Here is a 576,716-nt window from a genome sequence, read left to right as displayed (position 1 = left end):
AAAATGGACAATGAATAATACGGTCTCAAATATGGAGCTCACTGCTTTCAAAAGCACACTATTTTAATGTATTAACAACATTTTAATAACATCGCATGCAATGAGAGTGCTTATCATGATTCGAATTCATATTTGGTTTTATTTATGAAAACGAAAGGAATTGCTTGCTTTTTTATAGATTTAATATAACGCTAAAAAGAAGTAAACTTTTTAAAAAAAAAATCATTGTTTCTTTTCCGTATCCTCAACATCAGACTATATACAAACCACAACGAAGAATACCTGACAATTTTGCACGAGAAATAACAGACAGAACACGTGTATTACAGGTGACAGTCAATGAAAGATGACACGGTACATTGCACAGGGACTTGACCCACTAACAAATGAACACAGTCGAACATACAGCTATCATATACAATCCGAGTCTCTTTCAGTCATTATCAGATACAAATAAAAATGTCCCCCACTACAATTGTAATTTGGTCATGGTGTTTTAGATATCATTACATGGAACCCCTGTTCCTATCTGCCCCTGTGACCCAGGCCCCAGTCTTCCGACGTAAAAAGCCCCTGTGGTCTCAGTCATGTATTATACCATTAGAGCTATGCACGGACGCAGATTGATAACAAGATACTAACTCGTGCACGTGCTCGAAACATGTTAGTATTTAAATATCTATGTGATATTGAGTAAAAATATATCATAAGCAGTATTTTACTGATGAATGCAGCTAGTTCAAATATGGCTGGCTATCATTATAAGTCTCCCAAATACAAGAGGAAGATTATCAATTACCTTGATTTTAATATATAAGGTATCGGGTTTAATGGGACTCTTTAGTTTCAAACTACATATAACGGGATAAAACCTTCAAAGATCGTTTTAATGTACCGTTATATTTAGTATATATCACCGAATACTGATTAGAACTCAGAGTGTGATACCGTAAAGAGGGATGTCGGCTGAGATGTCGCATAGGTAATTGGGCTGTGGAATGAGATAATAAGGTACTGTTTTGGGAGCTTTGTTTCGAGTGAAAATCTAGACTGGCCAGGAATATCACTCTTGGTCTTAGTACCAATTTCAATTGAATCTCTGGCAATTGACGACATTCTTATATTTACAATGTGTTAATTGATATGACGGTGTAAGAAAATAATTATTTTAAAGTACACAATTTTGATGAATTTCACCGAAAATTTGAATCAGAATTAGGATATCTTTTTATATTCTGTACATTAAAAAGTCATTTTTTGTGTGTTTGTAAGTCTGGATCGTTCAATCTCGTTGTATTAAGCAAAGTTCCATTTCATTCTCATTGTAACGTTCACGATACGTTGGGAAACAAAACATGTTTTTCCCGAAATACAATGTTTTACAAATTTTGTTTTACGTCAAATACCACAACAAAATTCGAGTCGTGTATTCTGTGCGACATACACATCAATAAAACAAGAAAACATTACGGGTCAAACCATTTATTTTAACTCGTGATGTAATATATGCAAATAACTGCCCACCCGATTATTGAAGTTCAGAAGCATTTTATAGGAAAATTACTCAAGGGAGGATGGTGGGCTAGATGTCACTTGAAATAATTTTAGTTGTTACTATGCCCAAATTTTATGTCACATTTAAATGAGCAATTTACATATGCAAATGAACATTAGCCTTCATTTTCATTAATCAGTCAAACACGATAGTAAATAGTACAGCTATATCGAGTACTGAAGCCATTGCAATGCAAAACGTTCCTTTCTTTAATTTTCCTTGTATATATCACCTTGAAACAGAGATACATACATTGTATGTAGAAATTCATAAGCTAAGAAAACTATCACCGATATGTAATAAATGACGATCGAATTGGTTAGCGAGTCGGTATTTCAGATGTACCAGGATGACGTAGGAGGTGTTCGAACCCTAGCTTCTATCAACAATATTTTTAACTTAATTTTTAGACGATAAAATAAAATTTTCCAACATAAAAGCTTATTGGCTTACACAATCAGAACCTTTATCATTGTGTCTGTGATATAAATCGTTTATAGGGAACAACCAATTAAATAAAAAAAGACCTTCGAAATGGCCCCGTGTATACAAGGTTGAGCCCAGGATAGAATTTTAACCCGGCCGCTGATTGGCTGGCTAATTATGAATTTCAAAAGTAAAAATGTTTTCTGACAGGTAATTATTCCTAGATAACCATGATATGAATTTGGAAATTCATATTGAGATTTAGGTTCAAAATATCAATTTTGATAATGAATAGGTAAAAACATTAGAATTTCCGGATTTTTTTTTAGTGCAAAATGCGCCTGATTTTCATAAAGCTATCCTGGATGGAGTTTGAGCAGAAGGACACAAACTTTTTTTTCTATCTAGTGTTATATGAGAACCTAGGCTTTAATTATAGAATACAATAGCTAACTAATATTTATTTGTTTTAATAATACAGTACAATACTTTAACAAAGTTTAACACTGTGGTCTATGTAAAATTATTTAGTTGGTTGCTCTCTTATACATGTATATGTGTAGGACATGACCAGCAACAATTTACTGAAGTCATTTCATTTGGTTTAAAAAATGGACAATGAATAATACGGTCTCAAATATGGAGCTCACTGCTTTCAAAAGCACACTATTTTAATGTATTAACAACATTTTAATAACATCGCATGCAATGAGAGTGCTTATCATGATTCGAATTCATATTTGGTTTTATTTATGAAAACGAAAGGAATTGCTTGCTTTTTTATAGATTTAATATAACGCTAAAAAGAAGTAAACTTTTTTTTTTTTAAAAATCATTGTTTCTTTTCCGTATCCTCAACATCAGACTATATACAAACCACAACGAAGAATACCTGACAATTTTGCACGAGAAATAACAGACAGAACACGCGAATTACAGGTGACAGTCAAGGAAAGATGACACGGTACATTGCACAGGGACTTGACCCACTAACAAATGAACACAGTCGAACATACAGCTATCATATACAATCCGAGTCTCTTTCAGTCATTATCAGATACAAATAAAAATGTCCCCCACTACAATTGTAATTTGGTCATGGTGTTTTAGATATCATTACATGGAACCCCTGTTCCTATCTGCCCGTGTGACCAAGGCCCCAGTCTTCCGACGTAAAAAGCCCCTGTGGTCTCAGTCATGTATTATACCATTAGAGCTATGCACGGACGCAGATTGATAACAAGATACTAACTCGTGCACGTGCTCGAAACATGTTAGTATTTAAATATCTATGTGATATTGAGTAAAAATATATCATAAGCAGTATTTTACTGATGAATGCAGCTAGTTCAAATATGGCTGGCTATCATTATAAGTCTCCCAAATACAAGAGGAAGATTATCAATTACCTTGATTTTAATATATAAGGTATCGGGTTTAATGGGACTCTTTAGTTTCAAACTACATATAACGGGATAAAACCTTCAAAGATCGTTTTAATGCACCGTTATATTTAGTATATATCACCGAATACTGATTAGAACTCAGAGTGTGATACCGTAAAGAGGGATGTCGGCTGAGATGTCGCATAGGTAATTGGGCTGTGGAATGAGATAATAAGGTACTGTTTTGGGAGCTTTGTTTCGAGTGAAAATCTAGACTGGCCAGGAATATCACTCTTGGTCTTAGTACCAATTTCAATTGAATCTCTGGCAATTGACGACATTCTTATATTTATAATGTGTTAATTGATATGACGGTGTAAGAAAATAATTATTTTAAAGTACACAATTTTGATGAATTTCACCGAAAATTTGAATCAGAATTAGGATATCTTTTTATATTCTGTACATTAAAAAGTCATTTTTTGTGTGTTTGTAAGTCTGGATCGTTCAATCTCGTTGTATTAAGCAAAGTTCCATTTCATTCTCATTGTAACGTTCACGATACGTTGGGAAACAAAACATGTTTTTCCCGAAATACAATGTTTTACAAATTTTGTTTTACGTCAAATACCACAACAAAATTCGAGTCGTGTATTCTGTGCGACATACACATCAATAAAACAAGAAAACATTACGGGTCAAACCATTTATTTTAACTCGTGATGTAATATATGCAAATAACTGCCCACCCGATTATTGAAGTTCAGAAGCATTTTATAGGAAAATTACTCAAGGGAGGATGGTGGGCTAGATGTCACTTGAAATAATTTTAGTTGTTACTATGCCCAAATTTTATGTCACATTTAAATGAGCAATTTACATATGCAAATGAACATTAGCCTTCATTTTCATTAATCAGTCAAACACGATAGTAAATAGTACAGCTATATCGAGTACTGAAGCCATTGCAATGCAAAACGTTCCTTTCTTTAATTTTCCTTGTATATATCACCTTGAAACAGAGATACATACATTGTATGTAGAAATTCATAAGCTAAGAAAACTATCACCGATATGTAATAAATGACGATCGAATTGGTTAGCGAGTCGGTATTTCAGATGTACCAGGATGACGTAGGAGGTGTTCGAACCCTAGCTTCTATCAACAATATTTTTAACTTAATTTTTAGACGATAAAATAAAATTTTCCAACATAAAAGCTTATTGGCTTACACAATCAGAACCTTTATCATTGTGTCTGTGATATAAATCGTTTATAGGGAACAACCAATTAAATAAAAAAAGACCTTCGAAATGGCCCCGTGTATACAAGGTTGAGCCCAGGATAGAATTTTAACCCGGCCGCTGATTGGCTGGCTAATTATGAATTTCAAAAGTAAAAATGTTTTCTGACAGGTAATTATTCCTAGATAACCATGATATGAATTTGGAAATTCATATTGAGATTTAGGTTCAAAATATCAATTTTGATAATGAATAGGTAAAAACATTAGAATTTCCGGATTTTTTTTAGTGCAAAATGCGCCTGATTTTCATAAAGCTATCCTGGATGGAGTTTGAGCAGAAGGACACAAACTTTTTTTTCTATCTAGTGTTATATGAGAACCTAGGCTTTAATTATAGAATACAATAGCTAACTAATATTTATTTGTTTTAATAATACAGTACAATACTTTAACAAAGTTTAACACTGTGGTCTATGTAAAATTATTTAGTTGGTTGCTCTCTTATACATGTATATGTATAGGACATGACCAGCAACAATTTACTGAAGTCATTTCATTTGGTTTAAAAAATGGACAATGAATAATACGGTCTCAAATATGGAGCTCACTGCTTTCAAAAGCACACTATTTTAATGTATTAACAACATTTTAATAACATCGCATGCAATGAGAGTGCTTATCATGATTCGAATTCATATTTGGTTTTATTTATGAAAACGAAAGGAATTGCTTGCTTTTTTATAGATTTAATATAACGCTAAAAAGAAGTAAACTTTTTTTTAAATATTGTTTCTTTTCTGATCCTCAACATCAGACTATATACAAACCACAACGTAATACCTGACAATTTTGCACGAGAAAAACAGAAACGCATGGTGTTTGACACGGTAGATATCACTACATGTCGAACCAGCTGTTATACATCCGAGTCTCTATCTGTCCCCCCTGTGACCAGGCCCCCTGTTCCTATCTTCCCTGTGACCAGTAAAAAAGCCCCTGTGGTCTCAGTCATGTATTATACCATTAGAGCTATGCACGGACGCAGATTGATAACAAGATACTAACTCGTGCACGTGCTCGAAACATGTTAGTATTTAAATATCTATGTGATATTGAGTAAAAATATATCATAAGCAGTATTTTACTGATGAATGCAGCTAGTTCAAATATGGCTGGCTATCATTATAAGTCTCCCAAATACAAGAGGAAGATTATCAATTACCTTGATTTTAATATATAAGGTATCGGGTTTAATGGGACTCTTTAGTTTCAAACTACATATAACGGGATAAAACCTTCAAAGATCGTTTTAATGCACCGTTATATTTAGTATATATCACCGAATACTGATTAGAACTCAGAGTGTGATACCGTAAAGAGGGATGTCGGCTGAGATGTCGCATAGGTAATTGGGCTGTGGAATGAGATAATAAGGTACTGTTTTGGGAGCTTTGTTTCGAGTGAAAATCTAGACTGGCCAGGAATATCACTCTTGGTCTTAGTACCAATTTCAATTGACTCTCTGGCAATTGACGACAATCTTATATTTTACAATATGTCAATTGATATGACGGTGTAAGAAAATAATTATTTTAAAGTACACAATTTTGAGGAATTTCACCGAAAATTTGAATCAGAATTAGGAAATCTTTTTATATTCTGTACATTAAAAAGTTATTTTTTGTGTGTTTGTAAGTCTGGATCGTTCAATCTCGTTGTATTAAGCAAAGTTCCATTTCATTCTCATTGTAACGTTCACGATACGTTGGGAAACAAAACATGTTTTTCCCGAAATACAATGTTTTACAATTTTTGTTTTACGTCAAATACCACAACAAAATTCGAGTCGTGTATTCTGTGCGACATACACATCAATAAAACAAGAAAACATTACGGGTCAAAACATTTATTTTAACTCGTGATGTAATATATGCAAATAACTGCCCACCCGATTATTGGAGTTCAGAAGCATTTTATAGGAAAAATACTCAAGGAGGATGGTGGGCTAGATGTCACTTGAAATAATATTAGTTGTTACTATGCCCAAATTGTATGTCACATTTAAATGAGCAATTTACATATGCAAATGAACATTAGCCTTCATTTTCATGAATCAGTCAAACACGATAGTAAATAGTACAGCTATATCGAGTACTGAAGCCATTGCAATGCAAAACGTTCCTTTCTTTAATTTTCCTTGTATGTATCACCTTGAAACAGAGATACATATGTAGACATTCATAAGCTAAGAAAAATATCACCGATATGTAATAAATGACGATCGAATTGGTTAGCGAGTCGGTATTTTAGATGTACCATTAAGACGTGGGAGGTGTTCGAACCCTAGCTTCTATCAACGATATTTTTTATTTTTAGACGATAAAAAAAAATTTTCCAACATAAAAACTTAATGGCTTACACAATCAGAACCTTTATCATTGTGTCTGTGGTATATATTGTTTATAGGGAACAACCAACTAAATAAAAAAGACCTTCGAAATGGCCCCTGTGGATACAAGTTTGAGCCCAGGATAGAATTTTAACCCGGGCGCTGATTGGCTGGCTAATTATGAGTTTCAAAAGTAAAAATGTTTTCTGACAGGTAATTATTCCTAGATAACCATGATATCAATTTGGAAATTCATATTGAAATTTAGGTTCAAAATATCAATTTTGATAATGAATAGGTACAAAACATTAGAATTTCGTGATTTTTTAGTGCAAAATGCGCCTGCTTTCCATAAAGCTACCCTGGTTGGAGTTTGAGCAGAAGGACCCAAACTTTTTTTTTTCTATCTAGTGTTACATGAGAACCTAGACTTTAATTATAGAACACAATAGCTAACTAATATTCCTTTGTTTTAATAATACAGTACAATACTTTAACAAAGTTTAACACTGTGGTCTATGTAAAATTATTTAGTTGGTTGCTCTCTTAAACATATATATGTATAGGACATGACCAGCAACAATTTACTGAAGTCATTTCATTTGGTTTAAAAAATGGACAATGAATAATGCGGTCTCAAATATGAAGCTCACTGCTTTCAAAAGTACACTATTTTAATGTATTAACAACATTTTAATAACACGCATGCAATGAGAGTGCTTATCATGATTCGAAGTCATATTTGGTTTTATTTATGAAAAAGAAAGGAATTGCTTGCTTTTTTTATAGATTTAATATAACGCTAAAAAGAAGTAACTTTTTTTTAATAAAAAAATTCATTGTTTCTTTTCCGTATCCTCAACATCAGACAATATACAAACCACAACGAAGAATACCTGACAATTTTGCACGAGAAATAACAGACAGAACACGCGAATTACAGGTGACAGTCAAGGAAAGATGACACGGTACATTGCACAGGGACTTGACCCACTAACAAATAAACACAGTCGAACATACAGCTATCATATACAATCCGAGTCTCTTTCAGTCATTATCAGATACAAATAAAAATGTTCCCCCACTACAATTGTAATTTGGTCATGGTGTTTTAGATATTATTACATGGAACCCCTGTTCCTATCTGCCCCTGTGACCCAGGCCCCAGTCTTTTGACATAAAAAGTCCCTGCGGTCTCAGTCATGTATTATACCATTAGAGCTATGCACGGACGCAGATTGATAACAAGATACTAACTCGTGCACGTGCTCGAAAATGTTAGTATTTGAATATCTATGTGATATTGAGTAAAAATATATCATAAGCAGTATTTTACTGATGAATGCAGCTAGTTCAAATATGGCTGGCTATCACTATAAGTCTCCCAAATACAAGAGGAAGATTATCAATTACCTTGATTTTAATATATAAGGTATCGGGTTTAATGGGACTCTTTAGTTTCAAACTACATATAACGGGATAAAACCTTCAAAGATCGTTTTAATGCACCGTTATATTTAGTATATATCACCGAATACTGATTAGAACTCAGAGTGTGATACCGTAAAGAGGGATGTCGGCTGAGATGTCGCATAGGTAATTGGGCTGTGGAATGAGATAATAAGGTACTGTTTTGGGAGCTTTGTTTCGAGTGAAAATCTAGACTGGCCAGGAATATCACTCTTGGTCTTAGTACCAATTTCAATTGAATCTCTGGCAATTGACGACATTCTTATATTTACAATGTGTTAATTGATATGACGGTGTAAGAAAATAATTATTTTAAAGTACACAATTTTGATGAATTTCACCGAAAATTTGAATCAGAATTAGGATATCTTTTTATATTCTGTACATTAAAAAGTCATTTTTTGTGTGTTTGTAAGTCTGGATCGTTCAATCTCGTTGTATTAAGCAAAGTTCCATTTCATTCTCATTCGTAACGTTCACGATACGTTGGGAAACAAAACATGTTTTTCCCGAAATACAATGTTTTTCAAATTTTGTTTTACGTCAAATACCACAACAAAATTCGAGTCGTGTATTCTGTGCGACATACACATCAATAAAACAAGAAAACATTACGGATCAAAACATTTATTTTAACTCGTGATGTAATGTATGCAAATAACTGCCCACCCGATTATTGGAGTTCAGAAGCATTTTATAGGAAAATTACTCAAGGGAGTATGGTGGGCTAGATGTCACTTGAAATAATTTTAGTTGTTACTATGCCCAAATTGTATGTCACATTTAAATGAGCAATTTACATATGCAAATGAACATTAGCCTTCATTTTCATTAATCAGTCAAACACGATAGTAAAGAGTACAGCTATATCGAGTACTGAAGCCATTGCAATGCAAAACGTTCCTTTCTTTAATTTTCCTTGTATATATCACCTTGAAAAAGAGCTACATATGTAGAAATTCATAAGCTAAGAAAAATATCACCGATATGTAATAAATGACGATCGAATTGGTTAGCGAGTCGGTATTTTAGATGTACCAGGAAGGCGTAGGAGGTGTTCGAACCCTAGCTTCTATCAACGATATTTTTATTTTTATTTTTAGACGATAAAATAAAATTTTCCAACATAAAAGCTTATTGGCTTACACAATTAGAACCTTTATCATTGTGTCTGTGGTATATATCGTTTATAGGGAACAACCAACTAAATAAAAAAGACCTTCGAAATGGCCCCGTGTATACAAGGTTGAGCCCAGGATAGAATTTTAACCCGACCGCTGATTGGCTGGCTATTATGAATTTCAAAAGTAAAAAATGTTTTCTGACAGGTAATTATTCCTAGATTAACCATGATATGAATTTGGAAATTCATGTTGAGATTTAGGTTCAAAATATCAATTTTGATAATGAATAGTTAAAAACATTAGAATTTCGTGATTTTTTAGTGCAAAATGCGCATGATTTCCATAAAGCTACCTGGTTGGAGTTTGAGCAGAAGGACCCAAACTTTTTTTTCTATCTAGTGTTATATGAGAACCTAGACTTTAATTATAGAACACAATAGCTAACTAATATTCCTTTGTTTTAATAATACAGTTCAAAACTTTAACAAAGTTGAACACTGTGGTCTATGTAAAGTTATTCAGTTGGTTGCTCTCTTATGCATGTATATGTATAGGACATGACCAGCAACAATTTACTGAAGTCATTTCATTTGGTTTAAAAAATGGACAATGAATAATGCGGTCTCAAATATTGAGCTCACTGCTTTCAAAAGTGCACTATTTTAATGTATTAACAATATTTTAATAGCATCGCATGCAATGAGAGTGCTTATCATGATTCAAATTCATATTTGGTTTTATTTATGAAAACGAAAGGAATTGCTTGCTTTTTTATAGATTTAATATAACGCTAAAAAGAAGTAAACTTCTTTAAAAAAATCATTGTTTTTTTCCGTATCCTCAACATCAGACTATATACAAACCACAACGAAGAATACCTGACGATGTTGCACGAGAAATAACAGACAGAACACGCGAATTACAGGTGTCAGTCAAGGAAAGGTGACACGGTACATTGCACAGGGACTTGACCCACTAACAAATAAACACAGTCGAACATACAGCTATCATATACAATCCGAGTCTCTTTCAGTCATTATCAGATACAAATAAAAATGTCCCCCACTACAATTGTAACATGGAACCCTTGTTCCTATCTGCCCCTGTGACCCAGTCTTCCGACGTAAAACGCCCCTGTGGTCTCAGTCATGTATCATACCATTAGAGCTATGCACGGACGCAGATTGATAACAAGATACTAACTCGTGCACGTGCTCGAAACATGTTAGTATTTAAATATCTATGTGATATTGAGTAAAAATATATCATAAGCAGTATTTTACTGATGAATGCAGCTAGTTCAAATATGGCTGGCTATCATTATAAGTCTCCCAAATACAAGAGGAAGATTATCAATTACCTTGATTTTAATATATAAGGTATCGGGTTTAATGGGACTCTTTAGTTTCAAACTACATATAACGGGATAAAACCTTCAAAGATCGTTTTAATGTTGTTAATGCACCGTTATATTTAGTATATATCACCGAATACTGAATAGAACTCAGAGTGTGATACCGTAAAGAGGGATGTCGGCTGAGATGTCGCATAGGTAATTGGGCTGTGGAATGAGATAATAAGGTACTGTTTTGGGAGCTTTGTTTCGAGTGAAAATCTAGACTGGCCAGGAATATCACTCTTGGTCTTATTACCAATTTCAATTGAATCTTTGGCAATTGACGATATTCTTATATTTACAATGTGTTAATTGATATGACGGTGTAAGAAAATAATTATTTTAAAGTACACAATTTTGATGAATTTTACCGAAAATTTGAATCAGAATTAGGATATCTTTTTATATTCTGTACATTAAAAAGTTATTTTTTGTGTGTTTGTAAGTCTGGATCGTTCAATCTCGTTGTATTAAGCAAAGTTCCATTTCATTCTCATTCGTAACGTTCACGATACGTTGGGAAACAAAACATGTTTTTCCCGAAATACAATGTTTTACAAATTTTGTTTTACGTCAAATACCACAACAAAATTCGAGTCGTGTATTCTGTGCGACATACACATCAAATAAAACAAGAAAACATTACGGGTCAAAACATTTATTTTAACTCGTGATGTAATATATGCAAATAACTGCCCACCCGATTATTGGAGTTCAGAAGCATTTTATAGGAAAATTACTCAAGGGAGGATGGTGGGCTAGATGTCACTTGAAATAATTTTAATTGTTACTATGCCCAAATTTTATGTCACATTTAAATGAGCAATCTACATATGCAAATGAACATTAGCCTTCATTTTTATTAATTAGTCAAACACGATAGTAAATAGTACAGCTATATTGAGTACTGAAGCCATTGCAATGCAAAACGTTCCTTTCTTTAATTTTCCTTATATATATCACCTTGAAACAGAGATACATATGTAGAAATTCATAAGCTAAAAAAAATATCACCGATATGTAATAAATGACGATCGAATTGGTTAGCAAGTCGGTATTTCAGATGTACCAGGAATACGTAGGAAGTGTTTCAAACCCTAACTTCTATCAACGATATTTTTATTTTTATTTTTAGACGATAAAATAACATTTTCCAACATAAAAGCTTATTGGCTTACACAATCAGAACCTTTATCATTGTGTCTGTGATATATATCGTTTATAGGGAATAACCAATTAAATAAAAAAGACCTTCGAAATGGCCCCGTGTATACAAGATTGAGCCCAGGATAGAATTTTAACCCGGCCGCTGATTGGCTGGCTAATTATGAATTTCAAAAGTAAAAATGTTTTCTGACAGGTATTTATTCCTAGATAACCATGATATGAATTTGGAAATTCATATTGAGATTTAGGTTCAAAATATCAATTTTGATAATGAATAGGTAAAAACATTAGAATTTCAGGATTTTTTTTTAGTGCAAAATGCGCCTGATTTCCATAAAGCTATCTGGTTGGAGTTTGAGCAGAAGGACCCGAACTTTTTTTTCTATCTAGTGTTATATCAGAACCTAGACTTTAATTATAGAACACAATAGCTAACTAATATTCCTTTGTTTTAATATATATATAATACAGTACAAAACTTTAACAAAGTTTAACACTGTGGTCTATGTAAAATTATTTAGTTGGTTGCTCTCTTATACATGTATATGTATAGGACATGACCAGCAACAATTTACTGAAGTCATTTCATTTGGTTTAAAAAATGGACAATGAATAATACGGTCTCAAATATGGAGCTCACTGCTTTCAAAAGTACACTATTTTAATGTATTAACAACATTTTAATAACATCGCATGCAATGAGAGTGGCTTATCATGATTCAAATTCATATCTGGTTTTATTTATGAAAACGAAAGGAATTGCTTGCTTTTTTATAGATTTAATATAACGCTAAAAAGAAGTAAACTTCTTAAAAAAATCATTGTTTTTTTTCCGTATCCTCAACACCAGACTATATACAAACCACAACGAAGAATACCTGACAATTTTGCACGAGAAATAACAGACAGATCACGTGTATTACAGGTGACAGTCAAGGAAAGATGACACGGTACATTGCACAGGGACTTGACCCACTAACAAATAAACACAGTCGAACATACAGCTATCATATACAATCCGAGTCTCTTTCAGTCATTATCAGATACAAATAAAAATGTCCCCCACTACAATTGTAATTTGGTCATGGTGTTTTAGATATCATTACATGGAACCCCTGTTCCTATCTGCCCCTGTGACCAAGGCCCCAGTCTTCCGACGTAAAAAGCCCCTGTGGTCTCAGTCATGTATTATACCATTAGAGCTATGCACGGACGCAGATTGATAACAAGATACTAACTCGTGCACCTGCTCGAAACATGTCAGTATTTAAATATCTATGTGATATTGAGTAAAAATATATCATAAGCAGTATTTTACTGATGAATGCAGCTAGTTCAAATATGGCTGGCTATCATTATAAGTCACCCAAATACAAGAGGAAGATTATCAATTACCTTGATTTGAATATATATATGATATCGGGTTTAATGGGACTCTTTAGTTTCAAACTACATATAACGGGATAAAACCTTCAAAGATCGTTTTAATGCACCGTTATATTTAGTATATATCACCGAATACTGATTAGAACTCAGAGTGTGATACCGTAAAGAGGGATGTCGGCTGAGATGTCGCATAGGTAATTGGGCAGTGGAATGAGATAATAAGGTACTGTTTTGGGAGCTTTGTTTCGAGTGAAAATCTAGACTGGCCAGGAATATCACTCTTGGTCTTATTACCAATTTCAATTGAATCTCTGGCAATTGACGATATTCTTATATTTACAATGTGTTAATTGATATGACGGTGTAAGAAAATAATTATTTTAAAGTACACAATTTTGATGAATTTTACCGAAAATTTGAATCAGAATTAGGATATCTTTTTATATTCTGTACATTAAAAAGTTATTTTTTGTGTGTTTGTAAGTCTGGATCGTTCAATCTCGTTGTATTAAGCAAAGTTCCATTTCATTCTCATTGTAACGTTCACGATACGTTGGGAAACAAAATATGTTTTTCCCGAAATACAATGTTTTACAAATTTTGTTTTACGTCAAATACCACAACAAAATTCGAGTCGTGTATTCTGTGCGACATACACATCAATAAAACAAGAAAACATTACGGGTCAAAACATTTATTTTAACTCGTGATGTAATATATGCAAATAACTGCCCACCCGATTATTGGAGTTCAGAAGCATTTTATAGGAAAATTACTCAAGGGAGGATGGTGGGCTAGATGTCACTTGAAATAATTTTAGTTGTTACTATGCCCAAATTTTATGTCACATTTTAAATGAGCAATCTACATATGCAAATGAACATTAGCCTTCATTTTCATTAATCAGTCAAACACGATAGTAAATAGTACAGCTATATTGAGTACTGAAGCCATTGCAATGCAAAACGTTCCTTTCTTTAATTTTCCTTATATATATCTCCTTGAAACAGAGATACATATGTAGAAATTCATAAGCTAAGAAAAATATCACCGATATGTAATAAATGACGATCGAATTGGTTAGCAAGTCGGTATTTCAGATGTACCAGGAATACGTAGGAGGTGTTCAAACCCTAACTTCTATCAACGATATTTTTATTTTTATTTTTAGACGATAAAATAAAATTTTCCAACATAAAAGTTTATTGGCTTACACAATCAGAACCTTTATCATTGTGTCTGTGATATATATCGTTTATAGGGAACAACCAATTAAATAAAAAAGACCTTCGAAATGGCCCCGTGTATAACAAGGTTGAGCCCAGGATAGAATTTTAACACGGCCGCTGATTGGCTGGCTAATTTATGAATTTCAAAAACTAAAAATGTTTTCTGACAGGTAATTATTCCTAGATTAAACCATGATACCAGTTTGGGAATTCATATTGTTATTTAGGTTCAAAATATCATATTTTGATAATGAATAGGTGAAAACATTAGAATTTCCGTGATTTTTTAGTGCAAAAAAGCGCCTGATTTCCATAAAGTATCCACCTTGTTAGTTGGAGTTTTCGAGCAGAAGGACCCCCCACAAACTTTTTTTTTCTATCTAGAGTTTATATGAGAACCTAGACTTTATTATATAGAATACAAATAGCTAACTAATATTACCTTTGTTTTAATATATATATATAGTACAAAAACTTTAACAAAGTTTAACACTGTGGTCTATGTAAAATTATTTAGTTGGTTGCTTTCTTAAACATGTATATGTATAGGACATGACCAGCAACAATTTACTGAAGTCATTTCATTTGGTTTAAAAAATGGACAATGAATAATACGGTCTCAAATATGGAGCTCACTGCTTTCAAAAGTACACTATTTTAATGTATTAACAACATTTTAATAACATCGCATGCAATGAGAGTGCTTATCATGATTCAAATTCATATTTGGTTTTATTTATGAAAAAGAAAGGAATTGCTTGCTTTTTTTTAATAGATTTAATATAACGCTAAAAAGAAGTAAACTTTTTTTTTTAAATCATTGTTTTTTTCCGTATCCTCAACACCAGACTATATACAAACCACAACGAAGAATACCTGACAATTTTGCACGAGAAATAACAGACAGATCACGTGTATTACAGGTGACAGTCAAGGAAAGATGACACGGTACATTGCACAGGGACTTGACCCACTAACAAATAAACACAGTCGAACATACAGCTATCATATACAATCCGAGTCTCTTTCAGTCATTATCAGATACAAATAAAAATGTCCCCCACTACAATTGTAATTTTGGTCATGGTGTTTTAGATATCATTACATGGAACCCCTGTTCCTATCTGCCCGTGTGACCCAAGGCCCCAGTCTTCCGACGTAAAAAGCCCCTGTGGTCTCAGTCATGTATTATACCATTAGAGCTATGCACGGACGCAGATTGATAACAAGATACTAACTCGTGCACGTGTTCGAAACATGTCAGTATTTAAATATCTATGTGATATTGAGTAAAAATATATATCATAAGCAGTATTTTACTGATGAATGCAGCTAGTTCAAATATGGCTGGCTATCATTATAAGTCACCCAAATACAAGAGGAAGATTATCAATTACCTTGATTTGAATATATATGGTATCGGGTTTAATGGGACTCTTTAGTTTCAAACTACATATAACGGGATAAAACCTTCAAAGATCGTTTTAATGCACCGTTTATATTTAGTATATATCACCGAATACTGATTAGAACTCAGAGTGTGATACCGTAAAGAGGGATGTCGGCTGAGATGTCGCAGAGGTAATTTGGCTGTGGAATGAGATAATAAGGTACTGTTTTGGGAGCTTTGTTTCGAGTGAAAATCTAGACTGGCCAGGAATATCACTCTTGATCTTAAGTACCAATTTCAATTGAATCTCTGGCAATTGACGACATTCTTATATTTACAATGTGTTAATTGATATGACGGTGTAAGAAAATAATTATTTTAAAGTACACAATTTTGATGAATTTCACCGAAAATTTGAATCAGAATTAGGATATCTTTTTATATTCTGTACATTAAAAAGTTATTTTTTGTGTGTTTGTAAGTCTGGATCGTTCAATCTCGTTGTATTAAGCAAAGTTCCATTTCATTCTCATTGTAACGTTCACGATACGTTGGGAAACAAAACATGTTTTTCCCGAAATACAATGTTTTACAAATTTTGTTTTACGTCAAATACCACAACAAAATTCGAGTCGTGTATTCTGTGCGACATACACATCAATAAAACAAGAAAACATTACGGGTCAAAACATTTATTTTAACTCGTGATGTAATATATGCAAATAACTGCCCACCCGATTATTGGAGTTCAGAAGCATTTTATAGGAAAAATACTCAAGGAGGATGGTGGGCTAGATGTCACTTGAAATAATTTTAGTTGTTACTATGCCCAAATTGTATGTCACATTTAAATGAGCAATTTACATATGCAAATGAACATTAGCCTTCATTTTCATTAATCAGTCAAACACGATAGTAAATAGTACAGCTATATCGAGTACTGAAGCCATTGCAATGCAAAACGTTCCTTTCTTTAATTTTCCTTGTATATATCACCTTGAAACAGAGATACATATGTAGAAATTCATAAGCTAAGAAAAATATCACCGATATGTAATAAATGACGATCGAATTGGTTAGCGAGTGGTATTTCAGATGTACCAGGATGACGTAGGAGGTGTTCGAACCCTAGCTTCTATCAACAATATTTTTAACTTAATTTTTAGACGATAAAATAAAATTTTCCAACATAAAAGCTTATTGGCTTACACAATCAGAACCTTTATCATTGTGTCTGTGATATAAATCGTTTATAGGGAACAACCAACTAAATAAAAAAGACCTTCGAAATGGCCCCGTGTATACAAGGTTGAGCCCAGATAGAATTTTAACCCGGCCGCTGATTGGCTGGCTAATTATGAATTTCAAAAGTAAAAATGTTTTCTGACAGGTAATTATTCCTAGATAACCATGATATGAATTTGGAAATTCTTTTTGAGATTTAGGTTCAAAATATCAATTTTGATAATGAATAGGTAAAAACATTAGAATTTCGTGATTTTTTAGTGCAAAATGCGCCTGATTTCAATAAAGCTACCCTGGTTGGAGTTTGAGCAGAAGGACCCAAACTTTTTTTTTCTATCTAGTGTTATATGAGAACCTAGACTTTAATTATAGAACACAATAGCTAACTAATATTCCTTTGTTTTAATAATACAGTACAATACTTTAACAAAGTTTAACACTGTGGTCTATGTAAAATTATTTAGTTGGTTGCTCTCTTATACATGTATATGTGTAGGACATGACCAGCAACAATTTACTAAAGTCATTTCATTTGGTTTAAAAATGGACAATGAATAATACGGTCTCAAATACGGAGCTCACTGCTTTCAAAAGCACACTATTTTAATGTATTAACAACATTTTAATAACATCGCATGCAATGAGAGTGCTTATCATGATTCGAATTCATATTTGGTTTTATTTATGAAAACGAAAGGAATTGCTTGCTTTTTTATAGATTTAATATAACGCTAAAAAGAAGTAAACTTTTCAAAAAAAAAATCATTGTTTCTTTTCCGTATCCTCAACATCAGACTATATACAAACCACAACGAAGAATACCTGACAATTTTGCACGAGAAATAACAGACAGAACACGCGTATTACAGGTGACAGTCAAGGAAAGATGACACGGTACATTGCACAGGGACTTGACCCACTAACAAATAAACACAGTCGAACATACAGCTATCATATACAATCCGAGTCACTTTCATGATCAGTCATTATCAGATACAAATAAAAATGTCCCCCACTACAATTGTAATTTGGTCATGGTGTTTTAGATATCTGAACCCCTGTTCCTATCTGACTCTGTGACCCAGGCCCCAGTCTTCCGACGCAAAAAGCCCCTGTGGTCTCAGTCATGTATTATACCATTAGAGCTATGCACGGACGCAGATTGATAACAAGATACTAACTCGTGCACGTGCTCGAAACATGTTAGTATTTAAATATCTATGTGATATTGAGTAAAAATATATCATAAGCAGTATTTTACTGATGAATGCAGCTTGTTCAAATATGGCTGGCTATCATTATAAGTCTCCCAAATACAAGAGGAAGATTATCAATTACCTTGATTTAAATATATATGATATCGGGTTTAATGGGACTCTTTAGTTTCAAACTACATATAACGGGATAAAACCTTCAAAGATCGTTTTAATGCACCGTTATATTTAGTATATATCACCGAATACTGATTAGAACTCAGAGTGTGATACCGTAAAGAGGGATGTCGGCTGAGATGTCGCATAGGTAATTGGGCTGTGGAATGAGATAATAAGGTACTGTTTTGGGAGCTTTGTTTCGAGTGAAAATCTAGACTGGCCAGGAATATCACTCTTGATTTAAGTACCAATTTCAATTGAATCTCTGGCAATTGACGACATTCTTATATTTACAATGTGTTAATTGATATGACGGTGTAAGAAAATAATTATTTTAAAGTACACAATTTTGATGAATTTCACCGAAAATTTGAATCAGAATTAGGATATCTTTTTATATTCTGTACATTAAAAAGTCATTTTTTGTGTGTTTGTAAGTCTGGATCGTTCAATCTCGTTGTATTAAGCAAAGTTCCATTTCATTCTCATTGTAACGTTCACGATACGTTGGGAAACAAAACATGTTTTTCCCGAAATACAATGTTTTACAAATTTTGTTTTACGTCAAATACCACAACAAAATTCGAGTCGTGTATTCTGTGCGACATACACATCAATAAAACAAGAAAACATTACGGGTCAAACCATTTATTTTAACTCGTGATGTAATATATGCAAATAACTGCCCACCCGATTATTGGAGTTCAGAAGCATTTTATAGGAAAATTACTCAAGGGAGGATGGTGGGCTAGATGTCACTTGAAATAATTTTAGTTGTTACTATGCCCAAATTTTATGTCACATTTAAATGAGCAATTTACATATGCAAATGAACATTAGCCTTCATTTTCATTAATCAGTCAAACACGATAGTAAATAGTACAGCTATATCGAGTACTGAAGCCATTGCAATGCAAAACGTTCCTTTCTTTAATTTTCCTTGTATATATCACCTTGAAACAGAGATACATACATGTATGTAGAAATTCATAAGCTAAGAAAACTATCACCGATATGTAATAAATGACGATCGAATTGGTTAGCGAGTCGGTATTTCAGATGTACCAGGATGACGTAGGAGGTGTTCGAACCCTAGCTTCTATCAACAATATTTTTATTTTTATTTTTAGACGATAAAATAACATTTTCCAACATAAAAGCTTATTGGCATACACAATCAGAACCTTTATCATTGTGTCTGTGATATATATCGTTTATAGGGAACAACCAATTAAATAAAAAAGACCTTCGAAATGGCCCCGTGTATACAAGGTTGAGCCCAGGATAGAATTTTAACCCGGCCGCTGATTGGCTGGCTAATTATGAATTTCAAAAGTAAAAATGTTTTCTGACAGGTAATTATTCCTAGATAACCATGATATGAATTTGGAAATTCATATTGAGATTTAGGTTCAAAATATCAATTTTGATAATGAATAGGTAAAAACGTTAGAATTTCCGGATTTGTTTAGTGCAAAATGCGCCTGATTTTACATAAAGCTACCCTGGTTGGAGTTTGAGCAGAAGGACCCAAACTTTTTTTTCTATCTAGTGTTATATGAGAACCTAGACTTTAATTATAGAATACAATACCTAACTAATATTCCTTTGTTTTAATAATACAGTACAAAACTTTAACAAAGTTTAACACTGTGGTCTATGTAAAATCATTTAGTTGGTTGCTCTCTTATACATGTATATGTATAGGACATGACCAGCAACAACTTACTGAAGTCATTTCCTTTGGTTTAAAAAATGGACAATGAATAATACGGTCTCAAATATGGAGCTCACTGCTTTCAAAAATACACTATCTTAATGTTATTAACAACATTTTAATAACATCGCATGCAATGAGAGTGCTTATCATGATTCGAATTCATATTTGGTTTTATTTATGAAAACGAAAGGAATTGCTTGCTTTTTTATAGATTTAATATAACGCTAAAAAGAAGTAAACTTTTTTTTTTTTAAAAATCATTGTTTCTTTTCCGTATCCTCAACATCAGACTATATACAAACCACAACGAAGAATACCTGACAATTTTGCACGAGAAATAACAGACAGAACACGCGTATTACAGGTGACAGTCAAGGAAAGATGACACGGTACATTGCACAGGGACTTGACCCACTAACAAATAAACACAGTCGAACATACAGCTATCATATACAATCCGAGTCACTTTCATGATCAGTCATTATCAGATACAAATAAAAATGTCCCCCACTACAATTGTAATTTGGTCATGGTGTTTTAGATATCTGAACCCCTGTTCCTATCTGACTCTGTGACCCAGGCCCCAGTCTTCCGACGCAAAAAGCCCCTGTGGTCTCAGTCATGTATTATACCATTAGAGCTATGCACGGACGCAGATTGATAACAAGATACTAACTCGTGCACGTGCTCGAAACATGTTAGTATTTAAATATCTATGTGATATTGAGTAAAAATATATCATAAGCAGTATTTTACTGATGAATGCAGCTTGTTCAAATATGGCTGGCTATCATTATAAGTCTCCCAAATACAAGAGGAAGATTATCAATTACCTTGATTTAAATATATATGATATCGGGTTTAATGGGACTCTTTAGTTTCAAACTACATATAACGGGATAAAACCTTCAAAGATCGTTTTAATGTACCGTTATATTTAGTATATATCACCGAATACTGATTAGAACTCAGAGTGTGATACCGTAAAGAGGGATGTCGGCTGAGATGTCGCAGAGGTAATTTGGCTGTGGAATGAGATAATAAGGTACTGTTTTGGGAGATTTGTTTCGAGTGAAAATCTAGACTGGCCAGGAATATCACTCTTGGTCTTAGTACCAATTTCAATTGAATCTGTGGCAATTGACGACATTCTTATATTTACAATGTGTTAATTGATATGACGGTGTAAGAAAATAATTATTTTAAAGTACACAATTTTGAGGAATTTCACCGAAAATTTGAATCAGAATTAGGATATCTTTTTATATTCTGTACATTAAAAAGTTATTTTTTGTGTGTTTGTAAGTCTGGATCGTTCAATCTCGTTGTATTAAGCAAAGTTCCATTTCATTCTCATTGTAACGTTCACGATACGTTGGGAAACAAAACATGTTTTTCCCGAAATACAATGTTTTACAATTTTTGTTTTACGTCAAATACCACAACAAAATTCGAGTCGTGTATTCTGTGCGACATACACATCAATAAAACAAGAAAACATTACGGGTCAAAACATTTATTTTAACTCGTGATGTAATATATGCAAATAACTGCCCACTCGATTATTGGAGTTCAGAAGCATTTTATAGGAAAATTACTCAAGGGAGGATGGTGGGCTAGATGTCACTTGAAATAATTTTAGTTGTTACTATGCCCAAATTTTATGTCACATTTAAATGAGCAATTTACATATGCAAACGAACATTAGCCTTCATTTTCATTAATCAGTCAAACACGATAGTGAATAGTACAGCTATATCGAGTACTGAAGCCATTGCAATGCAAAACGTTTATTTCTTTAATTTTCCTTGTATATATCACCTTGAAACAGAGATACATATGAAGAAATTCATAAGCTAAGAAAAATATCACCGTAATAAATGACGATCGAATTGGTTAGCGAGTTGGTATTTCAAATGTACCAGGAAGACGTAGGAGGTGTTCGAACCCTTCTATCAACGATATTTTTATTTTTATTTTTAGACGATAAAATAAAATTTTCCAACATAAAAGCTTATTGGCTTACACAATCAGAACCTTTATCATTGTGTCTGTGGTATATATCGTTTATAAGGAACAACCAACTAAATAAAAAAAGACCTTCGAAATGGCCCTTTGTATACAAGGTTGAGCCCAGGATAGAATTTTAACCCGGCCGCTGATTTGCTGGCTAATTATGAATTTCAAAAGTAAAATGTTTTCTGACAGGTAATTATTCCTAGATAACCATATGAATTTGGAAATTCATATTGAGATTTAGGTTCAAAATATCAATATTGATAATGATTAGGTAAAAACATTAGAATTTCGTGATTTTTTAGTGCAAAATGCGCCTGATTTCCATAAAGCTACCCTGGTTGGAGTTTGAGCAGAAGGACCCAAACTTTTTTTTCTATCTAGTGTTATATGAGAACCTAGGCTTTAATTATAGAACATAATAGCTAACTAATATTCCTTTGTTTTAATAATACAGTACAAACTTTAACAAAGTTTAACACTGTGGTCTATGTAAAATTATTTAGTTGGTTGCTCTCTATAGGTCCATTATTAAGCGAGGTACGACACTTTACTCAAAACATTTTTAAGACTGACTCATCACAACTAACGTACAATTGCCTGCCATACTTTTGACATTTTAAAAAATAAGTAAATATATCATATATATGAAGATCACACAAGGAACAGTTGGAATTGTTTCTGTAGCCAGGAAGTCTTTATTTACGTGTCCAAATTATGCTGATTATGTCCACTTGGAGCCCCCCGTTATTATATAGGAGTGATCGATATCACATCATATCAACATCACAAGGATTAATCGTAAATAATCACCAGAGTCCGTTTACTCGTTTCATTGTTTTCATATTTTTTTCCATTTCAAAATATTTTATTACGTGAAATTACTGACTTCCGGGCGGTATTAAGAGTTACCTCCCTTAATATAAGGTATCACGACAAAACTGTAGGTTCTAGGCCTTGCTATATATGAAAGTGAGAATGATGAATGGATCTCCTCCTGTGAGAGGACACTATATGTATAATGATTATGCCTATTATGAAGAAACTTTTATGTTTGTATATATAAAAAAAATCATTGGATTTGATAGGGATTGGGCAGCAGGCTATGCCTATATATAAGCCCTATCCCTGTGGATACACACATGTACATCTCAAAATCGCATAATTACGAATATATGTAATTTTCGAGACAATATTGAAATTAAATATATATTTAGTATACACTTGTAAGTTATACTATGATAACACTCCGATAATGAGCAGGTATAAAAAAGCATGTTAAGTATATATATATATATACCTATGTTTTTGTTTATAATTAAAACGTGGATACTATATAGCCAGATAAATTATAAGTTAAAATGTGTAATGGATTCATATCAGTTCAGTATATATAAATCCTTGATTTAAATCAGTTGATGTTGATTTGAATTTAATTTGAATTTATATCCCTCAATATAACTCCCACACAAGCCATTCCTAGTGACCATGCAGTACTATAAAATCCATAGTGTTACCACTGAGTACTGGTCCTGTCATGAATGTCCAGAGAAAGAGCCATGCTGAGTGAGTATATTAAAGCATCTGCATATGAATTAATTATAACATTGGAGAAAATGGGTTTATGATATAAAAAATATGAGTGTTATAGGGGTTTACCTGTGATCTTCTCCTGTCAAAGAACTTGGTATAGATAAAAGATAAAACTATATAAATATATAAATATTACATCTAGGTAATTTATTATAATATAATATCAATAGTTCAATACAAATTTGAGAATCAAATGATTGAGTTATGGTATGGATATATTTGAGAATAGTAACCAATGTATACCTGCATGACAAAACAGTTGATTATATATATATATGCTAGATAATGAAAGAAAATAATAACGCTTGTGATTCACCAAATCCTCCAATACTATGCATTCTTCATATTACATGAAACAGTTAGTAGATTATGCTTGTATAAGAAGTTATAAACATGTTAATATTCATATAATATTGGATAGTACAATACGGATTATTTTCCTAAATTTTAATTTATACTTTTTTATATTTGCATTGCTACTGCACAGTACCAATATGTTGCTACTAACTCCAATATATCTTATTTTCCAATATTAACATTGGCAGTTAGGCTCTGGCGTACTAATACCACAATCAGAGTTCAGGAGGTCACAAAAACACTGGGTTTTAATCATTGCGAGAACTCATGCTAAAATATGCTAAAATACTCTTAAAATTGATCAATATAAAAATATATTCTAATTAAATTTTTTGAAATAGATTGAAGAGCTGTATTTATCTTTGTACATCTGGTTTATCGATAGGACTATTTCATCTACTGCTATTGTTTAGTCGGTTGTTCAGGACAACAGACCGGAAGCCAGTGCCACCCAGTATTTCCTGCCAAATCTTAGGCTGTTCAATCGACTGATATTTTTCTCTGTACAGACGTATGAGTTTTATTTTCATGCTTTATTTTTTATCTATTTTATTTTTAAAATGATAGTGACTACTTTAAATGTAAATATAAGCATTGGTTGTCATAATTTTGACATGCATTGGTGTATAACATACATTGGGTGTTCTAGCATATATATCATGGTGCGCGTTAGGGGATATGCTAGAACACCCAATGTATGTTATACACCAATGCATGTCAAAAATATGACATCCAATGCTTAAATGAATAGATCATAGTTTACACATTAAAAATATTAAAGTGACTTGAACTTGTGTAATGACTGTTCACTAAGTATATAGTGTAAAAAGCACTGGAGGAGTCTTCATATCATATACATATACACGCATATATATATACCAGTGTATTGTTATTATGTTAATATAATAGTTATGGTAGGCTTAAAGTCTGCCAGATGATTCAATAAAGGTTTGGACACATGCACACAGGTTTGAATTTATCTCATGGCTAAGGTGATTACTTCGCTTTGTTAGAATGTCAACATTCATATGTAAATGTTGAGAAAGATTCAGGTCTAGATTCATATGAAGGTTTAATTGGATGTCAAGTTGTAAATGAGACAGAGAAGTTAAAAAGCTCAGACGTTGGACTGGATATCTAGGGCAGAAGAGAAAGAAATTATCAACATCTTCAGTAGAGTATCCACAAATACAGGATGGACTATTAGAAAGATGGTCTTTATAGAGATCAGAATTTAGCTGACTTGCTCGATTACGAAGTTGACACATAAAAATATTAAAATACCTAGTTCCACCATTCTTAAAATAATCAGTACATGTATCACCAACATTGACGGGGATGGCATGACGGGTAAGCTCATTTTTGAGTTCGCTTATTGAACCCATATCATAGAAGAAACCGTCAGGTTTATTCCACCAACAATGTGTTCAAGTAGAAAGTCAGGGGTTTCATGATTAATATTTATATAAAAAAAAACACATTTATTGTTGATCAATTCTACGTCCCGTTTACTCGTCGCAAGGTCACCGTCGCCATCTTTTGCGAGGCACCAGTAGGTAACGCAATCAGAGACGGTGGCGTCAGAGATCGAAATATTTGCGTTTTGTGTGGAGTTCGCCATGGAAAATCTGTTACTAGAGAAATCCACGCCATGAAGAGGGAAATGTTTGTGATTGGAGATCCACCATACTTCAACAGCATTAGGACTAACGGAGAATGATCTAGGTCTTCTTATGAAGATGAACTTATATATAATTAGCGAATATGGTATAACACACCTAACCAGACATATTATTTTTTGGCCTAAAAAATGTACTAATTTCTTCAACTAATTTGTAACAGTTTATTATCAAATAGATATAGCATTGTTTTCAATATTTTTCCTATGACAGTTTTGATGGGAAGTATCCATCTTTATATTTACATATGCCATAATATAATCAATGGACGGGGAGTTGCCAGTCGTAATGGCGCATGAATACAAACACAGTACAGGTTCGTACTACACTTCAAGTTCACCCCTCGATAAGATTTTGCGTCATAAATTGACAGATTTCAAAATGACAATAAAGAGTTTTTATTAGATCCAATTAAATATGTATTTGACATAAAAAAAAACAAAAGACGTGTTCAGGCATTGTAACGGTTATATCCCTGGTCGGGGCTACAACCAGGGGCTTTCCTCAGGAATATTCGGGAAGTTCCATAGTTACGCGCTACATTGAATATATCTGAATCCCACTGTGTTCATACCACCTTTAACGCAATCAAAACACTGTTCAATCTCTATATGAATTGTTCTATAAAAAACAATTTTGAATTGGCAGTATGGTCAATAACAATGCATAAACAAATATGTTTAAACTTTTTTGAAAATATAAAATTTGGAATTAGATATATTTCAAGGATACGAATTTGTACCTATCTACTTTCTTCTGAACAGACAAGATACCAAGAGATGAAATTGTAGAATCTAGTTGAGTAAATCAATGTAACATAAGAATAGCGGTGCGTTCCATTTGCGGATTCGTACCAGTTGTACTAACTTGATACGGAAGAGCCAAATGGAACGCGTTTGGATTTTTCCATGATGGCTGCACCCATATGAAAGATACGCTCCGAATATAAAAGCTATGTATTTTCGCTGCTAACAATGAAATGGATATAAAAATAATACCTTAATAGTTTCAGCACACATTGAAATAAACGATCCATGTAATTTTATCGATATAAATATGCTCTGCCTTGTTTTCAACAAAGAAAACATTCCGGTGACAAAGGAAGAATCTCGGGTCCGCCATCTTGGATACAAGTGGTACGCTTCTGAAAACGAACCACTTGTACCGGTTCGGTTCGGCTGGTACAGCGCGTTAACGTTCCATTACAGACTGCAAATGGAACGCACGGTAAAACTTATCGCATGTCAAGTCCGGTCAGCCATGTCATACATGTAAATATCGTAACACACGGGTGTACTCAGATTATTGCAACGTCTCATGCCAACATCATAATCATAACAAGTGTTTTTCTCTCATCATTTGGATGTCCAATTAATAATAATGATACAATCATGCCTCACATTTGATACTGATCGGTATGTTTTGTTAAAATGTTTTAAACCCAACACAGACTCATCGGAAATATTGTAAAATTGCCGGCCATAGTTCCATAAGTTCTCTAACAAGTTAACCAATTCAAATCGACACTGGAGATGGTCTTCATAGCCTGGTAGTCTTTATTAAGGAGTCAAGTTATGTTGATAATGCCCACTTGGTATACAGGGATGAACGATATCATATCATATCAACATCACAAGGATTAATCGTAAATAATCAGCAGAGTCATTGTACTCGTCGCGATGTTTCCGTCGGCATCTTTTGCGAGGCACCAGTAGACACCGGAATCAGAGACGGCGGCATCAGTGATCGAAAGATCTGCGTTTTGTGTGGAGTTCGCCATAGAAAATCTGTCATTAGAGAAATTCACGCCATAAAGAGGGAAATATCTGAGATTGGAGATCCACCATACTTCTACAGCATCAGGACTAATGGAGCAGGGTACAGTTATGTTCGTACCGTTTGAATCCCTAACTAGTTCTGGGGTTGTAATGTTCGGTCCATCTGTAAACAAAAAGGATATGTATTAAATCTTTCAATTTTCAAACAATAATTGTTGTGATTCGTTGAAGATAACGAAGTTTATTGAAGGTGTCGCTACTTATCTGAAGGCGAAGAATTAGGAATTTTTTTATAACGAAATGTTTGCAATGTTTTACGATGAGTATTGGTTTCCTTTCTGGTAACGTGGGTACCAAAATGCCAAATGTTCGGAGAAAATGTAATCTGATGATGGATATGTGCTATTAGTACAAATATACTTACGCCCGACGATCCGTAGAGTTAGGATAGCGGTCGCTCGATACCCTATGTCATTTTTAGCAATTGCCTGATAGTACCCAGATGCATTGGTACTTGTGTTGATGATAGTTAACGAAGGTTCCAACAAGTTTGAACCTAAATATTTCTGATTGTCAATATACACCGTATGAGAGACAACATTGTTCCTTTCTGTCAATGGTTGGAATTTCCAAAATATCGTAGAAAGAGGTGGGTCCGGTGAGTGTACCGAAACACTCAGTGTGACATTTTCGTAGTTGTCGACATCGAATAATGTGTTGTACCAATAAATATGTGGTATCACTGAAAGGATTAAATACAGTAAAAATACAGATAGATAAACATAGTCTCCATAGACAAGTTGTCTTTATACATCCGTAAATTGAGTTAAAAGTCATAATTAGCGGTCAAGAGTCTTGTTGCTAAGGCAAGTTTTGCTGTAGTTTTACCATAGATGTTTTGTTTAATTTTCATGGTATCAAATAAATATTGTAACATTCGACAACATAAGTTTGTGCCTAAACTGAAATAAGTCCTAATCCAATGTTCATTGGACATTCTTCAGAATTTGCGCAAATTATGACGAAACGATCCTCAAAACAAATTTTGAGTAGAATACCTTCAGTGATGTCTCATATAAAGAGCGTACACAAATCAAAACCAAAGATTCCCGCCTATAAGTGTACCTGTTAGACCGGAAGTAAATCATATTAAACCTGCCTACCTCCAAAGACTGTCAACCCGTTTGTTGCATTTCCTGTTCCTTCTGTATTGGTCGCTGAACATGTGTAAGAACCGGTGTAATTCGTGGTCGGATTAATTATCTTCAGACTGGTGGAATCCGCTCCAGAAAATCTAGTATCGTTGACCTCCACGGATTCTTCTTGCTCTCCATTTGTTCTCTTAAATGACCACACTATCGAATAGTTATCTGGTACAGCATCCACGATACATTTCATAGTGATAGAGTGTCCCGTTGTTACCCTGTTTGATGGTAACAACACACGTGGGATGTCTGGAATGAAACAGTAGAGATTACACAATGAAAGACAGTTGGATAATATGACATTTTCACGCTTTTTGGCATTTTATTCAGTTTTGAGAAAATGAATCATCTAAGTCATTGAATCGGCCATTTTACGATAATGTCTTCTGATCATGTACATGTACATTTACATGTAAAGGCAATGAGTTTATCTAGTATGAAATGGGTTTTATCAGATCAATGCTGGCAAATAACAGGAACATTTATGTATGATTTCGTACTGAATGAAATTGGAGCAAGTTTAATCTTACATGGGCAAGCAGCAGGACTACAGGGAAATGTTGAATTCCTCTCGGAATCCCCATAACATGGTAATCCTCCCGGATCAGGGGGAGGGTTTGTACAGTTACGTGTTTCAGTAGCTGTATAATAACCCGAGCCACAAGTTACAGAGCAAGGTGCCGCTTCATGGGAATACGAAGACCAGCCACCGTTATCTATAATAAACAATCGGTTATTTGAAGGATAAAACTGATAAGTGTTCATCGTTACATATGTGAAGAAGTTGGGAAAATATCAATGTTTGATGACTCGTTACTAAACTGAAAAGAACAAGTGGTCACATTTTTAAGCAAACTTACAAACAACAAAAGTAACGAAAGATGAAATCAATGGCTTGAATATTGCAATTTTAAGCCTATAGAGAGAAAGGTATTTCCATCGTTGGCAATGCAAATCGCCCTTATTTATGGTCCATAGTCTTTCCATCTGACCGTCTGTCTTTGATAACAACTTACTCCATAAAAAGCTCATTTACTTTAGCGAAATTTTACTTAAACTTTTGATTCTCTAATACTTCTATTTTAGCGAAAGTTTACTTACACTTTTGGCTCTCTAATACTTCTATATGCAGTACTTACTAACACAAGTGTTGTTCGGCTCAGACCATTTCCCGTCAAGTGTACATGTTCGATAGGCTGTACCGACCAATGTCTTGTCACCTAAACATTGCATCTTGGCGTAGCCCGTCCCAACACCGCGGTGATCGATTGAAGCAGTGTACGTGTTATCAGATAACTCCCCCGGGCACTCTGGAAAAAAACCCGACAAAATAGAAACTGTTTTGGGGACTTGTAAATGATAGAGATAATACTCCACATTGAATAAGAGCATTGTCTCAAATCCGAAGGAATTCAAAGATAAAATAAAAAGAGGGCATTTAGAGTTTCATGAATGATGTTCCCCATTTCTTGTGCCAGTACTGTTACAAAAACGTTGCAATGATTTTTGTCCCATGATTATTATCCTATGATGGGAAATGTGATGTGAGGATTTAAGTTAAAAAGTAGGAAGGAAATAAGTTTGCTTTGCAGTGCAGAACCTCCCCCCCCCCAAAAAAAAAATGAATAAATAAATAAAAAAAATAATAAGAACGGCGTCCACTTTGATCACATCACTATGGATCACAGTCCGACGTAAAGTTACACTGTTTGTCTCAAATAATTATGGGAATGGGTGAAATAAATCATACACAAGGAAAAATATTTATGTATTTTTTGTTTTCTTCCAAAGTATTTTTTATCTTTATACCTGGATATCGAAAAAGTTGTAAATGAAGTCACCCAAACCTGGCATTCGATCTGTTTCTGTGCGTTTATTGTTTCTCAAAATTTATTCAGTCAAAGTTTATAATGAGGATTTTAATCAATACATGTCATCGACGCAAGATTTTTTTTTGCAATTCAAAGCAACTTGCTAGCATAATTGACTGACTTCAAGACATGTAGATAATAAGAATTTGTGGAAATAAAACTATGAGACGAACGTCTTATTATATAATTATTATTTCTGCTTAATTATTCCTATGTTGTTTTTAAAGTGAATAGTCGGGCAAAGAAAACCAGTCTAAATGCGTTCATTGGCCTTCCAAAAGTTCTCACTTATTAATACGACGGTCAATTTATGCTTAGTTTCCCAGTTCTGACCATTAAAGTAAAGAAAAGTTGAAAGCATTGAAAACGAGGCTGCGTGGAAATGTAACCACGGACATAGTAAGCCGGGAGGACGTTTTAGAATTCCCATACTTTAAATTAATTTCTTCGTACGCAGACAGATTTTGGCGAGAGATTTTATTTTTCTATTTCATAAGAAATTATACTGGACACATTCACACCATTTTTACCGACTTTAGCCATCCTTGCCCGACTGTTCATTTTAATATCTATGTGTGCATATAAATAACGTTACACTTGAATGATTTTGCATGTAGTTTTGATCTTTAACGAAACTTAACAATAAATTACATCTGCGATACAAAGATTTAACATTGAAGGTTGTTTTGAAAACATTACCACTGAGCAAACCTAAATCATAAATGCTTACTTCGACCCTAAACGCAAAGTGATATAATTAAGGTATCTTACATTTCCTTTTCACACTTTCGCCCCAATTACCCGATTTGGACCATGTCCGGACCATATTGCGTTGTTTATAATTACCACTGTAGACGCTACATATGACACGTGCACACAATCCAAACAAAACCATTACCTGATTTCTCACAGCTAGTTGTCCCGTTCTTATGCACAATACACTGGAACCAGGGCGGACACATATTCCGACTGCATGGGAAAATAATGGCCTGGAAGAAAATCAATATTATTTGAGGAAAATATACGGTATAGTCGGATATTTTCTTGGGAAGTTATCATGATTTTGCGGGACATTGCTATGATCGCAAAAATTTGATCTGCGAAATATTAAAAAATGGGTGAATCACGTATAGCCTTAAAGCCAGATCGTGAAAATTAAAAACTACTAAAATATGATTCTCTCGTTTTTAGACCAAATCTCGAAAATTTTGACTCGTGAAAACAACCACTTTTACGCATTTAAAGATATCCGGATGTTTATTTCCAGTTTTATTTTTATTATGTATATTGTCCAATCAAGTGGTACGGGAGATAACTTCTACACAGTTTTTAAACTGTTACGGACGGACGACTTTCACAGAGATTCACACCCACTCATACGTAACATCCACTTATAGAAACAGTCCATAGATATTGGAAATCCAAATTACTTAATGTTTGGGGTAAACAGCAGTTTGAAAAGTAATTATGATTAAGAAGTATAGAAGGTTTCAATAATTCAATGTGTGCACGACTTACATTGAGAGTAACCATCCGTCGTTGGTAACGGTGGAAGGCGTAATAGATATTACAACACCGTACAAAGGATGCGTTGTGGTGTGAGTGATATATAATTTACTAACACTACCATCTAATCATTTGATTTATAGATTTCTCTCGTTCCTCCTGTATAATTTTGGTTTAAGAATAAGAAAGGTTTTTAACCATAAGTTTATTTTCAGACAGTATACAAATAAAAGACGTTTTTTTATTTCAGTAAAATTAAATGATCTAAGGGTATATTTTCGGTTGAGGAATTAGAAAAGTTTTGAACAATAAGTTTTTTTTTCTTCAGACAGCTTATTTCAGTAAAATTAAGTTATAACTACGGTATTCGTTCCTTTTTGGCATCATCAAAATTTTTGACCAATTTCAAAATGTTTCATGGATTTTAATCAACACAAGACAAGATTAAATTAAATGTTACACTTTTGACGAATATTATTTTTCTCTATCATATAAAGGAGCAGAAGATATTAAATATAATAATTAATTGCATCACGAAAAAATTCCGTGGCACTATATCCTATATGGAATGAAGCACTGATTGCGCATGTATCAGAGGCAACTAATTTGTTTCTTTTATTTTTTGTGTTAATTAGACACATATATACACGATTAAACACCAATTATTGTTCAAATAATGAGTATCGTTTATGCTCTGTCGTGCGAAGGAGCATTTTTAACATATCGCATTAGCATTTTAATTTATACATATTTTTCCCGAAGTAGCATATATAAAATATCACTTGCAATCTAGCAATATCTACAAAGTATTCACTTTGGTTATACAATAGGGAAGCATTTTTAATAGATATTTACTCATGTCATTGCTTCATACCTCTAGCAGTGAAGTAACCAGAGAAATACTCGACTTCAATACTATAGAATGTTTCATTATGTGGTAACTTAAGCCCTGACATTGTTACCGTGACAAACACTCTCCAATACATTTTATCGGTGAGCGATTCTGAAAGTATGCACTTTGGTTATACAAAAGAGAGACACTTTTTTAATAGATACATACCTCAGGCCATTGCGTCATGTTTCTAGCTGTGAAGTAACCAGAGAAATGTTCTACCTCAATCCCATCGGTTGTCTCATTGTACAAGAAACACAAGAAACTGTTCTTGTGGTAACTTAAGCCCTGACAATGTTGTCGGGACAAACACTCTCCAATGCACTTTATCAGTGAGCGATTCTGTAACAGATTCAGTTTAGTCTCACTCGAAATCCTCTTACCAATTTCTAAATGTTCCATATCGAAAAAGGTAATGGTCATAACATGTGAAATACACATGAATATCGCAACTCCTGTCACGATACATCTTCTTGACAAGTGCATGTTTCGGTATCACGACTCCTCTGTCCGTTTATATAAACCACCGTGTGGTTGTCAGATGATTAAATACCGTATATCCATGTACCTGTAATACCCTTTCAAGCACGACACTAAGACAACGGAAGAAAAATCACAGACTAGGAATGTACGTTAGCTGGTAGCTGAAATCACTTCTCTCAAATAAGCGTTGATCATTGATTTCTGTGCACAAGGTATGTAAAATAGAATATTGCAACGGTATAGCTCGTTACAACATCAATTAACGATTTGTGAGGACGTTCCGTAACGGCATGTTGATTGGATGGTAATAACAAAATTACCTGTGAATAGTGATATAATTCTGCTCTAAATGTTCAGTAACAGAAATCACAGTTCCATCAATACATAATTGTGTTTCTATTGGCTGGTATAGGTGACGTCTTTTCCCAAAATCATCACTTTGTATTTTACAACATTTTGTTTTTCCAACATTCCAGACATTACACAAAATCAAGAGTGTTGCATTTCCGTTTGTGAACGGACATTGATTTCTGAATCTATAAATTATTTATTTTTCATACGTATTACGGCTTTCTGTTTGGCAACGCCGAATAACAGTTTGCAAACAAAATTTATTTCAAACCTCGATGAAATTCAAAAAGTGGCATCAATGCTTTAATATATACAATGTTTTACAATTTGTCGGGTAAAGAAAACCAGTCTAAATGCGTTCATTGGCCTTCCAAAAGTTCTCACATATTAATACGACGGTCAAGTTCTGCTTAGTTTCCCAGTTCTGACCATTAAAGTAAAGAAAAGTTGAAAGCATTGAAAGCGAGGCTGCGCGGAAATGTAACCACGGACATAATCAGCCGGGAGGACGATTTAGGATTCCTATACTTTAACTTGATTTCTACTTACGCAGACAGATTCTGACGAGAGATTTTATTTTTCCATTTCATAAGAAATTATACTGGATACATTCACACCATTTTTACCGACTTTAGCCATCCTTGCCCGACTGTTCACTTTAATATATACAATGTTTTACAATTTTAATATAACACCTGATTATAGGATATTTAATGCTTGCCAAAAAAATGATTCTTTCGTATTTGAACACATCCCAAGATCGTGAAAAAGTATTTGAGATTTAATGAAATAAGCACACATCTTACATTTCAAGAATCGTCCTGTAAAACAGTCTTAACCTGTACGTTGAGACTCGACCAATCACAGATGACGTCATTAACATTGTGTCGTTTCTTTTATTAGTTTAACAAAAACATCAGTCTAAAACTGTTTCATTATCCTGGGGCGTAGTGATAGCGACTTCGTTTCGTTTGCTTTACTGATGTGTGGAAATGAATGAGGTTGAGTAATAAAATGTTGAATAAATTAAGTAATAATTTATATAGACTAATGGCGAGTTTATTTATCTATTTTTTTTTTGTAATTCTTTATTTTTCCAGTTCACATTGTACATAAAACATTTTACGTATATATATACCCATTGTTGGATCATTCAATAGTATGAAGATATATTATTCAATATACATACTATTCTAATTGCAGTGCAGTGGTGATTTCTGACCAAATTGAAGTAACTTTTGCTGCTTTTGACACTGGGTTTCTATTTTCTTATAGTATAAGCACATATTTTTGACGCCTTCAATAGTAGGTACAGAATACTTTGCTCTACACGAGTAGATGTATTTTTTGGTAATTAAGATACAAATATTTATACAATCACTCAGGGTTGTCTCATCTACACCAAAAAGTATAGCTACAGCTGTTACTGGAAAGTTTAGATTGCAATTTGAAGTAAACTTATTACTAATAAAATTCCACAGGGAGCGTACATGTGGACAATCCCAAAGGAGATGCAAAATGGTTTCTTTGTGTACACCGCAAAAATTACATGATTCTGTTTCAACGATTCTCATTTTTAGTAATCTCGAATTAGTATATAGAATTCTATGTAAGATTTTAAACTGTAGAATCTGCAGACTAATATCATCGGTGATGGAGAAGGCTAGATTAAAAATGATTTTCCAATTTTCTTCAGATATATTTTGACCAATCTGTTCTTGCCACTTAACAATATTATTAAGTGGTAATGTTTGCTGTTTTTTAATTAACATTTGATAGAAATCTTTTGTTACCTTCTCTTTTGTTTTCAAGATTTTTATATATCTATTTTCTACCTCAGTCAATTTACATCCTTTTTGTATAATACTAGTTTTCCAATGTTTGGGGATAGCAGTTTTTAATCCATAGTAGTCTAAAAATGGTATTTCAATATTGTATTTTCCTTGAATATCCTGAAGGTCTAATAATTCACCTCTTTCATTAAATAAGTCATTTATAAAGAAAATATTATTATTGATCCAATTATAGTATATAACATCTTTACCTGCTATTTTAATGTTGTCATTTAACCATATTGGTTCAGAAAGAAATTGTTCTGGGGTTGTGGGGGAAACGTCTACCATGTCTGCCCAAATACAGATAACATTGCACCAAAATGTATTGAATTTTTTTTTCTAATGGCGAGTTTAAGTCACAATGGACAAATACGGTTTAAATGGTTAGATCGTGTTAAACAATTTTTTAATGATACTGGATTCACATATATATTCGATAATGAAATACCTATGAATGCAAATTTTTATAAGCATGAAGTTGCACAACGTCTACGTGACGCTTTTATACAAAAATGGTTCGCAGACATATAGAATCCTCGTCCAAAGGTCTGTTTTATTCAAAATAAGAAAAAAAAAGAATTTATTTTCGAAAGTTATTTAACAAAGTTATCGGAACAAAACAGAATTACTGTTACAAAATTTCGTACCTCAAATATAAAGTTCCCTATTGAAACTGGACGATGGCTCGGTATCCCAAAAGAAAATAGAATATGTAGTTTATGTCAAGTTGATATCGGAGATGAATTTCACTATCTATTCAAATGTCAAAAAAGGGAAATTAAAGCTATTAGAGAAACATATTTTGCTCAGTACTACACCAAATATCCTACTTTTTAAAATTAGACCGTCTATTGAATATTTGCAGTATCCAAGTTTTAAACAAATTCGCAATTTTCTAAGAAAGATAATGAAATTACTTTAAACACTATACGATTATAACTCTATGTATTTTTATATCTTGTACATGTATATTTTGTGTCCATCTTGTCATGTATATGTCTATGTATATCATTATGTCCTCATGTAACACATTTTCATGTGTCTGAGAGTAACAATTAAAATCTTGAAATCTTGAGAATTGCAGAAACCGAGATACTTTTATTTTGACTGTTAATTGATAAGGCATGGAACACTTTTAAACTGTTGTCTACATTTTGTGCCATTGGAATTTATTGCAGAAGAAACTTCAAGGGATACACGGAAAACTACTAAAGGATATCCGTGTATACATGTTACATTCACATCCCAAAAGTGTTGCTCATGGGGGCAGGAATTATCATCCAGAGCCCCAGAATACAACCCAACGTTGTCTACAGCAGCCAGGTAAGATATGTCTCTCGTAATACAGATACATTTAACTGTGGCTTGTTTTTACCCAAGTGCAAAACACAATTCAAGATACAATGTAGCTCAATTAATGGTTTGGCTTTTATGAATAATTACCGAGCCACACCGTTGTTAGATATCGAAAAAAAAATTGATTTTGATGGAAATGCATTATGTAATAAAACTTTTTTGAAACATGTATCAACAAGTTTACAGTGTTATTTTAATTTTTAATATGTTGACAAGTTTGGATAATTGAGCTTGTGGTGTTTCTTCTGTAGACCATCAAGATGAAATTACTCATTCTTACGCATTGTAGAAAATGTAGTTTTGTTTTGTCGTTGAGAAAAAAATTGAACACAACACTAAGGTTCATGAGCTTTATTTGTTTTATTGATAGAATATATATTTACTTATGACCCAACATCACATTATAATAAATATATCCATGGCTATTTGAGAAATAAAACCTAATGTACATCAAGAAGAGGAGAGAGAGAGAGAGAGCGACAGATAGAGACAGCAATGGTTTTACACAGAAATCCAAATACGTTAAGTGAAATCTCAACATGTTCCACATTCTGCGGATATATGCTTTATTGGCGAATCTACCGGTTGTCAAATGGTCAACTCTGCTGAATGAAGGATAAAGATAATTATTTCCGTGAGTTTTCCTGTATAGGAACTTCAGAAAGTTTCCATGAAATAATTATTTAGTTTTTAAACATTTTACTCCAAACATTATTGAAGTATTTTCACGCATTTTCTTATCCAAATACTTGATCCAATACTATCAAAATTGTTCAGAAATACGATTGATTTTTTATAATGAGGTTTCTCGTTATAGGTTGATAATGGATTTTTTTTTCAGGATCAGCATCATACAAGACAAAGATTGCAGTTGGGTGACCATCTGACAATGACCAGAAGTAAAGGTAAGATTGACCAGGTCAACATTGACTGTTGCGAGATTGTCAACATTAATTTGACCGTAACCAGATGGTCAACATTGACAGTGACCAGATGGTCAACATTTACCGTGACTAAATGCCATCCTAAAGGCTGTATGAGGCTCCATTAAGGAGTTTCTTATTATAAAGGTTTGAGGCGCCAGTTATCCAGTAATGTCAAAAATAAAATACAAAGTCTGAACGCTTAATTTGGCAATCATATAAGAGACATTCTAGTATATACAGGGGCGACTCGAATTACCTCGAACACCATTTCAATTTAAAGAATAACAAAAATATTGCAAGTACATGTATACTGTGGAAGGACAAAGCAACAAAGCTGGTGTGCATGTTTCGCTATAATAGATAGATATATACATATGTTATGGCAGCTTATCCGAAAGTACATTTCTTAAAAAGCTAAAACAATGCAGCTACAAATACCAACAAAATGTCACATCAGACTTAGGATGTTACATATCTACATATATTTGAAAGAATTTTGCCTTGCTTAAACTATTCCTCTCAAAACACGAATCACATCATCTTAATGTAATATACAATTAACCAGCAGTTGAAAGAAGTCATAAAATCAAATTTGTTAAAGGAAGATGATGTATTTTAATGAAATAGATTCTGTTGTGGTCTCAAAACACTCTAAACATTGTAAATTTTAAAGCGTACATGTAAGTTAGGGTTTTGTCGTCACGTCAACATTTAGGTTTTGTTATAATGGCGAATGCAGACTTACTGAAGTATTGTGTTGTATTCCGATTATTTCACAATGTCAAAAAAAGACAGTTTTAAATTTGTTGAAATGTTATTGACTTTATAGTATTCCAGTGGTATGTGGAGGTTGTCGTTAAGAATAACTATTTCATCAACAATGACATACGCTTGAGACCATCTTAACATTCAAAGGAATCAACACAATACTTTTTTCATAAAATACTATACATAATTGACTGATGTCAGAGTTTGATATTAATTATAATAACAAATGGAAAAGTCCTCAAGGTAAAACAAATAACGTAATAGGAAGTAATAGGTTCAGCAGTGTCGTAAATAAAAACAAAGGGTCGCATTCACAACTTTTAAACAATTCAGTCGTCAGATTTTTATACCTTGCCCTAAAGTTCACGACTACCTATACGTACAACCTGACAATGTTTGATAGGTATAAAACGGATAAAACGACAAATGTAACAGAATCTATATAAATCATTACTTTATATTATCTAAACCTCGCCGATCTCCAGCTATATCAATTGTGTCCACATCATCTTCCAATTACATCTGCTTACTATACATAAATACATTTTTGTTAAGATAAAGCATGTCTAATCATTGTATTTGATTGTCCGCTATTACGGCTATTTCTCCAATCATTATGAATTAAAACCAGGTCATATAATTGGTCGGTTCTACATCACTTACAAATATATGACACTATGAATAGTCCTATAGATGTTGCTGTGTGACAAACATGAAAACATACATTTTCTTGGTTTTATAATTATATTTACACATCTGTTTTCCACATAGTTATATACATATACGTGGTTTACAGAGGATAACCAAGCTACTGGCACAAATCCTTATCACTCGTAGCCACGTGTATGGTTATTCAGTGACAGACTGTCTATTATCAAAATATATGTCAGCTGTTTACATAAATGATTGCAAGAAATCGCCCATTTCTAATCAGAACATTTCAATTAATGTTAATTAATGTACAGTACTTGTTGATTTCTCCAGGAAATAAACATTTCTTAATTTAGATTATTGCACTTGATACTTTACTGGCCTAACTAAGTCATGGATAATGTTACCATGGATACCGTAATAACAAATATGATTTGGGTAATATAAATAATTATAAGGAATAGTACATTTAAAAGGACATATGCGGTTTCGATTTAGTTTGTGTTCTTGACAGAGGCAGCAACCTACAGATTTCACGTTCATTATCAAAATTCACGATTTCTAATCAGTCAGTTCATTAAGATTAAGACAGGTTTCTATAATTGAAAGATCATACCTTAACTGTTATTTCAAATACCCTAGAATTTCTCGAGATTCATTAAAGTAATATCTGTTACTGAATACGACCAGCGTATTCCCTGTGATAGCCGACACCTGTGTAATCCGACCCAGTAAAACAAAACAAAAAACATCAGTAAATATATACTTAATAGTCTATTCCAACAATGATTATTAAAAGAAACACTAGGAAAACTAATCCCTGTTCCAAATGGTAACAGTTGTAAAACTCCTGTAGTCTTAATTACGCCTACATGTAGCTTTGTGGTGGCTTTGGCAAGAAGCTGAACAGTAAATATCTAACAAATCTATACAAATAAATGAAAACCAAAATTCAATACACAAAAAAATGTACCATTTGAGAAGAGAGAAAAAAGAAGAGTTTTAATTTAGTTTCATGTATTAGAATAGGTTTCAGAAAATAACACTGTAGAAATTTGGTCGCCGAGAACAGATTTGGCATAAAATTGATCTTTAATTTAAGGCTTTGAAAACCATTTTTGAGTGACTTGGGTGTATTTAGACAACTAATTTGTTTATTGATAGATGATAAAAAAAAATAAAAACAAATGTCCGCTGCGCCCAGTATTGAATTTGCCATAACAAGATGTAGATGAACAATGTTTCTACTCCCCTTCCATATAATAGTAGGTTTGGGTGTATTTACAAATAAAACAATAGTCCCTCATATATCTGAACTAACATCAAGAAAACTATGAAATTGAAGACTATTCAACAAAATATATATCTATATCAAGACAACTTGAAGCCTATCCAGAAAAGCTTTGACTTTAAAAAAAATAAAAGTCATGTCAAATAGAAGTTCAGCGTGATAAGCATATACCTTTTACCAAAGAGGCTTGGTCCATATTTAAGTAAAGGGTTTGTCACAGAAAGGTATATATTACCATAGCAACAGCACTATCCCCTTGGTAACAGGGCTCTCCTAGGTAGCTAGGCCTATTGATAGGATGAATCTATACATAAACTATAATTATATTGATTATTGAAGAATGCAGAAAAAAGTTGATGTGAGAAAAAAATCCACAGTAAGCATCATGCACAAAATTCTGAAGCTCCTGATTGTTGACTTGCATTTCCATTGATACATTATATATACATAAATATACATTATGTAAAGGATATCTATATATGTATGTATATATAATTGAACATTACATTAATGTTATGACACTGTAATAACAGTGATACATGATGTCACTTCATGTATAATAATATATAGATACACAGATAAAGTGACAGAAAAAAAAAAAAAAATCATGTCGAACTTAAGTGTGTTTAGATTAAGAACAAAATAAACAAGTGATAAACAAACGACAATTATAGATATATATATATATATATGGGTGACATATGACACATATAATATATAAGTAAAATGGCAATATTGATATAACAGATATTGGTAATAATATACTGACTAGGATACAACCGTGTTTCATACGAATGCTGTCAAAATCCAGTAACAGTTGTACGTAGATAATTGGACATGGTGAAAATGCTCAACTGTTTAAACAAATAATAAAGTACACAATGAATTATCACAATGCCTATAGCTTCTTCAGTAGTTTTCCCACATATAGAACAGTTTTCTGCCTTTTTATCCGCTATGGATCAATCTACACTTTGATTATTGCATGAATTAAATAATTGTCATATTCCATCTTTGCATAATACAGAGTTAGCTCCCTTGTGGGTAGGTATCGATTGTTACGTCATTATTTTGTGAGCGCAATTCACGTCGTTTTCTTAAAAAAAAGTGACGTTACGCTCGCAAAGACATGACGTCACAATCAATACCTACCCGCAAGGGCAGATAACTCTGTAATATGCAAATACAGAATACTGCTTACCAATAGGGAATTCAGTCAAAAAACAGTAGGTACGGTACACGTTTCCAAGTAAATTCATTAATATGAATAAGCTCCTAATGGAGAATTAAATATCACATTGTAAACATACAAAACAACATTATTGTGACCAGTTATAATATCAACTCATGCTGATTAATGAATAATCACGTCAACCATTAATGAATGCCAGATGTCAAGCTTGAATTACTTCTTCAACGGTATGCTTTGCTAGTCTTTGTCAAATAATTGATCTTAAGAAATATAATCACTGCCATTTAGCATAGTTTAAGGGAAGGATATGTCAAGTTAGTCTACATAAATCAACCTCATGAATATTCAAAATATCATTAGCGAGTATATTGTAAATCATCAATGCATGTATTTCTAATTGAAGGGATGTAAAATTGGTTATAACTCCCAAGTTTCAATTTGACAACAACACAAAACTTGGTAAACATGTAAGTTTTAATGCAATTTAGCATTTATACCCTTAAAGGTATGTAACTTCAAGCTGGTTTTGAAAGTATTCTAAATTTGAAATTAATTACGCAAATTACTATCATTGCACTTTTATCAGATTTACCCCTGAAGATGCATTTAGATTCTTCGAGTTCAAAGGCTGATTAGACCATTTTGTAATTTGAGGGTGGAACGAGTTAATGGCTACCAAGAAGTACAGATCAACATTCTGTAACAACTTGCTTCTTCAGATGTTCAAGATTATCACAATTGCCTATAGATTTTTTTATAACGAATATATTCATCTTTGACTGGACAATGCTTGCTAAAATAATCCATATATTGGAGGCATGGTCCATATCAGGCATGCTTCCCCAACACCTGATACTGATGATTTATGGAAAAATAATGTCATGATGTTTCTGCACAACACATTCACTGGAAGATACCATATCTCAAAAAAAGGCATTAAAATTACCCCACATTGATAAATTAGCCAATCACTGTCACTGTTACAGAAATGCACATTTTACCCAGCCAATCCTTGATTAGTTTACTTGTAAACTTCCTTTAATGTCCGTCACCATGTCCATGTAAACAAATAACCTTTTGTTGACGTTTTCCTCTTCTCCTTCTTCCCCTGGACACATTGACTTACGTAAGCAGACTTTTAAAAAGGCAAGCCATCACATCACCTTAAGCCTCTGATACGGAGCTAGACAAGAACAGTAAGATTCCACAAGAAGTAAAACAACAGCTGAGATTGGTCACTTCTCCAGATGACCAATGGTCAAGCTCCTTGCTGATTTCAAAGTCAGGACCAGTTGGTACTTAGAGTCACCAAGTTCCCAGTAATGCCACATGTATATACGAGGACATTGGTCAGTCTATCACAGTGCTTTCTCACCACCAACAGTTTCTTTCACAAAAGGTGCAAAAATTGTAATGACCATTTTCTACAGCATCTTGTGCTCTGTAAATGCCACCAACAAGACTTTTCTTTCTCAACAGTTAGATGAGACAACATTGCACCAGTTATTTCTTCTTCAGACATACATGATTCTACCAAATAACTTTTTCTTTCAAGTGCTTGATCCAAGGAATCAAGCCGACTGTTTATTCCAGATAAAAGGGACATACTGTTAAGGTGTGTTCCAGTACTTTACACCTCTGAATTAAAGTAGTCCCTTCACCATATATATGAAGAATTACAAGGCAATGATTCCCAACAACCTGTGAAATAATTGACGATATCCATTTTTTAGCACTGTAGCATTTGGCTTCCTTTGAATAAACAAATCCTTTTCTAGTCTTAAAAGGTAAAAGAAAAAACCTCAAAGGTTTTCTTTAAAAAAAAAATAAAATCTTTCTCATAAGTCGTCATGCCGTCCTGAATGACTGGAAGTGTAAAGTATAATTTGTTGTGCCACAAAGGCTACAAGGCAAGCAAATATGACAAAGCCAAGCAAAATTATCATTGCCCACTGCTGGTCAGTTAGTTGTTTTGGTTCAACAATTTTGGTTTCCAAGAGTTTTGGCTCTAAACTTGTGACAGGTTCCAAGCTTGGTGTACTAAACATTACACAAGGACTGAAAGGACCAACTACATCGTCCGATTTGTCCAAACACTGGCGCACGGCACAAACTCGTATCGTATATTCCGTCTTTGGACTGAGTGTGTGTAGACTGTAAGAAGTGGCTGGGCCTCGATACATCTACAAAGAAAACAACACATGGTTAATGTATATCATTTCCGTGTACTAGTACCTCTATTAAAATTGTGAATATTTATGCATGTGGATATTTGAATTTTAAAAATTCACTTTCAAACTACAGTGAACACTCAATAATACAGACACTATCGGTTCCAGCCTAAACCATCCGACTTTCTGGACTGCCAAATTTGTGTTCTTAATCAATATGTAATGTTATGGCAATTAGTTTCCAAACATTTCCATCTGGACTGACAGTTTTCCGAATTATGAGTGTCCAGAATATCAAGGATTCAATGTATTCTTGAAGTTATATTCCCGGGCTGTGCATCTTAATAAAACATTCACGCAGGGATAAGTTCATGGAGATTGAATAAAAAGAGAAATCAAACCAAAATGTTCATGCCTCAAACAATGTCACTTTTAAAATGTTTTAAAAATCGACAAAATCAAAAATGTCGATCAGGAAGACGTTTTTACATTTCTAGTATCACATACTAACCTGTTTATACTCGTGATCCCGACTCTGCATCTGTAGTATGTACACTATACTGTCAGAGCCCATTGGTCGCACACTTGCCCAGTCCACTGTACAACTGGTCAGCTGAACATCCTGTATCTTAGGTGCTGTAAGAAATGATAAGAAATAACAAGAAATTAAGGGATGAATCTTTATTTTGATTCTGATCTATCAGAGTTACTTCCCTTTGTTTTACTCTGTCAGTACTGACGGAGTGAAACGGAGATACAAAGGTAACATACTGATGACGTGAAACAAAGGGAAGTAACTGATGTATTTCAAAAGAAGCGCAATAGTAAATATTCATTAAATGGCAATATGATGTGATTTATTATCATTTTAATCAATACTTATGATAGCTCATAAGCCTAATGGCAGACTAAACTGAGTGTAAGATTTCATTATCACATAACACTCTTTGAAAACTTTTAAGTCTCATTTATAAGTATGGCAAAATTAAACATTTTTTTACAAATCAAAATATGAAACTATATTAATACAATCATCATATTCCACATTGAGATGTTCTTCATACCTTTTAATGCCGGTGGAGGTGCTTTTGTTGTTGTAAATGTGAACACTTCAGAATACGGTCCGTTGCCTGCCACATTGCTGGCGTAGATCCTGAAGTCATAACTCGACATTTCTGTGAGTTTGTTCACCTTGTAGGCATGGGCAGGACCACTGTACACTGGCTGGAAGCTACAATAATACATTAACCCATAAAATATCTCTACACTTCATTTTAACGTGAAAGATAAACCACAAAATATCTGACCTGTTGTTTCAAGGTTAAAACTGTTCAACCTAAAATTAATCATAAATAATCACTATAAACCTGAGCTTGTCATAAGGAATTCTATTTATACATTTGAATACTAAATATGTACAAAACACAATATATAGCAATGAAACGTAAAATAATAGATAATTACGATCTTCTCCAGGCTCCACGATATTAAAACAGCTTAATTAGCTTAATTATCCAATCAATAACAAAAAAATTTGTGACATCATTTGTGATTGGCAAAATCTAACTGTTTTAACGTGAAGTCTGGTTCTTGATCTTGCGGCTTGGTGATATATACCAATCCTACAAAGATACTTACTTGCCATCCTCTTTCTCCATTTCCAGTGTATATGTAATCATATCAGGGTTACGACCATCTCCCCATTTTAACTTCAGACTATTAGGGGCGAAAATCACACATTCTAATCGAGACGGGTTAGGGGGTAGGGGCTTGGTTGATATTCTCACAGGTGAGCTGAAGGCGCCCACTCCAATACCATTGACAGCTTGAATTCGTACCCTGGTTGGAGTTAAATGAAAGCATATTAAAAAACTTTCAAATAAATTTGCATTTTAAACATGCATGTATTTTTTTTAACTAATGGCAGATGACATGAATTTTTTTTTTTAATCGAATGTTGGCTGGGTAAACACCTAAATGTAAACTTAAGCTACCAAGAACAATGATATGTTAAATTTCGTACATCAATACAATGAGTATCAATACAAATGAGAGTTATGCCCCTTATATTATTATCAGTCCTTGTCCTTGTCGACTTGTTTATCGACAACAATGAAGGATTGGCAGGATTTTATTTTATTTTATTATTTATTTATTTTTTCTATTGTATACCAAAGATGTCAAAGGTATGACAACTTCTACCTAATTTATATTTCATGTTAATCAGAATGAAAGCTTGAGTTAGATATGTGTAATATCAAACATATTTTGTTGTCATTATAAACTAGTCTACTTTATGATAATTATTAAGGAAATCATGATATTATACAGTCAAAAGTTGACGATGCATATGTACCATCTCTGATTTTACAATCGTTGGCATCAGTGCACATGACTAAACACTGATGGGAGTTGTGTTCCTTGCTGTATACTTCATCAACTTGTGCACTATTCAAGGGTTTAGTATCATATGTGATAACAAATGAGTAATTTCCGCCTTTGATGTTCATTAAAAGAATCAAACAATACACTTTGAAGTTCCGTGTCACTCTCTGATCATCTTCAAAAGAAGTCACTAGTGATAAGTCAAGTAAATGGTCAAGTCCCTCTGAAATGTGTTCAGATTTGCTATGACATAGCCCAGGGGTGGATATAACGACAGTAATTGTAGCCCATGGAGTATTTAGGGTGACTTGCATATATAAATCTCCACTTACTTGTACACAGATTCGGGAGCCAGCTCCTCCAAGAGGTATTCAGTTACAGCACTAGTTGAGATAAGTTGTTTTTCACCGATGTCAATGTTGTAGGCGCTGATATCACTGCCATTACAGTTAGGCTCTTTCCAGGACAGATGAATGGTGTTTGCATTGGCAGTGTGACGAATATACACGACAGGTGACGGACTAGAAGGCGGGGTCACACAGGTCGCCACCGCGCTAAACGGTCCCGAACCTGCGCTATTGATTGCCTGTTTTAAAGATTAGAGATATTATTTCTACTCCAATTTCAGTTCATTCATAGTAACAATATGCTGTATGCCACAAATCTAAAATTTAATTCACAATTTTAAGCTGATTTTTCACAGTACTGTTCTTATCTACATATATTTTTCTTGCCTACAAACTACAGTCAAACCTACTTATAAAGACCACCCAAAGGACCAAGCAGAACTGGTCTTTATAGCCAGGTGGTCTTTATACACAGGTTGAATTGTGTTGATCAATTGAGATTTGAGAAAGTGGTCTACTTATAAGCAGGTGGTCTTGATACAGAGGTGGTTGTTAAGATAGGTTTTACAGTAATAACAGCATTACATATTAAACCTGTCTTAAGTGATCACCTGTTTTATGTGACCGTGATTTGATCTTACCTTAAGATGTCATTTAAGACAGGTTTGACTGTATTTATGTATTCATTGTATATATGTATCAATAATCAACACACACAAAAAGTTAAATGTAAATGCAATGTCCTTATTTTACTGTTCACCAAGTCATATCACATGCATTATTTGAAACTGATTTTTAATTTTGTTTCAAATTATTTATTGTAATTTATATACGTAAATTACATGAGGTAAAACAAACAGTAATATATATATAGCACTCACCTGAACACGAAAACTGTACAAGGTAGCAGGAGTCAAGCCCTTCACCTCATAACTCAGGTTTGAACCAAAATATAACTGGAAAGAAACAACAGTATATATAGCTAGATTTAATAAGTTTGAGAAACAAATGTTTAAATTGTAAAAAAAAAGTCTATACGATATCAATTCCCTCTCTGATCATAGGCTGGTGACATCTAATTTTATTTGTACATCATCGGAATAAAAACTATACTGGTCAGTGACCAGTTCTCGCTAAGTACCAATGCTCGCCATCGCATCTGAATCTGTACAATTACCAAGCAAATTTACGTCAATAAAGTTGTCTTATACTATCATGCTTATTTCCACAAAAAATTGTCTGAAAATTGGTGTGTGTGATCGTACAAGAAATCATGCGATGAAAGGAATGGGTATACCGTGAGAACTGGTTGTCTGTCAGTAGATTGATATAGACGTAATGATCTGTGTATTATTAAGGTGACATTATCATTTGTCAGATTTCCGACAAGAATTGTTTTCATTTTGACAAGAATTGTTTTCATTTGTGAAATACATTGTGAGTCATTCCACTTGTGAAAAACTTCAAATATACACCATTATATAATACTATCAAAATTCAGCCATGCAAGCTAGACCCTACCTGTGCAAAGTCGAGGTCTGACTGTAACTACGTTAACACCTACCTGTGTGAAGTCAAGGTCTGACTTGTGCTGCCACTCCAGCCTGTAATCAGTAATTGTAGCACCATTGTTGACAGGGGAATCCCACAGCACCATTGCACTGTGGGGGGAGCGGCAGTTGACCAGGGGTGTTTTAGGGGGGTCGGGAACCCCTGCACCACTCACTACTTCCAGGGGTTCTGACCACGGTCCACCCTGCAAAGACCATGTTTGATTATGAAAAGTTATTTGTAAATAACTAGGAATAGATTTAACAAGATCAGGAAATATTTAAACTTAGAATTGCATATTCAGATCATAATCTACTTAACATATTCAATACTGCGGTTTTGAGATCTCAAAACGATGTGGGTAAAGTACAATTTACTTTTGGGTGATTGTGACGTCATCTTTTGACGTGAATATTGTGGTATCATAATCACTGGATTGTTGGACTAATCGACGGTAATTAGTACTTTACCCACATCGCTTTTGGATCAGGAAACCCCTGTATTACATGTGTTTGTTAAAATTTGCCATAAACAAATGCAGAATCTTATGCTGAAACTTATAAGCATGATGTTTCTCAGGAAGAGGAATATAAGGAGTACATCTACATAAAACAATGGTATCATTAAACAGATAACATACCCCGACCATATTAAAAGCCCTAACTTGGAATAGATATGGGCGTCCTGGAGACAGACCGGCGACTATACAGTCAAGGTCACGACCTTTGAACACTTCTCGGCTTGTATTGTCTGGGTTGATCATCTGAGCAGCAAACTCCATTACATTGGCTCCTCCATCATACTCAGGATAACCTGCAACAACACATTTAATATCAAATATAAGCATTTGCCACGAGTACTTCCATATAAATGGATAGACCAAAGAGGATAGTCCCTAGCAGCAACAAACCAAAACTTGCAACTATCAAGTTTTTGATTTTTATTCAAAGGAAAGTGTGCTGTATCTGAAACCTATCCAAAATTGCAGGAGTAATATATATCTCAAAATGATGCAGAAAATGGCCAAGGGGAGGTAACTCAACTCCAGAACTTTATTTGATTTAACGTCACAGCTAGGTTCATGTGCCAGGTTAGCAGGTGGTAGAAAGCTGGAAAAAACATAGCAACTGCCCCACATGCAATATGAACTCATGATCCATAGGTGGAACACGATGGCACCTTTTATGGTAACTTACCCCAGCGTAAGTGGAGGGAGGTGGCCTTGGGCTTCCCTTGGAGTTTGGGGGCGTGGCATTGCCCCGGTGATACAGCATGGGTAGTGGCTATACAGAAATCGGAAAACTGTAAAAACAAATAAATAAATAAACTTGTACCAGATGGTTGATATATAACATTAATTTCTTTAATGATTTCATAAAATTTCATAATAGTATAGCAGTTGGAGCTATATTGACACTTTATGGAGAGACTTACATCACTTCGGCCGCCTTTACTACAGCAGGCTACCCGGACCATATAGATGTGGCCTGGAATGAGATGATCACAGATGTGTTCCCTATCCGAGCCCTCATACAGTGTCTCATATCCTGCAACACAAATAACAATAACATTACTTTATTGAAAAATTCACTAGGTCATCCTATAATAAAATGAACTCAGCGATGTAAAACAGTTCACATATTTCGCAATCAATTTTGACGGGTATTTGAATTAACACTCACACACACTCTCAAAGATTTCAAATCACATTACTTCCAAATGAATAAAAGAATATTCTTGCAATTAAATCTAAGATAGCTCATAATCAGGATATTGTTTCAGAATCATCTGAATGTAAATTATGGACTAGTTAAGAAACAATACCAGAAGATAATTGGGTGCGCTTTTCAATTTTTTACCAAGTACTATTTTAGTAATGATGTTCTGATTAAGAAATAACAGTAGTAAGCATAGTTACTTCACATCTGGTTATCAACATCTTTAATTTTTTCAAAAATGACACAATTTTTCAAAATGACAAACTTTACAACAAAAAGACATAAAAAAAAAAAAAATCAACATAAAAAACATCAACAGATGACAAAATGAAATAAGAAGCATTACCTCCTCCTGATAGCATTAAAATGAAAAAGAAACATTCTTAAATCAGTGTATCAAACATCAGTATAGTCAAATAATGAATTTGATGAGCTAATTTACAAGTAAAACATTTTTAATAATTTGCAATACATGTACTTCTTTACACCTTAAAAATAAAATTCATCAGTGTTTATGTATGAAATAACAAGTCATATTAATTTATTTATTGAGAATTTTCTTACCTCGCCCATCGTCAAGCTCGACAACATATTTTGTAATATCGGATCCCCCGTTATCTTTGGGAGGGTCTGAAAAACAAGATACAAAGAATATATATATTTAGTCACACCCTTTTACCCTTTCTTTACTTGAAGTTCAAAGATGAAGAATAAACCTAGAGTATCTCTATTGTTTATGAACTACACAACATTTAAATAATTCATTGTAACTGAATATACTGGGGCTAAGAATGGTATAAATGCAGTGATAACTCATTCACCCCTGAAGATACATTTAGGCTCTTCTAAATCAAAGACTAGACCAGTCCATTATGAAATTTTAGGGGTAAATGATTTAAATTTTTTAGGCAATTCAGAGAAAAGGGATGGTAAAGAGATCAGCCTGCCTTGGAAAATTGTTTTTAATTTCATTAAATGAACCATTCCCTCTAAAATCGAAATTAATCCCAAGGAAAACAAATTGTATTTCACATTTTCATGGCTGATAGAACTTCTGTTTCACAGAAAGTTGATTGTATGCTTAAGTCATATTGTGTTCTGCTTCAATTTTTTGGACAGTTTTGTGTTAATTAACGATTCATCTAACAATTCATATCCATCCACAAAGTATGTATTAAGTTATGTAAGTATATAAAGCTCTATCCAGACTTACCCCACACCACCTTGAAACTATGGGCATGGATCTTGCCTTTGATTTGAGGTTTTGGGGGTGGACTTGGTCGGTCAGGTAATGTTCGGAAACACGAGACTTCGCTCCATTTACTTTGGCCCTCGTCATTCACTGCTGCCAGCTGTATACAAAATCATAATATTTTGTTTATTTTTTTTTTCAATTCAGAAATTATTTTTTCAACGTCGATGTTCACTTTATTGAAATGAAGATTTTGGTAATGAATATTACCAGGATGTGTTTTTCTCTCTGTAATCTTAAATACATGTATTAATCATTCTGTTATACTTCTACCAGATCATTACTCATCTTGATTTAAAGATATGATTCACTATAACCATGCATACATGATATAATTCAGTAATGTACATAAATCTCTCCTTCATTTAGCAACAGCTTCATTAATACATCAATGTGGAGTTACCAAAACAACATGGGTAAAATACAATTTACTGTTGATTAGTCCCACCTTCCAGTGATTGTGACATCATATTTTTACGGGAATTTCAAAATCACAATCATTGCAAGGTGGGACATTTTGATGATAAATTGTACTTTATCACCTGTTTTGGTATCCTGAAACTCCCTTATTGAAAAGCACAAATGTAAAACTCTTGGAGATGATCATGCAAATACATATAATTTTCAGTATTGAGTATGATATATATAATTGAATTTATACAGTAATGAATACATACCCTAAACTTGTAATCTGTGTTTCGTCGTAATGCCTTTACTTTATGAGAGAGATTTGGTCCGTTATATTCAGTAATGAAACCATGTCCCTGAAAACAAAATTTTAAATTACTTATGTTTGTGTAAAACAAATTCACAAAATATGCCCTTGCATACATAACAAACTATCAAGAATTAATTTTTCAATTTTGGGACTCGCTTTAAATTTGTACCCTTTTCATGCTGATAATGCCTTATTTGGCTATATATCATCCTCATATAATCTTCTATGAGAGAAACAGAATCTTACACTTGTATAATTACAAGTTTTTTGTCTTTGCTATTTAACAGTCAAATCACATCTTCTACTAATGTTTGATTTCTGAGTTATGATTGAAAAAAAAAATAAACTAAAAATCTGTTATGAAATGTGTTAGCTTTACCGTAGTTTCATCCTCGATTTGAAGAAGGAAGTTGTCTTCATTGGTGCGTTTGATCCAGGAGATGGTGAGGGCGGAGATGAAGGTTTCAGACAGCATGGGTGGATCAGGCTGAGAGGGTACACTACCACTAGTACAGTAACTGGCTAGGTCACTAAACTGGCTGTAAATATACGATACAATGATCTATAAACTCATATTTCATACCACTGTAAATGCAATTACTTTAGCGATTGATTTAATTTTATGATTTTCAGATTGTCCTTGAAGCGCTAACGCATGTGTGTAAATTTTGTAAAATGGTATTTCTGGTATGGAGCCACTAAATAGCGCTAATTTATTTACTCACAAATAAATCATAATTTACATGTAGGTTTATAAAAGTACACATCTCTACTTTTAATGATTATGAGCGAATATTCGCTGGAATCACGTTGGAGTGCATGTTTGAATGACGGAAAAGAAAATTTGACCCCTGACCTTCAGGTCAAGTTCAAGGTCAAAATGAGGAAATGCATTTATTGCAAATTGTCTTCAGGTATATCAGTTACTATACAAATACTGCAAGAAATGTATCTTACAAATGTATTTGATATTTAACTTAATTGATAACCTCTGACCCTAGGATCAACTTTTTGCTTAGCCAATCAAAAATAACACAACTTTTTGAAACATCATTTGTGGTTGGCCAAGTCTAAACTTAAGACTGTTTTAGATCTAAGACTGTTTCATGATTTTGGCACCAAGATTTATCTTGGAAACATATAAATAGTGATAGTTTCATACCTTTTACCCACGCTGTTAATGGCTGCTAGCCTAAACGTATATTTAGTGCTGGCTTGAAGTTTTGAGACCCGATGTTGTCGCTGAAGACCATTATATACTTCTGTAAAACCATCCCCTTGGCCCTGTAAATAAATTTGAAAACATGGTGTTCTCTTATTGTGATATATAACACATTTATAAATTTCAAAAATGATACTTTACGTTAGATACTAATATAACATTGATTGAAAATATTCTTGTGACCTTTTGAATTTGCAGTAAGTGTCACTTAAATTTTGAAGTAGCTAAAACATACATGATCTTTGTCACATTTAATTCTCTTCTTCAAACAATGTCTGAACTAAATACATTGACACACAGAAACTTCTCCATTATTTTTAATTTATAGTTATCTGCTTAATAGCCGTACCTTATCACATTCTAATGTATATGTTGAGATTCGTGCCCCATTTTCACATGTTGCCTGGAAAAAAAAACCCAATAAAATTATAAACAATCATTTATCCATTGAAAGCAGAGTTCTATTCTTGTTTACAAATGGATCATAAAGAGGTAAATTGTACATCAATACTCAACAAAACAAAGAGTTCTGATGTCTGCATTTTATTTATTAAAATTTACCACACATAAATATTTATACATCTGCTTTTATTTTATCTTTATTTCCTCTGGGTCTATAATATTTTTATTTTGTAAATCAAAAATTAATAATAATTTTTTTCTGTATTTTTTTTTTTTTTTTTGTAAATTAAGTAATTCCAGCTACCCCCGGTAAATGATTTGACATGACAGAGAAACATGGCCACAACACTTACGTTCCATTTCAGCGTTATAGAGGTTTTGGTCCGCGCATGTAACTTGGGTAACTGTGGGGGATCAGGCTCACATACCCCCGTCAGGAATCTGACCGGCTCTGTAGCACTCCCTTTTACATCCTCAAGCGATGTACATACCCTGCAAATAAAAGACCGGAAGATAACAATATTGCTAATGGGAAAATCAATGGCGATAATATGGTATCATCATGGTCACATTGCAGCAGGTTATTCAATTAGTATGATTTCATAATTGATGCATGTTGTATCATTCATGGTTAGAAATTTCAATATTATAGTCTTCATTTACTTATAAAGAACATGCCATGAAAAATTTATCAATATTTTTTGTTATTTTATTTCATTATTTTTTTTTTTCGAAAAAAATTAATTACGTTAGTTACGCGCATTAAAAGATTTTGTAAGTAAATATCTGATATTGTCAAAATTTATGCAAATAATAATCCTTCAATATGGAGGGGCACCACTGAAGTCTACACAGACATCAAAACCATTGTACTTAAAATTTATTTTAAGGGACCCAGATTTTGTACAGATACTTCATTTTACTGTATATAGAGCTGATCTTACAGATGACAATGTTACATAAATAATGCTGCATTTAAGGTAAGAACTTCAAACACTGCTATGTAATTCTAATACAGTCTGATCCGGGATGCACTAAACGTCAGACCTAAATATCAATACTTGTGTAACATGGTAATTACACAAACACACACACCCTGCCATAACATTCATCCCACAACATTCATCCAAGGCAGTCGGTGCATATCTTGTTTATCTAATGCATATCGTGCATTTTTTTTTTCTGCGCCGTCATAACAAAGACTAGTTGGATCCTAATGCACACTCGTGCTCCAGAACCATCTCTATCCTCATAATACATGGTGGCAGCATCTAGACATCTTAATTGGAAAACAAAACTCTGCCAAAATCTTTCATTCTGGTCTTTTCAAGGATGAGGGCATTAAAGATGTTAAAATCAAAAACTTGATCATATTATCAGCAATCTGTTCTGGGTTTTTATTTATGTTCCAGAGCCTCAATTTTTTTTCAAACATCCTATAATCTGCATAACTGAAAACAAGGAACGATGTTGTGGATCTATGTAAATTAATTTTCTAAGAAATAATTATTGCAATGATGATTACATTCAGTTTTCATTACTTCAAGTGCTGAATTTTAGAAGATATTTTTTATTCTAATAATTGGAAATCAAAAAAAGAAAAGGCTCTACATTTTAGGTAACTACAATATGATTTTATATATTTTATCAAACTTAATTCATGTTGAATTTATTAAATTACTATTTTCAATTAAAAATGCGGAACAATTCAATTTCAGCATACAATCAAAACCTCAACATATATCTACTCTATGTCACCATGCTTTCAAATCAATAAATAATAAATTTGCCTTCTGCCAGAAAAAAAAATGTCCATTGAGATATAAAAAATTCATGTCAGTAAATGAGGTATGAAATTCTGATCTAGCTTACGGCTACATCACCCAGGACAATAAAACAAGTTTGTTGATGTGTGGCCCAGCCATTAACATCAAATTGACACAAATGATTGGTTGGACGAGAACAATATTTCTACTCTTCGGTGACTAACACTTTTCGTTTTTTCTGTATATATGATCACATATCAGGAAAATCAATCCTAGAGATGAGGAGACGCGTGCGAACTTCATGTCCAGAGGGAACTGATCAAGTAACAATTCAAGTGTAATACACTAAAACTGTAACATAAAACCAGCCCCGTATGTCCAGTAACTGAGCCAAAATATACCCATCAGGGATCTCAAAGACAAGCCTCAAATTGAAGTAGCTTGCTCTTCAAGAATGGTCAAAGGTACAACTACGGAAATTTAAATATCCCGGAAGCAGAGATTAGGAATAATGAATTGGTAACAGCACTACTAAAATGTTCTCAGAGCCTAGCATCTTGTATCTTCTCATGATGTTATAATAATAGTTTAGTTTTTGCAGCAAAAGTAAATTCAGGAAGGTAATTATTTTATCAGATGAACCCAGCATCACACACAAGGAAGTTTTGTACCAATTGTTCATTAGATCCAATACAGCATCCGCTTTGAGATCTTCTCAGTTGCAGTGTTGGGATGCTTTTCCACAATAATCCACTGATCTAGATATCCGAACAGTTTCCCTCATTCAACCAAAAATCCACTGAGCAAGTATTGCATTGTTGTTTGTTTCAATGATCGTCACAGACAATTGTATTTACACCTAAAAGCTCAAAAATGTTTTCAAAAATGATTCCATTCAAAAGTTGCATCATCTTGGACACTTTTCTTACAAAAAGCCACAGAACAGCTGCATCATGCATGAAAACTTATCCAACAACAATCAACTGAACAATTGCATCATATTTGGACACTTTTTCTACTGAACAGACTTGCAGATCATGTTTAAACACTTTTTTTTTTCATTAACAATCCATAGAATGGTCCCCATATTAGGATATTATCCCACCAATTATCCATGTAAAATTTTAGCATATTGCATGGTACACTTCAATAATCCATTGAAAAGTCACTTGTAAGGATTCTTTCACAAAACCTATTCATTGAACAAGTCACATGACTTCAAGGAAGATTTTATTCATCAAATAACCATGCATGTTGATCATCCCAAGCAGCCAAATTAATGTATGATTTGTACCAGAATTAGGTCAGTTTTGAATCCCAGCACACAATCAGAAATTGACTTTGTCATTGCAATGGTAGATATTTATTACAGAACATCAACGATAATGCCAGTCTAGATTGATTTGAGTCAGCATAATTCTATGGAATTTTTGCCAGTTACGATACATGAAAACGTACTAAGACTTTATTAATTATCTGTTTTTCCCCCACAAGTAATGATCACACAAGTAATGATACATTGAATGATTAATTACTTGAGCCAGGTTAATGAACCATGATGGGCATGATCCCTCAATGATCCAATAATCAGATTTGGAGTATACTGAAAATAACTATATAAAGGTGCGACCTGTCTACATCATTTTTCCTAAATGCTGTAAAAATACCTTGGTAAAGATAAAGTCAAATTCCATGTGGCTTAGGTTACATATCTATAATGATCAGGAGATCGTGAGGGTGGGGAGTATTGGGGGTCAAACTTACTTTAAATGGTACTCAGTGGCTGGTTTTAAATCTTTTAGTGTAATTTCTGTTGCATCACCCCTGGAAAATAAGCAAAGGGTACCAGTATATAAATGAGCATGCCTTCAAAACAAGGAGATATAGCAAATATTACACAAGAGACAATATCCTTGGGGTTAAATAATTATCATTTCAAACAATAGATGCTTCATATTACATGATGATGTAATTGCCTCCCTTAAATAACCTCTCTTGATTTATACGAATAGCAAGCGGTTGATTGAATTATCATGTCTATAGGCTCAAATTTCAAACCAACAAGTAATGTAAGAAATAGTATTCACTGCATTTGTTGTACTTAGACCGATTTAGATTCGTTGAGTTATACTTACGAGTAGACCGATTTATATTTGTTGAGTTTTACTTACGAGTAGACCAATTTATATTTGTTGAATTTTACTTACGAGTAGACCGATTTATATTTGTTGAGTTTTACTTACGAGTAGACCGATTTATATTTGTTGAATTTTACTTACGAGTAGACCAATTTATATTTGTTGAATTTTACTTACGAGTAGACCGATTTATATTTGTTGAGTTATACTTACGAGTAGACCAATTTATATTTGTTGAATTTTACTTACGAGTAGACCGATTTATATTTGTTGAGTTTTACTTATGAGTAGACCTATTAACATTTGTTGAGTTGTACTTACAAGTAGACCAATTTATATTTGTTGAATTTTACTTATGAGTAGACCAATTTATATTTGTTGCATTTTACTTACGAGTAGATCGATTTATATTTGTTGAGTTTTACTTATGAGTAAACCGATTTATATTTTTTGAGTTGTACTTACGAGTAGACCGATTTATATTTGCCATCCTTTCCTTTGTCAGACAGAAGAAGCTCATACTGGAACTCAGCTGCCTCTATCACAAACTCGTTCTGGTCATATTCTGGTGGTGCCAGGTGTATTAAGGCACTTCTCGCTTCCACTTCCGTCACCTGTAACCATAATTATCATAATCATATATGTGTTTTGTTAATACATCAGCATTTGATAATTGTTTACAAGATGTGGTTAAAAAACAAGACAAACATTTATAAGGTTTTACATTATTGTTCATGTTTTAGTGACTTTTGTTATATTCTCAACTTTGAATGTATCCGATATCACACATGGTAATGACCTACCCTGATGCAAAGGGCTTTTATTAAAGCATGCTTGATAGTGCGTGTTTTGATTGTACCTCAGTTCAGGCATGTTAGATATGTTTAGAATGTTCTGATTGGATTAAACTTGTTCCCCTGACATTGAGTAAATTTAGATGTTTCATCTGAATTCGAAGGCGAGGGAAATAACCAAAAGCAAATAACCTCTAAGGGAAATAACCCTTTGGAAGATCTGAATGTAATCTGAAGTGGACGTCGTCTGCAACATCAAACAACAATGGCAATGCTGTTGCTTTATTTTTGCAGGCGGACGAATTAAGCAACATTGTTGGAAAATGTCTTTATGAGTTCTTTTACCAGAGATTGAGATAGCTTGTTGATGTTGATTACAACAAATTCATGGATTTCTTAAAATTTTGTTCGGCATAATGAAATAATTATGTCTGTATGTGGCCATAATTGCATATTTTATGACCTAACCCTGGTTCAGGCATGTAAGATATCTGATGTTGTATGACTTACCCCTGGTTCAGGCATGTTAGATAACTGGTGTTGTATGACTTACCCCTGGTTTAGGCATGTAAGATAACTGGTGATGTATGACTTACCCCTGGTTCAGGCATGTTAGATAACTGGTGTTGTATGACTTACCCCTGGTTCAGGCATGTTAGATGTTTATACACTGGTGATGTTAGAAACTAGTGTTGTATGACTTACCCCTGGTTCAGGCATGTTAGATAACTGGTGTTGTATGAGACTTACCCCTGGTTCAGGCATGTTAGATAACTGGTGTTGTATGACTAACCCCTGGTTCAGGCATGTTAGATAACTGGTGTTGTATGACTTACCCCTGGTTCAGGCATGTAAGATCACTGGTGTTGTATGACCTACCCCTGGTTCAGGCATGTTAGATAACTAGTGATGTATGACTTACCCCCTGGTTCAGGCATGTTAGATAACTGGTGTTGTATGACTTACCCCTGGTTCAGGCATGTTAGATAACTGGTGTTGTATGACTTACCCCTGGTTCAGGCATGTTAGATAACTAGTGATGTATGACTTACCCCTGGTTCAGGCATGTTAGATAACTGGTGTTGTATGATCTTCCTCTCCTCCTCCAGATCCTGGCCGGTATCCACTGGGGGTGTGTTAGTAATACTACCCGGCTGGATCTCTCCATTTACTGCAAAACATTCATATTCCAATTACAAACCAACAAAAGCATGCCAATCTCAAATGTGAATCATAGCAGGTAAATCTCTTGATTTTTTTCTCATTGGAAGCTCCAAGCAGTGAGCAAAAACTGAACTTGGGAATGAGCTACATAAAATAAAATCTTACAAAGTAAATGACATTTCTTGGAAACAAAATTTTTAGATAGATAGCATGCATCATGGCTCTACACTACTAGCTAAATTTCATCTATCAATGTGCTCTTTCTTGTCAAAATAATCTGGGTTATATTGCCTTTCAGTAATGCCTGGGTCAATTTGCTGACCACCTTCCTTTCTTATTCTCCCCTTGCTCCTATCGACGATACTAATTAAGTTTTTTTCCAATATCAATTAGAATGAGAAGATATTTCATATTGAAGAAAATATAAGCAAGCAATTTACATTCTTAATTAAATCCATATTAAACACAGTGGTAGGGGGTTGAATTCTCACCAAATATACAAGACTCATTCAAAAACTTAAATGGTGTCAGTTTCTGCATGAACATCCCTTTGTTTTTGAACAATTGATCTTTAATGGAAATAACTCTAACATCAGAACATTTACTTAGAACTAAATTTTTACATGGATCAAATATTTTTCTCTGATGGTAATTTATTAACATGCATTAACACTGCATCATACTCCTTTGTTTGGAACTCACTATTTACATAAATTTAAATATCTTTCTTTCATGGAAATTATTTTCAAAGTTATCAGACATGAAAGCAACCATCTCTATCATGATGGCATATGACATCATCATCAGATCAGAAATGGAGTTGGAGTTTCAGAGTTACATAATAGCTACATTATACAGCTGATATGATGCGGAAATAGCACATTCAGTACACAACATGTGGAGAAGCAAGACATATCATTTTATTGTTTATCATAACAGAGATATTCACACTTTTTTAACTTTGATAGTATAAATATGACAATGTCCAGAATCTAAACCAGAAATATTATCTGTATGGCCTGAGACCAGCTGCTACTGCAGCAGACAGTGCATGACATGACGTGATATGATTGGACAGGACAGGACGTGATGTGATTGGACAGGATCGAACATGATGTGATGTGATTGGACAGGAAAGGACACAAAATGATTGAACAGGACAGGACACAAAATGAATTGGACAGGACGGGACATGATGTGATGTGATTGGACAGGACAGGACACAAAATGATTGGACAGGACAGGACACAAAAATGATTGGACAGGACAGGACACAAAATGATTGGACAGGACAGGACACAAAAAGATTGGAAAGGACACGAAAGGATGTGATGTGATTGGACAGGACGTGATGTGATTAAACAGGACACGAAAAAATGCCATGTGATTGGACAGGACAGGACAGGACACAATATGATTGGATAGGACAGGACATAATCTGACTGGACAGGACAACGGATGTGATGTGACAGGATAGAAAAAGATGTGACAAACTTGAAAAAGACTAAATGCCCCACATTTTCATGGCATGAGCAATAATAAAAGAAACAAAACCTTGAGCAGAAATTCCTGTATGAAAATTAATGTCTGGGGCTATTAGATATGATTGCCGATTATTACAGACTGCACAACGTTCTCAAATTATACAGCTATGTGGCCCAGTGTAGCCTGTGCAGTATTTGTGTTTGTGCTCTAAGATCCAAACAACTTGTGATGCATTATGATTCAGTGTTGTGTGACCGACATGTGATCGTGGGTGTCTGGGTGCATGTCACTGACCGAGATTCCAGCAGCCCTAACAGGCCAAGGAAATAAGGAATTGGACTGACTGGGCAGTCGAGTGTTAGAAACCTAGCAAGCAGTAAGAAACAATTCTGGGAATTCAGATTAATTCAGATAGTCTCAAAAAATTCGTCAAAAATTGGACATCAGATGGCACAGAAAAAGAAAGATGTGCATATCTTTTGAAAAGTTATGCTATATCCCTTCTTTAAAAGTAAATAATTGAAATTAATTATGTTTTTGTTTATTTTAAACTTGTTCTTTTTTTATTAAGAAGAATAATAGAGGATGGAAGATCTGTAGTGATGTTTTTATCTATCTTTGTTTTTTATATTCACAGCACATACCTCAATCCATATTGTAGAAAAAAAAATATATGTAAAATGGAAGTAATATATATGTTCTGGAAATCTGATAAAACAATTATTAAAACTTATACATGTAACACACAAACTCAAAATGTGAAAAAAAAAGAATTCACACTAAATCTAAAATGATTAAATAGAAACATTAAATTTCTGAGTGTTTAAAATGAACTTGTTGTTTTGAGAAAAAAAGTTGCATAAAAAAAGTTTACCCTAACTAACAAATAAATAAGCCAGATGGTAAACATGTCCTAGATGTTAACCCGTACCCTGAGACCTTTGACCTCTACATTAACGATGACAAGTCAGGTACATCCCCCATTGTCCACAGCCACCACGAAATATTTGTGGTGAAAGTGTAAACCATTTAACACGACATATTTGTGGTTTTCCTGTCTGGAGTTTTGTTAAAACAACGTGACTCGACAGAAGAATTGGAAATGTAGGTACGACAGGTGATCCAAATCACATATAACAAATGACAATCAACAGGTGTAACACAGGTAAGACATTAAAGAGAAGCAACAACAGGTGTTCAGTCTTAAAGATTGATACTCGTTATGTCATAAGGTAACTATCTGAATCTTTAGAAATTCTTCATACTTCCTTATTAAAAATAAAAACATATAATAAAATCTTGTTCAGCAATTTGAATGGAAATGCATACATCAGCTGAAATCATTCAAATAGAAATCAAATTAAGAAGATCGCCAGAAAAATCATGATTAATAGGTTTAGTTCAGCATATTAGAACAATTTAACATAAAAATTGAATTTAGTTTCTTAAACTATATTTTCAAAAGTACTTTTGATACTAATATTTCATATTTCAAGTTAGAGTTTATCTTCGAATTGTCTTTTTTATCTTATTGGTCATTGAAAAAATCGGTGTCATGTATAAAGATGTACCTATTTAAAGAGTAGAAAGCCAGAGTGCCTGACAAAAAATCGTCACTATTATAGTCAGTTATGGCATTCAAGAGGTGCAGGACTAATGTTGACAAATTGAAACATCTTAACCACTTGGCAACTGTTGCCCCCCATTTTTACGAATTACTTTCAAAGAATTTCTCTACATGCCATTATTACTGAGAAATGTTACGAGTATTAATATAATCTCTCAATATTCATAACAAGCTGTAAAACTTCACCTTAAATCCCTTTAATTCTATACCTGATTAGTTTACACACATTTACCTATTTCCTTGTCCTGGTTCGTTAATATTTTACACATATCCATGGAACATATCTACAGCAAGATTGAATTAAGCAAATTGGGTCATACACACCAAGAATTTCACCAGAGACTTTTTTGCTAACTCATCAGAATTTGTAGGCAGTGTTTTGTTGGTGTTATGACTAACACCAGTATAGACATGGCTTTATCTGTAGCAGGGCTACCTCAGTAACATAACACTATCCCATAATTACCATTTTATAACCATCAATTTCTGAGGTTTCCTACATTTGATAAAAATATGCCCATTATCCAATTAAGACCAGTCGAGGATAACTAGCTATACGAATGGGTAAAATGTTGCCTTGGTTGTGAGACACCGCTGTTTCAGTTTTTATTCGTAGCATTCATCAAGTATTACATATCTCCCTAGAGAAATTGGACAAGTTTTCCTTCAGTATCACAGATGTCTGCTTTTTTGTCTTTTTACAAACATGACACCTGTCTCCAGTCTGGTACGGTAACAGGTACTGGTTGAATACATGCTTTGTGTACCTGTACATGTGTTGTATGCATGTACATGTGTTGTATATGTAGTGTAAATGTTCATGTGTTGTGTACCTGTACATGTGTTATATACATGTGTTGTATATGTTGTGTGTCTGTTCATGCATTGTGTACCTGTCCATATGTTGTATACATGTGTTGTATATGTTGTTTAACTGTTTATGTGTTGTGTAGCTGTACAAATGTGTTGTATACATGTGTTGTATATGTTGTGTCTGTCCATGAGTTGTATATGTTGTGTCTGTCCATGAGTTGTATATGTTGTGTCTGTCCATGAGTTGCATACATGTTCTGTGTTGTATACATGTGTTGTGAACCTGTCCATTTATTGTATACATGTGTTGTATATGTTGTGTATCTGTTTATGTGTTGTGTATGTGTCTATGTGTTGTATAGACATGTTGTGTTCCTGTTCATTTGTTGGATACATGTGTTGTATACATGTGTTGTGTATCTGTTCATGTGTTGTGTATATGTTCATGTGTTGTGTACCTGACCATATGGGTTGCATACAATTGTTGTGTACCTGTCCATGTGTTGTTTACATGTATCATATACTTGTCGATGTGCTGACTTTGTGTTCTACATGTGTTTTGTATACCTGTTCATGTGTTGTATTTGATCATGTGTTGTATATATGTGTTGTATACATGTGTTGAGTACCTGTTCATGTGTTGAGTACCTGCCCATATGTTGTATACATGTATTGTGTACCTGTTCATGTGTTGTGTACCTCCCCATGTGTTGTATACATGTGTTGAGTACCTGTTCATGTGTTGAGTACCTGCCCATATGTTGTATACATGTATTGTGTACCTGTTCATGTGTTGTGTACCTGCCCATGTATTGCATACATATGTTGTATACCTCCCCATGTGTTGTATACATGTGTTGTGTACCTGTTCATGTGTTGTGTACCTGTCCATGTGTTGCATACACGTGTTGTGTACCTGTTCATGTGTTATATAGATGTGTTGTATGCCTGCCCATGTGTGTACACTACCTGTATACATGTCTGACAACACCTACACGGTTTTCCCCAGTGTTGACCTCAGTAATGTACCACCTGTGAAGGCTTTCTGTTTTCCTATCTCTAACAAGGTAGTCTGTTGGAATCATTTCTGATCTGGTTTGAACATTTGCCAAGTAGAAGTTCCCGGAAATGATTTTGTAACTCTGAAAATATCTCACATGATGGGATACACACAGACAGAGCATTTAACTGGTGAGACCCTTAGACAACACTGACGAAACAAGCTGGATACATAGAGAGGATGAATACATCATACAACTCCTGAGGGACAATTTTTTAGCGTATAATGAAAATATTCAAATAGATCCATCCCACTAAAGTATAGCATATGGCTCTAAATTTATATTCATATGTTTTTCTTCAAAACCCACATTTTTTGACATTTTGACAACCAAATATGATTTTTTTTTTACCCTGTACACTTCCACCATCAATTTTGTAAGCAGACCTGATAATTGAAGTGTTATGTGGCCTCAGAACACCAGGATGTGATTTGTTTGCCTCTAGGACTTCACTATCTTACAGAAAGCACATGTGCACACTGATCACTCAAAGCTAAATACCTGGTTATTTCTCTGGCATCAGTCCAGCTAGCATACACCCAAATTTTGAACTGATTTGACCCCCAGATATTTAAGGGAAGTAACTCCATGCATGATGTTGTGATTTTGTCAATTACTGATGTTGTTTTTTTTTCATTATTTCAACAGTACAGTATGGTATATGTTAACATGAACAAGTTTTTATCAACAACAAAAAAGTGAAAAATTCCATATTCTTAAACTTTCTATTACTATTGCTGCATGTACCATGCAGGACATCGGTTAGGTAAAAACAGGGGAGGTAACTCTAATGAGATCACATTTATCACTCAATGACCCATAGCAGATCTGCACATTGTTGTGTGGGGTGATGTATGAGTTTGCACTGGACTTCAGTTTACACTAGCCTATAATGGATTGTATTCTGACAATGAGTTGAGGATAGTGTAACACATCCATGATCATCTATTATCTCTTGACAGCTCTCCATGCCGGAAATTTTAACTTTCACCTTCAGTACCGAAATATTTCCTATAATAACCAATGATTCTTGCTGAAAAAATGATAAAACTTGGGGTTGATGTCTTTGACATTAATTTGAAAGAAGCTATCTTCTCTAAAACTTGGGGTTGATGACTTCGAAATCATTTTGAAAGAAGCAATCTTCTCACCTTTGGGTTTTGGAGATCTCCGGGGAGGGGGTCTTTGGTTATAAAATCCTTCTTCCAGCCGCTGGTAATATTTTTTACGCACTTTTTCCCTCTGTCGATTTGTTCTGTTCTCCATTGAACTTTGCTGACTTGGTCCTACAAGAAAAATCAAAATTTGAAATAGAAACCTTCAGTTGTTCTGCGACATATAAATTTTCCATTTGTTGTCAATGTTGGTTAAGTATTTCAGTTAAAGGTGTAAATTGGTTAAGTATGTCAATGTTTGATGATTTAACATCTCCAACTCTGTGAAGAGCACTCTCACCTTTCATTAAAATCTTAAAATACATTTAACACTTTTCAATTATTCTCGATAATTATATCAAATTCAATCTTTTATATTCTACTTCTTTTTATCAAGATTTTTCTTCAAAACTAAATAAAATACCAATTAGCTAGTCATGGGAAATTCATCAGCAAACTGTTGGGAAATTGATGTTATACACTGTATGACCTTTACAGCCAAATCATGAAATTTTAAAACTGCTTTAATTTAATATCTCTTATTTTAGTCGAAAACGAGAAAAAATCTTGACCTGGAGAAAATAACCAAGCTATAAATAACCTTTTCTTTGAGATTTTCTTTGACATTCCATTAACAGATTTGGTCATTTAACAACAATTTGGAGTTGACATGTGCCCCCTTCCCTTAGGACAAAATGCCCAGTATTTGATGTTTAATTTGAACATACAACCTACACATGAAGTACTATAAGAATATCAACTTATGTTCTCCATTTTAAGCCTGTAACATATGTCATTGTAAGTATTGCTGCTTGTTTCTAGCTGTGTCAAATGCATGTGTACTAACCATTCCTTCCTGAACTTAAGTCTATTATTGGCAAAGAGTTTAAACAATCGTGATGCAGACACAAATAAATTGAACACGATAATGACTGTGGTGTGAATTAAAACTACATGCACAGGGCCTGGCTAGAAAATAGATTAGATATTGTGACTAGGAAATTAACTTGATTGATTTTAGTCAGTATTTGCCTCAGCCTGACATTTCCTGCTGAAAGGTCATCTGGGCGAGACAAGTCGTTTATACAGATCGATAAGTATAGCTGTCACCACCGATATAGGCCTAAAGAAACACAATCTAAAACACAATTAGACTCAACTTAAAACAAATCAATGTAACTAATGTATTGGTAGTCTGTGACTGCATTCCTGTTAATTGAGGTACAAACAATTATTGCATTTTGATTTAGGTTTTACAATCAAAAGTGAACTTAAGGAATTGACAGGATTTGTGGTCAGTGGAAGTTTAGAAAAGCCTGAAAAAGAACCTGGACTCATTGACCTGTCAGTTACTATGTCAAAACCTGACTTTGACGACTTGAGCTTATATTGGGACCCCTTAACTACTCAGCCACCATGTCAGACTCCCTAACCACTCAGCCACCATATTGGGACCCCCTAACCTCTGGACCACCGGCCACTCTGGTTCCACTCTGGATCCACTGGGCCACCAGTTGATGTAGATGTATGTTATGTAACACAAGCTACAGTGCCTCCTCACCTGCTAGAGTACATTCTAACTAGTTTCTTCTGGTTAAGTGATTACACTGGGAATCCAATACAACTGCTACAAGCCTTAAATAACATGACACCTTGACCTCTATCCAGCAGGCTGTAATGTGTGTTTGAGAACACATCTTCTACAACATCCCGAAGAATTCTAGTCATGTGAGAATGGTTGACTTAACCTACATTGAATACTATAATATTTAATTCAGTTATTTCTCCTAAGAGAGTTTGGCATCCATTACCAAATTGTTACCATGGTATCATCCACAGCTTTGTGTTACAACAACATCCGCAACATAAAATTTCTGCAGCCCTGACTACTTACACCAAAATCTCATAAACATCAGATGAATAATTGAGTTTTAATTCCTATTTACCGTACTGCTGGCCCTGTTATATATCTTTAAGGATGTTTACAAAATGATCAAATGTCCTTGACCTGTGCCTTCCATCAGTATAACATGCCGACTGATAAGGACTCAGACAAAATTCAATATATAGAAATGTTCACCACACATACAACATTATGGGACTAAAGCGGTGAAAATACAGGTGAGAAATGGAAAACTTATAAATTTGTTACAGGGAAGGAGAAAACTCCATAATGGATATTTAGTTGGGTGCCAAGTTGCCACACTGGGATTTCAACCCAGGACCTCCTGTGGCCACTGAGGTTCGAACCCAGGACCTCCTAACAGTAGGCAGACGCTCTGCTGAATGCTACATGGTCACCAATGAATAACCCTGGAGCCTTTTCCCCTTACTGATCTTACAATTAAGTGGACTGCTGCTTGTAAATGATATATGTGTATATATACATCTATGATTATCAGTTAATATGTGTAGATAACGCTGATCAAGGTCGATTTGAAACATTATCACTAACTGTTAAACTCCGCTATACAGGTATAGTGATACAATGACGAATGTGCTATACTAACTGTGTCACTCTCTACACAGGTAGATAGTACAGGTAAATGGTAGGTACATAACCCGCATCTATTTATAGATTTATACAGACAGGCATTCATGGTCTGCTCTGAACTGTGTCACACTTTGAATAGCAAATATACATAATGGGTCACGAACAGAGCAAAATAGCTAGGAACCCTTCATGCTCATGTAAGCAGTGGAATTTCATTCAGTAGATAAATCTCAGTGCTACAGGTGAACCGACAGGACAAGCTAACCTGAATTTGTCCTAAAGTGAAAATAGACATAGCTAATCATGGCTTACCTGAATACAATCGCCCTTGGCAACAAAGCAAATGACAATATGTGCTATCTAGGCTATACAAGATAGGTCCAGAACGTCCTTGATACAGACACAGAAGCTAATTGTCAATTAAATTGTCTGTCTGTTGTTGGTTTAGCTTTGCTGATGTGTCACCATATGCTTGATATTTACACAGGAAGTGACATCACATGGGGATTCCCCTTATACACCTATTCTTGCCGCGCCTGATAGAAGAGTTCTATCCTAAATGTATGCATAACTTTTCTTTATAAATATCTTTGAAGGTTAAAATAAGCTTGGTTTATGATAAATATGTTGTTGTTTTCCACAAACATTTTAGCTTTACAAATTGTTATGAAAACCAGAAAAAAATTCTGGATTATGGGTTGGAATGCTTAATGCAAAGTCTTATTAAAAACCCTTTCCAATTTTCCTGCAATTTGAACTGAGCTTCGTTATTTAAGCATGAAACTAAAATATAGCTATCTCGTTCAGATGTCATCTTATGTCGTCTTTGAAAATTTTTGAGTATGATATACCCACTAGTTTAACTTATATCATTTTAAATTTCTGTCGTAACTAAATGTCCTTATGATAATGACCTTGGAATGACCTTGGAATAATGGTAAATGACCTCCGACTGTAAGAGGATGCTCACTATGGTAATAATACCCTGATATATATATATTTGACCTTGACGATGACCTTGTTGAATGATATTTGACCTTGAATTACAGGATTGTTTGACTTACCTTGAGAATGAACTGGTCCACTGGGTAGGCTGTTACAGCTGGGTGGGGGTGGGGTACCATGAGGATGTGTGGGTGCCCCCGCGGGGACATGAGATGATGCCCCGGGGTGGGCGTGGTGGTGATAAGGATGAGAAGGGTAGTGAGGCGTGTAGCCCTGGTAATACTGTGGCGCACTGTTATTTGGTCCACCCTATAAACAAAACAACAAACTATTATTACCATAACAGAAATTGTACTGTAAAACAACTTTCTTTTGCTTGCAATATACTTTCAACAATTCTGTATATACCATATTCAATCCAATAAGCTCCCAGGGTGTTTAAAAATTGAAAAAATATGAAAAGAGGGCCTGTATCGCTCACCTGGTTGGTAATGCCAAGTAATGTTCTGAATACAAGTTCATTGTTTATTTTCTGAAGGAATTTGAATATTAACCTCTAATTCCCCTATTGGGCCCCACTTTTTCTGCTCCAGGGGGTCAAAGCCAAAATTTATACGAATTCTGTTAACCCCAAGGATGTTTCTGGCCAAATTTGGGTGGTACAATCCATGCAGAACTCTAGGACAAGTAGCGATTTATAGAATTTACCTCTATTTCCCCTATTGGGCCCCGCCCCTCCTGCCCCCCGGGGGTCAGAACCAAAATTTATACAAGTTCTGGTCCCCTTCCCCCAAGGATGTTTCTGGCCAAATTTGGTTACAATCCATGCAGAACTCTAGGACAAGTAGCGATTTATAGGATTTACCTCTATTTCCCCTATTGGGCCCCGCCCCTCCTGCCCCCGAGGGGTCAGAGCCAAAATTTATACAAGTTCTGTTCCCCTTCCCCCAAGGATGTTTCTGGCAAAATTTGGTTACAATCCATGCAGAACTCTAGGACAAGTAGCGATTTATAGGATTTACCTCTATTTCCCCTATTGGGCCCCGCCCCTCCTGCCCCCGGGGGGTCAGAGCCAAAATTTATACAAGTTCTGTTCCCCTTCCCCCAAGGATGTTTCTGGCCAAATTTGGTTACAATCCATGCAGAACTCTAGGACAAGTAGCGATTTATAGGATTTACCTCTATTTCCCCTATTGGGCCCCGCCCCTCCTGCCCCCGGGGGGTCAGAGCCAAAATTTATACAAGTTCTGTTCCCCTTCCCCCAAGGATGTTTGTGGCCAAATTTGGTTACAATCCATCCAGAACTCTATGACTAGTAGCGATTTAAAGGAAATGTTGACGGACGGACGGACGGACGGACGACGGACGCCGCGCCATGACATAAGCTCACCGGCCCTTCGGGCCAGGTGAGCTAAAAATATGAAAAGGTGCTAATAAGACAAAATTATTGCAAATCTATAGACATTATTTTGTATTGTCGGTCTTTATTTATCCGTGGACAATTGAAATCGAGGCCTCAAAAAAGGGGTAGGGCGCTTATATGGACATGGGCGCTTATTGGGTCGAATACGGTAAGTGAAAGTTTATTTCAGCAAATGCACCAATACCTTATTTATAGTGATAAGTAATTCCATTCAATTTTTACATCTGGGAAAAATCGTAGCTGCGAAAGATGGCTTACAGAAGTATAGTAGTGTTTAATTCTATCACCAGTAGTTGAAGAGGAAAAAAAATGACCACATTACTTTTACAGGACATCATTCCAAATTAATTAGAAATTCCCATGGGAAAACACAAAATATAATCTTCATAGTGAAATTCAAAATAATGCACCATTAAGGAATCATCAAATTTTCAAATATTTGAAAACTTATTTCCTTGAATCATATTTTAATCATTGTTGATATCTGTAATTCACAAATTTTAAGATTATGAACATGAAAATTTCAGCTTATAATAATAAACAATGTTAAAATCAAGGTATCTTTGGGTTATTTGTAAAGCAATTATATGAAATATTTTTGATTACATTAACCAAGCCAAGCTGAACTTATACCTAACATTAGATGGCAGAGAAAATTAGTACTTCCTTTATGAATCATTCACTAATTACTTTAATGGTTTGAACATGAAATAAAATCAGCAAGCAGCAATAAATTCTTCAATAAGAAAATGCATGCTGTCTTGAAATATTCTTTATTTAATAATCATTCAACCCATAACGATATTATGATTATGCATTAAACAACAAGAAAAAGAAAATGAGAAAACAATACAATAATTAAATGAATATGATATTGATTATTTTTCTAAGCATGGCGTTTATGGCTATCATAATATCAAATAATCTAAAAGCCTTGTAGGTTACACTGGTACACAGCAGAAAGACAATAGCTGTCGTTGAGAGGCTCAACACTATCAAATATCATCATGTCGCAGTGCACGTATTATCATACTTTGCATAAGCACTGTTTCTATGGCAGATAATCAATGTTGAAACAAGTTCAGAGTTTTTTCTCACAAAAATTGCAGACATTGGTAAAAAAGGGAGGGAATTTACATGAGTAATTTTGGTGTAATATGGCTAAAATTTGAAAATAATTCCATTAAACAAAGGGTTTGAATGGTCAGTAAATTTAGTGGTCAACTAAGTCAGTGGTCAGTTAATTTAGAGGTCAATTAAGTCAGTGGTCAGTTAATTTAGAGGTCAATTAAGTCATTGGTCAGTTATGTTAGTGGTCAGTTAAGATAATTGTCAGTTAAGTCAGTAATTGGATAAGTCAGTGGTAGGAAAAGTTAGTAGTCAGTTAATTAAATAGTCGGTTAAATTTGTGGCTGGATAAAATAGTGGTCAGTTCAGTAAGTGGTCAGTTAACTCTGTGGTCAATTAAGTAAGTGGTCGGTAAAGTCAGTGGTCCGTAAAGTCACTGGTCGGTAAAGTCAGTGGTCCGTAAAGTCAGTGGTCGGTTAAGTCAGTGGTCCGTTAAGTCAGTGGTCGGTAAAGTCAGTGGTCGGTTAAGTCAGTGGTCGGTTAAGTCAGTGGTCGGTTAAGTCAGTGGTCGGTTAAGTCAGTGGTCGGTCGGTTAAGTCAGTGGTCGGTTAAGTCAGTGGTCAATTAAGTTAGTGGTCAGTTAAGTCAGTGGTCGGTTAAGTCAGGCTTTATTATAACAATGGTCCTGTAGGGTGATAGCAGATCAACACACAAGGCAGCTTAGGTTTAATTAAATTGAGTTAAAAATCAATAGAAATCTAAAAATATCATGAATTCTTAATGAGGCTTTTTACTTGTAACTAATAGATAAATAGGGTAGAAACAGAATAATACCTCCTATGAAATAATATATGTAGACTTTATAGTATATAAAGTTTGACAATTAAACTTGTCACTTTTCCTTTCTATTCTAGCCTTCCCTTTAGGACTTCTGTATCTTGATAATGCTAAAAACAAAACAAGGCCTCTAGCATGAAAAACAAGGCCATCCTATAGTATTAATATAATGAGCATCTTGCAATGTTTAGTATCTCTTGTGGCGAATGATGAATCTCTTCTGCATTTCCACGTCTGCACATTTAAGGAAACATGAAATATAGGCTATACAGGAATTGTCAGCTAACTTTATCATCTTTAGCAATACGGCAGACCCTAGAGGATGCTGTATAATTGAAAAGGCTGAATCTGTAGACCAGCTTTTGACACAAGTGAGACAACAACCAGGGATAAGAATGTACACTGCATATTTGTTTCTATACAATAAACACGCTGTAAGTTGGTGAGACATACATTGTAAACAATCCTGCATACCACAGTAATTTAACAAGCACCTTGCTTGCTTTCAAGTTTAATTAACTAAACTATTAACGAGCTGATAGAATTTTAATATCGCAGGTGACTGTTCTTTGAAGTACAAAATGAATACCAGTACATGAGTTGGCAAAAAACATTTTCCATGTCTACTACAGAAAAGACCACCCTTGGCAGAACTTCTACCACCCTTGGCAGAACTTCTAGGGGCTTTTGGAGACCGATAATGGACCACATTTCCAAACGATTCTTTAGAAATTTTAGCCAAATTCCAGAAATATAGTTTACTCCTGGAAATTTCTTAAAAAGAGGCCCACATTTCTCATCTTAAATGAGAAAGAACCCGGTTTGACCATTTATTGATCTTTTCCTATCCTCATGGACATGTTTAAACTTGAATAGTATTTTTCAAAATTTATACTGCATCTGAGTTACTTAGCCGCTGTTTGAAATAAGCAATTTCAAACTCTAAGAACTGTCAAGACATGTAATCTATAAGATATTCTTAATCTCATTGAATATAAATAATGTGTTAAGTTGGTCCAGTATTGAATGCCAAATAATACTAAAACAGCTAGGATCAACAAATTATGGATGATAGACTGTATAAGTAAGCAGTCCAGGTTGACAATTATAGGTAGAAGGTCCCATCACCATGCGGAAACACCAATCTGATACGACCTTCACCCTTGTGTTTTCAGGAAGGAAGAATACCTCGCTCCACCCAACATTCTTCAAAGAGAAGTCACCTTGACATGCCCCCCCCCCCAACTACCACCCTGTACTGCTTGTAGGATGTTGTACATAAACAGAAAACACAATGAAACACTTCTATGCAGTCAAGAAGGAAATAGCTGGCTAATTGTTCTCTGTAATTGGAGAAAGACAAGAGGGGGTCTAAGTTGGCTATTATTCTATTGTCTGGTTTAACGAAAGGAAGGTTTTGGGATGGTAACAAAAGTTTACATTATCTAGGATAGTATAAGATATATAATGTGCATGTTGAAATCACTTAGCATTTATAGTATCACTCTGTCCTCAGAAGTTTATTTTCCAGCAATCAATCATGAAAAATCTCTAAACTTTTCATCGATACTCATGGTTGGGAAAACACATACAGGTAAGAAAAAATTCACATTTTGATGACCAGATAAATTATCATCACAATACATGACAGATGTATAACTTGAGGTGATGATTTATAATGCAATTACTATCATTACATAAAAACATTTCATGAGCAAATATAGAATTTCAAATTTTGAGGACTTGTGCAAGAATAAATGCCTCCTAACAATAAGGTATTTTGCTGTTTTTTTGTTTTCTTTCATTTTCCTTAGAATTATTGTTGCCATGGCAACAGGGGCAAACTAAGACATGCTCCAGACAAGACAGACACATTATGACACGATATGTTACAAGTAATTAATGACAATCGACGTGTAAAACAAAGAGTATGGATATAGACGTCACAAGGAAACACATGCTTAATAGGTGGATTAGGCTTTGTAAAGAGATTCTTTGTCTTATAACATAATATTTAAAGAAAAAGATCAGCTTTATTAGGCCAATTAATTATTATCCAATGTCCATTCTAGGACAAGATTAATCTAATACAACCAACCAATCACAAAACAGATTCAGGCATATCAAATTGACCAATCAAAAGCAGCTGAGAATATATCCAATTGACCAATCACAAGGCAGCTATAGATGATTGGAGCAGCACATCCCACCAACCACAAGGCAGCTCTAACAGTCAGACAGTCAGCAAGCATATTAACTGCCACTTGGTCTGGATTGACCGGTCAATGTCTGACCAGACACAGATCGATTAGCTGGCAGGGACAGCAGGCAGGCGTACCGGACATTCAGGCGATCAGCAGGACAACGGGCCAATCTGACGAAGAGAGAAATGGGGAAAACAGAAATACATACATAGCATCCTACCGTCATAGGTTGTACTGGCATGCCCTGTGGCGGCTGAGGGGATAGAATCACGTGGGTCAGTATGCCATGCTCGTCCACGATTTGTTGTACCATGTGACCATGAGGCACCTGCATTGGCATAGGTAAAGGTGGTCCTGTGTTAGATACCATTCTTACTGTGGCTGGACCTGCAAAGACAAAAACATACATTCATTAACTTTCTGTGTTATAGTACCTAAAGCATAACAATTCTTTATATTGATTAAGAATATGTCTTCATTCTTGAATGCTGTATCACCAATTGATAACATTCCCCTTTGAAAGGAAAAAGAAAATTGTTAGTATGACCAATAAATTATAAACACAAGAAAACATGGTTACAAAATTAGTGAAAAGCAATTCATATACAAATGCTGTGTTTTTTGACTAGTGCTATTTTATTGTGTATACATGTAATAGGTTTTTTATGCATGGTAAAAGAATATTTTTAATAAGTTTATCCATTATGGAAGTGTAATAGAAAATATGACGAGTAAGGTACATCATGACTCGATCAATCAAACTATAACCCAAGGGTGCTCTTGGGTAAGTCAACAAAGTGCACCTGTTTTCTTGGGTACAATTTACATCAATCTGCAATTAAGTGTAATGGCTACCTGAAGCAGACACACCTGTGTATAACCTATAATCACCTGTCTGTATAGTGCACTATACACACCTGTGAAAGATTACCTAGGAGTACCTGGAGAAAAACTGCCGTCTAGCAAGAAGTACCTACAACTGCCCCTCATGGGTCTAACAGCTAAGTAGCAATGCTACCCTGAGGTGAAGGGTTTATAAAATGTAGTGCACAGGGACACCTTCCCCACTTACCACTTTTGATTACAAAATGTAAAATATTTCATTATGACGAAAATGTATATAATTGTAAGAGAACAGGTCATTATTCAAATTAATGGCATTGCAGCTTGTTTAATCATAGAGCTGTGCAAACCAGAAACCTCTAATCAAATAGAGCTCTCCAGGTTTCGTGTTATGTCTTTATAATTTGTCTGACATCTTGCGATGCTCAGGTGTTATGCGATAACTTGGTGCAAATCAATTAGCAATGCATGATATTTATAAGGACATTCACAAGATCTAAAGTAAGTTAAATTGGAGAATATCAATGCTGATTCACCTAATTACCCCTGAATCTGAGAGGGGACTCCGACTCCACATCACTGCCAATGGAGGCAGCAATCTATGACCACAACACTTAGGACCATGCCAAAAGTTGGCATATTTAAAACCAGTTTTCTCCTCATTGCCAACTTCTGAAGGTTAATGATGGCAGATTGGGGTTCTCAATGTCACTAAGTAATGACTAAACCTATCTGCATATACACAGGTGTGGCTTCCTAATTACCAATGATTGCTCGGCCACAGGTGTAATGCACACAGGTGGTTATCCATTATGCTTTACAGGGTAATGATACCCAAACACAATAACAGATCTCAATTTGTCCATCAGAAAATTCACATGTGGCCATAGCATTCACAGAAGGAGTAATATGAATTATCAATGAAAAAAGTTTCTGTTTAAATGCAAAATGTCTTATTCAAAACACATCTGTAAACAGGTTTCTAAACCTTTGCATATCTGAAACAATACTGAACATTATGACCTCTAAGCTTGACATATGACCTTGACTTCTGTGCTTTTATTTGACCTTTGGCCTTTAGGTCAAATCATATTGGCATAGACCAGCTAGTATATTGTTCATTTTTAATTTGAAAATGCCACTTCAATTATTCCATCAGCTGCATGGTGATTTTATGGAAAAAGATTGTGAACCAAATTTGTATCTTCCCCTTCGTTATATGAGACAACATAATCAGCTAGTGTTAATTACTACAGGAAAATCTGTCAAAGAAACAATCGTCTCAGAATACAGCATAACATAAAAAAAGAACATTGCAGTATTTCTGAGAGACTGTTTTGTTTTCGTACTATACAAAAGATGTCTGAAAGCAAACACCTGAGTCAGAAGTATAAATGTTGCAATATCCACCTCAATGCGCTTTGTGTAAAGTATCAAAAAAAAGAAAACAGTGAGATAAGTATCAAGGTTATAACGGTCTTAACCATAAAACTACCTCTGGTGTAAACAAAGTCTCGACCACAGGTGTTTACAGATTTACACCTGACAGGCCAGATGGTTCTATTGAAAAACACATAAATCAGGAACTTAAGAAGAGGGGGGAGCAGGGCACGGTTTGTTTATAAATCCACAATACATGGTATTTTATCTTAAGCTATAAATATGCTATTCAAGCATGTGTCAATACTCCTACTTAAGCCTTCCAATATACACAATCTCCTGTATTTGAAAGGTGTAATCACACCATCAAAACCCTATAATGCTTTAATATATGTATGATGCTGCACATTCAGGGCAGTGAACAACACTTTCAATGTTATACCAAAAGTGCATGAGACGTTCTACCAAAGCACTCTCTATAACCTAAATATATGAATATTGATTGTATTGTAACTTGGACAGTTTGTGTTTTGGTTCTCTCAAACAAATTTTGTAAGAAAAAATGATTACTCCCATTCCATCATTCCACGTCCAAAACAAAATCACCAAAATAAGATTGTTCCCATAGACTGAGGAAACCTTTTAAGTTTCTATAGATGCGATAGGTTGCAAAGTCAACCTTTGCAGGGTGTTGCTTCTTTAATGTGAACTATTGCACTTTCTACAACATTGTACTTGATGGTAATAAAAGCAGGAGATCTATACAGATGGTGACTAATATCTGTAATGTAGGCTTAGTCAGGTAGGCAGATCATTAAATGCATAAAGTTTACCTGAGATCACACAGGTGTACGTCAATTTCTCAATATATACCAAATCCTCCATGATTTATATAGTATAGGAATGTTGTTAAGTCATGGGTGTATCAGTCTTCTACATCTGAAAGACGTTTTAAGTCTAAGATAATTATAATACATACTGGTACATATTGTACCTGTATACAGGCCCGTATCTCAACAAAGAAATAGCATTGCTAATCTAGCAGCAGCCGTACAGAACAGAATCTTAAAAACGGTATTACATGAGGTCTGGATTTTAAAAATCAACCTCTCTCAAATTACTGTCAAATACTTGACATTTAGTTACTATGTATACATTAAAAACATAATTAGATTGTCAACGTTATAAATGATGAATGTTAATACACACATCTCAGCACGTCATTCCAAAACGAGACCACGAAATGTTCCAAAAATAGCGGACGTCAGTTATATAACGGCTCACCTACCTGATATAACAGGTATTTTGCAATGGGCCATCAATCTACTACCTGTCTCTTACTTACTTTGCATGTTCAAACACTTCAGTATTAAATTTTTACAATTCAGGTAATTTGGTACGTTAAAAACTTGATTCATTGATTGATTCTCAATCAATATACAAGTCAAACAGACTGTATCAAATCAAGTCTACATTTCTGTAGCAGTGCCACCAAAAGAAATAACCTTTAAATTCATTCAGCAGATTTTAAGGTCCACTTGTACAACAATAGTTTACAGAAAACCATTAATTTCTCATATAGATAACATTATTATCAATTCTTTTTTATTAATGCAGTCAGCATGTGGCCATATTCAAGGCTAGGAAAAAACACCTTAACCTCATATTAAAGTGTTTGCCTCCTTGAATTTAATGCAGATCCTTAATTAACTTGAATAACCTTGCAAGAATATTTGTTGTTTGGTTTAAGGACCTATCAACAGCTAAGGTCATTTAAGGACATGACAGGTTTTAGGTGATGGAGGAAAGTCAGAGTACCCAGAGAAAAACCACTGACTAGCAATTGCTCTACAATGGTTTTGAAGTCACAGCGCAGACACAGAAGCAGAATTAAAGTCAGATGACATTGTGGAAAAAGCCTGATGTATAGACTAATTGTTTAAAAAGAAAGATGGCTAGAATTTTGCATCAACTGAAAGATGCAGAACAAATAAGATTTCAACCTGAAGTACAAACCAAGTTTTGTCTTAAAGCACAGCAATGAGGTTGTGCAGGATCAATACTTGGAAGATTTCCTAGACAGACATGGAGATGTTGGTACCCAGAGAAATGCTATACACCTACACTCCTCTCCAATACCCAGACACTAAAGATCTGAAACAGACCATCAAAATTAAACAAGGTCACCACATCAAAGGTGTAGAGATGTTCTATTTGTAGAGTACATGATAACAAGTGTTTCCTATATAACCCCAGGCAGGACTTTCCAGCCACTGTACCAACCTTACCTTTTATTATATACATCCTACTTGATCAAAACCTGCCAGAACTTCAAACATATCCTGATTTATATTATAGTTGTGACCTGATACATTGTAAGATAGTGGCATCTCTTTTGCTTTATAACTAATTAAATAGCCACTTTGAAGCTTACATGTGTGTTAAATACTTATTATTTGGAAGTTTAAACATCGTCTAAAAAGTCTAGAATTCCTTCGTACAAAGATAGGAAGGTGTAATATGAAAAGAACCAAGGCACAGCTAAAGCCATCAATTAACTTAGCACACAACTCAACCAAATTTTTCATTTTTTTATGAGCTGGCATGCATCATAAAGGCAATGGAAAGATAAATCTGCCAAATTGAAACATTCATAAGGTTCAACAAACCAGATCATATTTCTCATAAATCTACAGAAGGAACATATCTTGCATCAAATATGCTTTAAAACATATACCAAGTCTACTCTTATTTTTACAGAAACTATAACAATCACAGAAATGAAATGTAAGCTTTATTTTCCAACTTGTACAGCAAAACTTTTTCTAAATATTTTGTATAAAGTTATAAAATTGGCATAAAAACTTTACCTACATGCATAACATGGCGGCTGCTTTTTTTATCTCTTGCTGTTGTCATCAAAGATCATTGAATGCCCAAACAAACCCTACTATTGTCGTCATTCATATATATTTCAATCCCTAACCAAAAATCACGAACTTGTCATTACTACTCAATATCCATGTTATAATGACCTCTGATGAAGGTAATTATGCAACAGTTGTTGCATTAAACTGACGGAACTTTATGTCAGTGTATTTAAGATTGAAACTTAAATTCTAATTAAGCATATTAACTTACTGAAAATTATTATGACAGACAAAGTACCAGGTTATAATTATAATTATAGAGTTATAATTAATTGCACTGGATAGTGTTTTATACTCGGTCTATATTTGAAACTCTAAGCTCAAAATTGTGGAGGTTGGTAGTGAATATATATAGATGAATGAATGAATTTAACAGATTATTTGCTATACATAAATGTTACAGGCCCAATTACTTATATGAAATGTAGAATTCGGTCATTAAAGGTTTCTTGAGAGTGTCAGAAACTTCCAGCTGTCTAGCTAAAGTGTACTTGACATGTGCGATAGGAGACAAGTGCTCTGTCCTACTGTTCAACCCCTGAAAAGCTCAATCTAATTGGAGATTGTAACTACTTCTGAAGTTAGCATCTGGATACATTCTTATGATGACATGTGATCAAGACATGCTAAGGTCAAAAGTCAATATGTAGGTCATCGACAGATCACATAAGCACTTACGAACAGTCAGCAGCAACTTTTTTATGTTAAACATTTATGGAGATATCAAGCATACATTTTAGTTCCCTTCTATCAGAGTTTCCTGCCCCAGCTTTCTTAGGCTTTCGATGACCAATTGATCATAGAGGTGATTACCAATTGACCATAGAGTTTTGCTATGCTTATTACAGCCAGAATAATCTTTGGGCATGCAGCTTATTTCCAGTTCATCAGAGCTGCCTGCCCCTCTCAGGCTGGTCATAACCAATTCACCATGCACCTCTCAGGCTGGTGATAACCAATTCAACATGCCCCTCTCAGGCATGGTCATGACCAATTCACCATAGAGTTTTGCCATACAAATGAGTCAGAATGCTGGGCTAATAAAGGTCTATGATTCCGGTCAGGAAAGATAGCATTGCCTTCAAGTTGATAGACCTTTTGGGAGTCATTGTGGAGTGATTCCTGCCACAAGGCTGGCACAGTAAACCCCCATATACTGATCATCACAACCCAGGATTTATGACCTGTCTCCCTATTGTCTACTGGTTCAGTGATATCTCTACACATCCTAGGATCTATATATTCACCTAATCCAAACTCCTATAATAGCTACAGCTTTATACAGATTCAAGCAGGGATATTTATAACAATAGGCCATTCAACAATTTACTGTACATTTTTAATGCATTGTTTTTACCAAAATTACATTTTTTATTGAATGTGTTTCTATTGTTTAGGGCTAGATACTGTAAACTAATCATAGAAATAAAATATCCAGTTAAATGCAGAAAGGTCATGACCTCTACTTGGCTGGTTGTGTGTGGGTAGATAAGTACTGCTTATTAATATAATCACAGAAATTATATTTGTTTAATCATAGAGAACAAAGTTTTATCAACAACTCTCATGATTCAGTAATTATGAATAATTTTCAATATTTTGATGAGTCAACTGTTATTTTTCATGCAAAACTAATGAAAATAGCCAGTCTTTTTCTTTCTAGTAGGTCAAATTATTTTGCAGACAGTTTTGGCATATATTTTAACAGATTAAGTTTTTGTCAAATGCAATAAGAATTAATGTCTATAGTGGGACATCACTCAAATCTGAGGACATTTCAAGTGTGACAATATACTGCATGCTCTAATCCCAATGGACATCACACAGCCTGCAATATAATACAATACAGGATAGGTTCCGTCCTACATGTGTACATCACCATGCTGTCGAGTCACAACAGTTTATGGTGCTCAGACAGTCACGAAGCTGATTATGCAACCACGACCAATAAATATGGTCAGGTACAACCGGAAATGTCAGAAATGGTGCCTCATCAACAATGCGGCAGTTGGGCCTGACATGACCTCCTCCCACAATAAAACAATAGTAGTAGTGGTATGTTATTCCCTGTCAAGTGCCGTTAATACCAATTCATAAACCCAGGCGCTTTCTCACTGCATGTGTTAGCAAATATCCCTGGACATTTAGTAGGGGATGCACATATGTTTATATCGCCACCAACAAACATCGTTCTACTTGCAGAAGATAATCACCATTGCTACTTATTCGCCCGCCTCACTCATTCAAGGTAACATCACAGCGCGGTGGGAACTCTCTCCACTGCAAACAATATAACAGGATTTCCTGAATCCCACCGCAGCTAAGATGTCCCACCACCGCTAATCCATTCATAAAATTGTCATCCATGCATGTATTTTACATACATACAACATATGATACACACAAAGGCTATTTCTTTACTCCTAGACGCGACACTGTAATATTATATATGCCCACTGGTTTAGGGACATGTGGCTAGTCAGGTTTTGTGGTAAAGAAATCTAGTTTTACATTTGATGATATGTAATATATATTATCTACAATTTAGGTAAGCTGGTGTATATGAATGCTAGCATGTCCACTGAACATCAAATTAATTATTTATATATGTTTCTGAACAATCCAAAACAAAACATTTTTTATCATAAACCATTTTATCTGAGCTTATTCATTAAACATAGTTTGATTGGAAACCAATTTGCAGCATAAGACCCTAACTTTTTTTCTCAATATTCTCTGGTTAGAAATGTATTTAATATAATGGTTTTTTTTTTTTTTAAATTTGCTATGGTCAAAGCTAGCGACAACAGGATATCATGGCTGCAAAAGAAAGGCTTCAAACTGGAACACAGGATGGGAAGCGGGGGAGGGAAAGGTTTAATATTGGGACAAGAGAAGCACTGTGATGGGGGAGATCCAATTAGATGGGTCATGTTCATATAATGGTTCAAGTTGTATGGGAAAGTCTTAATATAGAATGTACATGAACAAGACTGTATAGGGAAGACCTGTGTCAAATGGAAAGATGGGAATTGGAAAGAGGGTCAGGTCTAAATCTAGGACAACATGGTAGGCGAAGACAGATTGAGCAACAGTACAGAGATGCTGAGATGCATGTGAAACCTCTTGTAGTAACTATCAGTCCTTAATCCATCACTACCCTAATCCACTTATAACTAGAGTGTTTCTCTGTTCTTTCCTCTACTCATCAAGTACAAAGTACAATGTGTAATTAACACTCCTGCTGACTAATGACAAGGATAAATAAGACTTAAATAGAAGTAAAATTTGGATAATTTATTGATGATGAAGCTAAGAAAAATATTCTTTGAGATGGAAAACAAGAGTTGTTCTGTATCACCAAAGTTATGCTGAATACATACTTTCCAACTGAGACAAATATTCAATTGATCAATAAGACAAAGCCTGATTAATTAATGTTTAGAAATCAACATCAAGACAAAGCTTGATTAATCAACATCAGATGCCAATTTTTTTAGCTAAACCTATATGTTGCTTTTTGGTTTGCCATGTTGATATGAATATTAAAATGTCAGAAGCTGAATTGCCGTCTTTGAAAAAATAACAGGCATCCTAGTTTGATAGATTCAATGCTACAATTATAGACATCAAACTTGAACTGCTACCAGTGAGAAAAGAAAAGTTTCCAGTTACTGTTTAGCTCATGAGAACTTCAGACATTAAATTCAATGATTTCTATTTACTTAACTGATATCCTTCCAACAATCTGTGCACCTCTCTATGCATCAGACGTCTTTCAGTCCGTCTGGACAAAAGCAAATTAACTCCCCATGCACCAGTATTTGGAAAAGAACAGCAGTTTTTTATGGGACAGACTCCAAAGTTTCAATGAAAATGCACCAAACATTGCAGAATTAATCACCATGGACTTGTTCCAATAGTTCGCCCAGTCTCTATACTCTTGATCGGTAGTCTATAGGCATTGGAATTGCAAAACAGCTCCCTCGTTCATCCCCATCATCACCCTGAGGGCAAAACCGTCATTAGCAGGCATGTTTTGAAGTAATTTGTAAGTAACACTTCAGAATGGAATACTGAAAGGAAGCAGTGTACTCATGGAGAAGAATTCAGATATTTAAATTCCTCAATTAATTTGTAAGTAAGTAATTGTTCAGCGAGTAATTTTTCAAACCTTTGTCTAACAGCTGAATGCGAGCCAGTGCAAGATACCTGAACATTGTTAGTGTTGAGTGAAATTATTTCAAACCATTTATTGGTATGAGAAGACGTGATGTGTGCCCCTGTACTTCCCATCATAATACAGCCATATCAAGACCTCTGAAATTGAAACCTTGGCAATTTATCAGCATGATTTAGTTTTTTTATCAACAGCTTTCTGCTGAGCTTTCAAAACATGTGTGATTGCACAGTAGCTGTTTAATTGTGTTATATGCCAATGGCCCTGTAGTGATATTTGTTTGGTAAAGAATCAATCAAGCTTATAATGCATTACACATTCACAATGGACAGGTTGTTGCAATGCAAAGCAATGCACAGTATTGGTAGGTTCTCCTATTACACAACTAATAGTTACCTTAACTTCCATGTTAAAGTTAAAATGTGGTGTTTTCTCATAATTTTATATATTTTTAATGTTACAAAGTAGAACATAAACAAACTATTACACCAACATATCCTTTTGATGTCTGGAAAACACCAGACATTCATTAACATACCATGATCCTTGGAATTAAACCTATGACCTTGAGGCTGTGACCTTGAGGCACACATGACATGAGAGCTCAATGGAAGCCTTTATTCCCCTGTGTCTGCATGTGCCTTACCCGTGTTGACTTGCTGGTGTGAAAATTTCAGATTTCATTCAGAAAAGACGGGTCAAACTCAAGTGACACCCCTTTTCTAACCTACGTGTTAACCCAATCCCAGGCAATTATACATAAATACATGACATTAGCCTATTTAAAACATGTAGATAGATACATTTACGTCCAGCAGGATCAAAGACCTGGTTTTTTTTCTTCCTTCTATTGACAGAGAAACATAGACCGGGATAAAACCTATATAGTAATAGGGTCGCTGACCTTCCAGAAATCTAGATATTAAACACAGAGGTACAATACGTCCTTTACTTTGATGGAATGAATGAGTCGACTTTGTCTGCAGTTTCTAGACTCCTGGAGTTCATAAAAACTTCCACCAACGTCTATCCTGTAGGATCACACAAAGTCACACTCCCAGTGTAATCTCCAAGAGGCATCAGCATTTCAAACATCAGGTAGATTGATAAAGGCTGAGTCCTTCAGACAAGGTCTTCATGTTGCACAACAACTCTTTGCTTTTCTCAAGGATTATTACTTACATTTTTCGGTTGGCTGGCCATAATGCTATCTGATTTCTCGCCCAGGAAATTGGGGTATTAGCAAGTTATTACCCACAGTTTAATAATACAATGGGAAAAAAGCTAGACTATAGACATAAATCAAACTGCTGGCCAGATCAGATCTGTCCAGGGGAAGAGGGCCTGATGTTACATCCCGATATATACACAGACACACATGGGCCTTTCCGGATTTACCAGCTCTGGAAGTCATCAAACTATAGCAGACAAGCCGTAGTACTCAGTGCATCACCTCCAGCTTATAACTACTACAAAGGAAGATTTCTTTCATTTTTTCTACAATTTGACCTTTGTGGTTTGCCAGATCTCTGTACATCCTGCGTAGCTATAATCAACAGGTACCTCATCTTCCCATCCCCTGTACTTTTACTGTAGCCAGCTTGAGTTTGCACATATCCATACAAATGGCAGGTTCTTGGCTTTTTTTTCTGTTAAATTCTCAACGGTTTTGATCAAAGATCAACCGAGAAAGAATAAAGCATTATTGGTTCGGCCTTTCAACACTAAAAAGAGGTAGAAGCATTTCAAACATTTTGGATCAGTTTTACATTAATTTTATCCTTGGCACATTTTCTCCAGAGTAATGTTTCTGAGCTGAGTATCCAGATTTTTAAGTGTCTCCCAATGCCAGTTTGTCTGATGTTGCATACTTACATACAAGAGAACTTTATCCAATAACTATACACCACAAATATTGAATGTATCAATAAACTGCTCCAAGACTCTATTCCTATTCAGATATCACTCAAAGTGCTCTTTTGGCCTGCAATAACATGAAGTAATTTTAACTAGTGTAGCACTGAGCCTCAAATTTTACTTCGTCCAGGAACGCAAACCATTTCTTCCAAATCCCTTGACAAAAAGTGGTTAAGTGAAATGATAGCTTCCGCAGAATTTAGAAAGATCATTATTGCTTTAGCTCCCAAGCATACAAAATACAGTTTAGAACTTAATCTTTATAGAGTTCCATAAAAATAAATACACAATAAACTCTATGGCTAATCTGTTTCAATGTATCCAATTTGACTTTCTGGTAAACTTCCATGAATATCAACAATTGATTCCATGCCCTTACAAAGAAACAAATTTGGCTTTAAAGCTTATGCACATGCAATGTCATACATATTAAAGCTTCAGAAAAGCATGTATTTCCTATAAAATCTTTCTTTTTTTGTGCTCCCAGAAAAGTACACACTATTGGGCAAGATTCTTATTTAAAGCCAGTAAGCCTGAGGCAAAGGTCCCCCCTCTCCCCTTCTTCAGCCCCGTCCTCTTTTCCCCCTTTTCTTCCTGCATACATAGGCAATTGTTTCTGTGTGAACAACCAGGACAGTTATTGCTGTGCTATATTACACAATGTCTTCCCATGCAATTTAATCTACTCATCAATGAAACTTATGAAATTAGTATACCATGACGTCAAGTCTCCAAATGACATCTCTGAGGTGTGACAAGGTCATCAATTAATACCAAGACAATTAGACCTCACACCTCTCTGGCAGTTACCCTTAAAATAGAGGTATTTCTGAATTATTCACTATTTGAGAGCTTGCTTTTTTCAAATCTTTGTTGCCCTGGTAACCATGTAGTTGAGAACTGATCCTTTAACAGATAATTTTGACTGCAATTTTGATTGATATGAATCTTAATAATCTTTTAAAATTTCTAACAATTTCCTCAAAGATGTATACAAGATCCTAAAATGGCTAACAGAACTTCACTTACAGTAATACAGTTCTGATATATAGTTCTTCCAACAACATGCATTTCCATCAAGATTCACCTTTAAATTCCATAAAACTTAAATAAGCACTGAGTTTGCCCATTTTTCTAGTAATTTATGTTTTGCTCTTCCTCAGAATGAAGAGCATTTCCTTCTCCAAATGTTGTTTCAACTAAAATACTTCCGTAACATCGTAATTACAGGTAACATATCTCATTCTGACACTGGAGCTGTTTCCGTCTTTTTTAGCAAGGAAGTGCTACATTAGATCTGCTCGTTCATTCAAACAGACTCTACATGAAAGTCACTAACATTGTTACATAATGCATTTATGCTTTTGAATAATGAGTTAATTGATCAATACAATGTAACATAATTATGCTATTATGCAATTAATTTGATTTGTTCTTCTTCACTTTTTTGTTAGTTAGTTTATTTTATATTTTTATTTTTTTCAATATTTTTGGCATATTTAATTAATGTAATTTGCCAACAAAAAAGGGAGGGGAAGAAAATTTGCCAAAAACTTCAAAACGAAATCATGTATGTGCTTTTATTTCCAGCTTTCTTAAAACCTTAATTACACTGTTGGCCATCTCATAGCTCAGGTGAAGGTCATGTTATCAGTTACATAAATAGATCAAAATACCTGAACCTCTGACATTCTGGTGGAAAAACACTTGTAACAGGTTATTTTAACCCACATTTACATGATGGAGGCCTGAAACATTCCTATGAGAATGATTATAAAACTTCAATAAGTGGCCAAGTCATAACTACTACCATAGATATAGCTGTGAATATATTATTAAGGCCTAAACATTAGTGAAGTATTCTATATATATATATAGGACCTGCAATATAAACTGTGAATGACTCACTGCCGCAGTCCTCTATTAGGCCTAGTTAAGGAAGCACCTGCGGAGATATCGGTACAATTATCTACTATCAAACTTTCACAAATATACCTATCACTGAAATCCAATCATGTTGCTTTACTTATATGTCTATATCGGCAACACTGTACTCCACAACGGGCGAATCAATGAGACCACCAAGCAAGGAAATTTATCAATTAGATCGCAACCGCTTTTTTTTTTAAAGCGAAACTGCACATATTATTTAACCTGTTTGTATTTTATAAACCCTGTCATGCTATTTATGAATGAATCTGGTGATGCGAGCTTAACCAGCCAAGATCATTACTATTACACCTTCATGCTCAGATGATCCTGAGGTATTCAGCAAACATTTCAAGGCAATCCTTAAAGAATGTTGGAAATAAAAAACGATTTCCTGCTCTTTACAAAGAGAACTTGCACACAGCAAGAGTTAATCGTCCTTGCTTAACTCTTGTGCCAAAATATAAATATATAACTTTATTCTGCACTATCTTAATTATTAAGGTATTCATAACTAAGTAAGGAAATATATGGGTGGTCCCAACTTTTACTTGTTATCTCAGTCAACAGGATATCATTTGATGGGATGTTAGTCCATATAGAAAGGTCATCCATTTCTAATCCTTCTCCTCTCACTCTTACTGGGTCCCAGTCCCAAACTATTGACCCTTGGTTCTCTGACCCTAACTTGGTCCCAGTCATAAACTATTGACCCTTGGACCTTCTCTGATCCTAACTGGGTCCCAGTCCCAAATTATTGACCCTTGGACCGTCTGTGACCCTAACTGGGTCCCAGTCATAAACTATTGACACTATGACCTTCTCTGGCCCTAAATGGACCCCTGTCCAAAATTAATGACACTTGGACCGTCTCTGATCCTTACTGGGTCACTGAGTCCCAAACTATTGACCATTGGACCTTCTCTGATCCTTACTGGCCCCCAGTTCCAAATTATTAACCCTTAAATCTTCTCTGACCCTTACTGGGTTCTAGCCCAAAACTATTGACTGTTGGACCTTTTCTGACCATAACTGGGTCCCAGTCATAAACTACTGACCCTTGGACCTTCTCTGACCCTTACTGAGCCTCAGTCCCAATTTAATGACCCTTGGACCTTCTCTGACACTAACTGGGTCCAAGTTCCAAACTATTGACACTTGGACCTTGGACCTTTCCAACCCTTACTGGGTCCCAGTCCCAAATTATTCACCATTAGACCTTCAAACCTTTATGGGGCCCAATCCCAAACTATTGACACTTGGACCTTTTCTGACCCTTAAAAGGTTCCAGTCCCAAACTATTGACCCTTGGACCATTTCCGACCTGTAATGGGCCTCAATCCCACACTAATGACCCTTACACTTAGTGGGTCTCAAAAAATTTTAAGAAGCCAGAACTGGGTCTTAACTTGAAACATAGCCCTGAGATGTTGAAGTTGATATCCTGACCAACCACATTATTATTTTACAGGTCATCCACAAAAGCTCAAACCTGATCTTCATGCAGTCATATAGGATCACACTTTTTTTACAGCCAATTCACAATACACCAAGCAGATTTTAACAAGGTCCCACCATGACAGCTAAGATTTGAACCAATTGTCCTTTTCTTGTCGTCACCATGCCAAAACCACAATATCATTCTTTATATCCTACCTGCTTTCCCTGTCATTAGAATATCTAGCATCTTTGCTGACAGAAGCCTCTTCCGTTGATAGTAGGTTTCACATGGAGAACAGGATACAGTTAAAACAGGGAGTATATTTTATCTGTTGAGAATTTTGATTAGCTATCCTCTATCCTCTCTCTGAATTTGTGGTTAAAGCAGGATATTACTCAGCATCACAAATGTCATAATACCATACTGACTCCCACGGCTTCAACCTTCACATTGGATACAGTTTAAATATTGTCTCTCCCTTCCTATTTAGAAACACTTATTTTACCACTCATGCAATATAACACCAATGTGTGATATAAATGCACTTGAAGGATAACTACATGGATACTTATTTTAACACTTGTGCAAAATTATATTGATGTGTAACCAGTGTGAGTTTCAACCCAAAATAAAGTCGTATGGACAGTGTGAAGTACTCAATAATTTGGAGGTTGGAAAATGGTCAGGAGTGGGGGGGGGGGTAGACTTCAACGGCCAGGAACCAGACCCTTTAAGAATCGATCATATTGATCATTTCGCAGAGAAAAAAAAAAATCAAGCTATTTCAGTGATGATTTTAATATTCTAGAGATTGATGGCATGTTTAAGATGGAGTGAAGTGACATAATTTTTTTTCCAATTTGTGGAGCTGCAATTGCAATTGCCACATATTCAGCAATTGCAATCGGAAAAGGATATGGACTGGGGCATGAGGACATGGTATATACAGAAAGCAAATGACTTTCTTCACTCAGAGAACCTAAAGCAACAGATGACATATCTAAAACTTTAATATTTCCTTGAACAAACATTTAATAGTTAACTGCCTTAACTTATCAAACAAGTGCGCTTACTGAAGCTAAAAGGAATTTTTAAGCATCTGCCCTTGTGATCACAAATTCTGAAAAGTTTTTGGTTGCTTGAAACAACATGTATGTGGTTTAGCCAAGCCACTTTGACAAAACGCGGTCATTGTAGTAGTTGACAAGAGAAGTGGATCTACTTAACATTTACAGATAAACTCTAATCTGTAACTGGCTGTTACTGACACCAGGACTCCAGATTTTACTACCGTTTCACAAAAGTCATTCATTACAACCAACAACATCTTCATTCATGTTGTGTATACTGCCCAATTTTGTAATTGAATGAAAATTTCAACAATTTTGTGTACATGATTAATTCAATTATTTTTAAATAATTTTCAAATTCTTGCAATAGTTATATGAATATTCATTAAGCCTTTATTTCCTGCCAACTAATAGCATTTATATATCCAAAGCAGAAGTCTAAAACATTCAATTAAGCTAATTAATTAAAGCAACATTAAGCAAGTCTTGTGTAACACGTCTCAACATTAATCTCTCATACTTTTATGACAACGCTCTTTATAATAATTCTGTAACAAAACTTCACAATTAAGGCACAATTTGCCTTTTTTTTTTGGTTTTTGGTATCTGACAAAGAGGATTGGGCACAAGTTTTTAGCCCTCTCCAAACATGCATAAGGCCAAATAAAAAAATATTCTTTTTTTTTGGTAACACCAAGGAGACTATTGGTGTCTAAAATTTACAGAATTTGTACCATAATTCTGGGTTTGTGAAAAACGAAACAAATATGGTTGTTATTTGTTTGCTTGAGGATAAAACTGATAAAAAGTTTTTGAGTAGGAACTGATTTTATAGGGTCGGTCGGGTTACCAGAAACACAAATATTTTTTGTATGGCCTAAATACAAAATAAACATATGGAAGGCTAGTTGCTGCTTTTATATATAGTACTGAAATATACATACAGATAATTAGTTTAATTAGATAAATTGAAATAGTATTGTGATTGTGGAAAACAATCACGAAACACAAAATTCTAATTAACTTGTGGATGAAAGATTGCAGGATTTTGTTTTGTCCCCAAATGCTTTTGTCAATAAAAAACATGGAATATTGATAATTGTTTGATGCAGCTTAAAAGGGGGCTAAATGTTAAGGGCAGGAGGTGAATGTAAAGACATTATCCAGTTACCTTGACCAAGAGGTGGAGGGTTAGTGGTACGAATGTCAAACACTTTAACTATACTTCGCCAATTTGGCCAAGAAGATAAGTCAATATGACTTGTACAATATCAAACCAGTCGGCCAAAGAGTCTATCAAAAAAGCATTCATACATAACACTTGCAACCCTAATATTTCTCAACTTTTTAAGATACAGATTGGTTTGTACCATATAAACACTATAGTCATTGACCTAGGAGATTGTAAATAAATCATTGTAAGGTCACATTGAGTTTAAGACCTTCACTTCCACCTTCTGATTCTCTATAACATTGTCATGTAACATTACATTCACTGAATGGGTAAACTGACAAACACAACATTTATCTTGTTTCTTAAACTTTATCAGTGACAGCCAAATCTCCAATGTGACATATTATATATTATGACAGAACAGCATGTTGTCAACTCCAATTCAAAAGCAAGGTCAATTTGTGTTGTAGTGACATATTTGCCATTTTGAACACATGTTTTATGTAATTTGGATCAGAGCCTGAATGAAAGCCTACAGTATCCATAACACTTGTTAAAGGCTGGCTATTCCCAGGCCAGACAGTGAGGATCTGTCAAACCTACAAAAGGTGGTGGCAGACACCAGAGGTCGAAGGTCAATGGTGACAGAAACAAGGTCAAGGCCAGCAGTGACAGAAATGTGTTAGTGGAATGACAAGGGAATCAATTTAACTGTCTCTATCAATACACATTTAACCTGTCTCCAAACATAGAGATACACAACAGGGCAACAGTGATCTTCCTTTCCTTGTGAAAATAACATAATTTTATAAATAATATGGTTTTTTTCAATGTTCTTTAAAACTGAAATTTGTAATATATTTTAATATCCGATACATTCATATTCTTTATGCTGCTTGTTATCAGTACTGTACATGATTGTGATGGCACAGTGGTTAACATGTTTGACAATAAAACACTGAGACCTCTGGGTAACATATATAAGCTTGATCAGAGGAAATTGCATGGCCAGGTATTTAGCAATTGCTTTTTCTCTGGGAACTCTGAGTTTATACCTTTCACACCTTAACATTTACCTGGATTCCTCATCAGTATTGTGTATCTATAGGGATTTACCTGTATGTATGTGAAGAATGTGTATCAAACATTCTGCACTTGATGGAAGACCTTACATTGACATATCGTGAGTTGATCTTCCCAGTCCTGGCATGTTTTCGATCACTTGTCAGTCAAGCTGGGCCAATTATTAAAATGGCCCTGTCAAACCTGGATACATTACCTCTATGATACTGTCTCGTGCTGATTTATTGTGTACGCTAATAAAAATATGATCCATTATAATATCACTTTTAATATTTTTATTAAGGTGGAAAAATCTATTTTGTCATTTAAACGCAGTCAGACCTAAAGACTGACATTCAAGCATAAACACTTAATTGCTGAGTTAAGTGGGTAATTGATTATATAAACAGTATCTAGATTTCTACTTGAGTTAACATGATGCAATTTAAGACGATATGAGTTTGCTCAGGGGGAAAACCAGAAAAAATCAATAGTCCTTTTCTATTGAATGACCTTTTCTAATGAGTGGCCCTTTCTTGTAAACAGACCATTCTAATGAATGACCCTTTCTTATGAACAAACCCTACAGACCTTTCTAATGAATGACCCTTTTTAATGAACAAACCCTACAGACCTTTCTAATGAATGACCCTTTTTAGTGAACAACTCTTTCTAATAAATGATCCTTTCTATTGGACTCCAGACCTTTTACTAATGAACAGTCCAATGGCCCTTAATTTCTATTACACATACTATCAACAGCCCTTTCAAGTTATAGCCCTTCCTTCAAAATGAACAGCCAATTTTCTAATGCAAGCCACAAGTTGCTCCTTTCCAATAAATTCCAATTCCATTTCCATGCATATCTTGATCACTATTGCACCAATAATATTTCTCAGTTAGACCTGAAAGTGCCGACATCCATTGCATCAGTCAAAGAGCCATATCAGAAGCTTAAAAAAAAACTTAAGATACAACACTTTTTAGAAAAGAAATATTTAAACCTTACGACTTAAAAACTAAACCAGAACCTGCTTTTTTGCGCTTTCCCATTAAACTTTTGATAAAATGATATAAAGCAGGTTTCATATTTCATACACTGTGCACATTCTCATTAATCCGGTCAAATCTGTAGGTGTTATTGCACTTTTAATGGTAAATATGATAAAGGAATGTTTGAGAATAAAAAGATTTGTTAGGGAACACGGCAGTGAGTTGATGTCTAGACGGTTTCCATAGCTCTGACAGCCTGTATCCTATGGTTGTGTTTTGAAGAAATGTTCCAATGGTATTAATGTATATCATTATTGTGTGGTTTATGATGTAATACGAGCAGGTTGTTGTAGGTGAAGCTTATCGTCAGTCCTACAGTTTTATACCACTATTCCTTACACTTCAGATGTCAATTCTGCTCACTTGTATGTTATAGTGTCCGCTCAGCAGGGCATCCTAGGGCACTCAAATTCAGACCTGTGTACATATATCAAAATACGCTGCTTGAACTTGTGTGCAATCATCTCCATCAAACCGTGATTACTAACAGGAAAATAAATTATTTCATATAAACATATTCAAGATTCTTTATTTTATTGCTTATAATTCAAATCTTGTGTCCAACCGACCTTGGCTGTTTATAGGATGTTAAACTAACAAAACCAAACCAAACTAATGTGTCCATTTGGCAAGATCATTTTTAATATCCATATGCCAACATGTAGAAAAGTCTGCCTCCATGATTTCTAATCCAAAATTTACCATCCAAGTTTTCTCCAATATAATACGCTGAGAACATCATCACCCGCCAGCCCTTATAAAAATTTTACACATTAGGTTTAACTTTTATCAATTTACTTCCGTTCTACACAAAACAAACTGCAATTCTGACTAATTAAGCCAGAAAATCAACTAAATTTGATCAATTCTGTGCCTTCTTTCCTTTCTTTTTCTTTTCTTTTAAAATCATTAAATGTAATTCCACTCTTGTAAAAGCTAATTTCGAAACAAACAGCGGAATTGATTTTCCCTCATGCTTGACCTAATTCAGATTGTGTAAAGCCACTTTAGAGAAACACAGAGGAATCAAAGAAGACAGGGTTATATAGAAGCAGATCAAGAGGTATACATGTATATACACTTAAAGCATTGAAACCTGTATGATGCAGTACACACTTACAGTATATAGTTACTATTATCTTGACCCATACTGCAGGATCGTGTATCCTTCTATAACCAATTAAGCAATTTACACATCTTTTAATAACATCATTTGTCATATTGGCCAAGCATAAACTTAAAACTAACCTAAATCCTTTAGACTAAGAGGATTGTTTCATTAACTTATTTGATCCAGGATGGAGTAAATATTAAATTGACAAAGTAATAGCAGTTCTATCAAACTGCATTTTTACTTTATTAACTGGCCTCACAACAAGAAGTTATTGTGGAGAAATACAATATCATTTTATTAAATCACAATATTCATTGACAAATTACCAGACAATATATAGAGTAATGCCCACTGTTAAAACTAGAGACATTTGCAAGACATAACTGAAGGCCTCCATTTGCAATCAGAATGGGACAGGATGTTCCAGGAACAGACACAGACAGACAGGACACAAACGTAACATGTAATATTAAATGCAGTAATGTCATAAATCTTTCACTTTAAGTTATATGGAAATGGAAATTTGAAATACCTTGTAAATTAAATCTTTTAATATATGCTTAGTGTAACATAATCCAGAGTTTATAGTGGATAGACGATGATTCTACCTGTACAGGCAATCCATGTGTATATTATATTTCTATATAGGTCTGGCTGCCTGTCCCAGTGACCTTAGCCTATCTATATATACCTGAGCATGTTGTACCGACATGCACCTTTTGTAGGGGAGGTGTATAAATAGTATACTGTTATTAGTTCCATCCTACTGATGACTTGTATACAAGCACCTTTCAATCCCACACATCTACCTCTGAAATGTTGTGATATTGTGGCATAATAATCGGGATGACGGAACCAAACGTTGGAATGTCAAACACAAGACATATCACTAAATATAGTGCAAATGTGGCTGATTTTGTCAAAGAGTATACATTTTGTCTTTTGGTTAATGTGACCACGAACAACTACATAAACTTCAACTTTTTTTTATTTTTATCTGTAAAATAACACATTATGGAATCAAACCTTGAATTGTCTTGATCTTGAAATATTAAGGTTTCTGTCATTAATTATATAAAATGTTGCGTATTATTTTTCAGAGATATTCTCTCCAAACAAGTGACCAAGCCGACCTGACCAGCCTACACCTTCCAGACTATGTCACTGTAATGATTGGGATGACAATTTGAGAAAGAAGATCGAGATCCTCTCTATCAACATGTTCACACCTGCTGAGTATATATAACTGGAACATCGGCCTTGAAATCCGTTACACTTGGGCATTGTACTGATGAGCTGTCGAGTGGTTGTTTTTTACCCACAGTGAACAAGGACACTTTCCCTGACACAAGTTGTAAGTATTAAAAGTACATGTAACACCATCTGAAAACTTAGAAATATTGGACATTTAATTCTAGGTTGTCATCACCTTGGGGTACATCAATAAAGAAATATCTTTGATTGTCATCTAATCTATCCAGTGTATTACATTTGAATAGTCTATCAGTTGTGCAAAACAGCCATTTTAGCATTTACAATATCGTGCAGAATGAACCATAAATACCCTCCCATCAAAACCAACTATCAACCATCCCCCACAAAACCAATTATCAAAGTTAAGATATAAAGCAATGTGAATATAGAATGACCAAGGTAAACGACAGGATGTTTGATATTCTATACATATCTTAAGGTCTTTATTACACACCCAAGGGAAGAGCTCCTAACTCTAACACAAAGTGACCGCCACAGTGACCACCACAGATTCAATCACACCTTGGTGAGAGCAGCAGTAGTTAATTTGTGTGTGGAATGTCCTCAGATGACCCAGGGTGACTGCTAGCCCATTTACACTACCAACAACACCCATACAATATGACTGAGGGGGTACACAGCCTGGCATTTAATCAATGTCCAGTAATAAACCTGACACAAACACACACTAGCTCCATCTTACATTTCTATATCAGGAAAAGGCCCATCAGACCTGCTCATAGTAATAAACCTGACACAAACACACACTAGCTCCATCTAATATTTCTACATCAGGAAAAGGCCCATTAGACCTGCTCATAGTAATAAACCTGACACAAACACACACTAGCTCCATCTAACATTTCTACATCAGGAAAAGGTCCATTAGACCTGCTCATAGTAATAAACCTGACACATCTCTACATCAGAAAAAGGCCCATCCGACCAGCTCATCATAATAAACCTGACACAAACACACACTAGCTCCATCTAACATTTCTACATAAGGAAAAGGCCCATAAGACCTGCTCATACTCACAAAATGCCCTATGGCACATCTTGATAATGATCAGAAGAACAAGATATATATCTCAATTAGCTGAGGCTAGTTTTGCTAGTGGTGATGATTAAGGATTAACATGAACAAAAGGAAGATTTAAATGAGGCCATAATATTATGTTCACATTCCAATTAACTCAAAACTGTATTTATAAACATTAAAATCTTTAACAGAATTAAGCAATTTCAAAACTAGGGGCAGATAACTTAACATTCCAGTAAACTTAAAACTGTGTTTATAAACATTAAACTAAAATTCTCAAGAAAATTGAGCGATTTCAAAACTAAGGGCAGATAACTTAACATTTAATAGAGACATATTATTAGGTTATTGTGGCATGTCTAGTTATGATTATATACTCGAATCTGTCCAAAGGCAATATTTTAAAATTAATTCAATAAACATAGCAAAAATCATGAATTAGATGATAGAGGTTTTACACCTGTGGTTGTTTAGTAGTCCCACCTGGGTGATCGGGTGGTGTAGTGGTTAAGCCACTCGCCTTTCACCTAGCCGGCCGGGGTTCGATCCCCGGCACGGACGTGAAAAGGTTAGGGGTCACCTGCCCGATCACGTGGGTTTTCTCCGGGCACTCCGGTTTCCTCCCACACTATGATCCCTCGCGCGCTTACATCCGGGCCATCGAGAGTGATTTACATAAGTTGTATAGCTTGTTTCGTAATCGATGTAAAATAAATAAAGTTTATATATTTTTTTTTTTTTTTTAGTAGTCCCACCAGGTTGATATAATCTCTTGTATTGTCCCCATCAAAAGTACTTAAGCTCTAAACAAATCCCATCTCACAATTATATAGCATAGATAGGATAAAAAAAATCCCACGTATCAAGTCTGCCAGCATTTTTACCCACAGATGATCAGTACACGCTAGGAGGGGGGCTGAGAACACATTACCTCGTCACCAAGTCCGACACTTGGTTTTAATACTATCATTAGATATAATTAGTGCAGACTAATCGCCAAACACATTTTTTGCTTGGCCCAGCTGATGTAGGCACAAAGTTTCACAGAAACACTGTAACAAAATCAATAGCAAAGGAGAATGTTTGCTGACTCAACAGAATCCACCTTATTGCACCAGACCATATAGACAGGCCAGCAAAGGTGGAGTCCTCAATGTCTGGCTCCGCTGTAAGGTAGACCGTGTATGCAGCGTCAGTTTCTCACACATATGAAACATTTTCAGTTTCTTTATACAGCATAAAGCCAGGACACAAAGCCAAAAAAGAAAGAGGATGCATCTGATAGAATCTGATACGTAGTTAACTTTAATGTACAATTCTCATATGTTGAATGTACCAGACAAGTCAAGGTCACAAGACGATCAACAGGTTGCCATTCCAATGAAGTGAACACACCAACTTTCTTTAGCGTGTTATTCACTTTTGAAAATTTCACGATCTAAGTAAATTCATGAAATTTTCACTGCAAATTAACATCTACCATCTACATCAATTATGTTAAAAGGTCAATTTTTAAATCCGCTAATGTATATTTTTGCGAACTTTTTATGAAATGGAAATCACAAAATTTATGTTCATATTAAAAAAAATCTGTTCACACAGCCATCAAATACTATCCTATATATAATTTGAAAATATCTATCATCTGTATACAAGACTTTAATGGATTTAATGATTTAATGAAGCTGGTTAGCGAGACCAAGTGGCTGTAGGCTATATCATCCATCATATTTATATCATTACAAGGGCAGAATATGAAACAGAGAAAAAAAATTCATATCTGTCCTGATTTGGAACACGTTTCTCATACCAATTTATATATATAATTGCATCACTTTAAAACAATATGTAATAAAGATGTCCTTTTCTACACAATTAAAACCTTTATCAGTTAAACTCAATTAACTCAAAAGTTTTTTTAATTGGTCGATAGCTAAAAACTGATATCATGGTTTAAACATGGAGTCAGCTTTATGTTTGACTGTGATTTTATCTGAAACGTAACTTATTGAAGTTTTATACTGTAATTTTACTGAAGTTTTACTGGTAATTTTACCTGTATTACTTGTGCTCTCGTGGTGCTGAGCCTGACTACAACTGCACCTGTATAAACCCTACAACATCAGCCCTGTGAATTGCTGACCAATTATCTCAAACTATGATATCATATTGCTGACAATGTGACAATTCCGATTTAACAACCAGCCAAGCATCCATGGAATTTATCACCAGTGTTAAAAAGTGTAACACACATGTCTGGGGACATGCCCTACAGAATCTGTCTACCTGATTCAAGTTTGTAATGGCTGCAGACTAAATGCCGGAAATATTTTAACAATGATAAATTATATCAGCTAGAATTTCACAGAAATTCAGCAAATGACCTTGCTCATTTCAGAAATCCTGTAATGGTCTACAATATGCAGCAATGACCTTTTGAAAGAAGCATTGTAGGATCCAACATCGACCTTCTGAATCCAACACTGCATGACCTTCAAGATCCTGCATTGACCTTCGAATCCAATACTGACCTTTAGAATCGCCCTTAGACGTTCTAAACTTCCAAAGTCACCAATATGACTAAAAAATTTTCATTCACCAATGGCTTTGCAAATCCAGGAAATATCTTTTGCATAAACCAATGATCTTTTAAATCTACAATTGACCTTTTAAGTCATCCAATGACCCTTTGAATCCACCAATGATCTTCTGAATCCAAGCATGACCATTTAAACCAATGGCCCTTTTGATTTACCATTCAGGTTTGAATTAACTTGAACCCTTTTTAATATATTGATGACCTTTCAAATTCCACAAAGATCGGTACAATTTTTGACTTGTGAATTCTTTATCTAATGACCTCTCTATGTGCATAATTGGAAAGACTTTGAGAGCTTCAGCATGTAAGTAACACTGAGAAAATGCAGAGAATGTGCTCTAACAGTAGCAAGACTGACACTTTCAACCCTGTATAATCTTATTTTTAGACTTTTTAATGGAACTTATACATGTTTCACTTCTACCACAAATTGGTTGTAATTACAAACATATCATAACGCTCCTCACATGGTTCACTTTGATTGGAGACAAGGCATCTACTACTCAGCCAAACACTGTACAGGAAATTCACAGGCAATATAGGCAAGTGGAAGAAATGCACCTCATTAGGCCGATATGAAAATAAATACATGTATAAAGAGCCAAGTCAGGAAATGAAGCTGTTGATCTGCATCCTTACCATGTTCTGTGCAGCATTGATACCGTCTCATCTAGCTTCCATGTAAACAAATCACCAGACAAGCCAAACTTTGGGTTATGCAAGCATTAGCAGACGGCACATCAATGACACACAATGTAAACACAGCATGCTGCACATTTTCTCTGCAAAGCCGCAACATAGCAAAGAATCTGAGTGCATGCATACTTGACCGATAAAGACATAAAGTAGTATTGCATGTTTGTAATTCAATCTAAGCTTCAGAATTTTTTCATCACCTTTTATAAAGATTAAGAACCGATTTTCAAGTGGAAAAAAATTACTGTTTTCCAGAAGTCTCCTAGATGTGTATCAACTATGCATGAATGCAAGCCCTAAGGGCACCAGTCAATCTTGCATTCACTTTCAGGCAAGCACAACCAGAACTGTGTATATCAAAAACTTGACAGAAATAGGTCACAGAAATAGGCATCAGAAAAATCTGCTAGAGTAGATATTTTTTCAGGGTTCAAGAATTCGACAAAGTTTATTTGTTTAAGAATATCACCTACAACTCCATCCTGTGACCCAGTTTGGGCTTGAAACCATCAACAGAATATAGTTTTACCAATGAAATTTGCTGAACTTCAACTCAAATTGTTTCTCAATTTCATTTTAAAATGGTCAGTTAACTTTGCATTTGTAATAACTTGTAATAATTTATGTAGAATTTTCGCTGCATTAGTCCGGAACATGAATTTTCATTTTATGAGTCCCAGTGCAAAATATAAATATCATTTTTGGTGAGTCAATCCCACAGGAAAATCCTGAGTCCAGGACTCGTCTAGGTGAGTCTAAAAATCACTTAAAACTTATATAAAGTCAGCGGTGTATGATTTAACCGACATCACCAGAAATAGTCTGAATTCTGTCTTAGATCTATGAAGCACTAAAAAATACCCCTCTTACAGTCCCAACAAGTTGGTGTGACAGAGGTGACCTTTACTGAGACTCTGTGGCACCTGTTCAGTACAAATGTGAATGTTACAGAATTAACTAACCTATATCTTTATGTACTACAGCCTTCAGAGATTCTTAAAATCTGACAAGATTGAATTTGCAAAATATCTTTTGTCCCAAGTGGTAAAGCCGTCATCAGATAAGTCTGTGTTTCTGTCATCACCATAAAAAGTGAAAACACAGCATTTTATAACCTTAGAAATTACACTTGCCTAAATTAATTAATGCTGTTCTGTAAATCAAATTTTATTGCGCATGTTAAATTCCTACATTCTACTTGGTTGATGAATAACTTGTGTTTCAAGTGAACAGACCTAATAATAAAATGTTCATGATTCCCTGGAATTTGTACATCTTCCTAAAATAGATAATACATTATAACTGGACTACTTCTTTTCTAGGTCATCACCATCGTAAATCAGGTCAAATTCATGTATTTATTCAGCAAGGTATTCAAAGTATAGACAGACAGGGAATTCATAGGGATTCATCGAGAAGTTAATATGAAATATTTTACTCATGTATAACTACAACATTTCGGAGATATATAACTGAAATATTTATCCCATTATCATTGAGTAAACAGCTGAAATGCCAATGTCGAATCGCTGATCTGGCTCATGTAATTCAATGGGATTGTTAAGACTATAGAGACTATAAAGCATTTCTCTATTGCCAATTCTTATCTATATAGATGATTAGCAGGTTTAGAAACGACTCCTTAGAACTCGGAAAGTATAGATTCCAGCTGCATCAGAATACAACAGAAATGTATGGAACTGAACATAAGGATACTTAAGTTCAAAACATTTGTTGTTTTTTTATTTGTTTTTGCCTTAATCTGATGTGATGAGGAAATGTCAATGGTGAACAGAACACCTAGAACATAATACACAAAAGAGATCTGATTCTGCTATAGTTTCATGATAATAATAACTGGAAAATAACGTTATTTCAAGAAACAGTAACATTTTCAAGTATGCATTAAAGCTCTATACAGGGAAAATATTTGTCCCATTTCCTTTAAGAAAGAGAAATATAAAAATTTCTTCAGAAGAGCTACTATGGCCATAAAGCAGGAGTTTATTGAGACAAAATGATATAATTTGTCTGGCAGATTGCTTAGTGTTTTACTAGAATGAACTACTAGGGTCAAACATCCTGGTCCTGTTATGAGTCTATAACCACAAACATGTGTGCTGTTTTGCAGAGAAACAGCCAGATAGGAGCAAAGGTCACTGCCTTTACAATCTGAACACTAAATGTGCTGACCCACTTCATCCTGACTGGACTCTGGACTCCTAGCTGCTGAACCTCCTCTGTAATAATCATTGGTTGATATCAGCAGCTGTTTCTACATTATTATTAATTTCATAATTGATGTAAAAGACCAAGTCACAAAACATTTTTTATGGTTATAGATATCATATATCTAGGGTTTTTTTCTCATTAAAGTTTAGGGTTCAGAGGTTATATATAATTCTATCTTTCACAACTTTAAATCTACCTCAAAATAATAATTTTGAATATCCTACTTTAATTCAACACTTAAAACTATTTCAAAGTTTAGGCTATACATTAGATATATACATACATTAGCAATTTGATTCAAAGCTAAAACTACATTGTATCTGCAGAGGTTCCTATAGGTCTAGAAGAATGCTGCAAACCTGTGATTGATGGCAATACAGCAATAATGATCAATGAATGTCTGACCACAAATTTGTCTAGAATGAGAGCATGTGGCCTTAGTCTGACCAGAGACTGACCACATGCACTACTATATATGTCATCAGGCAGACATGTGATTAACCAGCAGGTGCTTCCTTATAAGGATCAATAATGACATCTAGATATGGATTTATAGTCAAGAGGCCCAGGGGAGCCTGATACTGTCTTAGAAGGTTGGTGGTTGTTCTCTGGGTACTCAAGTTTTCCTCAACCACCTAAATCTGACACTTCCTTAAATCACCCTTGCAGCTTTAATTGGGCTTAAAACAAAATAAACCTACACTATAAACTATTGATTAAAGACGGGTAAAAAGACTTATAGTTTTTATTGTTTTCATTCACTTTGACAACTGATTACAATTTGATTCATAAATAATCTATTGCCACAAATTAGATTTATCAATTGAAAACATTTTTTTATTATTTACTTCAGATGTTTTCAATTGTTTTGAGTTTCCTGAAAGTGGTGTAATGTATCAGAGCTAGCGTGACATCCTTTTTTAGTTTGTTTAATCATGATTTAATGTTTTGTTTACCTGTATAAGTTGTTTACCTGTAGATTATACAGACCAACCCCTACTTCACCAGAGTTTCTGTGTTACTGACAGTATAACTGCCTTATCTTGATCCCCTGGCCTTTGACCACACTAGGTAAATCTAGAGGATCCTCTGCATTCCTGGGTTACTGTGATGGCTGCCTCTCTCCTCACACCTGTTCCAGTGCTACCCAGGTGTCGCCTTATCATGTAGGTGAGGTAACACTATACAAAACTCTAATACAGTTTAATTTGATAATCAGGCTCAGGGATTTACCACCTCACTGTTCCAACTATAGAACCATAACAGACTATGATTGTCTGTAAGACAATTTGCTTCTGTCTCTTCTAGATACAGTTCGATCAGAATGTGGCTTGATTTGATTAGCTAAACGTCCTATTAACAGCCAGGGTCATTTAAGGACGTGCCAGGTGTGTTGGTGGAGGAAAGCCGTACCCGGAGAAAAACCACCGACCAGCTGTCAGTACCTGGCAACTGCCCCACATGGGATTCGAACTTGTGACCTAGAGGTGGAGGGCATGTGGTAATATGTCGGTACATCTTAACCACTCGGCCACCACGGCCCCTACAGACTGTGGCAACCCAATTATATGGCCCTCTCACTATTGTATACTGCCATACCCTACACCACACCCAAAAATATACCACCACACCCACGCCCTAAAATATACCCCACAAAACCAACAGACACACATTTACCGAAATTATTAAAACCTAGTAAACGCCCAACATAGGTCTCTAATCTTTGTCCCAGAGTTGGAAGTCCAGTTTTAGAATGTCAGTCACCTTAACCAATTGGCAACAGATTGAATAATTTGGCAACCATCACCAAAGAGACAGAGGGCAAAAGTGTTAGAATGTCAGACACCTTAACCACTTGGCAACAGCATCCAAGAGGTGGCAGAGCCATAGTGGGAAAACGTAAGACACCTTAACCACTAGGAACAACTGATAGTGAAAATACACACACAGCAATAACCTACTACAGAACTGCCCCAGCCATAAACACTTATGAATGAAATGTATGCTGCATTCATGCATGTACATACACACAACAGACCTGCATTCTCTGACCCTTCTGTACATACAGAAACAGGTAGATAATATGAATAACTTGTAGATGGAATTAATTAGGTTTTAACACAGGAAACTGTAAAGACATAAAAAAGTAACCTGACAAGCAACCTGTCTAGAATATTTGCTGCATCAGCCTTTTTTCATACCCTTAAATATGTGGACTCAAGTTAATGTGTATAACACACCTAAAACACATCCCATACAGATTTAATTTAAATATTACAACTGGTTATGAATTTTATATCATTTTTGTATAATATTTCAAGAATTTATTATGTTAAGTGGTTTTGATGATATAAACTGCATGAAATATCAAAACGTAGATAGAATTACCGACGAAACAAAAAGTTAGTTGAACAGCTGAGTAAAAACCAGTGGAAATGATCAGTACCATCTTCAGATGAATAAAACATAAATATTTTGATCTAACAATGACCAATAAGTGTTTTGATTTATAGCATTGGTCAGAAATTACAGTAACCAGAGAACAAGAAAGTTCCATTTTCTGAAATTCATGGTAAACTAATAGTCACCAATTTATATAATGTTAACATCTGAAGTCTGACTAAGTGAAGTTAAATTTCATCTTCATCTGCAAGTTTTTCCGATTGTTTCCTCTCAAATACCAGACAAATACTTTACATTATACATACAGAACAGAATTGATTTTCTGGCCACAGAAACCCATTGTCTGAGCTGTATTTTTTTTCCATTTGTAGAAATATTTTCCATGAGAACCGACCCTAATAATATAGAATCAGTTTAGTTCTTTATTACTTTGAGTACATCAGTGGATAATCGCATATCTCTCCTGTACTGGGAAAAAATCTTTGATGATATGTCTCTATAATAAGGATTTTCTCAGCAAATGGAAATATTCATTTTGTATGTCTTAACTTAAGAGAAATGGTCAACTTATTTAATACCATAACTTTACAGAAATTGTTAGCATGTTATCATAACTTTTAGAGACATGATCTACAAATTATTATTGTTTTAAAGAAATGGTCAACAAGTTATCATAATTTTAAAGAAATGGTCAACAAATTTTCACTACCTTAGTGAAATGGTCAACAAGTAAGCATAACTTTGGAGAAATGGTCAACAAGCTATATCAAATAACTAAGTAACAGGATTTCGCCATTTGAAAAGGAATTGTTGCTGAATTCTATCAAATTATCTCCCCTTAATTTGAGCCATTGGGGGGGATGTCAAGCCTTGTAACAGGTGCAAAACCCTATACATGGTTTATTTATAGACAGACATGTTTTGTTACATGCCATTATGGTTCCTTATATAATATGCTGTATCTATAATAGGGTTGTATTTGTAAATAGTCTATAATCTCATACCATAATTTAATAACAGGACATGCCAAACTCAACAGTTGGTTACTATCACCTAATCTGTTGTTGATAAAACCTTGTGGGTACCTCACAGCAGGTCAATAATTGCACCAGGCCTAAACATCAACCAGGTCAATCTCCCAAGACTTTCTAACATGGTGAATCAACATGGGTTCCAGCATAAGTACATTTCCTTAGGACTTTCATATCAATTCAAAAATATTTATCGATGGAATGACTGTGGGCAGTCAGATATTTAAGTAAATATACCCTTGACTTATCTATTCTCCTGCTATATGATTAACTTAGCCGAAATATTTCAGAATATGCCGAGCAAACAAAAACCATTTCTGTACCCTTACATTCACCTGTAGCTCTGATATTCACCTAGTCTGGGGTCAAATTGTTATTCCAACATTTTAATTTTACATTATTGTATAAGTAATGTACTCAGTCACCATACACATGTACATTGGTAAATCAATGTTTTCTGTGTTGAATTACACAAAAGTCTACAATGAGGAGAGAGCACAGGTGGCCTATGATTCGCCTGTGGTCCTGTTACCCGATACCATTGACAATAAGGACAAGTTCATCTGTTTTTTTAACCAGTCTGATACCCTTAATAACCTTCAGTGCTCAAAGAATGTGGAGTTTACCCTGATAAGCCACAGGGATAAAAGCATCAAAAAGTCTTTTATCTTAAGTACGAAATGATTTTACCTGTGATTTCTGAACAGGTAAAAATACTGTGATTGGCATGGGATTTGATCCTAAGTCAGGCGTTTTATTATAAAGACAATCCCTTCTCTGTGGCATGCTGATCCGAACGTAAGTGCTATAAAAATAATAAATACAGCCACTCAACGGGATCAAATATATTGAAAACATATCAGCTTGACATTTATATTTATTTAATACTTAGTGTTTAGTGGATAACAATCTTTTCAGCTAAATTGCCAAGTCATGGACTGTGACTCCGTTTTTTATTTCATTTATTTCTTTCGTGATCTTAATTGTTTTTCTAAATACTGGTATTATATTGATACGAGATCATTTAAACAAAACTGTTATCATTTACAGTACAGTCTGAGGCTTGAACAAACAAGTTATTTAAAGAGACTGTTGATCTATTAAGGTATTTATAGAGGAAATAAAACTAAAAGTTAAGGCTGATGACCTCAAATGACTTAAAACTTAAAGACAACTGAACTAAAAGGACAGGTGAACTTAATTGGCAGGGGTGAAAATAAGTTAAGGAGTTGAACTCAGTTATTTGGTAAGTGAAAGTAAGTTTAAGGCATTGATCTCAGTTAACAGGTGACCTCAATAGGCAAGTGAACTAAAAGATGTCAACTGAAGATGTCAACTGACACTAAGTGCATTCAGTAGACATTTGAACTAAAAAGGCCAGATGACCTTAATTGAACTCTGACCTTAATAAAGGTGAACTCAACTGACATGTGAACTCCAATGGTAGCAAATGATGGACAAGCATATCTAACACCAAAATGTATCTATAATAACAATAGAAAGGTAACCTTTATAGCCAACATAATGCTTACATAAAATTTGGGAATAGACAGGATTGGAAATGAAAAGAAACATTGGTAACACTATTATATGTCCCCTCCCACATTTGATTGAGGGAGGAGGGGGTGTCGACTCATTGATACAGATAGAAATATGAGTGTGACCTATATAGAGATTGACAGGTGACCTTTATATAGATGGTAACCTACTTAGGCAATGATCTATATTTAGAATGATTGACATGTGACCTACTTAGACTAATTAGGTAAACAGGTAGCATATAGACATGTAGACAGTGACCAATATAGACTGATTGTCAGGTGACTTATAGACAAGTGATGTATATAGACAGGTAAAAAATATGATTATATAAAGATAGCCTGTATAGACAGTATAGACAGGTAGACAGAAAAGCGATATAGACAGACAGACATATACCTAGACAGATGACCTCAATAGACATTTCGGCACAGACAGATAGACCACAGGACAACAAAAGACATCTAGACTCATTGATTAGACAGATATACACACATCTAGACTGATTTTTTTCAACATTTACTTATTAGTCAGGTTCTTAATTAACTAAGGTATATATACAAAAAGACATTTGATCTATAAATGTCAAACTATACTTCCATATAGGTAGATAACACTACAGACAGGTAGATTTTTATTGGTCCTGAAGAATGCTAAGAAGTTATAGCTGTTACATGTGATGCAGACCTCACTTTCCCTCCTGTGGGCCTAATAGATATAAACTAGGCCAGACTATATCTACACTGAACAAGACAGAAAGCCATTAGTGACCTATTTACTCAAATATACTTCTAATTCTCCCTCAAGTACCTGTTGAACATATTATTTAGCAGTATAACCATTAAATCTGAAATCTGTACAGTCCTGGATTAACAACAGGTGTGTTAAAGTGAGGCCAGTTAATAGATTTTGATTTCCCATACAAACTTAAGCATTTTCCACATACCAGCTGAAAAAGTTGCTGTATATAGAAATAAATGTATGATAATTTTCTTCACTCTCCACTGATCACGTTTTATCATTCTCTTTACAATTATGTTTGATTAGGCATCTTTAAGTGAGATTGATAAGGTGATAAAATGGCAGTAAAATTGATAATCCACTGTCAACTAATCAGACGACAAATTTACGGTTAAGTTTATGAAGCATTTCTATAGCAGCTGATAAATAATAAACATAACAGTATATAATTCATTATACATAGGTACAGGAATGACTTTATCAACAAATATACTTACATAGTATCTGATTCAAAATGTTAAAACATCTTTTTGATAAGTCTAACTGGATAATACTGGGCCTGAATTTGAGTGGATGCATCAATCTTTCATTGTGCTGATGAAGACATGTATAGAAGCAATACATCAATATTTGATTGGTAATAAATCATCGGGTAAAAACTACTGTTATGCAATACATAAATCAATATTTCACTGGATAAGACCCAGATATATCAATATCTTATAATATGAAATCAACATTAACATAAATATTTGATTGGAGCATGTATGTGTGTATCTAAATAAAAAACCAAGATCCATCAATATTTCATTGGATGCTAATTAATGTGATTTATGATACTGATGTAGTCTGTGTATACCTGTTAACACCGATATTTGAGAGAAACATCAATATTTGGTTATAGCGACCTACCATAGCCATATTCCTCTATGCATATACTGCACATAATCTTTGGAACTGGATATGTATTGGAACTGTCAGGGCACTTCATCTAGGGTCATCAGTAACAACAGAATGGGGAAATCTCACAAAATAATCCAATGTTTTTCACAAACAATAGTAATAATCCAATGGTGTAGTCATCCACATGAATTACACATACACACACATGTACACATGTGTTCCGTAGTATCAATGATCACAAATACAAAGCCAGACCAATAATCACACACGTGAGACACACTGCAGTTCAGTCCGTGGAGGCATCACTTGCTGGTGATCCGGGAACTAGACGGGCTTCGGACACCCTCCTGGAAGGTGTCGGTGGTGAGAAGTTCAGTACACAAATCGGAGTGATGTACTACACAGGTAAATCACAGAGATGATAACACACCTTGACGGAAGATGTTACAAAACATAAAGAGTAAATATCCAGCTCGTTCAAGTCGTCTGACACTAGAATAAAGTCTGGTGTGTCAGCTTACTGGTGTCCCTGTTTTAACTGTGCTGGCTTTCTCCATCATGTAACCCACAGAATTGAACTATTATGTTAGATATGCCGGGAAGGTGGTGGTAAAGCCTCTCTAAAACATTCCCCAACTACAACATATGTACACATCCAGTGTGCTCCACTTGCAGACTACTATATATATACTGGGGGCTCCTCTCCACCACACAGCTGACTAAATCACACAGTACACTAGGGCCTGGTTCTCCAGATTCACTTCCTACTCCAAGTCCCTGCCCTGTCCAGTCCTTAGCTAAGTACTGGTAGTTAGTACTGTAACCTGTTACAAATTATAGTCCACCCTCCACAGTATGACTGACTTATATAAGCGATTTATATAAGGTCAGCTTTATAGATACTTGTAGACAGTATGTACACACACTACCAGCAGGCTGTTAATTAAAGCCCAGAATGTAGGTATAAACTCTCCACCTGGTACTGGTCAGCTGATGACCTATTTATATCCCGAGGTCATTTTGAGAGTTCACAAACAACTTTGTATAGTTGTTCAGAGGTAGTGGGTCTGTACATGATAATATTTTTATATGTGAAGTTTGCAGAGAAACATCACCTACAGTATCAATGCAAGCAAATTAATCTAGTATATACTTATCACAAATTCTTGAATGTGGATCTAAGGCCTTTCACATTGTACCGCTGACCCTCAACAAGTTGTAGTGCACCTGCACTAGAACCTGGACAACAGCCCAAGAGAGAGGCATCACTGTATTTCACCACCAGGCCCAAGCATCTCTGTATTTCACCACCAGACCCAATCATTGTCCATTTCCCAGCCTGATAGAAGCAAACAAAGAACTGCCTTTCTAATGAATTCCAACTGCATATCAGAAATCTTAACTGATTGATGTGCTGATTTACAAAGTTTAATAGTGTATGGTTAACTAAGTTAACTGATTAATCTGGTTGAAAATTATTTATCCTAGGGACATATTGGACTGGTTGACATTAATAAAAACCTTTAACCTGGTTGACATGAACATAACCCATTAATCTGGTTGACATGAACATAACCCATTAACCAAGTTGACATTAGCATAACCAATTAACCTGGTTGACATTAGCATAACCCTTTAACCTGGTTGACATGAACATAACCCATTAACCTAGTTGACATGAACATAACCCATTAACCTTGTTGGAACATTAGCATAACCAATTAACCTATTAGACATTACATTACCCTTTAACCTGGTTGACATGAACATAACTCATTAACCTAGTTGACAAGAACATAACCCATTAACCTTGTTGACATTAGCATAACCAATTAACCTAGTTGACATTAGCATAACCCTTTAACCTGGTTGACATGAACATAACCCATTAACCTGGTTGACATGAACTTAACCCATTAACCTAGTGGACATTAGCATAACCCTTTAACCTGGTTGACATGAACATAACCCTTTAACCTGGTTGACATGAACATAACCCTTTAACCTGGTTGACATGAACATAACCCTTTAACCTGGTTGACATGAACATAACCCTTTAACCTGGTTGACATGAACATAACCCTTTAACCTGGTTGACATGAACATTAAGCATTAACTCATTAGTAAAAACAAGTATATCTAAATATAACATGAAAAGTGTGTTGTTTCTATTTGTAAACTGTCACATACATCCAAATCTCCCAATTCAATTACTCCATACAATGAACTTCAGACAGTGTACATATATATATGCTATGCGTTTTCATTTTCCTGTGACCATAAATTGCGGCCTGGAATATTCACGAATTTTATTTTGTATTAAAAGAAGGCCAATCACCATGGTTAATGTGGTGCACACACAACAACCAATTTCCAGCCATTGATTTTGTGTTTTGAAATTTTGAATACATCAAATACAACGCTGAACATTTCAACTTTGAATTTTAATGAAAGAAGGAAGAAGCTGGTTGTTTGGTTGATTACACAATACCCTGTTTATAGCTTAGGACATGTGGCAACATCCCCTTTATGTATATGTACTAGCTATTTGGGAGACTGCTGGGTTGTTGGTTTTTTTTTCAATTTCACTAACAGGAACCATGACCCTGACCTTTTCTTCTCTTCTATTAACCATGATCTTTACCTTATTTTCACTAATGTTAACTATGACCTTGACCTTATCTTCAATTCTGTGTCTAACAATGGAAGTTGTGTTTACAACACATTGCTGACCTTGCCCTTTTAAAGATTGATTTTTGCAGTCATTAACAGAAAAATCAAATTACCTCTACCATGACTTAATTTGGCAAAGACACATTGGGCGACCTTTGACTTAAGTATTTCACGAAAACTGCAAATGATATTGTATTGGCCTTAACATTATATATATTGACCAATGTCCTTGACCTTTACAATTCTTCACATCATTTGACTGGAAAACTGGTGTTATTGGAAGTCAGCCAGCTCAGTTTCGTAAGTCCTGACCTTGCCCTTTGAACAGTGACTCAGTTAATGCTGGTCTTAGTTGAATTGCATTGACCTTTTCCTGACTGGTTCAAGCTTGACCTTGTCAATCACAACATGGTATGTATGTATACACATGTTTGTCAATAAATAAGAATACTTACAAGAGCTTCAGACCCAATCAATAAACAAAACCCTACATTAAAGCATCCAGAATCCTTGCCCTAACCTAAACATTTGTGGAGAGTGAACAAACAACCCTGATAACATCAGCCTGTCCATTAGGTATGTTACCATAGTAACTGAACAGCATCTGTATGTATATAGTATATGACCATAGTTGCTTGGAAACATTTTGTTTTTATTCATTTTAGAATTATTGGTATAGGAGTCCTGTAAGACCTCATATTTTTGCAGTGGTACTGGAGTCAGGATCAAAAATTCGATCTCCAGAATGAAACAATGAGTCATTCCCTGGTGGAAAATGCGGGGAGCACTTGTAACACAAATTTATTGCAGCTAATTAGGACACTCTGATTACATCTAAAAATACCCAAGGCTTAATTAGCATCAGCTGTACATAAATAAAGCAGGTGATGCAGCATGAATCCCTGTAATGATAGGCAAACCCACATTTTTTTCAGAATTATTTCAAAATGAATTTTGAAATTGTAAACATTGATGGAGAATTAGTCATTATAAATCTAATCAGATTCAACAACTCTCAACTTCATTTCCACATCTATATATTCTAGGTTTCCTGGTGACCATACAACTCTGTCCTATTCCATGTACATCCCAATGCTCTTCGCTATCCTAAGCCCCAGCTCTAACCTCTGGGGCTGAGGTAACCCTACGCCCCCTCTCCAGCTCAAAATCAGATACCAATCCTAATCCCTATTTACAGTCTTGGAGTCCCTCCTAATTGAAAGTCCCAGCTCCAGGCCTAAGGTATTGCATGCCACCTCTTAATCCCAAGCTTTAAGATAGCTCCAGATTAGGGACCCCATGAACCCTTATAAATCCCAATCCTAATCCCTAGTTCAGTCCTAAGGCAGTCCCCCTCCTCCTGATCAAAAGTCTTCATAACCCCTAGTTCAGTCCTAAGGCAGCCCCCCTCCTCCTGATCACAAGTCTTCATAACCCCTAGTTCAGTCCTAAGGCAGCCCCCCTCCTCCTGATCACAAGTCTTCATAACCCCTAGTTCAGTCCTAAGGCAGCCCCCCCTCCTCCTGATCACAAGTCTTCATAACCCCTAGTTCAGTCCTAAGGCAGTCCCCCCTCCTCCTGATCACAAGTCTTCATAACCCCTAGTTCAGTCCTAAGGCAGCCCCCCCTCCTCCTGATCACAAGTCTTCCTAATCCCTGCTTCCTCATCCTATTTCAAGCCCTATTAGAGCTTTAGTAGACAGGCCACCAGACCCTAAGTTGCTGATAAGACTTTCTCAGCAGAGCTCTTTACTAGATTATCTCCCCCTAGTTTAAGACTTAGAATCAGGCATGTAGTAGCGACAAAAATAAACAAGCCAAATTTTAGTGATTTTTTTAATATTTTAGAGACTGGTGGCCAGTCTAGAGCTTTAGCACCAGGGCCAGAGTTCCCCTTTAGCTCGCCACTGGTCAGCAGATGTAGACAGAACCAGTAACTATCCCATCACTACCTACATACAGTGTACTTGTGAACTGACCAGCACATTAATGACAGATGATAGAGTCAATCAGATTCTAATGTCCACTATAATTCAAACCCAGTGACAGGCCCTATAGCCAGTGGGTGTAAATAAACCATTAATTAAACCTGATCTACTCTGATGACTGGTCACTTCCATGGCTGGAGGTATAAAACCACTGACCAGCCTTTCGCCAAAAACTGACCAGACAACAAACAAAACCTGTACTGACCGGGGTACTAAACTGATAATTATATACCATATGGATCAAACGTCTTTAATCTTTGGTAAATTGGATGTTTTGGTGGTCATCCTCAGTGGTAATCCTTGTGGTCATTCTGACACAGCTGTTACAATGTTTGTCTGGTCAGGGTCAGTCCAGGACAATTGTCTGACCCTTCCTTGCCCCTGGACAGTAACCATTACTATAAAAAACTTTTCCTCCTTTACTCAATACTAACCACACATGAATTTTTCGTATCTATCTACCACTGTCCATTTTTGAGTGCAAGCTATCTGGATATGCACACCATTTCCTGTTGACATGTGGTCTATATACACAGGTTTTATTTTTGAAGTCTTATCTGTCTAAAAAGACCACCCAAAGGTCAAAGAAAAATTACCCCTATAACCAAATACAACCAGGTCAAATTAGGTGTGTTGTATTTGCTATCTGAGAACCCCAAAAGTCTGTCTAAACAGGTGGTTGTTATACAGAGGTGGTCGCTAAGGCAGGTTTTACTATAGACATAATTGTATCTATATATGAGAGGTGTTTTTTTTTGTTAAAAAGAGACCTGGTTCATAATATATAAAGTCAGTAATGTCACTAGCGTGAGATAGAGACACTTATCTTCTATTAATAAGCTAACTGACTGTAGACACATTAACCTTCAAACAGGTAAACCCACTAATAGAATAGAAATCTCGTTAACAGCCTCTGCAGCCACAGGTAAGTAAAGGTAACATAGTGATGTACCATTAGGAATTACATCAAGTACCACATAATCTATAGAGATAACTGCCAGCTCATCTCCACCCTTAATCTATACTGCTACAGCTTTGTAGTCTAAGAGGTCTTAGCGATCAACAAGTCGGCTCAGGTGTGCCATATACCTGCCGAGACAACTATGAAAACGGCAGCACCTTTTGGGACCAACAGTTCAATGTGGTCAATCGATCAATCATTGTGGACAGGCCAGTACAGTCCATACAGGTGAACTGTATCATATCACAGTCTGTGCACAGGAACAACATCGGGCTCCCCATCGAAAAAACTGTGCAAGACAACCTATTAACCTTAGCTGAACTTTTCTCCCTGAAATTATAGCCGGTCATTCATGTAAGTCAGCCATGCGTATGTCACACCAGGGAAGATCTCCCACAACCTTCAACATTCCAACATTATGATGAAGACATTAAACAAAGGTGTAAAAAACCTAGCCGCATTATCATTCATTCATTTAGGATATTTTTCTAATACCATTTCTCTTTTATCATAATTCATATGATACGTTTCTGAGCAGATCACCTGCTTTGGTTGGACAAGATTCCACTACAGAAATTTCGAGAGATTAATCTTGCACTATAAATAGTTATAATGCTTCTCTTGTGCCAAAATGCACGCTATGTTTCCAGCTCAATTTGCAAGTTTCCCTTTGATAAACTCACAAGCCTTTAACATAATTTGAAATGAGAAAAAAAATCCATATTATAATACAAATTTCAGCTTGGCAAAATTTATCTTACCATTTAGATCAAACAAAATGAGATAACCCATTTGTTCATTCCTGAATTGGAATATAGATGGAGTTGAATCAATAGATGGATTGTTTCATTTTAAAAACATGGGGGGTGGAAGCCCCACGTCACTCGTGCATTCAGCACAACCACTTACTATAGTGTTAATTAAGACTGCAAACGTCTGCCAACATCAAAATCATTCAACCTTTGCCTGTTATGTAACAAATGCATGGAAAATTGGGTCTGTGTATGAAGTTTTCCGCTACTGGCATATATTTGGATGGCATATTTGCTTAAGCATAAAGCAAAGCAAACCAGAATTTTATCTTTCTCCTAAAATATAAGAAACCATTGATATTCTACTAAAAGCAAACTTCTTACACTTCAAATCAAACTTTTCTAAATTTTAAATTTAATGCACTTTGCTAAAAAGAACACTAGTTTTCATGACTTTTTTTCATTCAGTCAAGCACACTTACCGTAATTACTATAAACAAATTGTATCTACAGTATATATGTCGACTTGTTTGCCATATGAAATTGGGATAAGACAGGAGAAGACACAACGACATATGTACCAATAGATGTATGCCAGGGTAGGTGGGGGTGTATGGGATTATAGAAAACAAGAAGCTGTTGATTTGAGTACTGCTATCAGAAAACTAGCAGGACAATCCCACAACCTCTAAGGAGTTATCTCCCTTCCCCTCCAATAACCATCATAACCCAGCAGAAGCCAGTATACACCCTGAGGAAATAAATCTCTCCTGCAAGGCAAAAACCACAAATCTGTAAAATCATCCTCCTAGTCCTGGCTGAACCCTTTCATGTACAATTATTGATATCTCTTCCTTATCACAGAGCTCACCCTCCCTGTTTAGTGAAATATACAAAACTCTGATACAGGAAGGGAGGTTCCATTATCACTTACAAAGGGGTGGTAAGGATGTGAGGAGGATACAGGATGTGCCAAAGGAAGAGAGCTGTACGTTATTAGATGATTAAGAAATCTAATTAAAATGCAATATAAAGAACTATTTCCATAACAAACCGTGATTAGGTTTGTCATAAAGTAATGAAACACACTCAGGAAGGAGAAAAGTAGGCTTATAAATATAGGATGGTATGAAAAAAATTAAGTGATCTGAAATTTGGACAAGATTCAGAGAGAAATGAAGTGAAGATAAAGGAAGATTTTATATACGTTTTGGTTCTGTTTACTACAAACCTGGTATAATCAACAATTTGCACATTAGGTTATGTGTAGATTATTACGGCCATCCTAACACTAAACATCTGTTCATGAAATTCAGTCTTCCACATTCTTGCACCTCACAATGACACACCATTACATGAATTTGCAGAGCTCACAGGTTGATTAATTTGTTAATTTCCCCGCCTCATCAATTCCATACTATCCATGGTTGCTAAAAGATTATGTGCAAAACAATCATAATTAAATAAAAAAATAAATTAATAAATAGATAAATCAAAAAAAAAAAATCATCGAAAGTATTCAGCTTCTAATGAAGCTCTTTTCAACGTAAGCTATCCAGCAAAATTTGTGAAACAGTTTCATGACAGTAATATCAACCCTTTGAAAAGTATGCAACTCTACAAAAAAACTTTCTCAACAATTACTGTTAGCACATTTCAATTTGTCAAAAATAGTCTGGCTTTTTTTATACAGTGACAAGTATTATTAACATTCTCTGACACAGAGTATAACCATCTCATACCAGAGATTATGTATAGTTAGAGGGTGGCCAGCGGAACACAATATAACTACGTGTGCTCTAAGATCGTTTGTCCTATAATCAATTTCGCTGACAGACAAGTGTCATGGTGTACTACAGTTTTTGTGCATGTCAGACAACTAAATCTTAATACCAATCTATCAAGCTTTTTTTTTCCCCAACAGCTTCATTTTCTTTTTTTTTTCCCCGACAAAATGATTTAAATTCCTTGGGCATTGCTTGTTCAACTGAATTGATTATGTACACTGTTTACATTAAATGTCCAGTACAAGTCTGAATGTTACCTGACTGTCCATAAAAAACCACTCAACTTAATAAAAAATGTCAATTTGAAAACAATTATCCCTAATATTGTAATAATTCAATAGCCTTAAATTGTTAGCCTCAAGGGGAGATAATCCATAATTCCCAACCAATCAGCAGTCTGTAAAACATAATCTTTAATTAATGTCTCTTGAAATTTATTTTATCTCATAATTTGGTGGCCATTTTAACAAGGAATAATTATCTGATTCATTAAGTGTGCTTCATCAGCATCTAACGTTCAGTATACTTGGATATTCTAGTTTCACTTTTTCTAAGGGGAGGTAATTCAGATTCAAGCAGCTTCAGTACCTAACGAGCCATTGTCTCTGCCTTGACACCTGCTAAAGATGGCTATACAATTAGTGATGTTGTGTAAGTCGGTGATTAACCACCTAATACTGCTGTTGGCCCTATCAATGTTGTGTAACTAGGAATGGTATCTGTTTACCACCTACGGCCAATCCCAGCAGGCAGCCTCGCTAATCATCAGACACTTGACTAAGTTAATGGAGGCTAATTATACATATAAGTATGGTTGTGTCAGGGTACTGCAGGTTTCCACATGAGTCAGACTCTTCAATGATCAAATTATTTGTCAATAGCTGAAGTAGATACCTTAATGGTATACACTGGCCAAACTTCATGTATGGTTTTTTTCCTGTCTGGAAGTTGACGACTTAATGGATTCTCTTTTTCATAGAATCGTCTAACCATACTTTTTTGTTGTACACAACGAACAACATTATACAATTAAGTTTTAAATTATCAGAGGAAAATTTGTTCAGGAGGTTGGTTAAGCTTGCCTTTGACCAAATGGATATATCTACATCATTATCATAAAAAAATCCATTGCTGTTCATATTTGAAATAATGCTTTTTTATTTATTTAAACATTTTGTTCTTCTTTGATTCATTTATTTACTTATTTACATTTTGATGGATAATGGGTAGTTTGCATCAGTATTCTCCATTCAAAAAAAGACATCTTTCAGTGGAAAGATATGGAAACATTTCCACTTCACTTCAGCAAAGAGCCTTAAATTGTTATAGAATGACAAATTAAATCCTTTGATTGACAATATCTCAGAAGATTGCTCTTAAGGCACTGCTTTCAAACATTAAAGCATTACCTAATTGCACTTGTTTGCTGAGAAAGTTGTACAAGTTTGAGAGTTTTTAATGGGACATACTGCCAGAGAGTGATTTAAAACTTTGCCCTTTGGTATGTACACTGAGGTCTATGACGACTAAGTCTGGTGGGGTATAGAACTTGAGGCAGCTATATCATGTCCCGGCTGATAAACCAAGGAAACTAGAGAGTTCTGCCAGCCCCAAGTCAAATACAACTTACAAGAATATGTGTGAAATTTGAGACAGAACAAATTCAAAACCTTGGAAAGTGATTTTCAGTAAACAGCCTTATCAGCAGTTCTGCTTGCTCCCATCACCAGGATGTTTTACTTTCCTTCCTTCTCAAAGCACTGTTGATGTTTTTATACAGTTTCTCACACAACACAGATATCTTTATAACTGTTTTATTGGGAATCAACTCGGCAGACAGATATTTCATGAATAGATTCAATTTCATGTCGAGATTTTTCTTAAGTAGTTTTGTGAAAAAATTCACTTTATCTCCAGAGATTGCTTTTTCACATATTCCAATGAGGAATATTTTCTTGGTTGCTTCGATACTTCACATATTCCAATGTAGCATATTTTCTTGATTGCTTCAATTCTTCACATGTTCCAATGAAAAGTATTTTCTTGATTGCTTCGATTTTTCACATGTTCCAATGAAAAGTATTTTCTTGATTGCTTCGATTTTTCACATATTCCAATGTAAAATATGTTCTATGTTATTAATACATCATTTATTTATAAAATTCTATCCTTAAATTGTTTGACAATGCTCCATTAGTTAGCTCCCTCATTTTTTAACATTTTAGCAAACTGGTAATGATTTTCAGAACATTATGAAACGATAAATCAGATTTTAGACATACCGTACAAATGTATGCTATATTTAATTAACCAACAGTTATTCCCCCTGAAATTATCTCCCTTTGTTTACACAAAAGACTAATCACATATCAAAGTTACATATTGACATTACCGTGAATGCATGCTTCAATACTCATTATTCTGCTAAATGTACACATAAAGCATTTCTATTCAATATATCTTTCCCTTCTTTAACTTCCTTTGCCTGTGATATATACAACAATTTTATTTTATACAATATTTATTTCCCTTTCTACAACACCCTATTTATTTCCCTTTCTACAACACCCTAATCAGTTTAGAGCCTATGTATACTATGGAATGGCTTGGTACACATTTCTACACCGATTACAGTGATAAGCATGCACCAAGGCCTTTTGTTCTGTAAATCTTCCTAGCACCAGTGGTTGTTAGACTCCCCAGGGATTCCCACTAATACCCAGATAAGACAAGACCAGAAACCAGGTAGTGCATTCCTCCATCTGATAACACACTGATGCTATGTTATACTAAATACTAATGGCTTGGGTTATCACCTTAATCACAACCCATGTTTCCAAACTGATCAGGCACTATCACAACCCCAGAATAAACTGCATGAAAACCTCCGCGAATAGAAATCACGACCTATCTGCCTGAAAGATTTTTTTGGACCCGAAACAAAACCAATGAAAGCTTCCAACAGATGCTTCAAACCTTATTCAATGAGTAGCAAACAAACGAACCTTGATATTTCATTAATTAAGTTCAGCAAATGACACAGAAAGTGATTTCAGCAAATTAAAGTTAACACCCCTCGTTAGACATGACCTTCAAATGTCAAGGTCAGAAGAATGACATGCTTAATTGTTAAATTTTCAGTAATAATGACTACTAAATGCCACAACCCATCCCAATTTCGCAGTCTTCCCCGTACAAAAACGTATGTTGAAGAGTGAATACTTTGTTGCAGTGCTATTACAATACCATGAAATTAATATTACCCAGCAAAAGCTTTGAAACTTAACTTTAGATTCTGAAATATCTTTTTAGACATAACCACATCACATTTTTGACAGGACAATAAATTCACTTCTGTAATAATCACACATGAATTCCAATTAAAACAATATATAGCCACAATTTGAATAGTAAATCAATCAACCAGCACCAAAATTTAAATGTAGAGTTTTCTGATAAAATCTGACTTTTTAAGAAAACACAATTGAGAGAATATAGCAATTATTTCAAAATGAGAAATTGGAAAATGTGATGATCTCCCCTTGGTTTTAATCAACCTGCCATGCTCTCTTTTTACAGACTAATGGATCTATTTCATAGTTTATTTCATCATAGTGCTTCTTCTGGGGAAGGGGAATGAATATATCCAATATTTTCTACAATGTACTGTGTTATCAATATGTTTTTTACAAGAGGCGGAATGGGATGGATTGGCGGTAATTATATAAACTACCTACTTTTTTACTATAATTGAAGCTATGAACAGGTAGGGATATATCCCCACAACTTAATCTAGAAGGGAAGACCTCTCCTTTTGGACTACACAATGAATGAATAAAGGCCAGAAGAAGGGATTTGGAAAGGGGACCTTTCCCCAAATGTGACTACAATAGAGCATGTTTGTGTGACCCCATGAGGTGAAGAGCCAAGGGACCATTAACCAGGACATTGACCAGGACTTTAATGTCAGTTTGTCTGGCCCTACCAGTCTAAACACCCCAACAGTAGGAAAGGGGATGATGAAAGGTCAGCAGCTGTCCAAAATATCCCACCGCATACACCACACCACCACTGACAGTAAGGAGATGGCCATCAACAGATACCAGCTATATGAGTAAGAGGACTGTCAGATGAAGGAATTCCACATCACTTGATTAGCGTTAACTTTAGTAGACTTGCTACAAGCCGCTAATTTCTTCTACAGAATTATCTCCCCTGGTTTGAAACTAAGTTGGAACCATGTAGGGACAAGTGACATAATGGTCAATATTTTGTACAGGATCATCACCATTAAAATTAAGGGGAGTTATGAAAGGTTTGTGCTTTTCTCAGTTTCACCAAGTGGAATTTATTATCCGATTCTTAAATCATGCACCCCTGAAATTCCATAATGGACTGGTCTAGTCTTTGGTTTAGAAGAGTCTAAAGGCATTTAATGAGTTAAACTGGTGGTTGCAGCAAGGAAAGGTGCATCACCTCTATCTATCAAAGTAAATAATGTGGTCAGCAAACACCAAAGTGCTTAACCATAACATAGGTTCATGGTATCAGAGCTTCACCACAGGAAACTACTGAACCACAGTACAGGGGTCCATATTATCACTGCTTCACCACAATAGAGGTCCATATTATCATAACTTCACCACAGGAAACTATAAAATAGCCACAGAAATCTTGTAAAGAATACAACATTGACAGATTACAGTAAAACTATTATAAACACTTAACTGACCATAACTATTTCAGAAAACTGACCACAGAACTGGTAGATATCCCTCTGTGGTCACTCTAGAACATTTATCTAACCAAAGCCTCTTAGCCTTTGACCTCAGGGTAACATCAGGGAGAAACTGAAGATGGTGAAAAAGGACCCTCCTAGTTCCTACCCAGACCACTTATGATGTTATCCCCATCTTCATTCATCACTGGTCAGGTTATTACTGTCTAAATACCCTCCCTGTGGTGCAGGAGCGGCCACCCATCCATCAATAGACTTGATCAAACACTGGCACGTCTCACCAACAACCCCATGCTCCAGCATGCATGTCACTCACTACTAGTTTTCTAGTGCATTTGTTGAAAGCATTTCAACTTAGTGATAAGAACCATAAAGTAAAGCCGCACTGGCATCATTGGACACTAAGAATGATCACTAACAACGCTCACAATAGTCAATGTATTATTTATATTGGTTTTAGATACAAGATTATCTCCTCTTGTTTGAAACTGAACCAGAATGAGTAACAATAGACTGGCCACCAGTCTCTAGAATATTAAAAAAATCACTAAAATTTGGCTTGATTATTTTTGTCTCTACTACATGCCTGATCCTAAGTTGTAAACTAGGGGGAGATAATCTAGTAAAGAACTCTGCTGTTAAAGTCTTATCAACAACTTAGGGTCTGGTGGTTAGTCTAGAGTAACAAGTTCAATGAGAATTTTAAATGTACAGTTGTGTTTTTTTTATTGTTTTTTCTTTCTTCTTTTTTTAAAATGTCAAATTGATCTGTCCTTTGACAAAGGCATTGATTACAAGTTTGTTTTCTGCTTCCCTTTTTTTCTTATCTATAATGTATAATATTTCACACCATTGGCTCTCCAAAGCTTTTCTTATTTCCGTTTATCATATGATATATTGTAAGTTACATTATCTCTAACAAAATGAACACAATAAACAGAACACTTACAAGAAATGTCAATTTATCTTAACATTTAAAATCATGTAAAGTAGACATCTTTAGTTGATATATTCTTGTTTTACATAAACTTTTACAAATATGCTGCAGATATTATTATTCATTAAACATTCTACAAGATAAGAACGAATGATTACTCATGCTCAGTAGGTAAAAACACAGTGAAAACAGCCATATTTCAAATAAACAATCGAAACCTAATTTGTCATTCTTGATAAGTTTCTCATCATAAGTGAAACCATAATAGACCGATAGCTTTGAATTTTAGTTTTTATAATCTTTATAAATATATCACATAAAAAGACATGTCAGTTTTACTTATTAGTAATTAGTATTAATCAATTCTACTTCAATTAAAGTCTAAAACATTAGTTTAAATGGTTTTAGTTAATGAACTAAAACAGCTGTAGAAGACATCTACATTTACATAATTCTCCAGTTACAAATACAAACCGACATCAAATTGCAAACAATATCACTACGAAATGTGCAATATACACATTTTATTTCTCAAGATACTAAAGAGTCATTACATGTGGAAGACAAAAATACATGCAGGAATCTTTTGCTGAAGAGTTGCATAAACACCGACAAATTTTTAATTTGAAACCAAACAAAAAACAGACTGGAATCATTATTTTAACATCAGAAAATACCAAAGAATCATTAGTTTGAAGAGAACCAAATCGAGCTGAGATGTTTGGTACCCCACCAAAGTCACAACAATAGATAAGTATGGGGATGAGTAAGACGAGAGCCGCCCGGCGCTTTTCACCCCAAACATCCTGTTTCCTCTGCAGCTTGTTAAAGTCGGCACACATTGTGAAAGCATATAAACCTTTAATGATAACTTCCTCTGTATTTTATTAAAATTTAATCAAATCCGTATCTTTATGTTCTAGTATGTGCATTATGACACAGGCATTTCAGAGATGTACAAAGTGCATAATGTGATCGCGAGAAAATACTGCAGCCAGCAAAACACATACAGGTCACCATATGCATATTGGAGTCTTTTTAGTGGAACTATGCATTTCATTACAAGAAAACTGTTCCATACCACACATATTCCAAGAAAATGCAGGCTCTTTATTGCAAAAAAGTTATAAATGGTAATAACAGTAAAACTTTTTTTATATAGTAAATTTAAACAAAACTATAAGGAAGAAACATATCTTTATATTAAGGATTTTGAATTAAGAAAATTGCTCGCAAAACTGCCAATTAGCAACCACAGTTTAGAAATCGAGGCGGGTAGGGTAAAAAAGATTCCCTGTTCTCTGCGGTTATGCAAATTTTGTAAAGAGATTGATTAACTCTACAGTGAGAACAATTTTCTTTAATAGTCATAAAGATGTAATTAACCACCATTTAACAGATTTTGAAAATTTGATACGACTCTTGTCTTCTAATGATCTAAAACTTCCGCAGGATATAGGCCTCTTTGTTAAAAAGTCATTTGAACTGAGAAAAGCTGGCTTGATAAATGTTTAAGTTTTTGTTTTGATCTACTGTGTGTTATGTACATGTATGTTTTGCTATCGAACCTTTTTGTATGGATGTAAGGAAGCAATAAAGTTGAATTGAATTGAATTGTTAAAGTTCCTACAAGGTAGCTGCAATATGTGTACAATAAACTACACTTGTAACAAAGTGATTTTGCTGGTCCCAAGAGGTGTGTTATAACTGTGTCTTATTGTATAGGTATAATTAAGATTTACCAACTTTTTACATGTTCAGTGTCAGAGTTTGCTTCAATGACATAGCACTATATACTATGTGCAAGATTTGTATATCTTTTAGAAGGAAACATAGTGTAAACATGTAAGACTTTCTCTTACACTGGGTAGAGAATCCACAATGTGGAAGATCTTCTCATATTTTTATATGCATATCCTCAACAATGCTATGACACAAAAATATTGGGATGTTGCTGCAACAATATCATGCCGTCATGACAACAACACAATGACGTCACACAAAATGGAGCGCCAATTTAGTCATCCTTGCTTGCATTGGTGACACGTCAGCATTAGATATCAATATGGTCACGTTATGGTAGCAGAATATAAGACTCTTTCATATGTGGATATGAAGGATAGGGATATTCTATCCATGGGTCACAAAATGTAGTAAAACCTGAGGCTTGCCGAGGCAAGTTTTTGAAAAAAATGCTCAAAATGTTTACCAAGGAAATAGTAATTTTGTTGACGCAGTGACGTCACGAGGCTTTATTGCATGGGTAGCCATGCAATAGAGCATCAGGCGACAGGAGTGTATTGCCCTAGACCAGCCAGTATTACACATGTAGATATGAAAGAAAAAGAGTTATTCACCCTCTATGGGGTGTTACAAGAGGTCTCAACCCAAGGGATTAGACTCTTTCATAACCCTAGCAAACATTCGGGGGAAGTCTTGTTTTAGACAACTTAAGAATCTTAGTGCCCTCGGGTTGAATTTCTCCTGCCTCTATCACGCAAAAGTGGTGAAAGATTATATTAAGTCCCCCAAAACTTTTTGGTTGATATGAATTCATTTTTTCATCCTACTTATCAATCATCAAATAGCACCAGTATAAAAGTTTCCATTTTACAATATAGGGCTTTGACTTAACACATGTTCGAACAAACAAAGTTCAAAAACTTAAGTGGAGCTCTTTACTGCTATTATCAATTCTCTACAATTGGAATGCCTGCACGTGAATATAAAATCCAATTCAGATAACAACTACTCAGAAAGGTACAACATAATTACAATTTTACATTTATCAAATTGAAACATAAACTGATTCTTCTCTGTGGAGTATCAGCCCCAGCAATAATTCTGGCACGTATATATGTATCTCAGAAACGTTTTTTGATAAATTCCAACTCCTAACTGTGAAAGTGGCAATAACTGTCAGTCTACCGTGTCAAAGTAAATTTGAAATTCATTAAAATTTTTACGCTTCTTGTATTGAATTATTCCTTATTAAATTATCAAACATCTTTTTATTTGAAAATAGGAATAAATCATTTTTGATAGTTTCTTTCTGCCATATATTATTCTTGATTCCGTTCCAAATAAGATTTCTAAATTAAACATCTAAATGAAACAAAAACGCACTTAATAACAATTTGCAAGTTTAAATTCCTGCCTTCATATAAAGTTTACACGTGCTGTCAAAACTGACAATTAAACTCTTGATTTTTAAACATCTTAATTAGCACACGATTTGGCAAAGTTAACATCAGATCATAATCAAAGCCTATCAGCAAATGTGTAATACATATGGAGCAGTCATTGACTCTACAATTAAAGATGCTAAAACTTTTTTGCAAAGTTTAAGTACAGGTAAAAAAACATGGAAAAGTCTATTTTCATGCCAGCGTTTTATCTGCAGTTCTGGGAAGGTGGGTTTACGTGATTGGATATGGCCAGACTTTTGGCATTAAAGGATTTCGGTGGAGTGGTTGAGCTATTGTTGTAAGGTGGTGGCCAGCCCACCCAAGACGGGGGATCCCACACTGGGATACAGGGACATACAGCAGCTCCCTCTCAGGGCAGGCCAAACCCAGCTAATTATTCACTTAAACTCCAAACAAGAGTACATGCTTAATAGATATCAGGTCTGTAGACTGGAGGGAGGGGGTGAAGTCAGACGGCATAGGAGGTGGGAGAAGACAAAACCTCCTAAAAAGCATGTCTCATTCTAACACATGCATTTACTACTGGAATCGAGATAAAAAAATTTCTGCTGCAGCTTGTGGACTTGTGGTAGATAATCTAAGACACCTTAGCCTCTCACAACCACAGTTACCTGGATATCATGAGGTAGTGGTATTCATTTGAACACCATGAGCAAAAGGTGAAGGATGTATGGGTGGAGAGTTAGACACCTTAACCCAAACAGCCACTGCAACTCAGTGGTGGACAAATAAAGTGCAATAGAAACTGAACACAACTTGACCATTTGATCACAGGGTGGTAGGGGGGGGGAGCAGGAGGCAGTGGCCAAGGGTATAAGATGTCTAGACCCTCCACCTCTGGTCCGAAAGTTCGAAATCCATGTGGGGAATTTGCCAGGTAACGCCGGCTTTCCTCCACCAACAAACCTGGCACGTCCTTACATGACTCTGGCTGTTAATAGGACGTTTAACTAATAAAACTCAAAACCTAAACCCATTTAGTCACAGTGACTCAATGGTGTAAGATCTACAAGACATCCTCTGAGGTAGACTATGCAAGGATACCTCCACTATAACCTAGAAGTGAAGGGCTAAGGGAATAGAATGTCAGCAACCTCAACCAATACGGGGGTTTCGAGATCCCAGAAAGACATGGGTAAAGTACAATTTACCGTCGATTAGTCCCACCTTCCGGTGATTATGACATTAAGAAACTCGCGTCAAATGATGACGTCATAATCACCGGATGATGGGACTAATCGATGGTAAATAGTACTTTATCCACGTTGTTTTGGGATCTCGAAACCCTTTATTATAAAGCCATTAGTCATGTCCTTGGCCGTTTGTCATCATAACAGCTAATTACTAAAATAAAGTAGCAAAAGTTAACCCAAAGATACTTCACTATTGCTGTATACTTAATTAATGAAAACTAATTATACACAAATTTGTTATTGGTTGGTAAAGTTGAAAGACAAACAAACATTTCGTTAGAAGTTATCACCTGAAAATGATCACCCAATCATGTGGGTAACCATAGTAGATTGATAAATTTAACAAAGCTGAGAAATGGTCTTGCTAAAACATCTCTCCAACTTCATCAATTCCAATCATAGAAAACAAATGTACTGGTTTAATCAACTAAATAAAACAATCATTTTATTATGAATCTTCATAGAGCTTCACACAATCTTACTTTAATCTTCTTAAAACAAGATTATCAAGAATAGCTAATCTATTAAAACTATGATAAAGTGAGAGTAAACTTTGTTGGCTGTTTAGAAACATCCTCTTTATACATATACCAAAATGATTACATAAGCACTTAATAGTCTCTAATTAAAAAATTCTTATAAGCATTATTTTTTTCTTTCAGAAATCTTTTTGTTCACAATTGCAACATATACCTTACAATAGAACGACCGCTGTTTAAGATGACTAGACTTCATACATAAAACAGGAGCTAAGCAGCCAAGTTTTACTACTTAGCAAATTATCCAATTTCCTCATCTGCAACTTCAAATTTTTTATAACCTTCTGGTTGTTGACCTCTAAATTAAAACCCGCTGTGTTTGAAGTCTTTCTGTAGGGCCCTATAAGTTTTTTTCTAGTTACAGTACAGGGAAGCATTATCCAGGATAAAAAATCATCGCCATAGAAACTTGGACACATGCTAACTGGTCAATTTCATTCTATAATTATCTATACCTACAGCTTATTTATAAACCTCTACAAGTATAGGATATCAGGTGATCTTTTCGGTCTAAAACATGTTTAAAAGCAAACAAATCAATGTTTACTCTATATCTCAATAGTAGCATACCATTGAACTATGGAGACTAATAAAGTAAGGATAAAATATACATCAAAACAAAATTGAACATATTTTATTTAAAACTTGACTTTTTACATTCATTTAAAACCTTGCTGGTTATTTATTGTAAAATGAAACAACAAAATTAATGTTTTAAAAAAAAGGAAAAAAAATGGTTTTTTTTTAATGATCAACAGGCTTAATCAACTCTCAAAAATATTGTGATCACTAAATATTTTTCTGTTTATATATTTTCAAGGTCAAATGTTATAAGAAACCTTTCCCTGACCTGGCTTTGATACTTAGTGTAAGATTACTCTTCTACTCTTAGATCTCCTTCACTTATGATGAATTTCATATTTAAAGGGAGATAATTCTAATATCTTCTAAAAGTTTTCCTGTTCTCAAGTGTATTGGTTATAAGCCAAATATAACAGGATCTGATATGGAGGCTTAATCCCCACAAAAATTCCATTTGGAAATTAAGAATTAAATTCATTCAGATTTCCAGACTTTGTATCTTTACCATCTAAAGTGAAAGGTGTACGAACTCAAAAAGCCCATTATTAATCTTATCAGCATATGAAGGCATTCAATTTCAGTCTGAAGGGACGCAGTAAGGCAACCCTATACCTAGCCTGATCCTATCAGTTTGTAAGTCGAAGATTAATCACTAAAATATGTAGAGACTGATGTTGGATAAAATTTCATATAAAAACTATAATATCAACATTATTAGTCGCATAAAACACACAGTGATTTAGATATACTTAAGATCAAACACAAGTTCATACAAATGTTTAAATTTGACTGTTTGTAAAGTGAACCTGTTTCTTTAAAAGATTAAATTTCCTGGTGAACTACGGAAATTGAAACACCTACAGTACATATATATTGATATATAATCATCAAACATCACATAAAATTAAAAAAATATATATATATATAATTCTCATGCATTTTAATAGAATGTCTTCTTCCTTGCAGACCTATACTGATCTTTGAGAGCCTGGGAAGTATTTTGAGATACCAGTTCAGAAAGATCATAAATCTAAGGTCTGATGACCCACATTTGAAGAGTTATGTATATATGGCTTAGATATTGTACTTCCTTACAGCTACATAGGATCAGTTTGACCCTGAATGACCCTTGACCCACATTGAAGTTCACACAACATTCTATCACTCATAAAGTAATTCGTGATGAGCTTATAAAGGCAAAGTATGATATCATATTGATGGGTTTTTTCCCCAAAGGTCAATAAAGGTCAGCTATCATAGAATCATGATTTCAAAACTCTGCATTCTCAAAACATCTAGCTTCAACAACTATAAAACAAATCAACAGAGGATGCCATATGACATCAAGTTTTGCTTAGAATAATCAGTTACTAAACTTGTATCTTAAAATATTAGATTATTTCTCCCTTGTACACATATATATATAGCAACCCAGATAGTTTCATTCTAATGATTATCTCAATGCTACAGTGACAATTTTAAAAAGAATCAATTTAATCAAAACAAAAAAAAGATATACATTTTATTTGTTCTTTTTATCTTTTGTTCATTCTACTAAAACCAAGGTTATAAAACTATGTCCTTGCCAGAACTGAAATTAATCTAGGGGCACAATTCAAAATCAGAGCTATAAGCAATCTCCTGAAGAGTATGAATTTTGGATGAGGTTTGATCAAAATAATAATTATACTCCAATTTTAAACCCCAGGAACAGCCAATCACAGCACTGCTTTTATGTGTAAGCGACCAATCACAGCAAATGCTAGCTGGGAAGTTTCCTGTATGGTAATTTAACAACTAATCGATAATGTCATAATCATATGTTATTAAAATTGCATCCATAATTTCATGTTTTGATGAGGTAATCAAAATTATTGAACATATTGCTATCTGTTCACATTTTGCCTTTTAGAGGTCGCGGTGGCCAAGTGGTTAAGAGGCGCGTGGACCTATTGTACCACATCCTCTCCACCTCTGGGTTGCGGGTTCAAATCCCGTGCGAGGCAGTTGACAGGTACTGAATTCTAGGGGGTGGCTTTTCTCCAGGTACTCCAGTTTTCTTCAAGTAATAAACCTGGTATGGCCTTATAAATGACCCTGAGTTTTAATAGGCTGTTAAACTAAATAAACCAAACAAAATTTTGTCTTTTTTTTCCTTGTGTCCACAGTAATTTATACCAACAGGGGTTTTCAACTCTGTAATTTCTCTGTCGCTTTATATATTAACTAGAGTAGCTGTATAGGCACCTGTTGCAAAATAACTATTCTCAGCATAACAGCATACAGGGAAATGGAAAACAATAAAATGAATTAAAAAGAATAAATTCTGAAGACTTTGCTTGTGTGCTCCAGGAGGAAACATGTGCTAGTAATCATGCTGTTGACCTACGTCTTTGTGAACGAAATGAAAACCCAGCAAAAATGTTGAGAGGCTTGTAACCATGTAATAGAGACTTGGCTGCCGCTTTTAGTAGAAGTTATGACTATATCACTGCCGGATCCAGTGCAAGAATGTAAACATATCATTAGGAAAAATAAACATACAGCCAAACTTCAAAACTGTTCAGTCTCTCCCTGGCTCTGATTAGCATACAGATCAATTAGCGTTGTGCATGCAGGGCGATGAAAACAGGATCAATATTATGTTTCTGGTTTTTACACACTAATTACCTGTTACATTGAACAAGACATAACCAATATATTGTTGAAGGGAGATGCAGGAACCAGATGACATTTTCAAAGGAGGTTTATGAAGTAGAGATAGGAATGGTTTACATGGAGCACTGGGAGACAAAGTTCTGAATCGGAAAAACCAGGAATTCTGGGAAAGTCAATGGGAGAGGTTAGAAACTGGGAATGTGAATGTGAATATGGAAAGTTAATGGATGTTGAGGAGTGGAAGGCTAGATAGCTATAGGCAAATCAGTGTAGTGCTGTAGAGGAAGAAGAAATTACGATTAGGTCAGAAGGTGGAAGATAGCAGCAGATCAAAATAAACAAGATTTTGAACTTTAGATTTTGTGTTTATTTAAGGTTTTTATCTGATGTGACGAAATACCTTGAAATATTACGAAATATAGGAAAGAAGGAGAGAACAACTATGTACATATAATATGTAAAATTCAAACTACTAGCGAATAATTTTGTGAAAATTCCACACTCTCTTACAATATAGGTAAATTGACCTACAAAATTGCTGAGCAGCTTGGAGGTTGATTAGAATCTTGCAAAATTGATATAAGGCTAAATCAAGTCTTAAAGATCCGAAAAAACATTTTCTGCATCTCAACATGACAATTTTGTGAAAGATTCAGACAACAAGAGATATTAATGACTATACGTTTACATAATATGCATGATTGAACTGCATGAACAAACTTAAGAATATTCCTTAAGTCCAAACCATTAATTTACAGCTATGAAAATCATTAATTGATAGATGTGAAAGCCATTAATTTACATCAAATACCTAGCCGGCCAAGTAAATGAGGCTGGGACCAAGTTTATAAGGTCTATATATATGTTACTGTGATGCTGGTATTTGATTAGCTTTTCTATTAATACAACTCTTGTCCTTTGAACAGACAACTCCATTTTACATCTATTTAAAAGAGACAACTAATTAAACAAAAGCAATTTTGCCTTAAGGAATCCATCTTTACCTGTATTGATGTCAAATGACGATATTTTTATGTCAAAAAGAGTACAGATTAGGTTTGTGAAGACAACGTCTATGTTTGCAGGGCAGAAAAACTGCCAGTGTTGAAGATGATTAAGTTGATATGAAAGCCCTAACCACATGTCCCGATGACGTCATAACTATCGAAACCAATTACTTTATGTCTACTCAGGCAAATAGTAATTGTTCTCCTAGGTCCTCTTTGTGTAATAACACAAGTATTTGCTGATGCTAGATAGCATCATAGCAGAAAATTATTGAATCTTGCAGGCAGATTTATCCAAAAAAGATGTTGCTAATTTAGATATGCATAATTCAACAAAAACCCATCTAAAGTCAGATCATTCATCCAGAGCTTGGTTTAAGGATAATAAATAATCACAAATCAATACACTAATGGTCAAAATTTTCCAGTTGTGATATTATTTCTCTAGACATTATATGCATGTTGTCTGAAATAGGCCAATAGCTGATCACCTTATTTATGAGATATTCATTAATGACTTCAGTAAAGGTGAGTCAAATTAAAGTGATGGATTGGTCAGTAGTACTTACTTACCATACATCGATAATTAATCTATAAGCAAAAACAATAAACCAGGTCGGTCTTTTAAATCAACCAGACACCTTCAAGAAAAAGCACAGATAAATCTTAGAACAAAGAACCGTCAAGATGATTTGGAGATGATAGATATTGGTTTGGCATTTCAAGTGTTCTGCTTTCTTGAATCATAGGTCAAAAATAGAACCCTCTTGAGGCTTTACTCTGGCCTTCAGAACAAAGACTGTATATACATATATATATAGAATACTGGCCATGCTTTAGTTCATTTTCATGTAGTCTCGACTTTTAAAGAGACAAGACATGAATAAGTTTTCCATTGCTTTTGTAATATATGTTTATAATATCTTAGAAAATAAGAAAAGAATAATTGGTCACTTCTTTAATTGAGTGAAATAACGACTTGAAAAAAAAAAACTAAAAATTTTATTTCATGACCTAGCTTTTATATGTCCTGCCATGATATTATAAAACTTCCATTTTGAGTCTATATATAACATTTTAAAGCATTCGTTCAAATTTATAAGACAAAAGCAAATTGAAACAAAATTAATCATCAAACAAAATTCAAGGCTTTTCAAAAACCTCTATATATCTTCTATAATCCTAGAAGCTTTGTACAGAAAATATCTGATGGATTGTAGATTTCTAATTTCTCCGTCTACATAAAGGAGACCCTGTACTGACAGATGATTAAAGGTCTCCGATAGGACACTGGTAATTTGTAATGGAGACGACAAATGTATTGGGGAGAAGCCTCCGCCATGTGTTCGACCAGTCAGACCGTACCATATACAATAATCCTTGATCACCTTCAATAATGCGTCCTGGATTTTAGCTCAGCATTGATTTTATGCCAATTAGTCTCCTTCCGACTATTGTTGCGGTTACTATAGATATAAATATACGACAGTGCCTTGCTTCAGCGTCAATGCTGACTAAGAGATCTGGACATATTCCAATTGATCAATCGGCAAATCTATGTCAATGAATGTGTTTCAATTTATTTTCAATCACCAATATGCTTCTGTATACTGTGAAAAAATTTCTAAATCTTGAGCCGACTGATTCAATGTTGTGTTACAGATAACTTTAGCAGTAAGTTAAGACATGCAGTCAATAAAAACAGGAGTGACGTACATTACATCAATTCTGTCTTGTGTACAATACAGAGTTATCTCCCTTGCAGATAGATATTGATTTTTATGTCATAGTGTTTTGAGGTGAAAATAGCCCTTTCTATCAGAAAAATGGGACATAATGCTTACAAAAACAATATATAACAATCACTAAAGTGGTCTGGTGAAAATCCGGACACCAATAGTCGGAAAAACTCCCAAACTGGAAATAACTATCAGGAAACATATTTGGTTGACTCAGTAAACGGCATACTACCGTCCAGAAAATTTACAATCCGGATGGTTTTGGCTGGGACCAAAGTGTCCGGGTTATTGAGAATTCACTGCACTCTGACTGCCCTACACCAACATAATCTGAATTGCATGTCCCTAAATGACTTGATAAAAACACAAGCGAACCAGACCAAACCTGTCCGTAACTTAGCTGGCAGAACATATGTTACGCCCCAGCTGTTTGACCCTCCGGGGAGCCAGGAAATCAATTCTTCTCTAATCTTCCCCATTATATTTGTATGTCATTTTCCAGATTTAAAATGGAAAATATTCAGTGAGTTTAGATGCATAAACAGCCTATCTGTCACCCTGCAGCTAGCATCAGCGATTCATTAATCAACAATCCATATAGGGCATTCTGGGGTTGGTTTTCATTGCTATATTTGTGAATTTAGAGTGCGATGAAATTTCACAGAATATTTGTTTAAGTGCTATGAGGCAGTGTATTGCTGTGATGTATGAGGTTTACCTGTGAAGTATAAAGGTCATTCAAGGACAGGCTGGTCTTTGTGAGTGATGTAGCCGTGTTAGATGGTTACATGTGGTGAGAAAATATTACCTTCTGATCAGAGAAATCTACATGTCATGGTGTTAATATCATTCTGAATGTTCATATTACAGAGCTATCTGCCCTTGTGGGTAGGTATTGATAGTGACGTCATGTGTTTGTGAGTGTAATGTCATATATTTCAGAGAACACAATATGATTTTCACTTACAAAATAATTACATTACCATGGATACCTTCTGCAAGGGAGGTAACTCTGTAATATGCAAAAACATTACAGTGCTATCATAATGAAACATACAACTCCATCCCCTCACAATACACATACAACAGGTAAACCACCCATCAACTACCGCCCAGGTACTCTTTTGAAACAACCACTTCTGAATTTTGTTTATTTCTGTATCTTAACAGGTTCAACAATAATATTTAAAATAGTTTCCCATAAAATTCTAAAAAACAAAATACCACATCTGTACTGCAAATGCTGCACATATATTAAGCGTTTTAAAGCAGACATCAAACTGCATTCATTATATAAAACCTATCAGACATGAAATCTAAATATTTAAGAAACTGACGGAAAATCTAAGACAAGTGGTATTTGAAGTAGAGAAATGTCTTTAAACATTGGATCCCTATTCAAGTTTTCAACCATAATATGAAATCTAGACAATGCCAGGCAGAACAGGACTGCATGCAGATAAGTGAATATAAAAGACATGGGTATATAATAATCCTTATATATCATCCTCTATAGCTTTGCTGTACCATAGAAGCAGAAATTGCAGCAGTTACATACGTTTACTAACTTTACAACGTTGATTTTTGTCTGTGACCATTGGGAGACCAGGGCCACTATATTTACCCATGTAAAAGCTTAGTGGTAACTTGACACAGCTAATTCGTTAGTGGTGTCCAAAGATTTCTTATAGGCTATCACGAACAGCTCAATAATAATTACCTACTTCAATGCATTGATCGAGTCCTTCTGAAATGGACATAGTGGAGCTCTGATGAGAAGTGAATACACGCAGTGGTGAATGCTTCTTATACGTTCTCTACATCACAACATCACCTATGACCAAAGGGGAAGGGAGCCCTATAATTGACCTCTGAATCTCTTCTAACACCCCAAACCTATGTAAGTATGACCTTGAGACACAAATATATGTACATGTGCAGTCAAAACAGCCAGGTAAAGGAGCAAAGAGTGCAAAATGGTCAAAAAAACAAGGTACACAAATGTATCTAGACACACCAGCCTCAAGGTCTGGCCATAATCACAGAGGGACAAGCATGTTTGTGATGCAGACCAACTACTTACACAGATATTGAGAACACAAATCAACATAGGCTACAAGAGGGTCTATGATCCAGACACCTAAATTAAACCTCGGGGGAAATGACCATGTGACAAAGGAATGGCGGCTGTCCTCGCACACACAGACATGGTGGGAAGACACAGGGCGTGATTGTACTGAGATATATAGTGGGACGGAGCGAGGAGCTGCTTATTGATTGTTGGGCGCTGATACTGCACTTCAGTACAGTTAACAATGACAATATCAGGCAAGGCAAAGAGATGACGTAAACAAATTCTGACACATTTGTTGTCAAGGAAATGGAAGACAAATACCCGTTGTCACAAGAAAAGCTAACGAGACACTCCTAAATTCTAAATCAATTTTCTATATTAGTAACTTATACATCACATCATCAAAAAAAAAATTTTTTTTTAATAAAATCTGTTTCATATGCCAAAATTTCCTTTTATCATAATATAGCTCATAAAATACAGTTATTTTGATTTTTTTTATCTCAGAAACAAACTATTCAATTATAGTTTCAGAAATAACTAAGAAATATGAGCTGAAAAAAATAATAAAATTTTACAAACATTGTAAATTAAGATTGAAATATCAAAAATATTTTTAATCTTAATTTTTTATTAACATAACATCTCATTCTTATGTGATTGTTGTTATTATTTGTCTTTTATGTGTAGAACTTTATAATTCTTTCCACATTAAACTGCTGATAGCCGGACAATTTTCCAACTACTAGCAATATAGTGAACCCTCGAAATTTCGGACACCTTAATCCCAACCTAAGTTGTCTGGATTACAAATTTTCCTGACTGACCATATTATGTAATCTTATCATACAAGTAAGAAATGATATTAAATCATATAATATTATAAGTAATAAATAATATACAAGTATATATACATAATAATTTTTAAGGATAGATATATACATCTACAGTCGACCCTTGATAATCCGGATGCCGATAGTTTGGAAAGTTTACAGTTTGGACGGAAATGTCAGGGAACATATTACCATTATGTTACATATCGACTATGAATAGGAATGTATTTTTTAACAAACATTCATCAAGCCAAATGGAAAAGGATGAAAAAGGATGAAAAAGTCACTTCCATTTCCTGTTCTACTTACAAAATTCACCAAGCCAACTTAAACACAAAATGTGAACATTTGAAAATCATGTTTTAAAATGCAACAGCCAACTCCTGCTCGCATGGAATATGTCAATGCCATGAGTTTTTCTCCCCGTCACTCTACTGATCGTGAAGGAGGTTCATGAGAAAATTGTTCTCAATGTCAAACCTTCCATAGGCTATATATTAAATTACTTTTCCTCTGAGCCTACAAAAGCCCACCGATACATAGTCATGCAACGTCAGCCAATTTCTCAGGGCAAAATGTCAACAGACAGAAAAGGATGGATACAGCAGTGAGAAATGCGGGGGAGGGTCTGGCGTTCTTCAACCTCATCATCAAGTTCCTTTAATAAATCATCTTGCTCGACCAGAAAGGATACTCACATTCATTTCAACATGTATGACTTTTTTTACAACCAATATGAACATCACACCACATATATAGACGTATAACAATTCAGAAAGACAAATTTTTATCTGATAAAGGATACAATATAACCATATATGTCTATCTATAGATAAAAATAATGAATTGATTACAATGGTTATTCAACATACTTATTTCGAGATGATGCTTCTGCGTGTTGGTGTGGTCGGGTCTTTAAAGATCTAGCTTTCACATATATGCATTCTACCATACTCTAGATATATCATTAACGTTTAATTAGAGGACAAAATATATTTAATTAGGACTGGACATCATTCGGTATGGAACCACCAGAACATAATGTGTTGTCCTAATTAATGTAGGTAGCTTTTGATAAGACATATCGTATTCGACCAAATAAGCGCCCAGGATGTTTAAAAATTTGAAATTTTTTTTAGAAGGTGCTGATAAGACGAAATTATTGCAAATCTATACAGTTTTTGTGTAGTTTCGGTCTTTATGCCTGGGCCTGTAAAAGGGTGGGTCAAATATGGTACAAAACAAACAAATATATGTATATTTGCAATCACAATATAATTATAATTTTCAATCCAAGTTGATTATGCAGTACGTATAGCCTTAAAGTATAATGATTGCAACAACTTGGGCTTCTTCAGAATATTATTAATTATTTTCCAAGGGATAGCCCAATTAAGATTTATGTACTTGATTTGTTATCTGTGTTCTAAATATGGTCAGTTTAGATTACAAAATACACAGACATGATATATCAATAGAGAAATATTGATTTGTGTCATAGACGTCGACATCCTCCAATCTTATATAGTCAATTCTTAAAGCTGACATACCTAGTACACATTTGGCATTTATTGATAAAGCTTGGGCCAAATTAGAGGAATTTCATTGATTTTTCTCCTATTTTATTTCGAAATGCCATAACAAAAGGACTTAAATTCATTGAAGAATCTATATTGATATAAGAGGATTGGCTCTCAGTGAAATCGCAACAGGAAGCAGCTTCCTACACATCCAAATACTCGATAGATTGAAACATGTCGCAGCCACATTAAAGAGCCTACATTACTGAGTTATGTGAAGTAGAGTAAAACTGCCTTCATACTAAGTGTTCACTTCTGTATAGAATAACCAACTTAATAATAAAACCACTTGGCTGAGGACACGAATGGCTAATTTCAACACCATTTTTGGTTTTATTAGTTTAACGTCCTTTAACAGCCAGGGTCATGTAAGGACGTGCCAGGTTTAATTTGTTGGTGGAGGAAAACCGGAGTACCTGGAGAAAAACCACTGACTAGCAGTCAGTACCTGGCAACTGCCCAACATGGGATTCAAACCCGTATCCAAGAGGTGGAGGGCTTGTGGTAATATCTTAACCACTCAGCCACCACGGCCCCAGCAACACCATTTAACCTGTGTATAAAGACCACTTGGCTATATAGACCCTTTATGCTAGGTATAAGAACATGACTGAAGAAAAAAACCTTCACTTCAACTAGTATGTTTTTACATAAAACACAAATGTTTCATTTTCATGCTTTAATATTTTCATAATTAATTCATTCACCCCTAAAAAGACACATTTGGACTCTTCTATTTGAAGAACTTGAACTGCCCATTATGAAATTTCAGGGGTGAATGGGGTCTGATCTAAGAATAAGATGAGTTGGAATATATTACATTCATGATGCTTGGTCTAAAAGGGAATTCCAGAACCTAAGAACACCAATTAACGATCCAAACACTGATTATATACATGTCAGTATCATCCAAACATAGCTTTGTTTACTGCCTGCCATAAAGGGATCAGAAGATGTAAACGTCTATTTATGATAAACGTCTATATAATATGTAATATATATTTCTAATGTGTGGTTGTAATTCTCCAGTTCAGCATATGTTTTCTTTGTGAAGTACATGAAACCAACACTAATTACATGTAGAACCATATGTATGCATATTATAATGCTTATTTCATATGAGATTTTGAAACAATTCTTAGATGATTTTTTTTTAATTTGCCAGTCTTAACTGGCAAGCACACATGAAAACTTTGTGATGAGTTTCATAAAATTTTCTGTATGAAATGAACACAAAGTCAAGATACATTTTATCATATAACTGCAACACCTTCATTTAGAAGAATTGTCAATATCAAAATGTGGTGCAAAAATCAAACAGAGGCATGCAGCCATTATGTTCCTAAGTTCGTCTGATGAACTTCCTGTCCAGATCTAGAACAGCCAATGAAAACCACTCCAGGTTATATTACACTAGCGACATACACAAAAATGTCCAGATATTTTCGTAAAAATTATTAAAGTACACAACACATTTCATTTAGTTTTGGGGACTACACCCTGGAGTGATTAATCTGTGGTGATCAAGGTCCTACACCCACTCACTGTCATTATGTTAAGGGCAAAAATGACTTTACAGTTTGATGTACAACAGATCAAGAGATATCTGTGTACATAAAGTATACTTTAGAAACAATAGGACTTATAAGAAACATTTGAAATACATGTCCTGATATCCAGATCTGTAGACATTAGCAAACAAAGGGTTCCACTTGAAACTTCAGCTTCTTGACCTTCATCACTGTTTTTGAGAAAGCCATATTGAACATTCTTTTCACCCACCATCTTGAATTTATGTTTAAATGTTTTAAAGATGGAAGCTTCAATTAATCATTAACAAGAAAGGCTTTTAAAAAATTAAAAAACAAATCAATAAATGATGTTTCAATATCATTCATTATAAAGCAAAGCCCAATATATATGTAGTCAATGATTAAACTAGATATCATATGAATGAATATCAGGTACATCATCACAAAAATAAATTCATTGATGTTACATTATAAAGGCATGCATGCATGTAAAGCTGGTGTAAAAGGCATGGTACAGCAAGACATTATCAGATTTTCCTTATCAGATTTTCCTTTCCCTTTTTTCTTTTTTGTCTTTATCATAATTTCAATTGTTATAGGAGAGTGAATTGTTTTCTGATTGGATTAGACTGTTTAGACCAGGAGAGAGATGAACACATGTTCAGAGGTTGACATTGCAAAACTGGCAACCTAATTATAAATATAATCTTCTTAAGGTTAACAATTCCTCTTATTAACCTACAAAAAGTCAATAATTGTAAAATTCCATATATTTTCAAAATGTTTTGCTGTACATAGAGGCAATTGTGACCTACCTTGAATATGCTGGAACTGGTCACCCATAACGCCGACACGCATGGAGAATGTCTCGCCTGAATTAACATGTACATGGACAACGTGCTGGTGGTTTGGCGGGGAGGTCCCTGGTGCAGATGTGTTCTGATTGTGAGGACTTGGTCCGCGGGGCGACACCTGAGTCGTTGACCCATTTGGGGAGAACCTGTTTGGGGAACTACCTCCGTGGGGCAGGGTAACATGACCATTGGTGTTGTGCAGAGAAGCAACACTGTTACTGATAAGCCCAGGAATATTGTGAGTGAGGACAGTATTTGAATTGTTGACACCCCCTTCTTCACCTAAAACTGTTGAGGTTGTTCCCCCTAGATCTTGGTCAGCATTAATGCTAATATCGTTGTGGTTGATACCACTCTCACTCGGACTAGTAGTTGTGTCACCGTTACTATGCTCACTGTCGTTTACCAGAGCCGTACTGCCGTTATCGTTAACACTATCGTAGCCACTATCTGTAGCTTTGGTAGTCATTTCACTGTCATGTGGAGTAACACCACTTTTGTCATTATTGTTTACAACCATGGTGCTATCCTCGTCACCACTTTCATTCATTTGTGACATTACACCACTCTCGTTGTCATTCACAACGTTGGTCATCTCACCGCCACCATTGTGACGATCGTCCTTGACTTGGTTATCATTGAGGATCGTGGTCGTTTCTACATCACCGTTTTGGCCATTTTTACTGAGAATGGCTCCAACACTTTGGTTACCTGTGCTGTTGTGATTGGCCAAGCTGTCAGTTGTGGAGGGGGGGAGAGGGGAGGTGTGCGCAATGCTGGTCTGGGTTAGGTGTCGATTACAGGACTGCTGCGTTACTGGTGTGGAAGGTGTCTGGGCAGTACCACCCATGGTGGCCTCTGCCGCACCGGAAGCAGCACTGGCCGCTTCAGGCTCTCCATGGTTACTGTGAATGCCATTCTTAATCTCACTTGGAGATAAACGTCCATTTTCTTTAAGTGTTTCATATGTAGTTGTGGTCATACCTTGGTTACAGTTTTGGTTAGCATCAGATTCAGAGGCTTCCGACATCTTCGCTTTTTCCATGACCTCTAGCTTCTCGTTTCTTTTAAGCACTCTCCTGAAATTGGAAAGAAACAGATTTTGTAAACAACCAATGTCAAAAAGCATATCAAGTACATCAAAAAGAGTCCTGCAGACACGAGCTCCAACATTGAAGACATAGTTATATACGACTTAATCTCAATCCACTTTCCCTCCAGTCACTTATGGACTTCTTTTTCCTTTGATACTTTTGCTGTATACCCTCATTTTCAATCATGTTGCTTTCAGAGTAAGTCTAAAACAGTCGATATAAGTTAATCAGTTATAACAATATATCATATATATGTTCCAATTACTGTACAAACGACGGAGTATGTGCTTTCCAATGCAATTGTTGTAATAAATACATTATTTATTGATTCTTAGTGATTTAATGTTTTTTTAAATGCATTTTTTAAATGCAATTTACTAAATGTTCAGGATTTTTTTTTTTTAATATTACCTTTTTGACTCATTAATTATATCTAATGCCTCCTGTCACACAAACCCTGCTATCTACTGTCTACTGTCACAAAGACCCTGCCATCTACTGTCTACTGTCACACAGACCCTGTCATCTACTCTCACACGGACCCATCTACTGTCTACAGTCACAAAGACCCTGTCATCTACTGTCTACTGTCACACGGACCCTGCCATCTACTGTCTACTGTCACACAGACCCTGTCATCTACTGTCTACTGTCACACAGACCCTGTCATCTACTGTCTACTGTCACACAGACCCTGTCATCTACTGTCTACTGTCACACAGACCCTGTCATCTACTGTCTACTGTCACACAGACCCTGTCATCTACTGTCTACTGTCACACAGACCCTGCCATCTACTGTCTACTGTCACACAGACCCTGTCATCTACTGTCTACTGTCACAGACCCTGACATCTACTGTCTACTTCACACGGACCCTGTCATCTACTGTCTACTGTCACACAACCTGTCACTGTCTACGTCACAAGACCCTGCATCTACTGTCTACTGTCACACAGACCCTGTCATCTACTGTCTACTGTCACACAGACCCTGTCATCTACTGTCTACTGTCACACGGACCCTGTCATCTACTGTCTACTGTCACACAGACCCTGTCATCTACTGTCTACTGTCACACAGACCCTGTCATCTACTGTCTACTGTCACACAGACCCTGTCATCTACTGTCTACTGTCACACGGACCCTGCCATCTACTGTCTACTGTCACACAGACCCTGTCATCTACTGTCTACTGTCACACGGACCCTGTCATCTACTGTCTACTGTCACACAGACCCTGCCATCTACTGTCTACTGTCACACAGACCCTGTCATCTACTGTCTACTGTCACACAGACCCTGTCATCTACTGTCTACTGTCACACAGACCCTGTCATCTACTGTCTACTGTCACACAGACCCTGTCATCTACTGTCTACTGTCACACAGACCCTGTCATCTACTGTCTACTGTCACACAGACCCTGTCATCTACTGTCTACTGTCACACAGACCCTGTCATCTACTGTCTACTGTCACAAGACCCTGTCATCTACTGTCTACTGTCCACGGACCCTGTCATCTACTGTCTACTGTCACACAGACCCTGTCATCTACTGTCTACTGTCACACAGACCCTGTCATCTACTGTCTACTGTCACACGGACCCTGCCATCTACTGTCTACTGTCACACAGACCCTGTCATCTACTGTCTACTGTCACACGGACCCTGTCATCTACTGTCTACTGTCACACGGACCCTGTCATCTACTGTCTACTGTCACACAGACCCTGTCATCTACTGTCTACTGTCACACAGACCCTGCCATCTACTGTCTACTGTCACACAGACCCTGTCATCTACTGTCTACTGTCACACGGACCCTGCCATCTACTGTCTACTGTCACACAGACCCTGTCATCTACTGTCTACTGTCACACAGACCCTGCCATCTACTGTCTACTGTCACACAGACCCTGTCATCTACTGTCTACTGTCACACAGACCCTGTCATCTACTGTCACACAGACCCTGTCATCTACTGTCTACTGTCACACAAGACCCTGTCATCTACTGTCTACTGTCACACAGACCCTGTCATCTACTGTCTACTGTCACACGGACCCTGTCATCTACTGTCTACTGTCACACAGACCCTGTCATCTACTGTCTACTGTCACACAGACCCTGTCATCTACTGTCTACTGTCACACGGACCCTGTCATCTACTGTCTACTGTCACACAGACCCTGTCATCTACTGTCTACTGTCACACAGACCCTGTCATCTACTGTCTACTGTCACACAGACCCTGTCATCTACTGTCTACTGTCACACAGACCCTGTCATCTACTGTCTACTGTCACACAGACCCTGTCATCTACTGTCTACTGTCACACAGACCCTGTCATCTACTGTCTACTGTCACACAGACCCTGTCATCTACTGTCTACTGTCACACGGACCCTGCCATCTACTGTCTACTGTCACACAGACCCTGTCATCTACTGTCTACTGTCACACAGACCCTGCCATCTACTGTCTACTGTCACACAGACCCTGTCATCTACTGTCTACTGTCACACAGACCCTGTCATCTACTGTCTACTGTCACACAGACCCTGTCATCTACTGTCTACTGTCACACAGACCCTGCCATCTACTGTCTACTGTCACACAGACCCTGTCATCTACTGTCTACTGTCACACAGACCCTGCCATCTACTGTCTACTGTCACACAGACCCTGTCATCTACTGTCTACTGTCACACAGACCCTGTCATCTACTGTCTACTGTCACACAGACCCTGTCATCTACTGTCTACTGTCCACAGCGTCACACAGACCCTGCCATCTACTGTCTACTGTCACACAGACCCTGTCATCTACTGTCTACTGTCACACAGACCCTGTCATCTACTGTCACACAGACCCTGTCATCTACTGTCACACAGACCCTGTCACTCTACTGTCACACAGACCCTGCCATCTACTGTCTACTGTCACACAGACCTGTCATCTACTGTCTACTGTCACACAGACCCTGTCATCTACTTCACACGGACCCTGCATCTACTGTCTACTGTCACACAGACCCTGCATCTACTGTCTACTGTCACACAGACCCTGTCATCTACTGTCTACTGTCACACAGACCCTGTCATCTACTGTCTACTGTCACACAGACCCTGTTATCTACTGTCTACTGTCACACAGAACCTGTCATCTACTGTCTACTGTCACACAGACCCTGTCATCTACTGTCTACTGTCACACAGACCCTGTCATCTACTGTCTACTGTCACAAAGACCCTGTCATCTACTGTCTACTGTCACACAGACCCTGTCATCTACTGTCTACTGTCACAAAGACCCTGTCATCTACTGTGACACAGACCTTGTCATCTTGTGTTACACAGACCCTGCCATGTACTCTCACACAGACCCTGTCATATCCTGTCTACTGTTACACGTGCACAGACCCTGTCATCTCCTGTCTGCTGTCACACAGACCCTGTCATCTACTGTCTACTGTCAGACCCTGTAATCTACTGTCTAAAACCATATATATAGAGAGAGAATCTTACACAAGCTGCTATGTGATATGAAATTTATCAAACAAGTTCAATAACTTGATATGCCATGAACCTTGATTTAATTGGCATATTAAATTAATTAACAAGTTTGATAACTTTCATATCATATAGTCAAGAGTGTAAGTTTCTATAAATCACATAACTGTTACTAATAGAAATATAAGTGAAACTTTAAATTTTGTCTCTATATAGAACAGTAGAAATCTGGCTTGGATGTGGCGTTTCTGTCTACTGAGACAATCATGTAACGTCATGTATAGATAATGACATCAAAACTACATGTGACGTCATAATAGTGTTATCACACATGTGTCTTATGATATTTATGACATGGCCGTATGACATGGCTGGACGGGCCAGTCATGAGATAAATGTATATATAGTCATTGGCTACTAATATAACCTATAAACACCTATTTGGTTATGTTGCAGTTCTCGAGGTATTAGTCTATTGGCATGCGGCTTGAAGAATCCAAACAAAAACATACAAATATCTGAGTTTATATTACACCTGATCTCCTACCCACACACACTGCACCTTGCCTCTGGACATTACACTTAATTAGCCATGGCAGCAAATCTTGAGGAATTTGTTTTTACCATGCTCAGGCTACTGACCTGTGGAAGTGATTTAAATGCTTTCTAGCACAATCCATTAAATTAAAATTTACCTGCAAGCAGTGAAATAATGCATACATGTGTATGTTGACTTTGTCAAGATGATCACGAAATTCCCCTCGAGTCACGAGAGATAAGACTTACCTGTCTGTAAGGTGTTTAGGTGTATTGTTTACAAGTTTAAATATAGACTAGAGCTAATTAAGATGGTCGGCAGTGAGGGAGAACAGCTTGACCTTACATCCTAGTGAAAGATAACTCCATGTTTATTATGATGGACAAAGAACATTTGTTTTGATTAAATAGGGATTCCTCTCTCTTTGAACAGAAATTGTTTCACTTTTCAATTTAACCTACGAAAATCTTAATAAAATGTGTCATATACAACGTAAGCTTTTTTTAGGTTTATGCATCAGGAGTGTAGAAAGACATTCTGCCTGCATTCATGTGTATCTAGGCAAACTGATGGTGTTATGACGGACACAGGACTTGTAACTCCTAAACTCTGGCTACCTGGCTATAATTGTACAGGAAGGGTTGTCTAGGTATCAGAGAGGCTAGGGTGTATAGGTAAATCTGTCAAACACAAAAAACAACCACCAAAATTGATTAGAGAATAGTCGCCAGATTTTAAAGGTGCAGCTACTTTTATCAATCTCAGGGATGTACAAAGAAGTTAATTTAACATCAGATACAGTCCATAGTCCATCTGAACAAAGATTCTAAAGAAATATATGAGTTTTGTTTTCATAAACAAAGTTTGTATGTCAATATCAATGCGCTAATCGCTTATCACTTAGTTCCCATAGTTTATATATGGACATTGTTCTGACATTAATAAGCTCAGAAAAAAGTTGATAGAATGAAAGAATAATTTGTACTGGTAACGTTAAACCTAATTACCATTACTTATATCATGAGTGTAAAATCTACAAGTATATTGTATATTCATATCTACTGTAATACTCTCTCAAATGGCCCAACCCAAAACTGGGGAAAATGTATGTGTGAAGCATCAGTTTTGTGGTCCATTTACTAGTCATTCTGCTATACCAGATAATTGATAAATGCTGAAATAATTCTAATGGGAGATTTTTTTGGTTATTACTTTCCATATAATGGGAACATTTAGGGAAGAGCAAGCCAATCCTACCCCTATAGTAGCAATAGTACACAAATGCTTTTACGTCATTAGCGTCTACTGTTTTCAATAAACTCAATAAAGCAACACTTCTACAAGCTAGACAAATTTAAAATTTTAGTTCTAAAACAAATTTAAAATTTTAGTTCTGAAAATATACAGATGAAAAAATGTGAAACATTTAAATATTCTAAAGTAATGGATGTTACTTTTTTAAAAACTTTCACAACATTTTTGGTAAAATTGTTGCCCAAATGCTCAAACATAAATATTTATGCATTAGATTTTTTAGGCAGACAAAATCACACACCTTAACCAATTGAACACACTGAAAAAGTAATCCAAAAGGTCCTTTCACAATACAACAAATGTTCAAACAGCTAACAACACTAATGATGGAGAACAAGTGAACCACTACACCAAATGTCAACACCTAACACACATGTCACACACCTTAACCACTACACCAAATGTCATTCATTCAAACATGAATCACCTTATGCATGTCAGGACACCTTAGCCACTACACCAAGTGTCACACACCTTAACCACTACACCAAATGTCACACACCTTAACCACTACACCAAATGTCACCTACACTAACCAATGTCACCACCTAACATACCAAAGTACACCTCACACCTTAACACCACCAAATGTCACACCCTTAACCACTACACCAAATGTCACACACCTTAACCACTACACCAAATGTCCACACCTTAACCACTACACCAAATGTCACACCTTAACCACTAACACCAAATGTTGGACACCTTAACACTACACCAAATGTCACACACCTTAACCACTACACCAAATGTTGGACACCTTAATCACCTAACCAAATAACCAAATGTGGACACCTTAATCACTAACCACTAATCAAGACCAAATGTTGGACACCTTAATCACTAGACCAAATGTTGGACACCTTAATCACTAGACCAAATGTTGGACACCTTAATCACTAGACCAAATGTTGGACACCTTAATCACTACACCAAATGTTGGACACCTTAATCACTAGACCAAATGTTGGACACCTTAATCACTAGACCAAATGTTGGACACCTTAACCACTACACCAAATGTCACACACCTAAATCACTAGACCAAATGTTGGACACCTTAATCACTAGACCAAATGTTGGACACCTTAATCACTACACCAAATGTTGGACACCTTAATCACTACACCAAATGTTGGACACCTTAATCACTAGACCAAATGTTGGACACCTTAATCACTACACCAAATGTTGGACACCTTAATCACTACACCAAATGTTGGACACCTTAATCACTACACCAAATGTTGGACACCTTAATCACTAGACCAAATGTTGGACACCTTAATCACTAGACCAAATGTTGGACACCTTAAATCACTACACCAAATGTTGGACACCTTAATCACTAGACCAAATGTTGGACACCTCAATCACTAGACCAAATGTTGGACACCTTAATCACTGGACCAAATGTTGGACACCTTACTCACTGGACCAAATGTTGGACACCTTAATCACTACACCAAATGTTGGACACCTTAATCATTAGACCAAATGTTGGACACCTTAATCATTAGACCAAATGTTGGACACCTTAATCACTAGACCAAATGTTGGACACCTTAATCACTAGACCAAATGTTGGACACCTTAATCACTAGACCAAATGTTGGACACCTTAATCACTAGACCAAATGTTGGACACCTTAATCACTAGACCAAATGTTGGACACCTTAATCACTACACCAAATGTTGGACACCTTAATCACTAGACCAAATGTTGGACACCTTAATCACTAGACCAAATGTTGGACACCTTAATCACTAGACCAAATGTTGGACACCTTAATCACTAGACCAAATGTTGGACACCTTAATCACTAGACCAAATGTTGGACACCTTAATCACTACACCAAATGTTGGACACCTTAATCACTAGGACCAAATGTTGGACACCTTAATCACTACACCAAATGTTGGACACCTTAATCACTACACCAAATGTTGGACACCTTAATCACTACACCAAATGTTGGACACCTATATCACTAGACCAAATGTTGGACACCTTAATCACTAGACCAAATGTTGGACACCCTTAATCACTAGACCAAATGTTGGACACCTTAATCACTAGACCAAATGTTGGACACCTTAATCACTACACCAAATGTTGGACACCTTAATCACTAGACCAAATGTTGGACCACCTTATCTGACTGGACCAAATGTTGGACACCTTAATCACTACAACAAATGTTGGACACCTTAATCACTAGACCAAATGTTGGACACCTTAATCAACTTGGACCAAATGTTGGACACCTTAATCACTACATCAAATGTTGGACACCTATATCATGGACCAAATGTTTGACACACCTTAATCACTAGACCAAATGTTGGACACCTATATCATTAGACCAAATGTTGGAGCACCTTAATCATTAGACCAAATGTTGGACACCTTAATCACTAGACCAAATGTTGGACACCTTAATCACCTGGACCAAATGTTTGGACACCTTAATCACTAGACCAAATGATGGACACCTATATATCACTAGACCCAAATGTTGGACACCTTAATCACTAGACCAAATGATGGACACCCACCTTAATCACAGACCAAATGTTGGACCCTTAATTCATTAGACCAAATGTTGGACACCTTTAATCACTAGACCAAATGTTGGACACCTTAATCCACTAGACCAAATGTTGGACACCTTAATCACTTAGACCAAATGTTTGGACACCTTAATCACTAGACCAAAAGTTGGACACCTTAATCACTAGACCATAATGTTGGACACCTTAATCATTAGACCAAATGTTGGACACCTTAATCACTACACCAAATGTTGGACACCTTAATCACTAGACCAAATGTTGGACACCCTTAATCATCTAGACCAAATGTTGGACACCTTAAATCACTACACCAAATGTTGGACACCTTAATCACTACACCAAATGTTGGACACCATTAATCACTACACCAAATGTTGGACACCTTAACACTACACCAAATGTTGGACACCTTAATCATTAAACCAAATGTTGGACACCTTAATCACTAGACCAAATGTTGGACACCTTAATCACTACACCAAAAGTTGGACCACCTTAATCACTAAGACCAAATGTTGGACACCTTAATCACTAGACCAAATGTTGGACACCTTAATCACTAGACCAAAGGTTGAGGACACCCTTAATCACTGGACCAAATGTTGGGGACACCTTAATCACTGGACCAAATGTTGGACACCTTAATCACTACACCAAATGTTGGACACCTTAATCACTACACCAAATGTTGGACACCTTAATCACTACACCAAATGTTTGGACACCTTAATCACTACACCAAATGTTGGACACCTTAATCACTACACCAAATGTTGGACACCTTTAATCACTACACCAAATGTTTGGACACCCTTAATCACTAGGCCAAATGTTGGACACATTAATCACTACTAGTTGACCAAATGTTGGGACACCTTAATCACTAGACCAAATGTTGGACACCTTAATCACTAGACCAAAATGTTGGACACCTTAATCAATGCCCTCTCACTCCATCCTGCACAACTTACCCACAAGACTACAATAATCCCTCACTCCTCAGAAGAAAAATAAAAGTGCCTTTATAATTACTTATCTCTTCAGTCCAAGGAATATCAGGTGTATGTACATCAAGATAGCCAAATCATAGAGGGCAAGGACTTGTGCACCAAGCTACACCACTACAATAACAATGACCTGTCAGGTGCCTTGAGGAAAACAGAAAATGGACTAGAAATGATACATGTAGGTGTTGGTACATGAAAGATTAGTAGGGTGATCCCAATCAGCTGTCACCTTCTGTAACCTAACCAAACACTGTAAACACATTGTACAATGGCACAGAATAGCCAGCTCCTAAATCTAGATTTGGTAGATAGGGCCACTGGAAATACACTGTACCATATGGTACCAGAAGCCAGCTCCTAAATCTGGATTTTATTTGGTAAACGGGCACTGGGAAATACACTGTACATTGGTACCAGGGCCAGCTCCTAAATCTGGATTTGTAGGATTATTAAAATACACTATACATGTATCCGGTAGCCAGCTGGGCCTAAATACACTGGGTACTATAGACAGCTGAAAATCTGGATTTGGTAGGATAGGGCACTGGAAAACACACTGTTACATTGGTACCCAGAAGCCAGCCTCCTAAATCTGGATTTGGTAGGATAGGGGCACTGGTAAACATATTGTAGAGTGGTGCCAGCAGTCTAGCTCCTTATTTTGGTAATCACTGGATTTGGTCCAGGAGCCAGCTAGGATAGGGGGCACTGGAAACACACTGTACATTGGGTACCAGTAGGCTCCTAAATCTGATTGGTAGCCAGGGGCTCTGAAATCTGGATTGGTAGGCCAGCTCCTAAATCTGGGGTAAGATAGGAGGACACTGGAAATACACTGTACATTGGTACCAGTAGCCAGCTCCTAAATCTGGATTTGGTAGGATAGGGCACTGGAAATACACTGTACATTGGTACCAGAAGCCAGCTCCTAAATCTGGATTTGGTAGGATAGGGCACTGGAAATACACACTGTACATTGGTACCAGAGCCAGCTCCTAAATCTGGATATTGGTAGGATAGGGCACTGGAAATACACTGTACATTGGTACCAGTAGCCAGCTCCTAAATCTGGATATGGTAGGATAGGGCACTGGAAACACACTGTACATTGGTATCAGTAGCCAGCTCCTAAATCTGGATTTGGTAGGATGGGACATGGAAATACACTACATTGGTACAGTAGCCAGCTCCTAAACATATTTGGTAGGATAGGGGGGGGGGGACACTGGGAAAACCACACTGTAATTGGTACCAGCAGTCAGCTCCTAAATCTGGATTTGGTAGGATAGGGCACTGGAAACACACTGTACATTGGTACCAGTAGCCAGCTCCTAAATCTGGATTTGGTAGGATAGGGCACTGGAAACACACTGTACATTGGTACCAGTAGACAGCTCCTAAATCTGGATTTGGTAGGATAGGGCACTGGAAATACACATGTACATTGGTACCAGTAGCCAGCTCCTAAATCTGGATATTTGGTAGGATAGGGCACTGGAAATACACTGTACATTGGTACCAGTAGCCAGCTCCTAAATCTGGATTTGGTAGGATAGGGCACTGGAAATACACTGTACATTGGTACCAGTAGCCAGCTCCTAAATCTGGATATGGTAGGATAGGGCACTGGAAATACACTGTACATTGGTACCAGTAGCCAGCTCCTAAATCTGGATTTGGTAGGATAGGGCACTGGAAACACACTGTACATTGGTATCAGTAGCCAGCTCCTAAATCTGGATTTGGTAAGATAGGTCACTAGAAACATACTGTACATTGGTACCAGTAGCCAGCTCCTAAATCTGGATTTGGTAAGATAGGGCACTGGAAATACACTGTACATTGGTACCAGTAGCCAGCTCCTAAATCTGGATTTGGTAAGATAGGGCACTGGAAACACACTGTACATTGGTATCAGTAGCCAGCTCCTAAATCTGGATTTGGTAAGATAGGACACTGGAAACACACTGTACATTGGTACCAGTAAGCCAGCTCCTAAATCTGGATTTGGTAAGATAGGACACTGGAAACACACTGTACATTGGTACCAGTAGCCAGCTCCTAAATCTAGATATGGTACATTGGATAGGGCTCTGGAATGGATAGGGCACTGGAAATTGGTACAGTAGCCAGCTCCTAAATCTGGATTTGGTAGGATAGGGCACTGGAAACACACTGTACATTGGTACCAGTAGCCAGCTCCTAAATCTGGATTTGGTAGGATAGGGCACTGGAAATACACTGTACATTGGTATCAGTAGCCAGCTCCTAAATCTGGATTTGGTAAGATAGGGCACTGGAAACACACTGTACATTGGTACCAGTAGCCAGCTCCTAAATCTGGATTTGGTAGGATAGGGCACTGGAAACACACTGTACATTGGTACCAGTAGCCAGCTCCTAAATCTGGATTTGGTAGGATAGGGCACTGGAAACACACTGTACATTGGTACCAGTAGCCAGCTCCTAAATCTGGATTTGGTAAGATAGGTCACTAGAAACATACTGTACATTGGTACCAGTAGCAAGAGTATCCAGATGGGTGGAGAGGTATGATGATACAGATAGTACATTAAGTGTGATCATTCATATAAGTGATATTATATTTGGTGTTTGGGTCGTGAGTTTGAATCCTATATAGGGCAGTTGCCAAGTTACTCACTGCTGGTCAGTGGGTTTATTCCGGGTACTCCACCTCCAAACCTGGCAAGTCCTTAAATGACCATGGCTGTTAAAAGGACGTTATAATCAAATCAATTAAATCAAACCCATTTTAGATGAGCAGGTACGTGGCTGGCAGTAGATCAGATGGGCTGTAGAGTGTAATGAGTAAGTAACAACAAACATGCAGTTGAAAGCATGCATTAAAACTGATAAGGGTCACAGTGATTGTAGGTAAGGTAAATGAAAGTTTGAAATGTATTGGTAAGGTTGTTTAGGAGACGAATGCTAGGACAGCCCTATGGTTCCATGAGGACTAGAGCAAACCTAAAGCTGTAGCTGGAAAGGCAAGGAGATGCTTGGCAGGGAACCATCAATAGTTGGTTAGGCAAATAATATAGTAACTGAAAGGGCAAGGGGATGACAGGTAACTAGGGCAATGAGCAAGTGGGCAAGAAATATTTTTATGGCAAAGGGTAGTTGCATTGATAAGCTTTAATTAGAGCAAAATATGTCTGTAAGCTCGGCCAAAAGAAATCTAAGGCAACAGCCTGGATGAGTGTTAATAGTTCAAAGGGTAAGCGGTTGGTAGGACATGCAGAGAAGGTTGTGATTGGTAGAATAATTACCGTAATTAAGATAGTGGTTGACTGTATTTGAGGGTGTTACCGCGCGGAAACCCATATATCATTATCTTATTTGGCCTAATATATAATGAACTCAAATAAGTTATAAAACACAATAATACAAAGCAGCGACAATTAAACTTTAGATTATATATAAACATACAACACTTGATTTAGACAATATATAGTTTGTTATAATAATGTATATATATATAAGGAAGGTCATAAGTGTAATTATATTACAATACACAAGTGTGGCCATGAGATAGAGTGTAGCTGGCATATATATATATATATATACAGTTATCTACAACACAAGAAACCCTCACTGTCAGAAACCAGTCATGCGTTTAGTAGGTCAGTCAGGCCTAAGTGGATGTTTGTAAATATACTCTTATCGCTTCAAATGTAACAAGTCATAATCAATGTCTTCAGTCTTTGTCTGTGATTTACTGATGTATGATGAATGAAAACCTCAGAAGAATCACTGAATTATGGACACATTTTGAAAATTGATATCCTTTCACTCAATTTTCAAAACTACAGCTCTAGAACTATTCCTATTGATTTTTTGTATCTATGATATGTTCAGCATATAGAAAATGCAATTCAGCAAATGAACAGAACATGGTCTGAATATTTGCTGACAAAGTGTTATGTAATTCTCTGATTCAATTTGAAGATTTTATCAAATATTCAAATTTTTACACTCGTCGTAAATATTCATTATTATAAGAGGTCTGATTGATTCTATTTGAAATCAGACCCCCCCCCCCCCCACTATTATTCTAATTTCAAATGGACCATATGTTGGCTTTTTATATCATGGCATCATTATTGATTAATACACAATGTTAACTCATATCCACAAATAGTTATAATTGTAAAATATTATCAATTCAAAGTAATTTTAATTTTTTGAATATAGTCAATCAATCCTTTAATCCTCATACATTTGAAGATATATCATCCTAATATGTAAAATATATAAACATGAAATGTGTAGTCAAGCTAGCTAGTATCTAGCATGAGTGATAATATATCATGTTAATTTCATTACAGCATAAATAATTTATGACAAAAGATTATACAATATTCCTCACATATATATAAATATGTTATTAAATTTAACCCAATATCATCAAACAACGTCAAAAGCGTGACCATATGGTAAATCCCCCACTCACCTTATAACCATGTTAGAGAATGGTTAGATTATATCACACATGCATCAATACACACCTCCTGGCCATCATTAGAACTTAAAAATTCCAGGAAAAAAATCTTCAATAATTTGATTTTTTTTCAGAAAACGTGTATAACTACAGAAGAAATATCCATCCATTGTAAAAACATCACACAAGCTAAAGTCTCCCACGCAAAATGCAGACAATCTTTTACTGTAATACTCAGCAGCTAATTCTAGCGTTGTATGGGACCGTCACATAGTCAAGCTAAAATAATCAATACAACCTCCATCGAAAAATCTCTCCATTCATGAGCATACGTTAATATCCTGCATGCAGTTTATACACATATGTAAACATGTGTCATTACATCAAACTTATTACTGGTATATTCATACCAAACATTCATATATTTTTTTTCAATTCCTCAGTAAGGGTACTGAATATTATATCTTACGTATTGGTAATAATTTGAAAAGTAAACAAATCTCTGCATTCACTAATAAAGAAAACGTCACCAGATTTTTAAGAATAAATAGAAGAGCGTTTTTTCTTTAATTTTGAAAAGTCTACCTCTGGTATCTAAACACAAGCTTGAAATATTTTGACGTTTTGTGAACTATTCTAATAAGATTTTGCGGATTCTGCAAAAGAAAATGATGATGGGTCGCGACGGACCCTTAAAATGTGTCACATATGTCATTGTGTACCAAATAATTGGAGAACGTTTATACAAAAACGTCTGAATGGACATATCTAATTATGCGTACTCTTCTCGCATTAAAAAGAAAAGAGTGTTGCATGCAGTTCGTAAAGCACATACTCATAGAATGCAGTGTGAAAATTAATAAAAAGCTTCTATAAATTATAGCGAAACTCGGCTCAACGTGTCAACAGAAGAGCACCCTTATAAACATTATTGTCAGTCAAAGCAATATTGTAGCGATGTATGCGATCACTGTAGGTATAGATAACACCATTGCGGTTAAATACGTCTAAAAATAAATGCATATCAAACAAAATGTAAGCCAAATATAATACAAAATTAAATTACGCTCGTTACCTCAAGTATCAATCAGCCATTTTGAATATTTTAGAGGAAATTATAAAGCTTTGCATTCTGGGATATGACCATTTTGACATTTCCCGGAGTCCCTCGTATTTTACCGCATCGTCGTATGGTAAATAATCGTTGTATCCGAAGTGAACCACGCGGTTTTGTTTACATTTTGGGAGTAAACAGTGCGTTTATAATACACACGTAAACATCACGACTTTTGTGATGACCCATGACTTAGCCCACATCATTGTATGCCCGTAGGCTATTAAATAAAAGCAATAGAGTTATCCTGAGATTTAAATAATTCCGTTATTGTTAAAACAAACAGAAAACGTGTTCAATAAAGTATCACATCGTGTAGATATTAAATATATATCCGGTTTCGTGTGATATTTTTACAATGTATTTTATTCGCATTGGTACTCGGCCGGGTATTTATTTCTTAATAAGTGAATATTGCCACCCACTCACAATATATTTTGATAAAAATAGGTCACGTTATAAGTAGCTTCACATGGTGATTAAGATAGTAACACATGTTAAATACTGTACGTGGAGGAAATTCGGAGAATCCGGAGAAAAACCAAAGATCCACAGTAGTTACAGATAACTGCCACATGTGGGTTTCGAACTTGCGACACAGATGTGGATGGGATTGTGTCCGATTATTTGACATCAACCCAAAATATCTCGTGTAATTTTTGATAAATGAGGAATGCTACATTAAGGAATTAGCAATATTTGTTTCTATCGGATAGTGAAATAACAAAGTTCCCTATTTAAGAGAATAATGGCTTTAAAAATCTTAATCGGTCGTGAACGCAGAATGGCTGGACACCCATCTAAAGGACAATATATAGTACTTTCTAATATGTTTTGAACTTAATTGTATTTTACTACATGTATCAACAACACATTAATGGTCAGTATTGATATCTTATGATATGAACATAGCTCTTGGCTATGAGCCTTCGTCCATAATATTCAATATTAGACGCTCCACCGCCAGCGAATTGTATTTCTCTTTTAAAACAGGAGCAGACGAATTAGTAATTTTCTTCAGTTACAATAGTTTAGAAAGTATTTACACAATTGAAAAGTTTGAGCTTCTTGTTTCAATTCAAAATAAATCTATTAAAAATAATTATTTGCGTCGCGAAAAAAAAATCCATAGCACTATGCCCTATATGGAATTAAATACGGATTGTGCATGCACTAAAAGCAAAACAAATTATTTTATATACATGTTTGTGTTGATAAGACATATAAACACGATAATAGTCAGTAATTGTTCAAATGATGGGTATCGTTTAATTCTCTGTCGGTGGTGGACAATCTTGATTAAAAACAAATTGTCTAATTTCAACACAGTTCTATTCATATATCGATGACTTGTGCCAAAAACACATTTAGATGGATATATAGTACCGGTAATTTAGGAATTGCGTCTTTTGCAATTGTTTCGTATATGTATTTCTAAGTGTTGACGATACCCAAAAATCATAATTAGAGACGTCTAATTTCTTAAATGCTTGACTTTTGTTATATAAAACTGTTTTGTGTGTGTGCAACTACAGAGTCGTTCCAGTCTTTTTACACTACACAATCCATTCTTGCAGCAAGACAATCCTTTTCTTTGTCTTCTGCACAAATACTGTACTTTGATCTAAAACAAAACTGAGAAACGAAGAATACAACAAAACACATGATCCCACTTCTCATTAGGAAATAAAAATGTCATATTTTTTTCTTAACATTATGAAATGTCTTGATCATGTCGCAAACTAGTCAAACGAGTGGACAGGCAGAAGAAGGAATAACCATAAGTGTTATGACAGAGACACAAGGTTACCAAAGGGACATAGGGTTACTTTAGGGACACCAAGTTATAACAGAGACACGAGGTTACCATAGGGAGTATTAGGGACACGGGGTTATGACAGAGGCATAGGGATACCATAAGGACACAGGGTTATGACAGAGACACAGTGTTACCATAGGGACACAGAGTTATGACAGAGACACGGGGTTACCATAGGGACACAGAGTTATGACAGAGACACGGGGTTATCATAGGGACATAAGGTTACTTTAGGGACACCAAGTTATGACAGAGACACGAACACAGTGTTACCATAGGGACACAGAGTTATGACAGAGACACGGGGTTACCATAGGGACACAGAGTTATGACAGAGACACGGGGTTATCATAGGGACATAAGGTTACTTTAGGGACACCAAGTTATGACAGAGACACGAGGTTACCATAGGGACACGGGGTTATGACAGAGGCATAGGGATACCATAGGGACACAGGTTTATGACAGAGACACAGTGTTACCATAGGGACACAGAATTATGACAGAGACACGGGGTTACCATAGGGACACCAAGTTATGACAGAAACAAAGCGTTGCCATAGGGACACAAGGTTATGACAGAGACATGGGGTTACCATAGGAACACCGATTTATAACAGAGACACGGGGTTACCATAGGAACACCAAGTTATGACAAATGCACGGGGTTACCATATAGACTAAGGGTTAACATAGAGACACGGGGATACCATAGAGACACAGGGTTATGACAGAGACACTGGGTTACCATAGAGGCACAGGGTTATTATAGGATACATGATTACAGTTGAAGTAAGAAACGATAGCTATTGCAGACACACAGGGACACGGCGTTTTCATTTAAACAAAATGCCAGTTCCAATGGGACAATTGAGAAACTAGTCCGCTAAACCTGCCTATATCATTAGGCTTTATTATTATTATTATTATTTTAAATTAAAAAGCCTAACGTTATAGACAGGTTTAGCGGACTTTGGAGAAACAAGGAGACATGAGTTAACACATTGTACAATGACTGATCAAGGGGATACTTAAGTGTTAATCATTACAGTGTGTTTTAACTTTTTGTGACTGGAATAGAGAAGAAAAAACCAACATATTTACCAGTATGATTGTCTGTCTACCCTTATTTTACTGTTTCGGACACTTCCCTCTGTAAAGTAATTGTAATGACATGGGATCGATACACGTCATGTAATTTGAAACAATAGTATGTTTTTAATAAACCCGATATAACCAGAAGAGGAAGATATTATCTATGTGTGATGAGCATCACCGGGCGTGTATACTTACTTCATTTTTTCGATAATGAGTCATTACAAAATACAAAAAAAATCTCTGGTGTGCATTTTGTTTTATATAGCTGCATCTTCATCAGGCCGAATATTTCCCTATCCCATTAATTGTTTAAGCATTTGATTAAAAATCAAACGGTGAATCATACCGCCCTATTGAGAGTTTCGTAACGAGACTTCGCACTCCAACACACCCAATTTCCCTATATATAATTATATAAAAGGGCGGCCTATAGATAAACTCGATGTCAGGTTTCGTTTGTGTCTCGCATCCCATAAGTACATTTGTAGCAATAATCTATTGAAGGACATGCTATATTTAGAAAGTTTGAGGACAGTCAAAGTTCCAGGAGAGAAATCCTGAACCTACGACCGGTATATGAAGAGGTGAAAACACCGTGAACGACCATTTGTGGAATCTGGATTTTATGTACACTTTCTGTCTTTGAATACTCTAAGAATCTAATCCTTGGTCTAAATATGGTGAAATGAAGTCAAAATTTAAAATACCATTGCAAGAAATCTTATAAATTCAAAATAATAACAAAAAGGGGGGGGGGGGATCCTACCTTTGGTCGTGTGGTAAAAACAGTGGTTACATACTGGCAAGTCGCTTATTAAGTTCGGAAATGAGTAGTTATATTGCATCACCTTGTTGAACCGTCTGTGTTTTTTCAGTGCTTTTTATCTCGCGAAACAAATAATATTCGCTCACTTTCAAATTTGGACGCTATAGTAACATTCCCAGGAGTCAGAGATTATGTGCCGTTTGTGATAAGAATGATGTTGAGGACGAGGTCCATTTTTATTTACTTTGCATTTTGGAAGTGCAGTGATAAAAGCCCTGTTAGGCGAGGGATCTGGGGTGCAGCCCCAATGCCTGGGGGTTCTCCAGGAGTCTGAGGAATTTAACGTACTCTAGTTATATTACTGCCCAATTCAAACAATCCTTTTGAGCCATTTAACTTACGTGGCAGCAATTTTGAAATTTCAATTGTAATAGAGGTTATAGGTTTTTTTAAACAAAATATTGCTGAAAAATTCCAAAACACTTAATTTTCAAAACACTTTAAAATCCCGTGCTGATGGACAGGTTTCTAAGAACCCGGCCATTTTGTATTTAAATGAATCATGGTATATTATGAAAAAATTAATCTATCCTGTCAGAACTAAATAATTGATATCTATAGGTCGACTACAGTCTAACCATCATTCGTGTTATGAAAAATGAAAACAATACAGCAAACAAAACCTAATTAATTCGTAATACGATCAAAGTTGGGTTTTGAAATAGAAATTGAAAATAGGTTCTGTTTTTTAGACATTTTAGATTTTACTTATTTGGCGAGAATGACCATTATTACACGGTTAAGCTAGTTTTGAAACAAACTCTCTTATACATACACATACAAATACATTTGAAGCTAGGATAGGTTAACAAACTTATAGCTTATATTAATTCCTCTCCTAAAACAGCTATTTTTTCTAGTTGCGTGATGGCGGGTGTGTGGAAATAAATGGATGAGTAATGATTTTTATAAATATCACGCTTAACGAGAGAAAATAATTTGATTGGATTATTAATACTATATATGGTATTTCGTTTTCTCCCCCTCCTCCCCCTTTTTTCATTTATTTACAGATGTGCTGGTGTTTTGATACGCTAAACACGTGACTACATTTTTTCATTAGTCAAGCGTTGGTTTATCTCTAGGAATCACAGACACTACCCAATCGTTCCACATTATAACAATGATATTCCACATTTTATGATGGAGAAAAGCTGTAGTTTCTGAGGAAAAAAACCCTGCCAATTAACAGTGTGTAGCTTCAAGTTGCACCACGTGGGCTTCGAACTCATGACCTTCGAGGTAGAGACTTACAACGTCGGGCATCTTGTCTTAAATCTTTCTCTTCCATCTCCGATTTGGTGCGTTTCAAGGATGAATCTCGCCAGATTCGTCATACATATTTAAAGATGTATTCATCTACATAATTTATAAAGCATTAATCACGAATGATGTAACTGAAACAACTATTAATTCGAGATGGACTTATACACATTAAACACGTGACGTATCTATAGCAATGATCTACATCCTAAATCTGTGTTTATTCGGCTATGATATAAATCATAATTTATCCTGGCTGTGTTCTCCCCCTTCTTTTCCGACTGTATCGTAATATACACGTATGTTTTATGTAATTCCTATTTAGCAATCTATGATGTATTTTTAAGATGAGTCAAGAACATTAATTTTCAAATTTTGATTAGTCCCTATACAAAGAAATACAAAGGGTTCTCAAAATTTTGGTGAGTCCCACAGGAAAATCATGTGTCTAAGCGAGTCCATTACAGTTGGAAATAAATCAAAATTGAAAATTGAAAAACATAATTCGGAGTATAGTCGAACTTCGTTAACCTTTGTTCGAATTATCCGGACATTCTAATATACGTACGGTATGTAGTCGAACCTCGTTTTGTTCGAGTTATCGGGACATTCTAATACGTACGGTATGTAGTCGAACTTCGTTAATCTTTGTTCGAGTTATCCGGATATTCTAACACGTACGGTATGTAGTCGAACCTCGTTAATATTTGTTCGAGTTATCCGGACATTCTAACACGTACGGTATGTAATCGAACCTTGTTAATCTTATTTCGAGTTTTCCAGATATTTGCAATATGTATATAGTCGAACCTCGTTAATATTAATTCGAGTTATCCGCACATTTGTAATACGGTATGTAGTCGAACCTCGTTAATCGTAGAGCGAGATATTCTGACATTCAATAATTGAACATTTAATTAAAAGTTTTGTACCTCAAATCAGAGATTTCGATATATAGTCAATAAATGTCTGCTCAAATACAATATATACACTCCAAATCAACACGGTTCCACCAAAGGAATTTGAAAATTAGTTACAGTTTAGAACAAGATGGACCTACTAGATTGCCCATACAACCCATAGACCAAATTTTTAGAGGTGTAGATTAAATTCGATAAAATCGTATTCTACATAAACGTTAACTTTATATAGTACCATGTAAAATATAATTTTACCGTTTTTTTTATCGATATCCCAAAAACGCCTAAAAATGGTTATGGGCAATCTGGTGGTTCCAAATTCATATTTACTGTAACTAATTCTCATATCCATGTGGGTTCCACTACATAACATGTTGTACAGTGTCACTTTAAACAAACACTCTTTGTAACGAATTAGTGTTGATTTATCCAAAGGTTGCATTTTTACCCCACCCCTTCGTGTTTATTTTGATGGGGAAATAAATGCTTCATCATACCAGAGATGTCACTTCCGTTTCATCATGTTAAATCGTGGATTGTGATATTAAATGCCCACTACCTTTCCGGAGTAAAACGTACTGGTTTCCTAAAAACATAAATAACATAAGAAAATACATATCGATGGCCTGAGATAAGGTAACAACACCCAAATATATGCAAGATTTCCTGTGTAATATATATGATAACTGTGGAGATTCATTTCGCTGTTTTGTCGCTGGCGCAGTGACAGTCAATTACCGCACGGTATTTAGGACGACGGCGGGAAACATAAGACGAACCGCGTTATGAATATTAATTTTTTATTCATTTTAATTAAATTTTTTCAGAAGATGATGATAAGTGAAGTATTAACGGTACAAAATTATCGATCTCGTTTAACATTCCCATTTTAAAAATTAAAAGCTGTGTCGGAAAGGTAGTGGGCCTTTAGTGATTTGTAATACAAGTATCGACTTACTCCATGACACTTCTGTTGAATAATAATGTTCCGGACCACATGACGTAATGTTTTACATGTAGGAAGTGACAGGTATTTCCAATGGGAAAACCACCCTGGTATTCGGAAATACTAGTACAGTCATGTACAAGTCCCCTCCCCCTCCGCTACTGCTCATCAGACCGTTAACGTAATTTAAAAACCATCTCAATAATACAATTTTAATTCACAATCAATGATTAAGGTGCGCTTAACGCAGCCTCTAGTTATTTTAAATGTTCGGGACAGCAAATGAAATAAGAAACCGATTACTATTAATTTAATACCTGCAAATCACTGAGTTCGTTATTTGGCTAATGTTGACATTGGGAATATGTTTCAATTTATCTGTTATACTTCTAAACACAGGGACCTGGCACGAAAAATTTTAACCAACAGTATACATATATATATTATAGTATCTAATATATAATATAATATATATGTATACTGTTGGTTAAAATTGTTCGTGCCAGGTCCCTGTGCTTCTAAAGGTCTGTTTTAATACAGTTTCCTCTGCAAAGAATGATACAAGATACGTATTTTTAACCCTATTATTGTTACTTTGTATAATGATGTAGTTAAAAATTACAAATTCTGTAATTGTGATTAACGATACTTCCATAAAAAATCTTTTGCTTTTGTTGTACCTGTTACTTCAAAATACGTTCATCAAATGAACAGTATAGGGGCGATAACTCTAACTTTGATAGAAATTCTGATTCCAAGAAATACTGATTCATAGCTTTTCCCAAACAATGCTATTTCTTTGAAATATAAATATTTATATATATATCGAACTTTGTTATAAAACAAAGTATATTAAATAAATTGTACACTAAACTATTTAAAAAGCGAATTTTTAAACACAATTGTGATAAACGAGGAGGGACGTATTCGCATTCTATGAACATTTAAGTGTAAGTTCAATTTTGTTACACCCGATATGGATGTTTTGTTAAGAGCAAGGACGTGTATGAGATAAATCCTTGTTAAAAGGTTTAATTCAGCAAATGGATATATTTTAATCAACGATATATCTATTAATATTGAATTTAAAGTAAAATTTCTTACCGTGTTTCACAGACACTGAAAACGTCGATAATATCCAAATGCATGGTGTGTGTTATAATTATGTAACGATTTCGTAACTAAATGGGGTGTTTACATAGGGGATTTATTCCGGGTTCATGACGTCAAAAATCTCATTCCGGAAATGTTTCTACAGACACACGACTCATGCAATTACAATGAGCAATCGTAAGCATGATACCCTCTGGTTTTCCCTTCACATGACAGTCAGACAGTTTCCTTTTTCAGCCGCAAAGTATTGAACGTGTAGGACGAAACCACAATCACGTGAAATTAAAGAAGAAAAAAAAAAAAAAAAACAACAACAACAAATAACCATCCACTTTTCAATAATAATAAAAAAATCCACTAATGTATCATACATGTTTACATTTTAAAATTATCTAAAATGCATGTAATAATTATATAAGATATATTAAATTTACGTAGGAGAGTGAATCATTAATACCAGCTGTAGCTGTATAGTGTCTCACACAGACCCTGAATTAATTATACCACCTGAGATAAAGTTGAGATTCATTACGAAACAAATCTATATATCTGATATCACGCCTTGTGTAAAACCACTGGAAACGAAAATAAATTTCATCTTATAATTCAATAAAAAATATAATCTGAAAATTTTCATTAGTTTATGAGCGAAGGTGTGCTTTTATACCGTCTAAATTAATATGATGAAAATTACACATATACATTTTAGAGTTTCCATTACAAATTGGCGTGCTACAAGGATACGTATTTATACTTCAGTTGTGGTCATGGATGGAGTTTGGTGTATTCTCTTCACGTAAAAGTCGTTGAAATTATGGGAAAAATAGGTAAATGAATATAATATTGTAATGTACGCGAAAAAAATAACAAAAACGACAAAGTATCTTACGGGCTCTAGATATTCAGTCGTTTTTGTTAGTTTTTTTTTTATATCTTTTATATCTCTCCATTTGGACTCCCACCTTTTTCGCTATGCAATGTATATAACAGAATGAATTGATAGAATGAGAACAGATAAATGCGGTAGTGATGGATAAAAAATGATATCTGATATTAATCAATTTTATATTTGTTAAATTATTTCATCCTCGATATTCCAGTGGTTACTATCACTGCAGTTCTATCCACACACAACGGCAGTGATAGTAGCCCCTAGAATAACGAGCATGAGATCACCCCTGGATAGGTTGATGCTCCGATATTAAGTACAATAGTGTTAAAGGCCGATGAGGAAGTGACACCCAATTTGGTGATGATAATGCTGGCTATGGGGAAGTCATTTATTAGTGTAATTGGTGTTATACAAGGGGCAGTTTCCCGGATAGATCTATTACATCACAATCACATACCACACAAATATATATAGTATCAGTACAATCCACATACCACACAAATATATATAGTATCAGTACAAACAATGTCAAGTCACTCAATTTATCTCTTATCTCTAAATAAAGCACGAGACTTAAAATCTATTTATAGAGTAGAGATACGAGTGAAGTTAAAATATACATGTACATCTATCTACAATCACATGATTTAAAGTGTCATCTATCTTTCCGAGACCTCGTTTCTTTATTTAGACCCGCTGATATCACTGTGGTGTACCCGATCTGGAGTGGACACTTCAAGATGGCGAGCGGTTCAGAACGAAAAAGGTAGGTGTCGGTTACAAAGTGAGGTTTCTGCAGAAATAAGGAGCCGATTTTTCCATAGCATGGCTAGATTTTGAGAGAATTTGACAAGGAGCACGCACATCCATTCCTCTGGATCCATCGTTACGTTTTATGGTTGTATCACTGCTCAGAAGTAGGCGTTAACAATCATTGTGAACGTGCGATTTTCGGACGTTTTGATGCTTATATACCGAATGTTTCTTCACGTATATCACAAAATGGCGTTTCTACTTAATTCTGCCAAAGCACAACTCATTTGGTCAACTTATTAATTAGTTATCGATGTTTAAACAATTTCGCATTGACATGGAGTGGACCCTGAAAATTTACGATCTTTTAATCACGGAGTGGACTCGAAATTTTGGGTACGGAGTATACTTTTTGGATACGGAGTGGACAATTGTAAATGATAATAATTACATTCATTCATGTGAATCCTTGTAAGAAAGATGATGACTTCATGACTCTCACATAGCTTACTTTAGCTTTCGCACTTGCTCTAGTCTGACTCTCATCTCTCCACTTACTCTCTTTATCGCACTTGCTCTAGTCTGACTCTCATCTCTCCACTTACTCTCTTTACCGGATATTCTATTTTTCTCTAAGCTTTCTCGCTCATCTACAGTAGTCCTACTTGCCACGCGCCCATGACCGTCTCGCTTGCCTCCACATTCTCTCTATTCTCTAACTCCCTCTTCCTGTCTTTTCCCCCTGCTTTCCCCTCTCTCTTTTTCTTTTTTTTCTGCTCACTCTCGCTGTCTTTTTCCTCTTACCCTATCTCGTTCTGTTTTTTTTTCTCCCTTTCCCCCTATCGCTTTATGTATTTTCTCACCATATCTCTGTATTTCTCTATATCTTTCTGTATTTTCTCTCCACCCCCTCTCTCTCTATGTTGCTCTTTACTCTCACTCCCCTCCTCACTTTCTCGATTCTCCTCTCTTTCTCACTATCTCTGTCGGAAACAATTACTGTTAGAAACAATGAGACTTGTTATTGTGAAAGATATATAAAAGATATACATATGCTATATACCATTGTCGCATTGGGACCATATATGCAGAGAGAATGACCTTAGTCCCGAGTGCTTAAAAAAGAGAGAGAGAGAGAAATCGGAGCCTTGTGTACTACGCTATTTATCGATCGAATGATACACTATACACAGTATATAGCTAATAGGTGTAGTGTAACCATATGTTGATTGGCTGTGTTTCTCGATGTGTTTGGCAGTATGCACGCTATCGCAAAAAGACTCATAACGGATATTCCCCAAACAAAAACACATACAGTCATCACGAGTCGACGCATACATTTGAAATAGACCACCTTATATATCTACATTAATACGTGTTTAATTCAAGTGATATACATATGTATATGTAGACGTATTTCAAAGATAACAAAAGCTTCAGTATGTAATTAAGTTTATTGCATTTTTCATCACGTAAAAATACACATGTAACAATGAGTTAATTGAACTGCAACGAAAATGTAATATGCACACATGTATATTGATAGGACAAACTTTAATCAAATGACAAGCCTATATAGCTACTTCCCCTGTATGATCAAGTAATTTTCATCCATCAGTTATTCTTGTTTCATTTCGATTAGTTTTATTTGTGAACAGAACAGGAACTAGACCCCGAGTATTATCGTCCAATACATAACACGAATAATAGTCAAAAACGGAACTAGAAGGGAGTGAAAGAAATACTTCCTCCCGGAATATAGATAGATGGACAGATACAGTACATTTCCTCATTTTAATGGACTACATAATTTATAATTCTAAACTGTTACATGCATAACGAATATATTACAAATCTTTCAAAAATAGAAGGAAACTGTTTTTATACCAATCCATATCCTCGAAATAATACATATTTTTATATATTGTAGTAATATTCACGAAAATGCTTATACAAAAGATATAATTTAATTCGTCCGTTTTTTGTGGGCATGTATTTTATAACAGGAAAGGAATTTGATTACTGGTGACACTCATTCTCATCTAAGAGAGTTGCTTCCCTTTTTTAAAATCCTTCACAAATGTCAAAGGGATTAGACAACAGGTATTGCTATATACGTTTCACCTAACGAAGGGAGGTACTCTGATAGATCAGAAAGGGAAACACTTGGCCTCAAGTTCGGATGGTTGAATATGCAATTTTAGGGACAGGTCCGTTAGAATGGTTATTTGGCGGTATAGAATGCACATACGCACCCAAAATAATTGACATATTTATATACAAAAATGTATATAGAATATGACCAGGTATACTTCTGAAGATTCTTCAATTCTTCATCTGATAAAAATGTCACATGAAATTGGAACGAACCAACCTTAAAAAAGTGCAGGAAAAGTGCTATACGCGAAATAACTTGAAAGAACATGCAAATTATATCTTTGTTATAAATAAAGGCTATTCTGATGCAGTTCTGATTTTAAAGTTATATGTGCCGTAACTGGGCAAAAAATTTGACATGCCAATTTTTCTTCATTTAGCTATTAAAAACCATCAGGTTTGATGAATCAGCTTCTTTCAACTGGTTTCAGATGCCTTATATACGTTTGCTACAACAAAGAACTTGTGTACTGTAAAATTGTTGATTTTTATGCCTTATGTATGTTAAGATAGAAACATACCTGTATAAACTACTTTACAATAAGTAATAAAACTATAAAATGTGTAATAAAATTGTAGACGACAATTTGCCTAACCGTATATAACCATTTCTCTCCACTACCGATGCAAATATAATAATTTAGGCAGTAATGCCAAAAATCATTTTCAGCTGTTATTTATACTTATTAAATAAAATCTATGCATTGAAAGTACTCTAATTCTCAAAATATTGGTATATTTAAGTAATGAATAATATATTAAGGATGTATTCCTCTGAGGTTTCAGTCCCGTTCAAGTCTCGTTTCGACATAGATCAAAGAAGTTATGAGATTTTCAAATAAAATCTATCAATATCTTATCAAGTTGCCAGTTGCAAATTTTGTCAAAAAATAACATATCGAGTTTTGTAGATTTTTTTTATACGGGGATTTTAAGAAATTGCCCATTTGGCGGCCATTTTGAAATTGTGTCTTTTTCGCTTTGAGTAGAGCCACAGTTTTCACTTTTTTTTTTTTTTTACTGAAATTGTTTTTACTTAAATCATCACTGCACCAGTATTTTCAGCTGTATCGAGCTAATCTTTGCTTTGAATCTTTACTGGGTTCGTGGTAATTAAAATATTGAGCATTAATGTGTGAAATGATACACTTTTGTCACTTTATTTTTACATTTTTACATTTAATGGTAATTTGACCACTTTTATTTTTTACTCTTAAATATTGAAAAATAACAAATACTGTATTCAAATGGGGCAAAAAAAGTTAGCGCACGGACCCCCATTTTTCTGCCTGATTTAGAAAGAACCTCCCTTTTCCTGTTGATATGGAAAATATTAGCAAAAGTTTAATACCAGAACTTTTTCTATAAAGGGTTAAATTTGGCAAAAATTACTGAAAATTGTGCATTTTGTAAATCAAAATTATTAAGGGGTAGGTGTAGCATATATTGTTATTCAGAAAAAAAAAATATTAGTCGTATTAATCAAAACTGGTATATCTACAAAAAAAGACTACTGAAAAATAAATTCTACAAACATCCATACATATCAAACACCTCACTAGGAAATTATGGCTTTAATCTCTTGTGTATATGGTCAAAACGGCAAAATCCCCATAAAATCCAATATTTTGTCAACTAGGTATCTTTGAGTGACAATAGGTCAAAAACGAGCACACGGACATATGTTTTTTTCTTACATTTTCTTTTATGGCATGAACTCCTATTTCCAAAAAAGCTATATGAGAAAAAAAGTTCAATACAAGAACATTTTGACTTTTCAGAGGAGCACATCCTTAAAAGGTCATCTTGATTCGTGAGTTTGAAAAATACGGCACATATAACTTTCAGGTTTCGAACGCCATAATTAATTCAATTGGGCATTTTCATTAATTATAAGAATGATTCTACTTGATAAAAATGTATGTTTGATAAAATGTTATGATATTGGAAGTACATCAATGTAATCATTTTATGAACATAAATTATGAATGCCTTACATAGACGTTGATATAAGAGATCATTATGATGCTGTAACTTGAACAGACTCCAATAACAGACTTCAGTCAAAATATTTTTGTCCGAAGTCGGCACTTTTTGTTTCGAGAAAACACTTAGTAAACAATTGTACCTTTCACAAATGCAATTTAACAGAAAATGCACAATGAAAAGTAGTCACCTGAAATGCTTGATTGATTAATCAAATTCCAGCGATTTTTATATATTCTGTCTCGTTTTCAACAAAACGAAATTTCGATGATGAATGTAAAACAGGAACTGCCATCTTGGATCCAAATGGTGCGCTTCACGAAGCTAACTACATTGTACTTGCTCCGGCTAGATAGGCTGGTACGGCACGTTCCGTTTGAGAAACAACATATTCGTACTGGTACAACTGATACGAACACATAAATAAAAGATATTCCACAACTAGAATATCACATACTTCATTGTTCCAAGGTAAACAAAGAAATATTCGCTTATTTCTTGTACTAAAGCGACAGTGTCATTTTGAATACAGTTGAGTTAGTTGATGTTGCAGTTCCTTTAGCGTTATATAGAAATACTAGATTTTGTAATCAAGTTGTCAGCTATGATCCTGAAGTTGACGAAAGTTAGATGCTATACCTGACTCACGTAACCATGGTTACCACCAACATTAAGTTGATATTTATACTACTATTGTATCACACACGCTTTCGATACTTCTGTATTGTTCTGTTTGGATAAACCTTTGGTGAATAAATTGGCTTTTCCTGAAATGAGACAGATTAAATAAAAATAGTAAGAATCCCTAGTTTTCTTTTCGTGCAAAATGAATGCTTGTTATTGCATTTTTTAGAATTATTATTATGAATTAATATCTTTGCTGATATTATGTATTTGACATTACACCAATATAAACAGTCTCAGAATGATAAAGTTCTAGTATCAGAAATATAGATCTATTATATGTCTTTATGTGGCGCAGTGGTAGAAGGCGCAGGTATGTCTGGCTAGGCGATTGGGTGCTGTAGATCGTGAGTTCGAGGCCCGGATAGTCCACGAGACAATAAATTGTCATGCTTTGTTAAATAGTGTTTCTTTGATATCTTATGTCTTTGCTTATACATGTACATGCTATACACAGATTAAGTAAATCAATTATCAACATTTCTCCCGTGAATAATTATATTCTTTTAAATGACAGTGAACCATATAAAAAGCTGACAATGCAAGATCATTTTTTCATTCATTCCAGCGTTATAAATACTTTTTATTTTTAAATAACACATGGACATTACATGACTGTCATGTGATTGACATGTGATGCCTACCTGATCGGCGGACGACCTTCTCCACCACTAACATGTATTCATAAAAGTCGAGTGTGTTTGAATTGTCAACATCTACTTCCTTCATCGCTTCCTGTTTGTAAAATGTCATTAATGTTACTACATAAGGGATTGCGTTAGAACCATTGACAGTGTATGATTGTCTATTTGTATTGATTTCTGTGACAGATGTAACATTTTGTACTTTTTATTTGCAATACTGTAAACCAACGTTTTATAGCGTGCGATTATTTTCCGGGTAGTGTAGCAAATCGCGAAATAAATCGCTGCGAAAGCGTATAAAATACAAGTAAGGTAGTGTCCATCCTCGATACTCCAGGGGTTACTATAACTAATGTTGTATCAATCCCTAGACTATCTTATAGTTCATCTGAAGGCAGTTCTAGAGAAAAAATGTGACCAATCCCAGGCATGCAAAGACTTCCTTTGAATACTACAGAGAGAACGACGCCCAACTTCAAAGCCACACAGCCAACGTTAACCACAGTGTAATATTAGGTACCATAAGGCTCTTTTGATGTACATCAAAGGACTTAATTACCTTTTCTGTTTTATTGGCTCCAGTTTTACTATGAGATAGTCCAAGGTTGGATATAACGTCAGTGATAGTAACTCTGGAGTGTAGAGGATGATTAGTGTCATAAGAGCCTAGATCGCGAAATTCAATCGCCGTGAATAAGCCACTCGGAATAAAAACGCGAAATTAAATTGCCGCGAAAATTATTGGGTAACAGTACATCTAAACCTCTGATATGACTAATATTTACATTTAGAAACAGACCACTTACTTCTACTTGAAATGAAGTAAATGAACAACCAAGTGACGTCAAAATCTTTGTAACCTGCGCGAAAAAAGTACAAAAAAATAAAAATAAACAAATAATCAAAATACTTTGAGGGAAGCTGAACTTATTCGAAACTGAACAAAAGTCTAAGATTCTATATTTTGTAATATCAATATTTTCACTGCTACCCCTTATATAACTTTAATAAGCGTTAGGGCATGGTTGTGGGTCGCTGTATTTGTTTAAACATATTTCATTGCCATAATTGTAACAAGATCAGATAAAAGTTAATTCTAACTTACAAACGCCCTCACCATAAATATTTACAACACATGTAACATATACATCATAAGATGACTTTATATTTTAAGTATAATATCATGATGATTTTCTAAAGAGGAACAGATAGGAGAGAAGAAAGAGATAGATAGATAGATAAAGAGAGAAAGAGATAGATAGATAGATAAAGAGAGAGGAAGAAGTGTGGATATAACATCATTAGATCACATCTTCTTTATAATAATTTGGGACATTTTTTCATACAGTATATTTATTAAGAAACTTTGCGCTATTTAGTACAGTTGACACTTAAAACACTATATAATACATTCTGTAATAAGCACATAAATAAAGCGACTAAAAACATCCAACCTACCTCCTGCATATCCAACATTCGGTCGCCGTTATTGTCGAACTCTTTGAATTTAGCCCAGTGATCCAACAGCTAAAACATGATGTCGTATAACAAAATCAGACAGACACGAAAAATGAATTTATGAGTCAATATGATTGGTTGGGTATAATTAGTGTTTATGTTCGTAGTATCATGCACCTAAAGGTTGACATAGTGCTATTTTACTTCACCACCCCCAGCCTTCGGGCTTCTGCACGGCCTCGATGAAAGTGGTATATGTGTCTGTAGTGTTCAGGGGTATCCCCCTTCTCATCATTCATATCTGAGATTTTCAGATGAGAAGGGCGTTATCAATGTATTCTGTAGTGTAAAGGGTGTTTCTCCCTTCTCACACATCATACCAGAGATACTCAGATGAGAGGTGGAATATCATGTAAAATTATGAAAAGAATAATAAAAAGGGAATATTTGTTTATGTACCGAGTAACGCAAGATAATCTGGTGACAAAATCAGAAATCTAAAGTTTGGAGCTTTTTAATCAAATGTTAATCTAAATTATAATGACTTGAGCCAAACATACTAAATATATACACTGAACGTCTAAACCAATTTCTGAAGGGAACTGATTACTGAGTGTAAAGTACTAACTATTTAGTGCTTGCAATGCAGATCTAATATGTATGTTTTAGTTTTGAGAACGTGTTCTACGAATCTTATTAATATGTTTAAAAAAATAAGGCATGAAAAACATCGTTACCAAACATACTTACAAATTTCTGTGACATATGAGCGAAATGTCGAAGGTAAACTGTGCCATTAAGTTTGTCCGTGCTCGGGTCAACAATAACGGGATTCTCCGCTTTAAAAAACGAAAACAATAGTGATTTATTCAATTTTGAAAACTACACCAAATGAGGTTCGTACATGTAAGTCTGTTCTTAAAAGTATTCTTTATACTAAAAAGTACAGACATTCTTCACTCTACGTTGTATTTTGAAATAATAAATTCCATCCTATGATCAATATTTTGCCTGCTATACACTATACACTTTGACTAACCTCCAGCAAGTTATTATCTACTATCCTACATTTCAAGCTTGTGTTTGCCGGTACTGTAAACCAAATTATTATGGCGGCAACATAACTTCGATTTTTCACATCAAATGATTTTTTCACGGTGAATTGATTTTGAGATTTGATCGTTTAGTTGCAATCCCTCCCAGTGTTCATTGCGGTCCCCACATTCGCATTGAGGGGACCGCAATGCACCCTGGGGGAGATTGCGTATAGTTGCTACTCGCTAGGTTTGAAACATTTTCGCGGAGATTAATTTTCACGATTTCTTATTGCTCGTGAAATTCGCGAAAGTTTACCGCTCGCGAAAATCAGCTGTTTTACAGTATTAACTTACAGACTGGAGGCATCATCATCTCATTCCTCCGTTTGGCTAAGCTACCGTTAAGTTGTGATGGAGGAGTGTACTCCCTTATGAAGCACGGTTTTGGTCTGAAAGGAAACAACTTAATAAGAGAAAGACAAAAAAAGTCGATATTGTCTTCCATACATAAAACAGTATTGTAACCATTAATCCATGGTTTATAACGTTTCATGATCATATTTGTCACATAATTGGTCTGCACTTTATGGATTTTATGTATTTTGGTAAGTCGTTTTATCTTCAGCGGTGTCTCATTTCGATAGCGAAAACACATCAACTTTATAGTGTTATCTTACTGAATGATACCAACGACGTCGACGTCGTCCAAAATGAAACCAAACCCAGTTACAGCGTATTTAAAGCTGATAATGCAATTTAAGTTTTATATTAACAGCTTTGAAACATGGTCTTGGTCGGAAAATAGCCAGATAAAAATCGTAAATATGCATTATTTGAACAAAGCCAGTTTGCCAGTTTAAATACTAGTTTGGAAAATAGTAGTAGCATTTCAATACTACATTTATCTCCATAGTTATCAATTTAAACAGTTTAACAAACACGTGTTTCACATTTTGTGACATGCCTTCGAATTTGTACCACTACAAATATTCTCTCTATGGTACTTACGGAACCTGTGTTACAATTTGTGGCACGCTGGGAACTTTCGATAATCGTCGAATACGTCTCAATTTTAGGTCCTGAAGCAAAATGAAATTGCATTCATTTAATGAGTTTTGTTTGTACAGTGGTCTCAATAAGACCGACAGATTTTGACTGAGCACGAGGCTTGCCGAGCATTGGCAACCAAAATCTTTCACGAGGGATGAGATATATAACAGATTCATGTATGATTATTTTGTTCTCTCATTATGTAATTTAACGACAAAATATTGAAATTTCACTTGTTTAGTAGTGTTTTCATAGCGCATTCACCACAGGAGAAGCAGGATAAAAGAACAATTATTGGATTCACAGATAAATATTTCTTTTCTTTTTATTGAATCATTTGTGCGGCTTATAAATATACAAAATGCTATTTCAAAGCAATCATATGATTATTTCTCTGTAAGATATGAACTGTGTAGAATATGCTGTCTTTCTGACACGCAAGTTTTAACTTATTAACTTGTCAATTCCTAATGATGAAAAAATATAGATCTCAGTAAGGATGATATGTTAAACATTAATTAAGGATTAAGTTTCATAGATTTTTTTATGGAATAAGATATAACACAAGAATCCGAGTGTCCTCTAAATACGCCGCGAAGCGGTATATAATGAGAATACACTCAAATTTATGTGTTATATCTCCATAACATAAACATAAATTGAAATTAAATCTAAAGATTAGAAAATCAATATTCAAAATTCATTTTGGCACTCTTTTCTCTATTATATCATTACGCCGTTTTCTCGCCCAATCAGAAACGAGGTTACAAAAGTTGACGTCATTTTTTCCACTATGGGCTGATAAAGTAAACATTATAGTAATATTTTATGCAAATAGCTGAATTTGTATTTGGACATGTATTGATATATCACATGTTGTAATATTACATATGATTGAATAAAAATACATATAATATATATATATATGAGAAAAAAATATTTTAGCCAATGAAAATGTTCGTTACATGCAATGTTGAATTATGATACTATGATAATCGTTTGATATTGACCATTACCATTATGATATACATTGTATATACATTACAAGGTAATACGAAATCATACAAAATGTCATATTTCACTCATGGCATACAATACAAATGGAAACGACTCTGTCAACATTGACTTGTAAACAAACTTCCTTCTGAAGGAAACTAAAGCACTCATTTAACATGTGAAATAAACATAAACTTAACTGGAATGAATTCGAAATCAACAAGACTGGATGACAACCATTTTACTTTTTACGAATCTGTTTTAAGTTGGATGTTGCTAGAAATATTTTAAAGTGGATGTTAAATTTAAATAACTGTTCACTAACTGTGTTAGGGACAGGTGAAAACATGCTAACACGTCTTTAGTTTAAAGATGAACTTCTTATAAGAAGCATGAATGGATATTGTAAATCAAATTTTATTTCGATGATTTAATTTCGCGAATTTCGCGTTCAAAATGTTCAAATGTATATTACAGCCGCACAACACTTACTAGCATATCGATATGATTTCTTATATGATTTTTTTCATTCAATTTTAACATTCGCAAATGCTTATCTTCGTTGATTTGTTTTAAAATAAAAATCGCGAAATGTAGCAGCTGTGAAAGAAAGATAATGTACATACTGTGTCATAGTAGGTGTAGTGGGGAGGTAGCATCATTTTGGCCGAGTCCAGCGTGGCCTGAGATGTTGCGTCATATAATTTGTCCATCGTCCGACTCAGCTTCACAAAGGCGGGATCTCTCGAATGGGTCTCATGGTCGTAAAACTGCTCACTCAGTTTACTTCGTGTAGATTAAGTATATTACATGCATCAAGTTTGCTGTACTCAATATTGACTCAAGGAAAACTAATTTACAATTTATTACACACTAATTGCTTTACCTGGCAATTTTATAGCATGCTATATGAACATTGGGTTTTGAAATTCATGATAGTAAAAAAAAAACAAAAACAAACAAAAACAAAACAATAAAAAAAACATTTAGCATCCACGAATAGCACTATAACATCATTTCTTTTGAATAAGAAATAAGAAATAAACTTACTTGATATCAGTTCTGAGTCCACCGAGAACACCAACAAATAGTTTTTGTTGATTGTAAAGTTCGCCCTCCAGATGGGCTATATCCTGAAAAACGTTTGGTGCAAATACAGCTTTTATTTGGAAGCTCAATCTTTCTCGCATTATCAGCTCACATATATTAGAACAAACTACATTCTGAACTATCGGAGGTACCTTCCTCCATTTCACTCAATCAGTGATAGAAAAAAAGAAGTTCCTTAAATACCCACAACATAGTACCCTTTTGAAGAGAAAACAGTTCATTACAAACTGCACTTACGATATTAGAAGATATACAAATAAAATATCAAAAGTTTACTTTATTGCGAATTTTAAGCCTGGGTATAATAACAGCAATAATTAGAAAATATGTCTATCAAATTGTTAATTAAACAATACGATTTTTTTTCAATATAGTAGTGCATAACATTTCCAGTACGATTAATTAACAGTGTTTTCATCAATTAATTTAATATTAACATCAAATTATTTAAAGTGTTACCTTTTCTTTGATATATCCTTCTCTCTTTAATGAGTTAACTTCATCACCATCTGTGCAAACAAAACATTACAATTTACAAAAGTAAGCCACGTCGCATTATCAATCAACTTCATCACCATCTGTGCAAACGAAACATTACAATTTACAAAAGTAAGCCACGTCGCATTATCAATCAACTTCATCACCATCTGTGCAAACGAAACATTACAATTTATAAAAGTAAGCCACGTCGCATTATCAATCAACTTCATCAAACCATACAATAAGCAAACGAACAATTACACATCTGTGCAAACGAACATTACAATACAAAAGTAAGCCACGTCGCATTATCATCACTTCATCAAAACGAAACAATTACAATTTACAAAAGTAAGCCAAACGTCATACAAAAGTGTCACCCATTATCAATCAACTTCATCACCATCTGTGCAAACAGAAACATTACAATTTACAAAAGTAAGCCACGTCGCATTATCAATCAACTTCATCACCATCTGTGCAAACGAAACATTACAATTTAAAAAGTAAGCCACGTCGCATTATCAATCAACTTCATCACCATCTGTGCAAACGAACATTAACAAAAGTAAGCCACGTCGCATTATCAATCAACTTCATCACCATCTGTGCAAACGAAACATTACAATACAATTTAATTACAAAAGTAAGCCACGTCGCATTATCAATCAACTTCATCACCATCTGTGCAAACAAAACATTACAATTTATAAAAGTAAGCCACGTCGCATTATCAATCAACTTCAATTAGCATTAATTATCATCCAAAACATTGAATGTTAGCAAATTACCAAAATCAAAACAACTTCGTTTATATCCGTTAAAAAAACTTATAAATGTTTCACATTGTGTGTATTACACATCTAATTTGGGACAAGGAAGTTATATCCAAAATTGTGTTAGCAAATTACCAAAATCAAAATTCGTTTAATCCGTTTCCTTATAAATGTTTCACATTGTGTGTATTCAATCGGACTGGAAGTAATTCCCCGTTGCACAAAATTGTTAAATTTCGAGGCGATCTGCCCCTTTAAAGACGAAAAAACGAACACGATTACATAATAGGATACGAACAGTAATGCGGGAACAAAGTAGACAAATATTAAACTATACAGCACAATGGAACGCAATGTGCCCTTCGGCAAGTGGCAGCCGAAGGCCGGATCTACAAAAATCTACATCTAATATCTGAAACCTATAGGATTCACATTACAAATATCCAAATGAAAGTGATACAATACCCGAATCACTGCCCAAGCTGCCAGTTGTCTTTTCCTGTCGTAGCTTAAGAGCTTTATATTGATCGTCTATTTTCTGTAACGATAAACATTTTACAAAACATCAAGTACCAGGTGTCAACATCTTATTTCATAACTAACGAATTTTATGAAAAAAACCATCTTATGTGTATGTGGGTAAAAAAATGACATCATATAATGTGTATGTGGGTTAATGGTATAAAATTATATCTTACCGTCATTCTTTTGTTCATATTATTTTGACTGTTTCGTACACTTGCCAATTCTTGTTCTAGTTCTGCAATTCTATAAAAGAACAAAAACCCAAAATTATTTTTAATAAGTCAGATGTGCATTAATTTCACGTGCATGTTTGAACCGTGTCTCAATTTTTGTTAATTGAACATGAAAAACAGTTTATAAACTCAGGGACTGAATAATCCACTAGTGACGACTATTTTTGTTAACAAAGCGTATTGTATTAAGCACTAAAATAGAACCCGACTCGAATTGGTAATATGCATCAAATATTGTATGACTCTGCCAAAGGACAAACTATGAGGACCTGCTCTGTAGACAAATCGATTTACTGCATACTGTAAAAAAATCGTCATTTCCATGGTGATTTAAGTTCGCGATATCTAAATTTCGCGTTTTCATGCCCAACTCCATTTTCATGGCGATTTAATTTCGCGTTTACAGGTAAATCTACTGTATTTGTTGTTGAAATCTTTTTCGAAGCGCTTTATTTTCGCAAATTCAAATCGCCCGCGAGAATAAGTTAGTTTATAGTGTATATAATCCAGATAAATTCAATGACCACCCTTTAAATTGCAAACAAACAAACTTGTTTAAATAGGACCTACCTTTTATTCGAGTCTTTAAGTATTCGTTCCTTTTCTTTGTCCCAAAGATTTGCAGCGCTCGTTCGCTGTAATCTTGTAATTAAAGACAGTTTGAAAAATAGAAACATTAAAGATTCTGATTAAAATTTTGCTTGAAATTGTTCTATTCTTAGAATCGTATCAACTTATATAACCTTTAACAGCAAAGTCATGAAGGTATTGACTCGTTGACACAGATGATATTTGAACAAGGTATATCACTTAGAAAACTTAGAAAAAAGAAGAAGAAAAAAAGACGGTTCCATAACTGTTATCATAATAAACGAAGAAAGTCTACTTTTTATGTCGTTAATTTTATATTTATATTTTGTATATTTATCCTATAATATCGGATCATCCTGATTTGTACAAAGTTGAAACCTACTCCTGGAGTCTGTCCGTTTTTTCCTGTAAAGCTTTCTCGAGGTACCGAAGTTTTCCCTCTTGTTTTGCAGCGTCTATAACCTTCTGTGCCATTCGTAACTTTTCTTCCATTAATTGTCCCTGTATACAATCTGTTTGATCTATAATTATAATCAATCACAAGATTTAAATATTATACAATATTACGTTCCACTTGGACGCTCAAAATAGTTTTTTTCTTATCTTGGAATACATGTATCATATTTTGTTGCAAAAAAAAAATGCCATAATGAATAGAAAAATTTAGAAATACATTAAACCTAAAGAGAGGACAATGTGTTCAATGGAATATTTCTAAGAATTTGCAACAAATCTTATGTTTATTCACAACGTTGTATATATAAGTTCAAGCGTATTTTAATAGTTTTGATGAATCAATGATCTGTACTTTCGTTAGAAATTCCGTTTGAAGAAAATGCATTTTTTTAAATATATTAAAAATATTATACTCACGTCGGAATTCTGACGTCTTTCTCTCAATTTCTAAAATCTCGTAATGCTTTTGCTGAAATAAAACAACAGTTTAAGAATTTTATGTACACTGTGTATTCAGTATTAAGAAAACGTTAAAGTATCTCTTAGCCATTAACATCTTACATGTATAAAAAGTTTATTTCATGACATTAAAATATGTGTGAGATGTTTGCATGCCTATGCAATATGTTTGTAAATGTTATGTAAACCGACAGTGACATCCAATAATCCTCAAAATGAAAAAGAACAAACTATAACCAAAATAAATGTTCGGGTCTGAGCAATGTTCATGCATCATCGTTAAAATCCGCAATACAAATCCAGGTCACGGCACCATTTCGAAATCTGAATGGGGGCGGCGATAGACGAACATCAAAGATACATATCAAAATTGAGAGTTAGCTTGCTTGTACAACACATTGATGATTGAAAACAACGTCAGGTGTCGACAAAGCCATATTTACAGCCAACATCATTTAGGGATTTAGGAGAATAACAAAAGCTGGATACTCGCCTACCAAAACCGGCGAACTGCGATTAGTGCAGTGACAACTTACCTACATGGGTTTCGAAGTCTTGACTCAGATGGATGACGAGTGGCTATATCATTTGAAGTAAAGGTTCGTATGGATAATTGTCTTAGCTGATATACTCACATCTATTTTATCGTAGACGCCATCCCGTAAAAACTTCAAGCATTGTAACATGTCAAGCATTATTTTGGCGGGACATTTAAGTTCATCGTCACTAAAGTTACCGTTACAGTAACCATGACGCTCCTCATCAAGGTAAGTCATCCGTATCGATCGCCAATGCTCTGAATCCTTTAACAGCAATAAAACAATAATGATATATTAACACTCAATTACATGACTTCATTTTGCAACAAAAATTAAATGAGTCTTTTATGAAAACCTTTCCTAAAATTACATAGAATGTATTCAACGCATCTCGTCATCACATCAAATTAACTTTCCCGATTTCATTATGATGATGATGTAGAAATTCAAGGCATTCCTCTGATACCAAACACATGACTTTGGTACCAGTACAGGGTACCTACCACATCTTCAAGCCTTTTCATGATGTCCTCGACCTTGAAAAACGCTCCGAATTCGAAATCCCTTTCCAGAACATCATGAAATATATCAAATAGATCATTGATGGCTTTACGCAGATTCTTTAGGTTTTCCCTGTTAAATACCAATCTGGCGGTTCGATCTTGTCTCTGAAAATTTTGATAAAAGATTTAATCACAAATATATTACAATTAATTTACATGTAGTAGTGCTTGAAGCTCAATGTTCACAGTGTTTCATAGTGTTAATTGAAAGACCTGAAATAAACAATGTAATTGGCCATAAACGTACCGCCATAATATATTAAACACGCATATTAATACAAAGGACGTGATATCACAAAATTATCGTATAGAGAGTTAAATCATTGTTGTCCCCAAAGTCACTGTTTTGTTCTAATTTACAGCCTAGACAATTTTTATGACAAAGGAGTGCGACAGATACATGGACCTAGAAAACTGCTCCAAGTGAGGCTCAATCAGCTCCACCAGTGTTTGGTATAACGTTTGATACAAAGAATGATCGAATACAATGCTTAATGTCGTTGACATATACATTTATAGAACGGATTTATAAGGACGTATAAATCCTTAGTACATAGTTGTACTTACATTTTTACCAGTAATGATGTCCTGAATTTCGCCATCCATTCTGAATTCCTGATGTTTTCACTATTTTGGTATGTTTTTTGCGGAGTTCAACCAGTTATATTCTATGCACATCTGCAGAAACACTTATCCAACCATACTTCAAATCTGTTCTTCATCATATCCAGCATGGCTGTTGTATCAAGCTATATCAAAGTAAACACTCCTAAAAAGTCAGATTCCAGATTCTTTATATCCATCCCTCGTTGATTCCCACCATGCTCAGCTAAAATTAGAAATGATTATGCTGCAAAACGTAAAAAGATCTGGAAAGAACAGGAACATTTACCCCGCATTAAAACCCATCTATTGTAAAATAAAAGCAAAAATCGTGTCAGTTTACTTCGAAATCTATGTCCATGTGGTTCATGGTGTGGAATGTCTTTATCTTGCTTTAAATAAAAGTACCAAACCCCAAACAGTCGTAAAACAAGAGAACTGAGTATACAAATAGATATCAATTTTACCGGTCAGTGTTACAGACAAAGTTTAATATCACAGACGCGATACAACAAACGTGTGTAAAAACTTGATATTTACGAGGTAAGATATTGAATTCTACCGGTGTAATATATAAAACGCCATGGATTAATGATAAGGTGTATTTAAACACACTTGATTTAGCTCACCTGTAAATAAATCTTATACTTCCGCTTTTTGAAAGAATGAATTGAAGATATTTCCTTTTGTTTGTAGTGTCATTTTGACTTGATTTGAGTGAGTAAATAATCAGAGAATTGTTACAACAGGTCGTTGATTAGCCCACTTTGTGTGTAATGATATAAAACTATTAACAGTTGTTTCTAGTGATTTCGAATTCATATACAGACCTGTACATCGAACACTTATCTCAAAGATACAATCTCAAATCATCAATTCATTGAAAAATTAACGTTTTGATAATAAATATATACAAAAACAGAATTAAATAATGTATTCCTGTATATGCTTCTCGTCGATTCAAATGTCCGTATTAACTTTCAATGCTTATATTTAACGGAGGAATATTGGAATAGTTATAAAACAAATGTGACTGTCTATTTTAAATATACTACACATAAACAGCATACGGTTCGTCTGTATTCTTTACATAACAAACATGATATATTACTTTTTTTGATTTTTTTTTTAAATCAAAAAGGATTTTTAATATATCTTTAATATGTATCATGTCGAATCGATATCGTCCTTTATAACACAAAACGGATTGATTGGTTACAGAAGGCGTAATGAACGTGTGTTTTATAAACCGATACCTCATTACACGAATAACGCTAAACACAATACGCAAAAAATGTGAATTAAATTCAAAAATATTATCAGTACCAGCGAAGAATATCAACATTGTAAGAAGATATGGTTTTGTATAAGGTAACTTACCTGTCTTTTGAAGTTAACCTATGCTGTCCGGTAGCTAGTAAATGTTATTTCAGTACATTTATCTGTATCTCATATAGGTAACGTAAAGGTTGAACCTAAGTGTATTGTCCGAGCTAAATAAAGACACATGGTCAGTTCGAGATTAAGTTTTATTCATATGTATATATATATAATTAAATGGTTAGGGCCTTGGTTGACGAACCCTATCAATACTATTTACACTAGGGCTAGGTGAGACAAATATAATACCCTTAATCGCCTTTCAGCGCACTAGAGTACGGTAAATAAAAAAATAGTAATACAATAAGTATATCTACAGTCTTGATAGAAAATGTAACAGTTTAGGTACACACACCATTCCATTTGATTAAATTGTTATAATTCTATCAAGTGATATGATAAACAAAATCTGTTTAAACAAAGATAGATAACAAATACACATCAGAAATATTTTAATTCATATTATCAAATATGATTTTTTTTAAAGATTGTCTTATTGATTAAAGTAAACATTCTGTCACATAGATAGTTTCTGATCCAGTATCAAACACCCAGCATAATAAGGTGAAAAGACAGGCTTGGCTGTAATCAAGTGGAGTGTGTTGTGTCTTTTCTTTGTCCGTATGCTTCAGATAGACAGCACTATTTAAGTTAATCCTATCACATTAAGATACATAATAACGCTAGTACAATACATAGAGAGATTCCATCTTTAGATTATCTTACATGTTGGTAGGACACAACGGAAAATTACAAAATTTAATAAGTTAATTTACATGTTTGTGAGAATTCGCCTTGTCGTAGTAATACATATAACATATAATTAAATGACTAAGTCAAGATACATTTCATTAAATTTGACATGGAGAAAATGTTGAAGGTTAAAACATCGCTCCTTTTTACGACATATAAGTACAAAAAAATAACAAAACAGAAATTAAATAAACATTTTTACCTTCTGATGCAAAAAAAAAAATAAATTAGATGTCAAATATTTTTAGTTTTGACCTTATATGTAAAACCATTGCTCCATTTCCATTTGACAAGTAATATTATTTATGAAATATCGTCCTACTTGACCTCTATAAAACACACCTGTTAATATATACCTGTCATTACACGATAATGATGCGTGGCGTCATATGACCTAACTGATTACGATTTCCACTACTTGACCACCCCTTAACCCTTGTCTTTGGGTATATAGTCTGAGATGTAACACGCCGGTCAAATGTTCCTTAATTCTTTAATCACGTGATTAGACGATGTAACGTGTAAATATATCTAATTGTATAATCATTCATTATTACTTAGCATTGACATAAATGTGTTATTAATATTGCAATGTATAAAAATAAGAATGTTATTTAAGAAGAATATCATGACTAAGTTACGTAAGTAAGAGTGTTAAATTGGGAATTAAAATAACATCTAATTTAAGTGATTCCAACCAAACTATTAAGAGAGGAGGAAAAAGACACAAATAGGCTCGTTTATTTTTAAAGTACGCAGTAACACTGATCAGAAAGCAAGGTAATAAGTCAAAAAAGACGGTAATGCTTCCGGAATGCCTGGTAGTAATTGTATTGAACATTTTGTCCTATTGCATTTTTCAAATTGCATTCATTTATACAATTGATTTTGATGTAACACAAAGTAAAAAAAACCAATACCTAACGTTTGACCATTATGATTATGAAGGTGATTGCACTGTACTCAAAAATAGATATCAGTACGCATTGTAAAGTTTCATTACGTATGGATTGACAATAAAAAAATTATCGATACTAAAAATATCAAAGTGCTCTTATTGGCTATCGCAGATTGTGTTTTAAATACATATATCACACGCATATACATAATGTAACTGTAAGCCGATTACAAATGACGCCATGTAAGAACTAGCTTCTACATGTATATTCCTATGCATCCGGAATTGTTGAATTTGTCAGTTTGACTATTATATCTCTCTTCTGTTCTCCCTTTAACTTACTAAGAGATGTTTATCTTTTTATATTATCCGTTATTTAGGCTGAAGAAAGACATAACTGTCCATCGCCAAGCTATTTAAACGAACAATGCCTAATTGTTTACAACTTTAAATTCTTTTCAATAAACGCGAACAATAAATGTAAATTTATTTTAATTAAAGTTTACTATCTTGTTATCTAACCTCCATATATAGAATATTTTGTGTTTTTACAAGCCTTTGTTTCGTATCAAATGTAGTTGACTTTTCGCCTTACAAACCGTCAGTCAGATAAAGTCTGCGTTATTCTAACACCACGGATATATATCCTATTAGCACTTTGCTATATCGTATTAAATCGGAAACGAGGTGAGTGAACTTGTAAACAGGATAGACAATAACATTATTATTTAATAATCATAAACAAAATGAACTTACCAAAGTTGGAATCTCGAATAGCCCTCAATGATGAGAACATGGTGCTAGCGGAAAAACAAAACACACGTAAGATAGGAACAGCATAGACAGTAAGATTCAATACAAAACATACGAAATATTGTTGGGATTCTCCCCCCTCCCTTTTCCTATGATAATAGTAATATTATCGTTTTCTTGCATTTTAATGTTAAAGGTAGGTTTCGCCCAACCAAATAAATATTTTTTTTTGTAAAATCCGATAAACGGAAGAAAAGATGAAAAAACATATCAAATATACCTCAATTTAATTTCTTTATACGTTTGAGATTGAACAAATGTGTCTTGAATACAAATTTGAAGGAAATCCTTGATTTATTACGGTGTCCGTCAGACAAAATAGTATGCAAATGTAGCTGCGAAGGATTGTGTAGTCGAAGTTTCGCGCATGTGCATTGTTACGCACTAAAAGTAAACAAAATGGCTGAACGAAAGTGTGTGAGATAAAAAAATATATCTGAATCGGCAACAAAGTGGAGGAAATTATAATGGAATCGGTAGTACCCTAGGATATTTATAGGGAATTAAATTCAGAGATGGCATGTAGCAATAGAAGAAACAGAAGCCAAACTTGCCTGGATCTGTTGGGACTCGTGTAACGGCGTTGCACGTGGTGAGTTAAATTTCAACACATATGCCTGCGCCCATACAGCCGCAGACTAACTACATGTATTTGGTGTACTAAGCTAGCGAACGTATGTAAGTAACATGTGAAGTGTTTTAGCATATATGATATATAAACAGTCCATCGTACTTCGATTTGTTCTTGGTTTTTTTAACTAAACATGCCGTGGCAAACTGTCACTGCCATCTGACTTTTTGTTGCACGCTTCCGTTTGTTGCTGCGGCCTCGTTTTGGAAAAAAACACGTCATGTTCTATGTAAAGCTTGACTTCGCTCTATTTTTAGAGGAGTATTTTCCTGGTCAAGCTAGGCAACTGACCACCCATATTGTTCGCTGTATGCATTGAAAATGATCTGAAGATTATATCTATGTACAGGATAAGTTTCAATTTCGCAGTCTTTATATTTCATTTGGCGAAACCTACCTTTAAACAATGTCTTATATTGATTGTTTGTGTTTCTTTTTTGACGTTTTGAATATAATACGGTTACAGATTGATAAACAAAATATATTGAACAGTCTATTCAAAGAAATGATATATATAAAGACATTATGTTATGTGTTGTTTAAGAATTCTTAAATAAAATGTTAGCTCTCGTGATTACATTCCTTGATGGAATTTATGTACATACATATATTCAGTAAAATACTTTATCAAATAATGTTGCCAAAGAAGTTTATTGGAAAACTTACCCGATCTTATTCATGTCATGTTATGTTTTGATCAGTCTTTAGATTGCAGCATGCACACTTCGCGAATCCTCCCACTTTACCTAAGTAACTTACTCGGAAACCCTTGGGAAGTCACGTTTGAATAACAGTTACGTTATTAAAAGTAAGTAATTTTAAAACTGATGTATATATATTTAATCAATTAATTTATTGAATTGAGGTTATCACTGACAAATAAATAAAATAGAGTTTGAATAAAGTGTTCTGTGTAAAGGTTACAAAAGAATAAAAAGATATCTGTCTGTAAAAAATGGATAATAACTTTGAATACCTATACATTCCATATATCATTTTGTGAAGAGGCCATTTCAATCCAATTACCAGTAAACTGTTTACAATAACGATATTGGTCATTACCCTAGTTAAATACATATTAAGTTAAAGAAAAACGGTTGACGAATAATAAATGGTATGATATCGATACAACTGTAGGGCAATTCAAATGCTATTTTTCACTTCAATAAGTGCAGACTCTATAAGTGATTAGGGTTTTACAGCCTGAACATGATCATTGCTATATATCACCGCTTTGTGGCACAGTAGTATATAATTATCATAAAACGACTTTCAGCACGGAAAGGTAACTGTTAAACTGATAAATCCAAATTATTTGAAAATATTCGTCGAGTCGCTTTGTCACTTCCTATTTGTTTTATTTATGTCATTTTGCCTATTCTTATCTTGTTTTTAAAGATGTATATACTTAATCGTGCGTCTCTGAAGTGTCCGAAATGTCATCACCATACCCCAACCCCTTAATTAAAAGAAAAAAAAAATAACACTTGATATCAATACTGCAACAATACGTAAGGAACGGACTGTAGGTTGGTGGATTTGTTAATTGTATTCCGACTTTTCAACATAACAGCAGCTTAGCATGTTCTTACACAACCGTGTCCTATAAACAAAAGGTAAAATGATGATGACAATAAAAAGTTAATATTTAAGTTTAACGAGACGTTGAACGAGGATGAATCCCATCGTACACTCTTTACAGTATTAGGTCATAAAGATATATGAAATTGGTTTCTAAACACAACTGTTTTGGAGGAAGCAAAAATAATAGAGATTGGAAGAACAAGTAACGTTTACAACGTTATCGCTTCTACGTCTATTCTAGCAAAGGAATGGAAAAGGAAGATTATTAGCAGCTAAAACGTAAACCTTAAAAGTAAAAATCGATTAGATGCAAAAGACCGTTAATTCTAAAAATAGAAACAGAAAATGAGATGTGTAAATTTACCACTTTGATTTGCATATAAATCATAATTGAAAGTTCTTTTAAACTGAACGGACATTAGGCTATTATTTGTATCTATTACAAACGACAGTCAAGGCTGACAACGTCTCACTCCAAACCGATCGGTTTCGGATGACTGACCCCGAACTATGCCGTAGATACACAGGACAAGGTGCTTAATAATCTAATACAAGGTCGAGTGGATTTAGAAATTATCTAACGTGTTTAATAAGTTCAGTAGGATACATCATAAAACCGTTTATCTTCTTTATTTCCTATCTCGGGTTAAGGTGGACATTAATTGACGTCAAATTGACTTCGCCACCACCTACATACATGTATATAACCAAGTCTGGAGAAATTAGTGAATCAACCTCGATCTCTTACTAGCTCTCCTCTATTCCATTATAAACAGCTGTTAGTACATGAAAACGTAAAATGCAGAACATTTTATTAGAAATATCTTCTACAATTCTTTTGAAATGATAGAGAAAGCGTAGAAAAACGACAATTACTGTAATTTTAATTTACACTTTCATAAATACAATAATGAATGTATACCAATTCAAACATATTTCCGAGATTCAATACTGTTTACAAGGTTCACATATTCAGTAGAGCTCATGTTCAAAAATGGGAATATCTTTCAAACTGCCAAGACATTTTGATCTCAGCATAGCAAGACTATTTTGCATTTTCGGAGTGGCTCCAATCCTGTCAATTATTTAATTACTAACAGATCAATTTGGTGTTACTATGTCAATTCCCTGTGAGACCAAGAAAATAGTATCCCCACGAATTAGTGCTAATTTGTTTTGGTATTTAGACATTCCTTACATAATTAAACTCATTGGCTAAATGGCATATTAAATTTGAATAATTTTTTTTGTCAAATATTTGGTTTTTGTATAGATGACGGTTTGAACAGCTAAAGAGAAATAAAAAAAAATTGTGGTATCATACACGAGTGTTGATTTATTTTCACAATGATCGATTTTAATTCCACAGAACAAAACACAACCAAACAACAAAATGATGTTTAGTTAACCGAGAGAACATTTTAAAAGAACAGCATGTAAACTTACTGCTTGTATTATAAGCTTTAAGACGTTCAGTAGAGATTAGGCAGGGTAATAACACCATATTAGTGCACCTCAGGTTAACACAGAGACCAATTACCTGTAACTGACGTATTGGCTCAGACTTTGTGACTCGGCACGGATTTTAATGTTGTTAAGGATAAAATGATATTGATTTATTGAGAGATATTAGTAAACAGTTTAAGTTAACACATAAACAAACATGTGAATGACATTTGAACATTTTAAATTTGATTACGACCTTTTAAATTTGAACAGGGTCAGTTTTAATTTACACAGGAGCATTCTAAATTTGAATACGAACTTTCAAATTTGAACATTAACATTTAATACGACCATTTTAAAGATGGACATGAACATTTTAAAGTTGAACACGAACATTTCAAAGTTGAACACGAACATATTAAAGTTGAACACGAGCATTTTGAATTTAAACAAGAGCATTTGGAATTTGAACATGAACATTTTAAAGATGAACATGAAAATTTTAAAGTTTAACACGAGCATTTTGAATTTGAACATATACATTTTAAAGATGAAAATTTTAGAGTTGAACACGAACATTTTAGATTTGAATAAGAGCATTTTGAATTTGAACACTAGCATTTTGAATATGGACATTTTTAATTTGAACATGAACATTTTAAAGAAATGAACATGAACATTTTATAGTTGAACACAAGCATTTTGAATTTGACCATATACATTTTAAAGATGAACATGAACATTTTAGAGTTGAACACGAGCATTTTGAATTTGAACACGAGCATTTTGAGCATGAACATTTTGAATTTGAACATGAACATTTAAGAGATGAGATAAACACTAAACGGTTAGCCATATAAGAAAAGCTTTCCTTTACAACATGTCTCATTTATTTCAGATGATATTATTTAAAGTGTTGTTTTACAATGTAAATTTGGTAAGATATATTCAAAAGAATTTATTCTCCCGAGACCTACAAAGTTTGCAAAGGCCAGTTCATGTTGGACGATCAATATTTAGTACGTGGGAATAAAATGTCAATTAAAAATAGTATAGACAAATTGAGTTTTGCTTTTCAATATGAATGCTGGATATTTATCTCTGCAATCATCAACAAAGTAAATAACATACCAATTTGATATAATTTCGTATAAATTATTGACGTTTTATCTCAATGTATTTCTTGCCTTTGAAGTTTTTTTTTCTTGATGGAATGATAATTTCAATGTTTTGGTAATAATTGAGCGATAGAAAATTAATCTAGGTTTTTTATGCTATCACTTATCAAATATGCATCGGGGCTGTAATTAATTATTGTATCGCACGCATCGTAAAATGAACAGGGGAGATTACTGTATTAATATCGGTCTCGTCAATCATACATATAGTACAAAAATAAATATATTTTAGTATAACAACCTCATCAGCTCCATGCAACCTCATGTTTTTTACGTTGGAGCATAACTACGGATCCAAGGTAAGTTTTCAGATCGTAGGATCAGACTTTTAGCAGTACATATTCACCTTATATTGCAAAACCAGGTTTTGGGATTGTATCAACGACATGGTTATATAAGGTTCATGTATTCTAGATTATTCTTTTTGTTTTGCCTAAATCTCTGAAAATGCTTATAGTGATACAGTTTTGATTCATTCATTTAAAAACTTTATACAGTCCTTTTTAAGTATACTGCATTGCGAATTATGCAGATGATAACTTATAAATGCGTATCTCCACCTCTCCCCAAGAATACTTTTTAAAAACCATTAATGTGAGTTTAATTTACATTTAAAAACTTTTTTTTCCTTTTTCATGGGGATTTAGTGAAGGTCCAATATTTGATAGTTTTTATATTCAAAATATCGAAAAATGTCATTAACTACCCATTATCTATCAATGTAGCAATTTCTCATATCTTGCTATGGGTAATGGGGGATGCTACTTTTATGCATTTGCGGGACTATTACATGGTTGCGAAAATTTGATCCCTGAAATAGAACGATAAGTATAAAGATGTATACCTTGATATGTTGAAAGGAATTTGTTTCATCTTGAGTGAAAATCGCTGAATATGAAAATAACTGAATTTCCTAAGCATACGAAAAGCTAAAGTTAATAACTTAATAGTAGTTTTTCTCCTGTGCCTAACAGAATTTATTCTTCCTAATATCTACCTTACACCGCCTCACTGTTTGCCTTCAGGTGAGTGCCGGTCCCTGTGAGGTATGTTCGGGGTTCTGTTCCCTGCCGGAAGACACCATAGTCTATTAAATTGACAGTTTCGGCTCCCGCTTAGCGCTCAGCATACAGGAAGTGGGACGCCTGGTTTGCATGATGTCAGTGTAATCCATCAGGTGGGGTTAGTCTGTTCGGGATCTTCTTCGGCATTTGTCAGTGAGATAACAGTATAAAAGGAGAATAGTTCTACTATTGCTAGGAGATACAACACGACTATATTACAGCCTTCACGAAATATACATACAGTCACACACAATAAGACAACCTAGTATTCATCGAATTATATTTTACTTTCATTCTACTTTTTCTTATTTATTTTACCTCTACAAATGACTCGTAAATAACAATCCCCATTCAATAAAGATGTCGGTTATATGTATTCCATAAAGATTATGTTATTATATATTTGCTGCGACCTACACTATAACACATGTTTCACCATATTTATCAGCTATACAAAAGCTCTCATCGCGAGAATTTTTTTAGTATAAACTATAATAATATTATACATTATATTAAAAAGTTTAACTGCATACCGTGCACCATTTGATGTTTTAACTGGATAGTAACTTAACGATATTATTCTTTCTTATTTTATTATATCTCGTACCCATTTTGGAAAGTTGTACCTGTCGGATATTAGCTTCGTAACCTCAAGACGATGTTGCATACGTTTCTACTTCTTGATAAGTGCCCATCTTCCTAATTCGTCATAAGGAAAAACATTTCTCCTCTGTTGTAAAAGATCTGAATCAAGAGAGTGTTTATTTCTGTCAGTGTTAGTTAAAGATGGGTTTCCGCATAAGTTGCGCTCAAATTCACTTATCGGAAAAGGAATACGATTTTTTTTTTAATTTTTTCACCAATGCCTAAAGTTATAAACTTTTGTTAATACAAAAAATAGCAAGTAATTCGAAGTATAAATAATTGAAACATATATAATTGTATTTGATTTAATAGTAACCCACAAATAAATACAAAACCACGTGTACGAAATGTGCCGACGGTCCCGATCGGGCTAGCATTCAGATCTGCGCATAGTTGCATCTGTTATTCAATGCTTATAATTAATTTTTCAGACTACTTGATTACATAAAATACGTTTAAATGTACGATTCTATTGATCTTCCAATGGATAATTTTTCTAAATCAATACGCAACGTCGACATCTCTATTGTGACGTCATGAATACGTCTGATTTTCGCGCCATTCTCTGATTTTTTTCTTCATAGTATATGAAGAAAAAGAATCTGCTAATCAGAGAATTAGATTTAGTATGAAAACAAATAAAGATTAAATATAACTTGCTGAATGTGCCTTTTACAACAAATCCCTTTTAATATCGAATTTAACATCGGATTAATGTATATTACATATCTAAGCATTGTGGCAGCAGCATTTTTAAATTGTTGCTAAGTGACATCTGACGTCAGATATTTCATAGGTCGTATATTCATTTAAATGATGTGCATTTGCTCTCATCATTTGACAGAGAAATTGATAATAAGGTTTGTATAAAAATGCATTGAAAAAAAATAGTATTAATTTTAATGAAGAAGTGAATTAAACTAAACAGTCCAAACGAACCATAGTCTGTGTGAAATTATATTACTAAAAAAAGTTAATTATATTTTTACGACAAAATACAAATATAAAAAACCGATATATATTATATTATATATTATTATTCCAGAAGGATGTAGCCTTGAATACCAACAAACATGGGGTACATTATCCACAAAGATGGAAGCTCATTATGGCGAAGACCCAATGCGAAATACAAATTCTGAATAAAACCACATATGGTTTGAAATAAAATAGATATTGGTAAGTAATTGTTTCCTCCAATTTACTAACTAAATTCACACAAAAAATGTAGTTATTATTACGTTTGTTAAACCTTTTTATATTAAGTTCATGATAATTATAAGACACACTAATGTTTTAGCTTTGTTCAATGTCTAATAAATTGTTTATTAGAATTCAATATCATAACGGCGACCCATTTAGACACTACTGTTATACTTGCAACCCAAATGGTACTATTTATATTACTTTTACCATTTACTTTTTGTTCATTGTGTATCCATAATTTCGTTATTTATTCATAAATCATATTTCGTCCAATAAATGATCATGCATGTCTAATATTTTTTTTCACTTTTACATTCATAGTGTATCCGACATAAAGCCGAATGGATGTCGGACCAGGGGGAGCTGTACGGGGACTCCTGGATATTGTACCACGTCCTGGATAGGTTGATGGGGAACCAGGAGATGGTTGCTATCAGGAGGAAGCTGGAACTTATAAAGGAACAAATACTGAATACTAGCATCCCACATTACAAATAAAATTGGGACAGGAAGTAAGGCAGAAGGAGTGGACAACCTGGGCTCGGACAGTGATTATATGATAATTAATAATACTGTGGTAGTTATATGTCCGGGTCAGGACACTAGTAGCAGATCAGATATTGCTGATAAAACTGTATTTATTATGCGAGATGCCAACAGTCGACCTGGATATGTAAAGTTAGAGCTGGATAGACTTGGAGATAGGGTCATTAACATAATAATTCAATCAATCGTCCCTGTATATGATTTAAAGTTCATATCCAGTGATATGTATAAGGAGTCGTTTACGGATTTCAACAGATATTTGTATCAAATACCTGCACAAACACATGGACCTGCTACTACTTTGTTAAATACACAAAGCAAAATTGGTACGGATATTGATTACGTATATGGATTCAGATGTAATAGTTGGCCAAGGGAAGCTGATGAGTGGGTGAGTAGACCACGGTTACATGGATGGCCAGGTAAAGGTCTGATAGATCAAATTGTAGAAGACGGTTGTTATCTTGTCCCTGTGGGAGACAGAACATCCCCCGACACATTCCTTCAGTGGAGAATTTCTTTCGCACCTGCGGAATGCAAACTCATTCATTCTGTGAGCCATGTTCAGTTCCTAGTGTATTGTCTTCTCAAATACTTCTTAAAACAGATATCCGGCATGTTGAAACAGATCTATGGAGATGAAGATATTCTGTCATCCTATATCATTAAAACAGTTTTGTTCCATGCATTAGAATCCACCCCAAAATCGTTTTGGCAAGAAAAGAATATCTTTTTGTGCTTCTTGCTATGTTTGAATATTTTGACATCGTGGGTAAAAACGGCATACTGTCCTAACTACTTCATTAGCAAAAACAACATGTTCTTAGGGAAAGTTCATGGGGATATTCAGGAAAATCTCCTTCATTTCCTCGTCTATCTACACGATATGGGATGGGGATGTCTGTCAATAGGAACATTCTTCAGACAATCAATAGGTCAGTTTATCCGTCATGTAAAACACGGAGACTGGGAAATAGTTCTGGCTACACCGGCCGAGTTAGAACGCGATTGTGATTTTGAAATCATGCGGCAAACAATCACACTCAATGTAGGTGTAAATGAGACATTTCCTGTACTAATGACACTCCTTTGTAGACTCTTTTACAAATCAGAAACGGATATGGATGACTTTGTTGCTTACTATCATATGAGTAACGCATTGTCAGTGAACGGGATGCAGATATTTGAGGAGAAAAGTGTTCACAGTGGAAATAAAAATAAATACAAATGTCTTAGGAAATCTAAGAAGTTTATGGCACCCCATGCCACGGTGTGCTCCAGTCCCGGTCTACTGCGGTTAGCAACGTATCACTATCAGACCGGGAATTACATCAAAACACTGGAAATGTGTGGACACGTGATCTCATCATGGAACATTTTTGTTGATGGTCCTATTAGTGGAGAGGTACTACAGAGGTATGAACATCTCTACTGTGGGCGTAGCTTTCACCTTCTACATAAATGTCAGCAGGTGTTTTTGTCCACAATTGAATTTTCATTAAATAGTTTACAGACGTGTCCGTTACAGTTACATCCTGAGCTACAACAAAGTGAGATGGGCATTGTCAGCATACCCCCACTGCCCTACGCCTTGTTCCTGTCGTTCCTGTGCTACCATGAGCTTGGTGATACAAGAAGACGTGGTTCAGCACTACGTCAACTCCAGACCGAGAAGCGTGATAAGTACCAAGGAGTGAATGATGTGTGGATTGTCCACAACCTCCTGGGGATCTGTTACGAAATGATCGGGGACTATACCAGTGCTTCGACGGAATACAGAGACTCTCTTGGCGGGGATCGACCTGACCAACACGAAAATCCCGCCCGAGACAGAATAGAACGCCTTGAACGTTCACATTGAAGAAATACTTCCAAATAATACACAACTGGTTGTGATTCCTGCCGTTGTCTCTTTGATATAAGAAAATTAGATACCAGATTAGTTATTAAACGTATCGGAACTTTAAAGAAAAAAATCAACAAAAGCTTCATTCATTTATAGTAGCTAAAATCGTAAAAGGGAAACGTGTCGGTCATCGCTTGTTGTTCAAGAGTATGAGCTGAATGTAATTAGCTCAGTTGTAACACGTGTTAGTTTGTGTATATACTATTGGTATTGTTTTCTCTTTCTAAGATCGATATGAACTATGTCGGAGCGGGTTCGTGTGTCCAGTTTCCTCATTTTAAGGTATTTGCTCCTGTTTAAACTGATATTTTGTGTGCATTTGTATCACTTCTGGATTTACTTGAATATAACTATGTTGATAAAAGATATTTCTTTCATACCTATGGGTGTAATACTGGCTGGTATAGGGCAATACACTCATACCGCCTGAGACTGTATTGCAATGGGTAGCTACCCATGCAATAAAGCCTCGTGACGTCACGGCGTCAACAAAATTTCTATTTCCTCAGTAAAATTTTAACATTTTTTTTCCACAAAATTGACTGGTTTTACTATAAAAGATGCAAACAACGGAATTTTTGTTGAAAATATCACGTAATTTTTCATGTATGAAAAATTGACTTTCAGCCGTGGATTTCTTCGAATTTATTTCAAAATGGCGGGATATAATAGTTTGTAAAATTGTAATAAAACGTCGCGGTATGAAAGAAAATACTCTTTCATAAGTGGATATGAAGAATAGGGATATTCTACCCTCGGGATCACAAAATGTTGCAAAACCCTCGGCAAGCCTCGGGTTTTACTGCATTTTGTGACCCTCGAGTAGAATATCCCTATCCTTCATATCCACATATGAAAGAGTCTTAAAGTATTCATCGGGCCTAATCCTAGGTATTACTGTTGACTTAAAGATTGCTGTGTTGTTTGTAACTATTTTAATGTTTCCTCAGTGTCATGTTACATTATTAGTGATCCAACTGTTTAGAAACATAAGAAAATAGTTAATTAACTTTTGCTTGCTTGATGTTCAGATAGGGGTTAAAAGAAGATAGTTTGATTATCCAGGAAGTAGCTTTTAAGCAGATAAAGCAAAAATGTATCTATTCAGTCTCATATAATTGACTTACAAATAGAATGCACTGTATAAAAAGTATACAAGTTCTTTTTAGTCAAAAGACCCTTTGATATTTCAAAATCTGTCCCAGAAGTAGATGAATTGTTCATATCTGATACATTTTTCGTTTGAAAGAAAGTAGTGTACACTCTGATATTAGATAAAACGTGAATTGTTATCATTTTCTGCATCACTGATTCAACACACAAAAAACGAATAATTTAAATGAGAGGGTATAAAAAACTTATTGGAACAAAAGTAAGCAAAGTGTGCAGGATGTAAGAGAGTGAATCTTGTGACGGTCATGTCCGTGTACACCAGATGATATACTGTCTGTTACAGCTGTGGGGTGATTCGTTAGGTCAAAGTAGACCGAAAATTAAACTGGAATGAATTATCAATTATGAATATGCAGATTATATTATCATATTATTCTACCAGGTACATTCTTATCAAAGATCATCATAAACCGACATGGCATCAATATAATCTGGTAGATAATAATATTTAAGCATTGAAGTAACTGTTTTTTAATTTCATCCGGGTATGAAAGAAATTCTGTTTGCAAACTGTGTGAATTCGCGTAGCTTGCAAACGTTTGCAAACAAAATTTATTTCATAACCCGATAAAATAAAAAAAAAATAGTGACTTCAATGCTTATAGTTAATTTTCCATGCTACTTTATAAAATGAAATACGTTTACACGTATGATACCATTGATTTTTTCCAAGGGATTATTTTTTCCAAATCAATACGCAACGTCAATGTTTCTATTGTGACGTCACGATAACGTCGAGTTTCCGCGCCATTGTCGGATTTTTTTTGTGCTCAGATATTGGCTCATTACACCTGTATCTAATCCCATTCATATAGTCTCAGACGTATATAAAGCAAGTATTATATTTTCCATTTTGACTCTTGGATTTTACACATTCATTATCAATATAATTCTTATATATATATCCCAGCATGCTCTCTACTTATCTCTCTCCTTTCATCCCAACTAACATCTCGTATATGTATCAACCATCATCTCACCATCTCATTTTAATCATCCCGTCTCAGCCGCCATATCACTCCACCATATCGTCTCAACCGCTATCTCACTTCTACCGCCATCTCACTTCTACCACCATCTCGTCTCAACCGCTATCTCACTTCTACCGCCATCTCACTTCTACCCTCATCTCGTCTCAACCGCTATCTCACTTCTACCTTCTACCATCTTGTCTCTACAGCTATCTCACTTCTACAACGCTACCATCTACCGCATCTCACTTCTACCGCCATCTCACTTCTACCGCGATATCACTTCTACCACCATCTCGTCTCAACCGCTATCTCACTTTTACCACAATCTCGTCTCATCTACCGTTTCACCTTAACACCTTCTCTCCTTTACAACTATCTCTTATCAACAACTACGATCTTATCTCGACCACCATCTTTTACATTTAAAATCTATACATTAAACTTTTATAACTACATTTTAAGCGCGAAGCGCCCAGAGCCTCAAGATTTTATCATCATTACACAATGTTTTATTCATTTATTCTTTTAATCATCTTTTTAATTATTTTATTCTTCATTTAAGAACATTGACATATTCTTTAATAATTTCATATCTCCGTATCGTTGTAACAGTAACTTTCTATCGAGATATAGTTTGAATAGGGAAACAATAGAACAATTGTCAACTCTTCTGTTAGAAATATGATAAAGTTTGTATATTGTATAGCCAATTAAGGACAAAAGAACATTAAATTCGCTGTAATTCTGATCAGCAATCTTATTACCTATAACAATGAACATCATTATATGGTGATGTCATTTGGGATAATTGTACAAAACAAGATAAAGAATTATTAGAATCTGTACAGATAGAAGCAATAAGAATTATAACAGGCCTGAGAAGAGGAACATCGCATAATAAACTTTATGCTGAAGTTGGACTTGATTCACTTGCATTCAGACGAAAACTCCATAAATCAATATTGATGTTTAAAATTGTAAATAATGAATCCCCTAGATATCTTACTAATTTGATTGAACCATTCTTTAATGATATTAATAATACTCCGACCACATTAAGGAATAATCGCCTGTTTAATCCCCCCTCTGTAGAACTGAATTATACTCCAACAGCCTTATTCCCTCAATGCTAAGATAATTTTATCAAACATATATAGAACTCATATTTAATAATTCATTAGAACAATTTTTAAAAAGTATCAAAATAGATAATGATATTCCTACTACAGAAATTTCTAATATTTTTAAATATCATGGCGACCGTAAATAACATTATTCTATGCCAGCTATGAAACCAAGCAAATAATTTAAACTCTTATCTTTATCACGATCATTTAAGAAAATCTTCAGCCTGTTCCTGTTATTATACCTATGAAAATTAATATCACTTTTTCTTTGACTGTAGGCACTTCTATGAACAGAGAGCAGTTCTTATACAGGGAATACAGAACTTAGGTTTACCAGATAATCATAATCATTTAAACATTGAAACACTATTATATGGATGTAAATTTTGCAATAATGATATTAACAAAGATAGTTGACAATGCGTAATTGAATATATCCGCCATACTAAAAGATTTGATTTCCGGTAAACATTTATTTTATATACATGTTTCATAGCCCTCTGCATATATAATCAAATAACAAGTAACAAGTACCCATATCTAATTACTTGATAGTCAAAATACTATTTAGCAGTGCAATTAAACAATTAAACTAATGTATATGTTAATATTTATTTCTAATTTACTCTAAACTATCCTGGGTGGATGGATACTGAATACTGATTATCGAATATTGAGAATCTTTTATACTATAATAATTATCTAATTGAATAATCAAACTATGTACAAATCAGAACCATAAATGTTGGTTAACTCCAATTGTATAAAAAAAATTGTATTCAATCTCCTACCAATTTTTTTCATATTCAACTGAAGACAAAATGCTCATTTGTTGTCAGACTATCATACATATTCCAAGGGGATGGGTCAGTGTGCATAAGCACAGGGACTTTTTGGCCTAATATCTCATGGTGTGTATGTATGTTAGTCTGTCAATAAATGAGCATGATTCTTATCCCTATCCAAAAACTACAATCATTAGGAATATGAATTCCAAATAACTAAACTTGTTCTGAAACATTTTCTATTAAAACTAAAATTGGAGTTATCCCCCTTTAATTAGTAATTATTAATATTATTATCACTATACTATAACTAATTCAGTTTATTTGTATATATAGATAGATGTATTAATGAATTGCAGAATGAATTCATGTTTATACTTTAAAATATGATCTTGAGAGGACTTAAATAGGCGTAGCCTGATGTCCGATCCTATTGATGTACATAATATCAATAAAATATTGTTGAAATTGAAACATCATATTTTCCTTAATTGTACATTGCAGTGACATTTTTCTAAAAATATATGGATTAAATTCCACAAAGCATCTACACATTGACATTCAATAAAATAGTGTTTATAATCATCCTTAATTTTACATATCAAACATATCATCCTCAATAATATTCCATCTTTTAAGAATTTTTTTTTCATCGTGGAATGAAAAAACGAATAGGCCAATCAGAAAGCCAGACACAAAGAGAAAATTAATTATATTGGTATGATTGATGATCATTGATGAGGCTGAATGATATGAATGTGTTTGTCGTTTTTGAGGATGATGATGATGATAACCATATATATTTTGATATATAAACTTCACTTAAAAAATAAAATAGATATAAAAAAATATGCAGATTGATAAGACTCTTTCATATGTAAATTTGAAGGGTGGAGATATGTTGTAAAATGAACGTTAATTTCCACCGAAAACCATCTATTGCAGCCATGTTAGCATGTAAGCATTCGTAACCATATTTGGATGAATTAGAATGTTCAGGGCAAACATGGCCGCCCTCAGAACGACGAAATGTGTCGGTCAAGTACGTTAAACTCCTTTAAATACTATAAAATGCCAAGCGCATCTCATATTTTTATCCTATTCATGTGACAAATCGTACATCACTACGCCATTACGTCTGCCCTACACACTATATTAATATAAGTAAAGAGAAATAACTGTTTCTTTTTCTTGTAAAGTGGCAAGTCATGTATGTAATTAATACGTAGTAAGTTGGAGTGTCTGAGATGTGAATCTATCTTAAAACAATTAGAGATTTAATGAATATCCCCGATCCCACACTTCGTCAGTCCTTTTGGAGCCTCTTTGTAGGTCGCGCTACGTTTGGACTCAAATTATGCTTTAGCCAGCAAATCGTTCAGAGGATCAAAGCCACGCGGACAGTATCCACTCCACATCTAAAAGGTAGACATTTAAAATCGATTTTCCTTATCTATTCTGTATTGGCAGAGTTATCTGCCCATGCGTGTAGGTATTAAGTGTGACGTCATGTGTTAGCACTAGAAGCATTTTTGAACGCACTATCTATTTTATTTCATATTACAGAAACAAGTCGGCAATCAAATCCAGGTATAAGTGTACGGTGTATGTGGGTTTGTTTTTGTGATTAATCCGAACAATTAATAATAAATTCAGTATTTTAAAAAAAATGTGTTTTATGTTACAAAATGTTTATCCTGGCTATGATCTTGTCCCTTACCATATCCGGACTGGCGGTGTTGGAGGGTGGTGTTATGTTTGCGATTCTCTCGAGGCCAAACAAGTCGGCAATCAAAACCAGGTACTGCAACCAATTATTCGTCCTGGTGTGATTTTAGAGAAAAGTCGAAATGTAAAATGTCGTGGTTTTTAAATGATACAGTCAAACCTCGGTAACTCCATGCTCATGCTCGAGTTATCAAGTTATACTAGTTTTCTAAATAGTAAGGATATATTATACCGGGAACATACTGAATTCAGGTTGTCTCTCCGTCTGTAGATACAACGATCGACCGAATATACTTCTCCTAAACTACCAATGTAGTTTCAACGAAAATTAATGACAATAATCCTTATACAGATAAAATACTCACAAAAATACTCGGAATAAGCTGACACGAGTTATCTTTCCTCCTACTCTGTTTGGCTTTAAGGATAAATCTAACTTTTTGTTTACTAAATTGAATTTGTTTCATGTAAGGGAAAGCTTTACTTATATAAATCACATATAATTATGTTTATTTATTTATGGGTAAGATTATTCTGTTGTGATTATTAAACCATATGACCTCTTTTTCATCTACAAAGACTGCAAAAATAAGAGAAAAAATCTCTAAATGACCTTCTTTTGGTTTTGCTTTCTGAATTGAAGTTGATGGCAAAATTGGTCCGAGACATTTTCCATGACCCCCCGTGTCTTCCGGGATTGTTTTAGCGTCAGTATTTAGTGCCTCATTAAGGTAATGTAATAGTCTCTTGATATGGTTTTATATCATTTGTTTTATAATATACACAGAGAGAAACGTTTGAGGTATCTAGTTAGCTGTATTTCGTATGCAATATTGTATATAACTTCAATTACATACATTTTTAATATGATTACTGTTTAATTATTTTGATTAGTTAAATGTTGATTGGTGTCTATGTATCGTAAAACCTACCTTAGCGATCGCCACTGTATTAAGACCAATTCTTACCTAATAAGATAACATTGTGATAGAACTGCCGATATTAATAAATATTAATACAATTAGAATCGATTACCATTTGGCTATAAAGGTTATTGTCCCCTAAGTGGACTTTATAAACATTTGTAATTGCATATGCAATGAACGTATGTTTACTGTGTATTTGAACCGCTATTTGTACATAAAAGGCTATTTAATATGTTACTGTACATATGTATTCACTGATTAACTTTCTTGGTTGCCTCATGAAATTACGATAGAAAACGACATTAGAAAATCATGATTTAAGATATAGATATTGAGTCAGCTCAATTATCAATTTTTCACAGTTAATACATTTACTTCTGAGTTAGAATTCAGAATGCAAAAATGTTCAAATGAAATCAGTTCCTTATACCACATCGAATACTTTTAAATATAATTCTTTCAGAACAAGTATTCTATAACGGGCATACAGTACAATAGAAAACGGCGTTTAATGATTTTTCTTCATCAATCCTGAGTGGTCTGTCCGCCATTTTCCAGGAGGATATTGTGAAGCCTCATACTAAACCGATGTCGGAAAGACGAGCCGTATTAATTACACAGGCCTCGGGTGAGTGACCGTAATACATTGTTAGATATCACATTGTATTTTCAAAATCAAGATAAAATTTACCGTATTTTGTAAACGTTATTTCAAAACAACTCCAACTGAATATAGACTATTTAGATATATTCCCATAGTTGGTATGTTGATATACATTTAAAGTTTTAACAACATTGTCAACAGGCGAAATGTTCTGCGAACTATACAATATGTTACATTATTGTTATTTAGTGGAATAGAGATATGCTTTGCCTTTGGAATTTCGGGTATACAGGGACCAGTGTCTTGGGTAACTAATCAATTATAGACTAAATTTATTAATTTTATGATAAGATTCATCAAATATCTCAGACTAATCCAGATGATATACGACTATCATTTGTATGAACATATTCTTATGCCAAACTATGTAACTATTAAATATCAATGGTGGTGTCTTTTTTGAAGTTATCTTAAATTAAACAAAACTTTTTAAAGTTATGTTAAATTAAACAAAAACTAATCATTTCTGCCACTCTTTCTTATCTACACGATAACACCAAAAAACTTTTTGAAATCTTGCTTTTTCATGTCACTGTTGTTATGGCGAACGCAACACCTCACTAAAATTATGTCAAACCCACTTTTTCGCCTTGTAGACAACCCGCCGCACTTTGGGTTTTCGCACAAGAAACAATGCGAAAAGGGGAAAAGTCGAAACGGCAGAAATCAGCCACAATACACTCATACTTTTTCATAGTTGTAGTACATCGTAATTCGTTCTAAACGTTTGATTATCTTTTTTACCTATATTTTGATTTTTAAGATAGTAGACATTACCTGATCTTCTCTAGCGGGAACTCTGATGGGGTTATTCCTACTTGGTTGGTTCGTACCAAGAGCGAACGCCCTGGTAGGTATGAAATGTATTGGTGAATTAGTGACATCCCAATCTAATATCTATATCATATGACAATGACTTCAGGTAATTTGAAGTTTTTAGTGACATCCTAAACCTTCTAATTAAAAACCGCTGATCTTCAGACAAGGTTAAAAGACATTAGTTTAAAACTCGCGATTTACCGTTTTTTAAAAGTTTGAATAAACCATTTTCGAATCACAACAAATCTCACTACATTATGAAATATTTGACAAGCTTGCTATTGAGCCTAACTTATAGCTTATACAAAAAAAAAGAAATAAAATGTTAAGGAATTAAAATTGAGCACACATGCGTAATTTATACACAGGGTGCTTTAAAAGGAGGCCTGGCTGGTTTTTGTTTCATTGGATGAATTTCCATTGGAAAGTTGGTTTCGTCTGGATTGAAGGCCAATTTTAAACTGGAGCCTGCGTCAGTAGAGCGCTGTCCACTCTTTAATATATCATTAAGTAATGACACATTATACTCATCGATCGTAAATACCACAACTATGGCTTCATATGAACCGTTAGTATTGTTTTTATCTATTTTATTTCATTTACTTTCCTTTGGACACAAGATATATTCGCTAACACTACAATTCTTTATTTCATTTACTTGTACATATCATTGATTGAGGGATCCAATTATTTTCATTTTAAGATTAATTTCAACAAATTTTATTTCAACAGAAAATGTACAACAGGCAATGTTTATATCATTTCTCTCCAAATCAAAACATTTAATTGTTATCTTAATTCGATTACATATTGTAATTCCTTTGAAGACAAAAATCATAAGAAATATTATTTTCTTGCTATGATTGAAACTCTAAATGCCAAATAGTACCTTGTTGATAAAATATTATCAATTGACATCCAGAACGAGATCTCCATTTATGACAAAAAGAATTATAAATAACACTGGCACGTTCACAGAGTTCTACGTAATTCAGTCATATGTTTGGGTTTTTTTTCTTTTAATGTTAAAATAATTTGAAAGAAAGACGATTACTGGATAATTCTTAATACCAGGAAAGAACATAATATAAATGTGTGAATACATGGATTCACACAGTTTGCAAACAAAGTTTCAATATGCCAAAGCAAATTTTAAAAACCCAATAATATCACTAATCACTTAAGATTATTAAGTTTTTGATACACATGTATTGGTATTTCAAACAAGGCCTGGGCTTGTGCCGCTAGGCATTGTCCTAGTATTGATTGTTGGATCACTCGCAAGCCGTCTTACGGTAGGAATTATCTTAGATCACAAAATTGTGGATTTTTAGGGAGGGGGGGTGGGGGGCGAGAGTGATTTAATGTATAAACAAACTCGATAATGACAGTTCTGTAGGGATGAATGAATACTTATGAAATACCTGCCGAAGTAAACTTACTTTTGCAAAAGAATACAATTACATTATTAATACAATATGAAGGTATCAGAAAATAGAGCCAAGGTATCCTCATCATAAACGACATCTGGTGCTAAAACTCAATAAATATAAATGCTGGAATTATTCTTTAACGTTCGAAGAAAAGTCCAAAGAGATAATTTTTTAGTGTCCCATTTTTTTTACCTTTTGATAGCCCCGACACCTGTTGATCCATCGTTTTACGTACCTGTTTGCGGTTACCTGGGTCAGTATATCTGTTTTATTCCACCAATATTAGATATAATGAAAATGATGATAGTTTTACGTCTTAAGCATGAACATCGTTGAGAAATCAAACTTTTCCTGTATTAACATGACGATTTTTTTAGCATGTGTGTTTAACATTACAAATATAATTATTTGTAAGCACTACAGTAAAACCCTACTGTAAAACGATAATTAATGGTAAACTATGTCATCCACGTCTTATATCGATATGTAGATTATGGAATTCAAAGTATCGGCCACAAAACGCTATTTAGTCATCGTAGATTTACTTTCAATTAATTATTGGGCTTCAAATATATAAAATCACTTAAGGACAAAAGGTTCATTAACAAACCTTTTGTCTTTTCATATTTGTTAATGTTCCATATACATTTTATTGTAAATGTGTTATATGCAACAAATGGGGAAAATGAAAAGCTAAATACAAACCAGTATACACATATTATAATGAAAAATATGCAGTCTACTTTTCTAGTGTTAAAAGATGATTGACCAACAATTGAAGACGTTTTGAGTATGAAGTTTATTTCTATAGATAATAGATAACGTTATAACAACTGCAAATCCTTCAGTTTAATAAGAATGGTCCATCTGTATCCGAACATTCGTCCAGTGGCGTACCTACCATTGACAAAACGTGACTGTGTATCAATTTTCAAAAACAAAATTTTATATATTCTTTTTTTTTTTCATTTCAAAGAAAATCATATGTTTTTTAGTCCTGAGTTACACGTAGCATTTTTCAAATCGATTAACTTGTTTTCCAATTTCAATGTGTGCTAGTGTGGTGAATGTTAACTTACTTACAAGTAATATAGTGCCCGACAAACGAATTTTGTAATTGTTAATGTTAAGTTTTTTCCGAGTCATAAATCATCTTCATAGAGAATTTTGGTACAACTAAGACTTTAACAACGTAAAACTACAGTCCTTCAAAAAGATCACGTACAGAAAGACTCTTAACTAAAAGACAAAACAATATATAATTTATGTTATATATGTCATCCTCGTGAAAATCTTCATGATCAACACGCGTTTCTTGTTTGTTTGTTTTTTTTAATAATTTGAAGCAATGGACATACCGATTTTAAGAAATGACAAAACGTCACTTTTAAAAGTATTTTACTTATATTACCAGAAAATGTGATTGTGAAATCATACCTATATCGATTTTCGAGTATTTAAACCTAATGTTGTGAAGTCTACAAATTTCATCTATACAAATCCACACGAGCCGGAGTCAAACCTTGTATATATGCTGTATGTTAAATATGTTTGATAATTATCTGTTAGCCGAAAATTTTCTGCTAAATAACCAATAGAGAAACTCCCTGCAAACCTCTATGGGACTAGTGGCTGATATTAAATAAAGAACATTGACCATTTTTCCAAACATGCCATTCGTCTAAATAGACATTATATCGTCGGAAAAAAGTAAGTATAATTACTCAAATAAGGTAAACTATAAGATCCGTCTAAACCCTAATCTAAAAAAAAGCCATAGAGTGATTTCATTCGTATATACCCCTAAACTTTACAAAGCAGATCGCGAAAACTAAAAAAATTAACCGCTAAAACTGTAATTTCAACCTATATCGATTTTTACTAAATATTTACCCGTGTAAATAACCGGTTATGTTGTATTTTTGCTTGCAGTACTTTTCAGTTATGATTCGTCAATTATTGTTGCTATATGCAAAATGCACATAAGTTAATTAAATTCTTAAAAGTATAAATAACAAATATATGATTTTTCCTCTTACGTTATACTTTGAATTTGATCACTTTTCTGTTGTTAGAAAGAACAAATTTCCCTTCAAGAAATATGTATTTCAGATGAACACTTACCATTACGTCTAGGTCATCGGTCTAAAAAGAGAAAAAACCTGCATAAGTTATACGAACTTTTTTCCTTTTTAAGTTATGCTAAACAAAAATTTCTGTAATCTTGTAATTAAAACACAAATTTAAGTCCTTTTGACTTCTGGAGGCGTATCCTTACATATGATCAAATAATCCATCAGGTAGCACTATATCAGGTAGGAGAGAATTCATACACCAGAGATAAATAGTTAAGTACTTAAAACGCCAAATTTTAGTAGATCTTACATGGGTTTTATCACTGTAGGCCATGCAGACCGTACTTAGCATGAGTAAAACCAAATAGGTGGTCAGCTTCATCATCGGTCTGCGAGTCAATACGAATACGCCTAATCCGACTGTCTGCTCTCTGTTTATGGAACCAGCTGCGCGCCTCGTATCTGCAACATTGGAAGAGGGATTGCATGTTTTACATCAGTATCAGTAAATTTACATATTACGTGATATTAATGGTATAAAATTTCTTGATTATGATCTCGCATTACTTTTCCAAATGCCGAATTGGATGAAAAAAAGGAAAATGCGACATGTGTGCAAAACTGCGTCTAAATACTTTTGGGTATAGAATCTATGAATCTATTTAGAGAATGGAATGTCATTTTGCATGAATCTGTTAGAGATTAGATCATGAATGTTAATTTGAATACGAGACGATGTCGAGTGTTAAAACGGCAAGATTTATTATCTGATCTCCAGTAAATTCATTAAAAAATGGCATTCTATCCCCATTAAAAAAATTACCTGTATTTATAATGCAGTAATGTATATGTATCGTATTTTCCCCTAAATTTATCAAAAGTCGTCATCTGAAAAAGAAATTTGTGATCGCCCTGCTTCTTTCCTATTAGCCAATCAGATCGCTCCATACATTCTTATTTCGCGAAACTCTGCCCACTTCATTTTTTCCAGCTGATTACATTTTTTATCCTGCGATGTGGTATGTTGTGTTAAAAGTGCAGCGATTTATGAATTATCTGCCAGAATTACCGATTCTATTATTTATCAATGCTTTTATGATCTTTCCAAGACGCCTGTCTGTGAGGAATCTTATAATATTAGTTTTTATTACCGACAAAACGGCCAAAATTGTTGTGGAGTTTGCTCTGAGAGATATAAATAATATACATATTTATTTGGGGATTTGCATACTGGTCAGCGACCTATTCTCGCCAAACCGTTTGTAAAAGTAATTATTTCAAGTATTAATTCTGACGGACCTGCAAATTTTGAAACAACCATATGACAGGGTTGTTTCTACGCTCGTCTGAAAATAATATAAACTCACCAGATCTAACATTAATTCATAATCTTTATATTTTCACTGCAGTCCCACTATGTAACCTTACCAAGCGCAGTTGGCAGTCATATAGATAATGAACTTTAAGCTCTTATCATGACGTCATTATCATTGTGACCTCACAATTGTCGTGCCAGCGATCACGGAAAACGGCTGTTTAAATGGCTGTTCCATCCATGACGATAACGAATGATAGATGCAAAATTCATTGGGATTTCATCATAAAATTATAACCAAATGTAAATATAAGCATTGAACGTCTTTCTGTTGACATGCATAGCCAATATGAATTCCAACTGAACAGAGGCAAATTCTAGCGCGCTTCATGGAATTTGCCTCTGTTCAGTTGGCATTCATATTGACTATGGATGCCAACTGAAAGACGTTCAATGCTTAAATAATTCATATTCAATTTTGCTTGTAACAAGAATTTTCATTACCTTAAAAGTCTACATGAGAAATAAGAGTACCAAAATGAAATTGGAATTCTAATGAAATTATTTGTAGTAAACTGAATTGTAAGGAATAACTAAAAAAAATTATGTGATGGAGATATAACACAACCATTATGGACTACTCCATATCAAATCTGAATGTGCAACTTGAACATTTTCCCGTCATTTAAAAGCAGATTCAGAACAAATCTGATGCTACTTTTGTGTTCCATAAGACTCATGTATGACTTCACCGTCAAAATGTTCCCTTTAATCACTACTACGACGACATTGGTTAAGCTATATCAACTTTATGTCTATTGTAAATATTTTGTTAATATTTCTTTAATTAACACTTATGAACATAGTAAGCATTTGAGTCTTAAATCAATTTTCTTTTAGTATTGGGTTTTTATACACATTGTACCCCAATGAAAAAGCAGTGACGTTGCGTATCTATATGAAAAAATAATAATAAATCAACGAAAATGTACTTTATTAAACATATACAGGGTGTCGCAAAAAACATGTCCCGAGTTTGACGCTTTAAAAATCCCAATGAAAAAGCAGTGACGGAGGAATTTGATCTATATACCATTAGAAACGTAATGATCTGCTCTGTAAAATGATATATAACAACCCGGACAAATATTGTTTTATTGATACTCATATTGATAATCGAGAAAAAGTCATATTTCGCTAATTTCGCGATTTGTCCAAAAAATCAATAACTTTCATTTAAGAATGGGCGGGAGGTGTCCACCCTTCTTTTCGAAGGCATGATGAAATATGTCCCTGAAATTCCTCACCACCTCACAATTCCGTAAATCTACTTCCTGGAAGTGGATTGCATACCTGGGTGACATTTTCATAACATTTCATTTACTAGTGGATTTTCCAACCGCATTGTATAATTAAATATCTTCAGCCTGAATCTTCATGGTGCTAGAAAGTCACCAAAATGTAACATCATCGATGATGTCATCATTTCTATTATGACGTCATCACACAAAATGATGATTTTATATGTACATTTGTACCCAATTAAGTTAAATTTGGATATTCCTGCTTTCCGAATCATTTTGAATTTTCATAAAAACTTTAATATTGCAAAAGTTATTATCTGTCAAAGTCGGGACATGTTTTTTGGGACACCCTGTATTTGTGTTGTGATGTAGTCCGATTGTTTTATCAAAATTTCATAGCGGATTCACACCAGATGTAACCTAAAATTTGCTTTGCTTAAGATACTGCAAATAACATTAAAATAAGATGGCAACCTACCTGTAAAAGTTCTTTCGCACCGAGTAGTTGTACGGATATGGAATATGAGCGGATATGGAATATGAGTGTATGTAGTAAAATGTATGTGAACAATGCAGTAAACATTAATATCATTTGATTTCTTTCGTGAATCTGTTATTAAAGTAGCATTAACAATGGTCTGCTGATAGCTTTATCTTTTTATCTTAGCAATTGCAACAATAATTAATTGTCTTAATGTTTTGGTATCCTTCAGGGTGTACTATCTAACTTACTATACGTATTTGTAGGCGATTGCTAAATCTCGAGAATATGCTAGCATGCATAACATGCTGGATCAACATGTTTTTAATTACCCATAATAAATGTTATTTCTAATATGATACTTTATCACTGAGTACAATATTTGCGTTATAAAAAATATCAATTGGTAACTATTCTATAATGTAATATTGATAACATTATTATTTAAACTACAAAAATGTACGCATGTACGCATAAGTTAACTCCATGAAATTTGTATAAAACACACTGTTAACAACTCTTTCTTTGATCTTTTAACTTATAATATAACTGTTATAGAAAATAGGCGTAGCGGGAATATCACTTTAGGGGAACCAGCTGCGGCTTCGTATTTGCAGTGTGCAATGTGGTATTGTATGTTTTACATAGGTATAAGCAATCATTTATATACCCATCAATATAGCATTAATATCACATGTAATGTCATATCAATACTATATTAATGGTTATATAATTTCCTGATCATGACAATTTGATATGTGTCGTAAGGTACACCGTCCCTTCTGGTTTCCTCTAAAGAAATTCGTTTATTTTTTATGTTTTATTTTTAGGCATACCCTGATCACAAAAAGCACATAAAAATCATTTGTCATCAGATTACTTTTTCTTCCAGAGATGCTTAAAGATATGAAGTAATGACTTAAAGATGCTCCACCGCTGACAAATGGTATTTTTTCACTATCAAAAACAGAAGCAGATGATTTAGTATTTTTCTTCAGTTACAAAAGTTACTTACTTTACACTATTACCACCATTGGAAGTTTGAGCTTCTAATTTTACTTTAAGTTAAAAATATGAAAAATAGTTAATTGCATCCCGAAAAAATTCCGTGGCATTATATCCTATATGGAATGAAGTACTGATTACGCATGCACCAAATGCAAAACAAATTATTTTATATTATTTTTGTGTTAACTAGACATATATATACACGATTAAACACAAATTATTGTACAAATGATGAATATCATTTATACTCTGTCGGCGGTGGAGCATCTTTAATATTTCAAATTTTGTTAGGATTTTTGAATAAATAGCATTTCCTCGCTGTGCCTTTCGTTAACATATAGATATGATGCCCGTATCATATTCATACATTGTGTAGGAGATATAGAATTCATAAATATATCAAATAAGCTGGGTTTTCGCAATAAAAGGAAATATTGCTAAAAAAAAATCTATTTTTTTTCTATTCACATATGTGTGAGATGATCTTCCTCAAAATTTGCAATAAAGAATCAGATTTAAAAACTTTAACCTGGAGAGTGACAAACGTTAACATTGTCGACTGTGGGAAACCATTTGGTTCTGCGGTCTCTGTAGTAGGACGTTGAAAAATCAGTGTGGTCGCCCTCTTGTTTACTATTACGTCGTTGCTCGCTTTCATTTATACGGTAGGGCTGGTTGTAAAAGTAATCATTTCAAGTATACATTCATATCGACCGGCAGATTTTGATACGGGCCTATGAGGTCTTTGTCAAGGCTAGTCTGAAAACATTAAGAACTCACCACATCTGTCATCATCTTGGATTCTCTTTTACTCATTTTTTTCTTATTAAAGCAATACTCATTTATAATGAACTTATCTCCCTTCATTTTGATTCAGATTTTTGAACAAGTTCTAACATAATTTGTGTGTTACTGTTCATGGATATTTGTAATTTGTACTACAGTGTTGAATTGTTTTGTAGAGAAAAGACTTCTATAGACAATGTCTGACGTCTAATCTATTTGATATTCTTTTTGTAAATGAATATGTTTGAAACTTGGTAAAACAAACCCTTTTGGTCTCTATACTTAAGTGTCGCATTATCGCCAACATGGATGACCTATATTGAGTAAGGTAAGTATTTATATCGCCGTGTAATGTAATCAGTAGATGTTGTCTTATCAGCGAAAATGAAAATAGAAAACTATATTTCAAAGGAAGGTAATGCCATCGTCATCGGTGCTAGGCCAACTTGTTGAAACATACCGCAATCTTTCGCTTTGCCAGACTATCCGGAAACAGTTTCCAATTGACTGAATTATCATCATTTATATATCAGATCAAAGAGGACGGACCCCGATAATCCGAACACCGATAGTTTGGAAAATTCTCAGTCCGGACGGAAATGTCAGGGAATGGATTGCCGTAACGTTACATATTGACTAAGATCATAGAATTCGGTAATCTGGAAAATCGTAATCCGGACGGTTTAGGATGGGAGCGACGGTGTTCAGAGTATAGGCATTTGTTAGTTGAAAGCTGAGTAATCTTTTGAATTATTGACTAAGTAATGATACAATTTTGAACAACAAAAAGTGCACCAGCTGGGATTGCGACTTCAACGGATATTTGTGTTCGTGATATTTTTTACCAGGCAACACGGGACGTGATTCTACATATGGTTTGGAAAGTTTGTCCAATTTCTCTTGACAATCGTTTCCAATGACAAAACGATCGACATGCGTTGTTATAGGACTATCATAACAAACTGTCTTAGACAAAAACAACACGTTGCTGTTTTTATATTACTGTGTTTAGCCTTAGTGTACATTACTGTGAAATATACCGCTGTATTAACTCGGTCTCCAGTATCGCCCGTTTTATACCATGGCAGGGGAAAATTCATGGAGTTGATGGGATTGTCTCATGTTGGATACAATGGGAAAGATTGGCAACATTCACGAAGTGGGTATAACGCAGGACCGAATGAAGTGATTGAAAACAAGACTTGCCAGCCTAGAAGTTTGTCCTTCCTCCCAGGAAAGCCAAGATATCTCACAGCACTCTTCAGCTTCCCCGGATCGGGGAACACATGGACTAGACATCTGATCCAGGAGCTTACAGGTATGATGCGATTTTTTTTTAAATTTATTAACAGCCTGTATCACAAATGTTAATAGTACCGACTGTTAATACATAATAATAAAAAACAAACGAAAAAACATAACAAAAAACGAACAATTGTCCTTTTCAGCGAAAAAATGCCCACTAATTTCTATTCGTCCTTTTTCAGGCTTCTACACAGGGAGTGTGTACAATGATGCAAGTCTCGCTAAGAACGGATTTCCAGGTGAAATGGAACCGGTCACAAAAATCAGCACTAGACATTGTATTGTTTATAAGAGTCACATGGCTACTAATAAATCACTCAAGCCATTCAACAAGGCGGTGATAATTATACGAAATCCCTTACACGCAATCAAGTCGTATTTCAACTACGAATTTTCTGGGAAGAAAGTGCCTAATGAACGAAAAGACAGGAACCTTACTAAAACCAAAAATGGAAAAAGAACATTGTGGAAATCAAACGTTGTATTACACAACCTGACGTCACAGGACAAACACGTAAACCACGCTGATACATCTCTGTTCCACACAGAAAGTAAGTTTTCCTTAAATTTACATAGAGATGACACGAATGGTGGTAGAATATGGAATTTTATTTTACACGAGTGAATTACACTGTACTTCTTTTATAAGTTTGACCGGATATGAATTTAAATGAGTGTCTGTTGTAACTGTTAAATATAACTTAAGGGCGTGGAATAAATTCAATATACAGCAACAACGAGTCGTATGGCCTGTTTTGCGGGGTGTTTTATCACAATTACACCAGTTTGAGTAAATAGGAATACAGCAAGTATAAGAGCATGCATAAGGCGTTGTGATATTTTTATCAGTGAAAGGGCATAGCTAATTAAAGTCCCAATGTCCGTATCTGTCAGTTTTTTTTTCATGATTTGGAAGAATTTTGAAGAAAAAAAATCCTGTTGTAAATCATGCAGAGACAGGACTTAATTGAAGTCAAGATGAGCGATAATGATTCGGAAACTTTTGGTAAAATAAATATTGAACATCGCTAAGTGGGTCCCATTTTTCAAACAAGCCGACTTTAGCCAACATTGTGACATCGTTGCCGAGAACACTATATGTGACTGCCGTAACTACGTAACATCATTCCAAACTCTTCCAATTGACCGATCGCCAGGTGTAATAAAGCCACGCCTCGCGCTCACAAACGCACGTGTTTCTATTCAATGTCGGAGCAAACATCGTATCACAAACAATACAAAATGCATAGTCACGTGCGATTTGATTGACAGAGTATAATTAATATTCTTTGATATAACTCAATTTCATCTATATCTATAAATACTAATAATATCTAGGTCCAATCTAACTTGACTTTTTGTTGCTAGTTACTTACGTATAGTGTGACTTTAATATTCAACATATATATATAATCTTCAATGAGTGTTTATTTCCTATGAGAGCGCGTCAAGGCTCGCAAAAATAAAAACTTCTAAGACGCGTTTCATAAAATCTTATCTGAAATGAACACTTTAAGATACTTTTTATCACATAACTACAGCAACCTTCATTTCGAGGAATCTCACGTAAAATTATGTTGCGAAAAACGATGGCTGCCAATTTTTTCGTCCCGTCGTCCTCGAAATCCTGACGTCATGCCATTTTTCCTGGCGTTATTTTACTGTTTCTGTCATGACGACACGATAAATATCCAGCCAATGAAAATAACTTCAGGTCATATTACGCTAGTGACATATGCAAATATATTAAATGGGCAAATTCACTGGATATCAGGCGGATTATGTGATAAAATAAAAAAAAATGCATAGATAATCATTAATCCACGCATCTCCAAAGATCAAGACAAGCATAGTTGGGGGAGGTCACGCATAAGATCTATGAATCTCGTTTGCTTCTTGCAACAGTTATGAATAAACTCAATGTTCTTAAACGCTGGTATCGCACTTAAAGGCCCGCTATCTTTCCGAAACAGCCTTTGATTTTTTAAATGAAAACGTAAAATTGATAATTTTGTAGAGTCACAAAATTTATTAACTTAACGTTAATACTATACTTATTATCAATTATAAAATAATTTAATTAGAATATATTTAATGTTAATTTTCATAACGCGGGTCCTATTATGTTTACCACTGTCATCCTAAATACCGCTCGTTAGTTGATTATCACTGCGCCTGACGGAAAAACAGCGAAATGAATTTTCACTCTAAACAAAGATTACGTAGGATTTGTATTTGTTTGGCGTTGTAACCTTATTTCAGGCCGTCAATAAAAAATGTTGCTTTTGTTACTTTTGTGTTTAAGAAACTTTTTTTTTTCAGGAAAGAAGTGGGCCTTAAAATATTGAATGCTACTTTTATCTTTATTCCAAAAGCCATCGACTTCACTTCCGAACACGGCCACAATCTTTCGATATATATCTAAAATGTGTTCATATCTTATTGGTGTGTGACTACGACACCAAATATTCTGACAAGCTAGGGCGTCTAAAATTACCAAAATTTCAAACCTTCTAGCACCAAGAAAACATAGGTACTAGACACTTTCATCAACTATGTGGAAGTGAGAATGAGCTGTGAATATGAAAGGCCAGTGATGAGCTTTAAAATACTATGACGCGACGTTCATCGTCTGTCTGTCAACAATTCCTTAAAGTCGTTACTTGTCATAAAGTTCTGCATGGATTGTACCCAATTTTTGCCACAAACTTCCTTGAGCAAAGGGGAACGTTTGTATAAATCTTGGCTCTTTCCACCTAGAGGGAGAGCATAAATGATGAACCTGTATTCAGAAAATTACTTGGCATAAGAAACCAGGTAAGCGATAGAGTTCCAAAATGAATTTTAAAACAAAAATCTGAGTTCACTCTATTTTAGAGTACACTCAGATGTTTGTAAGTATATCTCCATTACATACAAAATCGAACAAATTTAATCGCTAAATATACTAATGATTGTGTTCTGTTTAGAGTGGAAATCGTTTATATACTAATGATTGTGTTCTGTTTCGAGTGGAGATCGTTTATATACTAATGATTGTGTTCTGTTTAGAGTGGAGATCGTTTGCTAGCGAGAGAATCAAACGTTGGAGGATGAAAAACATACAATGGATGACAAAATTTCACCACAACTGTACAATAGTGTTATACGAATCACTGAAGACCAATTGTTCGTCAGAGCTTTATAGGATTGGTAAATTCCTCGGAATTAATGTAAAGCCGAAGGATTTGTGGTGTACCGTAATGAATCAAGAAGGCCACTTCCACAGAAAAACAATTAACGAGACAATCTCAAATGTGGCCAGTCTTTATACTTCTGTACAAAGAGACGAGATTCACAAATCCATCTGTGACGTCACAAATGTCGCCAGGAAACTTGCAATTGAATTAAATATCTCTCAATATCTGACGAACTTATCAGAGAAAAACCAATTAGATTGTTCACACTAAAATTGTCCTAGCTTCATAAATATGCCCAAAGACCAGGCATCTTGTGTAATCAGATTTGCTCCACTCGTAATTTGATATATACTTTAAAGATGTGTTATCGTATATGTGCGTTGAATTTTTGTTTTCTGCAAAACATATTTCATCATTTTTTGTTGTTTGTTTTCCTGTGTTGCATAAATAATAAGGTTTGCAAGATTCTGTTTTCACATTTTTTGCTATTCTTTTTTCTTGACTAATTGAATACATCATTTAAACCCTTATTTCAATTAATTCAAAGTATTTATTACACAAATACAAAATAACACAAATTGACGAAAATAATATATTGCAAAAAGAATGTCAGAGTAACCCTTTCCAAATATGAAAAAGAAAATATAGATATATGGGATACTGTATCACGTCAAGTTTGGGTCTTCCATTTTTTTTTTTTTTTTTTTTTTTTGTAAGAAATAACGAAAATTAAGCAATCCAATAACAATGTAGATATTTACATTGTTATTATAACAAAATTAGTAATTTGCGAAAATACGTCAAACGCAAAAACATTTTAGTTTTAATTTCGCTGTGTTGGCAGTAAACCGACACTATAGGTAAATAAGATATGCTGAAACATTTCAACACATCCACCCAAACTGTTTTTCAAATTCGCACAATGGAATTAAGGATTTATAAGTGATATCTACCCTCTTGATGGAATATTTATGACATTTTCGTTTTTGCATACATTGTTTTGGAGTAGAAAACATGTGTATGCTCACATGTACCAAAGCCGTCATATCATTTTGATACAGGATATCTAAAGTGTTTGCAACCTCTCTAAAGTTATCTCCACCCAAACTAATTACGCAAGCGTTCCCTGATTTGATATGACCTAAGTATGTATACTTGTTTCCTTGTCGCAATAAGTGTTGCATCTATGTCAGCTTTATATCAAATTAAACACCAAGATTTAAAGCTAACAATGCAAGTTTTAAACAATCATGTTTAGATATAATAGAAAATCTTTCAAATATATCTTTATAAGCTTAGCATGAAATTGATAAAATGATAATTGGACATTACTAAAGCCAATTAAAGCTTAAAGCTGACAATGCAGGTTTAAATTATCAATGATGACATAAAATAGAAATCTTCCAAATGGTTGTAGATGCCCTTTGTATATCAACCATCATGTCGGGTCGTCATTTTTAGGGCACCTAGTTACACGAGCCAATTAACCTAACACAAGCATAGTCGGGGAAGGTCACGCATAAGATCTGTAATCTCGTTTGCTTCTCGCAACAGTTATTAATAAGCTCAATGTTCTTTAACGGTGGCATCACACTTAAATATTGAATTCTACTTCAATCTTTATACAAGTGCCAATTAAAACTTACATAAAAGTACTTAAATGATTGAGGCCAAATTTAAATCATACAATGAAAAGTGAAAACAATTCAAGAGGTAATGCTAACAAACATTACAAGAAATAATCTTATATACTGGGAATATAAACAATATCTATGGACGCTTAAACAGTAATAGGCTTTGATACCGTTGTATGTCCTGTTTACTACTAAAGCAATGATTACAGCCTCTGTATACAATTCTAGATTTCACCTACTGAAGCATATTCATAGGACAGAACGCTATCGGGCAGCGAAACATAGAAACCTACTAATATTATACTCTGTAGCAAAGGATAAATATCAACTTTTTGCCTCAGAAGATAATTTTATTAACAAAAAAAAAATTACACGCAACGCTGATAATATATGAGTCGAGCAAATTAATCGGTTATATATCTACCGTACTGAACTCTATAAGCGCCCTCCACGTTGTTTGAAGCCTCTATTTCGGGTAAAATGTAGGTTTCCGGAAAATAAATGTTATAATCATAAGCTAACTCTACAATATGCAAAGACGGAATAACGACAGTGGTAGTAAACCTTGGAATATCGAGAATGTTCATTTATATACACTTAAATAAAACTGGAAAAGACCTCCGAGATGATCCTTATGTATTGCAGAACTATGTCCGGTATGGAGAGAATTATTAATTGCGCATGCACGAAAGCAAAATAAATTATCTCATATTATTTTTTGTGTTAATTAGACATATTTATACAGGATTAAACCCCATATATTTTTACCCGTTTATGCTCTGTCGGCCGTGAAGCATCTTTAAGAATTGTTCTGTGCAAAATGTGTCTTATTTTGGAATGGCTACCCTGTTTGGGGTTGGAGTAGGAGCTACCCTGGTTGGAGTTGGAGGAGTTGAAGGACCCCCTTTTGTCTATTGTTATCTGAGAACTTAGATATTAGTTATAGACTGAACGTATTTTTGTTAATATTATTCAGCTATTTTAATAACAATGCATTACCAAATCTTTAAAACCGTCATCTATGTAAAAAAAAACCATTTATTTGTTCTCTATATTATGAGGGAAAATCGTCTATTTCTCAGTAAATATATAGTATGAATATATACATTTTTATACACCTACAGAAAGCGTGACCAATTGTCTCCTATAAACCACCATGAGGTTCAGGATTCGTTAGAAGGAACTAAGAGGAAGCCCGTACTTAAACCAATATACTTTCAAGCTTTATTTCGACGTATTTTCACTTATGAATAACGAATAGTGCATCGTCTTGTTTTTCAGAGAGAGTGTGTATGAGTTGGTGTATTTATAGTTAAAAAAAAGTTCCTTGTTCCTTGTAAATTCTTGTAAATTCGAGTATAAATTCGAGGATACTCAAAAGTCGCCAGTGCATTCTTCAGACTTCTCTCAGAGTTTCAACATCGTGCCGATCAACCAGCTAAAATGATTTTCAGCGAGGGATCGTCCATCCTCTGTCTTTTTATTTTGCTTCAGCTCAACACCAGTTGCGAATTACAACTGATTGGAGAGGAAAGGAAGTATGTCTTTCTGGAACAAGCCATCTTGGAGCGGGTGAGGTCGACAATGTTCGGAATGTTGGATAATCTACAATCTAAATTAGATCATCTGCAAGAGAACGTGAAACGTCTGCAGGAGGAAATCGCTGTAATAAAATCATCGACCCACAGAACAGGTCAAGTGCATATTATTATTTTTGGTATATATACAGAAAACGCATGTCTTTATCTCTCTATTTCATTTAACATAAAAGTGGCAAAAAATTGACGTTACACACGCTGTTTTATTCCCTTGCGCGGCAGATTTACTCAAGATTTCTTTTACATAGAATGTTTTTAAGAAAGATTCTTTAATCGGGCTGTGATTATTTTGTCTTTATAATGACATGTAAACTGATTTCAAATATCATAAAAGACCCGTCAGCTTTCGTGGTCGTGAAAAGCATTTTTACTGTGAACAATATCAAGTATTTAATTTACATTTTAAGAAGGTATAGAGTATATAATATGTATATCACTCCGAGGACAATTGTAAATGAGTAAGTAAACTAAATGTTTAAATTTCATAATGCGGGTCGTCTTATGTTTCCCTGCGCGCCCTAATTAACACGCGCTAGTTGACTATCGGTAAGTTACACGACAAAACAGGGAAATAAACAGTCATTGTGAACTTGGATTTACACCAGAAATCTTTTGGTGTTGTATTGTAAGGTCATTTTGGGTCATAAATGCAGATGTTGTAACATTATAATTGTAATTGATAAACTTTTAATTTCTATTTTGGAACCATAGTGGGCTTGCAATGGAAATAATTCACATACCACTTGAGTTCCGTTAAAGTTTATGCGAGACTAGTATCTACAGTGATGATGAAATTTAACTATTTGAAATATTTCCGCTGAAATGACGTTGTTAGCGCGGGCAATCATATTTAAGGATCATTCCATTACCAATATATAGAGACCGCAGAGCCAAATGATTTCACTATATACGATATATTAACGTTTGCCACTGTCCAGGTTAAACGGAGTTTTCAAGTCTGGTCACCTGTCACTAATTTTGAAGAACGGCATCTCGCATACCTGGGAATAAAAAGATATAAAGATCTACCATCTTGCTAAACTTTTATTGTTGGGGTGCCATCTTATGTTGAATTCCGCACAAGAAATTGACCAAAATATTCATGAAATTTAAATATTGATCACCTCCCTCTGTCAGACACACACATTAAACATTTGAAACTGATGCGCCCTGAATACCCTCTCAGCAGGCTCCGAAACATCCACCTCTCTATGAAATCTTGTGCCCAAAAGGGGATTTCCAGGAATCTATTTTTGGTTTGATTCTGCGGTACCTATACAAACATCTTGTACAAACTTTTCATGCATCACGTGGTACATGAATCAGTCCCAGTTCTGAGAACGTTTTATCTACAAAGCATACAATTTCTATATTATTTAAAAAAGAAGCTTCATCAACTAAAGATTTTAATGTACCGCAAGTGGAATATGGAGAATATAGGATATTATAAAACTATCTAGTCCTCCGAGTAGGACTACATGCCAAATATGCAGGGCTAGATGACAAAGAAACGAAATGTATGTACCTTAATGTATACGAGACGATCAGGTTATGAACACTGATTGTTCCATCAAGATATCCTTTATCTACACGTATCTTGGTTTTTTTTTAAATTTATACAGGTGCAGCAAGTGGCTGTCCACTATCCGATGTCTGCACAATTGATGGGCTTATATGTAAGTAATATATAATTTTAAACAAGCACGTTTTAAATACATTTTTGTAATTAATTCAGTATTTTTTCAATTGTTTTTTTAACAATGCAATTACACTATACACTCAACATTTTTTTCCTAATATATAATTATATTATATGTTCCTTATGATTATCTAGTTTCTAATACATTATTTAAGGATTTATAATCTTAATAGATTGTTTTATGTTATGGTGTTATAACACAAAAATGTACTCTAAATAAACCGCGGCGGTTCATGATAAAAGTACACTTAAGATTTCTGTGTTAAATCTCCATAACATAAACAATCTATTCAAATTAATCCTTATAATTCAATTTACTCAAAATAATATCTTCAATATTCAAAATTCATTTTGAGACTCTTTTGTCTATAAAATCATTACGCCGTTACCACAGCCAATCAGAAGCGACGTTACAAACGGGGACGCCATTTTTGTCCCTTCATTGGCTGATTATCTGGCAGTACCTGCTATAAACACTAGTGAAATTATGGCATGGTTAGTCGGTGACACAGATGTGGTCCGAACCTAGTCATTAGCATATTCTAAGATATATTATAATTATACAGTATTTTTTCAGATATGTTTTCATTTAAACATACATACAGCCAAAAAAGAACTCTCGAGATACAGGAATTCGGAGTGTTGTAACAAAATCAGAGAATGTACTGTCTAAATCTCTGCTGAAGTTTATGAAGAATCGCACATGTTTGTTCGTGTCTTTGAATGACGTTCACAGCTCAATACATCAAAACTTCTGGTTTTCAATAGATTACTTAAGAAAAAAATAAAATGTCAAAATGTATGCCGAGTTATGGTACATATGACTGTAATAAAATGATATTTCAGGCCCCCGTTTCCACATGGATCCATCAACACTACATAGTTTGCTGTACCTGTCCAGAGATAACCTGACACTGTTTAATGGAGGACAAGACAACACAGACGACTTGATCAAAGGAACTGACCAGTCACGTGTCTACAAAGGGGTACAAGGATCTAGTCCTATTACAAACACACAGAAGGTATACTTCGAAGTGGAAATCTTCTACAGAATTAAACAGACCTTAGATGGAAACGATCTGGTATTCGAGATTGGATTGTCAAAAGAGGACAGCATCGATGAAAGGACTGTTATCGCTGGTCAAAAGGGGACTTGGTCAATTTATGCTGCTACGAATACAAACTTGCAAAATATCAATTTCGAAATTCACAGCAATGGCTCTTTTGAACAGCTCTACGAGTTGAGTGACGTCACTTCCGGTACAGAGATAAACTCGACACTTGGGTTTTACGTTAACAGATTGGATAGGGTCATCACCGTGATTGACATCAACAAGAACAGTACGGTATACACATTTACAGATGTAGACGGTAACCAGGATCTCTGGCCTGTGTTCGGTGGTTATAATCCCCACAAAGTTTCTGTACGCCTTCGACTTAATGCTCAAAAGGACATCTCCAGTTTTCCCTGTGACATTTTAGGATAGCTATCTGTACTGCCCCGTGAAGTTTGAGATAAACAGATAACAGAGTTCTTCAAGATAACTGCATCAATCTTTTTTTTGAATCCCGTAAAATTACAATTACACAAATACAAGACAATGTTACAATGTGACTACATTAAAAGTTTGTCTATATTCTGAAATGTCTGAATAAAAGGCTATGGAAGTTATACAAAGTTTCCTTGTTTGCGTACAGATAATTTATTTTTCCTTCGAGTTACACGTATAACTGATTTACGACAATTCGTGAAAGACAAATTGATACTTCTTATGTATGACTGTTTACCACCTCACTAACTCATTATTATGAATATAACATGAATTACAGGTTTCTACTTTATGAGTATAGCAAATAAATTGAGTTTCTTCTTTACAATAAAAAAGAAAATAAACACTGTTTAGTACGGAACTGCCTCTAAGTTACCAGGTATACATTTGTACGTAGATTGACTATAATCAATAAAAACGAGACATCTAAGGAAATGTTTACAAATCATTACCGTATCTGTTCAGCAGTGAACCCTCCGTGCATATCAAAATGATGTGACCAATACTCGAATTATATAAGTTTTACCACCTTATATCTGAAGTGGCCAATGTGCACAGACTTAGCGAAACTAGCTTGAAATAGATACACAATACAAAATATCCAAACTTATTGGGTATACTGTAACGTAATGTTCATATAACAAAATTTATTAACTTAAACATTAATTACTATACTTATAATCAATATTATAAAATTAATTTTAATTCAATTAGAATATAATTTTATGTTAATATTTCATATCGCGGGTCCTATTATGTTTACCACCGTCTCACCCTAAATATACCTCGCTCGTTAGTTGAATATCACTACAGCGCCACTGACGGAAAAACCTTCGCGAAATGTATTTTCAGCTCTAATACAAAGAGATTACGTTGGATATTGCATTGTTTGGCGTTGTAACCTTTAATTCAGGCCGTCGGAAAAAATAATGTTCCTTTTCGTTACTATTGTTTTTAAGAAACTATTTTTTTTCAGGTGGGAAGAAATGAAGTGGCCTTTAAATATTGAATGCTACTTTTATCTCTATTCCAAAAGCCATCGACTTCACTTCCGAACACGGCCACAATCTTTCGATATATATCTAAAATGTGTTCATATCTTATTGGTGTGTGACCACGACACCAAATATTCTGACAGGCTAGGGCGTCTAAAATTACCAACATTTCAAACCTTCTAGCACCAAGAAAACATAGGTACTAGACACTTTCATCAACTATGTGGAAGTGAGAATGAGCTGTGAATGTGAAAGGCCAGTGATGAGCTTTAAAATACTATGACGCGACGTTCATCGTCTGTCTGTCAACAATTCCTTAAAGTCGTTACTTGTCATAAAGTTCTGCATGGATTGTACCCAATTTTTGCCACAAACTTCCTTGAGCAAAGGGGAACGTTTGTATAAATCTTGGCTCTTTTCCACCTAGAGGGAGAGCATAAATGATGAACCTGTATTCAGAAAATTACTTGGCATAAGAAACCAGGTAAGCGATAGAGTTCCAAAATGAATTTTAAAACAAAAATCTGAGTTCACTCTTATTTTAGAGTACACAGATGTTTGTAAGTATATCTCCATTACATACAAAATCGAACAAATTTAATCGCTAAATATACTAATGATTGTGTTCTGTTTAGAGTGGAAATCGTTTATATACTAATGATTGTGTTCTGTTTCGAGTGGAGATCGTCGTTTATATACTAATGATTGTGTTCTGTTTAGAGTGGAGATCGTTTGCTAGCGAGAGAATCAAACGTTGGAGGATGAAAAACATACAATGGATGACAAAATTTCACCACAACTGTACAATAGTGTTATACGAATCACTGAAGACCAATTGTTCGTCAGAGCTTTATAGGATTGGTAAATTCCTCGGAATTAATGTAAAGCCGAAGGATGTGTGGTGTACCGTAATGAATCAAGAAGGCCACTTCCACAGAAAAACAATTAAGGAGACAATCTCAAATGTGGCCAGTCTTTATACTTCTATACAAAGAGACGAGATTCACAAATCCATCTGTGACGTCACAAATGTCGCCAGGAAACTTGCAATTGAATTAAATATCTCTCAATATCTGACGAACTTATCAGAGAAAAACCAATTAGATTGTTCACACTAAAATTGTCCTAGCTTCATAAATATGCCCAAAGACCAGGCATCTTGTGTAATCAGATTTGCACCACTCGTAATTTGATATATACTTTAAAGATGTGTTATCGTATATGTGCGTTGAATTTTTGTTTTCTGCAAAACATATTTCATCATTTTTTGTTGTTTGTTTTCCTGTGTTGCATAAATAATAAGGTTTGCAAGATTCTGTTTTCACATTTTTTGCTATTCTTTTTTTCTTGACTAATTGAATACATCATTTAAACCCTTATTTCAATTAATTCAAAGTATTTATTACACAAATACAAAATAACACAAATTGACGAAAATAATATATTGCAAAAAGAATGTCAGAGTAACCCTTTCCAAATATGCAAAAGAAAATATAGATATATGGGATACTGTATTACGTCAAGTTTGGGTCTTCCATTTTTTTTTTTTTTTTTTTTTTGTAAGAAATATAACGAAAATTAAGCAATCCAATAACAATGTAGATATTTACATTGTTATTATAACAAAATTAGTAATTTGCGAAAATACGTCAAACGCAAAAACATTTTAGTTTTAATTTCGCTGTGTTGGCAGTAAACCGACACTATAGGTAAATAAGATATGCTGAAACATTTCAACACATCCACCCAAACTGTTTTTTCAAATTCGCACAATGGAATTAAGGATTTATAAGTGATATCTACCCCCTTGATGGAATATTTATGACATTTTCGTTTTTGCATACATTGTTTTGGAGTAGAAAACATGTGTATGCTCACATGTACCAAAGCCGTCATATCATTTTGATACAGGATATCTAAAGTGTTTGCAACCTCTCTAAAGTTATCTCCACCCAAACTAATTACGCAAGCGTTCCCTGATTTGATATGACCTAAGTATGTATACTTGTTTCCTTGTCGCAATAAGTGTTGCATCTCTGTCAGCTTTATATCAAATTAAACACCAAGATTTAAAGCTAACAATGCAAGTTTTAAACAATCATGTTTAGATATAATAGAAAATCTTTCAAATATATCTTTATAAGCTTAGCATGAAATTGATAAAATGATAATTGGACATTACTAAAGCCAATTAAAGCTTAAAGCTGACAATGCAGGTTTAAATTATCAATGATGACATAAAATAGAAATCTTCCAAATGGTTGTAGATGCCCTTTGTATATCAACCATCATGTCGGGTCGTCATTTTTAGGGCACCTAGTTACACGAGCCAATTAACCTAACACAAGCATAGTCGGGGAAGGTCACGCATAAGATCTGTAATCTCGTTTGCTTCTCGCAACAGTTATTAATAAGCTCAATGTTCTTTAACGGTGGCATCACACTTAAATATTGAATTCTACTTCAATCTTTATACAAGTGCCAATTAAAACTTACATAAAAGTACTTAAATGATTGAGGCCAAATTTAAATCATACAATGAAAAGTGAAAACAATTCAAGAGGTAATGCTAACAAACATTACAAGAAATAATCTTATATACTGGGAATATAAACAATATCTATGGACGCTTAAACAGTAATAGGCTTTGATACCGTTGTATGTCCTGTTTACTACTAAAGCAATGATTACAGCCTCTGTATACAATTCTAGATTTCACCTACTGAAGCATATTCATAGGACAAAACGCTATCGGGCAGCGAAACATAGAAACCTACTAATATTATACTCTGTAGCAAAGGATAAATATCAACTTTTTGCCTCAGAAGATAATTTTATTAAAAAAAAAAAAATTACACGCAACGCTGATAATATATGAGTCGAGCAAATTAATCGGTTATATACCTACCGTACTGAACTCTATAAGCGCCCTCCACGTTGTTTGAAGCCTCTATTTCGGGTAAAATGTAGGTTTCCGGAAAATAAATGTTATAATCATAAGCTAACTCTACAATATGCAAAGACGGAATAACGACAGTGGTAGTAAACCTTGGAATATCGAGAATGTTCATTTATATACACTTAAATAAAACTGGAAAAGACCTCCGAGATGATCCTTATGTATTGCAGAACTATGTCCGGTATGGAGAGAATTATTAATTGCGCATGCACGAAAGCAAAATAAATTATCTCATATTATTTTTTGTGTTAATTAGACATATTTATACAGGATTAAACCCCATATATTTTTACCCGTTTATGCTCTGTCGGCCGTGAAGCATCTTTAAGAATTGTTCAATGTGCAAAATGTGTCTTATTTTGGAATGGCTACCCTGTTTGGGGTTGGAGTAGGAGCTACCCTGGTTGGAGTTGGAGGAGTTGAAGGACCCCCTTTTGTCTATTGTTATCTGAGAACTTAGATATTAGTTATAGACTGAACGTATTTTTGTTAATATTATTCAGCTATTTTAATAACAATGCATTACAAATCTTTAAAACCGTCATCTATGTAAAAAAAAACCATTTATTTGGTCTCTATATTATGAGGGAAAATCGTCTATTTCTCAGTAAATATATAGTATGAATATATACATTTTTATACACCTACAGAAAGCGTGACCAATTGTCTCCTATAAACCACCATGAGGTTCAGGATTCGTTAGAAGGAACTAAGAGGAAGCCCGTACTTAAACCAATATACTTTCAAGCTTTATTTCGACGTATTTTCACTTATGAATAACGAATAGTGCATCGTCTTGTTTTTCAGAGAGAGTGTGTATGAGTTGGTGTATTTATAGTTAAAAAAAAGTTCCTTGTTCCTTGTAAATTCTTGTAAATTCGAGTATAAATTCGAGGATACTCAAAAGTCGCCAGTGCATTCTTCAGACTTCTCTCAGAGTTTCAACATCGTGCCGATCAACCAGCTAAAATGATTTTCAGCGAGGGATCGTCCATCCTCTGTCTTTTTATTTTGCTTCAGCTCAACACCAGTTGCGAATTACAACTGATTGGAGAGGAAAGGAAGTATGTCTTTCTGGAACAAGCCATCTTGGAGCGGGTGAGGTCGACAATGTTCGGAATGTTGGATAATCTACAATCTAAATTAGATCATCTGGAAGAGAACGTGAAACGTCTGCAGGAGGAAATCGCTGTAATAAAATCATCGACCCACAGAACAGGTCAAGTGCATATTATTATTTTTTGGTTATATATACAGAAAACGCATGTCTTTATCTCTCTATTTCATTTAACATAAAAGTGGCAAAAAATTGACGTTACACACGCTGTTTTATTCCCTTGCGCGGCAGATTTACTCAAGATTTCTTTTACCTAGAATGTTTTTAAGAAAGATTCTTTAATCGGGCTGTGATTATTTTGTCTTTATAATGACATGTAAACTGATTTCAAATATCATAAAAGACCCGTCAGCTTTCGTGGTCGTGAAAAGCATTTTTACTGTGAACAATATCAAGTATTTAATTTACATTTCAAGAAGGTATTAGAGTATATAATATGTATATCACTCCGAGGACAATTGTAAATGAGTAAGTAAACTAAATGTTTTAAATTTCATAATGCGGGTCGTCTTATGTTTCCCTGCGCGCCCTAATTAACACGCGCTAGTTGACTATCAGTAAGTTACACGACAAAACAGGGAAATAAACAGTCATTGTGAACTTGGATTTACACCAGAAATCTTTTGGTGTTGTATTGTAAGGTCATTTTGGGTCATAAATGTAGATGTTGTAACAATATAATTGTTATTGATAAACTTTTAATTTCTATTTTGGAACCATAGCGGGCTTGCAATGGACATAATTCACATACCACTTGAGTTCCGTTAAAGTTTATGCGAGACTAGTATCTACAGTGATGATGAAAATTTAACTATTTGAAATATTTCCGCTGAAATGACGTTGTTAGCGCGGGCAATCATATTTTATAGGATCATTCCATTACCAATATATAGAGACCGCAGAGCCAAATGATTTCACTATATACGATATATTAACGTTTGCCACTGTCCAGGTTAAACGGAGTTTTCAAGTCTGGTCACCTGTCACTAATTTTGAAGAACGGCATCTCGCATACCTGGGAATAAAAAGATATAAAGATCTACCATCTTGCTAAACTTTTATTGTTGGGGTGCCATCTTATGTTGAATTCTGCACAAAAAATTGACCAAAATATTCATGAAATTCAAATATTGATCACCTCCCTCTGTCAGACACACACATTAAACATTTGAAACTGATGCGCCCTGAATACCCTCTCAGCAGGCTCCGAAACATCCACCTCTCTATGAAATCTTGTGCCCAAAAGGGGATTTCCAGGAATCTATTTTTGGTTTGATTCTGCGGTACCTATACAAACATCTTGTACAAACTTTTCATGCATCACGTGGTACATGAATCAGTCCCAGTTCTGAGAACGTTTTATCTACAAAGCATACAATTTCTATATTATTTAAAAAAGAAGCTTCATCAACTAAAGATTTTAATGTACCGCAAGTGGAATATGGAGAATATAGGATATTATAAAACTATCTAGTCCTCCGAGTAGGACTACATGCCAAATATGCAGGGCTAGATGACAAAGAAACGAAATGTATGTACCTTAATGTATACGAGACGATCAGGTTATGAACACTGATTGTTCCATCAAGATATCCTTTATCTACACGTATCTTGGTTTTTTTTAAATTTATACAGGTGCAGCAAGTGGCTGTCCACTATCCGATGTCTGCACAATTGATGGGCTTATATGTAAGTAATATATAATTTTAAACAAGCACGTTTTAAATACATTTTTGTAATTAATTCAGTATTTTTTCAATTGTTTTTTTTAACAATGCAATTACACTATACACTCAACATTTTTTTCCTAATATATAATTATATTATATGTTCCTTATGATTATCTAGTTTCTAATACATTATTTAAGGATTTATAATCTTAATAGATTGTTTTATGTTATGGTGTTATAACACAAAAATGTACTCTAAATAAACCGCGGCGGTTCATGATAAAAGTACACTTAAGATTTCTGTGTTAAATCTCCATAACATAAACAATCTATTCAAATTAATCCTTATAATTCAATTTACTCAAAATAATATCTTCAATAATCAAAATTCATTTTGAGACTCTTTTGTCTATAAAATCATTACGCCGTTACCACAGCCAATCAGAAGCGACGTTACAAACGGGGACGCCATTTTTGTCCCTTCATTGGCTGATTATCTGGCAGTACCTGCTATAAACACTAGTGAAATTATGGCATGGTTAGTCGGTGACACAGATGTGGTCCGAACCTAGTCATTAGCATATTCTAAGATATATTATAATTATACAGTATTTTTTCAGATATGTTTTCATTTAAACATACATACAGCCAAAAAAGAACTCTCGAGATACAGGAATTCGGAGTGTTGTAACAAAATCAGAGAATGTACTGTCTAAATCTCTGCTGAAGTTTATGAAGAATCGCACATGTTTGTTCGTGTCTTTGAATGACGTTCACAGCTCAATACATCAAAACTTCTGGTTTTCAATAGATTACTTAAGAAAAAAATAAAATGTCAAAATGTATGCCGAGTTATGGTACATATGACTGTAATAAAATGATATTTCAGGTCCCCGTTTCCACATGGATCCATCAACACTACATAGTTTGCTGTACCTGTCCAGAGATAACCTGACACTGTTTAATGGAGGACAAGACAACACAGACGACTTGATCAAAGGAACTGACCAGTCACGTGTCTACAAAGGGGTACAAGGATCTAGTCCTATTACAAACACACAGAAGGTATACTTCGAAGTGGAAATCTTCTACAGAATTAAACAGACCTTAGATGGAAACGATCTGGTATTCGAGATTGGCTTGTCAAAAGAGGACAGCATCGATGAAAGGACTGTTATCGCTGGTCAAAAGGGGGTTTGGTCAATTTATGGTGCTACGAATACAAACTTGCAAAATATCAATTTCGAAATTCACAGCAATGGCTCTTTTCAAAAGCTCTACGAGTTGAGTGACGTCACTTCCGGTACAGAGATAAACTCGACACTTGGGTTTTACGTTAACAGATTGGATAGGGTCATCACCGTGTTTGACATCAACAAGAACAGTACGGTATACACATTTACAGATGTAGACGGTAACCAGGATCTCTGGCCTGTGTTCGGTGGTTATAATCCCCACAAAGTTTCTGTACGCCTTCGACTTAATGCTCAAAAGGACATCTCCAGTTTTCCCTGTGACATTTTAGGATAGCTATCTGTACTGCCCCGTGAAGTTTGAGATAAACAGATAACAGAGTTCTTCAAGATAACTGCATCAATCTTTTTTTTGAATCCCGTAAAATTACAATTACACAAATACAAGACAATGTTACAATGTGACTACATTAAAAGTTTGTCTATATTCTGAAATGTCTGAATAAAAGGCTATGGAAGTTATACAAAGTTTCCTTGTTTGCGTACAGATAATTATTTTTCCTTCGAGTTACACGTATAACTGATTTACGACAATTCGTGAAAGACAAATTGATACTTCTTATGTATGACTGTTTACCACCTCACTAACTCATTATTATGAATATAACATGAATTACAGGTTTCTACTTTATGAGTATAGCAAATAAATTGAGTTTCTTCTTTACAATAAAAAAGAAAATAAACACTGTTTAGTACGGAACTGCCTCTAAGTTACCAGGTATACATTTGTACGTAGATTGACTATAATCAATAAAAACGAGACATCTAAGGAAATGTTTACAAATCATTACCGTATCTGTTCAGCAGTGAACCCTCCGTGCATATCAAAATGATGTGACCAATACTCGAATTATATAAGTTTTACCACCTTATATCTGAAGTGCCAATGTGCACAGACTTAGCGAAACTAGCATGAAATAGATACACAATACAAAATATCCAAACTTATTGGGTATACTGTAACGGAGACTAGGGCCACCAACTGAACAAATACGGTACAACACATACAATCTGTAATGCTCATATAACCGCATTTTATGTAACTAGGTGACTAGAATTAGAGTGAACACTTCAAATTGGTACATGGAATAAGTAACTTTAAGAGTCATTAAATACAAATAAATAATAATAGGTTTTCCGTAAATGAAAACATAGAGGACGAAGTGTCTTATACAAGTTCGCTACATGACACCGAAACATGCAGCGGGCACTTAAGCATTTTTGCCTTTGCATAGTTTGTAGTTGGTATTACAAAACTTACACTGTGCGTCAATACGCTTACGATTCTGTTGTTGCTTTTCAATGCACCGCCCATGCTGTTCACCATGTCAGGGGGGAATATATACTCTCAGTCACTCGGGTGCTTGAAATATAGGGTGTCAGTACACCAAATTACCTTCGCGACGAACGGCGTTCCAGCACACTATCAGACCACAGGAATCTGAGGATTAGTTACAGATTATATTATCATAGACCCACCAGAGTGCCCTAGGATCATTTTAGACGTTTTAGTGGTCTTTATCAAAAAACAATAAAAATCATATTCGACATGGTACTATATACGAGAAGGGTGGAAAGCCTCAGACTCCAAATTTCTAACCCGCCCACTTTAAGCGGCAATAAAAACATATTTCTAGTATATCATCATAAACACGGCTCCTACGGTTGGAAAGAGCGATTATTTTCCTTTCAAAATCATCCTACATATCTATACAAAGTGTCGTCATTAAGACGATAAAAGCCCCATTAATGCAAACACCTTGAACGTCAGCTAATTAAAATTCATACTAGTGGTGTGGCCGAAATAATATGCATGAGCGAAGCTTCGACTGCAATCTCACTGGCCGGCGATAAAAAGTCCACAGTTGTATATGTTTTAATAGTAACGGCGACAGCCATATATAGATATACAAAGTCCCGAAAAGATAGACTTGTTTATAGCCCGCCGATGAGATTGCAGCCGAAGCCTCGCTCATGCAGATGGAAAGACGGACGGATGGATGGATGGATTTTCTTGTAACAGCCCTAATAGATTTTAAGTTAACACAGAATCGGAAGGGCATAAAAAAGAAAAATTCCAGTAGAAAAAACAACGGCTCGACCATGACAATGGTATAGAAACTACTGAAGCATAAACTACGGAGGCATTAACATCCCATTTCGAGAAATCAGGTGCTCTATCTATAGAGTATATAAATAACAATATTATCTCGTCAGAATATGTTACATGTCCCCATGCAACCAATCAACTGCCAGCTATTGTTGTCTAAGAAGAATAAATCTCAACTTTTTGTCTCAGAAGAGAATTTTATTAACAGAAAAAAAATTTACACGCAACGCTGATGATATATAAGACGACAAAATTAATCGGTTATATACCTACCGTACTGAACTCTATAAGCGCCCTTTCCTTGGTTTGAAGCCTCTATTTCGGGTAAAAATTAGGTTTCTGGAAAATGAATTTTATAATCAGAAGTTAAGAATCTTCTCTGCTGAGAAGTCAAACATTTTCTATGAGTAACTTGTTTTTCTTATTTTTTGAAACAGAATTTCATGCCTACGTTGAAAATTAAATAAAATCATATGGTAATACATGTACATGTTTGCTTTATTAAGAGATATTGTGAATATAAAGTAGATATTTGACATACATGTATTGTGTGATTATTACCGGAATTTCACTGTCTGGACCATACACACAAGTTACAGCAGTAGTGCCCAAATATGTTGTCTGAAAAGTATGCATGTTTGCATAATTAACAATACAAATGTTTTCTTTTCGAAAATGAAAGTACTGCACATTCAACCTATTCGTTGTTCTCAGGTGGTCTGAAATCAAAATGTGATGTTTCAAATCACACCGTCCACTTCAATCAAAAATTAACCCAGAAGATTGTTTTCTCCACAGATATATTTTTTGTGTAAATGTGTGTATGTGCTATTCATCGTTCTACTACATAGTACTTATACTATATAATCATACATTAAGTTATGGAGATAAGCCGAAAACTGTACAACATGTTGGAGAAAGAACTGTATCGAGGCCCGTCAGAGCCGAGACCTGTTCTTTCTCCAACATATTGTACAGTTTTCGGCTTATCTCTAACTTAAAACATAGCAAGTCTTTGTGTTAATAAAGTACACTTTTATTTCTAATATAAGCCAGTTTTTTTGCCTTTGTCTGTGAGCTCAGGTAACTCTACCAATGTACATTCAACCACGACAAATCCAATATAGACAATAGCAACATATAATTACCTTTGCCTGTGTTATATGTGATGAATAGCATTCATGAACGGAATGCATGAAGCATGTTTTTTGGTTGGGCAACTATCTGCAAATTCACTTTAACCATGTCCACCGACAGTGATGGAGGGATATTACTTTCTTATATTAATTTAAGCGATGTAATAAGGTGACTTTAGTAACTTTTATTGCTAAAAGGACATTTCTGTCAAATGTCTGATGTGATCAAGATCACATATGAAACTAGACTTGCAATTTAGGCGTTTGTTTGAAAGCGTCTTGCTAAAATGATCGCATATAATAATGATTTTCCAGGCTAGTTCAAAACAGTCTGTGCCCCCAGAACTTACATTGAATTCAGAGGATTTAAAACTTCGACCTCTCGAGGGACAATCTTGGATTTATTTATACCATGTGCAATTCCATTCAACAACCCAATGGGATTTAGGGATTCCGGCAGGTTGTGTGTTAACATAAATATGGGATTATGCCCGGAGACATATACTCACCCTCATTGTGTAACTCTTCCATAAGTTACCTTTTGCTGTTTTATAAGTGACTGTCTTATATTAGAGTCACATATATAAGACAGTAAAAGGTAACATATAGGACAGTTACAGGTATTGGTCCCATAATCCTGGAGTTAAAGTACAGAAACAACAATAGATGACATCAGAACTATGCTTTAAATGTTAAATATCATATATTTGATACCAAACAAAGAATGACTACAAACCAAGTTGACAAAATATAGACTGGAAAAAGTGAACATGCATGGTCAATTATAATTTATAATCCTCGATGCTTCTAGGGTTACTACTAGTGACGTTATATGACGAATTTGCATATGACAGAGTTATCTGAACTTGCGGGTAGGTATTGATCGTAACGTCATGTTTAGGAGAAAACAACGTGAATTGCACTCACAAAATAATGACGTAACAATTGATACCTACCCACAAGGGAGCTAACTCTGTAATATACAAAGACGGAATAACGACAGTGGTAGTAAACCTTGGAATATCGAGAATGTTCATTTATATACACTTACATAAAGCTGGAAAAGACCTCCGAAGTGATCCTTAATTTCAAATGGACAAATGTTTCTGACGGGTATTTATTATCTCTTGGTAAATTATATGAATTCGGAAATCGAAATTGATATTTTAGTTTAAAATATGCATTTTGATAGTGAAAATTTAAAAACACAAATGCTTCATCGCTGATAAATGACATCTTTTCGCTATCAAAAACAGGAACAAACGAATGAGTATTTTCTCCAGTTACAAAGGTTACTTACTTTAACTTTAAAAAAATAATTAATTGCATCCCGAAAATATTCCGAAGCACTATGTCCTGTATGGAGTGAATTACTAATTGCGCATAAGCAAAATGAATTATCTCATATTATTTTTTGTGTTAATTAGACATATTTATACAGGAATAAACCCCATATATTGTTCAACTGAAGAGAATCGTTTATGCTCTGTCGGCCGTGAAGCATCTTTAAGAATTGTTCAATGCAAAATGTGTCTTATTTTGGAATGGCTACCCTGTTTGGGGTTGGAGTAGGAGCTACCCTGGTTGGAGTTGGAGGAGTTGAAGGACCCCCGTTTGTCTATTGTTATCTGAGAACTTAGATATTAGTTATAGACTGAACGTATTTTTGTTAATATTATTCAGCTATTTTAATAACAATGCATTACAAATCTTTAAAACCGTCGTCTATGTAAAAAAAATAACAACATTTACTTGGTCTCTATATTATGAGGGAAAATCGTCTATTTCTCAGTAAATATATAGTATGAATATATACATTTTTATACACCTACAGAAAGCGTGACCAATTGTCTCCTATAAACCACCATGAGGTTCAGGATTCGTTAGAAGGAACTAAGAGGAAGCCCGTACTTAAACCAATATACTTTCAAGCTTTATTTCGACGTATTTTCACTTATGAACAACGAATAGTGCATCGTCTTGTTTTTCAGAGAGAGTGTGTATGAGTTGAGTGTATTTATAGTTAAAAAAGTTCCTTGTTCCTTGTAAATTCTTGTAAATTCGAGTATAAATTCGGGGATACTCCCCTACATGAGTAGAAGCTGCCAGTGCATTCTTCAGACTTCTCTCATTGTTTCAACATCGTGCCGATCAACCAGCTAAAATGATTTTCAGCGAGGGATCGTCCATCCTCTGTCTTTTTATTTTGCTTCAGCTCAACACCAGTTGCGAATTACAACTGATTGGAGAGGAAAGGAAGTATGTCTCTCTGGAACAAGCCATCTTGGAGCGGGTGAGGTTGACAATGTTCGGAATGTTGGATGATCTACAATCTAAATTAGATCATCTGGAAGAGAACGTGAAACGTCTGGAGGAGGAAATCGCTGTAATAAAATCATCGACCCACAGAACAGGTCAAGTGCATATTATTATTTTTGGTATATATTCAGAAAACGCATGTCTTTTTCTCTCTATTTCATTTAACATAAAAGTGCAAAAAATTGACATTACACACGCTGTTTTATTCCCTTGCGCGGCAGATTTACTCAAGATTTCTTTTACCAAGATTTCTTTTATGCGAGACTAGTATCTACAGTGATGATGAAACTTAACTATTTGTAATCTTCCCGCTGAAATGATGTTGTTAGCGCGGGCAATCATATTTAAGGATCATTCCATTACCAATATATAGAGACCGCAGAGCCAAATGATTTCGCTATATACGATATATTAACGTTTGCCACTGTCCAGGTTAAACGGAGTTTTCAAGTCTGGTCACCTGTCACTAATTTTGAAGAATGGCATCTCGCATACCTGGGAATAAAAAAAATAAAGATCTACCAACTTGCTAAACTTTTATTGTTGGGGTGCCATCTTATGTTGAATTCCGCACCAAAAATTGACCAAAATATTCATGAAATTCCAATATTGATTACCTCCCCCTGTCAGACACACACTTAACAGAATTTTAAAATTTCTTAACATATTTTACATCTACATGTATTGCCCAACTCAAACATTTAACATTTGAAACTGATGCGCTCTGAATACCCTATCAGCAGGCTCCGAAACATGCACCTTTCTATGAAATCTTGTGCCCAAAAGGGGATTTCCAGGAATCTATTTTTGGTTTGATTCTGCGGTCCCTATACAAACATCTCGTACAAACTTTTCATGCATCACGTGGTACATGAATCAGTCCCAGTTCTGAGAACGTTTTATTCACAAAGCATACAATTTCTATATTATTTAAAAAAGAAGCTTCATCAACTAAAGATTTTAATGTACCGCAAGCGGAATATGGAAAATATAGGATATTATAAAACTATCTAGTCCCCCGAGTAGGACTACATGCCAAATATGCAGGGCTAGATGGCGAAGAAACGAAATGTATGTACCTTAATGTATACGAGACGATCAGATTATGAACACTGATTGTACCATCAAGATATCTTTTATCTACACGTATCTTGTTTTTTTTTTTTAAATTTATACAGGTGCAGCAAGTGGCTGTCCACTATCCGATGTCTGCACAATTGATGGGCTTATATGTAAGTAATATATAATTTTAAACAAGCACGTTTTAAATACATTTTTGTAATTAATTCAGTATTTTTTCAATTGTTTTTTTAACAATGCAATTACACTATACACTCAACATTGTTTTCCTAATATATAATTATATTATATGTTCCTTATGATTATCTAGTTTCTAATACATTATTTATGGATTTATAATCTCAATAGATTGTTTTATGTTATGGTGTTATAACACAAAAATGTACTCTAAATAAACCGCGGCGGTTCATGATAAAAGTACACTTAAGATTTCTGTGTTAAATCTCCATAACATAAACAATCTATTCAAATTAATCCTTATAATTCAATTTACTCAAAATAATATCTTCAATATTCAAAATTCATTTTGAGACTCTTTTGTCTATAAAATCATTACGCCGTTACCTCAGCCAATCAGAAGCGACGTTACAAACGGGGACGCCATTTTTGTCCCTTTATTGGCTGATTATCTGGCAGTACCTGCTATAGACACTAGTAAAATTATAGCATGGTTAGTCGGTGATACAGATGTGGTCTGAATCTAGTCATTTGAATGATTTTCACAGCTCAATACATCAAAACTTCTGGTTTTCAATAGATTACTTGAGAAAAAATAATATGTCAAAATGTTTGCCCAGTTATGGTACAAATGACGGTAATAAAATGATATTTCAGGTCCCCGTTTCCACATGGATCCATCAACACTACATAGTTTGCTGTACCTGTCCAGAGATAACCTGACACTGTTTAACGGAGGACAAGACAATACAGACGACTTGATCAAAGGAACTGACCAGCCAAGTGTCTACAGAGGTGTACAAGGATCTAGTCCTATTACAAACACACAGAAGGTATACTTCGAAGTGGAAATCTTCTACAGAATTAAACAGACCTTAGCTGCAAACGATCTGGTATTCGAGATTGGCTTGTCAAAAGAGGACAGCATCGATGAAATGACTGTTATCGCAGGTCAAAAGGGGACTTGGTCAATTTATGCTGCTATGAATACAAACTTGCAAAATATTAATTTCGAAATTCAAAGCAATGGCTCTTTTGAACAACGCTACGAGTTGAGTGACGTCACTTCCGGTACAGAGATAAACTCGACACTTGGGTTTTACGTTAACAGATTGGATAGAGTCATCACCGTGTTTGACATCAATAGGAACAGTACGGTATACACATTTACAAATGTAGACGGTGACAAGGATCTATGGCCTGTGTTCTGTGGTTATAATCCCCACAAAGTTTATGTACGCCTTCGACTTAATGCTCAAAAGGACATCTCCAGTTTTCCCTGTGACATTTTAGGATAGCTATCAGACTTCTGTCTAAAATCTCCAATTCAGGTTTTCAATGTTTAAGAAGGTATACTGCAATCCATCAGCACACAATGAGATTCGGTAGAGCAGATTGGTGTTTGATTGATAGAGGATCTTACATGAGTACATAATATATATATGCATATATTTATATTTTGCCACAGCGACTCCAATTACTCTAATGATAATCGTGATCTGCATTATGAGCCAATAAATGCAGCCTAGACTGGTGTAGTAATATCTATATAAATGGATGTGAGTCTTGTTTACTGACACCATGTTAGTCCGCACGGGAAAATTGACGTAGTAGTTGAATGAACCAGTTTGGTTATGAAAACTATAAAACAATCTTTTAAATGTCTGGATTATTGAAAGTAAACTGAAAATCTATTGAAAAATATTGAAATTTTGTTGTTACTTCAATTTTTATAGGGACTATTTTTTATCACATTGAACATGGCTGTTGAGGTTGAATGATTGAAGCGGGAAATTCAAATGTTCACTCGCATCTAAATTATGGTTTACTTTCAACTAGAAAGTAAAATGTAAATATAACAATTAAAGGATTGTTAGATTGCATTTACTGGAGATATAAATGCAATCTGAGTGGTAGATAATTATTCATAGCGCCCTAACGGCCTAACGGGCGCTATTCTATTTATCTGCCACCTAGACTGCATTCAAATCTCAAATAATTGCAATTTAAAAATCCTTTAATTGTTCAATACATATTTATTTCAAACTAGTGATTTCGTTTAATAAATATCACATTACATGGTCATTCCTGTAGGAATCTACTTATCACATAACTATAAAGTAATTATGGAATTAAGGACAATATTTAAATTTCGTTATATATCTTAAAGGGACAATTCAATTAGGCTAATTCTGTTACATAACAGCAAAGCAAAAAGTGACATAGATGTATTGTTCTACATTCCTTATGAAACATATAACAAAAAATATTGACAAATTTCACAACATTGCTAAGTATTTTGATTGATACCGTTGAAATTCCAAATTGTTGATCAATACGATTAATTAAGCAGGAACAACATGTATATACCCGAGCCAGTCACGCACGTTAAACAAATGTAATACATAACCACTGAGGAGTTGATGAACATGCATCTAATAAGGTAAACACACTACTGTAAGAGCGATTTGAGTAGTTCTTGACAAAACGTTCTTAACTACACTGGCAAGGGCCAGGTTTCGGCATACAAGACATCCGACCATTATGTGTAAGGGGGACAGCAAGCGAACTTGAAATTTCATATACATTTCACTGCAGTGGGCTTTTCTGGCATATTACGGTAAAATCAGCTGATCTAATTTCTATTGGATCTGGTTTGTTTCCGAAATATGTACACATTTTAATGTAAACTTAGACTGAATTGTCACTTTAACGTCCTGTCCAGCAAACTTTGACCCTCCCATAAAAAGCAAAAAGTGTTCATAAAAGTTTCACCCCTCTCAATAACTTTTCCATGTCAGATTTATACCGAATAGTAGAAATGAGATCATCAGACAGAAATTCAACCACTTCTAAAAAAAGGTAACCCTGGTCAGCTCAGTAACCTAACTGTTTGCAGACGATACCAAGATTTTCAAAGAGATCACATGTAATGCTGATAAAATAAAAATGCAAAGACCTAACTGCTCTCCGAGAATGGTCGGACAAATGGTCACTAAGGTTCCACCCAGATAAAAGTGTTGTATTACGATTGGGTAAATCATCAGATGATCCTGATCCTCACCACTTCTATCTTACGAAAGAAAACAACAAATACCAGCTCAAGACAGTGGAGAGTGAGACCGACCTCGGCATCATGGTAGACTCCAAACTTACTTTTGATCAATACATTCAGGACAAGGTCAATAAGGCAAACAGCATTACTGGCCTGATCAAAAGAATTTTCTCTCATTTGGACGAGAACTTCATAATGTTATATAAGGCCCTAGTGAAACCCCATCTAGAATATGAAAATATATTCTGGCACCCTCACTGGAACACATAACAGCGATCGAGAATGTCCAACGAAGAGCTACAAAATTAATCCCAACTATTAAGGATATTCAATATTCAGATAGACTGAAAAACATTGCACCTTCTATTAGCCAAGAGAAGAATCAGAGGTGACATGATAGAATCTTACAAAATCTTCAACAAATACGATCAATCAGTCACCTTCAGCCTGCAACGTAATCACAGTTTTACTAGGGGTCGCAACTATAAAATTATCTATAAGCAGATCTCAAAGAGACATTGGAAAATATTGTTTTAGTTCTCGCATTGTATCTGCATGAAACAATCTACCATCGGAAGCGCCATACATCAAAACATTCGAAGCACGTCTTGAAAAATGAAAATGTGCTATAAGACTACCGCCCCCTCCCCCAACAGGGAAAGATGAAAAGAAGGAGCTGAATAAAGAGGCCTATGCCTGTGTTCAGAAAACATCCTACGGTATCCTAAGGCAAATGTGCAGTTGCGCCTATTTTAAAATAGTTTTTTTTAATACAGTTGTTTTTATTCCATCAATGACGTTTAGTATTTGTCAATATTTCCAGATGAGGAATTTTATTGGTGTCATTAAGGCGAGACATCTCTATAGTAACACACTCATTAGTCTTGACAGCCTGTCGACTTGTTTAATGTTTTTGAAAAGCGACGCCTTGTGTAGAAAGAACATACGTACCCGGCCTACAACAATATCCGCCGAAAAGTCTTAAGAGCTACAATATCGTAGTTACACCTTGTGTTGAAGTGAAGGATGCTGTCTTGTGTCAAATGGTTCTGTTTCTTGGGAGTGAAGGACAGGTTTGGGATAGTTACTGGCCATGATAGATTATTTTTATACATTTAATTCCATCCCTTCAATCTTAATAGTTTTAGATGTTCCACCGCTGACAAATGGTATTTTTTCTCTATCAAAAATAGGATCCTACGATGAAATATTTTTCTTCAGTTACAACAAGAGGCCCAGAGGGCCTGTATCGCTCACCTGGGTTCTGAATACAGGTTCATTGTTTCTTTTCTGAAGGAATTCGAATATTTACCTCTAATTCCCCTATTGGGCCCCGCCCCGGGGAGTCAAAGCCAAAATTTATACAAGTTCTGTTTCACTTCTCCCAAGGATGTTTGTGGTAAAATTTGGTTACAATCCATGCAGAACTCTAGGACAAGTAGCGATTTGTAGGATTTACCCTTATTTCCCCTATTGGGCCCCGCCCCTTATGCCCCCGGGGGGTCAGAGCCAAAATTTATACAAGTTCTGTTCCCCCTCCCCCAAGGATGTTTGTGGCCAAAATTGGTTACAATCCATGCAGAACTCTAGGAAAAGTAGTGATTTATAGGATTTACCTCTATTTCCTTATCGGGCCCCGCCCCTCCTGCCCGCGGGGGGTCAGAGCCAAATTTTATGCAAGTTCTGTTCCCCTTCCCCCAAGGATGTTTGTGGCCAAATTTGGTTACAATCCATGCAGAACTCTATGACTAGTAGCGATTTAAAGGAAATGTTGACGGACAGACGGACGCTGCGCCATGACATAAGCTCACCGGCCCTTCGGGCCAGGAGAGCTAAAAATTACTTACTTTACACCATTAATAGCACTGAAAACTTTGAACTTCTTACTTTACTCACAGATAAATATATTAAATATAATTAATTGCATCACGAAACAAGAGATCCCAGAGGGATCCTGGCGCCCACCAAAGATTAATCTATGTCTGACAAATGAAAGAGGGATCTTTTCTCTGCTTTTCAAACTTACACTTCTTTTTTCTGCTTTTCAAACTTTAAACTATCAAAATCCAAGATGGTGGTCGCAAAATGCAATAGGCAGAACTAGGGTCCTAGAGGAACCTACATATGATATTTGAGAACAATCCCTTCAATACTTTCTGAGAAATAGCGGTAACAAACTTTAACTATCAAAATCCAAGATGGCTACCGGTCGGCCATTTTGTTGACCGATCAGTCCCAAAATGCAATATGCACAACTGGGGTCCTAGGGGAACCTACATATGAAATTTGAGAAAGATCCCTTCAGTGCTTTCTGAGAAATAGCGGTAACAAACTTTAACTATCAAAATCCAAGATGGCTACCTGGCGGCCATCTTGTTGACTGATCAGTCCCAAAATGCAATATGCACTACTGGGGTCCTAGGGGAACCTACATATAAAATTTGAGAACAATCCCTTCAATACTTTCTGAGAAATAGCGGTAACAAACTTTAACTATCAAAATCCAAGATGGCCACCGGTCGGCCATCTTGTTGACCGATCAGTCCCAAAATGCAATATGCACAACTGGGGTCCTAGGGGAACCTACATATGAAATTTGAGAAAGATCCCTTCAGTACTTTCTGAGAATTAGCGGTAACAAACTTTAACTATCAAAATCCAAGATGGCGGCTGGTCGGCCATCTTGTTGACCGATCAGTCCCAAAATGCAATATGCACAACTAGGGTCCTACGGGAACCTACATATGAAATTTGAGAAAGATCACTTCAATACTTTATGAGAAATAGCGGTAACAAACTTTAACTATCAAAATCCAAGATGGCTGCCTGGCGGCCATCTTGTTGACCGATCAGTCCCAAAATACAATATGCACAACTAGGGTCCTAGGGGAACCTACATATGAAATTTGAGAAAGATCCCTTCAGTACTTTCTGAGAATTAGCCGTAACAAACTTTAACTATCAAAATCCAAGATGGCGGCTGGTCGGCCATCTTGTTGACCGATCAGTCCCAAAATGCAATATGCACAACTAGGGTCCTAGGGGAACCTACATATGAAATTTGAGAAAGATCCCTTCAGTACTTTCTGAGAAATAGCGGTAACAAACTTCAACTATCAAAATCCAAGATGGCTGCCTGGCGGCCATCTTGTTGACCGATCAGTCCCAAAATACAATATGCACAACAAGGGTCCTAGGGGAACCTACATATGAAATTTGAGAAAGATCCCTTCAGTACTTTTAGAGAAATAGCGGTAACAAGAATTGTTAACGGACGGACGGACGGACGGACGGACGGACGGAAGGAAGGACGGACGGACGACGGACCACGGACGAAAGGCGATTTGAATAGCCCACCATCTGTTGATGGTGGGCTAAAAATCCAGTGGCACTATGTTCTATATGGAATGAATTTCTGACTGCAAAATAAATTACACTGTATTTATATCATTTTTTGTGTTATTTAGACATATATATACACGATTATAACCAATTATTGTTCAAATAGCTGTAATAAGTGTTATGCTTTCTTTTTTATCGTTTCCAGACACCTAAGTGTTTCTTTTAAAGTTTTACACACTTTTTTCTGTGGATAGTAGCACATATACACACACATTTTGCACACTGAAACCGTTAAAAACGTAAAAAAATTATTGAAACTTTCAATTATTCTTCATAGTTATTTAACAATTCTTCTTCTTTATATGATGAATAATTAAAAAACTTTAATAGATTAGGATAAAGGACTTCAAAGTTATCTTCATACAATATTTTTTGTTGATTAGATTATTGGTGTTTTATAAACATGTTTTTCATTCAACTAACCTCTTTTTAACAAAATTGTGTAGGTATTAATGTTTGCAGAAATGAACTTGACTACAAAATATAGCGAAATTCAATACTCCGCTAATATAAGCAACTAAACAGTTAATCTTTAATGTTAAAATCGTAAAATAAAACAAAAATAAATAACTTGCGAATTTTAGACTGTAAAAATCTTGTTTTATTTGCTAAATAACAGTAACATATTGCATGATATCACATCATAGTGTATGAATTAGTATAACAGTCCTTAATAGGACAAGAACGAAGACATTTACTTAATGATTAATTAATTATAAAATGTTAATGATTAACAAACAGCTGTCCTCATCGATGTAGAATTATGGTTGAATGCACACTACACTATATGCTACAATTATCTACTACAGAGCATACTGCAGTGCAATCAACCATGGTTCTCCCAGGGTGTGATGTCCTGTTCAGTCTTCAGTTCGTCCTTATTCAGAAATTCTAACATCATAAGTTTGTCTTTATAATTCCTCCTTAACAACCACTTTAGCTTCTTTTCTAATCTCTTTTCTAAATCAATCACAAAATCATGTAATTTTATAGCCATGATCAAATACAACAAGCAGTATGTTGCTCTTAATTACCGAAGCAGTTGTGATATATACATGTATTTCAGTTACTAAGACCCTATTTTTATCCATTAAAGAGCGGGTAGTACTGTTAGTTAATAGGGAATCGGTCATAAAGCCAAACAATGACACCTCTATGATAGAACACAGTAAAATATTGTATCACAAAGCATCTTTCCAAGGAAAACTTGGCAAGGTTTTTAAGAAAAGATCCTGATTTTATATCAAACACGACTTGTGAATACCAAACCATATATATAAATATATATATACATATTTCTAATTTTCTTCTTCTTGTGACATTCTTACTTCCACTGAAAGTTTTTACAAAACTTCTATGTATCTTTCCAAAAACACTTGGTCATAATTTTAAGAACTGAATTAAAGGCCAAACTATATATATCTCCTTCTCTTTGCTTTGAGACATTTTTATTCTTACTGATAGTTTTCATGAAATATACAAAGGTTTCATGACATGTGTCCTGGTCAGCTGCTTACTATGGCCTTGATAGCCTTCATTGTGTTCTAAGCAAAAATGTATCACTCTTGTCAAGATTAGCTGGCGACAACTGCCTCTGTAGTCTTACTGCCCAAAGTCACACTCTGGACCATGCTTGGCTGTTGGGTGGTGCTGGACGATTGTTTAGGAATGATGAAGGTTGACACAAAATCCTTTGGTCCGTAGACATTTTCTCTGGCTAGGAACTCCAAATAGACCCTCTTCGTAAGCTGGAATAAAAACAGGAATTCACAGATGTTTTTTTCTTTTTTTTTTATTGTAATAAAAATAAAGGCCAGATTTCAGCCAACTGACTACTCTGACAATTTTATAGTCTTTGTTTGTGTCTAGCTCATTTCCCCTTAAATGCACGGTGCAGTTTCTGTCAACATCTCTTCAGAAACAACTTTTGTCAATAAATAATTAAGGCGTGTAGACCAGATATTTGGTATGTATTCAATTGACTGATTTTACCAAGTTTTTTTTCGGTGAATGACCCTGGTCTTCATTCAAGGTCATATGGGTCATTAAGATAAAAAATCTTATAAAGACTTCTTGTCAATAATGAAGAGAATTAGATACCAAAATTGAGCATGTAATATACTAGATTGAAGGACAGAGATCTACCTAAAATAAGACTTGTTGTATGATAGGTGAATGGTTACCAAGTTTGTTCAATTGAAATCTTAAAATAAGAGGCCTGGAGACCAGATTAAGAATGCTGGGACGAAGGTTAACAGTAATTTACTAGTTTGCTTTATGGAGTGAGATTGAGTTACCTAGGTCAAAAACATGGAAAAATTTTCATAAGCTTTTAGTATGCATCATTATTTCTAAATAACAGATGAGCGATTCGGCCCCATATTTTTATTTCCAATTGATGTAAGAAGGTGTTTGGAATGGTAAAACTAATGACAAAACTAATTTACTTGGGAGAGTAAATAAAAAAATATTACTGTATTAAACCAAATTAGGACCTTAAGAAAAATTAATGGGATCAAATATAAACCTTTCACAAAACAAGAGGCTAATGGGCCTTAACGGTCATCTGACTATTAGCACAATACAACATAGTCGTTTAAAGATTTTGGCCTATTTGACCCCTGTGACCTTAATTGAAGATAAGGGTTATTTATTTGAACAAACTTAGTAGCCCTTCATCCCAGCATATCACAGGCCCAATATCAGCTCTCTAGGCTTCTTAGTTATTCACAAGAAGTCATTTTAAGATTTTAGCCATTTTGACCCCTGTGATCTTGAATAAAGGTCAAGGTCATTCATTTGTACAAACATGGTAGCTTTTCATCCTAGCATGTCACTGGCCCAATATCAGGCCTAGGTCTCTAGGCCTCTTTGTTATTCTCAAGAAGTTGTTTAAAGATTTAACCTATTTGACCCCTGTGAGCTTGAATGAAAGTCAAGATCATTCATTTGAACAAACTTGGTAGCCCTTCATCCCAGCATGCTGCAGGCCCAATATGAGTACCCTGGGCCTTCTGGGTCTTGAGAAGGAGTCATTTAAATATTTTAGCCTTTTTGACCTCTGTGACCTTGAATGAAGGTCAAGGTCATTCATTTGAACAACCTTGTTAGCCCTTCATCCCAGCATGCTACAGGGCAAATATCAGTAACCTGTGCCTTTCGGTTATTGAGAGGAAGTCGTTTGAATGAAAAGTTTGCGCACGACGGATGGTGGATGGCAGACGGCGCATGATGGCGGATGGCGCACGACAATGGACGGTGCATGATGACAAAAGGTCATCTTAACCCTTTGGGCCAGATGACCTTATCATAGAAATCGGGGCCCAGAGTATAGCGCGTGAGGATTGTTTTTAGAAATAGGGCCCAGAGTGTAGTGTGTGAGGAAAGTTGAAGATGTATATCATGTTCGACTAACTTACCTCAGTATTGCTGGAAGATTGTTTCAAGAAATCGGGGCCCAGAGTATAGCATGTGAGGAAGATATATGAGTTGTATCCTGTTAGACTAACTTAAATCAGTATTTGACTGAAGATTGTTTTGAGAAATCAGGGCCCAAAGTAAAGTGTGTGAGGAAGATTGAAGAGGTATATTATGTAAGACTAACTTACCTCAGTTTTTGACTGAAGATTGTTTCAAGAAATTGAGGCCCAGAGTATAGTGTGAGCGAGGAAAATTAATAAGGTATATCATATTAGACTAACTTACATCAGTATTTGACTGAAGATTGTTTTGAGAAATCAGGGCCCAGAGTATAGTGTATGAGGAAATCATGTAAGTCTAACTTACATCAGTTTTTTACTGAAGATTGTTTCAAGAAATCTGGCCCAAGAGTATAGAGTGCAAGGAAGATTGATGAGGTATATTGTGTATGCCTTACCTTGATACCCCTGGGATGGCCGAGATTGTCCTGGGATTGAGTCTGAAACATACATTGTAAAAGTTCCACTAATTCACACATAAACCAGATCTTCATTCCAATTCCTAATTTAATGTTGCACACCACTTGGTTTCTAATAAAAGGAAACCTGTGTAAGACAACACTATGGAGATTGTCCAATTTGGTCGGATTAGACAGGTTGTCAAGTCAAGGATTGTTGTTAACTACCATTGGTACAGGGGAATACACTGAGTGTCCGATTTGACTGGATGTCAGAAAAGTCAGGTGACGTATTAGACAGGCTTCACTGTAATTCCTAATTTGGAGTTTAGCATAATATGATTTACGAACATTCAACAGATAATTTTTTTTCACTGACTAGATTTCATTTTGATTTTTATAAAGGGCTTTGAGCCCTTTCTTTAACTCAGAAATGAGCTGTCATAAATTTCAATCCTTGTAACATTAGGAATTAGGGTTGGATTTCGTTAAGGATAAATCGGTAAAATACGATATCGGTATCAATAAAATGTTCACCAGCATTTTAATGATACTGATACTGATTTTGTGAAGAAATGTTTTCTAACATATTGATTTTATTTGCTTTGACATTTTAAAATTATATAAAAAAAATCAGACAAATTATTGTGCAAACAATGCTTTTCATCATATATCAGATATGCAAGACTTTTGAAGATCATGTTCTTTGCATACACTGCCTTTTTCTGTCATTTAGTCATTTTGTGGATTTCTTTTAAAATCATATGTGTATTTTGGTTCAAATACAGATATGAGCATCGGTACTTTTTAAAACGGGAATGTACCAGTATTTTTAAAAGCTATATTGGTATCAAGCACTGGTATCTAACCTTAATTGGGAAAACAAAATTTGAATGTTACTGTTATTTGCAACAGACCTGGGTGAGAAAGCGTAGGCTAAATCCCATCAAACCAGGGTGCATGTAAGTCACAAACTGGTTCTCCACCAAAGAAAGACGTGAATTGACATCTCTTGGATCAAAGTCGAAAAACTTGCTCTTCTTGTTTACATTCAACATATTGCCCTTCCAAAGAGCATCCCCTGCATCCAGAATGATGGCGTTGAGATGAGATACACAACTGAGGGTATCTGTGACAAACAGCTCACCAGCATTCCGTCGCTCCTTCAAAGAAGTCACTGACCTCCTGTAGCTGTAATGTAATAAAATCAAGTATAACTCTGGGACGCTGTCTAGCAACTCCCTTTTGCATGCAGATTACTTTCGTAATCCATAAGAATTTACAAAAGTTTATGTGCAAATTAATCATGATATACACATCACTTGCTTTATCAGGTCTCTAGGTAGCAATTTTTTAATTCACAAATATTAATGGATAACTCTCATCAGGGTTAGGGTCAATGGAAAACTGTAATAAGGGACTAGGGTCAATGGATAACTCTTATCAGGGACTAGGGTCAATGGATAACTCTCATCAGGACTAGGGTCAATGGATAACTCTGATCAGGGACTAGGGTCAATGGATAACTCTGATCAGGGACTAGGGTCAATGGATAACTCTGATCAGGGACTAGGGTCAATGGATAACTCTGATCAGGGACTAGGGTCAATGGATAACTGGATAACTGTGATCAGGGACTAGGGTCAATGGATAACTCTGATCAGGGACTAGGGTCAATGGATAACTGTGATCAGGGACTAGGGTCAATGGATAACTCTGATCAGGGACTAGGGTCAATGGATAACTGTGATCAGGGACTAGGTCAATGGATTACTCTGATCAGGGACTAGGGTCAATGGATAACTCTGATCAGGGACTAGGGTCAATGGATAACTGTGATCAGGGACTAGGGTTAATGGATAACTCTGATCAGGGATTAGGGTCAATGGATAACTGTGATCAGGAACTAGGGTCAATGGAAAACTGTTATCAGGGACTAGGGTCAATGGATAACTCTCATCACGGACTAGGGTCAATGGATAACTGTGATCAGGGACTAGGTCAATGGATAACTCTGATCAGGGACTAGGGTCAATGGATAACTCTGATCAGGAACTAGGGTCAATGGATAACTCTGATCAGGGACTAGGGTCAATGGATAACTCTGATCAGGGACTAGGGTCAATGGATAACTCTGATCAGGGACTAGGGTCAATGGATAACTCTGATCAGGGACTAGGGTCAATGGATAACTCTGATCAGGGACTAGGGTCAATGGATAACTTGATCAGGAACTAGGGTCAATGGATAACTCTGATCAGGGACTAGGGTCAATGGATAACTGTGATCAGGGACTAGGGTCAATGGATAACTGTGATCAGGGACTAGGGTCAATGGATAACTCTGATCAGGGACTAGGGTCAATGGATAACTCTGATCAGGGACTAGGGTCAATGGATAACTGTGATCAGGGACTAGGGTCAATGGATAACTGTGATCAGGGACTAGGGTCAATGGATAACTCTGATCAGGGACTAGGGTCAATGGATAACTGTGATCAGGGACTAGGGTCAATGGATAACTCTGATCAGGGACTAGGGTCAATGGATAACTCTGATCAGGGACTAGGGTCAATGGATAACTCTGATCAGGGACTAGGGTCAATGGATAACTCTGATCAGGGACTAGGGTCAATGGATAACTCTGATCAGGGACTAGGGTCAATGGATAACTCTGATCAGGGACTAGGGTCAATGGATAACTGTGATCAGGGACTAGGGTCAATGGATAACTGTGATCAGGGACTAGGGTCAATGGATAACTGTGATCAGGGACTAGGGTCAATGGATAACTGTGATCAGGGACTAGGGTCAATGGATAACTGTGATCAGGGACTAGGGTCAATGGATAACTGTGATCAGGGACTAGGGTCAATGGATAACTGTGATCAGGGACTAGGGTCAATGGATAACTGTGATCAGGGACTAGGGTCAATGGATAACTCTGATCAGGGACTAGGGTCAATGGATAACTCTGATCAGGGACTAGGGTCAATGGATAACTCTGATCAGGGACTAGGGTCAATGGATAACTCTGATCAGGGACTAGGGTCAATGGATAACTGTGATCAGGGACTAGGGTCAATGGATAACTCTGATCAGGGACTAGGGTCAATGGATAACTCTGATCAGGGACTAGGGTCAATGGATAACTCTGATCAGGGACTAGGGTCAATGGATAACTCTGATCAGGGACTAGGGTCAATGGATAACTCTGATCAGGGACTAGGGTCAATGGATAACTCTGATCAGGGACTAGCTAGGGTCAATGGATAACTCTGATCAGGCACTCGGTCAATGGATAGATAACTCTGATCAGGGACTAGGGTCAATGGATAACTCTGATCAGGGACTAGGGTCAATGGATAACTTGTATCAGGGACTAGGGTCAATGGATAACTCTGATCAGGGACTAGGGTCAATGGATAACTCTGATCAGGGACTAGGGTCAATGGATAACTCTGATCAGGGACTAGGGTCAATGGATAACTCTGATCAGGGACTAGGGTCAATGGATAACTCTGATCAGGGACTAGGGTCAATGGATAACTCTGATCAGGGACTAGGGTCAATGGATAACTCTGATCAGGGACTAGGGTCAATGGATAACTGTGATCAGGGACTAGGGTCAATGGATAACTTGATCAGGGACTAGGGTCAATGGATAACTGTGATCAGGGACTAGGGTCAATGGATAACTGTGATCAGGGACTAGGGTCAATGGATAACTCTGATCAGGGACTAGGGTCAATGGATAACTCTGATCAGGGACTAGGGTCAATGGATAACTCTGATCAGGGACTAGGGTCAATGGATAACTGTGATCAGGGACTAGGGTCAATGGATAACTCTGATCAGGGACTAGGGTCAATGGATAACTGTGATCAGGGACTAGGGTCAATGGATAACTCTGATCAGGGACTAGGGTCAATGGATAACTCTGATCAGGGACTAGGTCAATGGATTACTCTGATCAGGGACTAGGGTCAATGGATTACTCTGATCAGGGACTAGGGTCAATGGATAACTGTGATCAGGGACTAGGGTCGATGGATAACTCTGATCAGGGACTAGGGTCAATGGATAACTCTGATCAGGGACTAGGGTCAATGGATAACTGACTCATGATCAGGGACTAGGGTCAATGGATAACTCTGATCAGGGACTAGGGTCAATGGATAACTGTGATCAGGGACTAGGGTCAATGGATAACTGTGATCAGGGACTAGGGTCAATGGATAACTCTGATCAGGGACTAGGGTCAATGGATAACTGTGATCAGGGACTAGGGTCAATGGATAACTCTGATCAGGGACTAGGGTCAATGGATAACTCTGATCAGGACTAGGGTCAATGGATAACTCTGATCAGGTAGGGTCAATGGATAACTCTGATCAGGGACTAGGGTCAATGGATAACTCTGATCAGGGACTAGGGTCAATGGATAACTCTGATCAGGGACTAGGGTCAATGGATAACTCTGATCAGGGACTAGGGTCAATGGATAACTCTGATCAGGGACTAGGGTCAATGGATAACTCTGATCAGGGACTAGGGTCAATGGATAACTCTGATCAGGGACTAGGGTCAATGGATAACTCTGATCAGGGACTAGGGTCAATGGATAACTCTGATCAGGGACTAGGTCAATGGATAACTCTGATCAGGGACTAGGTCAATGGATAACTCTGATCAGGGACTAGGGTCAATGGATAACTCTGATCAGGGACTAGGGTCAATGGATAACTCTGATCAGGGACTAGGGTCAATGGATAACTGTGATCAGGGACTAGGGTCAATGGATAACTCTGATCAGGGACTAGGGTCAATGGATAACTCTGATCAGGGACTAGGGTCAATGGATAACTCTGATCAGGGACTAGGGTCAATGGATAACTCTGATCAGGGACTAGGGTCAATGGATAACTATGATCAGGGACTAGGGTCAATGGATAACTCTGATCAGGGACTAGGTCAATGGATAACTCTGATCAGGGACTAGGTCAATACTGATCAGGATAACTTCATCAGGGACTAGGGTCAATGGATAACTCTGATCAGGGACTAGGGTCAATGGATAACTCTCATCAGGGACTAGGTCAATGGATAACTCTCATCAGGGACTAGGGTCAATGGATAACTCTGATCAGGGACTAGGGTCAATGGATAACTCTGATCATAGGGACTAGGGTCAATGGATAACTGTGATCAGGGACTAGGGTCAATGGATAACTGTGATCAGGGACTAGGTCAATGGATTACTCTGATCAGGGACTAGGGTCAATGGATAACTGTGATCAGGGACTAGGGTCAATGGATAACTTGATCAGGGACTAGGGTCAATGGATAACTTGATCAGGGACTAGGGTCAATGGATAACTCTGATCAGGGACTAGGGTCAATGGATAACTGTGATCAGGGACTAGGGTCAATGGATAACTGTGATCAGGGACTAGGGTCAATGGATAACTCTGATCAGGGACTAGGGTCAATGGATAACTGTGATCAGGGACTAGGGTCAATGGATAACTGTGATCAGGGACTAGGGTCAATGGATAACTCTGATCAGGGACTAGGGTCAATGGATAACTGTGATCAGGGACTAGGGTCAATGGATAACTGTGATCAGGGACTAGGGTCAATGGATAACTGTGATCAGGGACTAGGGTCAATGGATAACTCTCATCAGGGACTAGGGTCAATGGAAAACTGTTATCAGGGACTAGGGTCAATGGATAACTCTGATCAGGGACTAGGGTCAATGGAAAACTGTTATCAGGGACTAGGGTCAATGGATAACTCTGATCAGGGACTAGGGTCAATGGATAACTCTGATCAGGGACTAGGGTCAATGGATAACTCTGATCAGGGACTAGGGTCAATGGATAGATAACTCTTATCAGGGACTAGGGTCAATGGATAACTCTGATCAGGGACTATGGTCAATGGATAACTCTGATCAGGGACTAGGATCAATGAATTACTCTCATCAGGAACTAGGGTCAATGGATAACTGTGATCAGGGACTAGGGTCAACATTAATACCAAGTCTGTTTGAGATAACCATCATATTCTGTATGTTTCTTTAACTATGTTTCTATGTGGATTTCATACAGTATTATAGGTTTTAATAAACAGACGGACAACAGATGCGTGTGCATATCTCTCCCAATTTATTCATTTTAACAAAAGAAACTGTGACCTACTTGCATAGTATCGAGCAGAAGCTGGATATTCCTACGCCGTTTAAACAGGCCAAAAGTCCTAGGAAACTCGAGGACAGGAGAGAGCTGAGGTGGACGAAGGGCAGACGGTAATTAGTCTCCAGGCATGCCACCTTCAACAGAATACTTACCCTTCAGTCTAAATCATGATCAAGTAGCATTTTAGTATGTGATATGAAATTCATTAATTAAATTCAATAATTTCATCACCTGGTTTGGACTATATACCAACATTCTTTTGCAGCTATTAAATTCCTTGATTTCCGTTTAAAGACAAGTTTGCACAGATAATTGTTCGCATATTTTAATAATTGAATAAATGATTCCTATCAATATAGATGGTGTAGATACTAATTCGATAAACTTTCACGAATTTACTTGGATCACGAAAGGAAATCGCACGTGAAAGAAAGCTGGTTTAAATCACTTTTGTTTCGATATAAGAGTGGCCAAATCAGGCACAGATATGATATTTCTGTCAATTAAAACAAGCCAATGGTTCGACATCATTTTCATTGAAACTTTTGATGTCACAATAGTGTTTTTACATGTTTGTCTTATGATTTTTATGACATGGCCGACTGAGCCAGTTATGTGATAAATGTTTGCAAATCATAAATACAAATTTTATGGTAGGGGAATTAAAAGTAAAACTGTGAACAAAAATATCTGTGAGCTTCTTTTGAATTAGGTAATCGCAATATTTATTCATTAACCTTGAAGGAAAGTTGATTTACTTATTTAATGGCATATTTCATTCTGGTAGACCATTATCTTTTTTGTAAAGGAGTAGATATGATAGGACCAGTATTTGGCCTTAATTTTTCAGGCCCAAAAATATTAACTCTGATCCACCTCAATTTCAAATCAATAAATACTCTCATACTTGCCATTCATCAAAACATAACTTTTTATAACCATGTAAACGATGTGCTCAACCTATGACGTCATCAAATTGATGATTTTCCTCTTCTCGCCAAATTTTGCTAGAAATACATCATCTTTAGGTTAGAAAAGGCTTGAAATGGATTTGGCCACCACCTTGGAGCAACTTTATATTTTGCATGGATATGCGTAAATACACGATACACAACGTGTGAAAATCTCTTTCTGCTCCACAAAGGCAGCCACATTCATTTTTAGAGAAAACCACTCAAAAAGTATGATTTTCAAGGATTTTTGAGAAAAATGGCGGGAAACTGCATGTTGATGACGTCATAGTGAACATAATTGGCTCATGCGGGATATTTTCGGGATGTAATGTATTAGCAAATTGTATTCAACTGTTATATGGCAAAATATGTTGTTCTTTACTGGAGAATTAATTTTGCGGCCATATTCTAGTCTTAACGTACCTTCTCCTTTCAAACAAAACTTTTCCCTAGAACTATAATACAAACCTCTTGTAAGAAGTTGACGGTACAGAATAGAAGGAGGTTATGGTTGGCCTCGAGTCGTAGACCTGTTATACAGAGCTGTCCAACATAATCTATCAGATCCGTAATAGTATTCTGGGGATCACACTCCTCTCGTTCCTCCTGGAAAAGGGTGTAGCTGGAAAGTACAAACACCCAATGTGTTGTAAGGGGAAAGTACAAACACCCAATGTGTTGTAAGAGAAAGTAACCAAGGCATAGTATGGTTGAGTTTTAATTTATACAGTAAAACTTGTCTTTAAAGTGAATAGTTGGGCAAAGAAAACCAGTCTAAATGCATTCATTGGCCTTCCAAATGTTCTCACATATTAGAACGACGGTCAAGTTCTGCTTACGTTGCCCAGTTCTGACCATTTAAATAAGGAAAAGTTCTAAAAATAAATTCGCCTAACTCTTTGAAAGCGAGGCTGCGTGGAAATGTAACCACAAACATAGTCAGTCTGGAAGACGTTTTAGGATTCATATACTATAAATTAATTTCTTCGCAAACAGAGAGGTTTTGACGGGAGATTTTATTTTTCTATTTCATAAGAAATTATACTGGATACATTCACACCATTTTTACCAACTTTAACTTTCCTTGCCCGACTGTTCACTTTAAGGACTGCTCAAGGGAAAAACTGCCCATTTGGTTACAACTTAAAACTGGTCTCATTTAGCAGGTGATCTTTATACATAGGTGGTCACTAAGGCAGGTTTTTACTGTACATAATCATGTCGCATACAGGTATCCTTTTAGCCATGTTGCACTTTTAAAGTTTTATATTTTTTTAATATAGAGCATAAATCTGAGATCTTGACTGCAAAAACATTGTTTGAAAAAAATTCATATTTAAAATTGGTCAAATGAAATGTATTCTTAATCTTGCAACAATATTTACACGACATTTTTTGCAAAATGTAGTCAACACCATGTTCTCATTGATGTCTGAGCAATTTTGAGTAAAAGTAATTAAGACTTAATATTATCATTATTTTTAATTTTATTTTTCTATTACTGATGAGTAAGACAATATTTTCTGGCATTGGGTATTACATTCTGTCAGTCGGATAATGCTCAAACCAAAAAAAAATATTGATCTTGTTTAGAACTAGAGAATTACATGACCATAACAACTGTAAATTGAAAAGAATAAATGATTTCACAATGTCTGAATAATGTACCCTTGACATGCCAATACAATGTATCTATAAAAGTGCCTACACCATAAATAGGATGTCAATGCTCTCTTTCAGAATAAGAGTATTCCTTAATCATTTTATACAAAAGAACTTCTGATTGCACATTCTTCTATTTAAAAATACTTTTTGTTGTTGTTGCTCATTTATGTCAAACATTTTTTGAAAGCTTAACATAATTTATGGGACACCTTTCGTATGATCAGGTGTAATAACAGATACCGGGGTAACTTGAGAACCTGTAGCCAGGTCTAAAGAAACTACTTACTGACAACACGGCTCCCCTTCCTTTCCAGACTTAGCATACTCTTGTTTTTTCTGTACCCACTCCATGTATCTGGGCCATTCATTGGCTGCATAATTCCGTACCAGCAACGTTAGACAATGAACAACTTGGCACTAAAATTGTGAGACAAGTATGGAAAATAGCATTTAAATCCTTTACACGGTGATCAATGAGGCAGAGTAATTTTAGGATTTTTTTTCATTAGTAATAAATCAAACAAAATCATAATTTAGATTCACATTTGGGATTCAAAGTTTGATATTGGTAAACAAATGTATTTCTCTGTCCATAATTTACATCAGCTTAAATAATATAATTTTACCAACAAAAGAAAAAAAAAAACAAAAACAAAAATAAACAAAGTTGGTGTCTTCAGTCTAGTTTCAGTAATACACTTGTTATATTGAAAGTAACTTTAAAGCATAAAGAAAATCTAAAGTTGTGGTTATCAGTGTAGCAATTGTGTTATCATGTTCAGCGTATTTCATTTAATTCCATTTTCAAATTGTTCTTTTGAATGTGTGAATTGACCATGGAAACCACTAATCCATCACAAATAACAGTGAAACACTTACCTTAAAATATACAGAAGAACAGCAGAACAGTTTTCTCAAAGGTTCAAGAATAGTATCATTTAATTCTGAAATAAATAGTGAAAAAAATGTAGATGGAAAAAATATTAGTAGTATGTTCATATCTACCTGTTATGTAAACTTCAGACAACCAAAGAGCTGCTGATGCTGAGGGTAGGTAATTAAATGTCTGTGTGACTCATATACCTACAAGTTAAGGTGTTTATTTTTATTCAATTTAAAACTGATGAATGGAATTTATTTGTTTCTCTATCAAAAACAGGAGCAGATGAATTATTATTTTTCTTTGGTTATAAAAGTTGCTTTTTGACACAATCACCAATGAAAAAATTACAAATAAAATTTTTAAAACTTCATGGCACTATGCCCTATATGGAATGATATACTGGCAGTAATGCACTAAAAGTAAAATTATTTTGTTTTTAATTTTGAGTTTATAAGATACAGTACATATACTGTATACATGATTAAAAAACAGTTAATGTTCAAATGATGGGTATCAGTTATGCCCTGTTGGCGGTAGAGCATTTTTAAATCTGTATATAACCAAGCCCTTACCTCCGAATGAACAGATTCGACACCTGGCGACAAGCTGTAATATTTCTGATCGAAAGTCCAGACCATTCCATGTGCTGAGGAACTTTGACAGAAAATGATCCACTGCTGGAATGCCTTCCTATTATTCAAAATAAAATACAAATAATATGAAATTTTATATACACATACATGCAACTGATCCATGAACGAGCCAAAAAAAAAAAAAAAAAATTGAAAATAAATTCCATGGAAGTGGATGTGTCGCCTGCACAGCATCACACAAGAATGAACTCAAACACCAAGGATTACCAGGGCTCGCGCTGTCAGTCGCCAATGGCGATTTTGAAATGCATTTGGCAAATTTAAAAACATCAACTATGTTCAGTGGCTGCAAATATAGCATAAAAGAGATTTAATCAATCTTCTTCATCGATATTTACAACACAGAATACAAATGTATACATGATGGAAAGACTATTTTGTCACTATAAGTTTATGAGCCAGATTATTATACGTTATGAATAAAAAAAATATTAAATATTGAAATACAATTTATGGTATGTGGTATTCATAGTGATAATCATTTACCTGTAGGAAGTCTGTGAAATCTATGAGCTTCACTAGTAAGGCTTTGGTAAGTTCTGTATCTGTAGCGTTCCAGCTGTTTTCAAGGATCTCTACAACAAATGAACCCTAAATACTTTAACAACATTTCTACAGATGACTTCTGTATATTCCTTTAGGGCAAATCTTTTATCTACTATATAAATTATTTAATTTTGCGGGGAGAAAATTTCGTGTTTTCCAACTTTTAGACCAATTCACGAGGAGAAAATTTGGCGCATCTTCGATTTCTAAGAGTATAAACTAGTAAGAGTTATCTTCCTTGGTATTCATTCTATTTATGACAAACTGTGTAAACCTTTTGGAACTCCTCGGGCAATATCACAGATTCATACTATTCACTATGTAAACCAGCGAGATAACATGAATGAATGAGTGCTAAAGGAAGTCCCAGGTAAGAAATCAATTTTACAGAAAATAATACAATATTCATTCTATAAGAATACTGTGTGATGTGTATTATCTTAATGAAATAAGAAATGGATATAATACAGTTGTTTGGCAATACTATGGTGATAGCATAGAGGGAAATTTGAAGATATTTGGAACTAAACGTAAGGCAAATGGCGGTATACAAAGGTGGCATCGGGTATTGTATAGGAAAGAAAACTGTTCAGTTGGTGGTATGCGTTTGGTTGTATTTTTGGGTGGCGATAATTCAAGGGTATTTTTTATGACATATATGTTCCTGTCTCCACATGAAATCTGAGACAGGACAGGATGGGACAAACGTAACAATATTGAATTAAAATCAAAAGAATAATATCTGTCTTTATATGAGAATGGTATGTCTTTTTTACATGAAGGTTTACCATTTGTAAGTGTAGCATGTAGCCAGTATGAGAATCGTGTTGTGGCTGTCTGGTCACGTGTGTAGGACAACATGTGTTGGCCAAGCTGGCTCCGCAGTACTGAGCCTATCTGGCTGGGAAACTGAAAACAGTTAACAGAGAATTAAATCAAAGTAGGAATTAGACACAATAATCAACAAGCAAATTCGTGGAATTTCCATCCCCTGCTTTCAGGACATATTGTTGGTAAACATTATTGAGGTTAGGTTTAACCTTGGTTGAAACATGAAAAAATAAAATGAAGTCTTATTCGGAAGTAAGACATTTAAAGATGCTCCACCTTTGACAAATAGTATTTTTTCACTATTAAAACAGGAGTAGACAATTTAGTATTTCTTTTCAGTAACAAAAGTTGCTTACTTTACACCATTACCACCATTGAAAAGTTTGAGCTTCTAATTTTACTTCAAGTTAAAAATATAAAAAATAATTAATTGCATCCCGAAAAAATTCTGTGGCACTATATCCTATTTGGAATGAAGTACTTATTGCACATGCACCAAAGGCAAAATAAATTATTTTATATCATTTTTTTTGTGTTAATTAGACATATATATACACGATTAAACACCAATCATTGTTCAAATGATGAATATCATTTATGCTCTGTCTGTGGTGGAGCATCTTTAACTTTATTACCAAGTTTGAAGAAAATCGGTTAATATTTATTATAGTTGTTGTACGGAAGTGGCAGAAAATGAGTTTTTTTTTTATTAAATCAAAGGGCCATAACTCTGCAAATTAAGATCTGCCAAAAATGGCGATCGAACTTGGCTAAGCCCTTAAGGCATTTAACTTTGTTGCCAAGTTTTAATAATCATTTGTTAGTTATTACACAGAAACTACAGAATAATAACATTTGTAGTAAATTTAAGAGCCTTAACTCTGATAAATAACATCCGCTGAAAGAGTTGATCGAACCTGGCCAGGCACTTAAGGCATTCAACCTTGTTACCAAGTTTGAAGAAAATCGGTTAATATTTATTACAGTTATGGTACGGAAGTGGCAGAAACTGACTTTTTTTATTAATAAGGTTCGGTGAAAGTCGCGATCCAACTTGGACGAGTCCTTAAGGCATTTAACCTTGTTACTAAGTTTGAAGAAAATCGGTTTACATTTATTACACTTATTGCACGGAAATGGCAGAAAATGATGTTTTTAGTAATTCAAAGGGTCATAACTTCACTAAATAAGGTCCATCGACAGTGGCGATCGAACTTGGCGAGCCCTTAAGGCATTTAACCTTGTCACCAAGTTTGAAGAAAATCGGTTCACATTTGTTACAGTTATAGCATGGAAACGAAGTGTTACAAACAGACGGACCGACAGACAGACGGACCAACCCAAATTAATATCCCCCGTTTTCGGGAAAGCGGGGGATAAAAAAAGAATTATACAGAATCATTATAAATCCTGAAATAAATCACCTTAGATTTGAACTTGCGATCCAAAGGTGGAATGTTTGTGGTAATATATCGGGACATCTTAACCACTCAGCCACTTGTAAATGAAAGATAACTTTTAATTATAATCAAGAAAGTCCTGATACTTACCTCAATTCGATCCACATTTTCCAGAATACTCTTAAAGTCTGTGATCTGTACAAATGGCACCTTGGACTGCTCTAAAGAAGTCAGGATCTCTTCCTTTGGTATGTTGGTTTCTCTGGTCGTGTCAGAATGGATTGTGGGTACTGGGTCAGTTCTCCGCCGCTTGGCTCTCTGTATGTAGTAAATATGATATCACAGAAACATCAGGAAAGTGTTGAAATTCTAAACATAAATAGGTTGATAACATGTGTTTTAATGCTATTAGTAACAGAATAATTACTACATAGTGCAGGGAAAAAGATTTGGTTTAAACAAAATTGTTGGTGCCCACAATTTCTTTAATTTTCTAGTTTTTTTTTAAAGTTTTTTTTATATCATCCTTCCATAAGAGACCATCTCCATTATAAGACCACTTGATCTCTGTCCCAAATGTTTTACAATTGATCAAACTCAAGAATTTTAAGGACTTTAAGAACTATTGGCTTTCTAAAGTTAATCAATGTACATTCAGACTTTGATATTATGAAATCAATGGGCCCAGGAGGATTGGTTAAAAATAGGTATCAATATATCTGAGTTTATTATAAGTGGGTGAGACTGTAGTGTAGTATTTAATAGCATGTAAAAACCTTAACTTTTATTTTTCAGGAAAAAACATATATCTCGCAATTTTTTTTATTTCAACACACTGAACCCACTTCAAACAATGGAATGAACCTTTAATACCTTCATTCACTGACCTTGAATGAAGGTCAAGGTCACTCATTTGAACAAACTTAATTCCTGTATGCCACAGACCTATTTTCAGGTCTCTTAGGTATTGAGAAGAAAGTGGTTAAAGATTTTTGACCTTTTTGACCAATGTGACCATGAATGAAGGTGAGGGTCATTCAGTGATCAAACTTGATAGACCTTTATTAGAGCATGTCATTATCATAGCCCAAATGAATTCAATGCAGAACACAGTTATCTCTTTATCGATATCATTGATAACTCAAAACATGATTAATAAAGCATGAAAGGCACTAACTATGTAATCAAGTCAGATTAGATCCTAACTTACAGGAGTCTGAAGGTTGGTCTCTATAGATTTTAGATTTGAGGTGACTGAGTGCCTGACTAAATCCTAACTTACAGGAGTCTGATGGTTGGTCTTTATAGATTTGAGGTGACTCAGTGCCAGACTAGATCCTACTTACAGGAGTCTGATGGTTGGTCTCTATAGATTTGAGGTGACTCAGTGCCAGACTAAATCTTAACTTACAGGAGTCTGACAGTTGGTCTCTATAGATTTGAGGTGACTCAATGCCAGACTAAATCCTAACTTACAGGAGTCTGATGGTTGGTCTCTATATAGATTTGAGGTGACTGAGTGCCAGACTAGATCCTCCTTACAAGAGTCTGACGGTTGGTCTCTATAGATTTGAGGTGACTCAGTGCCAGACTAAATCCTAACTTACAGGAGTCTGATGATTGGTCTCTATAGATTTGAGGTGAGTCAGTGCCTTACTAAATCCTAACTTACAGGAGTCTGATGATTGGTCTCTATAGATTTGAGGTGACACAGTGCCAGACTAAATCCTAACTTACAGGAGTCTGACGGTTGGTCTCTATAGATTTGAGGTGACTCAGTGCCAGACTAGATCCTAACTTACAGGAGTCTGATGGTTAGTCTCTATAGATTTGAGGTGACTCAGTGCCAGACTAAATCCTAACTTACAGGAGTCTGATGGTTGTCTCTATAGATTTGAGGTGACTCAGTGCCTGACTAAATCCTAACTTACAGGAGTCTGACAGTCGGTCTCTATAGATTTGAGGTGACTCAGTGCCTGACTAAATCCTAACTTACAGGAGTCTGATGGTTGGTCTCTATAGATTTGAGGTGACTCAGTGCCAGACTAAATCCTAACTTACAGGAGTCTGACGGTTGGTCTCTATAGATTTGAGGTGACTCAGTGCCAGACTAAATCCTAACTTACAGGAGTCTGATGGTTGGTCTCTATAGATTTGAGGTGACTCAGTGCCAGACTAAATCCTAACTTACAGGAGTCTGACAGTTGGTCTCTATAGATTTGAGGTGACTCAGTGCCTGACTAAATCCTAACTTACAGGAGTCTGACGGTTGGTCTCTATAGATTTGAGGTGACTCAGTGCATGACCAAATCCTAACTTACAGGAGTCTGACTGTTGGTCTCTATAAATTTGAGGTGACTCAGTGCCTGACTAAATCCTAACTTACATGAGTCTGACGGTTGGTCTCTATAGATTTGAGGTGACTCAGTGCCAGACTTGATCCTAACTTACAGGAGTCTGACAGTTGGTCTCTATAAATTTGAGGTGACTCAGTGCCTCACTAAATCCTAACTTACAGGAGTCTTACGGTTGGTCTCTATAGATTTAAGGTGACTCAGTGCCAGACTTGATCCTAACTTACAGGAGTCTGATGGTTGGTCTCTATAGATTTGAGGTGACTCAGTGCCTGCCTAAATCCTAACTTACAGGAGTCTGACGGTTGGTCTCTATAGATTTGAGGTGACTGAGAGCGAGGCTGGATTCACAATGGAGTGGCTCATTATTCTCTTGGACTTTCCGAATCAACATCTCCCACTTTTTGTCTCGTGATGGAAAGAAAAGCTGAAACAAAGAATGCATAATATTGCATATTTCAAACAATGCTGCTAAGCTTTACAAGTGTACTCCACACACCATTATTTTTGTATCAAAACTACTTATCCTTTACATATTTCAAAACTTGGCTTCACATATCACTTTCTTTATCACAATGTGCATGTTTCATATAGCTGGTTTGTCTCATATCAGAATTGGTATCCCCCAGATACATATTTAAAATATAAGCTGTATTTTGGCGAGGGTTAAGAAAGACAAAAGAAGCGAGCCTCTGGAGAGCTACTTTTGTCTTTCTGTCCCACGCCAAAATACAGCTTATATCTTATTAAAGATACTGACCATGTATCCTTTTTATCCTGCAACATTACCAAAATGTATATAATTTTTCTTATATTTAGCAGTGTTACATTTATTAACAAACTTGTATTAAAATGTTCAACAAACATTTCTGACTTTCAAATAATGGATCAACCAATAGGAGGTCAATGGAATTGGCACACGTGAGAAATAAAGTTTCAATAAGTGCCAAATACATCAGAAATATATGTGGTTGGTGTATTCTGACAATGAAATGCTGGTTGCAGAATAAATTGATTTATAAAGTCACCAACAAACAAAGCAGTTCAGCAGACAGACAATGTTTACAAACAATGTTCTCCTGTCAGAGATTCTGATTCCAAATAATAGCTAAATCTTCAAGCAAAACCTAATACAAACCCTTGCTCTTTTAGGCATCACCACTGACATCATGTTTGGGTAGTAGAGCTGATAAATCGCCAGAAGTCCAGTTAAATATGGCTGTGCCCCCTATGAAGTAAATTCAAGTATTACAACATTGAGTAGTCATGAGCCTGAATTCAAATTTAATTATTAATTTGTTTATATAAATCAACTTTAATGTATCATTCATTCACAACTTATTCTTTACCACTGGAACACTGTTGAGGTCTAGGCACAAAATAGTGATATGACAGTTTCAAGATAGCAAAATCACATGGTTTGCTTATGATTATCACACCATCTGGTAATTGTGATGTTATAGAGTCCCACTAAAATATGCCATTATACAATTATATAAGGTGACCTTAGGATTATCACACAAGTCGTTAATGTAACTCGAAGGTTACATGACCGCTCAAGAGTTTGGTTTTTGTCTGGTTTTTTTTTACCTCAGTTTGTTTAGAGAAAATTGGGCCAGGACAGACATATTTGAACCTAAACAATCTATGAAAGCTTTTGACATCTCTTACCATCTTGTTCTGTATCATAAGAAGTCGACGAACTCTGAAAAGTCGGACATCTTGCTTCTGTGTCAACAGGTACAATAGGTGACATACATAGGGCATCTACAAATATACAAATACATCAAACGATTGAATTGGTGACAGGGTACTTTTTTTAAATACTGCCTTATTTCAGTGGGACAGTTTGAATGAAAAAAGTAACAATTGAATCTTACTTTAATCTAAAAATCTACATCATTAATTAAATTAAAATATCTGAAAATAATACGGAACAAACTACGGCTTATTTATCATTAAAGCAATAATGATTCCAATTAATGATTTGTTACTGTCGACACAATAATAGTGTGAACGGTTTCGGTTGATCACAAGAGTTTAACTGCATTGAGCAAATGTGTGTCTCTGCAGAGATCGATTAGGCGATGTTTTACGACAGAATGATGATTATAAGATCGCTATTGTATCCTATATTATATGAAATATATGCGTACAACTTGATTGCCAATTATTTCATTGAAAACACAGCGAAATGATTTTATAGAATTCCGGGAAATAACCTGATTGCCAACATATGTGTCACACGTGTGCAATTTTAGAAGTTGTTCATAACATCGTTTTATCGCTGTCTACAGACATTTATTAAACATACATAATATTCAAATAATAGAAATAACTTGTGTATCAATATTTCATCATTTTTGATGGTTATATAATCTTTTTTCTTGATAACGATCCCGCAGAAATCTGAAGCCAAATCGAGTCTGGCATTTGTTGTCATTGTAAACAGCTACGCTTCAGTCGACCGATTTTCTGTGTACCTTTAGCTTCTGTACGTGTAGTACGGTTTCCTAATTCATACGTTTAGTATTTTTTGGGTTACATTTCAGTCTTCGATTTCCTCATGATAATGTTTCAACGCTTGCCAAAAACTGATGTCCGATTTGACTACGTTAATTACTGTACATACTGAAAGTAATCTTAAAATATGCAAACTACTACAGTAATATTGCTAGGAGTTTTGTAATATACGGTACATTTCGTTAAAAACATGTGTAATCGTTGTCGCATGTCGCTGCAGCTATAATGAAATACCTGTGTAGACACACATGACGTAACAGCGCCACCTGCCGGCACCGTCGAGGTAACATGACCAATACCTACAGAATGAAAAAAGACAATCAATCTTACTTTAGTTAAATTAAAATATCTGAAAATAATACGGAACAAACTACGGCTTATTTATCATTAAAGCAATAATGATTTGTTATCGTCGAGAGTGTAGCGACAGCAAATGTGTGTCTCTGCAGAGATCGATTAGGCGATGTTTTACGACAGAATGATGATTATAAGATCGCTATTGTATCCTATATTATATGAAATATATGCGTGTAACTTGATTGCCAATTATTTCATTGAAAACACAGCGAAATGATTTTATATGAATTCCGGGAAATCCCGATTGCCAACATATGTGTCACACGTGTGCAATTTTAGAAGTTGTTCATAACATCGTTTTATCGCTGTCTACAGACATTTATTAAACATACATAATATTCAAATAATAGAAATAACTTGTGTATCAATATTTCATCATTTTTGATGATTATATAACCTTTTTTCTTGATAACGATCCCGCAGAAATCTGAAGCCAAATCGAGTCTGACATTTGTTGTCATTGTAAACAGCTACCCTTCAGTCGGCCGGTTTTTCCGTGTACCTTTAGCTTCTGTACGTGTAGTACGGTTTCCTAATTCATACGTTTAGTATTTTTTGGGTTACATTTCAGTCTTCGATTTCCTCATGATAATGTTTCAACGCTTGCCAAAAACTGATGTCCGATTTGACTACGGTAATTACTGTACATACTGAAAGTAATCTTCCAATATGTAAACTACTACAGTAATATTGCTAGGGAGTTTTGTAATATACGGTACGTTTCGTTAAAAACATGTGTAATCGTTGTAGCATGTCGCTGCAGCTATAATGAAATACCTGTGTAGACACATGTGGCGTAACAGCGCCACCTGCCGGCAACGTCGAGGTAACATGACCAACACCTGAGACCAAGTTATCGAGAGTGTAGCGACAGCCTGCCAGGCAATAGCAACAGATGGCCGATGTAGTGATCAACCGAAACCGTTCACACTATTATTGCGTCGACACATACCATGGTCTGATTCTCCAGGAAGAAGAATATGATGCCGTATAGCTTGTGTAGGTTCTCCTTCTTGTCTATATAGTCATACACAACCAAAATCCATCGAAGGAAAAGAGTCTGCAACAGAAGAACATGTACAATGTATAAAGATTTTTTACAAATTGAATAATCAGGTATTTTTTTCTCAATCATTCTTTGAGTCACGAAACCTTGTTTTGAAGGGACATATATTTGTAATAAAATGTCAAAACAATGATTCTCTCCCTATACAATGTATAATTATACTTTGATCAATTTGGTTTTTTTTTTGTAATTTTTTTTATTTATCTATTTATCTATCAAAAGTGAAAGTCATAGTAATACTTTGCCTAGCTTATATAGGCACACACACACAATTATGAAGGTACACTCAAACCTGTCTATAAAAACTAGTGATATTTATCCTACATAATATTTCGGGACATCTTAATTACTTGGCCATCGTTGCACTTTCGGGAAAGAAAATTGGCACCATCACAATGTCTTCTGTTGTCACCTGTGTCCTTACCTTATTTTTGTTAACTTGATTACCAGTGAAAAGATGTCAAATGCATAAAACTGACTGTTAACGTTGATTACCTGTATCTTGATGGAAGGCTTGTTGGTACACATGTGTGAAATAGCGTTTATAACTGCCTGTTCTGGTACCACTGTGGCGGGGGTCAGTGAACGAACCAGTCGTCCACATACTGTCTCAGCTAAAAATGAAAATTAAATTAAAATACTCACAAAGTTGTTTTATATCCACATGTAGAAAATAGTTATTACCCATTCAAATTTTAAACAGAATCTTAGCTATTATCAAAACAAAATGTATTCAATCTACTACAAGTTTATATAATGTAACCTTTGGAGAATAATTTCTTTATTAAACACATTAAAGCAATACCATTTTTTTCCTCCATTTTTTCCATATGTTTTATTTTGAAGTACTATCAAAAGGTAAGTTTTAAAAAGAACAATATGTCACAATACAGATTATAAAATACATTAACAAAATATTACGGATATAAGTGTTGGCTGCAGCATCAACTAAAATTGTGATGTATTCAGCTGGCAGTCCTTTGGTCTTAGACGTCTCCTCAATAAGCTCCAAGGACATCTGTAGTTTGATGTTATTCTTGACCTGGACACGCTCTTTAACTGTTAATAAAAACATAACAACAATGAGCAAACAGGAAGACAAGGGAGACATTCGATGGATTTTTATCATTTACGCGAATGTCAGTAGATCCCGAAAATAACCCCCACCATCATGAAATTAACCACCCTGGAAAATGTTCACGTTTACAGCACATACTAATTGCACTTATCATGATGCGCCTTACATTATGTTAAATCTTACATGTTCATTTACAGTAAAAATCTCAATATAGAGTCAAATCATTATATTTCTCAGTTATCTGAAGAGTCAAAACATATGTACATAATTATATAGACATGCTTAAACTCAAGAGTCAAATCTTATTTTTGAGAGTCTATCTGTATCTGTTACGACGCTATATCCCAAGACTGGTAATCTTGCGGCGGGTGAGAGCACAGGGACTTGTAACGTAGGTTGTGAGAAAGTCTGTTGTGTATACATGTGTACTAGGCCTATATACTATATAAAAGGACAAGGGAACCAACGGCTCGCTTGGAAGAGGTACACCTGCCTCTACAAAAGTCGCCCGTATTCCGTCAAACATGGATAGATATGTATATATTTAATACTAATATATTCTTAAATAAATTTGCGATACGGAAAACACAACTTCAGACACGAATTAATATATTAACATACCTTTATGTCATTATGAACGTGGAAAATGCAGTCAGATATCCTCACTGTCGTTATGCCTGTCCAGTGAAATCTAGGTCAAAGGCACTCATATTCCCTTGTAACAAATTTTGTATGCATTCATTTCACTTTCTGGTGATATTTTCCCGTTGCAAATACAAATAGGCTATCTCCCATAACGCTTTCATTAATCCAATCCAACAAATAAGCGAGGAATCACACTTTTTTTTATCCAGCACTCGACTCTTGTTCGTATAATCCGCCATATTGTAATTGATGATGGGTACCTTTTTTGGTGTACTTGCCCTTACCCGATACTGCACTGAAATTCTGTACCCAGACTCTATGTATAAATTATGTTTCATGGTTAAGGTTCTTAGAAGTACCTTTATTTGAAATACACGTATCTTTAATTGAAGAATCTAACTTAATTCGAGACTCTAATGTTTTACTTTACCGTTACCACATTAATATTGTAGCTTTTAGTATACAGGCACTGTACATGTGTATATGGGGTTTCCAGTTCGGGTCCGGGTATGGGGTACACAATATCTACTCAAACGTGTTTAACCTAGATTTCAGTGGACAAGCAAAACGACAGCGAGGAAATCTGACTGCATTTTCCACGTTCATAATGAAATAAAGGTATGTTAATATATTAATTCGTGATTAAAGTTGTGTTTTCCATGTCAAAAATTTATTTAAGAATGTATTGGTATTTTATATGTACATATTTATCCATGTTTGACGGAATACGGGCGACTTTTGTAGAGGCAGGTGTGTACCTCTTCACACATGTATACACAACAGACTTTCTCACAAGTCCCTGTGGGTGAGAGAGAGCGCAGGAGGTGGTTAGTAGCGCGTTTCGAGTGCTGATCTGAATGCCTCGATATGTCAAAAATATACTCTCAGGGGTCAACTGGATACCCTGGTTCTGACAATAAGAATAAATATTCATGTTTAATGATCCTACTGTTGAATTGGCATAAATCAAAATCGTAAACAGGAGCAAGTCAGATACATGCAGACTGTGCTAAACTTGATGCGTGATACACCAGGACTGCTGGGTCTTCAAACTATAAAATTTGCATATAAACTTTGACCATGTCATACCATTTTTAAAATAACGAATAGCACTATCAAGATTATCAGACGAACTTCGTCTTTTCCTGCTTTTCTTTTCTGTCTGTTTATTTTTCGCGCTGTCCATTTTGAATGTCGGCGTAGGTAAGACGCTTGAGCACAATTGCCTTGAATACAAACAAGGATGTGAGCCCGATTATTTTTTCCACGAAGGGAGATAACTCTAACCACACAATGTTACCGTCGATATGTACACAAACATGTAAGATAGGATGAAAGCGAAGCAGGGGAAAGTAATTAAACTGTGATCAAATTATCTTGATTACACTCTGAAAATGGCTTCAGGTAAATTTATTTTCAGTTAATGTGTAAAGAATCGCAGTACAGAAACCACATTTTTCTCAACAAAAAAACGGGACTACTGCCACTGAATATTTGAACGAAATGTTATTTCTACTGAGAGACTGTCTGCATAACGAAAAGAGTTAACGTTTTCTACAACTTAGATGGTCACTAGATACATGCAATGCCAAATTTTAAACGTCAAAGACGTTTTGCTTTAGGCTATATTTTGTCTTTACAAAGCACAAACAGCTGAATGCCAGGTTCCATCATAGGTATTTAGCAAGCTGGTCAAAGACCCACTATAGACTAATCTGTATTAGTTTATAGTGGGTCTTTGACTTACCAGTGCGCTGAATACCTATGGTTACATCCTTCAAAAGTGGGACCAGGGGGATATAATCAGTTTAACTGAGAAATTCATATTGTAAAAAAATGATCTGGTGGTTAGCTAAAGTTTGTTCCTACTTTTCCTTGAAATAACTCTTGCATATTATTTTTCTTTGACGTAAAATTTACTCAAAAATTCAGTATTAAAAAACTAAAAAGGGATGCTGGTATATATGGCTACCAAGTTTGTGCAAATGAATGACCTTGACCTTCTTTTAAGGTCAATGGCGTCACATGCATCAAAAACTTAATAACGTAAACTGAAGAGTTCTCAGGTTCTTATATTAGTATACAATGTTTAAAGTGAATAGTCGGGCAAAGAAAACCAGTCTAAATGCGTTCATTGGCCTTCCAAAAGTTCTCGCATATTAATACGACGGTCAAATTCTGCTTACGTTTCCAAGTTCTGACCATTGAAATAAAGAAAAGTTGAAAGCATTGAAAGCGAGGCTGCGTGGAAATGTAACCACGGACATAGTCAGCCGAGAGGACGTTTTAGGATTCCTATACTTTAAATTAATTTCTTCGTACGCAGACAGATTTTGACGAGAGCTTTTATTTTTCTATTTCATAAGAAATTATACTGGATACATTCACACCATTTTTACCGACTTTAGCCATCCTTGCCCGACTGTTCACTTTAAGATAAAGTGTACCACTGCCCAAGTTACATGTATGCAGTAAAAAAAAGTTTCAATCTCATGGTTACTTTAATATTAAGAGTGACCTCCGAAATAAAAATAAATAAATATGTAGAAGAACAGGGAAAATACACATTCCTGTCGAGTGCCCCGACCAGGAATCGAACCTGGGTCTCCGGCGTGGAAATCTACGGCTCTACCAACTGAGCCAAAGAAGCATGCTCTGTCAGCTGAGTGACAGAGACCGTGTTTAACACTATTTACAAACCACACTGACCCGCTCCTTTTACACTACTCCCCCTGTTTTTCTTGAGATTTCCTAAATCTCAACCCGGGACTCTTTAACCACCTTCCATGGGTTATTTAGTTGGGCGCCAATGTAGAAGAACAGGGAAAATACACATTCCTGTTGAGTGCCCCAACCAGGAATCGAACCCGGGTCTCCGGCGTGGAAATCTACGGCTCTACCGACTGAGCCAAAGAAGCATGCATGCTCCATCAGCTGAGTGACAGAGACCGTATTTAACACTATTTACAAACCACACCGACCCGCTCCTTTTACATATACATATATATATTGTAACAGGTTTTAATCATATATAGTGATATGGTCCCCTTCTAGGTTCGCAATAGAAGAATTTACCTTTAGCTCAGTCAGAAGAGCAGCGGACCAGTAAGTCTGGGGTCACAGATTTATTTTTTCAAATTTCATTTTTCCAATTTAAAAAAAAAAATCATAACTTTCAAAATAGTATGGTGAAGTATGTTTTTTATTGCTTGTATGTTCAGAGGGTACCCTAAGGCAAAAACTTATACCATTCAATTTTTTTTGTTTACCTGGCCCGAAGGGCCGGTGAGCTTATGTCATGGCGCGGCGTCCGTCGTCCGTCGTCCGTCGTCCGTCGTCGTCCGTCCGTCCGTCAACATTTCCTTTAAATCGCTACTAGTCATAGAGTTCTGCATGGATTGTAACCAAATTTGGCCACAAACATCCTTGGGGGAAGGGGAACAGAACTTGTATAAATTTTGGCTCTGACCCCCCAGGGGCAGGAGGGGCGGGGCCCAATAGGGAAAATAAAGGTAAATCCTATAAAACGCTACTTGTCCTAGAGTTCTGCATGGATTGTAACCAAATTTGGCCACAAACATCCTTGGGGGAAGGGGAACAGAACTTGTATAAATTTTGGCTCTGACCCCCGGGGGGGCAGGAGGGGCGGGGCCCAATAGCAGAAATAGAGGTAAATCCTATAAAACGCTACTTGTCCTAGAGTTTTGCATGGATTGTAACCAAATTTGGCCACAAACATCCTTGGGGGAAGGGGAACAGAACTTGTATAAATTTTGGCTCTGACCCCCTAGGGGCAGAAAGGGCGGGGCCCAATAGGGGAAATACAGGTAAATCCTATAAATCGCTACTTGTCCTAGAGTTCTGCATGGATTGTAACCAAATTTGGCCACAAACATCCTTGGGGGAAGGGGGAAAGAACTTGTATAAATTTTGGCTCTGACCCCCCGGGGGCAGGAGGGTGGGGCCCAATAGGGGAAATAGAGGTAAATCCTATAAATCGCTACTTGTCCTAGAGTTCTGCATGGATTGTAACCAAATTTGGCCACAAACATCCTTGGGGGAAGGGGAACAGAACTTTTATAAATTTTGGCTCTGACCCCCCAGGGGCAGGAGGGGTGGGGCCCAATAGGGAAAATAAAGGTAAATCCTATAAAACGCTACTTGTCCTAGAGTTCTGCATGGATTGTAACCAAATTTGGCCACAAACATCCTTGGGGGAAGGGGAACAGAACTTGTATAACTTTTGGCTCTGACCCCCTGGGGGCAGGAGGGGCGGGGCCCAATAGGGGAAATAGAGGTATATCCTATAAAACGCTACTTGTCCTAGAGTTCTGCATGGATTGTAACCAAATTTGGCCACAAACATCCATGGGGGAAGGGGGACAGAACTTGTATAAATTTTGGCTCTGACCCCCCGGGGGCAGGAGGGGCGGGGCCCAATAGGGGAAATAGAGGTAAATCCTATAAATCGCTACTTGTCCTAGAGTTCTGCATGGACTGTAACCAAATTTGGCCACAAACATCCTTGGGGGAAGGGGGAAAGAACTTGTACAAAATTTTAGCTCTGACCCCCCCGGGGGCAGGAGGGACGGGGCCCAATAGGGGAAATAGAGGTAAATCCTATAAATCGCTACTTGTCCTAGAGTTCTGCATGGATTGTAACCAAATTTGGCCACAAACATCCTTGGGGGAAGGGGAAAGAACTTGTATAAATTTTGGCTCTGACCCCCCAGGGGCAGGAGGGTGGGGCCCAATAGGGGAAATAGAGGTAAATCCTATAAATCGCTACTTGTCCTAGAGTTCTGCATGGATTGTAACCAAATTTGGCCACAAATATCCTTGGGGAAGGGGAACAGAACTTGTATAAATTTTGGCTCTGACCCCCCGGGGCAGGAGGGGCGGGGCCCAATAGGGAAATAAGAGGTAAATATTCAAATTCCTTCAGAAAAGAAACAATGAACCTGTATTTCAGAACATGACTTGACATTACAAACCAGGTGAGCGATACAGGCCCTCTGGGCCTCTTGTTTTGTTTACAAATTTTTTTTGGTGGTACACTATTAGGTGAACGTTTTCAGAATATTTGTCATGTAATACATCCAAAGATTTTTTTTTCACCACTGACTGTATAATTTTCTGTGTTCATATCACCAATTTTAGTAATGCCCATTTTTTTTGTCGGTTCATTCTACATTAAAAAAAAGTTTCTATTCAATGTAATCATAAACTCTTTTTATTGTATTGTAGTGTATCAAAATCTGCCACTACCGCCAGGATGTATTGAACATTTTATTGAAGGAAAATAAAATGACTTAAATATACATTTATGTACCACAGTGCCATGTTACACTCTTATTTGTACATGTTTACATGTATTTTTAGCATACGTAAAAAGCAATTCTCTATTTTCCAGTGGATGAAGATGCCCTTGCCAAGTTTCTGACTAGAGTGGCAGATAAGATGGATGAGGAAAGAGACAAAAAGGAAAAAGAAAAGAAAGAAACTGAAGACCTTAAACAGGAAGCAGCAGCTGCTTTTTTTGGTGGTACACTATTAGGTGAACGTTTTCAGAATGATCATCCAAGATTACAAGGACGATTTGTCATGTAATACATCCAAAGATTTTTTTTCACTACTGACTGTATAATTTTCTGTGTTCATATCACCAATTTTAGTAATGCCCATTTTTTTTGTCGGTTCATTCTACATTAAAAAAAAGTTTCTATTCAATGTAATCGTAAACTCTTTTTAGTGTATTGTAGTGTATCAAAATCTGCCACTACCGCCAGGATGTATTGAACATTTTATTGAAGGAAAATAAAATGACTTAAATATACACCACAGTGCCATGTTACACTCTTATTTGTACACGTTTACATGTATTTTTAGCATAAAAAGCAATTCTCTATTTTCCAGTGGATGAAGATGCCCTTGCCAAGTTTCTGACTAGAGTGGCAGATAAGATGGATGAGGAAAGAGACAAAAAGGAAAAAGAAAAGAAAGAAACTGAAGACCTTAAACAGGAAGCAGCAGCTGCTCTTGACCTTGATTTAGATGAGTTCACTTTTGAAATTGGTACACAGGCCGGTCCATTGGACTTAACTGGCAATGCATCATCTGATAGAAAGTCAGGATCTACATCCCAAACTGGAGGTGATGGTAAGGTGTTTTCTGATGTTCACCAGAATAGAAATAAACTACGGTAAATTTTCCATTTTCCTAATTCCGTATTACAGAGTTCAAATAAGCTTATTTCTTTACCCTATTTCTTGTCAATAACTAGTAGGCCTATAGAAACCTGATATTTGGCCTGAGGTAGCATGCAGGAATCAAGGGCTTCCAAGCTTGTTTAAATGAATGATCATCCAAGATTACAAGGGTCAGATAAATTGAAATCTTTAATTGACTTTAAAGCTTTTTGATGGTTACTAAGAGGTCTAGAGACCTGGTACCAGGTATTGGGCCCGTAGCATGATGGGATGAAGGACAAGGTAAGCCGCTTACCTTGTTCTCTCAGGACAAAGAACTATGATCTTCATTCAAAATCACAAGTGTCAAATAAGCTAAAATTAAAGAACTGCGACCTTCATTCAAAGTGAGTGAGTCAGGCTTATTATTCCTTGTTTTAGTTATGACGTAACTTAGCTAGAATGTTTATGGCTGATATCATTTGTATATAAACAGTAAAACATGTTTATAACGAACACATTTACAGTGAATTTATAGTGATAATGTAGTAAGTTTCATTCCCTGTGAAGGCTCCTATTATAAGACCTCTGTAATGGTTTTATAGCAAATTATGCATATAACAAAGTGATTTTGTTGGTCCCCAGACGTTTGTTATAACCTTGTTTTACTGTACATGTATTGGTATTCTGTGCTGACCAGAAAAGTTGCATATTAGGCCAAAAAAAAATAATACATGTATGTCTGTTTAGGGTTACCTGACCGACCCTAATTTGTTTACCCCCGACCCTTATTTCCCCCCCCCCCCCCCCCCCCCACCCCACCCCACTTTTCTAGGGGAAAAAATTAAAAGTCGGGATTTCGATCTCAGACTCCAGTTCCGGCCATTATTTCAGAGTGAAAGACACTAAAAAAAATCCTCTAGACTCACCGACACTATTTTTATTGGCAATGTAACCCTAAACAAACATTTTTTTTTTTTTTTGGCCTTATGAAAAATTCACCAGTTGTGTAACACTATCATTATATACAAAAATTTATTTCAGATGTGTGTTTGGAGGACCTGGTCACTGGACTGAAGGATCAGATCAACACTTCTGAATCGTGGCTCTCCGAAAACACGGCCACGAAATGGAAGGAAGAAAACCCTGAATTGGCAGAGGAGTACCTTCAGGCCTTGGAGCGGGATAAAGATAAAAAGTACTGACTGTACAATACTGATCTTTATTTTTACTTTGTTACTGGTCAGAGGGATGGAATCTCAAAGCACAAGGCTTAGCTATCAGACAGAGGAGGGAGAGCGTTGTTAGTCATGGATGTATACCACTGGGTAGTATTGGAATTATGAGGTTTTGTAAAACCTAAATGTATAGGTATGGGAAGGCTTTGTATTGTTTCTACTGTAAACTGATTTAAAATTTCTTTCGCGTGCAATTTACTTTCACAAATTCTGCGATTCAAGTAATTTCATGAATGTTTATCTTGACTAATTGATATATATATTTAATGTCCATAAAATGTTTTAAATCTGCAAAGGTTATCTTCACGGACTTGTATTGAAATGGAAATTGAAAAATTTAGTAGCCACGAAAGACAGTTGGTTTATTTAATATACTTTCTGGTTGTATGCAGTCTAACAGTATTGGAAGGAAGGAAAAACATTCCAATATGACCCGATTTTAATTTGTCTGTAGGTCATAGCAATAGGCACAAGTGTTAATGAACTAAACTCATGTACTCCTGTGACACATAAAATCGAAGGCTTGTTCTATGATAAAAGTTGAATATGTGATTTTTGAAGGAATTGAATATCTTCAGATATTTATGTTGAAATAGAATTTCTTTTAACATTTTCTGTCTGTGCTTGTTACAGAGTTGTCCCATTACTTTTTTTGGTGAAAATGATGACGTAAAAATAAATGCCTACTTGCAAGGGTAGATAACTCTACAATATACTGTATAATATGCAAATACAAAATGTAAGCAAGTGTGTCATATGGTATTTGAAATAAAATGAGTTTTAACAAAACCATTGATCATTATTGTCTTTATTTGCTCCTAAATCATACAAAACCTTTGTTGGCTATTGGCATTAAGCCATTTATTAATTTACCCGTACATTAACCTGTTCTTTTGAACTTTAGGTCAAATTTTCATACATTTTGTCAGTATCTTATCTTTGTGGCGAAAATCTTTCATTGTAACATCTTATCATCAGGTAGAAAATTACATGAAAAATCAGTATCTCTATGACTAACCATTAAAGATGCTCCACCGACAGAGTATTGTATTGGTAATTTTAGAATCCTTGATACTTAAAACATCATACAATATGTTGCTACCGCGTAGCTGTGAAGTTAAATAGAAGATGACATCATCAAACAAATTTAAGAGATTTATTTCAATAGTGAATAATAAATATATATCATTTTTACAAGAGAAACATCACATATAGCAGTTCTATACTAATATCAATGGCATGTTGAGATACAAGCAATAACTGGTAGTTTCAGGGTATTTTTAATTTATGCAGAAAAACACACTATTTTACCTTAATTTCAACAGAAAAGTTTTTCATTTACTTTTCCTAAGTATTAAAATGACTAATTTAAACTAACTTGATGATTGAATGGAAATGTATGAAAATTGGTTTTAATGATATCAAAATCATACAAATACGGTACTTTGGAAATTAAAATGTTAGCTAATTTAGCATATTGATTTTTAAGCATTAGATGTTTTGAACATATCAGCTAAAAATCATAAATGAATGAATTATTTTCTGACAAACTTTAGTAAAGAGGATTCAGAAGATATCAAATTTATGTAAACAAAGCAACTTGAAATTCTAGACCACTTATACTGTATCTACTCTAAATTGGCAAGCAAAATAGAATTTGAACTATTGCAAAAAATAAATGAAGCACATATACAGTACTGCTGATAAAAATAAATATACAAAGTACATTGTACACATATCATATACATCAAACATTCAGGTTCATGTACATAATTATAGATATAATCTCACAAAGTCGGCCATCATTAAAAATTCATAATACCAGGATAATTTTTTTGGTTTGCGTTAGTAAACATTCCTTACCAGCCAGGGTCATTCAAGGATGTCTCTACACAACAACTTCTCCAAACTTATTTCAATAATTGATGTTATTGTTGAGGGTTAAACAGGAGTAGAAACCACCAATTTTACAGATTTTAGCATGCCTCAGCCAAGGGACAGAACCCAAAACCTTCATCAACTTTCAACCCAGAGATGGTCAGCTCATGGTAGATTGACAATTAAAGCTAATGGAGAACTACTTTCAAAAGCGCACAGTATTAAGAATTGGTTATTCAGAGACGAAGAACTCAGTCTGTCAATCCAGTGAAGGAGCAATTAAATTAAAATACTGTATTTGACCCAATAAGCACTCTTATCCCTTTTCACGGACTCAAGTTCACATACCTTGCATTAAAACATGTTTAAAAACGGAATATGAATGTCATTGCTTTCTTTGACTTTTTGCTTACTTTGTGAATTAATTTTATATAAGTTGTAAATTTGGTCCCATCAGTTTTTTAAACACTTGAATGCCACTTATTAGGTAGACTACGGTACATGTACTACCAATTTTCTATCACCATGGTCATATAGGAGGAATTTTAATATTATATTGATGTACCGTTACCTCTTTATATGATTTACATCACTATTCAAACAACATCTATCAATGAACACTGTAATATTGCATAAGTGTACTACAAAAGCAGTAAATTGAACATGATTGTCTTAATTGATCTGATGAAAATAATGAATGAAGTTATGACACAATTCATAAAATCTCGACTTTATGATCACAAAAATCAATTATTTTAATTGAAAAAAAATATTGATGATGGTTTTTGTAAACAGGTTGTCGTGAATTTTCTCCAGACATTAAATTAGACTTCGGAACTTTTGACAAGTATACATATGTGTATGCCATCTACATCAGATATCTGTTATGAAGTTTTGATGTCGAATGTAGACTAATTAATTAAAGAACATTTAATTAAACATGTACTGATAAAATGCAGGGATGAAATATAATTTGAATCATAAGATTGATACATAATTCTATAAATGTTAATTAATTGTACTGACTGTGAATATGTTAACAACATTAGAAGTTAACAGAACTAAAATTTATTTGAAAAATCCTGGTATTCAAAATATGAACAATATTTTTAATAATGGTTTCCAATAAGACACTAAGGAGATAAATGCTGTTATAGTCCTATGCTATTGTGCATTTTATAGACAGTGATTCACAATTCATAAATAGCCCCTAAACCACGAATATTTGATTGCAAACAGGGTTATGCAATCTCTAAAAGCCTCTAATCACAGCTAGATACCAGTTACTGTAGTGTGGGCATCATGGATTCAATTAATGATTAGCACTTTTGGATGCAAACATTTTCAATTATCCTAAAATTTAGGTTTGAAAAAGAAGTTTTGTAATGGGATTTGCAGTCTTGGCACCATTATAAAGGTTTATAAACAAGGGCTGTTACAAAATATTGTGTCCTTGGCACACTATACAATACAGATGAATCATAAAATAATCTCTTGTAACCCATCACAATGTAAGAAGGCAGTGGCTTGTTACACTTTATGTACATACCGTAAACTAAATAATGAAAAATAATATAAAATAAGTATATGTTATTCTATCAATAATGGTTTTTGGATCATTTGATGAACAGCAGGAATTACTTCCCCTGAAAACTATTTGTGTTGTCATGACTTAGAAAATTACCTCAGAGTTCAACCCTAGATCACAATTTATTTATCTTTCAAAAGTGATCAAAGCTGGCACAGGAGGATTTTTTTTATTCTTAGTTAATTTAACCTATTTACCCCCTGAAGATGCATTTAGATTCTTAGTTCAAAGGCTGGAATAGTCCATTTTAGAATTTCAGGGGTGAATAAGTTGAGCATAAAATTATGTATCAAATCAAAATTAATACTAAGTTATGTTCATACATATATACACACTATGTGTAAACTAAGGAACTGACAAATACAAAATGTGAACAACAAATTATGTACAATTGATAATTTAACCTGGAAAGATGGTCTCATTTTATATTTATCACAGATAATGCTACAAGGGAAAATGATATTCTTGAACTCTCTAGTATTTATGACTTAAAGTACTTTAAGCTTCCATTCATGGGCTTATGAATGTGTACCCATGGAGAAAATGTAATATCTTTCCCCAGTATATTTACATATAGGAATATTTGCTTTAAACAAATAAATTAAATCCCTAATAAATACTGAGGTACTTCAACATAAAGGACCTGACAGAAACAAAATATATATATCAGCAAGAAGTAGTCTGAAAATGACTGAGACTGAACAAACTTTGCTGCCTATAATTTCAACAACTGCATGGAAACATATTCAGATCAGGCACTGTGTATTTGAAAATTCAATTTGGACGGAAATAATATTTTCAGGAATATAAAAATTTATTTTCAATGTTTCAGATTAAATAAAAAAAAATATAATATTAAGACTATACATCTTAAATTAGCACATGTTATTTCAGTAACATTAAGAACCAAATGTTGACGATTTTATCTAAAAAAGTTTAACAAAAACTGAAAAATTTCACCAAGTGAATACATTTGACACATAATGTACTTTAAACACTACAGCGATCAGACCAGGAGCAGACTTCTATTTTGTGATGAAAGTTAGAACAAGCCATTTTAAGGTCTGTGTGATGTGTTAAATGATCATGGTACACAATTACATTTCAATGCCACACATTTGATGTCCTTGTGCAATATGTGTAGTAAGCCGTTCACAATGGCTATGGTCAACAACTACCGGCGCCTGTTGTACTTTTTCACAATTTTGTCTGTCCCATGCTTAAGATCTTCTATATGCGAGTCTATCAGAAATTCAAGTTCTTTCGCACGTTTGTTCTCAGCTTCAAGAAACTTTTGTGACACAGAATTCCTCGGACTTGGACTCTGAGGATAAAAAATAGTTCATATCATTAATTATTAAATTACCAATAGAATGACAAAATTAGCATGACACATGTGAAATTATGTGTTAAAAGATAATTAGAGTTTTAAAGTCAAGAGTAAGATCCAACATAGATAAGGAATGCTTTATGAGCACTCTGATCTATCAAGAGTTACTTCCCTTCATTTTATTTTGTCGGTCAGTACTGAAAGAGTGAAGAGAGGGAAACTGAAAGTATCTCTAATAATACATCAGAAAGCTCTATAGGTCACCTAAAAATGACATAATTTTATTTTAAATTGATATTTTTTTTGCAAAAATTACAGTATGAATCAAAATATTTCATCTAATACGTATACAGAGAAAAAATAATAGAGTGAAGCCGTTAGTATTTTCAATGCACTCACATCTATACTAACGTCTGGTAAACTCTCCGATATGGACATTGCTCTGCTACTGAGGACCGTTTCAAAGCTGGCATTGGCAGTACCATTAACTCTTGGTAGTTCAGGGTCAAGGTCGTGATTAAGGTCAAGGCTTCTGTTGTGATGTGCATCAATACTGCCCTCTATTGGAGGCCCTTCAAGTAAATCAAATAAGTCAGGAATTCAATTTTACAACTTCAATCATACTAACATTCATTCAAAAGTTTTAGGGTAAAAATTTTCATGCTCAGGGAAATGAAATCTTTGATTTTCCTCTTAAAAATGATGTAGAAATGGACCATTTGGAACACTAAAAAAGGTTGTATTAAGCAGGTGGTCACTAAAGTAGGTTTGACTGGTGTTTTAAAACAGTCCTGTTATCAAACCTTTTTCGAATGCTCAATAAAACTTACTTGTTCGCAGCTGTGGATTTTGTCGTTTGTGATGATCACTCTCTATATGTCGTCTGCCTGGATCTGATAAATTCGAAAGTCTGCTATCATTCCTTGAATGGCGGTCAGACTCTCTTGATGGACTAGTGTCATTTCTGAACAAGTTTGGGGATTGATGGTCTGTTTCCAGGAAGTGTGGTGATTTGAACCTGACAGGAGAATCAACACTGGAGTATCGAGAATGTCTCTCACTAGGATCAGAGAACCGTGACCGCCTCTCGCTGTTATCAAAATCAGAGAACCGTGACGGCGAGGGTCGTTCTGATGTTGTGTTTCGTAAGCGCTTCTCCAGTTCTAGCTGTGCCTCTAGCTGAGCCTTACCGATCTTGAGTATTCGGATCTCCTCTTTGTATTGTTGTGTATTGGAGTTCAACTGTTGTTGGATTTCTTCGACACGTCGATTAGAGTTTTCTTCAAATCGCTTTATTCTGGAATAGTCAACAGTGGTTATGACTCAACTGAACCAAATTTCCATACACAGCTCAATGAAATCAAATACAACAAAATATTTCATTTCTGAACTTCTAAAACATATCTGTTTTTATTATTTAAACAAATCTTTATAATCTTCTAAATTGATTTAAGAACATTCTTTTTTAACGCTAGGTTTCAAAGCATCAAATAAACTAAATAAACATATGAAGTAAAATTAGAAGCTCAAATTTTTCAATGGTGGTAATGTTGTAAATTATTAAAGTAACTTTTGTAAATGAAGAAAAATATATATTCCTTTGCTCATGTTATTGAGAGAGAAAAATACCATTTGTCAGTGGTGGAGCATCATTAAATAATGCTTCCTATAGTAGAAATGCAATAAGCGATAATTATCAAAAGAACATTTAAGAAATCAAATTCTTAAAGTATATTTTGGTGACAAAAAAAAATAAAATTTATTATTGTGGTGCGACAAGGGAATCTTAACCTGAGAGGCAGGATTGTAAAGGCTTGTTTGGTTTATTTCAACCAAATTGTATCTCTTTGCTGACTAATTATATTGCACTGTACAAGTTTCTAGGGACAAACATGCTTACAGTAAATTCATGGTTAAAACATCGTGATTTCCATTCCCCCGTCCAGGTTCCTATAAGGTATGTTCATTATAAACATATTTTACTATATATACAACAGGTAACCCTTCAAGAAATGAAGACAGAACTAAAGAAAACTAATTATGGCAAATAATTAATGTATCAATTAGCAGGTAATATGATCAATTTTGATGAATATAAAGTTGAACATCATTTGTAATTTTACCTTTCGTCCTGAACTGATGTGTCCACATTCTTCAGAGCAAGTCGAACTTGTTCCTCATATCTTTCTTCCAACTCGTTCATTTCCTCCTTCAGACATTCCATGTCTTCCCTCAACTGTTGGTTCTCGTGCTAAAACCAGAGGATATACAGATGCAATCATGCATGACCACAGATATTCCAATGTACACAAATTTCATTTTTGATTATAAATGAATAATGCATCCATGCTGTTTTCTAAACGAAACATTTTACCGGATGACACTTTCAGCTCAATTTTATCTAAAATTTAAAAGTCACAGAGAGAGTGAAGATGTATTCAATTGGTTATAAGCATCCAATATTTATCAATTTATCAAAGTAGAGTTATACAAAATCTAATTAATTCAGTACAATATGGCTCTGACTGAATAAAATCAATTCATCTCCTGTGTGCAGCATGATTCATAAGAAAAATATATTTGAAGATTAAATTCAGAGAATGATATTTCTTGTTATGTGCAACATGCATGCATCACCAGAAAAAAATCCTCCACAATATCTGAAGATTAAATCCCAGGAATGATACAGGTACCTCATAAAATTAATCCAAAGTGAGTCCTGTAGATTTTCATGTACCTGGTAAATACAGCTATAACTGATTACATCTGTGACTACTGAAGTATTGCACTACTGTATTGGACAACTATAGACCAATCTGGCTCAATGACTGAGTATTACACTGAACTTGTACATATATACCTACAGAATAAAGCTTTCTGATCTGTACTCAGCACCCCCTAGCAGACAATACTCACAACACTACTCAACTACCAGGATATACAATGTACAGTAAAACCTGTAAAGACTGGCCATAAGAGAAAAGTGGTCTACATATATGTAGTCAAGTGGACTTTATGTACAGGTCAATTAGTGTTGAAATTTCAATATTTGACAAGTTCAAATTTTATGAAATTGTATCATATATACCAGACATACAGCTATGTAACTAATTTATGGAATGAAATTGTCCATTTGTGAAGCCAAGACAGTGGTCTTATATAAGCAGTTGGTCTTTATACAAAGGTGGTCGCTATGACAAATTTTTCCTGTTTAATATTAATTGATTTGTAAACTGAATGCTGGTATGTGTATGTACTCTACAGCTGTTGAAGGATAGACATTCTCATGAAATAAATTTTACTATATGAGGCTATAATGCAGATTTTAATGTGCACTGCAATGGAGACAATGACTTTTGTTAAGGATTCTGAATAACAAGTGAGTTCTCACACCAATACTATGAATGAATGTTTTAAGTTTAAGGAAAAATTCTAATGTATACATAACATTTTCATATTACAGGATAATTATATTCAATGATGCCTGAATATAATACAATGCTTGGCATTTTTTGGAACACCTTCCAAAAGATTAGTCCAGATAATTATTTATATATAAAACCTACAGTATAAAAGGTCACTGAAAGGTAGCTGGAGGATTATATCAGATTTATAAGATTTAAAATTCTTCATTTGTTTCTAAAATAATATAGATGTATAATGAAACTGCATTCAAAATTTTAATAATGACATTACCATTTTATGCTTCAGTTTGGCAGTTTTTACATACCAGATATTTTCTATTTTGGATTGAGTTCAAGATTATTGTACACATAATGTACTTTAAATAGTAAAGTGGATAGTGCATTACTAAGACAAAATGAAACCAATCATTCTAATAAAGAAATACAGAAATCAACAACAGAACAGCTTGTGATGCAATTTAAAAATTGTCAAAACTTTCAGAAAACTTCACAGACAACAATGAAACTCTACTGTTGTAGTAATAAAAGTGAAATAAGTTTTGAACATTTACATTTTAGGTCGGAAAGGTCAAGGGGACTAGGAGTATATATATCTTTATTGTCATACAGAGAATCAGGATTCATAGTTCAGAGGTCATGGAGATTACTAGGTGTCTAGTGTAAGGGTCAGGGTTCAGAAATCATTGTATAAAGTTCACGGAGGATATCTTTTGTAGAGGCTCACAGATCCGTACCTAGTTTCATCAACATTCCTTAACTTAAGATTATCCATTTGAAAGCATTAAAGAAGTTAGGGAAAAAGATTAGTATGTTACCTGAACTTTTTAACGCTTTCCTACAGAAAATTTAAAGTTAAGGAATTCCAGCGGTTGTTGATGAAACTAACTTCCAGGTTTGTTGGGTCAGGACAAGGACAAGTCCGGACAATTCATGGAAGAGGTTGCATTGCTCAAGGATAGCTACATTTGTACATGAAGATCCTCTGGTGAAACAGTGAATGCAGGGGTCTAAATTCTGAAGCTGTTGAAACAATAACAATGAAGAGGTAGCTTAGAAGTAGTATAGAGACAGTAAATTATTTATAGCTGTGGTGTGGTATGGCTATGAGGCAACACTTCCAGCTGAAAACTGTAATTTGTTTGCTAGAAATTTGGGAAGCTTCCACAGTTCAGTACGGAAAACGTTACATGTATGTAGCAGAACAAAGACATTTTTAATGACTGATATAGCTTTTGTTAGGTCTAACTTCAATTCTGTACAATGATGGCAGAGACATTTCATGTATTTTTACTTTGAGTTTTCCTGATTTCATCTTTTGACAGATTTTAACTAAATATGGCATACTTGTAGAAAATTGTCTACACCTTCAGTTTAATGGTAGTACTGTAGTTCAGGCAAGGTATGTAAATTGTGATATAGGTTCACAGGAAAGGTCAAAGGCCAAGGGTCAGGGTAGGTTAAAAGGTTACCTCTAGACGAGACACACTGCTACTATATGAATTCTGTATGGCCCTCATATGTTCCTCTGATACGGTCTTGTCAGCATTCGTGTGGGCCTGTTGAAGGATCGTCTGACGGAGGTGGCGGTTCTCTAGCCGTATAGCCTCTATCTGGGCATTAGCCACCTAACAGACACATGATGGTTACCATGGTGATAGGGAAAACATGTTAGAAGTGACAATATTAGCAGAGGATTTCTGTCGAAAATTGCCAAAATATGTGGTGTGTTTTCTTTTAAAGTGTATCACAATGTATTCAATCTTGATGGTAAGTATCAATTGTCATGCTATTATTTTGTGAGGAATATTTCACGTTGTTTTCAATGAAAAATATAACTAGGCTAACAAAATATGATATATAGTAATCAATATCTTTCCCCTAAGGGGAAATAATTATGTAATTATGTAAATAAAGGATGTACAGTCGAACTTGGTTGATACGAACTTGGATAATATGACAACCCGACTTAATACGAAGTACTTTGCCGGTCCCTGCCGAATTTCCTCTTTACCTTTGTTGAAAAAACTTGGAAAATTCTAATTCGGAAAACTCGAAAAATTGTAAATGTCACATAATACGAAGTGAGATTTTTGTTGCCGAAAATGCCGATAAAAAGAAATCTGTCGATAACGGCACTTTAAAAGCCGCTTTCAACTACATTAACATGGAGATACCTGTTAGATGTTTAGCAATTATCCTTAGTTATATATCAACAATCATCAGTGAATAATTTGTTGCGATTTTATTAAATCAACATTTTTGATACATTTCAGTTTTATAGTTATAACTTATGAAATAAAATCAAAATCAGTTGCTGGTATATTCGATATTGAAATATCGCTTAATCTATCTTCACACAATTCCAACTTCTTTTTCCTTGGTTTGTATTGAAATCTGAATAATTTTGAAAATATTTTGCACTCTCCAAGGACTTCAATATAAGCGGTTTCCACAATAAATATACAATTTTGACACCTTCTTTGCTTACGACACGGAACTAGCACATGTATGTACACTAAGTGAAGAGATTGACAGTTGACTTGACAATTCGCTTAATTCGAACACTCGAATAACTCAAAGTTTTCTCGCAGTCCCTTCGAGTTCATATTATAGAGTTAGACTGTACTTTCTTTAGTATTCTTTATTTTTTCCATTTTTTTTTATACTGAATTTAATTTTTGATCACAGGAATCCTCTGCATACAACAAACAGGAACTAACAAGGGGTGAATGATGTTGCCCTTGTCATGTCCAGAATTTCAAACAATATTCCTGTTCAAAATTAATACCAGTCCTTTTAATATGTAATTTACTCATTCACCCCTGAAAATTCATAATTAAACTTTTTCACCCTTTGAATAAGAAGACTTTGGGTCTTGAAAACAAAAATTTGCTTTGACATTGAAGTGTTCTTTTCTAGACTTAAAATCTAAAAAGTCTTACAAACATACCATTCATGCTATCGTTGTTCACATTTGTCTAACTATCAACTGACAAGCATGATTTTTTTCTTTCAAACGTTTTTGGTTTAAATATCTGTTAAATCAATATCATATTATTTTTTAAGGTAGTATAGCCCTATTCCCATGCTGTACATTCAGCCATTCAATATCTATTTATCTTGTCAGTACCAAAGTCCAGATAATGAAGATTGCATAGTGAATACTGTGCGATCAAATTTCATTTAATTTGCCAGGAATGAGACACCACAAAAATTAATTTCCATGAAGTTAAGAGCTATACAGTATGAAATAATCTAGAAACAACATAATTCTGGACAAGGCAAGGACACAGGAATAAAACTTGTGAAGGACAAACGGTGCTGGATAAAAAGCAGATTTCTACTTTGGTCCTTGTATTGACTAGCATTACAAACAGTCTACTGGATGTGACTACAGTAAAACACAGTTATATTGAACCTCTGGGTACTGTCAAAATTAATTTTTTATACACATATTACGAACATAAAATAATGAACCTTGACAAGAGGCCCAGGGGGGGGGGCTATCATTTGTACAATTTTGAATCCCCACCCTATAAGGATGCTACCATTGCATTATGGGTGCTATCCCATGCTTAGTTGCAGAGAAGAAGTTGTTTATATGGTAAATGCCAAATTGATCCCTTTTGACCCTGTCCCTCAGCCCTTGGTGGGGTCAGTCCCAACATTTGTACTATTTTGAAACCCCACCCTATAAGGATACTACCATTGCATTTTGAGTGTTCTCCCATGCTTTGTTGCAGAGAAATCTTTTATATGAAAATAGCCAAATTGACCCCTTTGACCCCATCCCTCAGGCCCCCGGGGGGTCAGCCCCATCATTTGTGCAATTTTGATTCCCCACCCTAAAAGGATGCTTTCATTGCATTATGGGTGCCATCCCATGCTTAGTTTCAGAGAAGAAGTCGTTTATATGGAAATAGCCGAATTGACCCCTTTTGACCTCGCCCCTCAAGCCCCTCGGGGGTCAGCCGCATCATTTGTACAATTTTCAGTTTCCATTAGGATGCTACCAGTCAAATTTTGTTGAAATCCTACCAGCGGTTATGGAGAAGAAGTTGATTGTTGACGGAGGCCGGACGCTGGAGGCCGGACGCCGGACGCCACAGTATCCCATAAGCTCACCTTGGTCCTTTGGACCAGGTGAGCTAATAAGAAATGAAAATAATTACATTACAACAATAAATTTGATGTAAGGGTTACAACTATAAATTTGTTGTAAAGGTGTCTGTTATAAAGGTGTTTTACTGTAATACATTAGATGTATGATTTTCAGATGTATGAAACATCTAACTCATCCATCTTATCACTCACAAAATAGCTTGATAAGAACTAAATATATTGTAGCTAAACAAATCTTCTACAAAAATTTTGTATTTAAGTGACAATAAAAATGTGCTGTAAGTATGTGACTTAGTAACAAACAATACAATAGTAGAGAAATATTTACTTGAAGTTCTGCAGTTTTCTTCTGCGTCACTTCCATATCTTCCCGGAGTTGTTTCTCCATGTTGCTAGCCTTGTGGCTGAGCGTATTCATGGCAACGTCCTTGGCATGAAGTTCAGAGGCAAGGTTGGCGACCTGCTGGTTCATGCCCTCAACTTCAGCTCTGTGGGATTCCTGCTCTTGTTGGAGCTGTTCTTGAAGTTGTGAAATTTGGGACCGAAATTTAGCATATTCGTCACTTTCTAGTCTTTCTAAAGCAGATTTCTAAAAGAGAAAGAAACAAAAGAAATAAATAATTGTACAGCTTTTACATGGTTTGTTTCTTGCAAATATATGATGATGAAATATTTCAACTTGTTGCTAAACCTTTGGTTGGCAATTAAAGATAGCATCATGCTCTTTTTCACATCATGCTCTTTTTCACATCATGCTCTTTTTCACATCATGCTCTTTTTCACATCATGCTCTTTTTCACATCATGCTCTTTTTCACAAACAACAATGATATCATAGAAACTGCATTAAATTGATGAATAAGATTAATAGATGAAGTTTAATTGAGACAGAAAAAAATTAAGTGATAAAGAAAAGAAGGAAGAAAATCTACTTTTAATTTTAGTTAACCAATTTTTTTAAAGAAATCATAAGACTGTTGTGTGAGGGATTAGATCTATGATGACTTCTGAACCCACCTTTTTCTCCAGGTCATCAGCCAGCCTCTCACAGTCCTCCACCGCCTTCTTGAGGTGTGACTGGAGCTTACTGACTTCCTCCTTCAGCTGTTTCTCACTCCGCCTGTGCTTCCTATTAACAGACCCAGTACAATAATCAGTTATGCTCTAAAGATTTCCAAATAAGTATATCCACTGCCTCATTTAGTACATTTCTAGATTGTAAAAGAATCCTAGCATTCTTCCAAATATTAAGTATAATTATTACATACTGCCTCATTTAGTATATTGATATTCATAGAATGACACAACAGTAGTTTTATATTCAAATTGATTAATGAACAAAGACCACTTTATACTTGTCCTTGGATGATGTTTATAGAAACGTTTGACTGATCTACCTATCTCCCCCATTTGATTCCTTGATAGGCTGAAACATGTGTGTAATACAAAAGCATGCCAGCCAAAAGCTTCCTGTCATGCAAACATAACTTCAGTGATACAATTTTCATCTAACTTGCAGTTTAGCTATAGAAAACATTACAATGTCTCCTCTTAGCATTATGCATGGCTTCCCTCAGAAGTTTATTATTGTATGCTAGTGATAAAATTCTAATCTACGGTAACTTTCAGTTTAGCTATAAAAAACATTGCATACCTTGTCTCCTCCTTGGCGTTATGCATGGCTTCCCTCAGAAGTCGTATCTGATCCCCTTCTTCCTGATTCCTGATGTCTCCAAGCGACCTACAACAATTGAAGATGAATTAACGAGATCTTCCAGAAAGACAAACATTACATTCACTATTTCTAAACATTTCTTTTGTGTTGGAAAGTATTGTATATGTAATGTCATCAAAATGTCAAACATATAAAATACTCACAGGTTAAGAAACAAATTTTATCAGGTACACAAACTGGAGGAATTCATTTAAGGTCCAATTTCATAGTATGTTTATCAAGAAGTGTTTACACGGAATCTGTTTATGCAACTTTCATGCAATATCGATTTCTGATACAGTTTATGACATAAAAACATATTTACAAACTTCAGATTTTATCAATTAGTAATTAACTCAGAAAACTTCTCTATATACAAGATTTAATTTTCACTTTTCAGAACTCAACGACTTTTGCAACCATATCTTCTATTAATATAGTCCTACTTCACAAATTGACCTTGAAGAAAGTTAGTCAATTAACTGTCAGTAGATAACACACAATATACATTAAATACAACACTCATATACAGTCTACACAACATTGAACAGCTATTCTCCTCTCTAAGGGACAATGCTTTCTTTGCCACCATTGTATACTAAAAACCTACCGTCCTATAGGTTTCTCTTCCTACGTATTCCACGCCTCAGCTTCCAAGTGGTATAAATATTATTGTAAGACTATAAATACTTCACAGACAGAAATACCAAAGTCCTTAATTAGTATCTTATACTTAAGTGTATTCAAAAAGAATTGTCAGTTTCACAAAAATATTGAAATGTATTTTTCTTTTTTAGCATTGAAAAATAAAAATAAAAATATATAAAGTGGTAGAAACGTACTAGGTAACATCTAGTTTTATAATTGCTTATGTGAATGAAACCTATTTTTTAAGTTATTATGAAATTATTTGACAAAGGCTATTTTCTTTTTCTTTGTCAAGTTGATCATGCTTTTGCCACAGGATTTAATCAAGTACAGTGTTATCTGATCAAAAATCTAGACACAAGTACGAACAAGTTAATCTGATTGTCAGCTGTAGATCGTAACATTAATTATACCATGTATCTGCTTTGTCCTACTTCTGTTACATGTTGATTTAAATTCAGAAAATTAAGGAAGACTTTTAATGCATATAAAAATTGAACAAAATTGAGAGATCTGATTTCTGTCTGTTTAAATAGTAAATCTGATATCGATCAGCCTCTATAATTGTTCTAGGGGTTTAAATGTTAATAGCTTATCATAGCGGTAATCGATACATTGATTTTACTAATTGATAATGTAACAATGCAAGGACCATTAATTTTTATAGAAATTCTTTTTTTTTTTCTTTTTTTTTTTATCAATAAAATATTTTTTATGATAACTAAGTCGTTATAAGCGGTACATAGCCAGTTCACATAGTTTTAATACAGTTTTCATGGTTTATTGTGCAGTAAGATACATTTGGTAATGATTTTTGTCAATAGTTGGATTTTCCCCATAACATTGTGCTGTACCAGAGTGGTTTGACTGACTGCTGGTGAACAACCAATTCAAAAAGCATGCATGTGTTTGTTTGAAGGTTACTTTCCTTTATTTTATGATGTATAACAATTGCCAAAGTTACCATCCCTAACCAAATGGTTTTACTCTAAGTGATGCTCAAAGTTACCTCCTAATAGTTATATATAGTTATATATCCTTGATGATGCTGAGAGTTACTTCCCTTACCTGATGATAATATCCTAAGTGATGAGTTATTTCCCCTTACTTGATGGTGTTATCCTTAGTGATGAGTTATTTCCCCTTACCTGATGGTGTTATCCTAAGTAATGATTTATTTTCCCTTACCTGATGGTGTTATCCTAAGTGTCGAGTTATATAACACCTTAGTGATGAGTTATTTCCCCTTACCTGATGGTGTTATCTTAAGTGATGAGTTACTTCCCCTTACCTGATGATATTATCCTTTTCCGCTAACATAGCTTCCATTCTGAGCAGCTCTTCCCTATATCCACTACTATCTTGGTTTGCTGCACACAAAAAGTCTTCTTTACTGCGCATATCGGCCTCCATCTGACTTTTTTCCTCTTCCAACTTCTACAGTTTAAGTATAAAGTCCACATTCTTAACTGGTTTATAGTCAAAATTATGGTTTTAACTGGAAGGATTAGGAAACAGTTATCTTCATTCGGTACTTAAGGATATACTGGGTAAAAGAGCAAAAACGATCTGGTAACTGGCCCATGTGGGTTTCCCTACTACCAGGGCACCAATAAAGAGGTAGATGGCTAGTGGTAATGTGTATTGTCTCTTTAACAACTCAGCCTTCACAACCCTAAATGATAGTGTCCAAAACAGACTTACCCTAACAGTATTGTTGGATTTCTTCAGGTCTGTGAGGAGTCTTTCGTTGTCGTCCATAGCTTTCTTGTGAGCATTCATAGCATCTTCTAGTGACACCTTCAGCTTCTCTACTTTCCCCTCCTGTAACAAAACAATGTATTTTACAATTACTGGATACTGTAAATCAATTTTTATTTGGGTGTAATTCATTTTCTTGAATTTATGATCCAAGTAAATTGGCTAAAGTTTATCTCCATAAATTAACAACTACATCTTTGATTCTCATAGAATTTTCCAGACAATTTTTAAATTCATAAATGTTAATCTTGTACACTGAAACTTAGTAGTTGTGAAAGGAAGCTAGTATTCTGTCTTTGCATATTACAGAGCTAGCTTCCCTGTGGGTAGGTATTGATTGTTCTGTCATTATTTTGTGAGGGCAATTAACAATGTTTTCTCCAAAACATATGAAGTTATGCATGCAAACACATAATGTCAAAATAAATACCTACCGGCAAAGGGCAGATAACTCTATCATATGTAAATACAGAATACAGTAGCTGAGTTAAACAAGAGCCTAGTTGGTAATATTATCTTAAAATCATTAATTGACTTACCTGTGAAACAAGAGTCTTGTTTGTTATATTATCATTAATTGACTTACCTGTGAAACAAGAGTCTGGTTTGTTCTTTCCAGCTGACCCTCCAACTGTGTTATCTGTGTTTTGAAGCTGACCTCAGCATTGTCCAAAAGTTGTCTCCTCTTTTCAACTTGACTCTGGTACGTCTGTGATTGACCCTGAAGTCAAAGGTCATAGAGAGGTCAGTTTCATTCAAATGAATATATTTCATTTCCCTGCCATACATACTTCAAACAGACTTTTTACTCAAAAGTCATTTGAGTAAAAAAAAAAAAGTAGCTTTAAGGGGAATGGTGTTGTAAGTCATGAGTATGTCAAAGGTCAAGGTCAAGGTCACAACTATGTGCAACACATATCTAAGTTAGAGGTCAGAACAAATATAATATGTGACGGTTAAATGTCATACATTGTTATTTAAATATATGTAGCCTTGTAAGTAAAAGGTCATAGTTGATTAAATATTCATAGGTTATAGTCACAGTTGAATTGATATACATGTATATATAATAATAATATAGATACCACATCCTTTGGTTAATGCATTTTCTTTTTAATTATGGTATTATTTTACATATTTTCATAACCATGCTGATTAATGATTCATGTATATAGATTACATATATAAATATAATTATGAAATTAACATTAATTTTTAATATAGCTGGTAATATCTTTAAGTTTTGTCACACACCACCATAACAAATTAAATATGAATACATGATTAAATGCATGATATACACAGTTTTACACTTAGCATATTAATTAAATGCAAAGATTTTAATCACAAAACCCAGTTATGACCAGGAAACGTTAGTGTGCAGGTGCAGACATTGTTAGTATTGTGATGGTGTTGTCATTTCTGATCTACACCCCTGAAAATGTGAACTAAGTTTGTGATCATTGACAAAAGAGGATTACTTTAGTCTGAGGTTTAAATTTCTTCAGTATTCACAACAATGTTGCTATTCTTGCTGTCTTTGAATATTACAGAGTTATCTCCCTTGTAGGAGGGTATTGATTGTTACATCATTTCCTACCATTCTCTGAAAATATGACATAAAGCTCATAAACACATTACGTCACAATCAATACCAAGGATTGATAGATCTTCAAAATGCAGAGACCGAAAAAAAGCTTAGGGCAAAAATTACCCACACGTCATGTGCTTCATTATCTTGAATGAAATTTAAAGTAAAACAACAGAAATATATCTACATGTATTCAAAAACATGCAACAGCCAACACTGATCATAGATATGAAAATAAATAATATTGAATACAGCAAGTTTAGACTATATATATACATTTTAGAAAGTCTAGAATAAGTTGACTTTTTCTATAAGAAAATATAAGGAAAAGATGAAGCAGTATATAATGATAATTTTGATATAGAAACATGACTTAAAAGTTATCTCTGTTCAAGTTCAGATCTGTTTTTATAACAGGACTCAATATTTTAGTAGATAGAAGAGTAAGAAGTGTAAAAGAAAAGTTTGGTTTTACTTAGAAAGAAACAAAGTTAAAGTTGTATAGAGAAGTTTTCATTTTGAGCAAAATTGAAAACAGGTAAAAAAAAAAAAAAGGTATTTCCGTATCTCCTGCAGACTCTCTTTTAAAAAAGATAGATTTTATACATAACAAAAATAGGAGGAAATGCAATAATTTTATCATGATACTAAATTCAATATAGTTTTGAATCATTCACAAAAAAACTTTTTTGTCATACCAAATTATAAACAATGTTTTCTATCGATTCTGTTTCCATTTTGATAATGTAACAATCAAGTTCTTCATTTTTGTATAGATAAAGATTTCTGATGCAGGTTAAATATACACAGTGCAGGGCAAGAAATATCCCAGGTCCGATGGGCCGAAGCCAGTACAATATGCTTCTGGGCAAGTGAAAATTGGTGTAAACTTGTGCAGTTTTAATGTTAGTTACCCTATTCTGGGTAAATTAAGACTGAAATTTTAAATTCGGGCAAGTGGTTTTCAAAATAAGTTTCTTGCCGTGCAGTGAAGAATTGTAAAGAGCCAGCCGTCACAGTGAGTATAAGTGAATACACAGAAGAGATACAATATGTCAACATGCAAAAATGTCGTGGGTTACAGTTTCAAGCCAGAGAAGGTGATCCGATCACTCAAAAATCTATTAGAGGGAGACAAAAAATCAACAACAGCTAAAAAGTACACCTCTCTATAAACAAACCTGTACAAATTCACATTTCTCCGTCAATGCTTTTCTTTGATGTTCTAAAGTTTCAATCTGTTTTTGAAACGTTCGTCGTTGCAACTCCCAATCTTTTGCCTTCTGGACATATTCCTAATACACAAACACTCCACAGTTTCAATAAATGTGATTTAAGCTAATGGATTTATGCTTCAGAGATCAGTCTGGGTATTTTAATACGCTATCTGTATTTTTAGAAAAAATCTTTATCGGCAACTTTGTGCTTAAATATTACATGAAGAAAAATGTTTACCTGGTAACAGCAAATGACATTCAGCTATAACCACCATTTTTAATATTTGATCATCATTCCAATTCAGTATTACTGAAGAAAACATAGGACTTTGCCCCCTTCCCCCTGCCCCCTTCTCCCCTTTTATATTTAGTTTTCTTATTTCCATGAAATGTAAAACAAAACTATAACTTCAAACTAAATGTGACTCCTTATGAAATTCTCTAATTTCAAATTTTATTTTTCATACTTTAGAAGACTTTTTATAAGTGTGTTTAGAAGCAAACAAATTAATGCTATTTTTGTTATTATGGTAATGTTTTAATATTAATTGTAGATTACCAACCCAGTTTTACTTGCATGCTATTGTAACAAATTCATCAAAATCTGAATCTATAAATTTTAGTATTCGTTGAATAACAAAAAATCACTGTGATAAACATATTAATTTCATGTCTTTTATATGATAACATGATAACATCAATTGAGAAAATAGAAAATGGATTTGAAGACATGATTAAAATCCATACTATTTAATTCATACCCAATTAATCATCATTTGAATCAATGAAAACTTGAAATAATATTTCCCTGTGTAAAAGCATTGAAGGCTTTATAAAATAAATTCTCACTATTATCACTATATATCAATTATCAATAGAAAGTATATCTTAAGTAGTTGTTATATGGTAGTAAATGATATAATATGACATACAACATGTCAGGTTAACAATATTTCCTGATTAATTATCTCATGCAAACTAAACTAAAACATATCATTCCCCTGCAAAATGGAAATATCACATCTGAGCAGAGAATCTTCTGGCCCGCCTATAGTTCTGTTTGAAATGTCATCAAACGAATAAAAAACTAAAAATCTCTGAATGTGGAAAAAAACCCAATAAATGTGTTAACTGGCCTCCAATTTGTCCTTAGACATGGGAGGTAACTAAAAAGGATATATTTCATATCCTTCAGAAAAACTAGGAACTATGATTTTCTGAAGCTATATTTGCTGTGGGGAGAAGCGAAGTAGCAACTGGGACTACATTAAATGGACACAAATAGATAAACTAGGGGCTATATTAATTGACTTTAACTTTGTCATAGACATGGAGATAATTGTGTAAAATAGAGATAAGAATTAATCATCAAGGCATCTTATGGACAAGATATTAAAAACTTAAAAGTGAGGACTATGTCTGTCACAGTGAGGTAATACATTGGACAATTTTACCCGACCTCCATTATGGCATTGGTAAGGGGAGGTAACTGAGGTAACAGGATGGACAATATTTCACTAACTTCCCCTTTGTCATTGGTCAGGGGAGATCACTCTGGGGACTTCACCTGACTCAGAAAGGTAACAGTAAGGATAATATTTGACTAACCTCGACTACATCCTTGGTGTGTTTGAGCTCCATGCTGTTATCCTGAAGTTTAATTTCAGTCTGCTCCATGTTCTGTCTCGATTCCTTCATTTGTTTGTGGTGACGTCTGTTCAACTTTTCATAATCGTGTTTTACCTTTCGTACCTGGACAACACAAACAACGCTTTGTTTATTGTAAACATTAGAAGACAGGAGACACAAATATTTTAGAACAAAAACATTTTAGAAATATATATCACACTACCTCTTATCATTTTCCTTATATTTTCTATTATCATAAACCATTTATGTAAATATCACTACATAATTATCTTTATAAGCCAATTGTGGCTTTCAAATGATGTTGGAGTGATTAGATACTACTGAGATGAAAAAAAACCCATCCTGTATTAACTTCAATCTTATTTTCTTTACATTTACAAATGATTTATTCTGTTAATTATTTTAACTAATATTAATAACTGCATCATGGAAAATTAAAAATAGTTTACATTATTAATGAATATAATGCTTAAATAACAATGATATAGTAACAATTTCATTGATAAAAAATTCTCATTTATAAGAGAAAGATATTATATTAATGAAATTCATATCAACATTTCAAATAAATAAAAATATTCAAATTTCAGAACTTTTTAAAAATACAAAATTTACTCAATATGTATTGAGTTTGATAACATAATACATATTTTCCTTCTTAATCTTATAAAAAAGTTGAAGCAACAACAAATAATAATAACTTTCTAGGTAATTATAATTAAGGTCTTATTTAATATGTAAGGATATCTTTAATATCTTGGATATATGGGTACCGTCCACCATTAAATGATGGGAACTATCTGGGAACATTACACATTGGGTGTTAGCTTGGGTTTGTTATAGAAAAAAAAATCTTCAAAAAACCACAAAAATCATTGAATTATTGTTCAAACCGACCAATATGACAGAGAAAAGTTGATGAAATATCACACAATCCAACACTCAAGATGAAAATTTGACGATTATATGACAGATTTGATGATGGTGATGATCACTGATTTTGTTTGATGGTAATTAATGACAAAAATGATGATTCAAACTTGTAACCAGTTACATTAATTCATGCCAAATGAATTAATACTAGTATTAGGATGAACATCATATTGCATGCTATTCTGAAAAATTATTCAAAATATTAATTATGTGTATCAACTCCAGACTACTGCATTCCAGAATTTTAAGTCTAAAAAAAAAATATTATTGAGTAATTAACTTAAGCCTTAAAAAATAACCCCACTTTATTCAAATAATCACAATTGGTCACTTTTTAATAGTTTAATGGTATCTTAAAAAAATCAGCATGACCTTCAAAACCTTTGTCAATTACATTATGGTCTATGCTTTTCTTTTAATGTTCTTTTCTTTTAATTAATTCTAATATTTTTGGAGGAAATTAGGTAAAAAAGACGCAAGTAAATTACCTAAAATATTCTCACCAAAATGAAAATAAATCAAAATTATGAAGTTCAATTTTTATAGAAAAATAACAGACTAAAAAGTGACAAAGTTGCTTTTAATCAGTCAATTTTCAAGAAAATTGAACCACAATTTGTCAAGATAGAGCATTTTTAGCACCAAAAAACCTTCATTTTTCATTGAAAAAGACGGGATTCACAATAGAGTTATCTCCCCTAATATGTATACTTTTTATACAATCACTGCAGAATTTTCTGTTACAATATAGCCTAGATGTCAATACTTTTAGTTTTAAAATCATTAACAATGTTTAATTAATATATATTTACCAGAAAATAGCAATTTAAGATTGATAGGATTATTTGTGTTGTTATTTTTCAAACTAATAAAATAATTTATTCATAAATTCGAACTTCAGAAAAGGGGGTATTAATCAAATCGCGGTCATTCAAATGCTTGAAGAGCTTGGGGCACTGTCATAACTCAAGCGTCTGTATGAAAAAATCATGATCTATCTCCCTTACCACGAGACTACATTCTTAATGGGTTTTTACTTTTTACTTTAAATGAACCTTTTGATAAAGAAAAAAACATTTTTGTAAGTTATAAGATTAAATACTGACAGTTGTTTTTTGAACTTTTTATTCATGTCAATATGTCTTCTTTTGATGTTTCATTACTAAAATTTGATGTTTCTTTCTTAATGATAATTAATTAAGTATGACAAATGATGAGATGGAAGATAATGGGGTAGATATGGAGAGGTGCCCACGCTCAAATAAATCCGCAAATTCAGGAAAATTTGTGACCAAAGAGTGACGAAATGACAAAAGGGTTATTTTCTGAAGGAAGATTTGACAGTCCAAGAGCCAAACATTAAATCTTAGATCACTCAGGTAAAGAAAAAAAAATCAAGACGCCTCCACACCAAATTCATCCACCTTTTTTAATATCAACCTGTCCGTGCAGGACAACAGGTTCTTTGGAATGCCTTGGGCCTTTTCTATGTTGTAATATGTAAAAGGCCGAGTGATGATCCAAAGGAAGTGATCGGTTATCAATGGTGATTCTCGTTTCTATGGTAACAAGGCAAAAGTTAAGAACAAATATTCTTGTTGCTAGAAATAAAACATTGTTGCCTGTGATTATCAAATGTTATTACGTATCAGTAGTTTAAATTTTATTCTTCACTTTTAATCTGTACTTTGATGTTTATAGAACATTTTATCAAAAAAAAAGACAAAAGTTCTGGTACTTGGTTTGAAATTGTTTTAAGGATGTCCAAGTTTTATAGTTGATAGCTGAGGTAACTAGAGAAAGAAAAAAACACCAAGTATCCCGGACTTCAGAAATAAAATTAATGAAATAAGTTACTAAGGAGTTGAATCATAACATGCTGACTACAGAGAGACTTGTCCTTACTCCAAATATAGAAAATTTTTTCCTTTTTTTTTTTTTTTAAATTTTGTACCTTACATTTAAAAGTCACATTTCAAAATTGTGACACAAATACTCACACTCTTGCATCCATCAATTTTAAATGCCTAATACATTTGTAACAGAGCACAGGAATTTTAATATAAAACATAATCACTGCCTCTGCCAGGAATTAACTTGATTACTAGTCAGTCACTCAATCGAATAAAATAATTTCTCTCTAGCTGAGGGTATATTGCAGATTCATCAGGATAACACATACATGCATTCATTTATCACCAATCTATTATATTTGATTGGTATATGTATAATTTGGCATTTTTTTCCATATGATAATCTGTTTCATTGAATATCCAACAGAAAAATACAGTTTCTTCCCTCTATCTGGTCAGACAATATCTTTTTACCCATCACTCTAACACAACCACCCACCTCCTCCTTGAGAGCTGTGAGATGAGTATCATATTCTGAGATCCCTTCCCTCTGACTCTCTTCCAAATCTTTCACTTGTTGTTTCAGGCGCCCAATCTACAATAAGAAACATACAAAAATAAATACACACATTATTATATATATATATATGAAATAGAAATTGATAGCTATTACCAGAAAGATGTTTTTTAAGACAAATATCTACTTAAGTCATATATCCTATTTTTGCACATTACAGAGTTATCTGTCCTTGAGGGTTTGAGGGTAATTATTGACTGTGACATCATGTTCATTTGTGAGTGTAACACAATACTTAACTCACAAAATAACTACCTCCCTATGGAAACCTATCTCCAAGGGAGGTAACTCTGTAATGATTAGCGAAAATGGAAAAGGATTGATGAGTTATTGTCTCAAGCACATCATCCAAGGCCAAGCTTGTCAAATAATCTTTGTAAGAAGACAATCTCAGGTATTTAGAATAATAAACATATACTATAAAACTGAAATAACAAACAGACTATAATATTCGAGTTGATGATTCATTTGATATTGACAAAGACAGACTTTCCTGACCATGTATTGTATGTTAGTCATACTTTTATATGTTTTTGCTCCTGTATGAAGCCTCTACATCTGTATATGAAGCCCCTACCTCAGTATGTTTCTGCTCCAGTGTGGACCGTTGTACCAGAATCTCGTGTTCCTTCTGCAGCAGTTTGCCCTCCAAGTCCTTTAAGTCTTGTTGCCAGTCACTTCTCTGTGATTCCATCATGTCGTCTATGTGTGACATCAGGTCCTTCAACTCTGACTCACACGACGTTGTCAACACACTCTTTGGTAACCTTGGTAATCAGAATTAGAAAAATTATAAACTAACTTTTAAAAAGTTTCCATGTAATTCTTATTATGATCATGCAGTAATGTCTATATCTCTCATTTCAGTTATACCAGAAGAATGAACTTGTGTACAAAATTTCAACTAAATCAGGTTTTGAAACAAGGACCAATTTTACAACTAAAAAGCAATGAAAATACACAACAAATTATCTCATATACAATGTATCATATTCAGACAGCTACAAAAAAAGGGCTCATACAGTATTTTTACAAGCATAACCCTGGATGTTTCAATCACTATAGCCAAAATAAAATATAATAGATATTTAGAAAATTTAAAAGAAAATCCAACCTTTATTCAATACTGATAATTATGTCTTCAATCTAACAAAGATGCTTAAAAGTGATGCTTAAAAGTGATGCTTACGCACTATACAGTCTGTGGCATATCAGAGACTGACATTATGATCAATTTTTTTTTTTTAAGAAAAACATGTTGACAAATTATGAACATTGTCGCCTATATAATTATGCCTCGTTTGCAAGGGCTGCCAGTATGCATGTATGATAGTGTAAAATTAGAAGCTGCATCTGTGGATATGAGAGAAGCATTGCTTTCAAACTCAAAAGTGTAAAAGTATCGAGCTTCACTCCAGAAAATTGTACAAGCCAGAAACACATGTGAAAAGTCTTAAAACCTATAGCTTACATTAGTCAAGGCTTTGTCTAGCAATAACTGTGAAGATTTCTTGTGTGTGATTGAATTTGCATGACTGTTCACAATTTAATGATGAATACTCATTACTGCTTCAAATGATGACATGCTAAGAAATTATTGAAAAATATTTTTGGTTATTTTTCTTAACATATTTTCATAAAACACTAATAAAGATTACAACTAACTATACGACATTGACAACATTGATAAAGAAAAAATGCTAATATGGTAGAGAACAGGGTATCAAAAGTGGTTTGCGTGAATGATGACTACCAAAGAGTTATTTCCCTTGCCAAAGAATACATATATATACATATTTTCAATTAACAATATACAGTACCGATAAAATTAAATAAAGTACAATACACAGGCATTGCCAGTAATTAAAAGATGATAGGAAATTAATAGTTTATCTAAAGGTATATTTATATAAATATACATGTACTTCAACAAAGGGAGATAATCACAAGTATTGTATGGGAATAGGTGTACGAAGGAGACTAGTACCACATGTACAACACTGAATATATGATCAAGTTTGTAAACAAATCTGAAAAAACAATTTGACATATGATCCCCCACCCCACAAACACGACCAAATAAAAAAAACAAATTACCAAGAATTTGATATTATAATTCAAGTTGATCGCCTTTCAGGTGTTTACAAACTCAAAACTAACAGTGTTTTAAAAGATATAAAATGGTTTTAAATAATATGGGAAGGGAAATATTGTTTGTTACAATATATAGACATATTTTTGCATTATGTTGAAAGATGCAGATTGAGGAGTACCCTCTACATCTAATATACAAGGGGTGAGACAACTATTCTACGATGGCATGAAATAATGATGAAATGGGTGTAACTAATTAAATCATTACTCTATACAGAGTTTGTATACATTTTTTGTATTTGTAGGTGATGCTATGCGTGAACAGATCTGTGTATAGCTTGTCAAAGTCAGAAGTTGTTCAACGAGTGATTGGTGGCACAGAAAAACGGATTTATGGAAAATATAAGATACAACTTCAGGATCATGTATACTAAATTCATGGCAAATGAAAATATGATGAAATTTGATGAAAAAAATGTTGCCATTGCTTTATACATTTACCTAGGTTTTCTTCAGCATCTGTAAAAAATAATTATTTATGTGAAATAGGTATTCCCGCATCCCTTTGTATTTCATCTATACATGTACGGTTATATAATGAATCCAGGATTCCACCGTACCAGGTAAGCCAATTTTAGTCTAAAGTGATACCAGTACTTGGTCTGATTTAGTGTAATTGGTTTAATGTCATATGAACAACCATGGTCTTTTAAGGACGTGCCATGTTTAGATGTTGGAGAAAAGTCAAAGGACCTGGAGAAAAACCACCGATCAGCAGTCAGTTACCTGGCAACTGACCCACATGGGATTCAAACGCAGGACATATTAACCACTCGGCCACCGTGGGCCCTTCATGGGATAGGTCTTAATGCTTAACCTTGCAATAATTTACATATCCATAAATTTCTCTGTCTGCATACTGAATTATTTTTTTAAAATAAAAATCCATACGTCTTTAAAAATGATGCATGTTCTTTGTTCACACCATCCAATATGTCAATTCCTAAAGGCAATAAAATAATATTTATAAGGAACACAGGAAGCTGATAGAATAGACCCATTGCTCATGCATGCAATGTACTGCACAACACCAAACCACAGTCACATCATGTTAACAAAGCTTGATTTGATAGAATTTAAGCATAATTTACTAATTTCTACTCATAGACGATTGGGTAAAAGAGTTGGTTTTCAATGGTAGTTAGAATCCCTGTGAAGAAAACATGATTTGTACAGAAAATGTATAATCAATTTAGATGCAAGTATATTGATAAAACTGTTAAACTGCTTTAGGGTAATTAAAATATTGATGACAAAATTACAAGTTCAATATGAAGCAAATTCACTCTTTATACCAAAGCCTCATTTAACATTTGTAAAATTTATACCATAATACTATATATTTTCACCAAACAAAACTTTGGGAGAGATTACATAACAATACTCAATAGCCATTATGCCATTAGTCTAAGCTGAACAACTTTACACACAACTTATATGTTCTGGGAGCTGATTGTGTCTTACTGTAGATTTCATTGATTATTAAAGGTATGAAAATCGCATGGTAACATAAATCATTTTTGCTGAATTATGCATTGTTTCTCACATACATTTTAAAATTTTTGATAAAATTAAATGAAGTAAAGCTTGTTTGCAAATTATTCTAACTGATTTTTCTAAAAAAGATTTGGGTATTTGGATAAGTTGTAAAACTTTCTAATATTGATTCTAAAAATTACTGATAATGAAATTCAAAATAAGAATCTTATTTCGACTGCAATAAGTTCCCATTAAATGAGATAGGGGAGGTAACTATACATACGGTACATCAATATGTAACTTACCAAACAACGTTTCACACAACTCTGACACAGCTAAAACAGGTGTAAGAATATAACTCACATTCAACACCTTTCTAGATTTTACAATAATAACTGTCTCATTTAAATGTATAACCTCATATATACAACATAATTGGTCGGCAAATTTAAGTAAAATTTAATTTAAAATGATATCCTTCCTAAAAATGGACCAATGTTGTACTTCGAATCCCCAATGCAATTAAATTGCAGACTTTGTGTAAAATCTGGGACATTATATTCCCTCTAACTTAATTAAGCTACAATTCCTTAGAGAATTAATATCTTTTAGCCCACACAAAAAGTATTATTCCATAAAATAATGCACTATCTTTTGACATAACATCCCTGAAATAACCCAAAACATTTCTGTATAAGTTTGACAAAAGAATTCTCAAGGACTAAACATACAAGGATTTCTTTTACAATAATGGTGAACTTAAACTTATAACTGAGTTACAAGTTAAGGACAGATTTATCAAGTTTGTGAAAGATTTATTAGAATCCATAAATATAGTTTCAGTTGGTTACAAAAAAAAAAAAAAATATAAAAATTCTTTAACCTGCTGAATTTGGTCCCCACAATCAACCAACCTCACCCCCACTGTAGATATTCAGGCTCAGTTTTTTAGTGAATGAACATGTATAAACACAACATCAGTTAATTCATATTAGACTATCTGACAAAAAATGTCTAATTCTAAGATTATATTACATAAAATGACTATGGGGTAATTTTACAAAATTAAAGTTCATAAATTCCTACATATTGGTTCATAGTAAAAACACACACAGAAACTTGAAGGACAGGGTCTTGGATGTGATTAAACAAAACTATTTTTAGCTTGAGATTTTACTTAATCTGATACCTATCTTATCTATCTTTTCTTTTGAAAGGCCAAATACATCATCATTTTCTAATAACATGTTTTTACTTGTTCTAGATAGTTACAATAGGTACATATATATCTTCACATTCATTTGGGGATTAACACAAACTAACAATTAAACCTTTTTTTTAAATCACTGAGATTTAAAGTGACATGTGTTTCCTCATGTGGAACTAAGTGCCAAGTATTTGGTATACTGTGTCACAGTCCTTTATTTATCTCTAGAGATGTTACTAAAGAAAACATAAATAATGTATATATTTAATGCTTATTTCATTGAATATATATGAGTTATACCAGTCTCAATTTTCATCAAGTCCAAGTTTCAACAAAGACTATTATGATTCTGAAATTGAATGGTACCAGGTAGTTTGAATAAGCTTTAAATTGGAAAAGAATTTTTAATTTTGGTAAAACAACTTAGAAATTGTTTTGACTGGTTTCTGAAAGTGAGAGTTTCTAAATTTTGGATGCAGGGCTTTTTCTCACTTAATATGGAACGAAGGGCCTTTTAAAACCATTTTGGGATGGAAATTGGTAAATTCGAAAGGGGTTTCCCAGAAGTAAACAATATTTTTGGAGAATTTGGCCAAAAATTGAAGTAATTTTCATTGGTAATGGGGCCTATTATCTGCCCAAAAAGCTCTTGGATAGATATGCCTATAACCTTCACCTTAGAGAAACAAGAAACCAACATACAGTAATATTAGAAAAAGAGAATATCTTACTTGTGTTGTTGCTGTAGTTCAGTCCACATGCTGGAAATTCTTTCCATAATTATTTCTTGGCGGTTGTCAACATTGGTATCAGAAAGGAGAGCCTTAAAAAACTCTCTATAGGCTGAAAATTACAATATTACCGAATGTTCACTAAAAACTTTAGTATTCAATAAATTAGAAATTCAATTGTACCACTGTTATCGTTACAGTTTCATTAAAATAAGTTTCATGGGATGTTTGATTTATAGATTAACGGTACATGGGGAATATTATACTGACAAAAGTGAAAATATTCATATTTCATCCGTGTATAATTTCAAACCAACCTATTAATTGACAATAAATAAATGATAAATGACATTAGAAATATAATATCAAAAACTGTAATTGTAATAAGATTATTGGTTGATAATTAATGTAATTTAAATTATCACAAAATTAGAAACAAATTAGTCTGACAATTTTCTTGCTATTTTGCCCTACCATGTGCTTATGTTTACGTTAATTTAATCTGAAAATCTGCCACTGGTTAATCTTAATTCCACAGGTCAATGCATGATATCAATTATCTATTTGTTCTTATGTGTCATGATCAAATGGAAATCAGATTTTATATCAAATGCTTACAGTGAATCATTCAAATACATTATAACAAACTGATTGTCCATGTGCCAAATGTATTGTAAATAGACAATGCTGATCACTCAACCCATCAATTTGATTTGTAGGTCCTCAAATGTCATGTGTATTGCAAAAAAAAATATTTGAAACACGTGCAAAATCTTACCTTCGCTTCTAAACAAAGTCATTTTGCGTGTTACTTTAACACCATGCCAGCCAGGGAAATGATGCTTAACAGTTTTGAAACTTTATCTTTGTTTATTGAAAAACATGTTTTTACCTGTTCACTGTCAATTTTGAACGTGACGTTTCTTGCTCCATGTATCTCATATGTGCCATTCAAAGGCGGGGTATCAATTGGGCATTGTGAGGTTTGTGAAAATGTTCTAGATGCATACAAAAAAGTGTGAAAAAGTGATTTGTGCATAAATTCTTACCAAAGTGAACATTTGGAGTTCAACGTTAGCAGACAAACCGCGCGCCGGTGTAAACAAATTCGTTGATACCGTAAAAAGTCGACATCCGGTCAATGTCGTAAAATAAATTGTTTACTTCCGGGGCGGATCTACTATAGCAGACAAGAAAAGGTTGTGCTACAAGCAATAGGCATTCACAGAGTAGCAAGATGTTGCTTATATTCGATGATAACCACAAGGAACACTTGTCGTTTCTAACTGACACAGAGACAGATGGTAAGAGAATAATACACAAGACGTTTACAGCAAATTGATTTCCCCACCAAGTGATTGTGCATGTGACACTGCATGATCAAAGAGAAAGTAGGATGAAGTAGAAGAGTCAGTATATGTTGGATTATGATGATCTTAGCTATAACATTTGATATTAGTTTTGAATAATTTTGAGAACAAAAATAGTTTTAAAAGAAAGATATATTAATTTGGTATTGTCAAAAAATGGAGAATAATAAAATGCATGTACCCTTGGAGGACCAATATTCGTCGGGGTAATCAAATAACCCTGGATATCAACAAACCAGCAAGAAATGAAATGTACCAGTTTTATCAACGAAATATATGATATTTTGTCTTACTTGTACAACAAGTTGTCTATCAATTTGTTATTTACCTATCGCAGTATGGAAGATTTCTAACCGCCGGTCACTGGGTGATGGCCGACACAATAACCTATTTTCGTCAGGGGGACTGTTTTGCTTATTACGAAAATTGCGATCATTCCAAATAAACGATGAGCAGCAGGCACATGTGAGATTGTATTTAAGCTGAAAATTTCTTGTAGTTACATCAAATTGATCAATTTTAAATCTTTAAACCTAATGGTCATTGAAAGTGGCGAACACCTCAGTTTACATAGAATAACGTTATGTTTGCAACAGTACAGCACCAAAAATTTTGGGTAAGTTGAATCGCCAAAATAATTTGTCATAACCCAAAATCTGGGCTATGAATCACATGATCATACACGTGACTTCTGGTACTTTGTTGACATGCTGCTGATCAGTGCACACGGACAGTCAAACGCTAACGGTATTGTTTTGAAGTTTCATTTTAAAGTGGACTTAAAAAATATCTTCATTTTGGGGTATATTGCTACATCGTATTTATAAAATTACTTGGTTAAAATACACACTCACTTTTAAGCAAGACCAATCTTCCTTGATCAAATCTGCTTTGGCAGACGACACTTTTTATGAAATCACACGATAGTTCATGAGATATTAGCAAAATTGTAAACATGACGAAAACAGGTCCCTGACGAATTTAGGGCGCTTGACCATATGTCTAGAAGTACTAAAAGAATGCATGACTGGAGTTACTCCAACAATGTTAACGGTATAGCATGACGAGACACTTTTGAAACATGACCTTGTGTGTGCTTGTGTAGCCATAATCTGAGAGACACTCCACCCCCTGATCCAATTCACTAAGCAGATGCTCTTCCAATAGGTCTGGGTTTATTAGTTTAACGTCCTGTTAACAGTCAGTGTCATGTAAGGATGTGCCAGGTTTGTTGGTGGAGGAAAGCTGGAGTACCTTGAGAAAAACCACCGACCAGCATTCAGTAACTATAGCAGCTGCCCTGTATGGGATTCAAACTCGCGACCCAGAGGTGGAAGGCATGTGGTCTATGGTACTCTAGACTAGTCTTTATTGTTTCTGCCAATAGACCCATTTCAGCTGTGCCACATACATTTCACTATTATGTTATTTTTTTTTCAATTCTTTGCTCATCAAGAGCTCACAGCAGAGTTAGACATTTTGACAGTTGACTGATGATTACCATGTTCTCTGCTGATTGAGTAATGGAGTCGCTCAAAATTGAACCAATACGGAACTGTTGCACATGCCCTTCACTAGCTTGTGTAATCTTCAAATCTGCAAAAGAGTACAATTCACAACCTCGATTCTGGTAATCAAGTATCCCCTCAGTCAAGCCATGTCAGACCAGGGTTCCAACACAGGACCTCCGAACACTATACTTGGCTAATTGAGCTAATGTACCAGGTCACCAGCAATCAACCGTTTTCACTTTGTATTACTATCAAAATGACAGAATCAACCAATCGCCTTGCCAGTATATGTTACACTTATTATAAGTTTATCACAAATATTCATTATGCTAATGTATGGTTATTAAAAATTTAAAATGATAATAGATATAGAGTTTTATGTAACTTATTTTGTCTGTAAAAACTCAACATTACTTCTTTTAAAATGCTATAAAAATCAGTTAGTAAATTGGAAAGGACATGTAAGGAAAAACATTCATTACTTGTCCTGGGAATTGTACTGCATCAATCATCATTGACCTGTCAATAGAGTCTATATGTTTCTGAAGGTCTGAGGTTGGATACGATTGTCCTGTTACAAAATAAACAAAATTTTCTAGCCATATTTGAAGCATTGGGAGTATATGCTTAACAGGGGTCATACAAACTTATGAGGAGTTGTGTCTTTTGGGGGTAAAGACTTACATAGCAAGGATGAAATGGCATTGGACTAGGTCAATCATCAGTAACCAGACAGTATTGAAGTCCATTTGGTTTAATTTGTGGTCCATATAATTACAGTATATAATGAAAGGAATATAAAATTGTGAAAGTTGCCAATTTTTCATTGCAGTTGTGCGTGAATTTTGCAAGATCAGCATGGAGTTTATTAGGAAAGGTTCCAATCGTAAAATCTACCAGGGTGCTGCCCGTGAGTATAATACAACTTTCGTAAGTATAATACAACTCAAATTTCTCTATACTCGCGGTGCCAATATCTGGAATCATCATAGGTACAACATGTATTTGAGACATTTTCTTTTTGTTCTGTAGAAAAACTCAAGGTTGATGTAGAGACAGTACAACATGGAGTAGAGGGGCTAATGTACCTGTTAACAGAGAGTTCTAAACTTATGGTAGGTCTACTTATCATTTAAAGATGCTCCACCGCTGACAGAGCATAAACGATATTCATCATTTGAACAATAATAGGTGTTTAATCGTGTATATGTCTAATTATTACAGAAAATAATATTAAAATAATTTATTTTGACTTTGGTGCATGCGCAATCAGTACTTCATTCCATATAGGATATATAATGCCACAAAATTTTTTCGGGATGCAATTAATTATTTTTCATATTTTTAACTTAAAGTAAAAATTAGAAGCTCAAACTGTTCAATGGCGGTAATGGTGTAAAGTAAGTAACTTTTGTAACTAAAGAAAAATACTAATCATCTGCTTCTGTTTTTGATAGTGAAAAAATACCATTTGTCAGTGGTGGAGCATCTTGAACAGATCATATGTATTAAGTTGATTGCCTACCAGATCTGAAACTACTTCTAATATGGATTATCTCCCTCTAGATTGAATCCTTGTAATTGAAGAGCTATTTGTTGATAGATAGATATCTGAATAGCTAGATATCTCCCTGGATTGGAACATTATAATCAAGCAATTATTTGTCGATAGTAGATTATCTCCCCCCTAGATTGAAACCCCGTAGTCAAAGAGCTATTTGTCAATAGTTAGATTATCTCCCTTAGAAATCTTGTAATGTAAGAGCTATTTGTCGATAGCTAGAATATCTCCCCCTAGATTGAAACCCTGTAGTCAAAGAGCTATTTGTCAATAGAACGATTATCTCCCTTAGAAATCTTGTAATGTAAGAGCTATTTGTTGATAGCTAGGTTATCTCCCCTAGATTGAAACCTTGTAATGCAAGGGCTATTTATTGATAGCTAGATTATCTCCCCTGATTTAAACATTATAATTGTTGATAGCTAGAATATCTCCTCTAGATTGAAATACTATTTGTTGATAGCTAGATTATCTCCTCTACATTGAAACCTTGTAATCAAAGAGCCATTTGTTGAGACCACAATTATAAAACTCAATGTTATTCCTCATTTCAATATTTTAGAAACTTTTGGAACAAATGATAATATACAGAGATTATTGTTTTACAGTTAAATGAGATAGATTTCCAGGACTCTATTTTGACACTTGGGTTCTCTGATGAGATGAGACAAACCTTACTGGAACTTTACCTACAAAACCGGCGTGAGATCCGGGCTATAATGTCTGAAATGTCCATGGACTTGCCTCATTACCAGAATCTGGAGTGGCGTTTTGAAGTTCAGGTAAATTTGATCTAAGACTTTATATGATACAAAACCTTAACTTTCATTTTAAAACTTGTTATTTTCAAACATAAATTCCACAACTTTATTTGAAGCTATAGTAGTTAGAAATTACTTTAAAAGTTTTCCCTTTTAACTATTCCCTCAGGATTGTCTTCAAATAAAGTTGTTGAATTTATGTTTGAAAATAACAAGTTTTAAAATGAAAGTACTTTATTTGAAGACACAAGAAATAAGTTCAAAACTTTTAAAAGAATTTCTAACTACTGTAGCACAATTATCTAAAAATAAACTTGCATCATACTGAAGATCTAACTTTTACATATTGTGTCATCTAAAAGGTCTTAAAGAAAGTAGAAAAAAAACATCACTATAAGACTGTAATTCATGATATAAAATTTTGTTACAGCTCGCAAGCCGCTCTTTACGGCGACAGACAACACCAGTGGTGACATTTAAACTCCATATTGACGATGCAGGCGAGAGAGAAACAAAACTTTTACAGACAGATCCAGTTAACCTTGTTCATCTTACTAAAGTACTCGATGAGGCTCTTCAAGAGATGAAATCACCATACTGTCGCCGAATTGTACGAAACATCAAATGAATATTATGGCATTATTATATTTATTTTGTTCAAAATTATGGATGAATGGAGTGGGGGCAGGATTAGATGATAGGAAATGACTTTGTATAACATATGTGTGAGAATTGAGTGCTCTAGTGTTTGAAGCGACCATATTGTTGCCAAATTGTACGGTATATCTTATTTCATTTTGTATATAAAAACTAAGGATGGATGTTGCATTACGAATGATGAAAAGTTTTGTACAATTGTTGGCACTATTTGAATTCCAACATAATGGTTATCTCCCTTTAGCCAATAGTAGCCAGTTTCAGATGTGTACATTTATAATTACATTCCTCCAACAATTTTATTAAAATTTGATTTGTAATTCCGCTCCACTACGATACTCTATGATACGCTCCAATACAAGATCTAACAACTCCCGTTCGGAGTCACCTCGGCATGACCCCTGGCCTAGAATTAGAAAATCTCGAGACGTACTGTTAGCCGTTTATACTTCAGAGTGAATCAACCATACTGAAGATTTCGTAGGCAACACATGTATAGGCTAGCGAGAGGAGACATGCTGATGTTGACATGCTGATTTTGTATTGGAGCATATCATAGAGCATCGTAGTGGAGCGAAATTACAAGTCAAATTTTAATTAGATTGATTCCTCTTACAGACCTGAACAACAATTAATTTGATTTTTAAAGTGTATTGACTAGAATCATATTTACCGATAATTTATTTTGAGGATTCTTGCGTGAATGCATCATCTGAATTCCATGGTTGATAAGTGTAGCATAGTGTAGTACGACCTTGGGTCACTGACGATAATGTGAATGGTTTAAAAGTGTTCATTTTTAATTCCAATATATACCATGGTCTTGGAGAATACAATTGTATTTTTAATGAAGAATACTTGTTGTACTTCATATGTATAATACAATGATTCTCTAGGTGCAATAAAATATGGGTTAGAAATATGGCTGAAGAAATTAATGAAGTTGTGTTCATATCCATGTACATCTTAGTTAAAACACTGGCAGTACTGTACCATAAATTTTTCTGTTGTAAAGTCATTTGCATTTCATGTTAAAATGTACATGATGTCAAAATAGGGCCGTTTTCAATTATACAGTTTGACTGGTTGGACCAAGTTGTTCATTTATGAATAAAAGACGGACTTACTGATTTTATATTGTTTTCAGACGAGCCTTGACAAAGCCCTTTACAGGCCTGTATCAAAAACTGCTGGTCCGTCAAGATTATATACTTGAAATAATGACTGTAACCAACGGTCCAACTGGTTGTTCCGAATTAACGAAAACGACCCAGATTTCAGTGTGATAAAGGGAGAGAATGCATACAAAGTTATATAACCGTGTATGACTGCAGTTTTTGTATGGAGTGCATAACTTTCTATTTAAGTCTCTGTCCTCATATTTAGACCATTCTAATATGATTTTACCTAATCATGAATTTTCTAATTAGGCCAAAAAAATGTGTCGGTTTAGGATTATCCGACAGACCCTACTTTTTTTCCACTTTTCTACCAATTAATTAGAGTCGCTATTTTAATCTCAGACTCCGGTTCTAGCCATTATTTTAGAGTGGAAGACTCTAAAAAAAAAAGACAAAAAAAAACAAAAACATCCCAACCTACAGACCCGATTTTTTTTGCCAATGTAACTCTAAACAGACATTTTTTCGGCCTTAGCCTTATCCAATGACATACAAGTTTACCAGCTTCAATTGATATAATTTCCACTATTGGATTGGGAGCTTATTTCAGGATAAAATAAACAATATATTTCTGTTTAAGGGTGGTATTTGTATTTGTTACATTGTTGTACTCTGATCAAGAGTGACTGTAAAGAGAGATGATCTAAAAAAAATCATCATCATAATATGTGATATCCTGTATGTTTATATAAAGGACATGATTGATAATAAATATGCTTTGATTATCATTGTTCTCATTTGTTTTGTTTGCTTACTTGCTACAAAATATGCCATATTCAATAAGCATTGTAAAGATTTCCATATTTTTTAAATAAATTGGAAGAAAATTCTTACTATGAAAATTGGTGATTAACGGTGATCAACTTTGAAACTACTGCTACCAACCTAGGGTGGTCTGATATGTCAAATACAGGCTCTCATTGGTCAATAAAGATTGGCAAAAATGGTTAAAACTAGTGGAACTTGCAAACCCCAGGCAGTTTGTCCATATTTTAAATTGAAATGAAATAGCTATTTATACATGTTTTTCCATGTGTCATGCTTGCACTATGTATACATTTGTATAGATCTGTGAAGTGATATCCATTTTCTGTCCTTTTTTCCCCTTTTCTATCTCTTATGTTATTTGTTTGTTTACATCCTATAATATCTGGGCTATTTAAGGATGTGCCAGGTCTGTGGGACATGGAAGAAAACCTGAGTTTTAAGAGAGAAAACCGCTTGTAACTGTCAACTTTTAAAACTATGTAGAGGTGAGCAGGAAATTCTTGTTGTGTGGTAACACTTTTTATGAGTTATAATTTTTTATATCATTCAATAGCAAGAAATCTCAAATGTTTCAGAAATAGTTATTTAAAAGTGTAATTTCAAATTGTAAATATACTTAAAAGACCTTGATCATCAATTACCTGTGTAATGTATTTCAGAAATTGACCAAGACACCAAATATTATATGCACGAAAATAAAAAGATTGTGGGCTATTCAAATCGCCTTTTATCTGTCCGTTAACAATTCTTGTGATGACCAGCCGCCATCTTGGATTTTGTTGGTTGAAGGTTGTTACAGCTATTTCTCTTAGATCATTCTTTGCAAAGATCCCTCTGGTCTCTTGTTGTAATTCTGATCTCCATCAGGTCATCTTTGACTTCATGATCTGTATTGGGGTATACATGTACATCACCAGTGGGGCAACAACAAACTTGTCAACATTGCTATTCTCCAATTTTTGATACTTCTGGGTTTGGTTTGGTTTATACATTTAATGTTCTAGCCAGGGATCATTTAAGGACCTCCCCTTTGTGCATAATTAATGTCTATGATTTCGGAGGCTGCGGTATATTCATGTTAAAAAGTAAAAGTGGCTCATTTTAATCGGTCAAAAAGAATCTGACCGATGTTCGTTAAAGAACCAAACTGCCCTGTCTCATGTGATGCATAAATTGTTGCACAAAGAGACATCAAAACAATTTAAAACCCGATTTGAAAATGATGTCAAACTAAATGTGGATACTGCACTCTCAATTTCCCACAAATTTAAAAGGAGAAAAATTTCTATTACCAATCCAACAACCTTTTTATTTCGTGATGAACAAAAATACAAAATTCCAAACATGTTACATTGTACAAACTTAATACTTTAAACTTTAACAAGATAATAACACAGGGAACAGAACTAACATTATACACTTATTAAACATTCATTCAATGTCATCAACCTAATCCTATCATAATATCTGAGGACCAGCAAACAAAATGAGCATGAGTCGCGAGTATTTTTTATTTATAGGATGATGGAATAATTTCTTTTATTGAACTGCAACAGCCATGCCAGGTGGGTTAATTACCAGTCTTAATTGTCACATATATATAATTATATAAAAGCAAAACATAGATATCATTTTAAAATAACTTAAATCATACAAAATATTGAGTAAAAAGAATATATGACCCATTGAAAAGTTTCAAATTAAGTTTTAAATGAAAATGCATTTATGCCTGGAGAAATGTATTTATTATAAAAGATAAAATAAGAAAAACTTTTTATAATTTTTTAAGTTATAATTTCATCTTGCATCTTTAATATGAACAAAAACATATTTTCGATCAAGGGAAAATATGAAGATTTTATATAAAAGTAGAAAATAATTTATTAATGTAAAAAAATATTTATGAATATCAGACGTTAAAGATAGCCATGCTTGATATCTTGATACTTTTTGTAATTTAAAAGTTATTTATTATACCTATATAATGCTTGATCTATTTTCTGAATATTGGTTGACAATTCTTTTTAAAAATATTTCTTGCATTAAAAAAAGTAAATAATCAGGTAAATAAAAACAAAGTAAGTTAATCTTGAACACAAAGAAAATAACATGTAACGTGAGAATAATCAATATAGACATAAAGTTATGAGTTATTATCCAGGCATAATGCTGCCAGAATGAAGGTTTCCCATATTCATGATAGGCAATAAAATATAATGCTGTCCATCCATATCCTCCTCATTGTTCAATCAGCACCAAAGGAAAGCCACAGTCACATCAGGATGCCAGCCCAAAGGTCAGTGTTGATCTCATTGTGTATCATCAACATTCATTTAAAATTGTTGATCACGTTGAAGATGGCCGTGAGTTGATAAAGACATAGACAGTGATGATGGCTGCTAGAACAGCTAAGGTTGGAATAACCACGGAGAATAATCTGTCTCTGTTCTTTACATTGTCTTCTCTTCTTTCTCTTCGCTCCTTTTTACTCTCCTTTACTTTTCCTTTAAGTTGTCTCATCTTTGTTCTGATGTCTGCAGACTCAACCTATAACAAAAACATATAATTTTTGTTCAGTAATCACCTACTTAAGTGTAAAGCTGATAAAATGGAGAACATTAAATATCAAGATCAAGTAACAAATTTCCCAAAATCAAAATTCAAAGCATTGACCTGTTTCAACTTTTAATTTCTATTTTATTAGACTTCCCAAATCTTGATTTCCCGAATTCAAATCACGTAGGGCCCCATTCAGACATTCAAAAAATTAAACGAATGAATATACCCCGAGACAGCGAGAGGGAATAAGATTAGGCTGATTGAACTTTGAAAATGTTTTTGAAACAATCGAAGACAGCGAATTAGAAATTTTGTAGATCAAATGCAAAATCAGTGTTTTGACCAAATCGACATGAATCCTGAATCGTGTCATTAGCATGCACTTACCTTCCAAAAAAACCTTCTAGATTTCAAAACTGTTTCTCTTCCTTAGTTGACGTGTCAAGTTATTTAAATTCCGCTAAAGAAATCTTTCGGTGTATATTTGAAGCTTCAATCCTAGAACGTGGTAGACCACCTTTACATGCATTCTACCGACCCTGATCGTTCGTTGAGAATTTTGTTGATCTCGGACTTTTTTAGTCACCAGTAGCCATAGGCCTAGAAACGTTCCGAATAATTCTGCGCCTTGTGAACGGAAGTAGCAAGTTTAAACTTGTGTTTATGTCTGAACCTGCTCGATTGTAAGCGGCAGGTGCACGCATAGACAGCTGTAGATGACAACGAAGGTAAAATGCACTCCCAACGGCATAACAGAAAACTAAGATAAGGTAAATTTAATAACTGCTTAACATAATGGGCTAGTTTTGAGAAATAAACGTGTAATATCCACCAAAACCCACGTGTAACCACTGTAAACAATCATGTCGATAACTTGATACATGGTATCTACTGTATTCATTTGACAATGTTGCCGGTTCATTGATGAATATCGGATTACTTAGTGAGTTAGTGTACCGTGACACAATTCTTTTAAAATTCATAATAGCAAAGAAAATAATACGACACCCCAGTAGCCTTGTAGAATACATGGATAACATACATGCATTCATCTTATTCATTGTATTGTTTCTTTTACGGTTTTTAGTACATACTGTAGATTCTAACAATAATGTCCAATAGGACTGCTTGAAAACTTAGCACATGCTCGATATGAAAAGACGTCTTTGAATGCCAGACCGGTACGGTCATATCTGTTATCATAAACTATTTGGCTGGAGACATTTCGGAGGGTTTGCTATGGTGTGGATTTGCTACCTGTATATATATATATGCAGGAAAAATGCCTTACATATAGCAACATTGTCAGCCCAGCAGATTTAATAGCGGTGGTGGAGGTCACAAAGATCTATGATAAATAACTAAGCTATTAAAGAAGGCTATACAAATGTATACACTGCCCTTGTGTGGCACTTGCTATATATATACACCAGCTGAACCTGAGGAGGGGCCCACAGCCACAAGGACCCCTTCTATTTTGGACTTACAATGATACCTCCATCAAAGTGCCTTTTGTCAGCTTTAATGCATCTATTGTGATGGATCGATACAATTAATTTACTTGTTTGGGGTCATCAGGAATATTAAAATCATCATGTATTCTCCATTTTGTGAAAAGTTTGGGCGACATCATTATATACCTGGATTTATAGAAGAAAATTTATTTGGTGGTTATAGATACAATGGAGCGTGTAAGTATTGAAGTAGCGTATACGTAAGTTCATGACAAAACAATATCTTTGATAAGTTCTCTAGTGAATATTGGAAATCAGAGTATAATTATAAACCATAAAATGATGTTTAGTTCTGGTGGAAAAAAGTACATATAAAGTTAATAATCCCATGTCATGAGAGTATACTAATTTTAGTCAATTCATATTGTATCCACATGCAGTATCTGGGTACAAAAGTTTCAATTGTTCATAAAATTTTGTAAGGCTTTGCAGAAATTAGACAAGAAAGACAGTACATTTGTATAATCTAATACTTATTTTAGAAAAGTAAACACCACTTTGTTGGGAATTGTTGTGACCCGGATATTTCAGTCATTCATGCATGGTCTTTGATCTATGAAACAGTAGAAGTTGCTTAATTTTAAGGAATACATGTATAGTTTCTTAGTTTTGAGAGTGTATTAAAGGGGGGGAAATGAACAAGTAACATATCATTGATTATGGAAAAGAAAATAAATACATGCATTCTCATTAAAATTATTGCTTGCAGTTGAATAAGATGTAATTGTTATTTACTTTGTTTGAATTAATCTATGTATTTTGTATAAGAAATGCATGGTTTATTGCATGATAATCTTATAATCCTTTTTCTAACTCAAAGACCTAAATAGTATCAGTATTTTGTTACTTTGACCAAATTTGACATTCAAACATAGTTAGCTTGATTAAGTTTGAACATATGGTCCATAATAATATTGCCTACATTGTATAAGAATATAAAATTTTGATAATAAATATACAGATTTATAATCCTCATAAATAGTCTAGTAAACAACATCTTATGAGTTAATATACATATATAGTAAACGAACTATATGTTTATATAAAGCAGATATTCAAGATTTATAGCATGTGTTTGTACATGATCAGTACATTTTATTTGACCTCATAACTCCAAAGTACAGATAATATATATTGGACAAGGTCCAAATTCTTTAAAGAGGCATAATATTGATGTTGTATTATGTTATTAACTGATTATGTTGAATATAAGTTGGAAAGTCTTTGTCAAACAGATACACAGTGTGTCTAATTCCTTAATACAATAAAATACCAATTATAGTATTATCTTTTGTTATTGTAGGTTTGACATTCTAAGTTAATATCCTGGTATATATAGAAGTCAATGTAGGATATATCGACATGTAAAGAAAATGTCAGCATATATCTGATCTATCTTGACCTACAGGACATTAGCCTATTCAAAGATCTGATTATTTAAGGGTGGTTATTGTGTACATGTAGCTGGTATAGTATTATGGTTTGCAGTTGTAAATGCATTGGTTGTTGGTTGTAATGTAACCTGATATTCAAAATTAATAAGAATAAGATAAAAAAAATTAATGATTGCATAAAACAAATCCTGCAATGAAACACACAACAGAACCATATCCTTGACATCATGTTTCTGGGAGAGGCTTTTAATGCCTGTTGTTTCATCCCTTTTCAATGACAAAAAAACCTTTCTTTAAAGACCACTAAAGAGTCTTCATTGCTAGGTGGTCATTATATGTAGGTTGCATTATGTTAAAAGTGGTTATTTGGGACCATAGAAAAGTGGTCTTATTAGGCAGGTGTCTGTATACAGAGGTGGATGCATATGCTAAGACAAGTTTTCCTGTAAATATATTGAAATAGTTTATTTTCCTTTTCAATCACATGTATGTATATTGAAAAAAAATATTGAAATAGAAATTATGTTTTGCATAGAACTTTCACATGATAAGTGTGAGTTATCTCCCCTTTGATAGTTGATTATCTATTACATTTCTTATTCTATAATCTTTTGAGAGACAACCAATAATTGATTAGAATCAATATTCTGTCCAACTACTGTATCTGTAGTACATGTATTACGTACATGGATATAAAAAGAAATATATCCAACTACATGCATAGTGGCCATCTTGAATTTCAGTCATGAAATGCATTATCACCATTCACCACACTCTTTCCCTAAAAGTGGTCATAGATTTCGTGGGCTATTTCTCTAAAAGTGGTCTTAGATTTTTCTGGTTTAAAAAAGGGTTAATATTTAAAGTTAGACATTCATCTTAATATTAAATCAATCGTGTGGAGTACAGTATAAAAATGTTTGCAAATTAAGAAAAAATAATAATAAAGAAAAAATTTAAACAGTTAGATAATTTTTTGCATAAATAATTTGAATTTAATAGCATAATGGTAATAGATAAGTGAAAGTCTATATTTATATGTATTGTACGCTGATAATTTGATTTCTTTTAATACAATAAAAAAAATTAGCTTTAGGCACAATTATAGTTATAAGTAAACTTAATCTTTAAGGAATCTTTGCACAATGTTTTTTGTACACATAGTCTATAGACTTTCTATAGAGAATAAAATTATACTTACCTACCCTTGCAGTCAGTGATTTACTGGACTTAAACAGAGACTGTCATTGTCATTTAAAAAAAAATAAACACTCACTTTCATAATGGCTTGCTATGAAATTAAGTTTTCTGAAAAGCTTTCTGTGGGATCAAAGAGTAACTTCAGCCATTAAGTTCAAAGGTCAATTTTACTCGGTTGAGCTTGTTATCTAGATCGATCATGAATGGTAATTATGTAATTTTGAAAAAGCAATGTTTTTGCACATGCAATAATGTTAAGTCTATTGATTTCAATCCCAAATTAGGAGATTATCATCACTTATTTAGGTTTTTGACTCTCAAGAAATGGTACCATATAAAAAAACCTACAAGCTAGACTTGAGATCTTCTTTTTTTTTAATTGTTTCTTCCTATAATAACTCTCTTTAGTTAACTCCAGTTTTAACATCCACTGTTCACACATTTTGCATTAAGTCTAGTGCTATAACCTGTTTGTAAAAAGTTCTTGGCCATATTCATAAGTGCCCAGGGTGCTTCAAAAATAATAAGGGGAGGAGGATAGGGGAGGAGGCTTGGTAAAACCAAATTTAGACTAGACTTTCTTAAAATTATTACATAAAGTTGACCATAAATCATTTTTCAAAAGAAATTAAATAAAGAAACCTACATGGCTATAATATTTTGACACTGCATTCAATTTGAGGGGTACTGGTGAGTGAAATTATGACCTCAAAAAGGAGAGGGATGCTTATAGGGATAGGGACACTTAATACATTTATTGTAAGTACCCTGGCTAAGGTATTTAATATATCATATATATTATATTTCTAACTTTAGTACTAAGAATTGGAGAAAAAGGACTAATGGTTTGGTGGTTTATTTATTGTAATGGTGTTGTTGTTGATGACTTCAGTGGTACGTTTCAGTGAGATAGCACTATCACAAGGAGATCAACACAAAACTACATAGATATCTCCCAGGATTCATACATGCTTTGTAAGAATTATTCTGAAGATCGAGGCGGTAGGCTAGCATATTAATTACCTTTCTTGTTAATAGAAAAATTCAAGCAACATTCAGAGACTAGAATTTAAACAAGGATATTTCTATGTGTCACTTTAATATAGGGGTTTTGAGATCCAAAAAATGACGTTTTGGGTAAAGTACAATTTACAGTTGATTAGACCCATCTTCCGGTGTTTATGACGTCATAAAATCACGCCAAATGATGACTTCATGATCACCGGATGGTGGGACTAATCAACGATAATGTGTACATGTACCTTACCCATGTTGATTAGAGATCTCGAAACCCCTGTAATAAGAGTTATGGCCAAGTCCATAGAAGTAATTTTGCATAGGGTTACATTTCTGCTTTTCATTTCAAAAGTGAAATTAAGATGAATTATACATTTTCGGTTTGATAGGATAGAAATATTTACAATTACTTGTCACTTCTACTATATAAACTAACCAAGGTGAATTATATGACGGTTAGCTGCAATATTGTAGCTCAAAAGACTTTTTGACAGAAAATGGTGTTGTCTTTAGAGCTACAATTGGTGCCTATTACTGCTAATGGAGCAAAGTAATGATTATGCAAACCATTATAAAACGTTTGTTTGCATTTTTATTGTACTTGTTGGATATCGCTTACCTACTAGGCAATAAAACTGAACCACATAAAATATCAAATTCTCATCAAGGCATTAATTTTTTTTTACATAATACATGTGAAGGTCTTTCTGAAGGGAATTTATACGGCAAGTCCACAAATTGTGAATTTGACGTCTTGTCAACGGTACGGTAGATATTAAGAATGGTAGTTATGTTTGTTTTGGACAAAAATAATATGTAAATGCATGTATACGCATAAAATAATTGGAAACTTACAAAAAAGCATAGAAAACTATGGCCGAGTGATTTTCGTAGGCAGTGCTCCATTACAACACATAGGCCGAAAGGTATAGGCCAGGTACATATATTTGTTCTATATGACGGTATAACTGACACCCAAAACGTGACCATTGTGACGTCACTAATGTTGTCTTGGTGACGTCAACTGGTTACCGTCAAAATGCCTGTTCCATCTTGTGGATTAAATTGTCATTGAAAAATGATTTTCCAGGTCTAGCTTAAACAGTGTTAATGCTGAGACCCTAAAATGATTTGAAAATGAAGTGTGCATTATGAAGATTGTCTACAGAGCTCTGGCATCTATAGTTTAATGCTTAAATAGAAATTTTGAAAGTGAATGAATTTACTTTGTCATCAAATTCGTTATACCAATTTGGGAAATGGCTAGAGACTTATAAATAGAGAATTCATTTTCATAATTTTAATATAAGTGATTGCGGTGTTTGTTCATGTAATGGGACTGGAACTACTTGTTAGTGAGTTACACAATAGATATGATTTAATTTTAAAAAATGAATATCTTACAAAATCTAAGGGCTATCTTGAAGACTGCAGGAGGTAAATTTACCACAAACATTATATTAATTATTCGTAAAGTGAATAAAAGAACGATATTTATGACTTTACAGGAAAATACCTTACCAGGAATACTATCATTTATTGCCGATACCGGAATAGTAGGGTCAGTATATATATGTAGATATGGAATAATATGCCGGCAATTCATGAATGTAGGCTCTTTGTGCTGCGTCACTATACAATCAGACCTCATAGACAATTGCTCGCCCCAGTAGTCTGACAGCCATAGATAAAATATAGATTACATTGGGAGTCTTGTCCAACCCTAAGCCAGTATGGCTAATGATCACTTCATGTAGAACGATTAGCATGGGAGTTGTGGAAGCCGGAGACGTGGGTGTCCGACAGTTATATATATCAATGGTCGGGTGTATAACTTATATACAATTTTTTCCTATAGATCTTTATGCACCAATAACATGTCTGGTTTCAAATTTGAATATCATAATTTTTTATGCATAATTTTGGATATAATTTTTCATATTTTATTTGAATAGATTCCTGGTACAAACCTAATTAAAAACAAAAATGCAGCTTATATGTTAAAAATGCAAACACCCAAATTGTGTTTTCTGTCTCCGTGTGTGACCAAATTGAATACTTTCCACAATTTTGTATATATACTCTTATAAATTATTGGTCAAAACTCAGCCTGTGGTGTCTTCATTTTTGTGTAGGACAGAATTCATAATAAATTTGGAAAAGGTGATTCATAGTTTGAGGTGCAATCACAAAATTTCAAACTCAAAATTCAGAAGAGTTAAAAGTAAATTTAAAGTACTTACACATCAGTAACAATTAACTTGGTTGTTTTATTTTGAAAGGTAACCCCTCTCACTTTCAAGATTTATCTGGCTAAAATGTCAAGATGCAATAAGCTTATGACCCTTAGAAGGTCTTTTAGAAACATTTAAGTCATAAAAGAGCTGGGAGAATATGAATTTTATTTTCGCACACAGAGAGGCCATGAAACTCATGTAATTCTAAATGTACCTAGTTTATATAGATATAAGCAACCTTTTGGTAGACCTCTATAACACACTGTGTATATAGATATTGATAAAAATGAAAATAGTTAGTGCGTTCAACAGATATGTAAAGTTCAAACGACAGTGAGATTAAAGATTTGTCATTCAGATTAGGAAGACGTCGTTGAAATTTGGCTGTGCGTAAAAGGAATTTCGGTTTAGGGTTAAAGCTGAGGAGAATTGTATCTGTAGGTGCTAGGCAATAAGACAGACTCTTTAGCCATGTTGGTTTATTACAGTCGGGGGCTGTTAAGTATCCAAGCTACACAACGTAGTCAGGTTATGTTTTAGTTAACCTAATTCAGGTCTGAAAAAATGATTTTAAAAAAAGCGCAATGTTAATATGATGCCTTAAGAATTACGTTTTTATTTTGAAAGATTAAGATTAAATAATTATTTGAGATCCCTTATAAATGAAAGCATGAAATTGGAAAAGCTTTCCAACAGAATTTTCCTAACAGGTTTGCAGAAACAAAGTACAGGAACATTCTGAGGTTAAAGTCTGGCATAATTTCATTCAGCTCATTCAGTTGTTGGAATTATTTAAGACATTATAGCAAAGAGAAATAATTGTCAAGAAAATGTTCACCAAACATTGATGTACTTTTCCCATTTATCTTTCTTTTGATAAACCATTTTCAGCTTTTCATTGCCCATGCAATTATATCTCCTCTGAGAATGTGGAAGTAAACATTCTATACATCTTGACACTTTGCTTTGAAAAGTAAAATTGGCATAACCCGACAGGTACGGTACATAAAACGTTGTTTATATACCTGTATATGCCAGGTAAGCTATAACATCTTAAGTGGTGTCGGTGGATTGCTAACTTCAATGTTTGTTTACATCAGACTTTGGGTCGTATAGAAGGTGTGATTTCACCACCATTAAACTTTGATAGTACAGATTGAATTCTCACGTCAAAAATTATAGATATTTCTTCATGGTTTGCTTGAAATATTGAATTAATAATATGTTTCATTATTTTCAAAGCTGTCTTTGGTAAATTGTTAAATGTTAGCCAAGAACATGTATTTTTGTACACTATTGGTATAACTTCTTTGCCACATATTTACATTTTCAAGCTTAAGTATCCATAATTTGAATCCTACAGGTAAACAACTGTAAGGATAAGAAATTATATCTGGACTCCAACCATTGATATGACCTTTGAGCCAAAGACATGTAAATGAAATAAATGTTCATTTGTGAATTTGGATATTTAGTATAAAGTTTGGCCAATATTAGCAATATTTAGAAGTTATCTTGGTATCATAAAACAATATGATATTGCACCCTCTATCAGTCCTAAACTATATCATTGGTCATTTTGTAGCAATTTAATTAGCAAAGGTTGTTGTAAAATAAATCTAAGCTCTTGTATATGTGTACATAATCATATTTATAGAGCATGAAATATTTCAAATGTATCAGTAATTTACTAAAGAAACTTTACTATTTTGATTTGTCAGAAAATAATGTAATTATCAAATTTTCTTTTTTAAATGAGGCTTTGTCATAAATATTCATAACATGTTATTGTATCGGCATGTAGTTATTATGATATTTTGACATCACGCATACTATTAAGTCAAAGAGTCTGTCATATTCTGCTGAGGAAATTAAATTATTCAATCAAAAGTGAGCTTTTATTAGATCTCCTTTCTCTTGAAAAGATTCATTTGATTGCCAATAGTTTGATGATAGATTCTCATTTATACAAGTACGATGGAGAAAATTCGATAATCTATTACAAAGCCACTTTTGCAATATCCTTCAATTGTAAAATGGACAAACTTTGTCCCCAATAGTGTTCTTATCAAATTCATACAAACCTAGCTTGCATTATATCTGTGATGGTGCATGGATATAGGTATTTCAACTGTACAAGTCCAATAGCTCTAGCTGTTGTTGCTGTTCACATGAGACTTGGGATCTGTATATCATACTGTATAACGCTTTAAATTTGTGGGGTCCATATTGTGCAGTTTCGTAAACAGAACCTATTCATGGGGGGTTAATTTTGCGGTACACCAATTCAACTAAATACAATATTCAAAGATCTCAACAAAGTTTTAATGGTGTTAATGTTTTTGATATTTTCTTTTCAATTAGTTTTGTGCATAATCAATTGAAAGCAATTTTGTATTGGTTACACAGAAACCAAGGCCCTGACGATGGTACCGTATTTGTTTAGAATGTGTGGATTTCAGTAAAACCGTGAATATTGCGAAAATAAACCATCCGCAAAATTTACTCACTATACAGTATAAGCTGTGAACATTGAGCATGGCCTGCTCTTGCATAGATGACCTGCTCCATATCTTATATTAGGCCTATTGAATTATTTTACCAGCATTAATATTGTAAACAATTCAAAATCAAAGGGATGAATGAAAGTGATGGCAAAATAAAATCACTGCTTCATTTACCTGTCCTATTCAAAGTCACTACTTAACGAACATTTTATGTTTTACCTGTTTACAGGTAGAAAGATGAAGAGTAAGAAGCTAGGACAGTACCGTCTCAGTCCTAATGAGGAGGCGCAACTCATCAAGGAGGAGACTGACAGGCGTCGAAAACTACGTCTTGTACAGGTAAGATCTAATTCTCAACCTAGGGAGTATTGTCACAAACTACGTCTTGTACAGGTAAGATCCAATTCTCAACTTAGAGAGTATTGTCATTAACTACGTCTAGTACAGGTAAGATCTAATTCTCAACTTAGGGAGTATTGTCACAAACTACGTCTAGTACAGGTAAGATCTAATTCTCAACCTAGGGAGTATTGTCACAAACTACGTCTTGTACAGGTAAGATCTAATTCTCAACTTAGAGAGTATTGTCACAAACTACATCTTGTACAGGTAAGATCTAATTCTCAACCTAGGGAGTATTGTCACAAACTATGTCTTGTACAGGTAAGATCTAATTCTCAACTTAGAGAGTATTGTCACAAACTACGTCTAGTACAGGTAAGATCTAATTCTCAACCTAGGGAGTATTGTCACAAACTATGTCTTGTACAGGTAAGATCTAATTCTCAACCTAGGGAGTATTATCACAAACTACGTCTAGTACAGGTAAGATCTAATTCTCAACCTAGGGAGTATTGTCACAAACTACGTCTTGTACAGGTAAGATCTAATTCTCAACTTAGAGAGTATTATCACAAACTACGTCTAGTACAGGTAAGATCTAATTCTCAACCTAGGGAGTATTGTCACAAACTACGTCTTATACAGGTAAGATCTAATTCTCAACCTAGGGAGTATTGTCACAAACTATGTCTAGTACAGGTAAGATCCAATTCTCAACTTAGAGAGTATTGTCTCAAACTATGTCTAGTACAGGTAAGATCCAATTCTCAACCTACGGAGTCACATAGAGCTTATCAATATCTCAGATCTGTTTTCTAATGTCTATGAAAATAGGTGTAGAGGCAAATCTTTCAATAATGTTCCATAAGAATTGTACAAGAAATTTGGCTAATTTGTCATGTGACAATCATGTGACATTGCATAATGGTTTATTGATGACATCATGCTTTTGATGTCACAAAAGTGTTATCTTTATATTTTTTAAGACATTAATGGTATGGCATTATCACATTGTAGATCAGACCATTATTTGATTTAACTCAGAAACATATTTGTAGTTTTCAATTGAACTTTATTAAAAAAATATATTAATTTATGATTTAATTGTTATTTTCAATGTTTATATTTATGCCATGATTTGTGATTGCAGGTCCGAGAACAAGCAAAACAAAATGCCGCTAAAATTCGCCAGGCAGTGCGTCAGGAGAAAAACAGACAGATCCACAAACTGGCGGTGGAGTTACAAGTTAGTTTTATTAATTATGCTACATGCCAATGAATGACCACAAAACAATAATTTCTAAATTGCTCCAAACAATTAAAAATGAAAAAGTGAAAAAGACACATAGTCAAGTGATTTTGAATTAGTTTGATATTGGATGGATAAGTCCCCTAGTACTGTAACAGTAATATCCATGGCTAAGAGCCAAAAACATGACCTTGCAGCTGTGACAGAAACTTATTTTACTACACTACAGGTATGTACAAGCTGCACATACCCATTTCTTTCGCAATAGTAAGAACCTTTCAACATTGGCATAGGTGTGCTATTGTGAAGTTTTTAGTCAACACTTCTCTATGGCTTTGACTTTTGATTCACAAATCCAATAAGTATGAGGTATTACAGCTATAGTTTGATATCTTAGACTTAAGGACTGAATGAGAAGTTGTTTTTATTTGTAGAACCAGATGGAGAAGGAGAAGGAAGAGAAAGTTCGCCACCTTGAGGCTCAGTATGAGAACTGTCTACACAGCATAGGTCAAGGTCAGCAGGAGGCTGGGCAACAGGTAGGTGTCAAAAACAATAGGAGCAAAGGTCAAGGTGGGCAAGAAGCTTTGAAACAGGTAAGTGTGAAAGACAATAGGAGCTAAGGTCAAGGTCATCAGGAGGCTGGGGAATAGGTACCAGGTAAATATCAAAGGCAATAGGAGCAAAGGTCAAGGTCAGTAGGAGGCTGGGGAATAGGGAAGTGTCAAAAACAACAGGAGGAAAGGTCAAGGTCAACAGAAAACTGGGGACTAGGTAAGTGTCAAAGGCAATAGGAAACAGCTACGCAACGTGCAAACAATAAAAAAGTTATTAGAGGTAAAGATAGAGGTTGTCAGGAAATAGCAGAAGGGGTTCAAATGGGTCATATCCAATAATAGGAAAATGTCAGCAGGAATTGAAAATGGTGCTATGTAAGTAATGAAGTAGAATTCAGCAGAATAGGCATAAGATAAGTTCGGAAAAATAATTATTATTTATTTGAGATAGGGCAGAGAGCTGTTGTATAAATGACAGATTACATATGTGTTGACTTGTAACTTGTGAACTACGAACTTTGATATATTTCTTGTATGTTGACCTTTAACCTATCTCTTATATAACTTGTGTTAACTTGTCTGTTACTAGGTGGATCAAACTGAGGAGCGTGAGATGGTAAGACAGTTAGAAAACCAAAGAGCAGATTCCAGAGGCAAAGCAGCCATGGAAAAAGCAAGACGAGATAAGATTTATCAGGAGTATGAGGAGAACAAGATTATTGCAGCAAGGTAAGGTCAAGGTTCAGAGTTTGAAGAATAATCCGAGTTTCAAAACTGATTGAAGTTTTCTTTAATACTGTACCTCACAGGTAAAAAAGTAGTTATGGTTATCAACTTGAATAATGTTTCTTATTAATCGAAATAAAACAATTTTTTATCTTCAAACAGTATTCAAAAGTAAAGAAGAGAATAACAAATTGCTTGCATATTGATAATTTCAGTAAAACTTGGTTTACCAGCAACCTGCTTGATAAGACCACAATTAGTCTGTTTATAACGACCACCTGGCTATAAAGGTCATTTTCCTTCTGACCCTTGGGTGGTCTTTATAGACAGGTTTGTTTGCTTGTACGTTAATCACATGATCAGCTGTAACAGTCTGAAACAAGAAGACCCCTGTGTTTTGCAGTAGTTATCATCACACCATATTTATATACACTCACATATCTGGTTGGGTTTTATAGGAAATCTGCCCTAGAAGTAGAGAAAGAAAGAGCCTCCAAAGTAGCTGCTTTACCTGCTCCTCCGCCAGATCCAGTCCTCACCCTGGACGTCCCAAAGAGTAAGTACTGAATGTCAGTTACTGATAACTCTCAAATAAGTTGTGTTCATTTCAAATTAAACATACAGCCTAACTTCTGTGAATAGATCTAAGTTAATGTGACACTGGGTAAAGATTTAAGTTAAGATTTTTAAGTATGGGCTCCCAAGATTTTTTATTTTGTTGACAAAAGTTTTTTGTAAGGTAAAACACAGAAGAACTTTTTATTTGTGCTAAAATATGTAACAAGATTGAGGTTTAAACAGGTGGTACCAAACTACCTTACAAAATTATACAGTTGTAAAAGTACACATATATTCATGTAAATTAAAAAAAAATTGTGAATTTGTTATTTTGTTGGTGTTTGCTTTTACACAGAATGCCAAAATAGGACCAAGACTAATAAAAACTTGGTTTGTTGTTACTATACTGCTTTGGTGCAGTTAAAAAATAAAATGCAGGGAAAATATGCTGTATTTAATAGTATATACAACTGTATACCATATTCAACAGTAGGGACAAGGGCGCTTATTGGGTCAAATACAGTACCACTAATTTACATATTATTATACAGCATGGTATTTGAGTATTCTTATAAATTCTTTCAGAAATGTCACACTACAAAACTTTTACATATTGACTGTTTTCCCTGTATTAAGTTGGTTATAATATTTATCATAAAAGTTAATATACTGATTGTGTCGTCCTCAGAGTTGGCGGTCAAGATGACGGACGCCAATGCCTTCTCCACAACACATTACCACCTACTGGATAACTACGGTGTAGACAAGGCTGGACCTACAGAACAGGTCAGGATCTTTATACAACAATATCTACAGAATTGTATATTCTCCAGTCTTTTGATATTTTAACACCTCTAAAACAGACATACTAAGTTTTATACACAGAAATATATCAACTTAAATAAATGTTGAAATAGATAAATATTGAAATAAATAGATAATAAAATCAATAAATAAATAGATATTGTAATATTAATTTATTTATATGATTTTAATATCCATTTAGATATTAAAATGGAAAGTAGATGCTAAATAATTAAGATAAATAGCATGATTTAAAAGTTCTCACTAATGCTGTAATCCCATGTTGTAGGAGGACGCTCGAATCGCAGCAGAAGAGGAAGCGATCCGAATGAAGGAACAGGATCAGGATCTCGTACGTCTCCATCACGACCGTCTGGCTCGTGCCAGGGTCCGTCACAACAAAGCACTGGAGGCCGAACTCCTTAGTCATGTAAGTAGAGATCTTCTCAGGCTTATTGTAAGGAAGTATAAAGGCAATAATTGCTACACTGACTACATATATACAGAAAATGCAGTTAGCCGAATCATATTTAGTGAAAAGCATTGCATTATTCTGCAAGGGCAGACAACTCTATAATGCAAAGATGGAATAGGTCAGTCAGAATATGTAAACTGCCTAGATATTTGACTTTTACACTATAGCTAACTGTTGTATTAAAATAATTCATGTTCTTGGTTTTGTATACAGGACTACAATAACATCCTGATGGACCTAAGTGACCTACAGAGAGCTGACCGTGAACGACGACAAAAAGTAGTGGCCAACATCCCAGTAAGTATGGCATGGTAGTCAGTCAATTTTATAACTGTTTTAGAATGAGCTTACATAAAAACGTATTTAACATTCTTAAATTTGCAAAGAAATATGGTAATTGGAAACTGAGTATTTGGAGAATCACTTTACACTGATTGATCCAGGTTATTCACCTGCAATAAAAAAATTCCAAGAATAATGCATCTTTTATGAATTGAAGTCAGATTGTGGTTTAGCCGATATGTCGGAATTATTATGATGAAAATAATTTTTGATTGATCTCTGTTTTATGTATTTTATACATGTAGTAGACGATACAGAAATTACTATGAAAAAATGTTTATTTAATTCTTTCACGCCTGAAGACGGACTTAAACTCTTTTAAATCGAAGACTAGACTAAATATGGACATATTTGTGTTCTTGTCACCAACAGAAACAGGTGTATGAGCCGCCGTACTGTCGAATGGAGGATAAGGAGGATAAACAGAAAAACATGGAGGAGGCCTTCGAGGACATGTACATGGCCGAAACCAGTAAGTGTGGACCCTATTACTCTCGACTCTCTACTGGTATCAATTTTGTCTGGATCCAAAATTAATCCAGGGTCCTAACCCTAGCATTATCTATATACATGTACACATGTATAAATGTCTGGTTGTAAAAAGGTGTTGAGAAAAATTAATACAATTTGTACACTCTGTAAAGCAACGTATTTTCGCCTGGGATAAACTTTTGAGGCGATAAAAAATTATGTAAATAAATTGCCACAAACATGTTCCAAGTACAGGTGGAGTAGAACCAAAGATGTATAGAAATGGAAAAATATTACGCGTGAAAACGCAAAATTAAGTCTTTATGAAAATTACTTGGTGTAGGGTACATTACATAACAGCTTGTTGATGTAATTTGTTTGTGCTATTAAATGAATGTTATTCTGATTAAAGGATATATGCTCTTACATTTGTATTAATTGTCATTAGAAAATAGTTGTTTTAAAGTTAGATTTTTTTTTCTGCATTCATTTGATGAAAACAATGACTGCAAATTGTCATATGCTTTCACAGACTTCATGGGTGATTTGAGTCTGGCCCTGGACCCCCATCCTCCCCCGGAGACGCCCTCAGCTAGTGAGTCTCTCGAGGTGTCAACCCTAGATGAGCCGTCCCTCCCCGAGCCCACACTGGGATCCATGCCCTCGGTCCTAAAGGACATGACCAACACTCCAAGAAAAAATGACAAAATGCCTGCCAAAAAACCTGGTAAGTCTATTTATTCAAGACAATATCTTGTAAAAACAACAATTTTTTTAAGCCCAATTAACATATTCTCAGTTTTTGAGAGTTTTGGTTTTAAATTTTGAACTTGGTACCATCTTATTGAATGTATTATAAGTCAAACTTTGATTCAGACTCTCTATCCTGTAATGATATATTTTGGTTTAAGCATGAAATTTTAGAATTGATTAACCAGTTTTCTGTATATTAATAAAAAAAAATGTTCTCTGCTCTTGGAAATGTATACATTTTGTAGATAGTTTGCTCTAACATTAAATGTAATGTAAACATGCATGTGCAAGCTCTAGGTGTGGCTACATGCTGCTTGGCAATCCATCCAATAATTTTCTAAGTTCATTATTCAAATTTCATTACCTTGATTCTAATTGCAGAGAAAGTGCTACGGAAGTTAATGGACAAGATTAAGACCCAGCGCCAGGACTGGATGTCCAAGTCTGTGGGGGATATCCGGGACGTCGGACAGGAAGTCCCTCCCCCACTCACAAACGGACACCATGAACATGTTATTGACAAAGGTAAATATCTGGCAGAAAATCAGTCAATTTTAATTTTCTTCATGCAATTTTGTGGAATAGTTATGTTTATACAGTGTATTTGAAACAGACGATATAATAAATACTGCGGGCGACTAAAATCAGTCTTGATTTTAAAAGATGTTGTAATGGCTGCCAGTATCATATTAAAATAACAGAAGCTTATCACATAATCTTGTGTTTTACCTGCTCATTTGAATTAGCTTTCAAAGTTATTGATGTTTTGTACAATTTGGGAAAAGAAACTTGATATGATATTAAAAAGATTTGAGGAAAATAACTATATCTAAGGAAAGTCATATAAAAATCATTATTACCTATAAATTTTTTTTTTTGAAGGGATAGTTATTTTTAAATTTCTTTTTGATACAAAGAAAGCAAGGAAGAATGGTTAGTTTGTATGACGATATTTTGAATTCTGTTTTGTACACACCACTCCGGGACTGGTATGTGTAACCCATTAATATTATGTCTGTTGTTTCCAGCACCAACTTTGTCGGAGTATTCCTTGTCAGATTCCGAAATGTCCCACTCAGAACCTTCCAGGTCTGTGGTACAGCCTGTTATACATGGAATGAAACAGACGAGGGGCCAGACCCCTTATACACAAGCCCCTAACTACAGCATACACGGTCACGCCCCTTTTGTTGGTGGCCAGAGAGCCCCAGCCCCTAGAGGGCCTGTGCCAAGTGCTAGAGGTCCTGTTCCACAAACATACGAACCTGCAGCTTTATTACACCCAATGGAGGTGGCTGCCAAAATCAGACGAACTGATCCTTACGCCCAGGTAATGATAGCTGATACACCCATTTATATATTCCGATATTCTGGATCAATCAATACTGTAATGGTACTTATTTTTGCGGTACTATTATTTTAGTGCTTTTCACACTCAGTCTGTCTTTGAAGCGCTAATTTATTTCCAGCGCTAAATTTTGTAAAAGGGTAATTCCGGTATTGAACCAAAAAATTGTGCTTATTCATATCCACGCTAATAATTCATAATTTACATTTTTTGGCATTTGTGCTAAAATTTTATTCCACAAAAATAAGTACATTTACAGTGTATTTGTCTTAAAGGCATTTCAGTCTTTTTCCTTTTCAATCGCTTACAGTTTTGTATTATAATGTCCATCTATCTTCATCTTCTGCAAAACATAAATTTGTATTTGTAGCATTACCGGTAAATTAAATGCAGGTATACTAAACATTGAATACCAGGTGCTATTAATTTTACAGGACTCTGAAGAGGAAGTAAAGCCACGTAAACCATTAGAGGAAAGGACGGTAGCAGAGATATTGGAACAACAGCGCTCACTAGAGTAGGTATCTGAAATGTTTTGACAAATAAATTACTAAAATCTGGAAATGAACACAACTCTTTAAAACCATCTTTGTTTAACGGAAGATTTCATTCATTATTTGGAAAAAACTTTGACTAAATAAATTCTATTGAGGAGTTCTTCAATCACAACAAGCCAATGGGGTCAGTTGGGAATTTAACCTCTTTAAAGATGCTCAACTGCTGACAAATGGTAATTTTCCTCTATCAAAACCAGGAGCAGACGATTTAGTATATTTCTTCAGTTACAAAAGTTACTTACTTTACACCATTACCACCATTGAAAAGTTTGAGCTTCTAATGTTACTTTAAGATAAAGATATTAGAAATAATTAAATGCATCCCGAAAAAAATCTGTGGCACTATGTCCTATATGAAATACAGTACTGATTGTGCGTGCGCCAAAAGCAAAATAATTTATTTTAAATTATGTTTTGTGTTAATTAGACATATTATATACATGATTAAACACCAATTATTGTTCAAATTCATTGTTCAATCATTTATGCTCTGTCGGCGGTGGAGCATCTTTAATAGATGATGTATCTATTGGTATAGCCGTTTATTTTTGCATGAATGATGTTTTCACAGTTTTACGAGATATTGCTTAATTCATGAAAATTTGATCCTTGAAATATTTAGAAATAGTTGATTCATATATATACCTTTAAAGTCAGATCATGAAAATATAAAGTCACTAAAATTTCATTATCTCGTTTTTATTAAAAACATAAATAACCGCCTATTAAAAAACAGCAATCTAATTCTGAGACTCTAAGGTACAAAAAATAAATGTCCAAGCCGAGCCGTGAATGTAGTGGTGTTATTTTTCCAGTCCCATTTACAAATTAATGGAGACTGGTACTAAACTGATGTAAGTATGGTAATGAGCTAAACGTAGATATGAAGTACTTTCATTCAATATTTTCATGCTCCTGCGTAGACGTAGCTCCAGAATTCATCAAAAGCAGAGTTCATGATCATTTATCACTTTGATAACAGACGTGTTAGTATTTATATGTATGAACATTACATTGACACATATTACATGTAGATTAACTCTTTCACCCCTGAAATTTCATAATGGACTGGTCTAGTCTTTGATTTAGTAGAACCTAAATGTATCTTCAGTGGTGAACATGTTAAATGATGTAGAAAATTTTTTAAATGAATGTTATAATGGTAATAAAATTTTGTTGATAAAGTCTTTAAATAAGTTTTTAAATAATTTTTCAACATTTTCATTTTCCCATTGCTTAATCATACTGCTTCGTTTTGGCATATTAGTTTTACCATATCTATTAATTTAGTAGAATCTAATTTTCAAATATGATACCACCATTAAGTAATTATTTCATGCTGAAAACTTTCATCCCTTTACCGGTAGTTTTAACCTTTTTGCATTTTCCCGTTGCCTAAATCTGGATTCACTGAATGATATTTTTCACCACAGTTGTATTTGACTAGAAGTGATACGTACACATTCTTTGCTACAATATCAATCATGGCTTGATGATCACATCTTCATCATAACATGAAGACAATAGATTTCTTTATAGTTTATAGTTATAGTAAATTTTAAAAGATCAAGAATGATAAAAAGAAATAATTGATTTTTTTTTCCTGCAATTAAATATAGAACATTTATTGTTACCCATTAGCAATCTATCACTTTCATGTTAATATTGCATCCCGTCCCATCCCGTCCCATCCTGTCCCATCAGTTCTATGATATCAATATTTATAAGGTTTTTCAGCTTAACAAATTTGGCCCTTGATAGGTGCATTTTCTCTGGCTTTTGTACGCCAACTCATGGTTTATCCTGTATATGAAAAATGGTTCAATCAAGATTAATTTAAAAGCTTTTTGTCAACATATGATAATTGTAGAATTTTACATGCATATGGTAGCTAAAGTCATAACTGATGATGTATACATATTTCAGTCACACTGATTTCTAGTCAATCTTCTTTCACTAGTTTTAATTATTTAGAGTGTATAGGCCAGTTACACTAACAAATTTTCTTTCATTAATCAGTGCTTGACTGTAAAAAAATAGATATCATGTCGACACTGCTATAAGAATAAGTTTCAAATTAAAAAATTGATGTCGGAAAATAATTGCATTTATAATTATTTGTTAGGTTATTTGAAAATGATCAATTTGATTTGAATTTCCTAGTTTAAAAGTGGTATTTATAAGTGTTCACTTGCTTAAGATAAAAGCAACAATCACATTACTTTTGTGGCTTTTAACTTATTTTGTTTCATTTATTTCCGAATATTTTATTGTAAGGTGTTAATACAAAGAGAATTGGTCAACAAGCAATGCCTATATTACCGCTCTCCCGCAACTTACCTTGTTGAAGGTCAGCTAGGATATTATTACAACTACTTGTTAGTAACTGCTGTGTAAACTATGTAAACTATAGGCTTTCTCTGTTATTGGGACATTATACTAATAGTTATTCTTTCTTTATCACAGACAACAGAAGAGAGAACTGGAAGCGAAGTTAGAAGCCCTGGATTCCTACCATAAGTCCATACTAGAACCTCAGTCATCAAAACCTGCCCCTAATATGCCAGACTTTCTCATGAACGGCCATGAGCCACCCTCATCATCATCATCTGTGAACCTTTCCTCGGTCGGTCTTGTAGCTCATCTTGCCAAAGATAAACCTTCATCAGGATTTTACGGAATTGGAATTTCAGATCTGCCAGCACATGTAACAAGAGACCCGGCCTCTTCTTGTGACCCAGAAAGACAAAATGTGTCTACATCTAGACCGAAAGGATTTTCAGGTCCGGCAGCTGATTTTCATCCTGCTAAAAGTCATAACGGTATGAGGCCAGACCTTCATCCTCCACTTCCTGTTGGTGCATACCTGTCACCTGCTGCTAGGCAGCAGCAGACAAACATTCTAAACTCATCACTGCCCCCCGCCCCCTTCACTGTGTCCGGTGCTATATTACCAGGGGAGGGGAAAGCTGAAAGTCATTCAGATCAAATGAAAAAGATAAGGGAGTATCAAATGAATTTGTTAAAGAGGCATGAACACAGTAAAAAGATCCTTTCTGACACGAGAGCTGAGATTGAGCAAAGGAGACAGGAATTACTGGAGAGGTTTCCTCAGCTGGAACTTAAAACCTCCGAGAGTGATAGGTCTGGTAGTCAAGGTAGTGATCCAAGTGTGTCGAATATCATATCGGTTCTATCTGCGTCAGGATCGCATCCTGTGGCAAGTCGTCCTGAACCTGTCGGTGGTAAATCTCCGCCAAAATCTGCCGTCTCTGACTTATTATCAAAGTTAGCTTCACATCCTTACTATGCCTCTAGACTCTCTCATGAAAATGGGAAATCTTTGGCCAGCAGTTTTCTTGGTAGAGACACTCAGCCAGAGAAAGGAGGAGCTATCCCAGGCTCTGAAGCCATAAAAGAAACAAAAATGGACAGAGTGAGAAAGTCGCTCTCATTTAACGATTCTCTTCAGGAATCACCATTAACAGCTATGCAGCAGTTCCACAACAATGACTTAAGCGGTAGTAATCTTGACGATACAGCTCTTTCATCATCTTCAACCGAGCGAGGGAGTCCATCCCTTCCAGGTCGAAGGTCTGGCTCCGATTCTGATTCTGATCTCCTTACAGTGGCTAGAGGCCGTAACCAAGAGTTTGAGAAAAGACAGGCTGATTTACGGAAACAGCTGGATGATATTCAGAAACAAAAGGAGGAAATTTTACAGCGACATCAAACTGGACAAATTCAGCTAATGGCTGATCAGGAACGTCTGCGTAGTAAATTGTCTCGTGCCCAGCGACAGATTAATCAAGAGAGTGATACATCCCTTAATATTTCGGGAAGAGGTCAGTATTTCCAAAATCTATACTAGAACTTTTTCTTCTTGTAAAAAAGAGAGCATTAAGGATATGATGGTGTTTAATGATAAGAAAATAGAAGTACAATAAGAATTATTGTATTGTTATGTGATAAGTACATGTACATGACTATAGTATCTCAATTGTATGTCTGTTTGTATTACTTTTGGTGAAGTTTTCAAGATGCTCCACCGCTGACAAATGGTATTTTTTCACTATCAAAAACAGGAGCAGACGATTTAGTATTTTTCGTCAGTTACAAAAGTTACTTATTTTACACCATAACCACCATTGAAAAGTTTGAGCTTTTAATTTTACTTAAAGTTAAAAATATGAAAAATAATTAATTGCATCCCGAAAAAATTCTGTGGCACTATATCTATTATGGAATGAGGTAATAATTGCGCATGCACCAAAGGCAAAATAAATCATTTTATGTTATTTTTTGTATTGTATTAGGCATATATATACACGATTAAACACCAGTTATTGTTCAAATGATGAATGTCATTTATGCTCTGTCGGCGGTGGAGCATCTTTAAGCATTTTCTTTTCCATAGCGTTTAAATAATCCATGTAAGATTATTTTTGTTTTATGAAGTTCTTTTTCTGTTTTACATCTCAGTTTTAGAAATCGATTTAAGATATGGAAAAGGAAACTCCTTTCCTCATGATTTTGTCTAGCTCCTTGTGGAGTAAGTATCATTGTGTACTAAATGTAAGATACAGTGTACCACTGTAGCTTTACAATAACCATGCTGTTACAGATACATCTATGACAGGAGGAGACACTACCGGGTTAGAAACATCAGACTTAAGTTCTGACAACTCGCCCCCAGGGAAGCACCCCCCACCCCAAGAGAAACTTGCCCAAGGACAGCCGCCTAACCGTGGGGTAGCCCAGCTTGCAGCACATCGACCTCATGAGCTCAGTACTATACATGTAAGTGTATTCCTTTATTCACATCCTATACAGGGTTATTAAGTGTGAGGGAAACAAAGAATCTTATCTAACAAGGAGATGAGAAAAAATAAATGAGACTGCTCATAATAATACAATGTCAACAAATTATGCTAAATGACTGCACTATTAATGATGATGTCATCAAATCATGATCAGGGGCACATTTATTTCACATCCTTTAAACTGTTATTTAGTAGTATCAGTGAAAGCCATTGGTTGTGAATCAATGTATTCACAACATATGTTGAAAAAATATTGTATGCGTGAACATGTGTTGTTTGCATACAGTAAAAGATAATTTTTAGCTGACAGGCAGCCGTCTTGGATTGTGATAGTTGAAGTTTGTTACTACTATTTCTCAGAAAGTACTGAAGGGATCTGTCTCAAATTTCAATTCTAGATTCCCCTAGGAACTTAGTTGTGCATATTGCATTTTGAAGCCAATCCACCTACAAGATGGCTGACAGGCAACCATATTGGATTTTGATAGTTGAAGTTTGAAAAGCAGTGAAAAAAACACTCTTTCCATTGTCAGACATTCTTCGGTGGGCGCTAAGATCCCTCTGGGATCTCTTTTAAAATTCTTCAACAACATTATTTTTATATATTTACAGGAGGTAGACACACCAGCCAGTACTAGGTATTCAGATCGACCGTCTTCTGGACGGCCCAGTCTTAGCTCCAGTGAAGCGTCATCATCCACAGTAAAACGTTCACTAGACTTCAGTAGACCAACCATCCCTGAGGAAGGAGAGCATGGTCCCACTCCTACTGACCGGCGAGTGGCCGGAGAGTCTGGCTACTACAATCCTCAGATTGATGAAGTGATGGCCAGAGCCAGGGAACTGGACAGCGGAGTACTGGACAAGCTGAAGCAACAGACCAATGATGTGTTTGCTACACTGGACACATCAGAGGGGAGGAGACACAGCCCTACCCCCGGGGGAAGCTTTCACACCCTTTCGGTTGGCACTTTGTCAGAATCATCACTGTCTATGGGTATGTATTTGGCACATACATTTATCTGTATGGTTCCCTGAAAAACAAAAACCTTAACCTCAGAAATAGCTGAACCCATTTTATATGATAATGCTGAAACCAATCATGCTGTAAGACGATATTTTTATCATTAGAGTTCTTTTTTTAAATCATTCGATTGAAATTTTTAATTAAAAGAAAATTTTAATTTTAAAGTAGATGGAATTGGCATAAATTAGAGTCATCATATTTTAAGTATGCATTGTCATTTTGATTAATTAAGAAAAGATATATAAAACAAGATACAGTAATGTAAATTAGAATACCTTACTTATTTACTGTTAGAAAGTTAAATAAGGCTAAATATTTTTTGTCCATGTACACAATATAACATTTTAAGTATCAAAAATAATTTTTGAAAAAAGGGAATCTTTTAATAAATAAATTTCTCCACAGGTCCCATAGATGATAGCATAGCCTCGATGCATTCCCAAGCTGCTTCGGACAACTACGCATTCCGATACGTAGGTCAATCTGGAGGGAAGTCAGAAAGTGCCAACGGATCATTCCAAAGTCAGAAGTCATGGGCTGATGAACTGTCAGGATACAAGGAAAGGTTCAAACCTCTTCAACCTGACAAATCTTCCGGTTCAAATCAAGATTTTAAGTCCCTCCGTCCTTCGTCATCAGACGAGAAAGGAAATGCGTCAGACCTGAGTCAGCATACACTATCGGATTATGATAAATCCCAGGAAGACAGCAAGTCAGGATACCTTGACTTGCCTGATCCAAAATCTCTCAAAGTTGACAGAAGCTACGATGCAATGCATTTTTCAGTTGAACCATCGCATACCTATCAAAAACCTTTCTCCTCTGTGTCTCTTGACACTTTCAATGAGAAGCCGTCTAGCTTTTCTGGTGAGGGAAGCAAGACTCGTTCATCTATAGAACGGCTAGCAGAGGAACTTTCACATCAAGGCCCCAACAGTGATCATTCAGGGTCTACGAGGTCATCAGCAGGGTCAAGTGAAGGTCATGGTGATATTCCAGGTGTGAGGGGTTCACCTGTAGGCCATCATGATCCATCGGATACTCAGGTATCCATGGATACCACAAGTAGAACTCGTGAGAGTGTTGGATCTAGTGTGAGCGAAGGACTCATATCTTCTTCAAGCTCCTACCTAGATATGGAGCTGCATGGCCGTAACACACGAGATTTTGGACCATTCCGACGGGACCGTGACAGTTTATTGTTGCAATTACGTGACGAACTGAGGGAAGAGAAACGAAAGGGCCCTCGTATTCTCTTAGACAACGAGTCAACTAAATCTGGACCATTTGCATATACCAGTACTCCATACACTGCCCAAACGAGAACTGATACTGTACCTGGTGAGACATCTCAAAATTCAATTTCGTCCGACTCCAGCCGAGGTCAGGACACATCGCGTAGTCAAGTATGGGGAAGTTTGTCTTCATCCTCTGTTATTGGAAGACCTTCGATAAGTTCTTCTGAGTCCAGTCAAGCAACAGAGGTTCCTTCTTCAGTCAGTTTAGGGGGGCCAACAGGGCTCAGTCAGTACAGCCTGAAGTCGGACACAATGGGGATCACTCTAATCAGCAAGGATCAGTCACTGAGTCAGTACAGTCTCGACAATACTGGAAAATCGACTCGTAATGAATCATCTCTCACGCAGGTGTCGCTAGATACTAATGATTCTGATAGGTCACAGAGGAGTGCGAAGAGTGTAAGAGAATTCAGCCAGTTCTCTCCTGGAGATCTATCACAGTACAGCTTGGATAAAAGTAGTCCTGCAGGCCTGCATACGCGATCTGTACATGAGCCAAGCCAGTATAGTTTGGACGAGAGTCCATCTGGTCACAGAGCAGACTCAACACAGGGGCTAAGTCAGTATAGTTTGGACAAGAGTAGTCCTTCAACACACGGAGCAGACTCCACACAAGGTCTTAGTCAGTACAGCTTGGACAAGACAAGTCCGAGTCAGTATAGTTTGGACAAGACAAGTCCGTCTGGCCATGGGGCAGATTCAACGCAAGGATTGAGTCAGTACAGCTTGGACAAGACAAGTCCATCTGGCCATGGGGCAGATTCAACACAAGGATTGAGTCAGTACAGTTTGGACAAGACAAGTCCGTCTGGTCATGGGGCAGATTCAACCCAAGGATTGAGTCAGTACAGCTTGGACACCGAGTCCGAACCAGATTCGGAAGACGGCTATGTGGAAAAGAAATTTGCTAATCTGGATGTGTTGATACAAGAATCAAGAGACATTATTGCTAAGCATAAACAACTTATAAACAAAAATCCCAACCAGTCGAACAATTCAAGTACAACAGAGCATCCTACATTATCCGGCCAGTCACATAATCGCCTGACCATCCACCAGGATCATGCCTCAGATGTAGCATCCACAGATGATTCCTATAAGTTGTCAACGACTACAGCGGGATCAAGCTTTGATGTGACCCCGCTTAGATACACCGATAACTCTGGTACCATGGTAACTAGTAGTCTACACTCGGCAGGAGATGCTACTAGCCTTGATCAGGTAATATGTTCAAAATTTGTGAAATAATTTGGAAATAAACGGAAAATTATCAATTTCTTTAAAAGTAATTTCAGCTGGTAAAAATGAAAATCTTGTTTTGTGAACTCAAAAGCTTTTTCAATTGAAATGTGTACCCAAACAAGATTTCAGTGAATTCATGAAGTTTTATAAGAATGTGAAAAAAATGGCACTTTTAAAAATCTAAATTAAAATGTTATCATATCCCTTTAGCTTGGATATGAGTCGGGTATATCTGAGGAGCCGAACCTGACTCTGATAAGTCTCAGTTCCAACAACAGCATGGTCCAGGACGACTTCGGCCAGACGCCACGGAAATCTGGTAATGGTAGTCACGGCACTGGGAGCAGCAACTCCACACTGTCATTTGAGCAACACGAAGCGAGTATGACTGATCCGGACATTTCTAACACACACTCCAAGTCTACGCAAGACACATTCCATGATATCGCAGGTAAATTGTCTTGCAATAAAATTCTGTGCTTTATTTTTTCAACACATTTTATTCGAAAATGTCAAAAACAACAATTCAAATATACATGTATCATACAGCAAAGCAATTATAACATATAGTAACACATGTTTATAATGAACTTAATTATAAGCAATTCATAGTTATGATTTTGGAATTTTCATTCCTATTCAAGGTCCCAATGATGTTTGTATTATGTGTGTAATGAATAATGCTTATGGCAAAGTAATTTTGTGCTTTGTTTTAACCGTTTTAACTGTACCAAAGGTAGTAGTATTTATTCCCCATCAAGGTTCCTATTAGTTGTATATGATATATGTATAATGAATTATGTTTATTGAAAAGTAATTAGAGAGAATATACTGGAATAGGATTGTCTGTCTGTCCAGCAGTCAGTCTGTCTGTTTGTCTGTCTGTAGACACAATTTTGTCCGACAAACTCCTCATAAACTACTTGACAGATTTTGATAAAATTTGGTACACAGAACCCTGACATAAAGGGAAGTTGAGTGAACTATATAGGGTTCTGATATGTCCCCTATTAATGGAGTTATTACTAAATGTATGCAGCGGGAATATTAGTCGTCCACTCTGGTGACAGTCCCAGTTTGCCTTTATTTTACTGTTACAGTATTCAAAAGTCTGATGATTTATTTGAATTTGATTACCTTTAATCTTTACAAATATTTCAGATTTCACCACATCCAAGTCGTACGATAGCCCCAGCACAGCCAGGACACTGTCTCCCCCACGTTACGCTCCACCGCCCCCACCCATTGAAGAAGGTGATGATACTGGGAGTGACTCGGGATCAGAGACGCTGTTCCATGCCGTCCCCGTGATGGTCAGTCCTACCATGTCTTTAGCAATGAAATTCAGCAGTCAGCAGGAGCCCAATAAACCGCCAGTTTCCTGGTCAAAACTACTGGACGAGGAAGGTGATCAACAAACGACGGCCGTCCAGGAACCGCCCAAACCAGTCATTTTACGTTCTTTGGATTCTGGATCCACCAGGACTTCATCTGAGTCACAGGTCGCTAGATCTCTGGATTCTTCTTCTGCTCGAACCTCGACCGAACAAACATTATCTTCAAGACCGTCTGCCGACTCTTCAGATTCCGCTAAAGATACAAGGTTAGGTAACAAGGTCGGTGAAAGGCGGAAAATGTTTGAAGTCGCAGAGGAGCCGCAGAAGGGGAAAAAGAAGCCAGCTCCAAAGGTCCCTGGGACTTATCTAAACAAGGCTCTACAAACTAAAAAAGACGGTGGTAAAAAGCCAGTGAAGGAAGTCCCAAAAGCTCCCGTGGCAGCCAAAGGCAAACCAGGGGCCGTGGTCAGTCTGGCAGACTTCCTAACCTCACATCAAGGAGATCTGTTAAGTACGCTAAAGAAAACACCGCCAGCAGAACCAAAACGGCCGGGGTCAGCTCCAAGTGCAGGTCAAAGGTCAAAGGACAATGATGAAAGTGGGGTGACAAGGTCAGTGGGACCGACAGGATTGTCTAAAACTCTGTCCTCTTGGAAAAAAAGCAGAGGAGTCAAATCAACAGGTAAGTACATTTATATATTCTCATCTGCTTTGCTCTATTTAGGATAAATGCAATAAGTGACTACATTTGTTGTTTCGGTTAAGTTTTACTTTCTGAGCTTGCTTTCTCCATTTTCCATTCACTTGACTGCTAGCAATGAATTTAGAAGTTTGACTGGACTCTTTGTAAGGATATTAACAGCTATACTTCATGTCTCTGCCATGAAATGCACATGCATTTTTTGTGTGTAATGTTGTCTGTGTCTGCCCTGTCCAGTCCTTTCTTTAATCAATACATGTATATAACGTCTACTCATACAGGATCTAACAAATGAATGTAATACCTAAATGTAATCAAACACCACTGCCTCTGATTGACTGATCCAATTTCACATGGAGATGAATGAATTTATGTCTCATAGATTACAGACATACAATTTCTAAGTTCATTCATGTTTTTGCTCTTTGACTTTCAGCTGCACCTCCTCAGCCAGTTCAGTCCAAGGAAACACCATCCAGCTCATCCAAAGTCGTCTCCAAAGAAACACCCCTTACTGAGGAGGAGAAGAAACGTGCTGCCGATAAAATCGTGTACGAGCGACACATGAGGTAATATCACAGCCAGCCCGTAGTAATAGGCTCGTAGATAGTGGTGATGGATGTAACATTAACACGCCTTGTCTCAAAGCTTGTATTATGTATTTGCATATTACAGAGTTATCTGCCCTTTTGGATAGGTATTGATTGTGACACCATGTGTTTGCAAGTGTAACATCATACTTTTCGGAGAAAACGTTGTGAATTTTGCCCACAAAATAATGACGTCACAATGGATACCTACCCTCAAGGGAGCTAACTCTGTAATATGCAAAGACGGAATATATTCTAGCTGTAGTTTTAGTCACATCATCAGAATCCCATGAGACTCCAAGTCCATTCCATCAAAAGTCTGTAGAGATTTTGATGATATGTCTTTGGCGACTAATTATTAAATCAGTTATCTTGCTTTCTTTTCCCTCTCTTAATCATGCTGTAGTTTGTCTATTTATGTTATTTTTGTAAATGTCATGCTAGCGTTTTGTACTTACATGTGTAGCAAGTGTTGCATGTGTACTGTTCAGAGTTGTGCTTGCATGGAATGTCGTTTGAGTGTTGTGTAATCTTTTAGGAGTATTGTGTAATTTATTCATTTTGTTTCTAAGTTGTGTATTGTATTTAGTTTTGTGTTATGTATATTCATGCAGTGTTGTTTTAGTGTAATGTAAAAAGGGGTGTGTGAAATCTTGAGTGATAGTTCAATTTTTTTTTGTTCTATGATGCAATGTTTTCAGTGTTGTTTGAAAATAAAGCAATTAATTGATAAATGCTAATATTGAATGTGTAATTTTGTGTTATGTGTTGTGTTGTGTTGTGTGTTATGTGTTATTTTGTGTTGTGATGTGTTGTATGTGTTGTGTATGGTGTTACCTGTGAATATTGTGTTGTGTTGTATATGTTTTTGTTGTTCTTTGTGAATGTTGTGCTGCATGTGGCTTCCATATAGAGCTGTAATCCTGCTATATAGGCATAAGTCATTCAAACCAGTATACACTTTACACTTATCGCTTTAAGTATTAACATAATTTATTCAGTATTTGCATATTACAGAGTTATCTTCCCTTGCGGGTAGGTATTGATTGTGACGTCATGTGTTAGCAAGCGTAACATCATACATTTCGGAGAAAACCACATGATTTGCGCTCACAAAATAATGACTGACAATCGATACCTACCCTCAAGGGAGCTAACTCTGTAATATGCAAAGACAGAATAGTTCTAGTGATATTTTATAGTTACTGTTTTTGTTTCAGTCTGAATTTTTTACATAGTTACACTTTAGGCAATGTTTTAAATGTCTTTAAAGATTTAATAATTTATTTTTTAGAGTTAGAAAATATATTTGTTGAGTAAAATTTGTTCTGCTGGCAGTTGTTATTCTATAGAAAAGTAAATCTGCAAAACCATTAACTTTGTAAAAGTTTTACAAATATAGTAAAAGCTAATCTATCAATTTTTTAATATCTTCATTATAATATTATATATACCTATAATCTATAATTTAAAAAAAATCTATTATCTAACATTATTTAACTAGTAACTACATGAAAATACAGTCATTTATCTGAAATTAAATAACTTATAATTGTAACTGATAACCCCAAAATTACTGTAACCGAAATAATTACTTTATTTTATCTTACCATATATTTTATATATATATATCATCTATTAACTTAATTAGTGCTTATATTTACCTTAGATAGAAATTAGTTAATAATTTGATGGTAATCTGATATAACATATTAGTTTAAAAGGCTTTTTATTGTACCAAGGTGACAAATCAATAATTTGTTTAATATAAAAATAAGCTTTATGTACAGCAGAAGTTATAACAGTATAGCGGGGGTTGCTATTGAGCTTGTTTGTTGTAAGTGGAAGGCAGAGGAAGCGTTTCAGAACTCATTGAATTTGAACCGTAATTACACTATTGACACATTATATGTGATGATTTTTAAGGTAAAAACTGGGGAAAAAAACCATTTCTATTGAACAGAAAATTTTAAAACAGGCTTTAAATTAGGCAAAAAAAAGAGTAAAATATCAATTAAGAAATTCTGAAATGCTTCCTTGTGGTATATCAGTGTCTCACAAATCATAATATCACAGCATCATAATCGTGTGTGTTGTCACCAATCACTTGGTGTATGTACTGTCCGCATGACCTTGACCTTGTTAAATGTCCTTGACCTTGTGGAAAATTAATCTAATGTTGGTGTCAGTTTGAGCATGTGTTACATGTTTGTGTAATAAATTGTTTTACATGCATTACACCTGGAGTGGCATCACTAATTGAAGGTGTGGCCTAATTATGATAATTAATAAATGGAGTGGAATGACTAATTAAAATTGGCGGTGTGGAAACAGTAGTATACTCCTATATATCTCACTAAGACAGAAAAACTAACTAAGGCTTAGGGTGTTGTTTGGTTTGATTCTACTAGTAACATTACATTTTGTTTATACATTTTAAATAATTTAAAATCATTATTTGGTTATGATATTGTGTAAAGGTGTGATTTGCATTTCAAGGATTTTCCCCAAGACATGTCATGTTTTATTTCAAGTAATACACCAGAATTCATACTATTTAAAGCATTCCTGATATAAGTTCTTTTAATTTTCAATAATTGACAATTTTAAATGTGTAATAATATAATTTTAATGAGAAATATTATCAATATATTCTGTATTTTTGCATAAAGAATTGTCTCCCCTTTTGAGGTGGTTTTGATTGTAACAGCATTAGTGTAGTGAGAGTCATATCAGTAACTTATGAGAAGATGCATTATTTGTTCTTATACACTTAACTGTTAAAATAATCAAACTTTCTCACAAGAGCAGATATCTCTGTATACTTAAAGTTATTAAATGACCTTGAAAAATGATCAGTCATAGTTGGCGTTGCAGTTTAAGTATGCAAGAAAGTCATGCTAGCTATTTATGTATCACACAGGATTTCCATCATAATTCATCCACCTGTCATAAAACACAAACTTCATCAGGCCGAATGCGTAAATGGCTAGATTTCTTACTTTCACATCATTGGCTAATTGTTCTAGGCATGCAGCATGCTACTGCTGTCTGTGAGCTATCTGTTGCTATAGTTACTGAGAATGCACATTTCTTGTTGTTCTACTGCACTCTTAATTTGCTATTGAAATTCTTATGAAACATGAAAATGTTTTCAGAAAAATGAACGAATTAATGTTAATTTGTCTTTCATCCTCATGTGACAAACTCAAAAACATACCTTATGAACTATTTACTTATTTTTGAGAACTACCTTATAAACTGTTTACTTATTTTTGAGAACTATTAAAAAGAGATGTCATATATTACAAAGAAAATAAGAATATTGGCAAAAATAATTGAAACAAAAATAATTTATGGAATTGATTAAAGTGAAAAAATCTAAAAAAAAAAAATGCATTCAATGCATTTTCGGCAGTCTAGCTATTTCATTTTTGATTGAATAATCCTTTTAGAAGTAAGAAACTTTGATAACCTCATGTCGCCTTGTGAATTAATTTTTTTATCAAAGTCTTTAATATGATAATCAGTGAATATGAGTACAATGTACTGAACAGAAGGAAATTTAAAGATTTTCATATACTGACATTTTGTTGTGGAAAGGATTTTGTCGATGGAATTTGATGTGAATTGAAACAACCCATCATATTAATACATTACAGTCGTCATTGCATAATGACCCCCTCCCCTCCTCTGTAAGACCTATCTCAGATGTTATTTTGATGCTGTTGATTATGATTGTGAGATGATGTTGGTTCCAGAATTGATCCTGCACAAATCCTCACCATGTCCATTTCAGTATTGATACCATTATAATTGCTTCTATTGACTCTTCAACAATTGCCTATGATGAAAATTTAGTGATAGGCTGTCACAGTTACGATAGTTACTATGACAACTATTTAGCTATAATCTCCAGTGACTTTTCGGGTGCATAATTGGGGCTGAATATACCAAAGGCATCTTCCCCTAAAAAAAATTATATTTCTTAATTTCATATGAATGTTTCCAATATCATCTAGAATGACAATCTCTGATATCCAAAAGCTTGAATAAAGCGAGATAACTAAGTTTAGGCCCCAAAGATGGTTTCTATGATGTAACTACCAGTATTTATAGATTGTCAAAGCTGGTTTCTATATGATTGTCATGGTTTCTATAATGGTAACTAGCTATAATCTTTCACAGCCTTTTTATTTCGCAATGATCAAAAACTATCGTAGCTGGTTCCTGTGACAACATACTCTAACTTAGAAATTATCCCATTGACTGGTAACCATGGTGATTATCCCATTGACTGGTAACCATGGTGATTATCCCATTGACTGGTAACCATGGTGAGGATTGTGTCGGACAACAACGGTGAAAATGGAACCAGAGTTCCGGACTTCCACTTACAAACTGGGGTTGATTGTTGTTTTTTTTGACTTGTTAACATCTAGGGCGTACAACCCTCGATTGTTTAGGTTAGCCAACAGACTGGATGACGACGAACCGCCAAAATCAGAGGATAGAGAACAGCAACGACAGGCCATCGCCACGGCAAACCGCAACAAGGTCAAGGAGTTTCAGAAGGTCAGTATACAACCAGGGGTCACATGAAACTATATATAGCATGTGTATGGGGTAGTGGTATGCTGTCTCTGCTGTAGTTCTAAAACAACTTATAACTACTGAAAATTTGACTTTCTTAAATAATTGACAGTCTGTTTCTAATTTCTAATGTTTGATTGCTATCATTGTATTGGTTATGAAATTGCATAAATCATTAAATTTGCTAAATGAGCTGAAGTCACAAAGTTCTATTCAGAATGAAATTTTTTAACATTCTTGACATGCATGAAGATTTGCTTTATGGCTGCGTGCTATACTACTGTAAACAGTAACAAAATGAATGCTTTCTTATGATATTGTTATTTTTTTGGGGCCCATTAAAATCGTGTATTAATCAGAACAGTTCCTTTTTTATGGAAACTTTCTTAACTTTCCCAGAGTATATGAATCTTTGAATATCTCTACACTATTAAAAAACCATTTTCAGCTAAACACATTCAAATTTAGAAACGATCCTGTTATTAATGGCAGGTTTTTATTTCGCTTCTTCATTTGAGGTCATCTTCAAATGATAAGGGAGAATTAATGTATCTTCTTTTATAAAGTCAATGTACAGTGCTATTTAGGTTACTGTGACTTTGACCTTAAGGTCAAAGGTCAAAGAACCAAAAAGGTGCAAGTTTAACGTGGCTTACCAGTACTTTGTTCTGAATCGTTGAATTGGTCAATGACTGTGGGACTATGCTGTCTTTAAAGGTCAAAGGTCAAATCAGTGGAAAGCTTAAAGCGATACCCTGTTACCATCTAATTAAACTTGAAGGATACCTCCTTATATACCAACTTACTAATAAGGGGAGACTTATTTTTTCACAAAAGACCCTCTCTAGTTTATTGAGGTTATGAAACAAAATTGTGATAGAAGAGTCTACAATTTATTAACCAGGTTATCTTTTTGAGATTTTCAGTCTTTTTATGAGTCAGATTAGTGATTTCTTTGTAGAATACTGAACTTTGTATTATTCCTTTCTGACTTTGTTGTAATTGTATGTATTTGCAGATATTCCTGTAATTAAAATTGATCGTTTCTCTAGATTTAATGATGAAAATATTAAATGTTTTAACCTGTTTTTACCTGTAGTTTAGATTTACTGACAGTAGATTAGCTGATGTGTGCTGTTTACCTAATTAACAGTGTATAAGTTATTGTCATTCTAAAACACGATGTTATATTTTAACTGTGTTTTAATTTCAAGTTTTCATTGTGAAATTAAATTTCATTTTTCAGTTAGTTTAATAATGTGAATTTGTTATGCCAAAATTACCTGAAATATTGGATCTTCAAAAGAGAAGACGAAAATCAAAATCCACACAAAATAATTACGTATGTGATTTCCAGGAATATTTGAAAATGTAGTTATCTGGATTATATAAATATTATTAGTTGATGCTGATAGTAAGTAAATGTGTTATTATTGTACCCTCACTATAATATAAGTTGCCTCCCTTTTCAGTAATATTTCCTCACAGTTATCTCCCCTATTTTTTAATAATTATGTAAAGCAATGTATTCCCCCCGTCTGTATTTTGTGTCTGTTTTTCCTGACCAGGTTGTCTCACTTGCCAGTAATCTTTTGTTCATTTTATCATCACTATTTATAAGTTGTCTCCCCTGTTAACAATTTGTGTTTGTTTATAATAGGTTCTCTCCCCTGTTCTTTCCTTCTCGTGTGGGTGTGTATTTGAATTTCCCTGTTTAAATATTTAGATAACACTATTCCATATACAATATAGTCTACTTAAAACCTATTTCTGTTATTTTTGTTATAACGATAATCAACATATAACTGAGATTCATACACAAATCATAACAAACAAACAAAATCAGAAGTATTTTCAAAGAATAACTCAAATATGAAGGACTAAGTTTACATCTTTCAGCAAATATCGTGAAATCTGTCTGCTGTATGACTAAGAAATAAATTGTCTTTTCCAACATAAAATGTCCAAATTCTATTGTTTGGGCAATTCTGGCATTAAAAATTGCTATTTTTCAATGTGTTTATGGGGATAATTTAATAAGATTACTCGACAGAATATAAGAAATCATAAGTTCTTGGACATTTACTCAATTTTTCTTCATTATATTATATCAAGGATCTTTCAGATATTTCAATCATAGAATGAAATCATTCATCAGCTGAGGACTCACATTCGTATTTCAAATTCTTCCACAAAATTAAAGTAGCTTGGCGTCTGGTACAGAAAATCTCCTAATTGATTCTTATACTGGATACATTATTATTAATTCAGTGTGTTTGGAGCCTTGTGTGAATTTTGATACTAAACTTTACGGTTTTGTGACAGGAATGAACAGATTTGCTGTTGTGAGTAACACATATAAAACACAATAATGTGTGTGTGTGTGTGTGTCATTATGTGTTAAAAAGGACCAGAGGAATACCCCTCCATCATTCCTTCAACCACCCTTCATAATTACAGCCGTACTTTTCTCTCAAAACCATTGATATGATAGTCTGTATTTGCCTATCAGAGTTATCTGTCCTTGCGAGTTAGGTATTGATTGTCACATAATGTATTTGGGAGCATAACGTCATACTTTTCGGAGAAAACTATGTGAATTTTGCTCATAAAATAATGTCAATAATTCACAATGAATAACTTCCCGCAAGGATGGTGACTCTGTAATATGCAAACACTGAATATCCTCAATCCCAAATCATAATCATTTACCAAAATATCTTCCCATTATTAAACTTTCTTCCAGTAAACTTTCCCATGCCCATATACAGCATGCTGTGCACTAACCATTCATTCATGACCATTTCAATTTGTTTCAGGTTTCTTTCACAGATTCTTTCTTTCCTGTTTTCATTAAATCATTTCTTTCAGCAGCCACCCAAGTCATTTAAGAGATCATCTCACGTTGCTATAGTGATGGAAAGCAGCTGTTTTATTTGTGTTATAGATTGTGTACATGGTTACCATGGTGATGGGAAGAATAAAACATTTAGAACAATATCAGTTAGCATGTAAACACAGAAACTATTTTTTCATTCATCGTTGCTATGGTGACTTAAATTTTCCAAAGCTACAGTTACCATACACAAATAGCAATAGTGATGATATTGGCAGGGTTAATTACTGCAAGGCTATAACATTTTAAAATGAAATCTTAAGAAAAAATCAATCTTTATAAACGCTATCAATATATCTGACTAATTATCATAAACATTTTTATTGTCCATTCTCTTACACCTCATTTATCATCTTCATTATCATCCGGCTGGTCATCTTATTTGTACATAATCACTGAAGTGTGACGTGTACAGTATATAATGATATAATCTTATATAATTATATCTAAATATATAATCCCATCTAATATATACCGATACATATTCAGTAATCAAATAAAACAAGTACCAGTGATTTTTAATTTTTTAGTTTCTAATACAAATGACACTAAACATATTTTCAAAGCTTATTTAAGTATTCTTAGGTGACTTCAATTGACAATGAAGACAAATTATACCACTGGTGGCTCTTAATGTACTTTAATAAGCTCAACAAATAATCAGATTCAAATAAAAAAAAATTTAGTATTTTTATGTTACTATTTTTGTATAGAATTACAGTAAAGCTATAAACAAAGGATATTGATAGTTTTAAGCTTTTTTTCAAATTAAAATAATAGCTTATAGTTAACGAAGTTAGATTCAAAATAAAACTAGAAGTTTGCAGTTACCTGGTAGTTTAATCCTGCAAAATTAAGTGCAAGTGAAATAATTGATTTACCTAGTATGAATAATGATGAGAAGTCATCCTAAAATAGCAATTGTTTGTTTTACAGAAACTTAATGAAAATATGAAAAAGAAGGAACAGCTACGGAAACAGAAGAAGGATGGAAAGTGAGAGACAAAATCAGATGATGAGATCTCAAAATGACATTTATGTTTACATCGTGTAAAAACACAACTATGAAATCTTACTATTCTTGCTCGGCATATTACAGAGTTGCCTCCCTTGCAGTTCGTATCCATTGTGATGTCATTATTTTTAAGCAAAACTCTTAAAAGTTATACTCGAAAACACATGACAACATCACAATCAATACCTACCCACAAGGGCAATAACTCTGTTATATGCAAATGTAGAATAGGAAGAAAAACATTGTTAATCTGCTCATTTTTATAGAATTTTTTTATTGTACTTGATGGTCTCTATTAGCATTAGTAAGGTCAGTAATAATTAAGGAATCAAAACTGTACTCCATCATATTAATTCCTCGTCTGTGGGCCATTGTTTTTGTCTCCACGGCAGATTATATAAACATTTTTTTTACTTGAAGTTGCCAAGTGCTTTCTTTGTCAATTCTTCTTTGAGTTTTTTGTTTAAAAAAGCTCATCTCTGGTTTTGTTACATAGAAAGTAAGATATTTGTTCACATTCTTGAATTTCACATATGTGTAATTCATTTTCTTTTTTATAATGAAAAAAAAAATGTGATATTGATTAAAAGGTCAGACAAGAATAGGGGAACAGTTTGATAAAACGATCCAGACAGTATTCTCTGGGGAATTGTGAAAATACTACGGTAGGTAGATGTACTGAAGATATCATGAGAATGAATTACATACCGTACATATTTATTTCGTTTTGTTCATAATTATGTTTCGTGCATTAGGTAATAAGGGGAAACAACTTGTTATAACTGTGAAAGGAGAATTTCCTCATTAACAACATTGTACAGTCTTATACTTAATTTATTTTACACTTTAATTAGTTATTAGTTCAATCTTTCACAAGGCAAGTAGGTTTTAATAAGGTGTAGACTTTGTTAATGTCCATAATTATGTCTCTTGTCAAAATTTATCATAATAACTATATACAGTGTATGTGTAGTATTTATTTGTAACATGATTATCTTCCTCTTGGTATATTAACTCATTCACCCCTGGAGTCACATTTAGACTCTTCTACATCAAAGACTAGATCAGTCCATTACAAAAATTCAGGGGTGTTTGAATTAAGTAAAGCAAAGATTACTGTGTTTGAAGAAGCCAAGGTTAATGGAACCTTCAGAACCTCACCTAGAAAGATGATATTGGCTCTATAATTCTAGTATAATAATTGTGTTTGAAGAAGATATGATATTAGTAATAACTTATGTAGAATAACAGGAGTAATATGAGTGGTATATATATATTTTATATGTCAATAGTTTGATACTGTATCTTTACTGTTGTTTACTAGGATGTAGTCATTAAATAATGTTCATTGTTTGATATATAACTCATAGTGCTTTGAACTATTAAAGATAGGATTTCCTTAATATCAATGAGCTTTCATTCTACAGTTATTCGCATCACATACTTCACTGTCTTTTTGGTATCTTTGATAAATTTGGTTTGAATGCTAGAACTCTTATGACATAATAATGTAGTTTGTTGTTTATTGAATGAAAGTAACACCATATTAGTTTTGTTTAAATTTTCATTGATCTGTCCTGTTCCAGGTATAATGTACTTAGGCTAAGAACCTATATGTTCATACTCTTTAAACATTTATTCCCTTAAGACAGACAATAAACTATGTATAGTAACCATAAATATGAGATAAAAGAGTCAGTGATGTCATTTTAAAAATATATTACTCATGGCACAAGATGGCCTTGAGCACTAAAATGATTTATACAAAATGTATGGTAGGATGACTTTCAAGATTCTGTGATACTTGAATTAAAATACTGATGTTTTTTTCCCGTTGTTATTAGATAAACATGCTTTAAACCATGCCACAATATCATAACTTAAATATCTATATATATTTTATGTGAAATAAATTACTTGCAATTCAGAGATTTTATTTGTGGTGTTATGTATGCATTTGTATGAAAGCTACTGGTATTAGATTTTCTTTTCACTCGAACATCATCCAGACTAAATACTGTATATTTGTTCAATTTTGCTGAGGCTTATTTTTGCGAGATATACTTGTAGACTGGAATCAGCCTTCACATGACAGGCTGTGATATGTACAACCATGATGATGACAATTTCGCTAGATATTGATTTTCCCAAATTTGGATGAAACTGCAAAATCTAAACCCCGCCAATAGTAGCAATTATACAGTACATGTTTCAGGCTTCTTGATTATTAAGATGAAGTGAATTAATAGTTTATACTTGTGACCTTGAATGAAGGTCAGTGTCATATATTGAATAACCTTGGTAACCCTTCATCTAAACATGCTTGAACATGCTCAATATTGGGTCTTTTTGAGTCATTTAAACAACTCTGACCTTAAATGAAAGTCATTCTTAGGTCAAGGTCATTCATATACACAAACCTTGTAGCCTTTAAATTTCTCCTCAGTATGCTGCGAGGTGTCATTTGAGATCTCAGTGATCACTCAATCAAATTTATATTGTGATTCATGGATTTCCTTCCACAATTACTATATCATACGGTAAAATAAAACAAAGCAATATTTCTGATTTTACTATTTTATTAACAAAAGCATTTAAGCCCTCTAATTCAATCATAAGATATCCATTAACAAAAGCCCATGTATATAAAGTAAAAAATATCAAACCAAACGATAAAAATGTTTGTAGTTCAAGTACATAATATTATAGATGTACATAAAATATATGATAACTAATGAGAAATAAAAACTCTGCTGAACCATTACGGATTTCACATATAAATGAGTACAAAAATGTTTGTGGCTTAAAAATATTGATGAGATTTTGTAGAAACGAGACATTTACCATGGATTTCAAAACGTGTGAAAATTCTGTAATTGCATATTACAGAGTTATCTGCCCTTACGAGTAAGTTTTATTGAGTAGTTGGTAATGTCATGTGTTTGCGAGCGTAATGTCATACTTCTCAGAGAAACGACACATGTTTTGCCAGCAAAATTCTAAATGATGACATGACATTGGATACCTTTATACCCACAAGGGAGGTAACTCTACAATATATGAAGACGGAATAAGTTACTTCCAATTATAGGCGGTTTCAGTATCTTTTCTGTTTTAAATATGACAGCTAGCTGTTCTATTTATGATTCTATTTTACAATGTTTAAGTCCTCGGGAGTACATAGAGTTTCCTCAACAAGTGAATGTTGTTTATTATGTTTATCAAACTCTCGTTAGTTAATTTTCAAATTTTGAAAAGACACGAGCTTTAGCGAGTGTCTTTTCAAAATTTGAGAATTAACTTATGAGAGTTTAGATAAACATGATAAATAACAGTCACGCGTTGGGGAACTTATTTATCCCATAACTTTAACTCTATCAATTTATACTGTGGTGACCATTTTCTCGTCTTCATTCAGGGAAACCTACCACCATACAATGTGTAGTTATAACTTCCCGCCATAAAATATAGTGCCTAAAAAGAGAGCCAATATTCTATTGTTTAATACTTTGAATAACCAACTATCTGTTTAACAGTAAATACAATGCCATTCAAAAGAAAATGCGCTGTGTAGCCCGAAGTTGAGAGCCAATCTGAATCTAGATATCTTGGAGTTGACCAATCAGAGGCGCCGTAGGTGTTTACATACTGGAGTGTGTAAACATAAATGATAACCAACTGCTATCGAATTTATCACATAGGTTTTGCATTGTGAAACATGCACAGTTATGGGATAAATAATGATAACACACAGAAATGTTTCCCATGTAACAGAAATATCACTCGAAATGATCGTTTTGATCAAACAATATGTGATACCAGTGCATGCACACAATAAAAAATATGTTCATAAATAATACAGTTGAACATTACCATAGATTTTCAGTTAGTTTATAATGTTTGATATAATATTTCTAACTAAGAATTTTGATACAGTGATCGAAACCCATGTTTTTCTAATTTGACAAATTATTTAATAAAAAATAACACTATGCACTGGTATATATATATTCACTGAACGTCTTTCAGTTGGCATTCGTACTCTTAAGAATGCGATCTGGACAAATTCCATGAATCGCTTATGGTTTTCATAGGGGCTATCGATGCCAAATGAAAGACACTCAATGCATATTTTTCTATTTGGTTACAATTTTATGATTGAAATGTAGTCCGCTAAAACTGCCTATATTATTAGACTTTTTTATTAATCTTTTTTTGCCATATATATATTAGGCAATCTTTTTTAAAAGCCCAACAATATAGACAGGTTTAGCAGACTACTATATAATGAACAAATCTTTTGTTATCGTCAAGGATGGAACAGCCATTTGAACAGCCATATTACGTGATTGCTAGCATGACAATTGTAAGGCCAAAATGATAATGACGTTACAATAAAAATTACGTCATAATAAGCGGTTGAAGTTCATAGACAATATGAACGCCAACTGAGCTTGTTAAGGCTACAAAGAGGGACGTCGGTGAAAATGTAAATACAATCCTTTGGATTAACGTTATGAAGTATCAATGTTGATCTATGCATCACCCAGGTTAAATGTCTGGCAAAGGACTCATTTTATATTTATACTAACTTCCTTCGAGCCTTTGGCTTCTGAGTTCATATTATTTTCTTGTCTTGTTGGGCTATTCTAGAATTTTCTGTGATGGAGGAATATGATTTGGTAATTGTACCAGATTACATGGGAGGTTGGTCACAAAGAACAATTACTTTTACAAAACAAATGAAATTTTTACATGGTATAATAGAATCTCAATTAAATTGTTTCTGACTCCTCACAGGAATACTTAAGAACAGCCATTTCCTTAAGAAACACTTCATAACATTAGAAATAAGAACACAAACGGTTTAATTAAGCATATGCTCATAGCTAGACTTATACATTTTAAAGGTAAAAATAGCAGGTACAAACTTATATAAGTTTTATGTATTTTGACAAATTGTTGAGATCATAATTGTGAACCATGTTTTTAATGACACAGGGACTTGTAAAAATATTTTATCTCATTTTCAATAATAAAACTAAGAAATGACATGATGATATTGATGATATTGATGATGAAATTGGAGACAACCGGCAATGCTCTATTAAGCAAACAAATTATGGCACGTATTTTAGGATTTCTAAACAAACAAATACTCTCTTCAGTTTGCATACCTTTAAATATGAAATAAAATCTATCACTATGATAATACATATTTAAAGTTGAGGATATATTTCCTAAACATCACAACCAGTATTTGATATGCAACAGATCGAGAGATTCAGCGTCTATGAGTCACCTGTCTTTAAACAAAAGACACGGAATTGATCGAAGCATACAGGCAGAAAGATTATGAAATGCAAAACAGGCATTGAATCCCCAATATTTGATTCAAAGTAAATGTTTTGGTCCCACAACCCTAATTCTGCATAAAAATTAATGTACCTGGTGTAAACATTTCATTTACAATCTTAGTTAATGATTGTATTTATCATATTATATGTTATTTGTATTAAGAACATCAAAAACACTAAATGCAGTAAACTATAAACTGCAGTAAAATGAGGAAATGATAAGGACACCTTGAGGTAAAAGATAATAAAAGAAATCTTAAAGGCAGTACAGGGACTTGTGAAAAGTATGAAAAGGCACATTGATTGTCAAATGGACGATAAAGGAGCATATCGCTCTTTACCATATTTAGTTGATTTTTATTTTCACTTTTTATTGTTTAATGTCAACAGCTATGGATGGTCTCCCCTGCATGAAACATGATATTGATGTTTGTGCTTTTGAAGACTTATTATATGCATTTTGGGATACAAATGAACAGGTTTTTGAACAGGGAAATTTTGAAAGATTGATGATTTATGGACATGCTAGGTTTAGAAAGCGAATAAAAGCTCAGGTAACCGGAGAAAGACCAACGACCTACAGTTAGTATCTGGCAACTTCCCCATGTTGGATTGGAACTAAAAGAGGTGAAAGGCTAGCGATAATATAACCACCATGCCTTGTTTCTCCTGTATGACGAAAAGGATGAACATGATCATGATCAGTGGAATGAAGGATGGACAGACACAGCTAACAAAAAAAAACAACCTTAAAATTACCTTAGCTTTCTAACAGTGGATTTCATATTGACACCTACATAAGATATTTCATAAAATGAAGAAACAATAGTATCATTATTATACAAGACCTAATCTTTATAGTAAAATGTTTTGATTATTCAAGTTTCTAGTACTCTATGATAATAATCATTATAGTACATCACAGTTTGAGCTCACAACAACATACCATCAACAATCGTTATATATATACATTGTATATATCATGGTTATATTACAATAAGCCACATTGTTTGTATTATTTCATACAAAAAAAAATAGACTGACCATCAAGTTTATGTTGATTGTTCCTCAGTTGAGCCCTCAAACATGTAGTAAAATTGGATGATTATTTCCTCCCACTACAAAACTCTGAATATAAAACTGGATGATTATCTCCCCCTTCTAAACTTGGATAATTATCTCCCCTTGGTACTAAACCTTGTATCTAAAATAGGATGATAATCTCCCCTTATTACTAAACCCACTAATATAATATATATATATATATAATATCACAAAAAATCAAATAATCATAAGATTATAAAAATATACACCAAAGTTGAATACCTTTTTTACATGGTGTATTCAACCATGAAACCGTGATTCAAGACATTGTGCACAGAGCATGAAGCTATTACATGAAAAAAAATACACCCATGTAAAATCATATAACATATTCATTATATTGTCCAATATATCATAATTACAGTTATAGTGGATCATATGTAGGATTCTCACCCTCTGTTTGTAATTTCACTCTAATCTAAAAAAAAAAAAAAATGCCCCAAATGGGGAAATTATCGTGTACTCTGGATACCCCAAAGTTTTTTCCTGACGTCTATTTGCATATAAAGATAACAATTAACATTCATTTGTATCTCCAGTTCCTTTTGATTTTGTGACCCCTTTTTCCTTTGAGATAACAACATTCATTTGTATCTGAAGTCCCATTTAAGCAAGTTACATGTATAGATAACAGCAGTATCTTATATAATTGTTCTTATATTGCAATACAGTCAACATTAACACTAAAAAAATTTAAGATGATAGAATCAATCAAATACATTCAAGTGTAGTTTAGTAATTTAACATTCATGTATAGAAAATAAACTGGCACACAAACATTTTTGAACATAAGAAGTGTAGAATTTTTGGCACAGACCTGAATTTTTGCTATTTTGTGACAAGAAGATTACTGTTATCTTATATGTGAAGACATTTCGGAGATATTTTAGCATTGCATTTACCGCAATGATTGCAGCGAGAAAGGCACTCGAATAAGAATACTGCATTAATAAATACGTGTACAGAACCAGGAGATTATGGGTGACGAAGAAATGAGTTGTGGACAGTGTTTTTGAGACTATGACAAATTGTTGTACATGGTCAATATCTTTGTACATGTATTTTCTTACAATGTTTTTTAAAGTCAGAGAGCCATTAATCACTTATCTAAACTATGATGAGTTTTGTTTTGTTGCAATAAGAGTTGGTCGCAGTAACAATACTCCCTAAGGTCTGGAGACCATTGCTGTATACACTCAATCTAAAGTATGATGAGTTTTATTTTGTTGTAATAAGAGTTGATTACAGTAGCAATATTTCCTAAGGTCAGGATACCGTCGCTGTATACATGCAGGCTGCTTACCATACAGATCTAAACGACTAATCATTTCCGGGTTCACCTTAATCCGTCCGTCTGTTACATTCATCAAGATGGTGGCCTCATACATCCCGTTGCTAGGCAGGGCGACGAAGGTGACTTGATAATGGACTATATCTACTGTGGCTTCCCGGCTAAAGTTGGCTTCCCTGTTGTCGGCATCCTTAGACCTCAGGTAGGTCAATACCTATAACAAAGCAGTGACATCAACAATCTTTTATGTCTTAGCTATTCCGTTTTTGCATATTATATTACAGAGTTATCTCCCTTGTGGGTAGGTATGTAACACGATGTCATTATATTAAGATAGAGAGGCAGTTTTTATAGAGAATTTTCTTTACAGACGTTGATTTTGAAAGTAGGTGGCTGGATTGTGAAGGAACTGTATTTATACTAGTGGGGACCACATTAAGTCATTCACCCCCGAAGCCATATTTGAACTCTTCTTTTGCAAAAGCTGAAACAGTCCATTATGGAATTTTGGGGGTGACCGGGTGAGTGAGTTAACAAGCCTCCATTGATATCCTCTTAAATCATTCTTACCTTTTCATTTGGAATCATTAAGTAGGCTAGTATAATCTCCCTCACTTTCAGTATGGAACATTCGGATCTCACTGGCTCTGTCAATTGATTGATGTAAGAAATGACCTCATTGGCTGACTTCTGCACATGCTCACTTTTGACATCTGTGTTTTCTTGTAACAGACATGTACACCAATGGACATCAATTTTCGCCATTGAACATGTCCGATTTGCTGGAATCTGCTGTAGCAAACTAATACCTCTACTGTAAGGAGAAGTTTCTTTACTGGTCCGTGATAAGTCCAGAACATCCTTCAATGTTTCATGTATATCAAATGGAGTTGTGAGCTTCTTAGAGTTTCTTTGCAGATTCTCCATTAATTTCGGACGGAATGTTTGATATTTAGGTGGAAATCTAACGGCAAACATTGGTAGTCTTTCTTCCAACTTCCCCTGTATCGTATGTCGGACTCGACTGTACCGAGCACCATGGTCGGCCATTAACATAAGTAATGTGTTGTCAAGGAAACCAGATTTCTCAAAATATTTCAAAAACTTTAACAAATCGTTGTCCATATATTCTCCAGGATTATTGTCCCAGTGAGTTAACTCTGACATGAACGCAAATGCAAATTTAGAAACATTATTGTATTTGATAAAGAAATCCTTCACATAGTCTAGAGTATATGTATGATGGGGTTTATTACCGGTACAATATCGAACACTATTCTCGCGAAGCTGAGATCCCCAGATGGCTTGCCAGAATGGCCGCATATAATGATCGGTAGGCTGATTTTCAAATCCATTTAATCGTAAATTAAAGGCACTTATGCTTGGTTCGTCTTCTGCAAACAATGTAACGTATCCTTGGTGGCGAAAATTGTTCCAGATCATTGGGTACGTGTCCACAGTGACAGAATCCTCGCGGTGAATTCTAACTTCAGGTAATTCTACCTCTGTCTTACCTGTAAATTCAGAAATACAAAAGAACATGGTTTAAAAGCTTTGAATATTTTAAAACTAATCCTTTTATATGAAATCCTGCTCCGTTACAATCATGAGAGAAATATAATGTACCTGTTATATATTATTAATATAACACTGATCATTGCTTGTGATTTAATTTATTTATTGGATGAGATGGATACATTTAGCATTGTTCAATAAAAGTTCTTTTTTAACAACCTTTCCTTTTACCCCGGACAGATATATCCACAATTTTACTGGTGTAAAATTTTTCTATATCACTCTGGAGTAAAGACAAGCTACACAAGATCTTTGCATGTTCTTAACAAATGTTAAACGTTGCAGCAGCGGTATCATGACATTGCATCAAAAGTAGCATAATGTCATGACAACAATGGACACATGATGTCACAATACCGACGTTGATGACAATTGATTCAAGTCACAGCATCCTTGCTTGCATTATTGGTGAAATAAGAAGAATCATTCACCCTCTTAAAGGAGATTTTAAGGATCTTTATCCTAAGGGTTGAGATCTGCTGTCTCAACCAAACGAGTTAATGACTCATTCACTCCTATGATTTCGTAATGGACTGGTCTAGTCTTTGATTTAAAAGAGCCTAAATGTGTATTTAGGGGTGAAGACTTACCTGTCAGTATAGGTATTAAGGCCGCCGTAGTAGCATCTCCCACAATGTTATACGCGTCCAGAATAACCATGTCCAGGTGATCCCTGAGGTAGCGGTAGGTGTTTGGCAGTTTCCGTTGGTAAGACAGATGAGACATTGAATCCAAACCCAGGATCAGGACATTCATACGTGTTGAATGCTTATTCCATTTGGCGTTATTAATCCTCTGAAAGACATCTGGTTTTGGGTGCACTTGCACTAAAAATTGATCAAAATCAGCAATTTCTTCTTCCTCAAGATCTACATGATAGTCATCCCAGGAATGCCAATTTTCGTAGGAAAAATTACCATCAAACTCGTTACCGTACATAGCATCCCTACCATGCTCATTTAGAGAATCATCCACATCGCGGAAATCTTCACGATTCATTTGGTCAAATTCTACCGGCCTAAAATCGTTATCCTTTTTCTCATCTTCATTTTTATTTTCCTCCGATTTCTTATCCTCCTCTGAATCATTTTCCTTTTTTTCTTCATCTTCTGGCTTATGATAAAAACACTTCACCGACATAAAGTCATGCTCTACAAGTAAACTAAATGGTGGTTTTTCTTTAACGATTGTCTCTGTGTATGTATAATAATCATCTGTTACCCTCTCAATTCCTCTGTACAAACATTTCCTTATTGTTTTGGTTTCATTGTTAGAGACGTCTGGTTTTGGCTCTTTAAATTCATGTTGAGTATATATTTCCACAGGATTTAAAACACTGTCATTCATACGAAGAATGCCTTTTTCGAAATAAAATAAACTTTTCCCTATACATTCTAATGGATCCATTGGATGAAATGCGCTTTGTATTGAGTCCTGGAAAAGCGAAAGTCTTGGATGACGACATATTTGATCTGTTCGACTTATAGATTTCCGAATTAATTTGTTTGGCATGTGTTGGAGAATTCTGATGTTGTTTGGCCTAGATATTTGAGGTATTGTAGTGTTCTTGGTTAATATACTGAAACCATAGAACAGGTTTGAGAAAACAACTAAGACCAAGGCGCATAATGACAGTAGAACTGTTTTGCCAAAACGAGATCTGAAAAGTGGAGATAAACGCCAGGTTTTCATGATAGAATTTCAACATTATCTCCCTTTACTTAAACTTATCTCCCCTTCATTAAGGATGATTTTTTCCATCACATCTGAAAATAAAATAAATTAATTCACAAATTTATTCAATCAACTTTTAACAAAAATCAACATTTTTATGTTTATAATAGAAATAAATCTTGATCTAATTCATCTTATTAACAAATCTATCATAAAATATAAAATTATATATAAGAAGTAGAGAAACATACATACATGTATATCATAATATGTACAAAATCATAAAATTTATCTGTTAATATCATTATAAAATATGACCTTTTTCCATCTATCAACTAGTATATTTGTTATCAAAACAAATGTGTTATTATCTTAAGTACATACAACATGACTATCCAAACAGTCTACCTATAACCACAGGGACCTGCCACGAAAATTTTTAACCAACAGTATACATATATATATATTATAGTATCAAGTGTATGAACTCGGCGGTCGAGAAAAACGGACCTATTATTTCAAAACCGGGATTACAGGTCATACCCTTGATACTTTAATATATATATGTATAGGCCTACTGTAAGTTTTAAAAAATCGTGCCAGGTCCCTGTGCCTATAACAATAATAGAGAGCGCAGCGAACTCTTGCGATAGAGATGTCTCAGTAACGTTATTCTATGTAAATTATCCAATATATGTAGATTTGGAAAACTTTCTCAAAAACCGGAAACAGGAAGTCAACACAAGATCCAGCATCGCGCAAGACAGTATCCAAAATCACACTCTCGCGTGATTACAAACAAGTAACGCTTGGAAAAATTCAAAATGAAAACATTAGTGAAAAATAAACTTTCCAATTTACTCTTACATAAATATAACAATTACATTTTGTCCTGAATCTTAACTTAAAAGCTGTTTTAAGTGAGCAGTTGCTTCGGAGTTTTCCGCCTGGCAACGTAGAATGACGATGAGATATAATTTGTAGCCGCAGTCACGTATTTTTGCAGAAAGTGAAAGTAGAAGTATCCTGTGTTCAATATTGTTTTTCTTGTTATAAACTCAATACCTGTAATTCAGCAAAGCTATAATTCTAATAATTAATAATTTTATAAATGGTTTCTAGCAGTACAGTTATTCAGCGCACCCAATAAGCTAAAACAAAAAAACACATGTCAATACATGTATTGGTAAGACTGATGGGTCAGGGGAGATTACTCTTTCGTCGTTGGATATCCTTTATTTACCTGGCATATTTCTATTTAGTTACACATTTAAAAAAAAGCAACAAACGAAAGAATTGATTAGCTGCAGCGCTCTCAGATAGGCTTTGCCTAAAATTATATTAAGAAGAATGCGTCAAGCCCCTGTGCCTTATTTATGAACTAAATGACTGAGGATTCCCCAAAAATCGAAATCAATACCATGACAATGTAAACATGCCACCACATTAAAAGGATTATATAGAATCTAGTTTAACAACAACAAAAATAAAACTTATTTGAAGACGATCGGTGTGATTTTTATTTAATATATTTTACTTATTCTTTGTCTTTATCTGACTCCTTAAAAAATGAAAATAGCCACCCACTTCCTTATTTTAGATAAATCCAGATCCCTTATTTCCAGATAAATCTCGTCTAGCTAGTCAAATTAAAATCTGTCGACAGACGTGGTCGTATGCAAGCCAATCTAACAGTCTAATACTATCCGGACCTGTGTGTCCGAGCTATGCACCGACCTCGGTTAAAATACTTATTGGTTCATATATATAAAGTGACATATACCATATTTAGAATCATTGCTATTTTAATTAGAGAGCCATTTTCTATCAATCACAGTAATTGCAGTATTCTTACCTTTATTGGTGCACCTTTCGTATTGGAACTCTCTATAAAAGAGATATGAAAACACCCACTTCCGGTTTGATGGCGGGAGAAAAGGGTTAAAGTTTTTGTTGTGCTTCACTTTGTAAGTGTTGTATTTGATAAATGTAATCATATTTATTCAAGATCGCTTTGTATTACATATTGTTTTCAAAAGCTTGGATTCATCTTATTCAAATGAATGACAGTATCGATCTAATTTGACGTTTTTAAACTTGCTGAATTGCAAAAATACATTTGTAAACAAGTAATAGCATAGTACTGTAGAGAGTACTGTAATTGATTACGTCTGGATTCATTCTGTATCGTAACTGAGCCCACTGTATTGTGTGTACTTTTTTATCTTTACTCTATACTCTTTCTGATCGATTTGTCTGATTAAGGAAATTAAAAAAATATATTATCTCTGAAGTCTCAAGTTATGGTTAATGTTCCCCAATTACGTTGTAAACATAACACAATATTTGTTCCATCTCAGATCTGTGTTTTGCTAATTTTGACACATTTTCAAAAATGTGATATATCTATATCGTTATTAGCACATATACAATAATTACTGTAAACAAACTATTTCTCATGCGATTTAATTACATTCGCTATTATCGCAAACTGAGTAAATTAAAAAAAGTTTATCTCTGCGATTAACATTTGCACAATTGATTCTGCTGGTAATTTCCAAGCAAAATTTTACATCTGTGAATGTTAATCTTTGTGAACCTGTTTTGAAATGAAAATTACGGAATATTTTCTCTATAGTCCTGTTGCAAAAATATACTCAGTGAAATATTAAATGTTGATCCAGGATTTGGAAGGTTGAAGTATAAAGCATTCCAACTTTGTTCCCACATATTCTGAATTAATAATAACTTTTTCTATTTCAGGTCATATTTTGTGCCAATGTATATATCTATAATTGATCAGAAGTAATTTAATAAGAACCGTACACCTAAATGATGTATGGGACACCAGCCCTAAACTCAATGAATCCAACCATATATGGAGCCCCACCTATTGCTTCAGGGAGTTCAAGTGCCTCTCCCCAAGCTGGCCCATCCCAGGGCCAAGGGTCTTACCTCATGGGGCAGTTACAGGCCCCTATGCACCCAATACTACAACAAATAAACGCCATGAACAATCTTTATGCTCCTGTACCAGTTTCCGTTGCACCAGGAGAAGGAAATCTACAAATGACAGGACAACAACCAGCTGACCAGGAAGAAATCAAAGATGATGGTGTACAAGAGAGTGTTAGGTTTGTATAGAATATTGTCTCAGATATTGTCTTAGATCTAAATAATAGTCATGTAAAGAGACTTTTTTTACATTGTAAGATATTATCACTGACTGTTATAGTATAAACATTTTGAGAGTTGCAATGGAGCATATGTTGGAGTTTTGATAGTATGTTCTTACTTGTGTGATTGTGTTGTAGTGCAGAGGTATTTTCTGTGTACAAGTATCGAGAAATTATACCTGGTTGCTGTCCCCATCCCGGTGATATTGTGGAGGCTGGCCCTCTCGCTGTAAGTATATTGGACTGATGGTAAAGAATTGCTGTGAACCTATTAGTATTAGTTAAATAACTACCATACCCGACAGTCTGTTTTGTTCTGGCCAAGACACACTGGCCACTTTTGGTATATCCTTACAAACACATGTCTTAGAATGACATAGTGTAATGTACCTTAACTTTTGATACTAAATTATCTCTGACATTATTTTAAAGTAGACAAATTGAAACATATATATATAGTCATACTTGATGACACAGTAATCCAATACTGTGATAAACTAGCTTCAGAATGCACATATAAATTCAGTTCATAAGTTATCAATATGCAGTATAGCCGGTTATTTAAACATGCTCCACCGCTGACAAATGTTAATTTTTAATAATCAAAAACAGCAGCAGACGATTTAGTAAATTTTTTTTCATTTACAAAAGTTACTTACTTTACACCATTACCACCATTGAAAAGTTTGAGCTTCTAATTTTACGTCAAGATAAAAAATTTGAAAATAATTAATTGCATCCCGAAAAAATTCCATGGCACTATGTCCTATATGGAATGAAGTACTGATTGCGCATGCACCAAAAACAAAGTGAATTATTTAGTATTATTTGTTGTGTTAATTAGACATATATACAGTGAAACCTCGCCTTACGACCACCTCAGAATTAAGACCACCCCGCTATTACGGGCACTTCTTTTCAGTCCCGTTATTTTCCCCTCTATATCTTTGTAACTGGTCGTCTCAGTATTACGACCACCCCGCTATTCCGTATTACGACCAGTCCAGGCAGTCCCAACGACCACTGATCAACGGTAATGGAGCCCCACCTATTGCTTCAGGGAGTTCAAGTGCCTCTCCCCAAGCTGGCCCATCCCAGGGCCAAGGGTCTTACCTCATGGGGCATTTACAGGCACCTATGCACCCAATACTACAACAAATAAACGCCATGAACAATCTTTATGCTCCTGTACCAGTTTCCGTTGCACCAGGAGAAGGAAATCTACAAATGACAGGACAACAACCAGCTGACCAGGAAGAAATCAAAGATGATGGTGTACAAGAGAGTGTTAGGTTTGTATAGAATATTGTCTCAGATATTGTCTTAGATCTAAATAATAGTCATGTAAAGAGACTTTTTTTACATTGTATGATATTATCACTGACTGTTATAGTATAAACATTTTGAGAGTTGCAATGGAAAGCATATGTTGTAGTTTTGATCTATGTTTTACTTGTGTGAACATGTGTTGTAGTGGCTCTAGAGGATTTTACAAGTAGCGAGAAATTATACCCCTGGTTGCTGTCCCCATCCGGGTGAGTATTGTGAAGGCTGGATCTCTCGGCTGTAAGTTATGATTGTGAAATTAATGGTAAGAATGTCGCCGTATTTTTGTTTTGACAAAACTTAAATTAAATTTCCATACAAACACGATAACTTTCAAACGTTTTGTTCTGGCCAATTCACCTGGCCACTTTTGGTATATCCTTACAAACACATGTTTAGAATCAAAAGTGTAATATACCTTAGCTTTTGAATAAGAAATTGAACTCCTGACATTAATTTAAAAGTAGAGTCAACTCGAAACGATACAAGATATAGTCATCGGTAAAACACAGTGCAGTCGATAGTGTGAGAAACTAGCTTCAGAATGCACATATAATGTGATATAAATATGTGGTATTAGCCGGTTATTTAAAGATTTATTAATTAGATGGTATTTAATTAAAAAACAAAATATTCAACGAAATAGTAAATATACAAGTTACAAAAGTTACTTATGTACACCATTACCACCATTGATAAGTATGAGCTTCTAATTTTATGTCAAGTAAAAGTATATATACTAATGAATTTTCCCGAAAATAATTACATAGTTACGGTCTATACTGGATTGAAGTAATCCGATTGCCCATGCACCAAAACCAAAATGAATTATTTCACTCAGACCCTCAAGTGTTGTGTTAATTAGAGGTTTTATTGTATATGCACAATTAAACACCAATTACTGTTCAAATGATGAGTGTCATTTGTGCTCTGTCAACGGTGGAGCATCTTTAACTGTGATGATGTTTTTGTAATTTCATGGCTCATTGTCATGATCGCAAAAAATTGATATGCAGCTTGTTCAGAAAGGGTTACCCTCATAGTCATAATAAGATAAAAAAAAATCCCCTTCCTGTTTAATATTTATACGGTACATTATAAATCAAAGTTGGATAATATTTTATGTTAGAAATATTTTTTAAAGAATTCAATTGGAAACATTAGAATTCCTTTCATTAGAATTAGCTAAACCTGATTGTGTTCTATTTGGAAACATTAAAATCCATTTCGTTAGGATTAGCTTGAGACCTAATCGTGTTCTATTTGGAAACATTAGAATCCATTTCGTTAGGATTAGCTTGAGACCTAATCGTGTTCTATTTGGAAACATTAGAATCCATTTCGTTAGGATTAGCTTGAGACCTAATCGTGTTCTATTTGGAAACATTAGAATTCCTTTCGTTAGGATTAGCTTGAGACCTAATCCCATTGGTTGTTTACTTTCAGTCGCTGTCACCACCTGACCCAGTCTACCCCCTGGCCGACAGCCTCCCAGTGGAGATGATCACATCCTGTAAACTCAGCAGTCTTCAGCTCGAGGGTATCCTATATGCTGTAAGTCCAGGACATGTCAAATAATGTATATATTTTTATACAAAATAAAGGGTCAGGATGACCTTCATCCTTGATACTCCAGGGGTTACTATCACTAATGTGATTTCTACCACTGGACTATCTCATAGTAAAACTGGAGGCAACAGAAGACGCAGGTAATTATTTTGATGCACATCAAAGGAATTGTATAACTCTTCACTGTGGTTGACTTTGTTGCTTTGAAATTGGGTGTCGCTTTGTAATCTTCAAAGAAAGTCTCTGCAGGCCTATGATTGGTCACTTTATAGCTGATTTAAGGCTTTTTCAAACGCTCAGTTTATGTTATACATATTTTTTTAACTTGATATTTCTATCAATTACATACGTGAATAGAGAAATTCAAAATGCTGAAAGATCGGGTAATTAAAATGTCATTGCCGTTCATTGTTTGTAATTGTTTGAGACCGGACAATTTGACTGTCGATCATTACCAAACTCAGATAATTCGAATACCCAGTATTCCTTGAACTACTGACCTTGTCCCCTGCTGTTCGAGTTATAAGGGTTTTACTATATATTCATTTAGAGCCAAGTATTCATATTTTGTCTATTAGGTGTGCATTAAGGTATGTTTTCCATTCACAGTGTCAGAGGCACCAGACCATGTTACCTAATGGACAGCGTGCAGGATTCTTCATTGGTGACGCTGCTGGTGTTGGCAAGGGTCGACAGGTAAGGGCGTGTCTCAAAAAGGACTACTACCTTTTAGATTTTAATATGTAAGTTATATGTCTGTCTTAATAAAGCTATTTCTTCTTTAATGCATTGTTTTGAAGCCACTGACTCTGACTGAAAGTAAAGTGGCATATTAAAATCGTGATCATATAAACAACCTCTGACCCGTGTCCTGCTGAGGGGTGCGCATACTGGTGAACTGATTTACTTCTAATCAAAACTAGTACCAACAGTGACAAAGCTCTTAAAGTCATTTGAATTTGAGAGAAGCTTTCATGTGATAATAACATAATCTATTTGTTTTTATTTTAATTAATGTGATTACTGGTAAGATACTACCAGGTAGATTTATCTTTCTTTTACAATAAAAGGATTCCAAAGTCGTTATTAAAGTTATATTCATTTATAAAGTATATATGTTGTGGTTACAGATAGCCGGTATCATTCTTGACAACTATGCCAGAAAAAGAACGAAGCACATTTGGTTTACAATTTCATCGGATCTTATTGTGGACTCCAGAAGGTACACCATACAATTTTCCAAATCATAAAGTCATTCATGTTTAAGAAAACTGTGACAACAGCAAAAAAAAATAACTTTGAGAATTAATAAAAAAAAAGTAGATACTGCCAAAGAAAATAACTTTGAGAACCAATCAATCTAATTAAAATTAGACTTGTAACTCCGCTCCACTACGGAACGCTATGTTATGCTTTAATACAAGATCTTACAACACCCTTTTAGGGGTCACCTCAACATAACTCTCAAAAGTATGATCATCTACTAACTATATATAGTATGTCCTGAGATGTTCCAATTCTAGGCCAGGGGTCATGCTGAGGTGACCCCGAACATGGTGTTGTTAGATCTTGTATTTGAGCATAATGTTGAGTATCGTAATGGAGCAGAATTACAAGTCTAATTAAGTTTGAGAATCAATTTAAGGACATATACTCCATGTCCAGATAGAGGTAGCTTATTCTATGAGTAGGATGAGCTGTTTATAATTTTTTTCTGACTAATTCTATCAAATACAGGAAATATATATTAAAAGTTTTCACAAATTACTGACTATTATTTTAGTGGAACTTTCTTTATCTTCAGAGATCTGACAGACATCGGATGTCATGTGAGGGTTATTGATGGCTGTCAGGAACTCGACCGTGAAACAAGGTGAAAAAAATTAAAGTCCCTTGAAATAGTTATTAGTAAGATTACGATGATGATTTGATATTTCTTCTCTTGGTAAGCCTTGATTAATTCAATTGTCACTTGTTCTTATGTTAGAACAACTTACAACCATTCGATCACTGCAACTATACATCAGAGTTATATGTGCCAAAACTGAGCGAAAATAATGATACATTAAAAATTTATCATTACAGAGTTTTAGGTTTGCCTGCAGACTTTAAAGAAGGAGTAGTGTTCAGTACCTACGCTACTCTGGTGTCATCTGTCTATAGGGGAAGTAAGTGTCTCATTATCACAAAAATTGGGGGGGAGGAGAGATAACATTTCATGAATACAACAAGTCTGTTCAATGTCTCTCAGATTTACTCTGATTCCTTCATAACAATTTTATACCACTAAATTGAAATAGAACAAGAATTTTCAGCTCAATAAAAGGTTTTTTTTGGTTGTTGTTTTTCACCATTTCTCCACTTTTGTTTTGTTACATATTCATAATTTTCATAATAAAACTAAGGGATATTAATAATACAATGAATATATCAAGGGAAAAAATTCTGCATCAAGAAAATTTGATATTAAACAAAAACTGATATTAACTGAGGTATTATCTGGTGTCCAATGTGCTTTATACATGAAGTTGGTAATTTTCACAATGGTGATATCTTTTGTGATTTTGTGAGATGTCAAATAATGTGAAAATTTGATCCTTGAAACAATAAAAAGTTTGCAAACATAATATAATCTTACAGCTGAAGTATAACAATAATGATGACATCCCTCCTTCCAGGGAGATTACTCTTTAATTTGCAAAGACAGAATCACCAGTACATTGTATAATAAAGAAATTTTACATCAGGTGCCATTAGTGGGTCTAAGACGAGTCGACTACAACAGCTGGTGGATTGGTGTGGGGGACCAGAATTCCAAGGCTGCTTAATATTTGATGAATGCCATAAGGCCAAGAATTTTGTTCCTGTAAGTGTTAAATCCACATTATTGTTATAGTGGATAGAACTCATGTGATCCATCCTGTAATTTGTTAACATCACTAATCGGCTTTGAAAGGTATTTGGTAATTAACATTAACTCACTGACCCCAGTTATTAATAATGGACTGGTCAAGTCTTTGATTTAAAAGAGTCTAAATGTGTCTTGACTGGGATAAATGAGTTAAAATGCAACAGACAGAAATGTGTTTATAACCGTGTACAAGACATAATCTTGGGAAAAATGATGAAATATCTTTTTACTTAAAGTGAAGGTCTGTGTCTTATAAAGATGATTTTCATTTCTGTACCAAAAGAATTAAAAAAAGAAAAAAAAACACACATTCTTTCTTTTTAAAAAATGTAAAGTTTAGTTTTTTTTCTTCTTTTCGAAACAAAACTTATTTGAGAATGTTCTATAATTTTCTGTATTTGTAGGGCAAGGAGCATGCCAGCACTAAAGTCGCTATGGCTGTGATGTCTATACAGAGGTGAGAAGTTCTCCGGAATTTTTATGAATATATGGTGGGCCAAGGGAAAAAATTCTGCATCAAGAAAATTTGATATTAAACAAAAACTGATATTAACTGAGGTATTATCTGGTGTCCAATGTGCTTTATACATGAAGTTGGTAATTTTCACAATGGTGATATCTTTTGTGATTTTGTGAGATGTCAAATAATGTGAAAATTTGATCCTTGAAACAATAAAAAGTTTGCAAACATAATATAATCTTATAGCTGAAGTATAACAATAATGATGACATCCCTCCTGCAAGGGAGATTACTCTTTAATTTGCAAAGACAGAATCACCAGTACATTGTATAATAAAGATATGTTACATCAGGTGCCATTAGCGGGTCTAAGACGAGTCGACTACAGCAGCTGGTGGATTGGTGTGGAGGACCAGAATTCCAAGGCTGCCTAATATTTGATGAATGTCATAAGGCCAAGAATTTTGTTCCTGTAAGTGTTAAATCCACATTATTGTTATAGTGGATAGAACTCATGTGATCCATCCTGTAATTTGTTAACATCACTAATCGGCTTTGAAAGGTATTTGGTAATTAACATTAACTCACTGACCCCAGTTATTAATAATGGACTGGTCAAGTCTTTGATTTAAAAGAGTCTAAATGTGTCTTGACTGGGATAAATGAGTTAAAATGCAACAGACAGAAATGTGTTTATAACAGTGTACAAGACATAAAACTTGGAAGTCTTAGAAATGATGAAATCTCTTTTTACTTAAAGTGAAGGTCTGTGTCATATTAAAGATGATTTTCATTTCTATACCAAAAGAATTAAAAGAAAAGAAAAAAAACACACACACACATTCTTTCTTTTTTAAAAATGTAAAATTTTGTTTTTTTCTTCTTTTTGAAACGAAATTATTTGAGAGTGTTCTATAATTTTCTTATTTGTAGGGCAAGGAGCATGCCAGCACTAAAGTTGCTATGGCTGTGATGTCTATACAGAGGTGAGAAGTTCTCCAGATTTTTTAAAAACAATTTTTATAAACCTACACTTGAATAAGTATTTGGTATATTGCAGGACAAGATGGTAGCCTATTTTTGTTGAACTGCAATAAACATTTGATCAGATATTGTTTGGCATTTACCATAATGTGGCTGTAAGTAAATGTTTTAACTTTTGAATCTCTGGATTTCCTTTACTTCAAAAAGGTTATAAGCCTAACTATAACTTAGCAATTTAGTTGCCTCCCATGTGAGTAGGTACCCATTTTGACGTCATTATCTTGTGAGTAAAATTCACATCGTTTTCTCTGAAAAGTATGACGTTACACTTGCAAACACATGACGTCACAGTCAATACCTACCCACAAGGGCAGATAACTATGTAATATGCAAATACACGATACAACTTTGCTGACACATCAAGTCATTTAAAAGGTAAACATCAACTTGAAATTAGAGTATAAATGTTTTCATTGTTGTCTTTTTCAGGATGTTGCCAAAGGCTCGAGTCGTATACTGCAGTGCTACTGGAGTTACAGATGTCAAAAACATGGTAAGTAAAATGGTCAAAAACATGGTAAGTAAAATGGTCAAAAACATGGTAAGTAAAATTGTCAAAAACATGGTAAGTAAAATGGTCAAAAACATGGTAAGTAAAATGGTCAAAAACATGGTAAGTAAAATGGTCAAAAAACATGGTAAGTAAAATGGTCAAAAACATGGTAAGTAAAATGGTCAAAAACATGGTAAGTAAAATGGTCAAAAAACATGGTAAGTAAAATGGTCAAAAACATGGTAAGTAAAATGGTCAAAAACATGGTAAGTAAAATGGTCAAAAACATGGTAAGTAAAATGGTCAAAAACATGGTAAGTAAAATGGTCAAAAAACATGGTAAGTAAAATGGTCAAAAATATGGTAAGTAAAATGGTAAAAAACATGGTAAGTAAAATGGTCAAAAAACATTGTAAGTAAGATTGTCAAAAACATGGTAAGTAAAATGGTTGAAAACATGGTAAGTAAAATGGTCAAACACATGGTAAGTAAAATGGTCAAAAATATGGTAAGTAAACTTGTCAAAAACATGGTAAGTAAAATGGTTAAAAACATGGTAAATAAAATGGTCAAAAAACATGGTAAGTAAAATGGTCAAAAACATGGTAAGTAAAATGGTTAAAATCATGGTAAGTAAAATTGTCAAAAACATGGTAAGTAAAATTGTCAAAAAACATGGTAAGTAAAATTGTCAAAAAACATGGTAAGTAAAATGGTCGAAAACATGGTAAGTGAAATGGTCAAAAACATGGTAAGTAAAATGGTCGAAAACATGACAAGTGAAATGAGTCTCCTTCCCATGGAGTAAAAATCAAACATAGATATATAAAGAGGTTATGCTGATTATTAATGTTATCCCCTTTTAAGCGTACTCCCAATGCTTGAAACAGGGATTGACAAGCTCGCCAAGTTTGTAACATGTGAGGAGAAATTGTAGCGGCCAAACTGGGAGTCAAATCCAGGACCTCCAACCACTAGCCGAATGCTTTACCACAGAGCTACCTAGTCACTGATTATTAATATAGTCCAATTCCTTTTTCTTTCATCAATGAAAGGCTCACTGCATTATAATCCAATTATAGTTCAATTCCATTACATTTATTTTCTTCTGGAAATGTTGTACCAATAAATAATCTACGTAGGGTTCTTATATTATATATATATAAATCACACGTTCCAGGCTTTTATGGAAAGACTAGGCCTTTGGGGAGAAGGAGCACCATTCAAATCATTTGAACAGTTTCTGGACCTGGTACAAAAGAAGGGGCTAGGTATGGCAGAAATCCTGGCTATGGAGATGAAGACATCTGGAATGTACATATCTCGTGGTCTCAGCTACAAACAAGCCGAGGTAAACCAAGATGTAATCGGTATTTGGAAAAAAAAAAAACAATGTAGCATATTCGACCCCAATAAGTGTCCAGTGCACTTTAAAATGAAGGGGCACTTATTATTTCCAAATTTGGACTAACATCTCATAAAAAATTATTGTACAAAGTGAATCATTTATCAAATTGCAAAAGATATCAAATTGAGAAACCTACAGAGTTTTCATAGTTTCAGGCTGCATTTAATTTGAGGTAAAGTGAAATTGAGGTCTCAAAAAAGCGGAGATGCGATTAAAGTTGTATTCCTTGTAAATTTCACCATCACAAACTCGCATAAAACATACAATATGTGCATTTGAATGCTTCTATATGATGGTTCAGATCCATAAAAACACCAATATAATATTGACATAGCGGTACATGTTGCATGAAATATCACACGTTTTGAAAGAACCCCCTCAGTCAAAGCCATGTTTTAAACTTTCGGGTTATATTGGAAAACCGAGTTTCATTATGTGACCGACATCGGCGATACCCATATAGATCAGAACCTCCTGAGCCATATCACATGCTCAATATCGACAATACTAGTACAGATCGGAACAGTTCGGATACTTCCGAGCTATTTTAAACGTTAAAAATTTTTACATTTAAAAAAATTTGGCTAAAAAAAGTGGTAAAAGTTTTTAAACCTCGGACAGACGGAGAAAAATGTGTATAACACTTAAAGAGTTTTTTCACTATGACGAAAAGAGCGGAAGTGATAGACCATACAACTTTAAAGGTACAGGGGCGCTTATTTGGTCAAATACAGTAACTCACATACTATACATAAATAACATTTTGTGTGGAGTATATATTTTGCAAATCCTATACAATGTCATATATCATAACAGGAAATGTGTTGAGTCAATATTAAAACCATAATGTATCTTTGTATTTATTTTCCAGTTTATGACAATAGAAGCAGCACTAACTAAGGATCAGAGGAAGATGTACGATACGGCAGCCCATGTTTGGTGAGTAGAGATTTGCATCATATTTTCCAGGGAAAAAATGTAAAGAATGAGAAATTCCATGAGAGGGCTGTAACACAAATTAAATGCATGATTGTCGATAAGAATCCTTGATTCCAAATTTACGTATTCATGAATATGATGAAAATAACAACGCAAAATATTGTATAAGTGAAAATGCATTGGTTTACAAAAGGTCAAGTTAGGATTTAGCTCCTTTTTGTTAACTGTGAATTGTCAAGTCATGATCAATATCCTTATTATTCACTTAGCGCTTCCATTGATAAGTTGCAAGAAATCCTTAAACATTATTTTTCAAATTTCTTCAGTTATATACATCTACACATTAAATATTTCCTAACCTGAATTTCAGGTCAAGAAATCTTGAACTGAAGTTGACCAGAAGACCTGAAATTTACCAGAAATTCTGGTCAATTTCAGTTCAAAATTTCATTGAAATTCCGGTCAATTTCTAGCCAATTTCAGGTAAATATTTCTTGCCCTGAATTTCAGGTCAATTTCAGATTAGGAAATTTTGCCTCTATACCTCACCCTAAACATAAAGCAGACTTGATCAGTTGCAGGGTATTTTTAATTTGATCATTGAATGATCTGTTTGATACAGGAATGAGTTGCGAAAGGCCCTGGAGAGTGCACTATCTAGGACAGGATTCGTTGGCGGCAGGATGTGGGCTCAGTTTTGGGCGTCTCATCAGAGATTCTTCAAACAACTCTGGTAAGTTCTGCTTTGTTAGTAGCTATTTGAAGCTCTAGTCATACTGTATACTGTATTTGTAATTAATTCTATACTTATATTATTGGTCATTAAGCTTGCTGCTCCAAGTACAGTTAAACCTCATTATCTGAGTCAGCAGGACTATGGTAACATATAGAGTTATAGGAGGACTTTCAGAATTGTCTATAGAAAGCAGTTGAAGGAAAAAGAAAGATATATTCTTTATAGACAAATGGTCTGTCTTTATTCACAGGACAAACTGTATTGAAGTTGGCCATTCAGAACTCTGGGAAATTGGTCTTATTATCCAGGTGTTCTTTGTACAGAGGTGATTGCTAAGGCAGGTTTTACTGTGATCATGTAAAGTTTAGACCATATTAACAACGCACTATGAATTAAACAGGGTTTTTTAGTTTGATTTAACAAAATTCAACTGTTATATGGAACAATTTTCACATCTCTTTACAGTATGGGTATGAAGGTACCGACGGTGATAAAGGAATCGAGGGAGGCCCTGGAGGCTGGGTTCAGTGTGGTGATTGGTCTACAGACTACAGGAGAGGTAAGTAAAATATATTGATGATGGTGACACCATTCTAGAAATGAAGTGGATTTCCAGAACTAGGGGTGTTGTCTGCAAATAAGACCAAGAAACATCTGATTCATTTTACTTGTTTACTAAAAGCTGAATTTGATGTCAAGTCAAAAAATATACAAAAATTCCAAAAATAATGAAATAACTTTCAGAAATAATTATCTGTTGTGAATGTTGTCCTAGACCAACTTCTCTTGTGTCTGACTCTTTCATTCCCTCGATATTCTGACATATATTCCATGCATGTTTTCTCATTAAAATGATTCATTTTCAGGCGTCTTTAGAAGCTGAGATAGGCAAGAACAAAGGGGAGGTAAATGGCTTTGTTTCCCTGTGCCGAGAGATCCTGTTACGATTCATCACACAGTACTTTCCGACCATGATCGAGGCACAGGTGAGATGTCATGGAGACAGAATCAGATATTTAGGCTGATTGATTGAACTTTTCAGAAAACTAGATTAATAACCTACCTGTAATATACAAGTCATAATAATATCTGATATAACTCGAAGACCCTGTTTTACTTGAAGTATTTTCTTGTTTCTGATTAAAATATGCAAGAACACTTAACTCAAATACAGTAGCTACACTAACTTATCATTAACTAAAATACAAAAGCTACTTTTTGATGGTTTACTGCAAAACAGCCTAGAGATAAGTTGCCATGATGACATTGATAGTCTTTTGTTGATAGAACAGGACATCCAGTAGACCCTTGAGAGTATGTTATTGATTACCAAAAATCAGATTTGACTCTTGAGTTTGAAGCATGTGTCTATTTGTTTTATGTTTTGACTCTTCAGATTTCTGAAAAATTGGATTTGACCCTGAATCTGCTAAAAGTTAAGAGTCAAGTGGATGCCCTGATAGAAATTTTAGTTCAATGTGATTGCTTTTTCATAACGTATGCATTACACTATTTATAGAAACCAGAAGATCGTGTACCAGACAGCTGGTGTGTACAGGCTAAGGAAATGCTTGTTGGCTTCGCACACAAGATCCCCTTACCCAACAGGTAAGTGATACTAAAGTGTTTCTTCTTTTAAAAGATATCAGATCATTAATTATGGTATTTACCATCTGATTACATATTAAACATATTGAAGTGTACATACACGGTACATATTTACACAAAAATCTTTATGGCCCCCCTCAACTCCATTCTCAATCATTCCTGTGAATTTATTGTAGTCCTTTGGATGAAATGATAGACCAGCTAGGTGGTACTGAAGCTGTAGCTGAGATGACAGGAAGACGAGGTAGGATTGTACGTAGGTCAATCAAGGACCAGCCTCATTATGAACTACGCACTCAAGATGTCGACAGCTATGGAGGAATCGAGAGTCTTAATGTAACAGAGGTAAGAGGGAAATATTTTATTCTTTGAAAAGTTTGCACAAAATATAAAAGTTTGATGAAGAATATTTTAGTGATAATAGGAATATTATATGCATTAAGTATCAGAGAAAATGATGAAAATGCTCTGAATAGGAGCTGAAATCATAAATGTACTCAAAATAAGAGATAAAATGGAGAATATATTGTGTAAAGTATTGATTGAATTTTGTGATATTTTGTTGTATACATACTCTTATCTTTAACCAGAGAAACATGTTTATGGCAGGGAAGAAACTTGTCGCCATTATCTCGGACGCTGCAAGCACAGGTAACGGATCTGTCCAAGATTTTGTACTATTAATTGTTTATGCTACTAAACATTTTGATTGTATACTATTCTACAAACCAACTGTTTCACTGATACTAAATTCTACAATTTGTATTTGAAAACAAGTTCCCCAAGTTCACAAGCCTCAGGTCAGCCAACCGAGGCTTTTGAAATCTGTTTTGAGATATCCCTGTTCACCTGACAGACACATTTTTCTCCCATACTTCACACGGGTATCAGGCGGTTGCTAGGGAAAAGATATCTCCATCTTGCACAGGGGGGCGTAAGACAGCTCACATGCGCTAGACAATAACGTGACGTCATCAATACATGCGCCGTAACTGCGCCACGCATTGTAGATGACGTCATCAATTTTTAGGCATAACGAAGTTCCTGCGATAATGGCGCGATGAAAAAGCTGGAAACCAAGTGGAATTTCGTCATTTTTTACTAAGAATGGGAGAAAAAGAATCAAACATGGGTCTATTAAGTGGACAGGGATATCTCAACCCTCATGAAATATTTTGGCTATCAACCCTCAGCAATCCTCTGGTTGAACGGCAAAATTCTTTCACTCGGGTTGAAATATCCTTGTCCACTTCACAGACCCATGTAAGATTCTATTATTCTCTCATACTGTAATGAAAAATGATGAAAATTCAGTTGTTTACAATGGTTGCTGCATATATTGATGATGTCACGTCATTGTCTAGCATGTGTGAGCTGTCTTTTCCCTACCTCAGAAAAAAAAAAAAACATACTTGAGACAAAGATCTGCTTATGTGATTGGAATGACATTGATATTCACTAGTTACAGGTTAAATTAATGTAACAATTACTTCCCCTTTACAGGTATATCTCTCCATGCTGATACAAGGGCAGGGAACCAGAGAAGGAGAGTTCATCTAACTGTGGAACTTCCCTGGAGTGCCGACAAAGCTGTTCAACAGTTAGGCAGATCCCATCGTTCTAACCAGTCAAGGTAAGTTATCTGCCTAACTGCAGAACTTCACTGGAGTGCAAACAAAGCTGTACAACAGTTAGGCAGATCCCATTGTTCTAACCAGTCAAGGTAAGTTATCTGCCTAACTGCAGAACTTCACTGGAGTGCAAACAAAGCTGTACAACAGTCAGGCAGATCCCATTGTTCTAACCAGTCAAGGTAAGTTATCTGCCTAACTGTTGAACTTCCTTGGAGCACTGAGGTCAACTCAATTTGTGCTTTTCTAGAAAGAATGTTCTGCGCAGAAGATCTTTCAGGTTATAGAAGAAAGAGCTTCCAGATGCAGAAGATCTCCAAGTTGAGTGATAAAAAAAAGCGAAATTCTAGAAAATTAAGCACTCATGAAAAATAATGATTTTAGATTAACCACAGAAATTAGCAATGGCCATTCGCTTAACTTATTTACCCCTAAAGTCACATACATGTAGACTATTCCAATGCCTCTAATTCAAAGGCTCGAAGAGTTCATTTGGAATTTTCAGGGGTCGATGTTCATCTTTTCCTTTTGGGTCAAGCTTCCATTATGGCCAACACAGACTCTGATTGGTCGATCCATGAACTTTTGTTAACATGCTATTTTTTCTAATGTTTGTTCCAGTGGTCCTCTGTACAAACTACTGACTACAGACCTGGGCGGAGAGAGGAGGTTCGCTGCTGCTGTAGCTCGACGACTGCAATCAATGGGTAGGTTCTCTTAACAACCAATATTGATATTTGCATTCATATAGGGTTATATATATTGTTTGGGGTAATGACAATCATTTTAATGGAGAAAACTAGCTGTTACATAATATGTTGAAAATTTCAAAGCCCCAATATTCCGCCTTTGTATAATACAGAGTTAGTTCCCTTGCAGATAGGTTTCAATTGTCACGACATTATTTTGTGAGTGCAATTGACGTTTCTCCGAAAAGTATGACGCTACTTTCAAAAACACATGACGTCACAATCAATACCTACGCGCAAGTGCAGATAACTGTAATATCAAAATAGGCGAATATGCGAAAATGTGTTTGATTAAGCTCCTGTTAGTGAAGGCTGCCAGATCTAGATGTGAGTTTTCTTTTCTACCAATAAGACATTCAGTGATGTATACCAGACCTGTCTTTGAGAATATAGCTGCTAGCATGCTTTCTCTATGACAGGTGCTCTGACCAAAGGAGATCGTCGTGCAGCCACTGGAGCTAATCTAGATGAGTTTAACTTTGACACCCCCTACGGACGCAACGCTCTACGCTCCATGTACCATCATATCTGTCAAGTAAGTTGTAACCCAGGTAAATATTAGCCACAATATACATCTCTACTAAAATGAATATACATACCCGAACTAATTTATCTTTCGGCCTGGTACGAAATGGTTTCATGTGTCCTAGTGGAGCACTGCCTCAGAAAATCACTCGGACACAATTTTCCATACCTTTTGGTAGGTTTCCAATTATTTTATGTGTATGCATCCATTTAGATATTACTTTTGTCCAAAACAAATATAACGATCATTCTGAATGTCTACCTTACTGCTCACATATATGAGCCCTTTTGACACAGAGAATTATATCTTTATCTTGGTTCAACAGGACATACATGGATGCAAGAGAGTAAAGTATGTATAAGTAATATTGTTTATTCTTCCTCTACGATGTTTTGTAGAGGACCCTGGTGCCTGGTTTGAACTTAACAGATGTTACCCAAGTCCACAAGACATTTGAGGAGTTTAATGTGGTAATGCAGGTAATATTTACAATATCATGTATTGCTTATTGTTCTTTTCAATTAATGCCCTGATGATTTTCAAAAAGAACACAGCTTAATTAAAAGATTCATTTATTTCCCCAATGGTTGTAATTTTGTTGTCACGCTTCATAAATAGGGAATGATTCCTTTTCTTCCAATACAAAAGAAAAAGATGAGATGATAGCCTTAAATGGAGTATTATCACCGTGACATGAACATGATTCTGTCGAATCCATTTCTTCTATGAGATTCAATTAATAAATCACAAAGCAATTAAAAGAAGAAAAATCAACCATGGATAGAAATGAATTATTTTGATGTTCTTATGAAGGGTATACATAGATTTGTTGATGGAAAATTCTAAGCTTATCATCTGCAAAAATTTAGTTACGGGGGAAACTACGTACCAGGTCTAGATTTCCTTACAAAACATATAATATTGCCAAAATGATATGCATACAGGATGTATATTTATGCTAAAAAATACACAACAAATATTCTGCAAGATAATTTGCAAAGTTATGATGTTTCACTATGCACGATGTTTCACTATGCACGATTAGTCGTTTACTGGTAAGCTTTATTGATCATGACTTGACTTGTTATTCTTGGTTGAAGGAATGTTTGGTTCTCATTATGACTTGTTATTCTTGGTTAAAGGAATGTTTGGTTCTCATGGGCCTGATAGAGATTGAGTCTGTGAGGATTGGTGCCCCACCCAAGGACAAAGACACCGGCGATGTCTCAAAGTTCCTCAACCGGATACTCGGACTGAGTGTGACAAGACAGAATGTGGTAAGAGATTCAGAAATCAAAAATTTGTGCCATGGTCATAATTTTATCTGAGATTTCCATTGCAAGTGTTGTAAAAGTCAAGTCAGCTGAAAAAAGGGCCGCAGTGGGCGGTTGGTTAAGATGTCCTCCACCTCTATGTCGCGAGTTTGAATCGTATGTCGGGCAGCTGCTAGGTACTGACCGCTGGTTGGTGGTTTTTACCAGTTACCCTTTCTTCACCTCATAAACCTGGCGGTCCTGAAATGACCCTGGCTGTTTATAGGAGGTGAAACTAATCCAACCAATCGCTCCTTAATACCACCACTACCGTAATAAATACTATATGACTCTTTCATATGTACATATATAGGATAGAACTATTCCACCCGACGGTACAGAATTTTGGGTCAGAACCGAGGTGGAATAGTTCTATCCTACATAATTTACATATGAAAGAGTCATTTTCTCACATTGCTTGTCTAATTACTTGCACGAAAGGTGAGGCAGCCATTTTGTGACAAAATCTTAACTTTTTAAATAATTGATTGATTTTAAAAATAAGAACACCATTCGAAAGAACTCATTAAAGTTTGGTTTGTATTCAAAATACAAACAAGAAATCTTAGGTAAAACGGTTTGAAATGTCATTCACCAATATGGAAATAAATCCGCTGTTGAATAAATACATTACCATATATGGACTACAGCTATGTTATCTAATACACTACTAGCTATGTAGAAATACAATATATGGTAAATAACACATTGTGTAACTTATTCGCATTATTCAGATGTATTAATTAAAAGAAATAAAGTGTATACAATTATAATCTTCTTTAATAGTATGAATCTTCATTTATGTGAAATTTGCAAGAATCAATATCAATACATCTTAGATGTAGAACCAACACTGTCGTTGTTTGGTAGTTGGGTAAATTGGTCCTCCACGAGCCACCTGGATACTCAGAGGTATGCCGGGGATTTAAAAAGTAAGGGAAACTATATGTCAGGGTAGACAATCTCAACAGACAGGAGATGGATGTTTTTAAAATATAACAAGTACATTATTATCATTATCCCGATTCTAACTCAAATTTTATATTTTGTTGTTGTTTCAGATCTTTTCCTACTTCATGGAATGTATGAAGTTAATGATACAGAATGCCAAAACAGAAGGAAGGTATGTCTTTAGTGTAAAAACCTTGATACTGTAAACCACCTTTCTTTCACTAGCGATTTACTTTCATTAATTTCATGATCCAAGTAAATACATGAGAGTTTATCTCCGCAGATAGATATCTACATAACCAGTATTGATTAAGATCTCATTTTGATTTTTAGAACATGATCATCACATCAGATGGTGGGTTATTCAAATCGCCATTTGTCCATGGTCTGTCTGTCCATTAGCAATTCTTAATACCACTATTTCTCAGAAAGTACCTAAGGGATCTTTCTCAAATTTCATATGTAGGTTGCCCTAGGGCCTTAGCTGTGCATATTGCATTTTGGGACCAATCGGTCAACAAGATAGTTGACCATACCAGTCGCCATCTTGCATTTTGGTAGTAAAAGTTTGTTACCGCTATTTCTCAGAAAGTGCCAAAGGGATCTTTCTCAAATTTCATTTGTAGGTACCCCTAGGACCCTAGTTGTGCATATCTTATTTTGGGACAAATTGGTCAACAAGATGGCCGCCAGGTAGCCATCTTGAATTTTAATAGTTAAAGTTTGTTATCGCTATTTCTCAGAAATTGCTGAATTCTCAGATTTCATATATAGGTTCCCCTAGAGCCTTAGTTGTGCACATTATATTTTGGACCAATCTGGGAACAAGATGGCTGACCAGTTGCCATCTTTGATTTTGATAGTTTGTTACCGCTTTTTTTCTCAGAAAGTACCAAAGGGATCTTTCTCAAATTTCATAATTAGAGGACCCTAGTTGTGCATATTGGACTGATTGGTCTACAAGATGGCCACCATCTTGGACTTTGATAGTTGAAAGTTGCTATTTCTCAGAAAGAACTGAAGGTCTCATTCTCAAATTTCATATGTTTAGGGTTCACATAAGCTCTAGATTTGCATAATACATTTTTGAAGCGATTGGTCAACAAGATGGTTGACTGACTGCCATCTTGGATTTAGATGGTTGAAGTTTGAAGAGCAGAGAAAAGATCCCTCTTTAGATTGTCAAACATAGATCATTCTTTGGTGGTCACCAAGATCCCTGTAAGATCTCTTGTTAAATCTGTTAATGGTAATTTATGGATTAAATTTTGTGTTAAATTGTCATTTGGACCCTTAAAAAGTGGTCCTAACTCATTCACCCCTGAGTACACATTTGGACTCTTCTGTTACAAAGGCTGGGACAGTTCATTATGGATATTCAGGGGTGAATGAGTTAATAACCAAGAGTTGGTTGCTAAGGCAGGTTTCACTGTAAATTAATGTGTTTATTTTGATCAGATATAACGAAGGAATGTTGGACATCAAGGCTTCCTCTGTGGAAATGGCCGCCAAACCCAAAGAGCTGTTTAAAAACCTCACCAAAGGACATACAGATACCAAGTAGGGTTTTATGATGTTTTACATTGCTAGAGAAATCTTTCATTAAAACAGAGTTGTTTTTGAGTTGCTTCCCTTCTTACAGGTTTTTTTTATACATTGATAGATTTTGTACTGCTAACTTATTGTATGACATAATCATTGTCATGTGACATATCCTGTGGTGGCAATGAAGCAACCTTCCTGGTTCTCTGTAATCCATCAGGCTCTCCACATAAAATGATAATATCCTTTTAGGCTCCTAGAACTGAAGGTTGACCGTGGTGTGAGTTGGTCGTCTGCTTTGACAAGACTGGAGACTCACAAAGGGCCCAAGGACGGATTCTACGTGTCCAGGAGAGAGATTTTTGGAAGAAAGCTCTACATCCTGGCAACACAGAAAGAAAACTCTAACCACCTGTTCCGGTACACGAGGTGAGTGCATTGTAGTATAAACGGATTGGGGATTAACTTTTGCGAAATTTGCGATGAATTCGTGAAAGTTTATTTCCATGAATTATCATTTGGTTTGATGATATTAAAAGACATTTCAATTCAGGTTTTGAATGTGCGAAAATTAATCTGCGCAAACATGATTTTTTTTTTTTGATTTTTTTTAGTAGTCGCAAAAGAAAGTTAATTTTACTGTATTACCTGGATAAATGATTGTTTGGTTTAGCCCTAATTGACATTGGCTGTTGATGTGTGATGTTTCAACACTAACTAACTATCATTGGGTCATAAGATTAAGATCAGGTACTGACCATAAATTAGAAACATGAGGGGGTTAGTGAGATCCTCATTTCATATTTAGTTTGGAACTGAATTCTGTTGTGAATTCTTAATATACAGCTGTGTAATACCATATTCAAACAATAGGATATTGATAAATGTAGTCACCAGATATAAACCATTTTATCTATGATGATAAGTCTCTTTGATTAGTCTTGTTTCAATACCATGATGCACACCTGGTACCTGAACGTAGATCATGTGTGTTTGCATGCTTACATGACAACATGATTTAGATATAAACCATTTTAATTATGACGATAACTTCTGTTTGATTTATCTTGTTCCTCTGCCAATACAACGATGCACAAGGTAAAAATGAATATTTATTTACCATCCAGAAAGTAGATTTGGAACTTAAAATACTTTTAATGTATCACTGTATTGAAAATTTGAAAATGATAGGTAATGTATTGTGAAGAAAGAATGTCAATATCGAGTGTTGACTATAGTTGACAACAGTACGGAAAGTGTTTCAAGTTTTTGTCACAAGAAATATTTCATTTCGATCTTCAGACACCTATAATTTTATCCACCAGATGTATATTTAGTGACCAGCTATATACAATATTCTGTTGTAGACCCAATACCGGCCTGTCACAGGTAGATGAGGAGGAAGCAGATCTCAACCACCGATACGTAGCTGTGGATCCATCTAAGGCAGGCAAGTGTTTAACAAGTGTTGAATGGTTTTAAGTATACTTCATCTTACTTCTTGTGTATTTGGTGTTTTGTATAAAAATGGGAGTTCATGACCTTTGCTGTTTCGCCTTTTGTTGTCAATTGTCAACAATGTACATTTTCAACATGTCACAAAACCACTTAATTGATTTCAGTCAAATTTGATATATAGGAAATTGTCCATGACTTATTGGGACATAAAGAAGTTAAATTGACTGAAATTTATCAAGGGAGCAGATGCTACAACTAAACTACGAGAACCAAAAGAGGCTGTTTGAGCCAGTATACCGCATTTACTGTGGCTACTGCAGTTGAAAGGTTAACTTAGCAGGGGATAGAGCCCTTTCTAATGGATGTCATTTTCTAGGGCAATTTTAAAATTCAGCAGTTCAGTATGACTTGTCAACATTAGGATAGAACTTGATGATAGTAATGGTGAAAGCCTTGGCTTGATTCATCAACAGAACCTCAACACATGTTTTCTGTTCTCTGGCCTTTCACACTGTATTATACTGGTAGTACATGTAGTTGTAAAATAAAACAAACAGGAATGAGAGAAGTAAGTTTTTATTTTTGTAAACTTCATAAATTTGCACCAAAGAATAGCTTAGTGAGAGTATACAGTACAATACACAACATTAAACTAATAGAAGTTTAAACCTAATCGTTACTGACATCAATAGTTTATATGCCTAAAGTGAAACTAGAGATTAGTTAATGTGTGTTTATACATTTACCTTATCCTTACATAGAACAACTATATATATATATATTATGTACAATTAATGAAGATGCATAATTAATCTACATGATTAGTGCCTAGCTGTAGTCATAAATCTAACTTGAATCTACTTTAAATATGAGTAAGATAAAAATTGGTAACTACTAACTGTACTGTCGATGGAAATGCATAATTTCCCAAAATGACAGTAATATCTCTTTAGTGGCTTTGGATAAAAAGATATTTTTTACTGATCAATCCCAATACAAGCTGTCCAGTTGATTAAACTTTTTATGCCCCCCTCCCCCACCACCACCATGTTTGAGTGGGAGGAGGGGTATATGGTCAATCATATCCGTTTCTTTGCTGTCACAATTTGTTAGGTGTTGGTGGAGCTTCCATGTCTTACATTTCTAGTTTACAATACTTATCTTCCTTTTGAAAATGTTAATAAGACTTTTATATTCAATTCGGTTCGTTTGATTATTTATACATATTGCCAGAACTGATTTGAACTCCAGAATATTAAGTTGGAATTGATGATGAATGAATATATGTATGAAGTGTAGAGTTATATACAAAAGTTAATAAAATGATATCCAGCGATATCTTTGTACCAAAAAACCCATTGGAAGATACAAGTAATGTGTTCAGTTGTTGTAAAACTGTGATACCCTTAGAACAACTGGATGAAGCTTTACTAACCATAATACATGTGTGAGTACATGTATATAGATTCCAATACATTGCCATACCTCTTGGACGTTGAAACCGTGTCTTATGGGGAAAAGTCTTGCACCTTCATGTAGGCATCCATGTTTTATTTCTCATTATCATCACGAGATTTGAAATTTTCTAATATCTAATATATATCTAAATTTTTTCACAGCGTTAGTCATTGAATATTTCTTCCTAAATCAATTCCTCACATACAGTTTTATTTCTTAAGAAAAAATACGGATCAAAATAACATATTGTTCAAGATAACTAATAATTGGCATTTTTCAGTGCAAATTATAATTCACCCCTTAAATTTCATAATAGACTATTCCAGTGTTTGGTAACTGGAGAGTCCAAATGTGTCTTCAGGAGTGAATGCATTAAAAACTCACAGAATTTAGTTGAACAGTGGTACTAATATCTCCCATGGCGTTTTCTAACTAAAGAACCAGTCTGACCAGGTACCAAATAAGGCTAATTGCAAAATAAGTTTCCACCAATCAAATATTTCTTCGCTTTGAGAGGTGTTGCACAGGCAGCCTATTCAATAACTGTTCATGCTCGTTCAAAATGATTGACAGACACAGTCAGTGAAGAGCATCTCTAACTCCGTCTGATGTTCATATATATGTAAATTACATATTATCTATTGCCTTATATGTACAACATGTTAATTAATTACAATTGCAATCTTTTTAATAATATGCAGAACAGTTATTTTCTAGGTAACATTTTTCTTCACATTCTAAATGTACAAAACACAATACACAAAACATATGTTCTGTTTCAAAGAAGAAATTCACACATTGGCATACAAAATCATTCTTGTAATACAACTTGCTAAGTAAAAAGCTGTGGTGTTTTACATTTTCAACAAAGTTCTTTTAATTCACAATTTTCAAGATACTTGGAATTTCTTCAACAAATTTTGTTTAATGCTTGAAAAGATGTTCAACTGCAATGATAGTTTCAAATATCAAACAGATTTATATTCATACAGGATTACACCTCTAACTCATACTCCCATTGGTCGATCTGATCACATGGTCCCGATGGTCATTCACCAATCTCAGATGACTCGGAAGATCTGTGTTCCCAGAACTATTAGACAATCGCCTACTGTTTGAGTTAAAGAGGTTTTAAGTAACTGTATCTAAATGATAAATTTGTTGCGATTCAATAAAAGTTATTACGTAGTTCAACACAATTTGATTTCTAAAAATAATTACCCGGTATGTAAGTGAAAATGGTAAACCGGTATGTATTACAAGTAAAATCTAAACTACAATAGATATTTATGAAGAAAAGGAAGTTAAACTTCTTATATAAAATTACAAATGTATAAAATTGTGCTTGATTTACAGAAAACCCCGTTACTAGACAACATGGTCAGGGCTTGTGTGGAATGTCGTTAACACAAAATGCAAAAAAAATGGCCCCAATGGTAATTAAAAAATTAATTTGTTGTAGACTTAGAAATAAAATGGCTGTAAAAATCAGCATTAGATAGTACTATTTCAAGGTAGTGATTGTGGGTGATATGGCAACTCTGTGGTGAAATTAACTCATTCACCCCTGATGACACATTTGGACTGTTCTAGCTTGAAGACTGGTTCAATCCATAATGAAGTTTCAGGGATGAATGGGTTAAGAAAAATCTGGCACTGTCAACTAGATAATAAGTACTTCTCTGTATTACCTGTGAAATTTGTTAAATGGTAAGATGTCTGTTCTGATCCCTTTCATTTAAATAAAAATGCTGGTAGTTTTCTGATTAAACAATAACCCTAGTGCTTTCATTTGTAAAATTAGAATGAATCTCTTTTCTAAATTTTTTAAAAACATACCAGCACAAAAAAATTCTGATTGTCTTGAAGTTGATGAGGCACATGAGCTATGATAATCAATAATACCATTGATGTAAATCATAAAAGTTTCTAGTTGTCCATCATCTCCAGTGATAATAAACAAGTATTCACCTCTGTGATTGGTTCTTTCCTTATCAATAATAGCCAATCAAATTGGTCAAAACATCTTGATGAAGGAATATTGCTTTTGTACTTGAGATGAATTAACCACTTACAGTTTGTTCCACCCCTATCATTTCATCATGAACTGATCCAGCTTTTGATTTGGAAGAATTCAATTGTGCCTGTAGGGGTGATATGAATGAGTTTTGTTTGTGGTAACTAGTTTAGATCCTAATTCAGTTTGATTTTTGTATATTAATTATTTTGCTTATGTTGATATTTGCCATGTCTCTCATATATATTTTATTGAGAAAGCCACCAGCTACTACCAGGGAAGAATGGTTGTTCATGTTAAACCCAACAAGGAACCCCAGTAGATTTTAGTCCAGCCATTCCATCTTATAAGAGTAAATGTTTCTTTGCAAATAAAATCATTCATTAATATCTACAATAAAATGTGTCTTGAACAAAGTCTTCATCTCATGTCCAGCAATCAAAATTATAAAAACAAAAACATTGATTAATTGCCCTCCATTTTCAACCTTTTAAAGAGGTTTTTTTTTTTTTAAAGTGACCTGAAATTTTTTTCTACATTTCGTGGAATTTCACATGCAGGCAGACGTGAATTTGTAACTACAATAATTATTAGATTTGTCAATAAATATGCAATATACAATACAATTTATGACCATTTTATAAAGATTCACCATGTAACATGTTTAATTCAGATACAGGCACACATCCTACAAATTAATGGAAAAAAAAAATAACCACACATTACTCACACATGCCCATTTTATATTTGCATATTACAGAGTTATCTGCTCTTGCAGGTAATAATTTATACCTTACCTTTTATTGATTAATCTATAATCATTTTCAGAGAAATCAAGATTAATACATTTTTGCTCGTAAAATTCAGATTTAACAATCAAATTTTACCTTCAAGGACATAATTTTAATGATGAAAAAAATAATTAACTTGTACCTTCAAGGGTAGATTACTCTTAAGGAATTAATGATCTATTTCTACCCTTGCGAGTAGACGATTCTAAAGGATCCCATTCTCAAGGGCAGATAACTCTAAAAAATATAATGATCAAGTTCAACCTTCAAAGGCAGATAACTCAAGGATTTAACAATCAATTCCTACCCTTCGAAGTAGGTAACTCTAAAAGATACAATGAGCATTTCCTAACTTCAAGGGCAGATAACTCTAAATGATATACTGATCAATTCCTATATTCAAGAGCAGATAACTCGGTAATATGCAAAGATGAAATATTTAATGTTGAATTGTCACAAAAAGAAATGTACATCTATATTTATATAAGGTATTGCCATTATACACATTGGTATTCCTTGTACTGCAAGTACTTACACTACATTCAACATCACTAACACTTTAATTAGACAATATTTACCGGTAGCAATTAGCAAAAAGGAAAAAAGAAAAACAACTTTAATCAGAGAATATTTACTAGTAGCAATTAGCAAACAAGGAAAAAAAGACACAAAAACAAAAATCTTGGGACAGAAATAAAATGTACATTCATTTGTCCCTGATGTTTTAATTGATAAATTAGTTTTGAATTAAATAAGGAATTACATGTTCCACATGTTAACGAACATGTATATATGCAACAGGGCAGTTCTAACATTAAACTTCTATCTACAAGAGGAAACGTTATAATGATTATAATGATTACATTATAAGCTTTATAGATTCAAGACAAATGCATAGGAAACAGTGATTTGTGTATATGTAATATATAAAAGGAAATAAAATGTGACATGAAATACAGATTTACAATATATGACATTATTAAACTGCAAACAGAAATGTATAGAATTTTTAAACTTTTTTTATATAAAATTTCAGTAATATTGCTTTATTCTAAATAACAATTAATTATTGACAAAGTTTTTTTATTGCTTATAAAAATGACTTATTGCTTTTGAAAAGTTAATTGGTGGAGTAAATCTGGTTTTGATTAATTAATAATGAAATAAACAATTAATATTTAGTAAATATATTTTGTAACATTTACCCATTTGACCCACTTTCAATATTTCTTGGTGAATTATATTTTATCTAATCATGATTGCTTTTGTGAACAACATTCTAATTGGTCCATGCTGAACAACAGGTTTAATTTTGTTATAATCCTTTAGATTGGTCAAATATCAAAGTCATTCTGATTGGTTGATTATTAGTTATTTTTGTTAAAGAACCGAGTATGTTTACTTGGTACTGTTCGTTTAAGACAAATTACGTTTACATAGCAATCTTTCATTCTTTTGAAACAATATTGGTAATCAAACCTATAAGTTTAAAATATGTTTACAAGGCATATCCATTTATCCTGCCTTGTTAAACTTTACCATTTCCGGAAAGTCCAAGTCCTTTTTTGGACTTAAGGTATTGGACTGACAACTTGTATACTTTTCATTATCATTTTCAACAAATATTAAACATTTTCTAGTATGCTGACTACAACTTTCTGTATACAAAAAAGACAATTTGCGAAGTTTAACTATTTTCAAGTTTGCAGTTTCAACTTTCTGTTTAAAAAAAAAAGACAATTTGTGAATTACATAAAGACAACTAATGGCCATGTATCCTCTGACATAAATCTCCTAACCAGTTAACATGAAAAATCAACACAAAACTTCAACAACAATAGAATTAACAAACACACATACTACACTGTCTCAGAAACTTTCAGCTATTTTAGTGATATTTCCTTGTAGCTTGCATACTCTACGTTTGATATACAATGTAAATATATTATGATGGGTTATTGATGTTCATACGCTTCATCACAGTAATGGAGAGATTTTTTAAACAATTTTGATTTGTAGTGTTTCATTATCAATATTTTCTGAGCAATGTAACAAAATTTGTTCCATTTCATTTGTCATGGAAAAAAGACTTAAATTGTCAGAATTTGTTGGATCCGTTTGTTGTATTTTGATAATGAATTTCATCATAACCAATAATATAGATTTTATGCCTTAAAAAGCCCTTTCTTACATTGGATAAATTCATAATAATTTTCAATAACAGAGCTTAAATTAGCAGGGTTTTTTTTGTGACATTGATTTCAATGGTTCAGTATCAAAGTAACGAAACATTGGTTATAAACCCAACAGATACACAAAAGTGTTTCTGTCGGTCAGTTTTGGTCTTGTACTGTCATGAAGCATTTCTCATTATCCAATTTACCTTTCAACTTTGGACTCTCATAGGCGTACAGCTAGTTACAACTCCTGTTGGTCATAAATGGTGACCTTTGACCTGTTCGAATCATCTGTCATCGCCTTCAGCTATCCAATCTTCTCGGAGTCTTTCTGTCCGGGACATTGAATATTTGTTCTTCAAACTTCGTTGTTTCTTTTTAAGACATGGGAAATGATTGCTTTAAATAATTCCCTGATGGTTGGTGTCATTCATGGTTCCATGATCTTTTTCTCCTCACAAGATGATTGGCACAAGCAGTAGGAGAAGAGTGTGCATGAAGGTTGTAGCTATGGATACAGTCGAGGCTTTGGAAGTATCGCAGACAACATTCAGCTTTTCTGAAAAATAGAAAAACAACCAAAGCTATAGAAATGAGTTGATATACAGTGGATAGGTCCATGGCATTCTCGATACACTGTTGTTATATCCGACCCTGAAATATTTCATTACAAAACTGAAGACAGTTCAGGAGAGAAAAAACTGACCCATCACAGATCTCAAGCCTACAAAGTCTTCCTTTGAAGATAAGGTAGAGAGCAACACCTTACATTTAAAGTGATTAAGACAACCACAGTGTACTGTTATTTGATTATTTTGATGTACATCAGGGGCCAAACTATGTGACTTAACTGCTGTCACAGACAGCCTTTAGTTTTGCTATGACATTGTCCAGCGATGAATATAACGGTAGTGATACTATTGCTTAGAATAATGAAAATGAGTCCAAGACAACACTTCATGCTATTCAACTGAGAGTTTCTTTTCATGTTTATATTTAAAATGTGAAACCGTTATATGTTACAGAACAAGCATGGACTGAGCTTTATGAGCAGACACTGGACCAATGTATCCATGGAAAGTCGTGTAAAAACAGCACTCGCTGTAAAGGTGAGTGGTAACTCATGGAAAAACAACACTCGCTGTAAAGGTGAGTGGTAACTCATGTAAAAACAGCACTCGCTGTAAAGGTGAGTGGTAACTCATGTAAAAACAGCACTCGCTGCAAAGGCGAGTGGTAACTCGTGTAAAAACAGCACTCGCTGTAAAGATGAGTGGTAACTTGTGTAAAAACAGCACTTGCTGTAAAGATGAGTGGTAACTCATGTAAAAACAGCATTTGCTGTAAGGGTGAGTGGTAACTCATGTAAAAACAGCACTCGCTGTTAAGGTGAGTGATAACTCATGTAAAAACAGCACTCGCTGTAAAGGTGAGTGGTAACTCATGTAAAAACAGCACTTGCTGTAAAGGTGAGTGGTAACTCTTGTGAAAACAACACTCGCTGTAAATGTTTGTCTAAATTCATTGAAAACAAGGTAAGTTAGCTATATAGCTTGTAACAAGTTCATGGACATGTATACAAGAAACTGTACATAACTGGAAAAAAAATATCATGCACCTGTAATGACATTTGTTACACAACCGCTCACTTTAAATCAATAGGGGGCACATTTTGAGGTTTTGTCAATGAAATGTATTTGCAGGTTTTTAATTTTGTGGTACATTGAATCCTCTATATGCCATATTAACACTTATGCATAACAGTAGTGAAATTCAAAATATTTGGCTGGTGTTTTAAATTCACAGATTTCAGAGAAAAACTCAAGTATAATGGAAATAACCCCATCCCCACCAAAAAATGACAGCTATTAGTAGCTAGTGTCACGTCATGGATACATACTGCAAAACCCATTGTCCATAAAGTCATCAATTTTTATACTCTACTGCCCTGCCAAACTATTAAGTCATTTCGATATCTAGTTTCTCTCTTTATTTAACGATAAAATATCCAAGATAGCTTCTGATTGGTGTATCTTATTTCACTTGGAGACATGGGCATTTAATGCACGACACTTTCTAATCTATTTTCTAAATCACAATGAACACTGTTAGACTAGACATCTTTTATAGTTACTCTAAACCTGTGGTCATTTAAATTGAGAAGTTGATAAAGGACTAGGAAAATCCATGTTATTTTTAACCACACTCTTAACATTTCTGATTCCAGTCTAGACCTTTCAATGAAATATCTCTCCACGATACCTAATATTTATCTTAAAGTGTCTCTGTAATGTACCAGACTACGGTCTATGTTACATAATCAATACTGACCATCATAGTGTCACCAAAGTGCTCATTTAATTTCAACGGTCTTTTAAATGTGTCCATTGTCTGTCTTTTTACTTACACTTTTTCCTCTGTTGATGAAAAAAAAATCCTTCCTGACTCTAAACATACTGGCTTAGGATGAATGTCTGCCAGAATAAAAAAAAGGGTTTCTTGCACAAGTGCCGGCATAATTAATTTGTTATTTAAATAAATTAGATATCCTAAAAACGTGTTACTGACTACTTCAATTAATAAGTGGTTACTTCCCCTGATGTGTGATTACTTCCCCTGGCATGTGATTACTTCCCCTGATGTGTGATTACTTCCCCTGGCATGTGATTACTTCCCCTGACATGTGATTACTTCCCCTGATGTGTGATTACTTCCCCTGGCATGTGATTACTTCCCCTGATGTGTGATTACTTCCCCTGACATGTGATTACTTCCCCTGATGTGTGATTACTTCCCCTGACACGTGATTACTTCCCCTGATGTGTGATTACTTCCCCTGGTGTGTGATTACATCCCCTGACACGTGATTACTTCCCCTGATGTGTGATTACTTCCCCTGACATGTGATTACATCCCCTGACACGTGATTACTTCCCCTGACACGTGATTACTTCCCCTGACACGTGATATTACTTCCCCTGACATGTGATTACATCCCCTGACATGTGATTACATCCCCTGATGTGTGATTACATCCCCTGACATGTGATTACATCCCCTGATGTGTGATATACTTCCCCTGGTGTGTGATTACATCCCCTGACATGTGATTACTTCCCCTGACACGTGATTACATCCCCTGATGTGTGAATACTTCCCCTGATGTGTGATTACTTCCCCTGATGTGTGATTACATCCCCTGACACGTGATTACTTCCCCTGATGTGTGATTACTTCCCCTGGTGTGTGATTACATCCCCTGACACATGATTACTTCCCCTGACACGTGATTACTTCCCCTGACACGTGATTACTTCCCCTGATGTGTGATTACATCCCCTGACACATGATTACTTCCCCTGACACGTGATTACTTCCCCTGACACGTGATTACTTCCCCTGATGTGTGATTACATCCCCTGACATGTGATTACATCCCCTGACATGTGATTACATCCCCTGACATGTGATTACATCCCATGACATGTGATTACATCCCCTGACGTGTGATTACTTACCCCTGATGTGTGATTACATCCCCTGACATGTGATTACATCCCCTGACACGCGTGATTACTTCCCCTGATGTGTGATTACTTCCCCTGATGTGTGATTACTTCCCCTGACATGTGATTACATCCCCTGACACATGATTACATCCCCTGATGTGTGAATACTTCCCCTGGTGTGTGATTACATCCCCTGACATGTGATTACTTCCCCTGACACGTGATTACATCCCCTGACACGTGATTACTTCCCCTGATGTGTGATTACATCCCCTGACATGTGATTACATCCCCTGATGTGTGAATACTTCCCCTGGTGTGTGATTACATCCCCTGACACGTGATTACTTCCCCTGACACGTGATTACATCCCCTGATGTGTGAATACTTCCCCTGGTGTGTGATTACATCCCCTGATATGTGATTACATCCCCTGACATGTGATTACATCCCCTGATGTGTGATTACATCCCCTGATATGTGATTACATCCCCTGACATGTGATTACATCCCCTGATGTGTGAATACTTCCCCTGACATGTGATTACTTCCCCTGATGTGTGAATTCATCCCCTGATGTGTGAATACATCCCCTGATGTGTGAATACTTCCCCTGACGTGTGATTACATCCCCTGATGTGTGAATACATCCCCTGACACGTGATTACATCCCCTGATGTGTGAATACTTCCCCTAGTGTGTGATTACATCCCCTGACATGTGATTACTTCCCCTGACACGTGATTACATCCCCTGATGTGTGAATACTTCCCCTGGTGTGTGATTACATCCCCTGACACGTGATTACTTCCCCTGACACATGATTACTTCCCCTGACATGTGATTACATCCCCTGACATGTGATTACTTCCCCTGACACGTGATTACTTCCCCTGATGTGTGATTACTTCCCCTGACATGTGATTACTGTCCCTGATGTGTGATTACATCCCCTGACATGTGATTACATCCCCTGACACGTGATTACTTCCCCTGACACGGGATTACTTCCCCCTGATGTGTGATTACTTCCCCTGATGTGTGATTACATCCCCTGACACATGATTACTTCCCCTGATGTGTGATGACTTTCCCTGATGTGTGATTACTTCCCCTGACGTGTGATTACATCCCCTGACGTTTGATTTGTTCCCTGACATGTCCAGCTAATATTGATTTTCTTCCTACTCACAATATTTGACAGTAGTCAACATGTATAACTTGTCTAATATATACAAATTACCTTGATTATCTCCCCTGACTAAATTATCTCCCTTTTCTCTCACAGTTGGAATTCGGTGCTACAATATCCACCTGGTGTGTGGGAGTATTGTCTCCCTTATGTCTGTCCTCGAGGCCACATTGAACCGATTTGCTGCTAAACTAAATCTCACGTAAGTATCAAATTTCCTTATTATCTCTGTATATAAGAATCCAGTGTTATTTGGATTTTATCTCAAACAAGCAAGACTTTTTTAGGGTAAACTGAGTACATCTTTTTATTTTACAGTAAGTCCGAGTCGACTGTTCGTGTTGTGAGGGTACAGTTAGACAGCGGTGAGAGGGTGGTCGGGGTACGCTACCCACTTATACTTCTATCAGAGGTGGAAAAGGTCCTAAAGGAGCAGAACATGGTGGAAAAAATACAGTTGTCCCAATCGGTAAGTAACTTCAAACATAAATGGTTAATTATACTGCCTCACAAACAGCCACAGGCACTTGTCATTCGAAGCTGAGCCTGTTTGTGATAAGTTTTGGCTTCCTTATGAACCATACCACCTTTTCTCTCAAAACCTTACTTTTTCTTACCATATTCGTTCTAAAATAAGACCACCCTCACAAATAAGAACCCACATATTTTTACAAATTTTCAGAATGCAAAGGTTTGTCTGCAATAAGAGCCTCACCTGGTGACTCGTTTTCTGCCATATAGATTTAATATATTTGGCCCATTGTGTAACTCATTTTCTACCATATAGATGTGATATATTCGGCCCATTATGTGACTTGTTTTCTCCCATTTAGATGTAATGTATTCGGCCCAATATGTAACTCGTTTTCTACCATATAGATGTAATGTATTCGGTTCATTATGTAACTCGTTTTCTCCCATTTAGATGTAATTGATTCGGAGCAATATGTAACTTGTTTTCTCCCATATAGATGTAAAGTATTTGTCCCAATATGTAACTCATTTTCTCCCATTTAGATTTAATATATTGGGCCCAATATGTAACTCGTTTTCTCCCATATAGATGTAATATATTCGGCCCAATATGTAACTCGTTTTTTCCCATATAGATGTCATATATTCGGCCCAATATGTAAATCGTTTTCTCCTATATAAATGTAATGTATTACGCCCAATATGTAACTCGTTTTCTCCCATATAGATGTAATGTATTCGGCCCAATATGTAACTTGTTTTCTCCCATATAGATGTAATGTATTCGGCCCAATATGTAACTCATTTTCTCCCATATAGATGTAATATATTCGGCCCAATATGTAACTTGTTTTCTCCCATATAGATGTAATATATTCGGCCCAATATGTAACTCGTTTTCTCCCATATAGATGTAATGTATTCGGCCCAATATGTAACTCGTTTTCTCCCATACAGATGTAATGTATTCGGCCCAATATGCACCTAGGTTGCTTAAAAGAATGAGGTGGCACTTAAAGGGATGGTGGTTCGTATTGGATCGATTACACTACATACATCATATAAAGTTCCACATCTGAGGGGCTGGAATCATTTTGACCGTATTAATTTGGTTTAATTATAAGCTGCAAGGTAATCTTGCATGTAAAATTTGGTGATGGATATCAATAATTAACGTACGGCTTCAGAGGTTGAACGAGATCATTCGGCACAAAACATCAAGTTATAATTGCAGTTATCTGAGCAAGCACCGCTGTGTCCTCAAAAGAAAAGCCGTACACATCTTAGGGCTGCCAAATCAATCAGGGTCACTGGTAGGCTTGTAATTCTCCTAACAGATGATAATCAACTAATTTTTGACATTGATTTCCAAACTTCAGCAGTTTAAGACTGCACTGCGGGCAAGTTGGGATCGCGACTGAGCATACTTGGGCTTCTATCACGCGTATTGGATTCTAGCTCTGTATCGACATTCTTTCTCCCTCAAGCAGATTAAGACAAATCAATTGAAGTTTGTTCCAAATGAGAGGTGATTCAGTGTTTAGGTTAAATCTCTGAAGACAGATTTTAAAGTTTTACATAATTAGATTTGATGGCTCACAGTAGATTCCTAATCAGTTATGCCAGAAATTTAAAGCCTTAAACTGTTGGTAATCAAGCTAATCGCCACATGCATTGATTAATTTATGAACATCTGATTTAAAAAGAAATAAAAATAAAGTAGATCAATGAGGTCGTGATAGCCACCCCTATATAAGAATTTAACATTGTCAGACTGTTAGCTAATTGAAGAAATATGTTGTTGTCGTGAAATAACGTGGCATGTGCAGTCAAACATCTGTAAAGACTACCGAAGTGAGAAAGAAAAATCAATCTTTACAATTAAATGGTTTTTATACTCAAATTTTGTTGAAATCAATCATTCATGGTCCATAGAAATGTGTCTTAATAAGCAGGTAGTCTTTATACACAGTTTGTCATTAAGACAGGCTTCACTGTAGTGTGAAAACTTGTGTCCATGTCCTGCACATGTCTCATCCAGATTGTTTACACCTTGAAAATATTTCTAGTCATGAATTACAGTGAAATATATATACAAAGTATGAAATCCTAAAAACTGCTACCAATAAGTGTATATCATAACAATGGTTCGATCTTATTAAATCTGTCAAAAAAAAAAAAAAAAAAATACTTCTTTGGGAAGATGGAGTGCATATACTTTAGGTATGATTATAATCAAAAATGGAAAGATAACTATGCATTCAATATGTTAAAGTCAAAAAGTGAAACAAAAAATAATGAACCAATTGATTTTGATATGAGTATTACCAAAATGTAAAATAATTTAAAACTGATGATATGATTATCATTTTGTTCAATTTTTTTTCAAAGTTTTTACATATCTGAGTTATGATATCTATTGAGCTTGTTTAGTGCTTAGCTTGGACTTCTTATTTACCAGTATGTGTAAGTTAACCTATATCTTGCTTCGGTATGGTATACAGTGTGAACTAATATTACAGAGTAGATTAATGCTATCACAAAAAGACATAAAAAATCCAAATCCTCCCGAAAAAAATAATACACTGGTTACTCCATGCATGGGATACTGTCGTCTGATGACAATAGCTGTTGTTAAAGAAAGTAAAGCCAAGGAACCAAGGTCTACAATTTACCACTTATAATGTGTATTTATATATAATTGATACCCAGAATTCATTTTCCTATTGGTTTTGACGATTGTTATACATTTCTTGTAGGTGCTGACGAGGAACCCTGATGGCAGTATCGCTGCCAATGGAAGTGAGGCTTCGGGCAGTGGTGTAGAGGATGATGGGAGACAGGAAGTTAAGTCAGTTGTGGAGGAAGTAACTCCGGTAAATGCCAAATCCTTGGCTCGTGTTTTACGACCACCAGTTACATTAAAAACTTTCTTTAAGTCTGCTGGTCAGAAAAAAACGGAAAATTCTGGTGAAAAAGCAAGTTCGCCGAATGCTTCTCAGCATTCCTCCAAAGAAGTAAAACACCCTGACGAGGTGAAGAAAGAATCATTGAGTTCTTCATGTAGTGTGGACACTCAATCAAACGAGAATCCGGAAAATTCTGATTCAAGAGAAATTTATAACAAGCATTCCTGTGATTCAGGTTCTAGTCCCGGAAAATCTGGTTCAATGGAAAATGACCTTGAAAGTTCAAAGGCAAAGGAAAGTAACACATCAGGAACATGTTCTGATGGTGTTACGAATACAAAGTCTGAACTGAACGGCACAAACAGTAAATCTTCCATTAACCAGATCTCACAACCTGATTCAAACTCTGGTAAATCAACTCTTTCTAAGAAACGTAGTGCAGAAGGTTCAGAAACTTCCAGGGCAGCCAAACGTCCTCGACAGTCCAACATCATGTTGATGTTTGCGAAGGCTACAGCAAAGAAGGAAGTTAAGCCTAATATGAGTTGCCCGATATGTGGGAAGGAGTTTGATAGTAAAACTAAAAACACTGAAGTTAATGAACATATAGACAACTGTCTCATAGAATGATGCAGTAAGCATTTGTAATAGTGAAATAGTGATACATAGTGAAATATGAAATCGGAGTGTTGTACGCGAGTCAGATTCTGGTCGTAGTAGTGCTGACAGTCCTTTTTTCAGCATGATTTGGGGTAGATTTTCGGCCCATTCCCCATAGCAAAGCCTCTAAACTTTTCCCAATGCAAGCCTTAATTCCCAAAATCAAGGTTTCTTGAAAACTGTACAAAAATATTGCATGAACTTAGTTGGTTAAAGCTTGAAATATTGTTTAATTGGCTTCAGAAAAGTACATAAACTACACTGGTTTTAAAAATTATTTATTTGTTATGTTTTATTTCATATTATATAATTTTTCCCAAATCTTGGTTTTGTTGCACATTTTCCCAAATTCAAAGCCACAGGCCCCATTTCCAAAGCAGTGAGAAAAAGCTCTGGCTGATGTTACTGTAGCTTAGCAACATCAGATTTATCATGTAGGAAAAGAACATGACAGTTTTACATATCGTTGGCAATAATTTTGAGTGCTCAAGATATTTTTGTTTACATTTAATTTGTTGTTCTTCTTTCCATCGTAAGATCTACATAAGGAAAATTAAGTTATATTTTCGTTTATATTTAATTTGTTGTTCTTTTTTCCATCGTAAGATATACATAAGGAAGGAAAATTCAGGTAAACTAATATACAAGTGAGAATGAAGAGACGAAATGGCGGGACAATCGTATTTTTAAATTTTGGAAGGGTGAGTAGATGTATGACTGTTTTATGATGATGTCCATGTATATAGCCTGGTGCATGCAATGATTGTTTTTTAGATCTGTTAAATTATTGTGATTGTTAGCCATTCTCAAACCAATTATTTTTGCTTTAACCCTTTTTATGCCTTTTTTAAAAAGACTTTCCCCTGATTTTTCATCATCAATCCAGATATTTAAAACTATAAAAGGTCTGTGATAGGGTGTTATGGAGAAGTTTTACAAAAAAATTATTATAAGCAAAATTAAGATGGATTCCCAGTATCTAATATGCAATACATTCCCCTAAGTTGATTAACTTGGCTGTTTACGTGTTGGTGAACTGAACAGATACCTATCTCTCGAAACATTTGTTAAAAAAATGGATTTGACTTAAATCCACTTTTGTTGTTTCGAGAAATTAAGGCCAGGTTAGTATTAGGAAATTATGTTACCAGTATCAAGATTGTCTGATAGATGTCATAGGAACTGTTTCATCATTAATTGTAATATTGTTTCAGATGTTAATTGAATAATTAGTCCTAACCATCGATCATACTAGTTCAGCTATTTAAGACTGCTGGTACTCAATGTACAATATATATATATGTAGGCAAGGATGAAGTTAAAATGGCAGCTAAAGTAATCTAAACCATAGTGCTTTGAATAACCCTTGAGCCAGAAGATTTCCAACTTCCATATACAATGTATACAAGATAGAGAAAAAATGTGTATCAAAATTGTAAAACTAGTAATAGTAATGAAAATGAAATAAACTACATTGTGTGAATCTAAAAATAGCAATGATATAGAGTTGTACATGCCACTGGGACTCTTGTTAGTACTTGGATCTATTTTTAGCTAAGGAATATCTAATTTTAATTAAATAAAATATAATTTATCTAAATCATAGTGCTTTGAATAACCTTGAAGATTTCCAACTTCCATAAATAACGATAGAGAAAATGTGTATCAAAATTGTAAACTGGTAATAGTAATGAAATGAAATAAACTACATTGTGTGATATCTAAAAATAGCAATGATATAGAGTTGTACATGCCCACTGGGACTCTTGTTTGTACTTGGATCTATTTTTAGCTCAAGGACATGTCAGTTTTAATTTCTAATTACGTAAGTAACATAAAAATGTAGAAATTGAAAAAAGATAAACCATTATATTTTAATACAAATATAAAGTTTTATATCACAGCTTTTTCAAGTGATGAAGATAAAACTATAAAATCTGTACCTGAATCATTCTCCCAAATCAACTGACTGAATTATTCCGAGGCTTGTAGAATATATAAAACTGACGACTTGCTGATATGTCGCAGAGTTCAGAATTATCTGTTTTATATAATAATATAAAAATAAATTTAACTATACACTGAAATTGATTTAATCTGCAAAGCATCTGTCAAAATTATATTTAGAATGGCATTTTGCGTGGATCAAGATCAAGTACAGAGAGATCTGTTAGCTTAACGACCGGCAAATGTTACTAAAGTCAAAGTAGACTTTTAGTTTTGTAAGCTAACTAGGCTTAGTACAGCTCATGTCTATGCATCTTATTATTTATATCACTGTGGGATTCAACATTATCATGTGCTTAAGGTGCAATATTTTATTTTGTGTATTTTTTTTTTAAGTGATGTGCTTTAGTACAGACTCTAATTAAGATAATAGATTATGTTGATTTCACTATTAGTCAAATCTATTTATGACATTTTCACACATTACCCTCGTCATTAAATTTCTTAAATTTACGATAACAGTTTAATTAGTAATAATAATTAGTTTGCGATGATTAACTTACAGTTGAATGACTGTGTGAAAGTTTTCAGCAGCGATACTTATTTCAGTATTTTGGGAGTATTTTATCTCTGTTTCTTTTATGCAAAACATCTGCAGTAAAGCTGGTTGTTCTGTGGGTCAAAATTTTTACAATTATAATTGAAAGCAAGAAAAATATATTTCAGCGGTTTTAAATTTTCACTATCAGCTTTTAAAAGTATATATGCTTCAACCATTTTTTATTTTTGGAAGATTGAATTAAATCATGAAAATAATATCCCTGGAAAAATGATAAGCTTTTCGGCATTTTAGTACTACATTTGTAGATTAACCTTCTGTCATTTTCACACATGCAGATAATGTTGGTAGATACAGGCCTTTTCATTAATTTGAAATGTGATGGAAAGTGAAGAATCAAAATTCTTGATATTATTGACAGAAATACAAGTCAGAAATGGTTCTATTTGCTGATATTAAAATGAAATCTTTAGTGATATTGGATAAGTAAATGGAGGAGAGCATGGTTATGTGAACATGACCATATGAGCTGTGATTCTTTCGTTCCTACAAAAATAGTAGTTAAACTGGCTTATAATAAAAAATAAGTTTTTGCAGACATAGAAGTGATGTCTTATTTATTGTCTTCATGAATCACCCCATAATTAGGTCAAATTAGTCCTCAATCCAGTTAGGGATCTCAAGTTCAAGGTTCACACCAAGCAATCTGGTCAGTTGGTAAACTTTTCATTCAAACAACTTCTTCTCAATAACTGAAAGGCCCAGAGTACTCATTGAATCTGCAGCATGCTGGCATGAAGGGCACCCAAGTTTGTTCAAATGAATGATCTTGACTTTCATTCAAGGTCACAGGGGTCCGAAAGGCTAAAATCTTTAAACAACTTTTTGTGAATAACATACTGGAATGAACGGGACACCATGCTTATTAAAATGAATGACCTTGACCTTCATTCAAGGTCTAATTCATCAAATATATCAGAAACTGGACTTCTATTAAAAGAGTTCTTTTGTGTTGCTTTCATTGTTGGCCACTAATATATTCTTTCAGGTGTGGTTTTGTGCCAATTGTCAAGATGACTGGTAATAAAGGCCCATTGGCCTCTTGTTCTTCAATATTCCAGATTTTACTCACAACATCATAAATCTGACAGATCTCTGAATGACTACAGAGCTCTTTTGATATTGAATGTAAAAAAAGCAACAAACGTCAGCATTCCTTGAATTCGTATTTCTGCTATCAGAATTAAAGGGATTATGGGTGATTTGCTAACTTCAAGTGGTTTCAAGTACATTGTACATTTAATGTTTATATGATATTTCACAAATATTCAGCTCTTTTCTTGAAAAAGCTATAATAGATAGTATAGAGAAAATGTTGCAAAACAGTAACTTGTTAAGATAATCGAGAATTTCACAATCTTTGAAATATTTCATTCGAAAATCTATAATTTAGTTTGCAAGTAGAGGGAATGATTGGTTGTTCACGAGCTGTGCTTTGATAATTCTATACCTGCATAGAAACTAATACTATGTGTTAGCAATGTCTGAGAATCTTGGTTACACCGGCAGCATATAATGGCACTAATATCTAGTTTCTCGGAGAGAGAGGAACTCTTTAACTAGGACAAGGATGTTATTAATGGCGAGGAAGATTCTCCGGCTAATATCCCCCACAGAAAATTCGAGAATAATAAGATTGGGAAAAAATGGTAATAGAGTACTAGAGAAAAACAATGTGACAGTTATACGTTCAATCTGTTTTCGATTCAACTTTTATAAGATTTTACGTGATCGGGTTCACTATTAAGTGAAGTACTTGGCACATTTGTATTTCAATGTATACCACGGTAAGTGAAATATGGCCCAGAAGTTTAGCTGGGTTTCACGTACAGCCAGTAAATAATTTTGTCTGACCAAGGATTTATAAGTCGACGTCCTTGGTCTGGCCATTTTAATCAAATCAATGACTGTTCATATTAAATCACTTTGATTTCAAGAACACTTTCGTCAGGGAGATATTATTTTAAATCACTTTGATTTCAAGTATACTTTGGTCATGGAGATATTATTTTAATCACTTTGATTTCAAGAATACTTTCGTCAAGGAGATCATTATTTAAAACCACTTTAATTTCTAGATTATTTTACGAGTATATGTTGTAAGGCATTTTCGCGAATTCAAGATTTTCGCGGACGTCAACAAGTTACCATGACAACGAAATATTTCTCCGCCATCAAACCCTAATACGTCAGGAGAGCTGTTCAATAGAACACAAACCTGCCAAAGCGAATTGATTATACTAAAGACGTGTTTGTTGCTTAAAAACGAATTCTCCCACAAACGTAAACTGCACGCATGATTGGTTATTGCTTAATTTACAGTTTACGGGGTCTGACGTAAGATGGCGATGTTGACGTCCAATGGAAGTAGCCCCTGGTCACGCGCTATCATTAGTCTGCAGACTGGCGCGCGCGCTCGTTAGTTCGGCGCGTGCCTTCAGTAATCACATGTTACATCGGTTTGTGATAACTGAAGTAGGCAATGGTTCAATCATTGGGTTAGATCTGATAACACACTCATGGCCACATTCCACATTACATTCTGTAGCGTTAGTTTTCGCCTTTTTTTTTTTTTTTTTTTTGACTTTTATTGGAACTTTTATTCACACTATTCAATATTTCTTGATTTAAAATAGAACCCCCATATATCTGCTTTACACCTCCAAACAGACAGATCGTTCGATTATTTTTGGGGTTTTTTTCGCCACTTTTAAAGCCATTTGGGTACGTAGCTTTTGAAGCTATTTGTGTAGTTAAGGTAATCTTTAGAAGACGCAATCGCATTTTAAGTTGGTGCTGAAATATATTGCGATACAAAATATATTTCAGAATGACTGAAAACACACACTCGCAATCTACACACAACACAAAATCGGCTGAGTGTTGGAAATTGCAGGTAAAGTCACTGAAGTGTAACCAAGTGAACATAACTGAATTTTGTCACACAAAACTGATTTCAAGTTCAGAAATTCAATTAAGTCGACGTAGTCCACCAGTTCATATTCAAATCCATCGAAAATTGATCATTGCAGTTGGTGTCTTCGGCACGAAACATTTTTCTGGGAATAAAACTTTTTTTAAGTTTCCGACATTTTACCTTTAATAAACGACATAAGTAGAGGAATTGATATAAGCTTTTAGCCTATTTTCCCATCCTTACTGTATGTATTTGTATGTGTATGTATATCTTCATTGTTTATTTGAATAAGATAATGTAAAAACTAAACGACATAAGATATGGAACCAGGAGCTCCTAAAAATGCCTTACGAATGATTAAAATGATACAAAGTAGACAGGTACGAAACATATTTTATGACAAAACAATAACAAACCTATGTCCTAAGTACGTGTATTCTCCTGCCATCCATTTCCACAAGCGCTTGCAGTTCATAAAGTTGCTTAAAAATTAAACGAACAAGAGTCTTGATACCCCAGGCCCTGTTCGGTTTAAATGTTAAGAGTATCCGATTGGCAACCTTATAAGCATTTGCCACGCCCCTCAACCTTATAAGCATTTGCCACGCCCCTCACAGACTTGCATTCTTGCGTATTAAATGTTGACAAGATAAGATTGGACGGTGAACTAGCATTAAACTAGTCTCAGACTATTTCCCTACTCTATTAGCTGATCCAAAATATCGCAAACATGTTTAAATATTAAGATTTTCGATACGCTATTGCCGATACTTTTAAATCAAATAGCTCGGTTCTATCTTTGAGAACACGACATTAATTAGTGATTTAGGTCTTAAACGAAAAAGAAAACTAGTTAGGTCTTAAACGAAAAAGAAAACTAGTCATCCAATGAAGCATAGTTCTCCAGGTAACATTTTAGACAAGAGAGTGATGTACAGTGTATTCACATACGAGATTTGATGTAATACAAACACTAAAACATAATTTTCCGTTTCTGCTATATTTGTACATGTACTTCCTTCTCATATGGCAGATTCATGGGGTTGTTCATCAAGAAATTTCCACATGCAGGGTTCGTCGCCGTCGCGCAATAGGTTGACGATGCGAGACGTAGAAACGACTTGCACCATATCTTGGTGTAACCGAAATCACTTTTGCGCGTTGTTTGATTTTACATACTTTTAACCACCGTACATAACATATTTACAAACACATGGTGATGTGCAATATGTTTTAAACAAGAATAGATAAAGCAAAAAAACAAGATACATGATCCAGATATGAATTTTTTGTTTTCTTAACAGTAATATTTGTTATTTCCCCGCACAAGTAAAGTACACGAACTCCATTTGAAAGGAAAATAATCATTCAATTTTGAAATAACAAGATTTATAAAAAGGCATGGTACATGAATGTGAATACAGCAGTCGCTTAAATATATCTTTGAAATTTGAGCTCCTTATGACTTATTTTCGATGGGTGTGAGTAAGCATAAAAAAGGAGACGCTTCAAACAGTTTGACGCTCTAGGAAGGGTATTTATTTTTACATCATACAAATTAAGAACTCTTTCAGTTCAAACAGCTATCAACAGTTGGTAATTAAAATGTTATGCAATATCTTTGTAAAGTGTGTTTTTATTACGCTATATTTAACATACTATCAAATACTACTTAGTTACAGACATATCGACTGAGAATATCGAAAAGGCGAAAGTCTTGATAAAAGTAGGAATATACTTAAATATACATCCATAATATTAAAAACTTCAAAAAGGAAGACAAATATTACTGAATGAACAAACAGCTGTTCTCGCCGACTGGAACTCCGATTTCATCTTTTATATTTCTGCCAACTGCACTTTGGGGGCAGAATGAATGTTCTAACGGAACGAGATATACATTAGCTTTTAAAACTATAAATCACTATCAGTAGTTATAGACGGAAACCGAGGCATCGAGGTTACGATCGGTGTGATGTAACGAAAGAGAGCAAAAGGGACTTGGCGGAGATATAGTGTGCTGGGTCTGTAGCCATTCTGGCATAAAATGAAAAGGCCGACTGGGCTGTGAGAGCTGCGATCGCTGGCAGTTAAGCCGTGAGGCGTCTGGTTTGCCCGTTGACAGTATAAATGTGACCAAGTGGGATGTGCTCGTTCGGTGTCTTCGGTGGCATACTCTGAACAGCTGAAATAGCACTATTAAAAAGGCATTACAACTGCATTTGTTCAATAAAAGACACTTCCTTTGAACTATATATGACTTAAACCCAAGATAAGATGTTCACTAAATAACCAAAAATTTAAAGGCCCACTACCTTTCCGGAGGAAAATTTAAAGGTTTCTTAAAAACATTAATAACAAAAGAAAATATATATCAATGGCTTAAGATGAGGTTACAACACCAAACATATGCAAGATTTCCTGTCTAATGTACGATTAAATGTCTTGAGCATAAACGCAAATCGCACGATAAAAAAAACATACAAAAGATATGCATTTTCTTTTCGTTCCCGATTGATCTAAATGTCTTTAAATGGAATACCTGTATATGGAACACGTAAGACATTGCAAGAAACAGCATTTACCTACTGAAAGTACTTAATTGAAAAAATATACATGTACATTATATATTCATAAGCCTTCCAGGACTTGCACTCCTAACCTCGTCTGCTTTAAAGACAACCCATTTTGAACATATCTACTAAAATAAATGCTCTATAATATAAAATGTCACCTCGGCAATTTTTAAAGCAAATGAAAATGTCCGTCACTGTAGATAAAGAAGGCATAAAAAGTGTCGTCCTCCAGCCCCCGTCTGGTTTAGAAATCGCTGAAGTTGTAATCTTAATGGTTTGTGGGTACTCGATCGACGTGCACAACAGTGTATACACACCATACATGATGTATACTTAAAATAATATCCGTATTTATCATTAAAATAATATCCGTATTTATCATAGGGTGGATACGAACGCGCGCCATTGTACAGACACATACAACAACTGTTTGCCATATATCTTTGTGATTTTGGGTTGTTATGGTTAGTATATATATAAGTGTACATCGTTTTTATGGATTTTTTTTTATAACTGTTTGGTATACAGACCCAATATTTACCGGTCTCAGTATACCCAGTACTTACACATCAATATAAATCTGTTCTTACAGGATATTTGTGGCGGTCTACATATTTGATGTATATCATTTATATAGAAAAGAAAGTTGGACCTGATGTCGCGTCTTTATATTGAAGAACTGCTTGACGGGGCTGTTGAATGTCATGCTGTGTAATACTTGAGTAACCTACGCTGTAACGCTATCTCATTAAAATATACTATTTAAAACAGTTGCCCCATTCCCAAATACTGAGTGTTAAGGATGAGTTAAGATACCATTTCCTCCCTTATTTGACAGGATTATCCCGCGGTTGCTAAGTGAAAATATGACTATTTACCAAGGTAGGGTAGCAAAATATGAGTCTGTCAGGTGGACTGGGACCCCTATGTAAGGTTTTGGCTGTCAATATTCGGCAAGCCTCGTGCTGACAAGCCGTAATCTTCCAAATGACAGACTCATGTACGATTCTATATTAGTCATTGGCATTGATGTCAGACCAATGGAAAGATTAAAAAGCAAACCCTGATTCAAAAAGTCAAATGTGAGGTTATGTGAAGACATATATTAGGAAAACGTCTTAAAAAATAACAAATGTAGCCACGTCTATGTCTATGTTATAATGCAAGGAGAGGGCGTGTATATGGAGGTTGCCTGTTGCCCAATTCCTATTGTCTTCAACATCTGAAAATAAAATATTCTGGAATGAAAAATATTATAAAACAAATGTGCAATTCTCATACGTCCTACTCTGTAGGGGTCAATGTAAAACAACACTTAACAAACACGATGGCACATTTTTATTGTCTAAATCAGTCATATTATTACAATGATATAGATGGTCATTAAACGTCAGTCAACTGGACATGTTAATGGAAACACGACACAATGTAAACGGTGATCCGTACTCAAGTCACACACACAGACACAATCTTCACTAAAACAGGTCTTTAAACATACGTATACACAATAAGTACCTTGCCACTTGGACAGATAACTTTGTATCATACAAATTCAGAATAGAGCTTCAAATGATCCTTTTCCATCTTACCTTTCCATAAGGAATGATAACAACTTTTCAAATGAACTCTTTCTATCTCAAAATATTATCAATAAACTTCATTCGAAGCGCTCACCATCTCAACATACGGTCATATTTTCAAAGAAGTGGTCCCCACTCTCAAACGCACCCTATCCTAAGCCCAAGTACATCTCATCTTTGTAATGGCGAATTAAGTTTCTGAAGATGACATTTTGCATTTGATTAATAAGAAGATATACTTTGAATAGGTCAACTCCTTTCAGTATTCGATTTTCTTGACACTTAAATAGCAAAAGTTTAGTTTTAGAATTGAAAAACAATGCATTTTTCAATATTTTATTTAAGATCTGTTGAAAACCCTTGTGTATGCTTTGTACAAACCACGCCTCACATTCAAAATAATTGTCCTTGAGATGAATGAAATACTCTCATTTCTATTTTGACACGAACACCTGAACCTTTTAACATTGCAAGATAAGCTGATCTTAAAGCGAAAAACTCTCAGAATCAACATGATACATTCACGTTCTACATACAGGCACATTGCTGTAAACCGACTTCATCTCCTGTCGCGTTTTCACATTGAAGACCCCTTGATTTCGTGATTTTGTCATTCAAGTTCTAAATGAACTTTTTCTCAAAGCTTAGTTGTCGCAATTCCTTCCTTTAAGATTCTTATGAACTTTTGATTGAAACCTTTCTTTTTTGTGAATAACTTTGCAGTTTCTATTATCCGCCAATCACGCGAAGTTAAATAAAAAGAAAATAAGTTGCTTTACAAACATATCGCATGTTGTTATGGTTTAATCACTTATGTTACGAATACGTTGAGTTATGACACTTCTTACAGCACTTCCTCGCGTAATCGTAAATAGTCAGACACAACATTGTCTATAAACAAAACATCATAAATCACAGCAACAACAAAGTAAGACGGAACAGGCTAAAAAAGACATATCAAAATTGGTTATAATCACAACCATCCTTGTCAATTTAAATACAATTACTGTCCAGTATGACACCTACTAAAACCGATCCTTTCACTAAAATAGGATGTAAAGTGACTTATGAAATAAATGAAATAAAATGTTTACATTAGTATCCATGACAAAATGAATAATGCGTCTCTAGAACACGTGCAACGTTCTTGTTCAACTAGACTCTTTTTAACTTGATGCCAACACATATTTTATTCAAGCACTGGAATGAAATAGACTGCAAACATGAGATAAGTCTTAAACAGCCAAATGCTTGATACTTCGTGACTAAGCAGGTTCAGTTAACAAGAGTTTGGTTGAGCAAGAGTAATGAGCTATATAAGAACCCAGAGTTTCTACAACATAGACGCCAGTGTTGCTATGACACAAGTTAAATATTTAGCTACACTATATCAATATGTGTGTGGTTTGACAGGTCGACCTAGGAATCCTATTCTGGCCTAATTCATCAATCTATTTTCCAATATTTACATTTGGATGGCAAAGCCGTGATATAAACAAACTTAACAAATTCGCAGTCTATGTTAGTATAATAGACACCCAAATCGTGACAACATTCTGTGATATCCGCGTGCAATTCGTGCGCGACCGGAACTACTTGCAACTAATGTAAACAAATATGGCCTCTGATAATTGCTTATAATGCATTCCAATACAATAGCGAGACCACACTTTTTTTTCCAAATTAACGAAAATACAGCTAAGAATGATTAACGCGCATTATGAAGATTGTCTGCAAAGCTCTGGCATCTATATAGATCATAGATTCCATAGGAAGACAGTTTAATGCTTAATTGTCTAACGTATATCTATAATGCATGTTTTGTTATATTTTTATATTAAGGTAGTCTACAGTGGGATTGGCGATTGCCCCTTTGACAAAAATATGCGTTCTTTTTAAACATGTTTTGTTTTATTCAAAACTTTGATCAATATTATTTTACATATTTTGTTGTGATATTTTGATTGTAATTTGCATGTAACTATCATTTCTTTTGACAGAATCGTCGTTGTAATATGTTTTCGCCATTTTGATATTCTCTATAATTTTGGCTCCACATCACGGAATTAGAGTTAATGTTCTCAGAAATTATCTATAGATTTCTTAACCCATTGTAAGCGATTAGAAAAAAAAATCAAACACACCTACAACCGGGAAATATAGTCACCCTAATAATTGGTTTCTCAAGTATTTATTTTTTGACTGCATATGGACCATTTCCACACAAAGTTGTAATCTGTAATAACTTTTCATTTAACGATTTTTTTTTTCGGTTACAGATTTACCTGTGATATCATATTAGTCTCTCATGTTCCTTTTCTATGCAACTATACCAGAATTTGAATTATGACAGTGCATCACATGAAGTTGCGAGAAGATGCGAGAGATGTATTTCGTCCATGGCGATTTTAAATTAAGTTATGCTAAATTGCTATCATTTATTTGTATCCTTTGTCTCATTTTATTTGCAAAATATTTCTTTTCTGTCTGGCATATTATTCGACACTATACTGTTATTTAGTATTTTAGTTTCATTTCACGGCATCGTATATCTATTGTTCCACATGATATCATTGTTTATCCTTAGCTATTGTCTCCGATACCCTATTGTTCAGATTTCTGTTACATGATTTCAACAATTAAATATTTAAAAAAAGTTTTACCAGACAAAGTGACAATATGGTATGAGAACCATCAAGCGTCATTGTTGATAATGGCTCGCTATGCCTCTACACTAATGTCTGTAGTGTTTATGGCGAGTAGTGATACACTACCTCGTGCCTGTCTAGATCTGTGTTATAGCGATATTGATCATTCTCTACTTGGTCTCATTCACGTCAAGTTCTTGTGGATGAAATAGCGCCGAAACACATTTTCTGATATGTCTTGAAACTAAAGTTTGGCGAAAAGCATTAGCCGTGAGTGGTTTTGCTTTGGTTTAAACATTAAGTATAAATCTACATGTGTGTTTTACACACAAAACACATGCTATACATCTGAAGTAGGAATCATTTCGACAGTATATATAGGTATCAAAATTAGCTAGGTTTTCGAAAATATTTAAACTTCGGCACCACGATCAAATGGAGAAGGACATATTACATTGGAATATGAAAATTTTAAATGAACCAAGATGTATCTACACATGTAATGTATATATTAAAGGATATATTCTGCTGTAGAACATTTTCAAGAAGTGCTATTACATAATAATGATAATTCAGGCAAAGCTACTTTCTGTATTTTTATCAAATAAGCTTTTTCGTATAATAGCCATACCTTTGATTATAAGTTTAAATCTTTAAACACAAAGTACACGTGTTTTCAAGAGCCCACAAAAACAATAAAATTGGAACAAACGCTTTGCTGTTGGAATATTTAACTCCAGACAGAAGCCGTATTAAACACTGAACACCATTTCATTGGTTTCCTTTTCAGGGATCCTCCATAATTTTCATAACTACAAAATATCACTTAAATCAACGGTAAAAACATATTGACGAATGATGAAATATTTACATTAAATAAGCTAACGGCATATCTCATGAACTTATTTGCCACGTGATACAATGGCTTGTCACAGTGATCTGTTGTGCACATGGGTTGATGACGTCATGATGTGAGGTAAGCATTTATGTCACGATTTGAACATGTGATATTTCTCTCAATGTCGATCACATTCTTCGTTTCGCTGTTCGTAATCTCTTCTGAAATTATCAAACTGGTTTTTCCAATCAACTATATATTTGGTACTCCATTCCGAAAACTGAACCTTCCACTGTTTCTCCAGTTCCGTCATGTCGGCTGAAAATAAAATAAACCAAATTAGTAATGGTATATGCCACTATTGTCAAATTTCCATTGTTATGCGAACTAAAACTATTTAACACGACCCCTTTTCTCTTATATTTCAAAGTAAAACAATTATTTCAAGATATATGATAAACGCATATTTTTGTGATGGAAATGTTATGAAACTCATCTCAAAGCTCCCTTTTTATTTGCACTTTATTTTAGAAAAAAAAAATATCAAAGTTGGTTTTTATTAAATCGAATATAAAATGAACACTGATTATATAATGAGGTATTACACTAGGCAAACCAGGTAAACACGAGATGTAATCTCCATATATTTGTTCTTTTATCTCCACGGTATAAAACATAATGAAGACCTTTATCATATAATACGTGCCTTCGATAACTTAACTCATAGTGTCTTCGTTACACATGTCCACAAAACAACATAATTAACTTGATTTACCCAGCTTTAAGGCTTTAAGATAAAAAGCAAGAAAAGTAATTATTTTGGGTTTAATGCTCTTTTCCCATGACCAGTATGATTAAAACAAACTCCCAATAACCTGTTCTTATTTGCTACAAATAGTGCATAAACAACACTATTACCTTTGTCGTACTAAAGTAAATACTTACAAATATTAAGTATGGAATTTTATCTCTAATTGAAAGGAAGATACATTAAACCATGAGCCCAAACTCTTATTTAAAAGTCTTAAGAATGCTACTTGATACTTAAATTTTAATCCGTGTATTCTAATTTAAATTGAGTTGTTCGTTCAATTTTAGCCCCTAACACTTATAAATAGCTTAAACGCATATTTATGAAAGAGATACAGTGTCTGTTATTGTTTTGAACATATTATTTGCCTTTTCAAAAAGATGACTTGCATTTTTAACTATTTAGTTCACTTTATTTAAGTTCGACTTTGGTCATTTACTTGTGACCATTTGCTTTGCTGGCGATCTCTATTAAGAGTTGTAGTTTGTTAAACTCACTGAGTGTTCTAAGGCAAAACCATCGTCGGAGACTCACGACTTATTGCAGTATACGATACACTAAGCTTGATAGAAATGTGGGTCTAGTGTAGCGTAGCGCAATCAACCATGGATCTAATGTAGCATAGTGTAGTGCAATTAACAATGTGTCTAGTGTTGCGTAGCAATGTACAATCAACCATGTATGTAGCCGTAGGTCTAGTGTAGCGTTACTCAAGTGTAGCGTAGTGCAATCGTCATCTATCAGTTTAGAGCCACGTAGCGAAGTGAAACCAACCGTGATATTAGTGTAGCATAGCGAAGTGCAATCAACCATGGGTCACTGACGATGGGACAAGACAGCTGTGTGGTGCAGTCCTAAGTTTTAAAGTGCCTATAATTTGTTGTTTTTTACAATCCTATGACATGCAGTTCAGTTACATATACGTAATAGTGAATGAGCTTTTTTAAGTAAAGACCATCACCTAATCAACAGTTATGTTCTTTGAAAATAAAAATAATTCTGTGCACAAGATCTTTTTGATGGAATATATATCCGATTATATATTTGAAGAGATTTATGAAGAAATTAAATAATTTCAGAGCTTTAATAAATGATAAAAAGATAAAATTGATAAACATTGGATTGACAGTATAACCGGTTATTATCACAGATATACAATTTGGCGATTTTACTGAAAATAAAAAATTTCGCAATTTAGGTACAACGACTTATTATATAGTCTATCCATTTTTTTCATATTTTAACGAACCACAAATTTAGTCCATAAATGAATCACTTAAGTTATCCCTCCCTCAAAGTTTTGTTAAGAAATATGTCAACATAATCTTTTTTTTTTTTTAAACATATATATTTTTGATTGATCGGAAGTGTAATAACACATTCTCTAACGTAAGTAACGCCTGAAATAGTATAAAACGTTTTCATGATATTCTGAATTTGTATATTACAAAGTTATCTACCCTTATTGATTGTGACGTCATTAATTTGCTAGTGTTACGTCATTCTTTCCAGAGAAAACCGCACTCGTTTCGCTCGTTAATAATGCCGTCACAATTGATATATATCCACAAGGGAGGTAAAATTGTGATTCGCAATAACGGAATTAAGGTTCTTTCTTTGATGAATTTGATTTTAGATATGTAGTTTACGTTACCTTTTGCGTTATGGTGAATCAATTTTATAATTTTTTGTAATTTGTAATTTCGCAATATACACAAAGGACAAATATGCTGAAATATCAATAAAATTACCACATTTCTTTCAGTATACATTAAAAACAGCAATCTATACAAAAATATCTTACGCCAATACAATTCTGTCTACCATGATGTATAACTAGTATTATCAGATTCTCCAAACTGTTTACACGTCCATAAAGCTACGGTTATAATACTGGCACAAATGACTCAAATGTCACGAGAATGGCACGCGATATCTAAATGTGACCAGGATGTCACATGATACCCGCTCAAATGACGTCACCAGCCTGTTCTTTTCCAATACGATTGCCAAGAGGAGGGCAGGATGCACATAATTTGGAGCGAAAAAGACTGGATTGGTATGTGATTGGCGAAGTGTGTGACTGGTTTGGGATAAAGGTGGTTAATTGCGACAAACATACACGCATATTGTTAGTGGTTAATTATACACTGAACGTGACAATAAAGTGCATGCCTTAGTTAAGGTCGGAACCAACATTTAATGTTAATGATAAATATCAAAGTTTACAAAAAGATATTTAAAAGATAATGTATAACATGAATTTATCGTGGTGTAGAAACTTCTGAGGTTAAAATACTAGAATCATTGTTACAGAGATGACCCACCAATATTTCTGCCCACAGAATAATTTTAAAGGTTAAAACCACGAAGGAAAGAACACACGAATATTTCATGTTATACAGTATCAGTTTGTTAACTAAAGTTTGTGCAATTTCATTATCTACTGTTAATGTATAAATTTATATAACAATAAATAAAAAAAGTTTAAAATTATTGCGTGAATTTGCAAATTCATAAATACGTTAAAAACAACATCATAACTTCATCTGCTGAACTTTCTCGGAATAATGTCACAATTATTATTATGTCATTTTCATTTGAAATATTAGTACAAGAATTCTACTTTCCGTCTAACCTAACTTTGTAATGGAAAATCTATCATGAACTCATCATTATTATAAAATGATTTTTTCATTTATTACAATTTGCTAAATTTGTTTATAGCTATTACTCATATTGTTAACATCGTGTATCGACCTTCTTTACTGTGTAATCATTATAGATTCATATTAAAGCACATAATTAAGTTAAAAATAATTTTCTCAAATTTTAATTTGTGACCTGTTTAATTCTAAATAATGAACTTCATATATTGGTTTAAGTGATGGATTTAGTTTTTGAACAGTAATTAATCTTGATTTTTATCATGAGTGTTTTCTTAAAAAAACGTTTGTCGACATCTATAATGATTTCTTTCCGGAAGACAAAATATTAACAATCATATTCCATTGTTTGAAAAAATATCTCATACTGATGGTAGAATTTCTTTTTATCATTTGATATTTTCTATTCCTTGTGGTATTAAACAAAACTTAGAACTTTAGAACTATTTTCGAATATAGGTGTAGTACAATAAAAGTCACTAATGTGCGAAGAGACAGAAGGTTGTGAAATAGATATAAAATTGGTTACCTTTGTTCATCTTGGGCTGTCAATAGTCAACGTTCAGCAAACTGCAAATTCGCGCGAAATAACAAGAAACCTCGCAAAACCAAAACGATTTTCAGCAACAACAAACAAGGGTTAGTATAAAAATGTAAAGATTTTTTGCCGATGCTCACTTAAGACAGGCAAAAAAGTTTGCTAAACTTATGAAATGAATCAACACAATTCATATGTATATTCACTTGGATTTTTTAAACGTTCGAAACCAAATGCTCACAAATAAGCAATATTAACAATATAGTCTCATTGTGAAAAAACTTAAAAACCCCGAAATTGCAATTGTCCATCATCAAGATAAAAGTTTCTTACATAAAAAAGTTATTAAAATTTTGAATTTGGTTTTTGATTATTCATGAGTGTCAACATAGAATAAGTTTGGTGGCCACTAGTCTTTTCATCTGAGAAAGTCAGAACAAAAAGATCCGGATTCCAATTATAAGATAAACATCAAACAAAATCAAAGGGAAAACTTGTTAGTTTCGTAAAACACAAGGCAATGATAAATAAATAACACTATATATTGTCTATGCCGTATTTTTGAAATATGCAAATATATAATGGCGAATTCAACAAATAATAGTTATATAACAATCGTTTATGCAACAAAACGCTCCAAAACTAAATATATCAACTTAGGTAGTATCCTTTGTTCGTGGTGACTGAATTTTTGCGATTTCATATCGCTCACGTAATATGCACAAATTACTCACATAAAATTAAGTTCTGTGGAATCAGTGGGACAGTTAAACCAATATTTCAAATTATCGTCCGCGTTTCACCGTTAGATGGCGCTCAGCTGCAGACTTCCGAGGCGGCTAAATTTTTTTATCTTAACTTTTCTCGTTGTCGTCTCTCAAATACCTGCAGCTTATGTTGCCACAAACCACAAGCTAATAATTCTATTTGACAATTGATATAAATATGATACTCCCTCACAGAGAGTTTTATTAAGATCATTTATCTCACGTTTTTGTAAAAGAAGATTGTACATCCTTTCATATATTGACTAAAAAAATTTCTGACATAGCCTCTGCATCAATTTCAAATCGGCAAGCCTCGTGCTGGTTTTCAAATGCATGACATATGGGATAGTAATACATGTCGATATCATCCCAGCGGTGTGGCAGGATATGCATCGTCGAAAAGTTTCCAGGATAATTTGTGAGAAGTTTTTGTATGACAGGTCTATATTGATATCAGGCATTATATATGGTTTCAAACTACGTAAGTGTACTTTTCAAATCTCTGTGTGAGAGAGGTCATCACACCTTTATCAAACTGTACTGTTAGATACATTAGTATGTATATTTGTATTGGTCTACTAAGGAGAATAGATATTGGATCTGTATTAGACGAAAACTTACTCAAAACTACCTATTTGTTACAAAAAAAAAAAAAAAAAAAAAAAAATTTTTGAACAGGATCCTAAAACATAAATATTTCGCGAATAATTGTAGAAGTAATTTCAAAATGAATTTATATACGTATCAGTCCTTGGTCGTAAATATATTTATTAGCGAATCAATTGAAATTAACGAAGGCGCAAAATATAAAGATACGCGAAAATAAATGGTTTTAAAGGATTTTTCAATGAATATGATACTATAGGTTTTCTATATAATTAGCACAGTTGTATTGACATGAATGGCATGAGAACCAGTACATTGCATATACATTTTTTCTGTCTTCTGATTTTCTTCTTGTTATCTGCATTGACATCACATATGTAGATGATAAATCTATTCTAAATCTCTAAAACCACAGAGGTGAGATATCAGTGAACGAAATTAAATTTGTTTTTTTTTAAATATCATTCACAATGTTTTCGAAATCTAAAAAGCTATTACTAAAGGGAAATAATTCATATATTTGATATGATTTTCCATTGATGTCATGGTTACACTCTATGAACGAACTTTCGTGAACGTAGAAAAAATGTTGTTTCCGTGTCTGTATATTAGAGCACACCACGTGAATGCACGTGAATACTCATTGTATAGTCAACTTACCACCATCAAGTAGGACAAATGATTACTATATTATGTGTTAACATATTCCGTTAATTAGGCGTTCGTAGCGTTTGAGCTTCTCCTTCAAATAAAATTAGATTTAAAGGTTTAAAACTTCTAACTGCCGAACTATATTATGTCAACACGTTTTAAGCATTAAGTTTGAGATGTAAACATGTTTGGAGTTCGCATAGTGTTTCGCAGTTCACCTCAGCGTGTTGTAAACAGTAGGTATACATGTTAGAGAGGGAATCTTATCCATTCCTGTCCTCTTAACGTGTTTGCCGTCTAAGTACATTTGGCGTGGACAAGCAAACAGAAACCACTGCAATGACCCTGGAAGCAGATCCCAAGTAGATTGAATATTGACAATTCACATTTGATTACGGTTATTGGTATACTTGGTATACTGAATAGTCGATGTGTGTCTATATTGTCGTACAAAACCTTTCGACTCACAAACGGTCTGTGAGTGTGTCTCTCGTCTTGTCTGCCGGATCGTGTGTGACTTTTACTAGTGGAATCTGTCTGAATCCCACTGCCGCCACCATCAGATTTCCCCGATAGCTTATCGATGACAGACGATAACACTTAGGAAGTATTCTGAAGGATCGGCGTAAGTGGGTCTCAATATCCCGAGTAGATAGCTTTCCATTGCTTTGATTAAGAGAACATCCAACTTAAGGTTCCAATTATTGAATCAAATTTCATCTTTTGCAGCTATTGATACTCCAAATATGGATACAAGGAGTCATCGTTAGCTGAGAGAGGCCGGAGTAATGAAGTGACCACTAATCAGCGGTCAAGAGGGTCTTCACTTACGGACCTTTCAAGCTGGACAATGACAATAAATAGTAATACATTCCAGATTTTTAGAAGAGGGACGCTAGTCTTGTTCGTTACCTTTGCCATCATAAGTGCTTGGGAAAATTGGAAAGTTTTGATAAAATTCCGAATATAGTTACAATTGGCAAAAATGAAACGGCGTCTGTAGTGAGGCAATTGACCTTGAATTGACCTGGTTGAAACAATAATCCATATAAATAAATAATCTTATCTTGCTAGTCTTATATCAAGATAAGTTTCGTTTCGTTTTTTTCATGCGCAGAATAAACTATCAATGGGTTCGTTCCACTATTTCTACCCGATCCTCTATATTCATATTATTTGCATTTACAGAAAATGTACATACAAGATGGTCAATCTTTTTAGCGCTGGGGCTTAGATTTTTAAGGGAAAGTAAGCTTAATCAAATATTTATTTAGAAGAAAATTGAATTGAAATTCAAGTGTAAACTTCTTTCCAGTCGCTACATTTACGGTCGAAGCGGACGTTTTCTCCCATAAAAAGAACACATATCAGATCTTGCATGCATGTCTTATGATGGTAGAACTACTTTTTACAAATATAGATTTGATTTAGCAAGAACATGGACATTTTTAAGATTTAATAGACATGTGATCAGTAGGGTAGAGATAGTAATGATCATTTCTTGACAAACTTTTCTATCAATATTTGGTTTAAAATAATCGAAAAAATATGAATTGCTTAAAGTTGATGTATACAAATATTATGGGCTGGACCAAAGGTAACATTAACACAAATGTCAGTAGGATTTTGTAATGGTAGATAACACAAATACATTATACAAAGGCATTGTTATTAATAGAACTCAATCATGCGATACAATTTCTAATAAACAGTTAATGTAAGCTCAAACACATTCTCATACACACTTAATGGACAAATCTAACGTAAACTGATTTTTCTACAATATTCCTCAAGGAAGTGTGAAGTCCGAAACGCTTCTTTTCAATTAGAAATAATTGTATTAAATTTCGTTCAGATAATCACATGATCACTGAATTTATAAATTTTGACCCACATGAACATGAAAGACATTTATAAAATAAGAGTCATCGAAATGTGTACTCTAGAATTATATGCATTACTGTGCCCTTTATGGCAAGAGAACAACACCATGTTAATAGTGAAATAACGAACTGGAGTGATAATTTAAACCGGAAGTTAAGCTAACGTTCACGAAAGATAACTCTTATAATTTAACAATATGGCGGCCGTAATACTGTACTTTGGAGATTTTTGGGTCCCAAATCACTGATTTATATGACTCAGAGTCGAGGTCTCATTATTCTCATGTGAGACTCATCAAAATTGTGAGGACCCTGTATATCTCTTTGTAATAAGGCTCATCTAAATTTCAAAGTGTTTTAAACTCGCCATAAATTATTCTACTTGAATTATGTAAGCTATTTCTAGATTATCTGCTAATCCCCACTATCCCTATAATACACCACTATACGTGCCTAAGGGAAATTCCATGGTCATAGATTATAAGGTTAAAGGTCAACACTAATAAAGGAAGTATCAATTGGTTATTACTGAGTAGACATCCCTGGTCATCACCCCAACTATGATGTGCTGTTGTCATCTTAATGGACATTCCATTAAAATCTTGACCAATTAACTCGCTAGCTATGGACGTGTTAAGTATACCACATGTCGAAATATTTACGTGACAAATTCTACACTTGCGATAACTCGGGATGCACCACAGATGAGGGTTTATATTGAAATCGTTAAAATCACATAGACAATTATGGTTTAATTACATAGGTCAAGGTCATGCATTTACGGGAGATATTACTCTGACCAAGGACTGGGAAGATGCTGATATAGTCACGTGATAATTTGGTGTAATCACGTGATAATTTGGTATTGTCACGTGAGACATTGTCAATACATGCATGTCAGTGTATGTCGGGTCTGTGTGAAATATTTCATTAATTCAAGTCGGGCCTGTGTTAAATATTTCATTAATTTAAGCCCTGGGTGTTCTACTGAAAATAATGTTGAAATTATTTCACTTAACATCCAGACTTAATGTTTACTTCTCGATCATAAGATGAAGTTTGTCCATTTTCATCATTGCAATGATTGACCTGTACCGTGAAGTGTCTACATATTGATATACATTGAGTATGAAAGGAACAACAAAACAATTATCTCTCAGACCTCTCTCTGAAATAAAATCGACATTCATATCCGTCATTTCATGATATATTTTTTCTTTTAATTTTCCAAAATAAATAAGTCAATTGCTATTTTAGAGCAACGTTAAATTCTCGATAGTTTTATTAATCAATTAAACTACTCAATCGACCAATCAAATGATTCCAGATTTTCATACGAACCTGTGGCCGTGACCAGCTTTGGTAGATATTCCCGCCAAAAAGCACACTGCTTTATCCTCGGACCTGAGCGGACGGATTGTGAATTGTCCAGATTATTGACAAGGTGAGTGTCCAGGCGGAGATATTTCCGTTCCGTGTGGGTGTGAATCGGCCACTCATTTAAATGCGCATTATTTGGTTCTTGATTAGGATCTCTGTAAATAAAAAAAAATAAATTTGACAACAATGAAATACGGTAAAGTGGTAACTTTCGGCGCAACCATATGTTAGCGCAAAACAAAGAATTCGCACATGCTCAGTGATTACTTAAGTGTGAATGATTTCAAATACGATATGAGCACGAAAATAAATTGGCTTGAAGTATTTCTGCATAACAGGCTATTTCATATCATATAGGTAATCAGGTTTTAATGGAGAATGTGTTGACGCTAATTTGTATCTTTAGAAATAATGACCTAAATATGTTGTTTTTTCAAATATAAAGCTACATTTGTTTCGGATATAAATAGTAACCCCTGATTCCGATTCTGTTTTTGCGGCCAGATATTCCTTGACGATTACGCTTTGACATTTTTAACTAGTATTGTGTAGCGAATGATACCAAAGAAGTAAGGAACGCTTTCTCTTCTGGACCTTCTGGTTTAATTCGTTTTATTGATTTAAGGAGTCGTCTCACTTCTATGTTTTATTCAATTCGTCATTTGCTTGAAACATTTTTCTATTGTTGAAATTCAACTGTAAAATTTTTTCTATGCTAGTTATGTGTGATTGGTTAATTGGGCCTCCCCTGTACGCGATATGTTAGGTATGTGAGTGTCGTTATGTTTTGGGAGTCTGCGGAATGTTGGTGATGTGGATATCCGTAATGCATTAAGATAATTTTTATGTTCCTATAATGATACTGTAGAAACATGAGATACATTACATTAAAAGGACTATGAGTATTGGTCTAGAATTTTTTTCTTGATTTACTTATTACCAAAATGATTCAAAACTGTCCAAAGTACACCAGCTATTGGTTACGATATCAGTATAAGTAAGTTTACCATTAGTAAGGCCACACGGTGAATATACAGAGATTTCAGATAAAATGACATGGTAGATAAAATAGATAAAATAGATAATGCTATGTGACCTAACTTTCTTTCCTGGCTACTTTTTTCATTTCAAAACAATTTCACGAAGATTAAAATTTCACCGATTTAAAAGATTCAATTATAAGTCTTTAAAATCAATAATGTAGTTATCAATTCGCGAAGATAAACTTTCGCGAATAACCTGTTATCGCGAAATTCGTGAAAATAAACCGCACACGAAAGAAAGTTGGTTTATGTTAGTAAGTACAGAGACGTTGTGTACACCAATTTGTATATCTATTGTAGATCAATGGACAGTATCCAGAACCTAACAGAAAGTTTGTACAACACAGAGAAGTTAGTAACCGATATATTTGTATATACCTGAGCACATATCTTGCGCCATTCCATCGAGGCACTGAACCGATTCTATCGCAACTGTCAGAAAAATACTACAACGCACGTTGGTGTCAGTAGAAACAATGTACTAATGATAATATCCTAAATCCCAGGCCTGACAGAAAGTTTGCATTTCACATTGATATTCCGAAATCTTCGAACAAAGAGTACCCGAGATCGAGATACAAATGTACAGTACAATGGACTATATAAAAACTGTGAATAAAGCTAGCACAACGTAGAGAAATCATCGAATCATAGAATACACAATGCCGATATCTGAATATATACCAGTGTTTCTCTATGAACCAAAGCAATATTATCAAGATACAATGTAGCGGATACTATCAAACGCTAGCAACTTATATATATTACCGATACTTTAGAACACGTAATACCTGAATATGTGTTATACATTGTCTTCAAGACTATAATACACGAATGTTTTGCATTATTCCATCAATGCACCAAATTGAAAATATAGAAATTTGCGTAAATTTGTATTACTCAGACCTTACAGGACTGTACAATAGATAATTTCTGAAACACTGCAAAATGATACTCCAGACACTTTTAAATAAAAAAAAACAATACTTGAAGGTATTTTATACACTGTTCCACAAAGGATCTTTAGAAACTAATAATAAACGGATCAATATACTGAACAAATGATAATATCAAAACCTGTCAAAAACTACTATTGATAAAACACGCTGGTATTACTAAGACCTTAGATCAAGTAATACAGGTATACTGTGATCCTATTTTAAGCGGTACCAAACAGATTATATCAAAGATAATATCCAAAAGCTGCCAAAACGTTAGCACAACACACAGTTGTAAACAGAGGTGCAGAGGTTCCCCCGTGTAAAAGTGACAGCTAGATCACACATCTGAGAGAAGTCTGTCTAACTACACACAGGGGTGTATGGCTAGGTATCGCCTACAAAACTATCATAGGATATTGCAGATGGTTAGTAATAGGTTGTACACCTACGCTAATATAGAACCTGAAACTGAAACATACACAGCTGTTCACATACGGCGCCTTCAAGGTTAATTTTAACAATGAGTTTCTAAGGTTAATGGTTTAGTATAAAGTAAATTGGGTTATTTTCTTAACATCAAAATGAAATTCCGAGTACGTTTTATGGTTTTTGGTTAAGATGTTAGCGAGTATACCAACTGTTTCTTGTCACTATGGCGATCTTGGGTTGATGACCTTCTAACAGATAGATTCCACGATAACTTTATCTGAATCACTGTTATTTGTAAACATCCTAATATATCATTTAGGAATCATTAAAGCTAATGAGGCAAATTATTCTAAAGGCACGTGAGACATATCAAACATTGAGCTCGTTTTCAATATTACATAGGCACTCACATAAGCGAATAAACCACAACAAGTGTCAGAAGACCTGTTGTTTACAGACGAGTAGTACTTGTAAGATAGGGATTGTCTGCTTCCTCTGTTCGTAGTGTGAACAGACACTATTCTCGTAAAAAGAAATAAAACTTGAGAGTTATGAGATTAGATCACACACTTCACCAAAATGTAGTATTTTGGGAACTCCTTGGCGATAGAACTTAACATGCCCAGCCTGTCTTGATAGGGTATCGTAGGCACATCTGACGATAATGCAAAACATATATCAATGACCTTGCCCTTTTGTATCGAACAACATTAATGCATGTATCTACATGGTAATGCTTAGTTTTATATGATGTAAGCCATAAAATAACTACTTGGGACATTACATTTCACTCAACGGGTTTTGGTCGTGATGACGAGCTGTTGGACTGTGATTTTAATTTCGTTTCTTTTGATTTGGTTTGGTTTCGATTTAATTTGTTGCATTTCGTTTGATTTGGTTGCGTTTCGTTCTGTTTCGATTCTTTCAGTTATGCTTTTATTTTGCAGTTTACATGTACCCGATGCACATGGGTATGAAGCCAAAAAAATCAGAAGGCTAGTAGATGATACTTTAACCACTCAATCACAGCGACCCTGAATATTGATGAAGTAGGTGTGTTGGACTATGACTTGAGGCGGGAGTCAGTCTATAAGGACTAATGTATGTTTTAAACCTATTTAAATAAACTATTAACATTAAATATTTAATACCTAACTATTTATATGCCATAATATACCATAATTATGTTACTATACCAATTTTGTATGAATATATATATATTTTGTCCACAAACTTTGACTCATTTAAGGAGATTCAATCCTATTGTCCGTACTACTTTATGTCAATACAATTTTTGGAAATAAAATTACCTATCAAAGGCTGTCAAAATCAGACTTCTCTATTTGTGTAACTTATTGAAATGTCATCTGTGATTATCTAAGTAAAAAAGCAAGACTTTTAATAATCTCTGGGTTACAGAAAGGTATATCTCTGCTAACCAAACCAGATAAATGATTTCACGCAAAAAAAAAAACAACGAATGATCCATTTGAAAGATCTTACACCGACTTTCCATAATTGGCAAAGAAGAGCTAGTTTGATGGATACCAATGAGGAAACTAGAAAATTGTACCCAATATTGTTCTGAAATCTGCTGCATTAACTTTGGTATCTTAGTCTTTTATTCCAGTACAATTTTCATATGTCAACCTTTTGTTCCATTCAACGACAGTGAAAATAAAACATTAGTAAGTATCGTCTTAAAAGTTTTTGAATTCATTAATTCCTTATTGTTGTGTGACCGCAACATTGGGTTTCTATCTATAAATGCTAAAAATGTTTTACAAGAAAAGCAAATTCCAACATTTACATTTACTTGATCACTATACATATGTACACTAACCAAAACAATGTGATGTCTATTGGGCCATTATGTGACCATAATGACGGCAAGAACGGCACCTGATCTCTGTCAAAACTTCTGTGATGCAGTCATCGATTGTTAACTATTTATTTGTTTTAACATCATAATCTTATCAATAAAGGTCCTCTAGAGGAGTTAATAATACAAGTAGCGCATTACACTATATTTTGATGGAATATCTGGTCAGTGTAGGAACCACAGAACGAAAGCAAAGATTGATTTCTGGAAATTCCCATTTGGGCACAAGGTTTATGTTTCGAAGCCTGTTGGTTGGGAATTAAGGTTATATAAGTTTTAAAGGTTTAATGTGTGGGTTGGGCGATGCATGTAGACGTAACGTGTACATGTATACATAATGTTTTTAATTCTATCAAAATTTTGGTCAACTGTTTGGTGCGGAATTCAACACAAGAGGACAGCCTCGTTAACAATTTGGTAGATCTTTGAAATATTTTGTGCACAGATGTGTGAGATGACCTTCTGCATATTAAATGATGAAGGACTTGACTTCATTAAAAATTGTTTACATGAACAGTGGAAAATATTAGCATTGTCGTCTATGGAAAATCATTTCGTTCTCAGATCTCTCTTTAGATGTCAGTCTTGAAGATAATCATTTATGAAAATTGTCTGCAAAGCTCTGTAATCTATAGAGTGGAAATTCCATAGATATATAGTTAAAGCTTAAATACCAGTAAATCAGAAACCCTGGACACCACACAAACAAATCTCTATACCAATATTGTCTTTACTCGAGCATCATATAACTCGATCTGAATTGTGTACATCTCCTAACCTTTGAAACAATGTTCAGGTTGGTATCAAAGGTTTCAAAGTAAATAAGCATGCAATATGATCGTAGTTTCAGAATGATGGGATGACGTCAATGTAGATGAATTATGTACAATTACTTTAGTAGATAATATTACGTACGGTGTATATATACGACAGCATGATGGATAAAAAAAGTTGGAACCTCAGTCAACAAAGCACAAAATGCGATATATCGTATGTATTTTTTAATAGAAGCATTTAAACTGGGCCCCAGACAAAAAACATTAATCTAATAAGAGATATAAAAAAAATAATAAAAAAAAGAAAATTACATTTTGAATATGATGTGATTGACTTAAAGAAACCCTATAGTATACAGCTTGTGTATAATGTAAAGCTTAAAGTAGCGATCTGTGCCATGTATATATAAACCAATTACCTCGGAAACAAATTACTATAACATGTGGGCTGTCTATCTTTACGGCGTTGCCACGACCCATGAGATTGGGCCCTGTGTAACAGCTCTGGAGAACGAGGGCATCTACCGTAATCAAAAGCCGAGTCAGGAAATACGTATGGTTCATTAAAATGTCACAGACCTAGTCTCTTACGATTAAAATTTAAAAGCACATTAAATGATGCATCTCTGCTACCGTCGGGGGGTAATTGTAATGGCGGCAGTTTTGTTGTTTTACTGTTCTTGCAATAGGTAAATGATTTAGGTAACACAGCAGTACCTAGAAGGTTTAATGTCAAGGTTTCGGTCAATCACCTCTTATTGTAGAGCAGGCTTTTTTCGCGGTTGTTATTTTCGCGATTTTTTCGGGATGTTGGTAAAGCTGCGAAAATTTAATCTGATTTCGAGAAATTATTCAATTATAATTATATACCGTGAAAATATTTCTTTCGTCATTTAAAGTCAAAATCGCAAAAAAGGTTTGACCCGTAAAAACAACCGCTTATATGTATTTTAATTTGTATACGTCGTGTATCGAATATAACAGAAATTGATGAGTTTGCAATATCTAATTGGAACACTTCAAGAACCGAACCTTAAGAAGTTATTCTTATGTCATATTTAACAATCATGCAAATAGTAAAGGCTACTTCCGATAAAGCTTATATTTAATTTCTAGAATCAAATGTTAAAAGAACATTAAAATTTGTACATATATCGGGAAAACCCAGTTCTTATGGAAATTAGATCAGTTGGTTTTACTGTAATATGCCAGAAAAGCCCATGGTGGTGAAATGCGTGTGGAGTGTTCAAACTCGCTCGCTGTCCGCCATTACACATTGTGGTCGAACTTCTTGTATGCCGAACCCTGTCCCTTGCTCGTAGAGTAATGCTACTTTTGTCTAGAACTGCTCAAATCGCTTATATTTAATTTCTAGAATCAAATGTTATTACTGAAATTGCAGTTAAATAGCATAAATACAAAACAATTTTAATCGAATAGTGACGTAATTATAAAGCCAAACTGTAGTAGTCAAATCTCACACATGTTCGTAAAACAAGCGCCGGCCCGCCGGTCCCAACAGCAAAGATATGTTATCACAATTATTAAAGAAGAAAGACTTTGGAAACCGTTGATGAAATAAATTATGTTGAAATTGTCTGATCACAATGAAACTTACGACAGCGACAAACCTCTGGCCTTGTCTATCACCTTCTATCTCACAGAATTACCCAAAAGACACGCCAAATATCTCAAACGATTATCCAAAAGATATACAAAGTATATCTCAAAGTATTGCCCGCAAGACACACCAAATATCTCAAAGAATTACCCATATGACACACAAAATATCAAGGTCCTAAACAATAACTGTTCCGTACCTCTGTTTCATCCTTCCAGTAGAAGATATTGGACCCTAAATTAATAATTACTCGGAAAACCCAAAATATCAAATCTATTTCACAGATGAGGTCTTCTTTTAGGTGAAAACACTACACTTAGATGATCTAGCAGATGGACCTGAATGTTTATGTGATTTCTGTAAACTTAATTAGTTTGTTGATTTTAACGCTACATTTGGCCTTAAGTACTTAAGCATTTAAAGAGAGCAAAACATTTTTAATGGCGCATGTGTTGTTTTGAACATCATTATATATTTAACAAACGTTTGACAGTTGTCTGCACAAAGAACAAACATTCTTCAAACGTTTTAATCGGATGTTTAAAGTGGTTTTCTTGTGTGCGCGCCTACCGCGGTGCATGTTCTTTTTATTTCTACAAGGCGTTTCATTACTACTCCATCCCTCCATCGTATATAAGTTAACAGCTCTGTTTACAAAGTTCATCAAAGGGAGATTCGTTAATTCAAAAGTTCAATACATCAATTAAGATACTTGTTTTTGCCTTTATTTATAGTTACAACTGATTATACTCAAAGGTTTTTTTTTACCATTTCAAAAGGAAAACATTAACGAATGATCAATGGTGCAAAATATGATCTACTACACCAAATATTACATGTTCGTAAATGTTATCGAGTCTTTCGTACTTTTTGTAGTTTTTGCTGTTGACACTTCTGGTCGTTTTATGAAATTTTAGGGCTAAAAATTTCAACTCTAATAATGTATACCTTTCTAAAACCTGAGTTTAAGCGTACCAGTGCAGTGAGAAAGTTAAGGTTAATATTTTTGACTGTTTGATTAAAATACTGATTTCCTATTATGACATATCGACACTCTTAGTTCTTACAAGCGAAGGAATGTCCTTTTAATTATTGTAATTCTATTACGATATGCACATCACGCATCGTCGAAGACCCGCGGTTGATTGCCATTCGCAATTGATTTGTGCAGCGTAGCGTAGTGCAATGAACCGTGTTTAGTACGGCAAGAATTTGGAGGAATGTCATTTTTAGAACGGACTGATCTGTGAAAAGATATAATACTCAATACTCTGGGAGTTAATACAATTACAATAGATAGGAGTTTCTACAATTTCAAATAGTGGTGGTAATCCTTGATCGACGATGTGAAGAAATCAAAACCATCGCAAAATAATGAACGCGAATAAAATAAAAAAATATTTACTGAATTTCACAGATCATTTATACTGATTTATACTAGTTCACTACGGTAAGTAACGCTACATGTACTTACGTGAGCCTCAACATTCTTGGGTGTTCTACTTTCTATTGTTGTTTTGTTTCGGTTTTTTTTTTTTTTTTTTTTTTTTTTTTTTTTTTTTTTTTTGCGTTTCACTTTTTATTGTTCTTTACACGTACCTCGTTTCTTGTCGTGCGTGAAAATTGGATATGGTATTGATTAAATATTTTCGGCTTTCGTCCAATAGATTTTCTATCAAAAAATAATTGTGTCAATATCTGGCCCGACAACCATGAAAAAGTCTATGACTTAAGTTTATGCTCAGCCAATCAAAAAATGACAGAAAGTTTTGTAACGCCATCTGCGAGTGTCTAAGTCTAAACTTAGAGCTAAGCCTGTTTCATGAACTTGAGACCCATTATCTGAGAGGGATGCTGTATAAAACCTAATATTAGATAAGTTTACACATGCTGTCGTCTGTTAATCTTTGCTTTAATATTTTGCTGTAACTTATATACAAACAAGATGGATTTTTATGGATCTGTATATTAAAATGGTATTACTGTTCTTACTTCATCTGTATTCACATACAAGTAAAATAAAACGCGTTCTTAACCAGATCCATTTTTTGAGGAGTGTGTAAACACAGCCATGGCCACGTGTTTTAATATTCTATAAACGATTGCTTGCACGCGGGGTGATCTTGGCAATCGAATGCTCGCACGACGCCACGTGCCACTCTAATGACGTCATAAGTGACGTATATCTAGTAATGTTTATTTGCATTATTCTTTAAAACTCTACATGTGATTATATTGATTCTATTTTAGCATCTGCGATTATTATTTCATCACTTCTTAAAAATCTTGACGAGTCTTTATGCGTCCTACTACAAAAGCAAATTCACTTGACGGAAAAAAGCAATCACTATTGCATATACTGTAGAGTTACTAATATTTGCGAGGTTTTAATTCCGCAAAATCGTCGGATTCACCCAAATTCGCGAAATTTAATATCTCGTGAATATTTTGAAAATGACTCTTTTTCATGTCAATCTCTATCTCGTAAATGACGTTTTCAGAGCCTACAAAGAAGTTCGCGAAAATAATTCCCTACGAATAAGTTAGAGTAAATCGTAAAATTTTACACCCGCGAAATTTAATAACCATACAGTTAAAATACTGCTTGTTTTACATGTCTTTGTAACAGTCCTGAAATGGTTTTATGGCGTGTTCGATTTAAGTGGACGAAGAATCCAAAAGATTCTGCTGAAAAAAAAATCTCAACATAGGAGACCACGGTCAGTAGTTATCGCATGCACATGTCTGTCTCGAACTGAACTGTCTATCTCAGAGAGTACAAGTTTACATAGATATAGTTCTAGTATGTAATAGTGAGTGATATCTTACCATTCAGTATCTAAAGTCACTCAACTATTCTATCAAATAACACGATAAATTGACTTCGACATTTAAGCTTTCAAATCCAGGGCCGTTGTTAGCCCATGACACCGGCGTTTCCACGCGCGCCCAAGTAATCAACTGACAAGAAACCAAGGAAGTCTACCACAACGACTTACATTAGGAACCATTACTTGAACCTATATATATATATTCTTATTTATACAAAGCATGCATTTAAATAATGTTTACGATAGTGGTAATTCAGTAATGTTTTCGATGCATTCTTTTTCGTCATTCTACTAACTAATCAAATTGTAAACTAAAATATGAATTCGCCAAAAGAGGTACACTTGCATTAACTCAAAAAATACTCACCCGGTCTTAGCGAAGTTCGCCCAGTATTTCATCATCTTCTTCGATAACCGTTTTTCATGGTTACTGTAGTTTTTATAATTCACTAAAGGATCACCAAAAGCGAAAAAGATTTCATCTCCATGCATCACGCCCATCCAATTAGGCCAAAATTGTCGGGAGGATCGATGAGCGAATTCGTAATAGTATACCGTCATATTAGCCATAGCATAGGTCTGGGCTAACTCCACCACAGGACAGATGAAGTTCACATCACCTATCGCTTGTTCAATTCTGTCTCTATTCATAGATTTACTACTGGGATCCTTCCATGGGGTATATTGAAATAAAATGGCGTCTTTTCCAAATGAATTTATTTTCTTGGGAAATTGGGGGTAGTAATTGAACATATCGTCTATAGCCATAACGAATTGTCGACGTTTAATATTACTCTCCTGTTTTAACGTAAATAGGTCTTTGTTATAATAGGGTAGGAGCCACGTTCCTTCATTTGAATTAGATCCAACTAATACAGGAATTTTCTTAAAGTTTTGACGCCTGAACGCGTTTTCTGGAGATTCTGTTAAGAAAATTCCGTCTATCACAGGTACGAAAGGAAATTGTGAGATGCCCCTGACGATGTCTGGATCGTATTCCTTCGTGGGGAAGTCTTCGGCCGGCCGATCGCGCAGGCACAATAGTGTTTCCGGTAAGGTGTTGCGCGTGCAGTTCATTGCCGCTGCGAACACATGACTCCTCCTCGTAGACTCGGCCTGAGTTAGCGTGGCCCAGGGAGCTGTTGGACCACCACTTTGTAATATCGCCCTATCGAACTTGCTCCGACTCAACGGTGACAAAAGATGCATACCAATACTAGCGGCACCCGAGCTTTCACCAAACAGAGTTATGTTATAATTATCCCCACCGAAACGATGTGCGTTCCTGCGGACCCAATCCAGGGCCATTGATTGGTCCATGACACCGGCGTTTCCAGGTGCGTCCAAGTGATCAAAGGACAAGAAACCAAGGGAGCCTACTCTATATTGCAAAGATACAATAACAACGTCTTCCTCCGCCGCGAGATATTTGGCGTCGTAAACATCCAAGGCTGAGGATCCGCTGAGGAATGACCCTCCGTAGATCCATACCATCACTGCCTTCGGACCAGAGTCATGTGACTTACTGACCGGACGCCAGACGTTGAGGTATAAACAATCCTCACTAGGTGGCGTGTTAGGGTTCCATTGATTTGATCCATTGAAGCCCGGGAACACCACATCGAAGCCTTGCATACACGCATTTGGCTTCGTGGTGGCGTCTAGAACGCCTTCCCATGGGTCATTCGGTTGTGGGTGTCGGAAACGGTATCTTCCTAAGGGAGGTTTGGCGTACGGTATTCCATAGAATACATCCACCTGTTTTGAATGATGCACTTGGAGCCGTTTCCCTTTCACAAAACCCTTGTCAGTCTCCACAACCAAACTCTGGGTCAACGCGTACGGCAAGGACACCAACACATACACGAATGACGTCAGCACAGAGATCGATGACGCTTTACCCATGACATCAGTGTGTATGTCGTTGTGTCTGAAAAGACAAGCATAATATATGTAAATTAAAAAATAACAATTACAAAGAGAAAGTACAGTAACAAGGAAATATCACTATTATCATCTACTAGAAATATGCGGATTACACGATCATTTGTCTTTCGTTATATTTGGCAAATATGCGTAGGGTTAACTTGAAAATATTGTTACATTTCTGTAACATTGAAAATATATTCAAATTGATCAAAATGATTCAATCTACCATAGATAATCTCTTTAAAAATCCAAATATTAAAAGGGACTATATTTGTCTATTACACTATGACGCCTTTGTTTTCAGCAAATCAGAAGCAACGTTACAAACGGCAACGCCATTTTTCTATTATAGGCTGATAAAGTAAATTTTATAGCCAATGGAATTTGTACATGTATCTAAACACTATTGAGTCTTGTTCTAACACTTGTCGACTCTACATCCAATGGACAAAATTCACGGAGTGGTAAAATACTCACGGAAGCTAAAAATTCATAAAGTTCGTTTAAGAATGGGTGTTGGTTTATTTCATTATGCAAAATATAACATAATTATGAAGCAAAACACATTATAATGTCAAACACTTTTTTGGTAAGTCGACAGCGACAAGACTAGGTTTGTTTATTGAAATGATATTCGGCAAATTTCAAGTGCACAGCTGTATGTCTATGCCTATATTTGTACGTCCTACCGATATACTTTATCTGGCATTTTCAAGACAAAACCCTGATAAATAGTCGATATAGGAGAGCAGACGGGAAACATTGAACACTGTTTAAAATGGTTTTATATATCTACAAAAAACGGTCGGCATTTAGGTCGCCAGAACACATATCATATTCTTTTTTTATTTTAGTTGAAGTTTGCTTCGTTTTAATCTCATTCCATATTTCTCTTTAGAGGTCCTCATAAACGTGAAAGATAAATAAGGTTCCCCTTCAAGATTATTTTTATTCCCTTCACAATATCAAAGATTATTTTGAATCACTTCACAAGACCAATGCTTATTTTGATCCCCTTAACACATCCAAAGAATATTTTGATGTCATTCACACGAGCAAAGATTTATTGATTCCCTTCACACGACCAAGTATTATTTGGACTCCTCATAATGTTATAATTGATCCCATTCCACCAGGTCAACCTTTTGTCAATATGATGTAACAGTGTGGGGTGTGCTGTCCAATGTCTTGGCGATATACTTCAATGAGAAACACTATAAATTGAGTAAAAGTGTTCACTATTGCAAAGAAACGAAACACAAATACACCGCATCCTCCCAAAATAGACATTCACGCATGCAACTCATTGCACACATTGGAGGTAGTTCTTAATTGACCTAATAGCTGTAAATATGACATTAACTCAACCATTCAACCAAAATATCTTCGATTCTTCTCCACAAATAATTGAAAGACCCCCTTGATTTGTCTGCATAAAGCACCACCAATCGCAGCACTAAGGAATTTTTGGCAATCTTTTGGCCCGACATATTACATTAAAAGTCGCATGTCATATAATGGGGCCCATCGCAGTACCCCCGCCTAGCTACCGAAGCTGTAGTAGAGTCTGCAATTTCACCCATTCTGTTATCAAATAGCGGTGATTCAACTGAAGACAAAGCGACCCTGTCAACTTTGTACAGTATAGAGCAGTGGTGTTATACAGGAGTATAATGTGACATTTCTCTGATTGTTCGGCCTTATATTGCGATTATTTCCTCAAAACATCGACAATATCATAAATAACAAAGACAAATACCATACCAAGACAGCATACTCTTTTTAATGAACCCAATAGTGTTCTGATATTTTTTTATGTTTTGAAGGCAAAGTTCATTCATGTTTTGTTTAGTTAGCAGTTATTTGCATAATTGCAAAACTATTGTTTAATATATTAGGTTTAAGTCATATTGACAGCAATGGTCATTTAAGAACGGCCTCCATATTTGCAATGTGTCACGGTGTGTCAACGTCTGTAGATTGGGACACTGCGGTATATTCGTGTTGTGTCTCCATGTAATAATGTAACTAGGCCTAAAGCTGTATTGCACTTTTTACAGATCTATCTCACTGAAGAATGCACTAGAAGACACCGAACAAGCACACCCCACGCGGTCCTATAATACAGCCAACGGCAAACTAGTCGTCCCACTCCCTTTATGCTGAGCAGGAGAAGTAACTACCATCTTTATAGACTATGGCCAAATATAGGAGTTTAATAATGATGAAATAAATCATATGAGCAACAAGATATACACCTCTTAACGTCTGCACGCTCGTGGCCATTGGTTTGTCTTTGACATCTATAAGCATTTGTTCATGGTTGCATTTATATAAATTTAGTCTATTTTCCTTTCTTTGTTCCTGTCTCTTTTCATGCTGCGCTCAGACCCGTGCGGCAAACGCAAGGGTGTTAACTGATCCGGAAACAGTTTTAGTAGAAAATTAGTCTTGCTCATCCAGACACTTATTGACTGTGCATGAGCCTGAATGGTAATCAAGCGTTTGGTTGAATGAGACGATGATGATTATTCTTTTGAACTCAGCTTGTTCATGTAAGTTCTATGGTATCTACTATAACTGTGATTTGGTTGATTATAATGGTTAAATTGTTTTTATTATATCATTGCTTTATGTAACATATGTCACAGTGATCTGTATGTTTGCTTACTGTCTGGCTACAGCAAATAAACGGACAGACGAATTTGTATCTTTCTAACTTCTATACAAGTGTGATATAATTAATACATTTCACTTTTTATGGATGCTGACATCATTATGATACAAATGGCCTTCATGTTTGTGAATCCTACTGTAGGTATTCTGTCGTTGCATTTTAGGTACTGATTTGGTAATACTAACGTCTATTTCTCTGGAAAAAATATGTTGATAAATTCATCAAAACATGCGTGACAGTCAGTACCTTCCCACAAGGGCAGATAACTTTGCAATATGTTAATACAGAATAATGAGCGAATTTGTTTTGAAGAGTTCACATAATTAGCTGTGGTCACTTTCATCTTTGTCCCAATTTTTAACACAATCAGTCTGAAGCATACTTTAATAAGTTCCTCGTCATATTTTTTTCAGTATTTGCGATGGGCAAACCGACCATCAAACCCCTATCATCATTGGCTTGTGTTCGGTATTTTGATTTCCTTCTAAATATATACATTTTTTCTCCAAATTTTGCCTTCATTTTACAAGTAGTATAAAGTATAAAGTCGATCCAGTTATTATCTAAAATTGACTTCTTCTTTCGATACTCTCAGGATTTAAAGTTGACATTACTCGTAACGAAACAAGTGCCAAGTTCATTGTCATCAGACGTCAAACATACCTTGTGTTTTTTCGCATGCAGATGGCGTCCTCCCACGCGACGTACACACGCATGTGTTGAAACAAGTAGCCGCAATTTACGTGCTGATTTTTATTATCATTAAATCATCATTCAATCCCCATCTCTGTTTTCCAAAAATAAACCCTACCCTACGTGTAAGTGTGGCACGAACATGAATTAAGTAAGACTGGTCTTTAATTAGACACTTTAACAGACCCCAACAGACCCGGGTCTGATAGATGCAAGTGAACGAATTTGTTGCCAGAGATACGCTGAGGGTTGATCGAATTAACAGTGGCCCAAACTTATAAATAAAAACATATTTACATCTTATAACATGACGTATACCTCAAATTGTGTTAGTAAAAACATCTGCTATAATTTGTATCCAGGCCATCAAACTCACCGTTTTCGACGGTGAAAACATATAGTTGAATTCATATATTTTCCCTATCTTTTCACTGTTAAAGTATCCTTCTCGGTGTTTAACATACAAAATATTAATTCTGTCCACATTCTTGATATTTATGAATATTTTAAGGTTTCAACGTGAAATCTTATATTACCTATTTTGTCATACTATTTTGATATCCCTCCGTTTTGAAACTTCTTTGGTCGTTTTTTTTTCAATTTCAAATTGTTTTCCGTGTTTTAATGATAAATAAATAATGACATTGTAAGGGTAGATAGCTAAATATTTCAAATGGTTTCTCATTAATCGGGTTTTTTTCTACCTATATAGATAATTATATAAATGAATAAATGACTGTGATTTTTATGAATGGTATTGCCAAAACACTGATGTCTTGACACACTAGCCTTCCAAGCAATTGCCAAATATTTGTACATAGTAGGATCGGTTGTTTTTTCTCTAGGTATTCTTGCTTTAATACTGAACAATCATATGGTTACAGATTCATCAAACCAAAACTTCGTCAATACTTAGCCAATTTTGTTCATCAAGCACTCAATGGAAAGATAAATCATTTCCCTTTAAGGCAAGTAATGCGTCAATGGTGTATAGAGCCCGTTTATTAAAATAATCACGGTTTAAAAAAAATAGGTTTGTTTTTCTCGACCGCCGAGTTCATACCCTTGATACTATAATATATATATGTATACTGTTGTTTAAAAATTTTCGTGCCAGGTCCCTGTGCAACAAACTATCTGTTGCATCTGGGCCCAGTTTTATAAACATTCCTTAAAGGAGTAGGAATTCCTTAGCTTAAAATTCTCCATAGGAAAGCATTACAGAATTTAAGGAAGGCTCCTTAACTTAAGATGTATCCTTAACTTCTGTAATGCTTTCCTATAGAGAATTTCAAGTTAAGGAATTACTTAAATTTAAGGAATGTTTATAAAACTGGACCCAGCTGTCGTATACAGAGCCTTCAATGTTTGCTATTTAATATTACAGGGATGAATTTTACGATTGTGATAGTAACCCATGGAATATCGAAAATGTTCATCACCTTAATATGACATAAAGGCCATAACTAAGAATAAACCAAAATAAACTAGACGAAACACTAAAACGTTACCAGTCCATAGAGCTTGGTTTAGCGACTAGCCATTTTGTCATTTGTCTCTTTCTCTCGGTATGTCTACTGCTGATGCACTGAACATGTAGTACGGGATTCCCAAAACACCTTTACGTATGGTAGGGAATATATGATACGGCAAGGAAGAAGAAATTTATCTTCATTATTCTGACAGAATGATGATATTTTCGCTAAAACATGCTGTGTGCGTTCAGTGCATTGTGCAAAAGATAAAACGTATTACGATGCTGTGTATTTCGCATGTTGATAAGGCACGTCTTACAATGGGACCTCACACGCGTAAATACAGAGAAATTTTGTTGCAAGTGTTTCGAAAATATAATCCTTACCTTTCTTAATATGGGACATATTAATAAATAACTTAATATACATTATATAGTGTTGTAAATAGACTATTTTAAGTATCATTTTAAAAATAAAAAGCTAATTTGACGGTACGTCGAGGCTACAAGCACATGTTAATGTAAACCTATAGAGCCGAAACCTCAATTACCCTGTTACAAGTTAAGTTTTAAAATCAACCTATTATAAAACACTACACGACCTGATTTCATGAACTTTAACATTTAACACCGATTACCGACACAAATCTATGTTTTATCACACACAAAGTTTATTAAGCGTATCGCAGTCTCGCACAAATTGATGATGGCTAGAGAGTAATATCCCACTTCCGGTTCATCAGCGTTTAGACATATTTCCGGTTTAATATCTACATTTCAGAAGATTCACGTCTAACTGTTAAACCAATAACGTTTCGCCCAACTGTGCATGTAACACGCTGCCAGAGAAATAAACTATCTTAATGGTTTTGAATGATTGTATAATTATTTCATGAACAGTGCTCATCGTAAAATTTGATAATATATCAAATATTTTTTTACATTAGAAATGATCAATCTTGGCAGAAGTAGCAGTTCAATGATATATCACTCTATGTGTTCGACTTTATCATACAGCATAAAACTTATAATTACAGTCGAACAGGAAATTTTATATTCTTGCGATAAAATACATTCAAAGTGCCAATATCATGCAATGATTTGGTTTCAACTTTAGTTTGCTCGATAGCAATTACGAGAAACACAGTACGTGTGAACTTGTCAAAGCCATTGATCATTTGCTAGAGATGACGATGCTCTTATCGCTATGTTTTATAAATTTTCGTTCTTGGATAAGCCAGAGGCAGATTGCGATTGCCGCAAAATAGGAAAGTAAGACAATATATATAAGCATAGTACATTATATATAGCCTTAAAATACGAAAGTGAGACATTATATATAAGGACAGTACATTATATATAGCCTTAAAATACGAAAGTGAGACATTATGTATCAGCATAGTTATATGTATAGCCCCCAAATACGGAAGTGAGACATTATGTATAAGCACAGTTACATGAATCGCCCCAAAATACGGAAGTGAGACATTATGTATAAGCACAGTTACATGTATCGCCCCAAAATACGGAAGTGAGACATTATGTATAAGCACAGTTATATGTATCGCCCCAAAATACGGAAGTGAGACATTATGTATAAGCACAGTTACATGAATCGCCCCAAAATACGGAAGTGAGGCATTATGTATAAGCACAGTTACATGAATCGCCCCAAAATACGGAAGTGAGACATTATGTATAAGCACAGTTACATGTATCGCCCCAAAATACGAAAGTGAGACATTATGTATAAGCACAGTTACATGTATCGCCCCAAAATACGGAAGTGAGACATTATATATAAGCACAGTTACATGTATCGCCCCAAAATACGGAAGTGAGACATTATGTATAAGCACAGTTACATGTATCGCCCCAAAATACGAAAGTGAGACATTATGTATAAGCACAGTTACATGTATCGCCCCAAAATACGGAAGTGAGTAGACATTACAATGTATGTATAAGCACGTTACATGTATCGCCCCAAAATACGGAAGTGAGACATTATGTATAAGCACAGTTACATGTATCGCCCCAAAATACGGAAGTGAGACATTATGTATAAGCACAGTTATATGTATCGCCCCAAAATACGGAAGTGAGACATTATGTATAAGCACAGTTACATGTATCGCCCCAAAATACGAAAGTGAGACATTATGTATAAGCACAGTTACATGTATCGCCCCAAAATACGGAAGTGAGACATTATATATATAAGCACAGTTACATGTATCGCCCCAAAATACGGAAGTGAGACATTATGTATAAGCACAGTTACATGTATCGCCCCAAAATACGAAAGTGAGACATTATGTATAAGCACAGTTACATGTATCGCCCCAAAATACGGAAGTGAGACATTACAATGTATGTATAAGCACAGTTACATGTATCGCCCCAAAATACGGAAGTGAGACATTATGTATAAGCACAGTTACATGTATCGCCCCAAAATACGAAAGTGAGACATTATATATAAGCACAGTTACATGTATCGCCCCAAAATACGAAAGTGAGGCATTATATATAAGCACAGTTACATGTATCGCCCCAAAATACGAAAGTGAGGCATTATATATAAGCACAGTTATATGTATCGCCCCAAAATACGGAAGTGAGACATTATATGTAAGCACAGTTATATGTATCGCCCCAAAATACGGAAGTGAGACATTATATGTAAGCACAGTTATATGTATCGCCCCAAAATACGGAAGTGAGACATTATATATAAGCACAGTTATATGTATCGCCCCAAAATACGGAAGTGAGACATTATATATAAGCACAGTTATATGTATCGCCCCAAAATACGGAAGTGAGACATTATATATAAGCACAGTTATATGTATCGCCCCAAAATACGGAAGTAACTTTACTCGCAATAACATGGCTATTGTAAACGGGGGAAACTAAAACTAGAAAAGCTGTTTTTGTACATGTTATGTACAATTGTCCACATTAAGATGATTTGAGAAGATTAAGGGTTTTTTTCACGTTCAACTTCATTTCGGTACGCACTTCAGTACGTGTACGTGTAATTAATTTACAGTGTAGTTTATTTGAAACATGTGAAATTGAAAACAAAAGAAATATTACTTATTATAATCATATTATAGATGTTTAAACTTTGAATGTGGGATTTTGGTTAGTTGAATGGGGCTAACGAGATATTAACTGTTAAGGTCATTTGAGGACTATATCACCTGTATGCATTGTGTGGTGTGTATGTGAATGTTTGTATATTTTGGGAAGGTACGGTATACGTAGTATAAATATAGTGTTATCTCACTGAAGCGTTTCGCCAAAGACACTGAACAACACATTCCACCCGGTCGAGGTTCACTTGAGTTGCGAGTTTAAAGAAAAGAAACCCTCCATACCAGCAACCGACAAACCAATCGTCCCATTTCCATTATGCTGATTGCTAAGTAGCAAGAGTTACCAATTTTATAGATTAGAGAGTGTCTCGGTCACGGGAAAAATCCGTGAGCTTTTCTCACTGGAATGTGGCGGTGTTGTAAGATGAAGACTGGGCAGAGAAACAGGAGAAGGTATATAAGAGGGGGAGAAATGACATCATATACAATGTACAAAACACGACTCTGGATATCAAAAACATGGATCCTTGGCCAATGACGTATCATTCATTCAAGGTCTTTAGGTTCATCTTTATCTATCATTCCCTTTCATGAAAATAAAGAAATAATATACACATATTACTCGGGTGAGAGATAATTCTTTTGTCGATCATTGTTTGATTCCCCTTAAATCCATATTAATACGACCCCCCCCCCCCCCCCCCACTCCCCGGGTCGTGCACCTGAGTAACTTTCCCACAGTATACCTCCTCGTTGTAGACCCCGAGCCGTATTAACCACTTGACCCTACAGAGTACGTACCTGTATAGATTACCAGTCATTGTTAAATGTTGAAGACATAATATTTACCTGTCCCTACTCGAGACTCTTTATGTAAGACGGCGTAATGACAGCTATAAGGGGGAATAGAAAGGAAAACACGAATAGGGTGATTACCCGAACCCTCCTCAGGAGGCCGAGCTTTTCAAACACCATTCATCACCAATAACATTTCAGAATAAATACTATTATTAAATGTAAACAGAAATAAAAGCTTGACCCAGATTTCGTCCGACTTCAGGACCTATAGAAAACAATAGAATACGTACAATGTAGGTCTTAGGATCTGCCATGTATTTGTTTGTATCTCCAGAAATGAAAATTATATTAATATCTTAAATTTACTTGCTCCAATTTTTTATGAATTTTGTATAGTTCATATTATTACATATATTGGCTAATTAAGAAAGGTTTACGTTCTTGTTCTTTTGTGGAGAGACAAAACGCCGGAATTCCCTGGAATAAACCACCGATCCATGATAGGTATCATTCGAGCCCCGAACTTGAGATCCAAAATAGGAGGACAGGTGATTCTCAGACACCCCAACCACTAGGCAAACGCCATTTCAATATTAACCCTATCTTTATGAAGATACGTTACAACACAAATTTTACATATTGATGTGGATATTGCACCACTCCAGATTTCAACTGGTTCGAAAGCAAGTATATAATTGGATGTCATTTTACGCTTTAGCCACAGAGAGGGAGAACTTAAAAGCGTATTGCAATTCTATAACGTCCAAGACATATAGAGTCTGTGTCTTTTTGTGGAGATGAGTTTATCATGTATATACTTTGCACATTAAATATCGTATAACAGGTCATTCACAAATACTCTACGTATGCCCTGGCCAACCATTACTTTAACATATAAGGTTTTTTTTTAAACAGACCACCTATGGGGATTAAATAGGTTCTAATTTTACTATTAAACATCTGCTTTATTCTATTTCTAGTCAGCCACTGAAGGCCGCTTACTCCCCGATAACGTCATGACTTTGACCCTTATAATATTAGATATTCTATTGTACCACTATCCAAATCTTGCTCATTCGAAGCTAAATAGTGCGATTGATGAGATGAGATCGATGTTTAGTTTTCAATACAAAAAACAGTATAATGTTTCCAATAATTAGCAAAAAACCAAGTGTACAGTATCATACTATTGGCTGGATTGGTTAAGAGAAATCGGAAGTATGACTATATCGGTCCAGTTTGGTAAAACAATTATCACTTAAAAGCCCAAATGATAACATAACTCTAGTCATAGAGCGCAGATTTTCTTCTGGAACGACGGTTTCATAAACCCAATTATATCTTAAACGTCCTTAATGGTCTTATCTTAAAACGACTTTAAATTATAGAAGAAACAAAAATTAAATGCGACAATTAAAAAACATTTTACAGAGAAAAATTCGGAAATAAAGCAAAAAATTAACAAAATAAAAAAAAGCAATAAAGAACTAAATAAACACTGATTGGGCAAAGTATGTGCAAACCACGAAACGTCATAATCTGATAAGATATCCATGTGCTAAAACTCTCGCCTCTGTTCCTCTTTACGTGACCATTATATACCATAACACACAAAACTCATAGACTATTAAGTATAATTCATTCTACTAATACAAACCAAAGACACTTCAGTACTGAGTGCGTATCCTACTTACACGATCGCATTAAATTATCCAGTATCACACAAAATCACAAATTGTTGTCGGAAAGTTCAACAAGGAAGCTCCAAGAATTCTTAAACTTTCCAATCCGTAGTGATCCCGCTCCATCATGTTTTGCTTTCGATAGTTGTTGTAGTAATTAGCACGAGTTTTTAACACAGTAAAAGTTCGCGCGAGTGTCTGTTGTGTGTATTGCTGGAAAAATAGCTATAGTTCTTGTACGCTCCATTGCTTAGCACTGCGTGGCAGAGAGTACGAGAAGAGTTTGAACGGCGGTCTATACTCTACTATGGTGGCCTACTCGTGACACACAAGGTACGAGTTTATATATACAACACGACAAAATTAGCTATTTGTTGTATACGGATGTCTGTCAATGACTTATCGCGCACGAGTTCTGACAGATTTTACGGAGGCCTGGAGGTGATGAGAAGATCTACACAGTGAAGTATGAATTATCTATGGAAGCTAAGAAGCGAATACTGAAAACAGAGCTCTTTCTGTCTACATGACGCAACTGGACGGACAGGTGTAACGATGGAAGCTTACTTACATGGCGCATAAATCCAACACCTTAACCTTTAAATGATGACGTATTCATTGATTCTTGCACACTTAAGAGTGTCCATGCTTGCAAGTGCTGATTTCAACCACCGCAACATATGTAATATGGATGTCGATCAGAAATACTTGTTTTGGATTGTATCGATTTACGTCCTGTCAACATCATACACCATCAAGATTGTAGAAGAAAGTTGGAGTTCCAGAGGAAAAACCAGCGACTAATAGTCGGTATTTTGAAACTGTCCTTCATGTATGATATATGGACCTCCAACTCGCAGTCTGAGTTTGAAAGCTAGTGACAACCTCGCATGTCTTATTATCAACTACGGTTATGTAAGGACGGCCTCTCCTGTATGTAATGCGTTGTGTATGTTAATGTTTGTATGTTTTGGATGGCTGTGGTATATCAACAAAAAGTGGAAACTCTTTCTCGTTTTATAGTTTGAAACTATTCATCATGGACCTCGAACTCGTAAGCCTGAGTTTTTAGAGCTGGCCGTAGCCTCCCAACTACTGCCACCCAAGTGGTTTGTCATATTAACAGCTATGACCATTTAAAGTACAGCCTCACTGCAGGCAGTGCGTTGTATGTGGATATTTGTATATTTTGGGAGGCTTAGGTATTTGAAAAGGCTTAGGTATTTGAAAACGTTGAATCTCTTGCTCATGTTATAGTGCTATTTAACTGAAGCATTCCACTAGAGACACCGGGCAACACATTATACTTAAAATGGGCAAACTGAGCGCTAAGCAGGGACAGAAACTACCACTTACATGGATGATTAGACCCTTACCTCGTCCATCGCTATCTAGAGTGGTAGATATGGTCGATAAGGGGTTAGCAGAAGGACAACCGAGAGGAGGAGGAGAGCAACGATGGCGACGACGAGGAAAACAACGAAAATGGCGAAAGAATGAAAAGTAGGAAGAGGACTAGAAAAGACGACGTGCATATAAGGAGAACAAAGACGAGAAGAATGAAGAAGATGACGCATGGGGAAGGAGGATGAGAGAGACAAAGAGGAGAAGGAAAGGAAAATAGCAAGGATGATGAACGGCGTCGAGGAGAACAGATGAGAGGACGTACGGTAAAGGAGGACGAGAAAGACAAGGAGGAGAAGGAAAGGAAAATAGCAAGGATGATGAGGAAGAGGAGAACGGCGTCGAGGAGAACAGATGAGAGGACGCACGGGGAAGGAGGACGAGAAAGACAAGGAGGAGGAAGAGCTAAGAAAACAAAAAGATGAAGACAAAACGGGAGGGTTAGAGTAGAGGGAGGACAAGAGGATGAAGAAGACGAAGGTGGAGGAGGAGAACAACGACGACAAGGAGAATTGCATCTATAAACTCAATTACTGCCAATTACTGTTATAGTTTACTATGTGTATAGCACCATATCGTCTCTAGTTGGATCTCATTTTAAATGTAGGTCAAGACACGACATTCCCAATAAAACAAATATACCCGTCTTATCTCTTAACAACTAATGACAGCCTACATTGAGACCCGCCGTAACACCTGTGCCATTTAGCAATTAAATTGACATGTGACCTGCAACCTAGTTAGCACTAAAACTTTCATCAAGGCTAGTAAACAGAATCGTTATTTCAAAGCGAGCGAACTTTGACATCCTGACGTACCATTAAAGCTATGATAATATTTTAGACGTTTTAACTAAACGAAGTCAATTGGAACAAAATCTAAAAGCCAAAGAGATAATGCAAAACGTATTATGACAACTAGAAATAACTTCGTATATTTGATTATTTGAAGCATAATACGTACATGGGAAATATATGTGTTATCAATATATTTGATCTACTGGAAATAAAATCTCAATTAGCGTAATTCTGCTGAGTACGGAAAAATATTCCGATTCTTCTAATGCATTATGGTATTGACACAACCAATCAAATTAACTTGTGTGATTGCATTTTTGTCACGTGACACTGTTCTTCCCACCAATCGGCACGCGTGTTACAAAGAGACCAACAATCAGCAATTGTCAATCTATTGTTTCTCATAAACAAGCATAACTAGTTTGTAGTATAGGCACATTCTTTGAAAGCTCTCTGCGTCATATTCCGATCTAAATCGACAGTATACAATCATTGACTTTTTTGTAAGTTAATAAGAAACATTTTTAACCTTTGAAACATCTTTTTATAGCCCAGTTACCAGTTTTGCAGTATCAACCTCTGAAAATGTGTTCAGCTCTCTCTCTCCGGTTGACATTGCATTTTGTTAAGACCGTCAAATCACTGTAAAACAACTTTTATTCGCGTGCGATTTACTTTCGCAAATTTCGCGATCGAGGTAAATTCGCAAAAGTTTATCTCCCCTTTGACTTCTTCGCGTTTTCTTACAGGAAATTAAGGACAATTATTAAATCCGCAAATATGAATCTTCGCCAATTTGTTTTGAAATGGAAATTGCGAAATTTAATTGCCGCGAAAGAAAATTGGTTAACTGTAGTCTACACCAATCAGAAAACATTACAGTTCACAGTCACACACAAATACAGATCCATGATTCGATACTGGAGACTTTAGTCAGATACTTGTTTATCGCCTATATGACTCTGCCTATTATTAGGCTTTGTATCACCAACTAAAGTCGGTGTTCTATTGGCGACTAGTACATGTACTAGTAGACTGGATTACTTGCTTTAGTACCAATTTTCCCTGCTAGGCTGCGCTCATAAATACTATTTCCGGAGCGAAGCCTAGCGGAGAGTAGAAAAACTACGGCAGGCTATCCAGTCCAATGTATTAGTGCTGAAGAGACATTCGGAAGTATCTCGCATCTTTATCAAGAAGCTGAGAGATCGAAAACCCTGGCCTAACACGCGATTGGTGCTAGCTATACAACCGTCACAGATGACTGCGCTAAGTTGAACATAATCCTCGCATCGGAAAATTAGATCGAACCAACGGCTTTCGGATTTCTTAAAAATGCTGAGAGAGACGTTCCCATCGGAGGAAAAAATCCAAAAATCGTTTTACGAGCGTGCTCACGCAAATTCGGCATATTTTGAAAACAAGAGCCTATAATCGAGGATGAAAACTTATGGAGATACATAGACGAATAGCGTTATATCGGTCACTGAGTGCCTGAGTGTTTTAGGGGTAAGCTGGTACTAGAGCACGCATCGTAGCCTGTACAGCGTTTTCTTCTCGAAGTAAATTTATACTCACCATGAAGACTAATAACTTACGCCTTAAAGTCTTGGGTCGAAGGGGACACGTTTCACTGTTAATATATGTCCACCGAATATTCACTGCATATTTTATGACTTTATGTAATCGATTCATCTCTCCATTTACGATATTTTTTGTTCTGAGTAGCATGTTGACTAAATCACTGCGTCAAAATTAAAGTGCAGTGGAGTTCAATGGCCGCGAACAATGAGTCAAGTAAATCCATGTCTCTTCTCCACTCTTTGTATACAGCATGATATCTTTATTTCATTTCGACAATAGGCTTTTTAAAGCCTTTCTGCAAACAAATGATTATACAAAACAGACATTAAAATGATATTTAAACAAATATTAAAGTGTCTTGATATTCCATAGCTTCACTCAACAAATTAAACATATAGTATTCATATATTTTACTCTGTTTATACTCCATTTTCGACGGCTACGAGAAAACACGGTCGCCATTACGTATAAACATTAACAGATATATTGCAAATATCAACTTGAAATTACAAATTAAATTCAAAGTCCCTCAAAATGTAATTATAAGCAATTACTGCTTTCGAAGTGTTTCTTGATAAAACACTTTACGTTGTGTGATTAGTGCAAAATTAAACATTTGCTTTCGTAGATTACCCCAAGCCCACGGCAGCCATTACAGTACAGCCGAGAACCCGAATTTCGTCCATTTTCAGTGTCATTAAATTACGTATTCTGGTTATTTTTTGTCATCAACTTTGGGATTTAGTTTATAACATACAAATGAGTCAGTGTGTAGGTTCTTTTTATCATATTTTTAAACAAAACTTTGAGTATTTAGGATTCTCGAAGTCGTGCGCAATGTATCCTGGTCGGCATTTACAGTACTACGATCTGTAATTTACATGTATATCAATTTAAATGAAGTCTACCTAATATGTATTCCAATTATCTAAAAGTAATACCACTTCAGTTTGAGACTTAACACAGCAGTCCATGGCATAAAAGCGACTGAAAATAAAATATTAAAAATGAAATCTGCAGCATGAAAACTGAACGATTTCACCATATTATTTTACGAGATCGGCAGTCATACGTGTAAAACAGTAGTTTAATTACTATTCGTAATTTTGTTATGATAAAGAGTATTCCATTAAAACAACATGTACATATTAAATAAAGAACATATATCTTAAACAAATACTTTTTGAGATAAAAGTGTTGGTAATTATTAATATGATTTATTTCCCCAACAATGCTGTTGCCTGCGGTGATCTACCAGCGACGAAGCCATACACGAGCGGCCGTGGTCTGGTCAGGTGCACGTTTTGTTTATATCATATCGTATTGTGATCAGTTTTTCATGTATAACAGAAACATTATAAATTGAAATAGATAATCTTTTCATAAACACCTTTTCACAACCTGAATTTATACGTATGAACAAAATCGGGTAGGCCTACGTGTGATGGCCCGGCAGCGCTTCGATAGGTGGCTTCGACACTAAAATTTAGCAATAAACAAATGAAAATATAAAAATGTTAACATCCGTAACCTGTGAAACAATAAGAAACCATTTCAAAATCAGAATTTGCAAGTATGAAAGCGTAAACTTTTGACAAAGTATCGATTATGAAGCAGGGATGTACGTATCTGTTATTGTTTTTATCAGTCGCCATACTGTGTTTGTACCTTTGAGGACCCGGATGTAAACTTTCTGTGACGTCACGCCATCTTTTCTGAAATCCCCTATGGCCGCGAACAAAGAGTCAAGTAAATCCATGTCTCTTCTCCACTCTTTGTATACAGCATGATATCTTTATTTCATTTCGACAATAGGCTTTTTAAAGCCTTTCTGCAAACAAATGATTATACAAAACAGACATTAAAATGATATTTAAACAAATATTAAAGTGTCTTGATATTCCATAGCTTCACTCTGGCAATAAATCCTCTGATTTTTTTTGATTTTTTTTTTTCGTTCATTATGTCATACTAACAGTTGGTTTTCTTTAGGGACCGTTAAGATGTTTGCAATTGAGAAAAACAAGGGGCACTACAAGGCAACTTTTATTTATCTAATTTACCATCTCCATAACTCTACCTATTCCTGTATTGTTGGTGATATCCATGTCTTTATTGACGGCTATATTGTCATAGTAGCTTTGAGATGTACCCGACAACACCCGACAACGCCCGACAAATACCGACAACACCCGACAACGCCCCACGCCCTACGTACAACTAAATGCACCTTCAGGAGATGACTGTGTGTAGATTGTCAGTCTCCTTAACCATTTTGTCCATTGCTGCCCCAAAATCTCATTAGGTTTGACCTCTTCAATCTGGAAGTATAAAATAAACTAATTTTGCGGCGACGTAATATCACGTTTTCAAGCCTCTGTTTTTTCAAGATTTAAATTCACGGTCTAGACTTTTGCGGAGATATTAATTACATTTGTGATGATTCATTTTCGAGATTTCTAACAACCCGCTAAATTTATTTGGACGCGAATATTAGTTGGTTAAAGGGACAGGGACATGGACCTAAATAAACCTTGAAAGCTTGAGTACAATACATATTGGTGACGTACTAGATACCTTACTAAATAAAACAGTACAAGTATTGTTCAAATATGTCAAATAAAATAATTAAAAACGAAATTCCATATTTCTTTATTTTTGACGTGACCCGGTCGAGAAACTATGCTGAGTTAGACAAAAATAGTAGCATTGAAATTTAGTGACCTCCCACAATGCACTGCACAAATTAAGTACACTTGTAAATGTAAACAAAACGGCAAGTCAAAAACGTGGGTGAAGCGAACACTAAAACGGAGTACGGCAAGGGCCAGTAACGCGCGTGATTGGGAAAGTAGGTAAATATAAATGGATCGCATCAAAACAAGAGACGGGAGCAACTTCCGACTTCATACTTCCGTGATGTACATGTACCGTTAACAAGAACCCCCCTTCATCGTGCCCAGTCGAATGGAAACTTTCGTTTGACTTTCGAATTATATCACTCTAAAACGCTAAAACAAATTGTTTTATAACGAATATTAACAAATATGACTTACATTTCATATGTCAACGATTGTAAATTTGAAATGCTTCTAGGAATATGGAAAACGAATGTCCCTTGCCTTGTCATCAATGTTGTTGTTCATTATAGCCTCGTTTTCGACCAGCTTTCGTTTTGCGTTTAAAAAAAAAAAAAAAAAAAAAAACGGTATATTTTAAAAAGTCAAACGAAAAAAACCATTTGAAGTTGGTGTTCCCCCCGTTTTTCTGACGTTTTAGATAACCAATCATTGTAATGAAACTATCAATAAATATCTGAAAAATCATATCTAAACATGTCCTTTTAACAGAAACTAAAACGGGTTCAGTGACCGAGAGAAATGACTGATGGGCTAGTCTTGGATCATAGAATAGCTTCTTGTAGCAATAGCTTTAACACTGAGTCAAAGGCAGATCGTCGATGCTCCCAAAACAATTCCAAACATTTAATAATAAACTAACAAACCTTACTTAAATCCATTCGATCTAATAATAAAACTTAGCTTAAGTAACTTAATCAATTTTATTTGATTCAGCTGGGGTCATTAACAACCTGCCAGGACTATTTGTAGAGGTAAGCTGGAGAACCCGGCGAAAAAACACCGACCAGCGGTCAGTATCTCGTAACTACTCCACATCCGATTCGAACTCGCGGACCCAAAGGTGGTCATATGCCGAGGCATTTAATCACTCAGTCACCGCAATTTAACCAACTAAAAAACAACATAATTTATTTACCGAAAAAAAAAAATCATCCCCGAAGGCAAGCATTGATTCTCTTACTTCTTGAGGTGGATGATCATTTCGTGTACATTTATCTTTAATGTTGGATATCCGTTACATGTCCTGCTAAAGCATAGAGCTAATACAGAGTCGATACCACCAGCACGTGGAAGGTTTTATCACGTGCAAAGTTCAGACAGATTGCTTCTCGAGTTCACTTGACGACCATTAACGAGGTATTTTGTGTTTTGCGGTTCGATTAATGTCTTGTTGTTCCCCGAGATCGGTAATATAAATGTCGCCTAGACCCTCTAAGCGTACGAAAATCCTCCTTGACTGGATTAAGTTGTCAAAGCACCCAAAGACCGGCTTTGTTGTGACGTCACGATGTGTTCAGATTTTTTATACATTACAATAATACCTGATCAAAAGAGGAAAATCCATGTACAAACAAACTTTATCATGTTTTCGTGACGTACATATACGTATGACGTCAGATGGAATATTGACAGGCTCGTGATACAATTAGCCAATCACAGATAACATTTCAAAACGAAACGTAGTTTTGTATTTGCTACACACATCACTTTACAACAGGTATCTTAGTAACAGTTTATGGTAATAATTTTCTCTTTCGGCGCATTTTCTCAATTTCTTTATATTTTCATGTAATAAATGTATATCGTACTTGTAACTTGTCTAGCATGAAATTGATTTCCTATTGCCATTGAATGTCATGCAATCAAACTATGTCTTGCTATGTATTTTTTGAAAACTTAATTGCAAAGAGTTCAAACTAAATAATGTAAACATGATGGTGTTATGAGAAACTTGACACCCATGAAATAGTTCCGACTGGAACAAAGCCTACGCGTCTATTAATTCCGTAATGCTTACAAACGGCCTTGTTGGAATGATAATATCGTTCAGCATCAACCGTATTCATAACATTTAAACTGTAATAACTTTATTATGTAAATATTTCATTTGCTCTGTGATCCTTGCATGATTATTCTACAAAATAAACAAAAACAGAAATGTTTTACGACCAAAACAGACTTGAACCCGCTACTACAGCTGCCATTTTGCTTTCTTCAGATGTGTATTTATAGCGCAAATGTCGCTCCAGCAACAAGTGAGATGCCTTTGTTCGGCTGACCATCTGTTAACACGCTTATCGTACAAGAAAGATGAGTCTGACATTCGCTACTGCACCCATTAGGAACGTCTACTTTGGAATGTGCATTTTCATAGTTTTATTCACACCGTTGGTGAGTATACAGTTCTGTAATTTTAGCATTCTCTATACTCCAGGGGTTACATTCACTGTCGTTATATCCACCCCTGGAGTATCTCCTTGTAAAACTGACCAATCACAGGCCTACAGTTACTTTCTTTGAAGATTACAATGAGAGCTGCACCCAACTTCAAAGCCACACAATTAACCGGTTTTTAAAATTCTTTTGATGTTCATCAAAGGACCAAATTACCTGTGTCTTACGTTACCTTTAATTTGCTATGACAATTTTCATTTGTTTATTTGTTTGTTTGATTAAATTTACGTCCTCTTGCAGTCAGAGTTATGTAAGGACGACCTCCCATGTATGCGATGTGTTGTGTGTATAAAGTGCGGGCGTATGTTTTGGAAGGCTGTGGTATATTCGTGTTATGTCTTCTTGTATAGTGTAACTCTGGCCCTTTTCATAGTGCTATATCATTGAGCAATTCGCCGAAGACGCCAAGCAACACACCCCACTCGGTCACATTATACTGAAAACGGGCTAACCAGTCGCCCCACTCCCTATATAGTGAGCGCTAAACAGGAGTAGAAACTACGACTTTTATAGACCATGGTGTGTTTCGGCCAAGGGACAGAACCCAGAGCCTTCCTCACAAGGGCGAGCGCTCGACCAAAGGCCAAAAGTGAGGCGGCATCAAGGGAAACGTTAGGAAGAAGAAAGTATGGTAAGAATAAAGAAAAGATAATATCCTAAATACGATCATGCAATAGGGGTAGTAGATACAATTCTTACGCCCTAGGGAGGATATGACGTCAGTGATAGTAACCTCTGGAGTATCGAGGGTGTAATCGTGAATTTGATGTCGATTGATAGCGTCCGTCGTTCCTTTTATGTCGTCACGTCATAATATGCTTATTTTATAGAGGTCACCATGGTAACAGTGCAATTTGTCGTACAAGTTCTCTCCTTATCATTGATACATTTGTAGGTAGCTGTTGTTGCAAGTTTGATGGAAGAAATGACCTTGACCTGTTTTCAAGAGAACAATAGCCATGTAGAACTATTCGTGACTCAGTATGGTTGTTCAAATCAATTGCATTGACTAATGTTCAAAGTTCTATGGTTCAAACATGTAAAGAAATAGGATTAAGTTGAGTGTAAGAGGCGCTTATTCAATGAAATCTACCATACAAATGTCCTTTACATACAAGTGTCTTTTATAGTCAATTATCCTTTACATACAAGTGTCATACATATTTACAAGTGTCCTTTACATACAAGCGTCCTTTATAGACAAGTGTCCTTTACATACAAGTGTCATTTACATACAAGCGTCCTTTACATAAAAGCGTCCTTTATATACAAGTGTCATTTACATACAAGCGTTCTTTACATATAAATGTCCTTTATGACTTGTGTCATTTATATGCAAGTGTCCTGTACATACAAGTGTCCATGATATAGGTGTTATCGTCAAGGAACACTAACTCTATATATCGATTACCGCCCCTTGTGTAAAATTACGGTATCAATTAATTACCACGATCGATACATTCCGCCACAGTAACTGAACTGCATTGACCAGTAATTGTCTAATTAGAAAATCGAAGACATGTCCTCGATGTTTGGGTCACTGAGTGCTTCGTCATAATGGACATAATTATCTGTATCGACCAATGAGCTAACGATCAAGTGATATACACGAGATTTAAACGAGATTTAAAATACGGGTTTCTTCCATAATAGCTCCCATTTGTTCACCTAACATACACACAACCCAACATAAAAAAAAATATAAAAACAAAAAAAGATGAAAAATTAACTTTACATGTCAGAATATCGGAATAAGGCAAGATACAATAATTTTTTTACATCGGATATACCGCGAAAATCAGCAATGGGTAAACTGAGGCGGTATTACTGTATGTGACAATTAACTTAAACTCTGATGAGCTTGTATTTCGTCAAAGTTTATTGACACGACCACTCGGCCACAAACCCTATACAAGTGCCCTGTGTGTGGTATTTGATGAGGAATCGATACCAAGTTTGGTCGAGTTTGATACAGCATTGATAGCTGATAGCTATATAGTGTGGTTGGGATTATCCAGTTTACCGTCTATCAGACAACCCTCAAATACGTCTGACACTATTAAATACAGATCAAATCAACACAGCACTATACGTATGTTTTAAAAGGTCGACGCAATACTCCAGAACTCTTCACAAGTCTGTACAAATATCTACAAATTGCAATACGAGCAAAGGTCTGCAAACACACTTCAAATGGCTTTTAAAACTTGCAAACCAATCCAAATGGCAAAAAAGGTCTCCACAAGAATGCGAATCATTTCATAGTACATTTCAACACATTTGATTTAATAAGTCAATGTTGCAATACTTTTAATGATTAGAAGAAAGGAATGCAATACTTTAGAACTAAGGCAATGTCATATTTCTAACACTTAGTCGAAAGACTATGTTTATGTAATACTTCTTATGTCAAGAACTGACAATACTCAGAAAAAAGTCAATTAAATACTTCTGATACTAAGAAGTAAGGCAATGTCACACTTCTAGTGCTTAAAAGTAAGGCAATGTCACACTTCTGGTGCTTAAAAGTAAGGCAATGTCACACTTCTAGTGCTTAAAAGTAAGGCAATGTCACACTTCTAGTGCTTAAAAGTAAGGCAATGTCACACTTCTAGTGCTTAAAAGTAAGGCAATGTCACACTTCTAGTGCTTAAAAGTAAGGCAATGTCACACTTCTAGTGCTTAAAAGTAAGGCAATGTCACACTTCTGGTGCTTAAAAGTAAGGCAATGTCACACTTCTAGTGCTTAAAAGTAAGGCAATGTCACACTTCTGCTGCTTAAAAGTAAGGCAATGTAACACTTCTGGTGCTTAAAAGTAAGGCAATTAAAAGTAAGTGCTTAAAAGTAAGGCAATGTCACACTTCTAGTGCTTAAAAGTAAGGCAATGTCACACTTCTAGTGCTTAAAAGTAAGGCAATGTCACACTTCTAGTGCTTAAAAGTAAGGCAATGTCACACTTCTGGTGCTTAAAAGTAAGGCAATGTCACACTTCTAGTGCTTAAAAGTAAGGCAATGTCACACTTCTAGTGCTTAAAAGTAAGGCAATGTCACACTTCTAGTGCTTAAAAGTAAGGCAATGTAACACTTCTATTAGTGCTTAAAAGTAAGGCAATGTCACACTTCATGTGATTAAAAGTAAGGCAACGCACACTTCTAGTGCTTAAAAGTAAGGCAATGTCACACTTCTATAAGTGCTTAAAAGTAAGGCAATGTCACACTTTTATTTAAGGATTAAAGTCTCTTTCTGGTGGTTCTATCGAAGGATAAAGTTGAGTAGGGTATCGATATTTCGCGGTCCATGAAACAAATATCGATACCCTACTCAACTTTATCCTTCTGGTGGTTCTATCGAAGGATAAAGTTGAGTAGGGTATCGATATTTGGAATGGACCGCGAAGCGGTCCATGAAACAAATATCGATACCCTACTCAACTTTATCCTTCGATAGAACCACCAGAAAGAGACTTTAATCCTTATATTTACAGTCTTAACTATTATTTTCATAGCTCAAAATTTACACTTAATAGTGTTTATGGCATTTATAAGACTAAAATTGGATTATATCGTTTGGTTCCGACGGGCATTTGGAACAGCCACTCGAAGTGGCGGAAATTCCCGCCAATTTATCAATGAACATACAAATAAAATGAGTTCCGTCTGATGAAGCATATATCTGGTGTTTTCCCGGTATGAAACTATAAATCGTTATATTTATCCGTTGGAAAAAACACCATGATGCAAAGCAGTTTGATTTTAATCTTTTGCTTCGTATTATTACACACGCTTACACAATTCATAACGTGGCAGGATATTTAACGTAGTTGTGACGCGGCGTCCGATTCAAACCGCCTGTGTCAAGGAGGTGTGACAAACAGAGAGTTTCTTCGATTTTGTGATCACTTGAGTTCTACTTAATCAGTTCACGTTTGAAATTACTTGAATACATGGTTGTTTTCATAGTTTCATGACATTATTTCCGGATTTTGGAGATTTTCAAATGTATCGGAACGTCGTTTCGAGTAACATGTACAAACACAGGTAGGCCCACTACTATAAACGTTTACCGCTCTCAAAATGTTAGCTTATATTTATTTGTTGTTTCAAACACTTCAATAAGTATTAGAGATATCTTTTACAAGTATTGTAAAGCTACAATTGTAGGATTCCGTTTCATTGATATTTCGAAACACCCAAACGTACATTGTGTAGGTAGGCTATAAGTAAGGAGGGCCTACTATCGCCGATTCACAGTAGATAACGTACAGGACTTGTCTGTCCCGCGAGGTGAACAAAAATGCATTGTCGTGCTAGGTCGTTTTGGTTAAACTTATCCAACTAAAGACTGATGTTGTCTTGATATATCTTATCCATTCGCGTACAACCAAAGATGTTAAATGTTGTAGCGAACAACACAGACTCACCGACACACACTCACCGACACACACAACATGTAAACATTGCGACGTCATCGGAATGTGCAAAACTGTACATTGTACAACATTGTTTATTTATCATACGCACGGAAGCATTGCTCAAAGAGGTACGGTAGTAACATAAACAATGTAACTTTTCTACATTTGTATTTACACACGTACATGTATATGTGTTGAAACCTATTTTGATACCTACATGTTCACCGAACGTACGTTCGGTACTGAAAACACCAAAATTTTCTGATTTTGACCATCATAAATTCATCCGCGCGGCTCCAAATCGCGCGTGACATACTCAATCTATCGAGAAATAAAATTCAGTAGCCTTTGGTAGAAATCAACGGGGTTTATACTATCAATTCACCACTGACTGTAAATATTAGTGCTTAAACGTAAAACAATGTCACACTTCTGGTGCTTAAAAGTAAGGCAATGTAACACTTCTGGTGCTTAAAAGTAAGGCAATGTCACACTTCTGGTGCTTAAAAGTAAGGCAATGTCACACTTCTAGTGATTAAAAGTAAGGCAATGTCACACTTCTAGTGCTTAAAAGTAAGGCAATGTAATATTCTATTAGTGCTTAAAAGTAAGGCAATGTAACACTTCTAGTGATTAAAAGTAAGGCAATGTCACACTTCATGTGATTAAAAGTAAGGCAATGTAACACTTCATGTGATTAAAAGTAAGGCAATGTCACACTTCATGTGATTAAAAGTAAGGCAATGTAACACTTCTAGTGATTAAAAGTAAGACAATGTCACACTTATGTGTTAAAAGTAAGGCAATGTCACACTTCTGGTGCTTAAAAGTAAGGCAATGTCACACTTCTATTAGTGCTTAAAAGTAAGGCAATGTAACACTTCTATTAGTGCTTAAAAGTAAGGCAATGTCACACTTCTAGTGCTTAAAAGTAAGGCAATGTCACACTTCTAGTGCTTAAAAGTAAACGATGTCACACTTCTATTAGTACTTAAAAGTAAGGCAATGTCACACTTCTATTAGTGCTTAAAAGTAAGGCAATGTCACACTTCTAGTGCTTAAAAGTAAGGCAATGTCACACTTCTAGTGCTTAAAAGTAAGGCAACGCACACTTCTAGTTCTTAAAAGTAAGGCAATGTCACACTTCATTGATTAAAAGTAAAGCAATGCCACACTTCTAGTGCTTAAAAATAAAGCAATGTCACACTTCTAGTGCTTAAAAGTAAGGCAATGTCACACTTCTAGTGCTTAAAAGTAAGGCAATGTCACACTTCTATTAGTGCTTAAAAGTAAGGCAATGTCACACTTCTAGTGCTTAAAAGTAAGGCAATGTCACACTTCTAGTGCTTAAAAGTAAGGCAATGTCACACTTCTTGTGCTTTAAAGTAAGGCAATGTCACACTTCTATCAGTGTTTAAAGTAAGGCAATTTAACACTTCAAATACTTAGAAATAAGACGATATAATACTTCTTATAATTATAATTAAGAAAATGTCATACTTCTGATTATAATAACTAAGTCAATGTAATACTTTTGATACTTAGAAGCAGGGCAATATATTACTTCTGGTACTTAAAAGTAAGGCAATGTATTACTTCTGATATTTAGAAGTCAGACAATGTAATACTTCTGATTAATAATGCTAATTCTTAGAAGGAAGGCAATTTATTACTTTTCACACAGTCATCAAATTTGTTTTAAATTCATCAAAGGACCAAGCTACCTGTCTTATATATGGTCGCACACAGAGCCTTCAGTTCTGACATATCCCAGGAATGGATGTAATGGCAGTGATAGTAACCCCTGGAACATCAAGGATGAAGTCAAAATGGTAAGACTATGAACCGATTTAAAGCAAGGGGATCAATCAATGTATAAAGAAACCTATAATTATTGGTACAATTTGGTTCCTAACTACCAGTGATAATACGATTTTCTATTGCGGGTAAGTAATGTAAGGCAATGTAACACTTCTAGTGATTAAAAGTAAGACAATGTCACACTTCTATTAGTGCTTAAAAGTAAGGCAATGTCACACTTCTATAAGTGCTTAAAAGTAAGGCAATGTCACACTTTTATTAGTGCTTAAACGTAAAACAATGTCACACTTCTATTAGTACTTAAAAGTAAGGCAATGTCACACTTCTATTAGTGCTTAAAAGTAAAGCAATGTCACACTTCTAGTTCTTAAAAGTAAGGCAATATCACAATGCCACATTTCTAGTGCTAAAAAGTAAAGCAATGTCACACTTCTAGTTCTTAAAAGTAAGGCAATGTCACACTTCATTTGATTAAAAATAAAGCAATGTCACACTTCTAGTGCTTAGAAGTAAGGCAATGTCACACTTCTAGTGCTTAAAAGTAAGGCAATGTCACACTACTAGTTCTTTAAAGTAAGGCAATGTCACACTTCTATTAGTGCTTAAAAGTAAGGCAATATCACACACTTCTAGTGCTTAAAAGTAAGACAATGCCACACTTCTAGTGCTTAAAATTGAGGCAATGTCGCACGTCTAGTGCTTAAAAGTAAGGCAATGTCACACTTCTTGTGCTTTAAAGTAAGGCAATGTCACACTTCTATTAGTGTTTAAAGTAAGGCAATTTAACACTTCAAATACTTAGAACTAAGACGATATAATACTTCTTATAATTATAATTAAGAAAATGTCATACTTCTGATTATAATAACTAAGTCAGTGTAATACTTTTGATACTTAGAAGCAGGGCAATATATTACTTCTGGTACTTAAAAGTAAGGCAATGTATTACTTCTGATATTTAGAAGTCAGACAATGTAATACTTCTGATTAATAATTCTAATTCTAGGAAGGAAATTAATTAATTACTTTTCACACAGTCAACAAATTTGTTTTAAATTCATCAAAGGACCAAGCTACCTGTCTTATATATGGTCGCACACAGAGCCTTCAGTTCTGATAAATTCCAGGAATGGATGTAATGGCAGTGATAGTAACCCCTGGAACATCAAGGATGAAGTCAAAATGGTAAGACTATGAACCGATTTAAAGCAAGGGGATCAATCAATGTATAAAGAACCTATAATTATTGGTACAATTTGGTTCCTAACTACCAGTGATAATACGATTTTCTATTGCGGGTTTTCATTAAATGAGCTTTCAAATTGGAAATGAAAACATTTTAACAAAATAAGCCCTGCAAATCTATGACATAAGACTGAGCAGCGCGTGCTGGTTTGTCAATTTCTCTGAATCCCATGTCTGGGTCGGAGCGTTGCCGGAGACACTGCTCTGCGCTCTGCTCTCTGCTCTCGATGCCCGTGTATCTATCAGTAAAGCCGGGGCAGGCAGACATATTCTTATGCAAAAATCCTAAAGCTACATCCAAGGAATCAATTTATATCCTCGTAAATGGTAAAATATCAGATTTCTCACTGTTTTACTTGACTAGCGAATATCAAGACTATAAATGTTTGTTTATTGATAAAGTATATTGTTCAGAAGGTCTCTTTCATATGTCTGGTCAATGCACTCATGTTATAGCTGACCGATATGGAGACCATAGAAAAAATGTGATGAATCAGAATTCCAGAATTCCAAATATCTTTGTGGATTAATATATTCTTTTTTGACTGGCAGACAATCTGAATACGTTATTGTTTTCTTTTATTTCGAAGAAAAAATATTCACTCAAAGACGAATCATGGTCGCTATGGAAATAAAATTTATCTTGCCTGTACCAAGCATTTCATTGTCATAAAAATGTTACCAGGTCAAAACGTAATTTTTTTGGGTCATTCTTTATAACGTTAAATTTGATTGGTTGATACGACAGCGTAACAATATTTTAAGAGAAAGAGTCCGTCAGCAAAAGTGGAATAACAGGTAAAAGACTGAATTATACAGATTAGCATGAATATATATTTTATGTTTTATGCTTCGCGAATTATTTAGAGTATACTCAGATTTTTTGTACTATATCTCCACGTTACATAAAAATATATTCAAGGTAATCCTTAAGTGATTCCATAAGAACATGTTTTGATATATGTACACGAGGGTTTAAAGCTTTATCTTATCAATAAACAAGCAAAATAAGACAATGGCTTTCAAAGATTTACATAATGTTTCCATTGTTTTTACCCAATCAATCCATGAACTACATCGCGTAAGACCAATAAAGATATTGTCCAACAAAATATTTCTTGTGGAAATAATTGAAACAAGCAAACCTCGTTCGTTCGAAATCAAAGACACCACGATAAAACTTCGAGTTATCTGCTCCTTAACGTCTACATGCGTGACCATGAAGTACTTCATCAAAATTGTTAGTTATTGTTAACGTACTTGTTTTAGCGGTGTTAAAATTTAACGCTTTTCGTGGTTTACATTTGCTAAAAATATCATTGGGCTTACTTCTTGTTCTGCAAGTCGGTGATGGAGCAATATTTGTGAATAAGTAAATTCATCATTGCGTTGACTTGTTCAAAATTAGTTTTGCGCTTGGTCTTAAAATTCGATTGCTCCAAAAATTGCAATTTTAGTATACATGTATGATATTCACTCTTTGTTGAAGTTAAATAAATATTTATATACATGTATATACTTTAGATATACTGAACTTATTCTAACTTTTCTATATTTAAATTTATACTGGGGTAAATGCCAAATTCGCGTCTAAAAGGTTCCAATCAACATCTTATTACCACGAGTTAGATATAAGTAGGTCAGTGCTTTGGTTAAGTGCTATTATCAGCTAAAAATGGTAATAGTGATAAGTGATTATATGTGTTAGAAATAGTAGGTCAGGTCAATACTTGGGTTGAATACCAATACTGACTGAAAATGTTCAAAATTGTTACTGAAAATTGTAATGATCACCTCAGTAAATATAAAGGACTATTCCTCCTCGAATTGAACACGTGGATCATCTACTCCGATTTACTGCTTAGGCCTAAATACGAAAAAAAGCCAGAGACACTTCCACCATATAAGTACAGGCGATTGAGCCAACAGATCGGTCATAACGACCAAGACACAGAAATGTGCCTAGTAAAGCACCTTCAACTGATTAATGTAACAACGTCACATATTGGCGCACTAACGGGGAACTTTATGTCCTCCATTTATCGAACTTCCGGTTACAAATGCGATCAAGAAAATGAGTTCCGGTTCGATCATTATCGACTTCCTAGCTATTGGCCCGTTCGATGACGAACACGGAAAGACATTTAGCAGTCAATTTTCCAGATAATGTCGTAAATTCGCTCTAGATATTAGTTTTAATTAATGACCTCCTTGATATGTTTGTGATAGAAATTAACGAGATTTCTTCGGCGTACTGACTGAAAGGTCGTATCTTACAGAGATATAACGAATCAAGAAAATGTCGGACATGTGTCTGATTTAGAGTGTTGACGTCAGCTACACACAGTATTGACAATATGTGAGTATCATAGGGAACGATAAGCGGCGCTATATAGAAAACTGTTCAGACACAGCAATATTTCACTGAAATCCATTTTTGCACTGTATTTAGATTTTCTTTCTCGAACATTTTATTTCGCGATTTGGAATTTTTGCTTTAAAATAGTGTAAATTGATGTAATTATATTTTAATGCAGTGGCCTTATTTTGCCTATTTGCGGTGGGAGCAATTGATGGTCCTCATGTATATTTTATAATCACACACAAACTAATTAATGGTGAATCTGGAATGGGGTACACTAAATCATCCCGAATTAGACTAAAGCATGATCTGAAAGAGGCAATCCTTCATACTCCAGTGGTTACTATCACTGCCGTAATATCCACATTTACAGTAAACCTGGATTATTGAGGATAGCCAGAAGTCGGACAACAGTTTATCGCCGTAGCTATGCAAATAACGCATTGGAAATTAGTTGCATTTGAATAGACGTCGCTTTAACTGTTGCCATTCAAGGACGGACGCACGGTCGCTCGCCATATGTATTCAGGCTAGCGAAGTTGTGACGGGCCATGGTCTCCAGTCAAATGGTCCATCAAATTCAAACAATGGTAAGGCAAGACTGTTCAACTATAATTATCCCCTTTGAACTGTAAGACAAGAATGTCCAGCACTTTGATGTTTCGTCCTTTTAAATGTTATACTATTGTAATGGAATGAGTGGTGAAATGGTCCAGTTGTGGCCAAGGGGGAAACTGTTAAGATAATAATTAAATCAAACGACCTTGTGTGAAGTAAGAGTTCCCAGCAATAGATATAAAGAAATATTGCTTGCAATATCAAAGCAATACTTAACGCCATTCAGTAAAAAAAATAAGTGTTGAATTCTGTTCTTGTAAACGATACAAGTTTGTAAGATAATAATTGAAATTATAAGTTAGTTGTGTATTACTCTATATGAAATACCATACGGGGACGTTGCTAGATACCGTCAACCGTTAATATTACCAAGTTCCGTACATTCACTCGGATGTCAATCAGTCTACAAATAGAGAATGAGGCGGTCATAACGGCACAGACGAGACATTTACAACCGAATAATATTGGAAAGTCTCGCAAATAAAGGAACAATTCTCTGATTTAAACGACACAATCGAACATTCCTAGACTCAAAAAGGGTGCATTTACGTGGAGATCCAATAGAACGGCCCTGCAAAAGGCGTGTTCGATTGGCATCCCGTTGGGACCCAAGCAATGATGTATGACGCTTATAACCGGCTCCTTGCTGGGCTTAGTTAATTGGTTCTGTACCATTTGCAGAATTTATTTCTAGATATTGAAAACTGTCGTGCTATGACGCAGCAAGACGCTCGAACAATACTTACTCTCTGACTGTATCAAAGGCCGGCCACTGTGGAATGCAGTTTCCTTCACGCAAAAGAGGCATAGGTCTGTGATTATATTGGCAAACAAACGCCGATTCAGGAGCGTCACATTTCTATAGCATTGGGCGGAAATTATTGGCTATATATGTGAATGCATCCGAAATATGCTTTATTTTTTCAATCATGATTTGCTTGTAGATGTAATGAACAAATATAATGTACTGCTCAAGACAGTTACGATATTCCAATAGTGATGGACGGAAATTAGCTTTATAAGTGTGCAATGTAGCATAACATGTCTTATTGTTTGAAATCACTTTCTTATAAAATGGTAATAGAACGTGTTGAACGAAGGTCTTTTTTTATTGTTAACCATAATTTGTAATTTGATGGAAATCATAAACGGCTGCCTTCATCGATTTAATTTAAGGTACAATGTAATAAAGACATAATCCGGAAACTTCAAAATAAAACATCATAATAGTTTCTACATTCACATAGAAAGTATGACCATCAGTTATGAATCAATGAACTGAAACAACTCTAACTTTTTTAACGGGTTTTTGTTTTCTTCCAAAAGATGTGAACACACCATTCTTAAGAATTAACAACTCATATCAAAGTTATCTTACTAAATGTATTATTGTTGAGGAGTATATTAAACCCCTTAGGTGCTCAACTAGGGTGAGTCTGCCGATCGTAGACATGAGTGAGTTACCAACCTCTCTTGTATATGTTTCTGCTAGTATTAATATACTATCGCTATAGCGGAACAAACGTCAGGAGAAAACGAAAATCACACATCAATCTCGTCGTGGTAAGTAGTATCAGTTAGTGTCTACTTTAACACGACCCTAGTGTCGTGCATTAGTACGGTCGGTACCTCCGGGTCAATATTTACCGCTAGTTTTCACGTAATTGCTCCTGTGCATGTTCTTAACCTCTAAACCGCGGGATACGCTTTCTATCCATAATACCCTTAAAAGTATTGACATTTAAAGCTGTATACAATTTTCTGGAGAGTTAATCATGATACATTCTAAATGTTTCGGGAAAGATGGAAAGTTGCCTTTTTGACCCTAGCAGACGTCAGAGACGATTTGGATATTTAAATCAAAAATGTCATTTCAAAAACACATTAAACTTTTTTATTCATACTGTGCACAAAAACGCTTAACTGATCGCTCAGACGCTTTAATATTTGTTCATAACTCACAGAGTAGGTCGCCGGGACACTTTATCCAGCTTGGAAATAATTGGTCGCGACACGAAGCGATATCATAGAGACTGGTAGTTGGGTCAAAATGAATATGGATAAGAAATGCTTCTCAATAGTTATAATGCATTTCTCCAAAAACGTTAATGTCATGCTTTGAAATAATCGCTCTTTTTCATTCAAATATCATTTGTAGGAGTATACCTGTAAAATGACATGATCAGTAAAAGAGTTTTAATAAGGCATACAACACATCCGAAATTGTCAACAAGTGATATATTAACTTTTTTGTTTTGTCGTGATGTTGCACATTTTTGTTATATTAACATTAAAATTTTGCATTAATTAATAGGGTTGGGAATAATCTGCTGATAGTATTTTGCATTGACTTAAAGATGAGGTTAAGAGATTTTCCTTAAAGATGTTCCAGCGCCATAACAGCATAAATGATACTCATCATATAAGCAATAATTGGTGTTTAATCGTGTGTATATATATATGTCTACTTAACACAAAAAAAATCCATCTGATTTATTTTATTTTTGGTGTATGCACGATCAGTACTTCATTTCATATAAAACGTATGATATAGTACCATAGATTTATTTCGGGACGTAATTGTGGTGATGGTGTAAAGTAAGTAACCTTTGTAACTGAAGACAAATACTTATTCTTCTTCGCTTGTTTTCAATAGGAAAAGTACAATATGTCAGCAATGTAGCATATTTAAGTAAACGAAAAGCGAATATATTTCCAGGTGTTCAAAGTAATGTGTTTAGTAGAAATACTTATGTAATGCCTTGTCCTCTTTTACTCGAGTATCTCTAAAGTATAAAATCTCATCCACTGTTAAATCCTCATCACATTGCATTCGTTATAAACATGTTGACCTGTGAACAATTTTATATATTTCTTACCTGCATCCGACAAGATATATGGTACACAAAAATAATAAAATTAAAAATCTGAAATGTCTCACTTAGACGATTTTGAAAAAAGTAGCATAGCTAGAAAAGGAAAACAACAAAAACAAAAACAAAAACAAAGTTTGCGTAATCACAACAAATGTATTCATAAATCAGCTTATATATCAAAAATCATGCAAATCTGACGATGATTTGTTGACGTTAACAATGGTTTTTTTGTAATCGTACCTGAAAGGGGAATCTCGAACACAGACATACTGGATATCCTACCTTGACATTGTCTTACACTTGACCTTGAACTCACATCATAATTATAACCGTGAACTTAAGAAACAATCTGTCTTACCCTATGCCATATCGAAGACCTTGACCTTCGCGTTATCTTGCCAACACATGGTCGAGCACTAAAGCAATCAAACTCGAACCAACCAAATATTCGACCTTGACCGTAGCTAATATCTGATCTTGAACTTAGAGAATATCTTACCTTGACCTTATAGCGAAAATAAAACTTTGATTATTAGCAGAACTGGACATAACAATCAACTTGTGAGAACTTCGATAATCGAAAAAAACTCAGAGAATTTGAAGTTCATTACACATGAAGAAATCACTGAAATGTTTCCTTATGATTATCATCTGTAACCTTGGTGACTGGAACTCAAAACAAATATTTTAATTGGATCCTTAAGCATATGTTTTATTTAAGATACAAATTTAAGAACGGCACTATTTTTTGTGGGGTCATTAATATAAATCGTCGTTTACACACCACATTAGGCAAGTTTGGAAGCGAAAATAATTGACAATATATCAAAATAACTGTGCTGATTTCCCAGCTTAAACAACTGTGTCACGTCGGCAGAGTTTTACACAAGTAAAATTGATGATGTCGAATTTTTATGCCGCACATCCAGCAAAATCCACAATCATTCAACAAAATGATGAAAAATTTCCCAATCTGCTTTTCAAATCCTGAATTCTCTTTAAATATGAAATAGATATGAAGTTTAGTGTATATCTGTAGCAGGTAGTGTCACATGGGAGTTTGTTAAACTACGAGCTAGAAATGACAACTCAAACAGACAGATTTACGCATTTTAGGCTTGTAAATGATGATAGTTTGTTAAGTAGGTGTTTAGCGAGCTCATCTTTCTGTATTAGAGAGAATATCCGAGTGATACAGGCACAGGAGACTTTCTCCAGCAGCCTAGCGCAACGCTTTATTATTCCCACTTTTCTCAATTACAGAATCCATAGCGATGTTGCGACTGCGGTGATTTAAAAGCCCCCAAGAGCATCGCGAGCTGGTGTAAAAACCCAAGAGCATCATGTTCGGGCGATCTCGTTTCATACGAGATGAGAAAATGACGGACGTTCTACCGGTTTTCAGTGAACACTAATGGTCAACCGATGCACAAAAGGGCACGAGATCGTGGTCAATGTGTATTATCAGCGTCTAAACACCTCAATTTCTTCATTAGTTTAACATAATTAATACAACCCTCTCGACGTCAGATTATAGGGGTCCTGAGGAAATGTGTTCGGGATTATTTTGGAGAGTGTAATTTCCTATAAGGCATCACACTGGGCGACCAGGGTTGTTCTAACTGCTGACATTAATCAAAGCAGACAAATGACCTTGACATTGGGAACCAGAATCAAAGCTTGTTTCCAAAAGACTAAAAAACTATATATCGCATTTGATCTTAGTATGAAATAAATGGGAGGGGGGAAGGATCAATGAAATAACTGAAAATGATTTCTAAAGTGATGAAACATATACATTTCATCCTAGCGTTCAAATAAAAAAAAGTATTAACAGCGTAAAGCATTTTTCGCGTCATCGTTAATTTCAACATATTCGGGAATGCATTAATTTGCGATCAATTTACATTTTTGTAATTACATTTCATACGACATATTTCGCGATCAATTAACATTTTGTATTAACATTTTATACAATAATTCGCGATCAATTTACATTTTGGTATTACGTTTTCTACATTAATTCGTGATCTATTTCCATTTTGTAATAACATTTAATACAAAAATTCGCGATCAATTTACATTCTGTAATTACGTTTTATACATCAATTCGCGATCAATTTACAAGTTGTTATTGCGTTTTACAAAATAATTCACGATCAATTTACATTTTGTAAGAAAATTTTGTTCATTAATTAACGATCAATTTACATTTTATAATCACGTTTTCTTCATTAATTTCCGATCAATTTACATTTTGTGATTACATTTTATACAATAATTCGCGATCAATTTACATTTTGTAATTACATTTTATACAATATTTCGCGATCAATTTACATTTTGTAATTACATTTTATACATTAATTCGCGATCAATTTAAATTTTTGTATTTAAGTTTTATGAAACAATTCGCGATCAATTTACATTTTTATTACGTTTTATGCAATAAATTGCGATCAATGTAATTTTGTTACTATGTCTGATACAATAATTCGCGAACAGTTTACATGTTGTAATTACGTTTTCTATAAAAATTCGCGATCAATTTACATTTTGTCATTTCCTTTGAAACAATAATTCGCGAACATTTAAATTCGCGTTCAAGTTCTCTCATGAAATTTCGCGAAAATTTGTGTTTCGCGAAACAAAAGTTATTCTTTCCATATGATAGTGTCCACTAGATGTTCCATCTTTGGTAGGTGTCATGCTGTATTACATGTCCCTACTACACGAACACGAACTCCACCCATAAGTAGGTTTTTCATGTGAAAAGTCCCTTAAACCACGGATGTGTATGAGCGAGAAAGAAAAAAGAGAAAGTAAGTGATTGGAAGGAAAAACAGAGAGCTATGGATAAACCAGCCTTCCATGTACATCTGCATTGCATTGCATGTTTGAATGCACGTCTGTTTTGGGAGTCTGCGGTACGTTCGTGTTGTGTATCCATCTAATACTTTCTTTGTCCTTTTTACAGTGCTATCACTGGAGCATGCTGCCCATGGTACCAAACAGCACGCCCCATCCGTTCATGTTCAAGTTGGAGAGTGGGGTGAGTGAAATGAAATCACAAATCTACCAATTTTTGTATTTCTCCAGTGTCATTCTGTTGTTTAGTGTGATAAAAAAAATCAAAAGATGGCATTTTTTGATGTAGAATGCTAATTGGTAATTTGTTTTAAACATATTTTACTTGTATCAAATATATACAATGGGATCGGTTTAAGTTCTCTCCTAAAACAATTTGATAAATAGATACGCAACAAGATGACAATGATTATATTAATGATATAATATTTGATATCATGTCATTCAATCGTGCAAAACTACATATTGATAAAGTGAATAACCATTTAATGTTTAATATGCTGTCAAGTTCATCATTTACTATCGCAAATGTTATGACATATCTTTATATGAGTTATCTTATAATATATATGAACGTGCTTCTCTTCTTTCAATTGAATTTCTAAAGGTGGTTAATATGGGTTTTTGCGTACATTTATTTGACTAGAAAATAATGATTTGATAATAATACACACAAGCATATCTTGGAACGGGTTCAAATTTGCTTTTTGTCTAGTTTTCTCTGGTTAGTTAATTAATGTGTATTGCAAGATCTTTCATATTGTTATTCAATGAATGTGCAAAGGTCTCAAATTATTGATCAAACTGAAGACAGAACATTGATATAGTCCTACCTCCCGCAAATCATATAGATTAATTATGAGAATAAGAGCTTGGATATATTGACGTGTTTAGACAGCATTTTTGATAAATACAAAGTAAATATCGGCTAGAGTAATACACAGTATATGGGGTATACACATGTAAAAAATAAAGGCAGCGATGATAAATCAATATATATTATAGATATAGTATGAAGCACCGAGTTGTCACAATTTCCATGAGAACATAAAGGTGATCAGAACCGGAAATATATATAATTTCATTTCTCTTTTCTTAAATGTTTATTTATTACATGTATTAAAACAATTTTAAATTAACGCAAAGTAAGCATAGCATCGCCCAGACAGTACAGAGTATATGTTCATGTAAAAAGAAATACTTTTTTGTTTAAAGGCATTAATAATTAATTAATCTATATATATACATATATCATAAAGTATGCAAAGGTGACCGGAACCGGAAATATTATATTTTCACATCCATTTTTTACAACTTAAATATCTACCACATACATGTGTTAAAATAAGTGTAAAAAAATAAAATACAATATGTTGATGCTAATATATTTTAGCTAAGATCCTAGCTACGTGATCTTGCGCTATTTTCATTGAAATGGCGCCGCACGTATTTTTTGATAAAGATAATTCAATATATTACTGTCAAATTGCGACATTCACTCAAAATCCATTAAGACAAATTTAAAACACACATTTGTTTTCTGAAAAGCGTCACCCAATGCCACAGCTTTCTATAAGACAGTGATGGACACGTGGTTATATTTCTAGCCCACTAACTCTCTACCACACGGTTTTGATGGCCTAGTGGTTAAGGTGTCCGACATTCTATCAATAGTACTCGAACTAAAGGTGGCATTAGCAAAGTCGTTAAGGCGCCTGACGATTTGCAATTCGCTGACAATTCAGCTCAGGACATGTATCATATGATATCGCATTCTCGATAGCCCTAGGGTTACTATAAGAGCTGTAATATGGCGTATGTAAGAACAGTGATAGTAACCCTTGGAATATCAAGGATGGTAAAGCAATAGGCCTTTCTGTCTTAATTTTCTTTTTTCCTTTCTGTCTTTCATCCATACATTTCTTTCTTTCCCTTTTCACCCACCCAATTTCTTCAACTTACACCGCCATCGAAATCTACAGCTATAGCTTCAACAACCTCAAACTTACCAAAAACTGACAATAATAACGATACGTTTATATTTGGTGAGAATTAATTAAGGAAATAAGTCTATGGCCTTGTACATGCAATGTTAGTACTTATATGGGCTCGCTCGTGAGGTTATTTCTCATGTTCCGCGAGAGAAAACTCAATTGTAAGGTATCGGGTTTTACCAACTAAATACGGATCTCCCGTACGGCCTCGACATGCGGGGTATTTGTTTGCCGCTTTATTCCGTCTATTTGATCGATCTTCACGGTGCGATAATATGTTATAAGATCGGATTTTATCATACATTTCAACTTTAATCATTTTATAGCATTGTGTTCCGGCTTTAATTCCATTCCCAGCTGTATTCATAACAATTACTGACATGTTTTCAGGTTAATACAATATTTTTCAACCTTCGTTTTCCCCTGATTTTCAGTTAAGTTTTATTTGTCTTAGTGTGTAATGCTTTCTCTTTTTTTCGCTCTCATTCCCCCCCCCCCCCCCCCTGTGTTATGAATTTTCCCTCTTTTAATTTTCCCTGTTGTGTTCTTTTTTTTCGCTCTGATTTTCATAACTTTGTTCTTTCTCTTCGCTCTCATTTCACCCGCTCTGTTCTTTTTTGTATATTTTTGTGTGTTCCTTGTCATGTTTGAGACATCTTTTTTTCCCACTAATGGACGAATAATCTTCTGGGGCATATCAAACATACTAAAAAGATCCACCACACACGGAGTATGACAGTTAGCGTTATGCCCACCATACAATATCTGATAACGAATGGATAATTTTGTTGTCTCAAGTTGTGTAACATTTGAGTAAATACACACGAGATTTTTGAGAGTTTTATGAATAATAACAGACGGCTTAAAGCCGCATTACACATATCTGATGCAAGCGTTTTTATGATCTGGAGGAATTAATGCATTATACGTATTCTTATGTCTGCCGAATATCTGCCAATAAAATGATGTAAACTCCGAATCAGGAGATTGCGTGTGCCAGCCTTTTCTAGATCAATACAAAGAGTTTCACGTGGTACAGAAAATTGCAGAGTTGCCTCGTTGTTTCAAATGCGTGTTTCTGCGGGGACGCCCCTTCTCACGCACGGGGGATCACGCGCCGTGGAATCGTCACAATGGCGAAGTCAGCGAACTCAAAATAATTCCAATTCCAATCCAAACTTTCCTATCATGCAAAAGGAAACGTTTCTTAATGGTTAATTATGTTTTTTTCTTTCTTTGAGATATTTCTAATTTCGTATACACAGGTTTCTCGAACCTCCTTCCATCAATAGTTTTCTAAGGATTTTCTCGGTCGTAATAATTTCCGCCTTTATGTTGTTTGCAATATTCGTCCTAGTTACGCAGATTTATTACGTAGACAACATGCAACACCATATAGCGGAAGTGCACTCATTAACACTTGTTTTGCAGTATTTCGGGCTTTATATCGTCATGCGTCATGATAATTAAGTCACGTGACGACAGGTGTCGTGAACATTTATATTATTATTAATGTTGAAACTGGTTTTATTTCATTTTATATCGCTAATGTAATAATTATAGAAGCAATAAAATCATAAAATATGCTTTTTACCTGTATGGTTTTTTTCATTATTTCGTATCATTTTCGAAAGTGTATATGTCACCGTTCTGGAGGAGACTGTGTTTTTATAATTGGATAGATAAACGAGCCTGGTTCAAGGTTTATCATCAGACACTCACTGCCTATGACAATATCTGTTGCATGCGTTTGGAAGCTAAAACGGAACAGTCTGTACTTACATTGTGTTCTAGTTAAATGAGACATTTAACAATAATTTCAATATGTGAGTAGTATGTTGTATAGGGAAGTAACAAGCAGATGATTAGTGCAATATATGACCCTACCTAAAAGGATGATAATCCATGGGGTTTTACACTTGGACAGTATGACCAAGTTTATGTTACTTTTTTTAGTTTCAAATCATATACTAAATAGACTTATTAAAATCTCAACGAATGCTTTAACGGTGCGGTGGTTATTTCATAATATGGGAAATGTATTCAATCACTGTGTTTAATATTTACGACTACATTTTTCAGATAACGACACCAAAAATTGTTTTCGTATCAAGCTGTCTATTTCCTGATCATGATGAGCATGATCAACATTCTTTGTAATCTCGAACTTTTCGTCGCTCTGGACTGCAATTCTAACTCTCTTTCCCTGGATAAATCTCATTATAAATACAGTTTTCCTCACACACAATCAACTTTACAAGCTCGACAACCTTAATACAGCCTATTTCAGCTAATGATTGATTTTAAAACTGTCCATAACTGAGTGCTTCATTTATAATCTGTTATTCCTAAATTACACGGTATTTACGACGAAAGAATGTTGCCACCTCTTTTAAGGAATTACTTTGCCATTTACTGATTTTCACGTATTTACAATTAAAAATGCCATGAAAGACTAAATTATCTAGATCTGCCGACTTAAAGTATTACATTTTTTCTTTGCTTTCTCCAACTGATTCATATCGGCTGAAAGATTACGAAAAAATGTTAAATGGGAATTAATGTATGGATTATCTCTGTCAGACCATTTGATCAGGATACAGTAAAACATCGACAAGGTTATAAACGAAAGAATGCAGAAATTCTTTTACTTATCACAGTTTAAAAAAAAAGTAATAAAAAAATAATCAAGCAAACGATAGACCATATACAAACTATCGAAACGATGGAATGAAATCAGTAGGAGACAACTCCAAATGGAAAATGAGACGCCAATCGAGATGAGGAATCAAGATAAAATCATAATGGGAAAAAGAATATAATCAATCCAAAGGAAGCACCTAGGAATTATCAAAACGGGGCATCGTCAAATTAAAAACAAGACATCAATTGCGAAAACGAGGATATTGTTAATCAAAAGGAGGCGGTTTAATTACCAGTTAGAGGCTTCTTCTTGATATTTGGACGAAATGTCTTTACACCATCTCGTCTCAACACTTCTATGGACTCCTTTCGATAATACACGATAAAGGAAAGTCAATAACTGGAACTGTTAAATTCAGAACCAAAATCAATTGGACAGAACTCCATTTTCTGTGTTTTATTATTCATATATATCATATCTTTAATCTATTCTCGCATTTTGACTTTTGAAATATACATAGAGTTCTGCATGTCCCATTAATCTTTAGGCAGAATTGATTACCATGTGAAAAAGATTCTGTCGTATGATAAGTATACATAATGAAATGTTTGTTATACATTTCAAAAACTAATCAATCACTCGTTTACCTTGACATGTCGTACCAGGGACCTGTCGATAGAAATCGTTACTGACAGGGGTAATTGGTGTAGTCTATGGGATGGTGTACTGTAGTCTAAGGAAGAGTTTGACGGTCGATCACATTGATACCATCCGGTTTCTTCTCTATTTGATTATTTCAAATATTTTAAAGTGATCGCCCTTTCATTCTTCAACTAGCACTTTTGGGATAGCTAGTTCGAAACTCGCTATGAACAGTTGCTATAGATACTAATTATGGGCGCCATAATTATTTATTCCCAATCTGCAACATAATCGATCAGTAAAATGCTTCTTATTAAATTATTTTTGACGGGTCATGTAATCTGAAAGTGAGTATGTGCTCAAAGCCTGGTCATGTAATCTGAAAGTGAGTATGTGCTCAAAGCCTGGTCATGGCACCAAATGTTACTTGTTAGTAGTCAGTCCACCGCTCGAGTAATGAAAACACGAACCCCGTTGTATATAAGGGATAATGCAGAAAGAAAAATGCATATCAGTTACCAAACTTAAAACTCTTCCATAGTCATAGGGAGCTGTAATTGCTGAAATAAATATCATTTTAAGTGTTTCCAGAATAATACAACAATCATATATACTTGTACATGTAAATATATATGTACATATTTAATCCAGTAAATAAAATGAAAAAAATCCGAAAATGCCTCCATCTGAAAACCCAAAAAGTCTCATCATCCCACCTATCTCGGGAATTCATAACTCGGGTTACGAAGATACTTCGTGTAAAAAAATATTATATTGAAAGCGTGTAATGTCATTTGATGTCTAGAACTTTCAAAGCTGTATCAATTTATAAATAAAAGAAATTGGTGTCATAACTACACATATTTCAACTATAAAACGCAGGCAGGCTAGAATCCTGGTCACGGCACCATGTGGCATGTGAAACGTATGAGAAAACACTATATGCATTTCGACTTAAAGCTAGAAAATTCAACTTTTTACGAATCATAATTTGATTATTTTCGGATTCTGGTAATATAGGTGTTTATATGAATTGAACATCACTTCTTATAGTCAAATTAAAATTTTTGAAATTCAATGTCCCGCGAGATCGCGAAAATATCATTCCCGCGAACATTTCCAGATATCACTCTAATGCTTAGGTTGTGTTGTGTCACTATAAAGTAAGCTACAGTAATTCTTTTACAGGATGCCTTGATCATTGCGTCAATACATATCTTACACATATGCAAATTGTCCAAATAAGCAGAATGCTATGCACACATTGCAGAGACGAGTCTGTTACACAGTGCACATTATTGTATTCTATTGCTTCATGTCGCTGTCTGTAAAACAAACAGCTCTCACCTTGACATCGACAAATATTTTCTTTATTGATGTTTCACATGATCAAAACATTTACTCTTCATGTCCTTTCTTCGATTACTAGTACAGTAAACAGGGCGCTATCGAACAACTCGTTTTGTTCCGGTCCGCTGTCCGCGTCCATCATTAGTGTCATCAGCATACTTCCCTTTAGCTTCATTAGTCGAATCGTCTCTGCACATAAATCTAAGTATCGACATCACACAATATTAACCAGATAGGAAAATTCAGTTTAATAACGAGAGAGAATCAATAACTTCTATCAGTTAGGACTTCCAGTGACATCATTATCTTCGCGACGGAGTTTTATTTCTTCTGAAAAATTCAGGTCATTTGGGTTTATGATTAATTAATTTTTAAAGTATATTTAATAAGAATGTTTTTTTAGTTGTTACTATATACCATTTCTGTACACAGTTTTCCATTGAATCGACAACGTAGTGTTTTACATTTGCACAGTCCCTTTCCAATGTATACTTTTTTTTTACTTTTATATTGATAGGGTCATATACCATTCTGGTGCACAAAGGTCTTTTAGCAAACACAAAGATGCATACTGTGTTTTATTTTAAGATCCAGGGAACCAGAGTTTCACGTGAAATGGTAACGAACTATAGATTGACATCGATCTTATGTTGCGCAGCTATATAAATTGTTTCCGAATCTCGCCGAACAGATTTATGCCTGTCTTTCGGTACTCATCAATACTTTTCGTTTCAGAAAAGCGTGTTAAAGATACGGACTATCTGTCATATCAACAAACAGAAAGACTCTGATCCCTATCCTCGAGAGGCTTGTAAAGCATGGTAAGACCATGCTCGGATTGCAGGTAATGCATGGTAAGTTGCGGTGTAGGTTTTTAGGAAGACTTATCGTCATCTGATAGATGTTTGATGGTTTGAGACTTTCGCGGCTGGTCTTGTGAAGGGTTGATAATGGCTTCGTCTGTGTCCCATCTAATGGAACCAACCATCATCTCCAAGTGGAGACTGTCAAACGGACCGACCAAAAATTGGGGATCCGTAAAGGGTTTCTGGATAAATGGGGTACCGTGAGGGTTAACCCCGGTAAGCTTCACATTGTGACGGCATACACAACCCAACAATCAGAGTATCGTTAAAATCAAAGTAGGGGAAAAGTTAACAGTGTCCCGATCAATCAACATATGGCAAGTCCCTTTAGGTTGCCAAATAAAAGAAGCAAGGACCGGATTTATCTTAAAAAAAAAAACAACCAAAAAGACAAAATAATAAAGGGAAAAACAAAGAATGAAATAGGAAAAAATAAAAGTATATAGATACAATAACATGGCTACGCGCGAGTCGAGAGTCTTAAGAAGCTAGCAATATTAATTTAGTGCTGATGGAGTAAATTTCTATTGATGCCATTGATACCAAATGAATGTTAAATCATTCAATCTTGCTTATTCACACATTTTTATGCCATTTAAATTTACTCATAAAGCAAACAATATGACGTTGTCGTTTGTAACTTTACTTGTAAAATATCGGCGTAATGATTTCATAGAAAAAATAGTCCCTCAATGAATTTAGAATTAAAAAAAATTGTTTATAGAAGATTGTACTCACATTATAAACAACTTCATTTTGGTTACACTTAGATTTCCTTTATGTCATTTTCATAACGGATATAATATAACCTATTTGTTCGATTGACATTGGCGAGCTCATCACTTTAAATTGATGTTGCAACCAGTATTCAAATAATGTCTGCTAAAGGGTACGATAAGATATTGTCCTGGTAGAAATTGGTGCCATTCGATTTCGAAAATTTTTAATATGTAGTTTTTCATCTAGTTATAAACCCAACTTTTTCAACTTAAATAAATTTGTCCTCTATTTTTGGACTTAACAAGCTCTGTAATGACCAAGATACTGCGACATATTGTCCCTGTACCGCGAGACATGCCATTAATGTTTCGCCTCTATGTATCTTGGTAATATAGCCAACCTGAACTTAGTTTTTGCAACCTAAAGAGTTCTAAAGTCTGATATGCTGTGCAATCTGCCTTAGCGACCATACCATATGTTTTTGGCTTATTTCAACATTATTAATGATGCTCCACCACCGATAGAGCCTAAATATTATTTAATATTTTATCATTAGGGCAATAATTGATGTTTAATCTACAAAAATACATATGAAACCATTTGTTTTTCTTTTGTTGTCTGCACAAATTCGTACCTCATTTCAAATATAGGGCTTAATGTCCAGGATGCAATTAATTATTTGAAATATTTTTATATTGAAGTAAAATGAAAAGCTCAAACTTTTCAATTATGGTAATAGTAAGTAACCTGTTACTGAAGAAAAAGTACTAATTCATCTGGTTCTGTTTTAATAGATAAAGATTACCATTTATATTTATAGCGTCTTTAATTATACCTGTGTATAAAGACTAATTGGCTATAACGACCATTTCCCTATGTCCATTTAATGGTCAGAGTTGACTGTACACCGTTGGTAATAATCGATCACATGGTCTCCTACAGGAATCGATACAAATGTAACACATAGATCTAGACCCAAAATAATATTATAACAAAATCACTCAATACCTACACTTTTTCTTTGGTATTTCAATTTTTTTCTTCGTTTTTGTTTTCTTTTGTTTTTTTCACAGCTTCTTTTCTCCTTCTTCTTTAAAACGTTAAATCCATTTTATCCATAAATGCATATTTAGTATTCCATATGAGAGGCAATAGTCGTCACCATGTTTGTTTAGATAGCAACTGTAACAGTCGCCATTTCATAACTGTAAAAGCGGAGGATCTGAAAATTAGTAACAGTTTATAAGGGTAGCCCTTCGTGCCCGAACGAAGTGCAAAGCACTTCTAAGGCAACGCATACATGAGAATAAAGAAAAAACACAATCTTCAAAATTCAATCCTACACACTGACAAATTCAGTTTGCGGCCGCCATTTTTTTATCCACTGTGAAAAATCTCATCAGTGTGAATGCAATGCTTGAAGTCAGCTCATTATATAACCAAGCGATTCAAACGCTTTTAAGATCCGACGAACGCTATCTTCATCCGGCAGAAGCTCGGTGCTGTTGCTCTTTATTTGCAAGCATTCACGTGGTAAACTACCGTCCAATATAATCACCTTACCAAAAACGGCATATCTGTTACGGAAATAAAAGTTTCTTTCATCTCTTATGTGGGTTTCCTTCTCAAATGGGGGTTTTGGGACAAAGATAGAGTGTGAATATATGGATAAAAAATAAACCAAAAATTCGGCTCCGTTATTTCCATAAATTGAACTTTTTAACATTGCATACTTTATGCTTACTGAAACATCTGGTGGCGCCCTTTAAGTCCTTGCCTTCAGTCATATTAACAATATGGACCTACCAGAGTGCCCATAGACCATTTTTAGATGTTTTAGATTTTTGTTTTAATCTAAACCCCTATAACGTCTATAAATGGTATATGGGCACTTTGGAATTTCTTTCATTTTTTTATTTTCATTCTATTCGTGAGTAATCATGGCCATTCAAATGTTTTAATTCATATCATAGGGCAAACTCGATTTGCACTCGATCGATTGATCGGACGTTATGTTCAACAAGTTGAAGAGGGCAACTCGAGTTAGGCTATGGTTCATGATCAATGCGAAGTAATTTGAACCGCGTGAAGCTAAAAAAGGCATTTTCTGCGGCCTCCAACTGTTTTCTCGCTATTTTGGGAATCTTTTTCCATAACGAGCATAGAGTTAAAGATATATATTATATCTTGACTGTCACCTTACGATTACAGTAATACCACACAAGTAATATTGCTATGAAGTCTCCATTCTAACGGATGCTACAAATATCTTTTTTAAGGTAATTTGCAAACCCCTGATATATTGCATTCATTTTATGAGGTAAATATGGACAAAAATAAAAAGAACATATTTTGACTTGATAGGGAAAATTTGGGAAACAAGAAAAAGAAAAGCAAAAGAAACAAATAAAAGAGAAAAAAGAAATGATAAACAATAATTATCCTGGTAATAAATTCATATATCAAATATATAAATATGGATCGGTATTCTTTCTTGGAGATTACATCGATTTTAGAATCAAAGTAAGTACAAATAGTATATAATGTTATTTACATGTACTTAGCTTATAATTATCACTGCTAGTAAGATCGTTTGGCAGAAATCATCAATAAATTGCTTTGTTTTCAAATAAAGGCTATTTCAATAAGGAAACCGTGTTTTAAGACAGAATCACACGATGCACAGACAAACTACAGCAAATTACTTTAGAAAGCATTCAAACTCGCGTGCAAATCATCAATATTTAGTAACCGTTCATAAATCCGCAGGTAAAAATCGTTAAGCCCCGGGACGTTTCTCTACCAAGCGGTCGCAGACGATATGTAATTAAACCTGTGTCAATAATCGACAAGAAATTCCGTTATAATAATTGTTAGACAGATTTTCAATATGTTTGGCTTTCCTTTTTTACCATTCCTATTATAACTTGGATACTGGGCAATCTTGACCAATTATCAGCCTAAAGGAAGTTATGCCTATAAAAACCGTTTCTATTAAAGCATAAAATAGGAAAGAAAAAATCAGGTTTCATAAAAATTTGATAAAGATTGTTTAAGTATAATAAAAGTACAAAGAGACTTACCCCAGTCAATGTTGCGCCTCCTTGGCTAAAGCAGCATTACCCATAATGCACCAGAATTTTGATCAAAAACGAAAAATTAGTTTTTCAATAAGGTAGCACTCCGCATGCCCATGTTAAGTCTTGTGAACGCTTTACTCAGATGGAGTATGAGGAGTGTGGCTTACAAACAATGATATCCAGTGCCACCTGGACGTATTCTAAGACTTACACGTTGCCCCTTTCGGAAGATTATAGTCGTTAATTAAAGTATCCGCAGTTATGGGTTTGATAAGTCCGTACTTCCTGAATCCGAAAGGGCATAAAACTTGGACACTTAGCCATGTTTGATTTAGTTCCTACTCCGAGTGTGAAAAAGACGTTGAAGTTTGGACAGAAAAACTGCTGGTGACACGCTATAAGCCAGTGTAGTAACTGGAGCGACAATCACTAAAAATCTCTGATAAGATGAGCCGTTGATAAGGTTGGACTCTGGCAGGAGGAATCAATGTTCAGACTGCCGAGAGATGTACCGTCCTATTACCCGCTCCACCAAACACGCTCTCAGCAAATTAGCCACGCGGTTAGCACGAGCTCACGTGTCAACCCTATTTGCATATTTCAAATTAAAAATATATTCCTACAACCACAGCTCCCGAGAGTTACTAAATGACAAGATAGAAAGATTATTGTCTAGCGCATGTAAAAAGGACGTTGGAAGACACAGAACATATTTGACTGTTTGAACATCACTTCTGATAAAGTGATTACAACCATCTGAATCTTCAATATCAATCGTACAAGAGAAAGCAAATAAAGGTAATTTGGCCAACTAGAAAAGCGGCTGTAAGAAAGTGCTTATTTACTGACTGAGTTGACGTTGGGTTATTCTGATCGATGTCTCCCACAGAACGAGGCCCGGACAGGGGGTTATTAGGACAGTGCCGATTCCAAGTCGATCACTGATCACTCACAGGGACCTTATACTCCTCAAAACTCGTTACACCGTACTCCCCTGGTGAGGGATTTTCTTCTACACAATCTAATAAACGAAAGAATGAACGGACGAACGAAAGAAAGAAAGAAAGAAAGAATCAATGAAAGAAAGAAAGAAAAAAAGAAAGAATTAAAAGAAAGAAAGAAAGAACAAATGATAGAAAGAAAGAATCAATGATAGAAAGAAAAAAAGCAATTGCAGAAATAAAGAAAGAACGAATGATAGATTGAAAACGAAAGAACCAATTATAGAAAGAAAGAAAAAAAATATAGAAAGAAGGAACCAATGATAGAAAGAAAGAAAGAACCAATGATAGAAAAAAGACAAACACAAATGTCCACAGAACAGCTTCAGGAATATTGTATAAATATGCAATTCCTAGCATGAAGATCATTGTTTATAATTCAAGCCATGGTAATGATAATTGCGACGATGAAGACGACAAACGTCGATACGATGTAACCGAAATGAAAAAAGATGGTGATGCTACTGCCATGACTTATAGTAATTTTGCAACTTATTTGAAGTAAAATTTGTTGGAATACATTAGGAAGAAGAAAGTCAAGAAGGAAGGGACTAAAAGATTATTCGCCTTTAATGATAATGCGATGAAAACCACATGAATTGAACAGAAGAAAGAATAGGAGCTTTCACAACGATGTTTATATATTGATGGTGATAAAGCAATGCAGAGAAAAAGGGGGAAGAGATGATTATGATGATGATGATGATGATGATGGCGGCGACGACGATGATAAGGAGACGATTGTAGTGAAGAGATGTTAATAAGGAGGAGTAGTGGTAGTAAAAGAGAAGATGATCCGTGCGTTTCGTACCAGTTGTATCGAACTCGCCCTATCAACAGAACTGTACCGTTACAAGTGGTTCGTACCACTTGGATCCAAGATGAGACCCGAGAATTTTCATTTGTGATCGGAATGTTTTCTTTGTTGAAAACAAGTCAGAGATTATCTATTTAAAACTACATCGATTATTTATTTCAATGTATTCCGAAACTATTTATGTTTTACTTTTATATCCATTTTATTGATAATACCGATGATGATGATGATGATGGTGGTGGTGGTGGTGGTGGTTGTGGTTGTGATGATGATGATGAGGATGATGATGATAATGATGATGATGATGATTATGAAAATGATGATGATAACAATGATAATGATGATGATGATGATGATAACATATGATGATGATGATGATGATGATGATGATGATGATGATGATAATGATAATGATCATATGATGATGATGATAATGATGATATGATGATGATAATGATGATAATGATGATATGCTGCTGATGATGATGATGATAACAATGATGATGATGATGATGATGATAACAATGATAATGATGATGATGATGATAACATATGATGATGATGATGATGATGATAATGATAATGATGATATGATGATGATGATAATGATGATATGATGATGATGATGATGATAATGATGATAATGATGATATGCTGCTGCTGCTGCTGCTGATGATGATGATGATGATGATGATGATAACAATGATGATGATGATGATGATGATGATGATGATGATGATGATGATGATGATAACAATGATGATGATTATGATGATGATGATGATCATGATGATGATCATGATCATGATTGATGATGATGATGATGATAATGATGATGTTAACAATAATGATGATGATGATGATGATGATGATGATGATGATGATAACAATGATGATGATGATGATGATAACAATGATGATGATGATGATGATGATGATAGCATATGATGATGATGATGATGATGATAACAATGATGATGATGATAGCATATGATGATGATGATGATGATGATGATGATGATGTTGATGATGATGGTGATGATGATGATGTTGATGATGATGATAATGATAATGATAACGATGATGATGATGATGATGATGATGATGATGATGATGATGATGATGATGATGATGATGATGATGATGGATGATGATGATGATGATGATGATGATGATGATGATGATGATGTTAACAATAATGATCATGATGATGATGATGATGATGATGATGATGATAATGGATGATGATGATGATGATGATGATGATGATGATGATGATGATGATGATGATGATGATGATGATGATGATGATGATGATGATGATGATGATGATGATGATGATGATGATGATGATGATGATGATGATGATGATGATGATGCTGATGATGATGATGATGATGATGATGATGATGATGATGATGATGATGATGATGATGATGATGATGATGATGATGATGATGATGATGTTAACAATAATGATGATGATCATCATCATCATGATGATATTCATGATGATAAAGAGAAAGAAGACGAATTATTACAGAGATATTTAAGTCACCTGCACTAGAGTACAATGCTTCCCTAGGATAACGTGACATATGGCTATAGGTCTGTAAAGACGTTCTTCTCTAGCGAAAAAAAGCACGCACCGATAAGAGTTATTTGTTTGACTAAATTGTACCCTTCGTTAACGAGTTCACGAAAAACGGCTTTTTCTGACCTACAAGTAAAATGAGCTTTAAACGTTAATTTTAACGTACCGGTACTGTAGATTCTATGGTAAAATACATCCCACTCTTTCAAATAAGTACAAAATTTGTTACAATTGCAAAAAAAAAGAACAAAAAAAAACCCACACACTTATAAATTACAGTGATTCACTATGTACTAGAAGAAGGACACTATACGACAGATATATCCTTGTTTGTCTCGTCAGTGATGTTAGAGACAACAGACAGCAGCTCATCATTGCTGGATTCGTCAGTGATACTACAATGTTAGGCAACTAAACTTTAAAACCGTAATTCTGAGATAAATAAAAACATCATTAGCATAAAAATGAACGAAACTCTTAGGGGGATATACAGCCGCGGGTATGTTCTGAATAGGTATGAGGGGATTAACAACTACTTTTCAGCATAGACGTTTTACCATCTCGTACACATACATACCACACTTAGTTTTATTTACTGGTCATTTATAGCAGGTCTTAATGTCTTTTTCAAAATACAGCAAGTGTTAAATACCAGTTAACATGTATTCCACCATGAAGAATATCTTTCATAACGACAATTGAGCGAGTTTAGAAAAATCGAAAAAAAAATTGACACAGACTGGATTTCACATTATGTTCAGAGCTCATGCGGTCCCTCATTCCAGAGAGTGTAATGAACGATGGCGCTAGAAGAGATTGGTATATCTTCCACAGAATGTGCCGAACGTTCCCGATTTAAGACTATGAAGACAAACCATTATGATCTATCAAAGTTACTTCCCTTCGTTAGAGTTACTTCCCTTCATTCTACTCTGCTATTTTTGACGGGGTGAGACAAAGCGTTGTAACCATTATATTTTAGAATGGTGAAAAGCAAACATGTGTCAAGGCAGCTGTCTCTTAATTTGGTCATCAAGGATAAAATTATTGTCAGGTTGTGGTAATATCAGAAGTGAAAAGGCAGTGAGTGTATGGAAATTTTGAATATAATTTGAAAATTTTAACATGCTTGGGTCTGAATAAGAAATGTATGCCGTATCAATTTTGGCAATATTCCTCTTAAGAAAAAACGAGGCCATTGGTTATCTTTGTATTTACCATTATGACGCAAAAACGTCATTTGATTACATTCTTATTCTATAATGCTGTGTATGATAAAAACATGATATTTCATAAATGTATGGATAATTGATATTGTATAATTTACGTAATTAAGTAAATTCGGGTTGTTTTATTGTTTTATTGCGTAACTGGCTGATATTACACAACTGGAGAAAAATCTTCTAAAAGCGTTGGCGACTATGTAGCTGAAACTCCTAATTATCTGTCTAAATCTCCGACATATAAAGTGATGCACGTATATACTGATTTTAATCGAATCCATATTGTTTTTATTTATACTTGACTTGACAAATATGTGTGAGATTGAATCATTTCTAATTACGATAAATCTATCCATCAATGTAACTAAACCAATGACGAAAACAAAAGAAAAGAGAGAGAGAAAAAAAAGGATTGTGAACATGGCCAAGCGTGGTAGGACTTAAACATTTATTCTGGTTTCAATATACAATATAAGTAACAATAGCATGCCTCCACAAATTTGGTCGTTGTCATCTATCGATATATACATATATTTGAGACGTAAATTCCACTATCATAATTATATTGTGTAAAATATGTCTTTTAATCCTTTAAAAAAATATCTTTTTAGTATTGCAGAATCCTGTTAAGGAAGTTTTTCATATCAACCTCTGACCCGGAAGTATATAGTTGGTGTGTGTGACTAACGTTGTAATCAGCAATTTTCAGTTATTGCCGAATATGGTGAGTTAAACTTTTTGTTTGTTGATCAAGGCCCATCCTCGATATATCAGGGGTTACTATCACTGTCGGTATGTTCATCCCTGTACTATATTCTATAACAAAACTGATCACAGTGTACTGGTATTCAATTCTTTTTTTATTCACATAAAAGGACCAAATTACCTTTTCAACTGCTCTTGCACACGGGGCAATCAGTTTTGCTATGAAATAATTCACTGACGACTGTGATAGTAACCTCTGTAGTATCGAGGATGGCCAAGACCTAGTTAGACAGATATTTTGACAAAGAAAAGTTAGGGATTACTATAGATATGAATGTTACAATGAGACATATAACAAAATTAATTGTGATCTTCTTTGACACAAACCGCTTTTCAATGTGACCCAGACTTCGGCTCACATCCTATCCCCATGAGTGTTTGAAAGTTACACATATTTAATGTAGTCTAGCCAACCTGCTAAACCACACAAGCCCGTCTTTCATTACAGATAAACGCACATAAACGAAAAAGAAATCGAAAGCAGTTTACTATTTAAAAGAAAATCGAAGTGCCCTATTAAAGACTCTTGTGTACCTTGACGAAGCCGCTATTGACCGGAGATCGGGTTCGGATTACCGGACCGGTTATTAGCGTGATGCACCGATTTCCGCCGCAGAGGACTAATGTAATTATAAGCGGTTTGTAATTAATTGATGATGTATTTTGATGGGCTAAGGTACATACTAAATAACAAAGGTATATGTATAAATATTGTGACAAAAAAGGTACCTCCATAGTGTGTTTCTTCGATTTTTCTTTTGACAGACATACAGAAATTCTTCATTAACTCTTTGCAAATGTTTTTTTTCAATGTTTATACTGTTTAGTTTGTCTTATAACGGTGAGTAATTTTGATTAATATCATTCAATAGAATCTAGTGTTATCTTAGGTAAATTCTTGATATACATGGTTGTTGAGTGAGTAAAAGTGTTCCGACACACTCAAAAGTAATATCACTACCTCTGATTGGGCTTTGGGTTTAAATCCTAAGATGGTAGTTGTGAAACACTGTGTGGCCGTAGGTCTGGTGTTTTCCCTTTCTGGCTAGTCCCGACCATGAAGACCCTGTCTGTTTATAGGACGTTAAACATTAAAGTGAATAGTCGGGCAAAGGAAACCAGTCTAAATGCGTTCTTTGGCCTTCCAAAAGTCATTGTATACCATAATGGTGGTCAAGTTCTGCTTACGGTGTCCAGTTTTGACCATTGAAATTTTGGGGAAGCCCCGTGTAAATTTAGCACAGTTCTAAATATAAATTCGCCAAACTCTTTGAAAACGAGGCTGCGTGGAAATGTCAACATGGACATGTGTTTCTCAGTCGTGTCGGTTTCGTTTCGTGTGATAAACCACTAATGCGGTATGCAAATTGTTGTTTTGAGATGATACATTTGATGCAAATGAAGTATTCTTACATTAATGACAATGCTTTGTAATCATTTTTCGATAAAAGCATCTTGTACATGGAAATCGACACAAATATTCGGCCGATGCAGAGATGGGGCCCCGGCAAGGGGCAATTATTGCAGCATCGCATTCGTCGTATTTTACATCAACCGAATCATGACGGTTAAATACAAATAATCGTAACATAATTTCCCATTTAAAACCACACGAAAACGTTCCATAGAACGTCCATGCATGTAGCTGTCAAAGATGTGAAAATAAATTAGCTCATACATAGATATTTTACAAGTACAATATATGTGTTCAATTATTCGTGTAGTTTTTTGCAGAGATTTAATTAAATTATCTATGTCTCTGGTTGTTTTTTTTTTTTTTTTTTGTAAACAATATTTGAGTTCTGGAGAGAGATGACATGAATGTCCAGCTGGAAGGAAAGAAACTTTTATGATGTATATGTATCGTACAATGTATATATGTAAACGTACATTCCATGTAGCTGCTATAGAATTACAACTAGGAAATTCTCTCAAACATTGATAATATTTAATTCTTTACATTCATGTAGGCCTATGCTGTGAGAATTAACACATCATATATATTTCCAGAAAACATATATGCCTACATGTATGTTACTTTCCTTTTCTGTTGTTTCCTGTTCTTTTTTGTGCTCTGGAGAAAAAGATGATTGAGTTGAAGAAAAGTAATTAATTAAGAGAAATGTGTACCACAGTACTTTGTCTGTAGCCGAGGGGTTCTATACTGTTTTAATAGTCCAGTAATTAATAATTAAATTGAAAATTTCAAAATTAAGATGAAATTGTAAATTCCATTTTTGAATGAAGTGGTTCCCCTCCTTTGAGAGTACACAGTGTGTATACCCTTTTTGGTTTTTAGGAATAATACCTGAATAGGAACCTGAAATAACATGACAATCAATCAGGTATGTGTGTGTTGGGGGGTGGGGGGCTAAAAGACAGAAGAATCATGAGGTTGGGAAGTTGTAACTTGAGTGGGGGGTTGAAATATAGAATAGCTACAGATAACTGGAAGTGGAAGGGTGCTTTATCATTGATCTGGTCATTGCATATTTGGGGTTTACATGGCTTTTTTTTGGTTATTTAGTCTCATTGATTTTGGAGCAACTTTGAATCCATATGGTACTGTATATCTTTTTTCCATGTGTAGCTATTTCTTCTGTATTTCACCCTTCGCCCAAGTCACAACTTCCCAATAGGTACCACTTTTTTGTTTAGAACTCATATCAAAGACAGATGTACATAGTACTACATACTACATTTTAGTCTATGTGTTTGTAATCACTGTTACTACAGTATTAATACATAAATGGTCTATGTACAAGTTACACATAGACAATAAATGTGAAATTTGGTTCAGACAAAAAGATTTTTAACATTTCAGATAACTTGCTAGTTTTATGGTTTTATTTATATGTTGAGTCTACTCTCTTGTAAAGTAGAATTTAGAAATCCTAAGACAATGGTATCTATATTGCTATATGTAAAAAAAATCCTTATATTTTAAAAGTAATTGAAAAGCTATCTCACAAGCCCTGACAAACAAATGGGCAAGCATATGGATGCAAGAATTATAATCACTGGATCTAGAGGACTAATATAAACAAATATTTCTACAAAGTTAAACAATGAAAAAGTATTGCATCATAATTTTATTTAATGATTACAGTTGAAAGGAACATTTAATAAATTAATACTGTTTAAATGTTCTGTTCATGATCTTCTAGGTCCATAATGGCATATTGGAAAGGTTTACTTTCAAGAGCACTCAAATCAACATTCTTCAGTCTTCATATGATGCTAATTGTATGTATATGTATACATACACTTGTATACAGGTCCAAGGGATGAACTTTATGTATTCATGTCACTATGCATGCATGGTGCCTGAAAAAAAGAACCAACAATTTTTTATATCTGTTGAATGTGACAAAAATTGAAATGATCAATTTCAAATATATATAAATGAATAAATGTAGGTTCATTCTACAGGTTTTTTTTTTTATTTTAGAGAAAACATTTTATAAGTTGTGAATGTTTCACTGATGCATTTGATAGAATCAAATATTGTTTCAAAAAAGATACAAAATTCATTATCTATAGTTCCAACAAAAATTCAGAATAATTATAAATGATACATGGCTGCAGTACATTTCAACTCTGTAAAGTTTGTCATATACACATGTACAAACACTATTTATTATTATGACCAGAAATAATACTGTATGTGTCCTCCAAATATATCTAAAGAACAAGCTAAAACCTACATGTACATATGTATATGTGTATATCAGAACATATACAATACAATTTTACCAATTAACCTACAATGTAAATCCTATATACAATGTATGTGTGTATAACACTACCAGAACATGTACAGAACAAAAATTTACAAATTAAAAATCTATAAATATATACATCAGAACTGTATGAATTGACCGGTAGCATAATATTATAGATTAATTGAAACAAATCTTAGCTTGATAATGCACTAGCGGTTACATTCTAACTGTACTTGCATTACAACGGTACATTTTATAAATATACAGGGCATTCATTACCCCTAAAGAGGCCCCACTTTAGAACCGCTATTTACCCCAGGGTTACGTTTTACGCGATTGGGGAACAGGTATGAAACATGTGACCATATGTGACCACTCATTTATGAAAAAATACTGCTAGGGACTATTTACAAAATGATCAAAATACGAAGACTCACTCACTATCAGCTGAGCAGGGAGTACCGGGTAGTAGGCCTAGGTACGAACAGTAGCGGTCCGGAGCCGCGTGCTCGTTTGAACTGTTCTCTTCACTATAACAAGTTGTATTAACACTGTCCATGCGTTGTAATGTTTACCGAGTCAGTTGTTGGGATTGTCGCTGCTCCATTGCCTTTCCTTTCGCATTTTAGGTGAGTCAGTTGGTTGTTTTTGCGGAAACATTTTGGTTCAAAACTACGGTAGCCATGTTTTGTTTACTACGGAGAGTGGTGGGTATTGCGCATGCGTTAAGGTTGAACTGCACTCATAGCCGGTCGGGAGGACTTTTAGGATTCCCATAGATATTATTATTTTCTTCGCATGTACAGCGATTTTGACGGAAAGTTTTATTTTTCTAATTCATAAGAAATTATACCGGATATATTAATATTTCACACAAGAACAGAATACAACCATACCTGACAAAGGACCTTCACCACACCCAATTATGCCAGACATCCACATAACACAACAGGGCATACACAAACTACTGAACAATATAAACCCGCATAAAGCAACTGGCCCCGACAACATCCATGGCAGAATATTGAAAGAACTCAAAGACATCACAGCTCCAATCCTTACAAAAATATTTACATGCTCACTCACCACAGGAACACTTCCCCACGACTGGAAACACGCAAATGTCAATCCCATTTACAAAAAAGGCGACAAATACAATCCCGCAAACTACAGACCAATATCACTCACATGCATCACATGCAAATTAATGGAACATATAATCACCAGCGCCACCATGTCACATCTGGAAAACAACAACATACTTTACGACAAACAACACGGCTTTAGACATTCCAGATCGTGCGAAACCCAACTGGCCACGTTCATACACGACCTCACACAAAACCACAACAACAACACGCAGACAGACATCATAATCATGGACTTTGCAAAAGCCTTTGACAAAGTACCACACAAACGCCTTCAGTACAAACTCAAATACTACGGCATCACAGGTAACACACATGCATGGATAACAGATTTTCTTTCACATCGCACCCAGACAGTAATACTCGAGGGCAAACACTCACACAAAATACCAGTAACATCCGGAGTCCCTCAAGGAACCTGTCTGGGCCCCATACTTTTCTTAATATATATCAACGACCTACATGAATACATGAAACACAGCACCCTTAGACTTTTCGCAGACGATAGTATCATTTACAAGACCATACACAAACAAGAAGACACACAGAAACTACAACACGACCTTGACAATGCAGGACAATGGGAACACGACTGGCTAATGCAATTTCACCCCGACAAGTGCAACGTCATCTCCACTACCACCAAACGCAACAAAATCCACCACAACTACACTCTCCATAACCACTCACTTGAACACGTCAAACACAGTAAATACTTAGGCCTCACACTGCAAAACAACCTCCAATGGGACAAACACATAAACAACATCACCGCAAATGCAAACAGAACACTAGGTTTCCTAAAACGAAACCTCACAATCAATTCACCACACATTAAAGAACACGCATATAAAGCACTTGTTAGACCCAAACTTGAGTACTGCTCCTCTATCTGGGACCCACACAATACTGGCCAAATACAACAAATAGAAAAAACTCAACGCAGAGCAGCAAGATATGTACAAAACAGGTATCATAACACTTCTTCAGTCTCAGACATGTTATACACACTCCAATGGCCAACACTACAAACACGCCGTCTACAATCACGACTCATCCTCCTATACAAAATCACACACCATCTCGTTGCCATCAACCCAGAACAATACCTAACACCTGTAGACACCCGCACTAGACACACACATCCCTATGCATACAGACACATCGCCGCCACAAAGGATGCATTTAAGTACTCCTTTTTCCCACACACCATCACATACTGGAATCTCCTCCCTGTGGCAACAGTACAAAACACTACACTGGAGGGCTTCAAGGCAAACATAAACAACGTAGCCCTTGAAGCCCCCACTCACAAATAAACACCTCATTTTTTATCATGATTTTAACCTATCTACTTTTATCTATTCCAGCACAAAAAAAAAAAAAAAAAAAAAAAAAAAAAAAAAAAGCACTGTATATAACCCCTTCCCCCACGCCACTGAGCCAATCACTCACCTAAAATCGCCACTATTGACGGCTGGTGACTCACCAAAGAAGAAGAAGAAGAATACCATTTTTACCGATTTTGCAGTCACTTGCCCGACTATTCGCTTTAAACATTAGCCAAAACGTTATTGCTAACATTCTCAAGACCCAGTCGCTGAAAGCAAATCCATTGCAGCTGTCATGAAAGATGAGAGGAGGCAACTCAACAATGAGCAAATGTTTTTGTATTTGTCATTTTGTAAAAGAAATATAATGGTGATTTTAGCAGGCAACTAAAGATGGTCCCGTGGCAATGTATTACATATACTCACTCCGCGAAATAAAACACGTATTCGGTTGACAAATACCAAATTATCATCCTGTTACATGTTTATAAACATGTCCCCCTCCCACTGTCTGCGACCATAAAGACATCGATACCGATTCTTGCTATCAAAAATGCTATCATTTCTTTTCAAATCATCGCGACATCTTGTTAAATGTTCTCCACGTGTAAGAGACATACAAACAATATCGATTGAGAAAATCTGTTTAATTTTTAGGTTGCTGTGGCAAGTAGAAAACGCTTGAAGCTTTATTCAAGTTAATAAACGATATGAAAAAGTGATAATCTGAAAAAGGGCGTATACAGAGACGCGGTATATTGTAAGTCTGGCATCGTCTCAGAAAAGAGTTTCAAATTCACTTAATAGTCCTAAAGGCTTGTTAGCTTTACGCCAAATTCACATGTCTTTGGGAAAGATATTTCAAATGTTTTATGATTGTACAAGCATGGAAACAATTCAGTATCAAAATTTGATTAAAACCTTCACTGTTGTTCGTAAGATTATATTGTATAAACGTAACCTTTTTTACTATCAAACTGCTAAATAAAGGATTCGAGTTCGAATTCGAATTGAGGACCGAACAAATCTGTATGCAATAAAACGTGTAAGGTTGTGAATTACAGATGCTCTGAGAAAACTGTTTGGCATTATATAATTATGTAGCTTTATCGAACCTTTTAGATGATTCTCTGATCAAATATTTGATGGCAACTGTTTTGTTATCACTTAAATGTCGCACATAGAAGGTTTTACCAAATAAAGTACACTTAGGTGAACATGTATGATGTCTTTAACTATAGGTATTAATTGTGACATCTTTAATATTGAAGGGACATAATGTCGTTTTCCTCTCTCAGAAATATGACGTAACAATAAATACATTATCTAAAAGGTAGATAACTAATAATCGAATACAGAGCTGTAGGGAATACTCAAAATGAAAAACACAAAGCAATGGTAAACGGACATGTATTCACACATTGTAATTAACCCATAGTTAGAAAAAAATGATGGATTATCTACAAACATTATTAAAAAGTCATAATCCAAACTCATATTAAAAGGGGAGCGTTAACAGCAAAACTCAAATAAAAACTGGCGTATCAACAATGTAACCTCAAGTTGAATCAAGTATGCCGACACTTCTGGCTCTATTCCAATTTTTGCATTTTGCGGGTAGGTATTGTTTGTGAAGAAAAATTACTTTGTTTCGAAGAAAAACTATGAAGTTACGATCACAAAAACATGGCGTAACAATCAATTACTTCCCGTAAAGGGAGATAACTTCAGAATATCGGAAAGGGAGACAGAATGTTTTCTGGCATCTTATCGACCACAAAACCTTCACATGGTCTTCATCAACCTCCACTAAGCATAAACCATAATCAAACAATCATCAAATCATTCGTGGCGCCATTGAATGTGGTTTCTTCCGCAAGACGGTTTTCGGTCGCAATAATGTTGCCTTATATTTCATTCAAATCTATCTCTTAAAGTAAATATTCGCTGTTTGATAATGACTCTTTTGGTGTCCATAGAATACTTATCAAAAATAATTACATGTATCATTTAATTGGTATTTTCCGGTTATAAATCAAGCTTTAGTACAGTATAGATTGCTTTGAAATGATAAAATACTAATGTAATTGAAAACTAAGTGTCGTCAAAGAGAATCAACACTGACCATATAAGTCTTAATGGAACTTTTATTATACAAAATAAACACGTTTGATTAAGTGTGTAGTGTATTGAGTATATATAATCGCGATTGTGTTTTTAAATGTCAATTAACCTAAGATAACGATGATTAAGGATGAGATGAAAATGTGTTTAAAATAATTAGCAGCCTCTTTTATCATCAACATCACATAAAAAAATATATGCTTTAGTAATTACCTATTGCTATATACCAGTGCGAAACAGAAATCGCTTGTCAGTTCGTTATTGATCACGTAAACGCTTGACCAGATTGTGGCAATCAACGAAGTGTGAAAACATTCAGCTGATAATGATCTATAACATAACGCGCACTGTTTCCAAGATGGCGTCTGTTGAATTAGTGGTTATCGTTTGAGAATCTCGTTTATGTGACCGACGAGAAAAAATGACGACCGTATTGGTCATTAGGGTTCGGATTGACCCACATTGCTGGGTAATTGTGACAGTTAGGCGGGATTTGGACATCTTAAACATCAAACATGAAAAACAAATACCGATGGTAAACGAGAAATGTATGCCTAAATGATTAACTTCCAAAGTTAAAGATGGCAGAGTCAATATAACCTGCTTTAATTTTATAATTGGACTGATGTTTCTCGAGAGAACATGATAAAAATCAAAATAATCGATTTTTTCTATAGATTAGCTTCCTGTCCCGCCATTAAGGGGACTACTGTAACGAATACAGATTGATCAGTAGCCGAGGTAGTTGGCTTATCTCAGTCTAATTGGACATCGCTGAAAGCCCTAAATTATAAACCGATCCATCTTGATAACTTAATTAATGAACATTTTATAACTAGTCCCGCGTTTCAGATGTTCAAAATAGATGATTCAAAAAGAAATATGAATATGATAATTCATGAAAACAGAAAAGTCAACCTTGGAAACGTAATAATGAAAAGACAGTGATCGCTGGATGGGTTTTCCCCCCAGTTACTTCTCTCGATAAATGATGATTTAATAATACGCCATTTGTCTGCTAGAAATGTATAGGGGCCGCGGTGACCGAGCGGTTAGGTTAACCTCCCACTTTATCACAAGTCATCCACCTCTAAGTCGCGAGTTCGAATCCTATGTGGGCAGTTGCAAGACAATGACCGCTTGCTGGTCGGCGGTTTTTCTGCGGATATTCTCCGCCAACTACAAACCTGACCCTTCCATAAATGACACTGGGTGCTGATATGACGGTAAACCTATCAAACCTATTTGTTAAAATGTAGGCTCACGTCCATAAATTATCATATAGGAAAATACACGCATGAAATTGTGATATAGGAATGTGATTGTACGAGGTTTATTTATATAAATGTGTTGACGAGAACAGATGATAGTTCTACTAAGTTGGGATAACTATAGAGGTCCTATGAGTCACACATTTGAGCTTTGGCCAAATTTTGTGTGAATAATGATGTGCACAGTACGTTTAGAAGAATGGCCAGGCATTCGTATCATATACAGATCAGGCTATCGTACCGACGTCACATCTTTGTAATTCTGGAAAATATGGAAACTCGAGGAGCAAATATGGAAACTAGAACATAAAACATACAACTAAGGAGAAAATATGGAAACCTGGAGATGAAATATGGAAACCTGGGGAGAAAAAAATGGAAACCTAGGGAAAAAATGTGGGAACCTGAGGAGAAAAAATGGAAACCTAGTGATAAAATGTGGAAACCCGAGGAGAAAACATGGGAAAATGCTGGGGAAAAAATTGAAACCCGAGGAGAAAATAAGGAAACTTGCGTTGAAGATATTGAAACCTGAGGATAAAACCCCGAGGAGAATATTCGGAAACCTGAGTAGAAAATGTGGAAATCTGAGGAGAAAATATGGAAACCTTAAGAGAAAATATGGAAACCTTAGGGGAAAATATGGAAACCTGAGGAAACAGTCGCGGTAAATTTGTTGTTCTGTATGGAAACCTGTAGACACCTAACCTTATTATTACAATACTAGGGTGTTTATTTGTGCTTTTAGTTTGCCGCGGTCGTTCAGTGTGATCCATTAGGCTTGACTGACCCCGACTGCCAACTCACGTCGGTACCGTTGCGGCTTTCGTTTTTCGTATTGAATAAATGAATCCTTGGAATATCTATCACATGACCTTTGACCTCTTGACATGTGGCGTCATGGCAACATGGTGTGCCAGACATGTAAGTCAGAAAAAGGTGTGTCAGATGACTTAATGGAGACCTGATTTGACAGGAAACATGTAGAGTTCGCATGTACTAGGTTTCTACTTTTGTACAACTGTTGTTTGGACGCATGCGTAATTCTTCAAATATTTTATTGCTAAAGAGATGTTCAAATGTCAATAGTCATTTTTTACAACATATTGCTTTATTTTTGAACAAGGACTGTTGGACAAATTTATATAAACTTTTTTTTTTATAATTTTCAGTTCGACAGAATAGTGTTTTATGGTAAACAATCTGAGAAGCATGGACTATGTCGTAGTAAAACTGAAGACTGTGTGTGACAACAGATGGACAGATAGCTACGTCATTTGATAAACATGGTAAAAATCAAATACCGGTAGTTGGGCGTCACTACCTCTGTTATCTTCAAAGGAAGTCTCTACAGGCCTGTAATTGGTCAGTTTTTTTCTCCTGAACTGCTTCTGGTTTGCTTTGACATATTACATTAAAGATGCTCCACAGCCGACAGAGCATAAATGATATTCATCATTTGAACAATAATTGGTGTTTAATCGTGTACATATATGCCTAATTAACACAAAAAATAACATAACATAATTTATTTCGCCTTTGGTGCATGCGCAATCATCACTTCATTCCATGTAGGATATAGTACCACGGAATTTTTTCGGGATGCAATTAATTATTTTTCATATTTTTAACTTGAAGTAAAATTAGAAGCTCAAACTTTTCAATGGTGGTAATGGTGTAAAGTAAGTAACTTTTGTAACTGTAAAAAATACAAAATCGTCTGCTCCTGTTTTTGATAGTGAAAAATTACCATTTGTCAGCGGTGGAGCATCTAATCCATAACTTTGTAGAGGATGACCGCTTCACGGTTAAGAGTACTCTCCGATTTTTGTGAAATATCTACGGCATGAACGATCCATTCAAGTGAATTATTGTATTCACGTGATATTTATGAGACATATTTATAAATGATTTGTTCCATTATTAAGATCATTGTCCATTGTAGAGATCATGGAAGCTATTCCTGGCATCGTTACCGACACACCACAGGGCACACAGCTCTAGATTCCTTTTATATCACTCCGACCCAGTCTGATCATAAAAAAACATATATTCTATATGACATCGTGCAATGGTGAAATACTTTATAATTGTGGATTACAAGGATTTATGGAAGTATTTTTCACTTTCTTTTGAAATCGAACAGGGTTGCCACACCAGTACCGAAGTGCTGATAAAAATAGAATTTATAAATATTCAAATAAGGTTGAAGGTGGGGTCCACTTTTTAATACAATGTGAGATTTATGATGATTTACTATTATCTCTTTTATTTTAAGCTCCAAAATAATTGTCATGTAGCAGTGTGGATAATTTTAACCAATTTAAATTCCCGACGGATAATTCCTCTGGAAATCTGCTATCAAACCAACTTTATGGTTCAAGGAGAAGAAAATCTAATTGGTATCTTTTAAATCCTTTTAACGTTGCTATACACAAACTTATCATTTATAATAACTTGGGACAACCTTACCTTATTAACTTAAGCATACAACATTTGAGACTATTCAGTTTTATGTATATATAGCACAAACGCACATTGTCTAAGTAAGCTAAGTATCATTGGCTGGACATAACTTTATGTTTGGTGAGAATTTTGTAATGAAATACTTGATACGATGTAAGATTTGACACTTAACAACAATTAATTAATTGATTGAGAATTTCTTATCGTTGTGGTAGCTGATCACATCAATCACTAAGAGTAAGCGATTAATATTTGCCTTCTCTAAATGTTAAATGTCATATCTAACATAAAACATTGCTATCGTGTCGATGTAATGTACATATATCAAATAAAACTTGAAAGCCAACAAACTAAAAACTTTTAATTAACATTCACTTACCTGGTATTTTTACGTTTCCCAATTACCTTTTTATGGTCATTTGATTTTTTTTTTGAGTAATTTGGTTAAACGTCAGCCAGCCGGTGTAACGTTGAAAATGGACCCCCGTTGAAAACTGACCTCGGGTCATTTTTCAACGTTGAAAAATGACCCCGAAAACCGTTGAAAACTGAACTTTCAGCGCACTTTTTACACCGACCCGTTGAAAATAGACCCCGTTGAAAAGTGACCCCACAACACCACGGAACCACACAGCATCACACAGCACAGCAACACACCAACAACACAACAACACTACACAACACAACAACACTACACAATACAACAATACTACACAACACCACACAACAACACATCACATCACACAACAAAACACAACAAAATAACACAACATCACACAATACAACATCAAACAACATAACATCAAACAACATAACATCACACAACATAACATCACACAACACAACAACGCATCACACTAAACACAACATCACAAAACACACAACACAAGACAACATTACACAACAACACAACACAACATCACAACAAAACATCACACAACACAACACGACACAACACAACCACACCACAACACACAACCACGCAACAACAATACAACAACATCCAACAACCACAACACTACACAACACAACACAACGCAACAACACATCACAAAAACATCACGTAAAAACACATTACACAAACACGGAACAACAACACACACACAACACAACACAACACAAAACACAGCCACACAGCACACAACAACACACAACACAACAACACACCAATGACACACAACACAATAACATGACACAACCACACATAACAATACAACACAACACACAAAAACACAACACCACACAATACAACATCACACAACAACAAAACAACACACAACAACACCACACAACACAAACACAAAAACACACAACCACAAAACAACACAACAACACAACCATACGCAGAACACAACATAACTGATCCATACGCAGATATATAATACATGCATTCTTGTATTGCAGGGAATAAATATATATTAACAATTACTGAATACCTGACAAACGTAAAATCGTCGAAAATATAATCATAAAAAATCATTAAGAAACAAATTAATAATATCCCATAATTATAGTTTTGTAACACTATCCACTGGTACTCGGAAGTGAACACCACATAGTACAAACTTTGCATGCAGTTGATAACAACAATTCCTTTTTATTTACTACGTTACCTCAGTGTTATATAGCAATTCCTCAGTCTGAGAACAATTAAATTACTATAGAAAAAATGAAAGTTTTGTAGTGCCGTATTCTCCATAATATACATACAAGCACCTAAAATATTTAAATGAGGTATTTGTTACGATGATAACAATACCAAATTTCAATTCAAATCGAGGTGATTACGTAATTTAAATACCAGCACAGAAGGGTCGCTTATATTAGGAATGGCGATAACAGAATTCGAGAATTATGTTTGTGCAACAGTTATATATGTGAATGTACTAGGATCATATTTCAACAGACCATCCGTTGATAGTTTGCCAAGGTCATTTTTCAACGGTCATTTTTCAACAGACCTGCCGTTGAGAATTGACCCTAGACACTGTCAATTTTCAACGGCATGTTCAATTTTCAACGGCATTCGGGGTCCGTTTTCAACGTTGAAAACTGACCCGGGGTCAATTTTCAACGAAGGTCCATTTTCAACGTTACACCGGCATCCTCTGTATAAAATGTATGGCATGTGATAATGCTTGTTAGGTGTGAGAGACTATGGTAAATAGAACAATGGCCCTTGTGCATGGACTAGTGCTATATTACTGAAACATGCGCTAAGCGCTACACAGGAGCTGAAACTACCACTTTTATTGACTATGGTGTGTCTCACTCAGGGGATAGAACCAGGAGCAAAGGGGCTAAAGTTCATGTCAATACCAAAAGAGAGGCGATGACAAGGAAGACGTTAGGAAGAAGAAAATCAAGAAGAAAAGATAATATCCCAAAAGTCGTTTTTCACGATGTTGCAATGGTGGTAGCAAGTGTTTTGATTAGATTAACCTCGCTCTACTGGAACACCTGGTCCGCTCTTTGGTTTTTTGTCATCCGTTTATCCTATTGCTAAGAGTTTGCACTCATTTACTAGGTTTTCAGCGTTCCTTATGCCGTTTGACGAAAATATACCGTATAGATATATCTAGTTTCTTTTAATCGCGGTATTAAATATCCCTAATATCCGTGACCATGTAAATATCCACCGTAATACATATCCGCGAAAAGGGAGGGTTAAACACAACAGATTTCTTCTTTATATTTTATTATTAGGAGAAGTTAATACTTAAAAAATCTATACAGTACCAAAGAACTTGCGTGCACCTTCAATCCTTGTGGCTTGTTGATGGTGTAAATTCGTGATAAGTGCTAGTGTGATTTATTGTTCTAAATCCGTGATAACATTATAGTTTTACAAATTTCTATATAGATTTTATGCTTGGAACATGTGCATGAAAAATGATAAAACTGCATGCGTTGCAATAAATCTCAATGTGTCATGTTTTCGTTGCGATTTCTCAAAAATAACGTTATCGTAATTTAACCAATCTTTAACGGTTTTTTCCGTGCATGATTAATAACTATCTCTCACTACATGAGCATAAAAGCAATAGGCTAGGTGAGACACATCCTTGATACTCCTGGAGTTACTATCACTTTCGTTATCATAATGAGGGTGATAGTAAGTTCAGGAGTATGGGAGATGGGAGAGCCAGTCGACTTACGTTGTCTGTAATCCATTTATATAAGGTGAAATTATAAGTTAAAGTCCCATTATGTTTTATGGAGTATACAGTTCTACTGAAGTATTGTATTGAATTGTATTGTATTGAAGTATTGTGTTTTTATTTTTGAAAGATTGAAAAAACATTGAATAAATCTAAAAATGTTCTAAATTTCCCTGTGATGTCGCTGGGATTTACCTGGTGATCATCCGTGTACGTACAGGCACATAGGCTATTTTCGATTTTTCAATTTCTTTATTCAGCTAAAGGACCCCAGCGGGGTGTGGTAGCTACAAATTACATACACAATGAAAAAAATGGACAATGAATAACACATTATGCATGAGATGAAACATACAATGAAACATAAGATAGTAACATATCTACATAATTTGATAAAAATCATGACTAGCGAGTAAATATAATTATTTTGTGAGGTAGAAAACACAAAGTACTTTGATAAATTCTCATAGTAAATCATTTTAAAGTATTCAAAATTATTTTACAAAAAACAGCTAGTTTTTCAATCACTTTAGGATTTGGACTAGTGAATAAGCCGTACAATTTAAAGTAATTAGGATATTTTGAGAAATAAACATTCACATGCTTATTTCTACTTTGTAAAAAAAAATATGGACAGCATAAAATGTAGTGGTATTCAATCCCAATGCAATTATTGTCACAGAGCTGGTAGATGTTACTAACTTTCGCTTGATATCTGTTGACTATTGCAGGTAATTTACTGTTTCCTAACTTGAACTTGCACAAAACTTGCATCAGGTTGAACGGGAGATAACTCAGATAGGATTTCAGCTCAAGTGCATACTTCACATTTCTGTAAAAATTGCTTGAAGGGTGATTAAAAACTCTAAGTTGCTAATCCTGAGTAGCCACATCAGTTAACTTTTGTATAATTGCTGCATTGAACCAAGTTACATTGGAATGTTCTGCATGGTTTAACCATAGATTAGGCATACCACAATGGTCTAAGGTAGAATTAATGTGTGAAATCCATGGAGATGAAAAAATTCCAGCATTCATTTATGTAAATACATTTGCAGTTTATATAACATATGTATATCTTGCAGTCATTGGCACTTGATACAAGTCCTGCCCAGAAAGTTAGCATACGACATTTTACAGTTATAGTAAGAGGCATTCTTCCCAGTTCGCCTCTGGTCATATCATTACTTGTGCGAGTATTTAGATTTAACAATAATTTACAAAATTTTGTGTGTATACTTTCAACAATTTCATGCCTTTCAAAGCCCCATACCTCGCAACCATACAACAATATCGGTGCCACAAGTCAATCAAAAAGATCTAACGCCATATTAACTGATAACGTTAATGATCTCATTTTCTTATTAATGAAAACATAGCTCTTTTACCTTACTGAACTATTTTCGTTTTAGCTCTATGAAATGAACCATTGTGGTTACCCAAGTAAGAATAATCAAAGTAATTGCAACTTGTTTTCCATTTAAGTTGAAATTTGGCAGTTTTCAGATTTTCCTTTTAGAAAAAATTCAATTTCAGTTTTGTCTACATTGACATTTATGTTCCATAAATTACAATAGTTTTCAAGCCCATTCAGGGCTTTTCGGAACATTCAGGAAATTCTGCTAATTGTAAAGGTATCATCAGCATACATTAAAATTTCACAATTTAAAAACACTTCAATAGTATCATCATCAATAGTATTATGAACTAAATTTGATAGATAAGTTAGCCATTATAAAAAATTCCAAGGATCAAATCATTAAAAAATAGGCAAATAACGTGGTGATAGATTTTCTCCCTGTCTCACACCATTTTGACAGCTAAAAATTCTGACACATTACTGTCAACCCTTACACATGACTTAGCTTGGTCATATACACATTTAACAACCTTTAAAATCTTTCCATTCACCTTATTAGCCAGTAACTTCATCCGAAGCATCTGTCTGTTGACACTATCAAATGCCTTACGATAGTCCACAAAAGCCACATACAACCTTTTCTTTTGATTCAAATACAAATCAAGGTTTTTAGATTGAAAATATGGTCAATGGTAGAGTAACCCTGTCTAAATCCTGCTTGCTCTTCACAGAGTTGACCAGATACTTGAACACATTGAGTAAGTCGATTATCAATACATGCTGTAAAGAGTTTGCTAAAACAACTCAACAAGGTTATACCTCTATTACTATCAGGATCCTGCGAGTTACCTTTCTTTTTGTAAATAGGTATAATGAGGCCTTTGCCCCATTTTAATGGAGTAATACCAGTTTGAATTATTGAATTGGAAAAATTCACAAATGTGTTGCCTATATCTGACATCACCGCTTTAAGGAATTCATAAAGCATCTTATCAACACCAGCTGATTTATAATTTTTAAGTTATTCACTACCTTAGTCACTTAAAATTGCTGTTAATATACTCATCCCCTTGAACATTCAAAAATTTGGTACAATATTGTCTACTTCCTCTGCTTTGTTCAACATCTCAAAGTGTGCCTTGAATATATTAATATTATTTACTACATCTTTGGCACCACTTTGTCTATTGATTACTTTCCAATATGCGCTTGTATTCGAACCTCTCATTCGTTTTAGCATATTCATAAACTCTTTTTTTTTACGCGCAACAAGCTTTATTGAGCTGCCTTTTATAGAGCTTGTTTTGACCAACCATGCTTAGTCTATCATTTGGATTGTTTGTTCTGCTGAATTTATTTTTAGCTCTGTAATATTCATTTCTTCTTACCTTGCAATCCATTCATTTATTTTCTTTGATTTATTAAGATTTCTTTTACCTCTGAATGCTCCTGCATTCATTGACTTGTTGTCATAGCTTCTGTGATGGCATCACAACATGAGTTTATATCAGAAATGGTAACTGATTTCTTGTTTTCCATCAAACCATTGATCTTATCATTAATTGAGGTAACTTCATGTAAACTGACCTTGAAATTAAGTGCTACATTATTATCCCGAACAGGCTTAGACAATTCTTTGTCATTGACAATATTTTTCTATTATTTGTCTCAAATGTCAGCTGATTGTTGTGTATACTAAATTCCACTGAAGAGTGGACATCAGATGACATAGGATCAGAATCATTTACACGAAACTTACAACAAGAAGAAAAAAATCTTGGGGAGGCTATAACAAGATCAACCGTACTTTGGTTTTTACATGTAAACCTTCCCACAGTTTTATCATCACCGATTCTACCATTCATAATACAAAGACCATGTGTTTTGCTGAAATCAATCAGGATATTACCAAAATTATATTTATCTTAATATCCTCACAAGCTCTCACTTCAGGAAAACCCAGCTCTAATAATTTACTCTGTTCATTTAGTTGTATAGAAATGTTGTTGCCAATATCACAGGCTTCTCTGACATTATCATCCAGAATTAGTAAAGCTGATTTTGTGCTGACTCTGGTGTTAAAATCGCCGAAAAGACAGACATTTAGAAAGTTTTCTGGGTTAAAGTCAAGTAAATAAACAGAGATTATGTCAAACATATCTGGTTTACTGTAAACAGAATTTTCTGGTGGAACATATACCACTCCAAATATATGTTTATCATTAGTACCTATGTTTTCAGTTTCAAACCATAAAACATTGTTTGAGTTACAGTTTCGTACTTGTATTTTATCCGAGAAATCAGATTTACACACTAGACCAATGCCTCCTGAAGCACTTTTGAATTTTTTCCTGTTTTATTAAAATATATCCTAAATCAGTAAAATATTGACCAATGTCATCCAAATTACATAGCTTGGTCTCATAAAGACCTATGATATCATAACATGTAACAAAGTTAGCAAACCCTGGGCTTTTAATTTTATATTTTAGCCCGCAAACATTTAAAGTAACAAAGTTAGCATTTTTACAAGTAACATTTTCTTCGCTTTGCACGATAGGGCCCTACCTGGCCTAGTCATTGTTTGCGTACTGCCCGAGGCCCAGGGTGTCATAGTTAGGTGCCCAGGGTGTCATAGTTAGGTGCCCAGGGTGTCACAGTTAGGTGCCCAGGGTGTCATAGTTAGGTGCCCAGGGTGTCATAGTTAGGTGTTACTCCTATCTTGAACAAGTCATCCACATTTTCCACAGTAACTTTTGAACCATTATTCATATGACATAGAACGTGTCCCTGTTTTATGAGTGCACGTGACACGCTGTCGCTGTTTTTACATTGGTTAACAGCTTGGCTTTTATAGTGGTTGTGCCCTCAGCTATAAAAACTCCTTTCAATTGGCTATCGTTCTTCAGCTTTTTCGCGTTTTCTAACACCCTAGCTCTTGGGTATCGAGATTTGAACCTCAGAATGATGGGTCTCGGTTTTTGCCTTTGATTGTTCATCCCTATCCTGTGGCACGCGCCCACCTCATCCCTTCTCACATTTGCCTCGATTCTTTGAAAGACATTTAGAACATTCTCTAAAGTTTCTTTATCGTTTTCATTCCCGTTGTTTTTCTCTGGTAAGTTGAACATCCTTACATTATCTTTCCTCGTCTACTGCTATAATTTATCATTCTCATATTTTAGCATTCTGATTCTACTAGACATTTTGTTCATTTGTACTTTCATTGCTGCCCTCTGCTCCTCAACCTCTTGAGACATTACTTTCACCGACCTCTCCACCGCCGTCGAGATAACTGGTACCAAAATGGCAGTCAGCATGGACACTATCTTTTGTGTTCCCTCGTCGACCTGACATGACTCTATTGCCTGTTGAATGGTTACGTTAATGTTAGTGTTTATCTCTGTCTTATCGTCCATGTCCATTGACTCTCTGATTGAAGTGTTCAACACATCACTTATTTGACTGAAATTTAGTTTTTAGGATTTTACCACTCTCTGCGTGTCATGTTCTTTAGACATACACATTTACGTGTTCTATTTATATATATTTTTGATATAAATTTATGTCGAAACTGTACATATCTGAAGAAAATTAAAGATGCTTCACCGCTGACAAATGGTATTGTTTCACTATAAAAACAGAAGCAGACGATAGTATTTTTCTTCAGTTACAAAAGTTACTTACTTTACACCATTACCTCCATTGAAATGTTTGAGCTTCTAATTTTACTTCAAGCTAACAATATGAAAAATAATTAATTGCATCCCGAAAAAATTCCGCGATACTATATCCTATATGGAATGAAGTACTGATTGCACATGCACCAAAGGCGAAATAAATTATTTTATATTATTTTTTGTGGTTATTAGACATATATATACACGATCAAACACCAATTATTGTTCAAATGATTAATATCATTTATGCTCTGTCGGCGGTGGAGCATCTTTAAGTAAAGATAAATTGATAAGGATCATCGATGTTTAGTTTGTAGAGCAGTGAAAAAACATATGGGACTTAAAACGAAAACGTGTGACGTAAGATGACATAAGGCAAAGTTGTATGTTGAATGGGTCTGATATTGTACATATATATGGACACCCATGAATAGTTTATGAAGTATAAATATCTGGACACCTAAACCATTTACAATGTGAAGTAAGTAAGGTGAATAATCTATTGCAATGGTAAAGATTAAAAACATTTTTTGTAAGAAAATAAACAACTTTGTTAGAGAAAATAGAAGCTTTGACATACGTCAGAAGAATCTATTCGTTTCACAGGTGGCCAACTTAATGAAAATGGATGTTGTCATACATTTTTTGTATTTGGTGGATGGACTGATGAATATATATAACAGTCATGTGATTTTTTTTTCAGAAAATACGAGATTTGTTTCTGAAAAAAATCACATGACTGTTATATTATTCATCAGTCATCCACCAAATACAAAAAGAAATATATGACAACATCCATTTTCATTGAGTTGGCCACCTGTGATTAGGTTTGGTCATTATATGAAGTAAGGGAGACAACCTTTATAAAATCAGATCTTATGTGGGTAGGCTTTACTTACTTCAGGACAAACCTCGTAATGACGGCACATAACTATTGATTTATATTGGCCATGGTAATAGGGTAAGGGTATTAGTAAAAATATATGTCATTGTTCTTTTTAACGTATTCTCACCTAAAATCCATAATAAATTACTCCAGATTGCAAATCTATATTAGAATGATTATATTTGCGGATATTGAGAGTTAATTTTTCAAAATAAGACGGTCATTAATAATCACTTTCCGTACATTCGGTCAATTTTCAATCCCCGCAAACTATATTTTATTTTTCATTGTTCTATTGTTTTTTGTAATACTGTCGTATTTAAATTAGTTAGTTGTGGGGACTCGCTTGCAGTGAAACAAAAAGACGTCTGTCTTCTTCAAACATTTATTTTCAACTGCTACTGGTATAATACCATTTCCGGTGCTGGCCGGACACATATTCCGAAATAGTACAAAATATCATACAAAGAAATTAAAATTCCGGATACACACTTGATGGTCAATAAAATATATATTTGAGAAACACATATATATAATAATACACTATGTGCAGTGCGTCAATAAAAAAGGTATGCTTTCAAAGAAATATTTTAAGCCCATAACAAATACAAAATAATTACTTTTAGTCATTTACTTATAATTTCGCAGGGATGATAATCTCACGGGACATTGCTATGATTGGGAAAATATGATAGCCATATACATGTGATGAGAAATGGCTCACTCTTATAATTATATTCATGAAAGGCAGTTCGCAAAAATTTAAAACCGCAAAAATTTAATTTTTACGTTTTTACATCATATCGCGAAAACTTTGAACCTCGCAAACAAATCGGCTTTGTATTAGCAGTATTTTACAAATGATGAAACAAAGTTGATAACTTATATGATAAAGTATAAATTCAATATGCTTGCGAAGAACGAAAGTTTGGCTCAAATAAGCAAGATACGAGTAGGTGTTATCTATGGAAAAGTTTAAATAAATGATTACTGCATCCTTGCTCTATGATTTTTTGGAAGAGAACAACTTTTTACTGAATTATCTGATTAATATCTAAGTAATGTTTGCTCTTTGTTTCGAGTTCATAACTCCATTTTATTATTAAAATTCATAACAATTCTAAGGTGCGTCTATAGGTATCCAATTTATAGTATATGTTACATTTATTTCCCTAATTTCGTAATGGCATGAAGCCGATGGACGAGTGTTTAAGATGTCCCAACATATTGCCACACTCTATTCACCTCTCAGTCGTTCAAATTCCATGTGGGGCTGTTGCCCTTTACGAATCATTGGGCGATGATTATTTCCGGGCACTCCGACTTTCTTCCATCTATAGATCGGATACGTCCTTAAAAACACTGACTGTTAATAAGACGTTCATGTTAGGTCTTCTCCAGCAAACCGGAGACACTTCAAAACATGTTACAACATTTTGTTTTACTGGTGTTCTTTATTTTAAAATAATTTTCATATTAATCAAACATGATACTTATGGTAGTTTTTCTTCATCTTACCTCTTTTACCATAGTCAAAACGTGGGTTTTCTCCGGGCACTCCGGTTTCCTCCTACACTAAGATTCCTCGCGCGCTTACATCCGGGCCATCGATTTGATGATATGCAATAAGTTGTAAAATTTGTTTCGTAATCGATGTAAAATAAATAAAGTTTATATTTTTAACCATAGTCATCAATTCATGTTGATATGCCTGATTATTAAGCGGCTTCACTAAATAAGCGTATTCTTACATACATATTTTTACGGCGATAAAATCACAATTTAAACTTCTATGATTATATTTTATTTGTATTTTGAAGAAAAAAAATTTTATTTCCGTGAAGATAAAAAAAATCCACACGCGATTTATTTCACGTCTTTTTGAAGCGCAATATCTGTATCGCCAGTGTACGTGTATAAATCATAACGATTTATTTCTTAGGATAAAATTCGACATTACAATGATTTTAAACACTTACACGCGAAAATGACTTGTTTAAACTTAAAAACATTGATATCAAAAAGGCATTTGAAGCGCAATAGTACATGGTCATTTCTGGTACATGTAGCAGAACATTTTTTTTAGTGTATATAGAATGTACACACAACATAATCATTGAAATTACGATTTATTTTGTATGATTAAAACTTTATTGATTTTCAACAGTTGTCATTATATACACATGGCATTAAGATTTGTTTTTTAATGTACAAAAATGGAAAAATACATACTTTACTCATGTGGTGTTGAGTATAAGTCAACACTGTAAAGTGCATACCACTCAACTAAATTGATATGTGAAACATTACAATGTCTATTAAAGCGGTGGTAAAATCTTTTAAATGGTATCAAAAGTATATTTAAGATGGTGTATTGTGTTCATAGTTGTCATCTATCATATATACGGTGTACTACTTCTCGATGAAGATATCACATTACAAGTTTAAGACAAAATGAAAATAGAGAGCAAGTAATCAAATTTGACATAAAAAATGTATAGATAAATATTGTATCATTTTGAAGTTGATTCATACACCTCTCTAGCCAAGGGTATTCAGCCTCTCTATATGTGCAACAAATAGTGGGTATTACACATATAGAGGTGTCTATATAGCTTTAGTTTTCTTTAGAAATTTGTAGCTCAACCACGACATTTTAACATAATACACATACAGTACTGATTAATTGGCGTAATTACATTAATAGCCAACTCTCCTATCAAAACAAAACACACAATTTAATTTATAATATCTCTTTACACCAGTTTTCCGAGTCGGTGAACACGTCTCAGTTATTAAAATCATCAACTTCCATCTTATGGTCTGCGAAATCTTCCCTATCATGGTACTGCGACTAATCTACTGGAGCCTATCACAGCCCAGTGTCTAGGCTGCCTGAAGCCTCTCATTTTCTCCTGGTTAAGTTAGCAGAATCCTCTAATTGTCTTTTGGTATAAGTTGGCCGATAGCCTCTTTATATTTGTCTTACATTAAATCCCCTTCATCAACACGACATTACCTGTCTGATACCCGCCGCGTGTACCTTAATATAGATTTTCATCAGGTAATTTATCATCTTCAAAGAAACAATCAGCCAATGGTATCACACCGTAGAATGGTCTATCATGTCTTGTGTTGTCTGAGTAAAACTGAACATATGACGGAGGCTGTGGTTAAGGTGTCTATAATTAACTTAAGCCCCCCTCCCCCCTCCCTGGACGTGATAAGTTCCACAACTGGTCGAAACTTGAATGAAGGTCAAGGTCATTCATTTGAACAAACTTGGTAGCCCTTCATCCTAACATGCTACAATCTCAATACCAGGAGATCTTAGCTATTGACAAGAAGTCTATTAAATAAAGGTCAATGTCATTAATTTGAACAAAGTTATCCAACATAGTTTTTTCATCAGAAATCTATTAAAACCCATAAGTGTTGATGGAATAAGCTGCAAAAAATATTTTAAAATGTGGACAAATATGTATGATGCTAATATATATAAGCAACAATACAGACTTCATTATCAAATGTAAAACATATTTTTTGTAAGTATGCCTAGATGGAAACATATATAAGGAGCTCTTCTACAATTATTGATAACGCCGTTAAATATGAAATGTCATGAAGTCTACTGTTTGGTCTGTTTTACTATGACCATGCATTCGGACTTTTAACGTTAATATTATGATTCTGACAATACTGCCAAAATTCATTTTAAGTTCTTTTTAGTTGTAAAATGAAACCCTATACACTGTAAGCATGGTGATCCTCGAATTGTTGATAGCTTTTCGTTTTATGTAATATTAGAAAAGTTTTTGATTTATGCTTGTCAATATGAAAATTACAAATAACTTTAATGTATCTGATATTCTATATTCTATCCTAGACCACCCTTAAACACAGTGGTGGTTAATGTATTCTGTATTTGCACATTACAGAGTTATCTGCCCTTGCTGGTAGGTATTAATTGTAACGTGATGTGTTTGCGAGCGTAACGTCATACTTTTCGGAGAAAACGACGTAAATTTCGCTCACAAAATAATGACGTAACAATCAATACCTACCCGCAAGGGAGCTAACTCTGCAAAGACGGAATATCATATTATCCCACTAACCCTCCACATCTGGCCTGGGTTATTAATAGGACGTTAGGCATGATTAATCAACTAACCCATCCATATGTCCACCCATATATCCCATATATCCACCCATATATCCACCCATATGTCCACCCATTCCACCCATATGTCACCCATATATCCACCCATTCACTCACCCATCCAACCAAGGAATCTATCCGTGGCGTATCTGTGTCAGTTTTACAGAATTGGTGCGACGCCGTTTTGTGTTTGAATTCCCCAATATACCGGCATCAAAATGAAGCATAGGCTTCGAATTAAAAAACTTTTCTATTGAAATACATGATAAAAAACTTCCTGCATCTATTTTTCTCATCTCAAAGTGAGTTTATTGCTTGATTGTATTAAGCTTAAAATTATGTTTTGTTTGTTTGAAACTTTTTACTAAGAATCTATCATTTGCCCTGATGGGATATCCAACACGCACAGTGAGCCTTGTGTTAAATCTCGAAAGATGGGGAGTTGTAGGTATCGAATATATGTGATTTCAAGGGATATTCTTAATGCGTGTATACAGGACTTTCAAAATATTACATGTAGCACATTTCAAAAGATTACATTAATGTATGTAATTATTATCTTCTCTGATTTTATACCTAAATGGTATGGTTCGTAAACCACTATGGTTTTTATCGAGTGTATTCATTAGCTTAAAATATGATATCACCTCAAGTTTGTAGCCTTGTTTCTGATTGTCTGAAACAATGCCGTACACGTGACATCTCTTAGAAACAATAAGGAGTTCATCAAGAAAATTTAAAAAAAGTACAGGTTTGTGTATAACATATTGCATTGGATTAACTTGAATATACTTTTATATTATTGAGCTTCCTGTAAAACACAAAATTAAAGTATGCCCTCAATATAAACCGCATTTATACAAGCATGAGATTCTGCTGTACGATGCTCTGCGATATGCTCCAATACAGTGTACCATAGAACATCGTAGTGAAGAGGAATTACAAGTCTATTGTTGATGAAATTTATTCATATTACATTGCTATTTAATGTATAGACATGTAAACGTAACATAATGTTTTATTTGAGTTCATCTCAAAACAAATTTATGCGTGGAGAAAATGACAAAATAAATAAATATCTTTTACAATGGACAAGATTTTCAGCTCCACCACATGCGATGAATTCAGCATGCGTTACGCCTTCCATTGGGTGACAAAATAATCAATTAGGCCCTGTATTTTAGTTCTCATCCCAACCTGACAAACGTAAGCGCCTTTTGTCGAAAGGTCAATTAGGTGCGTCAATTATAGAATCGTCTTATAACGTCAGAGGATCAGCCTGGTGCCCCGGTATAAAACCAGACGCCCTGGAAAGCGGCACCATTTGTAAGTTGTTAGCTGTGTGTGAAGTTCTATATTGACGAGGATAGCTGCTACCTTTGGTTATCTCACTGATATGAATGTAGACAACGCCCTAGTGGACAGTTTGAAGGTCATTGTCGGCATTTTGTTATCATCCACAGTTACCGTCACTGCTTCAGGTAAGGTTTGTTAGAATGGTTTTGTAAAAAATCAATATATTCTTTTTGTTTTAAAGTTATATGTGCCATAATTTTCATACTCGTAGACCAAGATGATATTTTAATATGTTACATATACATGTGCACCACCAAAAGTGTTTGATAATTACAATATTTACAATCCACAAGTTTTAATTCTACAATGTCAAGTGAAAACTCGAAATGAATTTTGACAGAATGAGTTTCGCTGTTATGGTCGATGATAGTTTTGTTTTAGTTGTCTTCTTCCATTTTGGTCTTCTAAAATAGTTTTAAGTGTTACAATATCAAACTGATTTGATTATAAGTAATATATATTTTCGTCATTCATGGTTCCTATAGATATAAAAGCTAATAGATTTTCATTTCAAAATATAAATATTTCAAATTTGCTTGTAACGAGCATTTTAATTTATCATTTCGTAAAGGCAAAAATGACCTTGGCCTTTGTAACGTTGCTTCCGATTTTCAGATACAACGACGTAATGATTTCATCAAAGCTAAAGCCATCAAAGTGTTATTTCATGATAAATCCAGTGATATTTTGCGTCCCTATAAATCACTTAATTAGTGTTGTGGAGCATGAATACTGGCTTACAGGAATCACTGTTTAGTCTCTATGTCTTAGATATTGGTTCTATACATGTGCAATAGCTACTAGTATCAAAGATACAAAGAGACAACACAGGGGGCCAACTCAATGAAAATGGATGGGGTTTTTTTCCCAGAAAATACGAGATTTGAAAAATTATTAAAAAATCGGGATATTTACTATAAAAAAGATAGTAAATATTTCCGATTTTTAAATAATTTTTCAAATCTCGTATTTTCTGAAAAAAATCACATAACTGTCATACATTATATTATATACTCATCAGTCCATCCACCAAATACAAAAAATTTATGAACAACATCCATTTTCATTGAGTTGGCCCCCTGTGAGAGACAAAGCATAAACGATACCCATTATTTGAACAATAACTGATGTATATAATCATGTTTATATGTGTCTTTTGGTACATGCGCTATCACCACTTAATTTCATATAAGGCATATACCATGACATTTTTCGGGACGCAATCAATTATTTTAAAATTTTCATCTTGAAATGAAATAAGCTCAAATTTTCCAAACAAGGTGGTAATTGTGTAAAGAAAGTAACTTTTTGTAACAAAAGGAAAATTCGTCTGCTCCTGTTTTAATAGAGAAAAAATACCTTTGTTGGCGATGTAGCATCTGTAATGTATTCAAACACTGTATCAGAGAACCAGCTAGCTTGTAAAATCCGAGACAATTTTACGAAAGTCATAATAGTACAATAGAATACAATAGATTTTATTAAAGTGGCACATATCAATTATCATTAAACATCACGAGTATTGTAACAATACAGATATGTTGCACTGTGCCTTTGATATCAAGACTTACAAGATATTACTTGTCACATAGTAAATATAACGAGTAACTGATAACCGATGTACATATTCTTACACAACCCCGTGATATTTGAATTTTGAAAAACATCCGTTTCCCCTCTAGGAAATCCTTGCGTTATTGTTTTAGTCAAACAGATGTAGTCTTGTGATGATTATTTACGTTATTAGTATTCTTCTTAATTCCTGCTCTTTTACTTCCTATGTGTTACAAAACAATACATAGTTATTCCTCGTTTTCATTGCAAGAAATGTAAACAAAAAGTATAACATGTTATATAACAGCTATAATGAAGTCGAAACGAAGACAAAACAAATGTATTCAATCAAAAACACAGAAAAAAGTTATTAGATACTATTTAGATTAAAAAACCAGACGAATAAATTAATTTTACATTTAGCAATTTTAGGGTCACAGAGGTAGCACTCAAACGTAGAAAAACTGATAAATCTAGAAAAAAACACATAGCACCCACTCTATGTATTCATTCATACATTGTATCAGAGAACCAGCCTACTTGTATATAACGTATTTGCCCAGGCAAACATAAAATTGCGAAAGTTCATCTCTGTTAATTAATATCTACACCTGGTCAATTGAGATTTTCCATTCAATTGCGAACATGTGTTAATTATTAGTATCTTCTTACCTGGTAATTATAAATCTTGTCATAAGTATTAATAATTTGCGATGTGTAGGAGGTATGTTATAGCTGTCAATAATGATTTCAGATAACAAGATATGTAAGGGATCGTGGAAGTATACAAAGCTAGGTAACGGATGGGGATGTATGCGACCTCTCACTTCCAAGTTCTCGGACCGGATGTGTCTAACACGTGGACATCACATCGCTCTCAATAAAGACAATGGAAAGAAACAAAGCCTTGTATGCATCAAAGGTGAGTCAAATTATTGTGCGTCAAACATTGATGGAAATGTTTCAGTATCTATGTCGGAAAAAATCAATTGGTATGTCGATCGTGCATTTTATTACTAATTATTAAACAGCATTTCGTTTCATGATCCTTTGACCTTATTCATTGCAACCCGTGTCATTTTGTATACTGTGCATCAACTTTCTTTCGCGCACGATTTACTTTCGCAAATTTTGCGATGCATGTAAAATGGCGAAATTTTATCTCCGTGAATTAATATCTACACCTCTTAAATTGATATGAATCCCCTTTTTGATTTTTGATTCCGTGAATGTTGTCTTCACGAACTTGTTGTGAAATGGAAATCGAGAAATTTGGTAGCTTCGAAATAAAGTTGTTTTACAGTGGACACCACCAGTATATGCATTAAATGTGTGAATATTCGTAATTATACCATTTGAACACGATCTATATTATATGTATATGAATTATATAATCATAAAGAATTTTGAACCACCTAAAGCACTAAAAGTAACATATATTTATACTTACAGACCAGTCAGATAGAGATTGTCGAATTGGCAATTACGTCACTGACCGACCAATGACGTCATCGGCACAACCTGGGCAACAAATCACAGACGATGTGGATATCAGGCCAACCATGGACGTGAAACCGGACACCAAGATGATTTCGGATGAGACTGATGACAAGAGCGGGCTGGCCAGGCCCCTAGGCTGCTGTATGCCTAGCTTGGAAGGAAGATAGACAAAATAGTTCAAAACATTTTGACACTGAAAGTATACATTATAAATGTATGGATAATACTTACCCACCAGTTATCTCAGAAATGTTGTGTTATACCGAATTATATGTTAGAATTCAATCAAATGGACAAATCGTCCAAGTACATTGCAGATATTGAATCTCAAATCATTATTCAAATATCATGAAGCTTTCTTATTCATTACTGCTGTAAATAACAAAGCACAGTCATACAAACACCAATGCAACTTTATGTCTTATTACATAATTTATTAAAAAGCACACCTCAATTATAGTTTCGAAAATGTCAACCATTTTTCATAACTGAGTGACGTCATTGTCTTTTCATGACGTCACAATCGAAGTCATTCCACTATATTACACTAGAGGACAATGCAAAATTAAGAGCATGAAATAAATTTCCTTCAAATATTTGTTGCATAAGTATAATTTTGTATGAATTATAATACGCCTCCTAATATTTAAGGCGAAAATGTGAAATATAAAGAACTTCGAATATTATCTGGGTGCTCAACTGATTATAGTTTCCTTAATATTTTTCGTTCACTATACATTTTATTGTAGTATGCGATTAATTTTAATCTTTTTTTTCTAGAAAAAAAACCCATTTAAATGAAGAGAAAAACAACCTCAGACTAGACTTACCTTGTTAAATGTCAAGATATTTCCAAATATGTTCTCCTTTCAATATATGAAATAGACTGCATGGTCTTTTGATTTCATAATTAAAGTTAATCTGATTAACACTGACACCATTTTTTCATCGAAAATGTTCCTTTTCCTTTCGATTGATTCTGCCTTGAGATTTCGCTGTTGCCACGATATTCTAATTAAAAATTTTCATTTTACCCATATATGAGCTAGATTTACATAACCGATGACGTCTGCGAAGTAGAACGCCTTGCTGTTCCGGAATGTCTTGGTATGTTTGAATCAGTTTCATCAGTAATATAAGTGTTATATATTTGTTTATTGTTGATGGTTTTTGTCAGTTGTGAACGACGTCCTTCATAGGAAAGATATTTTTATTTTATTTATTATTTAATATTTAAAGGTTTTGATTTTATCTATGCATTCTTTTGCAAAAAAATTACACTGTATATATACATGTATAGACAATAACATGAACTGTTTGCACATTGAATAAAATTATTTTCTTATAAATATTTGGTGTTGAACTTAATGCTTTTCTACTTGTATCTTTTTATGAAGAGGCAGATTCGTCGTTCGTATGTGAAGCTTTCACGATTTCCATTTTACTCAAAGATTGCGAACATTACCTTTCGCGTATCTAAAAATTTAATTGACATTCTAATCAATAAAAGTAATGTTTATATAAATTAGCAGAGACAACATACGCGAATTTATTTGGATCGCAAAATTCGCGAAAGTAAATCGCAAGCGAAAGAAAGTCGGCTTACATGTAAAAAAAACTATAAACCGATTTATTTTCGCATATAATGGCCGTGAAAATAGGTTGATTTACAGTAATGACGAACGTGTATCAAGGAAATTACCCTATCTATTTATATGTAGAAGTTTTAACACGAATGTTTGTGCGAGCTTATCGAGTAATAGGTCAAGAAGGTCATCTTAAAGATTTCATTTTAAGGAGAGGAACTCGCGTTTCGACAATTAAACTTATACAATACCTTTATTCCACACTTTTCACTTCAAGACTTAAACATGCTCCATGCAGAGCATAAATGATATTTCTTCAAAACTCATCACAAAAATAATATAAAAACATGGGCCTTAACGGTCATCTGACTATTAGTACAATACAACATAGTCGTTTAAAGATTTTAGCCTATTTTGACCTCTGTGACCTTGATTGAAGGTCAAGGTAATTCATTTGAACAAAACTTGGGTAGCCCTTCATCCCCAGCAATCGCTACCAGCATGCCACATGCTCAATATCAGTACCCTGGGCCTTCTGGTTCTTGAGAAGACGACATTTAAAGATTTTAGTCTATTTGCCGCCCGTGACCTTAAATGAAGATCAAGGTCAACTCATTTTGAATAAACTTGATAGCCCTTCATCCAAGCATGCTACATGCCCAATATCAGTACCCTTGGCCTTCTAGTTCTTGAGAAGAAGTCATTTAAAGATTTTAGCCTATTTGACCCCTGTGACCTTGAATGAAGGTCAAGGTCATTTATTTGGGAACAAACTTGGTAGCCCCCTTCATCCCAGCATTGCTACAATGCCCAATATCAGTACCCTGGGCCTTCTGTTCTTATGTAATGAAGTCATTTAAAGATTTTTAGCCTATTTGACCCCTGTGACCTTGAATGAAGATCAAAGGTCATTCATTTGAACAAACTTGGATAACGCACCTTTATCCCAAGCATGCCACAGGCCTAATATCAGGTCTCTAGGCCTCTTCGTTATTCACAAGAATTTTGTTTAAATGATTTTTAGCCTATTTGACCCCTGTGACCTTGAAATGAAGGTCAAGGTCATTTTATTTGAACAAAGTAGGTAGCCCTTCATCGCAGCATCCTACAGGCCAAATATCAGTACCCTGGGCCCTTCTGGTTTCTTGAGAAGAAGTCATTTAAATATTCTTAGCCTTTTTGACCCCCCGTGACCTTGAATGAAGGTCAAGGTCATTTATTTGAACAAACTTGGCTAGCTCTTTCATCCCAGCATCCTACAGGCCAAATATCAGTACCCCTTGGCCTTCTGGTTCTTGAGAAGAAGTTGTTTAAAGATTTTACCCTTTTTGACCCTCGTGACCTTGAATGAAGGTCACGGTCATTTATTTGAAACAACTTGGTAGCCCTTCATCCCAGCATGCCACAGGCCTAATATCAGGTCACTAGGCCTCTCCCTTTAGTTATTCACAAGAAGTTGTTGTTAAAGGATATTTTCTAGCCTATTTGACCCTGTGACCTTGAATGAAGGTCAAGGTCATTTATTTGAACAACTTGGAAGCCCTTACATTCCCAGCATCCTTTACAGGCAAAGTATCAGTAACCCTGGGCCTTCTGGTTCTTGAGAGTAGAAGTTGTTTAGAAGATTTTAGCCTTTTTGACCCTCTTGACCTTTTAATGAAGGTCAAGGTCATTTATTTGAACAAACTTGGTAGCCCTTCATCCCAGCATGCCACAGGCCTAATATCAGGTCTCTAGGCCTCTTAGTTATTCACAAGAAGTTGTTTAAAGGATTTTAGCCTATTTGACCCCTGTGACCTTGAATGAAGGTCAAGGTCATTTATTTGAACAAACTTGGTAGCCCTACATATCCCAGCATCCTACAGGCCAAATATCAGTACCCTGGGCCTTCTGGTTCTTGAGAAGAAGTTGATTTAAAGATTTTAGCCTTTTTGACCCCTGTGACCTTGAATGAAGGTCAAGGTCTCATTTATTTGAACAAACTTGGCAGCCCTTCATCCCAGCATCCTACAGGCCAAATATCAGTACCCTGGGCCTTTCTGTTCTTGAGAAGAAGGTTGTTTAAAGATTTTACCCTTTTTGACCCTCGTGACCTTGAATGAAGGTCAAGGTCATTTATTTGAACAAACATTGGTAGGCCCTTCATCCCAGCATGCCACAGGCCTAATATCAGGTCTCTAAGGCCTCTTAATTATTCACAAGAAGTTGTTTAAAGGATTTTAGCCTATTTGAACCCCTGTGACCTTGAATGAAGGTCAAGGTCAATTATTTGAACAAACTTGGTAGCCCTTCATCCCAGCATCCAACAGGGCAAATATCAGTACCCTGGCCTTCTGGTTCTTGAGAAGAAGTTGTTTAAGTTTTATTTTTAGCCTTTTTGACCCCTGTGACCTTGAATGAAGGTCAAGCCTTCATTTAGAAACAAACTTGCCCTCCATCCCAGCAACCTACAGGCCAAATATGAGTACTGGGCCTTCCGGTTATTGAGAAGAAGTTGTTTGAATAAAAAGTTTACGCACGGCGCACGACGGCGCACGGGCGGCGGCGCACGGCGCACGGCGGACGGCGGACGGCGCACGGCGCACGGCGCACGGACGACGGACGGTGCATGATGACAATAGGTCATCCTGACCCCGCTTCGGGTCATATTAATTTTATTTCGGGGTTTGCATGCGCAATAAAGTACCTTTCATTCCATATAGGATATAGTGACACGGATTGTTTTCGGGATGCAATTAATTACTTTTCATATTTTTAACTTGAAGTAAAATTAGAAGCTCAAACTTTTCGATGGTGGTTATGGTGTAAAGTAAATAACTTTTGTAACTGAAGGAAAATACTAAATCGTCTGCTCCTGTTTTTGATAGTGAAAAAATACCAATTGTCGGCGATTGAGCATCGTTAAAGAAATGATACACAGGATAGCACTTTTAAAAATCAAATTGCATCGTACCATTGATCTCTGTATCAATATACGGATGTATAGGTTGAATGTTAAGACAAAGGCAAAACGAACTAAAAAGATAAATATCCAGGTAATTCATTGTAATGCATAACAGTTTTTAAGTAATTGAAATGTGTGATAACATATGAGTGCCTATCTGTGAAAATTTTATTCGATAAATTTGAAAGTTGATGGGAATTTGAAATTTATTTTGTGATAGCCTTTTCTGATTATGTAAAAAAACAAAGTATTAGTAAGACATGTGGATCATTACATTAAGTCTAGTAAGATGCAAATCGTTTGACATTAGTATATATGTTGATAGTCGTCAATGTAGAAAAGGAAAAAAAAAAAATATTAGCAACTAAAATCAGATATCTGTAATTGGAGACTCGTGACTTTTTGTAGTAAGGTCATGCAGTGACGTTGGACAGGCTACACAAAATAACGAAATAACTTCCTTTGACATATTGGTGGAAAGGTTGGCTATTGCCCCAAACGGAAATCAGAACAAACATTTGCTGGTAAGACATTGTTGCAATAGGTCGATAAAAAAACCCACATCATTCATTGTTATTCGCAAAGAAAGAATGCTTATCTAATTTTGGCTTTGTTTTACACGCCTTCCCATCAAGATGCTATTGTAATTTGCTTGATATTTCTCAAGTTTCGGTTTTAGTTGACTCTAATCCTGGCACCATTGACGAATCCTTTAATCATTTTTTTTATTTAGACAGATACTTAATGATTACTTGCAGCTACATACGACCAAAAAAATCAAATGTCAATTAATATGTTTGTTTAATTCCTTGTGTAAATGAAGATTTTCAAAACGGAACAAACGCAAAAGACAATATGATTTTGCAATCATAATATTATAACCCCTCTCAGAAAAACTCCAGTGATATGGAAACTGATTATCGGTCATTACATTGATGACAACCAAAACGAAGTCTTATATCGTACTTGTCCCTGGAGTCACGTCAACAAAGACAGTTTAAGTAGGTAAGAGATACAGTTAGATGAAGAGTATACAATATAAATCTCTTAAAACTCATAATTGTCGAGTGGCGGAATACAACTTAACTTCTGACGGACAATACCCCTAATTATAGTTGTAATCAGATTAATGTTGACAAGTCTTTGATGAAAAGGGTCATCCTATATAAGTACACTGTAGTTGATATTTCCATAGTCGGTTAACCAAGTTGCGATCTATCGGGTCTTGTTTATCCGAATAACGCAGTATATACAATGTACAGGTCGTGTGCCAAAAGTCTTCGTAATTTTTAGTTTTTGCTATATATTCTATGTATTTTCACTTTTTTTTCTTCTTATATTCTTCCCGATCTCATCTAGGCGCGGATTTTAATCAAATTTGGCATACTTGTAGAAAATTATCTACTTTCAGCTAATGATAATTACATAATTTTCTTTTATGTACTTTTTGAGAAAACCGTATTTCATTACCACGCGAAACTTTTTCGTTGCCATTTTGGTAGGAATAAAGTGGTGCACAAAAAATAAAATTTTAAAACAAAATATCGGAAAATAATACAAATATTAAAATCTACCAATAGATGAGGTCAGGAAAAATCAAAGAAAAAAATGTAAAAAAAATACAAAGAATATATAGGGAAAAAGAAAAATTACGAAGACTTTTGGCGCGTTACGCACATGATAGGACCAATAACGACAGGTCATGACAAACAGGTGAATACTACCAGAGATTTAGCCCCACATACACATAGGAGCGCTACTTTTTATTTGCTATTTTACTTTTTCCCCGCAACATGCTTCCACTTCAATTCTACTGAGAGAAACATCATGCATGCTAAAATGGACTAGTTATCAGAAACTTTCAGTTCCAATTTTTGAGGGAAAAAAAGAATGGCCATTTTGTTGCCATAGTATGACAGAGATGTAGATAAAGTATAAATATCATATCAATGTGATCTAGCCGAATGGAGACTTTTCACCATCAATTCCAAGGAACTGTACGTAGCTAAGTGAGAAGAAATGCATTTTTATCCATTCTCGTGCTTTGAGATTAAGGCAGTGAAATGAAGCACGATTTGGGTTTCATTCACTTTTGGGATTTTTTTTTTTTTTTTGTACTAGTAAAATTGAAATCATTACACAATTTATCGTCTTTATTTGAAGAGGTTTATATAGGTCAAATCTTATTTTCAGCTCATTTCCTATTAATTATTACTTTATAATAACAAAATGTTTTCAAGAGTTGATGCATTATACTTCATATGCCTTCAAACTGGCTGATATCTGTTCTCTGTTTCTATAATCTGATTAAAATATAAATCCTTTAAAACTACTCCGTCAATAGAGGATCTGACAACATCCCATAAAGGGTCATGTTCGGATGACCATTTTACCACATGTACTTCAGATCAAATGCTCTTTTTACACCTTGCTACATCAATTGAAAACGCCATTTCGTTCCAGTGAACATTTACAATTAGTTTTGTTGTGCTCTTTTGACTACCTACACGAAAATGATTCTGGCGGCTTTTTTTTCAAACTTTTTCGTCCCCTGAAATTCAATCTCAGGATTCTGCAGGCAGCAATTCGTTTGGCCTTTTCCAAAGGTGACCGGGACGTGATGCATGACCCCTAACTGGATGTTGTCAGATCCTCTTATTAAACGTAGTGATAACAAGGATCTGTATTACAGCAGCATGCCAGCTTTGTTCAAACATGACTTTCATTCAAAATTACGTCAGTTAAATCTTTAAATGTGCCAAAATCAAAACACAAAATCAAAGGACAAGGCTATTAGAATAAAAGGCAAGGTCTTTCGTACATTTTCATGTAACAGGTTTTTTTTTGGTTAAAACTCATGTTAAGAAGTGCACAGGTCAAGGTCATTGGATCAAAGGAAAAGGTAACTTCTGTATAGTTTAAACAGTTGTGATACAAGAGTATGAAGTTGTTGATATTAAATATCAATTTACCAAGGTCAAGGTCACACTAAATTACATCTACATTTCCGTTTGCTAAAAATCCAACTCTGCACGGTATTAAAACTTTTAGGCCTACATTCGGCAATAATACCCATCCCCATATTATCCTATCATTTATTTCTAGGGTAGGGGTGTTATTGTTAGTAGTATATTCTACTAATACCATACTCACCAGAAACAAAACATATTAAGATATGTATTTTATTTTACTCACTCTTTATAACGTTCTTGATATAATGAAGCAATATTTGTTAGAATTGTCTTACAACATAAGTCAACTGACAATTGACTACAGGTAAAAGTCATGGGTATGTAACTTTTCAACACCAATCTTCACAAAAATAAAACAAAAAATCTATTTCTTATCACATAAGATTAAAATCTCTTTATTTTTTTTATCTTATCTCAAGAAACTCCTGGTTTCTTCACACTTTGAAGGTCAAAACTACATGTAACAAAATATTGAAAACATGACCTCATCAAAATCAAGTAGAATTGGTTTTTTTACAATCCTATATCAAACAAAAGATTTTGTTATTAGAGCAATGCAATAATCATCAATACTCTATTTTCAGATGCAAATTATTCTTGAAGCATGCCGGACTCCTGACATATTGGTCTTGATTTCAAATAATTACTATAAAAAAGTCTTATGTGAACATTCTGGTCAATAGTAATTTTTGTACAAAAATCATACAAAATGTTAATCATTAAGCTTCACATGATTTATAATCTATAATTAGATTAATTTGGCAAAAATGTTCTGTGTTAACAACAAGTTTGCATACAAATATTTTCATAAATCCCCAAGCTCCACTTCTGTAAATGTATTTACTCTTACCGTATTCGACCCAATAAGCGCCCAGGGCCCTTAAAAAATTGATGAAAATAAAAAGGTGCTAATAAGTCAAAATTATTGCAAATTTATACCGTTTTATGTAGTTTTGGTAATTATTTATGCCTGGGCAATTGAAATTGAGGGCCTCAAAAAGGGGGAGGGGCGCTTATAGGAGCATGGGCGCTTATTGGGTCGAATTAGGTATTTTATAGTTAATTTCCTATAAACATGGAAAAAGTAAAGATTAAAGTTCCTGTCCACAGTATAGGTGTTGAACCAAATCAATACAGTGAATGTAAACAAATACTTGACATGTGAAAGCTGACTTCAGTCAGCCATTAAATATCAATACTTAATTGAAATATTCACATCAAGAATAAAATAATGTATCCATTATTCAACCCAATAAGCGCCAGGAGAGCTTAGAAAATTTGGAAAAATTGAGGTGGCGATTGATTGAACCAGAATTACACCTACAATTCAATATGTAACAGAACAAAACAAAATGTATGTTATTCAAATTTCAGTCTGCATTTAATGAAAACAAAAGTTTTAAGCTCTAGTAAGTGAGTTTAAGGTCTCAAAGTGGAGAGGAGGCATTTTTATGATTATAAGTGCATATTAGGTCAAATATGGTACAATGTTTTACAAAAATCTATGATAAAACCTGTTATGTTGGTAAATCTTTCCGTGTTGCATCAAAACATAGTGTAAACACATTAACACAATTCCATAGATCGCACATCAGCCACTTGATGATTTTTTGTTAGAGTCGCTGTTGAATTATCCTGCATCATTCTTGGTGTTTCACAGAACCATGAGAAACCAGGCCAGAATCAACATCATACCACCATATGGTGTTACAAATCGTACTTTGTCTTTTCCAGTTAGAGCGTATACATAACAGCTTCCACAGAACACAGCCGTACCCATCGTCATCAAACTTCCTACCTGTAAAATACATGTAGATTTAACACATTTCAAAAATCTACCAAACAGTGTCATATAAATTAAATTCAGGCCATCTATCAAAGACAAAAAAAACACCTTTGTCCATGTAAAAATACATGTATTCAAATCCAGTTGTCTGAATTTGCAATAAATGTCCATATAGTTAGGTTGGGGGGGCAACTGCCCCCCCCGTTGCCCAGGACGGGGGGGGGGGGGGCAAACATGTCTTTTTGCCCCCCCATTTTCGCCGACTGAAATTTTCTAAAAATGCTTATTTGAAAGAAAAAAAGGGTCCTCCTGCACATTTTTCATACTTCATTCTAGAAAATTTTCCGCTGCGCGGCGCATTTCCTAAAACGTTCAAGCACATAATGTCAAACCTTAAATAGTAAAATATCAATACACACGAACTAGGCTAAAAATGTCCATCAAGGGATTCTATGGACTATTTAAAGATGTCTCTTAAAAGATCAATTTGTTTATATGTCTTAGCGAGACAATTAATTCATTTTTTCATGTTACACAAAATTGTGCTGATGGTGTGAAACCGGTAATTTTATGACGACACTATTATCATTTCTAAATGCAGGTAGCCTTTAATCGAAAAATTACCATGTTAAGAACGCTTAAATTATAATCATTAAAATACATCGTAAAACTCATCTCAGCCATTTTAGATCGTAGTTTTTTGCCCGGGGGAGACCCCAGGACCCCCCCTCCACCCTAACACCAAATTCTCGCGCCTTTGGGCGCTCCCAAATTCATAAAAATGCATCGTAAAACTCATCTAAGCCATTCTAAAACGTAAATTTTTGTCCGGGGGAAGCCCCGGACCCCCCAAACACCAAAATCTCGCGCTTTCGGGCGCTCGCAAAATAATTAAAGTACTTGTAAAATTCATCTCAGCCATTCTAAATTACAATATTTTTTCCCGGGGGTCAGAACCCTAAAACACCAAAATCTCGCGCCTTCAACGCTCACACGCTAATTTGGCAAATTTGCGTATTCGTTAATTTTCCCTTTTAGCGACCCCACTGTCTATATATGTGTACAATGATTAAATTTAATGATATATGAAAAATGTACATAAAGCATATATGGTTGGGAGTTGAATTAATCTCCTGAAGGTGCGGCGGCGGGGGGGGGGGGGGGGGGGGGGGGGGGGATGCTACAAAATATTGAGGACCTTTGCCCCCCCATTACATTTCCTCTTCCTACGCCACTGAAAATTAGAAGCTCAAACTTTTCAATGATGGTAATGGTGTAAAGTATAAGTATCTTTTGTAACTGAAGCAAAATACATAATCGTCTGCTCCTGTTTTTGATAGAGAAAAATACCATTTGTCAGTGGTGGAGCATTTTTAAATGATTGTAATATTTTTTTGTTTGTTTGATTAATTAACATTCTATTAACAGCTATGGTCATGTAAGGATGGCCTCCCATGTATGCTGTGGGTTGCTTTGTTTGTTTGTTTGTTTGATTAAAGTGAATAGTCGGGCAAAGAATACCAGTATAAATGCGTTCATTAGCCTTCCAAAAGTTCTCATTTATTAATACGACCAGTTCTGACCATTAAAAGAAAGAAAAGTTGAAGTATTGAAAGCGAGGCTGCGTGGAAATGTAACCAGGGACATAGTGAGCCGGGAGGACGTTTAAGGATTCCTGTACTTTAAATTAATTTCTTGGTACGCAGATAGATTCTGAAGAGAGATTTTATTTTTCTATTTCATAATTAATAAATTATACTGAATACATTCACACCATTTTTACCGAATTTAGCCATCCTTGCCCGACTGTTCACTTTAATTAACGTCCTATTAACAGCTATGGTCATGTAAGGATGGCCTCCCATGTATGCTGTGGGTTGCTTTGTTTGTTTGTTTGTTTGATTAATTAACGTCCTATTAACAGCTATGGTCATGTAAGGACGGCCTCCCATGTATGCAGTGTGTTGCGTGTATGTTGTGAGAGGTGCATGTTTTGGGAGACTGTGGTATATTTATGTTGTGTCGTCTTGTATAGTGGAACTGTTGCCCTTTTTATAGTGCTATATCACTGAAACATGCCACCGAAGACACCAAGCAAGACACCCCACCTGGTCACATTATACTGACAACGGGTGAACCAGTCGTCCCACTTCCTGTATGCTGAGAGCTAAGCAGGAGCAGAACCTACCACTTTTTTAGACTTTGGTGTGTCTCGGCCAGGGGACAGAACCCAGAGCCTTCCTCAAAGGGGCAAACGCTCAACTCAAGGCCATAAGTTAGTCGGTGCCAAGGGAGGCATTAGGGTTGCGTGTGTGAAGTGCGACGTGCGTGCTTTGGAAGACTGCGATATATTCATGTAGTGTCTTCTTGTATAGTGGAACTGTTGCCCTTTTTATTATTCTATTATGGCCCTTTCCAGAGGGAACTGTTCTCCTATAGTGTTGTCTGGCGAGGTATAGTCCCAGAGTCAAAGACGAGGGGACTATACCTTGCCAGACAACACTATAGGAGAACTGTTCCCAAGGGAAAGGGCCATAATAGATTAGCACATCACATGGCATTAATTATGACGTCATATATTTGGTCGCCTGCTCATTCCCAGGGGACTATGCTTTAGTATAGTTCCCGTAGTCAGGTATAGTCCCCCGTAGTCAAGAAGGACAGAGAACTGTCGCAAAATAGACCATGGCTGTTATCCGATAGCATTCCTAGTAATCATCATGTGATGAACTAAAGTGTTCTATTACTGAAGCATGCCGCCAAAGAAACCAAGCAACATACCCCGTCCGGTCACATTATACTGACAACGGGCGAACCAGTCGTCCCACTCCATGTATGCTGAATGCTAAGCAGGAGCAGAAACTACCACTTTTATAGACTTTGGCCAGGAGCCTTCCACACAGGAGCGAACGCTCAACTCAAGGCCAAAAGTGAGGCGGTGCCAAGGGAGGAATTAGGAAAGATAAAGTCAGTTAGGAAGAAGAGAAAAGATAAGATCCTAAATTTAGTCGCCTTTTATAATCATCCAATAGGGGCAGCAGGTACAATTCTAACGCCCTACTCGCAGGGCAGGATTGTAACAACGGGAGGTGCTCATAATGCACCAAAATGCAAGTTGTGGACGATAAAAGTCAGCCAGATTTTAAATCTTTCTGAACTCTTGGTACATAAATCTTTTACAGTAAACATGCATATGCCTTTTATCTTGTGAGACACATTATTATGTCATAATTCACATGACATGTAAAAGACTCGCAAGTTCATATATATGGGATACAATGCTGATGTTAGAGACATCACATGTTGCAAAACAGGGTTATTTCCATTGGATGGGGGGGCGTTCATACAACTTCAACTCTTCTTCAGAAAAGGGGAGGGGCACTTATAGGGGGAGGGGTGATATTTAAGGCAAATACGGTATATGTATATGTACAAAGACCAGCATGTATATATATTTTGAAGTTTTGAACACACTATTTTGTGTTCTCCATATTGTTTGCTCTTGAATCTTTATGAAGAGGTGGTCGCTAAGACAGGTGTGAGTGTAAATAATTTTGAACTTACCAGTACGGGGCGTCTACATAATGGTGTCCCTAACAGAGCCACAGAATGGATCAGGTGGAAATTGTTTCCTATATCATATATCTGAAAGAAAGGGGAGATAATACTGAACACTATTATCTATCAGGTGCAGAGAGTACATGTACATGTATAAGCAATGAAATGCATATGCTGATGTTACATAATGTTCTACTGGTACATTGAATCATGCTACTTTAACTTTTATTCAATGTACAGTAGAGTGGTTTTTTCAAGAGATTATTTTTTTGGGGGCTAAAGACACCAATTATGAAAATTTTATCTTTATACGCTTTCATTTGAACAATAAATTGTCAAGTAAGCAGCTCTATCAGGTGATAAATTGTAATTTTCCATCTCATCTCATGATATTAGTAATTATATATAACTGTGCTGTGAAAATTTGATTCCTTGTTCCTTACCCTTTTCTTCTTTTCCTCTGCTTGGCTCATACCTGACAACAAGACAATTAAATATATATATCATTCAAATCACTTTGATGTTGATATCATAACTAAAATTGGTTTATTAATTGCACCGTCATGATTTGGATTAATTAGGACCAATGACAATATTCATGCAAGATATGAATATACAGAGTGTACATGTACTTGTACAATAAAGTAATAAGATACATGTATGTAGGATGTGCATTGTATGCGAAGTAATTTCAACGATTCTTCTATACATGTATCTATATTAATCGATCAGTGATACAGTACATAGTGTACATGATGCATATGTACATGTACGTTGTACGTACATAAAATAAATGTATATGTTTTTCTAGTGATGCTCTGAGTTTTCTCTACCTACTGGGCATGAAACATCCTTAAATGATCCTGGTTGTAAATGAGACATTAAACAAAACAAACTCAAACTTGTGCTTTCAAATATCTAAATGCAATACACTGTCTGCACTTAGTACATGTGTACACCTGTACACTGAAATGTCGCTGTATTTTTTCTGATGCAATCACTGTACAGTCAATTTCCAATATCATTAATCCAATTAATTGCATTATGACAAATTTATGCAATGCATCCCGTGTTTTAGCACAATTGTAGAACGGTTGTTCATGGCCCAGTGTCAGTGTTACCTGATGTTATGTAACTGGATTTTGACATGTCATTTGGGAGAGTGGGTCACATTTGTTTGCATTGTGAACTGATAAATTGGCTGTCTCAACACATTTCTTCGACATGTACAACTTTAATTATCTTCGATAAATAACCAGAGCATACCATGAGCTCCATAAGCTGCCATGCACACTGCAACTGAGCCCGAAAGTCCTGCTAGCCTCACAAAATTTCTACCGGCTAAAGCCATGTTGGCCTCTCGAATGATCACCGTTTCCACTTCCTTGACACGCTCTGGTAAGACAGCGGGGAGATAATTGTACAATGCTTTAACGCTGTCTGTAACAGACTGCATCTTCAACACATCGGGAGAATAAATCGGTATCTCAAATCACTTGGATTACTCAATGTTTTCTATGTTTCTTGTTCAATGTTGTTGTAACTTTGAGAAGAAGACCACTTCCGGTTAAATCGCTCATGAGGGAGATAACTCTAACAAAAAAAACCTTGTCATCGGAACTCTTGCCCAATATATGCACTGAAAGTTTTGTAAAACATTTCATTGAAAGTAGTCAAATTTCGGACACCTTAATAGTAAAACCTTTGTATGCTTGAAACCTATCCACATACCCCCACAACTGAGGTATGAGCAGAAAGAGAATTTTCTTTTCTTGCATTTATCACTTGAAACTCGACATAGATATTAAATTTGTGTTATACCAGGCCAAAGTAATCAGCAATGTATAGCTGTTCGAATTCAGACAGGGGTGTTCATAATTCGGACATAGGGGTGTTCAAATTGCGGACAGCAATTAAAAACCAATTTAAGTAAGTATGATTTTCATATAAAACATGTATATTGTTACATAATCATGAATTTCATGTGAGCAAATGTACCTGCATTGAAATAAAAAGTTTGTTGAGTTTGTTTAGTTAATATAATATATATCTTTTGTAACTTTCATCATATATATATATACCCAGATTTTGGGCTCAATGTGTAAGTACCCTTAAAGGCTTTAGCTGATAAACATGTTCCCTTGTCTACTTGCACTTTTATTTCTAGGATATAACTGGTTACCCTAGTTACTACTTCTACTTTTTATTAATTTTATAACTAAGGAAAGCTCTGAATTACTAAAATCCATTCAGAACTTTACAAATGTTATGAATATCGAACAATATTTAAGTATTGATCGATTATTTTGGACTAGGCCTATTTCCAAATAAGGAAATTTTCATAATTAGTAATGGGTGTTCAAATTTCGGACACCAAACTTTATATAGGTATAGACTAGTGATGGTTAATTCCCACTGTATTGTTTATTTTTTACTCAAAATACAATAAATGATGTGTTTCAACAAACAAACAAAATAAATAAAAAGTTTAATGAACACACTGAATAAGACATGTTTGACATGGAGTTCCATGTTGTGTCATTAGACCAGTTCATTTTTGTATAATCAACCGCAGGAAAGGTCGCAGTCACATATTCACATTCAAACTTACAATACAAAATATAATGCTCACATATCTGTTCTTCAATCTTGTTAATTTTCAATTTGAAAATAAAGCATAGGTCAGTTACAATGACATTTTATTAAATATCTGGACTATTTTATGAGTTTTTAAGTATTTTCTAATTACTGTCCGAAATTTGAATCCGTCCGAAATTTGACTACTTTAGGCTAGGCCTATGCATGGTTTTTTATATACTGGTATTTGACAGTAAAACAAAGAACACACAACTGTAAGAATATGATTGCTTCATTAAAAAAGTTACATTAAAAACTCACAAACAGTGAGAACAAAAAAAAAATGTATCAGCAATAATGCCAGACTCATTTCTAGTGTGACAATATTAATTTGACAAGAAAGAAATTACACCAGGTACAAGTATAGGAACCCTCAGAGGATCAGTCTATGTACATTTTAAAAAGACATTGTGATGACAACAGTCAACTATCTAGAATTTAAAAAAAAAATGGGAATCAGTTCAATGGAAAAAAGTCTGAATTTATGCAGAAATCGTTCACTTGACAGAAAAAATAGTTTGCTGATCTAAAACTCACCCTTGTTGAACTAAAGATATTTTTTTGCAATGAATACACAATTTTTGAGTGTCACTTTTTGGCGACCCGTAGCTTTAGTCCTCTAAACCTATATTATTAGCGTTGTTTTTTTGGCTAATATATAATATTTACAGTTTGCAACGACATGGACTCGATAACCATTCTTTGGAATAACGTCACAAGAAAGACTATATAGAGGTTCCTCAACAAGTAACTGTTGTTTATCATGTTTATCAAACTCGAGTTAGTTAATTTTCAAAATTAACTAACGAGAGTTTAGATAAACATGATAAACAACACTCACGCGTTGGGAACTTATTTATCCCATAACTCTATATTTATACCGTCGTGACCATTTTCTCGTTACCGCCATACAAGGTGTAGTGATAACTGCCCGCCAGAAAATATAGTGCCTAAATAGAGAGCAAATAATCTATTGATTAATACTTTGAATAAGCAACTACCTATTAAATAGTAAATACAATGATATTTAAAAGAAAATGCGCTATGAAAAGTAGCCCGAAGTTGAGAGCCAATCGGAATCAAGAGATCTTGGATTTGACCAATCAGAGGCGCCGTTAGGTGGAGTTTTTAAACATAAACGATAACCAACTGCTATGGAATTTATCACATGGGTTTTCCATTGTGAAACATGCATAGTTATGGGATAAATTTGAATACTTTATAGTAATACTCTAGTATGGCCTATGGTCTGAATAATGCCTGCGTTCAGGATAAGTCAATATGAAAGTTTGTTATGTTGGACAAATTCAATCATGTGTGACGATTATTTATTAATAAGTTGAATCTAATAAAAACATATATTGTCAGTAATGGTCCCGTTGAAATAATGTGAACAACATACGCTTTTCTTCATACATACAAGCATAAAACAAGTAAAAGCAAAAGTAAGCAAACTTTGTCGACAGCAATTTTAGATAGAGATAACCATTCTCAAATAAATATGTATACAAAAATGTGTACAGAATTATAAAAAAAGAAATAGTCTATGTGGTACACCCATTCATTATTGGATGGACACAGCATTAGACACAATTATAGTATATCGAGAATAATACAAATGAGGACAATTATATAGTATATCGAGAATAATACAAATGAGGACAATTATATAGTATATCGAGAGTAACACAAATGAGGACAATTATATAGTATATCGAGAGTAATACAAATGAGGATAAAAGTTAGTGAATTCATGCTCAGTGGATAAATGGAAATGGACATACATGTACGTATACACACAGAACAGACAGAAAGGCATTATAACTATGCGTATTGATAGACGAAGAAACGCTGAAGATTGCGGTCGGGGTGGCCTCCGCTTTCAATGCGGAGAATTTTTGGATGAAATTTTACGATTAGAATTATTACTCCATCAATTAAAAAAGTTTCAAAAACTTCAAAAGATGAGGAGTATTGTAGTAAGCATTGCCCCCTTGCCCTACCCCCCGTAAAATGCCTCGATGTCGCTTTGGATGTTATTTGTTGATCGTGGACACGACGTACTGTTTCAAGTGTCTCGTCGTGCTATATAATACCGGAGTACACATACTCCAACAATGTTAGAGGTTAACATGACGAGATATTTTTTTAACATCCATCTAATGTTATTTGTGTGGAATAAGGCCTCATACACGTGTAGGAATAAAGTGCACACAGCCCTTTGCTTATATATAGGACAAGCAGGCGAAACTTAAGTCTTAAAAACTGGCATTCTCTCTATTTTAAAGATATCTATCGTGACAAAGTGTGCTTAAGTCTATACATTTGTATTTGTCAAATGTTTTGTCTAGTTCTCCTTTTACGCAGTTTTTTGGCCCAGACAGGACTTGTGATAATTGTATCGCCCGGTTTGAATTGCCAACAGCAGATTATGTAATTACAAGTTTTGCTTTATCTGATTGCAGCAATGTGAACACATCAGCACAAAAACTGGCGGTTTATTCAGTGTCAGACTTACAGAAAGTTAATGATGAAAACCTGCACACAAAAGAATCATATACTGGTACCTTGTATGACTCAGAAGTTTGGCGTCTTTCTCTTCTGTTATGTTATAGAAGTGACCTTGATATTTAAAGAATATATTTCTAAATGTCCCCCGGATTGGTACGGGGGTTGACCTAGATTTGTATAGAGATGACCCCGATATGACCTACATGTTGAGTAAATAATAATGGATGATGACACGATGTGATCTATTTATATACATGTAGAAGTTAATCTCAATATGACATAAATCTGTATGAAGGATGATTTCGATTTGACATAAATTTGTATGGAGGGTGACATAGATTTGTATGGAGAGTGACCCTAATGTAACCTATATTTGTATTGAAAGTGACCCCAATTTGTACAGAGGTTGATCTATATTTGTATGCAATGATAAAAAGTGACCAGAAACACTGACCTATATTTGTGTTGACGATGACCCAGATTTGTATGCAGGGTTGAGGGTTAATGTGTTGATATATTATTTATTCGAAATTTTGTTTTCATTAAACGCATTTTAGATTTAATAAACGATTGATTTATATTCGTTAAAAATACTATTTTTTATCACAAAAGCTTAATTTTCTCTGTATCTTAAAATGTTGTGATATGATACTTACTTCCACTATATATAATATTCATCCCTTGACATGCTTCAGTGAGATAGCACTATAAAAAGGGCAAGAGATCCTCTATCACAAGAAGACACAACATGAATATACCACAGCCTCCCAAAACACGCACCACAAACTTCATACACGCAGCACAACGAATGCATGGGAGGCCGTCCTTACACGACACTGACTGTTAATAGTACGTTAATTTAATCAAACAAACAAACAAATGTTACAGAATTAAAGGAAAAACTAAAAGTTTAATTACTGTCTGAACATATTTTACTTTTTACCAAGAGTGCATTACGTACAGACCATGTAAAAGATAGGTTTTATCAGTCTTTTTTGTCTATTCCCATATAAAATATAGTATTGTGAGTCTGTCTATTCCCATATTAAATATTCCGTCTTTGCATATTACAGAGTTAGTTCCCTTGCGGGTAGGTATCGATTATTACGTCATTATTTTGTGAGCGCAATTCACGTCATTTTCTCCGAAAGGTATGACGTTACGCTCGCAATAGCATGACGTCACAATCAATACTTACCCGCAAGTGCAGATAACTCTGTAATATGCAAATCCGGAATAGTATTGTGAGTCAAAGGTAAAATTTATTATTAAATCTCTGTATAAAATATTGATTATATCAAGCGAAAAATTCAACTTCTTTTTAGTTGATGAAAAACAAGATGTAAGAAAAGTAATGCTTAAAGTTGCTTACCTATTTAGTACGCATATAACTGAAGGGAAGTTGAATAAGTGTGTGTGTTTATGAATTATAAACTGCATAAGTAACTACAACGTACGTATTTGCCATATCATCATAACCGACATTAATATTGACATGGTCTGTTATCTCTCCCATTCATATATAAAATGTATGGTTGTATATGTATGTAGAATTATGGGTCAAAGAAGTATCATCAACGGTTGTATTCCAGATAACACTTGGTCCTTATAAACGTACACGTATGTCTGTAGGATACGAATTACTTGCAGTAGGCCTAATACTTATGGGCATAGGAGCTTGACGTTCTGTCAATAATATATAGCATAAATATATTTATAAAAAAAATACCACCTAATACTACTATAGTATTAAGGGGGTATATTTCATATATTTATACTGTATATATTATTGACAGAACTTCAAACTTCTATCATATGAAGCAAAGAGGTAATTCCAACGGTGACGATAACATAATGTCGAATTTTCGAGGCGATCTGCCCTTTATCATGACACAAAAAGAACAAATATATGTAGAATTATATTTATAGAGATCAAGGCTGCCACATTTTAAAAAGTTATATGTGCCATACTAGGCGAAAATTTTGACATATTATTTTTTCTTCAGTAATCTTTTGAAAACCCTCGGGTTTAATGAATTAAGCTATGAACATTATTCGATGCCTTATGAACTTAAGTTACAGCACAGAATTTATACATTGTATAGTTCTTGTATTTCTTTTCATGTCTTGTTAACTGTATGATGTGAAATGTAACTGTAGACCACAACTTGGCTTGATGGTCAGACTCATTTAACTACGCTGTAGATATGTAGACATATTGCTTTTGACAGCACTGTCAAATATCATTTCCAGCTCTCTTTGTACTTGTGAAATTAAAATCTCTGAAATTCTTAAAATGTTGGTGATTTTTGGTGGTGAATGAAATGTTAAAAGCTTTTCTTGATTCGTGAGTATGAAAATTATGGCACATACTAAGTTAAAGAGAAAAAAAAATAAAAAAAATAATAATGAAATAAAAATAAGGAAAAACAAACAAAGGAAAAAATACAATTAAAAGTCATTTATTTAAAACAGGAGGAAATATTTCACTTGGATCGAGTGTCTGTAACCAGGAAATTATTATATTAGGTCTTTGATCAAGAAAGCTAATAACGGAAAATTTACATATTTTATGCATCACGGAAACTCGTTAAATAACTTTTGTTATACACTGCATGCTACCTACATAATATATATATATATAAGTATGAGTAATAAGTACTGTAACATACAGAGAACAGTAGTGGAGTGAAGACGGATTTCAGCACCATTTGATTAATTAGATACACATGCGTGTAACATGCATCTGTTGGCTGATCTGGCTAACTACGTAGTACTTATACAAACGTATCTGGTTACTAGAGAAAACCTGTCTGACCAAAAAATGGTAGGGAAATATAAAACGAAGGTTAATGAGTCTTCATTATTCCTTTTTATTCACCAGACAGACAAGAAATTGCGCTCGTGATAATGCACCAATTTATGAATGACCTTCGTGCTGTCCTCAAAACTAGTCTGCTAAAAAGTACTTTTCCCTGTGGATTCTAAGTTTATGTATTAAGTTACACAAGTGCATCCCATTATCTCTCTAAATGGTTTCCATAGCCTAATATTGCGACCTGTAGAAATAATGAAGATTGTTTGGTACAAAGTTCCAGTCGCAGTAAGTCTTTATACTACCAGATACAAATTAAAGGTAATGACGAAATTACTACATACCTAACTAGCACCAGTTGGGTATTTGTAATGCTTTTGATGAATGACTTTGTATAACTGTAATATGCATGTTCATCTGTATGACTTGAAAGAGTTGTAATACCTGTCAAAGAAACGCTATTCATATGCACAAGTTCATGTAAGTAGGACATGGAGTGTGTTTGACCAGGATAGCATCACTTCATTACGTGCTGGTGCAACTGGCGATGCCCAGCCCATCCGTAAAACACGTGGTGTTGTTTCGGCGCGTGGTCTGGAGCTGACCGCGCGTGCGTTTGCATTGCATTATGGTAGATATACATGTGTTTTATTTATCCATGGTTGGGGAGATGAATGGAAAGGTCATATTATGGGATGTATGTGATACAGTTTCTGCGTAGGGGTTATCAGTAGAGTGTGCAACCTATCTCACGGTGTTTATGATCTCACGTCATTGTGTGGAAAATGTCAAAACGCGCTTATTGAAAGAAAATCTCAAATGGATTAATAATGCATATTCATATAACTACCTACATATAAATGTTAATTAACACAATATTTTGTTTTACATCTTGTGAACTGATGGTACGTTTAAGTACTCAGTGTTGATCTATACTAACTGTGGAAGGGGAGGTACTTTTGTGTACACTGGTCTGATAATTACGGTAATGACGGCAGTTTTATTCCGGTGTAGACTATAGTTACCTAGATACAGACAGGTAAAATCCACAGGTGTAGTAAGACAATCTTAAGCAGTGAAGACCACACGACCAGGGTATAAGATAGAACTACCAGAATACATTTACTATAAGTCACCATGCAGGGCTACACAAGATATTCTGTGTGCGGACTATGTATGGTTCTGTTTTTATTCACACAATATGGGACTTTTGCGGACAGTTCATGTGATTCTATGACTGAAATGCCAACCGAGTCCCTAAAGCATGTAATCATTGGGAGATGTGTACAATACCAAACCTTAGTCAACCCTGCGCCATTCTGCACCAAGTAAGTTCATTGTGTGTTTCAAGATATATGGAAGTTTTGCTTTGTGTGATATTTGTTTTGGTTTCGATATTATGCCTTATCTCAATCGTGTATTGTTCGTAAGAAGGTTGTCATTGTTTCTTTTTACTTCTTTCTTTTTCTTTTCTGCACTTTTCTTGTCTTTCTTTTTTCTATCTTTCCTTTTTTGGGGGGGATGACAATTAATTACACAGAGTTGTTATGCTACGGTTAATTACCTTGTATATGCAGAGAAATACAAAATTTCATTCTCCGATAACGACACTAGTGTCCTGGGTTATTTTGTGCAACCTTTGTTATGTATTTCCAGCATTGAACTTTATTTTATGTTCACTATGTAAAAATGTTCTTTTATTGATCCGAGTGAATTATACCTTTTTGACACAATCACTTACATTTATGGTGCCTGTCTGTCACATATTGATCCATTTTATTGTCAACATATACAATATATAAATACATGGATTCCAATCTTCTCGTCTGTATCCGAGGTAAAGAGGCACCAGTGGGAAAAACATACATTCTCTCACTAGTTCAAGCCACAGGTGGTAGACGAGTTCCTGTGACCCATAGATAAAGAATTTATTTATTTTTGAAAATGGTTGACAGTAAGGCCAATGCACGTAATCTTATCATTAAATATACTACCATTTTCGATACTCCATGGGCTACTTTCACTCACTTTATATCCACCCCTGGTCTATCTCATAGTAAAACTGGAGGCAGCTCAGGAGGGAAAAAACTGACCAATCACAGGTCTGCAGAGACTTCCTTTGAAGATTTCAGAGAGAGCGACGTCCGACTTCAAAGCTACACGCAGTCAACCACAATGTACCATTATTTGATTCTTTTGATGTACACCAAAGGAACAAATTTAGCTGAAATATGTTGCCTTCAGTTTTACTATGAAATAGTCCAGGGGTTGATATAACGTCAGTGATAGTAACCCTTGGACTATCGAGGATACTGTGACCGAGAAAGAAGTTACTGAAAAATAAATGTTTGATAGTACAGTCAAGGCACATGTTCTTACAATTTACTCGCCTTATACTAGGGTCCAAAGATAAAAGTCAGTCGTGCTTACCACTGCCGTGCACAACTGGACAACACAGAAAATTGACCTCCCTGTTTAACCCCACATAACTAACAAGGGACTCCGACCTGACCTTAATCATTATTCATATCATGATATCCTAACCCCCGGGTATCTGTAAACAAAAAATAATGCTTATCGGTCATTGCCACCAGAGGGCCCAAATTGACACTCTTCCTTTATATTTGTCTTTGCGATTAGATATCAGGGGCGTAGCTAGAGTCTTTTACATGTGCAAGCCCAGGCAAAGGGTCTGGGGGCCGCCTAGGCCCCCAGCGGATCCAGGGCAGCGCCCTGGTTAGGGGGTTCAGGGGGGGCGAAGCCCCCCGACGGAAAATCGTTTTAAGGAAATGTTTAGCACCGAAAATGATATTTGATAATGCTTGGTATTGCTAAACTATATTTATTAAAATCAAAGGTATAGGACTGTTTTCTACCTGTACCTGATAATTATGCGTTAATGTTTAGTACTTAAAAAGTATATGAAAATCTCATGATAAGTCCTGCATGTATCTTGAGTGACTCTAATGGAATTTGATGATAGATTGACGGAACTTTCTTACGTTATCGAATTTTTTATGTGTAAAAATCGAATTATACATATATGTGAAAAAATGAATGAATATAAAAACAGCGCCTCATATTGTAAGGCATAAAAGTCGCACTGATTGAAAAAAATAGTATTTTGTCTTCTTAAAGTCTATCTTGATGGGAAGTTTTAATTCACTATACAATGTATCGCTCCAACAAGAGTATGTGTCAGTATATTGTGCATTTACTAAATAGGAATTTTCCGCTAAGCCTGCCTATATTATAAGTTTTTTTTTTTTGTCTAATATATAGACTTTATATTTGGCAAAAAAAGATAAATAAAAAGCATAATAATATAAGCATGTTTTAGCGGACTATCTAAGTAGAATCTACTCTGTGTCACTATAATTTGCGAGGTGTCACTTTCGATATTTCATCTGTCGTCCTTTGACTTTGCGTGTCTTTCGTTTTAATCTTGAACACGCCATCTTGTGTCTTAGAAAATTCATATTAAAGGGACAATTCACTCAGGCTAATTCTTTTACATAACCAAGAGGCAAAATATGGCATAAATGTATTGTTCTACATTTCTTATGAAACATATAACATAAGATATTGACAAATTCCACGTGATTATTTAGTATTTTAATTGGTACCGTTGTAGTTACAAATCGTTGATCAATACGATTAAGCAGGTACAATATGTACGCTGTACCCATACCCGAGCCAAAGTCACGCACGTTAAACAAATGAACTACATAACCACTGTGGAGGTGATATAATGATTTTTTAGGCAAAACAATTCACCTAATAAGGTAAACACACTTCTGTCAGAGCGATTTGAGCAGTTCTAGACAAAAGTAGCATTACTCTACGAGCAAGGGACTGGGTTCGGCATACAAGATATTCGACCACAATGTGTAATGGCGGACAGCGAGTGAGTTTGAACATTCCACACGCATTTCACCACCATGGGATTTTCTGACATATCACAGTAAAACCACAGGTCTAATTTCCATTAGAACTGGGGGTTTTCCGATATATATACAAATTTTAATGTTCTCGTAGAATGAATTGTCACTTTAACGCATAACGTATATTTCAGTATTATTTATTTTAGATAAATCATCTACGTAAACGTTTAGGTTATTTTAACTTTGATTTTAATTTACATTCAAGACTTTGACGGATCTACATAGATGTTTTAACTTTACAAGACAATGAATAACCCATACTAGGATTTTTTATGTGCAAGCCCGGGCTTTTTTTAAAGAGCAAGCTACGCCCCTGGATATTTATTCTTACGTCAAATGTTTATGAGCACAAAGTCATACATCGAAAACGACATATTTTTGTCCATAAACTAATAACGTTGCTGTCCATTAAACTACTCGCAGACAGCAATACTGCAAAGACGAACTAGCCAGACAAAGGATCCCTGTTGATTTTATGATTAAAGTCCCATTATGTTTTTATGAATGCTCTACAAACTAAACAGCGATGATCCTTATGAATTTATCTTTACTTAATTTTGTTCAAATATGTACAGTTTCGACAAAAATGCATATTAGAAATACATTTTGTATATATCAATACTGTAGAACACGTAAATGTGTATGTCTGAAAATAGCCTATGTGCCTATACGTACCCGGATGATCACCAGGTAAATCCCAGTGACACCACGGGGAAATTTAGAACATGTTTAGATTTATTCAATGTTTTTCAATGTTCATCCTTATAAAACTGGTTCTTCTTTCCAAAATAAAAAACACGATACTTCAGTAGAACTATATACTCAATTCTGACGACTTTAATCACCCACTTGTACGCAAAAACTACAAAAGAGCGAAGTATTACTAAGTAGAGAATACCCTTAATTGCCTCTTAATCGAGTGCGTGTACCCGCTTCGCTCTTACCTGTGTAGAGTGCATTGTATGGTCTCGAGCAAAAATTCCAAAGTAATTGACTTTCCATGGTTAACTCCCTACCTGTTTTCATATGACCAATCTCTGATAATAGTTTTTAAAGGATTTTAAGTAGGATTTTAATTAATGTTTAAAGAGACTCATTTATAAAAACGACGGAAATAAGATGACAAAGCATTAGCATCATCTGTCAATATCTATCAGTTGACAAAAATACCTTGGGTCAAAGGTTATATGAAGCGGTTCTCATGTGTGATGTTTACCCATGTGTGGGCTGTGGCACCAACAGAGCGTAACAACAGGATTCCCTGGTATTCCCCCATAATGGGACTTTAATTTTCGTTACATATTACATTGTAGAATAAATAATTTTTTTTTCATTCAAAATCCGACTTCCTGATTGGTAGAATCTTTTTCCTCATACTAATGAAGAAACAAATCTGAGAATGGCGCGAAAACCCGGCGTCATAATGACGTGACAATATTGACGTCGACGTTGCTTATTGATTTGGAAAAAATAATCCATTGGAAAATCAAATATCAATATCAAATAGTCGGGGGGAAATCTTCAAGTTTGCAAACAAAAAAAGAAACATATCAAGTTCTCTTAAACACGATATGTTCAGGGTTAATGATGAACATTGCAAGTTTGGTTTTTATTGTGAAGACGCATACCATTACTTGCTTTGGTGATCTAAATCAGTTCATATTTTTAATTTTACTGAAACATTTATCCCCGCTGCGAAAAGATATTCTAACCCCTCCTCACACACATAGCCGCTCTTGATATAAGCGTCGAAAAACCAAGAAAAATAATAAAACAGTTGTAACTTTTGATGAGGTCGATGCATATTTTTATTGACCAAAGAAAAAAATATTGACCGAGGTTATGTAATTATAATTGTGTAATATTACTCTTATAAAGTGAAAAATGCGAAAACTAAATTACCTGTAAAAACTGACCAATTATTTGATACATTCAAACCTCTCCATAAATGTATGGATGTTTGTAATGTAAGTGGTAAACATTGCTCGATTACAATAGATAATGAGGTAATTAGCATTGTCCTAAATACGGTTTGTAAGTTTAATTACATATCTAGATTAAAAAAAAAACCGTGTAAGAAATTTATATATTATAGTGTAAGAAAAATTTCTATTTATATATATTATAGTATATTTCGCCCTCTCCCTCTCCCTCTCTTATAGAATGCAAATGGGGTTTGTCATCTATGACAAGGCTTCTCATTTATAATTATACGAGACTGTGTAAAGTAATTGACATACTTCCATTCCATGGTTGGCTATAATGCCATTATTTCAAGTAAACGCCGATTTCAACAACAATAATATTTAATCAATCCATTTAGTACGTGTCGAGCATTTTACAGCTTATGATAATGAAGGCATATACATTTATAAATGCCAAGCCATATCATCTCATGATACACTGAAATACCCTATATGTTAATGTAAAATGCCTATGTTTGCTTTAAAAAGTGTAAAAAAGAAGTCATCACTATATTCAGTAACAAATATATTTTCCATTTTTTCCTACTATTAAAACAATTGTGAAGGCCTTGTGATAATTATATCATCCGGTTTTAATTACCAATATTTATAACAAGAGAACAGATATGTTACCGCTGTTAATAAAATCATCAAAAGTATTGCAGAGAAGTGAAACCGCTGAAAAGTACATTTTCTTTGATGCATTTTGACGAATTTATGAAACAGAAAAACATAATAATCCTCTCAGGTTTCTATGTTGTAACATATACATTACTGTTTAAAGCAGGATTTTAATGTCCTATACAGTAACTTGTAATTTATACAAATAAAAAATGACTGACATGTGCACATGCAGATATAAGTGCAGTTTGGTAATAAGGAAAACTATAGAACAAAAATGCTTTGGTACTATTTTTAAATGAAACTATTCGAACACACTTATGAATTATACAAACCAATATTCACAATTGAACTTTTCATAACTGCAATTGGTAAAGTTGAGTTGCTTTTGAGATGAGCAAATGTTTTTGAATGGAAAGAAAACTGCAAAACCGAAGCGAAAATTCAGTTACAGTGTATATATATGTGGTATTTCTATTGACAAACCTCAATTTAGTTCATTTTAACAAAGTCACGTATCTGTTACTTATCAAAATATGGTGATTGACTGTAACAATTATAACTTTTCTGTGAGTAAAGATAGGATCCAGTCCTTTTGGATTTAAAAAGTGGAGATATTTGCCAAACAAATGACAATATATAAGAACTTTGTTTTCAATTTTTATTTTTTTATGTTTTTATTTCTGAACACATGCAAATTAGTGGAGAATGAACAAATAGTAGATTATGTAATTACAAGGTATAGTTATCTCTGATTACAGCAAGATGACGCGAATCCAGTGTCAGGCAAAACAAAGTTAATACTCACTTTCTTATTACAGAATGAAAAACTGCACACACTTATGGGAGCTTTTCCTGTCCGGGTTTGCGTACCGGTCACCATGCAATACATCAAATGAAAGTTTCCAGCCCTTTATAGACGCAGCCTACCATGACACCCCACGGGACAAGGTATATAATTATACAATTATATAATGTTGTTCATCCTCGATACTCCAGTTACTCTCACTGTAGTAATTCCGTCTTTGCATATTACAGAGTTAGCTCCCCTGCGTGTAGGTATCTTTTGGTACGTCATTATTTTGTGAGCGCAATACACGTCGTTTTCTCCGAAAAGTATGACATTTACGCTCACATTAGACATGACGTCACAATCAATACCTACCCGCAAGGGCAAATAACTCTGGAATATTTTAAGACAGAATATCTACTCCTGGAATATGTCATAACAAATTTGGAGGCACTGTGCGAGACAATGGACGAGCAGGTAGTTTGATCCATACATCAAAAGAATCGAATAACGGTACATTGCATGACATTGAAGTTAAGCGTCACTCTCTGTAAATCTTCAAAGGAAGTCTCTGCAGGCATTTGATAGGTCAGTGATTATGTCATCTGGAATGGATAAATAAAGATGTGTGGTCATTCAAGAACTAGTCAATGTTGTTTGAAGAAGAAAGTAAAAGGGTTCAATGAAAAACCAACGACCTTGTTTTAATTGTAAGAGGAATCGTCAGCACGATGTGTTTCTTAAATAATATGCAGATCTACATTTGGTATGTTTTAGCTGATCTTCTGGTCCGGGGTGTATGATTTTGTGACCAGGTACTCAAATGGTGGTAGAAAACGGACGTCTATATCTGATACCCTGACAGGTGGGTGGAAACAGATGTAAAAATTAGATAAAGTACTTATGACATTGGACCTGTCAATGTCTGTAAACTTTACGATGTCATTGTTACCGGTACTGGATTTCATCTGCGAAATTAATACGTTTAAAATATACTATACGTACTCTTCAAGCGGTATCATAAAATTGTTTGATTTTTCCGTTTTTACAAATCGTGTTTAACCCCTGAAAATAACTGGTATATTGTACATATAATTTGAGAATGAAACATAACCCATACATAAACAGATGATTATTACGAAGAGAAACGCTTATACTACAGGAACGTATGGCTCTAGTCTTAATCCTTCAGTAGTCATCATAGAAATCCATACTTTGTCATAATCAATTTTGAGTTTAGAGAAGAAAACATATGCATGTCTGGATTTTCTCTTCAAATCTATACTGTAAACCAATACCAATCGATAACCTAAACCTGTGTAAAAACAAGATAAAATAGTTTCTAAAATAAGGAATTTCAGACTCTAATAGAGTGGTCGCATTAAGCAGGAGATTTCTACAGCACAGATGGTCGCAAAGTCAGGTTTTTAATGTAGAATATCAGATGTTATTAACGATCGATGTTTGCCTTATAAATGTATATATTTTTCTCGGCTGACTTTTAAATAATTAATTTATGTTAGGATACATGGTGGACGGTCTGACATTTGCGGAAGTACTACCTCAGTAGATGGGAACGAGGCTAACCTAACGGCTTGTATCAGATGTCCACAGTCTGCGTATTCTGCCTTCTGGTCCCCTGCTTCAATTAGTGTAAGAAATGTTTATTTATTCATTAAAGTTATATCTGCTGTATTTTTCATACTTACGAATCAAGATAAGCTTTTAATATGTTATTCACCACCAAAAGTTACCAACATTTTGAGAATTACAGTACTTTCAATTCATTGGTTTTTATTTTACAATAACAAATAATAGCTGAAAATGATTTCTAGTAGTACTCCCAAAATCATTATGTTTACATCTATAGTGAAGTGAAATGAGTACATACGGTCAGGTCATGAAGCCAAATTGTGGTCTACAATTTTATTTCACATTTTTCAGTGTTAATTAGTATTTTTAAAATGATTTCTACAGGAATGTTTCCGTCTAAATACACACTTTGCATAATAAAAAACAATTTTACATTTACATTATTTCTCTGTTGCAACTAACATTTATAAGGCATCTTAGGCCATTTCAATTATTTTCACAGCTTAATTCATTAAACCTGAAATAAAGAGATGAATGTAGAAATTAGATGTCAAAATTTTCGCCCAGTTACGGCACTTATAACTTAAACATAGCGGTATTGCGGCTTGTTTTAGGCCATACCTTTTTTAATATGTAGTTGTGGTTAAAATCAACATCCAAATGGATATTTTTGCCACTTCATAAGAAATGAAGATCCGAAATCAATATTCACTTATTATTTTACATTGGGTGAACAGAGTTTGACATTATTAAACATTGCATGGTTTAGCTCCATCGCCCTTGTCGTAAACCTGTCTTCTCTATCTTCTTTCTAAATCCGTTTCAATCGTGTTACCGTAGACATATTAGGATTGAATTTAGTCCGGTGTATTTTTAAGACTATACCTTTGAATTAAGATTTCTTGCACCATTTTTGATAAATATTAAAGCAAAAGGTCGTCCACCAACTCATTTAGTGTAACACGCGATCTGATAAAGTTTTTTTTAACATACTTTTGTCAGCCAGGGTCATTTACGTACCAGGCTTATGAGGTGAAGTAAAGCCGGAGTACAAGGAGGAAAAACATATGTAAAGTCTGTTTCCTAGCAACTGCCCAATGATATCGGAATATGATGGAAAATCTTATCCACTCTTCCTAGGGAATATAATGCCCTAGGATACTGTCAGTCGTTAATTTAACCCTCATTTTTACCTGAATGCTTTTACTCTATGATATATCTGTATTGCATTAAAACTTATCGTTCTTTCATGAATTGGGAATGCCTTACACGGATCATTATTTATCAATACGTGAATAAATATGCAGATATATTCAGACATTGATACACGCACTTACCGTGAGTGCCGAGTGTTTCGGGCTGGGTGCAAAACTAGGCTAAAATGTCTGCAATAATAGACCTTATCAGTTCACCTTAACCTCACTGCAACAATAGTAAGCATTGTATACTTATATAAAATTACATGTATTAAGAAACTGTTTAAATTTACTTTTTAAATCAGAATCCAAAATAGTGCATTAAGTTGTTACCAGAAAAAATGTCATTTTAAATTTACCAAACGATTATCCCCTACCTGGAAGTACTTCTATGTCATACCAATCATATAACCATATATTTTGTAATGACTGTACCACATCTCATTTTTATATGAGGTGGTTCAAAAGACAGGTATCCATTGACCTTAATTTAAAAGCTTTTATTTTATAATGCATTAATGATAACAGTACGATTTTGGCGTATTTTAATGACTGCTAAGCGATAATTATTAAAATGTGGTAATTACTGCAATTTGTACACTCACAATATATTATCATCAGTTTTAAGAAGTATTAATACATAATTTCTATGTATAAAAATCTGCTTAATGCAAAATCAGCGTGTGTAATATTCGTTTGATATACATATTTGTATGTACACATGTACTAAATTATGAATATTTTCCTTTGTATACTGTAGTATGCCCTTTACACCAAAGGATCTATTGAGATCATGTTAAACGCCAGCCGGAGCCCATCCTTGAGATCAGATTCGTGTGAGTATAAAAAGTTTTTTTTTTGCGCAGGGGCAACTTGTATTTAACATTATCAGATACGGCAATTAGTGCAATCTGGTGCTATGGTAGTACTGTAGCTAAAACATTATTAAATAAACCAATATGATATAAAATTTTGTATGTAAATAATGAATGATTGAACTGAAAGTCCAACTTGATGTGATTTTGGATTTTGCTTCTTTTTCTGTGCCTTTCCATCCGCGATCCTCCATGGATTACTCTTGCTATCGTTATATCCACTCTTGTATATCATAGTAAAATTAGAGACAGCAGAACAAGACAGGTAATTTTGTCCTTTGGTGTACATCAAAAGAATCGAATAAAGGTACACTTTGGTTGACTGTGTGGGTGTGAAGGTAGACGTCGCTATCTCTGTAATCATCAAAGAAAGTCTTTGCATGCATGTCACATGTAGGATTTTTTCTCTTGGACTGCTTTCCCGAACTAGTGTAACCTAATGTAATATAGAAACCTTTAAACAGTACCCTACTGTTCCAGGTACTTCACAACCAAAGAACTCCCTAATTTAAATCCACCAAATGTCACAGGTGCCCGAGTGATACTTGTACATTACCTGGGACAACAGCCAAAGTAAGTAAAGCGACTATATTTTACTTTGGGGTTAGTTTCGTACAACCACATATTTTGTAAGGAAGATATAAGAAGATGTTTAATATGTGAAAAAATAAATAAAGGATTAAATTACATTCAACATATATTCTTTTATCTAGATTACGAAATTTATTACTTGAAATTATTTTCTGTAAAATTCGCAAATAAGATACATGTCATCGGCTATATGATCCTAGTTTTAGTCACATACAAAGCTTTCCCTTCTCAGTACACCATATTGAGAAATACTGGTTTGTATACAAGCTAATGTCAAAGTTACCTTCCATAGTTTATCAAAGTAGTTTTTATTGCCTGTCTACAAAAGCTTTCCATGAAAAGGAATAAAAATATGTGAGCATTTCTTGAGATTCAAGTATTCATAGATTGCTTTTTTTCTCCATTTTTTTTTCTCAGGGAAAATTGTTCGAGTCCGTCTGTGAAGAACCTGACCAGGCTGTTGACGTCCAAAAATATCCCGTCTGAATGTGTGGAGCAGCCGAGGTAAAATATCACCGTTTTATTAACCAATAAACAATCTGTAGATGACATGGTTACATTGCTATTGCGGGATTCACAATCGGTAAATGACCTCTAAAAATCTGTTCTTAGACATCCATGTAAAGAAATATTGGACAAATTATTTTCATGACATTCTACAGCATCAGACATGGAAATCAATATTTTTATCAATATCTACCCTTTAAGGCCATCTAGGATAGAAGTATCCATGTTGAAACTCATGAATTTCTTATAATTTTGAAATGTACTGCAAAGGTGCGTCATACTCCAATAATCCGAGGTCAAGATTTTAGTTCTTCCAAAGAGCACAGTTATAACAGAAACCCTGCCAAGCTCCTTCATGTGAAACACAAACTTACCCAGGTAGAAAATGACATCATTAAGATATATTGCTATATTGCCAAAGTGCATTCTTAATTTGGTTGACATATGAGCCTATGCATAAAAAGCGTATTAGGATATTGTGCAAAGAACGGGTTAGTCATATTTTTTAGGATATATATACTGTTACCAGTGTTCTTAACTCCCTAATGATCCGGATAAAATTATTTTACACAATAAGCGGTCATCCATCATATCCGTAAGAAAACAGCAACGTTTTTTTATAGTGTATTCATTTAGTAGACTATCTCTATCTACATACACTTACTTTTGATTATGATTGACTTATCATCATACCGATATAAATGGATAGCTAATTTTAATGACCACTGACTAAAGTTCACACACTCAGTGAGCGAGCCGACGCAACTCTTCGGAAAGAAAGATAGTATTAAATGGCCTCAGACGACAATTACATTCGCTCTATGTTATACCAAAGAAAAATGAAAGTTACATGTACATATTTTTTAATTTTTGCAAAAACTTTGATTCAACTAAAATAAAATTTACATGAAAATCTGAAAAAAAGCAAAAACTCACTGCCCAGGCCTAATAATACAATGTCCTTGCAAACCAAATTGAAACAAATTTAGATCGTCGAAATAATAGATAGACCTTATAACTTGATCTATATTCTACCCAATCTATCTTTCTTCTTCCTCTCTCTTTCTGTCGTCTCTCCTTCCTTTTTCATCTCCCTTTTAGTTTCAGATTATATAAGCTTCTATCATTATTTTCCAATGCTAAACCTAAACAAGAATTGTCTATCGTCTCTCCTTCCTTTTTCATCTCCCTTTTATTTTCATATTATATAAACATCTATAATTATTTTTCAATGCAAAACCTAAATAAGAATTGTCAGCATGTATATATTGATAATGATTCATTTACATAAGTATTCTATACATATTTTCTGAATTCTTACATGTATTTGCTATTTATGATAAAGTACGCTTTAAAAGCACAATAATACATGTTGGCAAAAACATATTGGACTGTATTGGGATTGAGCAATGCTTCTGAAATCCTTTAAATGACCCTGAATGTAGTTTAGCGTTCCTAAATCGACAAACTCCAGAAATAATCTCACTCTTTGGTTCTATCATTACAGTGATGTAAGGATGCTACAGTGCGCTGACTTCTCGAATCCTGCCGCCTGTAGAGACATATTTGACACCTCCGGGTCCACCAAACAGATCGTTACCACCAATATCGTCGTGGTTGTTGTTTCTGTAATCGTCTGGTTTGTGTGACATTGATCATCTTCTGTTGATTGCGTTAAGTGTAGCGAGACGTTGTGCAGTCAACCATCGATTTCCACGATGATGTTGATGATTACATGATACTATTTTTTTTTTATTTGTGTATTACAGAGTTATCTGCCCTTGTGGGGAGGTAGCGTAACGCCATTCATTTGAAAGAAAACGACGTGGCATTCGCAATTCCTAATTTGCATATTACAGAGTTATCTGCACTTGCGGGTAGGTATTGATTGTGACGTCATGTGTTTGCGAGCGTAACGTCATACGTTTCGGAGAAAACGACGTATATTGTGTTCACAAAATAATGACGTAACAATCGATACCTACTCGCAAGGGAGCTAACTCTGTAAAATGCAAAGACGGAATAACAATGACGTCACGATAGATACCTACTCAAAGGGGAGGTAACTCTGTTGCAAAAATATGTGTATGTTTATGTGTTTATTTACTAGCTTACATATAGTATGATAACAGATGTCTAACCCACTACCTTACCTATTTTTTATAATATTATATATATCTCTTTATATTTCACTAAAAATAAAGATTGTGTTCGAAATGTATGCTCTGTTATAATCATCGTAACAGTACTGGCAGTACACTGTCAAGGTGTATCATTGTAAACACAGGCGTTTGGCTCTATAGACATTTCTCTCTCTACATATTACATACAGAGAGAAATGTCTATAGAGCCCAAAGCCTGTGTTGTAAGAATTTGATAATCACTTTACATAGCGATACGTGATTTATAATATTCGGTTTGCTGTAAACACTGTAGAACATTTAAATTTTAGCACACAAATGCTTTCAAACAAGTTAGCGCAACGTCATCCTGGATGTTCCATGGGGTACTTTCACTGACGTAAAATCCATCCCTGGACTACTATCTTTTGCAAAACTGAAAGAAACAGAGCCGATACAGGTAAATTGATCCTTTGATATACATCAAAGGCATGTTTACTCTGAGATGGTCCAGAGGTGGTAATAACGTCAGTGATAGCAACCCATTGAGCATCGAGGAAGGCGCATCGATGAATTCTGCGCTTTCATAATTATTGCTGCATCAAAGACTTAATTAGTGCATGTAGTTAGTGCAATCATATTTTAACGCAGAGCTTTTTTGCGAAATGCCCTAGAACAGTATTACCGCTAAAATTTCTTAAGTTTACCGTAATTGACTTATAGGATGTGTTAAAACGTCATGCGATGAAAAGCTTCAAAAACATTTATTCCTTCCTATTATGTCAAAAGTCTTAAATATGTCAGATAAAGGTTTTGTTGCCGATAGGCATGATTAAAAATGCGTGCAAAAATTGAACAAAGACTCGAGATACATACTGGTATCGAATTGTTTACTGTTTAACCAAACTGGTTTTTCAAAAAGAATGACTATCCTCATCTGAAAGGATTCTCGCATCTTCAACTCTGAAATAACAATAAACGAAATCATGCCCTCGTTTGTATTCCTGAAAATGATTACCATAAACATATATAGTAACGGGTTACTGAATTTTCCGCTAGAATAAAAACATTATAAAACGTGAAGGAACAAAGAAAACGCTGTCTTTGTTTTCATCGTTACTTTGTTACCACACATATACAATCAACCAAAATTGTTATTGCATTCACTGCCACAGAGGTTATACATTTTAACCATGAATATTTCTTCCTTCAAAATTTAAAAAAGAAAGAAATTACCCATGAAATTTTATGTTATACAATATCTTCCATTGAAACCGAAAATGAAAGCATACAATCTGTAAAGAACATAATATTAGGCATTTTTGTTTGAAACCTTGGAGTCCCTTCCGTGTCTGAACTGTAACCGAATGTTGGACAGACAGATACATGTATACGACGTCACGTACTTTGACATTGTCCAAACATATTTGTTAGTATCCTCACGCGCCTTGGGCTGAACAATCCCTTGAGTTGTGAGTTCGTGTGTGAGTTCGTGTTATTATCTGTGTATGTTTGAATGATATCATATTAGATATCTGATGCATAGCGTTGAAGTATATGAGATAAGTTATTCAGAATCGGACAAAGGGGCCACACGAAGACACGGAAATGAATAATACCTCAATAATCATAATTCTGAGTAGAGGATATACTTATATGTACATATCCTGGTATGGAAATGAAAAAAAGAGAAACATACATTATTTCACCAGACGAACTGCATTACCGATAGCTTTGTTATATCCATTGTTTTCTAAGAGACGGCCATCATGAAGGACTATCAGTCGGGTCTGTAATAAGATAATGACTAACTACATAAAGTCTTCTATATGGCGTAACGTATTTGAAACGATTCTTTTTTCCGCCGCCGTTTCGTCGGTTCATTCACTGATAGTGTATGCACTTTAGTCAGTTATCATTAAAGTGAAAGTACAATCGCATTAAATTATTTGCTATCCCATTCATCTCGGTATGATGATGAGTCTATCTTACACCAAACGTAAGTGGAAACAGATAGTCATCCTCGATACTCCAGGGAATAGTATCACTGTCATAATGTCCACAAAAGTAACACCAAATGTATCGAGAATGACAGCGAATTTACTAGATGAATGCACTATAAAATATCTAATGTTAGAACTTACGGAGATGATGGATGCCCGCCTATTTTGTAAAATACATTTTATCCGGATCATTAAGGAGATAATAACACTATTAAACAGTGTATATCCTCAGAAATATGACTAGCTAGTCATTTGCACAATATTCAAATATCTTCTTTATGTATAGGTCCACATGACAACAAAATCAAGAATGCACTTTGGCAATATATCTTAATGATGTCATTTTCTACCGTGGAGGTTCTTAATGATGTTATTTTCTACCGTGGAGGTTTGACAGAGCTTTGGCAGTTTGTTCTGTTGTACCTACAAACTAATAAAAAAGACTACTTAAAGCTAAAAAAAATGTTTATGGGGTTTTGTGGAAGGTTTTCGTATTTATCTAATTTTCACCTGTCAGGACATCAGATATCTAAAGATGGTTGTTTTCTGCCAACATTTAATAAAATGTGTGTACCTGCTCACCAAATTATACACCCCGGACCCAATCTGATTAAAATCAGCTGTTTGATTCTCCGCTAACTTCGTGCTCCGCTACAGGACGAAGTTAGCGGAGTATCAAACAGCTGATTTTAATCAGATTGCCCCGGACCAGAAGATGAGCTAAAACATTTAATCATCAGTCTACATCTTATTTCTAAAAAAATCGTTTTAACGATTTCTCATACAATGATAACTAAACAGTTTGGTATTAAGAAACCCTCCTGTCAATATAGTGTCTAGGTCGTTGGTTTGCCATTGAAAAACATTTTATCGATAACAAATAAGCTTGCGCAGTCATTTTTATCGTTAGCGTGTTAGATATGGCAAATATCTTGTAGTAAGAGTAAAACCATCCTTGATATTCAAGGGGTTCCGATCACTTATTATCTCTACACCCATAGACTATCTCCTAGTCAAACTGAAGGCAGCTCAGAGGAAAAATTCTGAACCAATCACAGGCCAGTAAAATTTTTCTTTGAAGACTACAGACGACGCCCAACTTCAAAGCCACGCAATCCATCACAGTATAGCGTTATACGGACATCAAAGGACTAAATTACCTGTTCTGTAGCCTCCAGTTTTACTTTGAGATCGTCCAGGGGTGTAAAGAATGTAAGTGATCGGAGCCCCTGGAGTATCGTGGATGGAGAAAAACATGTAAAATATAATGTAAAAACGGTTTTACTATATGTAGAATAAAGGTTAGTATATAGACATTTGAATATAGACATGTTTATGATTGCATAAACATTGATATAACAATAGGAAAAGTAGAAACAACAGCTGGAAGAAACATAAAAATACTAAAGTAAAATGTTTTATGTGTGGCGTTTTGATGAGTAGTACGATATGTACACTGTCACCTTTATCAAACAAATGACTAATACGATATGTACACTGTCACCTTCATCAGACAAATGATCAGTACGATATGTACAATGTCACCTTCATCAGACAAATGACTAGTACGATATGTACACTGTCACTATCATCCGACAAATGACTAGTACGATATGAACAATGCCACCTTCATCAGACAAATGACTAGTACGATATGTACACTGTCACCTTCATCAGACAAATGATTAGTACGATATGTACACTGTCACCATCATCAGACAAATGACTTAGTACGATATGTACACTGTCACCTTCATCTGACAAATGACTAGTACGATATGTACAATGTCACCTTCATCAGACAAATGACTACGATATGTACAATGTCACCTTCATCAGACAATGACTAGTACGATATGTACACCTTCATCAACAAATGACTAGTACGATATGTACAATGTCACCTTCATCAGACAAATGACTAGTACGATATGTACAATGTCACCTTCATCAGACAACTGATTAGTACGAAATGTTTGTTGAAGAACAAAAAATCATTTCTGAAGTAAATTACTAAATTGATTTTAAATATTTTATCAATTATGTAGTCTTGTTTTAATGTTATATTAAAGAATTTGGTTAAACAAAATGTTTAAATTTACTTTTTTGAAATGTTATTGCATTTATTGTGTTAAAGTTTATTTAAGTGTTTTTATTTAATATTAATGTTTCGAAAATAATAATATCATGAGATTTTGATATTGCATTACGTCGTGTTGAAAACAAAATCATTGCTTAAGTGTATTGACTACCAGGTATATAAATTTTAATTTTTAATCATGAATTATATGACTTTATTGAGATGGAGCATAAATTGTTTTGAAAAAATAGCAATTTAGAGAAAAAAGATTGATAGAATTATGTATAATGGAATTTCATCACTGTTGGAGCACAGGGACATATATTACATGTTACATAGCATATATAAACTGTTGGTTAAAAATTTGGTGCCAGGTCGCTGTGTACTGGAGAGACATTTTGAGTGACATGCTGAGGTTTTCTTGTTTGATCCCCTTTTGAAGTCTTTGATTTTTATATATCCATCATTCATTACAAGTGTATATATGTTAAACCTTGATTTTTCTTAACTCATATAATAGAAAAATAAATGCTAAATATTACACAATCATTACCCTGTAAATTGCTTTGACATATGCTTGTTTATGCTAAATTGTAAATTTCATGTTTTTCAGGTCACCTGGTCAAGGTCATGGTGACCTATATTGCGACGTTCTTTTGTCCGTCTCCGTCTGTTGTCCCCTTGTCTATAAACATTTCCTTGTGAACATGAAAACTTGAGTGAATGTCAACTGAGCATAATGAAAATTTTGTATGTAGCCTTATATTTGTAAGATCTTGGACAAGTTCGAAAATCAAATTTTGTCTGCAATGTACATTTCATTTACTGATTGAATTAACCTTAGCAATAATATTGCTATGGACCTTGTGAACATAAGTTCCTAAAATCTGTGTTTTTCGACACAAGATTACGGAGTTATTGCCCTTTACAATAATATTGCTACATTTGTCTTGTATTTGACTTTGTGAACCCAATAATTTAAGTAAATATTCGTAAAAAAGAAAGGTTAGTGAGTCTAGCTGTTGGCAGCCTAACAACAGTAATATCTTGGATGACTTTGAAAAACAGAAGTATTCGATTAACTTATGGAGTTATTGCCCTTTGCAATATACTTTTTGTACACAATTAATATGAGTAAATTTACTGTTGATTTGCAGCCTAACAATTCTTATGCAAAATTTAAACATGGACATTTTCGGACATTTGGAGTTAATGCCCTTGGTAATAATAACTGAATGGACTTATTAATACAAATAGAGAATGTTCATTAAAGTCTGTGAAACTTTTTACAAAATTTCATGTCATAATCAGGTGACTGGTAAGGCCATTGAGCCTCCATGATTTCAATGACTGTGTTTGAAAAGGTGATATATTTTTGTATGTGCATTAAAATTTTTTTTATTTCATTATGAGTCAATAATCAAATCCATTCCTTGATAATTCTTTCCAGAGTTTTTTTATACTATCAAATTATCACAGATCCACTGTACATTTGTATGTGCCTTAATCTTTATGCTTGGGCTTTAATTTTTATGACTTGTTATTGATAATAGCACACAAAACTTTAATACATGCATGTAAGTGACCTTTGGATGACGTTATCAATGAAACTTTTGAAATTCCTTAAATTTTTCATGATAGTTTTTGTTGTCTCCAGGAGGAGCAAGATTTGTATTAAAACTGTTAAAATTACATGTAATTGTTTTTTGTTATTACGTTTTAATTACAGCAACTTCAAATATTAAGGGAAGGTTTATTCCTCAGCGAAAAAAAGAATTACGACCCAATACGCACCCAGAGAATTTACAAAATACACCGATTCAGCAATACAAGGAACTCTTCTGGGAAGGAGATAGAAAACATTGATTTGGTCATAAGGGGGAGGGGCGCTTATTGGGTTGAATACAATAATAAGTTTACAAATTTTTCTATCTGCACTAAGACTTGTGAATTTTGAAAGCTTATTGTAGACAAATGCAGTAAACTCCTCTAGTTTTGAATTTTTCGAGGAGGTGATCAAGGTTATATACTAGACCATGCATTGATATCCTCATTATAAGGGTACATAGTAATTAGGTTGTAAATCTGTCTGTCCATATTGTCTTTTGGATAAGATCACCTATAGTCATTATGCTTCGCTCATTGTTGTCCACCATGCATTAACTTTCCACAATATTTTCTCAATAGGCCCTGGATACTGATATTTGGCCTGTAACATGCTTGGATGAAGGGCTACCAAGTTTGTTCAAATGAATGATATTGAGGTTCATTCAAGGTTACAGAGTTCAAATAGGCTAAGAAAAAACTTGTCAATAACTACTAAGAGTATATCTATTGTGTAAATAACATTACTGTGAGTGTTTTATGCTTGAAGATCGCAATATTAAGCACTTGCAAAAATAAATATCCATTCTTATAGTAACATATGAAGTCAGGGAAATATTGAAATATCTGTGATTAGAGATAACACAAACTCTCCAACACTGTCTCAATAGATTTAATCTGTTTATCAAATAAAATAATAAAACGCATATATTACAAAAACGTGTGTTGTACACAAATTCTGGATATGACAAAGATCAGGTCCCGATTTCTCGAAACAAACTTTAAGTCGAAATCTGACTTAAGTCAAAAATCTTAATTTGAGTTACATAAGGAGAAAAAACTTGAGTTTTGACTTAAGTCTGCACTTTTTCCTCGAGAAATCGGAGCCTGGTACTTGCCATCACAAAATATTTCTGAAATAATACATTTCTTTAACTCAGTAACTGACTGAAATAGTGAGTAAAATTATTACAGTGTACCTTGTCTAAAACCGGATGTCACCGGTACCAGCATATTTGGTCGGTATAGCCAGGTTTTCAGATTATACAGGTTTTACTTACTATACACAAACTCATTGACCCCTGGAAATTCATAATGAACTTTCCAAGCCATTGAATTAAAAGAGTTTAAAAGAGTTTTCAAGGGCGAAGGAGTTAAAAACCTCATACAATTATGCCAGAATACAACGGGTTTCCAGATTAGACAAGGTCCAGTTTTGACAGGTTTTTACTGTACTCAGACCAGTTATCACACTTAATGGAATGACTTCATTATTTTGGACATTCAAGTTATAGCCATTCTTAACCCGAGCTGAAAATTACAATAATACCATTTTGTAGTACCCAAATTCTGATCTACTAGAGTTACTTCCCTTTCTGTCACTCTGTCCAATCAGAACTCTTCGAATCTAAAACAATACCTCGACTATAATGTGTAATTTCATATAAAAGGTGTAAGACTATATAAGAAAACCAAACATTTTCTTTGCCGGAAAACCTAATTACGCCCTAAGGGAGCATAAGAAAATGAACTGTTATTGAAATGTTGACCTTTTAGATATTCTGTATTTTTAGAAATTGAATGTAACCTTTTTTTCATTTGAGATGGACAACACACAGCATCAATGAACTGATGCTTTCGAAGGATAGTGTCCTCAGTGGCAACCAGTTTTTATGAAAATAGTCCCTTAGCCTATTCGACCTCATAATCGCCCACATCCCTATCAGCGCCCCTCCCCTTTTTCAAACTTCAATTTCACTTACTTTGAATTAAAGGCCGGCTAAAAATATGAAAACTATGTTGGTTTCCTTACTGATTTCTTTTGAAAATTTGATTTATGGCTTACTTTTTATAAAATGCAAGTCCAAATTCGTTTTTATTAAGCGCCCCCTGATTTGCTCCAATTTTTTAAGCGCCCTGAGCGCTTATTGGGTCGAATATGGTACATCAAAATGGATGCGATGCTCTTTCTATCACATCCAAGGGCAATGAGTGCACTTTGTCAGAACTGATGGAGTTAAACAAAGGGAAGTAACTCTGAAAGATCAGAATGTATAACATAATAAAAATGCTTTAGTGTGATTTTCACCTGTAGATAAGAATGACATTACAATATCACATTTCCTAGAACTGAATTCATATAATCCTTTTTTCTTTTCTTTTTTATAAAACACAAAAATTAATATGAACACTGTTTAAATGCATTTTAAAATTCATTTCATAATACTGCACTTATCAAAATTTCTTTGTAGCTTCAAAAAAAAATGTATGGTGTACATTTTAAATCATTTGTACATTCTCCAGGCATTATCACACAACTAGCTACCAGCTACTACATTCTATATTAAGACTGTCTGCTAAAGAGAGGGTACATTGAGTCTTGTATAAATCTTTGAGAAAAAAACCATTATTTTATGTGACAAAACAACTGCTATTTTCCCCTCATTCAATAAATTGATAAGAAAATTAGACTTTGACTTAAGGCTTTAGACATTTTCATCTAATTACTTTATTTGCTTACAGCAAATTACCTCATTTCTCTTCATTTTCATTAAAATTAATATGGAAACTAGGTTAAGTAGACATACTTCCAAATATTCTTAAAATCATCTCATGTTGGGAAACACACAATATCAAAATAATATGTTATTTTTAAAAGTAACAGTTAGTAAGTATGAAAATAATCCTTCTTCATCTGGAAGTTACCTCCCCTTACCTTCATAAACCCCCCCCCCCCCCCATGTATATTATATTCGACCCAATAAGTGCCCCTTCCCCTTTTTGAAGCCTCAATTTCAATTGCCTTGCAGGCATAAACAAAGACGAAAACTACACAAAACTGTATAGATTTGCAATAACTTCGTCTTATTAATAACACCTTTTCATTTTTTTTCAATTTTCGAAATGCCCTGAGCGCTTATTGGGTCGAATACGGTATGTTTAATTTGTTTGTTTGTACCACCTGTATCCAAAGAGGACTAAGATAGACTATGTCTAATCTTATCATTTAATATCCTTCCGTCAATAAAATATTTGGAAATTGAAACTGAGACTAAGTTCCGACATACTATTTGCTGTATTAGCGCCCAGGGCACTTAAATATTCTAACAAGGAGTCGCTTATTAGGTGGTACTCGTTACTTTTTACTGGTTAAACCCTATAGCTATACATGAGGTACCAGCTGATTTGGACTAAATTACATTAGATAGCATACAGATAGTATAGAAAAGTAACCCCCCGAAATTACAATTGTACCGCCTCTCCTGAAAGAGGAAACCCCTGATAAGGGAACAAAAATGTATGTTGAGGACGAAAATCTCTATAGTCAGCCATAATTCAATTCTTTCTGTAGTCATTGCACATTAATCTGTCACAGTAAACATGCATATGCCTGAATATGGTAGGTACATTGTATGACTACCCCAGCTGTTGATCTATATAAACCATTGCAGTTATCAATTATTTTCCTGTAAAACAGAATTCCTGATGGACTTTGGCCATGTGAGCCTACTAAAAAAAAAAACACCATATAATCACATAAAAAACATTTAACTATAACAAAATATAAATACATGTATACCCTTTATATAAACAGAGCATATATAAAGGAAAAACAAACACACAAAAAAACAAAAAAACAAATCAGTGGACCTCTTACTGAACAAAACAATAATAAATGTTAGATAAGATTAGGTATTGCCAATTGATACAATATCTGAAATTATGAGACCAAAAAAATATGTCTGTTTAGGGGTACAAAAAAAATAGGGTCGGTAGGTTGCAATCTAATTAAAATTTGATGTTCATTATCTACTCCGTACATTCCGCTCATACGGAACACTCCGCTCATACGGAGTGCACGGAGCAGATAATGAACATTGAATTTTAATTAGATTGGGAAGGTTGGGATTTTTTTTGATTTTTTTTTTTTTTAGTGTCTTTCATTCTAAAGTAATGGCCAAACCAGAGTCTGAGATTAAAATCTTGACTTTTAATTTTTGTTGTAGAAATATGGGAAAAAAAATCAGGTTCTGTCGGGTAACCCTAAAGGGACATATTTTTTTTTGGCCTTATCAACTGTAGAACCACTTCAGCAGTGTATAAATAGTGACTATATAAAGTTAAATACATAGATATTATTAATGAGCTAAATATATTGCGTTTGATTTTCAGTATCAGCAACAATAGAACAGTATAAGTCATGAAAAATAAGTATTAATGGACAGTATGAGAGTTTATTGATTTTAATAGGTTAATTTGCTATTAGTAGAGTAAGTATGAAGCACAGGGACTTGGAACAAATTTCCAACCGACAGCATGTATTATTATACTCGAACGAATATACGTACCCAGCCTACTATACCTTTTGGCCAGGTACCAATTGATGCCTATGTGTCGTAGTGGAGCACTGCCTCCGAAAATCACTCGGGCATAGTTTTCTATACTTTTTTGTAGGTTTCCAATTATTTTATATGCGTATACATGCATTTATATATTATTTTTGTCCAAAACAAACATAACTACCATTCTTAATATCTACCGTACCGCTCACAAGACGTCAAATTCTCAATTTGTGGACTTACTGTATAAATTCTCTTCAGAAAGACCTTCATATATATTATGTAAAAAAATAATGCCTCGATGAGAATTCAATATTTTAAGTTTTATTGCCTAGTAGGTAAGTGATATCAAACAAGTACGATAAAAATGCAAACCAACGTTTTAAAATGGTTTGCATAATCATTACTTTGCTCCATTAGCAGTAATAGGCACCAATTGTAGCTCTAAAGACGACACCATTTTCTGCCAAAAAGTCTTTTGAGCTACAATATTGCAGCTAGTATTAAACATATATGTACACCATTGGTTTGATTTTTGTGCCAGGTCCCTGTGGTAAAATTCACTATTAGTGGCCATGGTATACTAGTACGTAACACAGGGACTTAGCACTTTCCAACCAATACTACAAACAATGTCTTATATTATACCGTTGCTTGGATGCTTGTGCCAGGTCCCTGTGGTAAAGAGTTAAGGCTGATTCTGAACTTATTTTGAAGTTTGTGATTAACAGGGAGAAGGAAGATTTTGGTCTTGGATATTCCCATGACTAGAACCAGAATATTTCTAATTTTCCTTAAACTAGAACAAGAATATTTCTTATTTTTCTACAACTAGAACCAGAATATTCTAACTTTCCTACTTCTAGAATCTGAATATTTCAAATTTTCCTATGATTTGAAACTGAATATTTCAAATTTTCCTACAACTAGAACCCGAATATTTCTAATTTCCCTATAATTAGAACACAAATATTTTATTTCTAATTTTCCTACAACTAGAACCCAAATATTTCAAACTTCCCTACAACTATAAGCACATGGATATTACTGATTTTCCTTTGACTAGTACTTGGATATTCCTGATTTTCCGTAAGACTAGTACTTGGATATTCCTGATTTTCCTTTGACTAGTACCTAGATCTAGCACCCTAACAAGGGTGCCATCAGATCTTGCCATCCAGAGGATATCGGACAACTTAACTACATAGCCATCGCAACTCCCAAGCAACTACAGTACAAGCTCTGAGTAGTAATTAATTAATATGATTTTGACATTTAAATATGTCAATTTTTGATCAAAAATTTTGAGTGAAATCAGTTGGTTATATGATATGCAGATGAAGAATTTAGGAAATATGAATGAGAATTGTTCATTAGAAAATCCAGCATGCTATTTTCTGCTACATTATACATTAGCTGAGAAAAAAAAAAAACACAAAAAAAACTTGAGACTTTGCCTCAAGGCCTTTCTGCCTTCACAGGCGTCTTCAGGCGGAATTAGTCATGAAATATACATAAAGTTTATCGATAGTTCAAAGAATATTATTAATAATAATATGTCTGCATAAAACAAATGATATGGACATGTTGTGATATTTCCAAATCTGGTTAAATATTCTATGCTATTTAAAGCCATATCTAATACTATTGAAAATAATGAGTTACTAGAATCATATTAATTGATAAATTGTTCGTCGTTTTAGTTCTTGATATGAGAAAGTGTCCCAAAACCCTGTTGGTGATTACATGTAGGACTTAAATCTCAGAAATAAATTATGACATAACAATCAATGTCTATTACAACATTGGAAACTCACAAGACCCTGTTTGTTGCATAATGTATCATTTAAAACAGCTCAAAACATTATCGTTCTCCACCCAAGCTACCCCTGTACATAATGACCAATGCAAGTGAAAAATAGGAAATTAACCCTGATCTTTTATTTAAGCATTGATGTCACTATATTTTAATTTTATCAGGGTATGAAAAAAAAAATTGTTTGCAAACTGTGATAATCCACTACGCGGATTCACACAGTTTGCAAACAATTTTTTTTCATAACCCGATAAAATTAAAATATATTGACATCAATACTTATAATTAATTTTATACTCTATTTGATAAAATGAAGTATGTTTAAATGTAACATTATAGTGGTTTTTCAAGGGATTCTTTTTTACGAAGTCAATACGCAACGCCAATGTCTCTATTGCGACGTCACGATAACGTCGGGGTTTCGCGCCATTCTCGGTTTTTTTTTTCATAGTTGTATGCAAAAAAAATGTTGGCCAATCAGAAAGCCAGATTTGGTATGAAAACAAAGAAAAATTAATTATATAACTATGGATATGTATAGTGGGAAGACTATGGAATATCAGACACAATGAAAACCGATTTTAAAACTTTTTTTAAAAAAAGTTTTACTTAACCCATTCATTCCTTAAGACCCATTTAGATTCTTCTAGTTCAAGGGCTGGAATAGTCCATTTTGGAATTTCAGGGGTGTTTGAGGCTCTGGTTACTAAGGCGACAGTGAAGATAAATGTTCATAAGCTTTATACATTTGTATTCTAATACTAGACAGTAAAACCTGTCTGAAGTAATATCTATAATCTGTTTCACCTAATATATCCCTAGTGTATGTATAGTGTCATCCTCAATATTCTAGGGGTTACTATCACTGTCGTTATATCCACCCCTGGTATATGTTACAGCAAAACTGAAGGCTCTGTGTGCGACCACAGATCAGACAGGTAGTTTGGTCCATTGAAATACATCAAAAGAGCTGTATAATGGTACACTACCATTCACATGTGACTTTACCATTCACGTTTGACTTTACCATTCACGTTTGACTTTACCATTCAATTGTGACTTTGAAGTCGGGCGTCAGAGTCTCTTTAGTCTTCCAAGGAAGACTTTATACGCCTGGGATTGGTCAGTTTTTCTTTCTTCTGAAATGATTTCAGTTTTGCTGACATATTCCAGGGGAGGATATAATGACAATGATAGTAACCCCTAGAATATTTAGGATGATAAAGTGTATAGTAACACATTGTCTATTTTACTTATCAATATATCTATACTCCTCAGTAAAATTTGTCTTATGGTTTATGTAACTCATCAAAATGATCCCTCGGTCGATATCTAAATGACCAATTCTAATTAAAAAGATGCCTCGAACAATATCTAAAAGACCATGGGCAAACCAATGGAATGAATCTATGTTGACATTTATAGTCATATGAATATGACACTCACACCCACACGTAAATGCACAAATCCACATATACACTGACATTCACACATGCAAAAACCTACACACATATCTACAACTTATTGTATATATAAATACACATACTGGTATCACATCTAACATTGTAGACATATACATATGTCATATACAGTAAAATCATTCAAACTAATAAATGGTATCACTATTTTTCTTTCAGCAGTAAGCATAATTTATAATCAAATTATAAAATTTTCACAACTGTTTTAATAGATGTATGCAAAAGTTATCATATTCAAGATAGCATTGCACTTTTTTTAATGAAATGAAGCTTGCAAGTTTTATAAATATATATGTCAACTGACTTAGAATTCAATTGAAGCATATCCTTGGTGACCAAACACGATTTTAGATCTCTATAATAGAAATTTTGTTGGGTACCAAATTTTGTCACCAGCCAGGAGTTTCAACCAGAGAGGGGTTTTTACTCTTGAGAGAGGTTTTATCTTAATAGTCAACATTAAAACGGTCTTACGGAAATTTTTGACTTACATTCAAATCACCAATTTTGCCTTCAAGCCTAAATTGTTTAAGATAGAAAAGAATATATAAAGTAAACATTGATTACTTCTTATTTATCAGGTATTTTTCGAGCTCTCTTTACAGCATGAATTCATTTTGTACAAAGAGTATTTACGGTAACAAACCATCGAATACTATTGCCCTTAATCATATCCGCACTTAGAAATCATATTTCTACATTTTTTTAAGCATTTTGGCTGTGCTAAAATGTTTCCAGTATTAACATATACATTGTCTGTCCTTCTACATGTACATATCAAAAGAGAATTTTTCCTTTCATATAAATTGTACTACACAAATTCTATTTAGCAGTCAGACTGAAAAATTATTGAATATTTCATGTAAGTCATGCTTAAAATGTAATGTTTCAAAGAAAAAGTGGACATGTAATTAATGAACTCTCAAACATAAGCAAGAAAAGCTCCGATAAAAAGATTTGCTTTTACAACATCTTATTTTTGACAGTATTTTACATAAAGACAGAAGCTTTTACAATCTCATTAAACTTTGACTTGTAATTCTGTTTCACTACAATGCTCTACGTTACGTTACGCTCCAATACAAGATCTAACAACATCCCGTTCTGGGTCACCTAATCATGACCCCTAGCCTAGAATTGGAACATCTCGGGACACACCGTTAGCTGTTTATACATCCAAATGAATCAACCACACATAAGATTTAGAAAGCAACACACTGATTGGTTAACCATAGAGGTCATGCTGAAGTGACCCCGGACAGGGAATTGTTAGACCGTAACGGAGAGAAGTGTAGTGGAACGGACTTGCAAGTCTTTCTGATTAGATTGAAAGCTTTTAGGACTGTATAATTAGGCCAAAAAAAATGTCTGTTTAGGGTTACCTGACTGGCCCAAATTTTTTACCCCCAACCCTAATTTTTTTTCCACTTTTCTAGGTTTTTTTTTTACCTCAGACTCCAGTTCCGACCATTATCTAAAAGTGAAAGACACACTAAGAAAAAGTAAAAACAAAACAAAACTAGACATATGTCCATTAGACATTAAGTGCTCGCTAAATACTTCCTAACTTTAATTTCCGCTATAAAATCATCCTCTGCAACAGGTGTACATAGCACTTTTGTTAATTATCCTTGGTGCATTGTAATAAATACTTTCCTTTACTTCATCAGAACTTTAAATATTAAATTACTTTATTATCATACTGATATTGATACGATAAACTTGTTTCGTTGTTAGTCGTCCGCTAGACCAATGTCCTGTCTCTGTGCACGTGGTGGCTTACCTGTGTCATGCTTGATTGCCTTTCTGGGGTACACTAGATCTAGAGCTCAGACACTCAGACTGATATTTTATAATGTGTTTTTTCATTCTGTTTCTCTCACGCAAAGCTGTGTTTTTAATATTAATTAGAACTGCAGCAAATGCGGTCACAGGGTTTAGTACCGTAAAAACTTGTGTAATTTGCGCACTTTTTCTTTGCAAAAATAAAATTTGAAGTTGGGGGTGCGCAAATTATATTGATAGAGGAGATTTAAAAAATTTACGGGGGGAAAATCTGTCCATTCTGAGGGACTGACGATCTATGAATGTTGAGGTACCGCTCTGTGTATATGGTAGCCATTTTATATGATAAAAGGTATTAAAGATTGTAAAAACAATGCCTCACCTATTAAAGTGGATTATCTAAGGCTAATTAAAGTGTTAAGTTATGATCACATTGTCTTGTTTCCATTTGCCCTGAGATTTCAATGGCGACTGACTGAGAGCATGGCTTCTACTGACAGCAAGCGATGTATACCCTGTGCACCTCGTAGTATAATGGGACAGCCACAATCAGTGACTTTGGCCGGGTCAATCTAGTTTACCTGTATTTTTTTAGGGGAGAGAGACTGTAGAGAAAGTCTGTAGAGAGTGTGTGTGTATACACAAACATACGTATACCCCAGCTGCAGGCCGTGTGCAAAAAGTCAAAACACACGTGTGATTTATAAGATGCCTAAACTGACCTATATTTAGGACTTTTAATAAGTGGTTTGCAATTTGATTACTGCAGAATTAACAAGCTGCAAGGTTAGTGACATATTCAACCGTATTGATAAATATAATTAGCCATCAGCTTTGCACATGAAACCTTACGTAGGGCCCAGCTGTAGGCCGTGTGCAAAAAGTCAAAACACACGTGGAATTTATAAGATGCCTAAACTGACCTATATTTAGGACTTTCAATAAGTGGTTTGCAATTTTATTACTGCAGAATTAACAAGCTACAAGGTTAGTGACATATTTAACCGTATTGATAAATATAATTAGCCATCAGCTTGGATCTGGTACCGTACAGGTAGTGAGTTTACATACGTATCCACTAGCCGATTGTTGTTGATTGTTAATGATCTCAAAAACACACTAATTATTTATTGTGACAATTTTAAACAAATAGATTCAAATCTTTTTAAATGTTCCTGATTACTATTCATGTGTAATATCTCAAAACATTGACATGTGCACGGAGTACGGCGGACCGGACCGCCGATGTTTTAGACATCTGCAAGATATTTTAGTTTCAGGTTAAGGTGGCCAATAAAAGAAAACAAACACGATGCGGTTTTAATATGTTGTTTTTTTCTTAATACAACACTCCTTTGTGCAAGTTGTCAAGCATTGTAGGGGCATATTTTGCATTGAAATTGTCACCTTCATACATCGATTTTGGGACTCCCTGGACATCGTTTTTTCCCAAAATTTTTGATGCGCAAAATATACTGATAGTAGATTTTTTTCAGCATTTTCAGCCCTAAAAAGTACCTGCGCAAATTACACTGGTGCGCAAATTATACAAGTTTTTACGGTAAGCGATTATGCAACGTACACCTAGGATGATGTGAAATAAATTAAATATGTGGTCGGTACTAAAATTTATCCATTTCGTCACTTTCTTTTATTGACTATATAAACCTTAATTGCATTGTATTGTTCCGGAAGTTTCCAAAGTCGATCAGATGCTTAGAATATCGTGACCGATGCAAGAGTTTGTATGATCCGCCACTTGAAATTTACACAAAACAAACGTGTTTAGCACTGTGAAATGTCACTTGTTAATTTATAGTAGATTATCGCTGACAAGTATATCTTAATATATGTTTTTGAAAGTTTAGTGTCACTAAATCATGGCGAAATCTATTAAATGCTATAAGACACTGACTTCCGGTATCGCGTGCGCAGTTGAAATCTGCACATAGCGGATGTACACAGACTCTACACCCGACAAGGAAAATAATAGTACGAGTACACTAACACTAAAAACATCCCAACCTACCGACCTTATTGTTTTTGCCAACGAAACCCTAAACAGACATAATTTTTTGGGGCCTTAGATGATATATCACATGATCTATCTACACGATTCTCAGCGCCTCCCTATCACAGTAGTAAAAATGGAATATCTACAGTACAGCAGTTGTCAGTGTGGTCATCCTAGTCCATTTGTATGTGTATGGTCCTGGTCCCTGTGGTTAGTTTTGGGCCGGTCAGCACCCGTGCAGTCTGGTCGATGTCCGTTAAGGTTGTCCGTATCAGGATGTGGGTAAGGAAAGGCCTCCCTGGACGTCGTGGCAACATACTCCATCATACAGCCCATAGCACCAAAATATCCCTGAAACATACAGATTTTCATTATTCTGAATTGTTGCATATTTTGTATTTGCATATATTGAGGTTACACAACGAGTGGTTGTTGGATATGGAATTTATTCCACACGAGTGAGTTATTTTTTAAAAGTTACAAAGGACATGAGCTTTTAGCTGATATAAATACGACGAGGATAAGTATGCTATCCAACAGTAGTTTTGGTGTCAAGCGGCAATCACAGCATATAGCATGAAGTCACTCCATTATTGATGACGTTGATAAATGATGCCCCGACACTGAGAAAGACGTAGTTTGGTCAAAGTTCATCATATCAGCCAATCAGAATGCGTACAGAGTATATACCACGTGTGGTATAAACAAATTGTAAATCAACAGCTGCATCATTTATTTGATACCCTGAGAGTTGAATACCACCGCCTATTGTGGTAGAAATAGAGTTATCTGCCCTTGAGGGTAGGTATTGATTGTGACGTCATGTGTTTGCGAGTGTAACGTCATACGTTTGGGGGAAAACCACGTGAATTGGCTCACAAAATAATGACATAACAATTGATACCTACCCGCAAGGGAGCTAACTCTACAATATGCAAAGATGGAATAAGAGTTACCTTCCTTGCCAGGGGTATCCATTGTGATATGTCCTTATTTTGTGAGCACAATTTACATCAGTTTTCTCTCGAAAAGAATAACATGCTCGTAAACTCATGTTGTCACAATCAATACCTACCCGCAAATATCCAAATAAAGAATAACATTTATCAATATTTCTATTTTTCATTTTTTTGTAAATTATAAATAGAACTGTGCAAGGCAATGATGATTTTACTCAAAATAGTATGTGTATACAAATTATATTTCAGGCGTTTTTGTTTGGTTTCACATTTAATCATATTATATCATTATTATTATCATATAGTGCTGTACCACCCAATTCCCCTAATTTAAATCTGCCTTAATAAATCATATTTAACATTTTTCCACTTTTGTGCTAAAATAAGATACAAGAATGTTTAACGGCAAAGGTATGTTTGGCTAGGCGATTGGGTGCCGTAGATCATGAGTTTGAGGCCCGGATACGGCACGAGTCAATAAAATGTCATCCTTTGTTAAAATGTGTTTCTGTAATATGTGATGTTTACAGTATGTTCATAGATTCAACTTTATTTTAAAGCCCCACTACCTTTCCGGAGCAAAATTTAAAGGTTTCTTAAAAACATTTAAACAAAAGAAAATATATATCGATGGCTTAAGATGAGGTTACAACACCAAAAATATGCAAGATTTCCTGTCTAATGTACGATAACAGTGGAGATTCATTTCGCTGTTTTGTCATCTGGTGCAGTGATAATCAACTACCGCGCGGCATTTAGGACAACAGCGGGAAACATAAAACGACCCGCGTTATGAAAATTAACATTTTATTTATTCTAATTAAACAGTTCTGAAGGCGATGATAAGTGTGCTAGTAAACGTATAGTTAATAACTTCTGCGACTCTACAAAATTATTGATCTCGTTTAACATTCCTATTTTAAAAATTAAAAGCCGTTTCGGAAAGGTAGTGGCCCTTTAAACTGACAGAAATGCATCAGTAAAGTTTTAAATTGGTACAAATAAATTGTCCTACCTCATGTTCCAGGAATAAAGCTTTCATAGCACCGTCGGACCAAAACTCCATGGCATACGCAAGTAACTTCATGGAAATTGTATTTACCCGTAAAAAGTTCCCAACAAACACTACACGCTCAATTTTCTGGAACAAATAGAATAAATATTTTAATAAATTTTGATCCCAAGGTTTTTTCTTTTTCGTTTTGAATCACCAGGGTTTTTTTTCGTTTTTTGGGGGGTTTTTGTGATGCAGAAAAGCTACATCAAGAATCAATATGAAACCTTTAAAAGTTTTTATCGTTCTTAAGTTTTAGAATAGCATATATAAATAGACAAATTTCTGAGATAAATGAATGACCTTGACCTTCATCTAAGGTCAAAGAGCTCTAACAGGCTAAATCAATTCTTTGCTACATATTTAATTACTACTGTATAGCAGATTATTTTCGCGAGAATGATATTTTTCGCAATATTGCAGGATATTGACATAATGGTAAAATTTTGACTGATGAAATATAAGAATTGGTTATATTCAATATATATCCTTGAATCTGAATCGCAAAGTTTTTTAGTCTCACCTCGGTTACAGCACACATTCTCGCTATAGAGCCAATGTTGTTTGTTATCGTTGTCAGGGTTGCTCTTGCCAAGTCTTCTCTCGTT

General features: G+C 34.6%; 17 protein-coding genes, 2 long non-coding RNA genes and 1 pseudogene across 34 annotated transcripts in view; 10 read left to right on the top strand and 10 right to left on the bottom strand.

Moving 5' to 3' along the window:
• Window positions 1-37,765: 37,765 nt before the first annotated feature.
• On the bottom strand, window positions 37,766-165,340 carry LOC138307798 (fibronectin type-III domain-containing protein 3A-like). Of its 3 annotated transcripts, none has more exons than XM_069248686.1 (25): window positions 164,764-165,340; window positions 141,122-142,239; window positions 75,200-75,378; window positions 69,579-69,768; window positions 66,018-66,152; window positions 59,769-59,887; window positions 58,388-58,536; window positions 57,549-57,608; window positions 54,372-54,510; window positions 53,966-54,019; window positions 53,557-53,678; window positions 52,774-52,933; window positions 52,354-52,440; window positions 51,638-51,776; window positions 50,989-51,054; window positions 50,141-50,253; window positions 49,903-50,008; window positions 49,347-49,519; window positions 48,720-48,911; window positions 48,037-48,111; window positions 47,141-47,394; window positions 46,062-46,262; window positions 45,488-45,654; window positions 44,935-45,059; window positions 37,766-44,435 (listed from the first exon to the last, which is right to left on the bottom strand). In XM_069248686.1, the coding sequence occupies exons 1-25, from the start codon at window positions 164,805-164,807 to the stop codon at window positions 44,091-44,093; spliced, it is 4,512 nt and encodes a 1,503-aa protein (XP_069104787.1). In that variant the 5' UTR covers window positions 164,808-165,340; the 3' UTR covers window positions 37,766-44,090. The 3 variants fall into 3 exon arrangements, with proteins under 3 accessions (XP_069104787.1, XP_069104788.1, XP_069104789.1); XM_069248687.1 differs by having other exon boundaries at window positions 75,212-75,378; XM_069248688.1 differs by lacking the exon at window positions 164,764-165,340 and adding an exon at window positions 156,749-156,813.
• A 2,517-nt stretch (window positions 165,341-167,857) lies between these two features.
• Window positions 167,858-184,373, bottom strand: LOC138307642 (putative leucine-rich repeat-containing protein DDB_G0290503). The gene is made up of 19 exons (XM_069248456.1): window positions 184,145-184,373; window positions 182,729-182,990; window positions 182,102-182,266; window positions 181,695-181,862; window positions 181,018-181,069; window positions 180,527-180,665; window positions 180,124-180,195; window positions 179,494-179,563; window positions 179,261-179,333; window positions 177,999-178,048; window positions 177,480-177,562; window positions 177,056-177,215; window positions 175,392-175,462; window positions 174,738-174,832; window positions 174,097-174,185; window positions 173,347-173,415; window positions 172,695-172,748; window positions 171,889-171,979; window positions 167,858-171,327 (listed from the first exon to the last, which is right to left on the bottom strand). Exons 2-19 carry the CDS (start codon window positions 182,765-182,767, stop codon window positions 171,251-171,253), a joined length of 1,617 nt encoding a protein of 538 aa, XP_069104557.1. The 5' UTR covers window positions 182,768-182,990; window positions 184,145-184,373; the 3' UTR covers window positions 167,858-171,250.
• Window positions 184,374-194,176: 9,803 nt separating this feature from the next.
• On the top strand, window positions 194,177-199,140 carry LOC138307501 (uncharacterized). The gene is given in 3 exon segments (XM_069248285.1): window positions 194,177-194,335; window positions 194,684-194,851; window positions 194,853-199,140. Coding segments are annotated over 2 exon segments (2,061 nt in total). The 5' UTR covers window positions 194,177-194,335; window positions 194,684-194,707; the 3' UTR covers window positions 196,770-199,140.
• A 14,720-nt stretch (window positions 199,141-213,860) lies between these two features.
• LOC138307965 (sialate:O-sulfotransferase 2-like) lies at window positions 213,861-218,990 on the top strand. The gene is made up of 3 exons (XM_069248917.1): window positions 213,861-214,730; window positions 214,900-215,268; window positions 217,769-218,990. The coding sequence occupies exons 1-3, from the start codon at window positions 214,346-214,348 to the stop codon at window positions 218,164-218,166; spliced, it is 1,152 nt and encodes a 383-aa protein (XP_069105018.1). The 5' UTR covers window positions 213,861-214,345; the 3' UTR covers window positions 218,167-218,990.
• Window positions 218,991-220,783: 1,793 nt separating this feature from the next.
• Window positions 220,784-224,499, top strand: LOC138308227 (uncharacterized). Its single transcript, XM_069249208.1, has 3 exons — window positions 220,784-221,223; window positions 222,751-222,804; window positions 223,674-224,499. Exons 1-3 carry the CDS (start codon window positions 220,974-220,976, stop codon window positions 224,312-224,314), a joined length of 945 nt encoding a protein of 314 aa, XP_069105309.1. The 5' UTR covers window positions 220,784-220,973; the 3' UTR covers window positions 224,315-224,499.
• A 4,535-nt stretch (window positions 224,500-229,034) lies between these two features.
• Window positions 229,035-233,061, top strand: LOC138308125 (uncharacterized). Its single transcript, XM_069249070.1, has 3 exons — window positions 229,035-229,550; window positions 231,084-231,137; window positions 232,008-233,061. The coding sequence occupies exons 1-3, from the start codon at window positions 229,301-229,303 to the stop codon at window positions 232,646-232,648; spliced, it is 945 nt and encodes a 314-aa protein (XP_069105171.1). The 5' UTR covers window positions 229,035-229,300; the 3' UTR covers window positions 232,649-233,061.
• A 4,621-nt stretch (window positions 233,062-237,682) lies between these two features.
• LOC138308133 (uncharacterized) lies at window positions 237,683-240,648 on the top strand. Its single transcript, XM_069249074.1, has 3 exons — window positions 237,683-238,031; window positions 239,115-239,168; window positions 239,851-240,648. Exons 1-3 carry the CDS (start codon window positions 237,782-237,784, stop codon window positions 240,489-240,491), a joined length of 945 nt encoding a protein of 314 aa, XP_069105175.1. The 5' UTR covers window positions 237,683-237,781; the 3' UTR covers window positions 240,492-240,648.
• Window positions 240,649-246,215: 5,567 nt separating this feature from the next.
• LOC138307814 (centromere protein I-like) lies at window positions 246,216-271,915 on the bottom strand. Of its 2 annotated transcripts, none has more exons than XM_069248710.1 (18): window positions 271,773-271,915; window positions 269,882-270,019; window positions 269,456-269,574; window positions 268,847-268,954; window positions 266,686-266,781; window positions 266,153-266,242; window positions 265,307-265,441; window positions 262,811-262,978; window positions 261,218-261,338; window positions 260,370-260,458; window positions 259,803-259,920; window positions 259,227-259,291; window positions 258,634-258,764; window positions 257,151-257,304; window positions 255,733-255,863; window positions 250,445-250,718; window positions 249,528-249,569; window positions 246,216-247,398 (listed from the first exon to the last, which is right to left on the bottom strand). In XM_069248710.1, exons 1-18 carry the CDS (start codon window positions 271,867-271,869, stop codon window positions 247,225-247,227), a joined length of 2,250 nt encoding a protein of 749 aa, XP_069104811.1. In that variant the 5' UTR covers window positions 271,870-271,915; the 3' UTR covers window positions 246,216-247,224. The 2 variants fall into 2 exon arrangements, with proteins under 2 accessions (XP_069104811.1, XP_069104812.1); XM_069248711.1 differs by lacking the exon at window positions 271,773-271,915 and adding an exon at window positions 270,660-270,990.
• A 4,340-nt stretch (window positions 271,916-276,255) lies between these two features.
• On the top strand, window positions 276,256-278,903 carry LOC138307103 (uncharacterized). Its single transcript, XM_069247733.1, has 3 exons — window positions 276,256-276,289; window positions 276,582-276,842; window positions 277,916-278,903. Exons 1-3 carry the CDS (start codon window positions 276,256-276,258, stop codon window positions 278,074-278,076), a joined length of 456 nt encoding a protein of 151 aa, XP_069103834.1. The 3' UTR covers window positions 278,077-278,903.
• Window positions 278,904-279,251: 348 nt separating this feature from the next.
• Window positions 279,252-309,128, bottom strand: LOC138307812 (centrosomal protein of 63 kDa-like). 6 transcript variants are annotated; one of them, XM_069248704.1, is made up of 17 exons: window positions 309,016-309,128; window positions 307,967-308,078; window positions 302,973-303,162; window positions 302,318-302,413; window positions 298,991-299,134; window positions 297,347-297,460; window positions 295,161-295,295; window positions 294,518-294,637; window positions 294,105-294,250; window positions 292,106-292,192; window positions 291,469-291,580; window positions 290,781-291,041; window positions 287,800-287,955; window positions 285,029-285,156; window positions 283,736-284,202; window positions 283,305-283,477; window positions 279,252-282,899 (listed from the first exon to the last, which is right to left on the bottom strand). In XM_069248704.1, exons 2-17 carry the CDS (start codon window positions 308,011-308,013, stop codon window positions 282,750-282,752), a joined length of 2,526 nt encoding a protein of 841 aa, XP_069104805.1. In that variant the 5' UTR covers window positions 308,014-308,078; window positions 309,016-309,128; the 3' UTR covers window positions 279,252-282,749. The 6 variants fall into 6 exon arrangements, with proteins under 6 accessions (XP_069104805.1, XP_069104804.1, XP_069104809.1 ...); XM_069248703.1 differs by lacking the exon at window positions 309,016-309,128 and adding an exon at window positions 308,745-308,876; XM_069248708.1 differs by lacking the exon at window positions 309,016-309,128 and adding an exon at window positions 306,334-306,363.
• Window positions 309,102-314,352, top strand: LOC138307813 (COMM domain-containing protein 2-like). Its single transcript, XM_069248709.1, has 5 exons — window positions 309,102-309,270; window positions 311,680-311,757; window positions 311,880-311,962; window positions 313,017-313,190; window positions 313,600-314,352. Exons 1-5 carry the CDS (start codon window positions 309,204-309,206, stop codon window positions 313,795-313,797), a joined length of 600 nt encoding a protein of 199 aa, XP_069104810.1. The 5' UTR covers window positions 309,102-309,203; the 3' UTR covers window positions 313,798-314,352.
• Window positions 314,353-317,057: 2,705 nt separating this feature from the next.
• On the bottom strand, window positions 317,058-318,919 carry LOC138307732 (uncharacterized). The gene is made up of 2 exons (XR_011206038.1): window positions 318,722-318,919; window positions 317,058-318,322 (listed from the first exon to the last, which is right to left on the bottom strand). It is a non-coding gene; the product is annotated as an uncharacterized lncRNA (long non-coding RNA).
• Window positions 318,920-318,972: 53 nt separating this feature from the next.
• LOC138307730 (serine-rich adhesin for platelets-like) lies at window positions 318,973-357,835 on the top strand. 5 transcript variants are annotated; one of them, XM_069248586.1, is made up of 25 exons: window positions 319,542-320,025; window positions 328,433-328,542; window positions 329,696-329,791; window positions 330,229-330,333; window positions 330,941-331,080; window positions 331,536-331,633; window positions 332,324-332,421; window positions 332,729-332,869; window positions 333,128-333,211; window positions 333,629-333,728; window positions 334,260-334,454; window positions 334,862-335,005; window positions 335,509-335,810; window positions 336,263-336,345; window positions 337,201-337,239; window positions 338,852-340,230; window positions 341,010-341,185; window positions 341,821-342,205; window positions 342,641-344,754; window positions 344,986-345,226; window positions 345,937-346,794; window positions 347,249-347,381; window positions 351,845-351,977; window positions 354,321-354,340; window positions 355,828-357,835. In XM_069248586.1, the coding sequence occupies exons 1-24, from the start codon at window positions 319,929-319,931 to the stop codon at window positions 354,324-354,326; spliced, it is 7,257 nt and encodes a 2,418-aa protein (XP_069104687.1). In that variant the 5' UTR covers window positions 319,542-319,928; the 3' UTR covers window positions 354,327-354,340; window positions 355,828-357,835. The 5 variants fall into 5 exon arrangements, with proteins under 5 accessions (XP_069104688.1, XP_069104687.1, XP_069104685.1 ...); XM_069248587.1 differs by lacking the exons at window positions 319,542-320,025; window positions 354,321-354,340 and adding an exon at window positions 318,973-319,104; XM_069248584.1 differs by lacking the exon at window positions 354,321-354,340 and having other exon boundaries at window positions 351,869-351,977.
• A 632-nt stretch (window positions 357,836-358,467) lies between these two features.
• LOC138307001 (uncharacterized) lies at window positions 358,468-368,795 on the bottom strand. The gene is made up of 4 exons (XM_069247619.1): window positions 368,763-368,795; window positions 365,824-366,999; window positions 364,229-365,172; window positions 358,468-363,872 (listed from the first exon to the last, which is right to left on the bottom strand). The coding sequence occupies exons 2-4, from the start codon at window positions 366,923-366,925 to the stop codon at window positions 363,564-363,566; spliced, it is 2,355 nt and encodes a 784-aa protein (XP_069103720.1). The 5' UTR covers window positions 366,926-366,999; window positions 368,763-368,795; the 3' UTR covers window positions 358,468-363,563.
• A 30-nt stretch (window positions 368,796-368,825) lies between these two features.
• Window positions 368,826-405,927, top strand: LOC138306824 (protein strawberry notch homolog 1-like). 2 transcript variants are annotated; one of them, XM_069247304.1, is made up of 32 exons: window positions 368,826-368,874; window positions 369,671-370,041; window positions 370,222-370,312; window positions 372,856-372,963; window positions 373,588-373,674; window positions 374,109-374,200; window positions 374,783-374,851; window positions 375,064-375,146; window positions 376,703-376,821; window positions 377,283-377,335; window positions 377,823-377,886; window positions 379,067-379,237; window positions 380,166-380,233; window positions 380,856-380,966; window positions 381,435-381,528; window positions 381,836-381,955; window positions 382,489-382,577; window positions 382,754-382,922; window positions 383,168-383,228; window positions 384,081-384,210; window positions 384,830-384,915; window positions 385,377-385,492; window positions 385,882-385,962; window positions 386,626-386,760; window positions 387,858-387,919; window positions 389,206-389,307; window positions 389,542-389,718; window positions 390,657-390,739; window positions 398,216-398,299; window positions 401,988-402,093; window positions 402,210-402,360; window positions 405,125-405,927. In XM_069247304.1, exons 2-32 carry the CDS (start codon window positions 369,740-369,742, stop codon window positions 405,902-405,904), a joined length of 4,044 nt encoding a protein of 1,347 aa, XP_069103405.1. In that variant the 5' UTR covers window positions 368,826-368,874; window positions 369,671-369,739; the 3' UTR covers window positions 405,905-405,927. The 2 variants fall into 2 exon arrangements, with proteins under 2 accessions (XP_069103405.1, XP_069103404.1); XM_069247303.1 differs by lacking the exons at window positions 376,703-376,821; window positions 377,283-377,335 and adding exons at window positions 375,726-375,844; window positions 376,294-376,346.
• On the bottom strand, window positions 396,110-454,200 carry LOC138306825 (acetylcholinesterase-like). 3 transcript variants are annotated; one of them, XM_069247307.1, is made up of 4 exons: window positions 450,257-450,542; window positions 438,252-439,814; window positions 428,323-428,516; window positions 396,110-397,749 (listed from the first exon to the last, which is right to left on the bottom strand). In XM_069247307.1, the coding sequence occupies exons 2-4, from the start codon at window positions 439,787-439,789 to the stop codon at window positions 397,646-397,648; spliced, it is 1,836 nt and encodes a 611-aa protein (XP_069103408.1). In that variant the 5' UTR covers window positions 439,790-439,814; window positions 450,257-450,542; the 3' UTR covers window positions 396,110-397,645. The 3 variants fall into 3 exon arrangements, with proteins under 3 accessions (XP_069103408.1, XP_069103407.1, XP_069103406.1); XM_069247306.1 differs by lacking the exons at window positions 396,110-397,749; window positions 450,257-450,542 and adding exons at window positions 415,315-419,377; window positions 454,024-454,200; XM_069247305.1 differs by lacking the exon at window positions 396,110-397,749 and adding an exon at window positions 415,315-419,377.
• Window positions 454,201-493,958: 39,758 nt separating this feature from the next.
• LOC138307472 (uncharacterized) lies at window positions 493,959-496,455 on the bottom strand. Its single transcript, XR_011205990.1, has 2 exons — window positions 496,187-496,455; window positions 493,959-495,351 (listed from the first exon to the last, which is right to left on the bottom strand). It is a non-coding gene; the product is annotated as an uncharacterized lncRNA (long non-coding RNA).
• A 33,159-nt stretch (window positions 496,456-529,614) lies between these two features.
• LOC138307333 (transmembrane protein 256 homolog) lies at window positions 529,615-536,187 on the bottom strand. Its single transcript, XM_069248020.1, has 4 exons — window positions 535,858-536,187; window positions 535,035-535,066; window positions 534,598-534,678; window positions 529,615-531,045 (listed from the first exon to the last, which is right to left on the bottom strand). Exons 1-4 carry the CDS (start codon window positions 536,045-536,047, stop codon window positions 530,902-530,904), a joined length of 447 nt encoding a protein of 148 aa, XP_069104121.1. The 5' UTR covers window positions 536,048-536,187; the 3' UTR covers window positions 529,615-530,901.
• A 6,910-nt stretch (window positions 536,188-543,097) lies between these two features.
• LOC138307729 (ADP-ribosyl cyclase/cyclic ADP-ribose hydrolase-like) lies at window positions 543,098-556,862 on the top strand (annotated as a pseudogene).
• A 16,358-nt stretch (window positions 556,863-573,220) lies between these two features.
• LOC138308348 (pantothenate kinase 3-like) overlaps window positions 573,221-576,716 on the bottom strand; it is a 10,299-nt gene continuing 6,803 nt past the window's right edge. The window contains exons 5-7 of the mRNA XM_069249341.1: window positions 576,632-576,716; window positions 576,070-576,195; window positions 573,221-574,446 (exon numbers count right to left, since the gene is read on the bottom strand). The exon at window positions 576,632-576,716 is cut by the window's right edge and continues 39 nt beyond it. Coding sequence (XP_069105442.1) covers window positions 574,264-574,446; window positions 576,070-576,195; window positions 576,632-576,716 — 394 coding nt within the window. The 3' untranslated portion in view covers window positions 573,221-574,263. The remainder of the gene's footprint in view (window positions 574,447-576,069; window positions 576,196-576,631) is intronic.

This window comes from Argopecten irradians, chromosome 14 (assembly GCF_041381155.1).
Source record: "Argopecten irradians isolate NY chromosome 14, Ai_NY, whole genome shotgun sequence".
In the NCBI taxonomy this organism is placed as follows: Eukaryota; Metazoa; Mollusca; class Bivalvia; order Pectinida; family Pectinidae; genus Argopecten; species Argopecten irradians.
The sequence above is the reverse complement of the archived record's forward strand: the minus strand, read 5'-3'. Positions and strand labels throughout refer to the sequence as shown.

What these genes read in the sequence shown, in the direction of transcription:
- LOC138308133 (XM_069249074.1), top strand. Translation starts at nt 237,782, where the DNA reads ATGATTTTCAGCGAGGGATCGTCCATCCTCTGTCTTTTTATTTTGCTT. An exon ending in ATCATCGACCCACAGAACAG is followed by an intron (nt 238,032 to 239,114) that starts GTCAAGTGCATA and finishes AAATTTATACAG; the next exon opens with GTGCAGCAAGTGGCTGTCCA. An exon ending in CACAATTGATGGGCTTATAT is followed by an intron (nt 239,169 to 239,850) that starts GTAAGTAATATA and finishes ATGATATTTCAG; the next exon opens with GTCCCCGTTTCCACATGGAT.
- LOC138306825 (XM_069247306.1), bottom strand. Translation starts at nt 439,789, where the DNA reads ATGGGTAAAGCGTCATCGATCTCTGTGCTGACGTCATTCGTGTATGTG. An exon ending in GCGAACTTCGCTAAGACCGG is followed by an intron (nt 428,517 to 438,251) that starts GTGAGTATTTTT and finishes TTTTATTTACAG; the next exon opens with AGATCCTAATCAAGAACCAA. An exon ending in AAAGCTGGTCACGGCCACAG is followed by an intron (nt 419,378 to 428,322) that starts GTTCGTATGAAA and finishes TTTTATTTTCAG; the next exon opens with CCGACATGACGGAACTGGAG.
- LOC138308125 (XM_069249070.1), top strand. Translation starts at nt 229,301, where the DNA reads ATGATTTTCAGCGAGGGATCGTCCATCCTCTGTCTTTTTATTTTGCTT. An exon ending in ATCATCGACCCACAGAACAG is followed by an intron (nt 229,551 to 231,083) that starts GTCAAGTGCATA and finishes AAATTTATACAG; the next exon opens with GTGCAGCAAGTGGCTGTCCA. An exon ending in CACAATTGATGGGCTTATAT is followed by an intron (nt 231,138 to 232,007) that starts GTAAGTAATATA and finishes ATGATATTTCAG; the next exon opens with GTCCCCGTTTCCACATGGAT.
- LOC138306824 (XM_069247304.1), top strand. Translation starts at nt 369,740, where the DNA reads ATGATGTATGGGACACCAGCCCTAAACTCAATGAATCCAACCATATAT. An exon ending in TCGACGACTGCAATCAATGG is followed by an intron (nt 384,916 to 385,376) that starts GTAGGTTCTCTT and finishes TCTCTATGACAG; the next exon opens with GTGCTCTGACCAAAGGAGAT. An exon ending in CACCTGTTCCGGTACACGAG is followed by an intron (nt 389,719 to 390,656) that starts GTGAGTGCATTG and finishes ATTCTGTTGTAG; the next exon opens with ACCCAATACCGGCCTGTCAC.
- LOC138307813 (XM_069248709.1), top strand. Translation starts at nt 309,204, where the DNA reads ATGTTGCTTATATTCGATGATAACCACAAGGAACACTTGTCGTTTCTA. An exon ending in CAGAGAGTTCTAAACTTATG is followed by an intron (nt 311,963 to 313,016) that starts GTAGGTCTACTT and finishes ATTGTTTTACAG; the next exon opens with TTAAATGAGATAGATTTCCA. An exon ending in AGTGGCGTTTTGAAGTTCAG is followed by an intron (nt 313,191 to 313,599) that starts GTAAATTTGATC and finishes ATTTTGTTACAG; the next exon opens with CTCGCAAGCCGCTCTTTACG.
- LOC138307814 (XM_069248710.1), bottom strand. Translation starts at nt 271,869, where the DNA reads ATGGACAGCGCGAAAAATAAACAGACAGAAAAGAAAAGCAGGAAAAGA. An exon ending in TATTCGTTATTTTAAAAATG is followed by an intron (nt 270,020 to 271,772) that starts GTATGACATGGT and finishes TTTTATTAACAG; the next exon opens with TTAAAGAGCGTGTCCAGGTC. An exon ending in GCCATCCCAGGGGTATCAAG is followed by an intron (nt 247,399 to 249,527) that starts GTAAGGCATACA and finishes TTTTTATTCCAG; the next exon opens with CTTACGAAGAGGGTCTATTT.
- LOC138307103 (XM_069247733.1), top strand. Translation starts at nt 276,256, where the DNA reads ATGATCATCCAAGATTACAAGGACGATTTGTCAT. An exon ending in TTACAAGGACGATTTGTCAT is followed by an intron (nt 276,290 to 276,581) that starts GTAATACATCCA and finishes TAGCATAAAAAG; the next exon opens with CAATTCTCTATTTTCCAGTG. An exon ending in ATCCCAAACTGGAGGTGATG is followed by an intron (nt 276,843 to 277,915) that starts GTAAGGTGTTTT and finishes AATTTATTTCAG; the next exon opens with ATGTGTGTTTGGAGGACCTG.
- LOC138307642 (XM_069248456.1), bottom strand. Translation starts at nt 182,767, where the DNA reads ATGGATGGCGAAATTCAGGACATCATTACTGGTAAAAAT. An exon ending in CAGCTTGGGCAGTGATTCGG is followed by an intron (nt 178,049 to 179,260) that starts GTATTGTATCAC and finishes TTGTTTGCACAG; the next exon opens with ATGGTGATGAAGTTAACTCA. An exon ending in TTACTTCATTTCAAGTAGAA is followed by an intron (nt 171,980 to 172,694) that starts GTAAGTGGTCTG and finishes TTTTACAAACAG; the next exon opens with GAAGCGATGAAGGAAGTAGA.
- LOC138307798 (XM_069248686.1), bottom strand. Translation starts at nt 164,807, where the DNA reads ATGCATTTGGATATTATCGACGTTTTCAGTGTCTGTGAAACACG. An exon ending in TTCAGTGTCTGTGAAACACG is followed by an intron (nt 142,240 to 164,763) that starts GTAAGAAATTTT and finishes TTCCAATTTCAG; the next exon opens with GAGAGTGCTTAAAAGAAACG. An exon ending in CCAGTTCCAGCATATTCAAG is followed by an intron (nt 75,379 to 141,121) that starts GTAGGTCACAAT and finishes TTGTCTTTGCAG; the next exon opens with GTCCAGCCACAGTAAGAATG.
- LOC138307001 (XM_069247619.1), bottom strand. Translation starts at nt 366,925, where the DNA reads ATGAAAACCTGGCGTTTATCTCCACTTTTCAGATCTCGTTTTGGCAAA. An exon ending in CTTAATACCTATACTGACAG is followed by an intron (nt 365,173 to 365,823) that starts GTAAGTCTTCAC and finishes CTGAATTTACAG; the next exon opens with GTAAGACAGAGGTAGAATTA. An exon ending in TAATGATTCCAAATGAAAAG is followed by an intron (nt 363,873 to 364,228) that starts GTAAGAATGATT and finishes GCTTTGTTATAG; the next exon opens with GTATTGACCTACCTGAGGTC.
- LOC138307812 (XM_069248703.1), bottom strand. Translation starts at nt 308,766, where the DNA reads ATGACTTTGTTTAGAAGCGAAG. An exon ending in GACTTTGTTTAGAAGCGAAG is followed by an intron (nt 308,079 to 308,744) that starts GTAAGATTTTGC and finishes TGTAATTTTCAG; the next exon opens with CCTATAGAGAGTTTTTTAAG. An exon ending in GAAAAGGATAATATCATCAG is followed by an intron (nt 292,193 to 294,104) that starts GTAAGGGGAAGT and finishes CAATTGTTGTAG; the next exon opens with GTCGCTTGGAGACATCAGGA.
- LOC138307333 (XM_069248020.1), bottom strand. Translation starts at nt 536,047, where the DNA reads ATGCAGTCTGTTACAGACAGCGTTAAAGCATTGTACAATTATCTCCCC. An exon ending in GGCAGCTTATGGAGCTCATG is followed by an intron (nt 535,067 to 535,857) that starts GTATGCTCTGGT and finishes TCTTGTTGTCAG; the next exon opens with GTATGAGCCAAGCAGAGGAA. An exon ending in TATGTAGACGCCCCGTACTG is followed by an intron (nt 531,046 to 534,597) that starts GTAAGTTCAAAA and finishes TGTATTTTACAG; the next exon opens with GTAGGAAGTTTGATGACGAT.
- LOC138307730 (XM_069248583.1), top strand. Translation starts at nt 319,929, where the DNA reads ATGTATTCTCCATTTTGTGAAAAGTTTGGGCGACATCATTATATACCT. An exon ending in AACAAGATTATTGCAGCAAG is followed by an intron (nt 331,081 to 331,535) that starts GTAAGGTCAAGG and finishes TGGGTTTTATAG; the next exon opens with GAAATCTGCCCTAGAAGTAG. An exon ending in CAGAGGAGTCAAATCAACAG is followed by an intron (nt 346,795 to 347,248) that starts GTAAGTACATTT and finishes TTTGACTTTCAG; the next exon opens with CTGCACCTCCTCAGCCAGTT.
- LOC138307965 (XM_069248917.1), top strand. Translation starts at nt 214,346, where the DNA reads ATGCGTTGTTATAGGACTATCATAACAAACTGTCTTAGACAAAAACAA. An exon ending in TCTGATCCAGGAGCTTACAG is followed by an intron (nt 214,731 to 214,899) that starts GTATGATGCGAT and finishes GTCCTTTTTCAG; the next exon opens with GCTTCTACACAGGGAGTGTG. An exon ending in ATCTCTGTTCCACACAGAAA is followed by an intron (nt 215,269 to 217,768) that starts GTAAGTTTTCCT and finishes TGTTCTGTTTAG; the next exon opens with AGTGGAGATCGTTTGCTAGC.
- LOC138308227 (XM_069249208.1), top strand. Translation starts at nt 220,974, where the DNA reads ATGATTTTCAGCGAGGGATCGTCCATCCTCTGTCTTTTTATTTTGCTT. An exon ending in ATCATCGACCCACAGAACAG is followed by an intron (nt 221,224 to 222,750) that starts GTCAAGTGCATA and finishes AAATTTATACAG; the next exon opens with GTGCAGCAAGTGGCTGTCCA. An exon ending in CACAATTGATGGGCTTATAT is followed by an intron (nt 222,805 to 223,673) that starts GTAAGTAATATA and finishes ATGATATTTCAG; the next exon opens with GCCCCCGTTTCCACATGGAT.